The 543,043-nt window shown below is 39.9% G+C and overlaps 27 protein-coding genes, 1 non-coding gene and 5 pseudogenes across 31 annotated transcripts; 22 read left to right on the top strand and 11 right to left on the bottom strand.

Annotated features, from left to right (window-relative positions):
• Positions 1-10,587: 10,587 nt before the first annotated feature.
• Positions 10,588-31,879, top strand: PTGS1 (prostaglandin-endoperoxide synthase 1). Its single transcript, XM_027035039.2, has 11 exons — positions 10,588-10,753; positions 10,845-10,940; positions 17,479-17,595; positions 17,978-18,118; positions 18,320-18,463; positions 20,553-20,734; positions 20,847-20,930; positions 22,682-22,928; positions 25,081-25,367; positions 29,126-29,273; positions 30,742-31,879. The coding sequence occupies exons 1-11, from the start codon at positions 10,747-10,749 to the stop codon at positions 31,095-31,097; spliced, it is 1,809 nt and encodes a 602-aa protein (XP_026890840.1). The 5' UTR covers positions 10,588-10,746; the 3' UTR covers positions 31,098-31,879.
• Positions 31,880-58,480: 26,601 nt separating this feature from the next.
• LOC106986611 (olfactory receptor 1L1-like) lies at positions 58,481-60,865 on the bottom strand. Its single transcript, XM_015084783.3, has one exon. It carries the CDS (start codon positions 60,648-60,650, stop codon positions 59,706-59,708), a length of 945 nt encoding a protein of 314 aa, XP_014940269.2. The 5' UTR covers positions 60,651-60,865; the 3' UTR covers positions 58,481-59,705.
• Positions 60,866-74,142: 13,277 nt separating this feature from the next.
• On the bottom strand, positions 74,143-75,643 carry LOC106965909 (olfactory receptor 1L8-like). Its single transcript, XM_015061995.3, has one exon. It carries the CDS (start codon positions 75,641-75,643, stop codon positions 74,699-74,701), a length of 945 nt encoding a protein of 314 aa, XP_014917481.2. The 3' UTR covers positions 74,143-74,698.
• Positions 75,644-88,274: 12,631 nt separating this feature from the next.
• Positions 88,275-90,016, bottom strand: LOC106965917 (olfactory receptor 1L8-like). The gene has a single exon (XM_015062003.3). The coding sequence runs from the start codon at positions 89,672-89,674 to the stop codon at positions 88,715-88,717; it is 960 nt and encodes a 319-aa protein (XP_014917489.2). The 5' UTR covers positions 89,675-90,016; the 3' UTR covers positions 88,275-88,714.
• LOC106965629 (olfactory receptor 1J4-like) lies at positions 88,631-101,990 on the top strand. Its single transcript, XM_015061695.3, is given in 4 exon segments — positions 88,631-88,802; positions 89,537-89,711; positions 97,714-100,620; positions 100,623-101,990. Coding segments are annotated over 2 exon segments (1,008 nt in total). The 5' UTR covers positions 88,631-88,802; positions 89,537-89,711; positions 97,714-99,890; the 3' UTR covers positions 100,901-101,990.
• Positions 101,991-111,860: 9,870 nt separating this feature from the next.
• LOC106965928 (olfactory receptor 1L8-like) lies at positions 111,861-523,875 on the bottom strand. Of its 3 annotated transcripts, XM_053204661.1 has the most exons (8): positions 523,737-523,875; positions 522,653-522,712; positions 513,766-514,494; positions 505,714-505,878; positions 345,916-345,985; positions 271,381-271,425; positions 117,500-117,641; positions 111,861-114,568 (listed from the first exon to the last, which is right to left on the bottom strand). In XM_053204661.1, exon 8 carries the CDS (start codon positions 114,361-114,363, stop codon positions 113,419-113,421), a length of 945 nt encoding a protein of 314 aa, XP_053060636.1. In that variant the 5' UTR covers positions 114,364-114,568; positions 117,500-117,641; positions 271,381-271,425; positions 345,916-345,985; positions 505,714-505,878; positions 513,766-514,494; positions 522,653-522,712; positions 523,737-523,875; the 3' UTR covers positions 111,861-113,418. The 3 variants fall into 3 exon arrangements, with proteins under 3 accessions (XP_053060636.1, XP_053060637.1, XP_053060638.1); XM_053204662.1 differs by lacking the exons at positions 117,500-117,641; positions 345,916-345,985 and adding an exon at positions 136,017-136,103; XM_053204663.1 differs by lacking the exons at positions 117,500-117,641; positions 345,916-345,985.
• On the top strand, positions 127,939-133,909 carry LOC106965639 (olfactory receptor 1J4-like; annotated as a pseudogene).
• Positions 144,631-144,705, bottom strand: TRNAK-CUU (transfer RNA lysine (anticodon CUU)). Its single transcript has one exon. It is a non-coding gene; the product is annotated as a tRNA-Lys (tRNA).
• LOC106965648 (olfactory receptor 1J4-like) lies at positions 146,536-147,596 on the top strand (annotated as a pseudogene).
• Positions 152,229-175,544, top strand: LOC106965656 (olfactory receptor 1J4-like; annotated as a pseudogene).
• Positions 198,602-199,558, top strand: LOC113597925 (olfactory receptor 50-like). The gene has a single exon (XM_015061737.3). The coding sequence runs from the start codon at positions 198,617-198,619 to the stop codon at positions 199,556-199,558; it is 942 nt and encodes a 313-aa protein (XP_014917223.3). The 5' UTR covers positions 198,602-198,616.
• On the bottom strand, positions 210,181-213,530 carry LOC106965939 (olfactory receptor 1J1-like). Its single transcript, XM_015062023.2, has 2 exons — positions 212,618-213,530; positions 210,181-210,197 (listed from the first exon to the last, which is right to left on the bottom strand). Exons 1-2 carry the CDS (start codon positions 213,528-213,530, stop codon positions 210,181-210,183), a joined length of 930 nt encoding a protein of 309 aa, XP_014917509.2.
• On the top strand, positions 230,828-231,815 carry LOC128312114 (olfactory receptor 1J2). Its single transcript, XM_053204667.1, has one exon. The coding sequence runs from the start codon at positions 230,846-230,848 to the stop codon at positions 231,785-231,787; it is 942 nt and encodes a 313-aa protein (XP_053060642.1). The 5' UTR covers positions 230,828-230,845; the 3' UTR covers positions 231,788-231,815.
• On the top strand, positions 237,352-238,293 carry LOC106965673 (olfactory receptor 1J4). Its single transcript, XM_015061749.3, has one exon. The coding sequence runs from the start codon at positions 237,352-237,354 to the stop codon at positions 238,291-238,293; it is 942 nt and encodes a 313-aa protein (XP_014917235.3).
• LOC106965961 (olfactory receptor 1N1) lies at positions 245,145-246,555 on the bottom strand. The gene is given in 5 exon segments (XM_027034743.2): positions 245,145-245,339; positions 245,341-245,694; positions 245,696-245,752; positions 245,755-245,861; positions 245,864-246,555. Coding segments are annotated over 5 exon segments (933 nt in total). The 5' UTR covers positions 246,165-246,555; the 3' UTR covers positions 245,145-245,225.
• On the top strand, positions 260,959-262,404 carry LOC106965680 (olfactory receptor 1N2-like). The gene is given in 3 exon segments (XM_053204664.1): positions 260,959-261,586; positions 261,588-261,887; positions 261,889-262,404. Coding segments are annotated over 3 exon segments (936 nt in total). The 5' UTR covers positions 260,959-261,038; the 3' UTR covers positions 261,977-262,404.
• On the top strand, positions 276,192-296,758 carry LOC106965697 (olfactory receptor 5T3-like). Its single transcript, XM_053205449.1, has 3 exons — positions 276,192-277,178; positions 279,100-279,204; positions 295,838-296,758. The coding sequence occupies exons 1-3, from the start codon at positions 276,252-276,254 to the stop codon at positions 296,756-296,758; spliced, it is 1,953 nt and encodes a 650-aa protein (XP_053061424.1). The 5' UTR covers positions 276,192-276,251.
• On the bottom strand, positions 282,353-283,300 carry LOC106965686 (olfactory receptor 1N2-like). The gene has a single exon (XM_027035535.2). It carries the CDS (start codon positions 283,298-283,300, stop codon positions 282,353-282,355), a length of 948 nt encoding a protein of 315 aa, XP_026891336.2.
• Positions 304,871-306,276, top strand: LOC106965973 (olfactory receptor 1361-like). The gene has a single exon (XM_015062054.3). It carries the CDS (start codon positions 304,922-304,924, stop codon positions 305,852-305,854), a length of 933 nt encoding a protein of 310 aa, XP_014917540.2. The 5' UTR covers positions 304,871-304,921; the 3' UTR covers positions 305,855-306,276.
• LOC106965708 (olfactory receptor 1Q1) lies at positions 315,929-326,324 on the top strand. 2 transcript variants are annotated; one of them, XM_015061790.3, is made up of 3 exons: positions 315,929-316,145; positions 321,184-322,095; positions 325,598-326,324. In XM_015061790.3, the coding sequence occupies exons 1-3, from the start codon at positions 316,077-316,079 to the stop codon at positions 325,631-325,633; spliced, it is 1,017 nt and encodes a 338-aa protein (XP_014917276.3). In that variant the 5' UTR covers positions 315,929-316,076; the 3' UTR covers positions 325,634-326,324. The 2 variants fall into 2 exon arrangements, with proteins under 2 accessions (XP_014917276.3, XP_053060635.1); XM_053204660.1 differs by lacking the exon at positions 325,598-326,324 and having other exon boundaries at positions 321,184-323,905.
• On the bottom strand, positions 332,804-333,904 carry LOC106965718 (olfactory receptor 1361-like). Its single transcript, XM_015061802.2, has one exon. It carries the CDS (start codon positions 333,785-333,787, stop codon positions 332,804-332,806), a length of 984 nt encoding a protein of 327 aa, XP_014917288.1. The 5' UTR covers positions 333,788-333,904.
• LOC106965726 (olfactory receptor 1B1) lies at positions 343,978-345,900 on the bottom strand. The gene has a single exon (XM_015061810.3). The coding sequence runs from the start codon at positions 345,548-345,550 to the stop codon at positions 344,576-344,578; it is 975 nt and encodes a 324-aa protein (XP_014917296.2). The 5' UTR covers positions 345,551-345,900; the 3' UTR covers positions 343,978-344,575.
• On the top strand, positions 372,117-373,087 carry LOC106965983 (olfactory receptor 1L1). The gene has a single exon (XM_015062063.3). It carries the CDS (start codon positions 372,155-372,157, stop codon positions 373,085-373,087), a length of 933 nt encoding a protein of 310 aa, XP_014917549.1. The 5' UTR covers positions 372,117-372,154.
• LOC128312277 (olfactory receptor 1L3-like) lies at positions 404,097-405,092 on the top strand. The gene has a single exon (XM_053205448.1). It carries the CDS (start codon positions 404,115-404,117, stop codon positions 405,090-405,092), a length of 978 nt encoding a protein of 325 aa, XP_053061423.1. The 5' UTR covers positions 404,097-404,114.
• LOC128312276 (olfactory receptor 1L3-like) lies at positions 421,600-422,595 on the top strand. The gene has a single exon (XM_053205447.1). The coding sequence runs from the start codon at positions 421,618-421,620 to the stop codon at positions 422,593-422,595; it is 978 nt and encodes a 325-aa protein (XP_053061422.1). The 5' UTR covers positions 421,600-421,617.
• Positions 439,316-440,114, bottom strand: LOC128312275 (mitochondrial import inner membrane translocase subunit Tim9-like; annotated as a pseudogene).
• On the top strand, positions 440,603-441,550 carry LOC128312113 (olfactory receptor 1L4). The gene has a single exon (XM_053204666.1). The coding sequence runs from the start codon at positions 440,618-440,620 to the stop codon at positions 441,548-441,550; it is 933 nt and encodes a 310-aa protein (XP_053060641.1). The 5' UTR covers positions 440,603-440,617.
• LOC128312111 (olfactory receptor 1L4-like) lies at positions 453,339-454,514 on the top strand. Its single transcript, XM_053204665.1, has one exon. It carries the CDS (start codon positions 453,582-453,584, stop codon positions 454,512-454,514), a length of 933 nt encoding a protein of 310 aa, XP_053060640.1. The 5' UTR covers positions 453,339-453,581.
• On the top strand, positions 473,857-474,883 carry LOC106966002 (olfactory receptor 1L4-like). Its single transcript, XM_015062083.3, has one exon. It carries the CDS (start codon positions 473,951-473,953, stop codon positions 474,881-474,883), a length of 933 nt encoding a protein of 310 aa, XP_014917569.3. The 5' UTR covers positions 473,857-473,950.
• LOC106966009 (olfactory receptor 1L1-like) lies at positions 488,639-489,747 on the top strand. The gene is given in 2 exon segments (XM_015062094.3): positions 488,639-489,512; positions 489,515-489,747. Coding segments are annotated over 2 exon segments (927 nt in total). The 5' UTR covers positions 488,639-488,728; the 3' UTR covers positions 489,658-489,747.
• LOC106966018 (olfactory receptor 1L6-like) lies at positions 508,254-509,452 on the top strand (annotated as a pseudogene).
• LOC106965770 (olfactory receptor 1G1-like) lies at positions 514,568-515,539 on the top strand. The gene has a single exon (XM_027055213.2). The coding sequence runs from the start codon at positions 514,598-514,600 to the stop codon at positions 515,537-515,539; it is 942 nt and encodes a 313-aa protein (XP_026911014.2). The 5' UTR covers positions 514,568-514,597.
• LOC106965777 (olfactory receptor 1G1-like) lies at positions 523,867-524,934 on the top strand (the record flags this gene model as incomplete). The annotated part of the gene is made up of 1 exon (XM_027035537.2): positions 523,867-524,934. A coding segment is annotated over one exon (1,068 nt), but the record flags the coding sequence as incomplete, so codon positions are not given.
• Positions 524,935-543,043: the final 18,109 nt, after the last annotated feature.

Below are 543,043 nucleotides of genomic sequence, written 5' to 3'. Positions count from 1 at the left end.
GAATCTGGTAGGTTGGTGGGGGGGTGGTGGTGAGGGTTGGAATGTAGGTATTAAGCGTTGGAAAGAAGGAGGAGATACAAAAGGAGAAAAACTGAGCTGGGCAGGATGGGTTTAGCTGAGTTGAATCATGTTTAGTTGGGTCAAGCATGGTTGGTTTGGTTTGGGTGCAGCGGAGTTGTGTTATGTCATGTAGGGGTAGGTGAGGTAAACAGAATTCAGTTTGGTTGGATTGAATGGAAGTTGGGTTTGGGTCTGAGTGGAGCAGAGTTGAGATGGTTTGCTTTGAGCTGAACTTAGTAGATAGAGTTAAGCTGAGTTGGGTTGTGCTGAGTGGAGTTGAGTTTGACTGAATCGGGATAGGATGGATTTGGTGGGGTAAGTGGAAGTAAGTTGAGTCGGGTTGACTTGAGTTGAATTTAGGAGAATTGTAGTGGGTTGCGTTGAGTTGAGTTAGGTTGGGTTGGTCTGAATAAAAAAGTTAAAAGACTCCAAGTAGTTTGGAGTAAGGAGGATGCAGTGTAATCCAAATCATGTTGCCAGGCAAGGAGGATGAAGTGAAATGCCAAGGAGAGGCCTGGTGAGGGGAGATAAGCCAGGCTGAGATCTAAGCAGATCTGTGAGTTGGAGGTGGTTTGGCATATAAATGATCTCAGTGTCTCTCCATCCTTTACCTCTCTGTACCTCCACTGTGTAGAGAAAGGCTCACTAAGGCTGTGATTTGCATCCTGCCATTAGAAGAAGGGAATATAAAAATCTCATTGAATGTGTGCAGGTGTGCGTGTGTGTGTGTGTGTGTGTGTGTGTGTGTGTGTGTTGAGAACATTTAAGATCTACTCTGTTAGCAACTTTCAAGTATACAGTACAGTGTTATTAGCCATAGTTACCACAATGTACATTAGATCTTCAGAACTTATTCATCTTATGACTGGAAGTTTCTACACTTTGACCATCACCATTTCCTCCACTTGCCAGCCTCTGGCAACCGCCAATCTACATTCTGTTTCTGTGAGTTTGGTTTTTTTAGATTCTACATGTAAGTGAGATCAGACAGTATTTGTCTTTCTCTGCCTGACTTTACTTCACGTAGCATAATGTCTTCAAGTTTGTTGTTGCAAATGGTGAGAGTTCCTTCCCTTTTTATGGCTGAATAATATTCCATTGTGTGTACATGCCCCAAAGAATATTAACTCCTGCAGAGAAGGAGTTCTTTTTGTGTGAAACCCTGGCAAGATTTTTTTAAAGGAGAATGAAGGGGGAGAGCAAAGGCCAGAAGGTTATCCCTATTAGTCTCTCTTTTTTTAAATGTTTTTATTTATTTTTGAGAGGGAGAGAGAGAGAGGCAGAGAGAGAGGGAGGCAGAGGATTCAAAGTGGGCTCTGTGCTGATAGCAGGGAGCCCGACGTGGGGCTTGAACTCACGAAATGTGAGATCATGACCTGAGCCGAAACCAAGAGTCGGACGCTTAACCGACTGAGCCACCCAGGCATCCCCTTCCCTGTTAGTCTCTTAACCCAGCTCTCGGGTGGCAGCCTTTCAGGAAAAGGAAATGTAGCATTTATTGAACACCTACTATACACTAAGTATGTTTGCATCCATCAGCCTTTTAAATCATCACAAAATCCCTCTTTTTCTAGTGGAGAAATTGTGACCCAAGGAATTTAAGCAACATGGTCAATGTTGACCAAGGTCAAGAGCCAGTGTGATGCAGACCCAGGTGGGTGTGTGTCTAAAGTCCACATCTTTTCCTTTCTGCCAAGAGAGCAGGAGGACATCTAAAACGCATCAGCAGGCAAAGGAGGTGAGAGGATGTGAGGAGCTAGAGTGGGTGGGGGTATTGGGAGGGTGAGGAGGAGGGAAGCTGAGGGACAGGGCACCCAGAGATGCCCTGTTAATCAGGGCCTGGTCATGGTACCTCAGCTAGGCAGCAGGGCCAGGTGCTGGTTTATGGACCTTAGCATTTGGGAATTGAGATCCTCCTAAGGATCTAGGCACGCGGGCCTTGCAAGGAGATTCTCACGGCTCCTTCCTTACCCTCTGTCTTCTGTTCCTCTGAGGCTCACCCCACCCCCTCCCCGTCTGAGAGCTCCGTGAGACCAGGAGGCTCCAGCAGCCCACCCGGAGGTTGGCCCAGATGTCATCTCGTGATTATTTGTAGGATGGGTGGTGTGGAACTGAAAGAAATCACAGAGCAGTGAGGCCACTCCTGTGCTCTGGCTGCGAGATGCCCCGAGGAAAGAGCCCATTCCTGTCCCCAAGGTGGCCTGGGGGAGGGGAGCAGGCCTGGGGACTCTGGGGCGCTCCTTTCTGGCTGTGGGCAGGCAGCTGACCAGTCCTCACTCACCACCCAGTTCTTTCATGTGGTCCTGTGGTCCTGGCCGCGTGGCCGGGCCTCTTCCCTCCCAAACCCTTGACTCTCTCACACACACACACACACACACACACACACACACACACACACCACAGAGCACTGGACAGCCCAGTGAGAGCCTAGGTTGGATGGAAGGGAGATAGGTCCTTCATGGCTGTGGGGTCAGGACAACCGCTCCCTTTCCAGGTATTCTGAGAGGTTGGAATCCCTGCAGCTCCTTCATTCACTCATTCATTTATTCCTGGCTTAAAAATGGGTATTTGCATGGGATGCAAAATGCAGAGAAGCCAGAGTCTGATATTTCGGAGTTGCAACTGAACAACCAGTAGACCTTAGCCAGGTCATCTCAACTCCATGAGCCTGGGCTTCCTCATCTGTAAAATGTGCATAATGTTCCCTCCAGGGTACTGGAGGCGGTCCAAGGAGGTGACAAACTCATAGTGTTTGTTAACTGTAAACTCCTGAACGCGTGTGTGTGTGTGTGTGTGTGTGTGTGTGTACGCGTAAATGATAGTCATTCACTTATTAATTTTTTGGCTCATTTATTTAAGAAACATGGGGTGCCTGGGTGGCTCCGTCGGTTAGGCATCCAACTTCGGTTCAGGTCATGATCTTGCGGTTGGTGAGTTCGAGCCCCACATCGGGCTCTGCGCTGACAGCTAAGAGCCTGGAGCCTGCTTCTAATTCTGTCTCCCTCTCTCTCTGCCCCTCCCCTGCTCGTTCTCTCTCTCTCTCTCTCTCTCTCAAAAATAAACACTAAAAAAAAGAGAGAAAGAAACACTGATACACTGCTTAGTAAGCATCAAACAATGTGCCAAGCACTTTATAAGCATTAACTCATTCAATCCTCAACAACCGTATGACGATGGTACTAATATTTTCCCCATTTTGCAGAGGAGGGAATTGAGGCACAGAGGAGTTAAGTAATTTGCTCAATGCCATATAGCTAATAAGTGGTAGAGCTGGGATTCACACATAGTCCTGCTTGACTCCAGACTATTTGACTATTTCATTCATTCTTTCATTCGTCATTTATTAAGTGCTTTCTCTGTGTCAGAGAAAGTCTGAGTCCACAGAAAGCAGCCAGACTTGGTCATTGTGGTATTGTGGTTCCCTTGCAGAGCCAGTGATAGCCTCCTAGAGGGGAAAGAGTTGGAAATGCATGGGCAATGTTTGGTTGTTGCCATTACTGGGCTTAATATTAGCCAGCTAAACTTCCTGCCCTGTGTGGGGCAATCCTACACAGAATGTCAATAGTGCCCCGCTAGAAAGCATTCAAGAAAACAGCACAGGTTTTGGATTCATTCCAGACCTGGATTGACTCCCAGCCCTGCCATTCCAATACTTGTGATTTGGACAAGGTTGCTTCACCTCTCTGAGCCTCAGCTTCTGCCTCTGAAAAGTATGATTGGAGAGATGATGTCTGTCAAGTGCCCAGCAATGTCTGGCATGCCTTGAAATTGTTCAGCAAACATGAGCATTCTTTCCTGCTCAAGCAAATACCAGGAAGTACAGAGAAGCAGCAGCTTTGGACACCAGCATCCCTCCATACCCTTCTCCCTCTCTCTTGGGGAGGCCCTGAATCACACAGGTAGGAGTACGCTCACCCATCCATGCAGCTCTTTCCTTTTCTCTCCATCCAGGCTCAAGCCAAAGGCAGGAAAGCCTCCCTTCCCACCAGCCCTGAGGCTTCAGGCAAAGGCCACTCACCTCTCTGAGCGCTGGTTTCCTTGTTGGTCAAATGGAGAAATAGAGTGCAGCTCCTTTTGCCCCCTTGCCCTGCACTCCTTCTCTCTTCTTTTGATAACAGCATCCAGTTTTCTTTGGGGGAACATCTCTCTCCCATTCTTCGTTCACATGGGTACACAGTCTGGGACTCTAGGACTGAGAATCAGGATGTTCCATCTTCCTGGTCAAAACATTTGGTTTAGGGACGGGTGCATGAGCTAAGCTAGAGCAATCAGAAGTGTCCAAAAAAGAAGCATTCTCCTTTCATGTGGGATTGGGGCACTAGGGCAGCGTGAGTCTGGCTGGAGGAGCCTGAGTGCTTGGGGAGCATCTGCCAGACAGTGAGGCCAACAAGAGGGGAAAAAAGGATGAGCGAGACAGAGAGACAGAGACAGAGAGAACCTGACACCTGTATGCAGCCATACCTGGCCCCAAATTTTCAGCTTGGGAGCCAACACTTCCCTTCCTTTTGCCAAAAGCAGTTGGAATTGGGTATCTGGCATTTGTAATGAAACTAATCCTGACTTATTCAGGGCTAAAAACATTTTTTGTCAAGAGACTGCTGTGTGGCTCAAAAGAGATGATGATGTCAGTGAAAATGTTTTCTTACACTGTGTGCGACTCCATGACGGTAAGTTATTAACGAGGTGCTAAAGCAGGAGCCCGCGTTCCCTGCCAGTGATGAGTCAGCCCACTTCTCGCTGAAAGGCTCAGGAAAATGCACTTTTAAGGCTCTTGCCTGAGAACTGAAGGCTGTTTAGAAGCGCGCCTTCTCGCCCACTAAATGTTCAGTCTCATCAAAGGATGAGATGTCCTTGTGTTGGGGGCACAACTGTTACGAATGTGACTCGTTCCAAGGCTGGTCATTTTACAAGAGGCTATAGGGCACAGAGAAGAGGTGCCTGGCCTGTTTGGGGCAAGTCCCTCTTTTGCTCTGGGTCTCTGAGTCTGTCACCTGAGGGGGGGTGAGTGGTTTGGACCTTGTCTTAGGCAGCTCCTGGCTCTGACCTTCTGCAGACCTGCAATTCTCAGACCCTAGCCTGGGACAAAAAAGGCCTGTTCATTGCTGAATTCTGCAGCATGTACTTGTTAGACTCTCCAGAGAAGCCCACGTCAGAAACCATAGCCCACACCGGAAAGAGACCCTTCAGAGTCTGGCAGACATTGGAGGTTGACAGGACTGACCTCCATTTCCAACACCCAGTCCTTCCTGCCTAATCAAAAACTCGATTTCCCATTCTCCTTCGCAGCCAAGCGAGGTCATGTGACACAGTTGTGGGGAAAGATTAGTGGAACTCGGCTGGGGCTGCCTTTCCCCTTTCTACCCTCTTCCTGCCTGGAAGGAGGCCTGAGGGCACAACCCATTCTGGGATGACACAGCAGAGCTGAAAGATGGGGAGAGCCTGGAGAGCCTGATGGTGTTACCGAGCGGCCACCGAGGCCTGGCGTCTCACCTCTGGACTGCTGGTTGTTGAGAAGAATCCCCTCCTTTTCCCCTCCAGCTTCCATGGTTGTCATATTGTGGCCAGACGCACTCCAGGGGCACGAGGCTAGCACTTGACTGCAGCCATTCTCTCTTAAATTCTTCTTGGCATCTAGAACAAGTGCTTTCACCTCTGGGGCCACGCCGACAGACCTGGATTGGTTATATAATTATTAATTACAATAATTCCACCAATAATGATCGTTTTCTGAGTGCCTCCTGAGTGCCAGGAATTTTGCTAAGTCGTCCCATCCTCACAGGGGTCCCAGGAAATACATATTATTATTGTTCTTATTTTCAGATGAGGAAGCAGTCTCAGAGCTGAGATACGACAGGCCCCCAGGCATACGGCAAGAGTATCATAGCTGGGCTCCGAATCCAGGTCTGACTGACTTCAAAAGCTCTGCCCCCTCTGCGCCCTCCCTCCCCACCTCTTCAGCACATGTAATTCAGTAGGTTTATTTAACAGGCCGGGAAACTGAGGTCCAAGAAGGTGAGTGAGTGCAAAGTCACATGGTGAGTCCAGGAGGTTGTGTCTCTAGAAACCAGATCTTCTGGGTTTCCCTATCAGGGAAATTGAGTTTTTGATTAGGCAGGAAGGACTGGGTGTTGGAAATGGAGATCTTTCTAGGGCAGCTGCTGCCAGGTGAATGATAAATCTGAAGGCCAGGCTAAGGTCTGGGGCCGTGGGAGCTATTGAGTTTTTTAGGCAGAGTTAGGAGGGTGTTTCACATACCAAAGGAGGACTATGAAAACAGCTCCTTTTCCTTCAACCGGTGGAGGGGGAGAGGTATGCAGAAACCGACACTTTACAGCCCCAGCAACCTCCAGAGTAGCTGCTGTCTCTTTGCAAGACGATGGTTTTTTCCCTAGCTTGGTTCCTCCTGCTCTTCCTCCCCAGGTGGCTGGGCCCCCAGATCTCAGGAGCTGTTGTCTGATGCTGTGCAGATTCCGTTGTTGGTGGGGGCGGGCTGGGGAGGATGCCCATGGTGTGACCACTGGGCCATCCTGTGCTGATCCAATGGCGTCAGCTGCCTAATGCTGAGGTCTGTAGGACAGGGGACCCTGCAGTGGAAACTCCCCAGATGAGCTTGGAGACTCTCCACTCACCACCAATCTCCTGCTTGTTTATCTGTCTTCTTGGCCTGCCTCCGCCAGGATCTGAGTGTTTGTTTTAAAGATTCAGGGTTCAGGATCCAAGAGAGCCAGGGATGGAGCAGACAGTTAGGCTTGCAGACGTCAACATCAAAGAGGCCAGAACTCCAAGCCCAGCTCTACCACCTATTAGCCTGTGGCCTTTAGCAAGTCATTTTTACTGTTTAGAAAAATGGAGAAAACCTGTCTCATGGAGCTGTTCTGAGTTATAGAATCGGTGGTGCACCTGAACCCTCGGCATAATGTCTGCCACACAGCAGGTGTTCCTGCGGGGGTTGTAACTCCCCCCGCCGTCCTCCTCTTTACTGCAAGATCTAGGGAACTCTTTGAGTCTCAGTTTCCTCTTTTCATAATGGAGCTGTTGTGAGGATTGCAGTGGGAAAGGGGTGTAAACAGCCGACCATCACCCATCGTGCATTTCCACTTTCTCTTCATGAACTCCAAACACCGGCTGGCTGTGCTGGGCCTTAGGTGTGCCGTACCTGGTATCCAGAACAAAGGCACTGGACCTTGAAATCTAACCTTTACTAGTTGTACAACCTTGTGTAAGTCATTTCAGCTCTCCAGGCCCCACTTTCTTTTCTCTGTAAAACGGAGGTGATAATATAAGGCTGTTGAGAAAATCACATGTGATAGTGCCTGCAAAACACATAGCACTCTGCCTGCCACGTAGTAGGTACTCAAGAAATAGCAGTGATTTTTATTATTGTCGCCAATGCCCAACACTGGCCTGGCACTGGTAACGTAGGTTCAAAGGAAGAAGAGAAGTTTGCAGGAAACCCTCCCGCTCAGGTAAGGAACAGCAGGGAAAGCAAGCAAAGTATTTACATTGAGCTCCTCCTGGAGGCTGGACAAGCTCACACAGACCATCTTCTTTTGTCTCACGGTAACTCTTGCAAGAGTAGAATTATTAACCCCATTTTACAGATGGGGAAGCTGAGGCCCAAGAGGGGCAGTTGGTTGCCCAAGGTTGAGTTTAGAGCTGATGAGGAGTTTGGGTGAGGGTGGGGGAGATGGGATTTAAGGAGAGGCTGGGTTGATTCCAGAGCTTTCCTACCTGTCTGCAAAGCTGCCTCCAGAGGTGGGGCTGGGTGCGGCCGGGTCCCTGTGTGATTCAGGTAAGAGTCAACTCTGGATTTCCAAATAGTGGGTGGGGCCTAACAGGGATGAGACCTCTCCAGGGGCATTGAAATCTAGGCCCTGGTGTGGGTCTCTGGTAGGGTTGCCAGGAGCCAGAGGTAGGGGTGTGTGTGCAGAGAGGGAGAAACCCTGCTGCGGGTTGCCGGTGGGGTACAGGGTAGAGTGGAGTCCTTGCTGCTGCAGCCAGGAGGGGCTCAGGGCCCGGGGTGGACTTGTAAGTGTTGCAGTTGCTGGCCAATGGGCCCAGCTGGGGAAGACAGGGAAACTGAGGTAGGGTACTTACTCTTCTGGTGGTCGTCACAGCAGATAGATGGGTTGGCAGTCACCTGATGAAGCCGGCCTTGGACCCGCACTCACGTGTAGAAGGTCCATATTTTCTCATTCATTCAATCACTCCTACTTTTTGCAATGAAACAACATTTGCAGGCATCTTTTATATGCCAGATCTCGTGCTCAGCCCTGGGGATATGACAGCGACCACAGTCTTCTGACACAACACAGTCCAGTGTGCTGGGAAGTCCGCAGTAAGCAGACAAGGCACAGGAATGTCCTCAAAGGACAGAAAGAGGAGGAGGTGTGCCAGGGAACATTGGAGTTGGGCTTTGCCCAAGGAGTGGAAACTCACTCTCCTGAGGACTAGGAAAACTCCCTAGATGGGGAGGTCACAGGCTTTGGAGTAGAGGCACAGGGAAAGGTGACACTGTGCGGTGGCCTTTCTCAGGGCTGGCGCCAGGGCTAGCCCGGACCTCTCCCCTGTATATCCAGCCGCGGGCTGGAACTTGCTGCCGAAATGGACTAAACACGACGAGTCCAAATTCAAGTGCCATCTCCCCCAGCTTTCCCCCCTCCCTGATTCCTTCCCTGGGCATTCTTGCCAGCATCAAGCCAGAAACCTAGGTGCCCTCCTCGGCACCTGTCTTTCCTTCAAGCCCCAGTGCCAACCGGTCAGCACACCCTGGCACTTCTGACACCATTGCTCTCACCTGCCCCTCCTCCAACTGGCCATCTCAGTGCGATCCTGTCCCCAGAGGACTGTCTACCATCTCACCTCTGTCATCTCCTTCATTGCATCCATCTTGTATCTCCAGCCCTGGTCACAGAGTCTGGCCACAGTGAGGGCCCAGTCACTCCATGCCAGACCTGTTCTCAGAGACCATCTGATTTGACCTTTATATTGTTCAGATGGGGAACCGGCTGCCCGGGGAGGTGCAGAGATTTGTCTCAGTCAGTCCCCGGGAGAACTGAGACTTGAACTCAGTTCTCCTGACTCCTAGCCTGAGGCTCCTTCTCCCAAGGCCAAGGCCACCCAAGTGTTCATCCCTTTGAGCACGGTGGGTGGCTTCAGAGTAAGGAGTCAGCAGAAGGTCCAGGCGGTAACTTGCTGGGCCCACAGCCTCAAGGGGAGGGTGGACCCTGCTAGTAGAAATGGGCCTCATTCAAGCTCTTCTCTGCTTTCTTCATCGCCAGAAAGTCCCCTTTTCTTTGGGTACCTGGACTCCCGATCTCCATGCTGAGCCCATTCCTTTTACTGATTATCCATGACTTATGGCTCCTCGCCCCTGTCTGGGTAGTCACCAGGGGGCCCTGGATCTGGGGTCGAGGATGGAGATGCGTGTGTGGGGGAGCTGCAGCCTGTCCCAGCACCCCAGGGCCCTCTATCTGCCCCACTCCCTCCTCGAGTCTGCCCTGGCTTGCTCTGTCTCCCTGGAGCAGCTGGCTTTTGTCCCAGTGGAGCATGGGAACAGCTCGGGTGGGGACATAGGAGGGGCTTCCCAGCAGGTCTGCCCTCCCCCATCTGGCATGGTTCCCACCCTGCACCTTGAGGATGCCTGGGCACCTCCTTCAGCTTCCCTGCTGTGGAGCCCACGGGATGGCTCAGCGTGCTGGGGAAACCAAAGGAGAAAATCCTCGGGTGCGGGGACCAGGAGACTCTGTGTGACCTAGTGCCCGTCCCTTCCCCCTGCTAGGATCTGTCGCCCCAGCTATAAAATCGAGGAGCTGGATCTTGGTGTTCCGGAAAGTCGGCAGGTAGATGTGAGTCTGGCTAGAGTGCCAGCCCTGGCCAGCCACGAGCTGGGAGATCTCTGAAAACCATGCCTCCTGATACCCGAGGCTTGCATCAACAGATTTGTGTGCCTCTCGAGGCATCTTACATCAGTCCTCTGGGAGGGTTCTTATGATTATCCCCGTTTCATAGATGGGAATACTGAAGACCAGAAAGGGTAAATACCGGGTCCAAAGTGACACAGCTAGTAAGCTGTAGAGTCTGGATTTGAGCTCAGGTCTCCTGGACTTGGAGCCTGTGGTTTTCATTTCTGGCAGCAGAGGTTCAGGCCGACCCGGGGCCTCAGAGGGCAGAGCCTTCCTGTGCTCCCTGTTGGGTCTGAGGGTAGTGGGTTGCCCATCCAGGAAACCATGTGCAGCCCAGCCTGGACTGCTCCTTGGAGCCCCCTTTCCTCTCTGGGGGTCAAGGTGTGTGGTTCAGGCCAGCGCCTCTGGCCTGGCATTCTCCCGGCTCTGCCCTGAAGCCTCGGGTGACCTCAGCATTGCACATAATCCCTGGGCCTCAGTTTCCTATCTGCCAAACGGATACGGTTCTGGTGCCACCGGGCTTCAAAGGCTCACGTGCCTCACGGGTCTCAGGTGAAAAACTGCTTTGGTTGCAATCAGAATAATTAATAAAATGTTTTGGCTAGGGCGGGAGCGGAGGAAGTAAGTGGGCGGCGGCGCTGCCGAGGTGACAGCTGGCTGGAGAGGTGGAGCCAGGGAATGGGTGGGGAGGGGGCGGGCCGGGCTGGCCAGAGCTCGGGGCAGAGACGCACCCCAGGAGTTGGCCGTCTACATCCCGCAAGCACCAGCGCGCTGCCGAACTATGAGCCGTGAGTCCGACCCCGGTGTCCCCAGGAATCCGCCTTTGCCTTGGCGGAGCCTTGAATGCCAGACTCAGCCCTAATGTCTCTCACTCTGCAGGGAGGAGTCGTTTGCTCCGGTTCCCGCTGCTCCTGCTGCTGCTGCTGCTGCAGCCGCCCCAGGTCCTGCCCGCGGATTCCCGGGCCCCCGCGCCGGGTAGGCGGCCCCCCCCCCCCCCGACCCCGGGGAGCCTCCAGTCCTGAGCCCCGGCCTGGCCCCTCCCCCTGCTCTCCCTTCGGGCAAGCCCAGCTTCCCCTTTCTGCTCTCGGTGCCTGGAATGGGGGAGGGCCCTGAGTCGGCGGGAGAGGGGTTCTCTGGAGACCCCCAGGGGTGTGTGGCCTTGGATAGGGCTCTACAGGGGTTTTCTTTGCGGGGGAGGGGGGTGGAGAGGACAGACTGGGATCTCACGGCGGCTTTGAGAGAACGGACAGCCCCTCTCCAGCCCCCTCACCTGTTCTGGGCCCCCAGCTGTCCAGGCTGCCTTTTTCTCCAACAACCCCGTTGTTTCCTGCGGGGGGTGAGGCTGGGGGTCTCTTTCTGAGGAAGCAGCAGGCACCTGTCCAGCCTCTAACTTTCTGGGAACCCATGGGGATTCTCAGCCCGGGGATAGAAGGTCTCCCTTGGTGAGGGTCCGGGTACAGCAGCCGTTCTGGGAAGACCCGGGGAGGGGGGCGGTGGAAACACATTTATGTACAGAGCTGGGTTGCCTCCCCGAGGTTTACATCCTCACCCAATGGGTAGGTGAGTTAGGCGCAGGTAGGTGCCGTAATTCTCTCTAGCTCGCTCAGCACATGGTGGTCTAAGGGTTTGAACTTGAATCTGTCTTGCTCTAGGCACTTTGCAAACTCTTTACACAGACAGTCCCCCTCCTCCCCCAACCCCCACCACTGCCCTCCTTGGTTTCATCACCCAGAAGATGATGGGGAAAGTCAGATCCTGTAAAATTCCACCACTCCTGCACCCCCCTCCCCATGAGTGTATCAGGTTCCAAGTGGAGGAATTCAGCTCCACCCTTAGCCAGCCTCTCTCCCCCAGCTTACTGCTCGTGTGTGTGTGTGTGTGTGTGTGTGTGTGCACGTGCGCACGTGCGTGCGTGCAAGGCCTGGACGTAGCTTCCTTCACCATCTAGCTGTATGATCCATCCCTCTCTGGGTCTCCATTTCCCATCTGTAAAATGGGGGCAAGAGAGGATGCGGGTGGGGAAAGGGGCTGAGCTCTCTGTTGTGATGCTCTGGCGATTTGGTGCTCAGAGGAGAGAAGAAAGATGTCTATGTGGACTGCGAATCAGACCAGGTTTCCTAGAGAGAGAGAGGGTTTGAGTGGGTGGCATTTGGGGAACCCAGGAAGAGGATGGGGGGTGCTCCAGAGACTGGGTATGAGCAAAGGCCCAGTTAGTGGGAAGAAGAAGACTCATGTGGCCAGCACTTTACAGTTTCCAAGGCCCAGCTATGGGCTTCCATTTCTTGGTGCTCACAACAGCCCTGCCAGGGAGACGTGTCAGACCTATTTTACAGAAGGGAGCTCTGTGGCCCAGAGGGGAGAGCCCATCTGTCTGAGACCCCAGCAGCAGAGCCAGGGCCGACCAGGCCGCCCCAGTGACCCGACTCCTCAGCCCGTGGATCAGCACAGCACTTCCTCTGAGGCCCCATCCAAGGGGATGGGGATACGAAGGGCTGGTCTGCCCGTCTTCCTGTGTGTTCACTAACACCCAGTGAACCATGGTCTGTGCCGTTTTGTTTTTGTCTTTTCTACTTATCTTTATATCAGAAGTGTTTAAATGGAGTTATTCTTTTCACTCCACAAACATTCCCAATGGCTCGCTTTAAGCTAGTTTTTGGCTGGAGCTGGAGGCACGGGGCCGGGAGGGGCCCGCCATCTCATACGGGACAGAAACGCCAACAGACTGTCATCCAAAGGGGTCAGGGCCATGGGTGAGGGCCGCACAGGGGTGTGTGAGGCTCAGGGTGGGGAGAAGTTCCCTCTCAAGTGTGAGGAACCGAGGGAGACATCCTGGAGGTGGTGACGTTTGACCTGGACCCTGAAGGAGGTGGTGAGTGCTGGTAAGTGCTCTGAGGCTTTACTGTGAGACCCTGTAAGGTCTTTCTGATAGAAGCAATGGCAGAGATGGAGTCTAAAGGTCTGGACCTCGGGAGGCAGGCAGGAGCATAGGGAGCCGTAGGACAAGGGGCAGGTGCTGGCTGGCAATGTGGGTGAGGTGCCAGGACTCGGGCCTGAGGGTAATTTGGTTGCATAGGGGACTTGGGGTTGAGACTGGAGGCCAGGAAACCTTTAAGAGGCTGCTGCAAGGGTCAAGGACAGAGCGATGACAAGCTGGGTGCAGCAGTACTTTGTGCTTCCAGTCTGTGAGTGAACTGAGGTCCACGATGTCTGGGCATCTGCTCCGGGAAGCCAGAGCCTGTGCCTCAGAGGTACAGCAAAGGCTGACCCCCGGCAGAGGAGGGCTGCAGACTCAGCTGAGGGCAGGTGACAGGGGACATTGTTGCTTTGGCTTCTCCGTGTGGGGGAGGAGATAGGCTTGGAGGGCAAGGCCATGCCACGGGAGTCTTAATGCTCAAACTTATCCCCTCTAGCCCCTGGACTTGACTCAGTGCCTTCTCCTTGGCTAGGGACACGGCGTGACCTGGCAATCGGAGCTCTGTGCTAGGCAGAGGGGCCTGAGGCCAGTTAGCCCTGGCCCATGGGGAGGGGAACCCAGCCTGTGCCAAGGCCTCCCTGCTGCCTGCCGTCTCCTATCTGCAGCGCCAGCCGGGTCTGTGGGCCATGAGGGGGCTTCCTCTCCAGTTGGCTCTTCCAGCTGTGGGCCCAGCTGTTGGGGCCTGGTGTGGGGGTGCCCGGCCCCTGACTGTTGGCCTGGCTGAGTGTAGGGGCTGGGGCCCAGGTCTGGCTAGTCAGGGCCTTTTTTTTTCCTCTTTGGTTGCCAAGCTCCTGGAGCTTCTCTAAATATTATTCTTAAGAGATTTCAGTTCAGTCCCATTAAGGGTCCCTCTTGCTGCCTGGTGTCTGTGCATCCTGGAGGACTTGGTGTTTCTTCATTGTGCCCGGGGCTCTGACTCCTGGGCTGAGGGACATTTCCTTGCCTTAATCCTCAGAAAGTTCTGGAGCCGAGCAGTTCTGGATACTTCTTATTTGTGGGAATGTGTGCGGTATGAGCATACTGATCGACCCCACCTCCGGGGTGGCTTGAAGATTCAGTGAGACCAAGTTGCAAGGTTCTCTGCTCTGGGCCAGGGGATTCATACTGATGCAAATAATAAAGAAGGGGAGGCTGCAAAGGAGGCCTCCTCAGAGCCCACCTGCCCTGTCCCCCTTCTGGGAGACACAGGAAAAATGAGGCCCAGAGAGTGGAAGGGACTTGCCCAAAGACACACGACCAGTAAAGAGCAGCCGCTCTCCCGCTCTCTTGATACATTTCCCCCAGCACCTACCTGGCACTTGGCCCTGTGCTGGGAACTTGGTAGATTCGGTGCCTGCACCTCTCCAGTTCTCTTTCTGGATGGCTTATTATGCAGGGTGTCCTCCACTGAGCGCAGAACTGGGCCGGCATGAAAGCATGCCAGACTTCAGTTAGACTGAAGGGAGGCCTTTCTTTGTGAGTAGTTCCCAGAGTTCTTGTGGCAGGGGATGGTGATCCCTCTGAGGTCATTCCCAGCTTGTGGATCTAAGTGCCTCTCCCACCCCATCCTTTTCCCAGATCCAGGCCTGGAAACCTCCAGGGAGAGAAAGGGAGGGAAAGAGAGGGAATCCAAGTCTCAGTTCTGGAACTTCAAAGCAGTGGGGCTTGGGCCAGTCTCCTGATGCTGAGCCTGGAATTCTTCCTCTGTGCCCTGCAGGGCATCTCCCCACCCTCCTGGGAGTGCCAGGCAGATAGAAAGAATGGGGGCACGCAAGGCTGTGGAGTGGTCAGTCGCTAGAGCCCCGGATTTCCCGGCGACTGTGACAGTCCAGCGTGGTCAGGCGCATCCCGGGGAGGAGACACTTAGACTCCGCTCTGCTCACCCGGACACCCTGGGGCCCCAGAGGCAGCTGTTTTCCTCACTGGGGAGAACTTTTCCTTCCAGGGGCAGCTGGTGTTTATGGAAAGATCGTGGAGGAGGAGGGAGGGAAGGTTGGATGGTGGGTCTGGGAGGGAGGAGCCTCTGCGTGGACATAGCCTCTCTTGGCAGGAGAGGGGTGCGGGCAGGAGCTGGGGCAGAACTCTAGGGCAGGAAGCAGGAAGCCTCCAGGCTAGCCTTCTGAGCCAGCAGCCAGGGCTGGGAAGATGAGGGATATCTTCGGCCAAGCTCGGGGTAGCCATTCTCCTGGCTTCATTTTATTGACTCCGCAAACATCTGTTGAGTTCTGGCCACCACATCTGGATCCCTTGGGTGGCTGGATCTCTCCAGGACTTGGGTTGCGCCCCAGTGTGTGCATGGCCTGTGTTAGGGAGGAGAAAGTGGGGAAAGTATTGCCCCTTCCCCTGGGGGCTCATGGTGGAGAAGAGCAGGTTGAGTGGGAACACAGAGTGGAGTGAAGGACGTTCATGGGAGGTTTCCTGAGGAGGCAAGGCATGAGCTCTTTGGGAGGGTCAGATGACCCTGGAGGGGATTGTTAGGGAAGAACCGTGGTCTGGGCAAAAGGAAGGAGAGCTTTTGACTTTGGGGCTAAGGGATGGGGCTGCCACAGAATGAGCTAGAAGGCCCTCTTGAGGTTCTTTTGAAAGCCCTACAGTGGTTAGGGTGGGGAAACTGAGCCAAGTGAAGGGCTGGGCCTTAGCTCCTATGCCTGCTTAGCAGTAGGACTGATGTCCATCTGGGTTAAAGGGCCCTGTGTGCCCAGGGTTGGGGACTGGGCAGTGGGGAGCTACAGGGGGTCCTGGGCAGGTGTATTAAGCAGGTAGGTAGAGTGTCCTGAGCAGGAGGGATCAGTGAGGAGAGTTCCAGAGCCCTGAGCCCGCTGGGGTGAGTAATCCCAGTGGGAATAATCCCACTCCCCCCCCGCCCCTTGGCATTTCTGGGCACATGGCTGTGGGAAGGGAGGCTGTGTCCTGCCTGCTGGGTCTGCCTGTATCAGCTTGATAAGGCCATTTCATCCAGCCCTCTTCCTGTAGGCCCCTCCCTTCTGCACTCCCTACGGGGGCCACAGAGATGCCATTGTGGGGCTGTGGGGAGTTGCCAGGGCTTAAGCAAAACTATTTGCATGATTCCTGTGATTCTCTTTTTGCTTGCCTGAGTGTATGTGTGTAGGGGGGTGTGGGGGCACTGCCGCTGGGGCCCTCTCCTGGGTCAGGGCCATGAGGACCCTATTCTCTAGGCCCCATGCTGCCAAGTGAAGAGGCTAAGAGTGGAGGGGTTGGTCCTTGCCCAGGGCCATGCCCTCTAACCACAACACCCTTCTGCCACCTCTTGCTACCCTCTTGGCCCCCAATAATCCGTTGTACAAAGAATAGGCGTTCCCTATAATGTTGGCTCTGAGCCTAGATAAGGAAGTGTGTTTGCAGAAGGGAGTCTGGCATTTTCTGTGTGAAGCTGGCGAAGCAGCCCCTGCCAGGATCCAGGAGACCTGGGTCTGCAGGAGGTCCTGCTCCGTTCTGTGTCCTTGGCCAAGCCTCCGCCTCCCCCTGGGCCTCAGTTTCCTTTGCTGAGCTGTGGTGAACACTGAATGAGCTCTGAGAAGTCTACCTCTGCTGTTGAAGAATCACTAAAGCAGTGCAGATTCGAGCAAAGGGGCTGTGGTCAGCAAGACCTGGGTTAGACATAAGGAGAGATTCCTGGTGGGGACTTCTCCAAGAGGCAGGAGGGCTGATGCCAGAGCTCCCCTCACCCCCTCAGGAGGGTTTTCCAACTATATCTCCCCTGTCCCTTGGTGCCTGACCATCCTCAAGATCCTTGAGCCCAGAGTATGCTCTGACATAGGCCAAGGCTGGGCCTGTCAGGAATGGGGGCTGAGATCCCCTCAAACCCACACTTTGTCCACAGGGTTCTGGGAAACTTCTTTCCTTGGACTTGAATGTCAAGTCTTGGGTGGGGGTGGTATGGTGTAAATGAAGGTTGGTTTTGTCTGGTGTGACTTGCTAGGTGACCTGTGTGGGGTTTGCCTTGTCTGGCCTCAGTTTCCCCATCTGCAAGTGGGCATTATGATTCCTGCTCTTCCCCCACTTCTACAAAAATAGAGGGATGGTGGACAATCTCATCTTCCCAGTGTCCAGGTACCTAGAGTTTGTGGGCTGGTCTGAGAGGATCCCCCCATCCTTATCCCTTTCCTGAACTTCACAAACCCAGCCCTTGGTGCTGGGCTCTGACTGGGCAAGAAGTGAATGCTCTAGAAGCCTGTGGTTGTTGTGTCTTATCAGTTGTTTCCTAACTTTTGGTGTCACAATTTGGTGTTTGAACTCTCCCCCTGCCCTATTTTGATGGCATCAGGGAAGAGGCGGGGACTGCCCTTTGGGGCCCATGTGGACTAGGCTAGAGACCAAAACAGGGTCTGAACAGGGCAGGGCCTGGGGCTTCCAGCCATAACTTTGGGAGCAGAGAGGACCCTTAGGTGAACACTGAAGTCCAGAAAGGGCCACCAAGTGAGTTAGGACAGACCTGTGACTTGAGTCCATATGTCTGGCCCCATACTTCCCCATCGGGGACAGGACAGGGGTTGAGAGGTCATCCTCGAGTCACCTCTGATCTCTGCTTCTCCCCTGCAGTGAATCCATGCTGTTACTACCCATGCCAACACCAGGGGATCTGTGTCCGCTTCGGCCTTGACCGCTACCAGTGTGACTGCACCCGCACGGGATATTCTGGCCCCAACTGCACCATCCGTGAGCCGGGCCTCCTGACTCCACTCCTGTCCTGGGCTCCCTTGCTCCCTTGGGCTTGTCCTGAGACCCCCAGTTCCTGCCTTTGTCTCTGGCCTTAGCCTGTTCTCCTTCCTTGCCTGGCTTTGACCTTTGACACTCTCCCTGACCCGGCTGAAGCAGAGCTCTCCCTCCTGGCATACCTCATGCCCTCGCCCTGTCCCCTGCCCTCTCACATCTGCTTCTGGCTCTGTCATGTGTCATCTCTTCCAAGGTTCCATCCTTACTCTGCCCCGTACGTTCTGACCGGTTCTGTCCTGGCTTCATTCCCGGTTCCTGTCTTCCACTTGGGCCACTTCTGGTCCTACTAGGAGGCCCGACTGAGTGGCTCCCATTGTCCCTGCAGCCGAGCTATGGACCTGGCTCCGGAATTCACTGCGACCCAGCCCCGCTTTCCTCCACTTCCTGCTGACACATGGGCGCTGGTTCTGGGAGTTTGTCAATGCCACTTTCATCCGAGACATGCTCATGCGCCTGGTACTCACAGGTGGGTGGAGGGTAGCACCCCCCCCACCCCCGTTCTGGGGAGCAGGAAGTCCTTCCAGCTCTTGGAATTCTTGGCATCTGATAAGGGGAGTGGGTTGGGAGACTATGATGCCAGGTTAAACAAGTCCAACCCAAGAGGAGGCAGGGAGGGGGATGTAACTGGGGATGGGAACCCCCTTATCACCATATTCTCCCTCTGCAGTGCGTTCCAACCTTATCCCCAGCCCTCCCACCTACAACATAGCGCATGACTACATCAGCTGGGAGTCCTTCTCCAACGTGAGCTATTATACTCGTATTCTGCCCTCTGTGCCCCAAGACTGCCCCACGCCCATGGGAACCAAAGGTAATGGAGATGGGGTTGGGAGTCACAGGAGATGCCCTGTTCTCTTTGGGGAAAAGCAGGTGAAAAAGCAATTATTGACCCATTTCCCAGATGGGTGGTCAAAGGCAATACATACGACATATCAGAACCATGGACAAGGACAGGGCTGGGGAATGAGGCTAGGAAGGGGTGGTGGAGACTCTTGCCTGTGGTCACCTAAGAAGTCAGTGGCAGAGTCAGACTAGTGCTTCCATATTTCCAGGGTGCCTCTTTGCTTGAACCTTGTCTACTGAATTGGTGGGATCTTGCTGAAATGGGGGTGACTTAAGAGTTGAAATGTAGGAAGGAAGGAATACTGTGCTATTTGTTGGGTGCTGACTCCATGTTTGGTTCTTAACTGATGTAAATAGTTTACCATGCTTCATCAGTGTAGGTTACACATAAAGTCAGAGTTTTTTCTTTAGTTTCCCAAGACCCCACTTGTTTGCATTGGCAGGGATCTTCCTCCTAAGTCCTTCTTCCCACTCCACTCCGGACTGCCTGAAAACCCAGGGGTTTACTCAGTTCAGAGCCATGAATTCTGCTTCAAATACAGAGGGGACATGAGAGGCATTGGTCCACTGCTGCCATCACTTCCATCCCTGTCCACATGGTGACACTGTTGAACACTGGGTCCTGTGCAGCCCTGTGGTTGTGGGCTTTTGTGGGCTCAGCACCTTGCATAGGTATTGATGTCCTAATTTGGGTCTCAGGGCACTACTCTGATGGTTTGCACTCACATGTTTAGCTCCTATGTTTAAAGCATGACTATTCTGCCAGATAGCTGGGTCTTACAGAGTCTCTGGATTCTGCCAGCACTTTGCTGGAACCAGCCCCTGTTCAATGTTAATCCAAGGGGTGAGTCCAGGTTATAGGGTGCAGACCACTCCTTCCAACTTCCCTTTTGGTGAGTTTCCTTTGGGGTGCTTGATCTCCTTGCCTGATGGAGGAAACCAATCGACCATCTCAATCCAGAGAGGTTCTCTTGATCTTGAACCTTCAACACTGAGCCTTGCTTGAGGTACTATGAAAGGGTGCCTTTACCAAAATACAAAAATTCAGTTACTCCTTTCTGTATGGGCATTGGGTACCAACGCATCTGACATTGACATAATTAAGGAAGGCTCTTAATTCTCATGATGACAGACACCTGCTTTGAGATGACCTGTTGTCTTTACCCCAGACAGAGAGACTGGCATATTTAAAATAGGTTGGCAAACTCCAGCCCACAGCCTACATCCAGTCCACTTCCTGTTTTGGGAATAAAGTTTTATTAGAACTTCGTCACGCTGATTTGCTTAGGTACCATGACTGTTTTCCCCACTACAACAGCAAAGCAGAGTGGATGGTGACAGAGCTTTTTCAGGCAAAACCTGAAAGAAAGATCGACTATCTGGCTTCTTACAGAAAAAGCTTGAAGTTCGCTGGTCCTTGATTTACAAGATCCCATCTCACCAGTTCTCAGTCATGCTTACATTATCTCATGTACTCCTGAAACTACTGCATAAGATAGGTATTTTACAGATGTCCTATTTTACAGATGAAGGCATCGAGGCTCAGAGAGGTAAAATGACTTATCTATGTTCACACAGTCAGCAAATGGCGTACCCAGATTCAAACATAGGCTACCTTGCTCCAGGGCCAGGGAGTCCAAGATCTTTTTTGTTTTGTTTTTTTTTTCTTTATTTATGTTTTATTTATGTTTCTTTCTTCTTTCTTTTTGGTTAACTTTTTTCAGAGTTATAAACACACACAAAAGTTGGGAAGAAAGTATAATAAACTCTTATGTAGTCATTTCTCCGTTTCAATACATATCCATAATTTGCCAATCTTATATCATCTATCCCCCTTACCTTATTTTTAATGAAGTATTTTAGAGCAAATTCCAAATATCGTGCCATTTCACCCATAAATACTTCTAGGGTAGAAAAGGTACAAGGGGCCATCTGGTAGGAGGAAGGCTGATCTGGCTTCCTGTGTGGACCAGTTTGGTCCAGTGAGCCCAGAAGGCTGTGGGGCAGGGAGATTGAGACATCAGACAGCTACTGCCCTTCCCTACCTCCCCAACCAGGGAAGAAGCAGTTGCCAGATGCCCAGATTCTGGGCCATCGCTTCCTGCTCAGGAGGACGTTCATACCTGACCCCCAAGGAACCAACCTCATGTTCGCCTTCTTTGCACAACACTTCACCCACCAGTTCTTCAAAACTTCTGGCAAGATGGGTCCTGGCTTCACCAAGGCCTTGGGACACGGGGTGAGTACCCAGGAGGGGCTCAGGACTTCTCTGGGCCTAACTTAGCACATGTAGGTCACCATCGCTGAGGCGGCACCCCAGTCCGCTGACCGGACCCTCTTTCTGTCCTCAGGTAGATCTCGGCCACATTTATGGGGACAACCTGGAACGTCAGTATCAGCTGCGGCTCTTTAAGGATGGGAAACTCAAATACCAGGTAGCACTGTGGTTGCAGATGGGGCAGTGGGAAAGGCCTCCCGTGGCCTTCCCTGGCAGAGGCCACTGGGGGACCTGAGTGGCGTCTTACAAGGACCAGCTGCAGGAGCTGGAGATGTGTGTGAGGAGGAGAGACAATGAACCCTGGGGGAAGGAGCCGGGCAAGGGAAGCACACTAGGAGCAGACACAGCCTCTCATGTTCTCCTGGGGGGTGGACTTTGGGGTGTCCATCTCCTAGAAGATGAACATTTCCAGTCTGCATATGTACTTGTCATTTTTCCACCATATCATTTGGACACTATGGTGTGCCTGGCACAGACAGTGGAGCAGTGACCAGGATAGTTAATGGGCCCTGACCTTCAGGAACCCACAGCCCATCACTACACCCACACACTAGGATGCCAGATCCACGACTTTCTGTTTGCACTAACACTGTCCACCAGAAATGCAATGTGACCAACACATGTCATTACAGTTTCTCTGGTGGCCACATTAAAAAAGGTAAAAAGAAACAGGTGAAATTGACTTTAATACTACATTTTATTTAACCCTATATGTATAGCCAGAATATTATCATTTCAATGTGTAATTGATACAGAAATTATTTTTTATACAGAAATTATGAATAAAATAGCTCACATTCTTTTTTTTCATGTTAAATCTTTGAAATGTGATCTGTATTTTATATTCATTGCACATTTCACTTGGGATGCCAAATTTTCATTGGGGATAATCTGATCTGTACTTAGATTTCATAAAGTTACAGCTGAAAAGCAGGTTCACGTGCTCACGTTGTTCTGAGCATACTTAAAGGTTTTCCAACTGCTGAAGTGTCAGTAAATCTGAATTAAATAAAGTTAAAGATTCAGTTCTTCATTCACGCCAGCCACATGTCTAGTGCTCAACAGCTACACGTGACTCCTGGCTACCGTATTGGACCACACAAATCTAGACAAACCCAAACCCAAACCCAAAGTTCACTGCTGAATCTTTAAGGCTAAGAACAATATTTGGCATGTAGTAGGCCCTCGGTGTATATTTATTGAATGATTGAAAAGGCTGCCATATAATCAATTACACTTGTGATCACCCGCTTAGGAAAAAGCTCTGTGAGTGTTCAGAGGGCAGGGCAGGCTTCCCTGGGAAGTTCAGATACACCAAGAGCTGCAGGGATGATGAGTTCAGGAAGCCAAGACGGGGAAAAGGGCTTTCCAGCTAGCAGTGCCTGGACTTAGAGAGGAGAAGCAGCTGGTGTGGCTCGGAGGAGTGAGGGAAGGGAAGTGTGGCTGCCTGGACACCCAAATGATGGCAGGCGAGGGTGGAGTTGCCTGTGGGGCCGCATTTAGGATCTCTGATTTCTGCCAAGAGCAGAGAGAGAACTTGGAAGGGTGTGAAGCCAGGGCATGATACTAGATTTGGGTTTTGTTTGTTTTTTTAAAGGATTACTCTGGCTGTGGTACTGGGAATGGACTGTCTAGGACAAGTGTCAATGTAGGGAGACATTGATGAGAGGGGTCAGCATGGAGGATGAGAGTGGGTTAGAAGCAGGTGGTGGCAGTGGGGATAGAGAGAAAGGGACCCGTTCTAAGAAAGATTTAGGAACTAGAATCGGCTAGAACCATCAGCCTGGGTTACAGAAGATGGGCAGTTGCCCTGAGTGATATGGGCAGCTGTCAGAAGGGAGGGTGTCAGCTCTGGCAGGTGCAGGCACCTGCTCTGTCCCCAGGTTGCCAGGCGGCCCCATCCCGCAGGTGCTGCACGGAGAGATGTACCCGCCATCGGTGGAGGAGGCGCCGGTGTTGATGCACTACCCACGAAACATTCCACCCCAGAGCCAGATGGCTGTGGGTCAGGAGGTGTTTGGGCTGCTTCCCGGGCTCATGCTCTATGCCACGCTCTGGCTGCGTGAGCACAACCGCGTGTGTGACCTGCTGAAGGCTGAGCACCCCACCTGGGGTGATGAGCAACTCTTCCAGACGGCCCGCCTCATCCTTATCGGTGAGGACTCCAGACCAGCCCTGTCCTGGAAGGTCATGTCCTCCATCCTGAAAAGCAGGGTGTGTGGGGGGAAGGGGGGTTTGGGGAGAGAGAGCTGAGATTAGGACCCCACCTCCTCTGCTTACCAGCTATAAGACCTGGAGCAGTCCCCTTCCCCTATGTGAGCCTCAGTTTCCAAATCTGGACACTGGGGGTAATGATAGTTGTAAGGATTTGTAGAGATGATGAAAAGCACTTAGCACATATTAGGCCTTTGGAAAATGGATGGCTGTGATGGTCAATTATGGTGACTTACAGCAGATTTAATTAGCTACCCCCATCTGTCTCCCCATTGTACCACCACAGAAGCACACAGTGACATCCCCAGCGTGTGCAGGTCAGATTCTAGCCTGCCCTGCCTTCAGGAATCCTGTTTCTGCTCTGCATGCATCCGCCTTCCTGGAGTTTGGTAGCTACTGGGTGACTCAGGGACAAGATATTTTTGTGTCCCTTACGGGGGCGAGTCTGCAGCCTAAAATGTCAGATGGTTTCCTGCCTGGGAGCTTGGTCCCTGACACCCCTGTCCAGACGGTGTTCACTCTGAGTCACCAGTAACCACTTTCCCTTGCCTCTGGGCATCACTGGGCCTGGCTGGTTCCAATTATATTGCCTGATTCACTAGGGCCTGGAAGAGCCAGGCATCAGGGATAGCAACAGTCTAAAGAAGGAGAAGGGGCTTGTGCTGAAGTCCCAGCATTTTGGAGACTGACTAGAAAGGGCAAGTCTGTGGCTGGAAGCTGGTGTCGAAGCTGTGACCAAAGGTAATGAAGCTGTATGTCCAGTGTTTCGGTTAACCTTCCCCCAACAACGCTATTAACCAGATATGATTACCCTTGTGAAAATTAAGATTCAGAGAGGTTAAGTGAAATCTCCAAGGCCACTCAGTAGAGGTCTGGCTGCTGCGGGAGCTCCTGCTTCTTGCACCACATCGCAAGCGGAGCTCCTTCCTGGGTGGGGGGAGGGGGTTTCCCCGCACGCCCACACATAGCCATCCTCCTTCCTGCCTGCATGTGGTCATACTCCCAATTACACAGGGCCCTGGGCCGGGCTGCTTCTGTCTGCTATTCCCAATGGTCCCATCCATAGTATCACGATGCATATTTTACGGAGAAGGAAGGTGAGGTTCAGACAGATGAGGTGACACAGCTCAAGCTTGGAGAGGGGAGAGGGAGGCTAGGAATGGTGACGCCAGGCTCTGGACCTTACCGATGGCAAATCTCATGGCTCCAGATCAAGTTGCTAGAAGCCAGTTTGTCTCATGGCTAATTGGCTAAAGTAATCAGTTCTTTTTCCTATCTTGATGACCAGTTTTCATTCTGTTATGGAACGTTCAGTTTGGTTCTTCCCTGCCTCTTTGACTTGAAGGTGGTTACTGAGGGGGCAGAGGAAAAGCTGTTCATGAGAGTTCTGATGTGTAAGAAAATGCAAGACATGTACATGGGACTAGATTCATCTTAAATCCTCAGCCTGCCTCTTTTGCTCCTGCGGCAGCTCTGAGGGGTCTCTCTGAAGCTGTCCTCACTCCTGGAGGCTCACTCTGAGAGCCCCCATGAAGTTAATCTCCACTTTCTCATCATTTGTGACCACTCCCACATCTTGTGGGAGGGTGATCACCATAAGGCCACAAAACCAATTCTCGGGCACTTCCTTCCATGTCCTGCTTAGCTGGGCCTATGACATCCCTTTGGAATATGGGAATAGCATTTGACTCTTGTCTTGGGACATTGGTCCAACATGAGACAGGAAGCTCCTTTCTTGGGGCTCCTGGGCGGCTCAGTCAGTTAAATGCCTGATGACTGATTTTGGCTCAGGTCATGATCTCATGGTTGTGAGATTGAGCCCCTCATTGGGCTCCATGCCGAGTGTGGGACCTGCTTAAGATTCTCTCTCCCTCTGCCCCTCCCTCACTCATGCTTTCTCTCTCTTTCAAAAGAAAAAAAACTCCATTTTCACACCCTGTTACAAAAAGACTAAGTGAAAGTGGCCCCCCAAATTCACCACCAACAACAATAAAGAAGCGAGAAGCAAGCACCATTCATGAGCTGGCCTGCCTCCCGAGCCAGGTGGCCAAGTCCCTGTGCTCCCCTGACTTTGCCCAACCCCCCACCCCCAGGGGAGACCATCAAGATTGTGATTGAGGAGTATGTGCAGCAGTTGAGCGGTTACTTCCTGCAGCTGAAGTTTGACCCGGAGCTGCTGTTCGGCGTCCAGTTCCAGTACCGAAACCGCATTGCCATGGAGTTCAACCAGCTGTACCACTGGCACCCGCTCATGCCTGACTCCTTCAAGGTGGGCTCCCGGGAGTACAGCTACGAGCAGTTCCTGTTCAACACCTCCATGCTGGTGGACTATGGGGTCGAGGCCCTGGTGGACGCCTTCTCTCGCCAGAGCGCTGGCCGGGTGAGCCTCGGGAACGTGGGGGAGGGCAGATGGGCTCTGGGGTGCAACAGACCCAGACCCAAAGCCCAGTGTGCTTTTCTGTTCCATAAGGGTGGTGCCACTCCGACATTCCTTTACCCATTCCTTTATTCCTCCTCTTGTCTTTCGTTCATTCAGCAATAGCAGGCATTACTCTGGGTGCTGGGGGATAGAGTGGTGAGCAAGGTCAGCGTGGTTCTTGGCTCCTTGTCCTTTTGCCACTGACACCCTAGTGAGGAACAATAGCCATAGAACAGCTAACATCATGTGAGCACTTACTATGTGCAAGGCACTGTGCCAGGTGCTCTTCAGACATGATCAGAATTATAAGAGCATGTTAAGAGCCACAATACAAAGAGCCCACAGTGCTTTGAGAACTTGGGGAGGAGCTTGTGACCCAGTGTGGAGAGCTGTAGATAAGGAAATGATGTCTGCGCAGAGATCCAAAGGATGGCTAGAGCTCTCCCAGGGAGAGGGGTTGTGTTAATGGCAGGGGACGATCATGCTCCTGGTGGAGGGCACAGCATAGCAAAGGCCTGGAGGTCAGAGGGCATGGCAATTTGAGGACCGTGAGGACATTCAGGGCACGGTAATATATGCGAAGGTGTCTTCACATAGTTGGTCTTTATCAAATTACAGGCCTCCGTTACAGGCATAATTGTCCCCACCCCCCATTCGTAGGTTGAAGTCCTAACCCTCTGTGCTCAGAATGTGGCCATATTAGGAGACAGGGCCTTTACAGAGGTCATTAAGGTTAAATGAGCTCAAAGGATGGGCCTCACTGTGACTGGTGCCCTTATGCGGAGAGGAGATTAGGGTATAGACATGCACAGTGGGAAGACTTAGGGGGAAGATGACCATGGATGAACCAAGGACAGAGGCCTCAGAATGAAGCCCACCTTGCTGACACCTTGACCTTGGACTTCTGGCCTCCAGACTGATAAATTTCTGTTGTTTAAGCTCCCCAAGCTGTGATACTTTGTTATGGCCACCCTAACAAATTAATACAGCACGTTCCCTGGAATTTCTAAGCAGCTCCCTCCTGAATCTCTCCTCCCCCATGCTTGGAAGTCCCTATCTCCTCTGTCCTATCCCTGCTCCCCGCGCTTCTCTCTGATCCTTCTCCCTAAGCCCTATCATGATATTGTGGCACCCTGTGGATTTAGGTCTACCGCTGGTAATTTGATTGGAATAGCATGTGCTACCACCAATGGGCAGCTTCTGGCTGATTTATGGCCTCTCTTCTCTGTGGGGACACAGAGATGAACAGAGATAGCAGCTTTGTGTGGGGCTGTGTCGTTTCCAAAGCATTTTTAAAGAGCGGCCATGGTGCTGTGGAAAAAGCCCCGGGGTTGTACTTGGCCCAAGGCAAGTCATAAGTGTGTCAACTCTCAGGATGTTCAGGAGAGCATGGGCAGTGATAAAACGGCTTCCCCTGATAATCGCCACACGTGGCTGTCGTCTGGGGGTGGGGGGGTTACCATGTGACCAACACTGAGATAACTGATTTGCATACTTTATCTTGCTAATGTCACCACAAGGGATCAGGTGAATGATCTTGCCTTCCCCATTTTTTGCATATGAAGGAACTGAAATTTAAGTAATTTGCTCAAGGTCACTGCATGAGTTTCCTAGGGCTGCCGTAACAAAGGACCACAAACTGAGTTTATTTTATTATTTCACATTTCTGGAGGGTAGAAGGTGTGGGCAGGGCTATGTGCTCTCTCTGAAAGCTCCTGGGGAAAATCTGTCCCATGCCTTTGTCTTAGTTTCTGCTGGCTACTGACAATCCTCTTAGACACCTCATGCCAATGCCAACATGGAGTCTCCCTGAGTCCCTGTTTTCTCTGAGGACATCAGTGGTTGTCAGGATCCCCCTAAGGGAGTATGACCTCATCTTCACTTGATTACACCTATTTCCAAATGAGGTCACCTTCACAGGTGGTGGGGATTAAGATTTCAACATATCTCTTTGGGGGACACAAATCAACCCACAATGGTCCCACAGGTTGTAAATGGTGGAACTGACATTTGCACTGGCCTCTGCTAGCTTTGCTCTGCTCCAAGTTGCATGACTTCACCCAATTATGATTTTCCTCCTTCCCACCCAGTTATGTTTGTTCTATTTAAACAGAACTCTTTCTTAAGTATTGACATTATCAATTCATCCCAAGCAATAGAGTTTTCTTTAGACCAATACTCCTTAACTGTTATGAATCAGAATTTTTCTCTGGAGACTTTTGATCACACCAGGTTACCTGAACTCTATTTTCACTCCTTTCACAGGATATTACACCACCCCTTGGTCTTGGAGTTAAACTCCAAGTTTAGTTAAGCTAAAGTTGTAGATACACTATAGTTTTCATGGCAAGATTTTAGCTCCCTCCCTGCTAGCTTATGACTGCTCCCTGCCCAGGAGACCTGGGCAGAAGGAAGGAGAAACAACAGACTTAGTCACCTGCATTTCCGTGAGTGGCTTTATCTGGTGTGAATGCAGCGACATGATACTTACTCTGTGTTCCTACCTTCTGGCTCTGAGTTTCCCTTTTCTAGTGGTGGTCGGTTAATAGTAGTTCACTTTTGAGGCATTTGGGTGGCTCAGTTGGTTCAGCGTCTGACTTTGGCTCAGGTTATGATCTCATGGTTCATGAGCTCCTGGGGGGCTTGCAGTTGTCAGTGTAGAGCCCGCTTCTGATTCCTCTGTCCCTCTCTGTCTGCCCCTACCCCACTCATGCGGGTGCACTTGAGAATAAATAAAATGTAAAATAAATAAATAAATAAATAAATAAATAAAACATTAAAGTGTTGTTAAAAATAAATAAACATTAAAAAATGGTTCACTTTTTTTAAAGATAATTTTTTAAATATTTATTTTTGAGAGAGAGAGAGAGTGCACGTGAGAGCGTATGCGAGCCGGGGAGAGGCAGAGAGACAGGGACACAATCCCAAGCAGGCTCTGAGCTGCTGACAGCACAAGCCCAACATGGGGCTCAAACTCACAAACTGTGAGATCATGCATGACCTGAGCTGAAATCAAGAGTTGGATGCTTAACTGGCTGAGCCACCCAGGCATCCCAACAGTGCCTCACTTTTTAATCATTAGAATTTTGTTGAATCTCGATGCTATAATACAGGAATGAAAACCAGTAGGAAAAAGCTCCTTAGCAGGAACCCCCACCCCCTCACCCCACCCCCGCTGAATGATTAAGCATCTCTATTCTTTGATTAAAACAGATTTGAAGAATACCATAAAGTTTCGGTTCCCAAAACTAACATCTGTCCATTCATTTGTTTCTCATGTGCTGTCTCAGAACCCCCTCTGCCCCTCCAGATTTCATTTCCAGAGCCACAATGCCCTTCCTTCTACTTGAGCTCCTGGCTGGTGCCATTCTGCCATTTCTTTTATGGAATCCTAGTTGCTGAACCTAAAACTTGCAGAACCTTTTGTAACAGGATGTTGGGATTCTCACTTAAATGCAAAGCATTAGGGAATAGTGTGGCTGGTAAGCCACTGGAGAGGTCCTGTTGGCCCACTGCCACTTTAACGATGAGGAAGCTGAGACACAGGGGTGTTCCTGAAAGAGCACGACAGTGGCAGACCTGGGGCTGAGTCCCCAGCATTGTGGCTGCTGGACGCAGCCATGCTCTGTCTGCACTTGGGAAGAGCTCCTAACCTGAAGATCTCCTCTAGAATACTGTGGCCTGGCTCTCAGACCACAGCTATGTTTATGTCTTGGCAGATTGGTGGGGGTAGAAACATGGACCACCATGTCTTGCATGTGGCTGTCGATGTCATCAAGGAATCCCGTGAGCTGCGGCTGCAGCCCTTCAATGAATACCGCAAGAGGTTCGGCCTGAGACCCTACACGTCCTTTCAGGAGCTCACAGGTGAGCAGCTGTTTCCTGGACATGGGTCCCTCGAGGGACTCGCAGTGAAGTGAGGGGGACATTGTGGAAACAGACTGTGGAGGTCATGAGGGGTGTGTGAACACCGTGCTGGAGGGTCCGGGAGGTGAGGGGTGGGAAGGGAACAAATGGCCCCTCTTGGGGAAAGAAAGTGGTTTCTCAGATGGCTTTGAAGGAGATAAATAGGGATATTCTGGATGGAGACCAAGGGGGAAAGCATTCTAGGTAGAAGAACAGAAGGGACAAAGGCACAGAAGCCATTAAGAATGAACCTGCAGGGGGAGGGGGGGCACAGTGGTGGGTGTGGCTGGAGCAAGGTGCTTATGTGTGGGGAGGGGTGGGGTTAGGGGCCAAATTGTGTAGAACCTTGGATTCTATGTAAAAGAATTTGGGTTTTACTCTATCTAGTGGTTCCTAAATATCTACTTACGGACCAGTTGCCTCAGAATCACTTAGGAAACTGATTAAAAATATCAAATCCCAGATATCTCTCTCCAAGATTCTGATTCAGTAGGCCTGCATGGTGCCAAAAATCTATATGTATGTGTGTATAATATATACACTTCTTTTTCTTTCTTTCTTTCTTTCTTTCTTTCTTTCTTTCTTTCTTTCTTCTTTCATTCTAGCTGTGGACTGCCAAGAGTTTGGGAACTGTTGTCATAAACAGTGGGAGGATTTTCTTTCTTTTTCTTTCTGTCTTTCTTCTTTCTTTCTTCTTTCTTTCTTTCTTTCTTTCTTTCTTTCTTTCTTTCTTCTTTCTTCTTTCTTCTTTTCTTTCCTGCTGTGGACTGCCAAGAGTTTGGGAACTGTTGTCATAAACAGTGGGAGGGCTTGAGCAGGGTGTGACATAACTGTGTGCCTTATAGAGGGAAATGGGTAGGGAAGCTCAATGTCTGTCTCCCTTTCGCCACTATCTGTGAATATGTGGTCTTCATAGACTGGGGAGTGAGCTCCCCATAATTCTGGAACCACAATCTCTGTCACTCTTTAATTTCCTGTGACAGTCCAGAGGGGGAAGAGAACACTATAACTAAATCTCTATGTGAGCTTGGACAGGTTACATCACATCTCTGAGCTCCAGAAGAATGAAGGGACTTGAATTAGCATACGTCCTTGAAACCTGCCTGTGAAGGAAGCAAGATGGATAGTGTCTCCCTGTTGTCACCATTAGGCAGTTAGGGCACAGAGAAGAGACATGAGTTGTTCAAGGTCACATGCTGTCCGGTGGCCCATCCAGGCCCTTGATTCCTTCTTTAGTAGCATTCCTTCCCTAGATGCAGCCATGGAGAAGGGTCAGTCAGCCAGGCCAGATGTTAGGGCATGTACTCAATTGTTCAGTTGCTCTTCTGAAGTCCCATACCCTCTCCAGAAAAAGGTGGGCCTAGAAGTTTCCCTCCCCACATTAACCTTAATGGTGCCATGACTCTGACTCTAGCTTCCCCCCTTGCAGGAGAGAAGGAGATGGCAGCTGAGTTGGAGGAGCTGTATGGAGACATTGATGCCTTGGAGTTCTTCCCAGGGCTGCTTCTGGAGAAGTGCCATCCAAATTCCATCTTTGGGGAGAGTATGATAGAAATTGGGGCCCCCTTTTCTCTCAAGGGCCTCCTAGGGAATCCCATCTGTTCTCCAGAGTATTGGAAGCCAAGCACATTTGGTGGTGAGATGGGCTTCAATATGGTCAAGACAGCCACGCTGAAGAAGTTGGTCTGCCTCAACACCAAGACTTGTCCCTACGTTTCCTTCCATGTGCCCGACCCCCGCCAGGATGATGGGCCTGGTGTGGAGCGGCCATCTAAAGAGCTCTGAGGGGGGAGAGCAGCAGCACTCTTGGGGGGTGGACTTTGTGCTGGTCATCCCAGAAAGTTGAGGCCAAGGTTGTTGAAAGTCTTAAACGTTGGGTATCTGGTTTGGCATTGAGAGTATCAAGGTCAACATTTAGAACTTTGTGTCTCTCACCCATTATCTGGAATATTGTGGTCTTGTTTGTTATTCTAAATGCTGAATTATTGATTGACCATCCAGAATGTTAGGAGCGATTCTTATTTGGCATCCCAGAACACCGGGTTCCTGGTTGATGACCTAGAATGTCAGATTTCTGGTTGAATTGGAACATAGGCATTCTGAAATGTGGAGCTCCTGATGAAATCATCTAGAAAGTTAGGGATTCTCATTTTGCATTCTAGAATTCTGGGTGGCCCTCCAGAATGTTGATTTTCCAAATGGCAATTCAGAATGTTGTGTTCCTGGTTCCTGATCCAGAATGGTGACTGGTATGCCAGATCAGTCTTGATCTGAATATCTAGAATGGTGATTTGATTCATTTTCCTGTTTGGTAAGATATCCACAGAGCAGGAGAATCTATGGTCTAAGGTCTAACAAGAATGCATTTCCCAACTCTGTGCCTGCACTGAGGGGGCAAGGAAGTAGGGTGTTCTTAGGACCCCAACTTAGACCCTGGTCCAAGGAGGGAGAACAGGTGGGCTCTTTCCAGGCCATTGGTTGGAAGCCACCAGAGTTCTATCGCCATCCATGTCTTGACTCATGGAAGCTGTTTCTCATGAAGCTAATAAAATTCTTTTTCCAAATTGCCTGCTATGTATCACTTTTCATCCCATTTCCAGAAGCAGAGGTGATACTGGTGTGGCCTTTCTCCTAGTTGCAAGCTTGATGGGCAGGTCTTGAGACCTTCCACTAGGGCCCCTGGAGCCTGTCATCACCTAGCTTTTCCACCACTGATCTCCATTTCCCACTGTGGGTCAGGCGTTGTCCCTTCCAGGCTGCTCTCCTGAAATCCACAACTCCCCAGCCCCAGGAGACAGAGCATTCAGTACCCACCATCTGATTAGAATAATTTCCTTCCTTACAAAGAATACAAGGGCAGAGACGAGGGCATCTGGGGAGGACAGCACTTACTGTGTGCCAATTTCCCACATTTACTTCTCATTTATTCTTACCCAAGAGTATGAAGTACGTGGCATAATCCTCGTTTCAAAAATGAGGAAACCGAGACTCAGGATGGTCAAGTGGCATGCCTCACAGGTGCCAGAGCCAGACCAGGACCCAGGTCTGGCTGGATCTGGAGTTGGGCTCTTCCCCCATCCAAATTCCTCTTTCTTCCTGATTTAACTCAGTTCCAGGCCTGATCTTGCCTCTCTGGCTCAGGGTCAGAGGCAGAAGGTGGGGTGTAGCTACTGCATGCTATGCTTTCAGTCACATTGATTTTGCTAAGTGCTTACTACACATCAGTCACTGCTACAGGCTTGGGGCTATTAGCAGTGATTGAGACAGACAAGGCTTTTGTTGGTGTGGAGCTCACATTCCACTGGGGCTAGAGCAGATGATAAAAAAATAATGAAACAAGACAAAGGCAAGGTGAGTATGCTTTCCCTTCTAACCCATACTACTCTGCCTTCCCTTGCTTGGCCCCTAAGACTTGAGACCCTTTCCCAGCCACATAGACCACCCACTCCGCATAGCTAGCCAGGAGAGGACAGGGCAGAGGGGAAAGGTAAGAGGTTAGGAAAGTTCCTTCATTCCCCTCACTTTGGGCTTAGAGTTCTTTAGGAAAAACAATGGCCCAGAAACAAAGGGGGAAAATGGGATCCCTGGGGCTGGGCTTCCTGTCTTATAGTCCAGAAAGCCCTTGTTTCTCCTTAGTTGGCTGGGGACTGCTTAAGCCATTCCTTCCTGGTCCTGTTGAATGCAAAGAATGCAGTCAGCTCCCCCCAGTTGCTCTGATGATCAGGGATCCTTTGGCTGCTAGAAGTGTGCATGAAATGGTTGTCTTGTCTTTGCTTACCTGGTATTTATTTCCCCTCTTTGCTAATAACCTTACTTTGCCCGAGAATCTTCACCCTCTCTTTAATTCCACTTTTGGTGTTCTATCATGGCCAGGGTTTGGGTCTGTGAATCAGTCCTGGCCAGACACCCTCTCCTTATAAACTGGCCCCTGAATGGAGTTACATAGAGATTGAAACAACCCACTGATTCATTCCCCACAGCTGGGCTCAGAAAGATTGTTCCTTAGTTCTTGCTTCCAAGGTCACTAGGGAAGCCTGAGTTCCTGCCCTTCTCAAGACCTTAGCTTTTCCTTCCATCCTGGGGGCTGCTCCATGAATTCCTCTTTCACTTAAGTTGGTCAGAGTTCATGTCTATTGCTTGCAGCCAAACCTTAATGGCTGTTGGCCTGAAATGGTAGAAGCACTATGATGTTCTGAAAGGAATTTTAATTGAGGGAGACACAATCAGTCTAGTGTTTTAGAAAGAGCACTGTGGTGCCAGGTGGGCAAGAGAGTAGAGCAGGAAGGACCGAAGGCTGGAAGAATGGGGAGGAGGCTGTGGCCATGGTCCAGCTGAGAGATGACAGCAGTTGGAGCCAGGTGGAGGGATGTGCGGTTGGGAGGGTGGGATGGCTTCTGGGGATAGACTTCTCTTGAATGCAGGTACCTAACTTAGGTGGACTTTGTTCTGTACAGACAACTGTGTGTGAAATTTTTGCATGTAGAAACATATGTCAAATACATCAAGGAAACTCCTTCAGAGTGAAGCCTCTTAATGCTCATAAAATGAATGTTCATTCCTGGAATCTTGATCTGGTGGGTATGATGGTTAGTTTTATGTGTCAACTTGGCTGGGCTACAGGACTCATTTAATCAGACACTAATCAAGGTGTGGCCGTGAAGGTATTTTGCAGCCATGGTTAACATCTACAATCAGTTGACTTTAAGCAAAGATTACCCTGATAACATGGCTGGGCCTCATCTACTTAGCTGAAAGGTATTAAGAGTAAAAAGTGAGGTTCTCCAAGAGAAGAGAAAATTCTGCTTCAAGAATAGAGCCTCAATTTCTGCTTGAGTTTGCAGCCAGACATATGGATTTCAGACTTGATCAAGTGTGAACCAATTCCTAAAGACAAAGCCATCTATATCTATCTATCTATCATCTATCTATCATTGACATCATCATCAATCTATCACCTCCTATTGCTTCTGTTTCTCTAGAGAACCTAGTGGGTAATTCACTCAGGGCTCTCAGTGCAAACAAAAGAACTCCCTCCTGCCTGTTTTTAGCAGGAAGGAATTTATTATGGGTCACTGCACAGCTCATGGAACCATTGGCAGGACCAATTAGGCTCAGAGGCTTTTTGCCCAGGAACAGTGGCTCCTGGTCCAGTAAAGATGCCTCTGCTCCTGCCACTGGACACAGGCATCTCAGATTGCACCTCTGTTGCCAAAACTCTACTGTTGCTGCCCCTGAAACCTGGCAGCTTCTACAGCCACCTCCGCCAGAAAGTGGATTCGTTCTGCATGGTGCCTGCTTCCCCACTTTCCTCTGCTTAGAATTAAAGTCATTTGTGTTTCGTGTCTGATTAGTGGGGCCTAGCACCCATGCCTGCACTCCAGCTCCAAGAAAGGGTGGGAAGGTGAGTTTTCTGGCTTGCACTTTGGGGAGGAGGGACATATAATATGGGAAATATAGGAAGGGTGTTCCATGGGGGCATGGAAGTTCTACCTCAGTGGATCTGCGTATTCTTAGGTCTGTTTTGCCTCTGTGGACCCTAGCCCTAGAACACTACAAAGAAAAACACAGTGGCACCACTGTCGACCTGGCAGCAGCTCAATGTAATTGCAAGCAAAGCACGCAAGAAGTGAAATTCCAGAAGTACCGAACAGTAGAGGTGCAAAGACACCTGGTGCACCTAGGTGCAAAGAATACACGCAGTCCACTTGTTATAATACCACTTGAGTAAAAGGTGTCAAAAATGTCAGAAATGCCCACAACCCACTTTCCTGCTTAATCATGCTTTTCCTATAAAAATGGACTTTAAACTAAAATAGTTTTGTGTGAATGACAGTAAAGAATATTAAAACTTCAACGATGCTTTTATAGAGCACTCTTACGGGAACTACAATAAAACGCTTTCCTCACAATCTGGATCTTAGCTGTTATTTTTGTTTCACTTATTTAAAATTGGCTGGGGCGCCTGGGTGGCACAGTCGGTTAGGCGTCTGACTTCAGCCAGGTCACGATCTCGCGGTCTGTGGGTTCGAGCCCTGCGTCAGGCTCTGGGCTGATGGCTCGGAGCCTGTGTCTCCCTCTCTCTCTGCCCCTCCCCCGTTCATGCTCTGTCTCTCTCTGTCCCAAAAATAAATAAAAAACGTTGAAAAAAAATAAAATAAAATTGGTTTCCTCCCAGGCTAGGTAAAAAAAATTTTTTTTTTCTCTCAATCTTTATACTTTTGGTCAAAAGGACTTTTGAACCACTGGCACAAATTCAGGCTTGGTATTTTGGGTTTTAGGACCGTGTGGAGGTACATTCTTGCAGACTTCTGCAGCGGGTTTCCCCCTGCCTCCCCATATAACATACATACAACAGAGTGCTAATCTTAGTGCCTACCTCAGTGAGTTTTTATATAAACTCAAGCAACCACCAAAAATTCAAGATACAGAACAGTTCTAGCATTATAAGCTCTTTTGTGCCCCTTCCTAGTCAAAAATCTATAAAATGTGACTATTCTGTCTTCCATCCCACTGACTAATTTCATCTGCTTATTAATTTCACTTGAATCGAGTCATACAGTGTGTATTTTTGTGTGTGTGTTTTGCTCAACATGTCTGTTGACATCCATGTTGCTATGTATATAAGCCGTTCAATATTTTTATTGCTTCTAAGTAATGTATACCACAAAGGATTTATCTAGTCTCCTGTTGATGGACATTTGGGTTGTTTCCATTTTTTTGCCAATTATGAGTGAAGCTGCATCGGTGGCAAATTCTGACTTGTAACAAAGGACCTACTTAAAGTGTCATCTTTTATCACATTTACTATGGAAAATGGTTCCTGTTCTCTTTTCAAAATCCCCTGCTGTGTCTTCTGCTTTACAGCTTGATGGAAAGAGAAAATGGATTCATAAGTGTGATATGCACCGTTAGATAAAGGGAAAGGAAATATATATTAAGAGCCTGCTCTGCGACATGTACTTTACCTGCCTATTTCATGAACTCTTAGCCTCCTGAGTAGGTTTTCCTGTTTCACAGAGGAGGACATTGAGATGCAGAGAAATAAGGTGACTTATCCAGAGTCATACAGCTGTGAAGCAGTGGGAGGCAGCAATGAAATTCTGATGGGTGGCCCTATTTCTACCATGTGACCCATCAAGTCCTCCAGAACCAGAATCACAAAAGAGATGGGGGAATAGAGGTGTAGGGTGCAGTGATGTGGTGGGCACCGGTGATGTTAACACACTTCCAGATGATTCTGTTAATAACCTTGAGACGGAGACCTCTGCACCACACCGTGCAGGCTCTTGGTCACTCTTTTCCTCTTTAGATGAGTGACATTTTCTTTCATTTCCCCATGATTCACTTTTTCCAGGCTTGCTATCTCTTTTCAGATCTATGACTTGTACTCTGCACAGCACGATGATGATCACTGAAAACCGGCTCCCTGAAGTCTGAGAAGCTGTGCCCATTTATCTCCCCATCACTGCTGACCATGCCCCCCCCCCCCCCAACTGCCCCTTATAGCTACAGTTGTGAAGCTCCAACCCTGAGCGCTGTTCTTTCCCCACTACAGGATACTCAAGTGCCTGCTCTTGTCTTGTTCTCAGTTCTTGCCTCCACAGGAGGGACTTAACACAGATCTTAGTTTCTTCCTCCTCCTATGGCGTGGGGAAGGGGATCTGGCAGTTTTCTTTTTTTTTTTTTATTGTGGTAAAAGACATGTGACAAAGGTTGGCCACTTTAGACATTTTACAGTGTACTTTTGAGAAGCATTTAGTGCATTCGCAATGTTGTACAACCATCACTGATATCTAGTTACAGGACATTTTCATAATCCCAGAAGGAAACCCTGCACCCATTAAGCTGTTCCTGCCCGTTCCCTACTCCCCCCCCCCCACCTGACCACCGTTAATCTGCTGTCTCTCTGACAGTGTTTTAAGCACTTGCTACATGCCACCCACGGTGCTAATCCCATTGCACAGATTTTATTAATTATCATGAAAGCAGCTCTGGAAACTGGGGTTCTCCCTTGCATTTCTGGGTGAGATGACTGGGGCTTAGGGAGGAGATTACTGTGAGATCACTGAGCCTGTAAATGGCAGAATCTGGACCAGAACCCCCAGCCAAGGGCTGCGTCCAACTCGATAATTGATGACTGAGACTTCCAAGCTTTTCCTATGACGAACAAAGCTTAGGTCTGGGTGACTCCATAAGCCCATATTCTTTCCATTCTGAATGTCAGAGGTAACAAAAAAATGTGGTTAGCACACATCTAAATGACTTAGGCTTTAGGAATTTTCCAGGATCCGGGATGCTGGGTTGTGGGAAGTAGCTGGCGGGCAGCTGCTTTTATCCCAGACAATGTGACCCAAGTCACCATCAGTTGCCCTCACGAATCTTGAGATGGCATTGAGGACAGAAGAGTACGAGTCTGAGGGTATCTTGCGAAGGGGTTCTAACAAGTGCCAGATGTCAGGTTCATAACCATTGGTCATTGAGGGGTCTGTCTTCAAAACTTGGGCTCCTGGTTCCCAGAACCAAATAGACTGACTTCCCTTATGGTTCTAGAAATGAAAGAAGCAATCAGTCTTCTTTTTGTGCACAAAAGACTTTTTTTTTGTGCTGTTAAGTTAAATCTATTTTGGATAATTTATCCTACATCATACTAAACATATTAAAGTGCATTCACATACCACATCTAATATAATTTACATATATGTTGAGGTGGGTTTTACTTGACTAGTTAACACACCACATTTTGTAAACATTTAAGTAAACATTTATAATTTTAATTTTATCAGTTTACTTTAACATTTTGGACAATATATTCTTCCTTCTGCATCTTAAATAATGCTCTAAGCCCTAGTAAAGCTCAGTGACTATCAGGCACTTGCCCAAAGGTTTGTTGAAGAACATAGCTCTGCGAATCCCTCTGTAACCCTGTATCATCATTGTTGGATACCACGCTTCTCATGGTCTGAAACGGAACATCTTTATCATGTAGCCCGACAAAAATCAGAGGTGAGTACTCTGCTGATTTGGAAAAATATAAACATAAGTTTTCCCCAAGTAAGTGTCTCCAATGAAATATTTTTACATATCTTGTTTTAGCTGAACTGGTAACTGACATTCAAAATGGCAGCTGTATCTTACACATTTGTTGGTCTGGGCACTTCTAATTTCTGTCAAATGAGGGAGAAGGTAGGGAATCTCACCATTGAATGGACTTTGGAAAGTGAAAATTAACAAATTATAGGGGTACCTGTGGACATAATTTTGCTAGTGGAAGAACAGGCACACATAAATCATCAAGACTTATTATAGCACTGTAGTGATTTAAAAATTATTTTACAGTACAAAATTGAAGTATATTTTACATTTATTTAAATGCACAAATCTTAAGTGTACAGCTCAAACTTTTTTTTTAACCTTGAGGTAACTTTTTTTTAATGTTTATTTATTTTTGAGAGAGAGAGAGAGAGTATGAGTGGGGAAGGGGCAGAGAGAGAGGGAGACACAGAATCAGAATCCAAAGCAGGCTTCTGGCTCTGAGCTGACAGCACAGAACCTGATGTGGGGCTCAACTCAGGGCTGGATGCAGGGCTCAAACTCACGAACCATGAGATCATGACCTGAGCAGAATCAGATGCTTAATCAACTGAGCCACCAGGCACCCCACCTTGAGGTAATTTTATTATGATTTATAGCACTATACATTAGTCTATTCTTGAACTTGATATGAATCACATCATATATATGTACCCTTGTTTCTTGCTTCCTTTGCTCAGTGGAATGTCTTGTAAGATTACTCACGTTTCTGTGTTTATCAGTAGTTGGTTCTTTGTTGATCCTGGATAGCATTCCATTGTGTAAATATACAGCAATTTGTTTATCCTTTTACTTGTTGATGGACATTTGGATTGTTTCTAGTTTTGGCTATTATGAATACAACCATTAGAAACATTTGATACAAGTCATTTGTAGATATAAATCTTTGATACAAGTCATTTGTAAATATACATCTTTGATACAACACATTTGTAGATGTATGTCTTTGTTTCTCTTGGATAAGTATTTGGAGTAGAATTTCTGGATCATTTTGGTGAATGTATATTTAACTTTATAAGAAACTGCTAAATAGTTTTTTGAAGTAATTGTACTGTCTTGTGTTACCATCAGCAATGTATGAGGGTTCTATTTGTGCATCTTTGGCACACTTGGCTCTTATAAGTTTTTAAAATTTTAGACACTTGTCTGGTGGATATTAAGTGGTATCTCACTGTACTTTTAATTTTCATTTCCCTGACTACTAATGATGTTGAGGATGGCTGGTAACTTCCATATCTTCTTTTTTTTAAGGTTTTATTTATTTATTTTGAGAAAAAGAGAGAGAGAGTGGAGTGAATAGGGGAGTGGCAGAGAGAATCCTGTCAGCACAGAGCCTGTCATAGGGCTCCATCCCATGAACTGAATCATGAGATCATGACCTGAGCTGAAACCAGGAATCAGATGTTTAACTGGCTGAGCTACCCAGGCACCTCTTGCATATTTGCTTTTATGATGTGCCTGTTCAGACCTTTTGCCCACTTTTAATTGGGTTGCTTGTCTTCTTATTACCATTGTAAGGTACAGGTATTGCAAATATTTCCCCCTATTCTGTGGCTTGCCCTTTCATTTTCTTAATATAATTTTGGAGAACATAATTTAAAACATTCTGATAAAATCCAGCTTACCATTTTTTCTTCATGATTAATGTTTTTATTTTTTTCTTATCCAAGAAATTTTGCTTACTGCAAATATATGTTTTTGCTAGAAGCTTTATACATTTTAGATCTAAAATCCATTTTAACTTAATTTTTGTGAATCATGTGAAATAGGGTCAAGGTTTACATAATACATTTAGACATTTAGTTGCATTAGCATTATTTGTTGGATAGACTATTTCTCCTATTGAATTTCACTTGCACCTTTGTAAAGAATTAAGTGACTGCATATGTGTGGCTCTATTTCTGGACTCTGTTATGTTTCACTGATTTGTTTATCCTTATGACCCCATCACACCAGCATGTAGCTTTATGGTACATAGCTTTTTAGTAAGCCTTAAAATTTTTTAACGCAAGTATTCCAACTTTGTTTTTATTTCTAAAAGTATTTTTGCTTTTCTAGGTTCTTAATATTTCCATACAAATCTTGGAATCATCTTGTTAATTTCTATAAACACACTTGCTGTGATTTTTGATAGGGACTATGTTGAATCTAGAAATCAAATGGAGAAGAAATCTTAATATTGAACTTCAATTCAGGAGCATGATGTATCTCTTCATTTATTTAGATCTTCTTTAATTTCTCTCAGCATTGTTTTATGTAGTATTCAGTGTACAGGTCTTGCATGATTTTGTTAAATCCATCCAGAAGTATTTCAAGTTTTTGGTATTGTCAATGGAATTGTTTTTAAAATTGATTTGACTTGGATTTTCCCCCCAGGGATATATATTTTATTCATGACAAAGGTAGATTTACAGAATAGTGGTAATATGACAATATTTTAAATAAATGATACTGGGTCTAATATACAATTGTATATTCATATGTAAAAAATAAGAATTTCCCCCTACCTCACACCATATGCAAACAAAAATCCAGGTAGATTGCAGATCTAAACAGGAAAGGCAATCAATATATCTCTGAATAAGGAAAGCTATCTTAAACAGAATATCAAAAGCATTAACCACAAGACAAAGATTGGTGAACTGGGCTGCATTAAAATTAAGAATTTTTGCCCATCATTTACCATTAAGAATGAATGAAATTTATTCAGAATGAAAAAGCAAGGCTTGATTTTTTTTTTTTTTTTTGCTAGTACATATACAGAAATACAACTGATGATTGATTTTTGGATTCTGTAATCTAGTTAAATTCACATATTGGTTTAGTAGATTTTTTTTTCTAGATTCCTTAGGACTTTCTATGTAATTAATAGTGTTTTTTGAATAAAAACAATTTTGCTTCCTCCTTTTCAATATATTTGCCTTTTACTTCTTTTTCTTGCCATGCTGTATGCCTAGGACCTGTAGTACAAAAGTTAATAGGATCAGTGAAAGATGACATCCTTCTCTTGTCCCCATCTTGGAGTGATTGCATTTTTTTTTTTAACCGTAGATGTTAGCTATAAGTATTTTTGTGGAATGACCTTCATCAGTTAGAGAAATTTCCCTTTTAATCTGAGTTTACTCAGAATTCTTTTTTATTGTTGATTTTTTTGTCAATGTTATTTATGTATCTATTGAGATTATCTTTTTTTTTCATTTTTACTCTGTTGATATGGTGATTTACATTGATTGATTTTTTAAATGACTTTGCATTCCTGGGGTAAGCCTCTTTTGGTCATGAAGTCTTATCCTTTTTATATAGTACTGGATTCAATTTGATAATATTTAAAATGGATTTTTGTATTTATGTTCATGAGCAATATCAGTCTGCAGATTTCTCTTCTTTTTAATATCTTTGGTTTTTGATTCAGGGTAATTAACGCTGGTCTCGTAGATCGGGAAGTGGTCACACTTCTATTTTCTGAAAGAGTTTTCATAAGGTTGGTATTATTTATTCTTTAAATTTTTGATAGAATTTATCAATAAAGCCATCTGGGTTTGGAGGCTTTGCTTTGGGGGAGGTTTTATATTGTATATTGTTAATTTCATTTTTAAAAGAGTTATTTTTTTGAATTTTTTTTCATTTGTGTCTCTCAAGGAATTTGCCCATAGGTTGTTGAATTTATCAGCATAAAGTTGTCATAATATTCCTTCATAATATTTCTAATGTTATTATATGTATATATATATACACACACATACATAATGTTAATAATAGGAATACATCCTTCCTATTGATTTAGATAGGTGAAATTCACTTAGATGTACCCCTATTTTTTCCCTTTCCACCACATTTCATTTCTCCCTGCATTTTCTGTTTCCATCTGGGATCATTTTCCTTTCCCTTTAGTGTGAGACTTCTGAAGCATATGGTTATGCTCTTCTCTTTCCTGATTACTCACCCTGCTCTCAACATCCTGGGTTGTCATGCAGCTAACTCCTCACTGGTATCTATAACTGGGAGGGTATCTCAATTGTTTGTTTTGGCTATTCTTATAGGTTCTATTTTTTGTGTTCCTCCCCCCCCCCCCAAATATCTCTACTATTTTTGTTTTCCTCTTCCCACCAGAGAGTCACTACCACTTTCCTTTGTGGCCAGTCTTCTCAGCCCACCCACCAATAACTCTCTGCATAGCCCCAATTACCCACATCAGTGCAATAATTGCAACAATAAGCTGATGTTGAAAACACAGCAGAGAGAATTATTAACCTGAAGAGTGCTTAGGGAAAGCTATCAGAGAGAAATTAGGTCTTGAAGGATGGCATTAACTAAGTGGAGAATAGAGGTAAAGATATTACAATCACAAAAACATGGAGGTGTGAAAAAGCATTGTTTGGGGAGTGCAGCATGGTTCGTCAGAGTTTGGTATAGGGCCTGCAAGGTGAAGACACAGTGTTCATGCTACAGTCTTCCTATTCCATATCCATGGCAGACATTGCCAATCTATCACATAGCCTTGTTTCTCATTGGGATTGAGCAGAGGCCTTGAATCATTCTCAAATTAGCACTCCAGGCCTCTATTCTTAATTAAATAGTGGTGGCATAAGAGATGAAACCTACTTATCTTGGTAATGGGACAATGATAGGTCATGAAGAGAAATGAGGCTGGGGAGTCAGGCAGGACCCAGGCTGGGACCATGTTTTGATGATGACATTAGTGACTGTAACCACTTGGGGAGGCCATGAAGCTTTGGGTGTGAAATATCAGAAAAGTTTCAGTGCTCTTGGAGCTGCCTCTGTGGGGCCTGTTCTATTCTATAACCTTGCTAATTAGGCCTCAGAGAAACTCCATTTGAGAATCTTCTGGCTATCCTGCATTGGCAGTAATTAGCCACTCAGAAGTTCTTCATGGTTTGACATCTGTGGTTAAAAGTTTGGCTTCTGAGATGATTAGGAATTAAGCATGGTCTCTCAGTGGATCAGTCCTTTTACTGGAAACATGGACTTTGGCTATTACTGACTCAAAAGTTGCAGGAACAGAGGCTTTCTCAGCCCCATCTGAGAAATGTAACTCTAGACCAGACCTAGGAGGGCCTAGGGCCTTCCTAAATCTGGTCTGGAGTTACATTTGAAATTGAGATTAGGATGGAGGGCGGGCCTTGCAAAGCCACAGTCATCCCTTGCAATTTCCTTTGCATTGAAGGAAGTGTACAATCGTAAGATAGGATTGGTGAGTGCCCTGAGGCAAAAGTGTGTCTGCCGTGTTTGAAGAATAATAAAAGGGCAAGTGGATTGGACTGAATGAGGCCAGAGAGAGGTCACAGGACCAGTTAGTTCATATAGGACCTTGTAGATCATTGCAAAGATTTTGGCTTTAATGCTGGCCATTTTTATCAATATTTTGTTGCCAATGCCTTTTGATCCTATTTAAGAAATATCCCCTTAGCCCAAGGTCTAAAATAGACCTACCTTTATTTTCTACAAAATGTTTTTTTTTTTTTTTGAGTCAGGTTTTATGGTACATACATGTATTTATACATTTATGCATTTTATGTATAATAAAATTTATCCATGTTAAATATTCTGTTGGATGAGTTTTGATAAATGTATGCTAGTTATGTCATAATCACAATCAAGATATAGAACATTTCCATCACCCTGTAAATTTCTCTCCTGCTCTTTTGTAGTCATTACCCTTCTCCCACTCCTGGTTCTATACAAATACTGATCTGAATTTTGTTTCCTTTTCCTGAATATCAGATGAACAAAACCACGCAATGTGCAGCCTCTTTGTTTAGCTTTTTTCACTTTGTATACTGCTTTGAGTTCATCCAAGTTGTTGCACGTATAAGTAGGCCATTCCTTTGTATTGCTGAGTAATATTCCATGTATGGATGTACCACTTGCTTATCCATTCATCAGTTGCTAGACTGTCTCCAGTTTTTGGCTACTGTGAATAAGGCTATAATTCCTTGCATAAACATATGTTTTCAGTTCTCTTGGGTAAATACCTAGGAATGGGATTACAGGGCTGTGTAGTAGGTGTATGTTAAACATTTTAAGAAACTTTGAAACCATTTTAAGTAACTGCCAAAATAGAAAGTGACTATTCCACTTTGCAATGGATAAGATTTCCAGATGATGCCCTCATCAAGACTTGGTATTGTTAGCCTTTTAAATTTTAGTAATTTTAATGGATGTGTAGTGATATCTCATTGTAGTTTTAATTTGCATTTCTCTAATGACAAATGATGTTGAACATTTTTCATGTGGTTATTTGCCATCTGTATGAGAAAGAGAGCTATTTATGTGTTTGTTTAAAGAAATTGGCTAAGGCTGAAGACTGAGGGAAGTGTTGTAGTTCAAGTCCAAAGGCAGTCTGCTGACAGAAACTCTTCTTGCTTGGGGGAGGTCAGTATTTGTTTAATAAATATTTAATAAATATTCAACTGATTGGATGAGGCCCACCGACATTATGGAGGATAACCTACTCAAAGTCCACTGATTTATTTTTATTATTTATTTATTTATTTATTTATTTTTAAATTTACATCCCAATTAGTTAGCTCTTTCCATAATTTGGCTACTTCAATGTTTATTTTCCATTTTTATAAAAAGATTTTTCTTTAATTTTTTTCTACTTTTTTTTATTTTTTGGTAAATTTTTTATTCTATTTTACTTTCTTCATTTCATTTTATTCTATTGTGTTCATTTTTTTAAATTTTCAAACGTTTTCCTAGTTTTTTTTCCTTTTTTTTTCCTTTTCTTTTGTTTCCCTTTTTTCTCTATTCTATCAAGCTTCTTCCAACAACCAGACAAAAACGCATCTAGGATCTAGCATTTTTTATTTGATTTTTGTGTTGTTTTTAATTTTTAATTTTTAATTATGTTATTAATTCTTTTTCTTCCTCCAAAGTGACAAAATGAAGGAATTCACCCCAAAAGAAAGAAGAGGAAGAAATGACAGCCAGGGACTTAATCAACACAGTTATAAGCAAGATATCTGAGCCAGAATTTAGAACCATAATAAGAATGTTGGCAGGGGTTGAAAAAAACCATAGAATCCCTGAGGAGAGAAAAGAAGTAAAATCTAGTCAGGATGAAATTAAAAATGCTATAACTGAGATGGAATCTTGAATGGATGCCATGGCAGCAGAGATGGATGAAGCAGAGCAGTGAATCAGCGATATAGAAGACAAACTTATGGGGAATAATGAAGCAGGAAAAAAAAGAGGGAAACTAAGGCAAAAGAGCACGATGTAAGAATTAGAGAACTCAGTGACTCATTAAAAAGGAATAACATCCAAATCATAGGGGTCCCAGAAGATGAAGATAGGTAAAAGAGGTAGAAGGTTTATGTGAGCAAATCATAGAAGAAAACTTTCCTAACCTGGGGAAAGACACAGACATCAAAATGCAGGAAGCTCAGAGAAATCCCATTATATTCAACAAAAACTATCAACAAGGCATATCATAGTCTAATTCACAAAATACACTGACAAGGAAAGAATTATGAAAGCAGAAAGGGGAAAAAAGCCCTTAACCTACAAGGGAAGACAGATCAGGTTCACAGCAGACCTATCCACAGAAACTTGGCAGGCCAGAAAGGAGTGGCAGGATATATTCAATGTGCTGAATCTGAAATATATGCAGCCAAGAATTCGTTATCCAGCAAGGCTGTCATTCTAAATAGAAGGAGAGGTAAAAAGTTCCTCCAGATAAACAAACACTAATGGAGTTTATGACCACTAAACCAGCCCTGCAAGAAATTTTAAGGGGGACTCTTTGAGGGGAGAAAAGATGAAACAGAACAAAAAAGGCCAAAAGCAACAAGGACTAGAAGGGACCAGAGAACACCACCAGAAACTCCAACTCTACCGGCAACACAATGGCAATAAATTCATATCTTTCAGTACTCACTCTAAATGTCAATGGACTAAATGCTCCAGTCAAAAGACATAGGGTAACAGAATAGATAATAAAATAAGATCCATCTGTATGCTGTTACAAGAGACCCATTTTATTTATTTTTATTTTTTTTAATGTTTATTTATTTTTGAGAGAGAGAGACAGGTGAGCAGGGGAGGGGCAGAGAGGGAGAGGGAGACACAGAATCTGAAGCAGACTCTAGTCTCTGCGCTGTGAGCACAGAGCGAGCCCGATGTGGGGCTTGAACCCACAGACTATGAGATCATGACCTGAGCTGAAGTGATATGCTCAACCAACTGAACCACCCAGGCACCCCTACAAGAGACCCATTTTAGATAAAGACACCTTCAGACTGGAAGTAAGGAGATGGAGAACCATCTATCATGCTAATGGTCGCCAAAAGAAAGCCAGAGTAGCCATACTTATATCAGACAATCTAGATTTTAAAATAAAGACTGTAACAAGAGATGAAGAAGGACGTTATATCATAATTAAGTGCTCTATCCACCAAGAAGACCTAACAATTGTAAACATTTATGCACCCAATGTGGAACGCCCACATATGTAAATCAATTAATCCCAAACATAAGAAACTCATTGTAAGTGATTTCAACATCCACTTACAACAATGGACAGATCATCTAAGCAGAAAATCAACAAGGAAATAGTGGCTCTGAATGATACACTGGACCACATGGACTTAACAGATATATTCAGAACATTCATCCTAAAGCAGCAGAATACACATTCTTCTTGAGTGCACATGGAACATTCTCCAGAATAGATCACATACTGGTCACAAATCAGCCCTCAACAAGTACAAAAAGATCAAGATCATACCGTGCATATTTTCATACCACAACACTATGAAACTTGAAATCAACCACAAGAAAAAATTTGGAAAGACAACAAATACTTGGAGACTAAAAAACATACTAAGGAATGAATGGGCCAACCAAGAAGTTAAAGGGGAAATTAAAAACTACATGTAAGCCATTGAAAATGATGACACCACAGCCCAAAATCTCTGGGACGCAGCAAAGGCAGTCATAAGAGGGAAGTATATAGCAACCTTCCTAAAGAAGAAATAAATGTCTCCTAAAGAAGGAATAAATGTCTCAGATACACAACCTAACATTACACCTTAAAAATCTGGAAAAAGAACAGCAAATAAAACCTAAAACCAGCAGAAAATGGGAAAGAATAAAGATTAGAACAGAAATCAATGCTATCAAAATAAAAAAATAAGAACAGTGGGAATGCAAGCTGGTGCAACCACTCTGGAAAACAGTATGGAGGTTCCTCAAAAAACTAAAAATAGAACTACCCTATGACACAGCAATTGCACTACTAGGCATTTATCCAAGGGATACAGGTGTGCTGTTTCGAAGGGACACATGCACCCCCATGTTTATAGCAGCACTATCAACAATAGCTAAAGTATGGAAAGAGCCCAAATGTCCATCAACTGATGAATGGATAAAGAAGATGTGGTTTATATACTACTTGGCAATGAGAAACTACTACTACTTGGCAATGAGAATACTACTTGGCAATGAGAAAGAATGAAATCATGCTATTTGCAGCAACATGTATGGAACTGGAGGGTATTATGCTAAGTGAAATAAGTCAGTCAGAGAAAGACAGATCATATGTTTTCACTCATATGTAGAACTTAAGGAACTTAACAAAAGACCATGGGAGAAGGGAAGGGGAAAAAATAGTTACAAGCATAGAGGGAAGGAGGCAAACCATAAGCGACTCTTGAATACAGAGAAAAAACTGAGGGTGGATGAGGGGATGGGGGAAAGGGAAAAATGGGTGATGGGCATTGAGGAGGGAACTTGTTGGGATGAGTACTGGGTGTTGTATGTAAGCAATGAATCACGGGAATCTACCCCCAAACCAAGAGCACACTGTACACACTATGTTAGCCAATTTGACAATAAATTATATTTTAAAAAAGGAAAATAAAAATATTTTTTTCTCTTTCTGTACTCAAGAATAAGAAAATAAAAAGAAAAAAAATTGAATATATGGACCAACACAGAATGAAATGCGAATGAAATTATGTCTAGTTTCCCCTAGAAGTCAAACTATGAAGAACTTTATAGTCCATAAACTAAGCAGGCAGAGAGACTTCTGGTGGTCCTCTAGAGCTTGGTTGGTGCAGTTGGATGGGGCTTGGTGTAACAGCTTTGTTCTCCACTAGATGGTGCTGCTTAGTGGGGTGGATTGTTGTGGAGCACATGCAGGGGTAGGTGCATGTCTGGAGGAGGTGAAAATGGTGTCACCCAGCTTCCAGTCTCTAGCATCAGAACTCTGTGCTCTCACCTACTGGCAATCAAGCACTCTCCTTTGTCTCTGGCTTCCATCCACTCCTGCCTCTGTAGTGCCTGCAACCAAGCTATCAGCCTGCTAGGCAGCACCTCCCTCCTGAATTTTATCTCAGATGGGGCTGTGTTTCCAAACCCCTCACTTCTGAGGGCCCTGCAGCTTGGACCTTCTCTGCCCTTTGGGGGAGGGCCTTCTAAGGAATGTCTGGGTGCTGGCCTGCCCCCAGGAATGGCTATCATGCTGCTGCAGAGGCCCAGAACCTGTGGCTGGTTGCCCCCCCCCCCCCGAAAAAGTTTGCATGATTGTGCAACAGCAGCATTTCAGGGACTACAGCAAATCACAGCACTCATCTGGCACCAGGCTTCACCGCCTCCTAACATCCTTGTTCCAACACCAAGAAATGTGGCTGTTCTCCGTGGTTCCCTGGGACCTTTGCCTGTGGGGAAGCCACATGACCTCTACCAAATGTCCTCTCAGTAGGGGAATTGCCTCTTCCCATATGGCCCAAGGACCCCTTGGACCTCTCTGTTCCTAGGGATTTGACCTTCCCACCAGAGCTCTGCCAGATATCAAGCTATGGAGTTTCCATCTCTGTGGCCCCCTGTTTATAGAGTCCTAGTGGTATTGCAACCTTCTCCTTTGTTTCTTGTTCAGTCCCTTATGGGTGTTTCCACTCTCACTTTCTCTCCAGCTGCTTTTGGAGGGAGTGCTTTTCATATACTTCCCCTGTCTCCATCCTTTCTCTGCAAGGAAAAACAGCTCTCTAACCTCCGCGGCTTCTCTCTCCCCCAGTTCACCTCTCCATGCCACAAACTTCCTGAGTTCTTTGGCTCAATTTATGCAGATTGTTGTGTTAATCTTCAGATCAATTTTCTAGGTGTGCAAAATGGTTTGGTGCTGATCTAGCTGCATTTCAGGGATGATAGAAGAAGAAAACTTTCATACTGCTCCACCATCTTGCCCCTCTTGCCCAAATCCACTGATTTAAATGTTAATCTCATCCAGGGGCACCTGGGTGGTTCAGTCAGTTAAGTGTCTGACTTCAGGATATGATCTTGTGGTTCAAGACTTTGAGCCTTTTGTCAGGCTCTGTGCTGACAGCTAGGAGCTTGGAGCCTGCTTCAGATTCTGCATCTCCCTCTCTCTCTGCCCCTCCCCTGCTCATGCTATGTCTCTCAAGAATAAATAAACATTAAATATAAATAAATAAATAAATAAATAAATAAATAAAGTATGTTAATCTCATCAAAAAATATCTTCACAGAAACATTCATAACAAAGTTTGACTAAATATCTGGTTATCAGGGCTCAGCCAAGTTGACACAAAAAGTTAACTATCTTCATTCTTTTCCTCTCAAATGTCTCCATCTTCACCTTCAACCTCCATAAACGGACTACACTTTTACCAATATCAAAAACAAAAAACTAAAAATAAATAGAATCTTACATTTTTTTGTATATATATATATATATATATATATATATATATATGAAATAATGCTTATGATCAGAATTGGGACCTTTTATGAAGAAACAAAGTTTAAAAATCTATACTTTCACTACCCAGAGAAAACTATTGTTTCTATGTCTTAGTAGATTTCCTTCTCTGACTTAAAGTTATTTATTATTTATAACAAGTCTTTCTGAAGAGCATAAGACAGCTTAGAAAAATATATAAAATACAAGACAGGATAAACTGAAAATGAAGTTAGATGCAATTGAAGAAGGTAAAAACAAGGGTGGGAACTTAAAATTGGGCCAGGGATGACTGAAAACACAGAGTGCAATGACTCTTGTTAGGGGTGGGCCTCGTATTTGGTTCCAAGCTTTCCAGTCAGTCACAGAGTTCACAGTAGCCAAAGATAAAAATAAGCCAGTTGCTTTGGTGAAATACTATCATGTGTATTCTAAGAACAGACACATTTCATAGGCTTTCTTTCAATCAGCTTCAAAATAGGCTTTTGGCAATTACACTGGTACATAAAAATTTACATAGGCAGTAATTTGGAGGCAGAAATAATACCATCTAGATGTTCAGGTCTCCAGTGATCTGGGCTGGCAAGATGTTGGATTTTAGATTTGTAGGGAAGTATGGATGGGTTGCATGTCCTTTGGACTATCTTCTCTAAATGATTTTCCTTTAGAATTTTTATATAAACACCAAGTCCCTTGGTTGTCGCCTGAGCTTTGGCTGGTGTTTATTATTACTTGAGTACACATGAGTCCTATTCAGAGTTGGCAATCAAGTAACACACTGTAGTACTGACAGCTGGGTTTGGAGTCAGACAGATATTACAAAGCCAGTCTCTAACTGGGGCCATAAGCAAGTGTCAGGGTCCTCACATGTAGAGAGGAGATAATATTAGTACCCATCTTCTTGGGTTCTGTGGAAATTAAGTAAGATAATACACATAAAGTATTTAACATAATAACTAGTACATGATAAGTGTTCAATAAATAATAGTTATTAGTTTTATTATCCCTTTATAAAGCTGAGGGACATAACAAGGAGTTGTGCTTACAAAAGAATGCCATCGGACATCTGCTTCCAGGTGAGCTGAGGTAGCATCCATTGAATACACTCAAGGACCCAAATAAAATGTCTACCTTAGACTACTTAAATTTTGAACTACCTCTCAGGTTCCAGTGTATTCCATACCAGTGCTTTTCAGATATCAGTCTATAGCCCATTATTGGTCCATGAGGAAGTTTCCATTGGTCTTGAAGTTTTCAAGTGCATGCGGCAGGTCTCTCTCTCAGCTTTTCAGCCTTGACAGAAACATTGTACATGAATAGATTGTAGAGATAATTACCTGTTTTAGTCCATCTGGGCTGCGATAACAAAAATCCCATGGACTGGGTGGCTTAAACAGCAAACATTTATTTCTTATAGTTTTGGAGGCTGGGAAGTCTAAGATCAAGGTCCCTGAAGATTTGGTGTCTGGTGAAGGCTGGCTTTCTGGTTCATAGATAAATGGCTGTCTCTTTGTTGTGTTCCCACGTGGTAGAAGGCGCAAGGGAGCTCTCTGGACTCTCTTTTATAAGGGCACTAATCTCATTCAAGAGGGCTTCACCCTTGTGACCTAATCACCTCCTAAGGCTCCACCTCCAAACACCATCACATGGGGGAATAGGGTTTCAACATAAGAATTTTGGGAGGATATAAGAATTCAGTCACTGTGTTATTTGAGGTATGAGCTTGGTGTATTAATTCATAGAGGCCAATAGCTAGGTGACTCACCTCCAGCTTTACCAAGCAAGGCTAACTTGGTTTCAATAAATTTCAGGCTACTTGCTATATACGGGCTTGAAACACTGCCTCACATTGTACACTAAGTGTATGGATTTAAGTGGAACAAATGATCCCATTAATAATCATAGTAAGATAAGATCCTGAATATTTCATATAAGTGGATATACGACAATTAAAATTTTTAAATATTTATTTATTTTTGAGAGAGATAGAGGCTGAGTGTGAGCACGGGAGGGGCAGAGAGAGAGAGGGAGACACAGAATCAGAAGCATGGTCCAGGCTCTGAGCTGTCAGCACAGAGACCAATGCAGGCCTCAAATTCATGAACTGCGAGATGATGACCTGAGCCAAAGTTGGATGCTCAACCGACTGAACCACCCAAGTGCCCCAATATACCACAATTTTTATATCCATTTGTCTGCTGATGGATAGCTTAGTTATTTCCAGTTTTTGACAATTTAAAACAAAAGCTTCATACACATGAATGTTTACAGCAGCTTTATTAATAACTTCCAAATGGAAACTGACAATACTTGAATGGATAAACAAACTGTGGTACATCCATACAATGGACTATTACTGAACAATGGAAAGAAATGAACTATCAAGTCATGAAAAGAGACAGAGGAGCCTTAGAGGAAACTTACATGCATATTGCTAGGGGAAAGAAGCCAGTTTGAAAAGGCTGCATACTCTATGATTATAATTATATGACATTCTGGAAAAGGCAAACTATAGAGACAGTTCAAAAGATCAGTGGTTGCCAGGTTTTGTTTGTTTGTTTGGTGAAGGGGGGAGATGAACAGGTGAAATACAGAGCACTTTGAGGGCAGTGAAACTATTCTGTTGTAATCACAGCTCAAATTAGTGTTTCACTGGTACGTACACATTCAATTTTAGTATGGAGAAAACATGTCAAATTGTTCTCCAAAGTAACTTAGCTAAATTATCCTCATATGGGCATTGTCAATGTCCATCATTGTCCCCTACACTTGCCAACACTCAGAATTTCCAGAAATATTTTTTTCCTTGCCAATCTGTTGTATGTGAAGTATCATCTCTCTATGGTTTTGATTTGTGTTTTCCTAATTACTCTTGAGGGTGAGCATCAACCACCTTTTTGTAAAAATCTTTCCAAAATGAATTATAATTTTTTCTTCCTTTTAAGAGTGGCTATTAAATGTAATTTGACTTTTCTGGTGGGCCATGGTCTCTATAAAGTCCCATCTTCCTTCAGGGCATAATAGAGTGTGGTTTTTGGACATTTTGCACTTCAAATGAATGGCCCCAGTGGAAGTTGGGCAGAGATAAAGAAGAGGAATCATGATGGAGCCAGTAGGTTTGGGAAGGGAAGTGGGAGAAGGAACTGGAAATGTCAGCAGGGTGCTGATAGGTGTGCCCAAGTCTACTGATACGTTGTAATACCAGTCAGGGGCCTGTTGGGGCTATTAGGGTGGAGTTAAAGTTGCTGAGCTCTGGCACGTTCTATTTCCTATGTCTTCCTGTGTCTTACAGAGTCTCTCCCCTGGAGCATGCAGCTGTACACATCCTGGCATGGAGTGCTCATTCCTAAATGGAGTGGTCATTCCTAAAAGGAATGGTCATTCCTAAATGCTGTTGCACAACAGAGTACAGAGTCTGTTGCCTCAGATAATCTGAGGAGCATGTTCAAATCCCCTGAGCCTCTTTCTGGTGATGCTGGTCAACTAGTCTGGGATGGGACCCTGAAGGCTATGTTTTCCAGATCTTTCTGAGAGTTTCCCCGGGAACTGCCCCATGGAAAAGGACATGGTATTTTGCTTAAGCCTCCATGTCATGAGGCTAACCCTTGTGGGCTTGTTGCTTTGATGCATCTGAATAGAGGTTTTGCTGGTACCTCCCAGACTGGCCAGAGGAAGGAAACTCCCTGCTCCATATCCACAGCTACATTCCGGAATCTTTCCTAGGTGGCCAGAGCACAGTAAAGAAAAGGATCACCTATTATGATATTACTAAAGATTCAGAAGTACTAAAAGAGAATTATACCACAGAGGCCACCTTACAAGTACAGCACAGGCCCCAAATTTCTCTAGGAACTCTTACCAGGCCAGTGACTTCCTGTCTTAACAGCGGACAAAGATATTTCACACCCCATCCCTGAGACAGAGGCCTTTTCCTGCCTCAGGGTCAGAGCCAAAGTGGCTCTCAAGACCCACAGAAGGAGGTGTTCCCCTTACCTGTGTCTAGCTCCACACCCCCAGTGTGCTTAGCCATCTAGAATCAGTTTTTATAGTTCTGAAGGAAGGATTAGTGACTAGTATAGAGAACTCTCCAAAGATAGCCTGTAACACCAAGTTCGTAAACAACTACAAGTTTCAAAATACATTGGAAATTTTAAAACATATATGAACACATGACCAGAAATTTAATAAATTATCAGAACCTCATGCCAAAATGAATATTCTAGAATTGAAATAGAGTTCTAAATAAACAGCCTAGAAAGTTCATAGTCTGGGTTGCGGGCTTTGAAAAGTCCCTTGAGGCAGTGTAGTGTAAACCCTGACAGTTGTTTTTTTTCATTTTTTGTTCAAATGCCTGACTTAAGGTTGGATCGCCATGACATCCGTTTCAAAGAAAGATCCACTTCAGACAAACACACTGTGAGCCACACAACCAGATAAAGAGAAAGGCCATCTCCCCTGACTGAGGCTCCTTTGTTTTAGAAGTCTTGGTTGATTTTTTAAAAAATTTCCTTTCTTTTCTTTCCTTTTTTTAAAAAAAAATTTAAATGTTTATTCATTTTTGAGAGAGAGAGAGACAGAGTGTAAGTGGGGGAGGGGCAGAGAGAGAGGGATACACAGAATCTGAAGCAGGCTCCAGGCTCTGAGCTGTCAGCACAGAGCCCGACGCAGGGCTCAAACCCACGAACTGTGAAATCATGAGTCGAAGTTGGACACTTAACCAGCTGAGCCACTCAGGTGTCCCTTGGTTGATTTTGATAAAAGGACCAATTGGGCCACTTGTCTTTTCTCTTCCTTTCCTCTCAATTCCTGCTCTTTAGTTGTTTTTTTTTTTTAATTTTTTAAATGTTTATTTATTTTTGAGAAACAGGTTTGGGAAAAGTATGTTTCTGTCAAAGAACAATTTGCAAGAAGCTCTCTGAAACTAGTTGTGATTATGGGGTACTCTTAGGAGGCGTGAGAAACAGGACAATAAGGTGGCAGAGAGAGGCCACCTTTATATGGACAAAGGTTGTGGTTTAGTCAAAGGAGGGAAAGTCAAAGGAGGGAAAATGAGGCTGTCTTCTCCACAGGCTCAGAGATGCAGAGAATTTCTTCCCACTGCAGGCAAGGACTGAGCCAAGCAGATGACCAAGATGACCTTAACAGTTCCCCTCAGCTTGCATTAAATGGTAGCCTTCTTCCTGAATCTGGGACCCCAACATTCCTTTTATTAGAAAACTTGTAACTGTGAATTCTTTCTCTACCTCTTTGAGATATAAATCTTTTAAAAAACTTCTTGCCAGTTTCTCAACCTAGGCTTATCTTTCTCAAGGATCTGGAGCTAACTCTTTGAAATGTAATCATTTCACATGAGATAGTGCCCCATCTCCCAATGTCTGTGGGTGCCTTGCTCCAAGTTGCAAAATTGCCTTCTATCACCAAGAAACAGGAAGTTTATTTTCCCTTTGCATAAAGCCAATTAGCAAACACAGATGGTGTATGACTCCCCTAATGTCCTCTGGTACTTTTCCTCTGGCTCAGCCCAGGGCTTACAAACCCTTTCTTTCAGACTGAATTCTGTTCTTTCTCCCTATTTTGAGAGTTTTAAATAAAGTCTTCCTTTATTTGGACTGGAAGAATAAACATTGTTAAAACGTCTATACTACCCAAAGCAATCTACACATTTAATGCAATCCCTATCAAAATAACACCAGCATTCTTCACAGAGCTAGAACAAACAATCCTAAAGTTTGTATGGAACCACAAAAGACCCTGAATAGCCAAAGTAATGTTGAAAAAGAAAACCAAAGCTGGAAGCATCACAACCCTGCACTTCAAGCTGTATTACAAAGCTGTAATTATAAAGAGAGTATGGTACTGAGAAAAAAACACACACATAGATCAATGAAACAGAATTGAGAACCCAGAAATAGACCCACAAATATATGACCAACTCATCTTCTACAAAGCAGGAGAGAATATCCAATGGAAAAACGCAGTCTCTTCAGCAGATGGTGCTGGGAAAACTGGACAGCAACATGCAGAAGAATGAAACTGAACCACTTTCTTATACCATACACAAAAATAAATTCAAAATGGATGAAAGACCTAAATGTGAGACAGGAAACCATCAAAATCCTACAGAAGAAAACAGGGATCAACTTCTTTGACCTTAGTTGCAGCAACTTCTTATTAGACATGTCTCTGGAGGCAAGGGAAATAAAAACAAAAATGAATAATTGGGACATCATTAAGACAAAAAGCTTCTGCACAGAGAAGGAAACAATCAATAAAACTAAAAGGCAACCGACAGAATGGGAGAATATATTTGCTAATAACATATTGGATAAAGCGTTAGTATTTAAAATCTATAAAGAACTTATCAAACACATCCTCCAAATAAATAATCCAGTGAAGAAATGGACCAGAGACATGAATAGACACTTTTCCAAAGAAGACATCCAGATGGCCAACAGACACATGAAAAGATGCTGAACATCACTCATTATCAGAGAAATACAAATTAAAACCACAATGAGATACCACCTCACACCTGTCAGAATGGCTAAAATTAATAACTCAGGATACAACAGATGTTGGCAAGGATATGGAGAAAGGGGAGCCCTTTTCACTGTTGGTGGGAATGCAAACTGGTGCAGCCACTCTAGAAAACAGTATGGAGGTTCCTGAAAAAATTAAAAATAGAATTAGCCTATGCCCCAGAAATTGCACTACTAGGTACTTATCCAAAGGATTAAAAAATGCTGATTTGAAGGGGAATATGCACACCAATGTTTATAGCAGTGTTATCAACAATAGCCAAATTATGGAAAGAGCCCAAATATCCATTGACTGATGAATGGATAAAGAAGATGTGTATATATGTATGTATGTACATATGTATGTATGTGTATATATATAATGGAATATCACTCAGTATCAAGAAGAATTAAATTTTGCTATTTGTAACAATGTGGATGGAACTAGAATGTATTATGCTAAGTGAAATAAGTCAGAGAAAGACAAATACCATATTATTTCACTCATATGTGGAATTTAAGAAACACAACAGATGAACATAGGGGAAGGGCAGGAAAAATAAGATAAAAACAGAAAGGGAGGCAAACCATTAGAGACTCTTAAAAAGAGCAAATTGAAGGTTGCTGGAAGGGAGGTGGGTGGGGGAATGGGCTAAATGGGTGATGGGCATTAAGCAGGGCACTTGTTGGGATGAGCACTGGGTGTTGTATGTAAGTGATGGATCACTGGTTTCTACTCATGAAACCAATACTACACCATATGTTGACTAACTTGAATTTAAATAAATAAAAAAAGGTCTTCCTTGCCTGTTTCACTTTGCCTGGTGCCAGTTTTGCTTTGATACATGCCAAATATGTGTTTCTTACATTTACCAATCAGATAAGACACTCATGTTCCCTGGGATAGAAACTGAAACAGGGTGGGAAAAAAATGAGTGCCTTAACTAAATCCTCTTCTCATGGAGGAAAAGATTGAGACCAGGAAAGCAGCATTCCCATCAGACAATGATGCTTACTTAAACTTTTTACTCTTAGATGTTCACTTATAATATAAAAATTTCCATCTCATTCTGAATTTTCATTTCTTGCCACTGGAAAAATATCTTCCCAAGGTAATTGAGACTGATATTTCTTTTAATCTCTATTGCCTAATAAAATTATAACAAAATGTCTAAATCTAGGACATTCTCTAGAGTCAGCCTTACTTGGACATATACTTTATTATAAAATATTACTGTTGCCAGTTGCGAACATGAGGAATTTGAAACTCTTTAATATTAAATTATTTCTATGAATTGGAAGTGACCTTGAATATCATCTAGCTCAATTCCAGTCTGATATATAAAACGGCTTTGTACTACCCTTCTCCAGTGAGGGTGGATGTCACCTTTCAATAACTCTGACATTTGAGTTTCTTTCCTTATAGTGTGTTAGGAATTACTTTCCCCAGTCTTACAAATATTGTGTCTAGTTCTGTCTTCAAAAGCTACTCAGGGTAAACCTCATTACAGAGAAATATTTTTCTCATCTTAGAAAATAGATCGATAGATAGTAATGATGTCAGAAATATAGATACTTCCAGGGTGAATGACACCAAAAAGATGCTCAGAAGAGGCCATGGACCAAAAGCTGTCAGAGGAACAAAGGGAAGGAAGCCAGGGAAGACACAAAAAAGTAAAGGTCAGTTCCACTGCACGTGGCTGGTCACCTGGAACATTGGACCTAAGTCGTTAAGTCAACCAGGTCCTGAGGGCCAACTCTTGATTCTATCCTGTGTTCAGGACCCAAGACACTGCCAAGAGAGATTCCAAAAAAGGAGGAGACATTATATATTCTCTGTCTTGCATGCAAAAACTGTCTCTGCTGTTGGGGAGTTCCTAATCTTACAGGGAAGACAAAATGCACACACACAATATCACCTTAAGTAATTTCAGGGACGTTGAAATTGCTGAAAATTGAGTAACTAATTGAAGACGTTTCTTTTTTTAAGTTTTTATTTAAATTCCAGTTAACATACAGTGTAATATTTGTTTCAGGTGTACAACATAGTGATTCAGCACTTCCATAGTGATTCATCACAAGAGCACTCCTTAGTCCCCATCACCTATTTAACCCATTCCCCACCAACCCCCCTCTTGTAACCATCAGTTTGTTCTCTATAGTTAAAAGTCTGTTTCTTGGTTTGTCTTTCTCTCTTTTTCTATTTTTCTTTTTGCTTGTTTGTTGTGTTTCTTAAATTCCACCTATGAGTGAAATCATATGGTATCTTTCTCTGACTGACTTCTTTCACTTAGCATTATACTATCTAGCTGCATCCACATCATTGCAAATGGCAAGAGTTCATTCTTTTTTATGGCTGAGTAATATTCCATTGTATGTATGTACCATATCCAATTGAAGATGTTTCTTAAATTACATAAGGATACTGGGAGCTCAGGTTTTTTTGTTAAATGTTTATTTATTTATTTTAAGATATACAGACACACACACACACACAAACACACACACACAGAAAGAGAGACAGAGAGAGAGAGGGAATCCCAAGCAGGCTCCAAACTGTGAGCACAGAGCTTGACATAGGGCTCGATCTCACAAATGGTGAGATCACGACCTGAGCCGAGATCAAGTCAGACGCTTAACTGACTGAGCCACTCAGGCACCCTGGGAATTCAGAGTTATTGACAAGGAGAAATCTAGTCAAGAAAAATTAGTGAGAAATTTTTAGTTGCACTTGGAAGGAGTGGATAGGAAAAGGGAATGGGAGTAAGAGAATGAGAAATGGGTGCAAAGACCCTGGGTCAGTTAGGTGGCCCTAATGAGGTGGCTTTGATTGGTGGGTATATGATAAGATATATTATTATTATTATTACTATTATTATACTGTAAGATAAATATAAAATATTATGAATATATAAGACTTGGTATATAATATTCTAGTCTGGTCACTTATACAATTTCCCACGAACACTCAGTTTAGGTATGCTAACTTCTAGCAGCTTGGTATGTAGACCAGGAATCAGCAGAAATGAAGGCTCAAAGAAGACCTGCTTCTGAGTGTGCTCACAAAAGTGCTGCCTGGGACCTCCTGCCCATCAGCTTCCTCAAGCCTTGCTTCATGTCTTTGTTCCTCAGACTATAGATAAAAGGGTTCAGCATGGAGGACAGAACTGTATAGATGACTGTTGCCACCCTGTCCTTGATGGTATAGCTAGACAGGGGTAGGAAATAAACATAAATAATGCTTCCATAAAAGAGGGTCACCATGGTGAGGTGGGAGCCACAGGTAGAGAAAGCTTTACGCTTCCCCGCAGCTGAAGGGATCTTAAGAACAGCAATGAGGATCCGGACATAAGAGATGACAACACACATAAAGGGGGTCACCAGGGTTATCAATCCTTCTGTGTTAATTACAATTTCATTGACAAATGTGGGGGAGCAGGACAATTTCAGCAGAGGGTTGATGTCACAGAGGAAGTGGGGGATAACATTGGAGTCACAGAAGGTGAGACGGTTTATCAGAAGAACTAGTAACAGGGAATGGAGGTCAGAGATGGAGCAGGAGAAAGCCAGCAGCAGGACGCAGCGGCGGTGGCTCATGGTGGTGACATAGTGGAATGGGTCACAGATGGCCACAAAGCGGTCAATGGCCATGGCAGCCAGGAGATAACTTTCTGTGTTGGCAAAAGCCAAGAAGAAATACATCTGGGTCATACACTCAGCGTAGGAGATGGACTTCTTCTCTGACAGGAAGTTCACCAGCATCTTGGGAATGATGGTTGTTGTGTAGCAAACATCAATGAAGGATAAGATGCTGAGGAAAAAATACATAGGTGTCTGGAGTTGAGTGTCAGAGCGGATGGCCAGGATGATGAGCAGGTTTCCTACCAGAGTGACCATGTACATGATGAAGAACAGGGCAAAAAGTGGCTTCTGGTCCTCAGGCCGGGAGGACAGTCCCAGGAGGATGAACTCAGAGACACTGCCGGTTTGATTGACCGTCTCCATAATCCTGCATGTACCAGTGAATATGGAAAATTCCAGAACTTTCAATTCAACAAGTTCCAATTTATTCCTATCTCCCCAAGAATTCCTATAAATTGCCCATGATTCTGTCTTCCTTCCCTTCCACAAAAAGGAGTTGAACAATACAAAAGTTTAACCTGTGTTAAATGCAGGGACATCAGAGAAAGGATTTCCTTTCAGAAAGAATCCTTGGTGGACCTCAGTGATGCATGTTTCTCTAGCTCCCCATAAATGCTTATTCAGATATGTCAGGTTGAGGTTCATCTCTCTACCCTCCTTGCAAACAAAACAAAGTAAATAAACGACAACAAAAAACCCCAAATACCTAAGTGAAACAGGTAAATATGAATGCTGACATAGGCGCACAGTGTTTATAGTCAACATTTCAGAGACAACATTTCATTAAAAGCTGGCAAAAAAAACCCTCTATTATATGTGAACCTATTTATTAGAACACTCTTAGACACTGGGGGTTTATGGCTTCACAATTATTCAACACCGTTGCATTAAATGCTCACTGGGAACTCAATTGCTTAGGACTGAACTTTGTACTGAGAGTACAAAGATGAGTCATTCTTGATTCCTAATCTTAAGGTGGTTATGGTCTAGTAGAGAAGAACTTTTTAAACAAATAAGCACAATAAAATGCTACAGGTGTAGTGACAGGTGCACTGGAAAGCAATGAGCTTAGTGTGGTGTCTCTGCTAAGAGCACACATTTTGAAATCAGCTCCTTCATTTTCTGGGTGTGTGGTCTTGGACTGATTACCTAACTTTGATTCTTGATGTCCTCACCTGTAATATGGGGACAGTAAATACCTTCTCACCTCACCTTTACTTCACCCTTCTCCACTTGCTTTATTTAATTCTTTACTTCCTGCCAAAATCCTCTTGTCTGTCAGGTGTTCGGGGATGCTCTTGAAAGCAATTATTCTGTGTTTCTTGGCAAATCTCTCAGCCTTTGATTTTTCACTGTTTGACCACCCTTCACCTGAGTTTGTGAGACTTTAAGAGAGAACTATTTTTGTGTGCTTTTAGGATCTTAATGAGTATGCAATTAAGGCAAATAATAACAGGTATGCCTAAAACATATCAAGTCTTTGCTATGTATAAGGCACTGAACTAAATATGTACATTACTCAAAACAACTCTGAGCTGGCTCTCAACAGCATTCCCTTTTAACAGATAAGAAAATTGAGGTTAAAGTGTTGAATACTTTTCTCAAGATCATGCAGCCCACAAGGGCCAAAGCCTGGATCCCAACAAGGATGGTCTTAAACACCAAACGCTACCTCCTCACACTTTAACAAAGCTTCAACAAATTTATGCCAAAAACAAATGGGCTGGGGTGTAATTTTTCACTGTAGAAATTTTCTACCTTAACATCCTTTTTCCAGTAACTGATCCACTTTCAAAATCAATGTTGCATGGAGTCCTTTACTGTAATTGCTGGAGACAGGACCTCCTTCAAATCCAGTGTTGACTGGGGCTGTGTTCATGGAGCTATGGCAGGGCACAGGAAAACAAACTTGGGATGCAGAGAAAGAAGCTGTGGGTTTGAATTTTGGCCCTACTAATCACAATGTGTCTTTGGCAAAATCCCTTCCCTGTTCTGTTTCGCTCTCCTCATACATAAGACAAAATAAAGCCTGTTCTCAAGAGAAAAGTGAGGAAGATGCATGTGGAAGCAGTTTGTAAGCCACAAGCTCAATAAACATTTTGGGGGTGACTGGGAAATGTCTGATAAAGAAGAAGCTGGTGGCTGGGAAGAAGAGGCAGGGCTAGACCAAATACAGAGGGGGAAGGGAAGGTCTTCTGTCTGTGACAACAGAGGGGGCTGGGGCTAGAAGCATGCAGGAAGACTGTGTTGCTGGAATCACAATCATTTTTCCATTTTTTTTTCTGTCTAGTGCCCATCAGCATGGGCTTTGTTTCTCTAGGGATCTCCCATGTTTTACCTCATAAATATCTCTTGAATCTTGCAACATTTTTCATCTCCCCACTCTGGTGAAAAGCCATCATTCCTGCCTAGATTATTGCAGTATTGTCCCCATGATGTACTTGGTTCCCACAGCCCCTCTGACACCCCCTCCGCCATCCATTCTCTGCACTGAAGCCACAGTGTTCTTTTAATAGTAAAAATGTGATCACCTGACTCTTCAGGCTAAAGTCTGGGTTAGCTTTCTAGGGCTTCTGTAATAAAGTACCACAAACTGTGTGGCTTAAAACCATGGAAATATCTTTTGTCTCAGTTCTGGAGGCTAGAAGTCCACCATCAAGTTGTTGGCAGGGTTGGCTCCTTCTGGGGCTGCGAGGGGTCTGTCCCATACCTCTCTCCTTGGTTTGTGGATATTGGTCTTCTCTCTTGGTCTCTTCACATTGTTTTCCCTTATGCATGTGTGTTCCTGTGTCCAAATGTCCCCTTTTCGTGATGACATCAGTCATATTGGATTAAGATCCATCCTAATAACTTCATTTTAACCTGGTTACCTCTGTAAAGACCCTATCTCCAAATAAGGTCACATTCTGAGGTATTGGATATTAGGACTCCAGTGTATGTTTTTTCAGGGACGCAATTCAACCCATGACAGACACTTTCCTGCTGCATAAGCCTCCCTATTACCCACAGACTGAAGGCCAATACCTTCTTGTGGCTTACTGAGCTTCCGTGAGGTAGCTCCTGTGGGCTCTGTGGCTCATCTTCTGCCTCCCTCCTAGCCTTCGCCCATTTCACACTCCAACTGTAAGGCATTTTTTGCTTCTTCTTGACTCAAGCATTTCTTATTCCATCTGCCTAAATCATCCATTCTCCCTGTCTGTTAGTGCTAGTGGGAGGTCCTCACCCTCTAGCCTCCAGTAGCACATTCTTTTGGACCTCCTCCTGCACACACAGTATGAACTGGAGCTGAATCTTAGTATTTACAACACTGTCTTCCCTGCTAGACTGTGACCTGCCCAAGTATGAAGACCGTGTCTGGTTCTTTGTTACACCACCCTCCCTGGCGTGCTGCCTGGAACATAATAGTCCCTTGATAAATATTTGCAGAATGAAAGAATGCCTAGATGGTCATTTTGGATTCTGAACAGATGTAAGGAAGAAATGCAAAGGACGTCAAGTGGCTGTCTAAAGAACGGCACTCCACTTAATTCACTGCTGGTGGGGCAGAGACCAGCCAGGAATGACAGGAGCCTTCTCTTCTGGAAGGTGCCCCTTGATTTCTTACTGCATCAACTTTAATTGTTTTAATGTTTACTTATTTATTTTGAGAGAGAGAGAGAGAGAGAGAGAGAGAGAGAGAGCTGCAAAGAGAGGGCTGGACTTGGGGCTCAATCTCACAACTGTGAGATCATGACCTGAGCCAAAATCAAGAGTTGGACGCTTAACTGACTGAGCCACCCAGGCGCCCCTGCATTGAAACAGACTCACAGGGAATCTGTACGGGAGAAACTCTTAGAGATCATGTAGTCCAATCCCCTCATTTTATTTTTTTGTATTTTTTAAATGTTTATTTTTGAGAGAAAGAGCGTGAGTGGGGGAGGGGCAAAGAGAGAGAGAGAGGGACAAAGAATCTGAAGTGGGCTCTGTGCTTACAGCAGAGAGCCCAATGGGGGCTTGAACTCATGAACCATAAGATCATGACCTGAGTGGAAGGTGGAAACTCAACCGACTAAGCCACCCAGGTGCCCCCAACCCCCTCATTTTCAAGAAGAGGGAAATTGAGGGCTGCTGGGAAGCTGGACCTTAATTATCATGACCATTTGAATTGGTAGAGTCAAGAATGGAACCCAGGTCTCTTGGCTTCTCCCTGAAGAGAGGAAATGCCTTGCCTATTACAGAGCTCATACAGCATGGAGACAAAGGGCATAGCTCTGGCCCACTTTCTACATATGGGGTCCTGTCCTTATCAGGCAAGTGGTTCAGGGCAAGTAAGTTAACCTCTCTGTGACACAGTCTCTCCATTCATAAAGTAGAGATAATGGGAGAATCTGTCTCACAGCATTGTTGGCTCAGTGAACATGTAAAAAGCACAGTGCCTGGCGGGGATCAGCACCCCTACCCCCAAAGTTAGTGATTTATATTACAAGTCAGAAGAAAATATTTTGATAAAGTTAAGTGACCAGTCACGGTCAAATTTTGGAAGTCTGCCTGCTCTGCACTTAGGTTAACCAAACATGTGAAAACCGGAGACTTAGTCATGGTGACCACCCGTTCCTTTTTGTACACATAGATAGCACTCGTCTTCGTTGGGCTCATTTTGACAATGACACACGGGTAATCCCTTCCTGATTCACTGATATCAAAACACTCAAAATGATTTTGACATGGACCCTTTGGAACTCACTGTTCTCAGATGGTGGACAACGCGGAAGGCATGCCTGGTAGGTGTGGACTGTGAATGGAAACTCTAGTCCTGGTTGTTTGCTATGTCCAGATGTTTTCTCTCCAGATGCAGATGTGTCCGTGCCATGTCTGCAAATTTATTCAGAATTTGCACTTTAGCTAAAGGTCCCAGCCTCCTTAGATCATCCCCTCACCTCTGCTGCAGGAAGCCAAGGAGAACAGGGAGGAGCAGCCCACATGCTCAACAGGTTTTCCAACACTGCTTCAAATTTCTTACTTGTCCCCACCTCTCGTCCCCAGCTCCAGCCTGACTCCTCACTTCAAGAGACCATTACCCAGAGTAATGTGTCCAGAGACCTCTCCCAGCCTGTAATGGTTTAATTCCTTCACTGGGCCTCCTTGGGGCCGCTTGTGCTCTGAGGGAACAGAGTATTCTCTCTATCTGCTATTCCCTTGGGGAAGTCTGCTCGGTGCCCTCTCCAAGGTTAGAAAGCAAAGCAGAGCCCAAGGGGATGGAGAATGTCTGGGGCCTCCTACTTGGTGTTGGCAATATTCTCCGAGCCTGCGCAGATTCATGGCTAGGTCTCATAGGTGTGACTCGGAACAATGGTGGGTATTTTGGAAGATGGGGATGTCAATGGAGGAGACTTGGTATTTTCATTTCAGGGGGGATAGTCTAGGTAATTAGGGGGGCAACAGTTTTCAGATAGTAGAAAGGTGGGTGTGTGTGCACACACATAAGCATGTGTGTGTTTGTGCTAGTCCAGGGACAAGTGATAAAGGTAGATTAGAGTCTGATGTTGGTTTATGAGGTAGTATCAGGTTCATTGGGTTCAAGGGGTATTGATGATGTCAGGGGCTCTTAAGTTTTGGATTTCCAGTATGAAGTCAGAGTAACATTTTACATGGTGTATCCATTGGGAAAGCTCTTAGACTTGTTCCAGTTTCAGCTGAAGTAGTGGCCCAGCTGATGTGGAGTCATCTGTCCTCTGAAGAGAACCTCTGACTCCTGGGTTAAGAAGGAGTGTGCAGGCATGGCTCTTTGGATGCTGGGAAGCATCCTCAAGAATTTCTGTACAGATCAAAGGAGGTGGGAGCATGCTCAGGAGAAGGACCGGACTTTCTGTTAATCTATATGTTGGGGGTCCTGAAAGTTATCCTCTGAAATACCCTAGTCACATGAAAAAGAACTAGTCGAATGCTTGGCTCCCTTCCTTGTTTGCTCTCTCCTTCACTTTCTTTTTTTTCTTTTTTCTTCCTACTTCATCCTCTCCTGAAAAGAATGGAGTTGTTTAGAAGACACATACAACAAACAAGAAAATAAATATATTTAACGACTAAATATCTAATTAGAAAGTAAATTAAAAATAGCTGAGGGGCAAGAAACAAAAAAGCAAAGTGTGGAAGATGATAGATAGTGTGAGGGAGGGCACAAAATCAGAAGGAAGCTCTGATACCCTTGCTGGAAACGCATTTAGCTCTGCGTTTGCTAATGAGCAAAGTAGAGAGGGTAAGAAAGTCATGTATATGACTCTCAGCATCTAAGAGACAGAAGCAAATTGGTTTTGTAGGAGATGCATTACCAATTCTGGCTCTCTGATCTGAGAGAAATATCTCTTGTGGGTTTTCACGAAGAGATTACTGTGCACTGCAAACAAAGCCTTCTCTACAAGACCCTTAGAGGAAACAGAAAATTCTTCTAACTGCATCAGTGGAGGCTTTGGGGGCATCCTGCCAGGATCCAATTTAGTCAAAGTGATCCTTAGGAGGCCCATAGTGTAGGCAGGTAGGCAGTTCTCTGATGATCTGGCTTACCTCAGTGTTAGTCTTTACTGAAGGACAGCAATTCTTTTTTTTTTTTTTAACGTTTATTCATTTTTGAGAGACAGAGACAGAGCGTGAGTGGGGGAGAGGCAGAGAGAGAAGCAGAATCTGAAGCAGGCTACAGGCTCTGAGCTGTCAGCACAGAACCCAATGCGAGGCTTGAACTCACAATGTGAGATCATGACCTGAGCCGAAGTTGGACGCCCAACCAACTGAGCCACCCAGCTGCCCTGACAGCTACTCTTAATGTAGAGACATGCCTGACTCTCCCAGTGCATTATTAGGCTACAAGAGACTGTGCACCCTCTGACATGGTGTGTACATTTCCTATGTATGTAGAAATGTGCTTTTTTTTTTCTTTCTGGGGATGACATACACTGTTTTCATTAGATTCTCACATGGATCTTGACCTAAAATGGAGCTGTCTACACAGAGCACTGGTGCTTAGGACATTCTCCATGAATGTCGTTTATCTCCACTAGGTTTTTTTTTTTTTATGTTTTATTTTTGAGAGACAGAGAGACAGAGAGAGAGAGGGAGGGAGAGAGAAAGTGGGGGATGGGAAGAGACAGAGGGAGACACAGAATCTGAAGCAGGCTCCAGGCTCTGAGCTGTCAGCACAGAGCCCGATGCGGGGCTCAAACCCTTGAACTGTGAGATCATGATCTGAGCTGAAGTCAGATGCTCAACTGACTAAGCCACCCAGGTACCCCAAATCTCCACTAGGTTTTGATAGTTGTGTTAGTGGTGATGAGTTCTGGATTAGCAGGTGCTCAGAAGTTCACTCCTCTGTGTCTGGTGATGTCTGTCAACCATGCTGGGCTAGGACTGAGATGTACTTGCCAGGTTAAGAAGCTTAATGAGGACAGGGGCCTTTGCACATTCTAGTTAATGCAATTGGCATCCTGTGGAGTGGGGCAATAGACCCTTGCTTGCTCAGGAGGTTAATTCACCTCTGCTTGGTTGTGAGACTGGAACATTCCCCTGATAAATCCAATCCTCCCATAGAGAGGAATCTGGAATCTGCTGTAACACAATGATCAAGGCCACCAAACTTCTGTGCCCAAAGCAGGGTCATCATAATTTTAGCCTGGAACTTTCTTTTTGTAGCTCTGTTTTTAAATTTCAGAAGTAGTACATGCTCATTCAAATATTTAGAAGTTTAGTTAGTGAAAGTGAAGAGTCTCCCCTTCAAATCTCAATAGAACTCTTCCCTTTATACACAAACGTGTTTATATACAAATGAAGCCTTGCTATTTGTATTGTTCTGCAACTTCTTCCCCCCATGAAATATTCTATCAGTGCATATAAACAGCACTTATATTAAAAATTTCTAACAACTGGACTACTGATATAAATTAATTTATAAATATAAAACATATATTCCACTTTGTGTCTAACTCAACTGTATACATCAGGGGTTATGAATTATATGGCCTGCTGGCCAGATTATGTCCACCACCTGTTTTTGTAATGGAATTTTGCTGGAACACAGAATACTCATTTGCTTACATTTTGTCTACGACTGCTTTTGCACTACAGTGGCAGGGTTGAATAGTGACAGAGACTGTATAACCTGCAAAGTATTTACTATCTGGCCTTTTACGGAAAAGTTTGTCAAATCCTGATAAATATTATAGAGTCCCTTAGCAAGTCATTACAAGCTGTCAGCACAGAGCCTGATGTGGGGCTCAAACCCATGAACCATGAGATCATGACCTGAGCTGAAGTCAGACGCTTAACTGACTGAGCCACACAGGTGCCCCACATGTATCACTTTTCTAGAGGTAAATTCACTTCTTTCCCTGGTTAATAAGTCTCCCTGGGTATTACATCAACTGGAAATTTTGGTTTGGTTCCCTAAAAGATATTTTAATTCTGGAAAATATTTTATACCTATGTTCCATTTCCATTCATTTTTATAAATTGATGTAAAATTTTTTTACTATATAAAGCTGAATAGCTGCGACAGAGGGATTAAATAATGCTTAACACATCCTCATTAGTTATTATAACAATGCCACTTTCCTAACCTTCCCAGAAAAAAACACCATTTTCTTGTATACCATACATTTCTTGTAACTGGTGTAATTACTAAAGATCATTCCTCAGCAAACTCTAGTTTCTATCTGGTCTGGGGCATAATTATACTTCATTCACCAAAAAACGAGTTTTCTATTAACCTAGGATTTAGGTATCATTGTGGAGCACTGTCCATTTGTCTCCCATGGGGATGATCCAAAGTTGATCCTTTACCTGTTCAAAATTACCAATAGTATCGCAGAAAGCCAAATTCCTTTTTTAGAAGTGTCAGTAAACACCATCCTTACCAGTAAAATCTTGCCTTGGTTTATGCTGGCCATACTGTTCCCACAAATGAACCTCCTCTTGTCTGAGCCTGTAGCACAACTGGCCACTGCTGTTTAAATATATCAGATGTTATTGCTGTCAACATGGCAATTGTTCCTTCCTGGGTGAGGGTGTGTGTTTTTTCCCCGCAGTTATTGACAAACAAGGTGTTGAGTCAGTTTAGTAAAGGCACAATCCATTCAAATATTGCTTCATCATATTTCTGGGCCAAATGCCAAGTTCAGGCAGTTTACTAGAAGAAAACTCCCTCTGGTGACCATTTAGAATGTAACAGTGAGACTTCAGGATAGTAATTTCTCTTGACTCCATACACTTAATCAAGCTCCTGATTCCTTAATGACCTGTTAGTCCTCAGAGCCAATGCTGTATGATCACAAGTGTTGTTGCCATGAATATTTGTGGTGCAAGACTAATTCAAGTACACTATATTCACCAAAAAAGTGTTATGGTCCTCAAGGAATTGCCAGGTGAGCATGTTCACATAGCAGGTGCAGTTAAGTTCAAGTATCCCAAAGCCTTCCCACAATTTTTTTCGGAGGGGGGGTACTTTGCAGAGTGAAATCATCATTGATATGTGACAACTCTGTAATGTCAACGTTCCCCTCTCGTTCTTAGGTCTCTTCTTTTCTTGTTCTCCCTTCCATTCCTTTTCATGTCCTTAAATCTTAGCTTTAATATGAGATCAAAATATTAAAAAAAAACATTTACCTCTTGGACATCATTGTAATTCCTTGAGTACCTGGTGGTATAGTTTTCCATCCATGTTTATATCTGGCAAGTTAAAAGAGCAAATTAAATTCCAACATTTTGGCAGATGACAACAATGTGTGTCCCTCATATACAGGTACTTGCTTTAATAAAGGCGTCATCCTGGTTAAAGAAACATAATGTAGCAGTTGTTAGCTAACAGTCACAGTATTCCCAGTGAGGTTCAAAGGCAGGAATCAAAATGATAAACATAACAACATGGCACTAAAATAATAATTCCAATCTACTATTATCTAGACAGCTCATCAAGGAACACTGAGTGATGTCTTCCCTTCAAATTGTATGTATAAAGGGCAGTGTGGCTTTGGTCCAACTGTCCTTGGGAAAATGAGTCCTGGGGCATATTCTAGTATTGGCCATGACTAAACACTACATATGAGAGAAATAGCTAAGTCTATTACTGTCATGCACTGAGGTGGTTTTTAAGGAAAGAGTGACAACTCCCTTTCCAGCCAGTATTTTCCATTATGTTATTTCTTTTCAACTGCCACAGGTCTCTCTCACTTATTCTAATCATTACTTGTCTTACCTAGACTGGGCTTCACTGGATAGACATCGCTGGTTCAGCTATACTGCCCTCTAGCGGCACGTAGTGGGATTAGGCTCTCTAGAGCTGCTGCTTTTGTTCATTTCTGGGAAGGAGAAGAAAGGCAAAGGATGATGGGCCAATCTCCACTAGGAAAGAGGGAGGCATCACCTATGGTCACTCTTAATTTAGGGCCGCTAGGTGAAGTCATTATCTGGCTCATTTTTCTTTTAAGAATATGCACACGTTTAGAGGAATTTAAGTTGAATTCTGAGCTGCAATGTCTCCTTCTGGACTGGATGTGCAGATGTTATCCTGGACTCAAGTCAATTGGATTGACAGGACACAGACGCATTTTGTGAGGTGCAGATAACTTTTGTGAGGTGATAGGTAGCATCATCTCTGTCCCTCTCATTCCTACCTCTGAATGTCCCAAATTTTCAAAGATATTTCCCTAATGCTGTCCCTTGTATTCAGATGAAGCACATATTTGCCTGGTGTTAATCTGTCCTGTGCACAGGTGCTGATAGTCCCAAAGCTTCTTCTCATTATCTCCAGGTCATCCAACTTCTTTTAAAATTGAAATGTAGTTTACATCTAGTAAAATAGTGCAAATCTTAAGTGTATACCTTTTACTAATGATTTGTTTATCTAATTCCTGTTAATGAACATTTGACTTGTTTTTAGTCTGCTCTATTATGAATAAAGCTGCTGTGAATATTTTGTACAAGATTTTTTTGTATAGACTTAGGGTTGTTTTATATTTAATTTTATTAGGAATTGCCAAACTGTTTTCCAAAGTGATTACATAATTTCATATTCCCACTATCAATATATGAGAATTTTGGTTGTTCCAAATCCTACAAAAATTGTGTATTGTCTTTTAAATTGTAGCCATTCTTTTGAGTGTTATGTGGTATCACATTATGACTTTAATTTCCATTTACCTGGTAAGTAATTATGCTGAGCATCTTTCACATGCAGTATTGGCCACTTGAATATCTTCTTTTGTAAAGTGTCTTTTCAATTTTTATATCTACTTTTAAACATTAAAATGTTTATGCTTTTAGTTTTTGATTTGATTAAGTTCTTATATATTTTAGATATGTTTTTTGTCTGATATATGTAGTGTGAATATTTTTTCCATTTTTAATTTCTTTTTTTAAGTTTATTTATTTATTTTGAGAGAGAGAGAGAGAGAGCTGGAGAGGGGCAGAGAGAGGGAGAGAGAGAGAGAGAGAGAGAGAGAGAGAGAGAGAGCATCTCAGGCAGGCTCTGTGCTGTCAGCGTAGAGCCCGATGCAAGCTACAACTCTCAAACCATGAGATCATGACCTGAGCAGAAATCAAGAGTCAGACGCTTAAATGACTGAGCCACCCAAGTGCCCCTCCATTTTCACTTTCTTAAGGTGACTTTTGATAAGCAAAAGTTTTGAATTTCATGAAATCCACTCAATAATTTTTCTCTTATGGTTAGTTCTTTTGTTTCTTGACTGAGAAATCACTCATGTCAAGGTCACAAATATATTTTTCTATTGTTTTTGAATAAAAAAATTTAACAGTTTCAGCCCTTATATTAAATCTATGAGCCACTTTGAATTTATTTTCATGTATGGTGTGCAGTAATTAGTAGGCTAATTGTTTTCTGTGTGCATATGCAGTTGCTCTAGCATAATGTATTGAATGGGTACTCCTTTCTCCACTAAATTGCATTGGCACTTGGTCAAAAGTCAAGTGATTATATAAATAAGTATATATTTCTGTGTTCTCCATTCTGTTACCTTGATCTATTTATCTATTCCACACCACATAAATACTGCACTATATTAATTATGTCAGCTTTGTAGAAATCTTGAAATTTGGTAATGTGTTTCCTCCAACTTTGTGATTTTTCTTCAAGGTATTAGCTGTTCTAGGTTGTTTTAATTTTCATTTAAACTGGGCTTGTCAATTTCTGAGGACAATGACCAGGCTCCTGTGCTGAAATTTGGAGTAAAGTGCATGGAATCAGAGTTCACTCTCCCACAGCTTAAGCAGTAGCAGCCTGGTCACATTTGGTGTAGGGTATCTATAGACTGTGATTAGGGGAGGGAGTCACAGAGGAACATAAATTGCAATGACCTCTTGTTTCTCAATGGAAACACTTGATGCAGTAGGACAATCCAGGTTTATCCTTAAACTTTCAAAAGTTTTGGTTTCTAGAATGTTATATACCATCAAATTATAATTCGAGTGGCAGAACCAAAATATGATGTGTTTCAGATATGCATACACATAGAAAGTTTCTCCTCTTTGGTACCTTGCAAAAAAATTCCTTCACCATTGCATTGGCCATCTGATTTATTAATAGGTTTACATTTAATGTGCTATCAATATTTATTTAAATGAATTAGAGATTACAAGTGTGCATTAATTGGAAATTCTCTCTGTCCCCTACTACACTTACATTCTTACTGCACTGACTATACCCACATATATATTTATACAATCTTTAAAAACATAATGAATTCATACTTTTATACTTGTTCTATATCTTTATTTTTCCACCTAATGGCTTTTCAAGGAAGTAATAAACATTTATTTGATTCTTTCATCTTGCTACATATTCTTTTTTAAAAAAATACTTTTTGAGAGAGAGAAAGCAAGCAGAGGAGAGGGGCAAAGGGCAGGGGGAGAAAGAGAGAATCTGAAGCAGGCTCCATGCTCAGCACAGAGCCTGATGTAAGAGTTCAATCATGTGACCCTGGGATTGTGACCTGAGCCAAAATAAAGAGTTGGATGCTCAACTGACTGAGCCACCCAGGCTCCCCTCAACTTGCTGCATATTCTTACATTCTATGTAACTAATCATAATATCTCCATTCTTCATAGATAAGATTTTAGGTTGTTGCCATTTAAAAAAATTGATGTTTTTATTTATATTTGGGAGAGAGAGAGAGAGAGAGAGAGAGCAAGTGGGGGAGGGGCAGAGAGAAAGGGAAACACAGAATATGAAGCAAGCTCTAGGCTCTGAGCTGTCAGCACAGAGCCTGAGTAGGGCTTGAACCCACAAGCAGTAAGATAATGACCTGAGCCAAGGTGGGATGCTTAACCAACTGAGCCACCCAGGTGCCCCGACTGTTTTGCCAATTTTTATCTGTAATAACTGGAAATCAGTGAAAAAATGTATCTCAATATCCAATATACTTTTATGATACTATTTCCATAGGTTAGAACCCGAAGAGTGGGAGTTTCTAGAATAAAGTATTAAATCACATATTTTTAAACATAAATGTTTAGGGATAGATGGAGGAAAGAGAGGTTCCAACTTCCTCCTTGTGGAATGGATAACTTTCATATAATCACTCTTGGTTCTTGTTCTTTCTGGCTATTACCATTTTTAAGTAGTATAGTAAAAAAATAAGAGGAAATATAAGAGAAATAAGGCCACAGCAACATAATCAAGAATAGAAAGATAAGGAGCACATGGGTGGCTCGGTCAATTAAGCATCTGACTTCAACTCAGGTCATGATCCCACAGTCATGAGTTTAAGCCTTGTGTCAGTCTCTGTGCTGACAGCTCAGAGCCTGGAGCCTGCTTCAGATTCTGTGTGTCTCTTTCTCTCTGCCTCTCCCCCACTTGCTCTCTCTCAAAAATAAATGGACATTAAAATTTTTTTAAAAGAATAGAAAGATAAGAGTAAAGGCAAAATTTAATTTTTAAGCAAGAATAAGTTTTATGAAAGAAAAAAAATAAGAAATTATAAAAATCCTCATAAGAAAATTAGCTAAAATTTAATTCCTCTCCTTCCCTTCCCTCTCTCCCTCTATTCTTTCTCCCTTGATATGTTTACAAAGATATTCAACAGCTGTAAATTAGGTAATCATTTTCAGCAATATACTGAAATGTGAAAGGTATTGGAGAGTAAGTCTTAATAAAAGGACAGCAATTTTTTCAGGAAATATTAGTTGGAAACGGTTAAAGTATTATTTAGAGGATGAGAATGTGATGAATCTTTGTGAGAAAGTTGAGGAATAGTAAGGAAGAGTATCATGATTTAAACAGAGCGGGGGACAATTGTGGGCTGTCATCAATGCATCTGATCACCCACAATAGCCGTGTCTCACATAGATTAAAAAAAACTAACCTCTAGCAGTTCAGTTGTTCACCAAGATCTAGCAGATATTAGATTCAAGTGAAGCAGATTCCACTTGTGGGTTTGTCAAGAAGGTGCTGCCTGGGATTTCCTCCTGCCCATCAGCTTCCTCAGGCCCTGTTTCAGGTCTTTGTTTCTCAGGCTATAGATAAAAGGGTTCAGCATGGAGGTAAGAACTGTGTAGACAAGTGTTGCTATGTGGTCCCTGGCAGTGTAGGTGGACAGGGGCTGTAAATAGACGTAGAAGATGCTTCCATAAAAGAGGGTTACCACAGTGAGGTGAGAGCCACAGGTGGAGAAGGCTTTGCGTTTCCCAGCAGCTGAGGGGATCTTGAGAACTGTGATGAGGATTCGTATGTAAGAGAAAGTGATGCACACAAAGGGGGTCACCAAAACAACAGAGCCTTCTGACATTATCACAATTTCATTGAGAAATGTGGAGGAGCAGGACAATTTCATCAGGGGACTGAGGTCACAGAGGAAGTGATGGATAACATTGTTGTCACAGAAGGTGAGACGATTCAGTAGCAGTGTGTGTAGGAGTGAGTGGAGGTGAGGAAGTGAGCAGGAAAAGGCCACCAGCAGGACACAGCGGTGGTGGTTCATGGTGGTGACATAGTGGAAGGGGTCACAGATGGCCACATAGCGGTCAAGGGCCATAACCGCCAGGAGGTAGCTGTCAGTGTTGCCCAGAGCATAAATAAAATACATCTGTGTCAGACATCCAGCATAGGAGATGGTCTTCTCTGACAGGAAGCTCAGTAGCATCCTGGGGACAATGGTTGTTGTAAAGCAAATGTCAGTGAAGGACAGGAAACTCAGGAAGAAATACATGGGGGTCTGGAGCTGGGGGTCAGAGTGGATGGCAAGGATGATGAGCAGGTTCCCTGTTATGGTGACCAGGTACATGGTGAGGAAAAGGATAAAGAGTGGTTTCTGGTCCTCAGGCTGGGAGGAGAGCCCCAGGAGGATGAACTCAGAAACACTGCTGGTTTGGTTGACTCTTTCCATTGACTTGAGTCTAGTTATATACAAGACGTTTATTTTTTTACCATACTGTAAGTCCAGAGCCCAAATCCTGAGAACCCAGCAAGTCTGTTTTTTCTCTGGTTGCGATTAGTTGCTCTGTAGGGAGAGCTTATTAGTCTCATGGTTCTTGATGTGGTCCTTCCTTCCCAAATCCATGGGCATCACAAGGGCCTTATATTGAAGGCTGGAGGGATAGAAGAATTTACCTTTAGAAACCATATATGTATGCAAAAATACCTATGAAAACATATTAATTATATATATTAACTGTTGACATATATGTGCTTTTTCTCAGTCATATCCAATTACCCGGTGATGGATGTCAAAGTGGCCTCCATTTATTGCTACTACAAAAGTTTCTGCAATGAGAGATCTTGAATAAACAAAGAGTTTTAAATCAAGTTTTTGGAGTCAGCATATTCATCTATATCTCACCAATGAACATATTACATAGAGGTTCTCAAAGTTTGAGACATTGTTTATTTATATATTCGTTGTTGCCATAAAAATCTCTGCAACGAACATGCTTATATCATGAAAGTGTTTGAAATAATTTCTTTAGAAGCAGCATATTCTTTCACACCTTTTCAATGACCCATTTAGATTAGATTTTCATGCATTAAAAATTCTTATTCTATATTAATATATTCATTTATTTAATGTTGAAATATCAATATATTAATTCATTTAACAGTTAAATGCTGTACAGATATTAACAATTCTATAATGTCATGTACATCATGGTGATTATAGTTATAACAGTGCATTGCATATTCCAAACTTGCTAAGACAGTAAATCTTTAAAAAAAATGCTTACAATTCAATCGTAAATTGCTAAACATCTTTATACCTCAGATTCACTATGTATGATATTGGACACAAATATTCACATGCTCATGAGAATTTAGTGAGAAATGAGAAGACAGAAGAGAGACAAGCATATTGTGAACACTCAGGAGAAACCTTTTAAAAAAATTTTTTTAATGTTTATTTACTTTTGAGAGAAAGAGAGAGACAGAGGCATGAGTGGGGGAGGGGCAGAGAGAGGGATACACCAAATCCAAAGCAGGCTCCAGGATGCAAGCTGTCAGCACAGAGCCCGACGAGGGGCTCACGCTCACAGACAGTGAGATCATGACCTGAGCTGAAGTCGGACACTTAACTGACTGAGCCACCCAGGCACCCCAGGAGAAACTCTTGATCATCATCAATCCCATTGTTGCTTTCCCTTATCTGCTATGACTGGTTGTCCTCAAAATCAATTAACTCACATGCTTGAAGTATCATATCCCTCACTGCCAAGTTGTCAGAGTAACCTCATGATTTTGTAAGATCTTATGGAAGGATGATTTGTTTAGGCATTGAATGATCTGAGTGAACCAGTAGTTAAAGTTAAAACAATAACCAATATTACTGAAAATGTACTACATGTCAAGCTTGTGCTAAGCACCTCACAAATTCCCACGATGAGGGATCACAACATATGTGTTGTTATCAGAAGCCTGAGGCTTAGAGTGAAGTGGTTTGCTCAAGGTCACTAAGTAAGTGAGTAGCAATCAGGATTTGAACTCCAAGCTGAATCACTCTGAAGCTCATGCTCTTAACCCTCAGGCTACACCTCCTCATGTCTCGTATATATACTGTCTGTCACAATCACACACAGGCACTGTTTTCCTCGTTGTGTCATTTCCTAAGTGACCTCCCTTTCTTTCCCTCTTAACTGATAAGCTTCCTTCTCCCATGTTCAGAATCTATCCTTGTAGTGGCTGAAGAGGTGACCAATCTTTCTGTGTTACACAGATGGTGGATTTGAAATTTTGAACATCTATGATTAAATGGCCAAAATCAGGTGGAAAAAATTGGCCATGCATGTCTGGGGCATGTCTGGCATGGAGAGTTGTGGTTGGTGCTGGACAGTGTCCTGGAGTTAAGACAAAAGATGGGGGCTTGATTTATCCTCTGTCACTTGCTCATGAGCTGAATCCTAATGTTTTATGAATAGCAAATGAGATACCATGGCTGCAAAAACAGTTTGTTAAACACAGGTCAATATTAAAAAGTGAGCCATCTGTGAAAAGACTGCCTGTGGAAATAAGAAATTAGTGGAGATTTGGTTTAATTAATGATGTTGGGTGCTCCAGGTCATAAGTGAGAGGATCACCTATTCTGATAACTAGAAAAAAGGAAGGTCTTGAATCTGAGAATCAGGAAGAACAGTTCTCAAAGCACAGGGTAAGTGTGTAAGACTGGGAATACAATAGTTTCCTTTTCTTTCTTTCTTTCTTTCTTTCTTTCTTTCTTTCTTTCTTTCTTTCTTTCTTTCTTTCTTTCTTTCTTTCTTTCTCTTTCTCTCCCTTCCTTCCTTCCTTCCTTCCTTCCTTCCTTCCTTCCTTCCTTCCTTCCTTCCTTCCTTCCTTCCTTCCTTCCTATGTTTTGCTTCTAGCAAAGCACATAGGGTAGATGGTCTAGAGGTCAAACTGGATGGACTGAAAACCAAAAGCTGGGTGGAGGTTTTAGATGGACCCTATGACCGCTTAATCCACACAATAGTTGAAATCCTCAGGGAGGAAAGAGTAAGTGCCAGAGGTTGGAGGAGCCAAGAGGGTGGCCAGCTTACCGAAGCTCACCTCCAGATCCAGATGCTGTTCTTGCCTTCCCATTTTCTCCAGAAGCTGGTCTGCACCACATCTGCTACTCAGCTGCAAGTCTGCTTCTCAGCCAAGCACAGCCCCCTCATGTTTCTCCCAGGACACTCTGGGCTGATTAACAAGGAGAGGAACAGGAAAGGAACAGGAGCTGATGTGCTACTTGGAAGGGATAGCACGTTTCCCCACACTGGCCTCCAATCCCTCAAGTCTGGCCCCCAGCATGCTGCTGCTTTCCCAGCTCCCCATTTCAGAAGGCAGAGACGTCTTGACTCAAGGGGCAAGGACCGTTTTGATGGCAGAAGCTCAGGCAGCGAGCGTCTCCTGAGTCTGAGCTCTGCTCTGCTGGCCTCGGGGGCCCTTGTTAGGCTGAAGGAGTTGTGGTGTGATGACCTCTCAAGGGAGCTGATCCTGTGATTGCTCTAGGCAGAGCAAGCAGACTGGAAATCACACCTAGCATGGCTGACTCAAGGGGACAGGGGAGACCTGAGGCTTTCTGTTTTGATGTGGGGCTCATCCCAGAGCCACTTAACCGCACTGCAACATCTCAAGGGTGTGCTTTAGTCTCCCCAACTCGGGGTTATCAGGGGTGGACAAATATTTATGTGGGTGAATATTTTTATGTTTGGGGATGCAGGTGTGGACCGAGGTATATTCTAGAACAGGGTCGTGGCAGTTTCCAGGGGATTCAGTGGGGGTAGATCAGTGGTATGTATGTGTGTTCCAGTGTCTTGGCAGGCATGTGGATCCGATTATTTTTTTTCCTGTGTGGGATTAGTTTAATGTCGGTTGATGTATGTTTAAAGCACAGGGTATGCAATGGTTGTTGTCATATTTAGCTAAGGGACTTTGGAAAAATAGTACATGTGTTTTCAGAGTTTAGGCTCAGAGCAGTCTTTTAAGGGTTAGTGTTGAAGAAAGAAGATTAAAAAAATTTTTTTAATGTTTATTTATTTGAGAGAGAGAGAGAGAGAGAGAGAGAGAGAGAGAGAGAGAGAGAGAGAATGAGTGGGGGAGGGGCAGAGAGAGAGGGAGACACAGAATCTGAAGCAGGCTCCAGGCTCTGAGCTGTCAGCACAGAGCCAGATGTGGGGCTCGAACCCATGAACTGCAAGATCATGACCTGAGCCAAAGCCGGAGGCTCAACTGACTGAGCCACCCAGGTGCCGCAGAAGAAAGATTTTAACAGATTGCTGGCCTTGCCAGTAAGTTAGTTGCCTTTAACAAATTACTTAGCCTGCATAATAGAGCCTCAGTTTTCATCTGAAAAATGAGGATAATGACTCATCCTGGCATTGAAACCGGATAGAAAGTTTCCTTTGGAATTTTATAGACAGAATATTGTATATCATGGTGAACACTATCCATAACAAGATGTAGGAAATGAAACACATTTTGCTGTTGTCGCAATACATGTGTGTGTCTGCTTCCTTAGCCTCAAGGTTAATTTTTCAGCTTTAATCTATGTATTAGAGTAGGTACTACAGAGATAGAAAGTCCTGGATTTTTACTCCTGCCTCCTCCTCTTACTAGTCATGTGGCTGTCCTTTCTAATCATTCATTCAACTTTTTCTCATTCTTTCTTCTTCCTCCCTCCCTCCCTTCCTCCCTCCCTCCCTCTCTCCCTCCCTCTCCCTCCTCCTTCCTCCCTCTCTCCCTCCCTTTCCTTCCTTCCTCCCTTCCTTCTTCCCTCCCTGCCTCCCTCCCTCCCTCCCTTTCAGTTCCTCTTCTTCTTCTTCTACTCCTCCCCCCCTCCTCCTTCTCCTCCTTCTTCTTTATATTTTAGTTAGCATACAGTGTAATGTTAGTTTCAGGAGTAGAATTCAGTGATTCATCACTTACATACAACACCCAGTGCTCATCACAAGTGACCTTCTTAATACCCATCACTCATCCAGCCCACCCCTCCCTCACCCACCTCCCTCCACCAACCTTCAGTTTGTTTTGTATTATTAAGAGTCTCTTGTGGGGGCACCTGGGTGGCTCAGTCAGTAAAGTGTCTGACTTTGCTTCAGGTCATGATTTCACAGTTCATGAGTTTGAGCCCTGCATTGGGCTAGCTGCTGTCAGTGTAGGGCCTGGAGCCTGCTGGATTCTGTGTCTCCTTCTCTCTGCCCCTCCCCTGATTGCGCTCTCTCTGTCTCTCAAAAATAAATAAACATAAAAAAATTAAAAAAAGAGTCTCTTGTGGCTTATTTCCTTTTCTTATCTTTCCCCCCTCCCATATATTCATCTGTTTTATTTCTTAAATTATGTATATGAATGAAATCATATATTTGTATTTATGATTGATTTATTTCACTTAGCATAATAGATTCTAGCTCCATCCATGTCATTGCAAATGGCAAGATTTATTTTTTTGATGGCTGAGTAATATTCCATTATATGTATATACCACATCTTCTTTATCCATTCATCAGTCAATGGACATTTGGGCTCTCTCCATAGTTTGGCTATTGTTGATAATGTTGCTATAAACACTGGGGTGCATGTACCTCTTGGAGTTTGTATTTTTGTATCCAATGGGTAAATACCTAGTAGTGCAATTGCTGGGTTGTAGGGTAGTTCTATTTTTAGTTTTTTGAGGTGCCTCCATACTGCTCTCCAGAATGGCTTCACCAGTTTGCATTCCCACCAACAGTGCAAGAGGGTTCCCCTTTCTCTGCATCCTCGCCAACATCTGTTTATCTACAGTTATTAATTTTAGCCATTCTGACAGGTGCAACTTGGTATCTCATTGTGGTTTTGATTTGTATTTCTCTGATGGTGAGTAATGTGGAGCATCTTTACATGTGTCTGTTGGCCATTGGGATGTCTTCTTCGGACAAGTGTCTATTCATGTCTTCTGCCCATTTCTTCACTATATTATTATTTTTTGGGGGGGATGTTGTATTTGATAAGTTCTTTATAGATTTTAGATACAACATTTTATCTAATATGTCGTTTTCAAATATCTTCTCCCATTCTATCAGTTGCCTTTCAGTTTTGTTGGTTGTTTCCTTCTCTCTGCAGAAGCTTTTTATCTTAATGGTGTCTCAATAGTTCATTTTTCTTTTTATTTCTCTTGCCTCCAGAGACATGTCTAGTAAGAAGTTGCTGTGGCCAAGGTTACTGCCTGTGGTCTCCTCTAGGATTTTGATGGTTTCCTGTCTCACATTTAGGTCTTTCATCCATTTTGAATTTATTTTTGTGTATGGTGTAAGAAAGTGGCCCAGTTTCATTCTTCTGCATGTTGCTGTCCAGTTTTCCCAACACCATTTGCTTTCAGCTGTTTTTGTGTCAGTACCATACTGTCTTGATGATTACAGCTTTGTAATACAGCTTGACGTCCAGAAATGTGATGCCTCCAGCTTTGGTTTTCTTTTTCAACATTACTTTGGCTATTTGGGATCTTTTCTGATTCCATACAAATTGTAGAATTATTTGTTCTAGCCCTGTGAAGAATGCTGTTGTTATTTTGATAGGATTACATTGTATGTGTAGATTGGTTTGGGTAGTATTGACATTTTAACAATATTTGTTCTTCCAATCCACGAGTATTGAATGCTTCTCCATTTCTTTCTGTCTTCTTCAATTTCTTTCATGAGCTTTCTATAGTTTTCAGCGTACAGATCTTTTACCTCTTTGGTTAGGTTTTATTCCTAGGTATTTTATAGTTGTTGATACAATTGTAAATGGGATCAATTCCTTGATTTCTTTTTCTGCTTCTTTATTATTGGTGTATAGAAATGCAACTGATTTCTGTACATTGATTTCATATCTTGTGACTTTGCTGAATTAATGTTTGAGTTCTAGCTGTTTTTTGTGGAGTCTTTTGGCTTTTCCCCATAGAGTATCATGTTGTCTGCAAACAGTGAAAGTTTGGCTTCTTCCTTTCCATTTTGGATGCCTTTTATTTCTTTTTGTTGTCTGATTGTTGAGCTAGGACTTCCAACACCATGTTGAACAACAGTGGTAAGAGTGGACATCCCTGTCATGTTCCTGATCTTAAGGGGAAAGCTCTCAGTGTTTCCCCATTGAGGACAATATTAGCTGTGGGTCTTTTGTATATGGCCTTTATGATCTTGAGGTATATTCCTTCTATCCCTACTTTCTTGAGGGTTTTTATGAAGAAAGGATACTACATTTTGTCAAATATTTTTTCTTCATCTATTGAGAGGATCATATAGGTCTTACCCTTTTATTAATGTGATGTATTACATTGATTGATTTGTGGATATTGAACCACCCCTGAAGCCCAGGAATAAATCCCACTTGATTGTGGTGAATAATTCTTTTAATGCATTGTTGGATTTGGTTTGCTAGTATCTTGTTGAGAATTTTTGCATCCATGTTCATCAGGGGGATTGATCTGTAATTCTCCTTGTTAGTGAGGTCTCTAGCTGGTTTTGGAATCAAGGTAATGCTGGCCTCATAGAATGAGTTTGGAAGTTGTCTTTCCATTTCCATTTTTTGGAACAGCTCCAAAAGAATAAATACTAACTTATCTTTAAATGTTTGGTATAATTCCCCTGGAAAGTCATCTGGCCCTGGAATCATGTTTGTTGGGGGATTTTTGAATCAATTTATTGATTCAATTTCTTTACTGGTTATGGGTCTGTTAAAAGTTTCTATTTCTTCCTGTTTCAATTTTGGTAGCTTATATATTTCAAGGAATGTGTCCATTTCTTCCAGATTGCCCAATTTGTTGGCATATAATTGCTCATAATTTTCTCTTATAATTGTTTGTGTTTCTGCAGTGTTGGGTGTGATCTCTCCTCTTTCATTCTTGATTTCATTTATTTGGGTCCTTTCTTTATTCTTTTTGATCAATCTAACAAAATCAATCAATGTTGTTAATTGTTTCAAAGAATAAATTTCTGGTTTCATTGATCTATTCTGTTTTTTGTTTTGTTTGGATATCATTGATTTCTGCTCTAATATTCATTATTTCCCTTCTTCTTCTGGTTTTAGGTTTTATTTCTTGTTCTTTTTCCAGCTCCTTTAGGTGTAAGATTAGGTAGTGTATTTGAGACCTTTCTTCCTTCTTTAGGAAGGCCTGGATTGCTATATACTTCCCTCTTATAACTGTGTTTGCTGCATTTCAGAGGTTTTGGACTGTTGTGTTTTCATTTTCATTGGCTCCCATGTATTGTTTAATTTCTCCTTTAATTTCTTGGTTAACCCATTAATTATTTTCATAGGAAGTTCTTTAATTTCCAAGTATTTGTGGTCTTTCCAAACTTTTCTTTGTAGTTTATTTCAAGTTTCATAGCGTTGTGGTCTGAAAATATGCATGGTATGATATTGATCTTTTTGTACCTATTGACGGCTGATTTGTGACAGTATGTGATCTATTTTGGAGAATAACCCATGTGCCCATGAGAAGAATGTGTGTTCTGCTGTTTTAGGATGAAATGTTCTCAATATATCTGTTAAGTCCATGTGGTCCAGTGTCATTCAAAGCCATTGTTTCCTTGTTGATTTTCTGCTTAGATGATCTGTCCATTGCTGAGTGGGTGTTGAAGTCCCCTACTATTATGGCATTATTATTAATGAGTTTCTTTATATTTGTGATTAATTTATTTATATATTTGGGCTCTTTCAAGTTGGGGGCATAAATATTTACAATTAAAAAAATTTTTAATATTTTTTAAATGTTTATTTATTTTTGAGACAGAGACAGAGTGTGAGCGGGGGAGAGGCAGAGAGAGGAAGACACAGAATCTGAAGCAGACTCCAGGCTTTGACCTATCATCACAGACCGATATAGGGCTTGAACCCACAAACTGTGAGATCATGACCTGGGCCAAATTTGGATAATTAACAGACTGAGCCACACAGGCGCTCAAAATATTTACAATTTTTAGATCTTCTTGGTGGATAGACCCCTTAATTATGATATAATGCCCTCCTTTCTTGTTACAACCTTTGTTTTAAAAGCTAGTTTTTCCGATATAAGTATGGCTACTCCAGCTTTCTTTTGACATCCATTAGCATGTTAGATGGTTCTCCATCTCCTTACTTTCAATCTGCAGGTGTCTTTAGGTCTAAAATGAGTCTCTTGTAGGCAGCGTATAGATTTTTTTTTTAATCCATTCTGATACCCCATGCATTTTGATTGGAGCATTTAGTCCACTTACATTTAGAGTGATTATTGAAAGACATGAATTTAGTGTCATTGTGTTTCCTGTAGTGTTGCTGTTTCTGGTGGAAAAGATTTCAACCTTTGACCATTGAATATGATGTTAGCTGTATGCTTGTCATATATGGCCTTTATTATGTTGATGTATATTCATTTTATATACAATTTATTGAGTTTTTGTCATGCAGGGGTTTGCATTTTGTCAAATGATTTTTCTGTGACTATTGAGAGGATCATATGATTTTTATCTTTCAGTGCAATGCCTGAAGTGGGGCTCAAACTCACAAACTGTGAGATCATGACCTGAGCCAAAGTCGGATGCTTAACTGACACACCTAGGCACCCCTAGGGCTTCATAAGTTTAATTCCTGTATTAAATGTTTTTATTCATGTCTCTTGTTGGACATGTACATGTGTTTCTCTGGAATATATACCCAAGAATGGAATTAACAAATTGCGTATCTTTACTATGTTATGTAACAACAAATTGTTTTCCAAATTGGTTGTACCAATTAATACTCCCACTAGCAGAATAATGATCTACTCTTCCACTTTTTTTTTTCTAACCCTTGATATTTAACTTCTGAATTCTAATTTTGTTTATCTGGTAGGTGTGCAGTGGGTTCCCATTATGATTCAATTTGAATTTGAATTAAACTCAGCATCTTTTCATGTAATTATTGGCCATTTGTGCGTGTGTGTGTGTGTGTGTGTGTGTGTGTGTGTGTGAAAAGCTTAATTCCTTTCCATAGTTTCCTTCATCACTTTCTTTTCCTTCTTGATTGCCCGGGATCTTTATTTATTCTTAGTTTGGGTGTTTTGTTGGTTTTATGAATTTCAAATATCTTTTACCATTTTGTCTTTTTACTCTATAATGTCTTCTGACAAACAGACATAAATTAGTATTTAACTTTAACACGTCCAATTTGCTATTCTTTCTTTTATGGTTAGTGCTTTCTGTCTACGTCTTGTTTAAGAAATATTTTTCCAATTCAAGAAGACAAAGATATTCTCCTAATTCTTTTATGTAAAGGTATAGTTTTAATTTTTATATTTAAGTTTAGAATTCAATTCACAGTCAAGTTTAGTTTTTGCATATGGTGTGTAATAGGGATCCAATTTCATTTTTCTGTGTGAATTCCTAAGTGTCTTTGCTCCATTTATGAAAATATGCTCTCCAATGCCTCATTCCTAAATCAAGTATACACTAATCTATGGATATGTTTCTGGGCTCTTTTTACGGCATTTGTCTTGTTCGTCTAGACTTTCAGAAATATCCATATAGTTTTAGTCACCATAGATCTATAGGAGGTCTTGATATCTGGTAGCCTAGTGATTCTCAAAGTATTGTTTCTAAATCCACACATCAGCATTAGCTGGGGACTTGTTAGAAATGCAGATCATTGGACCTCACCCAGACTTATTCAAGGGACAAAGGACCATGGTCAAAGGCCTATCTATGGCTATGCCCATTCTTGGAGAAAAAAATGATCAGAATTTTCTCTTCCAACACCAGAGTGTTGATAGTAATAAAAGACAACTATGGTTGTGTGGAGGTGATATTGCTGCACACGTGGAATGTTCCCCTTTATCGGCTTCTCCAACATAAGAATTAGGACATTGAATGGAGGGTGATCTGACCTCCTTTATATCAACCCTTTCCTACCATGGCATGATATTATTTCTGTTTAAACAAAAGTAAATGCTATGAAAAACAGAGCAATAGATTATGTTACACTTTCCTTAGTGATTAGTAGTTTTAATCTACAAAAAATATGCGTGCCATTTTAACAACTTCCAATATTACAGATATATACAAACTAAAAAGCAAACATTATCTCTTGCTTCCCTATTCCATGTCCTGTCCTAGAATTAACAAATTTCTTTAAATTTTTTAAATGTTTATTTATTTTTAAGAGAGAGAGAGAGAGAGAGAGAGAACGAGAAGAGGAGCAGAGAGAGGAGACACAGAATCTGAAGCAGGCTCCAGGCTCTGAGCTGTCAGCACAGAGCCTGATGTGGGGCTCTAACTCACGAGCCGTGAGATTATGACCTGAGCTAATCAGACACTTAACCGACTGAGCCACCCAGGTGCCCCTTTAAAAAAATTTTTTTTGATGTTCATTTATTTTTGATAGAGAGAGACAGCACAAGCAGGGGAGGAGCAGAGACAGAAGGAGACAAAGAATCTGAAGCAGGAATTAAAAATTTTCAGTGGGAGATTTTCTTACTGAATATATAATCTCACTTATTCATCATACACATACACATTTAAAATACAGATTTATGATTCAGCATTTTATTTATTATTAGGCTTATTCTTTTTTTAAATGGGTTTATTCTTGTTTTTAAATGTTAACTTATTTATTTTTGAGAGAGAGAGAGAGATAGCACAAGCTGGGGAGGGGCAGAAAGAGAGAGGGAAACAGAATTCGAAACAGGCTCCAGGCACTGAGCTGTCAGCACAAAGCTCGACGCGGGGCTCAAACTCACACACTGTGTGATCGTGACCTGAACCAAAGTTAGATGCTTAGCCAACCGAGTCACCCAGGACCCCCAATTGGGTTTATTCTTAAGCATTTTATTTTGCAACTTCACTCATAATGGCTATTCAGGGCAGTGGTAGAGATACACCTTATTATTTATAATTACTATATATTGTTTCTTTCTATGGGAAAATTGAACCATTATTTGTCTATTCTCCTATTGATGGGCATTTAGGTTGTTTCTAATTTTTCACTATTACAAACAATGCTGTAATCAATGAGTGTCTGTGTATATGTAGCTTGATAACTTGATATACTATTACTATCGGACATGAGTCTTAGAAATACAAACATCGAGACAATGAAAGATCAGAAATTTTCAAACATTCAGCTGCTCACATAAGGCCAAGTTAGTTTTCTCTATGGGGTGCTTATTAAAATCCAGGTTCACAGGCCCCCATGTGAGACCTGCTGAGTAATATCTTTGGAAATGATATAGAACAGTAAGTGGCAAAAATATTAAGATACAAAATACAGAGTCTACAATCCCTGAAAGAATAATAGAGAATAAAGAATGAAAAGAAAAGTAAACAGAATCAAGTCATTGCCTGTAGCACTGGATGACTCTACATCCCAGAGCCTCTATGTTTGGTTCTGGAATCTCCTAGTTATATCTGCCTTCAACGTTCATATACGGGTTTTAACTCTCTCTTCAAAAAATATGGAAGATAATTCTAAGTACATACAACAAATCTTTCCTTGAGAACCAGGCAGATTTCAGAGTGGTAATGATGGTAGAAATAGAGGGGTCTGTAAGAGGAGTTGAAGCTAAGAGAGGGCTCAAGGGGAGTGAGTGCCTATGAGGGACAGACAACAGATGACCAGGGTAAAGACCCAGAGGCAACTCCCCGCTGCATGCTGGCCTGATCATTGGTTCAGTTGTGTGCTGAACTACTAAGTCATTTAGCTAATCAGGGCTAAGAGATGGGCCTGTGTTCCTACAGTGCCCAGAATATTCTGGAATATCCTGCTGTCAATGATAGAGAAGAAGGAAGAGCAAAATCCCTGCATAAACTGATGGGCCAGACACATTCTTTGCTTTGGTGAAAGTTTCCAATTGATGAAATTTTCTTTATAAATTTTTTTTTCAACGTTTATTTATTTTTTGGGACAGAGAGAGACAGAGCATGAACGGGGGAGGGGCAGAGAGAGAGGGAGACACAGAATCGGAAACAGGCTCCAGGCTCTGAGCCATCAGCCCAGAGCCTGACGCGGGGCTCGAACTCACGGACCGTGAGATCGTAACCTGGCTGAAGTCGGACGCTTAACCGACTGCGCCACCCAGGCGCCCCGAAATTTTCAATCTATCTCTGTATCTCTCTCTCTTTCTCTCCCTAAATTACTGTAATTATTTTCAAAAAGCTAGCAAAACTGATTACAGAAGTTCATTAAAGTAAGAAGGATACTAAGGGAATCAAAGTCCTTGAACCGTTATGAATTAGTTCCAGGAATTTATGTGGAAACAGGTTTCAACTGTACTTAAAGGGAATGAAAAAAGATATTGTTTCCTGGAGAAGAGGAAGTAGAGAGAGGTAGAAATGTGAAAACTGGAAGCCAAGATTTTGGTAGACCTTGAGCCAATTATTGAATTATAATGATCTCAATGGAAGATGGTTGCATATGCAAAGAAATGGATACAATCCAACATCCATGACACATATGAATTATCCCTGCTGAGCAGCAGAAACAGGGTCCAAAGGAGAAGAGACACTCATGAACATGCTCCCAGAGGTTCTGGCTAGGACTTCCTCCTGCCCATCAGTTTCCTCAGGCCCTGTTTCAGGTCTTTGTTTCTCAGGCTATAGATAAAAGGGTTCAGCATGGAGGTAAGAACTGTGTAGACAAGTGTTGCCACACGATCTCTCACAGTGTAGTTGGACAGGGGCTGTAAATAGACGTAGAAGATGCTTCCATAAAAGAGGGTTACCACAGTGAGGTGAGAGCCACAGGTGGAGAAGGCTTTGCGTTTCCCAGCAGCTGAGGGGATCTTGAGAACTGTGATGAGGATTCGTATATAAGAGAAGGTGATGCACACAAAGGGGGTCACCAAAACAACAGAACCTTCTGACATTATCACAATTTCATTGAGAAATGTGGAGGAGCAGGACAATTTCAGCAGAGGGTTGATGTCACAGAGGAAGTGATGGATAACATTGTTGTCACAGAAGGTGAGACGATTCAGTAGCAGTGTGTGTAGGAGTGAGTGGAAGTGAGGAAATGAGCAGGAAAAGACCACCAGCAGGACACAGCGGTGGTGGTTCATGGTGGTGACATAGTGGAAGGGGTCACAGATGGCCACATAGCGGTCAAAGGCCATGACCACCAAGAGGAAGCTGTCAGTGTTGGCTAGAACGTAAATAAAATACATCTGTGTCAGACACTCAGCATAGGAGATGGTCTTCTCTGACAGGAAGTTCACTAGCATCCTAGGGACAATGGTTGTTGTAAAGCAAATGTCAGTGAAGGACAGGAAACTCAGGAAGAAATACATGGGGGTCTGGAGCTGGGGGTCAGAGTGGATGGCGAGGATGATGAGCAGGTTCCCTGTTATGGTGACCAGGTACATGGTGAGGAAGAGGATAAAGAGTGGCTTCTGGTCTTGAGGCTGGGAGGAGAGTCCCAGGAGGATGAACTCAGAAACACTGCTGGTTTGGTTGACTCTTTCCATGATCATGAAGCCAGCTAAAACAAAGAACATCTTACCATTTCACACAAATTGCTTTCATAACAAGCCAGTAAGTATGTTTCTTCCTATGCTTACTTTTCACCCATAAGGTCATGATTAGCTACCATGTCGGCAACTTGTCAACTTTGTGGTCCCTGATGCTGCCCTCCCCTCTCAGCTTTCAGATTTCACACACTTCTGGTATTGATAGCATGGACTTCGGGAACAAGAATTTTCTTTCGGGAACAGAGTTTAACTTTCCTAATTCAGCTTAATATTAAATCTTAAACATATTTGCCTATTGAGCACCTACTTTGTGTAAAGTGCTCTTCTGGGAGTAGGGACACCACTGTGAAAAAGGCAGAGACAGCCTGGCTTTTAGATCTTCCATTTTAATAAAGAATCTATCTATCTATCTATCTATCTATCTATCTATCTATCTATCTTCATCATCATCATCATCATCATCATCTATCATCTATCAATATCATCAGATAGTTCTACATTCTGTGAAGAAAAATAAACCACATAAGGGGATAGAGACTGACAAAAGTAGAGTGGGATTATTTTAGATCAGATGGTTTTATTTTTCTCTGTATCAAAACAAATGCTCAGTTATGTCATTCTGAGCTTTACCTTTGAAACTACTTGCCAAAAAAAGGGGGTTGATGAAATATTCAACAGGGAAATCAGAGGAATAATGAACCTAGGCCAGCAAAGTTTTGTTGTTGTGCTTCGTTTATCTTTAGCGGTACTTATTTAGAAGCTCATGTTCCTTAGTGAATGTCAACCTATCACTATCAGTCCATACAAACCCTTATTTTTAAATTTACTTTTTACCTATTTTTCTTCTAGTTTCCTAAATCTGATCATGTTCCCATATCCTGGACATCCAATCATTAAGCAAGCATATGTCCTTCTATGCCAGCATCCATTTATTTAGTTATATCGATATCCTTAAAAAATATCTATTATTGCTTTGTCTAGGTATTTTTCCTTCCACTTACTTCAACAATTACTTCAATAATACTGTGGTATATATCTCATTCTTTCTTTTTCTATCTATGTATAATTTTGGAGATCTACCAATGTTCTGGCCCTTTACTTCTGACTCTTTCCATTGTATGCAAGCAGCACACTTACTATGTTTCCCTAAATGTCCTCTAAATCTTTGTTACCATGAACAACATAAACTCACATATCCTCATGCATACAAAGTGTTTTATTTATTTATTTATTTATTTATTTATTTATTTATTTAAAAACATTTTTAAATGTTTATTTATTTTTTACCGAGAGAGAGAGACAGATTGAGAGCAGGGGAGGGGTAGAGAGAGAAGGAGGTACAGAACCTGAAGGAGGCTTCAGGCTCTGAACTGTCAGCACAGAGCCCGATGTGGGGCTTGAACTCATGGACCGTGAGATCATGACCTGAGGTGAAGTTGGACACTTAACCAACTGAGCCACACAGGTGCCCCTACCTACAAAGTGTTTTGAATTATTCATCAAGACATTGAGAATGGACACATTGGATAGGCATTTTTAAAATAGCAGTTCAAAGAATCACCATTTGTTTATTCATTTGTTCATACAAGAATTAAATGCCCACTTTGCAGCTGGTTAGTATCAGGCAAATAATTAAGTATCTTTACATTTCAGTTTTCTTATCTGTAAATAGCTATACTAATATTTTTCCCCATAATATTTTTATGATGTTTTCATTTAAAACATGTGCTTAAAGCATTTAGAATGATTCCAGGGACAGAGTAAATATTTGATACCACTGTCTTTTCCCCATCACTGTTGGTGCCAATGACTTTTTCTCTAACTAGGTATTTGTACATTTCTCAGAAGTAATGAATCTGAATACTAAAACAACACCAGTCCCCACACGTTAATGCTTGTATGGTCAGATTAACCTTAATATGAATTTACAAAGCTTTCTTAGATGGTGTATTTGTCCATATTTTGAATAATCTGAGAGTGAATCAGTAATTAAACACTTATCTTATACAGGTAGAATTTTGTTTAATCCTCACTGCAAACGTGTGAGGCATAAGCTATTTTTTTTATTTGACCGAGGGAGAAAGATAGAGCATGCAAGTAGGGGAGAGACAGAAGGAGAGGGGGAGAGAATCTCAAGCAGGGTCCATGTTTAACGCAGAGCCTGATGCAGGGCTCGATCCCACGATGCAGGGATCATGACCTGAGCCAAAATTAAGAGTTGGACACTCAACCAACTGAGCCACCCAGGTGCCCTGGCATAGGGTATTATTATTCCTATTTCCTTTTTCTAATGAGGAAGCAGATTCAGAGATAAAATAATTTGCTAAACTCACACATCAAGTAAATGTCCAAAAATAGGTTTCAAATTCAGGATTAACTCTGAATCTCAAGATTTAAGTATTAACCACTTTTCATCTTCTCATATTTTTATAAAGCTATAAAATATGTCTGAAACAATCATGCACAGGATCAATTTTTTTTCCAATTTCATCATTTTCTATTTTAACACATACACATCCCACACATTTTGTTTCCTTAAATGTTTCTCACCCCATGTTAAAAACAGACCTTTGCTGTTATGGTGGGATATCTTTTTTTTCTGTGTTAAACAGATTGCAGAATTTGAAAATTCTCATATGTGTGATTGGCAACAAAAATGGGGAATTTGGTCTTGGATGGCTGGGGCACTGTGTGTATATTAAGTCAAGGGTGTGGTAGAAAGTGCAATGGACTTGGAAGCACAGATGGGGGGTGTACTTGACCTCTATTACTTGTGCATTGAGTGATTTTAGATATTCTAAAGAGCAAATAGAACATATAAGTGCAGTTTGTAAAATATACATCAGCAGAAATAAGTTATTTATGAAGGGGATACCTGGAGAGAGTGAGATGAAGATTTAAAGGGATCACGTAAGGTTGGGTGCCACTGTGTCTCATCTGGGCTGAGTACGTGGCAAACTAGAAAGCTTTGGAAGTGAGAATCTGAGGGAATCATTCTCAAAGCGTGGGATGTGTTAGGGAGGGGGACTTTTGTGTATGTATGTAGCTTTTCCACTAAACTCCCCATATCTACTTACTGGGAATCTGATTCCTTAAAAACCATGGTATACGGCACCTGGGTGGCTCAGATGGTTGAGTGTCCAGCTCTTGATCATAGCTCAGTCATACTCTCACTGTCTTGGGATCGAGCCCCACTTTGAGCTCTGTGCTGAGCATGGAGCCTGTTTGGGATTCTCTCTCTCCCTCTCTCTCTGCCTCACCTCTGCTCATTCTCTCTCTCTCTTTTACTCTCTCTGTCTCTCTCTCTAAATAAATAAATAAATAAATAAATAAATAAATAACACCCCCCCCCCCCCAAATCATGGTATAATGACATACTGGCATAGGGATCAAATAGGGTGATCATAAAATACAAAGCCAGACTTAAATGTTAGGCTGAACTCTCATATACTGTGTCCATGTGATTTTTGGAGCTAAAGGAGCTAAAAGGAGGCTCAAATAAGTACCCAGGTCAGGTGGATGGTCAGGTGGGCAGCCATCATGCTGGTGTTCACTGTCCATATCCAGATATCGTTTCACCCTTTCCGGTTTAAAAAAATCTTTTCTCCCTCCTGAACCCCTTTTCCAAATTGGTTAAGTTTATCTATCCATCAAAGCTGATCTTTGACCTTCTAGCCAGAGATAGCAAGAGGGGTTGGGAGGAAGGAGGAAAAAGCAGATAGGCAGATTGCTCTAGATTCCAGAGGGAAAAAATTTTCTGATATTCCCTCACATCCTTATTCCTCACCCTCTGTCTCTCAGCATCCTTCGGTTGTTCTCTGTTCTGCAGAAGGCAGAGATGCCCAGATTCACTGTAGCAGGAACTCTCCTGGTCGGGGAAACTCTGTTGGCTTCTCATGAGTTTGCCTCTGCTCTCCTGGACTCCTTTGGGTCCTTGCTGGGCTGAGGAAGCTACAGTGTGTTCATTCCAACTGGACCCCTCAAGAGAGTTGGCACTGTGTCCTCTCTCTCAATACAGAAATCACAATGGCAACTGAATTGAGCAGAGCTGCCCTTAGGGGAACAACAAACTCCTGAGGCCACCTTCTGAAGATAGAGGTTATTTCCAAGCCTTTCAAACCTACCATAACATCTGCAGGGCATGCTTTAGTGTCCTCAAGTATAGAGTAATCAAAGGGGAGGATGAGTGTGTGTGTGTGTGTGTGTGTGTGTGTGTGTGTGTGTGTGTGTGTTTGGTTGAGTAGGGAGTGTTACAGTTTGGGTTCTGCAGGAACCTGACTTTCAGATGGAGATTAGCCTGTGGGGCATTTATTAGAGAGGGATCTAGGGATCCACATCTGTGGATGGGAGAGGAAGAAAGCAGAGTTGGGCAGAGGGAGAAGTTGGGTTGTGATACAGTCCTCATGAAGGTCTCAGCTGACCCTCCTGGGAGCTCTGGAGCTAGGACATTGAGGGGGATGGCTCTTTATATCCTCATGTTGATCACTGGGTGTAGGCTGCCCTTGGATGGAAGAATGCTTGTGTGAAGCAGTTTCTTTCAGTCAAGGCTATCCCCAAAAAGAGCTTAAAGCTGAGGGCTACCTTACGAGGCAAACCTTGATGAATTATAGTGGAGTCATCATTCATTTTTCACCTGCAATTACACAGTGAGCTGATCTATTTATGAACCATGCTCAGGAGTTTTCTTCCTGTCAGCTGGTTATAGGGGATATTCTGTGCAGCCATAGCTTTCTGATCCCTCTCCTAGATCACTGGGTTTCTATAAATGATACTGGTATAATGGGTCCCCTGCATTTTTGCAGTGATTATCTTTCACCCTCAAGATTGTACATGTCTTTCTAAGGCTCCAACTTGCTAGTAACTTCTTGGTTATCTGATCCATTTACCATGGTGTCATTGATACAGTGGACCAGTGTGATGTTCTGTGGGATATCTAGATTGTCTGCATGTTTTACAACTATATTATGATAGAATTCAAGAGAGTTAGCAGAACCCTGGGGAAAACCATATACCATTTCCATTCAAAGTACACGCAAGCTGTTTCTGATCCTTTTGTGTATTAGAGGTGGAAAAGAATGCATCCACCAGATCAGTGGCTGCAAACCATGTAGCTAAGACCACATACTAGTCCTCAGTAGCAAATATACCACATCTGGGAAGGTGGCTGAGATTGAGGCTACTCCTCAGTTGAGTTTGCAATAGTCCACTATCACCTTCCAGGGTCTGTCTTTTGTAGGGACTCAAATGGTGAATGAAGGAGAGAAATGATGGCTATCCTCTCTGGCATGCTTTCTCTGCCATTCCCCTCGGATTATTATTTTTGATTTATTGCCCTGACTTGGTGATGGGCAATTTCAGAGGATCCCCAAAGGTCAGGGATTCAATGTTGGGGATGTGCCAACTGCCAAGCATTCTTTGTAATTATATTTAAGGAGACTACTGAAGTCACACAGTGAGTCTACAGATTAAGTGGACCCAGTGTATAACCGATTTGGCCAGCACTCCATTTAATACCTTGTCCCCATTTGCATCCTCTCTAACAATGACACCATGATGAATTTTCCCCCATATAAATTTGCCCAAGTAAATGGCCATAGGTACCTCTGGGGAAGGACAGGGAGAATCATCATGAGTGCACTCCCGGTGGTGTTGCATGGCTTTTCCTTCTTGGGACGTAGTCTCTCCATCCGTCAGTGGATTCAGGTCTAAAAATCGAGCAAGGGACTAGAATGTTTTATTGAGTACACTCAGTCTCCTCATTCATCCTTGATTTTCTTTGTTCATAGAGATGGAACAGTACCCTTTACTGGTTGCTGATCTATTTTCTCACAGCAACCCTATCTCCATATTTTTCCCAGGTGAGGATTCCTTGACTAGCACTCTGACCTCACCATTTGTGATGGTTAATTTTCTTTGTGAAGTTGGCTAGGCTATGGTACCCAGTTACTTAACCAGATAGTAATTCAGGTGTTGCCATGGAGGTATTTTGTTGATGTGATTAACATCTACAATCAGTTGACTTTAAGTAAAGGAATATAATTTAAGTAAATGAAGTAAAATATTCTATAAAGTAAATATATGTAAGTAAAGTAGAATAATGTTAAGTAAAGGAGATTACTCTTATTTAATCAGCTGAAGGCCTTAAGAGTACAATCAAAAAATGAGATTTCTTGGAGAAGAGACTCTGCCTCAAGACAGCCTGAATTTCCAGCCTGCAGATCTGTCTGCCCTGTGGATTTTGGACTTGTCAGCTCCCACAATGGCATAGGCCAATTCTTAAAATCTCTATCTCTCTTCCTCTCTCTGTCATATATACATTTCTGTGATGGCATATATTACCATTATTCTGACTTTCAGAAGAAAGAAGACCCATTATCAAAAGCATAAAATGGAAAATAAAGTCTTGTGTTCCTGTTTCCAATCCACAGTCTGCTACTAGCATAATTTAAAATTAAATGAAGTCTTGGGTTGGTATGTTACAAACTTGAACAGTTATTAAAGTGAATGCTTCATTTGGCAAATTCATTAGGATGTTTGTCCCTTAGGCCAGCTTGTGTTTAGGAAACTGGCTGGGTTTAGTGCTTTAGCACCAGTATCTCATTTAATGCTGACAATAACCTTGCAGTCAAGGAACTGTTACCACCTGCCATAGGTCTAAGGGAGCAGAACATAAGTCCCTTGCTTAGATGACCCAGTGGCAGAGTTTGTACTGATCTCAGGTCAGTCTGTGTCTAATGCCCTGGGATCAATCTCACCATTTGACTCTTTCCTGATCAAGCCTCAGCTCCTGCCCTGCAGAGTATCTCAGGGGAGTGAGGAGACCTGCAAGCTCTCAGGTGGCAGTGGAATGGTTGCTCTGATGGAAGCCAGGTCTTAAATTTGGGAGTCTGCAAGGGTCAGGTCTTATCCTGTTTTGGCCATTCTGTAAGGTATGGAAAGGCTGCCCCCATAGCTATTCAGAAGCCAAGGTGGCCATGGTCACTTCTGCTCTTCATGACATCAACATCAAGGACACCTTCTCCTGGACTTGTGACTCAGCTCCTCTAGTTCCTTCACAGGTTACCTCCCAAGGGAAAGGCCAGAAATTGGGCAATTAGCCTATATAGGCTTCTGCTCTCATCAGAAGCTTGGGCTGTTCCCCCGGGGTATTAATCTTGTTGGTGCATGAGGATCTTCTTGCCCATTTTTCTGCTGCTGGAAAACAGGGATGACACCTTCACAAGGTCCCTAGGTCGTGAGAAATTGTTCCTTGGATACCAGGTGTCCTGAACAAAAAGTGAAGGCCCAAGGAACAACCTCGACCAGAAGTGTCTGAGCTCACCAAGGAATGTTGCAGGTCAGAGGAAGATGGAGAATTACCACCTGGCACTGGATGTGTATTTTTTTGTGTTGTTTGTGTAACCCGGTGCACTTAGTGGTTAACTGACTCATGTACCAACTCTGTTCATGTACACAGGGTTTCAATAGATTATGGAAGGAAAACTCTTCTTGGTAGTGTGTGTGTGTGTGTGTGTGTGTGTGTGTGTGTGTGTGTATTCGTGTGCTGTTTATGCTTATGTTTGTGTGTGGTGTATTTGCATTGCTGCACATGTACCTATCTGTAGATAGTATGTGCTTTTTTGTGTGGGTTGTGCTTTGTTTGGATGACTGTGATGTTTATGTATTGTGTTGTGTGCAACAGTGTTTTATTTATCCGTTGTGTGTAAATTCATGTAAAAGTAACACAAACCCTGATTGTGTTTTACCTAGAATGAATTTATGTCATGAAGAGAATGCATAGATCTGAGGTCTGTGATGGTGTGCATGTGTGTGTGACTACATGTGTGTTTTTATGTATAAAACACTCACACTCTATTTTAAACAAGAATGGGTATAGAAGGGAGAGAACTAAAACCATGATAAGGCAACATGTGTGTGTGTGCGTGCATAGTTTTGTGTGCATGTCCATGGGTGTGTGTATGTGCATGGGTGTGTTTGTGTATGGATGTGTGTGTGTATGTGTATGTGTTGGATAAACAGTCTGATAGCTACATTCTCCTCTTATGTCTTATCTCCTTTTATTTCAGACAGAGATATCCAGCTCCAAGAAGAGTCATTCTCAAGACAGGTTGTAAGCCATTTGTCCATGTGATTTGAAGACCCCACAGTGCACTGAGGGCACTTTTCTTCATTGGCCTTCCAAAATGCCATATTTCTACTCTTTGAAAAATTTTGTTTCAATGTTTACCTATTTTTTTTGAGAGAGAGAGAGAGAGAGCATGAGTGGTGGAGGGGCAGAGAGGGAGACACAGAATCTGAAGCAGGCTCCAGGATCTGAGCTGTCAGCACAGAGCCCAACTCAGGGCTCGAACCCACAAACCGCGAGATCATGACACAAGATGTGAGACCATGGCCTGAGCCAAAGTCGGCTGCCCAACCGACTGAGCCTCCAGGTGCCCCAACCATATTTCTACTCTTGAGAACATGGTAGTGGTTAAGTGCTTAGGCTCTGGTGTCACACACATTTTATTTCAAATTCTTATTTTGACACTTCATTTTAGTGTGGGCTCAACCTCTGTGAGGCTAAGAAGGCTGAACTGTAAAGTGATAGGAATATTCCACCCAGTATGTGGCATGTGATAAGCATGCACTAAATGGGTGCTAGCATCATGATTATTCCCTAAAGGCATGAGATTTTAAACTTGCTAGTCATTTCTTGACTGTTCAGAGTATTTTGTGCAAAGGCAGGGGAGACATCCAAACAGTCTCTTTCAAACTCCAGCAGACAGCTTCCCTTCCTTTTCGTGAGGCATGTATCCAGCTGTTTCTTTCACACAGGGTTGGCTTGCATCAGGGTTCTATCTTCCTGGTCCAATCGTTGAAGGTGAAGATTCTTCTTGACACAAAACTTTTGGATTTCACCCCCAAAATGCTTGAATTCCAAAGAGAAGTTTTATCCAATGAATGTCACTGGGCAGCCATGGATCAGCAGAAGGTTTAAGTCACTGCCCTCCATCTGGTCCCACTGGCTGAGATGAGCTCAGAAATGGCTGAGCTCATCTGTGTTCTTTGAAGAGACTCTTCTATCAGACCCCTATCGTTAGAATGATGCTATCTCACTGGGTTCCATCGTAGGGCTTCTGTATGTGGCCTCTAAGTCTGATTTAATTCCCAGCAAGGGAGCCTGGCCTTTAGTGTGAAGACTATCAGAATCTCTATGCTTTATATCAGAGTCTATCAAGCACTACATGCCATGGAGTATGTGACTTCACACCTGTTTCCACTATATACTAAGATGAAAGAATTAACTGCTGGAATTTCTGCTTTACAGGCACTCAATAAATGTTTACTAATTAATGTAATTAAGTGCATGTGAAAGACCTTTGAAAATTGTAAAGTGTGGTATAAGTAGGTGATCATACATTCTGGCTTGCCTAGGAAAATCTTGGTGTAGACCTATTGTTCTGGTATAATTATTATATAACTTCTCTCCTCAATCTTTTGTAAAAATTATTTTTAGAGGGAAAGGGAGAGTGCCTGGGCAGAGGGAGAGAGAGAGAAATCTTAAGCAGGCTGCATGCTCAGTGCAGATCCTGACGTAGGGCTTGATCCCATGACCCTGGGATCATGACCTGAGCCGAAATCAAGAGTTGGATGTTCAACCGACTGAGCCAGCCAGGTGCCCCTCTTTTCACTCTTAAAGCATACTGGCTTGGATAAGATAATATAGGGTCATCATATGTATGAGTGTAAGTTGGTAATCAAGCAGGTGGCTGGGGTAATTTTGAAGCCCTGAAATAATTCCAAACATGGACTAGAATATTCTGCCAAATGAATGAAGGGCAGGAACAGCAGAATGCTGAAGAGTAGGATCTCTGATTATGGTGACAAAGAGAAAGTCCCCAGGGTCATTCAGGGAGTAAATTATTGAGGTTGGAGTCCAATTCAAGCTTTTTAGCTACAGGGCCCTAGCTCCTGATCAGTACTCTATATTGTGCTCAATAATTGTGAGCTCTAAGGAGGAAGAGGATTGCATATTTTATTTTCTGTTTTATTCTCAGTGCCAAGAAAGTATCTGGAACATGGTCAAGTAAGTAAAGAAATTTATGCTGGCCTCCTTTGAAGGAAATCTTGTTGGAAATCCGATGTACTCTGTGACCACAATGGGGCAGATGGAAGATTCAGACAGCAAAATGTGTGGTGTGTCTGAATTTTGATACAGTTTCCAGGAGAAACAGCATGTGGCTGTAATGTACACATAGTGATGATAACCACCATATCTCAGTCCCTGACACTTCCTACTCCTTCCATCCCCAGCAGAGATAAGAACAACATGAGGCCTAAGAACCAGAGCAGCATATCTGAGTTCCTACTCCTAGGGCTCCCCATATGGCCAGAGCAGCAGGGCATGTTCTTCACCCTGTTCCTGGGCATGTACCTGACCACGGTGCTGGGGAACCTGCTCATCATCCTGCTCATCAGGCTGGACTCTCGCCTCCATACGCCCATGTACTTCTTCCTCAGCCACTTGGCCTTCTCTGATATCTCTTTCTCATCTGTCACCGTCCCAAAGATGCTGATGAACATGCAGACTCAGCACTTATCCATCCCCTATGTGGCATGCATTTCCCAGATATATTTTTTCATATTTTTTGTCTGTCTTGATAATTTCCTTCTTGCAGTGATGGCATATGACAGGTATGTGGCCATCTGTCAACCACTCCACTACACCACTGTCATGAGGGAGGAGCTGTGTATCTTACTGGTGACTGGATCCTGGTTCTTCTCGTGTGCCCATGCCCTATTGCATACTCTCCTTCTGTCCCGCCTGTCCTTCTGTGCTGACAATACCATCCCTCATTTCTTTTGTGATCTCATTGCCCTTTTGAAGTTGATCTGCTCAGACACCTCCCTCAATGAGCTAGTTATCTTCACCGAGGGGGGAGTGTTTGCCTTCCTGCCATTGTGTGCTATTTTCGGCTCTTATATTCGCATGGGGCCACCATCCTAGGGGTTCCCTCCATCAAGAGGATCTGCAAAGCCTTGTCTACCTGTGGCTCCCACCTTCTTGTGGTGTTTTTGTTCTATGGGACTCTTGCAATGATTTACTTCATTCCTTCATCAAACAATTCCAAAGTCAAAGATATAGTTGTTTCAGTTATATATACAGTGGTGACACCCATGTTAAACCCCTTTATCTATAGCCTGAGGAACGGGGACATGAAATTGGCTCTGGGGATACTTTATAGGAGGAAAATTATTTTTTCTAAGTAACAGTTACTCACTCATATTCTTAATTTTCCTAGTGATGTTTCTAGAGACACCTCCTTGAAAAATTGTGTAGGTGACTGTTGTAGATAGCAAAAATGGCCAAATTACTTCACTGCCCCTCTTATAAATGTGGTTTGTTTCCTTACCCACTGAATTGGGACAGGACTTCTGACTGACTTTGACTAATAGATTCAGTGAAAGTGGTGTGAGATTTCCAAGCCTACGTAGACTCTGTTCATTCTCCTCTTGGAACCTTGAGACCACCATGTGAAATAGCCCAAGCTAGGGTGTGTGAAGATGGGGGCCATGTGAGGGAGAACCAAGATGCTCCAGCTAACAATCAACCAGCTCCCTGGTGACCTGGTAGGTGACAGCAGAAGCATGAGTGAGCCCTTGTTGTGATCAGTTGAACCAAACCCAGATGAGAAGCCCTATCCAGCTAGCACATTCCCTGCTCAAATTGCAAGTGCATGGAATTGTCATATAAACAAGTGGTTGTTGTTAAGCCACTAAATTTGGGGATGGTTTGTTATGCAGCAAAAGCTAACTGATACATTGACTGCCTTTGTTTCCTTGTTTTCCTTGATTTCAATGGTCTCTCCCCCCTTTTTGGATCCCTACTTGGATTGTATTCCCTGCCTATTTTTCAGGTTATGATCTCCATAACCTATTGCCTTAGCCTTAGGTACCTTTTCTTGTCCTCATTATTCTCCCATAAGCCTTGCTATATGGCATTATCAGCAACTCTCATTTTTGTCAAGTCAACATTTTAAGGTATGGCCTTATCTATCTGAAGAGAAATAAATGAATTGCTGTGATATCAAAACACATGAACTTCTTTTTCTGAAGGAAGGTTACACATTCTGTTTCTTCTTGAAGAGAAACAATCTTAGACTAAGATTTGCGGTCTAAATTATATTGCATTTTGTGTAAGTTATACCTTCTGACCCCTTAACTTACTGATGCTAAGTTAAAGAGATAAAAATTCTCAAATGTGAGGGGCGCCTAGGTGGCTCAGTTAAGTGTCTGACTCTTGATTTCAGCTCAGGTTACAATCTCATGGTTTGTGAGTTTGAGTCCCATATTGGGCTCTTCGCTGACAGTGGAACCTCCTTGGGATTCTCTCTCTCTCTCTCTCTCTCTCTCTCTCTCTCTCTCTCCCTTGCTCCCTACCCCTCCCTGTACTCTCTTTCTCAACAAATTAATAAACTATTGGGGCACCTGGGTGGCTCAGTCGGTTAAGCGTCCGACTTCAGCTCAGGTCACGATCTCGCGGTTGGTGAATTTGAGCCCTGTGTCTGGCTCTGGGCTGATGGCTCAGAGCCTGGAGCCTGCTTCCGATTCTGTGTCTCCCTCTCTCTCTGCCCCTCCCCCATTCATGCTCTGTCTCCCTCTGTCTCAAAAATAAATAAACGTTAAAAAAATTTTTTTTAAATTAAAAAAAAAATTAATAAACTATAAACAGTTTTTAAAAGAGGACTTCTTAAATGTGATATGCTACTTGTTTATAGAACAAAACTAATATCTGGGCCATTATAGCTGAGTTAGTATTAAGGTTTGTGCAATATATTTTGATAAACAAAAAGGCATAAAAATATTTAATATGACATTGAATAATGAATAGAATTATTGAATCACTATATTGAACACCTGAAACTAAGATAACATTGTATGTTAACTATACTGTAATTAAAACTAAAAATGGTAAATAAATGCTATTGTTTGTATAAAAAATGACTAATATGAAATTTAATGATAATTCATAGTGTGTATAAATTTATGTAAATGAGATAACAATAAACAATTTAGTGTTTTTGTCCTTTTGTCTATCATGTCTATAGTTATAAAAAGTAAGTATTGCTCTAAGTGTTTAAAGTAAAGAAGTTGAGACTGCATTTGTAATATATTTGCTAGTTACATATTGTGTCTAAAAGTAAAACATTTGCAAATATGTTGGCTTTAGTATCCTTAAGTTAGTTTTTGCCTGTGCCAAAAACTCAGCAGAGAGGCACAGTGCATTAAATCTCATTCCCAAATTCTCTAAACCAATGTAGGATGTATTTTTTTTTAACTGGAAGTTTCTTTGTGGGGACAGCTTATTTACTTATGCCTTCTTAATTCTAGGTTATAAAAATGGGTTATCTTTTGCTCCACAAACAGCATGACTGATTTCTAGAAAAGAAAACTATAAATGTATATAAAAATAATTGATTTTTTTGACAGGTATTTAGGACGTGTTTCCTGGGCTTATGGAAATTTCTAGAAGAGAATAAATCAGGCAGAAATATTTTCCTTTTGTAGAGCTATATTCTAGTAGAGGATGACAATGAAAATAAACATAATATGTAAGTAAACTTCATGGTTTTAAGTGCCACAAAATGCAACACTGTGAAGAAATCAGGAATCCAGGGCCTAGGCTGCTATTTTAAATAGTGTGATGAGGATTGGTCTCACCAAGAAGGTGCTATTTGAGCAAGGAATTGAAGGCATCAGAGAACGGAGCTACAGGGATATTTGCAGGAAAAGCATGTCAGGGAGCAGGTACAGCAGCTGCAATGCTCTGAAATGTGACAATGTCAGCTATGTTCCAGGAACAGAAAGGAGACTGGTCACTGAAGAGGAGTGAGCATGTAGAAGAGCAGAAGGAAGGTGGTCCAGTTTCATTCTTCTGAATGTTGCTGTCCAGTTCTCCCAGCACCATTTGCTGAAGAGACTGTCTTTTTCCATTGGATATTCTTTCCTGCTTTGTCGAGGATTAGTTGGTCATATATTTGTGGGTCCAATTCTGGGTTCTCTATTCTATTCCATTGATCTATGTGTCTGGTTTTGTGCCAATACCATACTGTCTTCATGATTACAGCTTTGTAATACAGCTTAAAATCTGGGATTGCGATGCCTCCAGCTTTGGTTTTCTTTTTCAACATTACTTTGGCTATTCAGGGTCTTTTCTGGTTCCATACAAATTTTAGGATTGTTTGTTCTAGCTCTATGAAGAATGCTGGTGTTATTTTGATAAGGGTTGCATTGAATGTGTAGATTGCTTTGGGTATTATCAACATTTTAACAATATTTTTTCTCCCAATCCATAAGCATGGAATGTTTTTTTAAAAATGTTTTAATCTTTATTTTTGAGAGATAGAGCATGAGCAGGGGAGGGGCAGAGAGAGAGGGAGACACAGAATCTGAAGCAGGCTCCAGGCTCTGGGCTGTCAACATAGAGCCCGACACAGGGGTCAAACTCACAGACCATGAAATCATGACCTGAGCTGAAGTTGGACGCGTAACCAACTGAACCACCGAGGCTCCCCAGAGCATGGAATGTTTTTCCATTCCTTTGTGTCTTCCTCAATTTCTTTCATAAGTATTCTATAGTTTTTAGCATACAGATCTTTTACCTCTTTGGCTAGGTTTAGTCCTAGGTATCTTATACACAAAAATAAATTCAAAATGGAGGGAAGATCTAAATGTGAGAAGGAAAACTATCAAAGTCCTATAGGAGAAAACAGATAGTAACCTTTTTGACTTAGGCTGCAGCAACTTCTTACTTGACATATCTGTGGAGGCAAGGGAAATAAAAGCAAAAATGAACTATTGGGACCTCATCAAGATAAAAAGCTTTTGCACAAAGAAGGAAACAATCAATAAAACTAAGAGGCAACAAATGGAATGGGAGAAGATATTTTCATATGATACATTGAATAAAGGGCTAATATTCAAAATCTATAAGGAACTTACCAAACTCAACACCCCAAAAAACAAATAATCCAGTGAAGAAATGGGCAGAAAACATGAATAGACAATTTTCCAAAGAAGACATCCAGATGGCTAACAGACACATGAAAAGATGTCACCATCACTATCATCAGGGAAATACAAATCAAAACCACAATGAGATAGCACCTCACACCAGTCAGAGTGACTAAAATTAACAACTCAGGAACAACAGATGTTGGCAAGGATGAGGAGAAAGGGGAACCGTTTTGCACTGCTGGTGGAAATGCGAGCTGGTGTAGCCACTCTGGAAAACAGTATGGAAGTTCCTCAAAAAATTAAAAATAGAGCTAATCTACAACCCAGCAATTGCACTACTAGGTATTTATTGAAAGGATACAAAAATGCTGATTTGAAGGGGGGGGGTACATGCACCCCAATGTTTACAGCAGCACTACCAATAATAGCCAAAGCATGGAAAGAGCCCAAATGTCCATTGCCTGATAAATGGATAAAGAAGATGTGGTGTGTGTGTGTGTATGTGTGTGTGTGTGTGTGTGTGTGTATAATGGAATATTGTATATATATATATACACACATATATATGCAATATATATATTATATACATATGTAATATAATGTATATATTACATATATATAATGGAATGTGTGTGTATATATATATATATACATATATAATGGAATATTATTCAGCAATGAAAAAGAATGAAATCTTGTCATTTGCAACAATGTGGATGGAACTAGAATACATTATGCTAAATGAAATAAGTCAGTCAAAGAACAATAAATATATGATTTCACTCATGTGGAATTTAAGAAACAAAACAAATGAACATAGGGAAAAGAGGAAAAAGTAAGATGAAAATAGAGGGGGAGGTAAAACATAAGAAACTCTTAAATACGGGGAACACACTGAGGGTTGCTGGGGGGTGTTGGATGGGGTTGATGGGCTAAATGGTGGATGGGCATTAAAGGGGGCACTTGCTGTGATGAGCACTGGGTGTTATATATGTGATGAATCACTAAATTCTACTCCTGAAACCTATTACGCTATATGTTAACTAACTTGGATTTAAATAAAAGAAAAAAAGAAATATTCACTCATCTGAAGGTCACAAATACATACATACATTTATGTATATGTACATATGTGTGTGTGTGTATTCTGTTTTCTTTGATAAATTTTAGTTTTATCCCTCTCATTTAGGTCTATGAGCCTATTGGTCTATGAGCCTATTGTGTATTGTGTGAGTAAGGGGTCAAGGCTGATTATTTCCTACGTGCATATCTAGTTGTTCCAGCATAATTTATCAAATGGCTGCTTCTTTCTCCATTAAATTGCATTTGCACTTGGGCTAAAATCATTTGATTATATAAATAAGGATTTATTTTGGGTTCTCTATTTCTTACGCTGTTTTATTATTTATTTATTTGGTAATCTAATTTATTAATAGGTTTATATGAGCTATATATATTAATTTAAAGAAATTCAGATGTTATAACCATGTATTAATTGGCAATTCTCTCCCTCTCTCCCTCACTGAACTTTCATTCTTACTTTAGTGACTATACACATACACAGATTTGTAAAATTAAAAAAAAAATGAATTCATACTTTTTTACTTGTGCCACATCTTGATTTTCCTACCTAATGCCTTTTCAAAGAAGTATAGACAGAAGATGGCGGCGTAGGAGGACGCTGGGCTCACCGCGTCCTGCTGATCACTGAGATTCCATCTACACCTGCCTAAATAACCCATAAAACCACCAGAAGACTAGCAGAATGGAGTCTCTGGAGCCAAGCGCAGACGAGCGGCCCACAGAAGAGGGTAGGAAGGGCGGAGAGGCGGTGCGCCCTCCACGGACTGGCGGGAGGGAGCCAGGGAGGAGGGGCGGCCCGCCCGCCAAGCAGAACCCCGGAGTCTGGCTTGCAAAAGCGGAGGGGCCGGATGGAGTGTGTTCTGACAGCAAGTGGGACTTGACTTCTGGAAGGTTATAAGCTAACAGCTCTGCTCGGAGAACGGGAGGGCTGGAGGACAACTGGACGGAGAGTTGTTGAGCACCGGGATGACAGAACTCAGTTTGGCGGAGAACAAAGGCGCTTGCCAGTGCCATCTCCCTCGACCATCCCCCAGCCAAAATCACAAAGGGAACCAGTTCCTGCCAGGGAACTTGCTTGCACCGCGCAAACACCCAACACTGTGTTTCTGCAGAGCCACACCTCCGGCGGCGGGTCTGACTCCCTCCCGCTCGTCGCGGGGACCCTCCCAGAGTGGTTCACCAAAGGAGAAGTGAGCTGAGCCTGCCCCTCCCGCCCCCATGCACCTTGCATATCCACCCCAGCTAATACGCCAGATCCCCAGCACCACAAGCCTGGCAGTGTGCAAATAGCCCAGACGGGCCACGCCACCCCACAGTGAATCCCACCCCTAGGAGAGGGAAAGAGAAGGCACACACCAGTCTGACCACGGCCCCAGCGGTGGGCTGCGGGCAGACATCAGGCCTGATTGCGGCCCCACCCACCAACGCGAGTTATTCAAGACAACACAGGGGAAGTGCCCCGCAGTCCCGCACCATTCCAGGGACTATCCAAAATGACCAAACGGAAGAATTCTTCTCAAAGGAATCTCCAGGAAATAACAAGAGCTATCGAACTGATCAAAAAGGATTTAAATAATATAACAGAAAGTGAATTTAGAATAATAGTCATAAAATTAATCACTGGGCTTGAAAACAGTATAGAGGACAGCAGAGAATCTATTGCTACAGAGATCAAGGGACTAAGGAACAGTCAGGAGGAGCTAAAAAATGCGATAAACAAGCTGCAAAATAAAATAGAAAAGACCACGGCTCGGATTGAAGAGGCAGAGGAGAGAATAGGCGAACTAGAAGATAAAATTATGGAAAAAAAAGAAGCTGAGAAAAAGAGAGATAAAAAAATCTAGGAGTATGAGGGGAAAATTAGAGAACTAAGTGATGCACTAAAGAGAAATAATATACGCATAATTGGTATTCCAGAGGAGGAAGAGAGAGGGAAAGGTGCTAAAGGTGTACTTGAAGAAATAATAGCTGAGAACTTCCCTGATCTGGGGAAGGAAAAAGGCATTGAAATCCAAGAGGCACAGAGAACTCCCTTCAGACATAACTTGAATCGATCTGCACGACATATCATAGTGAAACTGGCAAAATACAAGGATAAAGAGAAAATTCTGAAAGCAGCAAGGGATAAGCATGCTCTAACTTTTAAAGGGAGACCTATAAGACTCGTGACCGATCTCTCTACTGAAACTTGGCAGGCCAGAAAGGAATGGCAGGAGATCTTCAATGTGATGAACAGGAAAAATATGCAGCCGAGAATCCTTTATCCAGCAAGTCTGTCATTTAGAATAGAAGGAGAGATAAAGGTCTTCCCAAACAAACAAAAACTGAAGGAATTAATCACCACTAAACCAGCCCTACAAGAGATCCTAAGGGGGATCCTGTGAGACAAAGTACCAGAGACATCGCTACAAGCATAAAACATAAAGGCATCACAATGACTCTAAACCCATATCTTTCTATAATAACACTGAATGTAAATGGACTAAATGTGCCAACCAAAAGACATAGGGTATCAGAATGGATAAAAAAAGCAAGACCCATCTATTTGTTGTCTATAAGAGACTCATTTTAGACTTAAGGACACCTTCAGATTGAGAGTGAGGGGATGGAGAACTATTTATCATCCTACTGGAAGTCAAAAGAAAGCTGGAGTAGCCATACTTTATATCAGACAAACCAGACTTTAAATTAAAGGCTGTAACAAGAGATGAAGAAGGGAATTATATAATAATTACAGGGTCTATCCATCAGGAAGAGCTAACAATTATAAATGTCTACGTGCCAAATACGGGAGCCCGCAAATATATAAAACAATCACAAACATAAGCAACCTTATTGATAAGAATGTGGTAATTGCAGGGGACTTTAACACTCCACTTACAGAAATGGATAGATCATCTAGACACACAGTCAATAAAGAAACAAGGGCCCTGAATGATACATTGGATCAGATGGACTTGACAGATATATTTAGAACTCTGCATCCCAAAGCAACAGAATATACTTTCTTCTCGAGTGCACATGGACCATTCTCCAAGATAGATCACATACTGGGTCACAAAACAGCACTTCATAAGTATACAAGAATTGAAATCGTACCATGCATACTTTCAGACCACAATGCTATGAAACTTGAAATCAACCACAGGAAAAAGTCTGGAAAACCTCCAAAAGCATGGAGGTTAAAGAACACCCTACTAAAGAATGAATGGGTCAACCAGGCAATTAGAGAAGAAATTTAAAAATATATGGAAACAAACGAAAATGAAAATACAACAATCCAAATGCTTTGGGAGGCAGCGAAGGCAGTCCTGAGAGGAAAATACACTGCAATCCAGGCCTATCTCAAGAAACAAGAAAAATCCCAAATACAAAATCTAACAGCACACCTAAAGGAAATAGAAGCAGAACAGCAAAGACAGCCTAAATCCAGCAGAAGAAGAGAAATAATAAAGATCAGAGCAGAAAAAACAATACAGAATCTAAAAAAACTGGAGAGCAGATCAACAAAACCAAGAGTTGTTTTTTGAAAAAATAAACAAAATTGACAAACCTCTAGCCAGGCTTCTCAAAAAGAAAAGGGAGATGACCCAAATGGATAAAATCATGAATGAAAATGGAATTATTACAACCCATCCCTCAGAGATACAAGCAATTATCAGGGAATACTATGAAAAATTATATGCCAACAAACTGGACAACCTGGAAGAAATGGACAAATTCCTAAACTCCCACACGCTTCCAAAACTGAATCAGGAGGAAATAGAAAGCTTGAACAGACCCATAACCAGCGAAGAAACTGAATCAGTTATCAAAAATTTCCCAACAAATTGGAGTCCAGGACAAGATGGCTTCCCAGGGGAGTTCTACCAGACGTTTAAAGCAGAAATAATACCTATCCTTCTCAAGCTATTCCAAAAAATAGAAAGGGAAGGAAAACTTCCAGACTCATTCTATGAAGTCAGTATTACTTTGATTCCTAAACCAGACAGAGACCCAGTAAAAAAAGAAAACTACAGGCCTATATCCCTGATGAATATGGATGCAAAAATTCTCAATAAGATACTAGCAAATCATATTCAACAGCATATAAAAAGAATTATCCACCATGATCAAGTAGGATTCATTCCTGGGATGCAGGGCTGGTTTAACATTCGCAAATCAATCAACGTGATACATCACATTAATAAAAGAAAAGATAAGAACCATATGATCCTGTCAATCGATGCAGAAAAAGCATTTGACAAAATTCAGCAACTTTCTTAATAAAAACCTTCGAGAAAGTCGGGATGGAAGGAACATACTTAAACATCATAAAAGCCATTTATGAAAAGCCCACAGCTAACATCATCCTCAATGAGGAAAACCTGAGAGCTTTCTCCCTGAGATCAGGAACAGGACAGGGATGTCCACTCTCACCGCTGTTGTTTAACATAGTGTTGGAAGTTCTAGCATCAGCAATCAGATAACAGAAGGAAATCAAAGACATCAAAATTGGCAAAGATGAAGTCAAGCTTTCACTTTTTGCAGATGACATGATATTATACATGGAAAACCCAATAACCTCTACCAAAAGTCTTCTCGAACTGATACATGAATTCAGCAAAGTTGCAGGATACAAAATCAATGTACAGAAATCAGTTGCATTCTTATACACTAATAATAAAGCAACAGAAAGACAAATAAAGAAACTGATCCCATTCACAATTGCAACAAGAAGCATAAATACCTAGGAATAAATCTAACCAAAGATGTAAAAGATCTGTATGCTGAAAACTATAGAAAGCTTATGAAGGTAATTGAAGAAGATATAAAGAAATGGAAAAACATTCCGTGCTCATGGATTGGAAAAATAAATATTGTCAAAATGTCAATACTACCCAAAGCTATCTACACATTCAATGCAATCCCAATCAAAATTGCACCAGCATTCTTCTCGAAACTAGAACAAGCAATCCTAAAATTCACACGGAACCACAAAAGGCTCCGAATAGCCAAAGTAATTTTGAAGAAGACCAAAGCGGGAGGCATCACAATCCCAGACTTTAGCCTCTACTACAAAGCTGTAATCATCAAGACAGCATGGTATTGGCACAAAAACAGACACATAGACCAATGGAATAGAATAGAAACCCCAGAACTAGACCCACAAACGTATGGCCAACTCATCTTTGACAAAGCAGGAAAGAACATCCAATGGAAAAAAGACAGTCTCTTTAACAAATGGTGCTGGGAGAACTGGACAGCAACATGCAGAAGGTTGAAACCAGACCACTTTCTGACACCATTCACAAAAATAAACTCAAAATGGATAAAGGACCTGAATGTGAGACAGGAAACCATCAAAACCCTAGAGGAGAAAGCAGGAAAAGAACTCTCTGACCTCAGTCGTAGCAATTTCTTACTTGACACATACCCAAAGGCAAGGGAATTAAAAGCAAAAATGAACTACTGGGACCTTATGAAGATATAAAGCTTCTGCAGAGCAAAGGAAACAACCAACAAAACTAATAGGCAACCAACAGAATGGGAAAAGATATTTGAAAATGACATATCGGAAAAAGGACTAGTATCCAAAACCTATAAAGAGCCCACCAAACTCCACACCTGAAAAACAAATAACCCAGTGAAGAAATGGGCAGAAAACATGAATAGACACTTCTCTAAAGAAGACATCTGGATGGCCAACAGGCACATGAAAAGATGCTCAACGTCGCCCCTCATCAGGGAAATACAAATCAAAACCACACTAGGATATCACCTCACGCCAGTCAGAGTGGCCAAAATGAACAAATCAGGAGACTATAGATGCTAGAGAGGATGTGGAGAAACGGGAACCCTCTTGCACTGTTGGTGGGAATGCAAATTGGTGCAGCCACTCTGGAAAACAGTGTGGAGGTTCCCCCCAAAATTAAAAATAGTATCTACCCTATGACCCACCAATAGCACTGCTAGGAATTTACCCAAGGGATACAGGAGTACTGATGCATAGGGGCACTTGTACCCCAATGTTTCTAGCAGCACTCTCAACAATAGCCAAATTATAGAAAGAGCCTAAATGTCCATCAACTGATGAATGGATAAAGAAATTGTGGTTTATGTACACAATGGAGTACTACGTGGCATGAGAAAGAATGAAATATGGCCCTTTGTAGCAACGTGGATGGAACTGGAGAGTGTGATGCTAAGTGAAATAAGCCATACAGAGAAAGACAGATACCATATGTTTTCACTCTTATGTGGATCCTGAGAAACTTAACAGAAACCCATGGGGGAGGGGAAGGAAAAAAAAAGAGGTTAGAATGGGAGAGAGCCAAAGCATAAGAGACTCTTAAAAACTGAGAACAAACTGAGGGGTGATGGGGGGTGGGAGGGAGGGGAGGGTGGGTGATGGGTATTGAGGAGGGCACCTTTTGGGATGAGCACTGGGTGTTTTATGGTAACCAATGTGACAATAAATTTCATATACTGAAAAAAGTAAAAAAAAAGAAGTAATAGACATCCATTTTATTCTTTCAACCTGCTGCATATTCTTACATTCTATGTGATTAACCATAATTAATTTCTCTATTCTTTATTGGTAGGATTTTAGGTTGTTCTGAATTTTTATCTGTTATAATCTGGGAATGACTGAAAAAATCTCAATATCCAATATATATTTATGACAATATTTCCATAGATTAGACTCCTCAGAGTGGGAATTTCTAGAATGAAGCATTCAATCACATATTTTTAAACATATACCTTCGAAGATAAATGGGAATAAGAAATGTCCCAATCTCCCCGCTGTGGAATGAATAACTTTCAAGTAATTGCTCTTGGTTCTTGTTCTTTCTGGCCATTCCCATTTTTTAAATTGTATGGTAAAAAAAAAAAACAACCCAGGAAACTAAACAGAACAAAAGCACAACAATTTAATAAGGATATAAATTTAAGAGAGGAGTAAAAGTGGGGCACCTGGGTGTTCAGTCGGTTGAGTGTCTGACTTCGGCTCACGTCATGATCTCATGGTTCATGAGTTCAAGCCCCACTTGAGGCTCTGTGCTGACAGCTCAGGGCCTGGAGGCTGCTTCAGATTCTGTGTCTCCCTCTCTCCCTGCTCCTCCCCTGCTCACACTCTGTCTCTCTCTTGAAAATAGAGATTTAAAAAAATTTAAGAGAGGAGTAAGGGTAAAAATTTTTAAGGAAGGAAACGTTTTTTGACCGAGAAAAATGGGGAATTATAAAAATCCTCACAATGAGAAAAGTTGCTAAAATGTAATTCTCCTCCTTCCCTTCCTTCTCTGCCTCCATTCTTTTCCACATGAAATGTCTGCAAAGACATTCAAAAGCTACAAATTCAGTAATCATTTCCAGCAATAGGCTGCCATGTGAAGGGTTTTGGAGGGTAAGTCTCAATAAAAGGAGAGCAATTTGTTCAGGAAATATTTGTGGGAAGAGAATTAGTTTCAAGCAGTATTTGGAGGATGAGGTGATGAGTCTCCATGGGGAAATGGAGGAATGGTGAGGAAGAGTATCATGATTTTAGCAGAGAAGGGGACAATTGGTGGGCTGTCATCAATGCATGTGAGCATCCACAACAGCCTTGTCTCACGTGGGTTAAAAAAGCTCATCTCCAACAGTTCAGTTGTTCACCAAGATCTAGCAGATATTAGATTCAAGTGAAGCAGATTCCACTTGTGGGTTTGTCAAGAGGGTGCTGCCTGGGATTTCCTCCTGCCCATCAGCTTCCTCAGGCCCTGTTTCAGGTCTTTGTTTCTCAGGCTATAGATAAAAGGGTTCAGCATGGAGGTAAGAACTGTGTAGACAAGTGTTGCTATGTGGTCCCTGGCAGTGTAGGTGGACAGGGGCTGTAAATAGACGTAGAAGATGCTTCCATAAAATAGGGTTACCACAGTGAGGTGAGAGCCACAGGTGGAGAAGGCTTTGCGTTTCCCAGCAGCTGAGGGGATCTTGAGAACTGTGATGAGGATTCGTATATAAGAGAAGGTGATGCACACAAAGGGGGTCACCAAAACAACAGAACCTTCTGACATTATCACAATTTCATTGAGAAATGTGGAGGAGCAGGACAATTTCATCAGGGGACTGAGGTCACAGAGGAAGTGATGGATAACATTGTTATCACAGAAGGTGAGACGATTCAGTAGCAGTGTGTGTAGGAGTGAGTGGAGGTGAGGAAGTGAGCAGGAAAAGGCCACGAGCAGGACACAGCGGTCGTGGTTCATGGTGGTGACATAGTGGAAGGGGTCACAGATGGCCACATAGCGGTCAAGGGCCATGACCGCCAGGAAGAAGCTGTCAGTGTTGCCCAGAGCATAAATAAAATACATCTGTGTCAGACACCCAGCATAGGAGATGGTCTTCTCTGACAGGAAGCTCAGTAGCATCCTGGGGACAATGGTTGTTGTAAAGCAAATATCAGTGAAGGACAGGAAACTCAGGAAGAAATACATGGGGGTCTGGAGCTGGGGGTCAGAATGGATGGCAAGGATGATGAGCAGGTTCCCTGTTATGGTGACCAGGTACATGGTGAGGAAGAGGATAAAGAGTGGTTTCTGGTCCCCAGGCCGGGAGGAGAGTCCCAGGAGGATGAACTCAGAAACACTGCTGGTTTGGTTGACTCTTTCCATTGATTTGGGTCTACTTATATACAAGATGGCTTATTATTTACCATACTGCAAGTCCAGAATCCAAATCCTCAGAACCCAGCAAGTCTTGTTTTTTCTGTTTTGTTGCAATTAGTTGTTCTGTAGAGACAGCTTGTAAGTGTCATGGTCCTTGATGTATTTCTCCCTTCCCAAATCCATGGGCATCACAAGGGCCTTATACTGAAGGCTGGAGAGACAGAAGAAGAATTTACCTTTAGAAACCATCAGAGATGGACCTTGTTGATTGCAGTTCATTAGTTCTTATTCTGTGCAAAGCCTGTTCTCTTGTTGGGGATGTAGTGATAAAAACAGGCAAATTCTTGCCATTGTGTAGCTCGTGTTTAGTTGGGGAGACAGATCATCAACAAACAACATAAAGCAGTATATAAGGGATGAAGATGAATGGGGAATGGAGTGGAGGTATTTTTGGTACCGGAGGTCACAGGACACTCATTTCCTATCAAAGGAAATCCAGTGGTGGCATTGTAAAGTTCAAATTTGCATTGCTTTGGAAAAAAATAAGGGTTTGCCAAAATAACCAACAGGGAAAATCTAATGGGAATGTTGAATCTGTTTCAACAAAGTGGGCTTTTCCTCCTCTGGACATAGGATGAAGAGTTCATCCTCCTTAGTTCATGGTATGTTATCATCACCAGTGTAAGTCTCCCTTTTTTTTTGTAAATTGTTTTTCTTTTCTCTATGTTCTGAATCTTATTTGTACAGGATGAGAATCCATTTGTACAGGATTATTGAATCGTTGGGTGTTCAACAATTTTTTGTTGAATCTTTATAATTCACCTTTCCTATGTGTATGCAAAACTATCTATGAGAAATATGTTAATTTTCATATATTAACTGTTGAGATATCTATCTATCTATCTATCTATCTATCTATCTATCTATCTATGCTTTTTCTCCAGTCATATCGAGTTATGGACAATACCACTTTGGTGATGGACAAAAAAGTGGTCTCCACTTATTGCTACTACAAACCTCTCTGCAATGGGAGATCTTGTATAAATAAAGTGTTTTCAAACAATTTTTTAGAGTCTTATATTTACCCATACCTTCTTAATGGACATATCACATAGGGATTTTTAAAAATTTTGAGATATTGGTTACTTATATATTCCTTGTTACCATAAAAATCTCTATAGTCACCATACTTATATATCACCAAAATTTTTAAAATAATTTCTTTTTCTTAAGTTTTATTTAAGTAATTTCTACACCTCACGTGGGCCTCAAACTCATAAGCCTGAGATCAAGAGTCACATGTTCTTCCAACCGAGCTATCCAGGCACCCCTAAAATAATTTCCTTGGAAACAGTCTATTCTTTCATACTTTTTGAATAATCCCATCCATTGGAATTTTCATGCATTAAACATTTTATTATATATTAATATATGAATTCATTTAACAATTAAATGTTGTATTTACATTAACAACTAAATGATGTCCTGTACATCAGGGTAATTATAGGTAATAGCACTGCACTGCATACCCAAAACTCCCTAAGACAGTAAGTCTTAAATGTGCTTACAACTTTATCATAAATAACTAAACATCTTTACACCTCAGATTCACCATGTGATATTGGACACAAATACATGCATGCTCATGAGGATTTAGTGAGAAATGTGTCTACACTCAGGAGAGAGACAAGCATATTGTGAACACTCAGCAGAAACTCTTGATCATCATCAATCCCATTGTTGCTTTCCCTTATCTGCTATGACTGGTTGTCCTCAAAATCAATTAACTCACATGCTTGAAGTATCATATCCCTCACTGCCAAGTTGTCAGAGTAACCTCATGATTTTGTAAGATCTTATGGAAGGATGATTTGTTTAGGCATTGAATGATCTGAGTGAACCAGTAGTTAAAGTTAAAACAATAACCAATATTACTGAAAATGTACTACATGTCAAGCTTGTGCTAAGCACCTCACAAATTCCCACGATGAGGGATCACAACGTATATGTTGTTATCAGAAGCCTGAGGCTTAGAGTGAAGTGGTTTGCTCAAGGTCACTAAGTAAGTGAGTAGCAATCAGGATTTGAACTCCAAGCTGAATCACTCTGAAGCTCATGCTCTTAACCCTCAGGCTACACCTCCTCGTGTTTTGGTGTATATACTGTCTGTCACAATCACGCACAGGCACTGTTTTCCTCACTGTGTCATTTCCTAAATGACCTCCCTTTCTTTCCCTCTTAACTAACAATCTTTCTTTTCCCATGTTCAGAATCTATCCTTGTAGTGGCTAAAGAGGTGACCGATCTTGCTGTGTTACACAGATGGTGGATTTGAAATATTGAACATCTATGATTAATTGGCCAACATCAGGTGGAGAAAATTGGCCATGCATGTCTGGGGCATGTCTGGCATGGAGAGTTGTGGTTGGTGCTGGACAGTGTCCTGGAGTTAAGACAAAAGATGGGGGTTTGATTTGTCCTTGGTCACCTGCTCACCAGCTGATTCCTGATGTTTAGGAATAGCAAATGAGACACCATGTTTGCAAGACAGTTTGTCAAACCCAGGCTAATATTAAAAAATGAGCCATTTGTGAAAAGGCTGCTTGTGGAAATAAGAAATTAGTGGAGATTTGGTTTAATTAATGATGTTGGGTGATCCAGGTCATAGATGTGAGGATCACCTACTATGATAACTAGAAAGAAGAAAGGTTTCGAACCTGAGAATCAAGAAGAACAGTTCTCAAAATACAAGATGAATGGCTGAGGCTGGGAATATAATAGTTTTGTTTTGTTTTGTTTTCTTCTTCACTTTTCCCTCTCTGCCTCCCTCCCTCCCTCCCTCCTTCCCTCCCTCCTCCTTCCTTCCCTCCCTCCCTCCCTCCCCCCTTCCTTCCTTCCTTCCTTCCTTCCTTCCTTCCTTCCTTCCTTCCTTCCTTCCTTCCTTCCTGTGTTTTACTTCTAGCAAAGCACACAGTGTAGATGGTCTAGAGGTCAAACTGGATGGACTGAAAACCAAAAGCCAGGTGGAGGTTTTAGTCAGACACTATGACTGCTTAATCCACAAAATATTTGAAATTCTCAGGGAGGAAAGAGTAAGTGCCAGAGGTTGGAGGGAAGCTGGCCAAGAGGGTGGCCAGCTTACCGAAGCTCACCTCCAGATCCAAATGCTGTTCTCGCCTTCCCACTTTCTCCAGAAACTGGTCTGCACCACATCTGCTACTCAGCTGCAAGTCTGCTTCTCAGCCAAGCACAGCCCCCTCATGTTTCTCCCATGACACTCTGGGCTGATTAACAAGGAGAGGAACAGGAAAGGCGGGGGAGTTGATGTGCTACTTGGAAGGGATAGCACGTTTCCCCACACTGGCCTCCAATCCCTCAAGTCTGGCCCCCAGCATGCTGCTGCTCTCCTAGCTCCCCATCTCAGAAGGCAGAGACGTCTTGACTCAAGGGGCAAGGACCGTCTTGATGGTGGAAGCCAGACTATCTCCTGAGTCTGAGCTCTGCTCTGCTGGCCTCGGGGGCCCTTGTTGGGCTGAAGGAGTTGTTGTGTGATGACCTCTCAAGGGAGCTGATCCTGTGCTTGCTGTAAGCAGAGGAAGCAGACTGGAAATAACACCCAGCATTGCTGACTCGAGGGGATAGGGGAGCCTGGAGGCTTTCTGTTTTGATGTGGGGCTCATCCCAGAGCCACTTAATCTCACTGCAACATCTCAAGGGTGTGCCTTAGTTTCCCCAACTCTGGGTTATCAGAAATGGACAAATATTTATGTGGGTGAATATTTTTATGTTTGGGGATGCAGGTGTGGACTGCGGAATATTCTAGAGCAGGGAGGTGGGAGTTTCTAGGGGATTCAGTGGGGGTAGATCAGTGGTGTGTATGTGTGTTCCAGTATCTTGGCAGGCATGTGGATCTGGTTTCTTTTTCCTGTGTGGGATTAGTTTAATGTCGGTTTATGTGTGTTTAAAGCACAGGGTATGCAATGGTTGTTGTCATATTTAGCAAAGGGGCTTTGGGAAAATAGTGTATGTGTTTTTAGAGTTTAGACTCAGGGAAGTTTTTGAGGATTAGTGTTGAGGAAAGAAGACATCTAATAGAATGTTGGCCTTGCCACTAAGCTAGTTGCTTATAAGCCTGAGTTTCTTCATCTGAAAAGTGAGGATAACAACTATTATTGGCACTGAAATCAGAGAGAAAATTTCCCTGTGGGTTTTATATAGAGAATATTGTGTATCATGGTGAACATAATCCATAACAAAGTGTAAGGAATGAAACACATTCTGCTGCAGCCTTCAGCATAAACTACTGTCTCACACGATATATGTGTGTCTTTTTCTTTAGCCTTTAGTTTAATATTTAAATTTGAATCGACATATTAAGAGTAAATAATACATAGACAAAAAGCCTTGGGTTAGAGTCCTGCCTATTCATGTGGCTTTCTTTCTATTCATTCACTTAGCTCTTTCTTTCCTTCTTTCCTCCTTCACTTCCTTCTTTCCTTCCTTCCTTCCTTTTTTCTAGCTTTATTGAGATATAATTGACACAGAACATAACTTTAAAGTGTAAAACACAGGATAAACTGAGAGCTTTCCCCCTAGGGCCAGGAACAAGACAGGGATGTCCACTTTCACCACTGTTATTCAACATAGTATTGGAAGTCTTAGCCTCTGCAATCAGACAACACAAAGAAATAAAAGGCATCCAAATCAGCCGGGAGGTGGTCAAACTTTCACTCTTCGCAGATGACATGATACTCTATATGGAAAGCCCAAAAGATTCCACCAGAAAACTGCTAGAACTGATTTATAAATTCAGCAAAGCTGCAGGATATAAAATCAATGCACAGAAATCAGTTGCACACCTACACACCATCAATGAAGTGACAGAAAGAGAAATCAAGGGATCGATCCCATTTGCACAAAAAACCATAAAATACCTAGGAATAAATCTAATCACAGAGGTGAAAAATCTATACACTGAAAACTACAGAAATCTTATGAAAGAAATTGAAGAAAACACAAAAAAATGGAAAAAGATTCCATGCTCCTGGATAGGAAGAACAAATATTGTTAAAATGTCGATACTACCCAAAGCAATCTACATATTCAATGCAATCCCTATCAAAGTAACACCAGCATTCTTCACAGAGCTAGAACAAATAATCCTAAAATTTGTATGGAACCAGAACAGACCCTGAATAGCCAAAGTGATCTTGAAAAAGAAAACCAAAGCTGGAGGTATCACAATCCCACAGTTCAAGCTATACTAGAAGGCTGTAATCATCAAGACAGTATGGTACTGGCACAAGAACAGACACTCAGATCAATGGAACAGAATATAGAACCCAGAAATGGACCCAAAAACGTATGGCCAACTAATCTTTGATAAAGCAGGAAAGAATATCCAATGCAATAAAGACAGTCTCTTCAGCAAGTGGTGCTGGGAAAACTAGACAACAACATGCAGAAAAATGAACCTGGACCACTTTCTTACACCATACACAAAAATAAACTCAAAATGGATGGAAGACCTCAATGTAAGACAGGAAGCCATCAAAATCCTCAAGGAGAAAGCAGGCAAAAACCTCTTTGATCTTGCCCACAGCAACTTCTTACTCAACACGTTTCTGGAGGCAAGGGAAACAAAAGCAAAAATGAACTATTGGGACCTCATCAAAATAAAACCTTCTGCACAGCGAAGGAAACAACCAGCAAAACTAAAAGGCAACTGACAGAATGGGAGAAGATATTTGCAAATGAAATATCAGATAAAGGGCTAGTATCCAAAATCTATAAAGAACTTATCAAAATCAACACCCAAAAAACTAATAATCCAGTGAAGAAATGGGCAAAAGACATGAATAGACACTTCTCCAAGGAAGACATCCAGATGGCCAACCGACACATGAAAAAATGCTCAACATCACTCATGATCAAGAAAATACAAATCAAAACCACACTGAGATACCACCTTATACCTGTCAGAATGGCTAACATTAACTCAGGCAACAAGAGATGTTGGCGAGGATGTGGAGAAAGAGGATCTCTTTTGCCTTGTTGGTGGGAATGCAAGCTGGTGCAGCCACTCTGGAAAACAGTGTGGATGTTCCTCAAAAAATTAAAAATAGAACTACCCTATGACCTGGAAATTGCACTACTAGGTATTTATCCAAGAGATACAGGTATGCTGTTTTGAAGGGATACATGCACCCCAATGTTTATAGCAGCACTATCGACAATAGCCAAAGTATGGAAAGAGCCCAAATATCCATCCATGGATGAATGGATAAAGATGATGTGGTATATATATTCAATGTAGTATTACTCGGCAATCAAAAAGAATGAAATCTTGTCTTTTTCAATTATGTGGATGGAACTAGAGGGTATTATGCTAAGCGAAATTAGCCAGAGAAAGACAAATATCATATCACTTCACTCATATGAGGACTTTAAGACACAGAACAGATGAACTCAAGGGAAGGGAAGCAAAAATAATATAAAAACACGGAGGGGGACAAAACATAAGAGACTCCTAAATATGGAGAACAGAGGGTTACTGGAGGGGTTGTGGGAGGGGGGATGGGCTAAATGGGTAAGGGGCATTAAGGAATCTACTCCTGAAATCATTGTTGCACTATATGCTAACTAATTTGGATGTAAATTTAAAAAATAAAATTAAAAAATAAGTGTAAAACACAATAATTATATATATATATATATATATATATATATATATATATATATATATATAACACAAAATTACCACAATCATATTATTTGACACATCCATCACCTCACATTGTTACAACATTTTTAGTGTGGTGAGCACTTTTATAATCTACTCCCTTAGTAATTTTCATACAGTCTTGCTAACTATCATCACCATGCTGTAAATTACATCCCCAGAACTTATTCATCTTACAGCTGGAAGTTTGTACCCTTGGTCCTCGTCCATTTCTCTCACCCCCTACCCCTCACTCATGGCAACCAACCATCTATTCTCAGTTTTTTAGAGTTCTATATTCTTAGATTCCACATATAAGTGAGACCACACAGTATTTATTTTTATTGTGGTCAGACTTATCTCATTTAGCATAATGTCCTTCAGGTTCATCCATATTGTAAATGACAAAATTTCCTTCCTTTTTGTGGATGAATATTATTCCATTATATATATCAATATTCATTATCCATTGGTAAATATTTAAGTTGTTTCCATGTCTTGACTATTTAAATAAAGCTGCAGTGAACATAAACATTCAGATATCTCTTCAAGATAGTGATTTCAGTTCCTTTGGATATATATACCCAGATGTGGGATTGCCGGATCATATGGTTGTTCTATTTTTCAGTTTTTAAGGAACTTCCAGACTGTTTTCCATAGTGGCTTCACCAGTATACCTTCCCACCAACAGTGCCATGGGTCACTTTTGTTCACATTCTCAGCAGCACTTATTGTCTCTTATCTTTTTTAAAAATGTTTATTTATTTTTGAGAGAGAGGCAGTGCACAAGCAGGGGAGGGGCAGAAAGAGAGGGAGACACGGAATCTGAAGCAGGCTCCAGGCTCTGAGCTGTCAGCACAGAGTCCAATGTGGGGCTCAAACCCACAAACTGTGAGATCATGACCTGAATCGAAGTTGGACGCTTAACTGACTGAGCCACCCAGGCAACCCTCTTATCTTTTTGATAATAGCCATTCTACCAGCTGTGAGGTGATATCTCATTGTGTTTTTAAATTTTTTTTAACTATTAATTTTTATTTTTTCAAGTTTTTATTTAAATTCCAATTAATTCATGTACAATGTAATATTAGTTTCAGGTATAGAATTTAGTGATTCATCTTAACACAATATCCAGGGCTCATCACAACAAGTGAACTCCATAATCCCCATCATCTGTTTAAACTATTTCTCCATCCAACTCTCCTCTATCAACCCTCAATTTGTTCTTTACAGTTAGGAGTCTGTTTCCTTGTTTGCCTCTCTTTTGTTCCCCCCTAAGTTCACCTGTTTTTTTCTTAAATTCCACATAGGAGTGAAATCTTATGGTATTTGTCTTTCTCTGACTGACTTATTTCGCTTAGCCTAATACACTCTAGTTCCAGCTAGAGTTGCAATGGCAAGATTTCATTCTTTTTGGTGGCTGATATTTCATTGTATATATACACCAAATCTTCTTTATCCATCCATTAGTCAATGGACTAATGGGCTCTTTCCATAGTTTGGCTATTGTTGATAATGCTGCTATAAACATCAGGTGCATGTACCCCTTTGAATCTGTATTTTTGTATCCTTCGAGTAAATACCTAATATTGCAATTGCTGGGTCATAGGGTAGTTCTATTTTAAAATTTTTGAGGAGACTTCATGTCGTTCTCCAGAGTGCTGCACCAGTTTGCATTCTCACCAACAATGTAAGAGGGTTCCCCTTTCTCTGCATACTTGCCAACACCTCTTGTTTCCTATGTTGTTAGTTTTAGCCATTCTGACTGATGTGTATCCCAGTCTGACTGGTGATATCTCATCGTAGTTTTGATTTGTATTTCTCTGATGATGAGTGATGTTGAGCTTCTTTTCATGTGTCTATTGGTCACCTGGATGTCTTCTTTGGAAAAAAATGTCTATTCATGTCTTCTGCCCATTTTTAAAAACTGGATTATTTGTTTTCTGGGTGTTAAGGTTGATAAGTTCTGTATAGATCTTGAATACTAGCCCTTTATCAGACACGCCATTTGCAAAAAGCTTCTCCCATTCTGAGGTTGCCTTTTAGTTTGGTTGATTATTTCCTTCACTGTGCAGAAGATTTTTATTTTTGTTTATTTTTATTTATTTTCATTAATGTTTGTGTATTTATTTATTTATTCAAAAATGGGGACTGCGTATATATTCTATATGGGAAAATATAATTATACTTTATTCATTCATACAAAAAACATTACTAAAACTTTTATTTTTTATTACATTTATTTATTTTTGAGAGAGACACAGCACAGTGGGGGAGGGGCAGAGAGAGAGGGAGACACAGAATCTGAAGCAGGCTCCAGGCTCCAAGCTCTCAGCACAGAGCCCAATGTGGGACTCCAACTCACGAGCTGTGAAATCATGACCTGAGCCAACATCAGATGCTTCACTGACTGAGCCATCCAGGGGCCCCAGGAGGAGATAATTTTAAAGCTAATAGGGGCTATGTCCTTTAGGCATTGTGATTTGATTTTTGTTATGAATTATTTGTGTAGTCCTTGGAAGCTTTTCAGCAGAATGGTAACAAGATTCAGATTTAAAAAACATCACTCTGGCTGCTGTATTGAGAATAAACTGAAGGAGAAAGGGGATGTGTGGAAGCAGGGGACCACCTAGGAACTACTGCAACAATGCAGTTAAGAAATGATAGGCTGGGACGATAGCAGACGAAGTAGTGTAATTTTGGTGAATACTGTATTTAGTTGTAAGTTGGAACCAACAAGAGTTGCTGACAAATTGAGAATTGTGAAAGAAAGGTTGGAGTCAAGGATTCCTATATTTTGGTTTGAACAACATGGAGTTATCAGTAACTAAGATGGTAATGAAACAAATGTGTGAGCAGCTGAATGCAATGAGTCTGTACTCTGTAACAATAAGATAACCAAAGTTTATTTAGGATTTACAAAATGCCAGACAATGTTCTAAGTTCATTCTGTGTTTTAACTCATTTAATCTCTTAAGGTGGGAATATGCTGTTACTATAAGATGGAATGAATTAATCAATTAATTCACTCATGTATTCAATATCAATCCTATGGCAATGTCAGTGATTTTAGATATCATTATCTTTTTTGGAAGATAAAAAGATAAAGATAACAAGAGTTGATATCTGTTGTGCATTTATTATGTCCTTTAGCATGAATCATCTCATTTAATTTCAATAATAACTTCTGAGGACAATGTAATTTTTATCCACACTTTACAGCTGATGTAACAGGGCTGAGGGGATGCTATATGTGCTCAGGGCCAACATTTAATGAGTGGCACAGCCCAGACCCAGTTCTTCTGAGTACTGAGCCTAAGGACTCAATTTTCCCCCTCTACACTCTCTTAGAAAAGGCACACCTCTATGACTTGAAGTCTCTCCCAAGGGAGGAGGGGACCTGCAGGATGTGAACTTAAAGCTAGATTTGTGTGCTCATGGTAGCAAGTGCAAATGGTGTGGGAGTTTGCAAAAGCCAGACTTACTCTTCCTGGACCATAATGTGGTGGCAGGAGAGGCTGACCCAGTGCATTGGCAACACTGGTGATGGAAGCTGACTAAGCCATTCCTAATTTCCACCTGGAACTATGAACAGGCAAAGAGGAGCCCAGAGTATCCTTGAGATATGGGTCAGCCTCTTGGGTGGCTCTAGCAGCTCAGTCCCTGTTGCCCCTGCACAGGCTCCTCCCCAAGGTCTTTTAGGAATTTGAGGCCATTAGTCTGTTTTGATTCTTTACTTAACCAGGAGCTTAGAGACTTATCATGAGTGTTCTCCAAGGCTTGTAAAAGGGTATCTCCTGCCTGTTTCTCTGGAGCTCAAGGACAGAGAGCTCATGAGGTCATGGGCTCACAGAGGCTTTCTTCTTACTTTTTGTTCCTGGTGTTCTCAACAGAAGCTTAGGATGCAGGAAATTGTATTAGAAGGTACCTCAGCTTGCTAAGGAGTGGCACAAGTCAGAGTGAGCTAGGAATTCTAGGCAAGCAAGGTGCATCTCTGTGTCTAGAGGTCTGCATATGTATTCCATGTGGGTCTGTCTGGTGTTTCCTTGCTTGCACAATGTGGACATATGTATGTTTTCTTCTTGAGTTGTGTGTGTGTGTGTGTGTGTGTGATTGACTCTCAGTATTATTTTTTCCCTCTCTTAGACCAAGAACATAGAAGTCTAATAAGAGCTGCCTCATTAAACAAGTGTAGGGCATTTGTGTACGTGATCTGGGGTCTCCTAATCAGTCCCTTTGAACTCAAGTATTTGCCCCACTCTCTTTCTATAACTCCTTCTTCCATCTTTGTACAGACATCATAGTAAATTAAATGAGATTGCATAGTCTGAAGAGAGGCTGCTCACCAATCTGGGGGAGAAGTTTCCTGAATTTATTCATGACCAGCAATACATAAGAAGTCTTGACATCTCAGCTCAATGGTGTGTGTATGTGTAACATTGCATTTTGTTTATAAGTTATATACATATATGTGATTCCAAATGCTAGAATGTGTTGTTGTTGTTGTTGTTTTTCATGTACATGTTTTAGGGGCTCTGGTTCTTTCCTGTGAACTCAAATATTTCCTTAACAATCTTTCAATAGTAGCCATATATATATTACTGCATTAAGGAGGCAGGTTCCTATGCATTTCCACTCCTGGGCAGGTGTCATATACTAACTCAGTGTCTGCAGTATGGCAGACTGGGCCCCAATCCTCAGTCTGGCCTTCATATATTTTGTGATCTTAGGAAGTGACTTCATCTCTCTGAGGTTAAGATTCTTCACTGGCAAAGGAGAGGCAACTATTCCTACTTCAAAATGCTATTTTGAGGATTAAATGAAGCAATGCACACAAATTGTTCAGTCCCATGCCTGGCACAATTGGTGCTCAGTAAAAAGGAGGTATTTTTATTATTTTTCCCCAAATCCAATGTTTGCCTCATGGAGGTTCCTGTTTCACCATTGTCTGGAGCAGGACAAGTAGAATTCTGAGAGGACAGGCTTATCTTAAGGCTCCCTCTCATACTCCAAGGTCACAGTCTGACCTCCTTTCCACAGCTAATGGCCCAACTGCCTCCTTCTCGAGGTCCTGCCTGAATCAAAGTTCCTGGTTTGTTCCAGCCCTCTTGTTTTTTTCTGGTTTCTAAGTAAGGACTGACACAGCCTACATCAGTGAGCAGCCAGGACTCTGCATAAGGTTCAAGCACTGTCCTCCTTGGTAGCCATGAACAGAGATAAAACCAGTGCCACTGAGGAAGCTTGTGGTACTTGAGGATAACTCACTGTCCTGCTCCTACTCTTGAGTGAGAATGTCAGTCTTGATTCTCTCTTCAGGGCTATGTGGTTATCCTAACCTCTAACTTCCAAATAGATACTGTATCTGGAATCCACCATCAAACAGCCAAGTCATGGTGGGTATCAATTATCACTTTAGCTTCAGTTTTCCCATCTATAAAATGAGGACATGGGGGCGCCTGGGTGGCTCAACCAGTTGAGCGTCCAACTTCGGCTCAGGTCATGATCTCGCGGTCCGTGAGTTCGAGCCCCGCGTCAGGCTCTGTGCCGACAGCTCAAAGCCTGGAGCCTGTTTCACATTCTGTGTCTCCCTCTCTCTCTCTGACCCTCCCCTGTTCATGTTCTGTCTCTCTCTGTCCAAAAATAAATAAATGTTAAGAAAAAAAAATTTTTTTTTAAAAATGAGGATATGAAGTTTGCCTTGTGTACTGAACAGTCCCTAAATATATACTTATTGTTTTCAGAGAAGTTAAAGCATGTGAAAATCCTTTGTAAATTGTATGATGTATAAATGCGAATGGTCAATTTTTCTTAGAGGGAGTTAATGACATTTTGGACAAAGGTAGTTGACAAATAGCTTCTTTGGACACTCTAATAACGTCGTAATTTCTATGCAAAGTAGTTGAGTAGGAATTTTGTCAGACATATGTCGTGATTCTATCTGTTGCACTTAATTGTGCGTACCTTTGCAATTTAGATAATGTACAATTTGTAGTCTAATAGTTAAAATGACTCTAATAATATCCATTTGTTAGGACTATAATGAGGATCTGATTTGAAAGGATATGTAAAACACATGGAATAGTGCCTTGTGCTATTCTTAATTTTGGTTTGGAAACCTAGATTGGACACTTTTGGTAACAGGGAATTTTATATGACTTAAAGTAGGACTCAGCCAATTACACCAAAAGCCTGTGACATAGCCTTAGTAATTCTGTTCCAACTTAGGGAGATTCACCCCCTTTTAAAGAGGAAATGACTGATATTTCTTTTCTGGTACTCATTTCACATTTGAACATGCTTTGACATTAAGATGTCAACTCCTTGAACATAAAGACTTCCCATTTCTTGGCGCCTGGGTGGCTCAGTCAGTTGAGTGACCGATTTCGGCTCAGGTCATGATCTCACAGTTTGTGAGTTCGAGTCCCATGTCGGGCTCTGTGCTGCCAGCTCAGAGCCTGCAGCCTGCTTCTGATTCTGTGTCTCCCTCTCTCTCTGACCCTCCCCCACTCATGTTCTGTCTCTCTCTGCCTCAGAAATAAATAAACATTAAAAAAAATTAAAAAAAGACTTCCCATTTCTTGTTCACTGCTATTATCAATATGGGACTAAGCTGTTTTTCAATAAATATTTGTTGAATAAAGAATAAGTGCTGTTTGTTTTTTGGAGAGGAGTAAACCTGGTTAATGTGAGGGTCTCATGTATATTGGAGCCAGAATGGGGCACACTCATGTACCAAAAGTTGTGAAAAATAAACAGAAATGTAGTTAAAAAAATTTGCATAGAAAGAACCTCACTATAATGTTATGACATGTTCATGAACATTCTCCACTTTTCCCCATTGCCAGCAGAGAAAAAACAACATGAGGAGGGAGAACCAGAGCAGCGTGTCCAAGTTCCTCCTCCTGGGGCTCCCCATCCAGCCAGAGCAGCAGGGCATATTCTTCACCCTGTTCCTGGGCATGTACCTGACTACAGTGCTGGGGAACCTGCTCATCATCCTGCTCGTCAGGCTGGACTCTCGCTTTCACACGCCTATGTACTTCTTCCTTAGCCACTTGGCCTTCACTGATGTTTCCTTTTCATCTGTCACAGTTCCAAAGATGCTCATGAACATGCAGACTCAGCAACAATCCATTCCCTATGTGGGGTGCATTTCACAGATGTATTTCTTAATATTTTTTGGTTGTCTTGACAATTTCCTTCTTGCAGTGATGGCATATGACAGGTATGTGGCCATCTGTCAGCCACTCCACTACTCTACTGTCATGAGGCAGGAGCTATGTATCTCATTAGTGGCTGGATCTTGGTTCTTCTGTTACATTCATGCCCTGTTGCACACCCTCCTCTTGGTCCAACTGTCCTTCTGTGATAATACCATCCCTCACTTCTTTTGTGACCTCACTGTGCTCCTGAGGATAAGCTGCTCAGACATCTCTCTCAATGAGCTGATCATCTTTACTGAAGGAGGAATTCTTTTCATCCTGCCTTTGAGTAGTATCTTGGGCTCATATATTCGTATAGGGACAACTGTCCTAAGGGTCCCCTCCACTAAAGGACTCTTTAAAGCCTTTTCTACCTGTGGCTCCCATCTTTTTGTGGTGTCTGTATACTATGGGACACTTGCAGGTGTTTACTTTTTCTCCTTATCATGGAACTTTAATGACAAAGACATAATTGCTTCAGTCATGTACACAGTAATTACCCCTATGCTGAACCCCTTTATCTATAGCCTGAGGAACAAAGATATAAAACAGGCCCTACAAATATTTGTCAATAGGGCTAACTTTTAAGTGACAATCACTAAATCCTCTTATTGCAGTTATGCACAGTGAGATACATCGACTAAAACTACTGTGTGATTGGCAACTCTGTGTAACTTAAAAAGAATATACATTCTTCTGTCATGTATGAGGTGTTGTCAATTGTCAACTAGGTCAAGTTTGTCACTTGGATTGTTAAGTATTCTTTACCCTTAACTTTTTCCTGCTTGTTCATCATCTCTTATGTGCACAAAATCTTATGCAAAACATGTTGCACAATTATAATTGTGGATTTGTTTCCCCTTTTAGACATGCCCAGTCATTGCTTGTAAATTTTATATACTACGTTATTGAGGACATGCAGATTTACCATCATGATCTGCTGCTGTGTACTGATTCTTTTAAAAAGTGGTGTGCTGAGGCTGGCTTGCGTTGGTTTCAAGCTAAATGTGAATGTCTCTTTCTGACTCCATATTCAAAGACATCATGTTGGTAGACTGAAATCAGCCATAGTGGAAATAATTACACTGTAGAAATTGGCAAATGCTACAAAACAAGGCTCCTCAGAGAGCCATTTTATTCATTTAACATACGACTGCATTTATAAATAGGAGATATTTCTCTTTATCTCTAGCAGCAGCTCTTGCCTTAATATCTCATCTACTTCTTCTGATATTAGTATAGATATGCCAGATTTCTTTTGGTTACTGTTTACATGGTATTTATTTTCTATAACTTTAAACTGTTCTCTGTCCTTATATCTGTGAGGTGTCCCTTGTTAACACTGTGAAGTTTTGTTTTGTTTTTTATATAGATTCATAATCATTGTATTTATGGAGAATTTGATCTAGTAATATTTAATTATAATATATTTGGATTTATATTTTTCATATTACTATATGTTTTCTATTTGAGACATCTGTGTCATATTTATTCTTTCTCCCTTTTGATTAATTAAATATGTATTTTGTAAACAAAGAAAAGAGGAGAAAAACAACAACAACAAAAAAACAGACTCTTAACTACAGAGAACAAATTGATGGCTACCAGATGGGAGGGGGATGGGGGGATGGATGAAATAGGTGAAGAGATTAAGAGTACACTTATCATGATGAGCACTGAGTAATGTATAGAATTGTTGAATCACTATATTGTACACCTGGAACTAATATAACACTGTATGTTGAGTATACTGGAATTAAAATTAAAAACAAATATATATTTTGTTATTCTATTTCCCCCTCTATTAACTTATTAACCATACTTATTATTAATATATGTTTTTCCTGTGCTTTATGTAGAGATGACTTCTTGCTTTCTCTTTAAGATCTTTTAATGTAGTATAATATAGATAACATGAAATTTATAATTTTAACTGCTTGAGGTATACAATTCAGTGGCATTTAGCACATTCATCCCCACCATCTCATTATAGGACTCCAAAAGGAAACTCTATGGAACATCAATGCAGTTGCCTACTTTGTAGCTATGAAAAAATAATGACAAAGATAGCTATGAACCAGTGTAGAGGGATCGCCAGGATAAATTGTTAAGTGGGAAAAAAGCAATGTATAAAGCATATGCTGAGCATCTATAACTCAGTACTTTTTTTTGTAGCTCACTACTTTTTGTATAATAATGAAGGGGAAATAAAATATCATGTATTTGCCCATTAGAGCAAAAAGAAACACAGGAAGAATAAATCAGAAACTCGTGAGATTGCTTACCTACAGAAGGTAGGCAACAATGGGCAAGAAAGGATGGGGAGATGAGTCTATTTATTTGTATGGTTTTGACTATGTTATCTTTTACCTAGTAAAAATTAATATGGGGGAAAAAACAAAAAAGAATAAAACAAAACAAATAAACCTAGCTATATTTCAAACTAATACCATAATTAGACTAAAGGGGAAAATAAAATACCTAATCTAAGTAATTCTTGAACACAGAATTTTATCTATATACCCATAGTAAAGAAAAAACTGTAAGCGAAGTTTTTAAGCTTCAGTTAATTTGTCATTAGAGTGGTATGAGTTGAAGATTCTAAAATTACTTAACATGCATTCACAGATATAGTAAATAAATAAACATATTGTAGAAAAGGGAATGACTTCTCACTATCAGGGAAAGGAGCTATGTACATGGAAAAGGAGAGGCTAGAAAGAATTCTATGGCATCAAACTGGAATTCGAGATATCAGTTTGAACTCATGGGTTTTAATATGTATAAATAGATTGAATTTACATTATAGTAGTATCCATACTATTCCCAGTTCTCCATTCTTTCCATCTGTCCCCTGACCCACTTTCTATGGGTAACCATCCCTTTAGTTTATTAGTTTGTAGTTTCTCTTTCCTGTGTTTCTGTTACATATATTTCCTGGTTGCATCCTCAGATCATTTAGAAGCTTTGTAAGCTATGAACACACCTCACGCCAAATGTGTTTTTTACCATTCTCCTTTAAAAGGGACCAAAGTTAACCTTCTGGAGAGGTCTCTGAACTTGAGAATACCAGGCATATACCCTCATCCTGGCCCTAACCCTAAACCTAACCCTAGACTTGAGAAAAAAATAAAATGTGGTATATATATATATTACAATATATGTTACACATATAAATATACATTACATACACATACACACTTATACACACAATGGAATATTACTCAGCCATAAAAAAAATGAAATCTTGCCATTGGCAATGGGTGGAGCTACAGAGTATTATCCTAAGTGAAATAAGTCAGTCAGAGAAAAATAAATACCATATGATTTTACTCATATGTGGAATTTAAGAAACCAAACAAATGAACAAAGGGGAGGGGAGAAAGAAGGGGCAAACCAGGAAACAGACCCTTAACTATTGGGAATGAACTGATGGTTACCAGAGGGGAGGTGGGTGGGACATTGGGCTAAACAGGTGATGGGTATGAAGGAGTGCACTTGTTGTAATGAGCATGGGATGTTGTATGGAAGTGTTGAATGTTGTGCACCTGAAACTAATATTAAACTGTATGTTAAGTAAGTAGAATTTAAATAAAAAATAAAACATAAACATAAAAATAAAAGGGACAAAGTTACTAGGAAAATGGCTGATTCCAGGACTGGGGCCAGGACATGACAGGATTATCCAAGAAAATTTTGCTGAGCCTGAAAGGAAGTGCTCAATGAATCATAGAGACTCAGGAGCCAGCATGAAGGAGCTCCCAATGACCAAATCTGGAATAGTTTGAGCTTCAAGATGAATAGCAAATGCAGTGATTATAACTCAAAGAATAAAAAAGAATTCATAAGTCCACAATATATATAAATCAATGAAAAAAACAAATGAATGTGGGATAAGAGAAAGTTCCTTCTCATATATAACAAATAAAGGTAAAAGAAATGATAGAATTAGAAAATCATCATTTTGCCACCACATTTGCAATAATTTTTCATATAAGATTCACCAATGGATGTTAAACATAGTGGGTGAGATTTTAATGAGAAAAAATTATAGTTATATGGTTTTAAAATACTACATGATTTAAAATCCAGATGATACAGATTAATTACAAAGGTTAAAATAGTAATTTTACAGTAGAGAACCTAGAAAACACCACCTTAACCAACTGATCAGGATAAAATCACTAGTTTGGTATCATGAAGCCAAGTTCACAGGAGGAGAGTGACAATGCCCTAAAAATGCCACCTCAGCACTGGAGTCTCATGTCACTTTAAAGAAGAAACAGCTGATACCAGTTTTCCAAGAGTCATCTACTATTTCTGCCACAGTGAACTATTATGATTTGTTTCTCTCTTGGTGTAATGAGTTATCTCTCTACACTCATCAAGATCTACACTCATAGAGGGCAGGGTCTTTGCCTTTCTTGTTTATGGCTACATTCTCAGCCCTTAGTAGATGTCCAGATACAGACTCAATGTTCAATGGAACAATGGATGAATAAAACAGCATACGCTCTCTTGCTTCTGTGCAATGGAGTCTTGTTGGCTGCTCTTGGGTGAGATGTTTTCCTGGAGCCAGATTTCGGCAGAGTGAAGATATGTGAATCCACAGGTGTGAGTAATTAATGAGTGTGGTTAAAAATTTATTGTTTTCCCAGAAAATTGCAGTTTGAGATGTGAGAGTCCTTTCTAGGTTTCTGAGATTCCCAAAACATCTTCATCCCCAACAAATAGAAAAGCATTACGAGGGCAGAGAACCAGAGAAGCAAGTCCAAGTTCTTTCTTGTGCACTCCTTTATTGGGTGGGAGCAACAGGGTGTGTTTTTCATCCTGTTCCTGGGCATGTATCTGACCCCAGCTCTGGGAGCCTGTTCATCACGCTGGACTCTCACCTCCTAAGTATATTCCTATGTATTTCTTCCTCAGCCACTTGGCCCTCATGGATGTCTCCTTTTCATCTGTCACCATTCCTAAGATGCTGATAAACATGTATATTCCAGAAGAATCCATTCCCTATGCTTGGTGCATTTCACAAATGTATTTCTTCATCAATTTTAGTTGTATTATAGCTTTCTTCTCACAGTGATGGCATATTACAGGTGTGTGGCCATCTATCACCCTCTTAATTATACCACCATCATGAGGGATGAGCCTTGTATCACCCTAGTGGCTAGGTCCTCATTTTTCTCTTATACCCATGCTCTGTTGCACACCTTCCTCATGGAGCAGTTGTCCTTCTGTGCAGGAGCTGTCATCCCCCACTTCTTTTGTGATCTTGCTATTGTGCTGCAGTCCTCCTGCTCAGACATCTCCTGCAATAAGCTGCTTATTCTCACTGAGAGAGGACTGATCTTCATCCTGCCATTGAGTGGTGTCTTAGGCTCATATATCTACATGGCAGGCATCATTCTGAAGAATGATTTGAGAAAGTCTCCAGAGCCTTGTCTATATGTGACTTCTACCTCTTTGTGGTGTTTTTGTACTATGGGACAATTGCTGGTATCTACTTTTTCCCTTCATCAGGCAACATAATTGCTTCTGTGAGGTACATGGTGGTCCCCCCATGCCAAACCCCTTCATCTACAGCCCGAAGAATAAGATTTTCTTATTTTCTTCAGAAAATCTTTAGAGCCAAGGACATACCTCAGTGTTGTTCGTTCAACCTTGCTGTCAGAAGTACTCATGGGGGCTGTAAACACGTCTCTTTAAAAAGTTGTAGTTTGGCCAGTTCTTATTAAGAATATTTTTAACTCTTAACCTTCTTTTCTTGGTCTCGTGTTATGCTTCCTCTCATATTTATGTTCACCTGATTGTTCTTTTTCCTTACCTGCTATCTGATTTGTGTGCATTAATGCTCTGCAGTGAAAATGCAAGCCCTCCTGTAACCTGATGAAATTCTCTGCAAGACTGTGAAACTTTGGCACCCATTTCTCTGGGCTTTAGGAAGTTTTAAAATCCTCATTTTTTTCTTTATAACCCTAGCTGGTATTGATATCAACACATATTTTTAATTTTTTAAAAGTATTTGTTTATTTTTGAGAGAGAGAGTGGGGGAGGGGCAGAGGGAGAAGGAGACACAGAAGCTGAGGCAGGCTCCTGGCACTGAGCTGTCAGGACAGAGCCTGACACGGGGCTCAAATTTGTGAACTGCAAGATCATGACCTGAGCCAAAGTCAGATGCTTAACCATCTGAGCCACCCAGGCACCCCTATATCAACAGAGACTAATCTGAGTTTTCACAGTATCATTAAAGTTCACTTATTTCATGTGTGAGAAATCCAGAAATTACCAAACTGCTATATATCTGAAAGACATGAGAGTAGCTATTGCATTAATCAAGCATTTAAATGTATATTTATTTAGTCCTCAGAACGTTTCTGTTATAAAGGTGCCAATATTTTTCAGATTTACAGAGAATCAAACTAAAAGCCAGGGATATCAATTAAGCAGTTGCCCCCCAAGACTTAACCTCAGATATGTGTGAATTCAAAAAAATCATGTGTTTAACCATATTACTTTATTGCCATTATTCTGATTTCATATATGATTGGACACTTTGGCTGTTTTATACATAAAGCATAGAGTATATACTCTTTTGTGTTCCCATTCTGTTTTGTTCTCTATAGTTATGGTTAACTCATTCTCATGGCTTTATCGTTTTCAATTGTGTCTATATTCCTTAATTTATTTATCCACTCTAGTTCTGATTGACATTGGGTGGTTCCCAGTTCAGAGCTTGTGTATATACCTCATAATGGAATTTTTGGAAGAAAATATATGTATACTTCAATTAACAGATAATATTTTAAAAAGTTAGACAAAGTACTTGCTTCAGTTTCCACTGCTCCCTGTAATATACTTATTCACCAACTTTTATACTGTCCATCTTCTCTACTGTAAACATTCTTATGGGCTGGTAGGAGTCACGAGTTGTGGTCTGAATTTGCATTTGTCTGATAACTCATGTACTTTTACCTTCTTTGCCCATACTTACTAGGAATTTGGGTATCCTTTCTTGTAAATGGTCTGTTCTTAGTCATTTGGTGCTGTTTTATTGGGTAGTCTGGTTTTTTCTTATTGGTTTCTAGGAGTTCTTCATGTATATGTAGATTCCTGGAAATAAGCCATTTGCTGGGAATATGTATTGAGAATATATTCTTTTGTTATGTGGCTTGCTTTTTCATAATCTTTATGGGTCTTTTGAGGAACAGAGTTTATATATCCTAACTTAGTCCTATGTATTGAATTTTTTCCCTATGTGGCTAACTTTATCTATACCCTATTTAAGAAATTTTTGTCCACCAAAAGAACTTGATAATATTCCCCTAAATTTTTATCTTAAAAAGATTCTTCTCTTGCTTTTAATATGTGTATCTAAAGTCTGTCTGGGTTCACTTTTGGTGTATTTTTTTTTAGGACTATTTATTTATTTATTTATTTATTATATAATTTATTGTCAAATTGGCTAACATACAGTGTGTAAAGTATGCTTTTGGTTTTTGGGGCAGATTCCTGTGGTTCAAGGCACAGACCCAAATTAATTGTATTCTGTATGAATATCCAATAGATACATATTACAATTTATTAAAAATGCCATCTTTCCTTAGTTGATCAAGTTTGCAACATAACAAACTTCTCTGTAGTCTATCCAAGAAAATCAATTTTAATTTTTTGTCCTGGAGCTCACTTATCACAGCCCAGATAATCAAGACTTATTGTATGGCAGTTATACTTACAGCTAGACACAAAAATGAGGTAAAAAGATAAGGTCAGGATAAATGATTTACACACACGTTGCATCTCAAAGGTAGAAGCAGTAATTCCTATGTATAAAATTCATAAAATATTTTTAGTATATTTAAATAAAAGATACTATTATAAAATAATACATTGTCTTGATCTTTATCATTGCTCAAATTTTATTGTCTTGCTTAACAGTAAAAATTACAATTGAAAGTACTAATTTTCCAAACAATAAATCATGTCCATGAAAATTGTATGGTACTGAGAGGCATAGATTCTTTTAATTCTTGAATATCTACTGAATACAAAATACTCTTGTCTCTCGTGTAGTGCATTTTGTCACTTTACAGATTTGGAAACCAAGCCCTAATTAAACTTGGTTAAATGATATTGCTAAAGTCAGAGAGTAATAGTTAAGAACATAAATTAAAAGTTAAAACATATAATTTGTATGAAAACATTTTTAATTTTTAAAAAAATTGAATGCACTGTGATGAACTGAACCTTGTATTAAGAGCATCTTTAAATAGTGCCTGAGATTCAGAATAGTGTTATCAGTCAAATATAGGAGGAGGAGGAGGAAAAAAAAAATCCATCCTTTCCCCATTCAAGGAATCAAATGATTGAATATGAGTTATCTTGGCTTTTTTTTCTTGAATTTCCATTTGAATTTTAGATTCTGCTTGACAATTAAAAAACAAAACAAAACTTGGTTTTTTATTTAGGATGGTATTCAAAATATAAAATAGCTTAAAGAGAACTAACATTTCAAAAATATTGACTCTCTAATCTGGGAACATGTATATATATCTTGGTTATTTTTATCTTTTTGTTTTCTTTCAAGACATTTTTTAGTTTTAAGATACAGGAATTACACATTTTTCATTCAAACTTTCCCTGGATATTTCATATTTGTATGTAATTTAAAACTTTTGCAATCATTTAACTTTCATATTCATTTTTTTCTACAATATAGAAATACAGTTGACTTTTCTATGTCAAAGTCAATATATAACTATACTAAATTCACTATTCTTATAATTTGTATATTGTTTTTTGTATTTTAGGTAAGTGATAATATTATCAGTGAACAATAAATGAAGTCTACCCTCTCAATATTTAGCCTCCTTATTCTTTATATCTACATAATGTACTGGTTAAAATTTCTGGTACAATTTTTGTTCTTGTAACTTTATATAATAAAATCCAGCTCAATGATTTTTAATAAGTTTACTGAGTTGTAACCTAGATGAAATTGATAAATTCCCAGAAACATACAGCCTACCAACATTGAATGACAAAAGAATAGAAACCTTGAAGAGACCAATAACAAATAAGGAGATTGAATCAGTGATCATAAACCTCCCAATATAGAAGAGCCCAGAACCAGATGGTTTCACTGGTGAATTTTATCAAATATTTAAAGAAGAATTAGCACCAGTATTCTTAAAATCTTGCAAAAAATTAAGAGAGAACACTTCCAAACTCACTTTAGAAGACAAATATTACCCCAGTATCAAAGCCAGCCAAAAGCACCATATGAAAAGAAAACTAAAAGCCAATATCTTTTGCACAGTGAAAGAAACAGTCAACAAAGCTAAAAGACAAACTGTGGAATAGGAGAAGATATTTACAAATGACACATATGATATAGGGTTAGTATCCAAAATATGTAAGAACATATCAAACTCAACACCCAAAAAACAAGTAATCCAATTAAAAAATGGATAGTGGGTGGTGGGGAGGGGTGATGGACATTGAGGAGGGCATTTGTTGGGAGGAGCACTGGATGTTTTATATAAGCAACAAACCACAGGAATCTACCCCAAAAAACAAGAGCCTGCTTTACACCCTGTATGTTAGCCAATTTGACAATAAACTATATTAAAAAAAAGGAAAGACAGTATTTACAAATAAGAAAAAAAAATGGACAGATGACATGAATAGACATTTCTCCAAAGAAGACATCAGATGGCCAACCCACACATGAAAAGATACTCAACATCACTTATCATCAGGGAAATGCAAATCAAAACTACAATGAGATAGCATCTCACACCAGTAGAATGGCTAAAATCAAAAACACAAGAAACAACAAGTGTTGATGAGGATGTGGAGAAAAAACAACCCTCTTGCACTGTTGGTGGGAATGCAACCTGGTGCAGCCACTGTAAAAAACAGTATGCGGTTTCCTTAAAAAGTTAAAAATAGAACTTCCCTATGACCCAGTAATAGCACTACTGGGTATCTACCCAAAAAATAGAAAAAACAGTAATTCAAAGGGATACAGACACTCCTATGTTTAGAGCAGCATTGTTTACAAAAGCCACATTATGGAAAGAGCCCAAGTGTCCCCTGATAGATAAGTGGATAAAAAAGAGAACACACACACACACACACACACACACACACACACACACAGGAATATTGTTCAGCCATAAAAAAAAAATGAAATCTTGTCATTTGCAGTGACATGGATGGAGCTAGAGAGTATAATTCTAAGGAAATAAATTAGTTACAGAAAGACAAATACCACATTATTTCACTCATATGTGGAATTTAAGAAACCAAACAAATGAGCAAAGGGGAAAAAAGAGAGAGAGAGAGAGACCAAGAAAGAGAGTCTTAACTACAGAGAACAAACTGATGGTTAACAGAGGGGAGATAGGTAAAGAATTGGTGATATAGGTGATGGGGATTAAGGAGGACACTTGTTGTGATGAACACTGGGTGATATACGGAACTGTTAAATCACTATATTGTACACCTGAAACTAATGTAATACTGTATATTAGCTATACTGGTATTAAAATAAAAAAATAAAGCCAATATCTTAATGAACATGAATGTAAAAGTCCTGAACAAAATACTAGCAGACCAAATTCAAAAGCACATTAAAGGTATCATAAACCATGACCAAGTGGGATTTATCCCTGGGATGCAAAGATGATTCAACATATGCAAATCAATTAATGGAATATACCACATTAACAAAGTAAAGAAGAAAAAACACATATCATCTCAATAGTTGAAGAAAAAGGATTTGACAAAATTCAACACACTTATGATAAAAACTCTCAAAAAACTAGGCATACAAGGAATTTACTTTAACATGATAAAGTTTATATAGGATAAGCCCACAACCAATATTATATTTAATAGTGAAAAGCTGAAAGCTTTTCTTCTAAGATCAGTAACAAGACTGGGATGCCCACTCTTGCCACTTCTATTTAACATAGTACTGGAAGACCTAGTCAGAGGAATTAGAGGTGATATTTATAACTATAAAGGTTGTTAGTTAACTTAAAGGAGAACAAAGTGGGAGGCATTTCACTCCCTGATTTAAAAACTTACTGTAAAGCTTCAATCATCAAGAAAGTGTAGCACTGACATAATAATAGACATATAGAACAATGAAACAGAATCGAGGGCCCAGAAATAAACCTCATTAAGGAATAAGCCTTATTTTTGTGGTCAACTGGTTTTTGACACAGGTGTGAAGGCAATTCAATGGGGAAAGGATAATCTTTTCAACACATAGTGCTAGGCAACATGGATATCCCCATGCAAAACCCTCAACTTAGACCCTTACTTAATACCATACACAAAAAAACCTTAACTCAAATTGGGTCACATACTGAAATATAAGAACTATAAGGGTTTTAGAAAAAAATAAGAGAAACTATGTGTTTCCTTGGGTTAGGCAAAGATTGCTTAATGATTCATAAAAGAAAAAAAATTAGAAATTGGACTTCATCAAAGTTCAAAACTTCTGCTCCAAGAGACAAACCGTTAAGACAATGAAAACAAAGGGGTGCCTGGGTGGCTCAATCAGTTAAGCATCTGACTCTTGATTTCTGCTCAGGTCACGATCTCATGGTTAGTGAGTTCAAGCCCCACATCAGGCTCTGTGCTGACAGCGTGGAGTCTGCTTGAGATTTCCTCTCTCTGTATGATTGCCCTGCTCTTGCACGTGCTCTCTCTCTCTTTCTCTCGAAGAAAGGAAGGAAGGAAGGAAGGAAGGAAGGAAGGAAGGAAGGAAGGAAGGAAGGAAGGAAGGAAGGAAGGAACTGAAAAGAAAGATACAGATTAGGAGAAAATATTTGAAAATTATGTGTATGATGAGGGTCCAGTCTCCACTTAGAATAGATAGAAAACTTCATACACAAATATCCCACGCTGTAGTGCATGTGCTGTCAAGACAGGAAGAAGAACAGGAAGAAGAGCAGTGCAGACACAGTGAGAGGTAGCATTCAGAGAACAGGTTGTGAGTGAATAAACAGTTCACATGGCTTTGATGCTGAACCGGGTACCCGACAGTTCTAGGCCACCTTCTCCTCTACCTCCTACTCAAACTCACCCTCCTCCTTGACCCTGGAATCCTGGTATTGCTGGTACTCAGACACCAGGTCATTCATGCTGCTCTTGGCCTAGGTGAGCTCCATGTCATCCATGCCTTCCCTCGTGTACCAGTGCAGGAAGGCCCTGCACTTGAACAAGGCCATGAACTGCCATGAGATGTGCACCTGAACACAGATGTGCTGTGAGATGTGCTCTTGGGTGGTGCTGCTGCTGCTACTGGATGTGGTGGACATTTTTGGCTCCTGGGGCTGAATGTCACAGACAGATATTTTTACATCATTAGGATCCATTTTCATTCTTTTGAATGTGGATATCCAGTTTCTTGACACCATTTATTGAAGAGACTATCCTTTACTTATTGTGTATACACTTGGCTCCCTTGTCAAGGATTAGTTGATGGCATATGCATGGGTTTATGTCTGGGCTCTGTATTCCGTTCCATGTTCTACATGGTTTTATGCCAGTAACATATATTGTTGATTACTATAGGTCTGTAGTATAGTTTAAAGTCAGGAAGTGTGATGCCTCCCACGTTGTTCATTTTTCTCAAGGTTGCTTTGGCTTTTGTGGCTCTCTTGCAGTTCTCTAAGAATGGAATGAATGGTGGCAGTGGAATATGTGCTTTAATGCAGGTTGGAGTTAGTGGTTTGGGAGTCTACAAAGGCTAGTACTACTCTATCTGGGCCTTTTTATGATGTATGGAGAGACAGATTCCATTGCTGGATTCTTCAGAGGTCAAGGGTGTCCGTGGCCCCTCCACCTTCTCATGACCAGGCAGAGGGGAGGCTGATGTGTCACTGATTTTAGGGACACTTTCTTCTGGGACCCTTTTGTCCCTGCATAGGATCCATCTCAAGAGGGAGGCAAGAAATTGCACAATGAGTTCTGTTGGCTTCTTCTCTAACAGAAGCTTGGGGTTGTGTTCCCCTGGGTCTTTTTCTTGTTGGTAAAAGTGAATCTTCCTGCTCGTTATTCCAGTGCTTGTGAACAGGAATGAAAGGTGTTAAGGACCATTAGGCCATAAGAGAGGAGTATTCAGGTAACAGCCAGGACCAGCAAGAATTGGCATCCATTGGAGGAGGGTGAGGAACCATCACTTGGCCTAGATACGTGTGTGTATGTGAGGACTAGAGACAGAAGGAGAAAATGGGTGTTTACATTGCTTGTGTTTTTAGAGGCTAAGTGACTTGCACACTGACCTCTATGATGCTGCTAGCCACATGTGGTCATAAAGTTAAATTTAATTAAAATTAACTGAAATTACAATTTTAGTTCCTCAGTTTCAGTAGATCTATTTCAAGTCTTCAGTCACATGGGGCTAGTGCTGCTATAGTGGACAATGTAGATACAGAGCATTTCTATCATGGTAGAAAGTCCTAATGTATAGTGCTAATAGTAGACCATGGAGGGCTGGAAACCTTTTGCTAATGTGTGCATGTGTGCTTGTGTGTGTTTATGTGTGTGTGTGTGTGCGTGTTGCTTCTTTTTATGTTACTTGTATGTTGTGTTTGACTATGTGTGATTCTTATTGTGTGTAGTGGGGATTGTGTGTGTGTGTGTGTGTGTGTGTGTGTGTGGTTTGTGAGTTCCCTGGATGACTGGATGTGGTGTTCATATGATTTTTTAAAAAATATAATTTACTGTCAAATTGGCTTACATATAACACCCAGTGCTCATCCCAACAAGTGCCCTCTTCAATGGCCATCACCCATTTTCCCCTCTCCCCACCACCCCCCCATCCACCCTCAGTTTGTTTTCTGTATTTAAGAGTCTCTTGTGGTTTGCCTCCCTCCCTCTCAGTTTGTAACTATTTCTTCCCCTTCCCTTCCCCCATGGTCTTCTGTTAAGTTTCTCAAGATCCACATATGAGTTAAAACATATGATATTTGTCCTTCTCTCAGTGACTTCTTTCACTCAGCATAATACCAACCCTCTTGCACTGTTGGTGGGAATGCAAACTGGTGCAGCTGCTCTGGAAAACAGTGTGGCAGTTCCTCAAAAAATAGAACTACCCTACGACCCAGCAATAGCATTACTAGGCATTTACTCAAAGGATACAGGAGTGCTGATGCATAAGGGCACATGTACCACAATGTTTATAGCAGTGTTTTCAACAATAGCCAAATTATGGAAAGAGCCTAAATGTCCATCAAATGATGAATGGATAAAGAAAATGTGCTTTATATGTAAATGGAATACTACTTGGCAATGAGAAAGAATGAAATCCTGCCATTTGCAGCAACGTGGATGGACTTGGAAGGTATTATGCTGAGTGCATGATTTTTTAAACAGCTTTATTGAGGTGTAACTGATACAAAAATCTGTATAAAGTTAATGTATACAATTTAATGAGTTTGGACCTATGCATATACATTTGAAGCTATCACCACAATCAAGGCAATAGACATATCCATCACATCCCAAAATTTCCTTGTGCCCCCTCTTTTTTTGACGTTAAAATAGCTTAAAATGAGATCTACTCTTTTCATGAATTTTGAAGTGCACAATAAAGTACTGTGGACTGCAGGCACTATGCTGTATAGCAGGCCTCTAGAACTAATTCATCTTGAATAACCAAAACTTTATATCAATAACAGCTCTACCTTTCTCCCCCTCCCCTTGGTAACTACTGTTTATTCCCTGTTTCTACGAGTTTGACCCTTTTAGATACCTCATAAAAGTGAAATCATGCAATATTTGTCCTTCTGTAACTGGCTTATTTCATTTAGTATAATGTCCTCCAGGTTCATCCATGTTGCACAGATAGAAGTATTTCCTTCGTATTTAAGGCAGAATAATATTCCATTGTATGTTTATACCACATTTTCTCTACCCATTCTTCTCATTTGGGTTGTTTCCATAACTTAATTATTGTGACTAGGACCGCAGTAAACATGGAAGTGCAGATATATCTTTGAGATCCTGATTTCAGTCCTTTCTGGTTTATACCCAGAAGTGAGATAGCAAGATCATGTGGCAGTTCTATTTTTAATGTTTTAGGGAAACTCCATTCTGTTTTCCATAGCAGCTGAGCCTTTTACAGCCCCCCAAACAACATAGAAGGGTTCCTTCTGCATGTTTTTTAAAGTTGTGTGTGACAAAATGTTTCATCTTAAGGAGGAATGTAAGTTAGTATGAATCCATGCAAACTTCTACACTTTTGAACTAGAGATGAGTATAGGTCAGAGAGAGCCAAAGCATAGGACCTTGGGTTTGTTTCTGTGTTACTCTGTGTGTCTGTTTTTGTGTCTAACACACTTACATATGTGTGGGACATAGCAATATGTGTATGCACTTGACTTAGGGAAACAGCCCCAGAGTCTGACTCTCCTCTTGTCTCAGCCCTAAACATAAACAGGAAGCTCTAAGCAAAGTCTTCTTTATGCTAAGTTGGTGGCAATTTGTCCATGTGGTTTGAAGACTACTGAACTTCTCCAGGGCCCCCAATTTTCTTCATTGACCTTCAGTAATTTCCAAATTTCCACTTTGGGGAACATGGTGTAGTTAATTCTGGAACCTTGTCTAGTTACTCAGGTGACTATGAATTCTGATATAACTCCTCAGTCCAATACCATCTGTAATATCTTGATCTTCTGGCCACGCCATTGGGCAAATTCTCATGTCACTCACATTGCTTGTGTGCTTAGAACTTAGCCATTTTGGGGGCACCTGGGTGGCTCAGTTGGTTAAGCATCCAACTTTGGCTCAGGTCGTGATCATCAAGCTATGCATTGGGCTCTCTACTGTCAGCACAGAGCCCACTTCATATCCTCTGTCCTCCTCTCTCTTTACCCCTCCCTGCTGGTTCTCTCTCTCTCAAAATAAATAAGTAAACTTAAAAAGAAAAGAACTCAGCTATTTTGAAGTACTGGAGATAAAAGGGGAGAGAGATGATGGCAGACATGAAGAAGTTATTTATTGGAAAATTTATTTAAAATGCAGTGAGTCAATTGCTGCGGATGAAGTAATCTTCAGGGGCCATGGTCTGGGCCTTCACTGTTTCCCTGAATGTGTGAGAGAGACCACAGAAGTAAACACATTTTCAGTAAGCTATTTGACTTTGCTTGATGGCCTATTCATACCTCCGTTATCTTTAATTCCTGACCTGTGATCTTGGTCACTCATCCTGCCAAAACAGTGAGTTTATTTATTTTTTGGTCACCCTTAATTCATTCATTCATTCATTCATTCATTCATTCATTCATTCATTCATTTATAAAAGATTTTATTTTTAAGTAATCTCTACACCTAACGTGGGGTTTGAACTCACGACCTCGAGATCAAGAGTCTCATGCTCTCTACCAACTGAGCCAGCAAGACACCCCTGACTATTATCTTTAGTCAATAATTTATCAACTCTTCCTGATATATTTTCCAACTTAAAGGTTTTTTTTTTTATTTTGGTGAAATGTGCGTAACATAAAATTTACCATGTAAGTAATTTTTTAAGTGTGCAGTTCTGTGGCATTATGTACATTTACAACATCACCACCATCTACTTCCAGAACTTTTTTATCTTCTCAAAATGAAACTGTATACACTGAAAAATAATTTCTCATTTCTCTTCTCCCTAACTGCTGACCACCACCATTCTACTTTTTGTCTCTATGAATTTAACTATTCTAGGATCTCATGTAAGTGGAATCATACAGTATTTATACTTTGGTGACTGACTTATTTTAGTCAGCATAATGTCAAGGTTCATCCAGGTTGTAGCAGGAGTCAGGATTTCCTTCCTTCCATTCCATTGTATGTATATACCACATTGTGTTTATCCATTCATTTGTCAATGGACACAGGTTGTTTCCATCTTTGGCTGTCATGAATAATGCTGTTTTGAGAAAGAATGAAATCATGCCATTTGCAGCAATGTGGATGAAACTGGAAGGTATTATGCTGAGTGAAATAAGTCAGTCAGAGAAGGACAGATGTCATTTGTTTTCACTCATATGTGGATCTTGAGAAACTTAACAGAAGGCCATGGGGGAAGGGAAGGGGAAAAAATAGTTACAAACAGAGAGGGAGGGAGGCCAAACAACCACAAGAGGTTCTTAAATACAGAGAACAAATTGAAGGGGGATGGGGGGACGGGGGAGAGGGGAAAATGGGTGATGGGCATTGAGGAGGGCACTTATTGGGATGAGCACTGGGTGTTGTATGTAAGCCAATTTGAGAATAAATTATATTCATAAAAAATGAATAATGCTGCTTTGAACATGGGTGTACAAATATTTAAGAACCTTGTTTCAATTGTTTTGGATATATACCCAGAAGTGGAACTTCTGGATTTATGATAATTCTGTGCTTAATTTTTTTAGGAACTGCCATAATGTTTTTCATAATAACTGCACCATTTTACGTGTACCAGCAATACACAAGTGTTCCAATTTCTCCACATCCTCATCAACACTAATTTCCTTCCTTCCTTGCTTCCTTTCTTCCTTCCTTCCTCCCTCCCTCCCTCCGTTTTTCTTTTTTCTTTTCTTTTTTCTTTTCTTTCTTTCCCTTCCCTTCCCTTCCCTTTCTTTTTGATGATAGTCATTCTAATGGTGTGAAGTGAGTTTGTGTATTGAGGGCTTATTTTGTACATGGCATGTTTCTTTAATCTTCTCAATGCTTAAGTGGCAAGCATGTGTATGTGTGTATGTGACAGACAGAGAGACAAAGATAGAGACAGAGACAGAGAGACAGAGAGGGCAAGCAACAATCAGGATAAGCAAGAACCAGATACAAGCTCATAAGCAGTCTGGCTGCAGAGCTATGCTCTTCATCAGTGCTGTGAGGCTGCTTACTCGAATGTGGGCTCCCCAGAGGAAGGGATTTATTCATTACTTTCTTCCTAGTGCCTATCACAGTGTCTCCACATGTGTAAAAAACAAAATCAAAAAAGAATGAGTTGTTCCTGATTTTGACTGAAGAGTTTGGTGTCACGTACTTTCTCCAAGTGACTGTCAGGGTTCACACAAATCTCATTGCATCCCTCTCACGAGACTGGACGAGGCATCCATATGTGAATTGCAAGGCAATATTTGCCTGAATGCTGACAGTCACTTGGAGAAAATATGTGACTATACAGTAATTTCTATGCATAGTATTTCTAAGTACCTGTCATTTCCCATTTCTCTTTATTCCTAGAGGAGAGAAAGCAGCATGAGGGGGGAGAACCAGAGCAGCGTGTCCGAGTTCCTCCTCCTGGGGCTCCCCATCTGGCCAGAGCAGCAGGCCGTGTTCTTCGCCCTGTTCCTGGGCATGTACCTGACCACGGTGCTGGGGAACCTGCTCATCATCCTGCTCATCAGGCTGGACTCCTGCCTCCACACCCCCATGTACTTCTTCCTCAGCCACTTGGCCTTCACTGATGTCTCTTTCTCTTCTGTCACTGTCCCAAAGATGCTGATGAACATGCAGACTGAGCACCTATCAATCTCCTATCCAGGATGTATTTCACAGATGTATTTTTATATACTTTTCGGTTGTGTTGATAATCTCCTTCTCGCAGTGATGGCATATAACAGGTATGTAGCCATCTGTCATCCTCTATACTACACTGCCATCATGAAGGAGGATCTGTGTGTGCTGCTGGTGGCTGGCTCCTGGATTCTCTCCTGTGGCAGTGCCCTCTTACACACCCTCCTCCTGACCCAGGTGTCCTTCTGTGCTGACAACATCATCCCCCACTTTTTCTGTAGCCTCCCGTCCTACTCAGGCTGTCCTGTTCAAACACCTCTGTTAATGAGCTGGTCATATTTACTGCAGGGGCTGTGTTGTCATTTTCCCGTTGACTGGCATCCTGGTCTCTTATGGACTCATTGGGGCTTCTATTCTGAAGGTGCCCTCTACCAAAGGTATCTGCAAAGCCTTGTCCACCTGTGGCTCCCACCTCTCTGTAGTGTCTCTATTCTATGGAACAATTATGGCACTGTACTTTTCTTCCTCATCGAGCAACTCCAATGACAACGACATGATTGCCTCACTGATGTATACAGTGGTCACCCCCATGTTGAACCCCTTCATCTACAGCCTAAGGAACAGAGACATGAAATTGGCTCTGGAGATTCTTTTCAGAAACAACATTGTTTTCACCAAGTGAGAATCACCTAATTGTATTACTTTACCCACTGACCTTGTTAGAGATGACTTCTTGCAAAATTGTTTGTTGACTATCCATGTCTCTTGCATTTTCCCAACTACTCTTTAAATGGACAGTTAAGTTATAGGACCTGACCCCTTTCACTTTGGTCATACCTAGCTTTTAATTATAACCCACAGTTTCTATTTGTTGAAGTAAATGAGATATAAACAAGCTCCTTATTTCTTGTTTCTTGTCTACAAATATTCAGTCAAGTTTCTAATGTTTAGTTTTAGAAAGTCCAGAATGCTTACGTTCTAAATGCATTAGCTAGATAATAAAGTGATTTTGATAGTTTGTTAAAACTTAAATGAACTTTAATTTGATTGTGCCTATGACAAGAAGTTAATAGGGGAGCACAGAGGAGTCAATTCAATTACCAAATTTCTCCATGCTAGAAAGATTATGATTTTCTGCTCTAAGTTGGATTTTTGTGGTGAGAACAGCCTCTATCTGCCTGATTAATTTTAATCTGGGAAAATAAGTGTTGTCTTATTCCCAAACAGAGAGCTTCTACTTCTGAGAAGGAAAAGATAAATGTGTGAATTCATAACTCATGCACACAAAAATATTTACCATGACTACTATATGCTAGGCAATTTTCCAAGCTCTGGGTGTGCAAGTTAAAAAACAGAAAGACCTCCAAATCGATTGCCATGCAGAATTTACATTCCAGCATTCCTGACCCCACTCATCATGCTCCTTTTTTTTTCCATAGCAGTTTTCAACCTTCTAACACACCATGAGCTTTACTTATTTCCTTTATTGTCGTTGTTTCTTTACTAGAATGTAAGCTCTGTGGGAGATGAGTTTTTGTGTCTGAATTAAATGCATAAATTTTAAGTTTTGTTTGTAGGTAAAAACTGCTGTAGGTAAAGGAAGCATTAAAGCGGGGAACAATATGATTTAACTTATAAGTGGAATCTAAAAACAAAAAAGAAATGAATAAACTAACAAAACCCAGAATCAGACCTATAAACACAGAGAACAAACTGATGGTTGCTAGAGGGAAGGGGGGTCAGTAGTGGGCAAAATGGGTGAAGGGGAGTGGGAGAAACAGCCCTCCAGATATGGAATGAATAAGTCATGGGAATAAAAGGCAGAGCATAAGGAATATAGTCAATGGCATTGTAATAACAATGTATCAGGACAGATGGTAGCTATATTTATAGTAGACATAACATAATGTGCAAACTTGTTGAATCATCATGTTGTACAACTGAAATTAATGTAATATTGTATTCAACTATACTCATTAAAAAAAAGGAGGGGGAAATGAGAGTTCTGGTGGGGGGTGGTGCTTTAAAATTTAATGGTCACTGGAAAGGTAACATTTAAACTAAGACATTAGTGAGGACAGGTAAGTGAGCCACGGGGATTTCTGAGGAAAAAGCATCCCAAGCATGAAGATCAGCAACTAGAAATACCCTGGGGTAAGATGGTATCAGGCCTATTCCAGGAACATTAAATGGGCCTCTGTAGCTATACAGGGATGAGTGGGGGGTGGGTGGTAGAAGATACGTTTAAAGATATCAAGGAACCACATTTGTAAGGCGCCTCAGGTCATAGTAAGCGTATTAGTCAAAACTCTCCAGAAAAATAGAACCAAGAGGGTTTGTGCATGTTTGTGGGAGAGAGGCGCATGGGGGGAGATTTTCAGGAATTAGCTCATGTGATTATGGAGGCTGGTAAGTCCCAAATCAGCAGGATGACAGGCTGGAAATCCAGAGAAATGTTTCAATTTGAACCCAAAGGCAGTTTTCTGGCAAAATTGCTTCTTCTTTGGGGGAAGGCAGTCTTCTGCCCTACAGATTGGATAAGGCCCATCTGCAGTATGGAGGGCAATCTACTCAAAACCTGCTGATGATTGAGAGGGAGGCAAACCAAAAGAGACTCTTAAAAATTCAGAGAACAATTGATGGTTGCTGGGGGGGGGGGGGGGGGGGATGGGCTAAATGGGTGACCGAAGGCATTAATGCCATGTAAATGGCATTAACGAGGGCAATTGTTGGGATAAACACTGGGTGTTATATGTAATTAATGAATCACTAAATCCTACTCCTGAAACCAGTACTACACTATATGTTAACTTGAATTTAAATTTTTAAAAATGTTCATCTCTCTTAAAAATGCCCTCATAGAAACATCTAGAATAGTGTTTGTCTAAATACTTGGTTACTATAGCCTAGCCAAGCTGACACATAAAATTAAGCATCATAGTAGAGTTTCATCTTTAGTGTGAGTGATTTGGGAATCCACTGGATGCTATTCAATAGAGGAATGGCAAGATCCTTTTAACATAGGTATACATCTATGAAACTATCAAAGATAAACCATCAAGATAATGAAGTTTACTCAGGCTTACCCTCCTGCCCCTCTTTGTTTCTCCCATCTGTCCCCAGGGGAACTACTGATCTTTTTTTTTTTTTCCACATTGATTATTTCCATCTTCAAGAAGTTTATCTAAATGGAATCAGCCAGTATGGTTTTTTTTTGTTTGTTTGTTTGTTTGTTTGTTTGTTTTTTTTGCTGCTGTCCTCTTTCACTCAGCATAAGCATTTTGAGATTCACCCATGTACAAATTTTTATCAATAGTTCATTCTTTTTATTGCTAAGTAGTATTCCATTATAAGGATATCCCACAACCCTTCTGTCCATTTACCTGTAGATGGATGTTTGGACTGGTTCCAGTTTTTGGCTATTAAATAAAACTGTTATGAACATTCTTGTATAAGTCTTTGTATGGACATCTACATTTTCTTTTTCCTTTGGGCAAAGACCTAGCAATATGCTAGCTATATATTTAACTTTTAAAGAACTTGTAAACTGTTTTTCAAAGGGTAGCACCATTTTACACTGTCACCAGCCATGTATGAGAGTTACAGTTTCTTCATATCTTCAACGACATTGGATAGCAGTTTTAGACATTCTGATAGGTGTGTAGTGCTATCTCATTGCAGTTTAATTTGTATTTTCCTTATTAATTGTAATAGGTCAACTTATAAGATATCAGAAAGCTTATTTTATATAAGTTTGGCTTAAACTCACCTTTCATGAATGGTTGAGATAAAAGGCTTATGTAGTTCCCTATTAGGGTTATCAGTAATTACTAACCGCCTTATCTCACTTCTGTGACCTTGCGGGCTTACTAAATAAATAGATAACTTAGGATGCAAAACGCTCCCCCACCCCCTCTACCAAGATCTGGCCTAGGCAAGACCAACATGTAAAAAGTCACTACTCAAAGCCCTACAGCATCTCAGTTGTCTAACTATGATTGGTCATATTAAACCCTCTTAGGACAAAGACCTTTAAAATTTATAGGTTCCCGCCAAACCTAACTTCTGTGTGTCACAATATAATTGGCTGCCATGAAATGCTGTAAATTGTAATTGGTTAACCAAATAATGATGTATTCTGACTTGCTAAAATCAATATAAGCCCGCTGCTGCCTTTGTTCAGGGCCATCCTCTGCACTTTTTTCCTTAAGATTAGGAGATCAGGTTTGGCCTGGCCATGAATAAAATCTTGCCTTGCTTCTATTCAGCGTCTGGTGTTTTTTTTTGTTTTTTTGTTTTTTTTTTTGATAGCACCCTGTTTCATTAATAATGATGTCAAGTACATTTCATGTGTTCATTTGCCATCCACAAGTCTCCTTTGGTTAAGAGTCGGTCAAATAGTTTGCCCATTTTTAAAGCTTAAAAAAAAATAGTTACAAACAGAGAGGGCAGGAGGCAAACCATAAGAGACTCCTAAATGCAGAGAACAAATTGAGGGTTGATGGGAGGGTGGGGGAAAGGGGAAAATGGGTGATGGGCCTTGAGGGTGGCACTTGCTGGGATGAGAATTGGGTGTTGTATGTAAGTGATGAACCATGGGAATCTACCCCAAAAACCAAGAGCACACTTTACACACTGTATGTTAGCCAATTTGACAATAAATTATATTTTAAAAAATAAAAATAAATTCCAGTTTAATTCTAATATTAGTTTCAGGTGTACAATATAGTGATTCAAAACTTCTATACAACACCTGGTGTTCATTACAACAAGTGCACTCATTAATTTCCATCCCATATTTAACCCATCTCCCCACTCACCTCTCCTCTTGTCACCATCAGATTGGTTTTTATAATTAAAAATCTGTTTCTTGCTTTGACTCGCTCTCATTTTTTCCTTTGCTTTTTTGTTTTGTTTCTTAAATTCTACATATGAGTGAAATCATATGGTATTTGTCTTTCTCTGTCTGACTTATTTCATTTAGCATTATACTCTCTAGCTCCATCCATGTCACTGCAAATGGCAAGATTTCCTTCTTTTTTATGGCTCAATAATATTCCATTGATAGAGCAATCTGGCTGTAGATCCATACCTTAAGTCTGTATTCTGTCAGGCATGCTCTGGAGGGTCAGTATCCTGGGGGAAGATGCCCTGTGTGTCCTATTTACTCTTGTATCTCCAATTAGTAGCACAGTGCTAGGAACATGGTAGGTTAAAAATAAATAAGAATAATTTTGCTCTGGTTTTCACTGAAAGGAATCATGTTGGGCATTGAGGGTGTCTCATGCTTTGGCAACACTAGGGAATGATAGAAATCCGTGCATTTATTATTTTTTTTTCAGGAGAAAATAAGAAATGATAATGGTGGCCATTATCAACTTCCAAAGTCTCTGACATTTCCCTATCCCCTTAGTCCCAGTAGACAGAAAAGCAGCATGTAGAGGGAGAACAAGAGCAGCATGTTCTTCCTCCTGGGCTCCCCAATAAGGCTGGAGCAACAGGATGTGTTCTTCACCCTGTTCCTGGGCTTGTGCCTGACCATAGGGCTGGGGATCCTGCTTATCATCCTGCTTGTCAGGCTGGACTCTCACCTCTACATTCTCATGTACTTCTTCCTCAGCCACTTGGCCCTCACGGATGTCTCTTTTTCATCTGACACCATCCCTGAAATGTTGATAAATATGCATACTTGAGATCAACCCATCCTTTATTCAGGGTGGGTAACACAGATGTATTTCTTTTCATATTTTTTTGGTTGTATTGGTAATCTCCCTGGAGTGATGGCATATGACAGGTATGTGGCCATCTGCCATCTATACTACACCACCATCATATGAGAAAACCTGTATGTCTCATTAGTGATTGTGTCCTGGTTACTCTCATGTAGCAGTGCATTGTCCCACAATATCACTATCCCTCATTTCTTTCATGATCTTGCTGCTCTGCTCAAGTTGTCCTGCTCTGACACCTCCATCAATGAGTTGGTCATCTTCACTTCCCAGTGGGGGTTGCTGGAAATCATCATACCACTGACTGGCATCCTGGTATGTTATGTCTGCATTGGAGTCTTCATCCTAAGGGTTCCCTCAGGTTTACCAAGGGGATCTGTAAAGCCTTGTGCACTTGTGGCTCCCACCTCTCTGTGGTATTTCTATTTTGCAGGACAATTATGGCTCTGTGCATGTTTCCTAGGATCAAACAACTCCATTGAGAAAGACATAATTGCTTCAGTGATGTACACAGTGGTCACCCCAATGCTGAACCCCTTCATCTACAGCCTGAGGAACAGGGACATGAAAGGGACTCTGGGGGGACTTTTTAAGAGGGAGATCTTTTTCTCCAAGTGACAATCACCTTACCTCAGTTCTTAGTTCACCAAATGGCACTGTCAGAGATTCTTCCTTGGAATACTGTGCAGAGGACCATCCTTGTTGCTGGCACCCTCTCCACTTCCCTTTTTCCAGGTTACGGGCTTTTACAGTTCTTCCTGTTTGTTCTCCCTAAACCCAATGAGTTAATTTAACCTCCAGGCCAGACACATCAAGTGATATTTGCTGTAACCATCTGCATTCTGTGAACCAAACTTCTGTTCACTTTATTTTATACCTCTTTAGGTTTTCTTAAGCTCAGGCATTTGGCACATACAGAAACACCCTTATCTCAATTGTCTTCAAAGCACCAAACTTTTTTAAATCAGGAGAGGGAATTTTCCTTAACAATTGCCTCTTATTCATGAATAGACCAAAAAAAAAAAAAAAAAAATCCTTGCTTTCCTCTTTAAGGAAAAAGGCATTTGATTGCAAATTTATTTGCTATTTGGATCTGTTAGGCAGTTTTATTAGCTGTATCTTCTCATTCTTTACAATTCTGATGCCTATGTTGAAGAATTTTGGAGATGTCAAATGTGATGTAGTTTGGAAACATCAAGATTTATGTGGACCTCATGAAAATGTACCAACATTTGTGAACCTTAATGGTGTAGATAATTAGAACACCTTTAAAATGGCTGTATAAAATTAATGATAATCCATATTTTAGCAATCTGCTCCTTAGTTTCACTTTCAATTCTTAAAATATTTTTTTCTAGAGTTATAAAATTTAAATTTAACTCCAAGTATGAAGATAAGGACATTCAGAATGCTGGCTTACCAATTGGAGTAGCTGACTAACTAAATGCTTCATATGTTTTCCCCAAATCTAAATACAATACAAAACTTTTGGCAGGTGATTCTAATGTGCAGTGGAGGTTGAGAACACTTGGATTAAGTGAGTTGGAGCAAGCATGTAACTGAATCAAGAAGTCCACTGGAATAAACTGGGAGTTTAAGGCATAGTGGCTTTTCATTGGCTGAATTATGACAGTCTCTCATTGGCTGGGCTGTTGCTAGGGTAGGAGAGCAACTTTCTTCTCCTGGTGGGCCTACTAAAGTGGTGTATCTACTTGCAAGACTTGCAAGGAACTCTCTCTTCCTATTGGGGTCTGCAATTGATGACCAGGGGTAGGACGTGACAGCTCCCCCTTCTAGCCTCTAGATTTCATTTTAAATGAAATTTCCTTTTACCAATTTTCACTGAACCAACTCTGCTAACACCTAGATTTTGGATTTTTAGCATCTACAAATGTGAGAATAAATTTCTGTTGTTTTTTTAAAAAAGATGCATATCCTGAAAATAAACATCTACACCAAATGCTGGGAATGTTATAGGTAATTGATATGGTATAACACAGGAGGAAAATCCTGCCAACATTTCCAACACAATGAAAGAACCTCTTGTCCTTGGAGGTGATGTAGATAATGAAACATGGACCAAATATAAAGAATCATCCCTTCATAACACATTGGAATAGAGCAGATGTCACTCTGATCTCCCATCCTTTAGATTGTGACTGCGTGGAAAAACCTCATTCTTCCAAAGGAATATGTTCTGAAAAATGAAGATAGAGAAAAATAGTCTTTCCATGTTAAATTTTGCTGTGAAATATGCTTGTGTGTAAAGTCTTCCTTGCTGTGAAGATTGTTCAATTAAGATAATGAAAGGTCTCAATGGAAATACTTCTGTTGTCCAAGGGGACTCCTGTTAATTTCTTATTTCTTTGCTTTCACTTACAGTTTTATTGGGATGTAATTGACATACAGTTTTAAATGTTCAACTTAATGTATTATGATGTATATACATGAAGCCATCACCACAATCAAGACCACAAACATCTCCATCACTCTCAAAAGACACCCTCATATGCTTTTCTAAGCCTGCCCTCCTTCTCCATTTTTCAATATGTTTTTTTTTTTTGAGAAGGGGGTGCAGAGAGAGAGGGAGACACAGAATCTGAAGCAGACTCCAGGCTCTGAGCTGTCAGCACAGAGTCTGACATGGGGCTGGAACCCACAAACTTTGAGATCATGACCTGAGCCAAAGTTGGACACTTAACTGACTGAGCCACCCAGGTACCTTTCCTTATTCTTAATAATAGTAGTGGGTATCTTTTCTCTTTTTTTCCCCTTGATCCATCTGGTTTATCAATTTTATCATTTTTCTCAAATAACCAACTTTAGTTTTACTGCTATTACATATTATTTTTCTGTGTTTCATTTCACTATTCTCTGCTTTTCTCTTTATTGCTTCTTACTTTATTTTCTATATTTCCCTACTTTGAGTTTAATTTGCTCTTGTCTTTCTAGTTTCTTAAGGTGAAATTTTAGGTGACAGATGTGAGACCTTTATTCTTTTCTAATATAGGCATTTAGTGCTATCGATTTCCCTCTAAGCATTCCTATTTGTTTATCTTACAAATTTTGATATGTTCTGTTCTCATTTTGAAAGTATTAACTGAAAGTGTTTTCTAAAAATCCTTTAATTTTTTCTTGACCTATGACTTGTCTCTCTATCTACTTTTATTTATACTTTTTCAAGTTTTTATTTAAATTCCTACTAGTTAACATACAGTGTAATATTAGTTTCAGGTATAGAATTTAGTGATTCAACACTTAGATACAACACCTGGTGCTCACTGCAACAAGTGCACTCCTTAATAGCCATGACCTGTTTAACCCATCCTCCTGCCCACCTCCCCTCTGGTAACCATCTGTTTGTTCTCTCTAGTTAAGAGTCTATTTCCTAGTTTGCCTCCCTTCTCCCCCACCCCCCACCATGTACATTTGTTTTGCTTCTTAAATTGCACACAGGAGTGAAATCATATGGTATTTGTCTTTCTCTGACTGACTTATTTCACTTAGCATAATACTCTCTAGTTCCACCCATGTCATTGTAAATGGCAAGATTTCATTCTTTTTGATGGCTGAGTAATATTCCACTGTATCTATACACCACATCTTTACACATTCATCAGTCAATGGACATTTGGGCTGTTTCCATAATTTGGCTAGTGTTGATAATGCTGCTATAAACATCAGGGTGCATACATCCCTTTGAATTAGTATTTTTGTATCCTTTGGGTAAATAACATTAGTGTAATTTCTGGGGTCATAGGGTAGTTCTATTAACTTTTTGAGGAACTGCCACACTTTTGCAGAGTGGTTCTGCCAGTTTGCCTTCCCAACAATAGCATAAGAGTGTTCCTCTTTCTCCATATCCCTGCCAACACCTCTTGTTTCTTGTGTTGTTAATTTTAGCCATTCTGACAGGTGTGAGGTGATATCTCATTGTGGTTTTGATTTGTATTTTCTTGATGGTGAGAGATGTTGAGCATCTTTTCATGTGTCTGTTGGCCATCTTGATGTCTTCTTTGGAAAAATGTCTGTTCATGTCTTCTGCCCATTTCTTAACTAGAATATTTGATTTATGGGTGTTGAGTTTGATAAGTTCTTTATAGATTTTGGATACTAACCCCTTATTAGATAGGTCATTTCCAAATATCTTCTCCCATTCCATAGGTTGCCTTTTAGTTTTGTTGATTGTTTCCTTCACTGTGCAGAAGATGTTTATTTTGTGGAAGTCCCAATAGTTTATTTTTGCTTTTGTTTCTCTTGCCTCAGGAGACATATCCAGTAAGAAGTTACTACAGCTGATGTCAACAATGTTACTGCCTTTGTTCTTCTCTAGGATTTTACAATTTCCTGTCTCACATTTAGGTCTTTCATCAATTTTTAATTTATTTTTGTGTATGGTATAAGAAAGTGGTCTAGTTTCATTGTTTTGCATGTTGTTGTCTAGTTTTCCCAACACCATTTGTCGAAGAGACTATCTTTTCTTCATTGGATATTTTTTCCTGCTTTGTTGAAGAATAATTCACCTATAGCTGTGGGTTAATTTCTGGGTTTTCTATTCTGCTTTATTGATCAATGTGTCTATTTTTGTGCCAGTACCATACTGTCTTGATCACAACAGCTTTGTAATATAACTTGAACTCCAGAATTGTGATGGATCTATGGCTTTTTTAGAAGTGTGTTATTTAGTTTTTAAATATTTAGAGATTTTTTTTCCGATGTCCTTTACTGATTCTTAAATTATTTCCATATTTGTCAGATAGCATACTTGGTATGATTTGAATCCTTTAAACTTCATGAAACTTGTTTAATGGTCCTGCATATGGTCCATCTCAATAAATATTCCATATGTACTTGAGAAGAATGTGTACTTTGCTATTGCTGAGTAGAATATTTTCTAAGGCCATTAGGACAATCTGGTTGATAGTGTTGTTCAAGTCATCTCATTCTTCTCTACTTGTGTACTGATTATTAAGAGAGGAGTGTTGAAATCTTCACTTAGATGTTTAGGAAAGATGGTGGCATAGGGGGACGCTGGGCTCACCTCAGCCTGCTGATCCCTTAGATTCCACCCACATATGCCTAAAATATCCAGAAAACCTCCAGAAGCAGAAAGGACTCTCTGGAGCCAAGCATAGACGAGAGGCCCATGGAAGAGGATAGGAAGGGCAGAGAGGCAGTGCATGCTACACAGACTGGAGGGAGGGAGTTGGGGTGGTGGAGGGGCAGCCCGCCCAGCAAGGTAGAGCCCCTGAGTCTGGCTTGCAAAAGCAGAGGGGCCTGACCCTGTGAGTTCTGACAGCCAGCGGGACTTAACACCTGGAATGTTATAAGTCAACAGCTCTGCTTGGAGAGCGGGGAGGGCGACAGGACACCAGGAGGGAGAGTTGTTGAACCCCAGAAGACAGAGCTTAGCTCGACAGGGAACAAAGGCACTGGCAACCACCATCTGCCTCTCCCATCCCCAAGGCATAATCCCAAAGAGAACCAGTTCCCATCACCGAACTTGCTTGCACTGCACAAACACCCAATGCTGTACTTCTGTGGATCCATCCCTCTGACGGGTCTGCCTGCCTCCCTCCCCATGCTGCAGGGCCCCTCCCACAGGGGACCACTTATGGCAGAGTGAGCTAAGCCTGCCCCTCCTGCCCCTGTGCACCTTGGATACCCACCTCAGCTAATATGCCCTTGGCCAGATCCCATCGAAGTAGCACCACAAGCCTGGCAGTGTGCAAGTAGCCCAGATAGGGGCCACACCACTCCACAGTGAGTCCTGCCCCTGGGAGAGGGGAAGATAAGGTACACACCAGTCTGACTGTGGCCCCAGCGGTGGGCTAGGGGCAGACATCAGGTCTGACTGCAGCCCCATCCACCAACACAAGTTTCTCCAGACAGCACAGGGAAGTGCCCTGCAGTTTGGAGCTACCACAGGGACTACCCAAAATGAAGAAATGGAAGAATTCTCCTGAAAAGAAACTCCAGGAAGTAGCAACAACTAACGAATTGATCAAAAATGATTTAAGCCATATAATGGGTCAAGAATTTAGAATAGTAGTCATAAAATTAATCACTGGGCTTGAAAAAAGCATAGAGGATAGCAGAGAATCTATTCCTACAGAGATCAAGGGACTAAGAAGTAGTCATGAGGAGCTAAATGCTATAAATGAGGTGCAAAATAAAAGGGAGGCGGCCATAGCTTGGATTGAAGAGGCAGAGGAGAGAATAGGTGAATTAGAAGATAAAATTATGGAAAAAAAGGAAGCTGAGAAAAAGAGATAAAATATCCAGGAGTATGAGGAGAGAATTAGAGAACCAAGTGATGCAATCAAATGGAACAATATCCATATCATAGGAATTCCAGAAGAGGAAGAGAGAGAGAAAGGGGCAGAAGGAGTACTTGAACAAATCATAGCTGAGAACTTCCCTGATCTGGGGAGGGAAAAAAGCATTGAAACCCAAGAGGCACAGAGAACTCTCTTCAGATATAACTTGAATTGATCTTCTACATGACATCATCATGAAACTGGCAAAATACAAGGATAAAGAGAAAATTCTGAAAGTAGCTAGGGATCAACGCGCTCTAACATATAAAGAGAGAACGATAGGACTAGTGATGGATCTATCTACTGAAACTTGGCAGGCCAGAAAGGAATGGCAGGAAATCTTCAATGTGATAAACAGAAAAAAATATGCATCCAAGAATCCTTTATCCAGCAGGTCTGTCATTCAGAATAGAAGGAGAGATAAAGGTTTTCCCATACAAACAAAAACTAGAGGAATTCATCACCACTAAACCAGCCCTACAAGAGGTCCTAAGGGGATTCTGTGAGTGAAATGTTGCAAGGACCACAAAGTACCAGAGACATCACTACAAGCATGAAACCTACAGACATCACAATGACTCTAAACCCCTATCTTTCTATAGTAACACTGAATGTAAATGGACTAAATGCTTCAACCAAAAGACATAGGGTATCAGAATGGATAAAAAAACAAGACCCATCTATTTGCTGTCTACAAGAGGCTCATTTTAGACCTGAGGACACCTTCAGATTGAAAGTGAGGGGATGGAGAACTATCTATCATGCTACTGGAAGTCAAAAGAAAGCTGGAGTAGCCATACTTATATCAGACAAACTAGACTTTCAATTAAAGGTTGTAACAAGAGATGAAGAAGGGCATTATTTAATAATTGCAGGGTCTATCCATCAGGAAGAGCTAACAATTATAAATGTCTATGTGCCAAATAGGGGAGCCCCAAATACATAAAACAATTACTCACAGACATAAGCAACCTTATTGATAAGAATGTGGTAATTGCAGGGGACTTTCATACCCCACTTAAAGCAATGGATGGATCATCTAGACACAGGATCAATAAAGAAACAAGGGCCCTGAATGATACATTGGATCAGATAGACTTGACAGATGTACTTAGAACTCTGCATCCAAAAGCAACAGAATATGCTTTCTTCTCGAGTGCACATGGAACATTCTCCAAGATAGATCACATACTGGGTCACAAAACAGCCCTTCATAAGTATATAAGAATTGAGATCATACCATGCACACTTTCAGACCACAATGCTATGAAACTTGAAATCAACCACAGGAAAAAGTCTGGAAAACCTCCAAAAGCATGGAGGTTAAAGAACACCCTATTAAAGAATTAATGGGTCAACCAGGCAATTAGAGAAGAAATTTAAAAATATATGGAAACAAATGAAGATGAAAATACAACAATCCAAATGCTTTGGGAGGCAGCGAAGGCAGGCCTGAGAGGAAAATACATTGCAATCCAGGCCTATCTCAAGAAACAGGAAAAATCCCAAATACAAAATCTGACAGCACACCTAAAGGAAATAGAAGCAGAAGAGCAAAGACATCCCAAACACAGCAGAAGAAGAGAAATAATAAAGATCAGAGCAGAAATAAACAATATAGAATCTAAAAAAACTGGAAGAGCAGATCAATGAAACCAAGAGTTGGTTTTTTGAAAAATAAACAAAATTGATAAGCCTCTAGCCAGGTTTCTCAAAAAGAAAAGGGAGATGACCCATATAGATAGAATCATGAATGAAAACGGAATTATTGCAACCAATACCTAAGAAATACAAGCAATTATCAGGGAATACTATGAAAAATTATATACCAACAAACTGGACAACCTGGAAGAAATGGACAAATTTCTAAGCACCCACCCACTACCAAAACTCAAACAGGAAGAAATAGAAAACTTGAATAGACCCATAACCAGCGAGGAAATTGAATCAGTTATCAAAAATCTCCCAACAAATAAGAGTCCAGGACCAGATGGCTTCACTGGGGAATTCTACCAGACATTTAAAGCAGAGATAATACCTATCCTTCTCAAGCTATTCCAAAAAATAGAAAGGGAAGGAAAACTTCCAGACTCATTCTATGAAGCCAGCATTACTTTGATTTCCAAATCAGACAGAGACCCATCAAAAAAGAGAACTACAGGCCAATATCCCTGATGAATATGGATGCAAAAATTCTCAACAAGATACTAGCAAATCGAAATCAACAGCATATCAAAAGAATTATTCACCATAATCAAGTGGGATTCATTCCTGGGCTGCAGTGCTGGTTCAACTTTCACAAATAATTCAACGTGATACATCACAGTAATAAAAGAAAAGAACCATATGATCCTGTCAATCGATGCAGAAAAAGCATTTGACAAAATTCAGCATCTTTCTTAATAAAAACCCTCGAGAAAGTCGGGATAGAAGGAACATACTTAAACATCATCAAAGCCATTTATGAAAAGCCCACAGCTAATATCATCCTCAATGGGGAAAAACTGAGAGCTTTCCCCCTGATAATCAGGAACATGACAGGGATGTCCACTCTCACCGCTGTTGTTTAACATAGTGTTGGAAGCTCTAGCATCAGCAATCAGACAACAAAAGGAAACCAAAGGCATCAAAATTGGCAAAGATGAAGTCAAGCTTTCACTTTTTGAAGATGACTTGACATTATACAGGGAAAACCTGATGGACTCCACCAAAAGTCTTCTAGAACTGATACATGAATTCAGCAAAGTCTCAGGATACAAAATCAATGTACAGAAATCAGTTACATTCTCATACACTAATAATGAAGCAACAGAAAGACAAATAAAGAAAATGATCCCATTCGCAACTGCACCAAGAAGCATAAAATACCTAGGAATAAACCTAACCAAAGATGTAAAAGATCTATATGCTGGAAACTATAGAAAGCTTATGAAGGAAATTGAAGAGGATATAAAGAAATGGAAAAACATTCCATGTTCATGTATTGTAAGAATAAATATTGTTAAAATGTCAATACTATCAAAGCTATCTACACATTCAATGCAATCCCAATCAAAATTGCACCAGCATTCTTCTTGAAGCTAGAACAAGCAAACCTAAATTTGTATGAAACCACAAAAGACCATGAATAGCCAAAGTAATTTTGAAGAAGACCAAAGCAGGAGGCATCACAATCCCAGACTTTAGCCTCTACTACAAAGCTGTAATCATCAAGACAGCATGGTATTGGCACAAAAACAGACCCAGAGACCAATGGAATAGAATAGAGACTCCAGAATTGGACCCACAAAAGTATGGCCAACTCATCTTTGACAAAGCAAGAAAGAATATCCCATGGAAAAAAGACAGTCTCTTTAACCAATGGTGCTGGGAGAACTGGACAGCAACATGCAGAAGGATGAAGATAGACCACTGTGTTACACTATTCACAAAAATAAAGTCAAAATGGATAGAGGACTTGAATGTGAGACAGGAAACCATCAAAACCCTAGAGGAGAAAGCAGGAAAAAACCTTTCTGACCTCAGCCGCAGCAATTTCTTGACACATCTCCAAAGGCAAGGGAATTAAAAGCAAAAATGAACTATTGGGACCTCATCAAGATAAAAGGCTTCTCAACTGCAAAGGAAACAATTAACAAACCAAAAGGCAACCGACGGAATGGGAAAAGATATTTGCAAATGACATATCGAACAAAGGCTAGTATCCAAAATCTATGAAGAGCTCACCAAACTCCACACCCGAAAAACAAATAACCCAATGAAGAAATGGGCAGAAAGCATGAATAGACACTTCTCTAAAGAAGACATCTGGATGGCCAACAGGCACATGAAAAGATGCTCAACGTCGCCCCTCATCAGGGAAATACAAATCAAAACCACACTCAGATATCACCTCATGTCTGTCAGAGTGGCGAAAATGAACAAATAGGAGATTATAGATGCTGGAGAGCATGTGGAGAAATGGGAACCTTCTTGCACTGTTGGGGGGAATGCAAACTGGTGCAGCCACTCTGGAAAAGAGTGTGGAGGTTCCTCAAAAAATTAAAAACAGATCTACCCTATCACCCAGCAATAGCACTGCTAGGAATTTATCCAAGGGATACAGGAGTGCTGATGCATAGGGGCACTTGTACCCCAATGTATATAGCAGCACTTTCAACAATAGCCAAATTATGGAAAGAACCTAAATGTCCATCAACTGATGAATGGATAAAGAAATTGTGGTTTATATACACAATGGAATACTACGTGGCAATGACAAAGAATGAAATATGGCCTTTTGTAGCAACATGGATGGAACTGGAGAGTGTTATGCTAAGTGAAATTAGTCATACAGAGAAAGACAGATACCATATATTTTCACTCTTATGTGGATCCTGAGAAACTTAACAGAAGACTATGGGGGAGGGGAAGGGAAAAAAAAGAGGTTAGAGAAGGAGGGAGCCAAAACATAAGAGACTCTTAAAAACTGAGAACTGAGGGTTGATGGGGGGTTGGAGGGAGGGGAGGGTGGGTGATGGCTATTGAGGAGGGCACTTGTTGGGATGAGCACTGGGTGTTGTATGGAAACCAATTTGACGATAAAGTTCATATTTTAAAAAAAGTTATTTTCACTAGTAAAAACTTCAAAGTTAACAGTTTTTTTCTTTTAGTAGTTTTAAGGATGTTGATTCATTGACTTGTGGTTTGAAATACTTTCAATGAGAAATTTGTTGTTTTTCTTGACCTTCTTCAAAATGTATTTTTTCCTGAGTCTGCTCTCAAGATTTTCTTTTTATCACTGGTTTTTAAGTAATTTGATTATGATGTGCTTCATCATAGCTTTTCACATTTTTTAGAAAACCACTTTTTTGAGGTATGATTGTCATACAAAAAACTGTACATATTTCATGTGTACAAATTGTTGAGGTAAGTATACAATCATGAAATCATCACCACAATCTATGCCATAAACATATCTACCCTAAACAAAATATTATCAAAGTGAATTCAACAATGCATTAAATGGATGATACACCATGATTGAAGTGGGATTTATTACAGGGAAACAAGAATGAGACAACACCTGCAAATCAATCAATGGGACACACGACATTAATAAAATAGGGGCTAAATATCATATGATCATCTCAATAGATGCGGAAAAAGCATTTGACAAAATTCAACATTCATTTGTGATAAAAATTCTCAATAAAGTGGGTATAGAGAAAATGTACCTCAACATAATAAAGGCAATATTTATAAGCCTACAGCTAACATCATACACAATTGTAAAAAGATGAAAGCTTTTCCTTTAGGACTAGGAACAAGACAAAGATGTCCACTCTCACCACTTTTATGGTATTGAAAGTCCCAGCCAGAGCAATCAGGCAAAGGTAAAGACATTCAGACTGAAAGGGAAAAAATAAAACTGTCACTATTTGCAGATGGCATGATATTATATATAAAAACCCTAAAGACTCCACCAAATTATTGAACTATTATCTCCATTATTAGAACTAATAAATGAATTCAGTAAGGTTGCAAGATATAAAATCAATATACAAAAAATATGTTGTGTTTCTGTACACTAAAACAAATGATCAAAAAGAGAACATTTTTTAAAATCCCCTTTACAATTGCATCAAAAAGGACAAAAGTCCTAGGAATAAATTTAAGCAAGAAGGTGAAAGGCTTGTACACTAAAAACTATGACACTGATGAAAGAAATTTAAGAAGACACAAATAAATGGAAAGATAGTTCATGCTCATGGATTGGAAGAATCAATATTGTTAAAATGTCCATACTAGCCAAGGCAATAAATAGATTCAATGCAGTTCCAATGGCATTTTTCACAGAACTAGAACAAAGAATCCTAAAATTTGTATGGAATCACAAAAGACCTTGAATAGCCAACACAATCTTGAGAAAGAAGAACAAACCTGGAAGCATGACACCTCCCAATTTCAAACTATGTTACAAAGCTATTGTTGGCATAAAAACAGACACATAGGTCAATGGAATAGAATAGAGAGCCTGGAAACTAACCCAGGCAAATATGGTCAGTTGGTTTATGGCAAAGGAGCCAAGAATAAACAATGGGAAAAGGACAGTCTTTTTAGTAAACAGTGTTGGGAAAACCAGATAGCTACATGCAAAAGAGTGAAACTGGATCTCTATCTTATAGCATACACAAGAACTAACTCAAATAGATTCAAGACTTAAACATAAGATGTGAATCCATAAAACTCCTGGTGGTAAGCTCCTAGACATTGGTCTTGGTGGTGATCTTTTTTGGATCTGACACTAAAAGTGAAGAAACAAACACAAGAATACACAAGTAGGACCATATCAAACTAAAAAGCATGCGCACAGCAAAGGAGACCATCAACACATCAATAAGGCAACCTACTGAATGGGAGAACATATTTGCAAAGTGTACATCTGATAAGGTGTTAATATCCAAAAATATATTAAGAACTCATACAACCCAATAGCAAAAAAGCAAACAATCCAATTATAAAAAGGGCAGAAGACCTGAATGGATATTTTTTCTAAAGAAGATATTCAGGTGGTCGACAAGTTCATCATTAATCATCAGGAAAATGGAAATCAAAACCACACAAACACAGAGAGGGATGTATTTTATCAGATTATTTGATATGATGATTAATTAGGAAAAAAACCCATAGTTTTTCAGAGTCACTTTGAATCATATCTTTAATAGACTATAGTTCTAGTTACTAATTCAATTGGAATATATTTTTTCTTTCTGAAATCAAAAAATAAAGTATTGAATTAAAGAATAACTCACCTTTTGGTATGGCTATTGTCAAAAACACAAAGAATGACAAATATTGGATACAATGTGGACAAAAGGGGAACTCTTGTACAATGTTGGTGGGAATGTAAATTAGTGCAGCCACTATGGAAAACAGCAGAAAGGTTTCTCAAAAAGCTAAAAATAGAAATACCATATGATCCACCAATTCCACCTCTGGGTATTTATCCAAAGGAAACAACAGCATGAACTTGAAAAGATATCTGCACTCCTATGTTTATTGCAGCATTATTTACAGTTGCCAAGATGTAGAAGCAACCTAAGTGTCCACCAACGGATGAATGTACACACACACACACACACACACACACACACACACACACAATGGAAAATATATACATACAATGGAATATTATTCAGTCATAAAAGAAGGAAATTTTGCCATTTGTGACATGGATGGAATCTGAGGGTATTATGCTAAGTGCAATAAGTCAGACAAAGAAAGACAAATATTGTATGATCATATGTATACGTGTAACTCCCCCGCTCCCCAAATCCCCAAACCCTGAACTCATAGATAAAGAACAGACTGGTGTCTTGCCAGAGGTGGTGGGTGGGATGTTGGCAAAATGGGTGAAGGAATCAAAAGGTACAAACTTCCAGTTATAAAATAAATAAGTCCTGGGAATGTAACATACAGCATGGTGACATAGTTAATAACAATACTGTATTGCATATTTGAAAATTACTAAGACAGTTGATCTTAAATGTTCTCATAACTAGAAAAAATTATAATTATGTGTGGTGATGAATGTTAACTAGACCTAGTATGGTGATCTTTTTCAGTATATACAAATAACAATCATCATATTATACATCTGAAACTAACACAATGTTATGTCACTTATATCTCAATAAAACTTTTAAAGATAAAAAGGAAATATACAAATATAAGGAATAAAACAGGAAGCATTATTATAGATGCTCAAATATTGAAAGGATGGTAAGAGTTTCTTATGGACCACTTTGCACTAGGGCATTTGAAGATTTGGATCAAATAAAAAAAATCCTTGAGGATGCCATTTATTAAAACTGACAGAAAACATTGAAAATGGGAACACTGATATCTTAAGGGAATTAAGTTTATTATTAAAATGCTTTTCACAAAGAATCTCTAAGCCCAGATGGCTGCACTGGGAAAAATTTCCAAATATTTAAAGAGAAAATAACAATAGTGATAGTTTTTAATCGAAATAGAGCATACATCCCAACTTGTTTTATAAGCATAACATCACTTTGATACCAAACCTGGCAAAGGAAAAAAAGGAAAATTACAGACAAACCTCTCCCTTGAACATGGATGCAAATGTCATGAAAAAATATTAGAAAAAGAAATCTAGCGATACATAAAAAGAGTACTATAACATGATCGAGTGGGATGCATTCTAAATATGTAAGAATGATTAAACATTAGGGAAAATAATCAATGTAATTCACCACAAAAACACAAACTATTACAGTTATGTAATTATCTCGACAAATGCAAAAATGTGTTCAATATATTCAGCACCTGTTTGTAATAAAAACCCTTATAAAATAGAACCAAACTTGACAAAGAATATCTGTTTAAAAAAACTAAAGAAAACACCGTATTTCATGATAACATGAAATAGCTTAAGAAGCTTTCTTCCAAGATTTTTATGGGACAATAATTAATATTTTTCCTTCTATTTATTCCCAACCAAGGCCTTTGTATTAGCATAAGAAAACTGCTGGTGTCAGCATGTAATTCATATGTTAATATTACGATCCTTTACAACATGGTTTTGGTCTGATTCTCAGCCATGGCCACCTATGAATACATGAGATAAAGAGAAAAGTTTCTATTTATGGTGCCCTAGAGGCACCCTGATGCTTGTCCTTAAAGCTTTAGTTTTTTTGCTTGTTTTGTGTGTACTAATTCGACAGTCAGCATCAGCTATCCCACCCCATAAACATTGTGACTGTTGTTGTTGTCTTAGTGCCTCTGTACCATGGTCACTTGATCCTCTAATGCTTTCCCCTCCATCTCTATTCCATATCCAGCTGCAACCAGTGATAATTTGAACATTCAGAATGCTATTGTATCCCAAAGATTAGCAGTCTTCTATCGCCTCTCTTGTCATGAAAGTGATACATTGTTCTTCAAATATATGAGCAACTCCATCCCAGGTCCCAGGATTCTATTTAAAGAGTCTGCATCAAGGGCAAAGCCTGGTATCAATTACTTTATTAGGTAGAGTCCTGTCAGCAAATGATTAGACACTCAGATGATGAGAAGCAGTTACCATCCACAGTTCTGAACAAAATGGTGAACAAGCAAAAGCACTGTTACACATGCCATGAGTGTTCTAACTGAACAAGAGTCCCCTGGAATGAGCCAGTCATTTGTAGAAGAATGTAGGCGAATCGAGCTCTAGCCTGGCAGGGAGGAGGGAATCTTGATTTCAGGTTTCACATGGCTTAACCTAACAGGAAGCCAGAAGCCAGAAGTCAAAGAAAAAAAAAAAAACATAAGGTTGAAATAACACCAAGAAATAAGTGAAAGAACTCTAAAATTTATTGTGTTTGAAAAGTGTAGAAAATGGCCTTTAGAAACATATCAAAAAATTCAGAGAAAAGAAAAAAGAGGTCAGTCATCTTGGTAGCAGTATTATCTAGTTTAACATGAAAGGGGAAATCATCCAAAACAACTGAAATAAAGTGAAATGCTCAGAAGGAATTGTTCTAATCCACTGCTTAATTAGTATATGCTATAGAAAATTGATATGTTGAAACCTAGTCCCCAATGTGATGGTATTTGGGGGTGGAGACTTTGGGAGGTGATTAGGTCATAAGGTTGGGGCCCTCATGAATGGGGTTATACAAGTGATCCCAGACAGCACCCTTGCCCCTTCACCATGTGAAGACACAATGAGAAGACAGATGGTTGTCTGTGAAATAGGGAGAAAGCCCAAACTAGATACCCAATATGCCAACCTCCAGAACTATGAGAAATAAATTTCTGTTGCTCATAAGCCACCCAGTCTGTGATATTTTGTTATAGTATCCTGGAAGGACCAAGACAGACACCCTGTGAATTTCCCTCCAGATGCCCCTCAAGTATTCACTGACCTGCTAAAGGGCATCTTGGTTGCTTGTAAATTTTGGCAATTATGACTAAAGCTTCTGTAAACATCTGTTCAGGGTTTTGTGTGGATATAAGTTTTCAACTCATTTGAATAAAAAAAAGGAGTGTGATTGCAAGATCACATGATGGTAACAGTATGTTTAGTTTTATAAGAAACAGCGAAACTGTCTTCCAAAGTGGCTGTATCAGTTTGCACTCTCAGGAGCCATGAATGAGACTTCCTGTTGCTCCACAACCTTGTCAACATTTGGTGTTGTCAGTGTTGGATATTGGCTTAGTGTTTTTCCCCTCTTGTCTATAGGAAGGGAGCTGATATGCCAACTTCAGTGGTTATTGTATCCCTTCTATGTGTCCAGACATACATGCTAGACAACTGGGCAAAGAGAATAGTCAACTGAATGTTACTTTCTTTGGTATACCTACACATTTTTTGGGGTAGAGTAAATGAGCCCCATCATATCTGGGGGGAGATATATGTGTTTCAAGATTGATGATTCAGGAAGCTTCTGGACTGAGAGAGCCTTTAGCATGACCTTAGAAAATCATGCATTTTTGAGAGAGAGAGAGAGAGAGAGAGAGAGAGAGAGAGAGAGAGTATCTGAGGCAGCCATCTGAGCAATTACAGTGCTGGAGGCTATAACCATGAGTTGACATTGAGAATAATAGGGCAAAATGTAGATTTTGTATTATGAGTCAGTTTTCTGTAGATTTAATAAATTCTTTGCTGGAGTCTGAGGTTTCCTCTTCAGATAATAGAAGTTTAATAGAAATATTCCCATTCTAATCAACTATTTTTTAAATCAGGGGCACCTGGGTGGCTCAGTCCATTAAGCATCCGACTTTGGCTCATGATCTCACAGTTGGTGAGTTCGAGCCTGGCATCAGGCTCTGTACTCATGGCTCAGAGCATGGAGCCTGCTTTGGATTTTGTGTCTCCCTCTCTCTTCACTCCTCCCTTGCTCATGCTCTGTCTCTCAAAAATAAATGTTAACAAAAAGAAAACAATTAAAAAATTTTTAAATCATATCTCACCTTCCGGACACCTACTTTGACCACCCTATTTAAATCTGGATTGGAATACTTGGCTGGCTCAGCCAAAAGAGCATGACTCTTGATCTCAGGGTTGTGAGTTCAAGCCCCACAATGGGTGTAGAGATCATTAAACATAAATGAATGAATAAACTTAAATAAAAAATACATAAATCTGGACTACTTCATGTCTCTTCCTTGCTTTGTTTTACTCCATGACACTTTCCACCAGTTACCGTGTCATGGATTTTGCTGTTGTGTTTTTTGTGTGTTTGTTGTGTTGTGCATTGATTTTTTTGTTTTGGTTTTTGTTTGCTTCCTCTCCTTAAATTTAGGCTCTGCCAGATGACATATTTCTATTTTATTTATTGCTGTGCTCCATAGCCTAGATTGTCACTTTTATGAAATCTTTAATAAATATTTATCAAAAAAAGAACAAATGAATGATTGCATTGATTTAATAATTTCCTCACGCTCAAGTGCTCTGAGATTAAAAAATTATTGGTGATAAACCCTAATACATATGGACATTTACATGTACCAAGAGATATAAGAAGAACTCTAAATACATTGTTTCATGCAATCCTCACAACAAGCTCATGAGGAAGATACTATTCTAACCCCAATATCCCCACTTCAACATTGAAAGCCTGAATGTTATAGAACTGAATTAAACTGTTCAGGAGCTCACAGTAAATGGCCGTGTCCAAACTCAGTTCTAGGAGTCTCTTTGTCAAAACCCCATGGAGGTCCATCGTTCATTCTTCTACCTTCTGAGCGAGGCGCAGCCCCTGCCCCACAGAGCTTCTCCAGGTAATTAGGGGGTCTGTGAGCTTCAGAGAAGGCTTGCATAGAAGTCTTGCTCTGTGATATAGGGACAGACCATCACTGTGGATACTTACAATGCCCAGAATGATTTTGGCTCCTCCTGCCAAAGAGAACCACCAAACCAAACAGAAGGGAGCCTAGAGTGTCACCTACATCAGAGACATTGTCCCTAATACTCCAGGGGTTCAGCCCCCCTGGCCCCTGCACAGGTTTCTCCCCAAGAGGCTAAAGGAATTTTTTCAATTAACGTATGATGACTGTTTCTTTATTGAAGATCCTGGGTGTCTTTCCCCCTGTGTTTTATGTCTGCTGTAAAATAAAAACCTCTGCCCACTGTTCTGTTGCTAGTAAATAGACATGCAAGTCTGTGAAGGTCCTCAGACTAGAGAGGGTGCATCTTGTTCTTTGATCCCTGGGTCTCTTGGACCGAAAGAGAGGACTAAGGTAACAGCCCAGAACAGAAGATATTTGAGCTTACTGAGGGGACTGAAGGGGCCAGGATTCTGCCCCTGTAAATAGGTATGTATGTGAATATGAGACTAAGTGCATGTGTTCTGTGTATTTCTATACTTGTGTGTCACTGGCACACACAGAAAACTTCCACCTGGAATGTGCATTAATCAGGCAAGGCTAGAAATCTCCTTTGAGCAATGTGTGTACTTTAAAGATTACATCTGTTATCTGTGTATTTTTTGTGTGATTCTGTGTGTTGTGATTTGAATATCTGTGACTGTCTGGGAGTACCTATGTGTTTGCATCTCAATTATATGTTGTTTGTTAGTTCTTTGTATGATTCTGTGTATTGTGAGTGTTTTTCATATATGACTGTGTGTTTATTTATGAACTTTGTGTGAAATGTATTTGTACCTTGATTATTTACATCGAAGGCATGAATCTAGACATGTAGGAGAGAATAAAAAATCATCCAACAATATGTGTGTTGGAGTGTGTATGCGTGTGAAGGAGAGAGAGAGATTGACTATAGGTATAGAGGTGTCTTTATTATGAGTTTTACAAACTTGCACCCCTACTAAACTCACCCAGAAGGGATGAAAGAAAAGTGAGGGCTTACAACTTTAACAAAACAGTGTGTGTGTGTGTGTGTGTGTGTGCGCATGTGCATGCCTTTGAAAGGAACAGTTTAACTTTCTGGTGTTCCCTTTGATTCAGACCAGAACCCAGCAAAGCACTTTTAAATTGGATCTTCCTTAAGCCCCACTGGGTTCATCAGATTATGTGAGTTGAGTGTTCTGATAATGGACCCATAGCCCTAGATATTTCTCATTCCAGACTTTAGCATTGTCCATATTTAAATTTTGGGAGCAGGGTAGTCTGGGTAAGTGTTCAGGTTCTGGTGTCCTCAGAATCTGGTGGTTGCCACACAACAATTTTGCAACCTGACATTTGATCTGAGGCCAGCAGCCTTAAAAATAAATGAGGATAATAATAGCATTTGCAGGATATCATTTACAACAGTTTTATCCATTTCAGGCACATAGTGAGCACCCAGTAAACAGTAGCCTGCTGTGTAATTATTCCCCCAATGGAGGCTGACTGAACTGACTACATTCAGGTAACTCTAAGGCAGGAGAATATGTTGTGACAGTTGTAACAGCAAGCCTGTGCAAGGATCCTCTCTCAAACCTTAGGTTACAGCTTCACTGCTGAGTATAGGTCACAGTGATATTTATACACAGGTGAAGGTTCCCTTCCTACTGGCTTGCCCCTGATGTCTTGGCACCATTCCTGCATCAGGATTTCTGGCTCCCTCTGCAGGCCACCCCAGAGAAGCCAGAGGTCTTGACTCTAGTCCCACCCAGCAACTGTCAATAAGCAGCAAGTCCTCAGTAGGTGAGTAAGGTCACCTCCTTCCTCCCAATGTCCTAGTGTCCCTGAGAATCCCCCTGGCCTGGAATAAGAATCTACTACTAGACATGGAGCCCTGTGTGTTAATTCCAGTTTCCTTCTCCAGGAGTGTGGGTATTTGAACTCTATTGGCCACTGTCCCTCACAGCAATGGGAAGTGTCTGCCTGTAGTGACAAGAGCATCCAAAGACTTGCTTCTGAGATCAAGTGCCACCACCACATAGACTACAGAGTGTATGTGTAGAAGTGACTTCACTTCTCATGTTAGGAGGATGGAAGGAAAAAGTCACTGTGCTCTCTCCTTTTCAGACACAATAGATATTGATTGCGTACTATTGACAGTATGTGAAAGGCATTTGTAAGATGTAGGCTGTAGGAACATAGATGGCTGCAGGAATGAGTGATGGCAGACATCTGAGCTGGTGGTTGAGGTGCTCAGAACACAGAATTCCTCTTTCAAACACTGAAATGTGTCTCAAAGTGTCTCACTGAAATTTGAGCTCAAATTGAGCTCTTCTGCTCAATTACAGAAGGGGAGGGAGAGTATGTTCAATAGCAGCAGAAAATTAAAGAAATGAATAAAGAATGGTGACTCCAGCAGTTCCTGTCTGTGTGACCACGGGCTGGTTTCTTAACATTTCTTAGCTTTAGCACACGTGCACATTCACACACTACACTAGATGTAGCAATCACACATATATATGCAATATGTATGTGCAAAAATCCCTTTGTTTTGTCTGGCACATATTAGAATACTTGTTCAATAAGTTGCAGTTACATTAAGATCACTAATGGAAAATAGTCATGTCAATCAGGTCAATATTAATTCTAACAGGCATCACCAATCATAGCATCTACTAGCTCTCAGGCCCCAGGACAAATATTCAGATGCTTTACTACATGTGAATACTTAGATCTGAGCCAGTTCAATTTGCTGAAGATAGAAGCAGAGAAATGGACAAATATAGAGATGGGTGAAGTATAATTTATTTTTCTCAAATTAAATAAAATATGGCAAGCTAAATTCCATTGGGAAATTAACCCCAGGCTTTAGGAGGTGTGCCTGTGCAGTTTCCTTGGGAAGGTGAGAGCTCACACAGGTTAACACAACTTTTAGAGCAGCTACCTGTTTCTTGCTAGTGCCCACCTCACATTTCTGGTATATTGGGTTTCTAAAGATCAACCCAGGATTTATTTGGACACCTACCCTGGAATGAAGATGTCAGATGACATATCTGTGTGTTTACTATATGAAGAACTCTGTTCCAATATTCTAACTCTCACTGAGTCACTTAATTCTTCTGCAAACCTTATGTGTAGGCATGCTATACTTACCCTGCAGAGGTGCGAACTGAGGCTAAAAGAGAGTAAGCTGTGGAGACTAGCTAGAAAGGCATGGGGCCAGAACATACCAGAAGTCTAGTCACAGATACACTGCTCTGAACCTGTGCTTGAACAGGCTACTCTTTTTTAAAAAAAAATTTAATGTTTATTTATTTTTGAGAGAGAGAGAGAGAGACAGTGTGAGCAGTGGAGGGGGAGAGAGAGAGAGAGAGGGAGACACAGAATCTGAAGCAGGCTCCAGGCTCTGAGCTGTCACCACAGAGCCTGACTCGGGGCTCGAACTCATGAGCTGTGAGATCATGACCTGAGCCGAAGTTGGACACTCAACCAACTAAGCCACCCAGGTGCCCCTGGAACAGGCTACTCTTTAGAATGTGAGTTCTCTTTCTTTTTTCTCCAGGAAATAATATGGTGTCCAACACATTGTTAGATGAAGAAAGAAATTTCCCCTGGTTTACATTGTTGGGAATTTTCTTAGTCATTGGAGCTCTGATGGGAAGGGTGGGGATTCAGGCCATAGCATGTGGGAAATACCCTGAGGAATTCCTCAGTAGAAAGTAAATAACCCTGCTATGATTGCCTGCTATGATTGCCACTATTGCTACTTATCATCTGGAACATTCCCTGTATTCCTTCAATCTAAGCAGACAGAAAGCTGCATAAGGAGGGAGAACCAGAGCAGCAAGTCCGAGTTCCTTCTCCTTGGGCTCCCCATCCAGCCAGAGCAGCAGGCCATGTTCTCCACCCTGTTCCTGGGCATGTACCTGATCATGGTGCTGGGGAACCTGCTCATCATCCTGCTCATCAGGGTGGACTCTCGCCTCCACACCCCCATGTACTTCTTCCTCAGCCACTTGGCCTTCACTGATGTCTCCTTCTCATCTGTCACCATCCCCAAGATGCTGATAAACATGCATACTTGGGATCAGTCCATCCCCTATGCAAGCTGTGTAACACAGATATATTTTTTCCATATTTTTTGGCTGTATCGATAACCTTCTTCTTGCAGTGATGGCATATGACAGGTACATGGCCATTTGCCACCCTTCACACTACACCACCATCATGAGGGAGAAGCTGTGTATATTTATTCTGGCTGGATCCTGGTTCCCTCTCCTGTACAAGTGCCCTGTCCCACACCATCCTCCTGGCTCAACTGTCCTTTTGTGCTGACAACACCATTTCCCACTTCTTCTGTGACCTTGCTGCCCTGCTTACACTCTCCTGCTCAGACACTTCCCTCAATGAAGTTTTTATCTTCACTGTTGGGGGATTGGTCATTACCCTGTCATTTATTGGTGCTCTAGTCTCTTATGGTCGCATTGGGGCCACCATCCTGAGATTTCCCTCGATCAAGGGGATATATAAAGCTTTGGCCACCTGTGGCTCCCACCTCTCTGTGGTATTTCTGTTCTGTGGGACAATCATGGTACTGCACTTTTTCCCATCATCAAGCAACTCCAATGACAAAGACATAATTGCTTCAGTGATGTACATAGTGGTCACCCCCATGCTGAACCCCTTCATCTACAGCCTGAGGAACAGAGATATAAAAGGAGCCATGGGGCAACTTCTCAGAAAGGAAATCTTATTCTCCAAAGTGACAGTCCCCTATTCTTGTTCTTATGTCATCCACTGACCCACTGACCCAGAGATCTCCTCAAAAACTGTGTACTCAGGTGACCAATGTTACTTTTTGCTCCATACACCCTCCTTTCAATAGTCCTTCCTATTTGTGATCCCTATACTCCCAGGGGCTATAAGTATGAAATAAAATTTCATAAAGCTCTCCTCTCACTCTTTAAATTCTTCACTTCCAAGATGAATATTGGAACTGTCAAATGTGTTTTTAAAAATGATTTTAAGTAATCTCTACACCCAAGTAGGACTTGAACTCACAACCCTGAGATCAAGAGTCACACACTCCACTGACTGGGCTAGCCCAGTGCCCCTGAGACAATACTTGTTAAATACAGAGTGAAATGTGTATTTGACATCTTATTTGAGTTAATTAAAAAAAATTTTTTTTAAACATTTATTTATTTTTGAGAGACAGAGAGAGGCAGAGCATGAGCAGGGGAGAGAGACACACACACAGAATCCGAAGCAGGCTCCAGGCTCTGAGCTGTTTGTTAGCACAGTGCCCGACATGGGGCTTGAACCCACGAACCACAAGACCATGACCTGAGCCGAAGTCCGACACTTAACCGAGCCACCCAGGCACCCCTTACTTGACTCACTTTTAATTTTTATAAAATTGAGTTGCTTTAGCAATTAAGGTGTCATTAAAAATCATTGCATAAAAATTAATGATAGTCTATATTTTAGTTTCTCTACAGAAACTAGTTCCCCAGAGCTATAGAAACATAGTGTAGTTCCTAGTTTTCAGAGCAAGGAAGTTTAAAATGCTTGTCTTCCTAATGAGGTAGCTGATTAATAAAGCATTGTATCACAACTTCCTAAACACTCAATAAAATGCAAAGCTTTTAGCTTCTCTCATTAATTCTATTGTGCTCATGGTGGAAAGAACCCAACAGAGATGCGTAAGGCAATCAATGCTCTTAACACAGTTCATGATCCTAAGTCTTTTTCCCTCTACAGGACTCTCCTTGGTGCAATTGTCTCTATTTTTCTTCCTTCTTGTTTGGAAAAATGAGGATTGTTTCTGTCCAAACTGAGACAATTCATTTCTAGTTGAAGCAAAGATAAATTTATGCTTGGGATATCACTTATTAAGTAAACTTGTATTCTAGGGTCACCTGGGTAGCCCAGTTGGTTAAGCGTCTGACTTCAGCCTGGGTCATGATCTCGCAGTTCATGAGTTTGAGCCCCGCATCAGGCTCTGTGCTGACAGCTCAGAGCCTGGAGCCTGCTTTGAATTCTGTGTCTCCCTCTTTCTCTGCCCCTCCCTTGATTTCCCTCTGTCTGACTCTCACTCTCTCAAAAATAACTGAACATAAAACATTTTTTAATCAAAAAAAATAAATTTGTATTCTATAACTACTTATATTCTAACAAGTCAAATTTTCTCCCTTTGAGGAATTGATGTTATAGAGGGAGGACACTATCAGTCAAAAAAATATGTAAAGCATATATGTTATGAGATAATGAGTTTTATATCACTTAATTATATTAAGTTATATATAAGTTTCTATTATGAGCAAGGTGACAGGGACAAGGAGTGTTGAGGATGGCACAGAAATTTCAAGTGGTCTAGTGTCAGAGTAGGCTTCTGTAAGAAGGAAGGATTTAAGAAAACAGCTTCAGAGGAACAGGAAAAAAAAGTTGCTGTTTTTATCTGAGGGGAGGAACATTTTAGACAGGGGGAGTAGAAACTGCCAAGGGTCTGAGATGGGAGAATGCTTCACATATTGGAGAAACTGAAAGGAGGCTAGATTGACTATCAGGATTGGTAGGAGATAAAGGTTAGAAGTAACAAGGAATCTGTTTGGGGAAGGCCTTGTAGGCAGTTATGGTCTTTGGTCTGACTGTGCATGACTTGAGAAACCAATAGAAAGTCATCAGTAGAGGTTGATCTGTCTTAAGTTCAAGACCTTGTCTTACTTTCACACTTGTCTTCTTCCTATCTAGTCTCAACAAAAGAGCCAGAAAGAGTTTTAAAAGTATCCTTCTGGCTCTTTTGTTGAGACTAGATGGGAAGAAGACAAATGTAAAAGTAGGGAAATTATAATACTGGAATAATATAGACAAGGGATTTAAGTCTCTCATGTCAGGATGGTAGCATTAGAGACCAGGAGAAATGAATGAACTCTGAACAATCTAATAAGTCTCAACTAATTTAAATAGATTTAAATCATACAAAAAGCATTCTCTGACCACAAGGTAATTAAATTAGAAATCAATAACAAGAAGATATCTGAAAATTCTCCAAATATTTGGAAACTCAGTAGCACATTTAAAAATAGCCCATGAATTGAAGAAGAAATAAAAAGTGAAACTATAAAGCTTTAGAATGGAGTTAAAATAAAAACAAAACATACTGAACATGTGACATGCAGCTAAAGCAGTAAAGGGGGAAAAAAAAGAAAGAAAATGGAAACAGACTCATAAATACAGACAAGAAATTGGTGGTAGCTGGAGGCAAAAATTTTGGAAGGATGAGAAAACTAGGGGGAAAAGTTTAAGAGGTAACAACTTCAATTTATAAAATAAATAAATAACAGGGATGAAAATTACAGCATACGGAATACAGTTAATGATACTGTGATATTTATAGTGACGGATGTTAACGACATTTATCATGGTGAGCACTGAGTAATGCACTGAACTGTTGAGTCACTAGTGTTGTACACCTAAATCTAACACTATATGTCAACTATAATTCAGTAATCAAACTTCAAAATAATATAGCAGTAAATGCTTACATAAAAGAAAAAGAATGGCCTTGGGGAATGCATGGAGAGGTGAAGGAGATTAAGAGGTACAAATTTCCAGTTATAAAGTTGAAAACTTACGGGGATGAAAAGTATAGCATAAGGAATATGGTCGATAATATTGTAATAACATTGTATGGTGACAGTAACTATACATGTCATGATGAGCACTGCATAAGGTATGGAACTGTCAATGCACTGTGTTGTACATCTAAAAATAACATAACATTGTGTGTCACTATACTTCAAGAAAGAAAGATCAAATTAAACACAAAGTAACCAGAAGAAACAATAAACTAATGACAAAATTAATAAAATAGAAAAAGGAAGAATAACAGAAAGATTTAATTAAACCAAAACTTGGTTCTTTTAGAAGAACAATAAAATCAATAAGCCTTTAGCCAGACTAACTGGGAAAGATGAAAGAAAAAGATATGAATTACTGACATGAAGAATGAGAAATGACATCACTACAGATTCTATAGATATTCAAAGAAAAATAAGAGACTGTTATGAATAACTTTGTCAATAAATTTGACAACTGTGATGAGACACACAAATTCCTTGAATCACAAAAAAATCCCAAATCTCACAGAAGAAGAAATACATAAGAAATTATGTATTGAAGAAATTGAATTTGTGGTTAGGATGAGCACTGGGTGTTATATGTAAGTGATGAATCACTGTGTTCTACTCTTGAAACCAACACAACATTGTATGTTAACTAACTTGAATTTAAATAAATTAATTTAAAAGAAAGAAACTGAATTTTTAGTCACTGCATAAAAGAATTACAAGCACAGATGGCCTCATGTGTGAATTATACTAAACATTTAAAGAAGAAATAATACCAGTTCTCCACAAGCTCTCCTAGAATACTGTAAAGAAAGGAATTTCCCAAACTATTCTCTGAGGCCAGCATTACTCTGACACCAAATCTGTAAAAATATAAGAAAATCACAGACATCTTTTTGCGTTGGTGCAAAAATCATTACCAAAATTTTAATCAGTCAAATCCAACAATATATAAAAAGGCTAAAGCACCTTGGCTAGCTAGGTTTCATTGTAGCAATGCATTTGGTTTAACTTTTAAAACTCAATTGTTGTGATTTATCATTTTATTTTATTTTATTTCACTTCATTTTATTTTTAAATATAATTTATTGTCACATTAGCTAACATACAGTGTATACAGTGTGCTCTTGGCTTCAGGGGTAGATTCCCATGATTTATCATTTTAATAGACTACTGAAGCAACTCTAATGATCATCTCAATATATGAAGAAAAAAATTTTGACAAAATTCAACATCCATTCTTGATTTTAAAACAATCTTAAAAAACTAGCAATAGAGAAAAACTCCCTAGACTATAAGGGTATCTATGAAAAGCCTAAAGCCAACATCATAACATTAACATAACATTAACAGTGAAAGACTAAATGCTTTCCTACTAAGATCAGGAACAAGGTGAGGATATCAATTGCACGACTTCAACTCAAAATTGTGTTGGAAGAGTGTCTATAGTTAACAATACTGTATTGTATACTTAAAATTTTGCTAAAAACTTAGGTCTTATTTTAAGTGCTCTGCCATCGACTGAATGTTTGTGCCCCCTATTTCTATGTTGAAATCTTAACCCTCAATGTGATGGCATTAGAATATGGGGCCTTTGGGAGTGATGAGGTCATGGTAGTGTAGTCCTTATGAACGGGATTATGAAAGAGACTCACGAGAGCTCTCTCATCCCGTCTGCCATGTGCAGACATAGCAAGAAAATGACAGTATATGAATCAGGTGATGGATTCTCACCAGACACAAATTGCTGGTGCTTTGGTCTTGACCTTTAGCCTCCAGAACTGTGAGAAATAAATGTTTGTTGTTTAAGCCATCCCATTCATGGTATTCTGTTACAACAGTACAAACAGACTAAGATATGCTCTTACCCACAAAAGAAAAAAAGCTGGGGGGCAGGAGGAAACTTTTGGAGGAAATAGATACATTTATGACCTTGATTGGGGTGGTTGCATGGGTGAATACTTGTCTTCAAATTCATCAAGTTGTACACACCAATTATATACAGCTTTTTGTATGTCAATTATATCTAAAAAAATGGTTTAAAAAAACAAAATTTTGCTCAAGATCCTAAATAAAGGCAATAATAGGTGTATGCAACTTTGTATATACTGCTCTCTATACAATTCAGGGATGCATAATACATGCACCAAAAGATATATTCAAGAATTTTTCCAGGTGCTCCCCACCCAGGCCTTGTCGACATCTTGTCCTTCCTCTGGCTCCAGGAGTTGGAAATGAATGCCCAGACTGAGCTCCTCCAGTTGGCATGCAACAATTAAAGCATTGTGCCTGGCGAGAATACTGGGGCCTGGTTCTGGGCCATGGATGCGCTCAGCAAGATGGAGAGGTGAAGCCAGGACAAGAATTGGGGATGGCAGAGGCAGGCTCTCTCTGCGAACCAGCCCCAGAGATCTGTGTCCATGGCCCTCCCTTTGGTTAGTGTCAAATCCTGTTGCCTGGTAATAGCTAGGTGCCCAGACTCCAGCTTCTAGGTAGGTACTAGGAGGGAGACCTGAGTGTGGTCCCTGGTAGTCTCATAGCTGACCCTCTGTCTGGTAGCTACAAACTGTCATGTCAATTAGAGCCCTCATTTGAGTTGGCCAGCAACACCTTCAAGGCCAAGAAAAAACACACCATCCTGACGCTGTGGAGTGCCCAGACCAGGGCTGGCAGGGTGGTCTCCTGGTACTCAAAGATTTGTATATAAGTGCAGGCTTGGTGGGGTGGGGGGAACACCTGGGTAGTTCAGTCAGTTAAGCCTCTGACAACTTTGGCTCAGGTCATTATCTCAGGGTTCATGAGTTCGAGCCCAGCATTGGGCTCTGTGCTGACAACTCACAGCCTGGAGTCTGCTTCAGTTTCTGTGTCTCCCACTCTCTCTGCCCCTTCCCCACTCACACTCTGTTTCTCTCTCTCAAAAATCAATAAACACTAAAACAATTAAAAAAAAATAGGTTCAGGCTTGGGTAGTCTGACAGCCTGGAGCTGGGATCCCAGCCACACTGCTAGTGAGCCCTGCAATGGGGCCAGTTGCCTCACCTCCCTGGGCCTCAGTTTCCTCTTCTGTGAAATGGAGTGATGATGCTATATGATCTATCAGAAAGCTGGAGGCAATGTATGCTGGTGACTGACCAAGTACTTAGTACAGTGCCTCTAACAGAGTGCAGTGAGAGGCAGGGGCAGGAGATGGATGTCCTTCAGGACCCGCCCCCCCCAAATTAAGCCAGCCCTTTCTTTTAGCAGCCAGGCTCCCAACACAGAGCTCAGTACCAGTGGCAGCTCCCACTCCAAGTCCTGTGACCAGCTCAGATGCAGTCCTAATTCAGCAGCAGGGACTTTGCTAAAACACCCAGCGTAGCTCAGCTAGTCCCTCTAGCTATACTGTGGAGGAGGAGCCCAGCTGGGAAACATTAATGTCAAATCTCATGCAGCTGCACATACCATTCGCCAATGCAACCTGAACTTTATAAGACCACACAAGAATGAGGTTAGGGAGAGGAAGGATTTGGGGAGGTCATTTGTATAAAGGCAAAAAAATTATTTACCATGTGGGGAGTGCCAATATTTATTTGTTATAAATAGCAAATCTTACATTTGAATATTATATTAAAATCCTGTTTCTCTGTAGCCTGGGAATTGCAGTTTTGTCCTTTCATTCCTGTGTTAATTTAAATAAGGTACAGATGCTCTCATTTCTCTTTCAAATAAGTCTTGCAGAGTTGTTGGGTTATTTGATAGATATAAGCATTTCAGTGCCATTAACCTGGACAAGGAGCTCAGACTACATCCCTCAGAACTCCTGGGATTGACAGGTGGAGGTGCTTTCACAGGGCATGGTTATAACCTCTGAAATGTGTGTGTCTTTAAATTAGACATTTGCAAGGACGATTTCCTCACCCAGGGTGGTGGCTGCTTTTCTAGTTTTGGAGGAAGAGGAATATTTTCTACTTGTCTCGTTTAGGTTTCTTTTGACAACCAACTAGGAACTGTAGATTTCAAGGTCAATCTCTAGAATTCCATCTGTGCTAAATGTGGAAAAATTGTAAAAACATGAAAATGTACAATACAAAAAGGAAAAGGCCAGAGGAAGATTATTCACCAGTGGACTAAGGGCAGGCAGGATTTCACCTCCTCCATCACCCTCTATCAGGTCCATGGTTGACCCTTTACCTTAGATTTGAATCCTCTTGGAACTCTTGCCTCTGGCCTTATGATTCCTTTTCCTGCTGGTTTTGTATCCAGGGAAAATATTTGTGATGCAGAATTTAAGGCTACAGCTGAGCCTCATTCCTGCTGCTCATGAACTAGGATTTCTGAAACTCCTTGTACAATTGATTTAGTCCAGAAATACCCTAGAAGGTCCCAGCCCCTTTTCCATGCACATCGTGGCCAATCCCCCTTGGCTGGGGCCTCATAAATCCTAGGTGAGATCTGGTTTTCCAGATAAGGGTACTTACAATACCCCTTACACTTTCCCTCACTAGTTAAGGTAATGTCCAGGGCCGTGTGGTTCTGAGGTCCACTATCTTGGACAATCACTAGTTCAGGAACTCAGTCATGTTAGTGTCAACTTGTCCCAAAGAGGTAGCTGGGCCAGAGCCCTTAGAGCTTACAGCCACCTGGGATGGCTGTGTTCCCTGTTCAAGTCTTTGATTATATCATCAGTGTGTGAGCCTTTCCCATGGGGAGGTTTAAAGGGTGAGGGATGTGGGGAGGAGGGATGCCACCAAGACTGATAATCCATGGGCATGCATATACACAGCCTTACCAACTACATACTGAAGAACATCCAATCCATGTGGTAAACAGGCATTGAGCTTACCCAAGTGACCTCCCGAGGCTTCTCCATGATTAGGAACTAAAGGGTTAATGCCTGGTTCAGGAGGGAGCCATGAGGCCCCTGATCAGTCTCCAATTTGCACCTTGTGAAGTTATTTCAAAATCATTCCCTGAATATAACCCATAGCCAGATTGCTGATAACACTGAGTTACCATTCTTCTCAGTGGCTACAGGGGTCACCCAGACACAAAGCAGGGCTCATCTCTGCCAAGGAGGTCTTTTCAGTACAGCTCAAGGGCTAAGCACACACCTGGATCCCTACAGCCCTGGCTCTTGCTGATGTGGCACAGCTGTCCAGGATCATGGTATCTGTATTACCCAAAGCGATCTACACATTTAATGTAATGCCTATCAAAATACCACCAGTATTTTCCACAGAGCTAGAACAAACAACCCTAAAATTTTTATGGAACCACAAAAAACCCTGAAGAGCCAAACATACTTGAAAAAGAAAAGCAAAGCTGGAGATATCACAATTCTGGACCTCAAATTATATTACAAAGTTGTAGTGATCAAGATGGTATGGTACTGGCACCAGAATAGACACATAGATCAATGGAACAGAATAGAAAACCCATAAACGAACCCACAGCTATATGGTCAATTATTCTTCAACCAAGCAGGGAAGAATATCTAATGGAAAAAAGACAGGCTCTTCAACAAATAGCGTTGGGAGAACTGGACAGTGGCATGCAGAAGAATGAAACTGAACCACTTTCTTATACCATACAAAAAAATAAATTAAAAATGGATGAGAGACCTAAATGTAAGACAGGAAACCATGAAAATCCTAGAGGAGAGTACAGGTAAGTAATCTCTTTTACATTGGCTGTAGCAGTTTCTTACTAGATATGTCTACTGAGGCAAGGGAAACAAAAGCAAAAATAAATTATTGGGACTTCATCCAAATAAAAACCTTCTGCACAGGTTTTAGGAAGGAAACAATCAATAAAACTAGAAAGCAATGTATGGAATCTGAGAAGATATTTGCAAATAACATATCAGATAAAGGGTTAGAATCCAAAATCTATAAAGAACTTACCAAACTCAACACCCCAAAAATAAATAATCTAGTTAAGAAGTGGGCAGAAGACATGAACAGACATTTTTCCAAAGAAGACATCCAGATGGCCAACAGACACATGAAAAGATGCTTAACATCTCTCACCATCAAGAAAATACAAATCAAAACCACGTTGAGATACCACCTCACACCTGTCAGAATGGCTAAAATTAACAACGCAAGAAACAACAGGTGTGGCGAGAATGCAGTGAGGGGGGAACACTCTTACACTATTGGTGGGAATGCAAACTGGTACAGATACTGTGGAAAACAGTATGGAGGTTCCTCAAAAAGTTAAAAATAGAACTACCCTATGATCCAGCAATTGTACTACTAGGTATTTACTCAAAGAATACAAAAATACTAATTCAAAAGGATACATGGACCCCGATGTTTATAGCAGCATTATCAACAATTGCCAAATTATGGAAAGAACCCAAATATCCATCAATTGATGAATGGATGAAGAAGATGTCTCACACACACACACACACACACACACACACACACACACACAGACACACACACACACACACAATGGAATATTAGCCATCAAAAAGAATGAAATCTTGCCATTTGTGATGACATGGATGGAGCTAGAGAGTATTAAGCTAAGCAAAATAAGTCAATTGGAGAAAGACAAATACCACATGATTTCACTCATATGTGGAATTTAAAAACAAAAACAAATGATCAGAGGGTAAAAAAGAGAGAGGCAAACTAAGAAATACACTCTCAACTATAGAGAAGAAACTGATGATTACCAGAGGGGAGGTGATTTGAGGGGGGGGGATGGGTTAAACAGATGATGGGGATTAGGAGTGCACTTGTGTTGAGCCCCAGGTGATGTATGGAAATGTTGAATCACTAAATTCTACACCTGAAACTAACACTACACTGTATGTTAAGTAACTGGAATTTAAATTAAAAAAAAGAAAGTGCACTTTTATTGTAAATACACATTTAACAAAGGTAGTAATTTAAAATATTTTAAAGAAGTTTTAAGAATGCTAAGAGAAAAAAGGATATAGAATTACATAAAATACTCAAGAGCAGAGCAGACAGAAAAATGGGGAAGAGAGAAAGGAAGAACAAGTGCAACAAATAGAAAACAGGTAAATATGGTAGATAATAATCCAAAGACATCAACAATCACTTTAAATGTGAATGGATTAAATATATCAATTAAAAGATGGAAACCATCAGAGGTGATAAAAAGATAAGACTCAACTATATGTGCCTATAAGAAACCCACTTTAAATATAAAGACACCAATAAGTTAAAAGTATAGGAGTGGACAGAGAATTGGAGAAAATATTTACAAATCATGTATCTTACAAGGGATTGGCAACCAGAATATAAAAAGACTTCTAAAACCCAACAATGGCAAAAACAACAACATAACTCAAACATGGATAAAGGTCTTGGATGACATTTCCCCAATGAAGATACATAAATGGGCCATGAGCACATAGAAGATGCTCAATGTCACTAATCATTAGGGAAATGCACATCAAAATCACAATGAGATACCATTCACAACCATTAAAATGATTATTGTAAATAAAAATCAGGAAACAACAAATGGCAAGCAAGTGAAGAAATTGGAGCCCTGTATACTGCTGGTAGGGATGTAAAATGGTGCAGTCATTGTGGCAAATATTATTGTGGCTCCCACCAAAATAGAATTACCATATTATCCCAGCAGTTCCATTTCTAGGTATATACACAAAAGAACAGACAGAAGGGACTCAAACAGACATTTGTGTACCCATGTTCACAGCAGCATTAGTCACAATAGCTGAAAGGTGGAAACAACCCAAGTGTCCATCAACAGAACAAAATGTGGTTTATTACTCAGCCTTAAAAAGGAACAAAATTCTGATAGATGCTAAAACATCGATGAACTTTGAAGATAATTGTGCTAAGTGAAACAAGCCAGGCACAAAAGGACAAATATTGTATGATGTCACTCACACAAGGTACCTAGAAAAGTCAAGTGCATAGGGATGGAGAATATGATGGTAGTTACTAGGACCTGGGGGAGTGGAGAATAAATACTTATTGTTTAATGGGTATAAAATTTCAGTATGGGATGATGAAAAAGATCTGCAGATCGATAGTGGTGATGGTTGCACAACAATGTGTGTCTTTAAAACCACTGAACTGCAAACTTAAAAATGGTTCAAATGGAAAATTTTACCAAAATATAGTAGCAAAGGGATGGAACAGATATACCCTGCAAAAACTAATTAAAAGAAAGTTGGAAAGCTATGTTATTGTCAGGCACAGTTGACTTCAAAGCAGGAATATTATCATCAATAAAAAGGACACTACATAAGGATAAAGGGGTCAATTCACCAAGAAGACATAGTAATCATTATTGTCAGAAATTTATAGAACAGCAGAAAGAAATAGACAAATCCACTGTTACAGTTGGAGATTTCTAAACCCCTCTACCAGTAAATGACAGATCCAGCCAGCAGAAAATCAGTTAGGGTATAGTGAAACAGTGCAGCACCATCAGTCAATTGGACTAATTGGTATTTCTAGAACACTTCATCCAACAACAACAGAATACACATTTTTCTCAAGCTCACATGAAATATTCACCAGGATAGGCCACACTCTAGACCATAAAACACACACCTTAACAAATTTAAAAGAGTGGAAATTACACAGGGCATGCTCTCATACCACAATGGCATTAAACGAGATATCAATAGCAAACACATCACTGGAAAATCTCAGAATATATGGAGATTAAACAACACAATATACATGCCACATGGGTCAAAAAAGAAGTCTCAAGACACATTTAAAAGTATTTTAAACTAAATGAAACTGAAAACACAACTTAGGAAAAGTTGTGGGTTGCTGCAAAGAAGTGCTTAGAGCAAAATATAGAACATTTAATGCATGTATTAGACAATGAGAAAGATCTATAATTGATAATCTAAGCTTCCACCTTAGGCATCTAGAGGAAGAAGGAATGTAAAAAAAAATAACAGAACAAAAGAAATCATTAAAAATTGGAGTATAAATCAGTGAAGTTGAAAACAGGAAATCAACAGGGAAAATCAATGAAACCAAAAGCCAGCTCTTTGACAAAATCAATAAAATTGATAAACCTGTAGTTATGCTAAGAAAAGAGAGGATTCTACAAAACACTGAGAGTGGCTCCAGGAAGCTGCAGGAGGGTCAGAGCATTGGGCTGGGGCTTCGGAGCTGATGACATACCCACTTGTTTCATAAGGTACAGGCTGAGGAACCATGAAGGCTTTGTGAAACCTGAGCAGGACAGCCTCTGTTCCCTCACCTGTCAGATATTCATGGAGCATCTACTATGTGCCAGTGCAGTGCAGTGAACAGAACAGACACTACACCTCCTGTTCTCATATGGTTTATGTTCCAGTGGGGAGGGGGCCAGGGGAGATCAACACAGAAGTATGTGGGCCTTACTAAAGAAGGGCAGCGTGGTCAGATGGGTTAGCAGGGCTTCCTCTGATGGAGGCTCTTTGTCAGCCCCTTCCCAATGACCAGACCTGTCACTACCAGGACAACCAGAGTGGATGGGGTGGGGACCGTGCCTTTGGATTGGCAGGGGACAGCATAGGAGCCCAGTCTCTGCAGGGGTGTTGTGGGAAAGTGGTATGGGAGGCAACTCCAGGCCTTTAACTCTGCTGCACATCCAACTACCCCCAGCTCTATCTTCTCCATCCTGGGCACCTGGCTGCACCAGTACTAGGAGAATTTCTGCCAGCCTCTGCACTTTGTTGGCCTAATGCAGTTGGTGACCTATGCACAGGTCAACCTTCCCAGATTACACATGGAGCACCATGCCCACCTTTTCCTGGACTAGCTGGAGCATCCAGAGCCCATTGGGGCAGAGCCTGAGGGAGAGGAGAATTGGGGGCTTGGTGCATATGTGCATTGGAGGAGTGGAATGGAGTTGAGTCACAGTAGGAGAAGCCTCCAGTGGCTGGGGTTGGGCCGGGAACAAAAAATAACCTCTGGCCTCTCATCTGGTAGACTGCAGTCTAAGGAGACTTCCTGGGGTAGGATCTGTGCTGTGTGATCTTTTCTGTGTTTGGAAAGGCAAATGGAAAGCTACTCATGCCAGTGAATCCTCCTCTTCCACTTCTAGTGCCAGCTCTAGGGCTGGGTCTGTGACCAGCTCCAGACCTGGAGCAGCTCCAGTACCACCAGCTCTGCCATCAGTCCAGTTGGAATTAGCACCAGTTTTAAGCTAGAGCCAGCCTCAGAGCTAGAGCTGGCTCCAGCATTATATATAGCATTGGCCAGAGCTAGAGCCAGCTCCAACACCAGCTCTAGCTCCAGTGCCGGAGCTGAAACCAACTCCAGAACTGTTTTAACCTATTCCTAAAGCAAATAGATTAGTAGTTGCTTCTGGATATCAACTAGGAAGGGACTCAAGGGAACTCTCTAGAGTGATGTCAGAGCTATGGATATTGATATGGATTTGTTAAAATGGATTGGCCAGTTCAGTAATATCTAGCATATCATCACATGCAAAGCATATAATAAAAATATGAAAAGAATATAGACTTTTAAATTTCCTCTCAGTTTTATGAGGTGAAAAATAGCCAAGAGTAATATATAGTGATACAAATAAGATGTATTTTTGGAGGAAATGACTGAGAGGAGCATGTTGGAAGATTATTTCTTTATCTGGCTAATAATTTCGTGGGTGTGTTTCTTTTGTGATACTTTATCAAACTGTGCACTTAATGTACGCTAATTTTTCTCTCTGTATGTTGTACCTCCATTAGCGAATAGTTAAAAAAATTTTTTTAGTATTTATTCATTTTTAAGAGATAGAGACAGAGCACGAGCTGGGGAGGGGCAGAGAATGAGGGAGACACAGGATCTGAAGCAGGGTCCAGTTTCTGAGCTGTCAGCACAGAGTCCAACACGGGATTTGAACTCACTGACTGTGAAATCATGACCTAAGCTGAAGTCAGATGCTTAGCTGACTGAGCCACCCAGGTACCTGGCAAATAGTTGTTTTTTTAAACAAACATCATTTGAATCTACCCATGGTCTCCCCCAAATCCCAACCCCCCATGTCCTCTCAAGAGGAAATGAATAGCCTGAATTTTATGTTTATGATTCAATCAAATTTCTGTAGTCTTATTTCTACATGTATGCATCTCTCTCTTATATAAATATATACATTCTATGTGATTACATAAATACATGTATATTACATATGCATATATATACACACATATGCATACACACACACATATATATGTATAATACATATATATACACATGTATATATATATACATGTGTATATGTGTGTGTGTATATATATACATGTATATATGTATGTGTGTATATATATGTATATATATATGTGTGTGTATATCTATCTATATCTATATATCTATATCTATATCTATATATCTATATCTATGTCTATGTCTATGTCTATGTCTATGTCTATGTCTATGTCTATATCTTAGTCTGCTTGTACTGCCATAACAAAGTGCCACAGACTGGTCAGTTTAGGCAAAAGAAGTTTATTTTGTTACAGTTCTGGAGGCTAAAAGTCTACGATTAAGGTTCTGGCAGATTCAGTTTTTGGTGAGAGCTCTCTTTCTGTCTCTCAGATGGCCTTCTCACTGTGTCCTCATGTGGACTTCTCTTGGTGTGTGTGCATGGAGAGAGAGAGAGTGAGTTCTCTTGTGTCTCTTCTTATCAGGACACTAATGAATCAGGGCCCCATCCTTATGACCTCATTTAACAGTAATTATATTCCTAGAGGCCCCATCTCCACATATAGCCACACTGGGTTAGAGCCTCAACATATCAATTTTGGAGGGACATTCAGACCATAATAATACATACACATACAAAATTTTTGTTTCTGATTTTTGTCATATTCCTGGAGTTTTGCTCTTTGCTCTCTCAATATTTCATTTCTATAATTTACTGATATGGCATATAATTGCTCTACAATGTTCCTTATGTAAAAACAGCATAATTTATTTGTTGTGGAAATTTTCATTTTTTTCTGCTATTAAGAACAACGTTGCCATGGACCTTATCTATGTCTCAAGTTGTACATGCACAAAGCTTCTTTAGAATATAAACCTGTGAGGCCAATATCCCTGATGAATATGGATGCAAAAATTCTCAATAAGATACTAGCAAATCGAATTCAACGGCATATAAAAAGAATTATTCACCATGATCAAGTGGGATTCATTCCTAGGATGCAGGGCTGGTTCAACATTCGCAAATCAATCAACATGATACATCACATTAATAAAAGAAAAGATAAGAACCATATGATCCTGTCAATCATTGCAGAAAAGACCTTTGACAAAATCCAGCACCCTTTCTTAATAAAAACCCTTGAGAAAGTCGGGATAGAAGGAACGTACTTAAAGATCATAAAAGCCATTTATGAAAAGCCCACAGCTAACATCATCCTCAATGGGGAAAAACTGAGAGCTTTTTCCCTGAGATCAGGAACACGACAGGGATGTCCACTCTCACCTCTGTTGTTTAACATAGTGTTGGAAGTTCTAGCATCAGCAATCAGACAACAAAAGGAAATCAAAGGCATCAAAATTGGCAAAGATGAAGTTAAGCTTTCACTTTTTGCAGATGACATGATACTATACATGGAAAATCCGATAGACTCCACCAAAAGTCTGCTAGAACTGATACATGAATTCAGCAAAGTTGCAGGATACAAACTCAATGTACAGAAATCAGTTGCATTCTTATACACTAATAATAAAGCAACAGAAAGACAAATAAAGAAACTGATCCCATTCACAACTGCACCAAGAAGCATAAAATACCTAGGAATAAATCTAACCAAAGATGTAAAAGATTTGTATGCTGAAAACTATAGAAAGCTCATGAAGGAAATTGAAGAAGATATAAAGAAATGGAAAAACATTCCGTGCTCATGGATTGGAAGAATAAATATTGTCAAAATGTCAATACTACCCAAAGCTATCTACACATTCAATGCAATCCCAATCAAAATTGCACCAGCATTCTTCTCGAAACTAGAACAAGGAATCCTAAAATTCATATGGAACCACAAAAGGCCCCAAATAGCCAAAGTAATTTTGAAGAGGAAGACCAAAGCGGGAGGCATCACAATCCCAGACTTTAGCCTCTACTACAAAGCTGTCATCATCAAGACAGCATGGTATTGGCACAAAACAGACATATAGACCAATGGAATAGAATAGAAACCCCAGAACTAGACCCACAAATGTATGGCCAACTCATCTTTGACGAAGCAGGAAAGAACATCCAATGGAAAAAAGACTGTCTCTTCAACAAATGGTGCTGGGAGAACTGGACAGTAACATGCAGAAGAATGAAACTAGACCACCTTCTTACACCATTCACAAAAATAAACTCAAAATGGATAAAGGACCTGAATGTGAGACAGGAAACCATCAAAACCCTAGAGGAGAAAGCAGGAAAAAACCTCTCTGACCTCAGCCGCAGCAATTTCTTACTTGACACATCCCCAAAGGCAAGGGAATTAAAAGCAAAAATGAACTATTGGGACCTCATCAAGATAAAAGCTTCTGCACTGCAAAGGAAAAAATCAACAAAACCAAAAGGCAACCAACGGAATGGGAAAAGACGTTTGCAAATGACATATCGGACAAAGGGCTAGTATCCAAAATCTATAAAGAGCTCACCAAACTCCACACCTGAAAAACAAATAATTCAGTGAAGAAATGGGCAGAAAACATGAATAGAGACTTCTCTAAGGAAGACATCCAGATGGCCAACAGGCACATGAAAAGATGCTCAATGTCGCTCCTCATCAGGGAAATACAAATCAAAACCACACTCAGATATCACCTCACGTCAGTCAGAGTGGCCAAAATGAACAAATCAGGAGACTATAGATGTGGAGAGGATGTGGAGAAACAGGAACCCTCTTGCACTGTTGGTGGGAATGCAAATTGGTGCAGCCACTCTGGAAAACAGTGTGGAGGTTCCTCAAAAAATTGAAAATAGACCTACCCTATGACCCAGCAATAGCACTGCTAGGAATTTACCCAAGGGATACAGGAGTGCTGATGCATAAAGGCACTTGTACCCCAATGTTTATAGCAGCACTCTCAACAATAGCCAAATTGTGGAAAGGGCCTAAATGTCCATCAACTGATGAATGGATAAAGAAATTGTGGTTTATATACACAATGGAATACTATGTGGCAATGAGAAAGAATGAAATATGGCCCTTTGTAGCAACGTGGATGGAACTGGAGAGTGTTATGCTAAGTGAAATAAGCCATACAGAGAAAGACAGATACCATGTTTTCACTCTTACGTGGATTCTGAGAAACTTAACAGTAACCCATGGAGGAGGGGAAGGAGAAAAAAAAAAGAGAGGTTAGAGTGGGAGAGAGCCAAAGCATAAGAGACTCTTAAAAAATGAGAACAAACTCAGGGCTGATGGGGGGTTGGGAGAGGAAGGGAGGGTGGGTGATGGATATTGAAGAGGGCATCTTTTGGGATGAGCACTGTGTGTTTTATGGAAACCAATTTGATAATAAATTTCATATATTAAAAAAAAGAATATAATCCTGTGAGTGGCAACACCCAAAAAACAAGTAATCCAGTGAAGAAATGGGCAAAAGGCATGAACAGACACTTTTTGAAAGAAGACATCCAGATGGCTCACAGACGTATGAAAAGACTCTCAACATCACTCATCATCAGGGAAATACAAATCAAAAGCACAATCAGATACCACCTCGCACCTGTTAGAATGGCTAAAGTTAACAACTCAAGAAACAACAGATGTTGGTGAGGATGGAAAAAAAGGTGGAATGCAAATTGGTACATCCACTCTTGAAAACAGTATGGAGGTTCCTCAAAACATTAAAAGTGGAGCTACCCTATGACCCAGCAATTACACTACTAGGTATTTATCCAAGGGATAAAAAAATGATGGTTTAAAGGGGCACATGCACCCCAATGTTTATAGCAGCACTACCAACAATAGCCAAAATATGGAAAGAGCCCAAATGTCCACTGACTGATTAATGGATAAAGAAGATGTGGTATATATATATACATACATACATATATATAATGGAATACTACTTGGTGATGAAAAAGAATGAAATCTTGCCATTTGCAACAATGTGGATGGAGTTGGAGTGTATTATGCTAAATGAAATAAGTCAGAGAAAGACAAATATATGATTTCACTCATATGTGGAATTTTAAGAAACACAACAGATGATTGTTTCCTGCTTTCTCCTCTAGGGTTTTGATATTTTCCTGTCTCACATTCAGGTCCTTCATCTATTTTGAGTTTATTTTTGTGAATGGTGTAAGAAAGTGGTCTAGTTTCATTCTTCTGCATGTTGCTGTCCAATTTTCCCAGCACCATTTGTTAAAGAGACTGTCTTTTCTCCATTGGATACTCTTTCCTGCTTCATCAAAGATCAGCTGGTGGGAATGCAAACTGGTGCAGCCGCTCTGGAAAACAGTGTGGAGGTCCCCCCCAAAATTAAAAATAGATCTACCCTATAACCCAGCAATAGCACTGCTAGGAATTTACCCAAGGGATACAGGAGTGCTGATGCATAAAGGCACTTGTACCCCAATGTTTATAGCAGCTCTTTCAACAATAGCCAAATTATGGAAAGAACCTAAATGTCCATCAACTGATGAATGGATAAAGAAGTTGTGGTTTATACATACAATGGAATACTACTTGGCAATGAGAAAGAATGAAATACGGCCATTTGTAGCAACGTGGATGGAACTGGAGAGTGTTATGCTAAGTGAAATAAGTCAGGCAGACAAAGATAGATACCGTATGTTTTCACTCTTATGTGGATCCTAAGAAACTTAACAGAAGACCATGGGGGAGGGGAAAGTTAGGGGAAAGAAAGTTACAGAGAGGGAGGAAGGCAAACCATAAGAGACTCTTAAATACTGAGAACAAACTGAGGGTTGATGGGGGGTGGGGGAGGGGGGGAAGTGGGTTATGGGCATTGAGGAGGGGACCTGTTGGGATGAGCACTGGGTGTTGTATGGAAACCAATTTGACAATAAATTATATTTAATATATGTAAAAAGAAACACAACAGATGATCATAGTTCCCCTATGAAGGAAAAATTAGATAAAAACTGAGAGAGAGGCAAACCACAAGAGAGTCTTAAATATAGAGAGCAAGTTGAGAGTTGCTGGAGGGGTGTTGGGTGGGGTGATGGGCTAAGTGGATGATGGGCATTAAGGAGGGCACTTGTTGGGATGAGCCCTTGGTCTTATATGTAAATGATGATTCACTAAATTCTACTCCTGAAACCATTATTACACTATATGTTAACTAACTTGAATTTAAATAAAATTTTTTAAAAATTAAAAAAAATTGGGAGTGGAATTGCATGGTCCAAGGCAATGTACATTTCAACAATAAAACATAATGCCATATTGTTTCCCCACTAGAAGTAAATAAGACTTCCAAAAAAAATACACACCACTGTCAACAAAGAGCAGTAACTTAATTTTTCCAATATATTAATATAAAATGGAACCGTATTGACGTTTTAATGTCTTTTATTTAATTTGTTATGATTATTACTGAGCTTTCTTTTTATATTATTAGCTTCTTTGAGTTTCTTGTGCTCAAAGGCTATTAATCTCATTTTGCCTATTTTTCAGTTTTACAGTATATGCATATGTATTTTTGTTATTAAATTAGAAACTATTGCAGGAGACAGGTTTTGAATTGGGTTTGGAAAGATGGTAGGGACTGGTATAGCAGAGGACAAAGATGAATGTCTCTAGGAAATGGTATGGTACCTGGGGCAGTGGTAATGTCATTTATTAATTCAAAGGGTCACTTTCCCTCATCCTGTAATCAAATAAAAAATCTTGCAGAGTCATGGATTTTATTTTTAACTCTATGCATGTAGGGAAAAAGGGAGGTGCCAATGATGTTCTTTTGGTCTGAGGAGGAAGTCTTGTCAAATCTTGACTTTTAGGAAAATAGGTAGGTCAATTGCAGCATTATAATTAGGGCAATGATGTCAACCATGATCCACAGGACCTAGAAACCATTTCTGAAATCTAAATGTCTTTCAAAGCTTCTTCATTCAAAGAGCTATTCCAAGTGCAGATTGATTTTTAATGCAAAACAGAAAAAATAATAACACTTATGAATATTCACACATCTTCACCTTGAATAACAAACACATGATATTCATTTTCTATCTGGCTCCAAACAAGTGGAGCTGGAGATATGTGAAATCAATTTGCAATCGGTTTTTTAAGAGAGTTAGTGGAAAGCATTTCTTGAATGGTTATTCTATGGTATGTAAAGAAACTTGCACCAAAAGAATGCTGATTCCAAAGCTTCTGGGCAGGAGACCAAGATTTATAGAAATTGTATTCAACTCTACAGGGTCCAGTTGTGGTGATGGTATATGAAATCCTTTGATCTTTGTTCAGAGAGTGAAAGTACTAGAGTGTTTCTGGTGTTCTTGGAATAACATGGAATTCAGGAACAAGAGATATAGGTTAATACACTCAAGCATCAGTTTGGTTTGTTATGGACTCTGAACCCCAGTGTAAACTGAGAAGGTAAAATGCTTTGTGAATCACCAAATTCCCAGTAGCTGCTTTGTGCTTATTACCATCATTCCTCCAAGGTGAATTCTCCTATTGCCTTCTAGCAACAGTTCTTCTCTCAAAGGAACCAAAGGCAATGAAGCAATTATATCCTGTTTGTCTCTAACTTGGAGCTGGGAGTGGGGACTCCCTCCCCCCACACACCCCCTGGGTCTTCTCCATGATTTGTAAAGCTGTAATCCATGCCTATTGCTCAGGGATCATGAACAAGTGTATAACACTATATATATTTAATTTGGTTTTGAACTGATAATTTCTTTCTCCATTACAGTTCATCTTTGAGACCCTCAGAGACTCCACCTGCTTCATTGTATTCTGTGTCATCTAGAGAGAAAAGGAAGAACCTTCCTACACCTTCTGACTAAGGGTATACGTACTCATCATCTAAGAGACAATGTCAGAGAAGGAATAGAATTTATATTCAGTAGCACAATTGTGTGTGTGTGTATGTATGTGTGTGCATCCAGCATGTGCTACTGATCCCCAGCATGGCTTTACCCATCTCACACCAAAGTATAACACAGACCCATGTAGAATAATTTATCTCTGATGATCCTATATCTAATTTTTGAGAGAATAGTGAATTACATATCTCCTCTTGCTCATATTTCATTTCCCCAGTAAGTATTATTGGTTTTTCCTCCAAATTTTATCCCACATCTGTAATTATCTTCATCTCTTCTTCCATGGTTTAGGAGTAGGTAGGTGTTATTTTGTACCTGAACTATATACAAATAGCCTCCTGTCAGATTCCTGCTGACACTCTTGCCTTGCTATAATCTGTTCTGTATGCAGTAGCCAATATACTATTTAAAATTTTTCTTTCTCTCCTTTACTTAAACCTTTCCATAGGTGTTCTTTTGCTCTGAGGATAGAATAAAAACTTTCCATTATTCAGAAAATGATTTTTATAATCTGGCTCCTAGATAATTCTCCAATCCCATAACTTTTCCATGCTGACCATGCTCCTGAATTTTCTGTTCTTCAAATATCATAGTCCTGTCCTCTTCAAACACTTAACTACAGTGTCCATTTTTGTAATCTTTACATGACAGGCTCTTATAATTCAGGGATCCTTTTAAAGAACCCATAAAAACAGGCTTCCTCACCACCACCTAAGGTTCTTGTACTCTGATAGTATGTATCAAAATTGTGAATATATATGTCCTTCAATTCCATTCTGTGAATTTCTGCTACAGATATGTATGCTAATGTGCAAAATTGCATATGAGTAATATTATTAATGAAACATTGCTGGAAACAGAAAAATATTGGAACCAACCTAAATGTCCATCAGACAGCTACAGAGCACTTTTCATTGTGATAAATTGGTTATTATTAACATGGTAATGATGAGCAACACTGAAGGTGTGATTCATCTCAGGTAACAATATTAAATTAACAGGATTTTTAATGGAGTAGCCTGAAGAATGTAGAAATTATAGAAATAATTTCAGTCACATTGGGAGTATTGGTACATAATGTAAACTTTAGTTAAGCCCCAAGATGAATATGGGTCCTATAGTGAGACACACTCTCAGAGAAAAAGATCTTTAGACTGAATAAGTCTTTATATAGTGTGTGAAATATATTATTTTAGTAGACAGACCATCATGTTCTCTTTCCCTATCACTTTGTGAATATTCACATGGGCAGGTCTAAGACTAACTGACCTAATGAATAAAGAGGTAAATGATAGTATTACCAAAATATATTTCATATTAAAAATCTATTTCATTATATATATATATATATATATATATATATAAAAGAAGTGTTAGAATATGACTGAAAAAATTGGCTATGGATCACTGGCATAAAACCTAGGTTAGGAACTGTGAAAAAGGAGGGATTATTTGGTAAACTATGCTGGAGAAACACTTACAAAAAGGTTATTCTTTGGCAGATCCAGGATATGACTGGAAAAGCTGAAGTATTTTCTGGCATTCTGAGAACTGGAATAAGAATTATCTGGTTAGAACTCAGGGAATAAGGTGAGAATTTGGAAGAGAAATGGACTCTTTTCCTCCACATTCCATGAAAATTTCTTTAGCAAGAGTGATGGTAGACAGAAAATGTTGAGGGGTAGGAAGAAATTTTCTTAAAGAACAGACTGATGGCTATATTACAAGTGTGTCATTAGATCTATGTTATTGACAAAAATTCTTGTCCTTAAATCCCTTGCCTTGACTAGTTGCACATATGTTTCCACCAAGGCTCCAGATCTTGATTTCTGGGAGATCCAGGGCAGACCACTGAGTTGCCTTATCTTGATCCAATCCATGGAAATAAAGTATTAGCCAAATCACATGTGAGAGGCATGGGGAAGGTTAAGAAATGCCAAAAGACCAAATGGAGACCCTCCACTAGGATTTCTCAAAGCTTACTGATTTAGCCTTGCACCCTAATTTCCTAATCTCAGATTTCTATCATGAACTCCTGGAATCCTCAAGTTAGAATCTGACATGGTTTGACCATCATTCTGATGTTTGAAGAATTCTCCAAAAGAGACTGTTGGTTTCTAGGTGGACACATAATATCCGACGTCAGACCATCACTAGCCCATTAGTGGGGCAAACAGTGTGAGTTATTGATGTTAAAATTCATGTACTAATTCAAAACCATGTTTCCATAATGTGATAGTCACAATGATTTCTCATTCTTTCACATACCCATCTCCCCCCCCCCCCCCCCCCCCCGCTCCACCTATCTCCAGCAAAAGAGAAGGAGAGCATGAAGAAGGATAATCAGAGCAGTGTGTCTGAGTTCCTCCTCTTGGGGCTCCCCATGTGGACAGAGAAGCAAGGCATATACTACACTCTTTTCCTGGCCATGTACCTGACCACAGTGCTGGGGAATCTGCTCACCATGCTGCTTATCAGGCTGGACTCTCGCCTCCACACCCCCATGTATTTCTTCCTCAGCCACTTGGCCTTCACTGACATCTCTTTCTCATCAGTCACAGCTCCAAAGATGCTCATGAACATGCAAACACAGAGTCAATCCATCTCATATGCTGGATGCATTTCCCAGCTGTATTTCTTCTTATTTTGGGGGGATCTTGACAACTTCCTTCTCACATCAATGGCATATGACAGGTACGTGGCCATCTGTCACCCCCTCCACTACACCACCATCATGAGTCAGAACTTGTGTCTCCTGCTAGTAATTGTGTCCTGGCTCCTCTCCTGTGCTAGTGCCCTTTTGCACACCCTCCTCCTGACTCGTCTCTCTTTCCGTGGAGACAATGCTCTCCCCCACTTCTTCTGTGACCTCTCTGCCTTACTTAAGCTCTCCAGCTCAGATACCACAGTCAATGAGCTGGTTATCTTCACTGTAGGAGTGGTGGTCATTACCCTTCCATTAATATGCATCCTGGTCTCTTATGGCCACATTGGAGCCACTATTCTGAAGGTCCCCTTGACCAAGGGAATCTGTAAAGCTCTGTCCACATGCTGTTCTCACCTTTCTGTGGTGTCTCTGTACTATGGAGCAATTATTGGACTGTACTTCTTTCCCTCATCCGATAACTCCAATGACAAGCATGTCATTGTGGCTGTATTGTACACTCTGGTCACTCCCATGCTAAATCCCTTTATCTACAGTCTGAGAAATCAAGATATGAAAGGAGCGCTAGGACATCTACTCAATAAAGGACTATTTTCACCATGTTGAGCACTGTTTTTCCTACTAATTGAATATAAGCATGCAATGTGAATATCCTTTCTTTGAATAGTTGCTTTTTAGTGAATCTTGATGTGGCACTTTCTTCAGCCTCTTTTTCAGCTTTGACTTAGTTTTCTTCTCTGTTTAGTTTCTTTGTTCATTTCAGAGTCATAGGAAAAAAACATATCTACACGACCATCTTTTCTTAAATGTTTTTTTTTCTTCTTTTTCATATGGTATCCCCTGATCTACACTCATTTTAAATTTTTATGCAGTCGTAGCTTTCATTCTTTTTACTTTTTATTTTTAAAAATAATTTACAAACTTTATATAGCAAAGCTTTTCCCTTCTCAAGATAACAAAATTATTCCTTCTGGCAATTTCATGATTTTGTTTTTGGATTTAATTTTGTAATACATTTGAAATTTATTATGAATGACATTAATTAGAAATTGAGTTTTAGTTTTGTTACCAATTTCTTATCAGTTGTCCAAATTTTGGTTTTCAGTTATGCTTATAGAGTGATGGTAACATAATATATCACCGTTTTTTTTTTTCCTTAAGTTGAGTGGATCTAGTCACAAATTGAAATGAACTGTTTTTTTGTAAAAGGCAAAAAAAAAAAAAAAGTCTAGAAAGGTCTGGTACAGGCCCCCGATGGTGAATTCAAACTTGATGGGAGCTGTCTGTGTCTTGGGATGGCCAATTAGGAGTGAAATGTGCTAGTGGGAGTAGAGATTTTGAAGTGGTTTTCCAAGTGACCATGTGACTATGACAACCAGTCCAGTGTAAGAGAGTTCAGCCTTCCAAGAAATGGGACTAAGAATTCCTAGGAGGAATATCAAAAACCTAGACATGAAGTGAACTTAGACAGTACTGCATCCAAACATACCTGAATTTTTTAAAAAGCACACCCTTGTCCCATGTACATAAATATAGTGTCCTATGTTTCCATCTGAAATGTTGATGTTGCTTTCAGTCCTTGAGAAACTACCTCTGCTCAAGGCAGATATAACTAAATAATTTCATTGCTACAAACTGATAACTGTGACAAATATTTCCATATTTAGTATTTCGTTTAATCCTGGTAATTGGTATAAAAGAGGGAATTCATATTAAGACAGGCTTAGTAAGTAGCCCAGTGCCACTCAACTAGGAATGTTTTGTAGAAGTGATACTTAAAATGCTCTATGTGTGAGGTCCATCCTGAGTTCTTAAATCATTTGAATATTTTTCAAACTTGAGTAACATTTTTACCCATTTTACTGTAAATTTTATTTCAACTTTAAAAATGTTGAAATAGCATACAAAAAAGCATATATGATTATATATATATAGAGATTGAATATGTATGTACATAAACATGGTATGTTGTATGTGTGAATATGTGTGTATGTGTCTATATATACATATAATCACACCTTAAAGAATATGAAAAGAAACATTCATTTAACAATCTCTAGGCTTAGGTGGTAGAAAACTAACAATTTGTTGAAGTCCCTTGTCTCGTCTGCAACTGTATCTTCCTGTCCTATTTAAAGTACCTAATACTTTTTACATAATACCCATTAAGTATGTATACATAGGTATATGCATAGAACTATGTCTTAATGTTCATAGTGTTTTGTTGTAGTAATAGGACTATGGATGATTATTATTTTCTTCTTTATATTTTTCAGTATTGTTTTAATTTTTGATGGCAGGTATTAGTTTTATAACTGGAAAAATACAGATAATTTTTAACTTCCAGGAAAAAAGGAAGTATCCCATATTTTTAATATTTCAATATTTCCTACTTTTATTTAAAGAAGACATCCACTGTATGTTAACTAATTTGAATTTAAATAAATAAATTTAAAAAAATAAAGAAGACATCCAGATGGCTCACAGATGCATGAAAAGATGCTCAACATCACTCATCATCAGAGAAGTACAAATCTAAACTATGATGAGATACTACCTCACACTTGTCAGAATGGCTAAAATTAAAAATACAAGAAACACCAGGTGTTGGCAAGGATGTGGAGACAGGGGAACTCTCTTGCACTGTTGGTGGGAATGCAAACTGGTGCAGCCACTCTAGAGAACAGAATGGGGTTCCTCAAAAAGTTAAAAAATAGAATACCCTATGATCAAGGAAATGCACTACTAGGTATTTACTCAAAGAATACAAAAATACAGATTCAAAGGGGTACATGCACATTGATAGTTTATAGCAGCATTATCAACAATAGCTATGCTATGGAGACAGCCCAAATGTCCATTGACTGATGAATAGATAAAGGAGATGTGGTATATATGTGCAATGGAATATCACTCAGCCGACAAAAAGAATGAAATCTTGGCATTTGCAATGATGTGGTTGGAGCTAGAGACTACTATGTTAAGTGAAATAAGTCCATCAGAGAAAGACAAATGCCATATAATTTCTCTTATATGTGGAATTTAATAAAGCAGATGAACATATGGGGGGGGGAGAGGGAAACAAACCATAAGAGACTCTTAAAGACAGAGAACCAACTGAGGGTTAATGGAGGGAGGTGGGTGGAGGAAGAGCTAGACGGGTGATGGGTATTAAGGAGGGCACTTGTTATGATGAGCACTGGGTATTGTATGTAAGTGATGAATAACTGAATTCTACTCACAAAACCAATATTGCACTGTATGTTAACTAAAATTTAAATAAAAATTTGAAAACAAAAATTATAAAGTTTTAGCACATCTATATTGTTCCTTCAATTTAGCCTGCTCTAGAGCTGCATATAAATTAAATAATAATATATTTATTCTTCCAGGTTTCGCCTTTGATGTCTAGAATGATCCTTGTGATGAGAACTCTGTCATATTGTATTACATTCCACTGTGAGACTATCACACACTTGTCTTTTCTATTTTTTACGGCTATTATGTTTGTTTTCAGCATTTTGCTATGATGAGCAATGGTGCTGCAAGCGTTCTTGTTCATCATCTAGTGCATATATGCAAGAGATTCTGTAAATTATATACTCAGAAGAATTAATGGATTTGTAGGCATTATTCTATGCAACTATTACTGCTAAACTCTTCTATAAAGTAGTTGTACCAAGAAACCAGTGTGGGGGCGCCTGGGTGGCTCAGTCAGTTGAACATCTGACATCAGTTCAGGTCATGATTTCACAGTTTGTGAGTTTGAGCCCCACACTGGGCTCTGTGCTGTCAGTTCAGAGCTTGAAGCCTGCTTTGGATTCTGTGTCTCCTTCTCTCTCCACCCCTCCCCCACTCACGCTCTGTCTTTGTCTCTCAAAAAATGAATAAACGTCAAAAAAAAAAAAAAGAAAAAAAAGACACTATTGTGAAAAGGCTACATACTACATGATTCCAACTAATGACATTTTGGAGAAGGCAAACTATAGAGCCAACAAAAGATCAGTCATTGCCAGGGATCGGGGCTTAATGCAGACAAAGGTAAATGCATAGAGCAAGGGGATTAAAAAAATTGTTTTAATGTTTATTTATTTTTGAGAGACAGAGAGTGACAGAGTGTGAGCAGGGGAGGGGCAGAAAGAGAGAGAAAGACAGAATCTGAGAGGCTCCAGGCTCTGAGCTGTCAGCACAGAGCCTGACGGGGCTCAAACTCACAAGCCTTGAGATCATGACCTGAGCCAAAGTTGGACGCTTAACCAACTGAGCCACCCAGGCGCTCCGTGAGGGGATTTTTAAAAAGAAAAAAAAAAAGAAATTTTTTATTTATTAAAGTGTCACATACTTGACAATGTGTTACATTTTTATATAAAATTTTAAAACTTGACAGATCATAACAACTTTAAATAGGAAGATGGCGGTGTAGGAGGACGCTGGGCTCACCGCGTCCTGATGATCACTAAGATTCTACCCACATCTGCCTAAATAACCCAGAAAACCGCCAGAAGACTAGCAGAATGGACTCTCTGGAGCCAAGCATAGACAAGAGGCCCCTGGAAGAGGGCAGGAAGGGCATAGAGGTGATGTGTACTACACGGACTGGCGGGAGGGAGCCGGGAGAGTGGAGAGGCAGCCAGCCCACCTGGCAAGGCAGAGCTCCCGAGTCTGGCTTGCAAAAGCAGAGGGGCCAGACCGCGTGAGTTCTGACAGCCAGCGGGACTTAACGTCTGGAATGTTATAAGTCAAGAGCTCTGCTCGGAGAGCGGGAGGGCGAGAGGACACCGGGAGGGAGAGTTGTTGAGCCCCTGAAGACAGACCTCAACTCGGCAGGGAAGAAAGGCACTGGCAAACACCATCTCCCTTGCCCATACCCCAGCCAAAATCCCAAAGGGAACCAGTTCCCATCACTGAACTTGCTTGCACAGCGCAAACTCCCAACGCTGTGCTTCTGTGGATCCATCCCTCTGACGGGTCTGCTTACCTCCCTCCCGGTGCTGCACGGCCCCTCCTGCAGGGGGCCACCTATGGCAGAGCAAGCTAAGGCTGACACTCCCACCCCTGTGCACCTTGCAGATCCACCGTGGCTAATATGCCAGATCCCATCAAAGCAGCACCAGAAGCCTGGTAGTGTGCAAATAGCCCAGACAGGAGCCAAACCACTCCACAGTGAGTCCTGCCCCTGGGAGAGGGGAAGATAAGGTACACACCAGTCTGACTGTGGCCTCAGTGGTGGGCTGGGGGCAGACATCTGGTCTGACTGCGGCCCCGCCCACCAACACAAGTTACTCCAGACAGCACAGGGGAAGTGCTCTGCAGTTCCACGCGATGCCAGGAACTATCCAAAATAATGAAATGGGAGAATCGTCCTCAAAAGAAACTCCAGGAAGTAGCAACAGCTAATGAATTGATCAAAAACAATTTAAGCAATATAACGGAACAAGAATTTAGAATAATAGTCATGAAATTAATCGCTGGGCTTGAAAACAGTATAGAGGACAGAAGAGAAGCTATTGCTATAGAGATCAAGGGACTAAGAAATAGTCACGAGGAGCTAAAAATGCAATAAATGAGGCACAAAATAAAATACAGGCGACCACAGCTCGGATTGAAGAGGCAGAGGAGAGAATAGGTGAATTAGAAGATAAAATTATGGAAAAAGAGGAAGCTGAGAAAAAGAGAGATAAAAAAAAAATCCAGGAGTATGAGGGGAGAGTTAGAGAACTAAGTGATAAAATGAAATGGAACAATATCTATATAATAGGAAGCCCAGAAGAGGAAGAGAGAGAGAAGGGGGCTGAAGGTGTACTTGAACAAATCATAGCTGAGAACTTCCCTGATCTGGGGAAGGAAAAAGGCATTGAAATCCAACAGGCAGGGAGAACTCCCTTCAGACATAACTTGAATTGATCTTCTGCACAACATATCATAGTGAAACTGGCAAAATACAAGGACAAAGAGAAAATTCTGAAAGCAGCTAGGGATAAACATGCTCTAACATATAAAGGGAGACCAATAAGACTAGTGGCAGACCTATCTACTGAAACTTGGCAGGCCAGAAAGGAATGGCAGGAAATCTTCAATGTGATAAACAGAAAAAATATGCATCCAAGAATCCTTTATCCAGCAGGTCTGTCATTCAGAATAGAAGGAGAGATAAAGGTTTTCCCATACAAACAAAAACTAGAGGAATTCATTACCACTAAACCAGCCCTACAAGAGGTCCTAAGGGGGATTCTGTGAGTGAAATGTTGCAAGGACCATAAAGTACCAGAGACATCACTGCAAGCATGAAACCTACAGACATCACAATGACTCTAAACCCCTATCTTTCTATAATAACACTGAATGTAAATGGACTAAATGCTCCAACCAAAAGACATAGGGTATCAGAATGGATAAAAAAAACAAGACCCATCTATTTGCTGTCTACAAGAGACTCATTTTAGACCTGAGGACACCTTCAGATTGAAAGTGACGGGATGGAGAACTATCTATCATGCCACTGGAAGTCAAAAGAAAGCTGGAGTAGCCATACTTATATCAGACAAACTAGACTTTCAATTAAAGGCTGTAACAAGAGATGAAGAAGGGCATTATATAATAATTACAGGGTCTATCCATCAAGAAGAGCTAACAATTATAAATGTCTATGCGCTGAATACCGGAGCCCCCAAATATATAAAACAATCAATCACAAATATAAGCAACATTATTGATAAGAATGTGGTAATTGCAGGGGACTTTAATACCCCACTTACAACAATGGATAGATCATCTAGACACAGGGCAGCAGAAGAAAAACAAGCAAGCAGCAGAAGAAAAACAATAAAGAACAGAGCGGAAATAAACAATATAGAATCTAAAAAAACTGGAGAGCAGATCAATGAAACCAAGAGTTGGTTTTTTGAAAAATAAACAAAATTGATAAACCTCTAGACAGACTTCTCAAAAAGAAAAGGGAGATGACCCAAATAGATAAAATCACGAATGAAAATGGAATTATGACAACCAATCCCTCAGAAATACAAGCAATTATCAGGGAATACTATGAACAATTATATACCAACAAACTGGACAACCTGGAAGAAATAGACAAATTCCTAAGCACCCACCCACTCCCAAAACTCAAACAGAATAAATAGAAAACTTAAACAGACCCATAACCAGCAAAGAAATTGAATCAGTTATCAAAAATCTCCCAACAAATAAGAGTCCAGGACCAGATGGCTTCCCAGGGGAATTCTACCAGACATTTAAAGCAGAGATAATACCTATCCTTCTCAAGCTGTTACAAAAAATAGAAAGGGAAGGAAAACTTCCAGACTCATTCTATGAAGCCAGCATTCCTTTGATTCCGAAACCAGAGACCCAGCAAAAAAGAGACCTACAGGCCAATATCCCTGATGAATATGGATGCAAAAATTCTCAATAAGATACTAGCAGATCAAATTCAACAGCATATTAAAAGAATTATCCACCATGATCAAGTGGGATTCATTCCTGGGCTGCAGGGCTGGTTCAACTTTTGCAAATCAATCAATGCGATACATCGCATTATTAAAAGAAAAGATAAGAACTATATGATCCTGTCCATTGATGCAGAAAAAGCATTTGACAAAATTCAGCACCCTTTCTTAATAAAAACCTTTGAGACAGTCGGGATAGAAGGAACATACTTAAACATCATCAAAGCCATTTATGAAAAGCCCACAGCTAATATCAACCTCAATGGGGAAAAACTGAGCTTCCTCCCTGAGATCAGGAACACGACAGGGATGTCCACTCTCACTGCTGTTGTTTAATATAGTGTTAGAAGTTCTAGCATCAGCAATCAGACAACAAAAGAAAATCAAAGGCATAAAAATTGGCAATGAAGTCAAGTTTCACTTTTTGCAGATGACATATTATACATGGAAAACCCAATAACCTCTACCGAAAGTCTGCTAGAACTGATACATGAATTCAGCAAAGGTGCAGGATACAAAATCAATGTACAGAAATCAGTTGCATTCTTATACACTAATAATAAAACAACAGAAAGACAAATAAAGAAACTGATCCCATTCACAATTGCACCAAGAATCACAAAATTCCTAGGAATAAACCTAACCAAAGATGTAAAAGATCTGTATGCTGAAAACTATAGAAAGCTTATGAGGGAAATTGAAGAAGATATAAAGAAATGAAAAAACATTCTGTGCTCATGGATTGGAAGAATAAATATTGTTAAAATATCAATACTACCCAAAGCTATCTACACATTCAATGCAATCCCAATCAAAATTGCACCAGCATTCTTCTTGAAGCTAGAACAAGCAATCCTAAAATTTGTATGGAACTACAAAAGGCCCTGAATAGCCAAAGTAATTTTGAAGAGAAGACCAAAGGGGGAGGCATCACAATTCCAGACTTTAGCCTCTACTACAAAGCTGTCATCATCAAGACAGCATGGTATTGGCACAAAAACAGGCCCAGAGACCAATGGAATAGAATAGAAACCCTAGAACTAGACCCACAAATGTATGGCCAACTCATCTTTGACAAAGCAGGAAAGAACATCCAATGGAAAAAAGACTGTCTCTTCAACAAATGGTGCTGGGAGAACTGGACAGTAACATGCAGAAGAATGAAACTGGACCACCTTCTTACACCATTCACAAAAATAAACTCAAAATGGATAAAGGACCTGAATGTGAGACAGGAAACCATCAAAACCCTAGAGGAGAAAGCAGGAAAAAACCTCTCTGACCTCAGCCGCAGCAATTTCTTACTTGACACATCCCCAAAGGCAAGGGAATTAAAAGCAAAAATGAACTATTGGGACCTCATCAAGATAAAAGCTTCTGCACTGCAAAGGAAAAAATCAACAAAACCAAAAGGCAACCAACGGAATGGGAAAAGACGTTTGCAAATGACATATCGGACAAAGGGCTAGTATCCAAAATCTATAAAGAGCTCACCAAACTCCACACCTGAAAAACAAATAATCCAGTGAAGAAATGGGCAGAAAACATGAATAGACACTTCTCTAAAAAAGACATCCGGATGGCCAACAGGCACATGAAAAGATTCTCAACGTCTCTCCTCATCAGGCAAATACAAATCAAAACCACACTCAGATACCACCTCCCGCCAGTCAGAGTGGCTAAAAGGAACAAACGAGGAGACTATAGATGCTGGCAAGGATGTGGAGAAACAGGAACCCTCTTGCACTGTTGGTGGGAATGCAAATTGGTGCAGCTGCTCTGGAAAACAGTGTGGAGGTCCCCCCCCCCCCCCAAATTAAAAATAGATCTACCCTATGACCAAGCAGTAGCACTGCTAGGAATTTACCCAAGGGATACAGGAGTGCTGATGCATAGGGGCACTTGTTCTCTGATGTTCATAGCAGTACTTTCCACAATAGCCAAATTATGGAAAGAGCCTAAATGTCCACCAACTGATGAATGGATAAAGAAATTGTGGTTTATATACACAATGGAGTACTATGTGGCAATGAGAAAGAATGAAATATGGCCTTTTGTAGCAATGTGGATGGAACTGGAGAGTGTTATGCTAAGTGAAATAAGTCATACAGAGAAAGACAGATACCATATGTTTTCACTCTTATGTGGATCCTGAGAAACTTAACAGAAGATCCTGGGGGAGGGGAAGGAAAAAAAAAAGGTTAGAGTGGGAGGGAGCCAAAACATAAGAGACTCTTAAAAACTGAGAACAAACTGAGGGTTGATGGGGGGTTGGAGGGAGGGAGGGTGGGTGATGGGTATTGAGGAAGGCACCTTTTGGGATGAGCACTGTGTGTTGTATGGAAACCAATTTGACAATAAATTTCATATTTAAAAATAAAATAAAAATTTAAAACTTTGTATTCATTCCTTGAAAGTCCTTGAATACATAGAGTTGATTGTTTTTAGTGTTGTTTGAAGTAGATTCATTTCAATGTGTCTCCATGTTAATAATGAAGTTTTAAAAATTAATTAATATTTGAAGAGTTCATTCTGTCTCTACTACTCTGCAATAGATGTCCTTGGCTGTAAATGAAAGTATCAATTAGGTAATTTAATCTGCACTCCAAAAAAAAAAAAAAGATACAGGTCAATAAGGGGTAAATTTTAAGTGAAAGTGTATCAGTAAGAATTTGTTCAGGAGAGAAAAACAAAAGTTCTTGCTTATACAACTGTTGCAAGAGGTGAGGAACAGAGGTCAGGGAACTTGCACTTGAAAACTAAAAAGCCCAAAACTAAAGATTTCAGCCTGAGTAAAATAGATGGTTTCAAAAGATTAGTGGGCAGTGGCTGCAAATCTCAAGAATCACTGAAAAACTCCTCAAAATGTCTTGGTCTGATGCGTAATGCAGGTGGCTCTTAGCTCAATGGGAAACTACTGTGAAGCTTGTATCTACCCATATTTCTGGCTATAATTACCTCCAGAGAATAATGGTTTCTTCTCTTGCCTTCTAAACTTCTCATGAGTTCCTCTCATTGGAAGACATTAAACATGAACAATACAGAAAAGAAAAACCTGGAAAATGTAGCTTCTAGCCTTGCCACTGCAATTCAGGAAAAGCTTAGAAGTAGGTGTTAATGCAAAGTTAGCAACAGTCTAGTTAGTATATGGCATAAGGAGAAGAAAGGGGGGTTGAGTAAGAGTCTGAAAGTGTCCATATGCAAGTCCCAGAATAGGATGAGGGATGCATGGGACAGAGCCACCCTACATGAGTCCACTTTAGATCAGCGAACGTGCAATGAGCCACAGAAGCACCAGTGAGATCAGCCGAGTCCAGAAAAAACTACCATCCTAAGCTAGATCAGCCAAGCCCCAACCAACCTTCAGATTGATAAGTAGCATAAATGCTTGTCGGTGAATACTGCTGGGCTATTGTGGCCATTTGTCACCCAGCATTTTTTTGTGGCAACTGTAACTGGTATACAGGGGTACAAAAAAGCCTTTATATCACAAGGACCAGTGTAAGTAACATCAGTGGAGTGCAAAAATGTATTCCTGCTATAGAAGTGAGGAGGAAGGAGTAAATATTCTTTCAAACAATAATTCAGTATATCACACTTAATACCTGGGATGTTGAATACCTACTACTCAGGAAGTGACATTTTTTTTCTGCTATTCTTTGAAATTTCATTTATTTGAGGGTTGTTTTTCTCCTCTGCTGAATAAAAACTCTTATGGATCCCATAAATTCTTTTCTAACCTTTAGATATTAAAAAGGGTAAGGATTACTTTCTACCACAAACATGTCTCAATTCTATAGTTAAATTTCCTGGAGGGGTTATGGGAGGGGGAATGGGCTAAATGGGTAAGGGGCATTAAGGAATCTACTCCTGAAATCATTGTTGCACTATATGCTAACTAATTTGGATGTAAATTAAAAAATAAAATTAAAATTAAAAAAAAATTTCCTCATTGGATTCAGGCAGGTAAGAATCTGAAGTTCTGAAAGGAGTCATAATGGTAGATTATCTCCCCCCCCCCGACCCCCACCCCATCATTTTTCTGAAATCTAGTTGCAGTTGCTGAATTCACCCTCTGGGATAAAGCTTGAAAGAAAGAATGAACAAAGGGTGACAGTAATATGCTCCTTTGGTTGCTACCATATTAAAAAGGTTTTGACTTCTTTTGACCTGGATGATGGTTAGAACAGACTCATTCTCTTGTCCCTTCTGGGCCAGCAGACATTCAGAGTCTCCCAGGCTGCCTTCACACACATCCTCTGTGATATAACAAAAGTATATTTCTTCCTGTAATTGTTTCCCCTCAGAGCTTCTGGTTTTGTGGTTGTGCACTCCCTACAGATCTCTTCTTCTCTCTTCAAGTTTCCTAGACTTGGTCATGGGTTTTCTTGGGGAGACATGAAAATGGCTTCACATCAGTTTTCTCTCTCACATAACTCACCTATAGTCCATAGGAAACTTTTTCTTAATTGAAGTATAATTGACAAATTATGTTACATTAGTTTCGGGCATACAGCATAGTGATTCCACAGGCAGGAAACATTTTTGCTTTTATTGACCCACCGTGAAAAGAAGTGAAGGGTATTTCCCCAAAACATAATTCTATTTCATAATTCAATTCCCCCTCTTTCCCTATTTCATTTTTCCTATTGCTATCATTCTCATCCAAATGAGAGAGATATATAAGACTCTCTAAATGGTTCTTTTCAAGCTTCTGCCAGTAAGCTTGAAGTGAGGAGGAAAGCACCCTCTTCTCAGTTGTGAGAATTTGGGGTTCACTGTGCAGCCTTCTAAAAAAAACCCACCATCACTTTATGAGAACCTCTCATCTCTAGCTCTTAGCACTTTTTAGATCCATATCCGGGTTAAGAGGCTAATGAGTTATGAAACTGAGTACTGGGCATTTCCTATAAACATCTTCATTTTGTGTGTTACAACTCACTTTGGCATCTGGAGTCTATGGAATCTTGGTACCTCAGCTGAAACTTCCAGTTTAATATCCTGTACATGCTATTCCCTCTTCTTGTCATTGCCAGGACAAGATAGAGCTTTGTGTGTTTGGATAATTCTGATTTGTTAAGTCTCAGGTAAAGCAACACCTTCCCTGGGAAGTCTTTCATATTCTCTCACACTAATTGTTTCCCCCCAAGACACAGCATTCCATATAAACAATTACATTCCTTGCCATGCTGAATCACTCTGGAGTCAGACAGCCGAGATTCAAATCTTACTTCACTAACTGTGATGTTAAGATGCTTTTGAACATGAGCTTTCTAAAAGTATCTCTTTCTTAAATTAAAAAAAATTATATCCAAGTTAGTTAGCATATAGTGCAACAATGATTTCAGATTCCTTAATGCCCCTTACCCATTTAGCTCATCGCCCCTCCCACAACCCCTCCAGTAACCCTCTGTTTGTTCTCCATATTTAAGAGTCTCTTATGTTTTGTCCCCTCCCTGTTTTTATATTATTTTTGCTTCCCTTCCCTTATGTTCTTCTGTTCAAAGTATCTCTTTGAGCATGAGTTTTCTCAAAATATCTCTTAGGGTTGTTGTCAGAATTAAATTAGATGACCCTAATGCATAGATTAGGCTCTTAAACCAGTGTCTGAGACAACTGAGGTGACATTTATTTTGTTTCTGAATACCTGTGTGTGTTTGGAAAGAAAGAATATGTGGTCTGTATTCCTGAAGGACAAGCAAGCAGTGTGTTAATTACTATGTAAGGAAAGTAAAATTTACTATGTTCTTCTTGGAAGTTCTAGAAGGGCTCAAGGTCCCTGAACACCCGGATGTCTGAGTGAAGGAGACATATCATCACCAAAATGGAAAATTCCTTAGAAATTGATGCATAAAAGACCAAATATATTTTATAATAATCTGAAAATCTGGGGAAAGTCCAGCCCTGATAGCTCCCATTTGATGATACCAGCCAAAGAGATACAGCATCTTCAAAGTATTTTCCAATCCCATCATCCAAGAAAAGAACAAAGTAAGTCCTATAAAGTACATCTAATTTTACTATTCTCCCCAACAGATGTAAGGATAATGTCAGCAAAGCATTTCTCAGTGACAGTGTGGAAGGAAGACAGGAGAGCTATATTTACAATAATTTGTGTTTATGTGTAATTGAAGAAATAAGATAATATGTATATTTTAAAAGAAAAGTAAGTATCAGGTGGAAGAATATGTTTTATTACTCAAGATTTTTCTCAAGGCCCCTTTCATGTCTTTATTTCTCAGGCTGTAAATGAAAGGGTTCAACATGGGGGTGACCACTGTGTACATCAAGGAAGCAATTAGGTTTTTGTTATTGGTGTTGTTGGATGAAGGAAGAAAATATAGGCCAATAATTGCCCCATAATAGAGAGTCACTACTGAGAGATGTGATCCACAAGTGGACAAGGCTTTGCAGATGCCCTTGCTAGAAGGAACCCGGAGGATGGTGGCCCCAATATGGCCGTAAGAAACCACAATGCATAAGAATGGAAGCATAATGGCTGTTAATCCTGCAGTAAAGATCACCAATTGGTTGAGGGAAGTGTCTGAGCAGGACAATTTGAGCAAGGCAGCAAGGTCACAGAAGAAGTGGGGGACGGTGTGGTCAGCACAGAAGGACAGCTGAGCTAGAAGAAGGGTATGCAAAAGAGCACAAGCACAAGCAATGACCCAGGATCCAGCCACTAGCATGACACAGATGCTCTGACTCATGACGATGCTATAATGCAGAGGGTGACAGATGGCCACATACCTGTCATAGGCCATTGAAGTGATCAAGAAACTGTCTAAATCAGCGCAAAATATGAAGAAATATGTCTGTGAAATGCATCCTGCATAGGAGATGGATTTGTACTTAGCATGCATGTTCATCAGCATCTTTGGGACAGTGACAGATGAAAAGGAAACATCAGTGAAGGCCAAGTGGCTGAGGAAGAAGTACATGGGGGTGTGGAGGCGAGAGTCCAGCCTGATGAGCAGGATGATGAGCAGGTTCCCCAGCACCGTGGTCAGGTACATGCCCAGGAACAGGGCGAAGAACATGGCCTGTTGCTCTGGCCGGATGGGGAGCCCCAGGAGGAGAAACTCGGACACGGTGCTCTGGTTCTCCCTCCTCATACTGGTACATCAGCTGAAGGGGACGGGTGGGGAAAGTTGAAAAGAGAAGGTGGAATGTTTCTGGATAAAAAAGTGATCATTGTGGCATAGTATAGTAGAGATGTTCTTTTGATTTAGGGAAGGTTTGCATTTATATTTTCTTACATTTTAGGCATATTTTGCTGGATAAATGTAGAAGATGTGTACCTTTAGGATATACAACCACTTACTTTTTTTTCTCAATTTGGTGCCAGTCTCTGCAAATGACAATACTAACAGTTAATATTTATTGAATGTTGTCCTTATGCACGGTGTGAATAGCTACATGTAGCAACTGATTCAATAGTCTTACATATATGAGCTAGGTAGGTACCATTGTTATTTCCTCTTTTCAGATGGGCTAGCTGAGGCAGACAGTGTCACAATCACTGAGGTAGAAGATTACCAGCTGGGATTTGGACCCAAACATTGTGACTCCAGAGTTTGTTCTCTGGGAGCAAAACAAATTACTTGACATTAGAAATCTCATTGCCCTTCATAATTTTGTGTGTTGTGATCTGTTTAATTCTGCATCCTCTACTTCTGGACACATTCCATGATTATTGATTTGTTCCTTGGCTGTAGACCCAAAATCTATCATAGAATAATAGAAATTTGTTGTTCAAGTGAAAGATGTCACATCCAGTAAATTAATCACAGCAGCCTCTTAAGAAACTTACAACAGGTCTTGTTCAAGATCCGGGTTTCATCCTAATAATCCTGGAATCCAGTGTTATTTAGCTGCCACATAGCATCACATTTAACAAAGCACAATAAAAATCTAAAAATAATTTTTAAAAGGAATTATCTTTTCAGTGTCTCCAAAATATCCTGTAAGAGATTGATTTCCTAACCCAAATCAATATTTATCACAATACCTACATATTTTTTAAAAGAAAAGGCAGGGATTCACTATAACATTTCAAAGATTATTGTAAAAGTATATTGACTGCAACAAAAAATGTACTTTTACAAAGATAAACTAATAAAACAGTGGATGAAAATAGAGAGCCTAGAAACAGATGAGTTTATGAGGACTTGGCCTCACCATTGCTTTGCCAACCAGATTTAGAAGGCAACCATGTTCCACCAGTCCTGGTTCCCCCAACCCCATATGAGTGAAAAGAAGAGTGTAGTCATGAACCAGTTTAATCCAGTATGTGAAAATTCATGTCGAATGATAACTTTCAATGGCAACAGCAAAGTAGTTAATTGGCTCCCCAGAATGTCTGGAACCAGATATCAAATCAGATTATTTATGAATGCTTTTCCATTAGGTCTCCCAGAAATAGGTGAAAGGTAGTTGACTACTTAGTTCTAGAGGCAGATCTTTATGCACAGATTCCAGCACTTTGGACCCAACCCTGACCCCACAGTCTTCATGGATTGTGGAAAATGAGTGATGGAACACTCTCTCTAATTTACTTGAAATTTTTCAAATCATCTAGGTCAGTTTTTCTTGGGGGAACATGCAAAACTATACCTATGTAGTGTGATTTCCAGACCAACATTGAGACTTCCATATCCCCATCCAAAATATCACACTCAATAGTCTGCTGGTACTCGAAATTCTTTCAGCAAGAGATAAAAGGTTTTAAGTTCCCGACTAAAGTAAATATTCCTGGACAAGAAAGCCCTATGGCCAACCCTCTCAGTGAGATGGGCTGGCTGGGAACCATTCATATTCGGGGACCAGGTTTGGATGGCAGAACAAGAGCACTGACCTCCTCAGACAAAATGAGGAGGGGAGAGGGTTGGAGATTACAGGCAGAATGAAAGTAGAGGTCGCAGACACAGAACAAATTTACCATCTTTGCAATTTGGCTGCTATAAGGCTAAAAATAGTCACATTGTTAATAAAATCTGATTGAGCACCTAATGTGCACCAGGTGCTTTTCAAATACTGTTCATTTCTTCCCACAACCTTTCAGCATAGACATCCAGATCCTCATTTTAGAGAAAAGAACACTGGAACTCAGTGATGAAACTTGTCTGATGTTACATAGCACTAGTATTTGGTAAATCTGAGACTAGATCCCAGGTCTCTATAGCTGCAAAGACTATTTGTTCATACTATATTACATGCCTTCATTAATTACATCCTTGAGTAGGACAGTACTTGCTGTCTGAGAGCACTCAAGAATTTTAGGAAGCAAATCAGGAGGCTTGAAGATTAATGGAAATCTATGGCTTCAAGATATGTGTCTAGATGGTAATATTAATAATAATATTATTATAGCAATCATTCATTAATCACATATTTATTGTGTGAATAATAATATGTCAGTTACTGTGACATGTACTTTATATCATCTCAGCCTAAAAGGACCACAAAAAGGGCATTATTCTCATTTAACTAGTTGGAAACTAGGGCTTGGAGAGTGTAAGTAGTTTGCCTAAAATCATTCAGAATGAAAGTTATGGACAGATCATTAAATTCCAGATTTATCTGATTTCAAACCTATGTTCCTAACCATCATGCTCTATTGCCTCTAGCAGAGCATGGTTTGATGAAAAAAAGACATCTGGATATGTGCTCCTCATTAAGGATAAGGTGGGATATGTAATTTCCCCAAGCCTTTGGATGGATGTATTGCCTCAGTCCTTAATCAGAGGATCAAAAGCAAATAGACTAGAATACCAGCTACAGTATCTACAAAGATAACCCATCATAGAGTGAATTTCTTAGGGCTCCAGGACAAAAGCAGATCAGATATTGGTCAATGTTTTTCATAGAATACCTAATTTCTATCAGTAAGTGAAAAAAGTTAAGGCAACGTGGTAAACATCCATTGGAAGTAATACCAAATAGCCAGTAAAATGAGTTCACAAAAAGCTTATGATATAATTTTTGAATACTGGAACATAACAGAAAATTGTATGTAGGCATATTTAAAACTATTTGCAAAACAATGCAGATTACATTATTATTTTTTCTAACCTGGGAAGCTTTGCTCATTGTTTAAATGCATGCCATATATTCAGCAAAACTGTAAGAGATAACATTTTCCTACAAAGAAAGTACAAACCTCCAAGGAATTATAATTATTATATTCACGTAAGTTATTTAAGATGACACAACAAAATTATTAAAGTGCTTGGCAAAAGTAGATTTCTGTAGTAGACCACTCACACACAAACCCACCCATCCCCACACACACATTTATTGGGGAATGAAGTGTATAAGCCCTACCCTCACCGAGCTCCAGAGTGATAAATTCAAAGACTGTCAGCTCCAGGATGTGAACTAATTTTTCATTTTCTCTCCAGAAGATTTAGATTTGGCACAGGAAAAAAAGGCACAAGCTCATCCCTCAAGTGAGAAGGAGGTATTCTCTCTCTCTCTCTCTCTCTCTCTCTCTCTCTCTCTCTCTCTCTCTCTTTTTTACCAGATCCAAGGCAACAACATTTTTATTAGCCAGGTTGAGAACCAGGGGACCAAAGCCACAGATATCTGGTGTTGGACAATTTGGGAATAATTACTGCATTTCCCTTAGCCATTCCCAGTGGAGATGTGCTTTTGCCAGATACTCAAGGTAGTCAACTCCTTTGGGAATATAAATAAGGATTCATTTGTGGATTCATTTATTTTTAAAGAATTTTCACATCCCTAAGCTCATTTAACGCTTTAAATAATTCTTGAAGTAGATAGCATTTTCCCCCACTTTATTGTATTTGAGAGTGGCTCAAAAAATGGCCAAATGAGGATTGAAACTCAACCACATTAACTTCAAACCTAAAGTCTAGTTCCAGTCCACCATGACACCTCTCTTATAATAGCAGGCTCTGTATCATATGGACTCCTTCCTTATCACATTTAATCTGGAAATTGGAAGAGAGTTGCTACTAGTCCCTGGGAAATAAAAACATTTATCAAGGAATAGTTAGGCTTATGTTTCTCAGAAATAGAGATTTTTTTCTTTTGAAAAAAGAAAAAGGTGGTTTTTTTTGAAACATGTAAATGCATGCAGAATTTTTTTTTTTGGCCAGTTATGACACATAATAGTTGGCATATGCTCAGTGTTCAAAATACACTTTTTAACCATGAGTGTGAGAAGTCTTTAGAAACCTATTCCATGCAGATTGTCAAAATTAGAAAAGAGACACAGAATCAAGTGGAATGGATAGCATTTTACTCAATTTTTTCAATAATTCATTTATTTATTCATAAAAATGTTGTGCAACTCCTATGTGGCAAGAATTTTATGAGATACGGTGAGTAAAGATTTGAAAACACAGTTGTTGTTTTTTCTCTTAAGAGCTCCCAATCTACGGGGCAGGACAGACAGAACACTGTGTCAAATGTTGTAATGAAGGTGAGTGTTGAGTGCCACAGAAGCACAGAGGAGGGGTATCAGACCCAAATTTAACAGGTCCAGCAAGGTAGGCTTTGGGAAGTTACTAGTCAGCAGAGACCCAAGACAATTCAAACAAGCAAAAGGTGACATGGACAGCATAGAGACAGAGCATTTTGGAGGGAGAAGAAAAAAAAAAAAACAAAGGAAGAGGAGACAACCTGCAGAAAAGAGAGATGACACGTTTGGGAAACTATTATCAGGGAAATTAGATTAGCTGAAATATATGCTTCAACAAGGAGAAGAGGTTCAGGATGAGGCTTAAGAAATTAGCAGGCGTGAATCAGTCATGCAGAACCTTGGAAGACATGATGAACAATCTACACTTTATCCAAAAACAAAGTAAGAGCCATGGAAGAATTTGATAAGAATATTGACCATGTCATATTAAAAAATATCACAATAGGTGAAGAATGGATAGTAAGCATGTGTTTGCAGCAGCTGGAGGGGATGCTGGAAAGGCAAGGATGAAGTGATGGGATGCAAGGCCAGAAGCAAGGAGACTAGTTACAAAGTGGTCACAGCTGGTTAGATGGGAGGTTATGAAAGTCTATCTAAGAGAGACAATGGAGTTGGAGAAAACTACATGGATTTAAGTCTCCTTCAGGGTCAGAATCTAAAAAATACGGTAATTCTAATGTGAATTGATTTTGATAGACTATAGAAAATTAAGAAAATGAAGGTGTTTAAAACCTCTCTAAATTTGTGGCTTGGACAGCAGGTTGTATAGCTGAGTTACTTACTAAGATATAGGACATATAAAGAAAAACATACTTGAGAAGTTTTTAACACACTGAGTGTGAAGTACCTATGGGTCAGAAATTCAGCGGGAGGTGGATATGTTTTCGAGATTGAAATTCATGGGATGTCAATATACAAAAGCATGAGATTGCCTAAAAAGCAATGAAAAGAATAAGAAGAGTTGAGGAAAAAAATTCAAGATTAGAAAGACCCCGAATAGCCAAAGCAATCTTGCAAAAGAAAACCAAAGCAGGAGGCATCACAATCCCAGACTTCAAGCTATACTACAAAGCTGTAATCATCAAGACAGTATGGTACTGGCACAAGAACCAACACTCAGATCAATGGAACAGAACAGAGAACCCAGAAATGGACACACAAACGTATGACCAACTAATCTTTGACAAAGCAAGAAAGAATATCCAATGGAATAAAGACAGTCTCTTCAGCAAGTGGTGCTGGGAAAACTGGACAGCGACCTGCAGAAGAATGAACCTGGACCACTTTCTTACACCATACACAAAAATAAACTCAAAATGGATTAAAGACCTCAATGTAAGACAGGAAGCCATCAAAATCCTCAAGGAGAAAGCAGGAAAAACCTCTTTGATCTTGACTGCAGCAACTTCTTACTCAACACGTCTCTGGAGGCAAGGGAAACAAAAGCAAAAATGAACTAGTGAGACCTCATCAAAATAAAAAGCTTCTGCACAGAGAAGGAAACAATCAGCAAAACTAAAAGGCAACTGACAGAATGGGAGAAGATATTTGCAAATGAAATATCAGATAAAGGGTTAGTATCCAAAATCTATAAAGAACTTATTAAACTCAACACCCGAAAAACAAATAATCCAGTGAAGAAATGGGCAAAAGACACGAATAGACACTTCTCCAAGGAAGACATCCAGATGGCCAACCGACACATGAAAAGATGCTCAACATCACTCATCATCAGGGAAATGCAAATCAAAACCACAATGAGATACCACCTTACACCTGTCAGAATGGCTAGCATTAACAACTCAGGCAACAACAGATGTGGGTGAGGATGCGGAGAAAGAGGATCTCTTTTGCCTTGTTGGTGGGAATGCAAGTTGGTGCAGGCACTCTGGAAAACAATATGGAGGTTCCTCAAAAAACTAAAAATAGAACTAACCTACGACCCAGCAATTGCACAACTAGGCATTTATCCAAGGGATATAGGTGTGCTGTTTCGAAGGGACACATGCACCCCCATGTTTATAGCAGCACTATCAACAGTAGCCAAAGTATGGAAAGAGCCAAATGGATGACATCGATGGATAAAGATGTGGTGTGTGTGTGTGTGTGTGTGTGTGTGTGTGTGTGTATGTATATATATATATATATATGTATACATACACACACACACACACACACACACACACACACACACACACAAAGGAGTATTACTCAGCAATCAAAAAGAATGAAATCTTGCCATTTGCAACTACGTGGATGGAACTGGAGGGTATTATGCTAAGTGAAATTAGTCAGTCAGGGAAAGACAAAAATCATATGACTTCACTCATATGAGGACTTTAAGAGACAAAACAGATGAACATAAGGGAAGGGAAACAAAAATAATATAAAAACAGGGAGGGGGACAAAACAGAAGAGACTCATAAATATGGAGAACAAACTGAGAGTTACTGGAGGGATTGTGGGAGGGGGGATGGGTTAAATGGGTAAGGGGCACTAAGGAATATACTCTTGAAATCATTGTTGCACTATATACTAACTAATATGGATGTAAATTTCAAAAAAAAAAATAAAAAATTAAATTAAAAAAAACTCATTTCACATACATACTCTTATTCTATAGGATGATTTCCACAAACATTAAACATCATGTACTTGTATCCTAAAGCTTATTCTAAAATGTATTACAATATAATTTATATGGTCATTAATCTATTTTAATAAAAATACATTCCAGATAAAAAAAATTCAAGATTAGAGAAGAGAGAAAGAGGGACGGAGTGGGGAGAGAGGGAAAGAAAAGTGATGGAAGGGAAGAGAACAGGGCTGAAGACAGACCATAGTGAACACTGACAATCAAGGAAATAACAGAGAAATAGTGTCCCCAAAGGGCATCAAACAACCAGAGACATAGAAGGAAAAAGTGTGGGACCGCAGAAGCTAAGAGAAGAGAAGGGTAAGCGTTGAAAATCACCCACTGAATTTAGGAATAAGAAGGATTTTGGTGATGTATTGTCAGTGAGTGTAGGGGACAGAATCTAGATTACAATAAATTGAGTAATAAATGGAAAGTGTGAAGTCCAGAAGGTGGCTAGTTGTATTGATCCAACAAAGAAGCTTTGTTAGATGGGTAGGTTGGAAAGCCACTGAGGCAAAGCCTTGGGCATATTTGTAGGAGACTCAGAAAACATGAGATCAATCATGGAGAGGTAACAGAATGAAGACAAAAGAAATTTGGGAGAAAAATGGGTAGGAACAGAGACTGGGTAGATTTATGAGTCAATGATTCTAAGTAATGGGTAGAGGGGAAATACAGCAAAGAATTCAATGTTCAAATTTAATATTTGATAGGTAAAGCAGTTCCAAGTCTTCCTAATATGGCGGTGGGAAGAGACTGGCTAAAGTGCAATAGACATCAAGATCATTTAAAGATGAGCTCAAAGAATAAAAAAAGTCACGTTTTTGAGTAATTCATTCATGCAGATGCTGAAGGCACCCAGTTGACAGCTTATTTGGAGAGGTGAAGTAAACGGATCTAGGTACCAAAATCTGTCACAAAATAAGAGTCATTAGAGTTTGGTAGTTGGTGGTGTAGGTTTTGACATGTGACAGTTTCTACTCTATGCCCAGTACTTTTTCAAGCACTTTGAAAAAGCTTTCTTCAGAGTTGGATCAGAAAGATATCTAATTACAGTATAATTCAAAAAGATAAGTAGTTACAGTCCAGTTTCCAACCAAAACGGAAGAGTTAAGGCAACTATACTACAGACCCATTGGAAGTAATATTACATAGCCATTCCAATGATGTTTATGAAAAGCTTATGATATAATTTTTAAAGAGCATAATAGAAAAACTGTACAGAGGCATGATTCCAATGCTATGGAAAAATGCAGATTATCATATTTTAAAAACCTGAAACAATATGCTCCAAAATGTTAACAGAAGCTATATTATATAGGGAATAGAGGCACTTATGTATTTTTTTTATTTTTTATTTTTCTTAATATAATTTATTGTCAAGTTGGCTAACATACAGTGTATAAATTGCTCTTGGTTTTGGGGGTAGATTTCCGTGATTCATCGCTTACATACAACACCCAGTGCTCATCCCAACAAGTGCCCACCTCAATGCCCATCATCCACTTTCCCCTCTCCCCCACCTCCCCCCATTAACCTCCATTTGTTCTCTGTATTGAAGAGTCTCATGGTTTGCCTTCTTTCCTCTCTGTTTGTAACTATTTTTTCCCCTTCCGTTTCCCCATGGTCTTCTGTTAAGTTTCTCAAGTTCCACATGAGTGAAAACATATGATATGTCTTCCTCTGACTGACTTCTTTCACTTGGCATAATACCCTCCAGTTCCATCCCTGTTGTTGCATTGAAGAGGATTTCATTCCCTCTCGTTGCCAAGTAGTATTCCATTGTATATATAACCCATATCTTTTTATCCATTTATCAGTTGATGGACGTTAAGGCTCTTTCCATAATTTGGCTATTGTTGATAGCACTGCTATAAGCATTGGGATACATGTGCCCCTATGAAACAGCACTCCTGTATCCTTTGGGTAAATTCCTAGCAGTGCTATTGCTGGGTCATAGGGTAGTTCTGTTTTTAATTTTTTGAGGAACCTCCACATTGTTTTCCAGAGTGGCTGCACCAGTTGGCATTCCCACCAACAGTGTAAGAGGGTTCCCATTTCTCCATATCCTCCCCAGCATCTGTTGTTTCCTTAGTTGTTAGTTTTAGTCACTCTGTCTGGTGTGAGATGGTATCTCAATGTGGTTTTGATTTGTACTTCCCTGATGATGAGTGATGTTGAGCATCTTTTCATGTGTCTGTTGGCCATCTGGATGTCTTCTTTAGAAAAGTGTCTATTCATGTCTTCTGCCCATTTCTTCACTGGATTATTTGTTTTTCAGGTGTTGAGTTTAGTAAGTTCTTTATAGATTTTGGATACTAATTCTTTATCTGATATGTCATTTGCAAATAACTTTCCCCATTCTGTCAGTTGCCTTTAGTTTTGTTGATTGTTTCCTTTGCAGTGCACGTATGTATTTTAGAAATATTTCTCTGCCATAACATTTACATAATCATGCATTTATTTTATAAGCAATGAAAATATTAGAGTCTTCTGAACTGTTGCTGAATCTCATGGCCTAGGAAGAAAAATCGAAGGGCTGACAAACTTTGAGAAGAGAAGGCAATTGCTCTTAAAAGCACCATTGCTGTGTTTGATTGCTCTTTTCCCCACCCCTATCCATTACACAGGACTCTGAAAATCAAGGCATGAAACAGCCAAAGGACAAGTTCCTGCTGCCTCAGGGAACAAACAGTCCCTATACTAAAAACAACCTACAGGCAAGAAGTAAATGCGTATTGCCACTAGCAAACAGTTTATATCCCACTGCTCTATGGGGCTTCAGCCTTTCTAAATACATGTGCAGAGAGGGAAGAAATCAAGGTCTTTGTCGGATTTATCCCTGAATTTTTATTCATTAGTACTGGGCACATGCAGATCCACTTAAAAAATACTTACTGAATCACAGTAAAGTTAGGGATGTTGCTTTCTTTTTCCTTTTTTAATATTCATTTTTTATATAAAATTTATGTCAAATTGGTTTCCATACAACACCCAGTGCTCATCCCAAAAGGTACCCTCCTCAATGCCCCATCACCCACTTTCCCCTCCCTCCCATCCCCCCATCAACCCTCAGTTTATTCTCAGTTTTTAAGAGTTTCTTATGTTTTGCCTCCTTCCCTCTCTGTAACTTTTTTTCCCCTTACCCTCCCCCAGGATCTTCAGTTAAGTTTCTCAGGATCCACATAAGAGTGAAAACATATGGCATCTGTCTTTCTCTGTATGACTTATTTCACTTAGCATAACACTCTCCAGTTTCATCCACGGTGCTACAATGGGCATATTTCTTTCTTTCTCATTGCCAAGTAGTATTCCATTGTATATATAAACCACATCTTCTTTATCCATTCAACAATTGATGGACATTTAGGCTCTTTCCATAATTTGGCTAAGGTTGAAAGTGCTGCTATAAACATTGGGATACAAGTGCCCCTACGCATCAGCACTCCTGTATCCGCTGGGTAAATTCCTAGCAGTGCTACTGCTGGGTCATAGGGTAGATTTGTTTTTAATTTTTTGAGGAAACTCCACACTGTTTTCCAGAGAAGCTGCACCAGTTTGCATTCCCACCAACAGTGCAAGAGTGTTCTCGTTTCTCCACATCCTCTCCAGCATCTATAGTCTCCTGATTTGTTCATTTTAGCAACTCTGACTGGCGTGAGGTGGTATCTGAATGTGGTTTTGATTTGTATTTCCCTGATGAAGAGTGATGTTGAGCATCTTTTCATGTGCCTATTGGCCACCTGGATGTCTTCCTTGGAGAAGTGTCTATTCATGTCTTTCCCCATTTCTTCACCGGATTACTGCTTTTCCCCTGAGATCAGGAACAGGACAGGGATGTCCACTCTCACCGCTGTTGTTTAACATTGTGTTGGAAGTTCTAGAATCAGCAATCAGACAACAAAAGGAAATCAAAGGCATCAAAATTGGCAAAGATGAAGTCAAGCTTTCGCTTTTTGCAGATGACATGATACTATACATGGAAAACATGATAGACTCCACCAAAAGTCTGCTAGAACTGATACATGAATTCAGCAAAGTCGCAGATACAAAATTAATGTACAGAAATCAGTTGCATTCTTATACAGTAATAATAAAGCAACAGAAAGACAAATAAAGAAACTGATCCCACCTCACAATTGCACCAAGAATCACAAAATACCTAGGAATAAACCTAACCAAAGATAAAAAAGATCTGTATGCTGAAAACTATAGAAAGCTCATGAAGGAAACTGAAGAAGATACAAAGAAATGGAAAAACATTCCGTGCTCATGGATTGGAAGAATAAATAGTTAAAATGTCAATACTATCCAAAGCAATCTACACATTCAGTGCAATCCCAATAAAAATTACACCAGCATTCTTCTCGAAGCTAGAACAAGCAATCTTAAAATTTGTATGGAACCACAAAAGACCCTGAATAGCCAAAGTAATATTGAAGAGGAAGACCAAAGGGGGAGGCATCACAATCCCAGACTTTAGCCTCTACTACAAGGCTGTAATCATCAAGACAGCATGGTATTGGCACAAAAACAGACACAGAGACCAATGGATAGAATAGGGACTCCAGAATTGGACCCACAAAAATATGGCCAACTAATCTTTGACAAAGCAAGAAAGAATATCCAAAGGAGAAAAGACAGTGTCTTTAACAAATGGTGCTGGGAGAACTGGACAGCAACATGCAGAAGAATGAAACTAGACCACTTTCTTACACCATTCACAAAAATAAACTCAAAATGGATGAAGGACCTGAATGTGAGACAGGAAACCATCAAAACCCTAGAGGAGAAAGCAGGAAAAAACCTCTCTGACCTCAGCCGCAGCAATTTCTTACTTGACACATCCCCAAAAGCAAGGGAATTAAAAGCAAAAATGAACTATTGGGACCTCATCAAGATAAAAATCTTCTGCACTGCAAAGGAAACAATCAACAAAACTAAAAGGCAACAGACGGAATGGGAAAAGATATTTGCAAATGACATATCGGATAAAGGGCTAGTATCCAAAATCTATAAAGAACTCACAAAACTCCATGCCTGAAGGGATGTTGTTTTCTAACAAATAGTCAAGAATAGGAAATAATTATTATATTACAGGAGATTGTTTCACTTGGATTCATCTACAAGATATCTCTGGAACAAGAATTAAGGACAAGTAGTTTATTTGGGGATCGAAGGAAACAGCAATAGGAGGGTGAGAAAGTAAGGCAGGGAAAGTAGGCTATAAATAAAGGACATCTATCAATGCAATTGTCATCTGGGTAATTGAAGCTAATTCCATTGGAGAAACATTGGGCTCCAACACACCTTGGATTTTCTCACCCTAAAGGAGAGTGAGCTGGGGTATTTGTGTACCAACTCCTATCAGTATTTATCTTGGGGCTCTGGGGTGTAGTTGTGGAGGAGAGCGAGTGTTCATTTTCTGGCATTTCCAGCCTGTTGCATTTATAGACCAGCGGAGCTCGAGTCCAGAAAAAGTCCCCAAAGAAATAAAAATACTGGTGGTTTACGTTCTAGTCAGAGTAAACTGAAATGGTAAGATAAATGGTTATGAGTAGAAACTTGGCAGAGTACATTCACCTCCTGCACTGCTCAGATCCACTCCTGTCTTGCTACAGATGTTTCAAGATGGTGGCCATAGGCGTGAACTGAGGGAGAGACAGCAATAAAACAGATGATATGAGGATCTGGGCCATCTGTTTCTGAAATTTATTTTTGTTTTCTAATGCCAAATTTGCTGTTGTATCTATCTGACATTATGACTTTTTGTGCCTGGCAATACTTAGCTCTAGTCATATCATGGCCTATGGTTAAACACTCAGTCTCTATGCAAGCCCAGCAGCTTGCCCAGCAGCTCCTGGCTCTAGAAACATTGCATTGCAATTCTTCTAGTGGCGCTTGCCAGAGGCTCCATGTGGTGCCATTATCTACCATGGATACCTCCAGCACCATGGGTTCTGCCAACTTAGATGATCCAATTAGTAGAGTCCCCTGTACCATAGCCTGAATCAGCTTCAGAGCCTTCTATTGCTTTAGATCCCACTTGAAATTGGCAGTCTAACAAGTCATTTGACAAATCAGTCAAAGAAGTATTCCAGGTATGGTATGTGTTGTCCCCAAAATCTGAAGAGCTCTACAATGTCCTGAGAGAAGTACAATAACTTGTCCTTTGCTTTTCAGTTACTTTTGTCTTTCATCCACCCAAGTGTAAGCTGTTCTATTGTCTTCTATGCTATGCTAGCTGCCACAGGTCTTTCTGTCTATAGCACATTGGATATCAATCTAAGGTATCTTCATTCTGCTCACCATATTTCAATCTGTCCCAAACCACCTCACATAGCTTTGTCTGTGTCTTGCCATCACTCTTGTTGGTACCGATGCTTACATAGCTTCCTGTTCCAGTACGTGAGCTCCCTAAATCCTGTACTCAAGTACTGTTGTCTGTTGGATCTACCAACTTGCCCCACCATAGATTTTCCCTCTCCAGTGCACCAGGTGTCTGCTGTGTCCCTCCCAGGGAGTCCAGTGCCTATAGCCAATCTATCTTATGGTCCACTTTGAGTTTGCTAAGCTGCTACTGCCAATATTCTGGTCACTTTTTTTCTCTGAATTTTGCCTAGAATGCTGTTGGTCTTCAACAATTCTGAGTTAACATTCTCCTGAGTCCCTCTGCTCCAGGGTACACGAAGTTGTGGCAGTAATATAAGATCATCAGAGTGATTACATTGGGCCCACCCAGATAATCCAGGATAATCTCATTTCAAAGTCAGCTGATTAGCAACCTTAATTCCATGCACACCTAATTCTCCCTTATCATGTACCATACCATATGCAGCAGTAATATAAGATCATCAGAGCTAGAAAGAAACTTGCCCAGATAAAAGCTCTGCTGTATCTACCATGTCCTAAACCCAGATATCAAAAAGCCAAAATAAACCCTCAAAGATTATTATCTCAAGGTATAAATACTATTTGAGTGTCATTTACCTTATTCCCAAGAATCACTAATGCCACAATAAATGATTATTATCTTCAAAGGTCAGTTTCAAAGAACCTGAAACTTTTAAACGTCGAGTCAATTTTTCTGGGTTGTGTGTGTGTCAACATTTTTTCCTATTTGCAAGTTCATTTCCTTTGTGGGTTATATTTCCTCCCTTCCTCCCTCCCTCCCTCCCTTCCTCTCTCCTTCCTTTCTTTTCTTTCTTCCTTGAAAACTATTTCTATTTGATGTAACCAACCCTAAGTTTTCAAGGAAGTACTAAAATCTCCACACACAAAAAAAGTGATTATTGCTGTCTCTCCCCACTTTGTATTTCATAGTAATCACCAGAAAGAAGAAACACACAGACATTTTCTTTGGGTTACTTGGTAGTCATAGCCCAAGATCTCTTTGTGTAGGAGATAGTTCTACCTAAATTCTCAGAGGCCATTGTGTTATTTGGCTTTCTGTCTGGACCTGGTTGGATCTAGTAATTTCTCTCTCTCTTTTTTGAACCTCTCTGGTGTTTACCTTATGTCAAAATGTGATTAAAGCAGAGGATGTAACAGAAGGGAGACTGAAGGTGCCTTGAGAGCCTTTCCCTGGGGGCTCATTCTCTAAGTTTCCCAGCACTAACATCCCTGCTACAGGACATCTTTCCTAGGGGAATCAAGGGAAAAATTGGGCAGTTAAGCAAGTCTGATGGATGTTTTGAACTGGAAATTATAACATCTTCTTCCTATCCCCTCAGGTTCTCTCCTTGGCTAGTTATACTACTAAATTCATAGATTCAGGGCTGGTAGATGGGAGTGACAGTCTGAGCATGTAGCTTTTCTTTTTGATGCCCAATAAATTTCTAGGACCTTGGAAGATGATATTTAGGTACCCTAAAGAGACAATCTCAGGGAACATTTACTTACCAAACTCTGGATCATAACTGCAGGCAAGGTCAGTACTGGGGATACAATGGGTATGTTTTCTCAGCATATATGAGTTTATATGTGTGTGTGTAAGAGGAAGAATCAGGAAGCTGATTCTGGCATGGAGAAGAGAGAATAAAAAAGAGAAAATGAGAGAGGGTGGGGAGACATGGAGTGACAGAAGAACAGAGAGACAGAAACAAAGAGAATGAGAAGTGATAGAGAAGGAAGGAGAAAATGACAGAGAAAGATAAAGTGAAGGGTCATACAGAAAGAGAAAGAAAATAAAAAAGCCAAAAATGAACCGAGAGATAAAGAGATATGGGGAAGAAGTCTTTGGAGGAATTTCCACTTGCTTTAGATCCTGACATAGTCCAGTTGATGAATGTGGGAGAGGGTGTTTTAGAGTCATCTTTGTGATTAATGACAAATGCCTCTAATGAGATAATAACCTCATATCCTTACATGTTAGGTAGGCATTAGCTTTGTGAAGCTATTGCTTCATTTTGTTGAATACCAGGTGGAAGCTGGGAAGGACATATGAATTTTGTTACATACCGGTACCCAGATAACCAGAGTATTTGGATATTACTGCAATATTGGTGTATCAGTTTCCTATTACTGCTCTAACAGATTACCACAAATGCAGTGGCTTCAAAAACCCACACATTTATTATCCTACAGTTCTGGAGGTCAGAAGTCTGAAATGCTGGCATTCCTTAGTGAGGCTCTAGGGGAGAATTTGTTTCCTTGCCTTGTCCAGTTTGCGTGTTTTGTTTATTTATTTATGTGTTTATGTATTTTTGTCCAGTTTTTAGAGGCCATTTTCATTCCTTGGCTCATGACCCCATTCCCCATTTTCTATGCCAGTGGCATAACATTATAAAATCACTCCCTGACTGATTCTTCTGCTTCCCTCTTCTACGTTTAAGGTTATGTGATTACATTGGGCCCACTCATATAACCCAGGATAATCTCATTTCAGAGTTAGCTGATTAGAAACCTTAATTCCATGCACACCTAATTCTCCCTTATCATGTACCATACCATGTCCCCAAGTTCTAGGCATTAGGATGTGGACATCTCTGGGGGTTATTATTTCTGCTTACCACAACTGACTAGCAGGGCTTGTAAGATGACAGGAACAACCAAGAGGGATATAAATACTTGGGATATGAGCTAAAAACTTACTTTTTTGGCATCTTTTGACAATAGTCCTAATTTTTCATTACAGGATGTTATTATGTTGCATAGGGAGGAAAGGAAGCATATTCAAAAATATATACTGTGTATATAATTTAAAATGCTGTTGCATCAACACAACCCTATATGTGTTGACAGCAGAAAATAAACTATAAATAAATTTGCATGAAATACTTGCTGGGAGTCAGCCTGATCTTTGCTTTCTCAACATGACATGAAATCCCAGGAAACCCAAAATCACCAAGGAGAAGAAGCCTAAGTGATGTAAATGAAAATGTGTATTTTTTTTAAATGTTTATTTATTTTTGACAGAGAGAGAGGCAGAGAAAAGGGGCACAGAGAGAGAGAGAGAGAGGGACGCAGAGCGTCCAAAGTGGGCTCTGCGCTGACAGCAGAGAGCCTGATGTGATCTCAAACTCATGAACCGAACTATGAGATCATAACCTGAGCTGAAGTCAGACACTCAACCAACTGAGCCATGCAAGTGACCCTGAAAATGTGTCTTTCCAAGGAAGTTGGAACAGAGAAGTCAGCAAAAGTGAGAGAGGTGGGAGTAAGGGAGAAGTTGGAAATGTGGGAGAGACACAGATTTTTCAGGATCTTTAAGCCATATTAAAGTTGTTACACTTCAAATTTTTAAACAGGGGAAGAAGTCATTTAAGTTTTAAAGAGGAACTACAGGTTTTTAAGAAAAAAATTTCTCTTCAGTGCAGAAGGGAAATGCATCAACATAATTCAGAGTCTCTTAAGAACCCTCTACTGAATTGATATAAACAAAATATATGTATACTGATGAATGTCCTTTAATTAAAACAATGCTAATCTTTGTGTCCATTTATATGAAAAGTTCACCTCCCATCTGAAATTTAACAACGGGTGGTGAAGTCAAATCTTCTGAAGTTTGCTGTGCTGTGGTTGAGGATTTGGAATACTCAGCACAGAGCATTCTTGGGGCAATAACATGGCTGACACATCATACTCCATGGTCTGGTCCTCAGTGTCACAGATGCAAGAATTCTGGTTTGTAGGTGAACCAAGAAAAACTGGCTCCCAATAACAGTTCTTCAACAATTTTACTAATTCCTTTATGTGCCAACATAAAAGAAAATATGTCAGAAACAGGTTAAGTTTCCCACTTTCCAAAACACACATATTTTTCATATGACTACTAAAAATGATTATTTCAGAGTCCTTAATATTTTCAACCATGCTTCATTCCCAGCAGAGGAAAGAGTATCATGAGGAGGGAGAACCAGAGCAGCGTGTCCGAGTTCCTCTTCCTGGGGCTCCCCATCCGGCCAGAGCAGCAGGCCATGTTCTTCGCCCTGTTCCTGGGCATGTACCTGACCACAGTGCTGGGGAACCTGCTTGTCATCCTGCTCATCAGGCTGGACTCTCACCTCCACACCCCTATGTACTTCTTCCTCAGCCACTTGGCCTTCACTGATGTCTCCTTCTCATCTGTCACTGTCCCAAAAATGTTGATGGACATGCATGCTAAGTACAAATCCATCCCCTATGAAGGGTGTATTTCACAAATGTATTTTTTTTTATTTTTTACTGACCTGGACAGCTTCCTTATTACATCAATGGCATATGATCGCTATGCGGCTATATGTCACCCTCTTCATTATACCACCATCATGAGGGAAGAGCTGTGTGCCTTACTAGTGGCTATATCTTGGATCCTGTCCTGTGCCAGCTCTCTTTCCCACACCCTTCTCCTCACCCAGTTATCCTTCTGTGCTGACAATGCCATCCCCCATTTCTTCTGTGACCTTGGTGCCCTGCTTAAGATATCCTGTTCAGGCATCGTCCTCAATGAGTTGGTCATGTTCACAGTAGGGGTGGTGGTCATTACCCTGCCATTCATATGTATTCTGGTATCTTATGGTTACATTGGGGCCACCATCATGAAAGGTCCTTCCACCAAGGGGATCTGCAAAGCACTGTCCACATGTGGCTCCCACCTTTCTATAGTGTCTCTGTATTATGGGGCAATATTTGGGCAGTATCTTTTCCCCAAATTAAGCAATTTCATTGACAAGGACATCATTGTGGCTCTCATGTACACAGTGGTCACACCCATGTTGAACCCCTTTATCTACAGCCTTAGGAACAGGGACATGAAAGAAGCCCTGGGGAAACTCTTGGGTAGGGCAACATCTTTATCACGGTGATTTTGCGACATTTATTTATTTATTTATTTATTTATTTATTTATTTATTTAAAAAATTTTTAACATCTATTTATTACTGAGAGACAGAGAGAGAGAGAGAGAGAGAGCATGAGCAGGGGAGGGGCAGAGAGAGAGGGAAACACAGAATCCAAAGCGGGATCCAGGCTCTGAGCTGTCAGCACAGAGCCCGACTCAGGGCTCAAACCCACAAACAGCGAGGTCGTGAGCTGAGCCGAAGTCAGACGCCCAACCAATTGAGTCACCCAGGCGCCCCAGTGTGACATTTATTTAAATCGGAACCTCCTTTTGGTTGATCTTGTGTATTTAATTTTCCATTAGAATATTTCTCAAAACTTGAATGTTTCAAACCCTAAGACAAACGGTAACATGTTGATATACTTGGTAAATATTTACTGACCAGAATTTCATTCCCTTATTAACAATGCTCTCCTTTATAAATAACTTTTGATCAGCAAATACGAGGTTAGTTTTACTACTTATTTCTGCAACTTGGGGGGATTCATAATACCATGACATACGGTTGCACTATCCCTTGTTTAGGAGATTTTGGAAGCCTTATATTTTGGGCCTATAATCTCAGGCTTTAACACACCCTAGAATCTAAAGAATTAGATATATCATTTCACTATACTCTCTTATGTATCCTAAACAGGTTTTATTTCCATCTTTATGGATCTATTGAAATCAAAGTATCCAAACTGCTTGTCACTTGAATAAGAGGAAGTGTATTACTCTCTGTCCATGGTATAAAATGTTACAGTAACCACTCTGCAGATGGAGGGCCCTGTTGTAAACCAAGACTTGCCAGCTCCCCTTTGCCAGTACTGTGTGATAGTTGCTGCTTAGCCCCCATATACAATCATTAATGAAAGCATGCTTCATGCTGGCCTCCTGTGTAAATATAACCAAATTATAGTGCATAGACTCTGAAAGTGTTATTGCTTTCCTACAAATGCCACTCCAGATTTAGCACTGACTATCCATGGACATTCTACCTTCCCAGGTGAAGAATAAAAGTAAAGCTTGTCAAACTTGAGCATGCATTCCTGTCACAGGAATAAAAGGTACAGCATAAGGAATACAGTCAATGGTACTGTAAGAGTGTTGTACGCTGATAGGTGGTATCTACACTTGTGGTAAGCACAGCATGACGTATAGGGAAGTTGAATCAGTTTTGTATACCTGAAATTAATGTGACATTGTGTGTCAACTGTACTCAAATTAAAAAAAAATCCTGAAGGGTTGTTAAAACACAGGTTCCTGGAATCTACCACCATGAGTTCCAATTCAGTAGTTCTGGGATGGGACCGCCAAGTTTTCATTTCTCATAAGTTTCCATATGACGCGGATGCTGCAGATCTGTGAACTACAATTTGAAGACAAGTGCTGTAAAGACTTAAATCATGAAAGTTGTGGTAGTCTACAACATCCCAAGCTATGACCTAACTAGGGGAAACAAATCTGGCAGGCAAGGGTCAGTGAAGAGGTCTCTCCACATCTCCTTTTGGGCTTACATCCTGATATTTTTCCTAAGGACAGTGTTTCTTCAAAGTCTGCCCTTAGAACCATCTGTGTTAGAATAACCTGGCCCCAGATCTCATGGATGAGCATCTCTGGGGATGGAGCTGGGATCTGCCTCTTTAAAAACTCCCAGGTGATTCTGCTGAACATCAAAGTTTAGGGACACTGACTAGGGCTTCTGTCCTGGAGGGAGTAAGAAGAGTACTGAGCAATTAATACATTTTTAATGCATGTCTCTAATCAAGAGCTTTGTGCCCTGTCCCCTTGGGCTCTTTGCCTGGTGAGTATAGTGGAGTCTTCACATCTCCACTTCTGAAGCTGGTGAATTGAGCAGAGTAAGCTCCAGGCTTATGATTTTGCTTTGTGTCAGTGAAAGGGTTAGGATCACAGAAGTTGTAGGCTAAATCTGGTCTCTGGGTGTCCTGCAGAGAAGCTGAGAAACCAAGTCCACACTCCCAGGAGCCAGAGGACTTGAGCATAAAGTTCAGAGCAGAACTGGGTATCTGTCATCAGGAGCAGGTGTGTGTGTGTGTGTGTGTGTGTGTGTGTGTGTGTGTGTGCGCATGCATGCACATAGACACAGGTGCTCATCACTTCTCAGTGCTCTCACTGAACCCACTTTCTATTACTAGTTCCTAAAGAGAGGGATACCACAATCACCACTGGCCACTGACTCTTGGACCTTTAACCCTGAACCTTGGGGAAATGAGGAACAGAATCAGCTGGCTGTGTAAGATTAGTGGGCATATCCCCAGATTCAAGCTGGGGGCCCCATCTCATCATTCAAGTTCTAGCTGTCAGAATCTTAGTTCTTATTTGCTTAGTGTTAATGGTGCTTAGTTCATAGTTGTTCTTAGTGCATGCGGTGTCAACCAGCCCTTCCCAATGCTTCTCTCCAAAGTCCCTGATCACCACCTCCCCTTTAGACAGCACTGCTGTTTCCACTTAGAAGTATATTTGAAAGGCAACTTTTGCCTAGAGAGCTTTGGTTCCTCTTTTCATTCACACAGCACCTGTATTACAGCTCTTCGTTAGAAGTTGATGATTTCCTCCCTGAAATCCCTAGTACAGTCTCATACATTCATTGAATGTGTCAAACCTTGGGCCCAGGAAAGATTTTCTACCTCAGTTACATTTACTGTGTTCCACTGAAGATAAGACCTTGAGTTTCTTCACTAGAGTTCTTTGCATTTTATATGGAACAGGAACAACATAGCCACATGTAGGACCCCTTGTTTAATTCTTTTTGACTCAGGGACTAGAATCCCAATTTTAGGAAGGAAACCCTGAGACTCCAACAGGTACAATGCCTTGTCCAAAGACATAGATCTGACAAATGGTGGAAAGGTGAGTTTAATCCACTCTGTCTGGTTCCAAAGCCCATGCTTTGCCTTCGACAGCACACAGCCTCACTGTCAAAGAAATATCAGTTCTCAGTAAGTGGTGGTTGAGGTATTATTGGCCAGAAGGCTGAGTGCGGTGGAGTAAGAGTCCATATATGATCTTTATAAAAGGTTTATGCAGAAAAAAAAGAGATATTATCAAATTGTATCCAAGGAATTTTTATTAAAATACCAAATCTCATAGACTAGATAAATTTACTAGTTCAGAAAGGAGTAGCCCTATTTATAAAGCATGAGGGAAAGCAGAGAGAATGGAGGGAAGGTGGAAGAAGTCCAGAAGTGTGGGATAGTGGAGGTCTCATTTTCTACCAGGCAGATGTAGTTGGCCCCTTGCCTGTATTTCCAACTTCATCATTGCGTCTATGGCCTTTGCCTGCATCAGGTCATAATCCCACAATGAAGTGGCTTTGTGGCACCTGAACTCTGCTCAATATCTGCCTATTGAGGGGAGGGAGCAGTCAGGAGGGAGAAATAAAGGGGTCTCATGACATGGAGGGCAGGAAACTAACATTGATTTGTGCCAACAATCTGCATGGTGTTTCACCAATATTATCTTATTAATATTCACAATTTTCTCATGACTGAGGCTCATAGTCATATCTCCAATTAAAAAAATTTTTTTAATGTTTATTTATTTTTGAGAGACACAGAGAGAGAGAGAGAGAGAGAGAGAGAGAGAGAAAGAGAGAGAGCACAAGCAGGGGAAGGGCAGAGAGAGAGGGAGACACAGAATCCAAAGTAGGCTTCAGGCTCTGAACTGTCAAAACAGAGCCCACCCTATGTGGACCTTAAACTCACAGACTGTGAGATCATGACTGAACTGAAAGCTGGACGCTTAACCAACTGAGCCACCCAGGCGCCCCATCATATCTCCAATTTAGAGATAAGAAAATTGAGACTCAAAATGGGTCACTTGCCCAGAACTCACAAACATGAAATAGTATTGCCAGAATGTGAATCTATTTCTAATTGCATTGCTTGTCTGATACACCACACTGCACTCAGACATGGGGCTCTATCTTTAACATCATAGCCAACAGTCCAAAATGCTGGAGTGAGCAGACACAGATTAGGAGCCTGGGCCAGTCACTCTTCTCTACTGGCCCACCTAGAACTCTCTTGTGTTGGCAGCTTTTCAGTAAGTTTAAAAAAGAAGATAGTATACCCAGATGGAGTAGTAGTATGCTCAATTCATCAGCCTAAAGAAGCAAGGGATTTTAAACCCACCTGTATAAAGCTCTTCTGAATTTTTCTTTCAGTTAACAACTACTATAATGCAATCCTAACATCCTGCATTTACATACTGTATGTAGGCAGATATAGGCATTTGACATTGATTTTTGTCTTAAAGGAACTTTTAATTAAGACACAGTGAGGTCATAAATATCTTTTCCTACTTGCTTTGCAGGATTTGGTAGTTTAGGCTTTAGACTATTTTAATGGGTAAATAGCAGTGGTTGAGGGAGAACACAAATAGATTTTGTAAGAAACAAAACCTCCTGGACATGTGTAGAATTTTTACAGGGCTGATTATCCAGAGCTGTAGTTCAAGATGCCAAGAGCCCAAATGAGGAAGCTAAAAAAAGGAGCAGGGGGCATATCATGGCGCCTCTTTGACCTCTCTTGATAACAGCTCTTTCTCTTTTTTTTTCTAATATTTATTTATTTATTCGGGGGGAGAGTGCAAGTGGGGGAGGGGCAAAGAGAGGGGGACAGAGGATCCAAAGCAGGCTCTGCGCTGACAGGCTGACAGCAGTGAGCCCGATGTGGGGCTCTAACTCATGAACCGCGAGGTAATGACCTGAGCTGAAGTCAGACGCTCAACTGACTGAGCCACCCAGGTGCCCAATAACAGCTGTTTCTATTATGAATTGTGTATTTTCATCGTGTCATGCAAGCTCATTGAATCATGAAGAAATTGGAAAATGATCTAAAGAAGTGCTGATAAATGTAATTCCTAGCAATAAATATATAACTGTCAGCAATATTTTTGCATTTTTAAACAGTGCTCTTGCAAGACGGAGCTCTGAGAATTTCTGAGTTCAATCGACAGATATGTTTTCTTTGACCTTTATACATTATGGAAATTTTGGATATTTACTTTTGATCCACTTACCTTTGGGAAGATGGAATCCCAATTTGTTGAAACCTTCTCCTTATATTTTACTTATTAATGGATTTGGAGTCAGATTTCAAAACCTTACAACTTGAAAGTTAAGTCTAACCTGACAATTGTCTTTAAACATACAGAAATGGAAGAGAAATTAGGGAGATTTTAGCTTAATAGTTCCTGCTAAGACAGTGCAAGGCTTTCTCTTTACTGACTAGACATAGCTATGAAAATACATTGTGGCCTGGGCTGCCTGTCCCCTGGATGGTGAAAAATGCCAGTTGAGCCACTTTTTCTTCTATGGCAAACTGTCTTCTCTGTTGGCAAATTCTCTCATTTTACATGATAAACACCATCCAGTTTTTAAAAATTTGTTGAGACATGGCGATGCGGACAGACACTGGCATATTCACCAGTAAAAAGGATCTCATTTTTATCTGCCTGAGGTTAAATTAACATCTATTGATTTCTGCTTTTTCACTGTCCTTTTACCCAGAGCAGAAGGTGAACATGAGGCCTGAGAACCAGAGCAGCACATCTGAGTTCCTCCTCCTGGGGCTCCCCATCCGGCCAGAGCAGCAGGCCATGTTCTTCACCCTATTCCTGGGCGTGTACCTGACCACGGTGCTGGGGAACCTGCTCATCATCCTGCTCACCAGGCTGGACTCTCGCCTCCACACCCCTATGTACTTCTTCCTCAGCCACTTGGCCCTCACTGATGTCTCCTTCTCATCTGTCACCGTCCCCAAGATGCTGATAAACATGCACTTTCAGGATCAATCCATCCCCTACACAGGCTGTGTAACACAGATGTATTTTTTCATATTTTTTACTGATCTGGACAATTTTCTTCTCACATCAATGGCATATGATCGGTATGTGGCTATCTGTCACCCACTCCACTATACCACCATCATGAGAGAGGGGGTGTGTATCTTACTAGTAGCTGTATCTTGGATCCTGTCCTGTGCCAGTGCCCTGTCTCACACCCTCCTCTTGGCCCAGCTGTCCTTTTGTGCTGACAATGCCATCCCCCATTTCTTCTGTGACCTTGGTGTCCTGCTCAAGCTCTCCTGCTCAGACACCTCCCTTAATGAGCTGGTCATTTTCACAGCAGGTGTGGCAGTCATTACTATCCCACTAATTTGCATCTTGATCTCTTATGGCCATATTGGGGCCACCATCTTGAAGGTTCCCTCTACCAGGGGGATCTGCAAAGCCTTGTCCACATGTGGCTCCCACCTCTCTGTGGTATCTTTGTATTACGGAACAATCATTGGGCTGTATTTTTTCCCTTCATCCAGCAGTTCCAGTGACAAGAACATTATTGCCTCTGTGATGTACACAGTGATCACTCCATTGCTTAACCCTTTCATTTATAGCCTAAGGAACAGAGACATGAAAGGGTCCCTGGAGAAACTCCTCAACAGGCCAATAGTCTTATGTCGGTGACATCTGCTCGTCTTTATAACAGACATAGGTAATCACATATCCCCAGATGCTAGACCGCTAATCTTAAGCCTAGCATGGAATAGGTGCTCAGTATATATTTGACAACTTCAATTACATTGTTACAGTTATTCACTCTTTTCCTACCAACTCTTTAGTAGAGGCTGTGAATTCTTAGTTGATATCATTGATTACTACTCTTGTCTATTAGATTGTGATATCATGTAGCTAATACAATGTATGTTTCGCCCCTTATTTCCTGGGAATTTATTAGTTCTTTTCAAAAAATAGTTTATTGAGGTATAATTGACATATAAATGTTATACGTATTTAAAGTGTACACCTTTATGTTTTGATATGTATATGTTGTGAAATGATTGCCATTTCAAGCTAATTGATATACCTATCACCTCCACATAGTTAACATTTCGTTTTATTTTTGTGTGTGTGGTGAGGGAATTTAAGATACATTTACCTAGGGGTGCCTGGGTGGCGCAGTCGGTTAAGCGTCTGACTTCAGCCAGGTCACGATCTCAACGGTCCGGGAGTTCGAGCCCCGCGTCAGGCTCTGGGCTGATGGCTCAGAGCCTGGAGCCTGTTTCCGATTCTGTGTCTCCCTCTCTCTCTGCCCCTCCCCCGTTCATGCTCTGTCTCTCTCTGTCCCAAAAATAAATAAACGTTGAAAAAAAAATTAAAAAAAAAAGATACATTCACCTAGCAAATGTCAAGTATACAATACAGTATTGATATCTGTGGTCATCTTGCTGTACATTAGTTCTCAAAAACTTTTTCATCATGCATAACTGAACTTTGTTCAATATACTAGGTGAAATAAGTCAGACACAGAAAGACAAATCCTGCATGATCTCACTTTTATGTGGAATCTAAAATAGTCCTATTTAGAGAAGCAGATATAGAATGGTGATTGCTGGGAGCTAGGGGGAAGGAGAAATTGGGTGATATTGGAAAGTTATTCTTTGAGAAAGAAGCTATAAATGAAATCAGGAGGGACTCAATACATTTTAATTTATTTTCATTTAGGATAGAGTAAATACCAGAAAAATAGTGAGACCTTCTTTTTTTTTTTTCTATGAACCAAAACCTGTATTTAAAAAAAATCAGTGGTTAGAAGTTATCAGGGACATTTTATATGCTTTTCCTTCATGATATAGAACTGTAAATACTTTTAAAGAAGGTATCTCCTAAACCTTTTATTTTTTTATTTTTTAATACGAAATTTATTGTCAAATTGGTTTCCATACAACATCCAGTGCTCATCCCCAACAGGTGCCCTCCTCAATGCCCATCACCCACCCTCCCGTCCCTCCTACCCCTCATCAACCCTCAGTTTATTCTCAGTTTTTAAGAGTCTTTTATAGTTTGCCTATCATATAGATTCTGTCACTCATTAGCTATTTTGCAAGTTACCTACTCTACGTCAGTGTGTCTAGACCTTGTCGTACACAGCTGGATAAGGATACAACCTCCATGCAAAAGAAGGGAACAGTCTAGTGGTGTAGAGACAGGTGAGCTAAAAATATACAGGAATATTAAAAAGTGCTTTAATATAATACTATTGATAATAATTGTGCTTATTGAGCATGTTACTGTGTTGGGCATGCAATTAAAAGCTTTATCTGTTATTATCTTTTTTAGTGCTCATAATAATCCTATGAAGCATGTACATTATTATCTGCATTTTTCAGTTGAGGATAATGAACTTAGAGACAATGGCCTAAATATAATAAATGGCAGTAGCATAGGGAGGATATAGTTAACGCTGCCTGGATATCACCAAAAGCTTTACAGAGGAGGTAGTCCTGTAGCTGGGTTTTGAAAGATGTTCAGGATGATGATGCCTAATGAGAGAAATGGCAGTCTTGGCAGAGAGAACAGAGTGAATGAGGGCACTGAAATAGCATAGTTCAGGAAAATGTAAAAAGTGGGTGTTGCTAAAGCATATGTGTGTATGAGTTGAGGGGGGCAAGAGATGAGTCTAGACAGTCAGATAAGGACTATATGGTGAAGGGGTTAGGATGTTCTGTTGGGGACTTAAGACATTGCCTTTCAAGTGACTGGGCACCATTTGCTGGGGATGGGGTGCAGTAGGGATTAAACCTGGGGAAGGTTACATTTGTATCCTAGAAGACTATTCAGGTAACAAATGTACCACATGGGTTGGCAATGAATTGGAGAGCCTAGAGACAGAGAGCTCAATCAGAAGGTTATTGTGCATCCAGGTCACAGATGATGAAGGCCTGAATGAAGACAATGGCATGGGGACAGACAAAAGAATATCTTAGAAGGTAGACTAGAGTGGTCTTGGTAATTAATGGGAAGTAGGTGGTAGAATAGGATTGTTCTGGATTTCTGTTTCTGTAAACTGATATTTAAGAACATAATGAAGGCTAGGCACTTCGAATAATTTTGATCAGGCTTTAAAATCTTTTAAAAGTCAGTTGAGCGTCCAACTCTTGATTTCAGCTCAGGTCCTGATCTTGCAGTCCATGAGATTGAGCCCCACATCGGGCTCTGCGCTGACAGTGCACAGAGCCTGCTTGGAATTCTCTCACTTTTTCTCTGCCCCTCTCCCACTCGCTTCTGATTCTCTCTCTCAAAATAAATAAGTAAACATTAAAAAAGTCTTTTAGAAGTGGGGAAACAAGATTTTTATTAAATATATTTATTGTCAAATTGGCTAACATACAGTGTGCTCTTGGTGTTGAGGGTAGATTCCTGTGGTTCATCGCTTATATACAATACCCAATGCTAATCCCAACAAGTGCCCTCCTCAATGCGCATCCCACATTTTCCCCTCCCTGCCCCATCAACCCTTAGTTTGTTCTCTGTATCTAAGAGTGTCTTATGGTTTGCCTCCCTCACTCTCGGTTTGTAACTACTTTTTTCCCCTTCCCTTCCTCCAGGTCTTCTGTTAAGTTTCTCAAGTTCCACATATGAGTGAAAACATGATATCTGTCTTTCTCTGACTGACTTCTTTCACTTAGCACAATATCCTCCAGTTCCATCCAATTTGCTGCAAATGAAGAGGATTTCATTCTTTCTCATTGCCAAGTAGTATTCCATTGTATACATAAACCACATTTTCTTTATCTATTCATCACTTGATGGGCGTTTGGGCACTTTCTATAATTTGGCTATTGTTGAAAGCGCTGCTATAAACATTGGGATACATGTGCCCCTATGAATCACTACTCCTGTATCCTTTGGATAAATTCCCTAGTAGTGCTATTGCTGGGTTTTAGTGTAGTTCTATTTTTAATTTTTTGAGGAATCTCAACACTGTTTTCCAGAGCATCTCCACCAATTTGCATTCTCACCAACAGTGCAGAATGGTTCCCGTTTCTCCACATCCTCGCCAGCATCTGTCGTTTCCTGAGATGTTGATTTTAGTCACTCTGACTGGTGTGAGGTGGTATCTCACTGTGGTTTTGATTTGTATTTCCCTGATGATGAGTGATGTTGAGCATCTTTTCATGTGTCTGTTGGCCATCTGGATGTCTTCTTTGGAAAAGTGTCTATTCATGTCTTCTGCCCATTTCTTCACTGGATTATTTGTTTTTTTAGGTGAATTTCACAAATTCTTTATGGATTTTGGATACTAACCCTTCATTCAATATGTTATTTGCAAATATTTTTTCCCATTCCGTTGGTTACCTTTTAGTTTTGTTGATTGGAGGAAACAAGTTTCTAACCACCTGTTTTTTTAATTTTTTATTTATTTAAAAAATTTTTTTTAAATGTTTATTTTTTGAGAGACAGAGACAGAGTGTGAGCAGGGGAGGGACAGAGAGAGAGGGAGACACAGAATCTGAAGCAGGCTCCAGGCTCTGAACTGTCAGCACAGAGCCCGACAGCCCGATGCAGGGCTCGAACCCGTGAATCGTGAGATCATAATCTGAGCCAAAGCTGAACACTTAACCAACTGAGCCACCAGGTACCCCACCACCTGCTTTTTAAAAAAAAGGTTCCAGGGGCTCCTGGGTGGCTCAGTCAGTTAAGCATCTAACTTTGGCTCAGGTCATGATCTAGAAGTTCATGAGTTTGAGCCCTGTGTTGGGCTCTGTGCTGACAGCTCAGAGCCTGGAGCCTGCTTCAGATTCTGTGTCTCCTTCTCTCTACCCCTCCCCACTCATGCTCTCTCTCTCTCTCTCTCTCTCTCTCTCTCTCTCTCTCTCTCAAAAAATGAATAAACATTAAAAAAAAATTTAAGATTCCAAGCAAAAGGCAGGCAAATACCATAAATAGGCAAATTTGAAAGCTCTTCATTATCACCCCCAACTCAATCCCGATTGAAAGCACATCCTACTCACATGACACTACCTACATGAAAAGACTTATAAATAATATGTATTTACAAATAATTCAGGGTGAATTATTTTATTGTCAACATCATATTAACTCTACTTAAAACGGGTGACCTTAAAGGAACAGAAGTGTGAATATGGGGATTGGGGTGGGTATACTAGGATGTATCAAAAGAAGAATAAATTTGGAACTTTGAATACAGTGGTAACTATTTTGACTGTGTAGGACCTAAGAATGTTAGACTACTCAACAGTGACAGGTAATAGAGTCCCCAGGTGGATCTTTGTACACTCTATGCTGACTTAATTGCTAACTGACACAATGATATTGGGGAAACCAAACAGACATGTAGTCTCATCTCTTAGTCTGCTTGGGGCCTGTGGGAAAGCCCCAAACAGGGTTACAACATGTCTGCACTGCCACTGGATTAAGATTCCGTGAGGCTCAGAATGGAGAAAGAAACTAGAAGACCATCTAGAGAAACCACCATCTAGAGAAACCAGAAGGTAGGGCTAATTGGGCCAGTTTGAGCAGCAGGTTCAGGACATCAAGGGGACACTGATGGCAGGGATAGTGTGGAGCTGTATCCAGTAATCTTACACCTCAGCCTTCCTCGTATCCAGGGGTTATGTCATCAGGCCTTAGAACTCTTCCAACGGACCCTCTCCTGAAATAACTGATCATGAGAAGTAGAAGGTATTTTTCTTGCCAGTTCAAAGGACAGAATAAAGCTAGGCCTTCTGTGGCCCACAATCTAGAACATTAGATGTCAATAGAATGAAAGAAGAGGTGCAAACTAAGGAAATCAAAAGAGAAGGACTCCTGGGTGGCCACCAGCTCCAGCCCTGACTATAAGAATGCCCTCTCCCCCCGGCCCTACCAAGGACTCCTACAGAGAATTATCTGGAAAGGAGATCTAGAGAAAAAAGTCAAGTCCTGATTCAGGTTATCAAACAAATGGAAAACTCAAGTACTAAGATGTGGCATGTGGCTTGACACAATTTGCATTTGTGCTCACCAACTGTGGAAGTCTGGAACCGTTTGATTGTGTGGGCAATGCTCAAAAATTATTTGTTTAAATAAATAGAGGAATCATGGAACATTTTAAGATAGGTTGAATCTGAGAAAAAAAGTGCAATGGGGAATGGGATTTGGGTAGCTAGTAGATACTTCGTCATACCAGAGAAATGTAAGGAATTTAAATTATGTGGCTCTTATTTTTTTTTAATTTAATTTAATTTTTTTTAATTTACATCCAAATTAGCATATAGTGCAACAGTGATTTCAGGAGTAGATTCCTTAATGCCCCTTACCCATTTAGCCCATCCCCCCCTCCCGCACCCCCTCCAGTAACCCTGTGTTTGTTCTCCATATTTATGAGTCTCTTATGTTTTGTTCCCTTCCCTGTTTTTATATTATTTTTGTTTCCCTTCCCTTATGTTCATCTGTTTTGTCTCTTAAAGTCCTCATATGAGTGAAGTCATATGATATTTGTATGGCTCTTATTTTTAAATAATAATATTTTAGGGGTGCCTGGGTTGGTTAAGCATACAACTCTTGATTTTGGCTCAGGTCATCTCATGGTCATGAGATCAAGCCCCAGGTCAGGCTCTGCACTGGGCATGGGGCCGCTTGGGATTCTCTCTCTTTCTCTCTTTCTCTCTCTCGCTCTCCCTCTGCCCCTTCACTGCTTGCACTCTCTCTCTAAAAAAAATCATATTTCAAATATTTCTAGGGTTCTTAGAGGCAGAAGAAAACTTATTTGCTTATAAACTTTTTCCAACTCTGCAACTAAGTTATGTGGTGGATGCCTCTTTTTTAGATCTAAAGGCAAACCTGGAAGCAAACAAAGATGGTTACAGTGTTCACACCTTTTAAGTCATTAAAGGGTGCTGGCATTGAGCATTTCTGACCATCAAAGGGAAGAGACAGCACAAAGAATTCATCCTTTCTGGTAAAATCTTGGCAAACTGTGTGAAGTGGGGCAACCAGTACAGAAATCTCAACTCTGAACTTCAGTCTTCTGATGTGGAACCCTTTATCTAGTCTGCATCTCCTGGAAAGTAACCTCTGTCCTTTATTTATTTCATCTTTACCTCCATTTAATGCTACCACCAAGACAGCCCCCAATTTTTTTTATGATTGGCAAATCAATAATCTGAAAATGGAAGTGTTATGAAAGCAGGGACTTGGTCTTATCCCATGCACTTAAGAAACTTAAGTTCCTTAGCTCTTAGCACTTAGCTCCCAGCACCTAGCAGGGGTCTGGTAGATATTTGTTGAATGAGTGAATCTCAGAGAAAGGATTGTTTTGACTTTTTGAGTGGGGGCAAGGATGAAAACTTACAGCAGTAATAAAAATAGCTTTCACTTATTGAAAACCTACTATTATTTGTCACTATACAAAATGCACTTCAGAGTTTATCTCAGTTCATCTAGTCCTCCAATCACCTTACTGGAGGATAGAGGTAACTATCTCCATTTTATAGATGAGAAGACTAAGGCTCAGAGTGGATAGGTAATGGGACTACAATCTTATGGCTAGTATGTGGCAGACCCAAAACTGAAGCCAAGTTTGTGGCTTTAATGAAAAGCCACCATCACTGCATCTAAGAGGATAAAATTCTCCTGTGACTGAGGAGCCTCTTAAGGGCACCCTTCATGTCCTTGTTCCTCAGTCTATAGATAAAGGGGCTCAACATGGGGGTCACCACAGTGTACACTTGCAGCTGCTGCCATGTCCTTCTCTTCAGAGGCAACAGAGGCAGGGCACAAGTAGGCACTGAAGAGCGTCCCATAGAACACACAGATGACACAGAGATGGGAACTACAGGTGGAAAAGGCCTTGCCTTCTGCACCAGGAGTTTGGACCCTTAGGAAGGCCAATATAATGTGGATGTAGGAGATTTCAATGCAGATAAAGGGGACAATGAGTACTGTGCCTCCTATGGCAAAAACCATCAACATGCTGATGTGAGTGTCGGAACATGACAGCTTCAGGATAGGAGTTATGTCACAGAAAAAGTGAGCTATTTCCCCAGCAACAGAGAAGGACAGCCAAGCTATGAGGAGGGCAACAGTGAGTCAGGGCAACAGTGTGGGTGAGGACCCAGCACAATGCAAGCAGCAGGGCACACAGACTTGGGGGCTCATGACTGTCGAGTAGTGGAGAGGGCGGCAAATGGCCACATAATGGTCATACACCATTACAGCCAGGAAGAAGCTCTCCAGATCGCCAAACATCAGAAATACATTTGTATGAGGCAACCAGCATAGGAAATGGTGTGATGTTGAGTCTGTACATTTACCAGCATCTTGGTAACTGTGGAAGATGTTAAACCTATGTCAACAAAAGACAGGTTGGTCAGAAAGAAGTACGTGGAGGTGTGGGGGTGTGGGTCTGATCTGATGGCCAGGAAGATGAGCATGTTCCCAGTTAAAGTGACAAGATACATACACAGGAAAATTCCAAAGAGGAACTGCTTTTGCTCTGGTAACTTGGATATTCCTTGGAGGAAAAACTCAGAGATGCTGGATTGGTTTTCCATGACTCTGCAGCATCTGGAAGCTAGGGAGGAGAGTTAGATGCTAGATTTCTTCTAGAACTCTACATGTGATGACTCTCAAATCTTCTAACTTCCAAATCTCTCTTTATATTCATTATCTTCCCTAATCTGACTTCACTTCTAATCTGACTCTATTTCCTTCTTTTTCCTCTTTTTTAGGAATCTCATAGATTCTTCCTTTCTTTTCAAATCTTTCCCTCTGGTCAATATTTTATACTCTTCTAAGGAGGCTCTGGGTACTTTTCAGTCCTGGCATTACCAAGCCTTGAACGAGGTCTACCATCCCATATCAGCTTCACCGTTGCTTTGCCCAGTACATGAGTAGACTGAGATGAGTTGAATTTTACATTCTCTTGGTAGCCCCAAAATTCATACAATTTTTTTAAACTACCACAATATCTCATTTTACAGGGAAGGGCATATAAACTCATGTTCCTTTATTTCTGTATCATTTCTTCTTAAATAGGAAATAAGGAGTTCTGTATTTTTTCCCTCTTGTATTTGAGTTTTTTGTCATTGGCATCATCATCATCGCATAGCTGACATTTACCAGCCACTTACTACACTTAACAGCCACTGTACTAAGCGCTTCATACAGATCATCTCCTTTACTCCTTAAATAGCACTAGGAAGCAGATATTATTATTCCTACAATTGTATAGGGAAGAGAATTGACTAACATACAGAGGGACTCATAGCTTATAAATATTAGGGACAGAATTTCAACCCATAGCATTGGACACCAGAGACAGCATCATCAGTCAATACAGATAGAATACCTAGATACCTTCAAACATTTAGTCTCTCAAAATTTCTACTTTCATAGCTTTAGCCTCGCTTGCCCTTTCTATCTTGGATACTAGTCTTTTATAGAAAAACAATGAAGTTTACGAATGAGATAGACCCTACAGAATCATCTGGTCCAGAGGTCCTCAAACATTGGTCTGTGAGATGATTTCTAAAAGTACAGAATCCTCAGACCTACTGAGTTAAGTTATCTATGAGATAGTCTGGGTACCTGTATTTAAAAAACTAAAACTAAAACTAAACCCTCCTCAGGTATTTTGATGCTCAATAGGGATTAAGAAAACTTCATTTAGTTCAACTGCTCCATATGCTTCATAGATGATTAAGCAAAGTTTTGGAAAAGTGAAATGACTGTAAAAGTTAACACTGCTTCTTAGAGGGAGATAGTATAAGAATCAGAGTATCCAGGCTCTCAGACTAGAACTGTTTCTGTTCAGTCAGCTACCTTTCCATTTTTCATGATTTTTCTTATCAATATCTTACAGATCTAAATACATCCCTACTCCCAATCTCTATTCAGAGTCCACACCTAAAGAAAAAACCACCTCCAAACCAATACAAGATATATTGAAGGATTTTTTTCTATTTTGAAGTTAATATTTCAAACATTAGCAAGAGCAATAACTGAGAACCATCACATATTTATCTACTGCCGAACCCTACACTAATTGGGGAACACATCTCAGAGCTATATTGTTTACCCTGAGAGACCAGGTGCCACAAGCTATTTTCTCCCCTACTCTATCTCTCAATGGCAAATGTAATGCCTCACAAAGGTTAGGCTCTGTAACTGGGCACATTCTAATAACCATGTCCTGGAGGCAGGAGACTCTCTTAAGACCCAACTGATGTGTATCTTCTCAAGAGGAAGGTGATGCAGACCAGCAGACATGCTGTTCCTGGCATCCAGATCCTACCTTTAGTGAATGAGTCCATTCATTTCCATTGGAGACCTCAAAGAGATTGCAATTTATTTTAGGGAAGACCTGTATCTCTTTAATTATCTCTGTTGGCATATAATCCCTTGATCAGACTATTCCTATAGAGGTCCCTCAGTCTATACTACCAACCAGTTAACATCAGAAATCCTCTAAAAGTGTCCAAAGCTGTACTCAAGGGCCTTGTGCTAATATCTCTTGTTCTACCTTTTGGTTCTTCCTTTCCCTAAAAGGGTTTCTCATCCTTAATCCTGTCTAAAGTCTCAGAAAACTTTGTAGATCCTAGAGACAACAATGAGGTGCTTCCTGAACCTTAGGGCAACCTGTGTCTCTGTCATCACAGGGTAGTAAGATCCCTTTACTTACCTCCACTGCTTCCTCATCTACTGTGTCTGCCAACAAGTAAGAGCTGGCTTCGACATGATGGAGAGGATATTACAAAGGCAATAACTACTAGCCTGTAGTTTGTCTCAAGTTTCTCTTCTTACTGCTACTCTGGTTGCTAAGAAGAAGGCATTGCAGATGTCCTTAATTTGGGAGGAAGGTAGGAAGAGCTCAGATTCTTCTTGACAACGTTTGTAATGGGATTTACTGGAATCAGAATTTAGGATCAAGAATAATAAATACAGAAGCAAAAAAGAGCTTGCTAAGCTGAGGTTAAAAATAAGTTTAGAGGGGAAAAGGGAGAATGAGAGCAAGAGCAAGAGTGAGAGAGCAAGAGAGAGAAGGATTCTAGACAAGAAGCCTAAGAGATCAACAAAGGATTGCAAAACCAAGCCAAGGATAAATCTGAAGGGAAGGCCAGAGTTATCTTAGTTACATTCATCAGCTGGAACAAAGAAGTTCTGTACTGGATTTTTAAGATGCTCTGGGACATGTGGTACCCTGATCCCCTTCAACACAGGTATTCAGGAGTTTTGAGGTATTTTATGTTTGTCTTTTGAAACCTGAACTGAGAAACTCAGAAACAGGGAGCTGGCTCATCAGGCTAATAACAGGAGAAAGCTGAAGAGGGTTCCACTTTGGGCACCTGCAGACAGGGAGCCATGGGACAGAGTTCCCTAGAGCCTTGTTAGAGCTAACATTCATAATTGCCCAATTTACTGTCTGAATCTCTCATAATAGACCAAGTTAGTATAGTACTGGCTTCATTAAAAAAATTTTGGAAGCTGTTACTTTTTCTCTGTTAAGTGGTAGCATTAAGGAGTTGTGCTGTTTGTATTGATTTGTACACAGTCCATGCAAAAATGCACTTTCTCTGTAAATAAATATCCTAGCTTTCTCACTTGCAACAAAATTCCTGTTCCTAATTTCTTCCTATAAAGAAATCTGGAAGCTGCTGCAAAGAGTTTAGAGGCATATGATATATATTTCTGAAAGAATTCTCGGGATTCCAGTTAAAGATGTTATATTAAAGTCATGTATCCTGGGGCGCCAGGGTGGCTCAGTCGGTTAAGTGTCCAACTTAGGCTCAGGTCATGATCTCACAGTTCTAGCCCCACATCAGGCTCTGTGCTGACAGCTCAGAGCCTGGACCCTGCTTCAGATTCTGTGTCTCCCTGTCTCTGTCTGCCCCACCCCCAATTGTGCTCTGCCTCTGTCTCTCAGAAATGAGTAAACGTTAAAAATGTTTTTAAAGTCACGTATCTAATTTTACACTCTCCTAAAATTCTGCTAAAAGTAAAGTGATTTTTTTAAAAAGGCATAAACCCCACAAGGACAGATAAAAGTAGAAAGGGAGTGGTGAGGGGAGAAGTGAGAGAGTGGTGATCAAGATGGTCTTAACATTGCCCTCAACTTGACAAAGCTGTAGGCAGTTTCTCCTGGCTGCGGGCCCCTGACCTCCACTTTCTTAGAGCTTTACTTTAGAAGACTTACAGAGTTAATTTTTTTCTCTGCCCCTTTGAGATATAAGTCTTCTCTCATGTTCTTGACAGTTGTGCAACCTGGGAATGTCTTTCTTAAGGGCCTGGGAGCCATCTCTTTAAAATGCAATCGTGAAGAAAGAACATACTTATCTCCCAGTCTCTGTGGAAGGGTAGGAGCCCTACTTTAGTGGATGCCAGTCAGCAAACACAGTCTAATCACAGTAACCAACCTTATAACAGCCTCCAGTGCTTTTCCACTAGCTCACCCCAGCAGTTAAAAATCCTCCTGCTGGCTCAGTCAGTAGGACATGTGACCTTTGATCTCAGGGTCATGAGTCCAAGCCCCACATTTGGTGTAGAGCTTACTTTAAAAAAAAAGTCCTCCTGCCTTTTTTATTTTTCCAGTGGAATTGAGTTCAGTATTTTTCCCCTCCTGTAATCATCTCTTCCCCCAGTTTTACTGAAATATAATTTACATGCAACACTGTATAAGTTTAAGGTGTAGCGCATAGTGACTTGACTTTGCATATATTGTAAAATGATTACCACAGTAAGTTTACTTATCCATCATCTCATATAGATACCAAAAAAAAAAAAAAAAGGAAAAAATTGCCTTTTCTTCTTGTGATGAGAACTCTTAGGATCTACTCTTTTAACGGCTTTCAAATATACTGCACAGTAGTGTTAACTATGGGCATGATGTTGTATATTATATCCCCAGTACTTATTTATCTTATAACTGAAAGTTTCTACCTTTTAACTACCTTATTCAAACTCCCCGAACTCCTAACCCCTACCTCTGGAAACCATAAATCTGATTCCTTTGTCTATAAGTATGGGATTTTTGGTTTTTTGGTATTTTTTTAATTCCACATGTAAGTGAGAGCCACATATACAGTATTTGTCTTTCTCCATCTGACTTACTTCACTTAGCATAATATCCTTAAGGTCCATTCGTATTCTTGCAAACGGAAGGATTCCATTCTTTTTTTTTATTGCTGAAGAGTATTCCATTGTGTGTGTGTCTGTATGTGTGTGTGTCTCACAGCTTCTATATCACTCATCTCCTGATGGACACTTCCATTGTTTCCGTGTCTTGGCTGTGGCCAATAATGCTGCAATAAACACGGAGTGCGGATATCTCTTGGACATAGTGTTTTATTTACTTCAAGTATATTACCAGATGTGGAATTGTTGGACTGTATGGTAGTTCTATTTTTAATTTTTTGAGGTACCTCCATACTGTTTCCTATAATGCCTGCACCGACTTAGAATTCCTCCAACTGTGAACAAGAGTTCTCTTTTCTCCATATCTTCACCTGCCAATAGTATTGAATAAGGTCTTCTTTGCATGTTTAGCACCATATGCTGCAATTTTTCTTTATCTCCATGTGGCATTAATGAGTGAACAGATATGGAAAAGTGGAATTCTAAACTGGCAGTAGGTGAAATATAAGAATCAATCTTGTCACACCAAAGAATCCTCAAAAAGGCCCACAAACTGGAAGCCCTTGGTACCGTGGGACCCAGGAGTGAAAGGGTAGTCTAAGAGGTGACAGTTATTTCAGGAAAACCTAGGTCCCTTAGATTACTCTTTACACGCCACCCTGTGGGAATGCTATCCCTGTCTTATCCCAGCTAGAAACTGGGAGGTTTACTTTCTGGAGAAGCTTGGGAATGGGGGTTGCCACAAATAGCTAGAATTATATTATTAGTGAATCATGTGAAAAGCAAGGAAAATATATGACTATACATGCACACCAAATGTTGAATGCTGAGACCCACAGCCCTTTATCCAGATTTTTCTTCTAGACTTCTATCTGAATATAGAATATTAGAATAATTTTCTTCTCCTACTGGCATTGGAGACCCCTCCTCAAAACGCATTTCCAAGCCAGATCACGCTTCAGTGGAACTCAAAGTCGACAGCTCCATCTATAAGCATAGAGCTACCAGCCAGTTTCCAAAAATGTACTGGGTTATGGCATAAGTCAACACAGCACATAAATCTGAAGTGCACAACTCAATGAATTTTTCATGTTTACACCTGTGTAACACCCCACTAATCAAGATATATAATATCTCCTCCAAGTTAGAAGGCTCCCTCTTTTCCCTTCTGAGCCATTATCCTCTTGGAGGTAACTACTCTTGTGATACATATTACCAGAAGATTAGTTTTGTCTATGATTAAAGTTCAAGTAAAAGGAATCACATGGTAGAACTCTTACATCTGGCTTCTTTAGCTCAACATGACATCTGTCACATTCAATCATGTTGTGACATGATTTGTATTGTATTGCTATATAATATTTCATTACACAAATAATACTTTATTCATTTTTCCTGTTGATGAACATATATGGTCATTTCCAATTTTTTACTATTATGAGTAAAGGTGACAGGAACATCCTTAAGTATGTCTTTTGTGGGCCATATGTACTTATTTCTCTCAGGTGTATATGCAGAGGTGATATGTCTGAGTCTTAGGGTAAGCAATATTTAACTTTAGTATATGTAGGCAAACTATGTTCCAAATGCTTATACAAATTTACATTCCCATCCAAAATAATTGAGGTTCTAGTTGCTAAATAGTCTCAAAAAAGTATCAGTGTCAGTCTTTTTATCTCTGGGGTAATGTTGAGGAAAACTGGGGAGATGAAAATGTCGTTAATACATTTTAAAATGTCATAATACATTTTTAAAATGTATATATTTTAAGTATTTATTTAAATTCCAGTTAACATACAGTGTAATATTATTTTCAGGTGTACAATACGGTGATTCAACACTTCCATGGAACACCTGGTGCTCATCACAAGTGCACCCCTTAATCCCTATCACCTGTTTAACCCATCATCCCAGCCACCTCCCCTCTGCTAACCATCAGTTTGTTCTCTATAGTTAAGAGTCAGTTTCTTGGTTTGCCTCTCTCACTCTTTTTTCTCTGTATTTTGTTTCTTAAATTCCACATATGAGTGAAATCATATGGTATTTGATTTCTCTGACTTACTTCGCTTAGCATAATACTCTCTAGCTCCATCTATAGTGGCTACATGGATATATACATATATAAACATTCATTAATTTTTACAGGTATTATTTGTGTTTTTTACTCCCTGTCCTTTTTTTAATGTAAGGACAATTTTTTTAATGTAAGGCTATTATGAGCAACTTTAAGCTGAGGAATGCCAATTTGAGTAAAATGGACAAATACTTCAAAGATAAAATACATGAAAGCCGACAAAAGAAAAGAAAATCTGAATAGTTTCCTATCTACTAGAGAAATGGAATGCATTATCAAAACTTCCCATAATAAAAATATCAAGTCCCCAGTGATTTCACTGTTGGGTTCTTCCAAACATTTAAGGAAGAAATAATCAGTCTTACATGAACTCATCACTCAAGTCTTCACCAGAATAGTAGAAGAAGAAAAAGTCTGTGACTCTTTTTGTGAGGCAAGCGTGGCACTAATACTAAAATTTGAGAGGTAAATAAAAAGAAAAGAAAATCAAAGAATGATCTTTGATGTTTCAAAATTCTAAATGAAAAATTACAAAATTAAAATCAGAGTTACACAGAAAGCATACTACACTGAGCCAAAGGATTTATTCGTGATGATAGGTTAGTTTAACATTTGAAAACCAATCAATGAAAACCATTCCACTAACACGTAAAGGAGAATAATCATTTCAAAATTTCAATAGATGAAACAAAAGTATTTGATAAACTTCAACACCTATTTGCAATAAAACCTATAGGAAACTAGGAATATTTCCCTTCTTCTGCTGGCTTTATACTTCATTTGTTTTCTTTTTCTAGCTCCTTTAGGTGAAGGTTAGGTTGTATATTTGACACTTTTCTGGATTCTTGATGTAGACCTGTATTGCTATAAACTTCCCTCTAATGACCACTTTTGCTGCATCCCAAAGGTTTTGGATGGTCATGTTTTCATTTTCATTTGTTTCCAGGAACTTGTTAATTTCTTCTTTAATTTCCTGGTTGACCATTAATTCTTTAGTAGGATGTTCTTTAGCCTCCATAAATTTGTGATCTTTCCGAATTTCTTCTTCTGATTGACTTCAAATTTCATAGTGTTGTGATCAGAAAATTTGCATGGTATGACTTCAATTTTTTTGTACTTGTTGAGGGCTGATTTCTGACCCAGTATGTGATCTAATCTGGAGAATGTTCCATGTGCATTTGAAAAAAAAATGCATATTCTGCTGCTTTTGGATGAAATGTTCCAAATATACCTGTTAAGTCCATCTGGTATAGTGTGTCATTCAAAGCCATTGTTTCCTTGTTGATTTTCTGCTTACATGACCTGTCCTTTGCTGTAAGTGAGGTGTTAAAGTCCCCTACTATTATCGTATTATTATCAATGATTTCCTTTCTGTTTGTTATTGCTTTATATATTTGGGTGTTCTGAGTTAGGAGCACAAATATGTACAATTATTAGATGTTCTTGTTGGATAGACCCCCTTAGTATGATGTAATGAATGCCCTTCTTCATCTCTTGTTACAGCCTTTAGTTTAAAATCTAGTTTGCCTGATGTAAGTATTGCTACTCTGGCTTTCCTCTGATATCCATTTGCATGGTAAATATTTCTTCATCCCCTCACTTTCAATCTACAGGTGTCTTTCAGTCTAAAATGAGTCTCTTGCTGGCAGCAAATAGATGGGTCTTGTTTTTTTTTAATCTATTCTGATACTCTGTGTGTTTTGATTGGAGTATGTAGCTCATTTACAGTTGGAGTAATTACTGACAGATAGGAATTTAGTGCCATTTCATTACAGAACAAATATGTTAAACTGTCTATACTACCCCAAAGAATGCACACATTTAATGCAATCCATATTAAAATACCAACAGCATTTTTCACAGGACTATAATGAATAATCCTAAAATTTGCATGGAGCCAGAAAAGACCTGGAATAGCCAAAGCTATCTTGAAAAAGAAGAGCAAAGCTGGAGGCATATTATCATTCCAGACTTCAACTTATATTATGAAGCTGTAGCCATCAAGACAGTATGGTAGTGGCACAAAAACAGACACATAGATCCCTGGAACAGAATAGAAAACCCAGAAATGGGCCCACAGCTCTATGGTTAACTAATCTTTAAGAAAGAAGGAAAGACTATTGATGGAAAAGAAGACAGTCTCTTCAACAGATGGTACTGTGAAAACTGGAGAGCAACACGCAAAAGAATGAAACTGGACCACTTTCTTACACCATATAAAAAAATAAATTCAAAATGGATGAAAGAACTAAATGTGAGACAGGAAACCATCAATGTCCTGGAGGAGAACACAGGCAGTTACCTCTTTGACACCAGTCATAGCAACTTCTTATTTCCAGAGGCAGGGGAAACAAAAGCAAAAAAAAAACCTATTGAAACTACACCAAAATAAAAAGCTTCTGCACAGAGGAGGAAATTATCAACAAAACTAAAAGGCAACCTTTGGAATGGGAGATGATATTTGCAAATGACATATCTGATAAAGGGTTAGTATCCAAAATATATAAAGAACTTATAAAAATCAACACCCAAAAAACAAATAACCCAATTAAAAATGGGCAGAAGACATGAACAGACATTTGCTCCAAAGAAGACATACAGATGGCTAATAGACACATGAAAAGATGCTCAATATCACTCATCATCAGGGAAATACATATCAAAACTACAATGAGATACCACCTTATAACAGTCAGAATGGCTAAAATTAACAACGCAGGAAACAAGATGTGATGCCAAGGATGCAGAGAAAGGGGAATCCTCTTACATTGTTGGTGGGAATGCAAACTGGTGCAGGCACTGTGGAAGATAGTAAGGAGGTTCCTCAGAGAGTTAAAAACAGAACTACCCTATGATTCAGCAATTGCACTACTAGGTATTTATCCAAAGGATACAAAGTACTGATTTGAAGGGATAATGTTTATAGCAGCATTATCAACAATAGCCAAATTGTGGAAACAGCCCAAATGCCCATTGATTGATGAATGGATGGAGAAGATGTAGTATGTATGTATGTATGTATGTATGTATGTATGTATGTATGTTTGTGTGTGTGCGTGTGCATGTGTGTGTATTACTCAGCTATTAAGTAATGAAATCTTGCCATTTACAATGATATGGACGGAGCTAGAATGTATTATGCTAAGTGAAACAAGTCAGCCAGAGAAAGACAAATACTACGTGATCTCACTCATACATGGAATTTAAGAACCAAAACAGATAAACATAGGGCAAAGGGGAAAAACAAGAGATAGGGAGGCAAACCATAAGAGACTCTTAACTATAGAGAACAAACTGAGGGTTGATGGAGGGTAGGTGGGCAGGGGGATGGGCTAAATGGGTGATGGGTACTAAGGAGGGCACTTGTGGTGACCACTGGGTGTTATATATAAGTGATAAATTGTGCTCCTGAAACCAATGTTACACAATATGTTAACTAACTAGAATTTAAGTAAAATATTGAAAAATAGGAATTGGAAATACTGGTATTATTATCAGATAATTATCAGACAATCTGATTATACACCTAAAAATTCATTCCAAATCTATGACTAATAAAATGACTAACAAAATGATATAGCAAGGTCACTCAATACAAAAGTTAACATACAAAACCAACTGCATTTCTGCACCCTAGCCATGAACAAACAGAAACAAACATTCTAAACATGTTATTTACTTTAGACTATAAAAGCACAGATACCTAGGAATACATTTAAGGTAATGTGCAAGACCTCTTTACTAAAATTTACAAAATATTATTAAAACGTTATTGAAATAAAGTAGGCAAAAATGAAGAGATATACTATATTTATAGATTGAAAAATTCAGTATTACTATGGTAGACACTCTTCCCAAATTAGCCTATCAATGATATCACATTCATAGTTCTAGCAGGTTGTGTGTGTGTCTGTGTGTATAAAGCTAATTCTAAAGTTCACATAAAAACACAAGTACCAAGGATAGCCAAGGAAACAAATTTAGAAGACTTATACAACCATATATCAAGATATTATAAAACTATAATAATTAAAACTATGGTATTTACCAAGGACAGAAAAACTGATGAAACAGAAGAGTCTATAAACAGATTCATAGATAAATGTTCACCTGAATTATGAATGTGACTCTTCAACATAGCAGAATAAACTTTCCAAGATGATGACCTTTTCAATAAATCATCTGAGATAATCGGATACCCAAATGGGAGAAAATATAATTTGACTCTGACCTCATGCTGTATATAAAAATCAAGTCCAAAGAGATTCATCTAGAAATAAAAAATAACGGAGACTTTAGATGGAAACACGGGAGAATATCTTCATAATGAAGAAGTATGCAAATATCTCTTAGGACACAAACAACATAATCATAAAGAAAAAAATAAATTGGACTATATTAAAATTAATAACTTCTATTTCTCAAAAGACACCAATAAGAAAGTGAAAAGTCAACACCCAGAGGAGATATTTGTCATGTATACATGAAAATCATTCTGAAAAACTAAAGTTGAAACCATGCAAAACCTAGAACCCCCAAATTCTACTACTAAATATATATTCAACCAAAATGTGTATGTATGTTCTCTAAGAGGCTGTATAAGAATATTTGTATCATCATCTAAATGGCTATCAACAGTAGAACAGATGAAGTGTGGTATATCCATCAGTAGAGTATAAGCAACAACATCACTCTCTGCCTCCTGCTCCTCTCTCTGCCCTATCCTTGCCCCCGAGGATTTGGAGTGTCTATTGTAGTTATCCCATGCCCATATCAGCATCATGGTGGGTACGCGTGAGATGGGAGGAGAGAGATAACTTGTCTCTCAAGTCCCAGGTCTCCAGATTGAGAAGGACAATGAACAGGGAAGTGAATCCAAGGAAACACATTTTCACCAGGACCTCGTTTCGACACAAGATCTTGGACACTGACCTGATGTTCCAATGCAATGAAATTCTGAGCTTTGAGGGAAGGAGTGAATCGATTTTGAATGTGAGAAGAATTTAAATAATTTAAATTATTCTGTAATTTACCACAGAAAGCCAAAAGTTATTTGCTATTCTTTTTATGGACAGATGGAGCTTAATTTCTTTCCCTTAGTCACTGGCTTGGCCCTCGTGACTTCTTTGATCTATAGAAGGTAGTGAAAATGAGATTCTAGGATTTCCAAAGCTAGGTTTTATGAAAATCATGCAGTTTTCACCTTGATCTCTTAAAATGTTTGCTGTCAAGAGGCCCACTTTCAGAACGCTGCTGCCAGTGCTGTGAGCAGCCCACATGATTTGGAAAGGCCAGGCACAGGTGCACAGACCTGTGCACTGGAAAATGCATGAGTTATTTAAAAATAGTCCTGATAAAACTAGCTATTGTGAGTAATTAAAAGTAAAAGTGGATCTTTTTCTTTCACTATACCACAACATAAATTGCAAGTAAATCAAAATTTGGGTTGATGAGCATTAAGGAGGGCACTTGTTATGATTAACACTGGGTATTATATTTAAGGGATGAATCACTAAATTCTACTCCTGAAAGGAATGCTACACTGTATGTTAAGTAACTTGAATTTAAATAAAATATTGCAAGAAAAAAGGAGAAAAAATTTTAAATGTACTGTTTAAAATTTAGAAGAAATAACTAAATGACATTTTCCTGTTATGTAAGATGGAAAGACTTTTCAGTATAAAAGTAATGGAAAAAAATCACAAAGCCACATATCTGTCAATTTTGACTATAAAAAACATTTTTAAAAAGTTGTAGATGTCTTGGAATGGCAAGGACAGAAAACAACACCCATAAAATATTTTCATTTGTTTTATTGCCTCTAACATCCATTTTAAAACCCCACAAATATCCCAGTGGATAAAGGAGAAACATATTAATAGGATAATTTGGGGAATAATTAACCATCGTTAAAAAGCAGATGAAACAAATAGTCAATCTCACTAGTAACCAGAGACATGTGAGTTAGAAAAATGAGATTATTTTCTATCTGTGGAATTGTTGACGATTAAAACCAGTAATGATACTAGGACAAAGTGTGGTTAAGAACATGGATTCTAGGGTCATGCAGACTTAGGTTGGAATTCTACCACCTTCATTTAGTAGTTGTATGACCTTGGTCAAGTCGTTATCTTCCCTGGACCTCTGTTTCATCATCTGTAAAATGGGAATAATAATAGTTCCTGTATCTAAGCTTCCTGTATTACTTGAGATTGTGTAATGAAAGTGTTCAATAATATTAATAATAGTATCAATTCAATGGTATTAATAAAAATACAGGACATAAAACATTTTTAGCAGCTTCTAGGTATCAGACATTATGGTTGGTGTGCTCTATATAGGCTGCCTCATTTGGTTGAGAGTTTAGGACTTGAGGAGGTTGCTCTACATTAGGATTACTTTGTTTAGGAAAATCACCAACAGAAGTCATTATAATTTATATTTCTGACACTTCCCTCGATGCAATTTTGCTTAGAGTACGGGACAGAAATTCAACTGTCCAGTGCATAGGTACAATTTCCTAGGGACCTGCTGGTCAGGCTGAAGTGCACTGTATCCCAGCAAGAGGCCTCAGAATCACACTCCTGAGACCGACATCTGAGCTTAACTCTGGGAAATATTTGCCCTCAGTTCTCCCAGCATCCAGCCAGAGTTGGCTGGAGGAAAGGCTGCACAATGACACTGAGGTTGGCTCTAATGAGCACTTTGGGAGATGTTTTCAAGAAGCCTTTAAAACCCTAAGAAAGTCTCTTGTCTTCTCAGGCTTAGGGAAGCTGCAAAGGAATCATACACTCCATGTTCCTAATGAACTCTGGACTCAATAGGCACAAACTCTGCTGACTGAGTCTTAAAGATCCCAGAAACTTCCTCATTGTGAATTATCCATCCAGGAGAAAGAAATGGAAAATCTGAAGATGCCGGACACTGATGCATGCTCTCACAGGTGAGAATCTACAAGGGGCAGGACACACACACACACACACACACACACACACACACTTCCCAACACAACAACTAGGCAGAAGTTTCCTGGGTAGATGAGCTGACTCTCCACCTAAGATCAGAAGTCACTCTACGAACCAAAGAACAAATAGAGGATGAACTATTCACAGAAACGTCTAAGGCCATAGTTTTTACAAGGCCAATATGGAATGAGCTCTCACACCAGCTCTCTCTAAATCCCAGGGGAGCAGAACAGAGTGGCTACTTTCAAGCCCAGAGAACCAGAGCCTGATTCCTTCCATCTTCCTTCCTCTGATGAAAAGTAAATATTGGAGAAATATGGTACAATTGTAGGGGTAAAGGCACAGGCTCTGGAGTCAGGCACATCTGCATTTGAATGTCATTTACTAGCTATCTGATCTTGAATACATCAAATATCTCTGAAGCTCAGTGTCATCATTTACAAGGATAGTAGCACCTATGTCATGGCCTTATGAAGAATAAAAGAACGCCATGAAGATGTCTGGTATGTAACCAGTCTCTACAAATAGGAGCTGATCATGATGAGAGGCCAGGAGAACTGAAATGTCAGTTCCTAGAGTGAATACAGGTACAAAGAAGCAGAAGAGGAAGAGGACAGTGACAAAGAAGAGACAGTGATCATGGGGTGGGTGTGGCCCCCTTCCTGTTTGTGGAGAGGAGGAGATGCGGTAGATGGGACATCACAGATACTCACTGCCCTTAGCCCACATACCCTGTGGCCCCAGTTAGGGAAGGGCATAGGGAGGGGAGCTAAATGGTGCGGTCAAGTTCTAGGGATTGGGGAGGCTAGTAGAGAGGAGGCTATTTTGTCTAATTGGTGAGTGTGTGTGTGTGTGTGTGTGTGTGTGTGTGTGTGTGTGTGTTGGGGGAGAGGCATCAAAGGAAATTATCAATCACTAAACATTAATGACTTTTCCAATCATGCCTTCAAGGATATGCTCAATTCTTAGCTCCTCCAATAGCCTACACTGACTTCTCTAGTCAAACTGATATCTTCCCTGGACCCCATTTAAACCAAAAGCACAATCTGCATTTGTATGGATATTATCTTGCCTGTTTCTATGTCCTGTGGGTATTTTCCTACATGTCCAATGAGATCCAAGATTCTCATTGTCAAGGTCCATTTATTCTCCTTTTTTCCCCAATACAGTTCTGGCTACACAGATACATCTGTGGTTGATCTAATAATTAAATACTAACGGAGGGAATATCTGAACAGATAACAAGAACTACAGGGATGGGAAAACCAAGCAGAGTGAACCAAACTGCTATTTCAGACTTCTTCCTTCTAGGACTCTCTGAGCAGCCAGGGGAGCAACCTTTCCTATTTGGCGTTTTTCTGGGCGTGTACCTGTTCACCATGACAGGGAACCTGCTCATCATCCTGGTCATCAGCTCTGACCCACACCTTCATACTCCCATGTACTTCTTCCTGGCAAACTTATCATTAACTGATGTCTGTTTCACCTCTGCTTCAATACCCAAAATGCTGGCCAACATTCATACCCAGAATTGGACCATCTCCCATTCTGGTTGCCTTGCACAGCTGTATCTCCTCCTTGTGTTTGGTGGCCTCGACAACTGCCTTCTGGCTGTGATGGCATATGACCACTATGTGGTCTACTGTCAGCTACTCCATTACAGCACAGCTATGAGTCCCCAACTTTGTGCACTAATGCTGGGTGCTAACCAACTGCCCATGTGCTGGGTGCTAACCAACTGCCCTGCCCTGGTGAACACACTGCCTCTGACCCGTGTGGCCTTCTGTGCCCACAAAGCCATCCCTCTGTGATCCTAGTGCTCTACTGAAGCTTGCCTGCTCAGATACCCACATTAATGAGCTGATGATCATCACCATGGGCCTGATGTTCCTCACGGTTCCCCTCATGCTGATTGTCCTCTCCTATGTCCACATTTCCTGGGCTATGTTTGGCATCTCATCTCCTGGAGGGTGCTAGAAAGCCTTCTCTACCTGTGGTTCTCACCTCACAGTGGTTCTGCTGTTCTATGGATCTCTTATGGGTGTTTATTTATTTCCTCCATCAACTCACTCTGCAGAGAGTCAAAGCAGGGATGCCATTCTCTATGGTGATTATCCCCATGCTAAATCCATTCATCTATAGCTTGAGGAACAGAGACATGAAGGAGGCCTTGTGTAAACTATTTGGCAATTGAAAAACATTCCTCCCACCATGACGGTGATGCCTGGTCCTGGTATCCTGAGCAACACTGCCCTCCATCATTTTGGTAATTTCACCACTCTCAGACTGATTTTTAAGGGAAGGTTATCAGGTAACTCCGGGTTAGGGGCACAACAAAAAGGAGATTCTCACTCATTTATTTGGCTTTAGAATGAGATGTTCTGTCTCAGGCTCTCTCTGGATCTCAGTGCTAAGGGAAGGCAAGACACCATTCATCCTTCTCATCTCTAAAACCAGAGTATTAGCCAGAGTGAACTAAAGTATATGACATACGCTCTGGATTCAAGTACCCCTACTCTTGGGTACTATGGCACAGGGTGAAGGTATGAGAATACAAACATGTATTGAGTATTTACAAGGTTCCTCATTGTTCTTCACATCAGTTCTTTGAGGCAGGGTTGTGAAAAGTATGACTCAGAATGTAAATAACTTCCCCAAACCAGGTAAGTTTGATTCTAATACTCATCCTCTTTCTACTATACCACATTGTGGACATCATGATAAATATTGAAGGATTGTCATAGGAGATGAAGAATTAAATTAATATATATTTTATGGTATTTCCTTAATATTTCATTTCTTTAACTCAAGAACACTCCTTTCTGTTATTGTAATGGCTGGTGAAACAGAGTCAATATTTATGTATTCCTACTGTGTGCCAACTTTGTACTAAAGTATCCACTTTATTTTCTGGGTTCTTTAATAAAATATCCAAAATGCAAACACAAAACTATAAATCATGTGTGCTGGAAATTTTAGAGCAATAATTTGAGGAAAGGTAGTCTGGTGGAAATGGGTGTTCTGAGAAGTCACAAGCTTAACAGAGGTTATATTTTTGCAGTGGGGTTACAGGTTACTATTTTTTTTTTATATCCACATGTTTCAAATGAGGGCATTTTTAGAACTAGGAATGAAATTTGAGAGTTGGCAAAAAAAAATATTACAATGATTAGAAAGTCACCCCAGAGAGATAAAGAAGCACCTAAAAACAGGGCTCTCCAAAGACTCAAAGTCCAGTTCATCCTTGATCAAGTTTTTTAAAAAGGAGGGTGTGACTTTTTGATGTCTTCTACAACAGATCTTGCTTTGAAAGGAAGACGATTATACAAGAAGAAGATTGCACCTGTGTGCGTTTCCCTTTGACCATCCTCCCTTCTCTCCATCCCTTCTTCTTAGATAGAAGAGGTGGAAATAACATGACAACCAGGGAAACCAGACCAGACCATCCTGGCCTTGAAGTAGGTTACGTGCCCTGACCACAGCAATCTACTACTGCAATTTCTAGTAGGAAAGCAGAGGTTTAAAAAATCAACCTTTGGGGCACCTGGGTGGCTCAGTCGGTTGAGTGTCCAACTTCGGCTCAGGTCATGATCTCACAGCTGGTGAGTTCCAGCCCCGCGTCAGGCTCTGTGCTGACAGCTTGGAGCCTGGGGCCTGCTTCTGATTCTGTGTCTCCCTCTCTCTCTCTGCCCCTGACACACTCACATTCTGTCTCTGTCTCTCTCAAGAGTGAATAAACATTAAAAAAAATTTTTTTTAAATCAACCTTTGTGTTTGTTGGTAATATCCCTTTTTTTCTGAGCCAATTTCTTACCTGTAATATCACCACCTCTGCCTTCCAGGCACCCAAATACACCATACTGTTTACTATCTATTCAGTCTGTTCTCTGCCCTGTATTAATAGGCTATCCTAGCAATCAAACTCCCATTCCTGGAGGGTTAAACCAAATATCATTATATCTCTTAAAAGACATGCACTCAATTGGCGAGTAAGGTTCACTCTTCCACAGGACCATTTACACTTTTGAAGGTGATCTTCTTAAACCAAATGGACTCAAATGGATAGGATATTTCTGGAGATATTTCTGAGTCCAGAAATTTTAGGTGCAGGTATATAGATGAATATATATGGTTATAACTTATCTGTTTCTCCTAGTCTCATGTTCTCAACTATATTTGCCCCTTATAAGACTCAGAAAATAACCAGAATATTGTTTAGGCAGGGGTAATGACTTGGTAAAGAACAGCATAAGTATTGTAAGTAAAGACTCCATAAATTACAAAGTCACTGGTGCTTTACTTTTTTTTCAGAAGGTATATTTGCTTTATTTGTCATTTTAAAACCTATATTCAAACTTTAATATATTTTAATTAGGTAAAGTATTTCTTTTGTATACAAAAATTTAGAGACTTTATGTCATATCTAAGAATCCCACTATATATCCTGTGGGATATAGATAGCTAATTACAACTAATAAAATTCTGAGAATGGAAATAGTCCTTTACATAGTACAGAATCACAATGTAAAAATTTTAGAAATAACGTCATCCCAAATTTATATTGTAAAATACTGTTAGATATTATAATTGTGTTGTTTTAATGACAATAATTGATGCTGTGTAAAAGCAGGTGAAGGAGATATTCTGAAATGCTACTGGTAATTGGAATACAAATTGGTATAGACTTCCAGGAAATAAGTTGATAATATATATTTAGAGCATAAAAAATATTTGTACCAGGGCACCTGGGTGGCTCAGTAAGTTAAGCATCTGACTTCAGCTCAGGTCATGATCTCACAGTCTGTGAGTTCAAGCCCCGTGTCAGGCTCTGTGCTAACAGCTCAGAGCCTGGAGCCTGCTTTGGATTCTGTGCCTCCCTCTCTCTCTGCCCTCCCCTGCTCATGCTCTGTCTCTCTCTGTCTCAAAAATAAATAAAACATTTAAAAAAATTTTGTACCTTATGACCTACTCTTTCACTTCCAGGAGTTTGATCAAGGAAATAGTAAATCAATATTATTTATAACTTTGCTCTCAGTATCCAAGAGTCTCTTATGGTTTGCCTCCCTCCCTCTCTGTAACTTTTTTTCCCCCTTCCCCTCCCCTGTCGTCTTCTGTTAAGTTTCTGAAGACCCACATATGAGTGAAAACATATGGTATCTGTCTTTCTCTGACTGACTTATTTCACTTAGCATAATACCCTCCAGTTCCATCCACACTGTTGCAAATGGCCAGATTTCATTCTTTCCCATTGCCAAGTAGTACTCCATTGTATATATAAACCACATCTTCTTTATCCATTCGTCAGTAATAACTTTGATATAAAGATATTACTCATAAGAGAAACAGAAAGCTCTCAAATTTTAGTCATTGTGGCTAATTATGCTATGTTGATATGATGGAGTAGTGTGTGAGCTTTCCAATATTTGATAACACATCACTATACTGAACTCATTATGAATTCATTATTCATAATACTTGTCTAAAAAAACTTGAATATACCAAAATATTAAAAGGTACTATCCCAGGGTGATGGAATTATGTATGATTGTTCTTGTCTCTCTTCCATATCCACTTTCCACTTGTATTTTCCATGGTAAAATCTTACTTCGATAAACATAAATAGAAATATCTTTAAAATTTTATATCAATTCTTTTTGGCCAATATGTATACTCTGGTTGTCTGGAGTTTGCTGTGGAAATAAAATTAATATTTCTCTTGTTTAAGAGAGAATTTCTAGAAAACTCTGTTTTCCACAAAGAGATGCTAGATGAGGTTATTATATACAGATCTTCCTTGACTCACAATGGAATATGTCCTGATGAACCCACCATAAGTTGACAATATCCTGAAGTGAGAATGCATTTCATACACCTCACCTACTGAACATCACAGCTTAGCCCAGCCTACCTTACGTGTGCTCAGGATGCTTACATTAGCCTACAGGTGCACAAAATCATCTAACACAAAGTCTATTTTATAACTGTTGGATAACTCATGCACTTTATTGAATACCATATGGAAAGTGACAACGGAGATGGGTGTATGGGACAGAATGGTTGCAAGTGTATTGCTTGTTTACCCCCCTGATCACATGGCTGACTGGACGCTGTTGCTGTTGCTGCCGGCATCCCAAGAGAGCATCATGATATGTGCCACATATTGCTAGCTCAGGAAAAGATCAAAATTCAAAGTACTGTTTGTACTGAATGCATATCACTTTTGCACTATTATACAGTTGAAAATTCATTAAGTTGAATCAACAACCATCTGTATTCTGCTACAAGGGAGAGAGACAGAGGCTTTTTTAAAGAAAATTAAGTATTTTAAAAAATAGAAGAAAAGGTTCATCTGTCTTAAAAATCAGTTATGATGTCATTTTTCATTTGAGACTGAAAGGGTTTTCTGTCTATCCACATAAGCATCAGGGGCCTGACATCACAATTATCCTAGGGTTAAGTCAACATTTCTTTATCTATTTTATTCATCAACGTTCCGGGTAGGCAAAAGAAACCACCATTGGTATTTTAAGCAAAAATTAAGTTAATTCAAGGAATTGGGTCCTTACAAAGTCATTTACAGTGTCATAGAATCACAGGCTCTAGAATGAGTCACTAGGAATAAATGTGAGGACAAGAATAATGAGACCAACATGGAGTACTTCTACCTCTTATGTCATCAGGAAGGTGGGGAATCAGAAGGTCGCCATTGGAACTATGAATTCAGGAGCATATCCATGCAGCTACAACCCAGATATCAGGGATTAACATAAAAAATACATGTTTATTCCCCCTAAACTGATGACTGGACCCAGAAAAGTGGAATCCAACTGCTATTCTCAATGCAACTGCCTGTCAGCATCTATGTACCTGCTGATTGGACGCCAAAATTCTACTGCGGAAAAAATGCTCCATTAATACATCTGACAGTAGAAAAGGCAAAAATAAACAAAAACAAAAACCCCAAATGCACTTCATCTCATTTCACTATTCAAAATTTCACAAAAGTACATCTATTCAATAGAACCTAATTCATATCCAGGACCTGACTCACAAAGGAGTCTGGGGAAAGTATTCTTTTCTTCTTTCCAGCTTTTCAAGTGTAGGAAGGTACAGCAGAACAAAGTCAGAATGGATGGAGAGTGCCAATTGATCATTTCTCAAACACTTACTAATAAAACCATTGAATGATAACTTTTTTCTTTTCCCAAATTGATATGCCTGATTCACAGTAATTTAAGTTCCCATATTGTCAAGGCAGAGGAACAACAGTACTAAAATATTTTGTATGGTCTGGATCTTTCAGGGAATATAGATTAATGCTGAAGATCATAGAATGCCAAGAGCACTCACAAGAATTATGGAAAAGGAATTCTCAGAAAAGGGGTAAATGTTTCAATGGCCAAGCTAATGACCATGCTCTGAGTGTGCTGATTTAAGTATGTCATAAAAGTATATGAAAAGATGCTCAACATCATTAGTCATTAGAGAAATACAATTCAAAACCACAGAGAGATTTCACTCTACATCCACTAAGACGACTAAAATAAAACAACAGCAACAACAACAACAGACAATAGCAAGTGTTGATGAGAATGTGAATAAACTGGTGGGATAAACTGGTGGGATAAACTCGTGGGATAACTGCCAGTAGGAAGGTGAAATGGTACAGGCACTTTGGGAACTAGTTTTCAGTTTCTCTGAAATTAAGCATAACTTTGCTGTATGATCCAGCAATCCCACTCTGAAGTATATATACAAAAGAACCGAACACATGTCCACACAAAAACTTGTACATTCGTGTTCATAGCAGCATTATTCACAACAGCCAAAAAGTGCAAACAAGTCAAATGTCCATCAACGGATGAGTGGATAAACAAAAGTGGTAGATCCATATAATGGAATATTATTCAGCAATAAAAAGGAATGAAGTACCAATTCATGCTGCAAAATGAACAGATCTTGAAAATATTAAGCAAAATTCAAGCCAATCAAAAAGGGCTTCATATTATATCAGTCCATTTATATGAAATGTCCAGAATAGGAAAATCCAGAGAGAGAAGGTAGGTGGGTGGTTTCTAAGGGCTAGGAGAAAGGGGAAATAAGGACTGAATGCTAGGGATACAATAACACAGTTTATAACTGTACAAAAATTAAGAAATATATACAGATGATCTTAACAAAATACGTGTATACTAGTACATTAAAAACTCCAAAACGTTCATGAGTAAAATTAAAGCAGACTCAAATACATAGAGATGTACCATGCACATGGACTGAATGACTCAGTATTGTTATGGTGGCAGGTTTCCTCCCAAAATGATCTATAGATTCAATGTGGTTAAAGCACATTGACTACTAAAGCAGACTACTTTTAGAAGCTAATGCTTAATTTTATATAGAAATAAAAAGAAATCAGAATAGCCAAAACAATTTAAAAATGAGAAACCTGGCAGACTTACGCTGTCTAATTTCAACACTTTTTATAAATCCATAGCAATGAAAATAATAATTGCATGAAAATAGGAATATAGATCAACGAACAGAGTGAATAATCCTGAAATAGACCAATATGTATATGATTAATTAATATTTTACAAATGTGCCAACATAACTCAATGTAGAAAAGATATTGTTTCCACAAATTGTGCCAGCATCATTCATTATCTATCTACCTACCTACCTATCTTTATATGTATTTCAATATATATTAAATGAACAAAGACTCTTATGTTGTACCGTATACAAAACAGAGCCTGAAATGGGTCAAATGTGTAAGAACTATAACTATAAAACCTTTAGAAGAAAACACTGAACAAAATCCTGGTAAACATGGGGTAGGCAAAAGTTTCTTAGGTGGGACACAGAAGTCTAGAAAAATTTATAATGTAGATTTCTTAAAAATAAAATGTATTTGCTCTTTAAAAGAGACTCTTTATAGGGGCGCCTGGGTGGCTCGGTCGGTTAAGCGTCCGACTTCGGCTCAGGTCATGATCTCACGGTCCGTGAGTTCGAGCCCCGCGTTGGGCTCTGTGCTGACAGCTCGGAGCCTGGAGCCTGTTTCAGATTTTGTGTCTCCTTCTCTCTCTGCCCCTCCCCTGTTCATGCTCTGTCTCTCTCTGTCTCAAAAATAAATAAACGTTAAAAGAGACTCTTTATAAAATATAATTAAAAACCCGCAAGCCTCAGACTGGCAGAAAATATTTGCAGAACATATTTCTAATAACGACTTGAATCCAGAATACATACAGAGGACAAGCAACCCAATTATTTTAAAAAAGCACACACAAAAGACTTGAAAAGATATTTCACCAAAGGCGATACATAGCAAATCAGCTTGTGTAAAGAAACTCAACATCGTTAGTCTTTAGATAACAGGAAATGAAAGGCACAAGAAGATACTATGATGAACTCACTAAAATGGCTAAAATTCAAAGGATTCACCACACCCCGTGGTACTAAGGATGTTAGAAAGTAGAATTTTCTCATACATTGTTGGTAGTAATGCAGAGTGCAGAGCCCTGTGGGGAAACGGTTGGGCAGCTTCTCATAAAGTTTAAACATACACTTGACCCAACAATTCCACTTGCAAGTACTTACCTGAGAGAAAGGAAAACTTCATACAGGGATCTGTATGCATGGCTATCCATGTATACACGTGTATGGGGCAAGGGTGATCCTGCAGTGAGTGACAGTGATATGCAGTGAAGAAAGGATGGCCCATCCAACAAATGGTGCCAAAGTAACTGAATATCTCTACAGAAGAAAGATGAAGAATAACTCATGGTAATAAAAAAAATTACTTCCGGAAGGATGATAGATCTAACTATAAAAGGTAAAAAAAAAAAAAAAAAAGCTGTTTGGAAATAACATGGAGAGTATCTCTATATATTTGGCCAGATTACAACAAAACACAAAAAGTACTCATCATAAAGGAACAAATAGATTAACTGAACTACATTAAATTTATGATTTGTTATTCATCAAAATATATTATTTATACCATTTGGAAAATGTAAAGGCAACGCAGAGATTATCGATTGATCAATCGATCGATCAGTCGATCTATCAATCCATATATCCATCTATCTTCACCAGATAAGTCAAATTCAGAATATATGAAAGGTTCTTCAATATGATAAGAAAAAAGAAAAAAAATGCAGTATAAAAATAAGCACAAGATTTAACTAGCTACTTCACACAAGAAGATACCCAAATGAAAAATGCCCATATTAAAAGGTGTTTGGGGCCCCTGGGTGGCTCAGTCGGTTGAGTGTCCAACTTTGGCTCAGGTCACGGTTTCTCAGTTTGTGAGTTTGAGTCCTGTGTCCGGCTCTGTGCTGGCAGCTCAGAGCCTGGAACTGTTTCAGATTCTTGTCTCCCTCTCTCTGCCCTCCCCCTTCACTCTCTGTCTCTGTATCTCTCTCTCAAATATAAACATTAAAAAAATGTTAAAAGATGCTCAAATTAAGTTAATATCAAATACAAATTAAAACCACAATAAGGTACTATTACACACCCATCAGCACTGCTAACACTCAAAAGACTAGCAATCTGGGTCTTACTAGAGCAACTAAAACCTTGTGCTACAAATGGAGGTTTATATTAGTATAAACCCCTGGAGTGCCATTAGGTATTACCTATAAATGTACGCCCCGTGACACAGCATTTCCATTCCTATGTACATACTCCAGCAAACTGCATGTATATGCTTATTTATAAGATATTTACAAGATATCCATGGCAGCTCTATTCATAATAGTCTCAAACTACAAAAAACCTAATTGCCCATCTACATTATAATTGTTTAAAAATGGCAGTATAATCACATAGTGGAATTCTCAACAAAATCAGAATAAACCAAATACACACTAAACGTTGATGTAGCTCACAAACGGTAAATGAAATAAATCATTGCAAACTGAAAAATTGGCCTACATTATCAATTTCTCAATTTATCAATTTCTGCTCTACAAAAGACACCTTAGTTGCACTTTATGAGGAGAATAAGACACAGGAGGGTCAGAATACTGGCCATGATACTTGGGCCAAGACGATCTCAAGTTGGGATGAAAAAACAGATGCCTGCACCTTTTACCCAAGCTTCCTTCTGTGTTACAGATTGCAGTGACTGGGGTGACAGTAGCAAGCCCAGAGCAGTGCCTCTCAAGTAGATGGATGGGGGAACACCCTCTAAGGGTGTGCAGGTAGAACAGGAATCCCACTTGAAAGCAGCGATGCACCTTCTCCCCTTCGGGATTCAGAGATAATTAGTCCTCTGTTCCCACTAATGAGAATGCTGGAGCCTCCAAATCTGATAAATATTCCCACCATGGGCCCCCTCAGGCCCTCTCAGTTCCATTAATTGAGACTCCACAAATCTACCCTGCAGTTACCCACCACACTAGATTTCCTTTCCACTCCATAAGGGGTACAGGCTGAGTCTCCAGATGGGGCTGTGATGCGACTTTGCATTGTCCAAGGAGAAAGTGTTTTGGACACAGAACCCCGCTGTTCAATAATGTGTGAGATTGGTTGAGATCGCTTGGGTAAGTGATGAATCAGACAGACCAGAGTTCAAGTCTGGGTTTTACTACTTACCAGCTGCTTCATTTGGGACAAATTCCTTCACCTCAGTTTCCTTATCTGAAAAACAGAGAATTCATCTTATAAGATAGTGAAAACGCAGTGAGGTAAGTAAAGTCATTTTAGCACAGTGTGTCGCAGATAAGCCAATTCTCATTAATTCTTCATACTATTGTGATCACTGAGACGTTTTGTAATTTACCCATAACTAAGAGATGACCCAGGTAGTTTTTTACACCCAGATCCATACTCTTAAGCGCTGAGTCATTCTGCCCCCTGTTATGGGGAAAAAGACTCTAGAGAATGAATTGCACGAGAAAATCGGGAGGCAGCTACTCTATGTCTTTCTGAAATGCTATGCCTCCTGACTGCTCTTTTCTCCAAGTTTGTTCCAATGTTCCCTCTGCAGATCCATCTCCATTTCTGGTCCACTGTAACAAAGGTTTGTTTGCATACGGTGTGGTGGCCAGGATGCTGCTGCTTTTCCTAACTCTACAGGAACTTCAATTTCTGTATGTATTTATGTCTTCAGATCCCAAACTAACTGGCTAAACTCTATACCACTAACTCCAAGTTTTTGAAAAGACAACTCGATTGACTCCGCTTGATTCAGGGGACTCCATGGTTCCATCATCTGTGGCCAGAGAGCCTGGGACATGTATTATGTAACTCTGCTTGCTCACTCTTCTCCTGCCACATGGGTTCTCCCACACTCAGGCCCTTTACCACCTTTGGACTTTCACATGTGCTAGGAGGTTTACTATCCCCCTGTTCTTTCTTCTGCCCCTGATAGAGCTCATTACTAGTTCAGGTCCCCAATTATACTTAACTTTCTTAAAGAAATTCTCCCTGACCTCTTATCTAAATTAGGTCCTCCAATTATACTTTCTCAGTGATATTACCACACTTCTCCTTTTCAGTACTAATCAGAGTTTCTAACTACATATTCACTTGTTTAATTATTTATTGTCAGTCTCTCCAATTAGCCTGCAAGGCCAGGGACTGTGCCTGTTCTGATTAACTTAAATATCCAGTGCCCACAGGCATTTCTGGCATAAGGTAGGCAACCAGTAGGTATTTGAATAGATGAAATATTGCAAACATGGCTCCCTAGACCCACTGTAGAGGCATTCTAAAGGATGAGTCTACTCCACATGGTTACACTCCCAAAGTAGTGGGAAAACCCAAAGTACTCCCAAAGTTGACAAATATCTGTAGTGCCCTTGAGAAAGTAAAGATCTTCCTATCTTAGGAAGCAGAGTTGTATAATGGACTGACTTCCAGGTTTGGCAGAAAAGAGATCTTGGTTTGAATATTGACTTGTCCTCTTACTAGCTATATGATCTTAGGCTGGTCAGTTAGCCTTTCTGATCTGAAAATGTAAGGTAAACATATTCCGTACATGGGTGGTATAGATTAAATGATAGAAGTCATTGGCACACAGTAAACATATCATAAATAGCTTTTATACCTATGATTTTTGAACGGGCCCTGAAAGCCTTTGCCTTTTTCATTCTCTCCCCTTCTGGGAATAACAGAGTTAGCCACATCTCTGGCACCTCCCTCCTAGTTTTCTGATGTTTCCAGGACATTACAGGGATTCTGCCTAATTTAAGAAATATTTTAGAGATCATTTCTCTGATTCTTCTAGCTGTACAGTTTTTAAATAGCCCCTGAGGGTAAAAGAAATCACCTTCATTCTTTTCTGTTCATTTTAGATACTTTTACTATTTGTACTTCTAGGGTACAGGTGCAGCCAGAGAAGTAAAAAGCCTTTTGCTACACATCAGATCCATCACTTGTGGTTCCTTGAGAAAAGTCCCCTAAACTTTCTAAAGTGGAGCCCAAATCCGTCCACTTCACTCTATTTCCCCAGCTACTTTTCTGGGTCCCTCATGTGTTTCCTTACAGGTCTCCTCATTGGCATTCTGGCCCCTACAATCTTCTCCACAGCAGTGGAGTACTCTTTCCATATTGTAGGTCAGATTATGGCTTCTGCTGCTTAAACACCCCCCATGCCCATGGCTCTCTGATGGTTCTGAGAATCCGCACTCTCTGGTCATTCCTGATCGTGCCCACCTCTCCTGCCACTCGCCTTTGCTCACTACACTTGACCCCACTTGCCTTCTTCCTGCTTCCCCAAATACATGTGCTCCTCCCACGTTTGCACTTATTGTTTCTTATCGGAAATACACTTCCCCCAATTCTTCACTTGGCCGGGACTTTCTTATCCATTCCTCCTTGAGTCTTTTGTTGACCATGAAACTTAAAGGGATCTGCTAGTCATTGCTACAGCTACATTTTGTTTTCACTTTAACACCTATTTTCTTTTTTTTTTTAATTTTTAACATTTATTTATTATGGAGAGACAGAGAGAGACAGAGCATGAGCAGGGGAGGGACAGAGAGAGCGGGAGACACAGAATCCTAAGCAGACTCCAGGTTCTGAGCTGTCAGCACACAGCCTGACGCGGGGCTCGCACTCACAAACCGCGAGATCATGACCTGAGCTGAAGATGACGCTGAAACCGACTGAGCCACCCAGGCGCCCCAACACCTATTTTCTTGTTTACTTAAGTGTTTGTTACATGGCTCCTCTGACTAGAATACTAACTACAAGAGGGCAGGAACCCTGCTGGATTCCTTACCATTGTTTTTCTGGTACTTGAGAGCAGGGACTGACACATAGTAAGTACTTGTTGAATGTGGAATGAATAAATTAGTCAGTCCTGGGTGCCTTATCAAAGGCAGACTGGTAAAGAGGTTTTTTTTGTGTTGTTGGTTTTTTTTTATAAATTAAATTCAAGTTAGTTAACGTACAGTGTTGTCTTGGCTTCAGGAGTAGAACTCAGTGATTCATCTCTTACATATGACATTCAGTGCTCATCTGGAAAAGTGCTCTCCTTAATGCCCATCACCCATTTAATGCCCATCACCTACCTCCCCTCCAGCAACCCTCAGTTTGCTCTCTGTATTGAGTCTCTTATGGTTTGCCCCCCACCCCGTTTTTATGTTATTTTCCCTTCTCTTTCCCTATGTTCATCTGTTGTGTTCTCAAATTCCACATATGTGAAATTATATGATATCTGTCTTTCTCTGACTTATTTTACTAAGCATAATACCCTATAGTTCCATCCATGTTGTTGCAAATGGCAAGATTTCATTCTTTTTGATCATCTAGTAGTATTCCATTGTATATACACATACCACATCTTCTGGATCCATTCATTAGTCGATGGACATTTTGGGCTCTTTCCATAATTTGGCTATTATTGATAGCACTGCTACAAACATTGGGGTGCATGTGCCCCTTTGAATCAGCAGTTTTGTATTCTTTGGATACATTCCTGGCAGTGTAATTGCTGGGTTGTAGTGTAGTTCTATTTTAAATTTTTTGAGGAAACTCCATATTGTTTTCTAGAGTGGCCACACCAGTTTGCATTCCCAGCAGCAGTGCAAAAGGATTCCCCTTTCTCCACATCCTCATCAACATCTGTCCTTTCCTGAGTTGTTAATTTTAGCCATTCTGACAGGTACAAGGTGGTATCTCGTTATGGTTTTGATTTGTATTTCCCCAATGATGAGCGATGTAGAGCATCTTTTCACGTGTCTGTTAGCCATCTGAATGTCTTCTATGGAAAAGGGTCTATTCGTGTCTTCTGCCCATTTCTTAAGTGGATTATTTGGTTTTTGAGTGTTGAGTTTGGTAAGTTCTTTTTTTTTCCAGTGAAGCAATGATATTTTTTATTTTTATTATTTATTTTTATTCTTATTATTTTTAAACTTAAATTCAAGTTAGTTAAATACAGTGTAGTCTTGGCTTCAGAAATACTACCCAGTGATTCATCTCTTACATATGATAGCCAGTGCACCTTCCCAAAAGTGCCCTCCTTAATATCCATCACCCGTTTGACCCATTCCTTCACCCACCTGCCCTCAATTTGTTCTCTGTATTTAAGAGTCTCTTAGTTCTTTATAGATTTTGGATATTGACCCTTTATCGGATATGTCATTTGCAAATATCTTCTCCCATTCTGTTGGTTGCCTTTTAGCTTTGTTGTTTTCCTTCACTGTGCAGAAGCTTTTTATCGTGATGAGGATAGTTCATTTTTGCTTTTTTTTTCCCTTGCCTCTGGAGACATGTCAAGGAAGAAGTTGCTGTGGCTGAGATCAAAGAGGCTGCTACCTGTTTTCTCCCATAGGATTTTGATGGTTTCCTCTCTCATATTTAGGTCTTTCATCCATTTTGAATTAACTTTTGTGTATGGTGTAAATAAGTGGTCCAATTTCATTCTTCTGCATGTCACTGTCCAGTTTTTCCAACATCATCTGCTGAAAAGACTGCCTTTTTTCCCATTGGATACTCTTTCCTGCTTTGTCAAATATTAGTTGGCCAGATATTCGTGGATCCATTCTGGGTTCTCTGTCCTACTCCATTGATCTATGTGTGTGTGTGTGTGTGTGTGTGTGTGTGTGCGCCAGTACCATACTGTCTTTGATGATTACAGCTTTGTAATACAGCTTAAAGTCTGGAATTGTGATGCTTCCAGCTTTGGTTTTCTTTTTTGACATTGTTTTGTCTACTTATGGTCTTTTGGGTTCCATACAAATTTTAGGATTGCTTTGATCACAGACTCTAAAGTCAGAATTACCAGATTTAAACTTTAAACCTCCATCTTTTTCTAGGTGACTCAATTTCTTAATCAATAAAATGGGCCTAACCATGACTATCTCATAGAGCTCTTTTGGATTTCAGTGAGGTACTGCATGTCTATTAATATTCTGATTCCATCTTTATTTATGTCTTTGTTTCCACCTAGACAATCTCAGGGCAGGAAAAGTTTCTGAAGTGTCATCCTCCATTTTCTCCTTAGTTACACCAGCAACATGAAACCAGGAAACCACACATTGAGTGCTTCTGAATTCCTCCTCCTGGGCCTGTGTGAGCAGCAGGAACAGCAGCCTCTCGTTTTTGGCATTTTCCTGAGCATGTACCTGCTCACTGTGCTGGGGAACACTGTCATCATATTGGCCATTGTCTCTGATCCATACCTCCACACACCCATGTACTTCTTCCTGGCCAACTTCTCCCTCACTGATCTGTGTTTAGCATCTACCACAGTCCCCAGGATGCTGGTGAACATCCAGGCCCATAGGAATACCATCACCTATGCTGGATGCCTATCTCAGATCTACTTCTTCCTATGGTCCATCGGTCTAGATGTTTTCCTCCTGGCAGTGATGGCATATGACCGGCTTGTGGCTATCTGTCATCCCCTTCGCTACACCTTGGTCATGACTCCCAGATATTGTACTGCGCTGTTGGTCATGTCCCTAACCCTCACTCAGTCATACTCTCTGACCCACACCATTCTCCTGGCTCAGTTATCCTTCTGCACTGACAACATCATTCCCCACTTCTTTTGTGAACTTCTCCCCCTGATGAAGCTCTCTTGTTCCAATACTTACGCCAACCAGTGTGTGTTGATGTACTGGGGAGGGGCATTGACCATCTTGATCCCCTTGCTAATTATCATCTCTTATGTCCGCATTGTGGCTGCTATTGTGAGAGTCCCATCAGCTAGTGGGAAGTGGAAGGCCTTCTCCACCTGTGGCTCTCACCTCTCAGCAGTTTGCTTGTTCTATGTGTCTGCTATTGGGGTGTACTTCATTCCCTCCTCTGCTGATTCAGCCAGCAAGGACAGGGTTGCAGCAGTGATGTATGCTGTGGTGACCCCCATGCTGAACCCATTCATCTATAGCCTGAGAAACAAAGACATGAAGAGTGCCTTGGGGAGACTCCTGAGCGGAAGGGCACTGCGATCTCCATGAGGCCAAGGATGTCATTCTGGGAATGCAGGGGAGATCAACTTACAGAGTTATCCAAATCCTGCATCGGCCTCTTGCTAATTTTTCAACCTATGGCAAATTAAGTAACCTCAGTGAGCCACAGTTTGCCTGCTCATAAAAGGACGTAATTAAATATTCTCTATCATGTTAACTACACTAAAATAAAAAATAATTTAAAATATATTCTCTATCATGCAGTGTTTCTGGAAGAATTAGGAGAAAAAATATGTAAATTTTCTCATTCTGGGTCTTATGCTTAGATTTTTATTACTTTTAATAATATTCAACATATTCCCTTGAGGTAAATATTTGCACTATACAGAAAATAAAACAAAGGCTCAAAAACAGTGTGTGTGTGTGTGTGGGGGGGTTAAGTTAAATTACTTATCTGAAGTTACACAGCTAATATATGGCAGAGCCAGAATTTGAACCCAGATATCTGATTCCAAAATGCATATCTTAATGGTTACATGATGGCTAAATGGACATGAAATCCACATATTTCTCTCAATTACTAGTTTGCTTTCTTTTCTTGCTTCCCTCACATCATTCACATACACAGTTCCAATCAACAACTTCTCTCTATACTAGCAAATGACTTGAGGTTGGGGCAAGGCAAATCAGAAACTAGGATGGAAGAATGAACACTCTCAGAGATCCTGATACTTCGCCAAAGGGAGCACACCCCCTGCTGGAGCATAAGTCTCTAGTTAGATATTCTGAAATAATCTGTGAATAAAGCCACATGATCAGAGAGAAGGGTACTTGGACCACATTATGTGGGGCTGTCACCGAGTTTCTTTTATGGGGCCATTATTCTTCTGCACAGTGCCAACAATTTATGTTCAGATCTATTTTAAAATATATCAGTTTTATTATTGTATCTCCCTTAAGGATGCTGCTAAGGATTTATCCTCACAAGGGGATAAAGATTTTTCAGTAATCCACAGGAGAAATTTTGGAAACTTCAATGCACTCCATCCATGCATAATTGGAACTCTGAGATCCCACTGACAAATTCAGATTTTTAAAATAATTTTTAAGTGAAAATAAGACTTACACTAGAATCAGAAATACCTGGTTTATGTATCAGTTCCACTATTCACTGCTTGTATGTCTTCTAGATGGTTACCAACGCCCCTCTGTCTCAGTTTCCAAACATAAACAAGTGAGTAGTAATAGTAACTATAGTAACTATCATCTAAGGCTGTTGTGAGAAATTAAAAAGATAACACATGTAAACTGCTTAGCACAGTGCTTGACACATATGCTACAATCTTCAAGTTCTGCTTAAAACACAGCTCAAATGCAATTTTCTCTTCTCCCTCTGGATAGGTGAATCTAGAGGACTTCACTGAGGACGTAACATTTGTGATGGGTCTTAAAGTATGCGTATGTCATTGCAAAACAGAAAAGAGAAGTTTTTCAAGGCAGGAGGAACAGAATACAGAAAGGTATAAATTTATGTAAAGAAAGGAAAATGAGAAGCTATAGCTCTGTAGGTGAGTTGAGATGGGGATGTAATGTTCCCAATCTTGGGATGTCCAATCATTTCCTGATGTAGTCAACTTTACAATGTATGCAGACTGGGTACTGCCACCTAAAATGGTCTCTGGCCATTAGTTCATTGGTCAGTGTATGCTTATGATTCAACTGATCTTCAAACACTAGAAGGCAAGAAGGATGGTGATATCAATATCTGGCTAGACTTCAGGTAGCAGGAAAAGTCAGGGATTTGCTGCTGGTATTGTAACCCTAGTTGGCATCACTAGAATGCATGGGTAGTAGCAGAGAATTGCAGGAGCATACCTCATTTAAGGAGAAGGTGGTCCAGAGCCATGAGATAGCCTTATTACTGAGACATATCTCCAATATCTTTTTAAAGCTGGAGGCTATTTTTCCTGTACCGGAAATTCACTCACTACGACTAGCTGCCAATCTCCTGAAGTTGCCTCGCCCAGTTGATGGGCTGCTGACTACAGACACATTAGTGAGCCTACCCAAAACCACTAAAAGTATTACCCAGATGAGCCAAATCTGAAGTGTTAACCCAAAGAAATGTAAACAAAGTAAATGGTTGTTGCTCTAAACACTAAGTCTGGGGAGACTTTGTTACGCAGCACTTGGTAATTGATAAAGCTCTGCTTGAAGAAGATGATATACAAGATGGAAGTTGCTTTCTTTAGAATGTCTGCCTCTCTCATTTTCTCTAGACTAATAACTTGGAACAGATTTCAGCACAGCCCCAACATGAAATAACAGTCCCAGTTACAGGAGCATTTACTTGATTCATCAAAAGGGGAGTAGGATTTAGCAACACATACCACTCATAAGTGGAGGAATACAAATGGCTGGACAAGAAAGTTATGAAACATTTTCCTGGGTGGGGTCAAAGTGCACAATGCATGAGGACTCTCTTATGACCCAGGAGACAGGAACACCTGGAACAAGTTCTCACAGGCTGTTGGGATCATTGATAGGCTTGGACATGATGGCACTTACAGCAAATGGAATGTAGATGCTAGTACACCTTGCTAAAGTACTGAGGGAGAGGTCCGAATCTCAAAGATATGGCCATGTTAGAACGTATTTATAAGACCAGAGAACACACCAGGCAACTATGTGCCCAAGACAGGACAGGAGATACTCCTTTCACTAAAGCAAGAAAGAACACACTAGTGAGGAGGACAACAGAATCACTAAGAAGTTGATTGGGGGCTCTTTCTCTTGGGACAGAATGAATAGAAAATGCTAACATGGAGCTTGGCTCCCTGGTATCAACAGGTCCAGGTGGCAGCACTTAACCATAAGAAGTAATATGAATGAAAATACCAAATATCAAAATCCATGGCAAGGCCAGATCTCCTATAGGTATTTGTTGAAGTAGTTAATAAATGGCTCTGTTTTTAGGGCTGAAGTAGAGGGGAAGCCAAAGAGGGTATTGCTTAAATTATAAATAAATAAATAAATAAATAAATAAATAAATAAATAAATAAATAAAACTATGTAGACACTGATGGTAGCTTTCACAATAAAGAATCATAGTCCCTCACCCAGTTTTAAGACTTAAGACAGGGTGCAAGGGTCCAGCAGCAAGCCATCATACATGGGAAATGCTCTATTTGGGATTAGGGGCAAGCAGGTCCAGAAAGCACAAGCAAACAGAGATGGTCAGCACAGATCCCCATGTTCTCCACCTTTTTTTCAGTTTCTTTTCACTCCACACACACCATTAGTCACTGGGGTGGAAAACACTTGAACCTGGTTCATGGACAAAATCATAATACATTGTAATGAGCTGAAAATGGATGGATGTATACTGCCTGGAATGTACACTGTCATAGACAACCCCACCCAGGAGTGACTCTAAGGAAGGGAGGCAAGGAAAAATCCAGTGGGCACAGCATCCACTTGCTTATCATTTTTGCACAAGAATAGAAGCCAAAGATAAGAATATAAACAGCCTCTTTGGAAGTGATGAATCCCTTACTCTGATAATATTGTTAGTATAATTGAAAATCATGTGTCAAAGTAAACTAAACATTATTCAGAGATAGAACTATACATAGTATGTAGCAGGTCCAGAAGGACTTTTATGGAAAGGTAGCAAATTACAGCAAAGAATAAAAAAAATAAATAAGGTATACAAGGATTCAACCAGGGATAAGTATTCAGGAACTTCTTGCTGCTGTCAATATGCTCGATACCTCAATGATTTTTACCTTGATAGGGTAAATAATGAACTAAGTATTTTTATACCTTATTTTATCTGTCCTTTTGCTGCCATGAAGGATGTTCCACAATGGTATTCGCAAATTCGGTTGCACTAGGATCAACTGTTTTGTTTTGTTTTGTGTCGTGTTGTTTTGTTTTTATAAAAAATATGAGGGTCCCTTCTCTAGAGAGTTCTAAGGCTCCAGGAAATACTAATTTGCAGCTAGAATTCAAAAGCACTGACAATGACAGAAAGCTACAAAGAGTAGAAGTGAGCAAGAGATGTTATGGAAACAGAACTGGGAAAGAAAAGTCAAGACCCATATTTAGAGATACCACTATGAAACATTACCAAGGTTGGGCTGGCTTGGTTCCCACAACTTGCGTGACCTCTATTCTAAATAGCCTGTCCCTGTAGAATCTTCACTTTTCTTTCTCCACCAGTTCAAGTGAGCTCACACATTAAGGCTCAATAAAATGTCATATGATGGGTAAAACTACCTGACCACCGTTGTGCAGATTATTTTTCTTCCTTCTGTGGTCCAACATTTGTCATGGCAGCTATCACCATCTGATTTGATTAACACTAACTTGAACACATGACTCTACCATGTATAGACAATATGGACAATATCTTATTTATTTTTACATTTTACCAATAGTGCATAGCACAGTACCTGGCACATGGTAGGTATCAACATATACATTCTAGCTTAATGTGACCATGTTTCTTGCCACAACCATTAGCATTGAAATCAGGATACGAAAGCATGCAACAGTTTGGACTCCAGAGTCAGACTAGAAATAAATTTCAATCCTTCTTTCCCCACTTACTAGCTATAGTCTCAATCTGTAAAAGGTGATAATTATAGTATTTAACCCAAGATCATTACAATTGGAGAACTAAATGGCATAATACATTTAGAGAGTTAAGAACATGGAATAAAATAGATATTAAGCTTTATGGAGAAATCATGATGACTGGACCTGTGTTACAGTTAATTGCATATATGTGCAACTACATACCATATGGAATTCTCTAAGATGAATTCCATAAAGGCATGGAATCAGTACCTCCTCTCCCTCACAGAGTATCTGGCAAATGGGAGATTAATGAATTTGGTTGAATTGTAGGTTAAAAAAAGATTCACACCTTAGAATTACAGCAAACAAAAGAAGTTCTAATTGACCTTGCCCCTGTGTGGCTTAGCATCACCCTACACAAACACCAGGGAAATATTCACATTTATAGGACAGGACAAGTTCTTTATGAAATACACCAACCACATACATTGTTAGATCTAAAGCTTAAGAGAATTATTCTGGGTCATTTTTTTAAAACCTAAGCAAATATGATAAGGGATGATATTGCTTCATAAACACATGGGTTCTCCAGGGCATAACTTCAAAATATGGATATAGGATCAAATTCCCTGAGAAGAGAATGTATGAATTCCAAAAATCTTACTGAGTGCAGTCTTCATATCATTGTTCCTGAGGCTGTATATGAAGGGGTTCAACATAGGAGTCACAACAGTGTAAAATACAGCTGCAATCCTTTCCTTAACTCCAGAGTGTGATGAAGGGGGAAACAGATAGACACCAATAGCTGTGCCATAAAACAAGAAGACAATGGTGAGATGGGAGCCACAAGTGGAGAAGGCCTTCTGCCTGCCAGGGGCAGATGAGACTCCAAGGATGGTGGACATGATGTATGCATATGACAAAATGATCAGGGAAAGAGGACCAGTGAGTATCATGGAGCCCACAGTGAACAGGGCTACCTGGTTCGTGCTGGTGTCTGAGCATGACAGCTGCAGCAGAGGGACCACATCACAGAAGAAGTGATGGATGCTGTTGCCTGCACAGAAAGAAAGTCTAGCCATAAGCAAGGTATGTAGGAGGGCAGCAAGGTTGGTGAGGACCCAGCATGCTGCCAGAAGGACCACACAGACAAGAGGACTCATGAGCTTGGAGTAGTGAAGAGGCCTGCAGATGGCCACATAGCGGTCATAGGCCATCACCCCCAAGAGGAAGTCATCCAGTGCTCCAAACATCATGAAGAAATGCATCTGGGCCAAACACCCTTCATACGGTATGGTGTGACTATGTGTCTGGATGTTCACCAACATCTTGGGGACTGTAGTGGAAGAAAAGCAGGCATCAGCAAAAGAGAGGTTGGCCAGGAAGAAATACATGGGGGTGTGGAGGTGTGAGTCAAAGCCAATGGCCAGGATGATGAGCAGGTTTCCCATGACAGTGACCAGGTACATGCCCATGAAGATGCCAAATAGGAGAGGCTGCTGCTCTGGCCTCTCGGAAAGACCCAACAGAAGAAACTCAGTGACACTGGACTGGTTGATTCTGTCCATGCCACTACTCTTCCTGGAGGAAGAGAAAAGTCAAAAAGTGTTAAAAAAAAAAAAAGTTGGTGCTTCTATCCTTCTCTAAAAGAAACACCCTCACCCAATTCACATATGTCTTTACTCCAAGTTCCTGGGCCTTCCCTCCAAGGTCTGCACATCATTCCTTACTCCTCAATCCCCCCAAGAAAGGAGGGCAAGCAGGCAGAGAGATTAAAATGCAAAAGAAAGGTGGAAAGATGAGTTTCAGGATACTTCCGTCAATGCTACATGTTCACTAAGATCCAAATACCCTGGCTTCCATGTCCTAAGCCCATCTAATTTGCAAGCAGTAAGAGCTGACACTTTGAACTGTAAGCACTACACAATGTGGCATCTAATTGAAAACCCATATATTTTATTACATATACTTCACAAATGAGTTTTTGAAATTCAGTGAAATTAAGTCACTTGCATAATATCACAAAGAAGGTAGTAAATACAGCATGGGGGGCCTGAAGCCATTTCTGGTGCCCTTAAACACCCTGAATCAAGGCTACCTTTACTTAAACTCTTCCTCTGCAGGAGGCAGACATAGGGGACTCTCTCTAAGGGAGTAGTTTCTACTGCCCATCTCAGGACTGGCAGAAACAGGAGGCAGGGGATCCACCTGGGATCTTTTGTGGATCTCAGAGGGAAAAACATAACTGCCTTTTTTTTTTGGAGCACTCACCTCATTTATCTAGCTCAGACAGAATTCACCATCAGAGATAAAACTCCCTGCACCTGTGTTCTCCCTTTTGGTGTCACAGGACCTTGATTTAGGCATGCAGGCTCTTCTTAGCCATAGCAAATGATAAATCAGAGGCCCCAGGGCTGTTGGGTATGTTGGGCCAGCCAGAGAGCAGCAACCTAGACTACAGCAGTGGAGGTGGGATGAGCCTTGTGCACGCTGTCACAGAAGTATTTCTAGGTTCTGGGTCCCAGGAGTAGGATTTTCCAGGCTGATCCCCAGGGACAAATATGAAGTAATTGCTCTACCTTCATGCTTCATCTCCCTAGGCCAACACTCACCAAGGAGTGTGGGCAGAGGGAATGCACAGCACATAGATGGTTTTGCATGTGATAAGCTTTGTCCCCAGGGATATGTGTGGATCCCTATTCTTCATGCACATATACCCACAGAAAATAACAATGACAAATCCCAGAGAAAGAGGAAATTTTAATTTCCAGAGTTACAATACCACAATATTCAAAATATCTGGTTTTTAGCAAAAAGGTTCAGGAATACAAAGAAACAAAGATGTATTGCTGATTCAAGGGAAGAAAGAAATGAACAGAAACTGTCCCTCAGTTAAGTGCAGACTTTGGAGTTTCTAGACAAAGATTTTAAATCAACTGCCTTTAAAGAAATATACTCAAAGAGCTAAAGGGATGCGGGAAGCAATATCTCAACAAATAGAGAATGTCTAAAGAATGATGAGAGTTTAAAAAGAAACCAAACAGAAATGATAAAGCTGGAAAGCACAGGAATCAAAGTGATCAATTTATGAGAGGGGTTCAAGATCAGAGTAAAGCAAGCAGAAGAAAGAATCAGCAAACTTGAAGATAGATCACATGAAATCATCCAGTCTGAGGATCAGAAAGAGAAAAGAGTGAAAAATAAATAAGCAGACCCTAAAAGACCTATAAGACACCAGCAAGCATGCTGACATATGAATATTGGGAGTTCAAGTACAGAAGACAGAGAAAAAGGAATAAAGAATATTTCAAGAAATAAAGTTCAAAAACATCCCAGATATGATAAAAGTCATAAATCTACACATCTAAGAAGTTCAATAATCTTCAGTTGGGTAAACTCAGAGAAAGCCACATTGAGACACATTATAATCAAACTGTTGAAATACAAAGACAAAGAGAAAATCTTAAAAGTGGAAAGAGAGAAGCTAACCAGTATGTAAAATCAATCCTTGATAAAATTAACAGTTGATTTCTCATCAGAAACTATGGAGACCAGAAAGCACTGAGATAATACATCTAAAGTGCTGAAAGAAAAAAATTATCAACCAAGACTTCTATATCTGGCAAAAAAAAAGTGGAGGAGAAATTTAAATATTTTCAAATTAAAAATATAGGGAATTTGTTCAGATAGATCTTCCCTATAAGAAATGCTAAAAGGAGTCCTCCAGGCTGAAATAAAATGATCAAGAAAAACATCATATGATTTCACTCATATGTGGAACTTAAGACACAAAACAAATGATCATAGGGGGGAAAGGTGGGGAAGGGATGGTTTAAATAGGTGACAAGTACTGGGTTTTGTATGGAAGTGTTGAATCACTAAATTGTACAACTGAAGCTAATATTACATTATATGTTTACTATTTGGAATTTAAATAAAAACAAAATGAAAATAAAATTTTAAATGACTCAAAAAATAAAATAAAATAATCCCCCCAAAATAAAGAGTATTTAGAAAACAAAGATAGAAAGATAGAATGAATGGATGAACAAATGAATGAGAGAAAGAAAGAAAGAAAGAAAGAAAGAAAGAAAGAAAGAAAGAAAGAGAAAGAAAGAGGAAGGAAGGAAGGAAGGAAGAAAAGAAGAGATATTTTCCAAAGAAAACATCCAAATGGCCAATTAACACAGGAAAAGATGCTCATTAGTCATTAGGAAAAGGCAGATCAGAAGGAAGGAAGGAGAGGAGAAAGGGAGGAAGGGGGAAGAAGAAAGGAAAAAAGAAAGAAAGATCCTAGATGGTAACTCACCACCATATAAAGACATAAAGGCCACTGGTAAACGCAACTACATAGGTAAATATAAAAGCAAGTATTCTTGAACTTTTTTGCAACTCTTCTTTTAGTTTTCTATATGACTAAAAAACAGATTCATACAACAATAACTATAAATCTATGTCAATGGGCACATGATGTATAAAGATGTCATTTGTGAAGATAACAATATAAAGGGGGAGGATAAAGATATATAAGACCAGAATTTTTGTATGCTATTGATACCAATTCAAACTAGATTGAGTTTAAGATGATAATTGTAATCTTCAAGGTAACTACTGAGAAAATGAATGCTATATACAGAAAAAAGAAATTAAAGGAAAATCAAAAAGATAACACTAAAAAAATTAAACACAAAGAAAGGCAGTAATGGAAATTTTAGGAATAAAAAAATATATAAAGCATATACAAACCAAACTGTAAAATGGTAGAAGTGAGTTCTTCCTTACCAGTAACTATTATAAGTGTAAATGGACTACAATCTTGAATTAAAAGGTAGAGGCTGGCAATTTAGACTTAAAATAAAGCATGATCCATCTGTATACTGTCTATGAAACTAACTTTAAATCCAATGACACAAGGGAAAATAAAAGAATGGAAATAGATATTCCATACAAACAGTAGCCAAGCAAAATTTGACAGAACTACAAGACAAACTACCCCAATTAAAAAATGGCCAAAAGACTTGAATAGATATTTTGCAAAGAAGACATTCAAATGGCCAATTAACACATGAAAAGATGCTCAACATCATTAGTGTTTAGAAAAACGCAGATCTGAAACCACTATGAAAATACAAATCAAAATCATCATTTCATAACCACTAGGATGGCCATAATTTTTTTTAATGGAAGGTGACAAGTGTTGAAAGGGACGTGGAGAAACTGGGACCCTCGTATATTGCTGGTGGGATGCAACTGGAGTGGTCACTGCGGAAAATAGTTTGGTTCTTCCTCAATGACTTAAACAGAGAATTACCATATGATCTATCAGTTCCACTTCTAGGTATATATCCAAAATAATTTAAAACAGATAATAGAACAAATATTTGTACAAAAATGTAGCAACTCCATTCACAGTGGTCATACTGTGGAAATAATCTCAATGTCCACCAACAGATAAATGGATAAACAAAATGTAGTATATATGTATAGTGGAATATTATATGGCCACATAAGGGAATGAAGTACTGATTCATGCTATACAACATAGATGAACCTTGAAAATATCATGCCTGGTGAAATAAGGCAGACACAGAAGGCCACATATCGTATGATTCTGCTTATATTAAATATCCTGAATAAGCAAATCTATGGTGATGGAAGAAGATTAATGGTTGTCATAGACTGTGGAGAGGAGGGAATGGGGAATGACTTCTTAATGAGCACATGGTTTCTGTTTGGGGGGATGAAAAAGTTCTGGAACCAGACAGTCATGATGGCTGCACAACATAATGAATGTGCATAACATCACTAAATGGTATACTTTAAAATAATAAAAATGGTAACCATTTTATGTGTATATTTCAGCTATAATTAAAATAAAACGAAGAGGAAATAATAAAATGTACATACATATCTGCTCATTTGAACATAAAGAACTACAAGAATAATAAATCAGAAATAAATGAGTTTGAAATTGACTCCCCACCCCATTCTTTTCAGTAGGTTCCCTAATCTCTTGACTCAATGATGACTGAGGAACCTCTCCTAACCTTCCTACTCTTTCCTTGTCCATCAGGCTTTTAGTTACAAATCAGAGAAGCTGATTCTAGCAGATGTGGGCATTTCTTCAAATATAGAAAGTATTTAAAAGATGATGGGTCTATGGGGCGCCTGGGTGGCGCAGTCGGTTAAGCGTCCGACTTCAGCCAGGTCACGATCTCGCGGTCCGGGAGTTCGAGCCCCGCGTCAGGCTCTGGGCTGATGGCTCAGAGCCTGGAGCCTGTTTCCGATTCTGTGTCTCCCTCTCTCTCTGCCCCTCCCCCGTTCATGCTCTGTCTCTCTCTGTCCCAAAAATAAATAAACATTGAAAAAAAAAAAGATGATGGGTCTAAACCTCTGGGACACAGCAAAGGCAGTCATAAGAGGGAAGCATATAGCAATCCAGGCCTTCCTAAAGAAGGAAGAAAGGTCTCAGATACACAACATAACATTATACCTCAAAGAGCTGGAAAAAGAACAGCAAATAAAATCCCAAACCAGCAGAAGACAGAAAATAATAACAATTAGAGCATAAATCAATGCTATCAAAACCAAACCAAACAAAAAACCAGAATAGGTCAACGAAACTAGGAGCTGGTTCTCTGAAAAAATTAACAAAATTGATAAACACCTACCCAGTTTGATCAACAAGAAAAAGGAAAGGACCCAAATAAATAAAATCAAGAATGAAAGAGGAGAGATCACAACCAACACTGCAGAAATACAAACAATAAGAAGAGAATATTATGAGCAGTTATATGCCAATAAAATGGGCAATCTGGAAGAAATGCACAAATTCCTAGAAACATATACACTACCAAAACTGAAACAGGAAGAAATAGAAAATTTGAACAGACCCATAACCAGTAAAGAAATCAAATTAGTAATCAAAAATCTCCCAAAAAAACAAAAGTCCAGGGGCAGATAACTTTACAGGGGAATTCTACTACACATTTAAAGGAAGAGTTAACACCTATTCTTTTGAAGCTGTTCCAAAATATAGATATGGAAGGAAAACTTCCAAACTCTTTCTATGAAGCCAATGTTATCTTGATTCCAAAACCAGACAAAGACCCCACTTAAAAGGAGAACTATAAACCAATTTCCCTGATGAACATGGATGCAAAAATCCTCAACAAGATACTAGCCAACCGGATCCAACAATACATTAAAAAAATTATTCACCACGACCAAGTGGGATTTATATTTGGGATGCAGGGCTGGTTCAATATCCACAAAACAATCCATGTGATTTCGTCACATCAGTAAAAGAAAGGACAAGAACCACATGATCCTCTCAATAGACGCAGAGAAAGCATTTGACAAAATACAGCATCTTTCTTGATAGAACCCTCAAGAAGGTAGGGATAGAAGGATCAGATCTCAAGATCATAAAAGCATATATGAAAGACCCACTGCTAACATCATTCTCAATGGGGAAAAACTGAGAGCTTTCCCCCTAAGGTCAGGAACATGACAAGGATGTCCACTCTCACCACTATTACTCAACATAGTATCGGAAGTCCTCAGCAATCAGACAACACAAAGAAATAAAAGGCATCCAAATCAGCCAGGAGGAAGTCAAACTTTCACTCTTCACAGATGACATGATACTCTATACAGAAAACCCAAAAGATTCCACCAAAAAACTGTTAGAACTGATACATGAATATGACAAATATCATATGACTTCACTTATATGAGGAATTCAAGATACAAAACAGATGAACATAAGGGAAGGGAAGCAAAAATAATATAAAAACAGGGAGGGGGACAAGACATAAAAGACTCTTAAATATAGAGAAAAAACAGCGTTTCTGGAGGGATTGTGGGAGGGGGATGGTCTACAAGGGGCATTAAGGAATCTACTCCTGAAATCATTGTTGTACCACATCTAACTAACTTGGATGTAAATTGAACAATAAATAAATTTCAAAAAAAAGATGATGCATCTAAATTCAACGTGCTATCCTGAATTGGATCCTAGAACCAAAAAAAAGGGCATTAATGGAAAAACTGGGAAATTTATCAATGTTAATGTCTTAGTTGTGCTGATGTACCATGGATGTGTTAGATATTAACAACAGGAGAAGCTGGGAAAAGCACATAGGAAGTCTCTGTACTACTTCTGTAACTTTTCTAGTATCTAAGATTATTCCACAATAAAATGTTTACTAAAAATAACAAACTAATGAGTTTGGTTAGCTACAATGGGTGGGTGGGAATGAGGTGGGAAAGTTGAGAAGATGAGCACACCTATTTGTATAGTTTTTACTGTGTTATCTTTCAATTTCTCAAATAAAGAAGCAGGAATGAACAAAGCAAAGTGGAGTGAAAATAAAACAATTAATCTAACATTTCAAATGACGTGATCAGACAGAAAGGGAAGATCAAATAACTCAGGTAATTCTAGATACAAGCCCATTGGGTGGTTGCTCATGAATGAGCCATCATTTTTAAAGACAGGGAGAGAGAGAGAGAGAGAGAGAGAGAGAGAGAGACAACAGCCATTGTATGGTGTATGAGGTCTGCATTCCCAAGAACAGTCAGGATATCTCACCAGATCCTTATATACCACTGCCACTGCTGCTTTCCATGCCTCGGTGGCAACAACATGTCCTGTGGCACAAATAATTACAAAAAGTGGTCCTGAAGGCTTCTAACCTATGCCCATATCTCGTTTCTCAAAAATACATGCCAGGCCATTATTGAAAGGGCAATGGACGCCTAATGTAAGAATGCATGCAACAAGTCTCTCTGGAATTATTTTATCTCCAAATGATGCCAATACAGTAGCATCTTTTCTGGATCATTGAGTCGCTCATCTTTCAACTATATTTATACATTTCTGTGAATCCCCAACCAACAAGGTTTTATGCCTTGAAGTTCTAACGTCAGCCCAAGATTATTGTAAACCCAGTGATATCCATGACCTCACCCTCAACCAACAACATGACAGCCTGAAGGACCATCAGGTGACATCAGACCCACAACGGGACTCATTCCTGATGATGGCATCAGACATACAGCTGGGCTTACCTGTGATGGTGACCTTGATCTCCCCACTGGACTCATCCAGTTCTCATGTCCCTTGTAAATCTCCTATCCAATGTTCCCTTCACCCTCAAAACACTCTCCTGCTTTTCATATCCTTTCTTTCCCAGTTCAACCCCAACCCTCACAAGCTACTCCCTTCCCCTTCCATGCTTGCATTTTCTGCTCCTTCCCAGATGTCTGCACTTCTAGCCCCCATCTCTGATATACAACCAGCACTGAAGGATGCGTTATAAAATAATTGCTATGTAAACCTTACTGAGCAAATAGCCATATTTTAAAGGATATGAATTGTTGGGTATGCCATAAGGCACCCTCTCAACTGCCTGGCCATGTTGTAGCCTATCAAAATGATCTTAAAGAAACCTTCACAATAACACAACCCAGCCCCTATATATCTGATGGTCCACATCTCTGAACCTAAACCTTGTTTTTCTCCTGGTCTTTCCTTTAAAATACTAACTCCAACTATCCAGAATAGCCCCATATTATGTCTTGATTAAAATGCTTACTGGAAATTTAGTAGTTCTTCATTGCCCATGCCAAATTCTCAGTCTAAGCTTCTAGTCCATGAGGTATATTCTCTTCTTCTCCACTATCCCTTACTCCTGCACTAATTTATTCCTCTCTAACCCTGGCTTCTATTCATAATTTGACTTGTACTGTCTGCATTTTGGACTCATACTCCAAAACAAAACCCACCAATTTTATTCTCACCACCAAGTATGTTATATTCTTGTCAACTGCCCTCATTCTGCTGACCACAATGGAGGTCACTGGTGCTGCCTTGGAGGCCACCATATTACTCAACATAATTAAAGAATTATGCCAGTCAGGAAATGTCTAAAATAATATCCATATATATGATTCAAACTGCCACAGCCCTGGGAGCCCTGAATGAAAGACAATGATCCCTGGCAACAATGGTTGCTAATAATTGCCTAGCCTTAGATTATCTGATGACCAGCCAAGGGGACATTTTTTCCCATAAGGGCACTTATTGTTGCATGCTGACAAATAATACAGGCAAAATTTCTCAGATAGCACAATACATAGTCTGTTTCTCCAGCAGAAACTTTTCTCCACTCCCACCCCTTTACCACTACAAATTCCCAAACCCATTCTCTCTGCTTTGTCCAAGCCAACTTGTAGCTTGTACCCACCCGGATTCCTCGAGAATCCTTTGTGCCTCATTCTTTCTTTTAAATTCTCTTCCTATGTGAAGTGTCATCAGCCCTGACTTCTGAACCAAAGCATGTGCCTCCTGATAATATGCACTGTCATAGGCTTATGAAAGATCTATAGTTAGAATCTTCAACACACACACACATACACACGCATGCACACACGTGTATGCACACACAAAGATGGTAAAATGTTAGCTTTTGTAAAAGAGTATGGGTGAAGGGCGTAAGAGAATTTATTCTATCATCTTTACAACTTTTTTCTAAGCATGAAGTCATTTTTAAAAACAAATTTTAAAAAGTTGAATCCCAGCTGGAACCAAGCCCCAAAAATATTTGAGCTTGGAACTGTGCCCAAGAAGAAACAAGTCCAAGACATCCCTGGCATTGGAGACACTGTCCCTTGTGACTCCAGTCCCCTCTGGCTCCTTGACATGATGTTCTCCATATGGCAGGAAGAAATTGGCCAGTTAACCCACAGTGGCTCCTCCTTTACTATGAAGAGAAGCTGAGAATTTGGCAACAGTCTGGAAGAAGTGTCTGAACTCACGGATGACGAGCACAGGTCAGAAGGAGCTGGAAATCTGCACGTGGCGATGGATCTGCCTATATACTTGTGGGTCTGTGTATGAGCATCTCTGTGTTCATGACTGTGTGTGTGTGTGTGTGTGTGTGTCTGCATGCATTGTATATGCTTGTATACCTGTTGTTTGGTAGTTGGCTGTGTGTGTACTACGTAACTGATTCACAGCCTGATTCTTTTCTTCAGTTAGACCCAATCTGGGCTGTGTTTTAGTGCATAAGTTATCAGCCTCCAACATGTGATTAGGGACTTCTGATTCATATCTGTGATCTTCAATATTTGCCTCTATTGTTATGACAGTGGCATTCTCCCAATGGGGTGATGGGCATCACAGCTGAGTGATGAGAACTCAGCGTTAGGAGTAAGACTGTTGTCTCCACTGCTGGGGAAAAGGATATCCAACCTCTTCAAGGAACCAAAGTTAGAAGGGGCCCAAATCTGTCCTCAGCAGCATGTGCTAGTGTGTCTGTGAATGACAACTTGTATGTAAGAGCAGGAATGTGTATTGTTTCCTTTTGTCTGTGTGTCTGTTACCATGTGTATGTTGCCATGTGTATGGGTTGTTGGTGGTGGTTTAATGATGGTGCCTGTCACTGAACAGGCTTAATTTCCCCATGATGACTGACTGCCTTCACTGGGAAGGGGCCATCACTTCAGTGATGGGAGTGGGCATGCTGCTGGTAGAGAGTGACTAAGTGTGCATGTGTTGTTGGTGCATGTTTCTTGTGAGATTTTGAAATTGTGTATGGCCTTGTGTGTTTTTGGTGATGTGTATGTATAGTGATGAGTTATGCATATGTGAGTTGTGTATTTTACCAGGTATGATATGCTTGTATGTTAATGGTGCATTGTGAATGTATTTGTGGGTGATACATAATTGCATATTATGTACATCCTGCCTTGTGTGTTATTCGTGACTTGTATGTATATTAGTATTTATGAAATAAACCACATACTGGCTATCTTTCTCTTACAATGGGACTCAGACACAGGTGACTGAAATCTTCAAATCAGCAGTGTGTGTGTCTGTGTATCTGTGTGTGTGTGCGTGTGGTGTTTGTATGTGTGTTTGGAGACTTCTGATTTGCACTCATGACTTCAATTAGTTCCTTAAGTGACCTCCTTCTCATGGACGTAACCACTGCTCTAAGTGACTATTTCCTAAAAAGTGTCTGTTATCATTTTCATATACCTGTGTGAGTCAGTGGCTCAGAGTTTTGTAACCCTTGCACATTCACTTAATGTCCCAGACAAAGGAATGTTAGGTGTGTTGCTGAGTGAAGTTAGAGCAGAGTCTCACCAAATGGCGGCAAGACCTTGGGAGAGTCACTCAACTATTTGGCCTCGGTTTACATATCTAGAAAATGGAGGCTTACAGGCCCTCTGTAAGTATTTATGGCTTGAATAGAAGTTAATGTATGGGAGAGCCTTTTGTCAACTGGAAAATATATAAATATAAATCACAGAGATTATCCAGACAGGCACCAAGAAAATTTTGGACAGCTTCAGTCTCCTTGCAACCCTAAAATAACACACTGTCTCTGGCACTCACACCCAGTGAAAAGAGAGATTTCCATGTTAAAAGCATAAGTGATGATCACACAATATTAAGTTGAACTATATGAGGTAACCAATATTTGATCTATAGAAAATGGCAATTATAGGCAATGGCAATCTATAGAAGTAGGACAATAGTTCAATATATATATTTATTTATAGGGCTATATATATGTACTGTATTCATATATATATCCACACATATGGTGTGTATACATATATATACACATATATATACACACACATATATATATATACGTATACACACACACACACACACACACACACACATACAGTTGACCTTTAAACAACATGGGTTTGAACTGCACAAGTTCTCTTACACATGGATTTTTTTGATAAATACAGTACAATACTATAAATGTGCTTTCTCTTCCTTATGATTTTCTTAATAACATTTTCTTTTCTCTACCTTACTTTATTGTAAGAATACAGTATATAATACACATACAAAGTATGTGTTAATCAACTATTTGTTATTGGTAAGGCTTCTGGTCAACAGTAGGCTATCTATTAGTAATTAAGTTTGGGGGGAGTCAAAAGTTATATGACTGTGCATGGGAGTCAGCACCCCAACCCTCATGTTATTTAAGGGTTGACTGTATATCTCATATATATATGTGTATGTGTGTCCATGTGTATGTGTGTGTGTGTGTGTATATATTCCCATATGTATGTCTACATATATTCCATCTGAGTATATGTATATGCATAGATGGAATGTAGAGATAGATGGAATATATATGTATACAAACACTCCCATCTGTGTGTGTGTGTGTGTGTGTGTGTGTATCCCCTTATGTATATATGGACATACATGTATCCTATTTCTAACAGCAACTTGTTGCCTATGGAACAATTTCTTAATGGCTTAAATGAGAAAATTACCCTAATTTTTAGTGAAACAGCAAAGATTTTATCTGATAATGGAAGGCTGATGTGTGTATTTAATTAGGAAACATAAGTAAAGCCTTTAAGCATAGTGCCTGGCACATAGTATAACCCCCCAAATGTTCACCATTATTATGGAAGATTGTTTGAGAGGTATTCTGGTTTAGGAGTTGTTCTGGCATCCAGGTGGGGTTTGAATGACCCCCCATTTCTAGAGTACTGGTGAGCTTACAGCTGTAGATGAGTGTGATCCAGCCAGGTTCACAGGAGGAATGTGACAGCATTCCAACAAGGCCACCTCAGTGATGGCATCGCATGTCACTTTAAGGCAGAAACAACTGATACTAGTTTGCCAAGGACCATCTACTACTTCTGCCACAGCGAACTGTTTTTGTCTGGCTCTGTCTTGGTGTCATAAATTATCCCAGTATATGGGACCTTGCTTTTCTTGTCCACCACTACATTCTCAGTACTTAGCAGAGGGCCAGGTTCAATCTCAACATTCAGTAAATAATGGTCAAATGAAACAGTGAATGCTCTCTTGTTTCTGTGCAATGAGGTCTTGTTGGCTGCTTTTGGTTATAATGTTTTCCTAGAGCCAGACTGGGACAGAGTGAAGATGCATGCATCCACAGGTGTGAGAAATTAATAGGAATGTAGTTTAAAATGCATTGTTTTCTCAGAATATTACAGTATGGAATGTGTCCCTATCATTCTTCCTGATATTTCCAATCCTCCTTTATCCCCAGCATGTAAAAGCACAGCATGAGGCCTGAAACCAGAGCAGTGAGTTCCTCCTCCTGGGGCTCCCCATCTGGCCAGAGCAGCAGGGCATGTTCTTCACCCTGTTCCTGGGCATGTACCTGACCACAGTGCTGGGGAACCTGCTCATCATCCTGCTCATCAGGCTGGACTCTCGCCTTCACACCCCCATGTACTTCTTCCTCAGCCACTTGGCCTTCTCTGACATTTCCCTTTCATCTGTCACAGTTCCAAAGATGCTCATGAACATGCAGACTCAGCAACAATCCATCCCCTATATGGGGTGTATTTCACAGGTGTATTTCTTTATATTTTTTGGTTGCCTTGACAACTTTCTTCTCACAGTGATGGCATATGACAGGTATGTGGCCATCTGTCACCCTCTCCACTACACCACCACCATGAGGGAGGAGCTGTGTATCATCCTAGTGGCTGGATCCTGGTTCTTCTCTTGCATCCAAGCTCTTTTGCACACCCTCCTCGTGGACCAGTTGTCCTTCTGTGCAGGGACTGTCATCCCACACTTCTTTTGTGATCTTGCTGCTGTGCTCAAATCTTCCTGCTCAGACACCTCTTTCAATGAGCTGCTTATCCTCACTGAAGGAGCATTGATACTCATTCTACCATTGAGTGGTATCTTGGGTTCACATATCCATATGGCAGGCATCGTTCTGAAGGTCCCCTCCTTCAAAAGAGTCTCCAAAGCCTTGTCTACATGTGGCTCCCATCTCTTTGTGGTGTGTTTATACTATGGGACAATTGCAGGTGTTTACTTTTTCTCTTCATCAGGCAACTCCCAAGACAAGGACATAATTGCTTCTGTAATGTACATGGTGGTCACCCCTATGCTGAACCCCTGCATCTACAGCCTGAGGAATAAGGACATGAAACATGCTCTTCAGAAAATTTTTAGAGTCAAGGACCCTCTTTGGTATGGTTAATTTAACCCCGTTGTCATGAGCACTCATTGGGCTATAAACATGTTTCCTTTAAAAGTTGTGACTTGGACAGCTCTTACTGCTGACACCATTCTTCAACTGATCTCATTTTGTTTCCTCTCATCTTTTTCTTCACCTGATTTTTCCCTTACCTGTTCTCTGAATTCTGTGTATTAATGTTTCTATAGGGAAATCCCAGGTCCTCCTATGATGTTCACTGCAAGGTTGTGAGACTTTTGAGCTCACTTCACTGGGCTTTAAGAGCTTTTCTTATCTCCCATCTTTTTCTTCAATAACTCTCTTCATCTGGTACTGATATTAACATGTATTTATGTGAATTTTCTTAATACCACCAAACTTCATTTATTTCATGTGTGAAGAATTCAGAAGTTACCAAACTGTTTTGCCTATTGAATGGTGTCCATCACAGCTGGCGTTAATTAAGCATTTAAATGTATATTTTATTTAATTCTCAGTACAAGCCTCTTATGAGGGTACTAATATTTTATGTAGAGAGCAAACCAAAACCCAGAAAGATCAAGTAAATTGCTGCCCTAAGACCTAATCTCAGACATGCATGGCTTTAAAACCATGTCTTTAACCAGATTACTTTATTGCCATTATCTCAGTCTGTACCACTGACCAGTTTGGACATTTTTGATCCTTATATATAGCATACAATAAGTACTGTTCTGTATTCCACTTTTTATTCAGTATAGTTATGGTTAAATCATTCTCAAGACTTTATAATTTTTAAATGTGTCTACACATCTTAATATATTCATCCATTCTAGTTTTGACTGACATTTGGGCTGTTTCCAGTTTGGGACCTCTATATACTAGAGAATGGGATTTGGGGGCCACAATGTGTGTGTATTTTCAGCATTAATAGATAATACCAGAAAGTTAGATAAAGTGCTTACACCAGTTACACTCATTTCTGTAACATATGGAAAAATGTGGTCCACTTCCTCACCAATACTTATACTATCCATCTTTTCCACTGTACACATTTTTATGGGTTTATAGAAACAGTGTGCTGTGGCTTTAATTTGCACTTGTCTGATAACTCGTGTAGTTTATCCCTTTTGCCTATACTTACTGATCATTCTGATAGTTTCTCTTGTAAAGGACCTGTTCCCAATCCTTTGCTGTTTTATTGGGTAGTCTGCTTTTTAACATTAATTTGTAAAAATTCTTTGTATATTCTACATTTTAGTCCTTTGCCAAATATACATATTGAGGATTTTTTTCATTATGTGGCTTCCCTTTTCGATATATTAATGGTCTATTTTGAGTTAATTTTGTGTGACTAATGCACAAAAAGGCTTCAATGTCATTCTTCTGCATGTAGATATCCAGTTTTCCCAGAGTCATCTAAAAGATATTTCTTTCCCCCATTGATTTGTCTTGGCACCTTATAAAAATTCAGCTGGATACAAATTTGAGGGATTACTTCTGTACTTTCAGCTCTGTTCTATTGGCCTATATCTATCTTCATGACTATATCACACTAGCTTGATTACTGTAGTTTTGTAGTAAGATTTGAAATCAGGACATATGGATCCTGAAACTTTGTTCTATTCCTTTGAGATTGCTTTTGTTAGTTGGGATCCCTTGAATTTATATAGGTAGTTTAAAATCAGCTTGTTAATTTCTGCAAAGAAAACAGCTTGGATTTTGGTAGTAACTATGCTGAATATATAAATCAATTTGGAAAGTACTGTTATCTTAACAGTATGAAGTATCTCAAGCCATGAACATGGGACGTATTTCCATTCATTTACATCTGTAATTTCTTTCAACAATATTTTGTTGTTTCAGACTATGAATTTTCCACTTATTGAGATGAATTTATTCTTAAGTATGCTATTCTTCTTGATGTCATTGTAAGTAGAATTGTTCATTTCATTTTCAGATTGTTCCTTCCTAGTGGGTAGAAATGCCATTGATTTTTGTGTATTGACCTTGTACTTTGCCATCTTTGAACCCATTTGTTCATTCTAGTAGTTTATTTTTTTTATTCCTTAGTATCTTTTACAGTGGACCCTTGAACAATGCAGATGTTAGGGGGCACTGACCCCCACACACATGCAGTTGAAAATCCATGTATAACTTTTGACTCCCCCAAAATATACTTAATATACTAATAGCCTATTGTCAGGCTTAGGTTATTGTTACTGTTACCAATAACATAAACAGTTGATTAAAACGTATTTTGGGGGCGCCTGGGTAGCTCAGTCGGTTAAGCGTCTGACTTTGGCTCAGGTCATGATCTTGCAGTTCATGAGTTCGAGCCCAGCTCCAGGCTCTGTCACTGACAGCTCCTGAGTCTGGAGCCTGCTTTGGATTCTGTGTCTGCCTCTCTCTCTACCCCCCTTCTGCTTGCACTCTGTCTCTCTGTCTCTCTCTCTCTCAAAAATAATACACATTAACAAAAAATTTTAAATGTATTTTGTATGTTATATGTATTATATATTGTATTCTTATAATAATTTAAGCTAGAGAGAAAAAATGTTAAGAAAATCATAAGGAAGAGAAAATACATTTATAGTACCATGTTGTACTTACAAAAAAAAAATCCACATACAAGTGGACCCATGCAGCTCAAACTTGTGTTGTTCAAGGTTAACTGTATATACAAAATCATCAGAAAATAAATACAGTTTTGCTCCTTCCTTTCCAATCTAGATGCCTATTATTTTATTTTCTTTCTTGACTGCCCTGACTAGAACCTTCAGTAAACCTTGAAGAGAAGTGATATTGTTCCTGAACTTAAAGGTAAAGCCTAGATAGAGATGATGGTTGCACAATGCTGTAAATATACTTAATGCCACTAAATTGTGCATTTTAAAATGGTTATCCAATAGACACAGGAGTGCTGATTCATAGGGGCACATGTACCCCAATGTTTATAGCAGCGCTTTCAACAATAGCCAAATTATGGAAAGAGCCTAAATGTCCACCAACTGACAAATGGATAAAGATGTGGTTTATATATACAATGGAATACTACTTGGCAATGAGAAAGACTAGAATCATGCCATTTGCAGCAGCATGGATGGAACTGGAAGGTATTATGCTGAGTGAAGTAAGTCAGTCAGAGAAGGACAGATATCATATTTTTTCACTCATATGTGGATCTTGAGAAACTTAACAGAGATCATGGGGGAAGGGAAGGGGAAAAATAGTTACAAGCACAGAGAGAGGGAGGCAAGCCATAAGAGACTCTTAAATACAGATAACAAACTGAGGGTGGATGTGGGGGTGGGGGAGAGGGGAAGATGGACATTGAGGAGGGCACTTGTTGGGATGAGCACTGGGTGTTGTGTATAAGCGATGAACTATGGGAATCTACCCCAAAAACCTAGAGCACACTTTACACACTGTATGTTAGCCAATTTGACAATAAATTATATTTAAACAAACAAATAAATAAATAACATTTTAAAAATAAAATGATTAAAATGGTAAATTTTATGTTATGTGTATTTTAGCACAATAAGAAGTAATCAAATAATGTAATTTATCCCCTAAGCAAAATAAAAGAAGGATTAATGAAAAAAAAGAAAGAGCCAAACCATACAACAGACTCTTAACTATACAGAACAAACGGAGGGTTGCTGGAAGGGAGGTGAGTGGGGAATTGGTTAAATGGCTAATGGGCATTTAAGAGGGGCACTTGTGATGAACCCTGGGTGTTTTATGTAAGTGATGAAACACTAAATTCTACTCCTGAAATTAATATTACACTGTATGTTAACTAACTGGAATTTAAATAAAAACTTGAAACTACTATATACGTAATATGAATTCATAATATAATAAATATTCATATTCATTAATTCAATATTCATAATACTTTTTAAATTTTTCACAATTTTGAATGCTTTCTATGTATAGAATGTATGCTAGGCAACTTAAAATCTTCATGCATCTGTTTCATTAATTATATATAACATATATATAATACATATTATATAATTCATATTATGTATGAGTCCCAGAAGAATAAGAAATAAAATTGAGAAGAAATATTTAGAAAAATAATGGAGACAAATTATTCAAATATAAATCACTTCATATTTCAAAACTCTATAGAGTGATAAAAAGGAGAGAAAATAAAAGGCTTACACCTCCATAGATTTAATAAATTTCAAAATCAAAGAGAAAATTCTGACAGAAAGGGAAGTTTGCCTACGCAAAAACAGTAATCCTACTCACATCAGACTTCTTAATAGCTATCCTGGATGTAAATAGACAATGAAATATTTTTAATGCATTGAAGGAATATGGTTTTAAAATCAATATTTTATATCAAGCAAAGGTACCACTCAAATGTAGAGATATATTACAAATATTCATAGGTATATAAAGCCTCAGAAGGTTTGCCACACAGAGATTTGTGGAGGAAACATTCAAGTTAAAAAATAAACATTTTTAGGAAATGTTGCAAGATGTTTGGAAATTAAGTATGATTAAATATCGTGATAAAATTTGGGTTTTTTAAAGGTTTAAACTAAAGGAAAAATGAGAAAGTATATCCATTACAAATCAGAATTAAAATTCCTACAAATCATTATCAAAAGACAATCAACCCAATAAAAATGGGCAGATTCTTCATAAAAAGATCTGAGACTGGTCAATAAGTACATGAAAATGTGCTCAACATTATTAAGAATTGGGGAAATGCAAATTAAAATCATAATGAGTTATCACTTCAAATGGTAAAAATGTTAACTCTAAGATTTTTATTATGAGAGAGTATTTTGCTTTCTGACTTATTTACCTGAGAAAATCAAAGTCCAGAGAGAATAACTGAACTTCACAAAGTCACAGAGAAGTTCATTTCAAGTTTGAGGACTGGGCAACCGACCAAATTTTTTCCCACAATGAATACTTCAGAGACTGGTGTTCCCAGGTGTCTCAGCAACTTCCAGTAGGGAGCTCTAGGGATTATTTTAGAAACTGCAGGTGGGTAGCTTCTTTTTTTCTGGGTTTCTAGTCAGTTTGGCTGACTTAGGATCAAGGATGGCCTGCTCTCATTTCTCCATCCTTGGAGTAGATGAGGGGTCCATGTCCCAAGAGCCACTTATGCCTTAAACATAGGGGAAGATGTCTTTTCTTCTGCCATCAAATATGGCTTCTCCACTCTTGATAAGTAATATCCCAGAAGAGACAAATCTTAACCTTAACATGAAAAAATGAGGAGCTCTTCTGGGCCCAACTCAAGACTGAGAGTAAGTCATTGACCATACCTCCCCTTTTCCAGTCAGTCAAGGGAAGCAGATTAGTCCTTTGGAAATTGTTTGAGGAACTCTGTCTCTGGTATCAGTTGTAGTGCTGAACACCTGAGCTATCACCAGGTAGAGAGGAGGGGGAGGCGTCCAAGAAGGTGAAATGGCTAAATAGCAAAGGCATGCAGGCAGGACGTGTGAGTTGTTTGAGGGCAGTTTCATAGGTGAGCCTGGGGTGGCATAGCATGACAGGGAAGTGTCACTGGACAGACAGATGGAGACAGACTCAGGAAGGGCTATTATGTCATGATAAGAAAAAGCCTGGATGTTGTCCTGATGGTAATAAGGAGACTCACAACAGCCTATGACATAATTCAGTTATCCTTCTTCACAGAGGGAGAAACTGAAGTCCAAGAGGTTAAATGAGCTACTCAAAGCCTCATTATTGGGTTTGATACAGAAGGTGAGTCAAAATTTCCTTTGTACCAACCAAATGTTTCTTTTTGTTTACACTATGCAGCCTAAATACTTTCCCTGGTGACAAATAAATGAGTCTACTGTAGCGGTTTTAAGTGCATAGATATAGTAGGGATTCCATTTTCAGAAGTACAGGAAATGCCCCCACATGGGTATGACACTCTCCTACAGCCTGGACCACTAGCCAGGGTGTTAGACCATCTGTCATAATAAAGTCAAAACCAGAGGATGTATCTTTTCCCCAAAAGTCAATTGTTTTAAGTTCTATTAGTTTATTTGCCCAGAATATCAGAAGAATTCTGAGAATATTCATTTATTTTTGTTTTTCATTTGGAATCAATGGAGCTGTTTATGATGGGCTGTATGCTCCTAAAGGTTGATTACCTTTGCAAGAAAAGTGAAAAATTGGAATAAATATTCATTTTTCTAATTGTGACTATAAAGGTGATATGACTAAATGAATACAACAAATTATATCACTGTACTTCCTTCTATTTGCTAAGCTCTTGAATCAACTTGGTTGCAGTTGGTGGTAAAAGACAGAGATACCAGAAAGAAAAGAATCTGAGCTTCTCAGAGTGATAATCATGGTCTGAGGTCTTTATCTTTCCATGTATAGAAACTGGATCATATCCAAGCATTGGGTTAAATTAAAATGGACTGACTCACACCAGTCACACTCACAAGAGACTGATGCACAAGCCAAAAATATCAATATCTTCATTTGTCATGAAAACTGTAGCTACCAAATTGAATGGATATTTACATTCTCTAAGGTGATAGATATGTGAATTAACTTGATTGTAGTAATCATTTTACAATGTATATGTATATTAAAACATCACACTGTACACCTTACATATATACAGTTTTCATCTGCCAACTTTATCTTGATAAAGTGAAATGAATAAATGAAGGAGTTTATTTGTTAAGTCCCTAATGGTGCATTTTCTCATGAAAATATGCAGGAAGCTGAACAAGAGTCAGAAAGTGATTTAGTAAACCCTGAAAAGCAGCATAACAGAACTAAGAACTTAGACTTTTGACTCAGATAAACTTTACATCACACCCTGAATGTGTAGCTTTGGCAATTTTCTTCATCCTCCTGACCTCAGTTTCTACATCTTTAAAATAAAGATAAGCATAGCGTCACTGCACAGGGTTACCACAAGAAAATCCAGTGGCTGGCACATGGCTAGTGCTCAGCCAGTGTTAGCTATTGTTACACTGACTTTTTCATTGAGTTAGAGACAGGAGTATGGATTGGATAAATTCAAAACCCATAATTATCTAGTAATGAGATTCCTCGTGTAGCCTCACTGTGGCTGCTGTGGAACAGAAAGATATTCAAGTCTCAAATCAAGATACTCTCTTCTCAGAACTCTGCAAGAAACAAACTGAGGTGTAGTTTGGGGTGGGGTGCAAACTAAGGATTTGACTCTTTCCAATTAGGTTTGCCATATATGAATCAAAAAAAAAAACAAATATAAGAGGCCCACTTACAGCAAAAAAAAAAAAAATCGGTAAGTGAGGGACATCAAGCTTTCAGAGTAAAGGCACAAATAGTTCCTAGACATGCTGTGGGGAATTGGAACAGAATACACTTCTACAGCCTCTTCTGTAAAAAAAAAAGCTGGGAACTTTAGGTGTGCCTGGGTGATTCAGTCAGTTAAGCATCCAGCTTCGGTTCAGGTCATGATCTCTTGGTTTGTGAGCCTGAGCCCTGTGTCGGGCTCTGTGCTGACAGCTCAGAGCCTGGAGCCTGCTTCCGATTCTGTGTCTCCCTCTCTTTCTTTCCCTCCCTCACTCATGCTCTCTCTCTCTCTCTCTGTCTCTCTGTCTCTTAAAATTGAATAAACATTAAAAAAAAATTTTTTTTAAGCTGGGAACTTTAAAAAGGGCCTGAATTGAATAAACTAAAACATAAGACATTTATGTTTTAATTTTAACTAAGATAGAATTATAAATATACATGCTGTTCTGAAATTTTACCTTTAAAAAATCTTAAATTGATTATATACTTGTTTATAATTATAATTATTATATAATATTAATTGACTTCATTTCATTTTAATTAACTTTTAAATGTAAGTAAAACATTATTTACTTAATTATATTATTCGTCAATGAGAAAAATAGTATATGCTGATGGGATCTGTGTAATCAGAGCACACTTTGTTTTTCACATTGTACAACCATGTTTCATGGAGACTGCTGGAATAGTTTGAAGGTGCCCTGGATAGCTGGTCAAGTGCTCTCACCAATCTGTAAATTTACAAATAGTTTGATCCAAACTATCTTTTTAACATGCATAATTATAAATTTGAGCTTTGCCAAAACAGAATTGTCTAAGCCACATGATTTTTCTAATAGGAATATGAAATACTTTCTACAGCATTATTTTACCTTTTTGCTATTTATAATAAAATTTGTTTCATACAGAATTCCAGACATGAATAGAAGAAACCATACCAACATCTATGAATTTCTTCTCGTGGGCCTCTCTGAGTGGCCACAGCAGCAGCCTCTCCTATTTGGACTCTTCCTGGGCATGTACCTGGTCACCATGGTGGGGAATCTGCTCATCATCCTGGCCATTGCCTCAGACCTACACCTCCACACCCCCATGTACCTCTTTCTAGCCAACCTGTCCTTTTCTGACATTGGTTTCATCTCTACAGTAATTCCCAAGATGCTAGATAATATTGGCTCAGGAAGTAAAAGGATTTCTTATGGTGGGTGTCTGACACAGCTTTATTTCTTTGGCCTATTTGCAGATCTGGACAACTTTCTCCTAGCTGTGATGGCACTTGACCGCTATGTGGCCATCAGCCACCCCCTCCATTATGCCATGATCATGAACTACCAACGCTGTGTCCTATTAGTGGCTGGATCATGGGTGGTCACTACCTTCCACGCCCTAGTGCATACCTTCCTGGTAACGAGGCTTTCTTTCTGTGGCCCCAATATCATCCCCCATTTCTTCTGTGATTTTGTCCCACTCCTGAATCTGGCCTGCTCCAGTACTTATGTCAATGACCTGGTGCTCATCCTTGTGGCAGGAACATTGCTAATTGGACCCTTCATCTGCATCCTTACATCTTACTTTTATATTGCATTGGCTATCCTAAGAATCAATTCCCCAAAGGGTAAGCAAAGGGCATTCTCCAACTGTACCTCCCACCTCTCTGTGGTCTCTCTGTTTTATAGCACAGCTATTGGGGTCTATTTATGTCCTCCATCATCCCCCTCAGGTGGAAAGAATAGAGTCTTCTCAATAATGTACACAGTGGTGACCCCCATGCTGAACCCCTTCATCTACAGCCTAAGAAACAGGGATATGAAAGGGGCGCTAGGAAAACTACTCAGAAGAAAAACACTCTAACATTCTTTCTCAGGATCTCAGGGTCCTGAATCCAAGGCTCGGAACTGGGAGTTGAAATTGGCTGCCTGAGAGTCTAACCACTGTAGCTTCCCTGAACCTGAAACGTCTTTGTTTCTTATGTTTATATTTCAAAGTACTGATTAACACTGAGGACAGGGAGGGACCAGTGATGTCGGTAACCTTAGATCATCTTTGTGAAGTGCCCAGGCTCTGAGAAGCTTATTATCCACTATCAAAATGGCTCTTGTTATTTTTACTGGTGGCTAAGAGAAGCCTGTGGGTGGAGGGACTTGCACACTTATAAAATGAAACTGAAAGCCCAAAATTTTGTTTTGCTCAACTTAGAACTATGGAACACCCCTTTAGCTCAAGAATATAGGATTCATTATTTCTGGTAACAAGAAATACAAAGGAAATAATCTGGTACTTTATATTTAAACAGACAGTGTTCTATAGAAATGCCAGAATGGGGCATTAGTTTAAGTCCTGGGTTCCAGGGATGGCTTTGCCATAAATGAACTGTGTGACAGCTGGATAATCGCTTGATGTCTCTGATAAAATAAAGTGATTGAATTGTGTTGGTCTAAGACTCTACAGGCATATACTCCACCTCCAATAATATTTAATGTTATCGTGACAAGAACTAAAGATTTGAAGTCAGAAGTTTCTAGTCAAGACCAAAAGTCCTCCACTTTCACACTCTGTAATTTGGGGAACATTCTTCCCCTTTGAGTTCTGGTTTTCTTATCTTTAAAGCTGGTAAAACACCTATATCATAAGAGTAACAAATAATAAATAATACATAAGCTTACTTGGATCACAGTAAATACTCAATAAATGTTTATGGAATCTAAATGTTCAGTTCTGTTATTTACCTTGATCAATCTTAGGACCTCCCTCTGTCTGTTAGGACAACCTTCAATCATTCACACTCTGGAAGCCCCGTTTCCAATCTTCATGTCATTTATAAAGGATCTTCTAGATAACTGCTTTCTCAGGTAAATATTTGGGAGGTCTTTGAAGATGGAGGTGGAAAATGAATTAAGGAGAATTCTTCCAGTAATTATGTAATTCCTATTTGCTTCACAAGGATTACCAAAGGTTGACTTAATATACACGGAACAGTGCACTAGTGTTGGGAGGAATATTTCTTCACCTGGCTTGACCTGTACCTCCATGTGGATGAGATTCAATTTGCACAACAACTGCCCACTTTCTTCCTTTATTCATCCTTCCCCAGAACATAAATTTGGGCACACTCAGTTCAGACCATCCCTGTTTCTTATTGAGAACCAGCCCTGTGTACAGGGAGCATGCACTCTGCTATGTATCTCTAAGAGCAAAGCAGCCACTTATACACCTGGAATTCTCCCTAATCCAGCAATACCTGCTTCTGGAGTTGGCCAGAAAAGCATGCAGATTCTCACCTCAAGTCATGTCTTCAACCTAGACATTATCTGTAGTAAAGTGGTGATTTGGCTCCTGTCTGTTCTTTGTCCTTGTCTTATTCATTAATTGATTTAGAACCCAACTGGGAAAGTAGTAGCCCATTTATTGGGCTCCCCAAACACCTCCAACAATCTGAAAATCATAGCCCCAGCACATAGGAGCCAGGTGACTCTACAGTAAGTTATTTAACACCTCTGGATCTCCTTGTTTGAAATAATGAGGTAATAATATGAGTTTTTATAATTTTGAAAAATAACAAATAAATGAAAAAATGTAATTAAAGTGCTTAGCATGATATCTAACAGACAGAAGGGACTCAAAAAATAGCTGTTGCCCCTGTTGTCACACAGCTGCTGCTGTTTTCATAGCTGCTTTTGGCATTGTTGTAGGTCTTGTCAGCTTGACCCCTCCCCTGCTGATTAATCAGTCAGCCATTTGAATCATATGCTTCATAATAGTTGTTGCTCTGGGGGGAGGAGCCAAGATGGCAGAACAGCATAGAAGTTTTTTTTTTTTTTTGCATCTTGCATCCATGAAATACAGCCAGAGCAACACTAAACCATCCTGCACAGCTAGAAAACTGATTTGAGGATTAACACAACAATCTGCACAACCTGAACCACAGAACTCAGCAGGTATGTGGCACAGAGAGGTGAATGGGGGGAGAGAGAAGCCACAGAGGGCAGGGAGCTGTTTTTGCTTGTGGAGAGAGGACTGAGATGGGGGGAGAATATGGGAAAAGCACCCCCCCCCAAAGGCAGCTGGAGAGAAAGTGGAAAAGTGGAAACAGCCACAGGGACTGAACTAAAAAGGAGGAAGGAGAAAGGAGAGGGCTTAAATTCCATTAAGACTCTACAAACGGGGAGTGCAGAGTCTGAAACTCCGCAGCTCCATACCTGACACTGCTCTGGTGAGAAGGGCAAATCCCCAGGAGCTGAGTGAGATGTGGGGGTCCTTGGGCCACACAGGAAGAGGCTGTTCCCCTGCTGGGAGGACATTTGGTAGAGACGTGTGTTCCCCCCCCAACCCACAGGCAAAGGTGCCAGCAGACCCCGGAGAACAACCACATTTGCTGGTGCTGGAACAAGGTCGTTAAGGGTGAAGACTGGTGCCAGATGTGTGTTGTGATTTTCCATAATCCCTGAAACGCTGCTGCTACACAATCATGTGAACTTTTTCTGGGGTGGGCTGGCACCCAGTTGTAGCCTCTGGGCATCAGCAGCAGTATAGTCCTACAAATGTTCCTAGGTGTGGCTGGCACCCAGCCATTGCTTGGTGAGACTCTCCCCCAGAGATCTGAGCAGGTCAAAGCCACAATCCCTCAGAAGTGAGGGGTTGGGAAACACAGCTGTATCTGAGATAAAACTCAGGAGGGAGGTGCCACCTGGCAACCTGACAGCTTGGTCATGGACAGTGTAAAAGCGGGGAGTGGATGGAAGCCAGAGACAAAGGAAAGGTGCATGATTGCTGATCAGGGAGAACAGAGTTCTGATACTAGAGACTGGGTAGCTGGGTGATGCCATTTTCACCCCTCCCGTGCATGCACATACACACCTACAAGTGCCACAACAATCCACCCCAGTAAGCTAAGCAGTGCCATCTGGTGGAGAATGGAGCCTTTACACTAAGCCCCACCCAATTGGGCCAACCTTGCTCTTCAGGAACACCATAAGTCTCTCTGCCTACTTAGTTTATGGACTATAAAGTGGTTCATAGTTTGACTTATAGGGGAAAACAATGCAATTTCCATTGTATTTCACTCTGTTCGCTGGTCCATCTATACAATTTTCTTTTTTTTCTCTTTTTCATTTCTTTTTTTTTTACTTCCATCATTTCATTTTATTCAATTTCATTGTATTCATTTTTTAAAATTTTCAAACATTTTCCTTTTTTCCTTTTTCTTGTTTTTCTCGTGTTTTCTTTTTTCCCCCTTTTTTCACTAATCTTTCAAACTCATTTCAAAAACCAGACCAAAACACACCTAGGATCTAGCATCATTTATTTGATTTTTATGTGGGGGGGGTGTTGTTTTTAATTTTAATTATTTTTTACCTTATTAATTCCTTTTCTTCCTTCAAAATGACGAAACAAGGAATTCATCCCAAAAGAAGGAGCAGGAAGAAATGACAGCCAGGGACTTAGTCAACACAGATACAAGCAAGATGTCTGAACCAGAATTTAGAATCATGATAATAAGAATACTAACTGGGGTTGAAAATAGATTCAAATCCCTTTCTGCAGAGATAAAAGAAGTAAAAGCTACTCAGGATGAAATAAAAAATGGCATCCATCTTCAATGGATGCCACAGCAGAAAGGATGGATGAGGCAGACCAGCGAATCAGTGATATATTGGACAAACTTATGGAGAATAATGAAGCAGAAAAACGAGGGAGACTAAGGCAAAAGAGCATGATTTAAGAATTAGAGAAATCAGTGACTCATTAAAAAGGAACAACATCAGAATCACAGGGGTTCCAGAAGAGGAAGAGAGAGAAAAGTGGGTAAAAGGGTTATGTGAGCAAATCATAATGGGAAACGTTCCTAACCTGGGGAAAGACAGACATCAAATTCCAAGAAGCACAGAGGACCCCCATTAGATTCAACAAAAACTGACCATCAACAAGGCATATTATAGTCAAATTCACAAAATACTCAGGCAAAGACGGAATCATGAAAGCAGCAAGGGAAAAACAGTCCTTAACCTACAAGGGAAGACAGATGAGGTTTGCAGCAGACCTATCCACAGAAACTTGGCAGGCCAGAAAGGAGTGGCAGGATATATTCAATGTGTTGAATTGGAAAAATATGCAGCCAAGAATTCTTTATCCAGCAAGGCTGTCATTCAAAATAGAAGGAGAGATAAAAAGTTCCCAGAAAAACAAAAAATTAAAGGAGTATGTGACCACTAAACCAGCCCTGCAAATTTTAAGGGGGACTCTCTGAAGGGAGAAAAGACAGGAAAAAAAAAGACCAAAAGAAATATAGACTAGAAAGGACCAGAGAACACCACCAGAAACTCCAACTCTAGAAGAAACATAATGGCAATAAATTCCTATTTGTCAGTACTCACTCTAAACATCAATAGACTAAATGATCCAATAAAAAGACATAGGGTTGGGGTGCCTGGGTGGCTCAGTCGGTTAAGCATCTGACTTCAGCCCAGGTCATGAACCCACACTTCGTGGGTTCAAGCCCTGCATCAGGCTCTGTGCTAACAGCTCATAGCCTGGAGCCTGCTTCAGATTCTGTGTGTGTGTGTGTGTGTGTGTGTGTGTGTGTGTGTGTGTGTCTGCCCCTCCCCTGCTTGCATTAGTTCTCTCTGTCTCCCCAAAATAAATAAATATTTAAAAAAAGACATAGGGTAACAGACTGGATAATAAAACAAGATCCATCTATATGCTGTTTACAAGAGACCCATTTTAGACCTAAAGATACCTTCAGATTGAAAGTAAGGGGATGAAAAACCATCTATCATGCTAAAGGTCAACAAAAGAAAGCTGAAGTAGCCATACTTATATCAGACAATCTAGACTTTAAAATGAAGACTGTAACAAGAGATGAAGAAGGGCATTATATCATATTTAAAGGGTCTATGCACCAAGAAGACCTAACAATTGTAAACATTTATGTGCCAAATGTGGTAGTACCCAAATATATAAATCAATTAATCACAAACGTAAAGAAACTCATTGATAATAATACCATAATAGTAGGAGACTTCAACACCCCACTTACAACAATGGACAGATCATCTAAACAGAAAATCAACAAGGAAACAATGGCTTTGAATGACACACTGGACCAGATGAACTTAACAGATACATTCAGAACATTTCATCCTAAAGCAACAAAATATGCATTCTTCTCCAGTACACATAGAACATTTTCTAGAATAGATCACATACTGGGACACAAATCAGCCCTCAACAAGTACAAAAAGATTGAGATCATACCATGCACATTTTCAGACCACAATGCTGTGAAATTAGAAATCAACCACAAGAAAAAATTTGGAAAGATAACAAATACTTGGAGACTAAAGAATATCCTACTAAAGAATGAATGGGCCAACCAAGAAGTTAAAGAGGAAATTAAAAAGCACATGGAAGCCAATAAAAATGATAACACCACAGCCCAAAACCTCTGGGATGCAGCAAAGGTGGTCATAAGAAGGAAGTATATAGCAATCCAGGCCTTCCTAAAGAAGGAAGAAAGGTCTCAGATACACAACCTAACCTTATGCCTTAAGGAGCTGGAAAAATAACAGCAAATAAAATCCCAAACCAGCAGAAGACAGAAAATAATAACAATTAGAGCATAAATCAATGCTGTCAAAACTAAAAAAAACAAAAACAAAAACAAAAACAGTAGAACAGATCAATGAAACCAGAAGCTGGTTCTCCGAAAGAATTAACAAAATTGATAAACACCTAGCCAGTTTGATCAAAAAGAAAAAGGAAAGTATCCAAATAAACAAAATCAAGAAGAAAGAGGAGAGATCACAACCAACACAGAAGAAATAAAAACAATAACAAGAGAATATTATGAGCAATTATATGCCAATAAAATGGGCAATCTGGAAGAAATGGACAAATTCCTACAAACATATACACTACCAAAACTGAAACAGGAAAAAATAGAAAATGTGAACAGACCCATAACCAGTAAGGAAATCAAATTCGTAATCAAAAATCTGCCAAAAAACAAGAGTCCAGGGTCAGATAACTTTCCAGGGGAATTCTACCAAACATTTAAGGAAGAACTAATACCTGTTTTCTTGAAGCTGTTCGAAAAATAGAAATGGAAGGAAACCTTCCAAACTCCTTCTATGAAGCCAGCATTACCTTGATTCCAAAACCAGTCAAAGACCTCACTAAAAAGGAGAACTACACACCAATTTCCCTGATGAACATGGATGCAAAAATCCTCAACAAGATACTAGCCAACTGGATCCAATAATACATTAAAATAATTATTCACCATGATCAAATGGGATTTATACCTGGGATGAAGGGCTGATTCAATATCTACAAATCAATGTGATACATCACATCAATAAAAGAAAGGACAAGAACCACATGATTCTCTCAATAGATGCGGAGAAAGCATTTGACAAAATACAGCATCCTTTCTTGATAAAAACCCTCAAGAAAGTAAAAGGATCATACCTCGAGATCATAAAAGCCATATATGAAAGACCCACGGCTAACGTCATCCTCAATGGGGAAAAACTGAGAGCTCCCCCTAAGGTCAAGAACATGACAGGGATGTCCACTCTCACCACTGCTATTCAACATAGTATTGGAAATCTTAGCCTCTGCAATCAGAGAACACAAAGAAATAAAAGGCATCCAAATCGGCAAGGAGGAAGTCAAATTTTCATTCTTTGCAGACGACATGATACTCCATATGAAAAACCCAAAAGATTCCATCAAAAAACTGCTAGAACTGATCCCCATTTCTCTTTCAATGCACTTATCTCAGTAGTATTTCAATAAGTAATTTCCTCAGAAATTACTTACTTATTCCTCCACCCATTCTACAAATATGTACTAAGTTTCTATGAGGTGTCTGACACTCCATTTGACACTGGGACTGGGTGAAGAACAAAGCACACCTTGCCCCTGACTTCATGGCACTTGTAGTCTAGTATATAACGTCTTCTACACTTTTAAGTTCTATGAAAGGAGGAGCTCTGTCTTATTCCATTCCTGCATCCCATAGGATTTAGCTAAATAAAAGAGTGAAGAAATAAATATAGAAATTAATGAATAAGTGAGTTCTATTTGGAATGTTTATTTAAACTTTTTTGAAATTTTTAAAAATTTATTTTAATTTCTAATTTTTGTTTTTACACTTTGATGATTTCTCACAAGGCAAACCATAGGTATCTACCGCCTGTTCAGGAAATAGATCATTGCCAGCTTTCCAGAAATTGCCTTTGTGCCTCTTTCAAAGTGCTATTCTCTCTCTCCTATGAAAATACCACTATTCTTACTTTTTATGTTAATTACTTCCTTGATTTCCCTTTTAATTTGACCACATACACATCTGTGCCCAAACACTATAATTTAATTGTTCCCATTAAAAGCTTTTTTATTGTTTATTTTTTCCAGACTCATTGAGATATAATTGACCTACAACTCTGTGTAAGTTTAAGGTGTAGAATTTGATAACTTGGTATACGTATATATTGTGAAATGATTACCACAGTAAGGTTTATATATCCACTATTTCATATAGTTGCCTTTTGTGTTGGGGGGGGGGATACTTAAAATCTGCACTTTTAGCAACTTTAAAATACACAACAACTCTTGTGTATATTTTAAACAATACAATGACAATAACAATACAGTATTGTTAGCTATAGTCACCATGCTGAACATTATACCCCTAGAACTTACTCATCTTAATAACTGGAAATGTATACATTTTGACCAACTTCTCCCCATTTCTCTCCACCACCCCTGCCACAGCCCCTGGAAACCACCAATCTATTCTTGGTTTCTATAAGTTTGGCTTTTTTAGATTCCGTATATAAGCAAGATCACATAGTAGTTGTATTCTCTGTCTTTTTTTCACTCAGTGTAATACCCTCAAGCTTAATCCATGTTCTCACAAATGGAAGGATTTCCTTCTTTTGTATGGCTCAGTAATATTCCATTGGGTGTATAGATACCATATGTTTTTTTTACCCTTTCATCTGGTGACAACACTTAGGTTGTTTCCATATCTTGGCTATGGTGAATAATGCCACAATGAACATCGAGGTAACTCATATGGCCCTTGAGAGGATTAACTGACACAAAAGCATCTGAGTACTTTATTTTTTGTTTTTTTGTTTTGTTTTGTTTTGGTTTGATTTGGTTTTCCATTCTATAAACCTTTTTTTTTTTTATTGAAATCCCAATTAGTTAACATATACAGTAATAATGATTTCAGGAATAGAATTTAGTGATTCATCACTTGCATCTGAGCACTTTAAATGCCTGACACATAGTATATACTCAACATATGTTACCTATTATGATTGCCAACTATGTGCATTCAATGATGTCTGTGTCCATGTGAATTTCAGATGTTTGAGAACAGGCTGACATGAGAGCTGATAAGAATGTCCCATTTCTGTTTCTAGGGAAATGAATGACTTGCGTTGTTCCCAGAATGGAGAGAGCATACATAGAAGGGAAAATATCTATCCAAGCTGCATACTAAGAACAGTTAGAGAGTTATGAGTTAGATCAAGAAGGAAAACATAACAGAATATTTAAGCACACTATAATCCCTACAAATTCATAATAAACTCAGAGCAACCACAGAGAAAAAATGGGCAAGGATACAGTTGGAAAACTCAAAGAAGAGAAACCCTAAAACTGTCAAAAACAATACAAAAAAAGTTCCCTCAGAAATTAGAAAAATAAAAAGTAAAGCTACAATAAAGTATTGTTTCTTTTTCCATCATCAGACTGGGAGACAGTAAAGAGTTTGCATACAGTGTGTTAGGCTGTGTGGAAAAGGACACTTTCATATGCTCTTGGAGGCTGTATAAATGGGCTGCAACTTTTTGAAGGACAATCTTATAGTACCAACTGAAATTAAAAATTCACATATACTTTCATCCAGCACTTCCATTTCTAGAAAAATATATGTACACAAAGATATCTGTAAAGGAATGTCCATGTAGCATTGCTTTTTTAATAGTGCCCCCAAAAATGAGATACATGGCATGAGTAAGGACTACAATAATTTGTGGTCCATCTAATAATGTATTAAATATTTTTAAAAATAAGGAGGTAATGGGGTACCTGGGTGGCTCAATCAGTAAGTGTCTGACTTTGGTTTAGGTCATGATCTTGCAATCTGTGTGTTCGAGCCCCATGTTGGGCTCTGTGCTGACAGCACAGAGCCTGAAGCCTACTTCTGCTTCTGTGTCTCCCTCTCTCTCTGCCCCTCCCCTGCTCACACTCTGCCTGTCTCTCTCTCTCAAAAGTAAACATTTAAAAAGTCTTTTAAATAACAACAACAATGTAGGTCCGATGGTGACATAGAACATCTAGGATATATTGATGAGAGAAACAAAGAAAGTTCAAGAACAAATGATCCCATTTTTGTAAAAACAAAATTGTACATATGTGCATAGGAAAGTGTTTGGATGGGTACATGTCAAAACATTAATAGCAATTACTCCTAGACTCTCATTTTTCACCTGATACATCATTCACTGATAAATATTTTTGAATAAGAGTGTACCATTTAAATGAAATATAAAACAAGAGGCTACATTTTTAAGTATTCAGGGTAGTGAGACACCCCATCCACGCCTTGACCATATCTAAGTTTTTGTGGGCTTTCTTCTCAGAGTCCAATTTTGGAGCCCTTGTCAGAGAACCTCATGTCCAGGCTGATCTCTCAGGTCCTGGCCACTCTCCCAGGATCATATGCCAAACCACAGGCAGTCACTGACGCTAATATTGGAAGAACTGCCTTGTTAGCCCCATTCCCCAGAGATGGCAGCAAATTTGGACGATGACACACTTGGGGCTCTGTGCCAGTGAGAACCATGGAATCATGTAGAAGCATGGATAAAACCTTCCAGTCCCTTTCCCAGACATGCCTTCCTGCCCCTGACCAGCAGAAGCACCCCCACAAGGCTGGCTGCTCTTCCTCTTCAACTCCTTCCTGATGCCTTCCTCTCTTCTAGGTTGGGCAACTTCCTCTGTCCTCCTGGAGTGGATAGCTCTGTGCCACTGTCAGAACAAGACATCATGACACATGCTGCCTGAGGGAGGAAGGAAGTGCCAAGCCCAACCGACTCCAGTCCAGTCAGAGGCTCCTAATAAGGTGAGTCTCTGCACTCGGGACTGCATACCCAACAGCAGTTTCTGAGCAGTTCAGGCAATTCCTCTCTAGGCTCTCTGCGATTTCTGGAGGGATGAGCACCTTTCCCAAACTGGATCCTTTGCAGCAGTGTGCACATCGTGAGGTTTGTCTTTGACTCTTTCTTCCCTTTTTCTCTTTCTTTCCTTTCATAGTGCCTCTTCCTTATGCTACCCTCACACATGCTATGTCTTCATGGACTCTCCCTTCCCTTATGAAAACCTAGCCACAAACAAACAAACAAACACAAAGAGCCCAAATGATTTACACAGTCAAGAGTATTTCCTTTCAGGGAAATTTTCCTGAGTCAAAGAGAAAATATGTGATGGAATGCCAGAAAGTTTCAATCACTTAGGGAGGTATTCATGGGTAGTCAGGATTGGATGACCCTACAGTGAATCCCTGGACATGGTCATCATCTTTGTCTTCTCTTAAAAATGGACCAAGACTTTTCTTTCCACTTCCAGAAACTAATGATCAAACTGAGAAACTCAGAAAATAGAGTAAGACCTGTTATCCAGGTGCTTCTTCTATTTATAAAGGTCACTTTGGAAAGAGGCAACTCTTATTATCAGGAAAGTTTGTGACCTGTCAGGAGTTGTGGGGACCTCTTCTGTGATAGAATTCCTACAGGAGTTTAAAAGAAACAACTCTGCACTGTTTCATAGGACTTGTTAACAGGGCTTCTATGCCCATGGTCCCTTCTGCTGGTGGTGGTGGTGGTGGTTGTTGTTGTTGTTGTTGTTGTTGTTGTTGTTGTTTTACAAAGGCTCTGTATTGAAAGCAGGTATTACTTTTTCCATTTCCCAGATGAAGAAACTGGGGAACCCAAAATGAAGTGATTTTCCTAAGGTCTCCAGAAAAATTTTCATGGCCAATCTGGGACCAAAGCCAAAATCTTTTGGTTCCTGGATTAAGACCATTCTCACATGCTACACTACTTTCTCTCCATCCACATCTTTTTACAAAGCAAGAGTCATGGGGTGCCCAAGTGGCTCCATTCATTAAGCTTCCAACTCTTGATTTTTGTTCAGGTCATGATCTCATGGTTTGTGAGATCAAACCCCACATCAGGCTCCGTGCTGACAGCAGAGAGCCTGCTTGGGATTCTCTCCCTTTCTCTTTGCCCCTCCCCCTCTTGTTCATTCCCTCTCTCTCTCTCTCTCTCTCTCTCTCTCTCAAAATAAATAAATAAACTAAAAAAAAGCAAGTTTCTTCTCTAGTAGTTCCGCATTCCTGGCTTCCCACCCCCTTCCACACCACATTATTCTCCTCTGCCCATAGGGAGCCGATATGCTGCACTATTCGTCAGGCAGGATAATCTCCAGGAGCTATAAGGAAAATGAGGAGGACTCCAAGGTTCAGGGCAGCCCACCTTCCAACTGCTTCTGGGGCTTTCTCCATTCTTATGAGCAGCTTTGCCACAGGAGCTTTATGGGCATTACCCCAGGTAGCAGCCATAGTCTGCTAACTGTCCAGTAGAGACCATTCCCTTCTTACAACCTCCCTGAGAGGAACTGAGAGGAAACATCTCACACTCCCTAAACCATAAAATCAGGGCCACCTGCTCCTATTTGGAGGGTCCAGTTACAGTGACAGACTAGTTAGGTGATGGAAGTGCAGGATGAGAATAAAACATAGATCCTAAATGGGTGAGCTGGGACAGAAAGAGCATTACTTCTGAGTTAGCTCTGTGATCCAACCCTATGTTTAGTGGCCCTGGGGACATTAATCCATCCTTCTGGTTCTTAATTTAATGATCTGAAAATGAGAATAATATCTATTCTCCAATTCTAAAATGGGAATTAAACTAGAAAAGAAACGTGGTAGACACCCATCACTGGCCAAAGTCACAAGATAGCACAGTGGGAAAGGAAGAAACAAAGAGAAACATAGAAACTGGAATAGTTAGGCAATGTTTAAGAGATAGCATAGCCCAATGGTTAAGAGCATGGACATTGAGGATAGATGTAACGGAATTCAAATTCCAGTTCTACCATTTATTAACTCTGTGACTTCAAGGATGTCACAGAACCCCTTTGACAATGTTTTCATCTATAAAATGGAAATAATAATCCCTATGTCACATAATTTCTGTGGTCACCAAATGAAAAGCACATAGGTAAAGCTCTTAGAACAATACCTGGTTTATAGAAAGGGCTCAATACATGAGTGGCTACAACTTTTAGATCTCATGCATCATCATTCCATAATGAAACCAATTCAGAATAAGTCTATAGCATATTATGAATTTCCACATTGTTATAATTGAAAAGTCTTATGTTCACCCTCTTGAGTAGTATCATGGTGACATCCTTTAGTTAGAAATATAAAAGCAGATAGGCCAGCAGAAGTGAATAAATCCATTTCTAAGGGGCAAGAAGCTAAGTAAACCAAGTGGGCAGTGTGATGTAGTTGGACATTTGGAGCACTCAAGGTATCCAGACATAAGGTGACCACTTAACACTGAGTTATGCTCAGCAAGTCACTTCCCTAAGCTTTGGTTCCTCATCTGTGAGATGCGAATAGTGACTGTTGCAGCTGAAGTGTCTCAGAATAGCTCTGATGATTATATGAGATAATGTATGTACAAGTGCCTTACAGAGAGGCTGTTCTTAATTAGTTCATACTTTTTCTCCCAATAGTCTAATTGTGAAGTTTTAAGATTTCTTGGGTTTAGACATGGACGCAGCTCATTTGTGCACTGCCAACTCTGATTTCCTCCCCAAAAGCTATGATTTATGACCAGCCCAGATCATTATGACAACCCTGTGAAGAAAGGCCAGACACACAGCACTTTGCTTAGTCCTGGGAACCAAATTTTAATGACAGTGACAGCGTGGAGTAGGTTTGCTGTAGAGAGACCTGGATGACAGAAACACTCACTCCCAGAAAAACCTGGAGACCAGTAAAACAGAACTGAAAAATTGATAGGCTTAATTGCCAGCATTTACTGAGCACTTACCAAGAACCAGGAACTCTCACCTCATCCTCATAAACACAACTTCATGAGTGATGTACTGTTAACACCCCCATTTTAGAGATGAGGAAACTGAGGCTCAAAGAGGATAAGTGACTTTCTCAAGATCATAAGGCTATTAAATGAAAGAGCCGGGATCCCAGGCCAGTGTCTGGGCTTTTCACCACTGCACCGTCTGCCTTTTTTGACTGATGTTTAGATTTCTTAAGGGCTTTCATGTTGAAGAATAAACTTGTTCTGTGAGATTCCAAAGGGCCAAACATGGTCTAAGTAATAGGACTGAAACTAGTGTTACATATTATCAAAAATTATTTTTAATGGTGTGCTGACAATTAGATTAAGTCTCCTTCAGTTTTTTTGAGAGCAAAAGATTGGAAATCCCTTATCTAAAAAAAAGGATTTGCTATTGGTTATTAAAGTCATTCATTTTATTCATATTCTGATTGTTCCTTCATTTGACTTCTTTGAGGTTTTCTATCGAGTCAGTGCATCTAGTAAGATTTGGGATGAATGAAAATATGTCTTTCATTTGTTAGGCAAAAGACAGAATAATGCATAAGGTTCAAGTCATCTTGATGACAAAATGATTTCAGAAAAGAGAAACATAGAAGCTGAGAATCTGGAAACTGTTTCTCCTGAAACGTGTCTGTATATTCTTTGAGAAGTCTTTGGGTACCACCAGGGATACGCATTCCTCAAAATAGAAACTGTTGGACCAAATAACTTATGAAACCCTTTTAGTAGGTGGATTTCTCAGTTATGTAGCCCATCAAGAGGTCTTATTACCATGTATAAGGTGCCTTGGTTTTAATTTGAGGAGTCATGTTATATGGTATCACTAGCATAGTCTTTGGAGCCCAATAAACATGACTTTAAATTCAGATTTTTCCCTTTATGGGCAAAACAAAACAAAACAAACAAACAAAAAAGGTTAAACTTTCCATGCCTTAGTTTTCTAATTTTTAAAACTGGTGAATCTGTACAATTTGTAGTAGTGGTGATGTTGATGATAATGAAAAATCCACACCTCGTTATTTTGGAAAAGAATTAAGTCCTTGATCTGTCTATCAACACCGTGTGTAGTTTATATTGGAGCACAAAAGTGATAGTAACTAAGCGGGCTTCTCAAATGTTCAAATCTATAAAAATAATCCTTTTTTAGAAAACAGTACAGAGCTTCCTAAAAAAATAAGATTATAACTACTAGATGGTAGCTATAATCTGGGCCCCCAGGCCTGAGGCGCAGTACTATCAGTACTATAGGGTCCAGCAATTCCACTTCTGGGTATTTATTCACAGAAAACAAAAATACTAAATTCAAAAAAATGTATGTACACTTATGTTCACTGCAGCATTATTTACAATAGCCATGACATGAAAACAGACTAAATGTCCATGGATGAATGAATGGCTTAAGATGTGGCATGTACACACACACACACACACACACACACACACACACACACACACACGAATGCTATCCAGCCATAAAAAAAGGAATGAAAACTTGCTGTTTGCAATGACATGGATGGACCTTAAGGGCATTATTCTGAGTGAAATAAATCAGATAGAGAAAAACAAATACATATGATCTCACTTATATGAGGAATATAAAGAAGAAAAAAAACCCTCATAGATGCAGAGAACAGAATGGTGGCTGCCAGAGGCAGAGGGCAGGAAGTGGGTGAAATGGGTGAACGGAGTTCAAAGGTACAGACTCACAGTTAAAAAATGAATAAGTCATGAAAATGTAATGTACAGCATTTTTAGCATAGTTCATAATATTGTACTGCATTATGTGAAAGTTGCTAAGAGAGTATATCTTAAAAGTCTTCATCACAAGAAAAAGAACTTGTAATTATGTATGGGGATGGGCATTAACTAGAATTATTGTGGCAACCATTTTGCAATTTATACAAATATTGAATCATTATGGTGTATACCTGAAACTAATATAATATTATATGCCAATTATATACCTCAATAAAAAAATAATAATCCTGTTTGTTCTTATGGCAACAGATGGTCAATAACAGCTGGACCAGTATACCCCATTTTGTTCTCTTGGGCATATCTAACCACCTGGAAGAGCAGATCCCACTCTTTCTTCTTTTTCTACTGATGTATGCAATCAACATTTTTGGGAACTTTGCCATCATCACATTGATTATCTCTACTCCACGTCTCCACACCCCCATGTACATCTTCCTTAGTAATTTGGCTTTGGCAGACATCTGTTTCACCTCCACCACAGTCCCCAAGATGCTACAGAACATTTTCTCGCCTACAAAGGCCATTTCCTACATGGGCTGCTTAGCCCAGACCTATTTCTTCATTTGCTTTGCAGCCATGGAAAACTTCCTTCTGGCTGTGATGGCCTATGATAGATACATCGCTATCTGCTACCCTTTCCGCTACCCTATGATCCTGACCAGAATGCTGTGTTCACAGATGGTGGCTCTGTGCCATATCCTCTCCCATCTTCATGCCCTGCTGCACACCTTTCTTATGGGCCAATTAATCTTCTGTGCAGATAACAAGATCCCCCATTTCTTCTGTGACCTCTACCCTCTGATGAAGATTTCCTGCTCCAGCCCCTACCTCAACACCCTGATGATTCACACGGAGGGTGTTATTGTCATCAATGGAGCTCTGGCTTTCATCATTGCCTCCTATGCCCGCATCATCTCAGTGGTCCTCCAGATCCCCTCGGCCAAGAGCAAATGGAGAGCTTTTTCTACCTGTGGCTCCCACCTCACTGTGGTGTCTATCTTCTATGGCACACTCACATGGGTCTACTTCCGGCCCCTTACCAGCTATTTAGCGACTGAGGGTCGCATTCTGACAGTCATGTACACAGTGGTGACCCCCATGCTGAACCCCTTCATTTACAGCCTGAGGAATGGGGATGTCAAGGGAGCCTTCAGAAAATGGGTGAGCAGAATGTGGACTTCTTCCTTTAGATAAAAACCCAAAACACAGTTCCCAGTTTTATCTATGATTCTGGGGAAACAGTTTTGCCCTTCGCATATCTGTTTCCTTTAGAACTTCTCAGAAATATCTAAATTAGGAACATATTATGGATTTTACCATTGAATATTATCCTGAGCTGTCCCTTAATTCCAAAGCACGTGAAACTATGTATTTAGTGTAAGCCACTTGTGTAACTTTAATTATAATTGAGAATGTTTTCTGGGTCTGCCATTAAACAACAAGGTTGTAACATTCTTAGATGCAGGCAACAGAAACCAATTCTGGTTGATTCATGGAGGAAATGAGTTTATTAAAAGAGTATGTGAAACTCATGAATTTCCAAGAAGGCTAAGCAACTGGGCTCAATAAAATAAACAAGACTAAGAAAGATCATATGGTCATAACCACAATCAAAATCATATCCTAGAATTGGTCTGATGAGGTCACTGCTGTAGACTCTTTTCACTGCCGCGTATATCATCAACAACACTATCAGTACTGGCCATTTGCATAGCCCCTGGAGGCCTGACAACCAGATGTGACAACCTCCAGAAAGAACTGCCCACTTCTTGTTCTTTGTAACAACACATCTAGACTCAAAATAAGGTGGTCCATGTGGCTGGCCAAGACTTGGTCATGGCGTCCATGCTCTAGTTCTCAAGGAAACCGGGCAAGCAATATTGCTGCTTTCATTATCTGTAAGTGGGTGAGAGGTTCTACCTCCCACCAAGACAAATGAAATGGTGGAACTACTCCACTATGGGAAGAGAGACATAATGACAAATATCTACTATTTAGGGTCAGGAATTAAGCACTGTCACAGCTCTCCAACTTGCATTTTCTTAACCTTTATTAGCTGCACCATTCAGGGATAACTTAAACTCTTTTTGTCTCAGCATGCTCCTAATCTTCTCTGTAGCTGATTTGTGGAACTTGCCTATATTACTGGGCATTTGCCAACTAATCAGTGCTAGAAATGAGAAATGGGTCCGAGAGCTAAGATGTCTATTAAAATGTCAATTCTTTGGTTTCATGGGCGTTTCCAGTTTCTGTCTGAAAGGAAAAGGTGAGAAGGACCTCCCAGGACATGGGGCAGAAATTACAAGGGCAGGCTGATTTATAGGCCATCAGACTGTAGAAAGTTTTATTGTAGGATATGAGCAGTTATAGCACTGAATTGAGAAGGAGCTAACATTGTGGTAATTTTGTGTAATGGCATAGAAGAATGGTTTCTTGGAACCTATATGTAAGTATTGGTCACCAATGAAACTGGTTTGAGGAGCTAAACTCCTTGAGTCTTTGACTGCATCAGGATAATAAATTCTTCCAAGGTAAAGAGGGCCCTGACACTTATAAAATGATAATAACAGAGAAATGAAACCAACTTTTGATTACTTAACTCTGGTTCTTCACACTTTCCAGGAAGTACCTAACATATCCAATATTTTTCTTCTGGATTATACTGTTTTCTTTTACTTTGTCTTTCCTGCCTCCTTGGCCTACCTTCCTCCTTTCTGTGTCTTTAGGTGGCAGTTCCATGGCTGATCTCCTTTATGCTTTACCAAATGATTTGCATCACCTGTTAGCACAGTAGCCTCTTCTAAGAAGCCCCAAATGCCCCTATGGAAAGAACTTTCTTCAGGTAAAGAAATGGACAAGAGAGTAAATTAATACATTAATAATTGAAGAACTGGAAAATGCTATGGAAAAATTTTGTATTTAGATAATACACTTCCACTTCTAGGAGTTTATCTCACATAATGGATATATATAATGAATAAATATATTTTATGTTCAATACACTTTTGTTTATGATAGTGAAAAATTAGAAATAATCTTCATGTATACTAATGGAATTCTGGTTCATTTTGTTTGGTAGTTAGATAGACAGTATTATCTGTTCACAATTCTTCCTTCCTTTTCTTTCTTTGTCATGGCTTTTCTGGGGCAGAATCCACATCTCCATCCCATTGACTTTGGGCTGGCTTTAGCTAGCAGTTTATGAACAGGCATAGCAAATGCTGCTTCCAATAAAAAGCTTTGAAAGGATTTAGATCATTTGGTTTGCCCTCTTGAGCTCTGGCATTCACCATGAGATAAAAAGCTCATCTCATGTAGCTAAAGCTCCTTAGCTTTAGTCTCAGAATGTGAAACACATAGAGCAGACCTGAACTTGACCCAGGACTGATGCACGGTTGCCTCTTCTAACCTGCAAATTTTTGACCAAGGAATAAATATCTATTGTTATAAGCCACTGAGGTTTGGGGAATATCTCTTCTTCAGTACTTTGAAGGAAATTTCAACCAATACATTACACACATACCATGAACTGCTGTGCAGTCAATAAAAAGAATAAGGCAGATTAATTCCTGGCCTTACTCTCAGATCATCAATAACCTTTAGGGACATACAGATATCCAAACCATTAACCACCAGCAGTTTGTTCTTTTCTCCCATTATTTTTTTCACTTGTATGCTATTGATGATGGTGATGTTGATGATGATGATGGTGATGATGATATACACACATATGGTGCTCATGAGCTGGTCGTTTTTATGAGTGCTTTACATATATTTTATTCATAAAATCCTTTCAACAACCCTAAATTATAGATACAATTTCTCTCTTCTTTACAGATGGGTAACTGAGGCGAGGTTAGTTGAATCATTGTGAAAGATCATTCTAGTGTAAGCCCTATAGTTGGCTTTTCTTTCTGTAATGCAAGTGCCTGACTTAACTTTGATTTTGGAAGGATCCATTTTAAAGGCTATCTCAAATAAATACATTGCCAGCCACACTCCCTGCCACTTTATATCCACCCACACACACACAGAATGCTCATTTGTTTTAGAGATCTTGATTGATTTAAATTAACTATTTAGGCTGTTTGTTTTTTTCTCATCCCACACTTTAAACTCCTGCTGTTATGTTTTAAATCTGCCCACAAAGTGAACTTGTGAAACCCTAGGCCCTTCATTTTACCTCAATAAAAACAGAACACCAAGCCCAAGCTCTCTCATGCTCCCTTTCTACCTGTGAACCTGCTGTGTGCCCCTAGGTATGCTGTATGCTTTCCAGGACCTGTGAGTAATAAATCTTTTTTTTTTTAAAGTTTCCCAGTGTTTATTACTGAGGCCTCTTGCAATTTATAGTAAGAACCACAGGGGTAGGTCCAGCTACAACACTGGTTATCAACAGCCTGAGAAAATAATTACACAGCAAGTAATGACAAAAGTGGGATTCTAATTCATAGTATCTGGCTCCAGAATCCATCCCCTTAAACACTATCCTACACCATCTTCAAGAAAGCCCATTAGCATTTCTCTTGGGTCTGTGTACTCTGTTTCATGCTGACCTCTTCAAGGAGAATAATTTCTGGAAGATAATATGTTTTCACAAAAGAGCTACTTACTTCTATTGTGTCAGTGTAATTATAAATACTGTACTCTTTATCTCCCAAAGGTGTGTGTTTCTTTACACCAACACTTAATTATCTGAAAAGGAAATCAAGAAAACAATCCCGTTTGCAACAGCATCAAAAAGAATAAAATATTTAGGAATAAATTTAACCAAGGAGTTGAAAGATATGTACACTACAAATGGTAAAATGCTGATGAAATAAATTAAAGCAGACACAAATAAATAGAAAGATATACCACGTGCATGGATTGGAAGAATTAATATTGCTAAAATACCAATACTACCCAAGGGGATATTCAGATTCAACACAATCCCTATAAAAATTTCAAAGGCATTTTTCACAGAAAAACATTCTAAAATACTTATGGAACAAGAGAAGACCCCAAATAGCCAAAGCAATCTTGATAAAGAACAAAGTTGGAGACATCATATTTCCTAATTTTAAACTGTATTACAGAGCTACAGTAATCAAAAACAATATGGTACTAACATAAAAACAGACACATAAGCCAATGAAAAGAATAGAGAGCCCAGAAATAAGCCCAAGCACAAATAGTCAACTACTCTTTGACAAAGGCGCCAAGAACACACAAAGGAAAAAGGATAGTCTTTTGAATGCATGATGTTGGATAACCTGGATATCCATATCCAAAAGAATGAAACCTGACCCCTACATTACACCAGTCACAAAAATTAACTTGAAATAGATGAAAGATTTGAAATGTAAGACATGAAACCATAAAACTCCTAGAGGAAAACATAGAGAAAAACCTTCTTGACATTGATCTTGGTAATCTTTTTTTAAAAATTTTTTTAATGTTTATTTATTTTTGAGAGAGAGAAAGAGAGACAGAGTATGAGTAGGGGTGAGGCAGAGAGGGAGATACAGAATCTGAAGCAGACTCCAGGCTCTAAGCTGTCAGCACAGGGCCTGATGTGGGGCTCAAACTCACAAACCACGAGATCGTGACCTGAGCCAAAGTCAGACACTTAACCAACTGAGCCACCCAGGTGCCCCTTGGCAACTTTTTTTTTCCAATATGTCATTAAAAGAATGGGCAAAAAAATCAAAAGCTGACAAACAGGATTTCATGAACTAAAAAGTATCTGCACAGCAAAAGAAAGAATCAACAAAATGAAAAGGCAATGTATGGAATGGAAGAAGACAATGGCAAACCATATATTTGATAAGGGATTACTATCCAAAGTATATAAGGAACTCATACAATTCAATAGCAAAAACAAAGCAAATGAAACCATATATTCCTATTAAAATGAGCAAAGGACCACAATAGACATTCTCCCAAAGAAGACATACAAGTGACTAACAGGTATATGAAAAAATGCTCAATATCACTAATCATCAGGGAAATGCAAATCAAACCACAATAAGATATCACCTCACACCCATTGCAATGGCTATTATCAAAAAGACAAGAAATAATAAGTGTTGGCAAGGATGAGGAGAAACTGAAACACTTCTACACTGTTGATGGGAATGTAAAATGATACAGCTGCTATGGAAAACACAGTATGAAAAGTTCCTCAAAAATTTAAAAATAGACCTACCACATGATCCAGCAATTCCATTTCCAGGTATACACACAAAGGAAAGAAACTAGTGCCTAGAAGAGATATCTGCACTCCCATGTTCATTGCAGCATCATTGACAATAGTCAAGATATGGAAACCAACTATGTGTCTGTCAACAGATGAATGGATAAAGAAATTTGGGTATGTATATACAACGGAATATTATTCAGGTTTAAAAGATTATATCCAGTCATTTGCAACAACATGGATGAACTTGGAGGACCTTATGCTAAGTGAAATAAGCCAGACATAGAAAGGAAACAAAACTGCATGATATCTCCTAATCTAAAAGAATCTAAAAGAATCAAATACTTAAGAAGCAGACAGTAGAAGAGAAGTTACCAGTGGCAGAGAGTTGGGGGAAATGGGGAGATACTGCTTAAAGATACAAAGTTGCAGTTGTGTAGGATAAGTATGAAGTCTAGAGATCTAATGTACAGCATGATAAACATAGTTAATAATATTGCACTGCCTATTGAAAATTTGCTAAGAGATTGGATTCCAGGTGCGCTTAGCACACACACACAAATGGTAACTGTGTGAGGAGACGATATGTTAATTAGCTTGACTGAAGTAATCACATCACTATGTATGTCTGTACCAAACCATCATGTTGTACACCTTAAATATATAAAATTCTTATTTAAAAAATAAAATAAATAAAATAAAAAATCTTTCTAGTGTTCCTTCCTCACTCCTTGATGACTTCAGCATCTGATTCTCTGTCTCCACCACTATTTAATTCTCACATTTGGAAATACCAATATCCACACAAATGGTTTATCTAGCAACTTGGATTCTCCATTCCTACCCTGTTTAGCTCCAGCAATCTTTTCCTTCACCTCATCTCAGCCACCCACTCATATGGTTATATCTTAGACTTTGCTATTACAAGCTCTTTCACCTGACTTAATTCAGATTTCCAACTCCATCCATTCTCTGACACTGCTGAGATTACCATTGCTTGAGATTGTTTTTCATTATCCATCACTTCATTCATGCTCTTCTTTCCCACCTTAACAAGAATATGTTTTATGGTCCAGAACTGTAACCATCTTCTTGCAAACACCCTTAGTTCTATCGTCTTATTTTGCTCTACCTGGCAAAATTCCAACCCTAGGTAAACCCAACATTTTGTTTTGATGACCTGAATATAGTTGGAGAACATCACCCAATCATGCTGATTTAATATTAAGCTTTTGAACAAAACATCAATATTGGCAGAGTTGGGGCTTACCATAACATCTCCTAGAACTTCACTTTCCCAAACTCTAGCATATTCCACACATTTCTTTCCACAATTCTCTAAAACAACCCTGCTCCCACTACTCTCTATTGAAGTCTCTTCAAATACATGACATCTTCCTGCCATCAAATCCAACAGCCCACCTACATCTGAACCCATGTACGCTGACTTCCTTTTTGTTAGAGGGGGAAATGTGGCTCAGCCCCTTGATAAAATCATCCCCTATGATTTGATATGAATCCTCTTTTGAGGCCTTTATTCTTGCAATTAAATACTTTCTCTCTTGAATTATTAATTTTTAATTACATACTGAATCATTTCTATCAGCAAACAAGCTTAATATCTTTATCCTTTACAAAAATTAAGAAGAAATTCTCCCTTGACTCATGTCCTTCTCAAATTACACACCACTTTTTGTATACCTTCTCAAAAAAACCAGACCAAAACAAAACAAAAAAACTATACTTCAGAAGTATCTATCATCACAGCCTCCACTCTCAGTTGCAATTTTATCATAAAAGGAATGTAATTAGAATTTTTCCCTTAACACTTCGCTTAAGTACTCTGATTTTCAAAGTTTCCAGTAATCTATATCTTGCCAAATCTAATAATCAATTATGTTTTCTTTAATGACCTCTTAACTACATTTGAGTGAGTGAGACTCCTGTATTCTGGATATACTCTTTCCTAGAATTATTACATACTAAATTACCTGCCTTCTTTCTACTAATGGCCACTTGTCTGTTTCCTTTCCTACCTCTACTCCCAGACCTTTAAATTTTTATTTTTTTATTTATTGAGAGAGAGAGAGAGAGAGAGAGAGAGAGAGGGAGAGAGAGAGAGAAAGAGACAGTGCAACTAGGGGAGGGACAGAGAGAGAGGGAGACACAGAATCTGAAGCAGGCTCCAGGCTCCAAGCCAGCTGTCAGCACAGAGCCTGACACAGGACTTGAACTCACGAACTGTGAGATCATGACCTGAGCCAAAGTTGGACGCTTAACCGACTGAGCCACCCAGGCGCCCCTGAGTTCCACTCCCAGGCCTTTAAATCTTTAGGCGTGCACCTATCTCAGGGCTCTTCTCTTTTCTATATTCTCTTACTATGTGATTCTATCCAGTGCTATGGCTTGAAACACGATCTACATTTGGTTGTGACATTTCTATCTCAAGACAAGATGTCTCCATGAGCCTCAAGAATTATATATTCAACTGCCTATGAAATATCTCCACTTGGGTAGAGATCACAAAATTAACATGGCCATACAGACTTAGTGATTTTTCCCCCTCCCAACCAAATCTGCATTACTTCCACCTCCACAGAGACTGTCACATATATTAGAAATTAGCAAAATGATTCCATCCACTTCCACAGTCCATCCTTGATTCTTCTTTTTCCCCTGAAATATTACATCAAGTCTATCAGTGTGTTTAAACAGCTCCACTTACCTTTAGTCCCAAATCAGACCACCTACTTCTGGTGTTAGAGCCACTATGAAGACTCTCCCACCCAGTCTCTATTACCAGTGGCCTAGATTGTCTTTTATGAAGTGACATGAACACTCAGATGGAATAATTCAGTATAAATACTGAACTTCTTATTAGTACTGTGAGTTGAAAATAATGCGAGACTGTAAAATTATTACTGCTTTAAAAGAGGTTTAGCAGCACTTTCAACAGTATCCAAATTATGGAAAGAGCCTAAATGTCCATCAATGACGAATAGATAAAGAAGATGTGGTTTATATATGCAATGGAATACTACTTGGCAATGAGAAAGAATGAAATCTGGCCATTTGCAGCAATGTGGATGGAACTGGAGAGTGTTATGCTAAGTGAAATAAGTCATACAGAGAAAGACAGATATCATATGTTTTCACTCATATGTGGATCTTGAGAAACTTAACAGAAGACCATGGGGGAGGGGAAGGGGGGAAAAAGTTACAGAGAGGGAGGGAGGCAAACCATAAGAGACTCTTGAGGACTGAGAACAAACTAAGGGTAGATAGGGGGTTGAGGAGAGGGGAAAGTGGGTGATGGTCAGGGAGGAGGGCACTTGTTGGGATGAGCACTGTGTGTTGTATGGAAACCAATTTGACAATAAATTATAATTTAAAAATAAAAATAAATAAAAATAAAAGAGGTTTAGGCTACTCCATGGTCCACTCAAAACTCACTCTCCTGGGTGAAACACCTGTACTCTGAAAACTATAAAACACTGATGAAAGAAATTGAAGATTACACAAATAAATGGAAAGATATTCCATGTTCATGGACTGGGAGAACAAATATTGCTAAAATGTTCATGCTACCAAAAGCAATCTATAGATTTAATGCAATCCCTCTAAAAATATAACAGCATTTTTCAAAGAACTAGAACAAATAATCCTAAAATTTGTATGAAACCATTGAAGACCCTGACTAGCCAAAGCAATCCTGAGAAAGAAGAACAAAAGTGGAGACATCACAATCCCAGATTTCAAGATATAATACAAAGATGTAGTAATCAAAACAGTACTGGCACAAAAGTAGACACAGATCAATGGAACAGAATAAAGAGCCCAGAAATAAATCCAATATTATATGGTTAACTAACCTTTGACAAAGGAGGCAGAATATGCAATGGGAAAAAGTCTCTTCAAGAAACGGTGTTGGGAAACTGGATAGTAGCATGCAAAAGAATGAAACTGGACCACTTTCTTGCACCATACATAAAAATAAACTCAAAATGGATTAAAGACCTAAATGTGAGACCTGAAACCACAAAGATCCTAGATGAGAATGCAGGCAGTAATTTCTCTGACATTGGCCATAGCAACATTTTTCTACATATGGCTCCGAAGGCAAGGGAAACAAAAGCAAAAATTAACTGTTGAAACTACGTTACAATACAAAGCTTTTGCACAGCAAAGAAAACAAGCAATAACACAAAAATACAACCTACTGAATGGGAGAAGATATTTGCTAATGATATATCTTATAAGGGGTTAATATCCTAAATATATAAAGAACTTATGCAACTCAACACCAAAAAACCCCACCAATAATCCAATTAAAAAGGGGCAGAAGACATGAACAGACACACCAAAGAAGACATACAGATGGCCAAGAGACACATGAAAAGATGCTCGACATCACTCATCATTAGGAAAATGCAAATCAAATCCACAATGAGATATCACCTCACACTTGTCAAAATGGCTAAAATAAAAAACATGAGAAATAACAGCTGTTGGTGAGGATATGGAGAAAAAGAACCCTTGTGCTGTTGGTGGGAATTCAAACTGGTGTAGCCACTGTGAAAAACACTATGTAGGTTCCTCAAACAATTAAACAGAGAATTACCATATGATCAAGTAAGTCCACTACTTAGTATTTACCCAAAGAAAACAAAATCATGAATTCAAATATATATACATATATATATATATATATATATATATATATATACACACACACACACACATATGCACCCCTATGTTTATTGCAGCATTATGTATAATAGCCAAGATATGGTAGCAACCCAAGTGCCCATTGGTAGATGAATGGATAAAGAATATGTGATACACACACACACCTACACACACACACACACACACACACACACACACACACACACACACACCATGGAATATTACTCAGCCATAAAAAAGAATGAAACCTTGCCATGTTCAACAATGTGGATGGATCTAGAGGGTATAATGCTAAGTGAAATAAGTCAGCCAGAGAAAGACAAAACCATATGATTTCATAAGAAACAAAACAAATGAACAAAGAAGAAAGAGACAAACAAAACAACAAGACCCTTAAATATAAAGAACAAGCTGGTGGTTACCAGAGGGGAGATGGGTGGGAGGATGGGTAAAATTGGTGAAGGGGATTAAGAGTACACTTACCATGACAAGCACTGAGTAATGTGTAAAATTGTTGAATCACTATATTGTGCACCTAAAACTAATACAACACTGTAAATTAATTATACTGGAATTATAGATAGATAGATAGATAGATAGATACAAAAACACTCTCTTGTATAATGGTATTGTAACTCACTTGGACTTTTCTCTGGAAAACAGTACATGCCACAACATCACTAAAATGATCAAAATTCTGTAAGCCTTACTATGTGTAATAATCTGGTTTAGTAATCCCCTATGCCCTATATTAGATCTAAAAGATGAGAGATTCAGATGTTGAGATCTAAAAACATCTGTTCAGTTCCAATATGATGAGATTCTAGGTCAGTCAATGGGGACCAGAACTATTTATTCATGAACTCACTTGTTTCTACCAGATCCAAACAAGAGGGAGCCAACAAGGAAGATTATTCCACAGAAATGTGAACCATACCAGTTATTAGGAATGTAATCCATATATTTGAGGTATTTTCAAGTTAAATCTTAACTCTGTGCTCAGGAGATGTTCTGCCATCCCCCATTTATCTGGGAACCAGGTTGGAAGTTTCTTGAGATGCAGAGTTTCCTGAAAAGCCTTCGCAGAGCTCCCTTAACCTCCTGGTTCCTCAGGCTGTAGATCAGTGGGTTTAGCATAGGAGTAACTACTGTGTAAAACATGGCGACTTGGCGATCCTGGTCCAAGTCATAGCTGGAGGATGGCCGGAGATACATGTAGATCACAGAGCCATACAGGAGCAGCACAACCAGAATGTGGGAGCTACATGTGGACAGGGCTTTGCGCAAGGCAGCAACTGAATGCGTGCGAGCTATGGCAACAGCAATGCGGGCATAGGAACCTAAAATGAAGAAGAAGGGGCTGACCACCACAGCTACGCCCTCAGTAAATATTAGCATTTCATTGACCACTGGTCGGGTGCAGGAGAGTTTTAACAAGGGTGTGATGTCACAGAAGAAATGGGTGACCTGGTTGCCACAAAAGGTTAAGCGGGTGACCAACACACTATAAAGCAGGCTGTTGAGGCTGACAACCACCCACGAGGTCAAGGTTATACGCAGACAGAGGCCACGGCTGATGATGGCAGAGTATCTTAATGGGTCACAGATGGCAACATAGCGGTCATAGGCCATGGCAGCCAGCAAGTGGCCTTCCATGCTGCCCACAGCCATAAAACAGAAGAGCTGGATCATGCAGCAATTAAAGGAGATGATTCTATTCACAGACAGTGTGTGCACCAGCATCTGGGGAACAGTGATGGTTGTCAGAAACATGTCAATAAAGGAAAGCTGACTGAGCAGGAAATACATTGGAGTCTGAAGCTTGGGGTCTGAGAGGGCAACAATTACTAATAGGGCATTGCCCATAAGTGCCACCAGGTGCATGGCAAGGACAATCCCAAAAATAACTGGCTGCATCTCTGCCCAGCTGGACAGGCCCAATAAGAAAAATTCAGTTACTTCTGTCCTGTTTCTAGTGGCCATAACACATGATCTATAACACCTGCAAAGAGCAAGTGTTAGTATCAAATAATGCTGAAATCTACTCTGAGATAGCTTTTAGGAAACTTCTTGCACGCATGCCCCTAGTTTCCAAAAGAGTTTTTTCCTTCATTTCTTTCCCTTGTCATTATCTTTCTATCTATCCACTGGAGTACCCACCCACTCTTTAGTTTATTCCAGGTTCATTTACTATTTTATAATCTCTCAATGTGATATATATTAAGGGCATCAGGATAAATCACACATGGTTCCTGCATTTTCAAAATTCCCTGTATAACAAACAAGGGATCACTAAACACAAAATTTCTTCGGCGTTTGCTCTGTGCTAAACAGCATACTAAATATCATATGTTTAATTGTCACAACGATCCTGTATGGTACAAACTACTTTTATATTACAGACAAGAAAACTAAAGCAAAGAAACTACTTTGTTGAAGGTCTTATAGGAGCTGGGAATCAAAACCTTGACTCAACCCTGTATAGTTTTATTAGACACAAGCACCACATTTCGCTGATTGTCAGAGTTGGAAAGAAAACGAAACTTATGTCAAGGCTCCAGGCAAATGTCTGAGTCTCCACATCTCTGATGGGGCACTGGAGTGAAGATCTGGTCCTAACTTTGTATGTCCAGAAGCTATTGTTCTTTTGTAGGGGAGTTCTTCTTCCATTAAGTCAATTGAACTTACCTGGGATGAGAGTAGAAATGGTTAATAACATCGTTGCTTTCATTAATGATTAATTTTCAATAAATAATGTAAACTGCCAGTGGATGGGAGTGTTTCTTTCCAGTTCAGGTTTTCCCTATAGGCAGATGTACATGGTACACCAAAGAGGTAACATTTTGGGACTACTATATGGATAAGGATATTTTGATGAAATACTGTATTTCTTCATGAATGTGAGAAAAATTGTTTAAAATAGTAAGGTATAAAAGAACATACAATAAAAAGCATCAGTCTCTGACCCTAACTTTGCTCCATTTTGGTTTTATCACATCTGGTGGTTCGTACATTTACACCTTTAAATAAAATACTGCTTGTTTATGTATCTATTTACCAGTTTTATCAATTTATCTTTTGGCTTTCTACTATGCAAGATGGTTTATCTTGTTTCCATTATCCCCATTCTTCTCTCCTCCCTTCCCCAATTTTTTGATGATTATTTTAGTTCTTAAATTTGTTGCTTTTCTGCTTTCAAGCAGTATACTTAAAATCTATATTTTTTATTCCATCAACTGCTGACTCCACTTCTCTTCCTCATCCCTGACCCTCCCAACATTTAGAAAGCTATATCTTGATCTATATATTGTCAAAATTGAAAATATATAAATTATGAGTTGGAACCACAATTATTTATTCCAGGTAAAAACTATAAATTAGTAGACAACATTTACATTAGTATAACTACATAAATAATTTTCATTGCAGAGCCAAATGATGAGCTATAGTTGCATTTATTCTTTGATGAGTCCAGTGTCCCACCTCACTAAGGGAGAGTATTCCCAATATTCAGAGAAAGAATCAAAACACTTCTCTTAGTGATTTTCTTCACTCTAAAGATTATGGAGGGGCACTTAGGTGGCTCAATTCGCTGAGCGTCCAACTCCAGCTCAGGTCATGATCTCATGGTTTCTGAGTTCAAGCCCACATCGGACTCACTGCTGTCAGCCTGTCAGTGCAGAGACCACTTTGGATCCTCTCTCCCCCTCTCTTTGCCCCTCCCCAGCTTGTGCTTTCTTGAAAATAAATAAATATTTTTTAAAAAAAGATCACGGAACAGGAGCTTAAATGATAACAAGGACTTACATTTTCCAGTGTCTGATAGTCTTTATATCTTCCTGTATCTTTCTCTATGTCTGTGGATATAGATCAAGCTATACCCTCCTGTGATCCTATTACCCATTCAAGGCAGTGGTGACACAGACACATTAACATGAAGATATAGATGAAGGTGAACAAGAAGAGATGGGAAGGAAGAGAGATGGGATAAGTTCCTTCATGGGGAAAGGATGAAAGAAAATGAACTTCAAGAAGGAAAAAGTGCCAAAGATATAGATTTATCCATTATGAAGAGAATGTAATAACATAGAGTCCATTTTCTTCCAAGAAAAGCAAACCAGTATTTTTAAACTAATTATATGCAAAAAGAGTAATAAGCAGTGGTAGTACTCTTGGCTGACTTCTTTAAGACTCATTTCTATATATTTCCTATTTCCCCAAATGTCAACATTAGTCTTGTCAGAGCTCTGTAGGTCCTATTTAGACAATTTTGAGGGATTAAGGATGCTGATGGTTTGGAGTAGTCCATTTAGGGAAGGAAGGTATGGACACATATTCATATACAGATTTGAACACCTCAAGACAGTAAACTAAACTGAAATCAGAGAGAGAAAAAAAGGAAGAATCCCTGGCATGAAACAGAAAAGCATCTCAGGTTCCCACCTGATGCTTCGGGGATGTCTAAAGTCATGGAGAAGGAACAGAGCTAGAGTGTCAGGCCTTAATCATGCTTATTCTTGTCTTTCTTCTTTGATGAAAGAACCAAGAGATATTAGATAATTCACTGTTTTATAAATATCTAAATATTAGGAATCTGCTCTATTAAATGCCTTCTTGGTCTAAATTCTATTTCTAGTCTGTTCCCCTGTGTTGTTGAATCACAAAGTTTGAATCTGAGATGTGTAAATTGGAATTTCCTTTTCTCTGTCTCAAAAATGCATCTTCCAAATTATCATAAAATAAATTAGATGCTCTGTCACATATTTCTTGCACCTGGGAACTGTGGAATGTCTTTCCATACCCTCCCTGACTGCATGACTATATTCTCCATCTAAGCCTTCATAATTTCACTCAAAATCCTATTTTTTTCATGTTATAACTGACAATTCTCCCATCCCATGACTTCCCTTGACTATAATACTAGTTCCTCATTCTATTCTTTGATATTCTTAGTACCAATACCACACTATTTTCTAAAAGAGGGTTGTGATTTATTATTTCTTCTTTCCTTTTGATTTACCATTAGGACAGAATATAGCCTTATTCTCACCTTTTCTCTGTATCTACCACCATACACTCAAGATAGAAAGTTTAGGTAGAGTTGTGCTCCCTCTTCACCACAATCTTACAAAAATAAGGATTCTCTTTCCATCATTTTCCATAAAAGCCTTTCTATATAGTAGCTCGTTCCAGTGAAGTGTCACTTATACACACTCACCCTGGACTCTACCAACCCCAGGCGCCTCTGTGTTCAGATGAAATATTAATTATAATGGGCTGAGCCCATCTACCTTCCATTATCAGCTGGGACTGGAGAGTGTGCTTCTTCTGCTTCCTTACACCTGGATCTCACCATAAAACTTCTGAAAACAATTGGGTCTATAGGGAAGGTCTACTCCCTGGGGGACACCACAGGTTTTCTTGCATAATGTCAACAGTTGAGCAAGAAAAAAACCCAAGAGGAAAATGATTCCCATTTCATCATTTCAAGAATACAGCTCTCCTAACCTATCCTTTCTGTTATTGAGTGTTATTAAATCAAACATCTTAACTCAGCTGAATTAGCTACAAGGCATAAGGCTTTATGAGATACCAGTGGGATGACCCTGACCTCTGCTGTTTCCATTCTGCTCTCCAGTGACTTTTGCAGTTCCTGCCCTCACTCAACTGCATTCTTTGCTGAAAGTCATCTGCCCATTTTGCTTATATATTTTAGAACTATCATCTTCAAAATACCTGATTTGAACAAGTCTTTGAATATAAAAGAAGCAGTAAGAAGTGGAGCACCACACTGAAAAATCTGAGAGTATATGCAAATTAGAGATATTCTTGGTCTCACTATAAAATAATGACATATAGCTTATTGACACAGGTTATACATTGTGGAAATGACTGTAAATTGGATACAAACAGGTACTTTCCACGATTAACCTGCAAAAGTAGCTCAGTCACAAGCTGGAAAACCAAATTATTAACTGATGAATATGATCAAAATTCAGTGGAAACAAAGAGATTTTAACCAATCAAAATATTATCAATTTCCTCAAAAAATGTAATACATTTATTTTTGTTTGCAGTGGATCTATTTGACTTTCTAATGGCCCTTCTTACTTTGGGGAAGTGATTTCTTCCCACAATGGATACAGGCTGATGGCATTGTCAATCGGCTGTGTTTCATTTCTACTAATCTCACTCTGAGCAGACAGTGCTGGATTTTAGACTGTTCTTTCCTCCCAAGACCTGATTTCTTACCCCATCCATACACGTACACCTCTGTTTTAATTACTGCTCTAATAAATAGATCTAGACATTGAATAGCAACAGCTGCTAATTTCACCAAAAAAGTGACATAAGCAGACATTCCATCTCCCATACAACCTAGGAAGTAGTCTCACCTTGCCAAAAGCCAAACATGAATCTGATAAACCTTCTACATCCAGCTTCCAACTTATGGAAAATATAAAGTGCAGAGGAACACGTTAAACTACAATACCTTGATTAACTCACACAAAACCAGACTGTAGGGAATTCCACAGGAAAATTACATGATGTCTTCCACAAATAAATTGCTAGAGATAGAGGAGAGGAGAGAAGAGGAAGAAAAAAAGGAGGTGAAGGGGGAGAGAGAAGAAAGAGACTGAAAAGACAAAATAACCAATTACAGTATGTAAACCTTACTTGGATCTTAATTTTAAAAACTATAGAAGTGTTTTATTATATTTATAAAAACAATAAGAAATTTCAATACTGGCCAGGAATTTCAGAATATTAAAAGAATTATTTGCATTTCAGATATGATAATAACATTGAGATTTTTGTTTAAGTCCTTATCCTGGGGCACCTGGGTGACTCAATCAGTTAAGCAACCAACTCTTGATTTCAGCTCAAGTAATGATCTCACAGTTTGTGAGTTCGAGCCCCACATTGAGCTCTGTGCTGACATCACGGAGCCTGCTTGGGATTCTGTCTCCCTCACTCTCTGCCCATCCCCCACTGGCTCTCTCTCTCTTAAAAGAAATAAAAATAAACTTTAAAAAAAGTCCTTATCTTTTAGAGATTAGTATTGAAATATATATGGATGAAATGATACGACATCTGGGATTTATTTCAAAGCTAATGAGGAGCAGGTAGAAGCAGAAAAGATACAACATCAGCAATGACGACAATAAAGTTGGGTAATTATAATATTCTGTTATGGTTATTTGTGTCAGTTAGAAATATTTCATTAAAAATACCAGGATATTTTTTAGAACAGTTTGAGAAAAATAGATATTAACTCTTCTTTAAATGTTTGGTAGAATTTCCCCGGGAAGCCAGCTGGCCCTGGACTTCTGTTTTTTGGGAAATTTTTGATTGCTGATTAAATTTTTTTGTTGGCTATTGGTCTGTTCAAATTTTCTGTTTCTTCCTGTTTCAGTCTTGTTGGTTTATATGTTTCTAGGAATTTATCCATTTCTTCCAGATTACCCAATTTGTTGGTATATAATTTTTCATAATATTCTTTTATAATTGTTTGTATTTCTGTGGTGTGGCTGTGACCTCTCTCATTTGTGATTTTATTTATTTGCGTCCTTTTGATAAGTCTGACTAGGGGATTATCAATTTTATTAATTTTTTCAAAGAACCACTCCTAGTTTCATTTATCTCTTCTACTGAGTTTGTTTGTTTTTAAATGTTTGCTTTATTCATTTTGAGAGGGGGAGAATGGGGCAGAAAGAAAGAATCCCAAGCGGGCTCCATGCTGAGCATGAGAGCTCAACCTCATGATGGTGAGATCATGACTTGAGCTGAAATCAAGAGCTGGATGCTCAACCAAATGAGCCACTCAGGTGCCTTTCTGCTGTTTTTTGTTGTGGTTGTTTCTATGTAATTTGTTTCCATATCATTGATTTCAACTCTAATCTTCATTGTTTTCCTTCTTCTGCTGGCTTTAGGCTTCATTTATTGTTCTTTTTCTAGCTTCTTTAGGTATAAGGGTAGGTTGTGTATTTGAGATTTTTCGTGATTTTTGATGTAGACTTGTATTGTTAAATACTTCCCTCTTATGACTACTTTTGCTGCGTCCCAAAGGTTTTGGACTCTCATGTCTTCATTTTCATTGGTTTCCACTATATGGCCAAAAAACCTTTGACAAACCATGAAAAAATATCCAATGGAAAAACGACAGTCTCTTCAACAAATGGTGTTTGGAAAACTCAGCAGCAACATACAGAAAAATTACACTGGACCACTTTTTTACACCATACAAAAAAATAAATTGAAAATGGATGAAAGACCTAAATGTGAGACAGGAAGCCATCAAAATCCTAGAGGAGAACACAGGCAGAAATCTCTTTGACATCAGCCATAGCAAATTCCTACTATACATGTCTCTGGAAGCAAGGAAAACAAAAGCAAACATGAATTACTGGGAATTTATCAAGATAAAATGCTTTCACACAATGAACAATCAAGAAAACTAAAAGGCAATCTTTGGGATAGGAGAAGATATTTGCGAATGACATATCTAATAAAGGGTAGTATCTAAAATATATAACAAACTTATAAAACCCAACACCCAAAAAACAAATAATCCAGTTAAGAAATGGGCAGCAGGATTAATAGGGGCACATGTTCCCCAATGTTTATAGCAAACTGTCAACAATAGTCAAATTATGGAGAAAGCCCAAATGTCCATCAATTGATGAATGGATAAAGAAGATGTGGTTTATGTGTGTGTGTGTGTGTGTGTGTGTATGTGTGTGTGTGTATGTGTGTGTGTATCACATACATACACACACACACACACACACACACACACACACACACAAAATGCAATACTACTCAGCAATGAAAAGAATTAAATCTTGCCATTTGCCACAACATGGATGGAATGGGAACTGGAGGGTATCATGCTATGCGAAATAAGCCAGTCAGAAAAAGACAGATATATGTTTTCACTCATATGTGGAATTTGAGAAAATTAACAGAAAACCATAGGGTAAAGGAAGGAAAAATAAGTTACAAACAGAGAAGGAGGCAAACCATAAGAGACTTATATAGAGAACAAACTGAGAGGAGGTGGGGGAGGAATGGGATAAATGGGTGATGGGCATTAAGAAGGGCACTTGTTGTGATAAACATTATATGTTAGTGAAATAAATCAGTAAAAGACAAATACCATATTAAATCACTCATGCGGAATTTAAGAAACACAACAGATGAACATAGGGGAAGGGAAGGAAAAACAAGACAAAAACAGAGAGGGAGGCAAACCATAAGACACTCTTAAATATAGAGAACAAACTGAGATCTATTGGAGGGGGTGTGATAGGGGGAGTGGGCTAGATGGGTGATGGGCATTAGGAGGGCACTTGTTGGGATGAGCACTGGGTGTTTTATGTAAATGATGAATCACTGGGTTCTACTCCTGAAACCAATACTACACTGTATGTTAACTAACTTGAATTTAAATAAATGGATTTTTTAAAAAGAATACTCAGCGGGGAAAGAATAATCTCCACAACAAATGGTGTTGGAGAAACTATATGTGGATAACCACATATACAGAAATGAAATTGAACCCCCATCTTACACCATACACAAAAATTAGCTTGAAATGGACTAAAGACAGAAACATAAGGCCTGACAATGTAAAACTTCTAGAAGAAAACAGGGAAGAATTTCCTTCACATTGGTCTAGGCAATGATATCCGGATAGGATACCAAAAGCACAAACAACAAAAGCATAATCAAGTGGGACTACATCAAACTAAAAAGCTTCTGCACAGTAAAAGAGACAAAGAAAAGACAACCTAGGGAACAGGAAAGAATATTTGCAAACCAGATATCTGATAAGGGGTTCATATCCAAAATATATAAGGAACTCATATAACTCAACAGCAAAAATAAAACCCACAAATAACTCAATTAAGAAAGTGGCAAGGGATTTGAATAGTCATTTCTTCAAAAAGGACAATCAAATAGTACAAAAAGACAATCAAATAGTGAAAAAGTACTCTGCTTCACTAATCAGCAGTGAGATGCAAATCAAAACTATGATGAAATATCCCCTCACATCTGTGACAATAGCTGTCACCAAAAAGGCAAGTTGTGAAGAAAAGGGAACCCTTGGGCACTGGTGCTGAAAATGTAGATGGGTGCAACCACTACAGAACACAGCATGGAGGTTCCTCAAAAAATTAAAAATATAACCACCATATGAACCAGGAATACGACTTCTGGGTATACATGCAAAGGAAATGAAAGACGGATATCAAAAAGATATGTTTATTGCAGCATTATTCACAATAGAAAAGATTATGGAAACAACTTAGGTGCCTTCCAGACAGGTTTTTATTAAATTCCATGTGGTTAGCATATAGTGTAATATTAGTTTCAACTGTAGAATTTAGTGATTCATCACTTACATACAATACCCAGTGCTCATCACAAGTGACACATCACCTATTTAACACTTTCTCCTGTCCACCTCCCCTCCATTTGTTTGCTCTGTATTGTTAGGTCTGTTTTCTGGCTTGCCTCTCTTTTGCCCCCTATGTTCATCTGTTTTGTTTCTTAAATTCCACATATGAGTGAAATCTAACGACTTACTTCTCTTAGTATAATACCTTCTAGCTCCATCCATGTCGTTGTAAATGGCAAGATCTCATTTTTTTTTAAATTTTAATGTTAATTTATTCTTGAGAGAAACAGAGACAGGATGCGAGTGGGTTAGGGGAAGAGAGAGGGGGAGACACAGAATCTGAAGCAGGCTCCAGGCTCTGAGCTGTCATCACACAACCGACTGAGCCACCCAAGTGCCCCTAGATTTCATTCTCTTTTATGGCTGAGCAATATTCCATTTATCATTCAACCATAAGAAAGAAGGAAATTCTACTATTTGTGACCACATGAATGGATCTTGAGGGTATTATGCTGAGATAAGTCAGACAGAGAAAGAGAAATACTGTATGATCTCACTTTATATGTAGAGCCTAAAATAACTGAACTCATAAAAACAGTAAAATGGTAGCCCAGAGACTGAGGAGTTGGGGGAGTTGGGGGGATGTTGTTTAAGGATACAAACTCACAACTAGTAGATAAATAAGTCCTGGAGATGTAATGCACAGCACTGTGATTTATTATTATTTTTTTTTTTTGCACAGCATTGTGATTATAGGCAACAATACTGTATTTACAAACTTCAAAGTTGCTAGGAGACTAGATCTTCATTTTTCCTACCACAAGAAGAAATAATTACACGACATGATAGATGTGGTAACTAACACTTGGCTGGCGCCACAGTCCCTCCCCCCCCCCATCTGTGGTTTCATTTTCTGCAGTTTCGGTTAATTACAGTCAACCGTAGTCCAGAAGGAGATGATCCTCCTTGTGACATATTGTCAGAAGGTCAGTAGATGCCTAATGCTATTTCACATTGCCTGTGTCATTGATCTCACTTCATCTCACCACATAAACATTTTATCATCTCACACCACTGCAAGAAGGGTGAGCACCATATAATAAGATACTCTGAGAGAGAACACATTCACGTAACTTCTGTTACAGCATATTGTTATAATTGTTCCATTTTATTACCGATGTTGTTGATCTCTTACTCTGCCTAATTTGTAAGTTAAACTTTATCATAGTTATGTATATATAGGAAAAAACATAGCATATATAGAGTTCAGTACTATCTGCTGTTTTATGCATCCACTGGGGGTTTTGGAACATATCCCCCTTTGGGGTAAGGGGGGGGTACTACTGTAATAATATTACCATACAAAAATGTATCAAATCAACATATTATATACCTTAAACTTACAGTGTTATATTTCAATTATATTTAAAAAGTAGTCCATGGTACTGTAACAGCATTGTATGGTGACAGATGGTATCTACACTTTCGGTGAGCACAGCATGACATATGGAGTTATCAAACTACCATGTTGTACACCTGAAACTAATGTAACATTGTGTGTCAACTATACTTCAATTAAAAAAGCGTTCAAAATATTTTTAATTATTATTCTAAATCTCATAGGAGCCAATAAAATAGAAGTCAAGTCCACCTCCCAACAGGCTAAGCACAGCCATTTTGTTTTCTTCACTGTTGAAACAGTTTGCTGTTCTTTGTTTAATTCAGAAAACTATTAAACTTTACATTTTCTCTCTCTATCTTACTTGAAAATATAAATAAAATTAATTTAAAATATAAAAAATAGAAATCATACACATCAGAATAAGATGATCACACGACGGCAGGCTCATGGAAACTGAGGCTAAGATATGGAATGGTAGAATCATGGCCCCCATTTCACACTCACTTCTGGGCATATATTTGCTCACTGAATGGAACAGGTGTAAAATTGCCGTCCCTATTTGCCTAAATTGTTCCCTTTCCCTAACTTTCTGATACACACACTTCCCACAAGCAAGCACACCAAGTTAAACATGGTCATAATTAACTTCACTGTCTCTGATTTAGTTAAGATTTCATAGTATATTCTCATATTTCTTCAAAACTGTGGGGTTACATATTCTAGCCCTAGTGACTCATTTATATCTACTTTGATAACTGAAGATAAATGGTCTGAGGAAGGGGTTCCTGAGGCATGCTGATGAGGAAGCCCTGAGCACATGTGGAATGAATGTGGAATGTTCACAGCTCTGTCAGAGCACCACATTAACAAGAGCTGAATCTGGGGTTCCATAAGTTGTCCAGGCCATCCGTCCCTCATCTTTCCAAAACTGGCCATGCTTAAATCTTCCCACTTCTTTCCTCAGCTAACCAAAATGGCTCTTAGGCAGGCTAATCACTTTTCCCCATCCAAGCAGCCTGTGAAGTGCACTCTTGACATCCTTGTTGCGGAGGCTGTACACAAAAGGGTTGGCCAAAGGTGTAATGGCAGTGTACATCACAGAAGCCACCATGTCTTGTTCCTGAGAGTTCTGGGAAGAAGGCTGGAAGTAGACCCAAATAATGGTGCCATAGAGGAAGCCAACCATGGTGAGGTGGGATCCACAAGTAGAGACTGCACGGTGGCGACCAGCAGCTGAAGGCAAACGCAGGATGGTGGCCCCAATGCGAACATAGGAGAGTACAATAAGGGCACAGGGACCTAGCATGAGGAAGCCACCCTCCAAAAATATGGCCAGCTCATTGGAATGTATGTCAGAGCAAGAGGCTCGCAGAAGTGGTTGGTGGTCACAAAAGAAGTGGGGAAGGTTAACGTTGCCCTTGGCATCCCCAGCCCAGTATAGAGGCAAGAGAAGTCCTACATGCAGCATGGTGTGCACTATGGACACCATCCAGCTCAAGGCCAGTAAGCGGGCACAGAGTCGACGATTCATCACTGAATGGTAGTGCAGGGGGTCACAGATGGCCACATAGCGATCCAGAGCCATGACAGAAATAACAAGTGTATCTGTAACTCCAAATGCATAGAAGAAAAAGAACTGGGCCAAGCAGCGGGCAGCAGGAATGGCTGGGTAATTAGACACCAGATGGACCAGCAACTGGGGCAGGGTGACTGTGGACAGCCCCATGTCAATCACAGAGAGACCACGGAGCAGATAATACATAGGTGAGTGGAGCCTGGAGTCCCGGGAGATTAGCAGCACTAGAGTCACGTTCCCCATTATGGTGGCTAGGTAAATAGCCAGGAACAGGAGAAAAAGGAGATTTGGGGAGATTCTAGCTCTTGAGAACCCAAGGAGCAAGAAGACTGGAGAGTGTGAAGCATTAGGGGTGCAGCCCATGATAAATGACAATGAGCCTGCCTGAAAGAGAGTTTGTACCAAAAATCAAGTCATAGGTAGTAGGCTGAGGGTCATAACAGTTCTAATTGATTTATGTACGTTATTCAAGCTCCTTAAAGACTTAAATTCAACTGACCGCCATGGCCCTTCTACTAGGTCTATGACTTCACTTCCTTAATTTATTACAGCCTTTTCTCCATTATTGCTTCCTTTTCATCCACTCTAGTGGCTCCTTTTCTGTAAACCAGCAACCCTGATAAAGTCCCTCAAACAGTTATAAAACCTTCACTCAATATGGTCTTTTCATTCTACTATTACTCCTCTCCTTCCAATGGCAAACTTGGTGACAAAATTCCTATACTCACAGGCACTAGCTCCTCATCTTCAGTTTACACCTCATCCCACTGCAGCCCTCATGATCTCTTCTCTCTGACCCTGTAAACAACATAATGTATCATTTAATATTTAACATAAAAATGGTTTACTATCAGTGGTTGGTTTTTATAGTGAAATCGCTTCAGGTTGTCCTGAAATAACTTATTTTTACTCTTTATTCAATTTTGTTGGTTGATGGCATCACCATTATCATCTATCTGGTTGCCCAAAACTGGGGTCAATCTCTCCCTCATCTCCTCATGTTCAATCACTCCTTGACTTCTACATTTTTCCTTATATCCATCCTTTGCTCTCCTTTGAGTGGAATCCACTCACACTATTTAAGCTTCAGCAACTCTGACCAGTGCTAATTTCATAACCTCATGACAAGTTTCTCCACTTATTTCCCTTGATAGATCTTCCATACTGATTTGAGAGGAAAACTTTCAACAAGTGATTCTCTATTTAAAGAGTCCGGGTCTTCAGAATAGAATCCAAATAGCTTGATCTGGCTTGTAAAGAACTTTCATTGTCAATAGCTAAACTATCTTACCAAGTTCATGCTGAGTCACCTACCCAGTATTTTTTTTTATTCTCAAGTTAGTTAACATACAGTGTAGTCTTGGTTTTAGGAATAGAACCCAGTGATTCATCACTTACATATATCACCCAGTGTTCATCCCAACAGGTGCTTTCCTTAATGCCCATCACCCATTTACCCCACCCCCATCTATCAACAATAGCCAAATTATGGCAAGAGCCCAAATGTTCATTAACTGATGAATGGATTAAGAAGATGTGGTATATACACACAATGGAATACTGCTTGGTAATCAAAAAGAATGAAATATTGCCATTTGCAACAACATGGATGGAATTGGAGGGTATTATGCTAAGTGAAATAAGTCAGAGAAAGATAGGTATCATATGATTTCATTAATATGTGGAATTTGAGAAACCTACCCAGTATTTTTAAAACTAGACAGTTCTTTCTCAGTTTTATGAACATGGTAAGCTCTCAGATTTCTGTAGATCTTCATATTTTATTCTGAAAGCTTCAGTTTCCTGAAATATAAGGTACTAAGCACCTACCCCACTCAACACAAGTAGAAATTTTGAAAAAATACAATAATCACCTCTTTAAATTTATAACTGAACTTTCAAGAATGTAAAGGAAATATAAGGGTTGATAAACAAGTAGGGATATGAAAAACTAATATCTAAATTGTCCATGATGGTGTAGTGGTGGTGGTAACAGGTAGGTGAGAGGGGCATAGTATCAGTCTTGGTTGTCCAGAGGCTCAAGTAACAATTCCCATGTGGAACAGGAGGTGAGAGTATAGGCCTGTGTGAGCCAAAAGATATACAACATCACATTAATTTAGGACATTCAAAAAGTTAAGCTTTCGAAGAGAGAATATACACAAACAAGCAAATGTATATATACCAGTGGCTACAGGACACCCAAAGAAAACTCTTATCTCCCAACCTGTACTACATGGAAGGGAAATGTCTCCCATGAGAATGAAGGTATGGGTCTGCACAGCACACAGAATGGGTAAGCTGATTTACAGAACACATATGATCCCACACCCCGCAAACTGACAAGCTAACATAAAAATCATTCTCAGACTGCTGCCTTACAGAAGTAAACATAAAACTTCTCCTCAAGGACTTGCAGACCCCAGATGATGCAGGAATCCCACAGGTAAAAACCAACCAAAGAGATGAATTCACAATTCACAATTACTAAAACAAGACCTATTTATTATGAAGACAATCAGCAATCAATAAATAAGAGAATCATTTCCCTCTAAATATTATAAAATTAACTAATCTGTCAGGTTTTATAAATTTTGTTTAAAATACTTTGTGTCTAAGGGAGAGAATAAAGACTATAAAATGATATTATAAAAATAAAATATGACAGGCCAAGATGGCAGAACAGCATGGAAGCTTTTTGTGTGTCTCGCGTCCATGAAATACAGCCAGACCAACACTAAACAATCCTACACACCTAGAAAACTGACTGGAGGATTAACACAACAATCTGCACAACTTGAACCACAGAATTCAGCAGGTATGTGGCGTGGAGAGGTAAACTTGGGGAGAGAGAAGCTGGTGGCAGGCAGGGAGCCGCTTTTGCAGGTGGAGACAGGACTGAGACTGGGCGGGGGGAGAATACGGGAAAAGCACCCCTCCCCAAGAGCAGCTGGAGAGAAAGTGGAAAATTGGGAACAGCCACAGGGACTAAACTAAAAAGGGAGAAAGGAGAAAGGAGAGGGTTTAAATTTCATTAAGACTGTAAACAAGGGGAGTGCAAAGTCTGCAACTCCACCGCTCAATACCTGGCGGTGCTCTGGTGGGAAAGGTGAATCCCCAGGAACAGAGTGGGGTCTGGGAGGTTCTGAGGCCACATGGGGAAAAGCGGTTCCACTGCTGGAAGGACACTTGGTAGAAACTGTTGAAGCCAGCTGGTCCCAGCAGACCCCGAAAGGCGGCCACATTAGCTGGTACTGGTGTTAAGGATGAAGCCTGGTGCCAGATGTGTGTTGTGATTTTCCATAATCCCCAAAACATTGCTGCTACACTGTCTCGCGAACTTTTTTGGGGGCAGGCTGGCACCTGGCCACAGTCTTGGGACACCAGCAACAGAAGGGTCCAGCTGGCGTTCCTGGGTGCAGCCAACATTCAGCCATTGTTTGGTGAGACCCTCCCACAGAGGGGCGGAATGGGTCAAAGCCGCAGTCCTTCAGAAGTAAGGAGCCGGGGAAAACAGCTGCATCTGAGACAAAACTTGGGAGAGAAGTAATGCCTGGGGCCTGGTCACAGAGAGTGAAAAAGTGGGGAGTGGACGAGAACTGAAGACAGAGGACCGGTGCACAATTGCTGATCTGGGAGAACAGACTGGGTAGCTGGGTGGCACCATTTTCACCTCTCCCGTGCATGCCATGCGCACCTGCGAGCACCATGACAATCCACCCCAGTAGGGTAGCAGCGCCATCTAGTGGAGAGCAGAGCTGTTACACCGAGCCCCACCCAACTGGGCCAACTTTGCTCGTCAAGAACACAAGCCTCACCACTGGCTTAATTTATGGACTATAAAGGGCTACATGGACTGACTTCTAGGGGAAAATGAAGCAATTTAAGTCCTACTTCCATCTGTTAGCAGATTCATCTATTCAATTTTTTTCTTTTTTTTTTCCTTTTTCTCTTTTACAATTCTTTTTCTTGAATACAGAAAGAGAAAAAAACTCATTTTTATTTTCAATTTTTATTAAAAATATCTGTCTTTAATTTTTATTACTATATTTTTTACTTTTGTGTAAATTTTTTCAAATTCTACTTTCTTCCATCATTTTATTTTAGTCTACTTCAGTGTACTCACCTTTTCAAATTTTCAAACAATTATCTTTTTTCTTTCTTTTTCTTTTTTTCTCTTTTTCATTTCTTTTTTTTGAATGCAGAAAGAGAAAAACTTCATTTTTACTTTCAATTTCATCTAAAAATATTTTTATTTAATTTTTATTACTATATTTTCTGCTTTTATGTAAATGTTTTCAAATTCAATCTTACTCCCATCATTTTATCTTAGTCTACTACAGTTTATTAACTTTTTCAAATTTTCAAATGATTTTTTCTTTTATTTTTTCTTTTTTTATTTTTTTCTCTTTTTCATTTTTTTCTTTTTTCTTAAATACAGAAAATGAAAAAATTCATATTTCTTTTTAATTTTTATTAAAAATTTTTCTTTAATTTTTTTCTCCTATATTCTCTACTTTTGTGTATATTTTTTCAAATTCTATTTTAACCACATCATCTCATTTTAGTCTACTTTAGTGTATTCATTGTTTCAAATTCTCAAACTATTTCCTTTTTTTTCTCTCCCCCACCTTTGTTTTTCCTCTAATCTGTCAAATCACTTTCAAAACCCAGACCAAAACACATCTAGGATGTAGCATCATCTATTCAATTTGTGTGTGTGTGTGTGTGTGTTTAATTTTTAATTTTAATTTTTTTTTATTTAAATTTTTCTACCTCATTCATTCCTTTCCTCCCTTCAAAATGACAAAACTAAGGAATTCACTCCAAAAGAAAGAGCATGAAGAAATGACAGCCAGGTATTTAACCAACACAGATACAAGCAAGATGTCTGAACCAGAATTTAGAATCATAATAATAAGAATACTAGCTGGAATCGAAAATAGATTAGAATCCCTTTCTGCAGAGATAAAAGAAGTAAAAAATAGCCAGAATGAAATTAAAAATGCTATAACTGGGGCACCTGGGTGGTGCAGTCGGTTAAGCGTCCGACTTCAGCCAGGTCACGATCTCGCGGTCCGTGAGTTCGAGCCCTACGTTGGGCTCTGGGCTGATGGCTCAGAGCCTGGAGCCTGTTTCCGATTCTGTGTCTCCCTCTCTCTCTGCCCCTCCCCCGTTCATGCTCTGTCTCTCTCTGTCCCAAAAATAAATAAACGTTGAAAAAAAAAGTGCTATAACTGAGCTGCAATCACGGATGGATGCAGCAGCGGCAAGGATGGATGAGGCAGAACAGAGAATCAGCGATATAGAGGACAAACTTACAGAGAATAACAAAGCAGAAAAAAAGAGGGAGATTAAGGCAAAAGAGCATGATTTAAGAATTAGAGAAATCAGTGACTCATTAAAAAGGAACAACATCAGAATCATAGGGGTCCCAGAGAAGGAAGAGAGAGAAATAGGGGTAGAAGAGCTATGTGAGCAAATTATAGCAGAAAACTTTCCTAACCTGGGGAAAGACACAGACATCAAAATCCAGGAAGCACAGAGGACTTCCACTAGATTCAACAAAAACTGACCATCAACAAGGCATAACAAATTCACAAAATACTCAGGCAAGGAGAGAATCATGAAAGCAGCAAGGGAAAAAAAGTCCCTAACACACAAGGGAAGACAGATCAGGGTTGCAGCAGACCTCTCCACAGAAACTTGGCAGGCCAGAGAGGAGTGGCAGGATATATTCCGTGTGCTGAATCAGAAAAATATGCAGCCAAGAATTCTTTATCCAGTAAGCCTGTCATTCAAAGTAGAAGGAGAGATAAAAAGTTTCCCAGACAAACAAAAATTAAAGGAGTTGTGACCACTAAACCAGCCCTGCAAGAAAGTTTAAGGGGGACTCTCTGAGAGGAGAAGAGATGAAAAAAAATACACACACACACACACACACACACACACACACACACACACGTAAACAAATACTAAAAGCAACAAAAGATTAGAAAGGACCAGAGAACACCACCAGAAACTCCAACTCTACGAGCATCATAATGGCGATAAATTCATATCTTTCAGTACTCACTCTAAGTCAATGGACTCAATGCTCCAATCAAAAGACACGGGGTAACAGAATGGATAAGAAAACAAGATCCATCTATATGCTGTTTACAAGAGACCCACTTTAGACCTACAGACACTTTCAGTTTGAAAATAAGGGGATGGAGAACAATCTATCATGCTAATGGTCAACAAAATAAAGCCGGAGTAGCCATACTTATATCAGACAATCTAGACTTTTTTTTTTAACGTTTATTCATCTTTGAGAGACAGAGCATGAGCGGGGAAGGGGCAGAGAGAGAGGGAGACACAGAATCCGAAGCAGGCTCCAGGCTCTAAGCTGTCAGCACAGAGCCTGACGCGGGGCTCAAACCCACGAACCGTGAGACCATGACCTGAGCTGAAGTCGGACGCCCAACCGACTGAGCCACCCAGGTGCCCCCAGACAATCTAGACTTTAAAATAAAGACTGTATCAAGAGATGCAGAAGAGCATTATATCATAATCAAGGGGTCTATCCACAAAGAAGGCCTAACAATTGTAAACATTTATGTGCCAAATGTGAAAGCACCCAAATATATAAATCAATTAATCACAAACATAAAGAAACTCATTGAGAGTAACACTATAATAGTAGGAGACTTCAACACCCCACTCACAACAATGGACAGATCATCTAATCAAAAAAATCCACAAGGAAACAATGGCTTTGAATGACACATTGGACCAGATGGACTTAACAGATATATTCACAACATTTCATCCTAAAGCAGCAGAATATACATTCTTCTCCAGTGCACATGGAACATTCTGCAGAATAGACCATACACTGGGACACAAATCAGCCCTAAGTCAGTACAAAAAGATCAAGATCATACCACGCATATTTTCAGACCACAATGCTATGAAACTCGCAATCAACCATAAGAAAAAAATTGGAAAGGTAACAAATACTTGGAGACTGAAGAACACCCTGCTAAAGAATGAAAGGGCTAACCAAGAAGTTAAAGAGGAAATTAAAAAGTACATGGAAGTCAATGAAAATGATAGCACCACAACCCAAAACCTCTGGGATGCAGCAAAGGCAGTCATAAGAGGAAAGTATATAGCAATCCAGACCTTCCTAAAGAAGAAAGAAAGATCTCAGATACACAACCTAACCTTACACCTTAAGGACCTGGAAAAAGAACAGCAAATGAAACCCCAAACTAGCAGAAGACAGGAAATAATAAAGATTAGAGCAAAAATTAATGTTATCGAAACCAAAAAAAAACCAGTAGAACAGATTAATGAAACCAGAAGATGGTTCCTTGAAAGAATTAACAAAATTGATAAACCACTATCCAGTTTGATCAACAAGAAAAAGGAAAGGAACCAAATAAATAAAATTAAGAATAAAAGAGGAGAGATCACAACCAACACAACAGAAATAAAAACAATAATAAGAGAATATTACGAGCAATTATATGCCAATAAAATGGGCAACCTGGAAGAAATGGACAAATTCCTAGAAACATATAAACTACCAAAACTGAAACAGGAAGAAATAGAAAATTTGAACAGACCCATAACCAGTAAGGAAATCAAATTAGTAACAAAAAATCTGCCAAAAAACAAGAGTCCAGGGCCAGATGGCTTTCCAGGGGAATTCTACCAAACATTTAAGGAAGAGTTAACACCTGTTCTCTTGAAACTGTTCCAAAAAATAGAAATGGAAGGAAAACTTCCAAACTCTATGAAAGCCAGCATTACCTTGATTCCAAAACCAGACATGGACCCCCCAAAAAGGAGAACTATAGACCAATTTCCCTGATGAACATGGATGCAAAAATCCTCAACAAGATATTAACCAACCAGATCCAACAATACGTTAAAAAGATTATTCACCACGACCAAGTGGGATTTATACCTGGGATGCAGGGCTGGTTCAACATCCACAAAGCAATTGACATGATTCATCACATCAATAAAAGAAAAGACAAAAACTATATGATCCTCTCAACAGATGCAGAGAAAGCATTTGACAAAATACAACATCCTTTCTTGATAAAAACCCTCAAGAAAGTAGGGATAGAAGGAGCAAACCTTGAGATCATAAAAGCCATATATGAATGACCCAACACTAATATCATCCTCAATGGGGAAAAACTTTCCCCCTAAGGTCAGGAACAAGACAGGGATGTCCACTCTCGCCACTGTTATTCAACATAGTATTGGAAGTCTCTGAAATCAGACAACACAAAGAAATGAAAGGCATCCAAATTGGCCAGGAGGAGGTCAAACTTTCACTCTTCACAGATGACATGATACTCTTTATGGAAAACCCAAAAGAATCCATCAAAAACTGCTAGAACTGATTCATGAATCCAGCAAAGTTGCAGGATATAAAATCAATGCATAGAAATCGGTTGCATTCCTATACACCAACAATGAAGCAACAGAAAGAGAAATCAAGGAATCGATCCCATTTACAGTTGCACCAAAAACCATAAAATACCTAGGAATAAATCTAAGCAAAGAGGTGAAAAATCTATACACTGAAAACTATAGAAAGCTTATGAAAGAAATTGAAGAAGACACAAAAAATAAAAAAAAGATTCCATGCTCCTGGATAGGAAGAACAAATATTTTTAAAATGTCTATACTACCCAAAGCAATCTACATATTCAATGCAATCCTTATCAAAGTAACACCCGCATTCTCCACAGAGTTAGAACAAATAATCCTAAAATTTGTATGGAACCAGAAAAGACCCTGAATACCCAAAGCAATCTTGAAAAAGAAAACCAAAGCAGGAGGCATCACAATCCCAGACTTCAAGCTAAACTACAAAGCTGTAATCATCAAGACAGTATGGTACTGGCACAAGAACAGACACTCAGATCAATGAAACAGAATATAGAACCCAGAATTAGACTCACAAACATATGGCAAATAATCTTTGACAAAGCAGGAAAGAATATCCAATGGAATAGAGACAGTCTCTTCAACAAGTGGTGCTGGGAAAACTGGACAGAGACATGCAGAAGATTGAACCTGGGCCACTTTCTTACACCACACACAAAAATAAACTCGAAATGGATGAAAGACCTCAATGTAAGACAGGAAGCCATCAAAATCCTCAAGAGAAAGCAGGCAAAAACCTCTTTGATCTTGACCGCAGCAACTTCTTACTCAACACGTCTCCAGAGGCAAAGGAAACAAAAGCAAAAATGAACTACTAGGACCTCATCAAAATAAAAAGCTTCTGCACAGCAAAGGAAACAATCAGCAAAACTAAAAGGCAACCAACAGAATGGGAGAAGATATTTGCAAATGACATATCAGATAAAGGGTTAGTATCCAAAATCTACAAAGAACTTATTAAACTCAACACCCAAAAAACAAATAATCCAGTGAAGAAATGGGCAAAAGACATGAATAGACACTTCTCCAAGGAAGACATCCAGATGGCCAACCGACACATGAAAAAATGCTCAACATCACTCATCATCAGGGAAATACAAATCAAAACCACAATGAGATACCACCTCACACCTATCAGAATGGCTAACATGAACAAGTCAGGCAACAAGAGATGTTGGCGAGGATGCGGAGAAAAGGATCTCTTTTGCATGTTGGTGGGAATGCAAGCTGGTGCAGCCACTCTGGAAAACAGTATGGAGGTTCCTCAAAAAACTAAAAATATAACTACCCTATGACCCAGCAATTGCACTACTAGGCATTTATCCAAGGGATACTGGTGTGCTCTTTCGAAGGGACACATGCACCCCCATGTTTATAGCAGCACTATTGACAATAGCCAAAGTATGGAAAGAGCCCAAATGTTCATCAATGGATAAATGGATAAAGAAGATGTGGTATATATATAAAATGAAGTATTACTCAGCAATCAAAAAGAATGAAATCTTGCCATTTGCAACTACCTGGATGGAACTGGAGGGTATTATGCAAAGTGAAATTAGTCAGAGAAAGACAAAATCATATGACTTCACTCATATGAGGACTTTAAGAGACAAAACAGATGAACCTAAGGGAAGGGAAACAAAAATAATATGAAAACAGGGAGGGGGACAAAACAGAAGAGACTCATAATTATGGAGAACAAACTGAGGGTTGCTGGAGGGGCTGTGGGAGGGGAATGGGCTAAGTGGGTAAGGGGCACTAAGGAATCTACTCCTGAAATCATTGTTGCACTATATGCTAACTAATTTGGATGTAAATTTAAAAAAATAAAAAATAAAACAAGTTTAAAAAAAATGAATACTAAAATAAAATAAAATAAAATAAAATAAATACAACAGATTTGGCAAAGACTCAAAATGAATTACTAGAAAACACAAATATTCACATTCAAAGTAAAAACTCAATGGGTGACTTGGGCAGTGACTAAAGAGAAGAGCTAGTTCTGACAAAATACGTAGAAACAGTAAAAAGTGACCAAGATGTGGGGAAAGGAGGCAAGACTTTTGGGGAAAAAAATAAAGGAGATCCACTAAGATACCAAATAAGTACAAGAAAAAACAATAAGGAGGAAATAGAGGAGAGACAATATTGAAGGAACAGACTAAGAATTTTCCAGATTTAATTAAAGAAACAAGGCCTCAGACTGAAGAATCACAATGACTTCCAAATAAGATAAATTTTTTAAAATCTATGCATAGACACTATGTTAGGGAAATTGCTATACAGCAAATACAAAGATAAAATACTTTTTTCCTTACTGTTTATTTTATTTTTCCAAGTTTTTATTTAAATTCCATTTACTTAACATACAGTGTAATATTAGTTTCAAGTGTAAAATTTAGTAATTCATAACCTACATATGAAGATAAAATATTAAAACCAACCAGAGAGAACAGAAAGATTATCTACAAAGGAAAGATAATTAGACTTTCTGGTAAAAGATTTCTCAGCAACAATAGACTCTAGAAAGCTTCAAACATCCTTATCCTAACAGATTCTGTAAATGCAGCCTTCTCTAACTTTTATCCGTGCACTGACAGGAGTTGCACATGACCTCTTGCTCAAATTTTGTTTAAGGCCTTAAATAATGCTTTGAGTTGTATTTTTGTTTCCAAATATGTTTTCTTAAGCTATCTTTTCATTATTGAGCTCCAATTTAATAATGTCCTGGCCTGAGAATTAAATCGGCATGAGATTAGTTCTTAAGCTTTTTGAGACTCACATTGTGGCTAATACGTGGCTAAGTGCGGGCCTGTGGAATACAGCAAATGGCAACCCCAAAGCAAACTCACAATTTCTAGAACCTGCAATATATAACAGAGATGACATTCTCAGTCTTTGAAGGATAGGTTATTCAGTTAAATATAGTACCACAACTGTACATACTTATTTTAACGTGTGGTTTACTCATAGTATATATCAGTAGAAAGGATGCACCAATAAATCTAAGTCTCAAGAACATAATATTAACTTTAAAAATGTCAGTTCAGAATGACAGGAAAATATGACATATATGGAGATTTAAAACATGTAAAAAATATTATATATATAAACATGCATGAGAATAATGAATACTTTATTCAGGATAGTGGTTATCTTTGGAGAAGGAAGAAAGTATAAGGATAAGATGGAGAAGTAGTTTGGGGTTTTGTTTGTTTTTGTTTTTAAGTTTATTTATTTTGAAAGAGAGACAGAGAGAGAGAGAGAGAGCAAGTGGGGGAGGGGCAGAGAAAAAGAGGGAGAGAGAGAGAGAATCCCAAGCAAGCTCCACACTGTCAGTGCAGAGCCCAGTGTGGGGCTTGAACTCACAAACTGTGAGATCATGACCTGAGCCAAAGTCAGATGTGCCAAAGCCAGACGCTTATCCAACTGAGCTATCCAGGTGCCCCTAGTTTGGGTTTTAACTGTATCTGTAACCACCTATTTTTTTTTCAAAATAAGAACTGAAACCAAAAAAGGTAAATGTTAAGTTTTTTTAAGTTGGATGTTGGGTATATGTATTATCTTGGTTTCCATATATTTTTCTATATTGTGAAACTTTTGTTACTAAAAACTATAAGCAGTAAAGGCAAGAATAGAAACTGAGATATAAGTGCTTTTACTTTCTTATTTTTTTTGCAACTTATTTTTATTTTATTTTTTAATATAATTTATTGTCAAGTTATCTAACATACAGTGTATATGATGTACCCTTGGCTTTGGGAGTAGATTCCCATGATTCATCACTTACATACAAAACCCAGTACTCTTCCCAATGAGTGCCTTCCTCAATGCCCATCACCCATTTCCCCTCCCCTCAGTCTTCCCACCATCAACCCTCAGTTTGTTCTCTGTATTTAAGAGTTTCTTATGGTTTGCCTCCCTCTCTGTTTGAAACTACTTTTTCCCCTTCCTTCCCCCATGGTCCTCTGTTAAGTTTCTCAGATTCCACATATGAATGAAAACATATGATTTCTGTCTTTCTCTATTCCTTCATAAGACTAAGCATTGCATTCTAGTTCCAAATAATACCCACCAGGTAATTCAATCACATACTCAACATCAGGACACTCAAGCCAGAACATCATGGAGAATCCATAATTAGGTAATATCTATCTTAGAACAGGGAGAACCAGAGATTTACTTCCAAAACAATTTTCCAAACGTTGTGGAAGGAGGAAGATTTCAAAATACATGTGAAATATTAACCATCAGAACTATAATGAGCCACTGGGCTGAGAAGTTTCCCTAAATTGTCTTTCCCTAATTCCAGGTACGTTTCATGTTTGCAATTACCATTCCTATTTCTCTATCTGGCTGTAGTAAATCTTACAGTAAGTTTCTGATAGAAACTCTTTCATCTGGGACTGACTCTAGAGATCAATAGCCAGGAACAAGGTTTAAACAGGTCTCTGGAAGAGAAGGGAAAAATCTTCAGCAAGACTATAATAGACAGAGGTGGAGGACTCCTAACTGCTTATATTTCTCTGGCCTCAGGAGCCCAAGACTGGATTAATCAAAATCCCTGGTTCATACTGCACTTTCTTCATTGGTCCAAGCATCACCTGCTTGCTCCCTTAGTTCTGAACACTATTACAAACACCCATTAAATTGGTGTTAACACAGAAACTAGAACATTGATTATAATTCATATCTACTCATACATTACTTCACCCTGTCACTTCCTAAGGCAATCAGCCTCCTGAATCTTGGGTTAATCATTCCTTTTCTTTCATTAATACATGTTTATATTTGATATATATCTCCTAAGGTATTCCAAGAAGAATAGTGCTAAGTTTGAAATGATATGAAATTTATAAAAGGATAACCAAATTTAAATGATTTGGGGTTACTTGATTTTATGTCTGAATATTATACTACTTAGATTCACTGATATTATTGGATATAGCCATGGCTTATTTATTTTTCATTGCTACATAATAGCCCCTTGTATCAATATACCATAATGTGTTTATCTATTTTCTGTGATGTGTATTTGTGTTGCTTAGTTATTCCTGCTATAGAGTATGGGTCCAAGCTAACATAGTTTATATTTCTGTGCTCCAAGTTAGTAACTCTTACATGGGCAAGTTTCTCGATTTGTCTGAATCATGGATTTCTAAAATGGACATAGAATTTATTTTCACAAAGATGTTAGAAGAACTAAATAAAATTCCCATTAGTGTTTACAAAATAAAAAAGTATGGTCACCTCAAAAAATGCAGAAAGTGCATTTGATAAAATTTGGTAACCATTCATAACCAAAATATCCTAGTATACTAGAAATAAAAAGAATAACCCAATAGAGTTTGTCTACTATTAATCTAGAGTGAAAGTCATACTTGGCGCATTTCTAAAATAATTTCACTTAAGTTCAGGAACAAGGCAAGGATGACTATTATCCTTGGCTCAGTCAGTGGCCCAGTGTGTTAAGCATCTGACTTGATTTTGGCTCAGGTCATGATCTCAAGGTTTGAGAGATCGAGCCCAGCACTGGGCTCTGTGCTTAGAGCATGGAGCCTGCTTTGGATTCTCTCACTCTCTCTCTCTCTCTCTCTCTGTCCTTCCCCTGCTCTCTCTCTCTCTCTCTCTCTCAAAATAAATAAATAAACTTTTTTAAAGGCCTATTCAACATTGCTTTGTAAGTCTTGGCCATTGAAGTAGTGGCAAGAAAAAGAAATGAAATGAACATTCAAAAATTTTAAAATACGATTCATATTTTATAATCTATCAACCATTTTCTCCATCTTGTTTGTATAATTAAACATAGTATAATTAAATATAGTTTACTTCTAAAATGATTTATTCAAATTTTTGTTTCCAAGGTTGTCAATAAACAGCACTCACCATATACAATGACCTGTAAAAATGGTGGTGATGGTAGTCATAGTCGTAGTCATAGTAGTAAAATACGTAACATTTCTGGACCCCTTGCTATGTGACAAACAGTACAAACACTCTACATGTATGATTTTATTAAACCTGTACTCCATGAGGTAAATATGATTTTATTCTCGTTTTATACATGGGGCAATGGAGGCATAGAGAAATTAAGCAACTTGCTTAATATTGCACAGCTAGTCACTGGAAGAACTGGAATTTTAACACAGAGAACAGTCAACACCTCAACCGCGGCTTCTCTCAATCCTTCATTTTCCTTCTCTACCAATACTCAATGTTCTTGACATTTGGTTTTTTCCAATCTCCTGAATATGGTAAAATTGTGAATTTCATCCTCCTTCTTTCAGTGGTTAGTGCTTTTCTATATATTTTTTCTCCCTTCTTCCCCCATTCCCTTCACTATGGAGGCTCCCCAAAAGCAAACCTCAAGAACATATCCAGTCCTAGAGCCCCATTGACCAACGTAATTTTAATTTTTCATAAATCAACACCTTTAAACCTGACCAACCTCACTGCTACAGTAAAAGGCTGAAGGATTCATCCTATAGTTTTGGTAAAAAATGAAGCACATAATGAACCAGAGTATACCAGGGAGGGTTAATAATATAGGTAAAGAATATAGAGAGAATATGAGTACTGGAAGAGAAAAGGAGACAGAATAACAGCCAAAAGAAAAGCAGGAAAGGAGGTGGTGGGAGTATGGAGCAGGGGAAAAAATGTAGGTCTAATCATTATGAATCATTCATGCCAGGGGCTTTTAATCATTTATAAGAGTAATTGCCAAAGAATATTTTTCTCTCAAAGTACAATTGTTACTCTAAGCAGGAATTAGCAACTGGAAACTGTGCCTCTGGAAATATCTCAGAGGAGAGATAAGAGAAGGGATGAAGAATTTAAAAATTGATCTGAATACCTAAGTTTGCCTATGGTCCCCACAAAGTAATTTTGGCTAGATCAAGTGCAGAAGGTAATCACATGATCCAGAAGATCATTCATTTATTTATCCATTTGTTGATTAATTCATCTGCTCGATAAATATTGGATTTCTTACCTATGATGGCACTTCTTTACCTATGATGGTACATTGAAATAAACCACACAAAGGCTCTGCCATGAGGAAGCCACAGTGTGGAAAGAAGGGAAGGTAAACACTAAGTGAAAAACAGTGTGATAACTTATATGATAAATATAAGCAAAGGAGCTTGTGGAGTTTACTTGGAGAACGTCCCATCTCAGCCTTAGATGAGGTCAGGGATGGGATGAGGTCATGAAAAGGTTTCTAGAAGATAGCAAAATCACAGCAAAGTGTAACATATAAAAACTCTTCTGGCTGGCACTAAAACTGCCCTCTATTTTATTCATAGAACAGCTGGCATTCTGAATGAAGAATGTGAATGTGATATAACTGTGTGTGTGCGTGTGTGTGCTGTGTATAAGCTGTAAGTAGGTGACAAAGATTTAGAAAATAATTCTTGGAAAGCAGAATTTACTGTCAGTTGAGAGTTTCTCTTAAACTTTATTTCCTAAAAGTTCAGCCTTCTAAAAATAATTGTGTGCTGTCACAGAGAGATGACTGGGAAGAATAATGAGAGTCAGAAACATGGAAATGGAGACAGTGGAAGAAAGGACAAAAGGGAAGAGGAAATGAAACAAAGAATGCAAAGTGCTGGGGTAAGAGAAGAGAAAGGCATGACGGAATAAGAGTACAGAGTGCATGGGTGAATGAAAGAAACAGAAGAAAAAATAGGAAGAGTTTTGATTGGAGAAGAGCAGGATTAAGGGTGGGGATTTCTTTAATGACTGGGGCATAGATAATAAGCAGAAATAAAGATTTCTTTTTTAGAAGAAAGGAGAAAGGCATGTAGATGATGAGTGAGAGCAGGGTGATGATGTGTATAGGGTAGAAGGAGAGAAGAATAGAGTGACATGAAATGGTTTCTGGAAGATAGAAAGAAAAGTGAAGGCAAGTGTGAGAAACGGAACATCAAGAATGGGAACAGAAAGGAGGGCTGGTAAGAGAGATGGACAGGGTCGGGGGGGGGGGATGTCTGTGAAGACATAAAGCACAAAGGATGATGCTAAACAAAATAGGTTCAGAGTGAGAGACAGAATGTTGATAGAGAAATCCTAGAATGGGTCAAGGAGAGACAAGATGGAGATTGAAGGCTAGCTCCCTACCTGCACACTCACCTGGCAAGAAAGAACTGCTCTGATTCTGGATTTTGTGGCTCCAGCCTACAAACTCAGGGATATGGCCATGGTGCTGAAGGACGACAGATCAGTGCGTGGGACTGGAAGTCAGTGCTGGCAAGGTTGAGTGAGATTTAGAGGCTGTGGGGCCCCAGAGACTTTTCTCCTAGAGTCTCCTTGGGGAAGACCAAGTACAACATCTACCATACCATGGAGCAAGAGAGTGTGGACATGATCTCAAGGGAAAGTTAAAAGCACTGGAAGCCCCTCCAAATGGCTCCACTCCACTCTTCATTCAGTCTACACACAGGCAACCCCAAATGACAGACACTTGTGTATCATTATTCTAGCCATTCACACCATCATCATCTTATTACTTTTCTACAATAATTAAAGTATGACGTAATGGCCAGGACCAGAACGTTGGAGCCAAATAACAACTGAGTATAATTCCGGGGCATACCACTTGCAAGTTCTGTGGATTTGGCAAATTCGTTAGCCTCTCTGAAGTTTCACCTCCTTATAATAAAATTATAATAATATGTAATCTAAAAATCATTGATTTAAGGATTAGAATATTATACATAAGGTACAGAGAACGGGCCTCCCGTGTAGTAAAAGACTCAAATGGTAACTGCTGTTGTGGCTGCTTCTACCGCTACTGCTATGATTATTGTGGGTATTACAACAAAGTAAGTTCAGGTTTTTCAGACGTTGCTAAGATGCATTGTTTACAGCTCATTTCCTCCATTTGACGATGTGCTCCTGGAGGAAAGGGGCTGTGATGAACTCACCTCTGTCTCCAGTACTTCAGCACAGTGCTCGCAGAAAGCAAGCACTCAAAAAAGACTGGCTGGCTGAATGGCCAGTGAGTAACCATCCTTCTCTCATTTGCCCTAATTTCCCAACTCCAGTAAAATGTCCTACCTTGTCTATCATTCTCCAACACAGAACTCTTATTTACCAAGAGTAAATATGAAAAAGATCAATGCATTGTTTTCTCATTATTTCCTTTGTTTTTGCAATCAGCTAATCCATTCTCCTATCTCTTTACTAGGCTAATTGAACATTCCTTATCTGGGGATCAATTTATTATTAATGTTTTTTATAATAATAAAATATACTCTAACAAACTTATATGGAGCTTTATCCTAGGAGTATGCATAAGACAAAATAGACACAGTCCTCAACAAGTGAAGGCAGATGTGGCAAGGACTCAGGCCCATGCTGTGATCTCTGAGAGCAAGTGTTGCTTCATATTCCAGAGTGATTTATGTTTACAAACTTAGTGAGATTCCAAAGCCTGGCTTAAATGTTAAAATGTTAAGTTTTCATAATTAGCAAGGAGAATCTCAGAAAAAGATGAAGTAAATGGCCTTTAACCCAAACATCAATGGGAGAAATAGCATTCTTTTTTATAAAATTCATTCAAAGAATCTGATTTAGTTACGTGTTAGGTTGAGAACTTTCACAAGAGCATCAAAGTTGGAGACTTGCCTGAATATTCATCGCTGTTACCAACTTGTTCTATTGTAATTCATTTATCTTGTTATTATTCATTTATCCTTGGAGGTACAATTTGAAGGAAATGATTTTTTTTTTAATTCCAAAGACTTTAGAAAGTGTTGTCATATACTGAAAAAGTAAGCTTTAAAGAGAAACCCAGAACTCTGACTGGTTGTTTTGATAACTTCTTTCCTTAGTAATAATATTAAAATTGAAAGCTTTCTGTTTCTAAACAATATAAGGATATTAAAATATTCTCTGTGAAGTCAGATGAAGGCCATGAGCACTTTCTTCTTTTCCCTTATGTATACTGCAAAAATAAGAGCCTTCAAAACTGTTTTATTTCTTACTTTAACATTTAAACACTTTCAACCTACAATTTACTAGCCTGTCTTCTTTTTTTATTGTAGTATAATTAACATACAGTGTTTCATTAGTTTTTCAGGTGTACAATATAACAATTCTGTACATTACCCAGCGCTCATCAAGGTAAGTGTACTCTTAATCCCCTTTATTTCACCCAACTGCCCACCCACCTCCCTTCTGGCAACCACCTGTTTGTTCTCTATATGTAAGAGTTTGGGTTTTTGTTTGCTCATTTATTTTGTTTCTTAAATTCCATATATGAATGAAATCATATGGTATTTGTCTTTCTCTGTCTGACTTATTTTGCTTAGCATTACATCCTCTAGGTCTATCTTGGTTATTGCAAATAGCCAACAGGAAAAACACATGCAGGGAGGGTTGCCTAGGTGGCTCAGTTGGTTGAACACTGACATCAGCTCAGGTCATGATCTTGCAACACGTGGGTTTGAGCCCATGTCAGACTCTGTGCTCAGAGCCTGGAGCCTGTTTTGGATTCTCTCTCTCTCTCTCTCTCTCTCTCTCTCTCTCTCTCTCTCTCTCTCTCTCTCTCTCTCCCATTCTCCCACTTGCACTCTGTCTCTCTGTCTCTCTCTCAAAAATAAAATGAACATTAAAAAAACAAAAAGACACTTGCAAAGACGCTCAACATCACTCATCATCAGGGAAATGCAAATCAAAACCATAATGATGTATCACTGTACACCCATGAGAATGGCTGAAATCTAAAAGACAAGAAATAACAAGTGCTGGTGAGGATGTGGAGAAAAAGGAACCCTTGTACACTGCTGTTGGTATGCAAATTAGTGCAGCCATTCTGTTGGAAAACAGAATGAGGGTTCCTCAAAAAATTAAAATTAAAATTACCATATGATCCAGTAATTCCACTACTGGATGTTTACCCAAAGAAAACAAAAACACTAATTCAAAAAGATATATGCACTCCCTATTACAGCATTATTTACAATAGCTAAGACAACAGAAGCAACCCAATTGTCCCTCAATACATGAATGGATAAAGAAGATGTGGTATATGTATAAAGTAGAATATTACTTAGTTATTTTGACAGCCTATGAGAGTCTTTTCACTTAAATTAACATGTGTTTGGGGTTTTATTTGGTTGGACTTATATGTTTACTGTTTCTTGGTTTGATTAGATTTGCCAATTCCATTTGCTAAAAATGATACGACTATGAGTCTACATTCCTTGATCATGTTATCTAACAGCATTGCTTTAAAAATACAAAGTCAAAAATGGCTAGAGAGGGAGGGAACCAAAACATAAGAGACTCCTAAAAACTGAAAACAAACTGAGGGTTTATGGGGGGTGGGAGGGTGGGATGGGTGGGTGATGGGTATTGAGGAGGGCACCTGTTGGGATGAGCACTGGGTGTTGTATGGAAACCAATTTGACAATAAATTTCATAATAAAAAAATAAACAAAAAATAAAAAAATAAATAAAAATACAAAGTCAAATCAGTATTTTGTATACCTAAAACTAATGTAACATTGTGTGTCAACTATACTTCAAAAAATACTTTAAAAAAGGATAGAAAGAAAGAAAAATAAAAGAAGGAAGCCAAAGTTTTAGAAGGAAAACTAGTTTGGACTTTAAGAAGTACTTTACAAACTGAGATGCACAGATACCTGGGGAACTATGAACATATCCTCAGGGGTTCAGAATCATCTCTACTAGACCTTAAGAATGCAATTTCATGCCAGGAATAATCTAAAACAATTAGTGTAAAATATATTCAGACTTACCTAAGTGAGCACATTATATTGGAGAACTGGCCTTCAAATTCAACACTGGCATTGGTGTGTTTTATCTACCATGTTAATTATAACAAAGAATAACATAAAAATGATAGCAATTAATTTTTAATGTGTAGTTACAGAAATCTAATTACTCTTAAAAGTAAATGTGAAAACAATTCAACATCCTTCATCATACATCTGTTGAATTACTTAAATTTAAAAACAAAACTCTTAGAATTGAAACATGTTTTATAGTCTTTAGTTTCTTGAATTGTTTAAGGCATTGAAACATTAAGACAATTATTGGTGTAACTTAGAAATTAACTCACTATTTTCACTTTTCTGAAAGAAGGTATTTCCTAGTTCATGTTTTCAAAGAAGGTATTTCCTAGTACGTATATTCCAATCTTAATAAAAATGGAAATAATTGCAAGAAATTTGATTTGTTATTAATTCATTTTTTAAACTATCACTTCCAGTATCTACTTATTCCATTAAGAGCCATTGAGAGTCAATCAGCAAACCATGCTGAATTAAAAATAAAAACCTTTTTCAAAAAAAAATTTTATATGATCCTTATATATAAATTTTATATAGGTATAAAATCTGCATTGGTAAAGTCAAGAACAGTTTGAAATTAAGTCATAACTGGACTTTAACTTTAAATCCCCATTATTGAAGCCACCACTATTGATTTGTTTCAATCAATATTGAAACATTGCACATGTACAGTGTACTCATGGTGTGATGAGTTCTGGCCATTATTGACAGAAGTTAAGCCTTTTACAAAAGTTAGGCTGAAGAACAGTTCATTGAGGACATGTTGTAAATTGATCAAAAGGAAAGAAGACACTTTCCTCAGGGACAGAAAAGTCTCTGAGGATTATGAGTGTAATGATGACCAAATACTAGTTAATTTGTATTGAGTGATGACTATATGACACACACCATACTATCACATGCTTTTTGTTCATTTCATACTCACAATAGAACTTTTGTGTCAGTACTTTGAAAGGCAGTATAGCTTCATGTTTGGGCTAACAGACTGTGAAGTTGTAATCTCAGCTCTACCACTTACCAGCTGTGACATCTTGGGCAAGCATCTTAATCTATATGCACCTCGGTTTTCTAACCAGTAATGAGAATTAATAATAGTCCACAACTCATAAGGTTGTTAATTGGTAATAAATTAGATTATGTAAAATATTAAAACAACCATAATACATAGGAAAAATTACTGTTGGGATGCCTGGGTGGCTTAGTTGGTTAAGCATCCAACTCTTGATTTCAGCTCAGTTCATGATCTTACGGTCATGAGATCAAGCCACATGTTGGGTTCTGCGCTGAGTGTGGAGCTGCTTGGTATTCTCTCTCTCTCCGTCTCTCTCTCTGCTCCTCCCCCACTCATTCTCCCTCCCTCCCTCTCTCTCTCTGTCAAATAAATAAACATTTAAAAAATCACTGTTGAGAGTGGCCCAGTGGGTTAAGTGTCCAACTTCGGCTCAGGTCATGATCTCACGGTTTGTGGGTTGAACCCCTGGTTCAGGCTCTGTGCTGATGGCACAGAACCTGGAGCCTGCTTCAGATACTGTGTCTCCCTCTCTCTCTGCCCCTTCCCCACTTGTGTTCTGTCTTTCTCTCTCCCTCTCTCAAAAATAAACATAAAAAATTACTGTTGAAATATTTCAAATGTTGGAAATTGAGGTTCTTTACAGTCTTAAAGTATTTTAGTAAGATTCAGTTCCTAGTCTATCTGAAACTAAACTTATGTTCTTAACCTCCACCTGTAGCACTTTCCTATGGCTATGCTAACTGAAGTTGTAAAATCACATTTCTCAGCCTTTACAATCTTTCTCTTACTAATTCATGCAAGAATATATTCTTGTTAAGGATAGAGAGTTTGTCATGAGGATATCATTCAACACATTCAGGCTCAAGGTACTGTTAGAAATTAGGGGATAGGAAGCTCTCATTTACATTAGAGCCTACTTAATTCAAGACTCCGGACTAGACAATTTATTCATCCATGTATTTTTTAAAAACTGGTCATTGTTCTTTATAAAGAACTCTGAGGGGCATTAAGGGTACAACAATGAAAAATATCTGATTATGTCCCTAATGGATCCTCAGTCTAGTGAGGATAAAAGGTAAGACATAATTTCAAGTGTCATGTAAACAAAAGAGAAGCACAGGTGAAGATGGGGGAAGTTTTATTCACACTACTTTTCATGTGGATGACTGAAACTATAAGAAGGATTAGGTTCTTTCCTGCATCCCCACAATTTGGAAAAAAATGTGCTGATTCTAACCCACAATGTCTTTCTGATTCTAATTTCTCCACTAGGCCATACTTTCGTCCACATGAAAAGCAGAAGACATGAAAATTCAGTGTCTTGTTGCTTCAAGAATATTCCCCTTCTTTCTGCTCTAATCATATAGGGTAGATTTCTTGGATTTCTGACAATGTTTTTGTTTTGAAATTTCAATTATTCGTTACTATACCAATTTCCTCATTGTATCTTCTAACGATATCCTTCTTTTCTATTGTTTTTTTTTGTTTGTTTTTTTAGTTTTTATTTAAACTCCAGTTAGTTAACATACACTGTAATATTAGTTTCAGGAGTAGATTTCAGTCATTCATCACTTACATACAACACCCAGTGCTCATCGTAACAAGTGTCCTCCTTAATACCCATCACCCATCTAGCCCAGCCCCCACCTCCTCCCTCCATCAGCCTCAGTTTGTTCTCTATCTTTAGGAGTCCCTCCTGGTTTGTTTCCCTCTCCTCCCCCATATGTTCATCTGTTTTGTGTCTTAAATTCCACATATGAGTGAAATGATATGGCATTTTTGTCTTTCTCTTACTGACTTATTTCACTTAGCATAATACTCTCTAGCTCCATCCATGTCATTGCAAATGGCAAGATTTCATTCTTTTTTATGGATGAGTAATATTCCATTGTATATATATACCACTTCTTTATCCATTCATCAGTCGATGGACATCAGTCAATGGCTCTTTCCATAATGTAGCTATTGTTGATAATGCTGCTATAAACATTGGGGTGCATATATCCCTTTGAATCAATATTTTTGTATCCTTTGGGTAAATACCTAGTTGTGCAATTACTGGGTCATAGGGCAGTTCTATTTTTGAGGAAACTCTATACTGTTTTCCAGAGTGGCTGCCCTAGTTTGCATTCTTACCAACAGTGCAAGACGGTTCCCTTTTCTCTGCATCCTCACCAATACCTGTTGTTTCCTGTGTTGTTAATTTTAGCCATTCTGACAGGTGTGAGGTGATATCTCATTGCAGTTTTGATTTGTATTTCCCTGATGATGAGTGATGTTGAGCATCTTTTCATGTGTCCATTAGCCATCTGTATGTCTTTTTTTGTAAAAATGTCTATTCACATTTTCTGCCCATTTTTTTAAACTAGATTATTTGCTTTTTGGATGTTGAGTTTGGCAAGTTCTTTATAAATTTTGGATACTAACCCTTTAACTGATATGTCATTTGCAAATATCTTCTTCCATTCCATTAGGCTTCCTTTCAGTTTGGTTGATTGTCTCCTTTGCTGTGCAGAAGTTTTTTATTTTGATGAAGTCCCAATAGTTACTTAGCTATCTTGATTTTTCCAGTGTGACTAATTTCAGACCAGTTCCTCTGAAACAAGTACCAATCTGACTACCTACCATGAAGATTTGGACAGTGACATAGGACTTCCTTCCTAAACAGTTCAGGAGGATAGCCAAGTAGTCTTGGGAATGCCCATTTACATTATAAATGACATCATGTCTTCCTCCAGTACACAATGGGATGCTGTGATAATAAGTAATATTTGTCATAGTCTTAAGAGTCTGCCTCATATAGACCATTCGAAAATGTTAAGAGTTATTATTGTTGTCTTTAGTGGTTTGATTTCTTTACCAATCTGAGTACCCTCCATTGCATCTTTAAATATGATCCCAATGCTAATCTATTTTTCAAATAAACAGATACATGAAGGTATCTAAAAACACCTCATTAATATTAATGATCATGAATTGCTAACTAGTAGAGTTTTTATTTAGTATGATGTGTTAATTTTTCTGCACCAAAAAGAAATTCTTCAACCTATTAGTGGCATTTTTACTACCTGCTTGTGCAAACAAACATTACTTTCATTAGTATTATTGAAATTCAAATACAAAAAAAGAGAGGTTAGATAAAGAACTGGATTAGAAGCTATACTCTTCATTGTTTAATACCAATAAAGGTAATCAATTTAATCAAAATAACATTATTCACCAATTAAATTATTTTCAATTTCATTTGAGTTGTTACAGTTTACATGACTTTATGTGAATTTAATTTGTAAAAATATTATTTCCTATTTTTTAGGGTTTTTGATTTATGAACAGTATAAATATTAAGAATGTACAGTTAGGGAGCACCTGGGTGGCTCTGTCAGTTAAACATCCAACTCTTGTCTTCAGCTCAGGCCATGATCTCACGGTTTGTGGGATGAAGCCCCACATCTGGCTCCACACTGACAGCATGGAGCCTGCTTGTGATTCTCTTTCCCAATCTCTCTGACCCTCACCTGTGCTCACTTGCTCTCTCTTTCTCTCCAGAATAAATAAATAAACATTTAAACACTTGTTTAGTAAATAGCAAAGAATGTACAGTTGGTTTGAACTTATACATATTTAAATAACATCACAAAAAATTGTACATTAAATAATAGAACCCTACAGATAACAGCTGGGGTTATTTATATTCTCTTTTTTACTTTAGACAGAAAGCAAAAGTGGGGAAGAGAGGCAGAGGGAGAGAGAGAAAGAATCTCAAGCAACCTCCATGTTCAGCGTGGAGCCCAACACGGGGCTCTCCCATGCCTCTGGGATCATGACCTGAGCCAAAATCAAGACTGGGACACACAACCAAATGAGCCACCCAGGCGCCCCTAATGTATAAGCAATAAGAGAAAGAGATTGAGACACTGACTACAGTGAAAGTCCAAAGTATTAAAAAAGGACAGAAGACAGACTCATTCCAACTGGTAGTCATCCAGCAAAGTGTCCTAGAGGAAGCTAAATTCAAGCCTTGCAGGTTAGGTAGAGCAGATGAGGGAGAGTCTAAACAAAGGCATGATAATATAAATGGGTAAAGGGGCAATCAATAATAAAGAATGGGATATTCTTGGGTAATGGCTATACTGGGAGACCAGGAGGGAGTTGAGTTCTCATTGGGTAATTCTGCAGTGCACACACAGTGAGATGCCCCAAATGACCAAGAACTCAGGATTCCATAAAACATAAAATATATTCACCTGGTGGTTTCCCTGAGTCAAAAAACAAGGGTCATACATCAATATTTTACAACCAGACTTAGAGATGCTTCAGACAGAAGAGTAAAGAGTATAGTCTGGGGTCTAAAATCTGAAGTATTATCTTTTATATTCTGAAGTTTTAAAATATTGACCAACCAGGGCCTGCTTCTAAACCTGAGAGATGGAAAAGTGGTGGCATCAGATGTTCTAGTCTTTTTAATGCAAAGCTATGTGCACTCTGAAAAAAGGTTATCTGACCATAGACTGTCTCTCAACATAAGTAATACAGCTATGGGATAAATGCTTATGAAGTCTGGGAGAGCCAGCACTGGGCATCTCTGTCACCAGAGCCAACCTCATATAGGGTGTTTTTGGCCTAAAGGAGAAAGGTCAAAATGGTGACTGCCACAGGAGAAACAAAGCACTGATACTTCACAGAATCCTTAGGGAAGAAACTCCAAAACTTCAATAATTGAAGTTCTCTTGTGCTCTAATGTCTCCTCTACCTAAGCTTTGGGGACTTCTTCACAGTCTCAAAGGATGCTCCCTTGACAGAGGGTGGAGTCTATGAATGTCTATAGTCCCCTCAGCCTGTAGAAGGTCCAGAGGAGGCAGGGAAGAAAACCTTCAGATTCATGAAGGTTGAAATCTTGTCTAGGAGCAGATGCCTTCCTTCTGTGATTTTTCTGGGCAGCCTGTCTATAGCTAAGACAGGAATTTGGAAAAGAATTACACCAACACAAATAAGCACATACCACCAATAACAACACTTTTAGATCCAGGGATTGGGCACAGGATGGGATTGATGTTATCATTAAAAGAAATGTTTTCACTGTCCTATTATCTCTGCCTATCTTTTATCTTTTTATGCTTATTCTTTCGCTCCAATTAATTTTCACTAGAAAGTGAGAGGCACGGAATACCTGTTGGGTGATCTCATATTTCATTGCCTTTTCAGATAATTTTCAACCTCCAGAATAATTGATGCAGAGAAAAACATCAGAGTTAGCAGAAATCATCATTCCATCAGCTGGAAATTAGATGGGAAGCAAACTGCTGATCCTCCTGCCATGAATTAATGAATGAAAATCCTCAATCAAAAGATAATTTCTCCAGGATTCTGTTCCTGCCTTTTCAGAGAATTCTCTCTTTCTCTCATTCCCTCTCTGTATCTATCTTCTTTTTTCTCTCTCCCATTTCTGTTTTCCCTGTATTAGTCTCTCTTTACAGCAGAAGACTGAAAGGGGGTTAAAATATACATTAAATTCTGAATTCTGAACGTTAATGGAAAGAAGTCACAATCCAGGTAATTGTAATATTTTGGTTGTTTTAATTGCTGATAGGAAGAATAAACAAAAAAATTCTTGGGTAGATTATATCGAATGTTGGAAGAGTCTGTTATAGTGTTACTTTATCTCTAGGTGAACTCAAAGCTATGGGGAAAAGTAACCTAACAAGACCCTCTGAATTCATCCTCCTGGGACTCTCCTCTCGACCTGAAGATCAGAAGCCACTCTTTGCTGTGTTTCTCCCCATCTACCTCATCACAGTGATAGGAAACGTGCTCATCATCCTAGCCATTCGCTCAGACACTCGCCTCCAGACACCCATGTACTTTTTCCTGAGCATCCTGTCCTTTGTTGACATTTGCTATGTGACAGTCATTATCCCCAAGATGCTGGTGAACCTCTTATCAGAGACAAAGGCCATCTCTTATGGTGAGTGTCTGACCCAGATGTACTTCTTCATAGCCTTTGGAAATACAGACAGTTACCTCCTGGCAGCCATGGCCATTGACCGCTATGTAGCCATATGTTATCCTTTTCACTACATCACCATCATGAATCACAGACGCTGTGTCCTGCTTCTGATCCTCTCCTTCTGCATTCCACACCTCCACTCCCTCCTGCACATTCTCCTAACCAATCAACTCATCTTCTGTTCCTCTAATGTCATCCACCATTTTTTCTGTGATGACCAGCCAGTGCTGAAATTGTCCTGTTCCTCCCATTTTGTCAAAGAAATCACAGTAATGACAGAAGGGTTGGCTGTCATAATGACACCCTTTTCGTGCATCATCATCTCTTACTTAAGAATCCTCATCACTGTTCTGAAGATTCCTTCAGCTGCTGGGAAGCGCAAAGCATTTTCCACCTGTGGCTCTCATCTCACAGTGGTGACCCTGTTTTATGGAAGCATTAGCTATGTCTATTTCCAGCCCCTGTCCAACTATACTGTCAAGGATCGAATAGCAACAATTATCTACACCATACTAACCCCCATGCTAAACCCATTTATCTATAGTCTGAGGAACAAAGACATGAAGCAGGGCTTGACAAAGCTGATGCACTGGGTGAAATGCCAATAAGGAATCTGAGGTCTTAAGAGAAGCCCGTTAATCTCTCACCTGACTGCAGGTTTTTAACGTGTCTGTCATTCAATTCTGAAGGATGGTAACTTTAATGATTTATTTCATCCCTGATAGAAGAATGTTTATTGCATGTGATGAAACTAATGTGTTGAAGCTACCCCTAAATATGATGCTTATTTCCCAGTGGTCTCTAATATTATCTGACTGGGACAAGGTCTACCTGTATCTTGTTCTCTGTGCACCAGTCTAAATTTGGAAAACACATCTGGTTTCCAGGACATCACATGCCTTTCACATAATCCCAATCCTATTGAAATCGCTCCTATCCTTGAGTTTGATCACTAGAAACTCCTTATTTATAGGTATCCCTATTCATAGGGCTGAGTTTTCTTATGTAGTCATTTAAAGCTGTTTGAAGAACTTTAAGTGTGTGTGTGTGTGTGTGTGTGTGTGTGTGTGTGTGCGCGCACGCATGTATGAGTGTGTAACTTATCATGGTAGCCCAAGTGCCCTTCAATAGCAAGATCTCTCTTTCTCCCCTTATAATGGTCATGACTCCTTCCTCTAGGTCAATTTCAAAGACTAAGGTCCTGACTTCTATAGTTATTATATGGTAAAAAAATGAAATCACCCCAGTAGATGACTCTTGGTGAATCAGTCCCAGGCCAGTTCCTCAAGAGCATAGCATCTCAGTGTTCTTCCCTGCTTCCCACCTGGCACAGTCGACTATGCATTGTCTTTCCTTATTAATTTCATTTGACCCAAATTTAAGTGTGCCACTCTCTCAGGGAGTAGATATTATGTTCCAATTACCCTGATAATAGATGCCTCCAACTGCTAGGGATTCTTCTTCCTTAACAGATGTGACCCAACTACTAATGAGAAAACCAGAATTGGGCATGGAAAAATGCTTTTGTCCATTGGTGAGTTCTGAAAAATATTAAGGTCGCTGTTAGTCCATAAATTTATTTGGCCACTCAGAGATTTGTGAATTCATTTGTTCATTTGACAAATTTCTATTTATTATACACTATGTGCCAGTCTCTGAGACTTAAAAACAAAGATTATGTGCTAGATGATAAGCCAACAGTCTGATGGCCAAAAATCTGCAGGAGCCTAAGGAAACAAAATAAAATAGGCAACACTAGACTTAGAGTGAAATTTTGTGGTATTTGGGTTGTTTCCAGTTACAAGGTACAGAGGAACATGTATACTTTTAAGTAACAGGTGTCAAAAACAAAAAACAAAAAACCTCTGGGCTTAAGTAAAGAGAGACTGTATTTGAAAGGATTATTCCAAGATGGAGGGAAGGGGCCATAGTAGTAAGTGAGAGAGGACTGTTGTAACAGGAAGAATACCCAGCCAGGAGATCTGCAAGAAGTGTCAAAGGTCAGGCAGAAAAGGGCTTTTCTTTTATAGGAGGAAGAGGAAGAAGCTAGAAGGAACCACGTGTTGTAAAGTGGGATGAGCAGGTGACAGTGGTGAGATTGGATAGTTGATCAGGGAAAGTTTTTCCCAGACATCAGTGGACATTCAGAGGGGCCATCACACAGGGGTGGTATGTGGACTTTGGCTGAGGGTCACAGTCCAGTCATTTTTCAGAGCACAAAAGGGTGGGAGGATTTCTTCTCTGTTACTGTTTTCCAGGAGCACAGGGCTCAGGTAGGATTCCACATTGTCACAGGGGTTTATTGTAAAGATTCACAAGGGAAAAAGAGACAAACCTCAGCTACACAGACAAATCTCACAAAAGAATAAGAACCAAAGCATGGACATGCCCAACGGAGCTGGAACACAGTTGAGGCACTTGACAGTTATTTATCAGAAAACACGAAATTCATGAATATGTTATTTTGCTGCTCCTCTGTAGTCAGTTCACAGAAGAGGGCAGTGGTCTTGGGAAGCACACAAAGGTTAAGAGGCTTTTCTCCATTACTCTCATATAAAGATGTACAGGAGAGAGGGGTCAACCAGGTGGGGTAAACTGGAGACTACATAGGACTTAACCAGACGTGAAAATTTTCCCAAGACAGACCTGTCAACGGATATTGATAGCAGGTTGATGAAGGATCAGTTAGAAACTGTTCCTTTTATGAAAGTATCAACTTCCTCCAAAACACACACAAACACATATACTCTAAACATCTTTAGCAAACCCCACTCCTTATATGAGTCATTAGGAAAGGGCTTAAGTTGCATATCTGGTCATGTGGAGAGTAACAGAAGCAGAAACTTATAGAAAGAGGTCACAATAATATCACAGTCCTCTTGGACTTGCAGAAATATTGGCATAGGTTTAAACTTCCACTGACTTTGGAAGTGAGGGATTCTATCTGATCTTACCTAGACTTTCAGCAGAGAAACCCTGCTGGTACTCAAGACTATATAATCACAGTAACCATAGAGCACTTAACTTTGAAAGAGACCAGACTAGGGACTTTACATACATGATGATACTAATTCTCTACTAAGTCTTTAACAGAAAACACAAATTCATTATTTGCATATCTCAGATGGGATACATGAGGATCAAAATATATACATAACTTCTTTATCCATCCATCAGTCAATGGACATTTGGGGTTTTTCCATAATTTGGCTATTGTTGATAATGCTAGTACAAACATCAGGGTGCACAGCTGTGGTATACATATACACTGGAATATTAGTCATCAAAAAGAATGAAATCTTGCCATTTTTAATGACGTGGATGGAGCTACAGTGTATTATGCTAAGCAAAATGTTAGTCAGAGAAAGACAAATATATGATTTCACTCATATGTGGATTTTAAGAAACAAACCAGATCAACACGGCGGGGGGGTGGGGAAGAGAAGGAGGCAAACCATAAGAGACTCTTAGTGGTAGAGTACAAACTTAGGTTTGCTGGAGGGGAGGTGGGCGTGAGATGGACTAAATGGATGATGGGTATTAAGGAGGGTACCTGTTGTGATGAGCACTGGGTGTTATATATAAGTGATGAATCATTAAATTCTACTCCTAAAACCAATATTACTCTGTATGTTAAACAACTAGAATTTAAATAAAAACTTGAAACAAAACAAGCAAAAAAGTATAAATAACTTTCTGGAAATCAAACATTTCTTAACCTCAGTTCTGAGATTGAAATCTGTTTGGACAATTATGGTTTTTACTCTTAACCCCTATCCTGCCTCCCTAAGGGTGCATATGTGGCTGTAAAGAGAATTTCTCTGACTTATTAATTCTGCCTTCTGCAATTCCTGGGAAAAAAATCAATTCTAGATCAGTGAGGTGGAGCTCCAACTTGACATTCTTGGAAACCGGAGCCCCAGAGGTAGAGATGACCAAGAGGACATACACCTTTTAAAAATGTGCAGAAATCACCAGGACAATTTAAACTTCTGCAGGTTGGTGAATGGGGGAATTGAGCCACAATAACTTAGACCTCAAGAGGAAGGCAGTCCTTCAGTTCCATACCCTTAACCATGACCTTCTCCCTTACCCTAAGGGTCCAATATGACCACAAGGAAAATTTTCTCAAAGATACCAATTTTGCCTTAAGCAATTTCAAAAAAGGATCCATACTAAGAAGAGAGGTCTTTCATGAATTATAGAAGTAGTTAGGAGATGCCATGCTTCAGGAGCACCTGGGTGGCTCAATCAGTTGAGTATCCGACTCTTGATTTCAGTTCCAGTCATGAGCTCATCATCGTGGGATTGGGCCCTGCATCAGGCTCCATGCTGGGTATGCAGGCTGCTTGGGATTCTCTCTCTCCCTCCCCCACCCCCCGTTTCAAAATAAATAAACATTTTTTTTAACTTAAAAGAAATGCCATGTTTCAGAGTACTGCTGAGGAGTAAAGAAGAGGAATTGCTTGGGGGTGATGGTTCATGAGTGTATACAAATGTCCAAACGATCAAATTGTGTACACTAAATATGTGTAGTTTTTGGGTATCAGTGATAACACAATAAAGCTGTTTTTTTAAAGGAGGGGGAGTTTGCAATATTTCAATGCCTAATAAACACCAAGAACTATTGTAGGCACTTTATGCAAGTCAATTATTTTCACCTGAGGGCAAGAGAAAGCTTTGAGGAAGATCTTATTGCCCATTAGGTACAGAAGAGGAAATGGGGGCAGAGAGAAGGTGAACAGACTTGCCTGAGAACATGCAGCTATTAAGTGGCCAGAGCCACCACTCTAAGTTGGTCCAGCTCAAAAGCCACACTCACTTAACTAAACCAGGTTGTCCAACCCTGTCCCCATTACACCCCACACAGTCATTGCTGTCTGAAAACCTAATGTTCCATTGACTGTGTCCTCAGAAAAACTGACAGTGAATCTGAGGGATGAATGAGGAGACAGAGCCAGCTGTGGAGAGCTCGGAGGGAAGGAATGTCAGGTGCAAATGTCCTGAGATAGAAAACCTTAGTTCAAGGAACATTTCAAAAGTCAGCATGGCTGGATTATAACAAGAGGGTTAGAATGGAGTTGCCTTTTTAAGTCCTGGTAAAGAACTTGCATTTTATTCCAAAGTATGATGAAAGTCATTTGATGTGGAAACATGACCTGATTTCCTTTACGTTACAAATGGTGGAGTTGCTTCCCTGAGAATTGCTGGAAACGTTCTGTTTTTATACTTTGTTCTCATTGTTTCCCTTCTTTTGGTAGCTAGATAGGCTGTTGAGGCTATCTTGTTGTTGCTTTTCTATTTCCTTATGTATAACTTCCTCAATCAGAGAGCATACATCCAAAATTTAAGTCTATTAATTGTTACATTTAAGTTTCAGAAGAATTTCACTGTTAGCCTGTTTGAAAATACCAGAAAATACAGAACTGGACAATAAATCCTATGGGGGAGGGTAGTGTAAGTCTTCACATGATGTTTGCAGCAGGAGTCTGTCATCAAATCCAGCCTTAAAAAAAGCGCTATCTTCCCATCTTTGAACCAAGGAGGCGGAATCAGCCTCAAAGGAGTCATGAATCCCCAGATGTTAAATGGGCCAGAAAATGTTCAGTGCTCTCCTCTTAGTAGAAGATGCCACCATGCAGCCCAGACTTCTAACCCTCTGGAGAGGCTATGATGCAAACTTTTGGATTCCCTCCTGCAGGGACTAATCAGCCATTGAGGTAGTCCCTTGAACCCCAATTACATTAATTCCATGAGCCAAAATGTGTCTCCTCCTGAATGAGTGCCCAAATGCTTCCAGTTCCAATCACCCTAGAGCTTTGGGCATTGTGGCAGACAACACAGAGCCTTTAGTAGTGCTTGGTAGAGCCTCCTCCTTGTGACACCGACCCCGCTCTCCAATCAGATATCCACATAAAGCCATTTTCTAAACTTATGTGTTAGAAAAAGCAGAAGCAGAACTATAAATACAGAGAACAAACTGATGGTTGCCAGAGGGGATAGGTTGGGGTATGGGAAAAACGGGTGAAGGGGAGCAGAAGATCCAGGCTTTCAGTTATGGAATGAATAAATCACAGGAATAAAAGGCATAGCATAAGGAATCTAGTCTGTAGTGTTGTAATAGTACTGTATGGTGATAGACACTAGTTACACTTGTGGTGAGCATAGCAAAATACATAGAGTTGTCAAATCACTATGTTGTATACTTGAAACTAATGTAACACTGCATGTCAACTATACTCAAATAAAAAAATTTTTAATTAAACTAAAATTTTAAAATTATATATGAGAAAACCACTGAAAACAAGCAATGGTTGTTACTTGTTTGTAACAACAAACAACAAACAAGTTACTGTGTTTACCTGCCACCTTTCCAGAAGGCAAGCACATAAGCGCAGGGGTTATCCCACTCACCAGTCTAAGAAAACAGCCATGTGGTCATGGGGGCTACATTATTTTACATCAGAAAGGTCACCATCAGTGGCTTTCAGACAGAAACGCTATGTCTTCCCTTATTCTAAGATTTATTGCTACAAAAAGATAATGAGGTACGATAAAGACTATAAGATAATATATAAAGTGTTTATAATGTGACTGGGACACTGACTAGCACAACAGTGGACTCCATAAATAATTTTTATTTATTATTATTACCACTACTAATGTACAGCATGATATGTGATGATACATCTCTTTAGCTCCCTGGATACTCAATATTGATCTAAACAAAGTCAAAATTTTAAACTTTTCTACAAGTGAATAAGACAACCGTAAAGAGTTGTAAAGTGATTTTTTTTAGTAATTTTGGTGTCTGAAGATACTTATTGGCAACTTGGGCTCAGTATGATATCTGATTTTCCTGAGCTACTGAACACACCCTTCATATTATTTAATGTCATTTGCATCCCCTTCTGTTAATAGTCATTCTGCGTATAAATATTATTAAAGCAAAAGTATCTTTCTCTATAACATCAATACTATCAATATCATTTTTTAAATTTAATTTTATTTTTTTTCCATATATGAAATTTATTGTCAAAATGGTTTCCATACAACACCCAGTGCTCATCCCAAAAGGTGCCCTCCCCAATACCCATCACCCACCCTCCCCTCCCTCCCACCCCCCATCAACCCTCAGTTTGGTCTCAGTTTTTAAGAGTCTCTCATACTTTGGCTCTCTCCCACTCTAACCTCTTCTTTTTTTTTTTCCTTCCCCTCCCCCATGGGATTCTGTCAAGTTTCTCAGGATCCACATAAGAGTGAAAACATATGGTGTCTGTCTTTTTCTGTATGGCTTATTTCACTTAGCATAACACTCTCCAGTTCCATCCACGTTGCTACAAAGGGCCATATTTCATTCTTTCTCATTGCCACGTAGTACTCCATTGTGTATATAAACCACAATTTCTTTATCCATTCATCAGTTGATGGACATTTAGGCTCATTCCATAATTGGGCTATTGTTGAGAGTGCTGCTATCAACATTGGGGTACAAGTGCCTCTATGCATCAGTACTCCTGTACCCCTTGGGTAAATTCCTAGCAGTGCTACTGCTGGGTCATAGGGTAGGTCTATTTTTAATTTTATGAGGAACCTCCACACTGTTCTCCAGAGTGGCTGCACCAATTTGCATTCCCACCAACAGTGCAAGACGGTTCCCGTTTATCCACATCCTCGCCAGCATCTATAGTCTCCTCATTTATTCATTTTGGTGACTCGGACTGGCGTGAGGTGATATCTGAGTGTGGTTTTCATTTGTATTTCCCTGATAAGGAGCGACATTGAGCATCTTTTCATGTGCCTGTTGGCCATCCGGATGTCTTCTTTAGAGAAGTGTCTATTCATGTTTTCTGCCCATTTCTTCACTGGGTTATTTGTTTTTCGGGAGTGGAGTTTGGTGAGCTCTTTATAGATTTTGGATACTAGCCCTTTGTCCGATATGTCATTTGCGAATATCTTTTCCCATTGCGTTGGTTGCCTTTTAGTTTTGTTGGTTGTTTCCTTTGCTGTGCAGAAGCTTTTTACCTTCATAAGGTCCCAGTAATTCATTTTTGCTTTTAATTCCCTTGCCTTTGGGGATGTGTCGAGTAAGAGATTGCTATGGCTGAGGTCAGAGAGGTCTTTTCCTGCTTTCTCCTCTAGGGTTTTGATGGTTTCCTGTCTCACATTCAGGTCCTTTATCCATTTTGAGTTTATTTTTGTGAATGGTGTGAGAAAGTGGTCTAGTTTCCACCTTCTGCATGTTGCTGTCCAGTTCTCCCAGCACCATTTGTTAAAGAGACTGTCTTTTTTCCATTGGATGTTCTTTCCTTCTTTGTCAAAGATTAGTTGGCCATACGTTTGTGGGTCCAGTTCTGGGGTTTCCATTCTATTCCATTGGTCTATGTGTCTGTTTTTGTGCCAATACTATGCTGTCTTGATGATGACAGCTTTGTAGTAGAGGCTAAAGTCTGGGATTGTGATGCCTCCTGCTTTGGTCTTCTTCTTCAAAATTACTTTGGCTATTCGGGGCTTTTTGTGTTTCCATATGAACTTTAGAATTGCTTGTTCTAGCTTCGAGAAAAATGCTCGTGCAATTTTGATTGGGACTGCATTGAATGTGTAGATAGCTTTGGGTAGTATTGACATTTTGACAATATTTATTCTTCCAATCCATGAGCAGGGAATGTCTTTCCATTTCTTTCTATCATCTTCAATTACCTTCATAAGCTTTCTATAGTTTTCAGCATACAGATCTTTTACATCTTTGGTTAGATTTATTCCTAGGTATTTTATGCTTCTTGGTGCAATTGTGAATGGGATCCGTTTCTTTATTTGTCTTTCTGTTGCTTCATTGTTAGTGTATAAGAATGCAACTGATTTCTGTACATTGAGTTTGTATCCTGCAACTTTGCTGAATTCATGTATCAGTTCTAGCAGACTTCTGGTGGAGTCTATCGGATTTTCCATGTATAATATCATGTCATCTGCAAAAAGCGAAAGCTTGACTTCATCTTTGCCAATTTGGATGCCTTTGATTTCCTTTTGTTGTCTGATTGCTGATGCTAGAACTTCCAACACTATGTTAAACAACAGCGGTGAGAGTGGACATCCCTGTCGTGTTCCTGATCTCAGGGAAAAAGCTCTCAGTTTTTCCCCATTGAGGATGATGTTAGCTGTGGGCTTTTCATAAATGGCTTTTATGATCTTTAAGTATGTTCCTTCTATCCCGACTTTCTAAAGGGTTTTTATTAAGAAAGGGTGCTGGATTTTGTCAAAGGCCTTTTCTGCATCAATTGACAGGATCATATGGTTCTTCTCTTTTCTTGTATTTATGTGATGTATCACATTGATTGATTTATGAATGTTGAACCAGCCCTGCATCCCAGGAATGAATCCCACTTGATCTTGGTGAATAATTCTTTTTATATGCTGTTGAATTCGATTTGCTAGTATCTTATTGAGAATTTTTGCATCCATATTCATCAGGGATATTGGCCTGTAGTTCTCTTTTTTTACTGGGTCTCTGTCTGGTTTGGGAATCAAAGTAATACTGGCTTCATAGAATGAGTGTGGAAGTTTTCCTTCCCTTTCTAGTTCTTGGAATAGCTTGAGGAGGATAGGTATTATCTCTGCTTTAAACGTCTGGTAGAACTCCCCTGGGAAGCCATCTGGTCCTGGACTCTTATTTGTTGGGAGATTTTTGATAACCGATTCAATTTCTTTGCTGGTTATGGGTCTGTTCAAGCTTTCTATTTCCTCCTGATTGAGTTTTGGAAGACTGTGGGAGTTTAGGAATTTGTCCATTTCTTCCAGGTTGTCCAATTTGTTGCCATATAATTTTTCATAGTATTCCCTGATAATTGTTTGTGTCTCTGAGGGATTGGTTGCAATAATTCCATTTTCATTCATGATTTTATCTATTTGGGTCATCTCCCTTTTCTTTTTGAGAAGCCTGGCTAGGGGTTTGTCAATTTTGTTTATTTTTTCAAAAAACCAACTCTTGGTTTCGCTGATCTGCTCTACAGTTTTTTTAGATTCTATATTGTTTATTTCTGCTCTGATCTTTATTATTTCTCTTCTTCTGCTGGATTTAGGCTGTCTTTGCTATTTTTTTTTTTGTATATTTTTTGCTATTTTTTTTTTGTCTATTTCCTTTAAGTGTGCTGTTAGATTTTGTATGTGAGATTTTTCTTGTTTCTTGAGATAGCCCTGGATTGCAATGTATTTTCCTCTCAGGACTGCCTTCACTGCATCCCAAAGCGTTTGGATTGTTGTATTTTCATTTTCGTTTGTTTCCATATATTTTTAAAATTCTTCTCTAATTGCCTGGTTGACCCACTCATTCTTTAGTAGGGTGTTCTTTAACCTCCATGCTTTTGGAGGTTTTCCAGACTTTTTCCTGTGGTTGATTTCAAGCTTCATAGCATTGTGGTCTGAAAGTATGCATGGTATGATCTCAATTCTTGTATACTTATGAAGGGCTGTTTTGTGACCCAGTATGTGATCTATCTTGGAGAATGTTCCATGTGCACTCAAGAAGAAAGTATATTCTGTTGCTTTGGGAAGCAGAGTTCTAAATATATCTGTCAAGTCCATCTGATCCAATGTATCATTCAGGGCCCTTGTTTCTTTATTGACCGTGTGTCTAGATGATCTATCCGTTTCTGTAAGTGGGGTGTTAAAGTCCCCTGCAATTACCACATTCTTATCAATAAGGTTGCTTATGTTTGTGAGTAATTGTTTTATATATTTGGGGGCTCCCGTATTCGGCGCATAGACATTTATAATTGTTACCTCTTCCTGATGTATAGACCCTGTAATTATTATATAATGCCCTTCTTCATCTCTTATTACAGCCTTTAATTGAAAGTCTAGTTTGTCTGATATAAGTATGGCTACTCCAGCTTTCTTTTGGCTTCCAGTAGCATGATAAATAGTTCTCCATCCCCTGACTCTCAATCTAAAGGTGTCCTCAGGTCTAAAATGAGTCTCTTGTAGACAGCAAATAGATGGGTCTTGTTTTTTTTATCCATTCTGATACCCTATGTCTTTTGTTGGCGCATTTAGTCCATTTACATTCAGTGTTATTATGGAAAGATACGGGTTTAGAGTCACTGTGATGTCTGTATGTTTTATGCTTGTAGCGATGTCTCTGGTACTTTGTCTCACAGGATTCCCTTTAGGATCTCTCGTAGGGCTGGTTTAGTAGTGACAAATTCCTTCAGTTTTTGTTTGTTTGGGAAGACCTTTATCTCTCCTTCTATTCTAAATGACAGACTTGCTGGATAAAGGATTCTCGGCTGCCTATTTTTTCTGTTCAATGCATTGAAGATCTCCTGTCATGCCTTTCTGGCCTGCCAAGTTTCAAAAGAGAGATCAGTCACGAGTCCTATAGGTCTCCCTTTATAAGTTAGGGCACGTTTATCCCTTGCTGCTTTCAGAATTTTCTCTTTATCCTTGTATTTTGGCAGTTTCACTATGCTATGTCGTGCAGAAGATCGATTCAAGTTACGTCTGAAGGGAGTTCTCTGTGCCTCTTGGATTTCAATGCCTTTTTCCTTCCCCAGACCAGGGAAGTTCTCAGCTATTATTTCTTCAAGTACACCTTCAGCACCTTTCCCTCTCTCTTCCTCCTCTGGGATACCAATTATGTGTATATTATTTCTTTTTAGTGTATCACTTAGTTCTCTAATTTTCTCCTCATACTCCTGGATTTTTTATCTCTCTTTTTCTCAGCTTCCTCTTTTTCCATAATTTTATCTTCTAGCTCACCTATTCTCTCCTCTGCCTCTTCAATCCGAGCCGTCGTCGTTTCCATTTTATTTTGCATCTCGTTTAAAGCATTTTTCAGCTCTTCCTGACTGTTCCTTAGTCCCTTGATCTCTGTAGCAAGAGATTCTCTGCTGTCCTCTATACTGTTTTCAAGCCCAGCGATTAATTTTATGACTATTATTCTAAATTCACTTTCTGTTATATCATTTAAATCCTTTTTGATCAGTTCATTAGCTGTTGTTATTTCCTGGAGATTCTTCTGAGGGGAATTCTTCCGCTTGGTCATTTTGGATAGTCCCTGGAGTGGTGCAGACCTACAGGGCACTTCCCCTGTGGTGTGGTGTATAACTGGAGTTGGTGGGCGGGGTCGCAGTCAGACCTGATGTCTGCCCCCAGCCGACCGCTGGGGCCACTGTCAGACTGGTGTGTGCCTTCTCTTCCCCTCTCCTAGGGGCGGGATTCACTGTGGGGTGGTGTGGCCCGTCTGGGTTACTTGCACACTACCAGGCTTGTGGTGCTGGGGATCTGGCGTATTAGCTGGGGTGGGTAGGCAAGGTGCACAGGGGCAGGAGGGGCAGGCTTAGCTTGCTTCTCCTTAGGTGATCCACTTCAGGAGGGGCCCTGTGGCAGCGGGAGGGAGTCAGACCCACTGCCGGAGGGGTGGCTCCTCAGAAGCACAGCATTGGGTGTTTTCGCGGAGCGAGAAAGTTCCCTGGCAGGAACTGGTTCCCTTTGGGATTTTGGCTGGGGGATGGGCGAGGGAGATGGCACTGGCGAGCACCTTTGTTCCCTGCCAAACTAAGCTGTCTTCCGGGGGCTCAGCAACTCTCCCTCCCTTTGTCCTCCAGCCTTCCCGCTTTCCGAGCAGAGCTGTTAACTTATGACCTCCCAGATGCTAAGTCCCTCTTGCCCTCGGAACACACTCCATCCAGCCCCTCTGCTTTTGCAAGCCAGACTCGGGGCTCTGCTTGGCCGGCGGGCCGCCCCTCCGCCCCTGCTCCCTCCCACCAGTCCGTGGAGCGCGGACCGCCTCTCCGCCCTTCCTACCCTCTTCCATGGGCCTCTCGTCTGCGCTTGGCTCCGGAGACTCCGTTCTGCTAATCCTCTGGCAGTTTTCTGGGTTATTTAGGCAGGTGTGGGTGGAATCTAAGTGATCAGCAGGACGCGCAGTGAGCCCAGCGTCCTCCTATGCCGCCATCTTCCTCTCTCCATATCATTTTTTTTATTTTTAATGTTTTATTCATTTTTGAGAGTAGAGCACGAGCAGGGGTGGGGCAGAGAGAGAGAGGGAAACACAGAATCCAAATCAGGCTCCACGCTCTGAGCTGTCAGCACAGAGCCCAATGCAGGGCTCCAACCCATGAACCATGAGATCATGACCTAAGCTGAAGTTGGATGCTTAACCAACTGAGCCACCCAGGCGCCCCTATAAATTTCATTTTTTTTAAAATGACCCATCACATTACCTTAATGTTAATTTGAATTTTACTGATATTATAGTTTTGCTTATGTTTATTTTTTAACCTCTGTTTTGTTTTTCCAACTTAATAATTTTGCCTTGGATCATTGCTGGTCAATGTTCATGGGTTGGTTAGAATAAAGGAACATATCTACTTATCCTGGCAATCAGGTCATCATTATGGAAGAAGGGAAAGTGAGCTGGTATTTGTGTGCTGGGTATAGTGATATTTTAAAATCCCAGGTTCACTGCAACACTACACACAATAGCCAAGATATACAAACAACTTAAATGCCTGTCAATGGATGAACGGAAAAAGAAAAATGTGGTACACGTGTATATAAAATGGAATATTATTCAGCCATATAAAAGAAGGAAATCCTGCCATTAGCAACAACATGGATGAAACTTGAGGGTGTTATTCTAAGTGAAATAAGTCAGAGAGAGACAAGATATCACTTATATATAGAATCTAAAGAAAAACTCACAGAGACAGAGAGTAGATTGGTGATTTCCAGAGTCTGGGGGAGGGAGGACATGAAGAGATGTCGGACAGAGTACAAACTTTCAACTATAAGATGAATAAGTTTTGAGAATCTAATGTATTGCATGATATGTGATGATAGTTACACATGTGATGTTATACATGTGTAGTGATATGTGTGTATATGTGTGTATGTGATAGTTATACATGTGATGTATTGTATACTTGAAATTTGCTAAGAAAATAGATTTTAAGTGTTCTCATCACAAAAAAAATAGATGATAACTATGTGATAGATGTGTTAACTAATCTTATTGTGATAACCATTACACAATATATACATATATCAAATTACCACATTCTATACCTTAAATTTATGCAATGCTATTTGTCAGTTATACCTCAATAAAGCTGGGAAATAAATCGACAAGTACTGTTGCAGGTCACATACTCCAGAAAGCAAACTCTGAGTTGGAGACTTGAGTTTAGGAGATTTCTTTGGAATACTCTTATGATCAACACCTAAGGAAAGGAAATGACGGCAGGACTGGGCAGAGGGACAGGTCAAACTATGCTGCAGTCTCAAAGGAAGCCTCAATTGACCCAGAAGCATTCTGAAGTTGGGATGCCCAGCAGACCTGTCCCAAGTTGAGATAAGAGGGCCAGACCTGTATACCTCTGCTTCAGTCAGTCATTGCAAGTAGGCTACCCTAGTTAAATGCATGGTCTAGGACTAGACAGCTTTCTTCAGCTGAGACAACCCCCCAAAAAGGGCTTACAGTCAAAGGCTGTCTATCAGCATCCTCCCCAAAACTGGGACAATAAGCCCTTCATTCCTAAAGGGGGATCTGGAAAATGCATGACAATAACTACTACAGGTACTTAACATATTAATAATTGCTAGTAACTGACATGTTACTAATTGGAAACTCAAGACACTGAGAATTGCATATCTCTCTGCTTAGTTGACAAAATCATATATATGGATTTCTTAATTCAATCTTAGCTCTATTGTGCTGCTACCATGTATATTTCAATCACTGTTAGGTCATAATAGGTACATATTCAGAAAAATCATTGAGCATCTATCTACTATATGCCAGTCCTTGTCCTAGACACTGGTGACACAACAATAGATGAGACAATATATATATATTCTCTCCCTCATGTGTCTCCCAGACCAGCTGATACAGAAGAAGTAATTATGAATAATGGGGGGTGGGGGGTGTCTGAATCAGCAAGGCTTTGCTTTTACCATGTGATCTCATTTAATGCTCAGAACCCAATTAGGTAGACTTTATTAGTCCTATTCAAAAGATGAATATATTGACATTCAAATAAGAAAAAGTGACTGGTCTGAAGTCACTGAGCTTGTGGTGCATGGAGCAGATAATCAAAGACAGAAGTGCTGCCTCTAAACTCATGACTTGTCCAGGAAGACCAGGGAAAAGAAAGTATTTGTTGTTGGACCACAATTAAAGCGTCAAGGCATGTTCAAGCTTAGAGTAGTGTAATTCAAAGTGTCCTTTTTAACTTCATCAGAAGAAATACTACTGCAGTTCTTTTCCAAAGTTGAAAGCTGCAGTACTCATTTATAATTTTTGGAGAAAGAAATACCCAGAAAAGTAGAAAAATGTTTTAAATCAAAGACCTCCTCTTGGATTTAAATCCTTAATTGGATTTAGCTATACAGTCAACAATAAACCCAAGAAATGCACTTTATGAAAAATCATTATCTTCTTTCCCAGCCATGTTGGATGACTTTCTACAATTACCTAAAACCAGTTTTCACTTGAGGTGACCAACAAAAAACAATTTAACAGCAGAGTCTTATTTCTAACATTAACTGGAATGAAAATGGAACACAACAAACCTGCATTTATGACAAGCATATTTAAGTTTATTTTACATTGGGACCTTGTTTTTGATATGGTTAACTGGTTAGCAAAAGATCTTTGTTTCTTTTTATTTTTTCTTATCATAGACTAATACCTAAAAAAAATTATTTTAGGTTAAAATAAGTTTTATTATCTCTCTCCCTTTGATTAGAGTTGATTATTTCTTTATAGAAAAATTCTTCTGATTTTATTTTTTCATTCTCATAGAGGAGCCTTAGATGAGTGTGATTCCACATTTTACCTTTGACATTTTGTCTTATTACTTGTCAAATTGCAAACATTAAGAGTTTTTGTGCACTTTTCTCCACGTTTCCTTTAAAACTCTGATAGATAAGAGGATTGTCCCAGCATTCATATCTTCTTGAGGTACTGACTCTTTTTCCTTATATAATGTCCTTCTTTACCTCTTGTAACAACATTTTACTTAAAGTCTGTTTTAGCCATCTCAGCTCTCTCTTGGTCACTATTTTCATTGAATATCTTTTCCACTCTTTCGCTTTTATTTGTATCTTTGGTCCTCAAGTGAGTCTCCTCTACATAGTATATGGTTAGATCCTGGTTTCTTTTTTAATCCATTCTTCCAAACTCTCCTTTGAATTGAAGAGTTTAATCCATTTACATTTAAGTTAATTGCTGCAAAGTAAGGCCTTATTTCTGTCATTTTATTCCATGTTTTCTATATGATTTGTATCAATTTTGGTCCTCCCCAAAAAGATTTAAGAACTATTACTTCCTTGTTTTGTGTTTAATCAGTTTTTTTATAATGTACAGTTTGTTTCCCTTCTCATTTCCTTTTCTAACTATATATATAATTATTATATATAATTATTATATAACAATATTAGCATATTAATTTGTATTATTAAACATGTACTTATGTATATATATTTATCTAAATATATACTAGTCATTTTCTTAGTCATTACCCTGGGGATTGATATTAACATCTTATATTTATTATAATCTAGTTTAGATTAATACCAATGTTCCAGTATTTAGAGCTCTTGGATGACAACAGTAATTAGCTAAAGGCACATTATTTTAATAATACTTAAACCTACCTCCTCCATTGTAGTTGGTGTCTTATTTTCTAGAATAGCAAAATATTTTCTTTAGAATGAAAACCTACTAATTATACCTTCTAATTACAGTAGAGATCTCAGGAGAAACAAAGACTACTAGAAGGAGTGTTAATTATAATAACCTCATGGATGTTATTCAGTAGGTCTCCTCTTTGATACAAACAGCATGATTAAAATGAGTATTTTACTTTTTTGTATTCTACTATCATAAGTATGGAAGTTTCAGGATGGGAAAGAACTCAGTAAGAGATAGATGAAATAACTGTAGGATCAGAGAACTAAGTGAATGATAGTTACTGCCTTCTAACATTTGAAAACATTGCTTAATTAGTTGGCTTTGTCCATGCTTAAGTCAATTTCATAAATACTTCCTGAGTATCCTCTGCAGTAAAGGCTGGGTGTTAAGTGCTATGGGATCCTAGTCTGTAAGATACAAAGGGAAAAATAATATTTCTTTTCCTCAATGCTATATGCCTCCAGTGAATAACAAAGTGTAGCTCATAGAAACTGCATAAGAAAGATTTATAAACTGACTGGGACAAACATAGATGAAACAAACATTATTCTTGACTTCACTGATTCTAAATTATTGTATTTTATTGAATCTAAAATGCCATCAATTGTGAGATGCATTATTTTAATGTACCGTTGAGAAAAAAATAGCTACCAATTATGTGTGACATGCCATGGATTTAAGTGCATCCCAATATAAGAGATGTTAAAATGTAAAAACAAAAATGAATCATATAAACAATAAAATAGCTGGATCGTGAACAATTTAATTCACAGTGCCTAGAAACGTGCCTGGATTTAAATCAGGGTACCAAGGGATAGTAGACTGCATGCTAAAAAGTCTATGCTTTTCAGTTTAATCTGACAAAGAGAGAAACTCCACAAAATTTTGACTCCATTAGTTGTTTGAAAGCTGCTTCTTAACATAAAATTTTTAATTTTGTCAAAGCAAAACAGAGAGGCCTTTTTGTGAAGTGGATTGACTACACAGTTTGTCTTCAAGCAGCCCTTGGTTCAAGTTACATTTTACCAGTTACTTTATTTTTCTAAGTCACCATAAAACAAAGGTAGTAAGTACACATGTTATGAGGTTGTTTTGCGGTTGACTCGAGAAAGACCTATAAATGTTAGTTACCTTCATTTAACTGAAAAAGTATATGACAGTGAACATGATTGTGTTTAATGTAAATTCAGGTATTAATCAGGTATTAGACACTTTATTCCAATCAGGTCATCAAGGAATGCCTCCGTAGGGGGTCTGCATTTGGGCCTAGAGACCCAGGTAAAGGGAGAAATCTTAAAGAGTGAGGTTATTGAATTGTAAGATGTGATAATAAGCCATTAAGTGATAGGAAATGGGCAATATGTATCTGCCAGGGCATGTTGGGACTCTGATGTATGGATTTTGTGTGCTTTCATGATTAAGAAGGGTAAAAGATCCAAAACTGATGGCTTTTCCTACCAGTGGTTGTGAAGAATTATAATTAAGTATCTGACCAACCAACTTGAGAATTGACCAATATGGGAATGGTGACCTAAAGTAAGGTTGATCTGAAAAACAAATAATCCAGTGAAGAAATGGGAAGAAGATAGGAATAGGCATTTTTCAAAAGAAGACAACTGGATGGATAACAGACACATGAAAAGATGCTCAAAATCACTCAGCATCAGGGAAATACAAAACAAAACCACAGAGATTCCTGAGGGAGACCTGGGAAGATGACGGCGTAGGAGGACGCTGGGTTCATCTCGTCCAGCTGATTGCTTAGATTCCACCCACACCTGCCTAAATAACCTAGAAAACCACCAGACGACTAGCAGAATGGACTCTCCAGAGCCAAACGTAGACGAGAGGCACACGGAAAGGATAGGAAGGGCAGAGAGGCGGTACACACTACACAGACTGGTGGGAGGGAGCTGGGCGGTGGAGGGGCAGCCCACCTGGCAAGGCAGAGCCCCCTAGTCTGACTTGCAAAGGCAGAGGGGCCAGACGGAGTGAGTTCTGACAGCCAGCAGGACTTAACATCTGGAATGTTACAAGTCAGCAGCTCTGCTCAGAGAGCAGGAGGGCGAGAGGACACTGGGAGGGAGAGGTGTTGAGCCCCAGAAGACAGAGCTCAGTTCGGCAGGGAACAAAGGTGCTGGGAAGAGCCATCTCCCTCTCCCATCCCCCAGCCAAAATCCCAAAGGTAACCAGATCCCGTCACCAAACTTGCTTGCACCAGGCAAACACCCAACGCTGTGCTTCTGTGGATCCAACCCTCCAAAGGGTCGGCCTGCTTCCCTCCTGGTGCTGCAAGTCCCCTCCCACAGGGGACCACCAACAACAAAGCAAGCTAAGCCTGCCCCTCCCGCCCCTCTGTACCTTGGGGATCCACCTCGGCTAATACGCCCTTGGCCAGATCCCATTGAAGCAGCACCACAAGCCTAGCAGTGTGCAAGTACCCCAGACAGGGGCCACACCACTCCACAGTGAGTCCTGCCCCTGGGAAAGGGGAAGATAAGGTACACACCAGTCTGACTGGCCCCAGCAGTGGGCTGGGGCAGATATAGGGTCTGACAGCGGCCTCACCCACCAACACAAGTTACTCTGGACAGGACAGGGGAAGTGCCCTGCACTTAGGAGCTACTGCAGGGACTACCTAAAATGATGAAATGGAAGAATTCTCCTCACAATAAACTCCAGGAAGTAGCAACGGCTAGCAAATTAATCAAAACTGATGTAAGCAAGATAACGGAACAAGAATTTAGAATAATAGTCATAAAATTGATCGCTGGGCTTGAAAAAAGCATAGAAGACAGCAGACAATCTATTGCTACAGAGATCAAGGGACTAAGAAATAGTCATGAGGAGCTAAAAATGCTATAAGTGATGTGCAAAATAAAATGGAGGTGACCACAGCTCGGATTGAAGAGGCAGAGGAGAGAATACGTGAATTAGAAGATAAAATTATGGAAAAAGAGGAAGCTGAGAAAAAGAGAGAAAAAAAAATCCAGAAGTATGAGGGGAAAATTAGAGAACTAAGTGATGCAATGAAATGGAACAGTATCTGTATAATATGAATCCCAGAAGAGGAAGAGAGAGAAAGAGAAAGGGGCTGAAGGTATACTTGAACAAATCATAGCTGAGAACTTTCCTGATCTGGGGAAGGAAAAAGGCATTGAAATCCAAGAGGCACAGAGAACTCCCTTCAGACGTAACTTGAATCAATCTCCTGCATGACATATCATAGTGAAACTGGCAAAATACAAGGATAAAGAGAAAATTCTGAAAGCAGCTAGGGATAAACACACTCTACCATATAAAGGGAGACCGATAAGATTAGTGGCAGATGTATCTACCAAAACTTGGCAGTCCAGAAAGGAATGGCAGGAAATCTTCAATGTGATGAACAGAAAAAATATGCAGCTGAGAATCCTTTATCCAGCAAGTCTGTCATTCAGAATAGAAGGAGAGATAAAGGTCTACCCAAAAAAACAAAAACTGAAGGAATTTATCACCACTAAACCAGCCCTAGAAGAGATCCTAAAGGGGATCCTGTGAGACAAAGTACCAGAGACATCACTACAAGCATGAAACCTACAGACATCACAATGACTCTAAACCTATATCTTTCTATAATAACACTGAATGTAAATGGACTAAATGCTCCAACCAAAAGACATAGGGTATCGGAATGGATAAAAAAAAAAAAAGGCCCATCTATTTCCTGTCTACAAGAGACTCATTTTAGACCTGAGGACACTTTCAGATTGAAAGTGAGGGGATGGAGAACTATCTATCATGCTACTGGAAGTCAAAAGAAAGCTAGAGTAGCCATACTTATATCGGAAACTAGACTTTCAATTAAAGGCTATAACAAGAGATGAAGAAGGGCATTATATAATTACAGAGCCTATCCATCAGGAAAAGCTAACAATTATAAATGTCTCTGCACCAAATATGGGAGCCCCCAAATATATGAAACAATTAATCACAAACATAAGCAACCTTATTGATAAGAATGGGGTAACTGCAGGGGACTTTAATACCCCACTTAAAGCAATGGATAGATCATCTAGACACACGGTCAATAAAGAAACAAAGGCTCTGAATGATACGTTAGATCAGATGGACTTGACAGATATATTTAGAACTCTGCATCCCAAAGCAACAGAATATACTTTCTTCTCGAGTGCACATGGAACATTCTCCAAGATAGATCACATGCTGGATCACAAAACAGCCTTTCATAAGTATACAAGAATTGAGATCATACCATGCACACTTTCAGACCACAATGCTATGAAACTTGAAATCAACCACAGGAAAAAGTCTGGAAAACCTCCAAAAGCATGGAGGTTAAAGAACACCCTACTAAAGAATGAATGGGTCAACCAGGCAATTAGAGGAGAAATTTAAAAATATATGGAAACAAATGAAGATGAAAATACAACAATCCAAACGCTTTGGGACGCAGCGAAGGCAGTCCTCAGAGGAAAATACATTGCAATCCAGGCCTATCTCAAGAAACAGGAAAAATCCCAAATACAAAATCTAACAGCACACCTAAAGGAAATAGAAGCAGAACAGCAAAGACACCTGAAACCCAGCAGAAGAGAAATAATAAAGATCAGAGCAGAAATAAACAACATAGAATCTAAAACAACTGGAGAGCAGATCAATGAAACCAAGAGTTGGTTTTTGGGAAAAAAAATTGATAAACCTCTAGCTAGGCTTCTCAAAAAGAAAAGGGAGATGGCCCAAGTAGATAAAATCATGAATGAAAATGGAATTATTACAACCAATCCCTCAGAAATACAAGCAATTATCAGGAAATACTATGAAAAATTATATGCCAACAAACTGGACAACCTGGAAGAAATGGACAAATTCCTAAGCACCCACACACTGCCAAAACTCAAACAGGAAGAAACAGAAAACTTGAACAGACCCAAAACCAGCAAAGAAATTGATTCAGTTATCAAAAATCTCCCAACAAATAAGAGTCCAGGACCAGATGGCTTCCCAGGGGAATTCTACCAGTCATTTAAAGAAGAGATAATACCTATCCTTCTAAAGCTGTTCCAATAAATAGAAAGGGAAGGAATACTTCCAGACTCATTCTATGAAGCCAGCATTACTTTAATTTCCAAATCAGAGACCCAGCAAAAAAAGAGACTAGAGTCCAATATTCCTGATGAATATGGATGCAAAAATTCTCAATAAGATACTAGCAAATCGAATTCAACAGCATATAAAAACATTTATCCACCATGATCAAGTGGGATTCATTCCTGGGCTGCAGGGCTGGTTCAACATTCACAAATCAATCAATGTGATACATCACATTAATAAAAGAAAAGATAAGAACCATATGATCCTGTCAATCGATGCAGAAAAAGCATTTGACAAAATTCAGCATCTTTTCTTAATAAAAACCCTCAAGAAAGTTGGGATAAAAAGAACATACTTAAACATCATAAAGAGTGCTCGCTTCATCAGCACATATATTAAACATCATAAAAAGCCCACAGCTAGTATCATCCTCAATGGGGAAAAACTGAGAGTTTTCCCCCAAGATCAGGAACATGACAGGGATGTCCACTCTCACCACTCTTGTTTAACGTTGTGTTGGAAGTGTTAGCATCAGCAATCAGACAAGAAAAGGAAATCAAAGGCATCAAAATTGGCAAAGATGAAGTCAAGCTTTCACTTTTTGCAGATGACATGAAATTATACATGGAAAACCCAACTCCACCAAAAGTCTGCTAGAACTGATACATGAATTCAGCAAAGTCGCAGTATACAAACTCAATGTACAGAAATCAATTGCATTCTTATACACTAATAATGAAGCAACAAAAAGACAAATAAAGAAACAGATCCCATTCACAATTGCACCAAGAATCACAAAATACCTAGGAATAAACCTAACCAAAGATGTAAACTATCTGTATGCTGGAAACTATAGAAAGCTTATGAAGGGAACTGAAGAAGATACAAAGAAACGGAAAAACATTCTGTGCTCATGGATTAGAAGAATAAATATTGTTAAAATGTCAATACTACCCAAAGCAATCTACACATTCAATGCAATCTCAATCAAAATTGCACTAGCATTGCTCTCGAAGCTAGAACAAGCAAACCTAAAATTTGTATGGAACCACAAAAGACCCAGAATAGCCAAAATAATATTGAAGAAGACCAAAGCAGGAGACATCACAATCCCAGACTTTAGCCTCTACTACAAAGCTGTAATCATCAAGACAGCATGGTATTGACACAAAAACATACATATAGACCAAAGGAATAGAATAGAGACTGCAGAATTGGACCCACAAAAGTATGGCCAACTAATCTTTGACAAAGCAGGAAAGGATATCCAATGGATAAAAGACAGTCTCTTTAACAAATGGTGCTGGGAAAACTGGACAGCAACATGCAGAAGGATGAAACCAGACCACTTTCTTACACCATTCACAAAAATTAACTCAAAATGGATAAAGGACCTGAATGTGAGACAGGAAACCATCAAAACCCTAGAGGAGAAAGCAGGGAAAAACCTCTCTGACCTCAGCCACAGCAATTTCTTACTTGACACATCTCCAAAGGCAAGGGAATTAAAAGCAAAAATGAACTATTGGGACCTCATCAAGATAAAAAGCTTCTGCACTGCAAAGGAAACAATCAACAAAACTAAAAAGCAACCGACGGAATGGGAAAAGATATTTGCAAATGACATATCGGACAAAGGGCTAGTATCCAAACTCTATAAAGAACTCACCAAACTCCACATCTGAAAAACAAATAATCCAGTGAAGAAATGGGCAGAAAACATGAATAGATACTTCTCTAAAGAAGACATCCAGATGGCCAACAGGCACATGAAAAGATGCTCAACGTCGCTCCTCATCAGGAAACTACAATCAAAACCACAGTGAGATATCACCTCATGCCTGTCAGAATGGCTAAAATGAACAAATCAGGAGACTATACATGCTCACGAGGATGTGGAGAAACGAGAACACTCTTGCACTGTTGGTGGGAATGCAAACTGGTGCAGCCACTCTGGAAAACAGTGTGGAGGTTCCTCAAAAAATTAAAAATAGAACTAACCTATGACCCAGAAATAGCACTGCTAGGAATTTACCCAAGGGATACAGGAGTGCTGATGCATAGGGGCACTTGTATCCCAATGTTTATAGCAGCACTTTCAACTGTAGCCAAATCATGGAAAGAGCCTAAATGTCCATCAACTGATGAATGGATAAAGAAATCATGGTTTATATATACAATGGAATACTACTTGGCAATGAGAAAGAATGAAATATGGCCTTTTGTAGCAACATGGATGGAACTGGAGTCTGTTATGCTAAGTGAAATAAGTCATACAGAGAAAGACAGATACCATATATTTTCACTTGTATGTGGCTCCTAAGAAACTTACCCGAAGACCATGGGGGAGGGGAAGGGGAAAAAATGTTAGAAATGGAGGGAGCCAAATCATAATAGATTCTTAAAGACTGAGAATAAACTGAGGGTTGATGGGGGGTTGGATGGAGGGGAAAGAGGGTCATGGGCATTGAGGATGGCACCTTTTGGGATGAGAACTGGGTGTTGTATGGAAACCAATTTGACAATAAATTTCGTATTTAAAAAAAAACACAATGAGATACCACCTCACACCTATCAGAATGGCTAAAATTAACAAAGCAGAAAACAACAGATGTTGGTGAGGATACAGAGAAAGGGGAACCCTTTTGCACTACTGGTGGGAATGCAAACTGGTACAGCCACTCTGGAAAACAATATGGCGGTTCTCCAAAAAAAACTAAAAATAGAACTACCCTATGACCCAGCAATTGCACTACTGGGTACTGGGTATTTATCCAAAGGATACAAATATGCTGATTTGAAAGGGCACATGCACACCAATGTTTATAACAGTGCTATCAACAATAGCTAAGTTTTGGAAACAGATCAAATGTCCACTGATTGATGAATGAATAAAGAAGATGTGATATGTATGTATGTACACACACACATACACACACACACACACACACACACACACACACACAATGGACTACTACTCAACAATGAAAAAGAATAAAATCTTGCCATTTGCAACAACACTGATGGAACTAGAGTGTATTATATTAAGCCAAATATGTCAGTCATAGAGAGACAGATATCATGATTTCACTCATAAGTGGAATTTAAGAAATACAACAGAGGAGGGGCACCTAGGTGGCTCAGTTGGTTGAGGGTCCGACATTGGCTCAGGTCTTGATCTCACAGTTCCTAGGTTCAGGCTCCACCTCAGGCTCTGCGCTGACAGCTCAGAGCCTGGAACCTGCTTCAGATTCTGTGTCTCCCTCTCTCTGTCCCTGCCCTGCTAATGCTCACTCTCGCTCTCTCTCTCTAAGAATAAATAAACATAAAAAAAAAAAGAAACACAACAGATGAACATAGGGAAAGGGTAGGAAAAAGATAAAAACAGAGAGGGAGGCAAACCATAAGAGACTCTTAAATACAGAGAACAAACTGAGGGTTTCTAGAGGGGAGGTGGGTAGGGGATGGGGTAAATGGGTGAGGGGTATTAAGGAGGGCACTTTTTGGGTTGAGCCCTGGGTGTCATATGTAAAATATGAATCACTGAGTTCCACTCCTGAAGCCAAGCCTACACTGTATGTTAACTAACTTGAACTTAAATAAAATTTAAAAAAAGAGTTCAAAGTAATGGTAATAATGATGCTTATTAAACTCAGGAAAAGAACGGATGAACACTGTGAGAACTTCAACAAAGAGATAGAAAACATAAAAAATAACCAATCTGAGCTGAAGAATACAATAACTGAAATGAAAAGTACACTAGAAGAAATCAGTAGCAGCTTATATGATGCAGAAGAATGGATCAGAATCTGGAAGAAAGAGTAGTGAAAATCACATAGTTGGAACAACAAAAAGGAAAAAAATAATAGTTTAAGGGACCTCTGAGATAACATCAAGCATACTGACATTTACATTATAGGGGTCCCAGAAGGAGAAGAAAGAAAGAAAGGGACAAAAAAAAAAAAAACCTTGAAGAAATAATGGCTAAAAGTGTCCCTAACCTAGAGAAGGAAACAGACATACAAGTCAGGGAGCACAGAGTCACAAATAAGATGAACCCAAAGATACCAGCACCAAAACTGATCATAATCAAAATGTCAACAGTTAAAGATGAAGAGAAAATCTTAAAAGCAGAAAAAGAATAAAAACTAATTATGTACAAAAGAACCCCCATAAAACTATCAGCTGATTTTTCAGCAGAAACTTTACAGTTGGATGTAAAAGTAGTAAAATCTACAACTATATCTATACCTACAATAATTAGTCAGGGGATACACGAAATAATACTATGTAAAATATGACATGAAAAACATAAAACTCGGGGAGGTCAAAATTTAGTGCTTTGAGAACATACTTGAACTTAAGCAACCATCAACTTAAAATATATTGCTACATACATGGAGTGCTATATATGAACCTCATGGTAACCACAAACCAAATACCAATAATAGATACACAAAAAATAAAGAGAAAAGAATACAAGCAACACTGAGGAAAGACAAAATCATAAGGGAGGAGAACAAAAGAAGAAATCAGAAAACAATGAACAAAATTCTAGTAAGTAAAAAATATCCATAATTTTTTAAGTGTAAATGGAAATGAACTAAATGTTCCAATCAAAATACATAGAGTAACAGAATGGATTAAAAAAAGCAACATGACCCATCTATATGCTGCCTATAAGAGACTCCTTTCAGACTTAAACACATACACAGACTAAAGTGAAAGAATGAATAAAGATATTACCTCCAAGTAGAAGTGAAAAAACCAGAGTAGCAATAATTATATCAGAAAAAATAAAATTTAAAATAAAAACTATAGCAAAAGGCAAAGAAGAACATTACATAATGATAGAGGAATCATTCCAACAAGAGATATACAATTGTAAATATCTATGCACCCAATGTAGAAGTCCCAAAATACATAAAGCAAATATTAACAGACATAAAGGAAAAATTGGCAGTAACATAATAATAGCAGGAAACTTTAATACCCACTTACATCAATGGATAGGCCAACCAGACAGAAAAGCAATAAGGAAACAGTGGCTTTGAATGACACATCAGACCAGATGGACTTAACAGATATACACAGAACATTTCATCTAAAAGCGACAGAAGGGGCACCTGGGTGGCTCATTTGGTTAAGCATCCAACTTTGGCTCAGGTCTGACCTTGCGGTTCGTGGGTTTGTGCCCCGTGTTGGGCTCTGTGCTGACAGCTCAGAGCCTGGGGCCTGATTCGGATTCTCTGTCTCCCTCTCTCTCTCTTCCTCTCTCTGTCTCTCTTTCTCTCTCAAAATAAATAAACATTTAAAAAAATTTTAAGCTACAAAAATATGCATGATTTTCAATGCACGTGGAGATGGCTTTTAAACCAGTTCTAATCATTGAACTAGTTTGTATTCTTTGAATAACATTATCCTTGAAGCACACAAATCAAATCCCCCATTTCTTTTGGTTTCCTAATTTAAAACCTGGGTGATGCAGTGAAAGACATCATCAACAGAACAAAAAGGCAACCTACTGCATGGGAGAAGATATTTGCAAGTGACATCTCTCATAATGGGTTAATATCCAAAATATACAAAGAACTCACATGACTCCTATTTTAAAAAGCCAAACAATCCAATTAAAAACTTAGCAGAGGACCTGGGAATGCAAGCTGGTGCAACCACTCTGGAAAACAGTATGGAGGTTCCTCAAAAAATTAAAAATAGAACTAACCTATGACCCAGCAATTGCACTACTAGGCATTTATCCAAGGGATACAGGTGTGCTGTTTCGAAGGGACATATGCACCCCAATGTTCATAGCAGCACTATCAACAATAGCCAAAGTATGGAAAGAGCCCAAATGCCCATCAATGGATGAATGGATAAAGAGGATGTGGTATATATGTATACAATGGAGTATTACTCGGCAATCAAAAAGAATGAAATCTTGCCATTTGCAACTACCTGGATGGAACTGGAGGGTATTATGCTAAGCGAAGTTAGTCAGTCAGAGAAAGACAAATATCATATGACTTCACTCATATGAGGACTTTAAGAGACAAAACAGATGAACCTAAGGGAAGGGAAACAAAAATAATATAAAAACAGGGAGGGGGACAAAACATAAGAGACTCTTAAATATGGGAACAAACAGAGGGTTACCAGAGGGGTTGTGGGAGAGGGGATGGGCTAAATGGGTAAGAAGCATTAAGAAATCTACTCCTGAAATCATTGTTGCACTATATGCTAACTAATTTGGATGTAAATTAAAGAAATAAAATTTTTTTAAAAGAAAAATATAGAAATCCAATATTTGGAATGATTCATCATTTTACAGTAAGATTTAAGTATTATAATTAATGTACTAATTTAAATAGTTCTGTAAAGTAATAGAAGAAAAAGAAAAATCATATTAAAGATAACGTTTCCTTCATCAACTCAACAAAAAATATTTTTAGTATTGAACAACAAAAAATAGATTGCCTAAATCATACACATGTTTAGTTATGTATGGGATAAAAAGAAAAAAATTAAGAATACAAGTATCAAATAACCTAATAGAATTTGTAGAATGTTTAGGATCAGTGTTAAATTTATTTTTATCTCTATTTTCTGGAGATTTCATATAGTTTTTGTGGTGCTTAGCCAATAAATAGTATTCATTGTATTTGTAAAGTCAGATTCTCTTGGCAGCTACATGTAAGAAGGGAAAGAAAAATGTATACTTCAAAACCATGCTTTGAATGAAAAGACAAATTGGAACACAGGTGTGCAGCAGTTTGCATTGTTGTTGATGTTTTCATTCCTGTGTTTTGTGAAAGTTGTATTTTTGAGGGATTTTTTTCACTTTTGTTCAGTTTTGCTAACAGATTATCAAATATAAATAAGTGCTGTCATCTTTTCAAAAAAAATTAGCAGAGGATGTAAACAGATATTTATCCAAAGAAAACATACGGATGGCCAATAGACACATGAAAAGATGCTCAACATCACTAATAATCAGGGAAATACAAATATAAACCACTGTTTATAATCGAACACCTGTAAAAATGGCTATTATCAAAAAGAAAAGACATAAACAGTGCTGTAAGAATACAGAAAAAGAAAATTCTCATGCACTGTTGGGGGATGTAGCAGCACAGAGATTCCCCCCAAAATTAAAAAAAAAATAGTTACAAACAGAGAGGGAAAAAGGCAAACCACAAGAGACTCTTAAATACAGAGACCAAACTGAGGGTAGATGGGGTGGGGGGGGAGAGGGGAAAATGGGTGAGGGGCATTGAGGAGGGCACTTGTTGGGATGAGCACTGGGTGTTGTATGTAAGACAATTTGACAATAACTTATATTAAAAAATTAAAATAGAATAAAACTACCATAAGATCCAGCAATTCTACTTCTGAGTATTTATTAGAACATAATGAGAACACTAATTTGAAAAGATACATGCACCCCTATGTTCACTGCAGCATTATTTATCATAGTCAAAATATGGAAGCAACCTAACTGTCCGTCAATAGATGAATAAAGACGATGCGGTATACATGTATAATGAAATATTATTCAACCATAAAAAATATTGAAAGCTTGCCATTTGCAACATGTTATTGATAAACCTAAAGGATTTTTGCTAAGTTGAAATAAGTGAGACAGAGAGAAACAAATACTATATCATTTCACTTATACATGGAATCTAAAAAACAAAACAAATACAGAGAACACTGAGGGATGCTAGAGGGGAGGTGGGTGGGGGGAAGTGTGATGGGCTTTAAGAAGGGCACTTGTTAGGATGAGCAGGGTGTTATATTTAAGTGATGACTCACTGGGTTCTACTCCTGAAACCAATACTACACTGTATGTCAACTAACTTGAAAGTAAATAAATTAACTTAAAAAATGAAAACAAAACAGAAACAGGCTTATAGATACAGAGAACAATCAGGTGGTCCCCAGAGGGGATTAGGGTGGGCAGGGTGTGGGGCAGTGGGGAATGGTTGAAATAGGAGAAAAAGAGTAAAAGGCTCAAACTTCTAGTTATAAAATAAATAATTAAAGGGGATTAAAGTTGCAGCATAGGGAATATAGTTAACAATATTGTAACAACTTCATATGGTGACGGATGGCAGCTAAATTTATCCTGGTGATCACTTTAGAATGCATATAAATGTTCAAAAACTATGTTCATAGTATTAGCAGTTCACTATATTAGCACTGAAATTAATACATTATTGTATGTCGATGACATATGAATAAAAAATAAATAAATCAGAATAAACTTGAGGAGGACAGAGCAGAAGGTACTGGTGATGTTGTGGTGCTCTGAGATAGTTGTCCTTTAGACAAATGGAGGGACAAAGGGGAAGTCCATATTGAAGTTTTATAGGTTCAAGGAAGAAACCAGGTGTCCCTCCCTGGTACTCTATCCTCAGTCCCACATGGCACAAACCAAGGTAACCCTCAGAGAGGTTGCAATAGCCAGGGACAGAAAGTTATTGTCTCCCACGGACACCTACACCAGGCTAAGCAGATGTTGCACTATGCCCAGACCATTGAAGACAGGGATGTGGGGCCATTTGAAGAAGGAGAACACATGTAATTCCTTGGGATCCTTGGAGACAATCCTGCATAAAGTTAATGCATGTTTTTGTTCTTATTATCTCCCCTATCAAACACCAGGGACTTAGTGACACAGCATCAGAGGATATTCCCATGAGGGAAGCAGGGACTGTAAGTATATATATCTTGGAAAGGATTGTAAGAATCCATGGAAGGGAGCATTCAGATTTAAGGAGAATTAGGAGGTTTTCTACAATCAGGCACATTTTCTGTATGCTATCTCTTGGCACAGTTTGTCTTCTTTTTCACTAATAATTCCATGGAGCATGAATGAAGGCAGTGGAATGAATACATGAAGTAAGATTTTAATGTCCTTCCCAGGTAAGAAATGAATTTTGAGAATGCCTGGTGAGAAGATATAAATATTTGATCTCAGACAGATAATTAGTCATCATTGGACACTAATAAAGATAACTTAACATCTGTGCTAAATGTTGAGATTTAGGTATCTATATTCTATACTCAAATCTTTCTTCACCCAGTCCACTTGTAAGCCACCTTCCCCTGACCTCAAGATATGAAATATGAGCTGAAGAACAGGGAATTTGGGGAGAGAATTTTCTCTTGAAAATTCACTTCGTCTCTCTCACTTTCCCTTCTCCATCTTTCTTTTCCCTCTGCTTACTTTCAACATTCAACCAAATGGTTTTGTAGGCCATTCTTACTTCCATTGCAAATGGTGTGGGAAGAAGCATCTTGATTTAAAAAGATGGTTCTTCATCAACCATAAACTAGGTGAAATAGCTATTTCATGATTATATAGATGTGCATTAGCCATGGGTAATCTTTATGAGAAGTTGACCTTAACCTGATTCATAGACTGCATCTGTGGTTCCTGTGATTACTAGTCACAGAGTAAGGAGGAGGAAAAGGGAATCAAGCCTGCTCTCCCTCTTTACTCCTCCTCCTCCTCCTCTTCTTCCTCCTCCTTCTCTTCCTCCTCCTCCTCCTCCTCCCCCTTCTCATCCTCCCCCACCGTTTAGTTTTCCTTCTTCCTCTCTGTCTCTCTCTCTCCTTCAATCAGTTTTCTATAGATCTCTATATCAAAGATTCTAAAAGAACAAGTGAAAACACAACTTTGGCTCTCATTTGCCCATATTCATAAAGAAAAACATTGAAGTACATGCTCTATTAGTAACTGCTAATTCTCATTGCAAGAACCAGATGGAAAGGTGCATGTCCTAGATGACATAAGAACCATTAATTGACAGGACCTTTTATCTGTAGGTGCATTCAAGTCCATGGGAATGTCCAACCTGACAAGACTGTCTGAATTCATCCTCATAGGACTCTCCTCTCACCCTGAGGACCAGAAGCCACTCTTTGCTCTCTTTCTTATCATGTACCTGGTCACTTTAACGGGGAATCTGCTCATCATCCTGGCTATCCGCTCTGATCCCAAACTCCAAAACCCCATGTACTTCTTCCTGAGCATCTTGTCCTTTGCTGATATTTGCTACACAACAGTCGTAGTCCCCAAGATGTTAGTGAACTTCTTATCAGAGACAAAGACCATTTCCTATGCTGAATGTCTGACACAGATGTATTTTTTCCTGGTTTTTGGAAACATAGACAGTTATCTCCTGGCAGTTATGGCCATTGACCGCTATGTAGCCATTTGTAATCCTTTCCACTATGTCACTGTGATGAACCACAGACGCTGTACGTTGCTGCTGGCCTTCTCCGTAGCTTTCTCCTGCCTCCACTCCCTCCTACATGTCCTCCTGGTCAATCGGCTCACGTTCTGTGCACCAAATGTAATCCAACATTTTTTCTGTGATGTCAACCCTGTTCTGAAACTGGCCTGCTCTTCCACCTTTGTCAATGAAGTTATGGCCATGACAGAAGGGTTGGCTTCTGTGATGGCCCCATGTATCTGCATCATCATCTCTTACCTAAGAATTCTCATTGCTGTCCTCGATGTTCCCTCAGCATCTGGAAAATGCAAAGCCTTCTCCACCTGCAGCTCCCATCTCACTGTGGTGACTCTGTTTTATGGGAGTATTACCTATGTCTATTTCCAACCCTTGTCCAACTATACTGTCAAGGACAGAATAGCAACAATCATCTACACTGTACTGACATCCATGTTGAATCCATTTATCTACAGTTTGAGAAACAAAGATATGAAACGGGGCTTAGAGAAATTGATAAGCAGAGTGAAGACTCAAATGGATATGCTTTCTACTACACAAGCCAACAAAATCCATGAACCCTGATTGAAAGTTGTGGGTGTGGGTGTGAGTGTGGGTGTGGGTGTGTGTTCATACACACACATCCAGATAGACACACGTGAGGGAATACACTTTGATCAACTTTACCTGCACTGCGTACTTTCCTACCCTGCTTTTTCCGTCATACCATGGTTCCACATGACTACCCAGTCTTGGTACCGAAGCTGCAGTATAGATCATCCCCAAATACTCCCTGATTCCAGAAAATTACAATCCCTTTACTCCTTCCATACTTATTAGGAACCTCCCATATTTCCTTCAGTTTATAAATTTCCAGCCAAGTTTGGCCACTTGAATTACCAGAGAATTTTTATATACAACTATGTAGAAATCAAATATATATGCGCAAATATATTTTGCACACATAACCACCTATTCTGTTTGAAACTGTTAGAAAAATTTTTACAGGTGTGCATACATGTGTGTATCCGCATGTGCATGCATGTCTGTGCGTGTGTGTGGGTGTGGGTGTAACCTCACTCTCAGACTAGCAGACTAGGAGTTTCCCAAATATAGAGGCCATGTTCCCTGGTCATGCCATGATATAACCATGGTCCTGCTTTTACTTCTCAAAACAGCTGAATATCTTGGGCTCTGGAGTCATTAGAGTCAAAACAACTGACATCAATCACCCAATTGACTATTATTAAACCAGCTCTGTGCCTCTATACATGTTTTGGCCTCTACACATCGCACCCTTCATATGCTCAGGGTGCATTCATCAACCTACACTTTCTGGAACTCCTTACCTGTATCCTCTCTACAGAGGCCTATACTTGCATCTCTTCTGTAGTGTTTCTTTTTTTAATGAAGTAGTATTTTTTTCTATCAGAAATGCTTCATATGGTCACTGAAGATAGAGTAAAAATCAATGTATGTAAACTACTAGTGAGAGCCTTTGATTTAAAAGGCCTGATATGAAAAGGCTCACAAATTAGCTGGAAAATGAATTATTTAAGAAACCAGTAAGGTGAATTACTTTACACTTACGTAGCAAAAGAACTCTGGGCTGAATACACAAGGATGAATAAAGACTGATTACAATGTCTGCTGTAAGTATGGACACAAAAAGTACTGGTAAATATAAAAAGTGCAGTTTTAGTCACCATACACTGGGCATGTAAAAATGGAATTAATTTCTATAAATTTATGTCTATAGTTTCATTTATCTTTTATTTTGAGCCCTAAGTCTACCTAATCATAGCTCGGTATGGACTTTTCTCCATCCAATCCAATATTTCCCCAGTGACTTTTGATTTATTCATAAGCCCCATTTATTCATTTCTCACCCTTCATGGATACCATTGCTACTTTCAAACCCCATTTGAAACTATCAGGGCTTATCCAGCTTCTCCATGATGTCGCCAAAGACAGAGAGGGTCTCTCTTTTAGATTAGTCTATCCTTTGGTCCTGTACTAGAATCAGTTGCTGACATCTGAAGTCAGCATTTTTTCCATTCATTTGTCACCGTGAATAATGGTTAGGGCTTGCTTTTGAGATTGATGACTGGCTTTTATGATTCCTTCTGCTCTGTAATGATGATCCAATGGTGATACCAGCCTTGGCCATCATGAAGGGCTTCTTGACACAGCCCTTTGATCTTAGTCTAGCCTCATCTCTCCATCAACCTGACTTTTGTCTCTCTCATTCATCTACTTACATGAACCATTCCAGGCCTTGGAAAACATTTGTATTCCCTCCAGAAAAACACTGAGGGCCATAGCCAGTCCTCTGCTGTCTACAAATACAATGCCACCATTTTCTATTGTTCTTTGTAACTGCAAGAACAAGAGGAGCACAAATACAGCCCTCATATTGGGATCAAGGCACACATCCACTCTACTCTGACATTCACAGACTTAAAGGACCTTGCAAGAGACTCTCTAGCATCATCAAATGTGTTCCATTGTTTTGATTTCTCCTGCAACTCTTCCCCGGATTATATGTGGATCCTAAGTGATGACTCTTAAAAAGCTAAGAATTTGGTATCTAATACATTGTGGTTGGACTGAATTGTGTGTCCCCCCCCCCGCCCAAATTTGTAGATTAAAATCCTAACCACCACCACCCTCATCTCAAGTTGTGATTTGTTTGGAGATAGGGTTTTTAGAGAGGTAGTTAACTTAAAATGATGTCATTCAGGTGAGTCCTAATTCAGGTAGCATTATTCCAAAAGGTGGAGATTAGGACACAGACACACAGAGGCAACCCCATGTGAAGGCACTGAAGATAGCAAGTCAAAAAGAGTCCTAAAAAGAAACCAAGCCTGTCAATACCTTAGTCTCACATCCCTAGGCTCCAGAAATGTGAAAAAATAAATTTCCATTGCTTAAGCCACCCAGTCTTTGGCACTTTGCTATGACAGCCCCAGAAAACTAATACAATACCTTTGATAATTTTGCTGGTGAGAACTGAAGAATAAAGAGAACTTAATCCTCAAATATTTAATTCACAATATCTGCTTGCCACGAATCTTCCATTTTGGCAATGAAATCTGTTTTCAAAACCTGACTGTCTCTAATTCATGGATTACCTCAGGCAATATAAAACTGGGAACTTAACCGTAGACTTTAGCTTGCCTAGAAATAAGACCCAGACCTCAATTAATGAGAGATGGGGGTGAACAAAATCAACATTGGAACAAAAAGACAAGGGAACACTGATTAAACTGAAGTCTCAAGTAGGTAAAGAATTAATGTGACCACGGGACCTTTCAATATGGCGTCATCAGTCTCATGAATTATGTGGGGGAAATGAGAAGGTCTTACCTTCATGTCAACCTCTGACAAAGAAGAACCTGTGACAGCGCCTTATCCTGCCTTCTAACACAGGTGACGGCAAAGATGAGTACATGGTATTTCCTGGTAACATTTTACTTGACCTGACATTAATTGAACTTCCTTTTCTATTTCTTTCTGAGATTGGTAATTAGTTTATCATCTTAAATTATGAGCACTTATTGTAGGAATTTACTGAAAGTAAAAACAAATAAAAATAAGAACCCAGATGCACTACTAGGTCAGGGAAAAAAAAGAGAAAACCAAGTACTACCAAGACTGAAAAAGATGTTCAGGAAATAGTAAAACATTCTGGTTACAATTCAGGTACTCAGCTGCTGACTTATTCACCTTTTGGTCAACCTCTGTCCTGGCAGCCCTAACTCCTACAAGAAGGAACACAGGTATATTGCATGAGATTCTACTTAGGGTTTCTCTCCCTGCCATGGATTTATGGTGAGGTCATCTTGCTCAGAAGGAACTATGGGTGGCTGATCCCTTAGATTCCACCTACACCTGCCTAAATAACCCAGAAAACCGCCAGAAGACTAGCAGAACGGAGTCTCCGGAGCCAAGCACAGATGAGAGGCCCACGGAAGAGGGTAGGAAGGGCGGAGAGGCGGTGCGCGCTCCACGGACTGGCGAGAGGGAGCCGGGGCAGAGGGCTGGCCCACTGGCCAAGCAGAGCCCCGAGTCCAGCTTGCAAAAGCGGAGGGGCCGGACAGAGTGTGTTCCGACGGCAAGCGGGACTTGACATCTGGAAGATTATAAGCTAACAGCTCTGCTCGGAGAACGGGAGGGCTGGAGGACAACGGGAAGGAGAGTTGTTGAGCCCCGGACGACAGAGCTCAGCTTGGCGGGGAACAAAGGTGCTCACCAGCGCCATCTCCCTCGACCATCCCCCAGCCAAAATCCCAAAGGGAACCAGTTCTTGCCAGGGAACTTGCTTGCACCGCGTAAACACCCAACACTGTGCTTCTGCGGATCCATCCCTCCAGCAGGTCTGACTCCCTCCCGGTGCCACGGGACCCTCCCAAAGTGGATCTCCAAAGGAAAAGCGAGCTGAGCCTGCCCCTCCCACCCCTGTGCACTTGTCGATCCACCCCAGCTAATACACCAGATCCCCAGCACCACAAGCCTGGCAGTGTGAAAGTAGCCCAGATGGGCCACGCCACCCCACAGTGAATCCCGCCCCTAGGAGAGGGGAAGAGAAGGCACACACCAGTCTGACTGTGGCCCCAGCGGTGGTCTGGGGGCAGATCAGGTCTGACTGCGGCCCCGCCCACCAACGCAAGTTATTCAAGACAGCACAGAGGAAGTGCCCCCCAGTCCCACACCACTCCAGGGACTATCCAAAATGATGAAACGGAAGAATTCCCCTCAGAAAAACGTCCAGGAAATAACAACAGCTAATGAACTGATCAAAAAGGATTTAAATGATATAACAGAAAGTGAATTTAGAATAATAGTCATAAAATTAATCGCTGGGCTTGAAAACAGTATAAAGAACAGCAGAGAATCTCTTGCTACAGAGATCAAAGGACTAAGGAACAGCCAGGAGGAGCTAAAAAATGCTATCAATGAACTGCAAAATGAAATGGAGACAACTATGGCTCGGATTGAAGACACAGAGGAGAGAATAGGTGAACTAGAAGATAAAATTATGGAAAAAGAGGAAGCTGAGAAAAAGAGAGATAAAAAAATCCAGGAGTGTGAGGGGAAAATTAGAGAACTAAGTGATGCACTAAAGAGAAATAATATACGCATAATTGGCATCCCAGAGGAGGAAGAGAGAGGGAAAGGTGCTGAAGGTGTACTTGAAGAAATAATAGCTGAGAACTTCCCAGGTCTGGGGAAGGAAAAAGGCATTGAAATCCAAGAGGCACAGAGAACTCCCTTCAGACGTAACTTGAATCGATCTTCTGCATGACATATCATAGTGAAACTGGCAAAATACAAGGATAAAGAGAAAATTCTGAAAGCAGCTAGGGATAAACACACTCTAACATATAAAGGGAGACCTATAAGACTCGTGACTGATCTCTCTACTGAAACTTGGCAGGCCAGAAAGGAATGGCAGGAAATCATCAACGTGATGAACAGAAAAAATATGCAGCCGAGAATCCTTTATCCAGCAAGTCTGTCATTTAGAATAGAAGGAGAGATAAAGGTCTTCCCAAACAAACAAAAACTGAAGGAGTTCGTCACCACTAAACCAGCCCTACAAGAGATCCTAAGGGGGATCCTGTGAGACAAAGTACCAGAGACATCGCTACAAGCATGAAACCTATGGATATCACAATGACTCTAAACCCATATCTTTCTATATAACACTGAATGTAAATGGACTAAATGCGCCAACCAAAAGACATAGGGTATCAGAATGGATAAAGAAACAAGACCCATCTATTCGCTGTCTACAAGAGACTCATTTTAGACCTGAGGACATCTTCAGGTTGAGGGTGAGGGGATGGAGAACTCATGCCACTGTAAGCCAAAAGAAAGCTGGAGTAGCCATACTTATATCAGACAAACTAGACTTTCAATTAAAGGCTGTAACAAGAGATGAAGAAGGGCATTATATAATAATCACAGGGTCTATCCATCAGGAAGAGCTAACAATTATAAATGTCTATGTGCCGAATATGGGAGCCCCCAAATACATAAAACAATTACTCACAAACATAAGCAACCTTATTGATAAGAATGTGGTAATTGCAGGGGACTTTAACACTCCACTTACAGAAACGGATAGATCATCTAGACACATGGTCAATAAAGAAACAAAGGCTCTGAATGATACGTTAGATCAGATGGACTTGACAGATATATTTAGAACTCTGCATCCCAAAGCAACAGAATATACTTTCTTCTTGAGTGCACATGGAACATTCTCCAAGATAGATCACATGCTGGGTCACAAAACAACCCTTCATAAGTATACAAGAATTGAAATCATACCATGTATACTTTCAGACCACAATGCTATGAAGCTTGAAATCAACCACAGGAAAAAGTCTGGAAAACCTCCAAAAGCATGGAGGTTAAAGAACACCCTACTAAAGAATGAGTGGGTCAACCAGGCAATTAGAGAAGAAATTAATAAAATATATGGAAACAAAAGAAAATGAAAATACAACAATCCAAACGCTTTGGGACGCAGCGAAGGCAGTCCTCAGAGGAAAATACATTGCAATCCAGGCCTATCTCAAGAAACAAGAAAAATCCCAAATACAAAATCTAACAGCACACCTAAAGGAAATAGAAGCAGAACAGCAAAGACAGCCTAAATCCAGCAGAAGAAGAGAAATAATAAAGATCAGAGCAGAAATAAACAACATAAATCTAAAAAAACTGGAGAGCAGATCAACGAAACCAAGAGTTGGTTTTTTGAAAAAAACTAACAAAATTGACAAACCTCTAGCCAGGCTTCTCAAAAAGAAAAGGGAGATGACCCAAATAGATAAAATCATGAATGAAAATGGAATTATTACAACCAATCCCTCAGAGATACAAACAATTATCAGGGAATACTATGAAAAATTATATGCCAACAAACTGGACAACCTGGAAGAAATGGACAAATTCCTAAACACCCACAGTCTTCCAAAACTCAATCAGGAGGAAATAGAAAGCTTGAACAGACCCATAACCAGCGAAGAAATTGAATCAGTTATCAAAAATCTCCCAACAAATAAGTAGAGTCCAGGACCAGATGGCTTCCCAGGGGAGTTCTACCAGACGTTTAAAGCAGAGATAATACCTATCCTTCTCAAGCTATTCCAAGAACTAGAAAGGGAAGGAAAACTTCCACACTCATTCTATGAAGCCAGTATTACTTTGATTCCTAAACCAGACAGAGACCCAGTAAAAAAAGAGAACTACAGGCCGATATCCGTGATGAATATAGATGCAAAAATTCTCAATAAGATACTAGCAAATCGAATTCAACAGCATACAAAAAGAATTATTCACCATGATCAAGTGGGATTCATTCCTGGGATGCAGGGCTGGTTCAACATTCGCAAATCAATCAACGTGATACATCACATTAATACAAGAAAAGAGAAGAACCATATGATCCTGTCAATCGATGCAGAAAAGGCCTTTGACAAAATCCAGCAACCTTTCTTAACAAAAACCCTCAAGAAAGTCGGGATAGAAGGAACATACTTAAACATCATAAAAGCCATTTATGAAAAGCCCACAGCTAACATCATCCTCAATGGGGAAAAACTGAGAGCTTTTTCCCTGAGATCAGGAACACGACAGGGATGCCCACTCTCACCGCTGTTGTTTAACATAATGTTGGAAGTTCTAGCATCAGCAATCAGACAACAAAAGGAAATCAAAGGCATCCAAATTGGCAAAGATGAAGTCAAGCTTTCGCTTTTTGCAGATGACATGATATTATACATGGAAAATCCGATAGACTCCACCAGAAGTCTGCTAGAACTGATACATGAATTCAGCAAAGTTGCAGGATACAAAATCAATGTACAGAAATCAGTTGCATTCTTATACACTAACAATGAAGCAACAGAAAGACAAATAAAGAAACGGATCCCATTCACAATTGCACCAAGAAGCATAAAATACCTAGGAATAAATCTAAACAAATGTAAAAGATCTGTATGCTGAAAACTATAGAAAGCTTATGAAGGAAATTGAATAAGATATAAAGAAATGGAAAAACATTCCGTGCTCATGGATTGGAAGAATAAATATTGTCAAAATGTCAATACTACCCAAAGCTATCTACACATCAATGCAATCCCAATCAAAATTGTACCAGCATTCTTCTCGAAACTAGAACAAGCAATCCTAAAATTCATATGGAACCACAAAAGGCCCCGAATAGCCAAAGTAATTTTGAAGAAGAAGACCAAAGCAGGAGGCATCACAATCCCAGAATTTAGCCTCTACTACAAAGCTGTCATCATCAAGACAGCGTGGTATTGGCACAAAAACAGACACATAGACCAATGGAATAGAATCGAAACCCCAGAACTAGACCCACAAACGTATGGCCAACTAATCTTTGACAAAGAAGGAAAGAACATCCAATGGAAAAAAGACAGTCTCTTTAACAAATGGTGCTGGGAGAACTGGACAGCAACATGCAGAAGATTGAAACTAGACCACTTTCTCACACCATTCACAAAAATAAACTCAAAATGGATAAAGGACCTGAATGTGAGACAGGAAACCATCAAAACCCTAGAGGAGAAAGCAGGAAAAGACCTCTCTGACCTCAGCCATAGCAATCTCTTACTCGACACATCCCCAAAGGCAAGGGAATTAAAAGCAAAAATGAACTACTGGGACCTTATGAAGATAAAAAGCTTCTGCACAGCAAAGGAAACAACCAACAAAACTAAAAGGCAACCAACGCAATGGGAAAAGATATTCGCAAATGACATATCGGACAAAGGGCTAGTATCCAAAATCTATAAAGAGCTCGCCAAACTCCACACCCGAAAAACAAATAACCCAGTGAAGAAATGGGCAGAAGACATGAATAGACACTTCTCTAAAGAAGACATCTGGATGGCCAACAGGCACATGAAAAGATGCTCAACGTCGCTCCTCATCAGGGAAATACAAATCAAAACCACACTCAGATATCACCTCACACCAGTCAGAGTGGCCAAAATGAACAAATCAGGAGACTATAGATGCTGGAGAGGATGTGGAGAAATGGGAACCGTCTTGCACTGTTGGTGGGAATGCAAATTGGTGCAGCCCCTCTGGAAAACAGTGTGGAGGTTCCTCAAAAAATTAAAAATAGACCGACGCTATGACCCAGCAATAGCACTGCTAGGAATTTACCCAAGGGATACAGGAGTACTGATGCATAGGGGCACTTGTACCCCAATGTTTATAGCAGCACTCTCAACAATAGCCAAATTATGAAAAGAGCCTAAATGTCCATCAACTGATGAATGGATAAAGAAATTGTGGTTTATATACACAATGGAGTACTACGTGGCAATGAGAAAGAATGAAATATGGCCCTTTGTAGCAACATGGATGGAACTGGAGAGTGTGATGCTAAGTGAAATAAGCCATACAGAGAAAGACAGATACCATATGTTTTCACTCTTATGTGGATCCTGAGAAACTTGACAGAAACCCATGGGGGAAGGGAAGGGAAAAAAAAAGAGGTTAGAGTGGGACAGAGCCAAAGCATAAGAGACTCTTAAAAACTGAGACCAAACTGAGGGTTGATGGGGGGTGGGAGGGAGGGGAGGGTGCGTGAGGGATATTGAGGAGGGCATCTTTTGGGATGAGCACTGGGTGTTGTATGGAAACCAATTTGACAATAAATTTCATATAAAAAAAAAAGAATCTCCAGGGTTGGGAGCCAGGTGAATATATATATATAAAGGGTCAATAAAACCCAATAAAGGAGAAAAAAAAGAAATTGTGGTTTATATACACAATGGAGTACCACGAGGCAATGAGAAAGAATGAAATATGGCCCTTTGTAGCAACATGGATGGAACTGGAGAGTGTTATGCTAAGTGAAATAAGCCATACAGAGAAAGACAGATACCATATGGTTTCACTCCTATGTGGATCCTAAGTAACATAACAGAAACCCATGGGGGAGAGGAAGGAAAAAAAAAAGAGGTTAGAGTGGAAGAGAGCCAAAGCATAAGAGACTCTTAAAAACTGAGAACTAAGTGTTGATGGGGGGTGGGAGGGAGAGGAGGGTGGTTGATGGGTATTGAGGAGGGCACCTTTTGGGATGAGCACTGGGTGTTGTATGGAAACCAATTTGACAATAAACTTCATATATTGAAAAAAAAAAAGAAGGAACTCTGGGTGTCTAAGGGGCCCAAACTTGTCCCTCCTACACTCTCAGTAAGTTTTCTGGGAATGAGGAGTCATTAGATGGCATGAGCCTGGGGAGTGTGAGACTGAAAGTGTCCGTGGGAAATTTTCTGTGCTGGGCTGCCCAAAATGCACCTGGCAAAAGGACTTCCAGTGGGAGGTAACCTGTTGTGACAGAACAGCAACTGAGGTCCAAAGCCAAGGACGAAGTTCTAATCACTATATTCTAAAGGATGCTCTACCACTGGCAAACCAGCCCTCACACATCAGGGTTTTGGGGGAGGAGCTAGAACAAGGTCTGTCCCCATCAAGCACCACTCAAGTCTCCTGCTTCCCCAGCCAATGTATGAAGAGGGACAAGAGAAGAAAAAGACATTGACCTTTCAGAGAAAAGAAGAGATATTTCTCTTCCCCAAAACCAAGAAGCAAAGCTATGGAATGGGAGAGTATATCTGTAAATGACATATCATATAAAGGGTTAATAGCCAAAATCTATAAAGAATGTTCCAAACTCAACACCCAAAAAACAAATAATCCAGTGAAGAAATGGGCAGAAGACATGAGTACACACTTTTCCAAAGAAGACATCTAGATGGTTAATAGACACATGAAAAGAAGCTCACCATCACTCATCAGCAGGACAACACAAATTGGAACCGTGATGAGATACCACCTCACACCTGTCAGAATGGCTCAAATTAACAACACAAGAAACAAGAGGTGTTAATAAGGATCCAGAGAGAGGGGAACCCTCTTACACTGTTAGTGGGAATGCAAAGGGGTGCACCCACCCTAGAGAATAGTATGGAGGTTCAAAAAACTACAAATAGAATTAATTACCTTACATTTTAGCAATTGCACTATTAGGTATTTACCCAAATGATACAAAAATACAAACCCAAAGGGGTATGCATGCACTCTAATGTTAACAGCAGCATTATAAACAATAGCCAAACTAAGATGAGAGCCCAAATGTTCCTTAACTGATGCATGGATAAAGATGTGGTACATATATACAATGGAATATTACTCAGCCATCAAAAAGAATGAAATCTTGCCATTTGCAATGACATGCATGGAGCTAGAGTGTATTGTGATAAGCAAAATAAGTCAATCAGAAATAGACAAATACCATATAACTTCACTCATATGTGGAACTTAAGAAACAAAACAGATGAGTATATGGGGGTGGGGAGAGGAGACAGGGGAACAAAACACAAGATTCCTAATGATAGAGAACAAACTGAGGGTTTATGGAGGAAGGTGGATGGGAGATGGGTTAGATGGGTGGTGGGCACCTGTCGTGATGAGCACTGTTGTATGTAAGTGATGAATCACCAAATTCTACTCCTGAAACCAATATTTATACTGTATGTTGGCTAACTAAAATTTAAACTAAAAACTTTACAAAATCAACTCTAGTGTTTCATTAGTTTAGTTTTAGGCCTTTAGTTTTAGTGCATCTGGAAAATATTTATATAAAATACTTATTACCTATATAAGATGCCAAAATATTTACTTAATAAAACACAACTTTCCACTGAATTACCCCAGTAGCAAATAATAAGTTCCAATACATACTTAAGTCTATTTCTGGACTCGTTAACTGCTCTAAAAAAATTAAGTCTATTAAAGGAAAACACATTTTTTAAATATGGAAACAACCAACAATACCTAAAAGAAACAATAATCAAACTAAAAAAAAGGACAGAAAACAAAAAGTGATATTTTTCCAAAGTGGACATATAGACGGCCAACAGACACAGGAAAAGATGTTCAACTTTACTGATGATCATGGAAATGCAAATCAAAACTACAATGAGATATCACTTCACACCTATCAGAATGGCTAAAATCAACAACACAGGAAACAACAGGTGTTGGCAAATATGTAGAGAAAGGAGAACACTTTTGCACTGTAGGTGGGGAATGCAAACTGGTGCAGCACTCTGGGGAACAGTGTGGAGTTTCCTCAAAAAATTAAAAACAGAACTACCCTATGACCCAGCAATTGCACTACTAGGAATTCATTCAAAGGATACAAAACTGCTGATTAAGAGGGGGACATGCTCCCCAATTTTTATAGCAATTCTATCAACAACAGCCAAATTATGGAAAGAGCACAAATATCCATCAACTGATGAATAGATAAAGAAGATGTGGTACCTATATGCAACGGAATAATACTCGGTGATGAAGAATGAAATCTTGTCATTTGCAACAACGTGGATGGAACTAGAGTGTATTATGCTAAGCAAAATAAGTCAAGCAGATAAAGACAGATATATGATTTCACTCATATGGAATTTAAGAAACACAACAGATGAGCATAAGGGAAGGGAAGGCTATTAAGATAAAAACAGAGACGGAGGCAAACCATAGGAGACTTTTTTTTAAGCATCATTTATTGTCAAATTGGCTAACATACAGTGTGTAAAGTGTGCTCTTGGTTTTTGGGGTAGATTTCCGTGGTTCATCGCTTACATACAACACCCAGTGCTCATCCCAACAAGTGGCTTCCTCAATGCCCATCACCCATTTTCCCCTCTCCCCCACCCCCATTCACCCTCAGTTTGTTCTCTGTATTTAAGAGTCTTTGTGGCTTGTGCCTCCCTCCCTCTCTGTTTGTAACTATTTTCTTCCCCTTCCCTTTCCCCATGGTCTTCTGTTAAGTTTCTCAATATCCACATATGAGTGAAAACATGTGATATCTGTCCTTCTCTGACTTATTTCACTCAGCAATAATACCTTTCAGTTCCATCCATGTTGCTGCAAATGGCATGATTTTATTCTTTCTCATTGCCAAGTAGTATTCCATTGTATATATAAACCACATCTTCTTTATCCATTCATCAGTTGATGGACATTTAGGCTCTTTCCATAATTTGGCTATTGTTGAAAGTGCTGCAATAAACATTGGGGTACATGTGCCCCTATGAATCAGCACGCCTGTATCCTTGGATAAATTCCTAGTAATGCTATTGCTGGGTCATAAGGCAGTTCTATTTTTAATTTTTTGAGGAACCTCCACACTGTTTCCCAGAGCAGCTACGCAAGTTTGCATTCCCATGAACAGTGCAAGAGGGTTCCCATTTCTCCACATCCTCGCCAACATCTGTAGTTTCCTGAGTTGTTCACTTTAGCCACTCTGACTGGTGGTGGGGTGGTATCTGGATACACACACACACACACACACACACACACACACACACTGGAATGTTACTCAGATATTTTAAAAATGAAATTTTCCCATATTCTACATCATGGATTGACCTAGAGTGTATTATACTAAGTGAAATAAGTCAGACAGAGAAAAACAAATACTATATAATTTCATTTATATGTGAAATATAAAAGTAAAACAAAACAAACAAACAAACAAACAAACACAGAATCAAATACAGAGAACAAACTGGTGGTAGCCAGAAGGGGGTTGGGCAAAATAAAAGAAGGGGATAAATAAATATAAACATCTAGTTATAAAATAAGTAAGTCATGCAAATAAAAGTACAGCATAAGAAATATAGTCAATAATATTGTAATAATATTGTATGGTGACAGAGGGTGGTTACACTTATTGTGGTGAACACTGACTAATATACAAAATTGTTGAATATGCTGTAACCTGAAACATATATTACATTTTATAATAATTATATTTCATGGCACAAAAACAGACACTTAGATCAATGGAACAGAATACAGAACTCAGAAATGGGCCCACAAATGTATGGCCAACTAATCCTTGACAAAGCAGGAAAGAATATCCAATGGAATAAAGGCAGTCTCTTCAGCAAGTGGTGTTGGGAGAACTGGACAGCGACCTGCAGAAGAATGAACCTGGACCACTTTCTTACACCATACACAAAAATAAACTCAAAATGGATGAAAAACCTAAATGTAAGACAGGAAGCCATCAAAATCCTCAAGAAGAAAGCAGGCAAAAACCTCTCTGATCTTGGCCACAGCAATTTCTTGCTCAACACATCTCCAGAGGCAAGGGAAACAAAAGCAAAAATGAACTATTGGGACCTCATCAAAATAAAAAGCTTCTGCACAGCGCAGGAAACAATCAGCAAAACTAAAAGGCAACTGACAGAATAGGAGATGATATTGGCAAATGACATATCAAATAAAGGGTTAGTATCCAAAATCTATAAAGACCTTATCAAACTCAGCACCCAAAAAAACAAATAATCCAGTGAAGAAATGGGCAAAAGACATGAATAGACACAGCTCCAAAAAAGACACCCAGATGGCCAACCAACACATGAAAAAATGCTAAACATCACTCATCATCATGGTAATACAAATCAAAACCACAATGAGATACCACCTTACACCTGTCAAAATGGCTAACATTAACAGCTCAGGCAACAACAGATGTTGGCGAGGATGCAGAGAAAGAGGATCTCTTTTGCATTGTTGGTGGGAATGCAGGCTGGTGCAGCCACTCTGGAAAACAGTATGGAGGTTCCTCAAAAAACTAAAAATGGAACTACGTTATGACTTAGCAATTGCACTACTAGGTATTTATCCAAGGGATACAGGTGTGCTGTTTTGATACAGGTGTGCTGTTTCATAAACATGCACCCCCATTTTATAGTAGCACTATCAACAATAGCCAAAGTATGGAAAAAGCCCAAATGTCCATCAATGGATGAATGGATAAAGAAGATGTGGTGTGTATACACACACACACACACACACACACACACACACACACACACACACAATGGAGTATTGCTTGGCAATCAAAAAGAATGAAATCTTGCCATTGCAACTACGTGGATGGAACTAGAGGGTATTATGCTAAGCAAAATTAGTCAGAGAAAGGCAAATATCATATGACTTCATTCATATGAGGACTTTAAGACACAGAAAAGATGAACATAAGGGAAGGAAAGCAAAAATAATATAAAAACAGGGAGGGGGACAAAACATAAGAGACTCTTAAATATGGAGAACAAACAGAGGGTTACTGGAGGGATTGCGGGAGGGTAGATGGGCTAAATGGGTAAGGGGCAATAAGGAATCTACTCCTAAAATCACTGTTGCACTATATGCTAATTTGGAAAAAATTTAAAAAGTAAAATTAATAATAAAAACAAAAAACTACTGATATTAAAAAATAATTATATTTCAGTAATAAATAAAAATAAATACATTTTGAAAAATAAGTCATAGGGATGTAATGTACTGCATAGGTAATATAGTTTAAGATTGTAACAACTTTGTATGGTGACAGATTGTAGCTACATTTATCCTGGTAATTACTTCATAAAGTATATAAATGTTGAAGCACTATGTTGTACACCAGAAACTAATATGTTATATGCCAATGACACTTAAATAATACACAAATACATAAAAATAAACTTGAAGATATACATGATGTTGTAGTTCTTCCAGGGAGTTGTCCTTTGAACAAATGGAGGCACTCAGGGGAACTCCAAATAAAACTTTTTCAAGATGGAAACTGGACCTAGGTGTCCCTGCCTGGTGCTCTGTCCTCACTGATATATGGGACATCACCCACTAATCCAGGGACAGAAGCTTATTGTTTCAGAGAGGTTACAAGAGCTAGGAACAGAAAATTATTGTCCATCTTGGACACCTACACCAGGCTATGCAGATGTTGGATTCTACCCAGATGTTTGAGGTGAGGGATATGCGGCCACCTAGGGAGGGAGAACACATACAATTCTTCTGAACCTTTGGAGTCAATCCTGTAAAAGGTTAATGTGTGTTTCTCTTCTTACTCTCTCTTCCACCAAACACCAGGGATTTAGTGACACAGCATCAGAAGAATCTCCCATGAGGGATGTAGGGGCTGTAAGTATCTATAGCTTGGGAAGGGTGGTAAGAATCCATGGAAGGGAGAATTCATATTCAAGAAACCTTAGACTTTCTACAACCAGGCACATTTTCTGTTTGCTGTCTCTAAGCACAGTTTGCCTTCTTTTCCATGGAGCAGAAATCAGAGGAGGGGAATAAATACATGAGACAAGACTTCAATGTCCTTCCCTGGTAAGAAGTCAATGTTGAGAATACCTCGTGAAAAGGTGTAAATATCTGATCTCAGAGAGATAATTAGTCATCACTGGATGCTAAGAGAGTGACCTTATGTTTGTGCTAAATGTTGAGATTTTATATCTATACTCTATAATCTTTATTTACCCAGTCTACCTGTGAGTCACATAGCCCAGACCACAGAATAGGAATTATCAGCTGAAGAAAGGGAATTTGGGGAGAGAATTTTCTCATAAAAATATACTCCCTCCCTTTCACTTTCCCTTCCCCAGCTCTCTTTGCCCCTAACTTCTTACATTCAGTTCTACATTCAGTTCAATGTTTTTTAATGACTATCCTGCTTCTGTTGCAAAAGAAGCATGTTTGTTTAAAAAGATTGTTATTCTTCAACCACAAATTAGGTGAGATAGCTACTTCATGATTATATAGGGGTGGCTTAGCCAAAAATAACCTTTATGAGAAGCTGACCTGAACCTTAGTCATAGACTGTATCTGTGGATCCTGTGATTATCAGCCACAGAGTAAGGAAAAGAAGACAGTAATCTCTCTCTCTCTCTCTCTCTCTCTCTCTCTCTCTCTCTCTATCTCTCTCTCTCTCTCTCTGTGCTCCTCTCTTTTTCTCTCTCTTTCCTCTTGAATCTATTTTCTATAGATCTCTATCTCAAAAATTCTAAAAGAACAAGTGAAAACACAACTTTGGCTCTCATTTGCCCATATTCATAAAGAAAAACATTGAAGTACATGCTCTATTAGTAACTGCTAATTCTCATTGCAAGAACCAGATGGAAAGGTGCATGTCCTAGATGACATAAGAACCATTAATTGACAGGACCTTTTATCTGTAGGTGCATTCAAGTCCATGGGAATGTCCAACCTGACAAGACTGTCTGAATTCATCCTCATAGGACTCTCCTCTCACCCTGAGGACCAGAAGCCACTCTTTGCTCTCTTTCTTATCATGTACCTGGTCACTTTAACGGGGAATCTGCTCATCATCCTGGCTATCCGCTCTGATCCCAAACTCCAAAACCCCATGTACTTCTTCCTGAGCATCTTGTCCTTTGCTGATATTTGCTACACAACAGTCGTAGTCCCCAAGATGTTAGTGAACTTCTTATCAGAGACAAAGACCATTTCCTATGCTGAATGTCTGACACAGATGTATTTTTTCCTGGTTTTTGGAAACATAGACAGTTATCTCCTGGCAGTTATGGCCATTGACCGCTATGTAGCCATTTGTAATCCTTTCCACTATGTCACTGTGATGAACCACAGACGCTGTACGTTGCTGCTGGCCTTCTCCGTAGCTTTCTCCTGCCTCCACTCCCTCCTACATGTCCTCCTGGTCAATCGGCTCACGTTCTGTGCACCAAATGTAATCCAACATTTTTTCTGTGATGTCAACCCTGTTCTGAAACTGGCCTGCTCTTCCACCTTTGTTAATGAAGTTATGGCCATGACAGAAGGGATGGCTTCTGTGATGGCCCCATGTATCTGCATCATCATCTCATACCTAAGAATCCTCATTGCTGTCCTCAACATTCCCTCAGCGTCTGGAAAATGCAAAGCCTTCTCCACCTGCAGCTCCCATCTCACTGTGGTGACTCTGTTTTATGGGAGTATTAGCTATGAATATTTCCACCCTTTGTCCAGGTATACTGTCAAGGACCGAGTAGCAACAATCATCTACACTGTACTGACATCCATGTTGAATCCATTTATCTACAGTTTGAGAAATAAAGACATGAAACGGGGCTTAGAGAAACTGACAAGCAGGATTAAGACTCAAATGGATATGCTTTCTACTACACAAGCCAACAAAATCCATGGATCCTGATTATAAGGTGTGGGTATGGTTGTGTGTGCTCATGTACACATGCCTGCACACACTCATAGGTGCACACACACACCAGGATGTAAGGCAAATTTTGTAAAAACATACTCTTTGCTCAACTGTAGTTGCACCCTGTACTTTTCAGCCCTGTGGTCTCTGTTATGTCATGGTTGACAGTATCATTCATGTCTTAGTACCTATGCTACAATGCAGATTACAATATTTCTCTATTCCAGAAAATCACATTCCTTTTACCCCTTCCATATTTATATGGAACCTCCCATATTTTCAACATTTATAAATACATCCAAGTTTGGTCACTTGAATTACAAGAGAGTTTTTGTACATCTACTTAGAAATTTATATATGTGCAAAAATGTTTTGCCTTCATAAACTCTGTTCTATCTGAAATAGTCAGAAGTTGTTTTGCAGGTTGTTGGGTGGGTGAGTGTGTGTGTGTGTGTGTGTGTGTGTGTGTGTGTGTGTGTCCTCTCTGTTGGACTAGGAGCTTCCCAACTGCAGAGTCTGTGTTCTCTGATCATGCCATGATACAACTATGGTTCCTTTTATTAATTCTCCCCACAGCTGGATATCCTGAGCTCTGGAGTCATTAGATTCACAACAACTGACATCAATCACTTAACTGACACTTAGTAAGCCAGTTCTATGCCTCTGTATGTGTTTTGGTCTCCTCCCCTCCTCAGGTTGCATTCATCAGCCAACACTCCCTGAAACTCCTTGCCTGTGTGCTTCTCTCTCAAAAGTGCCTGTATTTCCATGTCTTTTCTATTAGTTACTTTTTTCAGAATGATGGAAGATTTGTTCTATGTAATCAGAAATGCTCCCGGTGGCCACTGAAGACAAGAGTCAAAAATGAATGGACATAAACTACTACTAAGAAGTTTTGGGTTACAAAGCATCATATAAAAGAGGCTCTCAATTCAGTTGGAAAATGAATTACATAGAAAAGCAGTCTGATAAATTATTTTTTCATTTATTTTTTAATTTTATTTAAATCCAAGTTAGTTAACATATAGTGTAATAATGATTTCAAGAGTAGAACTAGGTGATTCACCGCTTATATTTAACACCCAGTGCTCATCCCAACAAGTGCCCTCCTTAATGTCTGTCACCCATTTAGCCCATCCCCTACTTTAAACTTAAGAAATTGCTTTACCCTTAAGAACAGCAACATGGTGAGATTCTCTCTCTTTCTATCCAAGTGTTTGCATTTTAGAGATGCCTAAGTCAATCAAATTAATCTCCCATAGTATTTCAGATAAGAGATTTATGGATAATTTTAAAGTTTTAAATAATATAATAAGGAGTCTTTATACCCCTTTGATTTTGCCTCAGTCATCCCTAACCTAGGGCAAGGCTGAGTCTGGGTGAGAACAAATTCCTCAATTTCATTCCTTTATTACATGTATGGCAAATTAGTTTAACTCCATTCCAAGTCTCATCAATTGATAAGGATATACTGTTTTGCTGTAGTGAAAAAACTTGTGCTGAACTCTGCGCTGAATACAGAAGATTGAATAAAGATTGATAACAGTGTCTGTTTTGGTTGTGGGTGCAAAACGTACCAGTACATATACAACAAGCAGATTTTCACAGCCATTGTAAACCTCACACCTCAGACATCCGAAAATGGAACTTTATTTCTGTATCTTCATTTCTATAGTTCAATTTACTTTTGCTATTGAGCCCTCCATCTATCTGGCTGTATCTCAATTCGGACTTAACCCAATCCAATATTTTTTCAGTAAATTTTTATTTACAATTGAGCCTCATTCATTCATTTCCCACCTCTCATGGATATCATTGTTCCTTCCAAGTCCTGTTTCTAAACTCTCAGGACATACACAACTTGCCCCTGATGTCTTCAAAGACACAACAGGTTTTTGTTTGCTTGTTTGTTTGTTTTGTTTTTAGATTACTCTGTACTTTCATCTTTGCTGAATCAGTTTCTGACATCTGACCTTATTCCATTCATTTGTCACCATGGGTAAGGGCTGGGGCTTGACTATGAGATTGATGACTGGCCCACATGACTTCTTATACTGTGCAATGATGATCCAATGGTGATATCAGTGGGGGCCATCATGAGGGGGTTCCTGCCACAGCCCTTTGACATTAGTCTAGTCTTTTCTCTCTATGAACCTGGCTTCTGTTCCTCTCACTCATGTATTTGAACAAGTCCCTCTAGGCCCTTGGAAAACCTTTAATTTTTTTAATGTTTTTTTTTGTTTATTTTTGAGAAAAAGAGAGAGTGTGAGTGGGGGAGGTGCAGAGAAAGAGGGAGACACAGAATCTGAAGCAGGTTCCAGATTCTGAGCTGTCAGCACAGAGCCAGATGCAGGTCTTGAACTCACAAACTGCAAGATCATGACCTGAGCTGAAGTTGGATGCTTAACTGACTGAGCCCCTGGAAAACCTTTAAATTAACCTCCAGGAAAATAGTGAGGGCAATATCAGGTCCTCTGCTGTCTAAATAAAATGCCACCATTTTCTATCACTCTTTTTAATTGTGAGAGCAAGAGGAGAACCACTACAGCCCTCATATTGGGATCAAGGCACACGTCCACTCTACTGTGAGATTCACAGACTTAAAGGACCTTGCAAGAGACTCTCTAGTGTTATTTAAATGTGATCTGTTGCTTTTATTTCTTCTTCAACTCTTCCCTGGGTTATATGTGGATCCCAAGTGATGACTCTAAGAGTTAAGAATTTGGTGTCTAACACACTGGGGTTTCAGCCTGAATTGTGTTTCCCCCTAATTTCATAAGTTGACATCCTAACCCCTTCATCTCAGAATGTGACTTATTTTGGGATAGGGCCTTTAAAAAGGTAATTAAGTTAAAATGATGTCATGATTCAGGTGGTCTCCAATCCAAGATGACTGGTGTTCTTACAGGAAGAGGAGGTTAAAACACAGATATACACAGAGGTAAGACCTTGCGAAGATACAGATAGAAGACTGCAAGCCAAAAAGCATTTCCTCAGAAGATACCAACCCTGCCAATACCTTGGTCTCAAAATTCCAGCCTCCAGCATTATAAGAAAATAAATTTCCATTGCTTAAGCCACCCAGTCTGTAACACTTTGTATGGCAGCCCCAGAAAACGAATACAATATCTTTGATAATTTTGCTGGCGAGACCTGAAAAGTAAATGGTGCTTAATCCCCAAAATTTTAATTCACAGTATCTGCTTGCAACAAATCTTCCATTTTGGCAATGAAATCAGTTTTCAAAACCTGAGTGTTGCTGATTCATGGATTATCTCAGAGAATATAAAACTGGGAACTGGGGCGCCTGGGTGGCTCAGTCGGTTAGACATCCAACTCTTGATACTGGCTCATGTTATGGTCTCACAGTCGTGGGACTGAGCCCTGCGTTGGGCTCTACATTGAGCATGGAGCCTGCTTGGGATTCTCTCTTTCCCTCTCCCTCCATCCTTCCCTGGCTCAAAGACAAGGGAACACTGATTAAAGTCTCAAGTAGGAAAAGAATTACTGTTACCATGAGACCTTTGAGTATGTGACAGCTCTTTATTCTACCTTCTTCTAACACAGGTAAAGTCAAAGCTGAATATCCAGTTTCTCCTTAGTAAGATTTTACTTAACCTGACTTGAATTTAACTAAATTGCTTTACCATTTCTTTCTAACATTAATAACTAGAAGCCGACTCTCAGTTATAGACAACAAATTAATGGTTACCAGAGCAGAGGTAGGTGGGGTCATGGGTTAAATACATGTATGTAGAGTATTAAAGAGTTCACTTGTTGTGCACAGCTGCTGGCCTACTGACCATTGGTCAACTTCTGCACTGGCACCTTTGTGTCATACAAAGGGAATATAAGTGCTATCTATGTATGATTATGTGCTCACAGTTTTTCCCTCTACAGGAGATTTCAGAAAAGATCATTTTGCTTAAAAGAAAAACTGTGGGTGTTTCAGGGGCCCAAAGATTTCCCCCACTATGTTCCTGATGAGTTTTAAAGGAACGAGGAGTCATGAGAAGAGATGAGGCTGGGGACTGTGAGGCTGAAGGTGCCCATGGGAATTCCCCGGTGCTGGTCTGGCCAAAGTGCCCCTGGCAAAAGGACTTCCACTGGGAGCTAACCTGTTGTGCCAGAATAGCAACTAAGGCCCAAAACCGAGGATGAAGTCTAACCCCTACATTCTAAAGAATGGTCAGGCACTGGCAATCCAGCCCTCTACCCATCAGGGCTTTGGGGGAATAGCTGGCACAAGCTCCACTACCACTGGCCACCATTCAAACCTCCTGCTTCCACTTTGCCATTTTTCCCTGGGCAGCATTTCCATCATCAGCCTCACAGAAAGAGGCAGCTGAGTCTTAGAGGATGACCCAAATTTTCTTGAGTTCCCTGGCCATAACGCCTTCATAATTTCCATCATCTAGTGAGCTAGTATTTACGTTTTATCATATATTTTTAATAAATTTAAAGATGCCAGCCAATGTATACTAGGTTATCATGGTAACATAGAGGTAACTAGCATAAATCTGACCTATAATTCTGACTGATGGGAATTAATGACCTCATTTTATTTATTACTTATTTGAGTGACCTCATTTTAAAGATGAGGAAACTGAAGTTCAAAGAGATAAAGTGACTTGCCCAAAGTCACTAGCAGGTAAGAATAAACAGAATTCAAACTCAGAATTGACAAAATCTACATCCCAAGTGCCTACCCAAACAGCATGGGGAGAAATGCAAGCTGTCTGTGGCCACACCTTAACTTGTGTGAGGCTATCACCAAGAACAGCCATGACCTTCCCCCAGAGGCCCTGCTTGGCCTCTATTCCAGAAGAGTTATGAACCAGGTGACCAATGTTCTGATCAGGAAATCAACATTTTTGTTCTCAATGTAAAGTATATTTCTTTGACTACACAATGAAATGGGTGTGTCTGGATAATCTGTTTCTCTGACAGCGGGACAGTGTTGGGATACATTATGGCCATGGTTACATTGGTAATGACTTGATGTCCTGAGAGGCTCTAGGCTTAATTCCCAAGCAACCATTCACAAGGAGAAGACAAACTTTTACCCCAGAGCTCTATTTAATTAGGCTGTAAGAAGCTACCCTTAGTGGTTAATTAGCATCAAAGTAAAGAATCCTGGAGGTTCACCAGTAAGATCTCCCCAGAGCCTCGTTAAGAAAGTTGTGATTGGATTTTGTCCCTCTGAGGGAACTTCTGCCATGACAGTGGCTCAGAAACTTTTCTGGCACAATGTCATTAGTGAGTTCTCCCCCTTTACCCTGAGCTCCTCTCAAAGGGCCACATTCTGCTTTGATTCCACAAAGGGAATTGAGGATGCCATAACTCTAAGGCCTTGCCTTCTCCCATCTGAGCTCAATCCTGTAAGGGCAGCTTTGGAGGGAGCTACTGAGTAACCCGTTTTAGAGGGAGACAATGTTTAAACCAGTTGTAGCCAGAACCTTTTCCCTTATATGCTTTGAAGAAATTTATCCTTTAGGCATAGAAATCAATTCTCCCATTCCTGTTGGTCTCCTAATTAAAAATCTTAGCAATAGTGTCTATCTACTTTATCTGAAGCAGTGGTTCTCAGCCTCCTCTGCACATATAGCATCACCTGGGGAGCTTTTAAAAAAAAGCCTGAAAGGGGTGCCTGGGTGGCTCAGTTGGTTAAGCATCCAACTTCCACTCAGGTCATGATCTCGCAGTTTGTGGGTTTGAGCCCCATGTCGGGCTCTGTGCTGACAGTTTGGAGCCTGCCTCAGATTCTGTGTCTCTGTGTCTCTCTCTGCCCCTCCCCCACTTGTGCTCTGTCTCTCTATCAAAAATAAATAAAATGTAGAAAAAGAAAAAGATTTTTTTTAAAAAGATCCTGATGCCCAGGACCACACCCCAGACCAATTATATCTAAACCCCTGAGATGTAACCCAGGTATCAGTTTGAAAGCTCCCAGGTGATTCCAATAAACAGCCAAGCTTGAAAACCACTGACCTCTTTAAGGGACTTCAGTTGGCTTGTGAAATTTGGTAGAGCCACTGTTGTTATTTTAAGGTTTGGCAAATTAATGACCTTCTTCCTCTGTCTCCTAGGTATGTTTTTAGCTATCATAAGGTATTTAAGGTTTTTATATGTCAATATTTGATGGAAAGAAGGCGTTGTGTTAAAATATTTTAATTCTATTTTTCTCACCTTCCTTATTTCTTACCATTTTTTACTTTCTGAGGATACAGATACCACATGAATACAATCTAGTTGTGAAATTCAAGTAGAAGCTATAATGTACAAACAGAAAAGCCCTCCTGAATTTCACCCACAAACTTGTTACATAGAGAACAATATGTTTACATATGCAAATATAAAGATTAAGAGCACTTGTGACCAGTACTGGTTGTTGTATGGAAGCGTTGAATCACTATTGTACACTTGAAACTAGTACATTAACCAACTGGAATTCAGCTAAGTTAGCTAACATTAACTAACCGGAATTTAAATAAAAACTTAAAAAAAATTTAAGACTCTAAGTAGAAAAAAATATATTAAGAGCATTGAAATCATACTGCATAAATATATTACCTTTGGACTTGACTTTTCATCTAACGAGATGTCTTGAGGGTGGTTTCAAGTCACTACTATCTATGATATACTATTGTTTTTAACTTGTTCATTTATTTAACTTATTCTTTTAATAGTTTATAATATGAAGCTACCATAATTTATTTAACCATTCCTCTATTCCTGGACATTTTAAAAGTTCCTATTTTCTCTTATATCTATTACAAACAATACTTCTATGAACACCTTGTGTTCAATATGAATACATATTGTTCAAATGCCTTATATACACAAAAGTGAAATTTGAGAGATATTGTCAAGTTGTTCTCCAAAATGGCTGTGTACATTTCTGTGCCAGCCTGTAGTGCATGAAGCACCTTTCCCCTCACACATTCAACACCATATAGTATCAACATCAACATCTTCTATGTTTACTAATATATTCATCAAAATAAATAATACTTTATTGTCTTTTATATGTTTATTGATCCTATTTCCTTCATTGTGAATTACCTGTTTATCTCCTTTTCTCATTTTCTTATTAAAGTATTAGCCAGAATGGACTTTTGTTATTTTTACTTTATTTTATTTTATTTTATTTTATTTTATTTTATTTTATTTTATTTTATTTTATTTTTTTCAACGTTTATTTATTTTTGGGACAGAGAGAGACAGAGCATGAACGGGGGAGGGGCAGAGAGAGACGGAGACACAGAATCAGAAACAGGCTCCAGGCTCTGAGCCATCAGCCCAGAGCCTGACACGGGGCTCAAACTCACGGACCGCGAGATCGTGACCTGGCTGAAGTCGGACGCTTAACTGACTGCGCCACCCAGGCGCCCCTTTTTATTTTAGATAGAGAGAGTACACAGGTGGGGGAGAAGGGAAGAGGGATGGAGAGAGAGAGAGAGAGACAGAGAGACAGAGGAGAGAGAGAGAGAGACAGAGAGAGAGAATCCCAAGCAGGTTCTACTCTCAGCAAGGTGCCCAGTGCTGGGCTCAATCCTACGAACCATGACATCATGACCTGAGCAAAAACCAAGAGTCAGACAGTCAACCAACTGAGCCACCCAAGTGCCCCAGCCAGAGTGCATTTATATGCTGCAACATTAAGTTAATCTCCAAATCCCAACAGTTTCACATGGCAAAACTTTATTTCTTGCTCACATAATATGTCTGTTGCAGGTCACCAGGGCTGTTCTATGGATAGTGACTCAGAGAAAATCATGCTGATAGAGGTCCACCATAGTTTATCAAAAACCTATGGACTCCTTATCAGGGAAAGATAGAATGGAGAATTTCATGTGGTTTTCTGTTGCCTTAATCCATAAATAACACACATCACTTAAACTCATATTTCTTTGGACAGAAGTCCCCATGTGTTCACATCAAACTGCAAAGGGTGGGAAATGCAAGTTTTCATATGGAATATTTGGTAAACATCACTGCTCCTGTAAACATCCTGTAAACATCACAATTGGAATATTTGTCATTTTCTTATTGATTTATTAGAGTCTTTTCTATCACATGAATACTAATCTTGTCTGATACATATATATAAATCATCAGTATTTTCTCCAAATCCTTTGACTCTCTCTTAAATTTTTTTAATGTTTATTTTATTTTTGAGAGAGAAAGACTACTGTGAGCTGGGGAGGAGTAGAGAGAGAGAGGGAGACACAGAATCTGAAGCAGGCTCCAGTCTCTGAGCTGTCAGCACAGAGCCCGATGCGGGGCTCGAACTCACAAACCACAAAATCATAACCCGCGCTGACGTTGGACACTTAACTGACTGAGCCACCCAGTCCCCCCCCCCCTTTGACTCTCTTTTAACCCTGTCCATGACATCATTGGTCACACACACATTTTTGCTTTTATCTAGTCAAATCTGCCCATCTTTTTCCTTTACAGCTTCAAGGTTTATATCCTGCTGAGTAAGCGTTATTCCATCCACAAGATTATAAAAATATTCTCCTATAATTCCTTGTTACCATTTTAGGCATTTTTACTTTTTATATCTTCAAATCCTTCTAGATCTTATTTTCATAGGTGGTATAATATTGAGATCTAAATTTATTAAATTTATCTTTTACTTGAATATACGATTGTCTCACAGTTTTCTTTCCTGCCCCATCCAAAAAGGCAAAATGTCTTTTTATTTTGGTCTATTTCTGGCTTCTACTCTGCTCCATCAGCAGAGTAGAATATAGGATTTTATATTCCTATACAAATACTATGCTGCTTTAACTATCAAAGTTTTGTTGTGTGTTCTTCTGACTAGGAAGACAAACCCATCCTCACCATTTTGCTTCGTTTTCAAAATTATATTGTTTTGTACATTTTCTCTCATTAACATGTTTTATAGTAGACTTGACATATTCTATAAAGAATCCTTTTAGAATTTTGTGAGTCTATTGAATATATGTATTCATTTGGGGAAATTGACATTTTTACTATATGATCTTCCCATCCAGAAATATGGATTATGTCACCAGTTGGTCACTCTCTATTACCTACTACTTACTTATGGGTCTTTGCTGTCAATTTTCTTTGGGGAGAGATCATTCCTACTGACGTAAATAAATAAATAAAATACTCCTTCACTGTTCTGGAGGAGCCCCTGAGCCAGGATAGTATCATTGCAGAGCATCAGATTGAGATAGCATGTGTTTTGTTACAAGTGTAAATGACGGTCTTCATTGGACGGTGGTATCTTGGGAGATAAATGATATTAGTTCCTCATAGGGTTGCTAAGTCTGGCAACCCTACAGTCCTCTGGTGTGCCCAGAAGTACACTTTTAGACTTGAATTTGGGAATATGAGAACATGGAAAAGGGGACTTTCCTCGGGGAAAGGTAAATGTGCCATAAGATTATGCTGCTGGAACAAGGAAAGAAAAGATCAAAAGAGTTCACAGCCAATGCACCTAGGGACAGTGAGATCGGCTATCTACTTTTATGGTTTTCTCTAGTGTTATCTCTTTGTGTTACCTTCAAGTCTTGTTAGAGTCTGTGACTACACAGCCTTGAGCATTGTGTGTCTTAAGAGATCATGGAAGAGGATCTCAATCACACCTTGCCCTGAAACAAACCAGAACAAGCAGCAGCAGCAGAAAGACAAGCTCACAGGAGGACCAGCAAGAACATTCTGTCTTGAGCATGGGGGCATGCCCAAGAAAACTGACGTCTTTCCTTTTTTAAGTTTTTATTTTAGTTCCAGTTAGTTAACATAGTGTTATATTGGTTTCAGGTGTACAATATAGTCATTCAACACTTCCATACAGCACCCTGTGAGAGGTGACTTTTCAAGGGACAAGCAACTCTCCCAAAGAACTAAGAACTTGTAAACATTCAGGTTTCAGGTTATATATGTTCCATCACCAAAATTCATGCAAAGCTCCCACTCCAGGCCAGACAGAACAGTGCTGCTCTCCTCCCCCTTAAAAAAAATGAGTAAAATTGGCATCACTCCATGTTAATTCTGTATAATTATGTATCACGAACCACCTAGAAAACATGGGCTGTTACCCAGGGGAGACTTTGAAGGATGTACACCAGAGAAGTAACCAAATAATTACAAAGTTATTTATAATTTAAACAAACCACTCTGGTCACCAGATGGGGTTGTGAGGGAAAGCTTCCAGTTGTCCATTTGCCCTTCTCTCCACCCTTGTCCACCCTGCTCTGCGCTCCTTGAGGGGAGCTGTATCAAATCTTAGGCTGAGATCTGTATCTAAATATTCCTTTCAAAAAACTCAGTAATAATAAAATAAATACCCTAATAAAATAGGCTAAAGACTTTAAAGGCACCTCCGCAACAATGATATACAGATGGAAAATAAGTATAGGAAACAATTCTCAGCATCACATGCCATCAGGGAAATGCAAAATAAAACCACACTGTGATACCACAACACATCTATTAGAATGGCCAAAGTCCAAAACACTGACAACACCAAACGCTGACAGAAATGTAGACAACAGGAATTCTCAACTGATAGGAGGGCAAAAGGTACAGACCATCTAGCAGTTTCTTACAGAACTAAACATATCCTTAACATATGATCCAGCAATCACACTCCTTGGTATTAAACTAAAGGAGCTGAAAACTTATATCCATATAAAACTCTACATATGGATGTTTAGAGTACCTTTATTCATAATTGCCAAACTTGGAACTACCAAGACTATTGCTACTGTCCTTCAGTACGTGAGTGGATAAAGAAACAGTGGTACGTTTAGACAGTGAAATATTATTCAGTCCAAAAAAGAAATGAGCTCTCAAGTCTGGAAAACACATGGAGAAAACTTAAATGCATATTACTAAATGAAAGAAGCCAATCTGAAAAGGCTACAAGCTATCTGATTCCATTATATGACATTCTGGAAAAGGTAAAACTATGGAGACAGTAAAAAGATCAGTGCTTGCAGGACTCTGGTAGAGGGAGGAAGGAATAGCTGGAACACCAAGGACTTTAGGGCCAGTGAAACTATTCTCTATTGATACTATCATGGTGTCAGTATACATTTGTCAAAACCTGTAGAATGTGCAACAGGAAGAGTAAACCCTAATGTAAACCTTGGATGAGCGGTGATGTGTCACTGTAGTTCATCAACTCTGAGAACTGTAGCCCTCTGCTGGGGATGCAGATATTTGGGGGGGTGGGGGGTCTGTGCATGCGTGGGGCCTGCGCAGGTATGTGGGAACCCTCTGTACCAAGTGATCAATTTTGCTGCAAACCTGTAACTGCTCTTAAAAAATTAAGTCTATTAAAGGGAAAAAATAGAAAAAAAAAACAGAAAATATCTATCTAAAGGCATGATTGCTATGCATTTATAGATGAGGACATGTGGTTTAGTGAAACTAAGTAACTTGCCCAAATTCACCCACTCAGTAATTAGTGAAACTGGTGTTCAAAAACAAGAGACCTGGCTTAAAAATGAAGCAACAAAATGTTGAAGAAATGCAACAAAAACCTCTCTCTTACACACACACACACACACAAACACACACACGAAATGAGGCTCAAAAAGGTTAAGTATTGCAAAAGCTCACACAGGTTGTAAGAGGTAGAGCCAGCATCTGAATCTATTCCATCTGGCTCCAGAGCATGTATCTTAATCCCTTTCCCATAACACTACACCTACACCTAGATACAGTCATGAGGCCATCATGTCAGAAGCCATCACCTCTCCTTCCAGACAGGCACAGATAAGCTTACATACAGACTTGCACAGGAGCACATGTATGCACAGAGAGTACGCATGTGTGCGTGAACACATGTGTTCATGTATGTACTTCACATGTATGCACATGGAACATCTCCACCCCTGTTCTGCAAGGCCCTAATTCCCTTCTCAGGTATATAAGGCTGCACCTCCAGAGGCCAGGTTCCCCAAGGCTCCTGCACACAGAGCTCAGTGAGGACATCAGTAATCTTCTCCTCTCCTGGGAAGCCCACAGGGCCAATCCCCACAGGGCTCTGACATGCACGGAGAACAGGCCCCTGGGTTCCAATGCCCACTGTAGGTAGAGAAAGGAGACAGCACATTCCTGAAACCAGATCTGCATTTCCCCTCACCTGCTCTTCCCAAATTCAGAGCCTGACCTTAATCCCCTGGAAAACCCCCTAGTCTGATCAGGACCCTGAACCTCCTCTGTCAAGCCCACAGGTAGGCAGGCTGAGGGGTCCTTGGGAACAGAACCTGGGGGTCAACATCTTCATATGATCTTCCTCTCTTTTCCTAATCCCATCTTCTCTCCTCCATCTCAAAGACAGGAGACAAGTGAACGAGAAAACGAGGATACTGCAGGGGGTAAGAGCACACATTCTGAAGCTGGACTCCACACCCTCTAGCTGTGTGGACTTAGCCAAGTCACTTCAAGTGCTTCTCCCTCACTTTCACTATCTGTAAAATGGGGGTACTGTAAAGACTAAATGACTTAATGTACATAAAATTCCTGGGACAGGGTCTGGCACACCTGAGCACTGTGTCACTGCTCGCTACTGTATGACCGTGACTGAGAGTGTCCACGGGAAGGGGCTGCGATGAAGTGGGTGTCTCCAGTAGGAGACATCGGGGTGAGGCACTGCCAGCCTAGCAGAGGGACACTACACACGGTTTCAGCCAAAGTCCCACTTGAAGCACTTCTGGTCGATCAGATGGATAGCAAAGGTATGTTGAAACAGACAGAAGACAATTATTCGTAAAAAAGAACCCAGTGGGCATATTTCAAGTGTCCACTTGCCTTGGAATCTATAATTTAATGGCCCGGAATGGCTGGGTCAAGCTCCAATCTGACACTAGAGTGAAAATTAGGCATAAAGGAGAGATTTCAGAGAGCTGAAGAGAGAAAGACCATGCCTGGAAAGGGTTCTGTGGGATCCCTAAGCAGGACACATCTGTTTCAAGACAATATAATACAAAGTTAAACATGGAAGGAATTCCTCACTCCATCCCTACAATCTCACTTCAAAAGGCAACTACACACACATAAACACACACAATACAACAGACACAAACATAAAGGAGATTTATTTCTTTACAGAAAATGAGATTATTCTATATGCATTGTTCTGCAACTTGCTTTTATCACTTAATAAAATATCATGGACAGTAGTGTAACCTTGAAAATATAGCTTAGTAAGGAGTAGCTTCTGCTCTACCATCATACTGCCTGAATTAAAATCCCAGCTCAACCACTTACTAACTGTGGGATCTGGTAAGTTATGTTGCTAAATTCTATTTTTTTAATTTAAATTTTAGTTAACATACAATGCAATACTGGTTTCAGGAGTAGAATTCAGTGATTTATCACTTACATAGAACACATAATGCTTATCACAAGTGCCCTCCTTAATACTCATCACCCATCTAGTCCAATTGAAAATAATAATAATGGGTGCCTATCCAGGATTTGGGGAAAATAAAACCATAAAAGATATGCAAAGCCCTTACCTCAGGTTGGAATCGACAAGAGTACTAATAAATTGGCTAATATTAGCCATCTCATTTCTTTAGAAACTGTATGCTATTGAGGAATGAGAATGCACTGTTAATTGTTTTAATAATTTGTGGATATTTAGATTGTTTCGTCTGTTGCTTGTTTTGTTTGTTCATATTTTTTATCTGGTATTATAAGCAGTGCTACAAAAATGTGCATATGTATCTTTGTGCTACACATATATGACTATTTTTAAAGGATAGATTTTTATGAGTGGAGTTGCTGGACAAAGAGATGTAGATTTTTGATTCTGATAGAGACTACCAAAAAGCCTAAACTGACTATCTTCTCATTATCAGTGTACATGAGGGTCATTTTCCCTTTAAATACTGCCAAAGAAATTTACTGACAATCTGATAAGTGAAAATCGTGTTTCAATCTAATTTACATTTTCTGAGCACCAACTAGGTTGGTATGTTTTCTTTGATAAATGTGTTGTAGATATTTTCTTTAACTCAATAGTTAATATTTTAGATTTATGATCTCTTTTTGTGTAATTTTCACATTTTTGAGTACAGTTTTGTCATTCTTGCTTCTACATTTTTTTTTTCTCATTTGGAATGGAATCCACATCTTAACACCATATAGATATGTTCTTTATTTTTGGATAATACTTCATGATTTGGGTTTTTTACTTCTAGTTTGTTCATTCATATGGATTTTTCTTTCTATGTGGTTAGATAGAAATCTGGCCTTATTTTTTACAAAGGTTTAGCATGTCTATAGATGAATATCGATATACATGCATAAATACAGGCATACAGAATTCTTTATGGTGGTTCATTGACTGGTTTTTCTTTGTGTGTACCATTCTCCTATTATTATTCATTATTACCTACCTTGATTTTTCGTGTTAAAAACTCTCATTATTCTAAGTTTTTCAGAATTATCTTATCTTTTCTAGGTCATTTATTCCTCTAGGTGAATCTTAGAATAACCTTCTCAAGTTCTATTAAAAATGCCCTTAGGGTGTTAATATAGGTGCACTAAAATGTTATTAATTTTAGAAGAATTGATTTTTTCCAGTTTTATTGATATATAATTGACATATAACATTGTGTAAGTTTAAGATGTACAACATGATGATATGATATACTTACATGTTGTGCAATGATTCCCACAGTATGGTTAGTTAATGTGTCTATCACCTCACATAATGATCATTTCTGGTTCTTCTATGAGAACATTTGAGAAGTACTCTCTTAAATTGAATGGCAATTAGGAGGGGCTGGGAGATGGGGAAATTGGGGAGACGTTTAAGGGTACAAACTTGCAACCAGTAACTGAATAAATCCTGGAAATTTTTTTAATGTTTATTATTTTTTTTACAGTTTACTTATCCATTCTGAGAGACAGACAGAGAGTGTGAGTGGGGGAGGGGCAAAGAGAGGGAGAGAGAGAATTCCAAGCAGGCTCCACACTGTCAGCACAGAGCCTGACACAGGCCTTGCACTCAAAAACCACGAGTTTATGACCTGAGACAAAACCAGGAGTCAGACACTTAACTGACTGAGCCACCCAGGTGCCCCAATGTTTGTTTATTTTTGAGAAAGAGACTGAGCACAAGTGGGGGAGGGGCACAGAGAGAGGGAGACACAGAATCCAAAGCAGGTTCCAGCCTCTGAGCTGTCAGCACAGAGCCCGACGCGGGGCTCAAACCCACAAACTGTGAGATCATTACCTGAGCCCAAGTCAGATGCTCACCCAACTGAGCCACCCAGGTGCCCCATTCCTGGAGATTTAACACGCAGCAAAGACAATACTGAATTATATATAAACTTCACAGTTTCTAAGAGAGAGATCTTAATTTTTCCCATCACAAAAAAAAATGATAATTATCTGGTGTCATAGAGGTGTTAGCTAATCTTATACTGGTAATCATATTGCAATAATTAAATGTATCAAATCAACACATTTTACAACTTAAGTTTGCATGATGCTATATTTCAATTATATATTAATAAAATAAATAATAAATTAATATCTACTCTCTTAGCAAATATCAAGTATGTAATACAATATTGCTAACTTTTATCACCACACTTTACATTACATTTACAGAACTTACAACTGTAAGTTTGTACCTTTTGTTCAGCATGTCCCCATTTCTGCCATCTCCTAGATCCTGGTAACCACAATTCAACTCTTGGTTTCTATGAGTTTGTCTTTTTTAGACTCAGAAATAAAAAAAGAAGGGAATCTTGCCATTTGCAATAACATGGCTAGAACTTGTGGATATTATGCTAAATAGAAAGACTGTATGATAGCACTTATATGTGCAATCTCAGAATTGACATTTTTAAATACTGAATCTTCCCTTTTTAGAAGTATAGTATCTCCATTTATTCATACACCCTTTTGTGTTCTGTTACACTTTCTTCAGATATCTTTCTCATTTCTTTTTACTTGTTTCTATCAGATTTATTCCCAAGTCTGTCTTCCTTCCTTCCTTCCTTCCTTCCTTCCTTCCTTCCTTCCTTCCTTCCTTCTTTCCTTCCTTCCCTCCTTCCCTCCTTCCTTCCTTCCTTTGGAAGAAACAATGTTTGATTTTTTTTATTTAGTGATTCATCACTTACATATAATACCCTATGCTCATCATAACTAGTGCCCTCCTTAATACCCACCCCCCCACCCACTTCCCTTCATCAACCCTCAGTTTGTTCTCTATCACTAAGAGTCCTTATGGTTTGTTTCCCTCTCTCTTTTTTTTCCTTCCCATATGTTCATCTGTTTTGTTTCTTAAATTCCACATATGAATGAAATCATATGGTACTTATCTCTGACTTATTTCACTTAGCATAATATACTCTAGCACCATGCACATCATTGCAAATAGCAAGATTTCATTCTTTTTGATGGCTGAGTAATATTCCAACAATTTGGTTTATTTTTTTTTTAATGAAGTTACCAAGCTGCTGAATCTTAAGGTCTCAACAAATGTTGTACCTTATTATTTTCATTAAACAATAAGATCTTCTACTTTTATTATTCCTGGTTAAGAGCAGTTTTGTTACTACAGCTGTTTCCATTTGCCAAACAGTCATCACAGACAGTTTAACATGGTGGCTACTGCTTTCAGGGAATTCTATCTGATGAATCCTCACCTCCATCACAATAGCTGCTGGCAATCTTTCATCAAAAGTCCATCCATCAGGACTTCTCATGGTTGGCCAAGTAGTCCTGCTTTGGGTGCCAGGGCTTCATCCAGCTAAACATGATATTCCTGAAACCCCATGGATATTCCTTGTGTCATTTTTAAATATGTCTGAAAGCAATGCTCTAAACAGGTGGTCTCTTCAGGTTTTATTCCTCTTGTTGTGGGGTCTTTAACACAGCCCAAAAAGCAGGTTGCTGGAAATTTATTGTAGGTTCCAAGAAATTCCTTAAATTGTTTTATCTGATCAAATTCTTGTATTTGGTACTTGTATTGGGTACATATTCTTTTGGTATGTTTATCAGTCACCTTTTCTGATGTATGAGTTTCCTTTTTACTCTGGAAAGTTAGTTCTCCAACCTTCGCCTGAGTGTCTCCAATAAGGCCTGATTACTTACTGAAGCACAGGCTCTCAAATCCTATACCAGTGCAAGGTTGGGGGGCTACATTGCCAGTCAAGTGTAGAGGCAGAGGATCTGGATCAGGGCAGGAACTTCAGGCACCATAGTTAGTTATACTTTCTTGCCATTGCCAATTGAAATTTGTCACTGCATTATATTTTTCTACTACAGGATAAACATTAATATTTGTATATGTATCTTGTATCTGACTACTTTGAAAAATCTTCACAGGTTTAAAAGTTCTAATATGAGTCCCTAGGAGCTTTCTAGAGTGTCAGTCAAGTCAGTTAAAAATAATTACATATTCATATTTTAAATATTTGTGCCTATTTCATTAACTTTGCTTTTTCACTGGATTACACCGCCATCTGAAAATATACCTTACTAATGGTAACAGACACCATCCTTGCTTTGTCTTTCCCATAATTGGTGGGAATGAGACTCTTATATTCAAAGTTTTCTACTCTGGTAAAATTTAAATGTTTAGAATAAGGGTTTCATAATTTTTTAGTCAGAATAATTAATACATATAAAGGCATCCCCTAGGTGAAAAAGGAAAAAAAATCAAGGTTATTTCTTGACGAACTCAAGAAGAATCTTTTGAAAGATAATTAAGAAAACTCAGAGAAATTTGGCTAATAGAATTTCAAAACAAACACATATCCTAAAAACACAAGGGAAACTTTAGTTTCTCATTTAGAAAGCAGCTTGAAATTTTCTTATTTTTCTCCTACTGGATTTTATTCCATTTTTTCTGGAAGGTCTTGAAGTAAATGTTCTTTACAATCAAAACAAATACCAGTGAGCTTTTGTACATGCTGGAGATTAGGGAAGAAGCTGACTTGATGAAATTGCCCTTCACATCTCTCCAACTGCTTTTCCACACCCTGTCCAGGAAGGCACAGACATGGAGACCAAGAACTACAGCAGTGACTCAGGCTTTATCCTCCTGGGCCTCTCTTCCAACCCTCAGCTACAGAAACCTCTCTTTGCCATCTTCCTCATCATGTACCTGGTCACCGTGCTGGGCAATGTACTCATCATCCTGGCCATCCACTCAGACCCCCAACTCCATACCCCCATGTACTTTTTCCTCAGCAACCTATCATTCATGGATATCTGCTTCACAACTGTCACTGTACCCAAGATGCTGGTGAATTTACTATCAGAGACAAAGGCGATCTCCTTCGTGGGATGCCTGGTCCAGATGTACTTCTTCATAGCATTTGCGAACACTGATAGTTACCTGCTGGCCTCCATGGCCATAGACCGGCTGGTAGCCATCTGCCACCCCTTCCATTACAATAGGGTTATGAACCCACGGCGCTGCCTCCTCATGCTGCTGGGTTCTTGCACCATCTCCCACCTGCACTCCCTGCTCCGTGTGCTACTCATGTCCCGCCTGTCCTTCTGTGCCTCCCATGTCATTAAGCATTTTTTTTGTGACACCCAGCCTGTGCTAAAGCTATCCTGCTCTGACACGTCCTCCAGCCAGATTGTGGTCATGACTGAGACCCTGGCTGTCATCGCGACCCCCTTTCTGTGCATTCTCTTCTCCTACCTGCGAATCATCGTCACTGTGCTCAGAGTTCCCTCTGCAGCCGGTAAGTGGAAGGCCTTCTCTACCTGTAGCTCCCACCTCACTGTAGTGGCCTTGTTCTATGGGAGTGTCATCTATGTGTATTTCAGGCCCCTGTCCATGTACTCAGTGGTGAAGGACCGGGTAGCCACAGTCATGTACACAGTAGTGACACCCATGCTGAACCCCTTCATCTACAGCCTGAGGAACAAAGATATGAAGAGGGGTTTGAGGAAATTAAGGGACAGAATACACTCATAAAATGAAAAAATAGATGGAACAGTTTAAATGGGAGATGACCCAAGAAATGGTCACATCATCTTTCTTTACTACCCATTTTTCACATGACACTCAAAAAGGTCATAGAAGGTAGTGTTGAAAAGCAGTAAGAGCCCTGGCCTTAAAGCTAGAACACTTAGTTTCTATCAATAACATTGACCAAATATATGTGTAATCCCAGGACAAGTGCTGCTAGGAATCCACATTTCAGGAAAACCATTTTTGCCCCCTATAAAATTAAAGCTATCTTGAAGAGCAATAAAGCATCTCCAAATCCCTCCTCTATGGGCTTTACTTTGGCTAGTATTCAAGAAATTAAAAAGTCCTATTCATTTTGAGGATAAGAAATTACATGAATTTGGTAGGGAATTGGGAAAGACTTCTTGGGATAATGACCTAAGATCACAGTTAAGATGTATTGATTTTGACAGAGCAAAGTTCAATAGAGTAGGAAATGGACAGAGAGCATTTCACATAGTGGGAACCATACAAAGAGGAAGAGGCAATAAACACTGGGATGTGTCTGAGGGACAGCAGAAACTCCAATGCCACTTGTTCAATTTGAGAACAGAAAGAATAAGGCTGGAAAGATGGAAGAATCTACACAGCAGATTTAGTGCCCCCACCAAAACCACGGAGTCCTCACAGTGAATTCTCAGCACTTGACTCCTTTTCCTTTCCCTCTTACTCTGCCTTTGTCCACATGTCCATGATTCTCACAGAAATGCCCTTTATATTCTGGAAGAAAGCAATGTGTGTATTAGTCAGGATAAGCGAGATTGCACTGAGGAAACAATCTCAAAATCATTGGACCTTGAAACCAAAGGATTAGTTTGTAATCACACTGCATGTTCACCTTTGAGAACAAGTAGGGTGCTGCTCATTTTAAATGTTCAGTGGCCAAAGCTGACAGAGCAGATGCCATTGTAAACATTCATCATCACTCTATGAGAAGCTGAGGAAAACTCTTGAAGATTTTCCACCGGCATCGAAAAACTCTGGTCTGGAAGTGACTCACACCACTTGTGCCTACAACTCACTGTCAACAACTAATCTCAAGACCCCTCCCAAACACAAGGGAGCCAGGAGGCACAATTCAACAGTGAATCTGTCAAACAGAGACCCAATATTATCTGATGAACAGATTTAATGACTACTACACAACTCTAATAACACGCAAATACAAACGTATGAATGTGTTGCTTAATCAATGTTCCTGATTATCAATTTCAATAACAAAAATAACATAAAATTGAATACTGTCTCTGGAGTCCTTTAGCCTCAATTATTTCACCAAGTTTTAACAACCAGCGGCCTTTACTAATCATAAGCTTGTTGATAGCTGGAGTTTAAGTTGAATATCAGACCTTAGCCTTAGAAATATAACAAGAGGTGTATGGTGGCCTTATGGAACACAGGGCCACCGAGAGCCCAACATTAAGGTCCCTGCCATTGCTGTTATTGCTTCCTCTTCAAGTGATCAGAAAGCAACTAGAAATCCAGGAAATAAACTCAGGTTGCAATTGCCTTCATCTTATACAGACATACCTGGTTTTCATCACTATATCCCACCAGTCACTCAGTTTTGGGGATGCTGGCCTAGGATTTCTGTATGCTTTCTACTTTCTCTATTTTTGTGCCATAGTTTTAACTAAGCACAGCCACTTGAGAATGTGAGGAATGCCTGGCATATATGGAATAAATAAATTCATTAAATACATCTTCAGGTAATTTCTAAATGAAATTAAGTCACTGGGTCCCAGGCAACTGAACATATTATTTTTCTGATTCCACTCTGCCATCAGTCCCACACTCCTTTTTCTCAACAGCACATGGTCACTAAGAAATCAAGATCTTTTATGTATAATCCTACAGGTGTTCTATAAAGTAGATGACAAGTGGCCATGATATAATACATTGAGGAGAGTTACCAATCTGGCCCCCAGGTTAGTCCTAATCTTCTCAGACACCGCTAGAGTGCTGTCTCTGTCAGAATAGAAGGCAGTTTCGACAAGATATCCTGCCACCCTTTAGAAGGAGTGAGCTAATGTGAACAGATGCTATCAAAGGACTTTAATCATATTTTTGCTATCCAAACAAAGGAGCCTAGGGTGAACTTGGAAATTAGCTAATAAATATTGGTAAGAATAAAATAAATCTTTTCTGAAAGTACATATAGGCAGATGAAAGGTCTATATGGGCCTTATGAATACCTTGCCAAGTCAGGGGGAAAGCTTCTACATGGTTCTTGGATTAGACGGGAAACCCCTTGACAGTTCCTCCTCCCACATATTGTGAGGCTGGTTGAATGCGATAGTAGAATAATAGTCGAGGCATGTCGTTTAATGAGCAAACTGTGACAGGAAATGTTGTGGGTCTTCTACTGGAATCTCATTACATATATGTAAATGTTGAAGATTTTGCTCAATACTGAGCTAAGGAAAATTGAGTTCCTTGGACATAGTTTATCTGTGTATCAGAGTGAATGATATAAACTACCAGGGATGTGAAACATCAAGGCTAAGGAGGACTGGAGAAGAGTGCTGAGTATTTCTGATGTTGAAGAGTCTGAGAGAGAAGATATTAGCAAAGAAGACTGAAAACGAGGAGTCATATAATCCAAGAGTAGAAGGTTCAAGAGATGAGGATATGGATGTATTTCCCCCCACAGCAGAAGAATCTCCTTCCAGACAAGCCTTCTCCAGGAGATGTCCCATCAGCAGAACTTGCACATGGAGGAAGCAAATGAGCTACTTAGGGTGGAACCTGGTGTATAACTATAAATACAAACAGCACCGAGCTTGTCCAGAGCCACTGCATTCCCTGCACAGGAGAAGTGTTCTCAGAGCCATTGTTTCTGGATGTGTCAGGAATTCCAGACACATATCATGAAGTCATTCTTAGGGGCATCCCCAGAAATTCGTTTCATCTGAGCCAGAGTCCTACTGATCTGCATCATAGGTAACCCTGGGCTTCCTGCACAAAACAGAAATGATCAGGGTTTTTGGAAATGAGGAGGTTCAAAAGACAAAGATGAAGTCAGCCAGCTATACACAGGCATAAAGAAACTGAAGACCCGGTCCCAAACCACTTTACCATGGTCAGCTCTCAGATTCCCACTGGCATGCTTAGGGGTTTTAGATTCCCTTCATGGAATCCATCCACCACCACCAAGCCCTGCCCTCAGCCACCAAACACCTGCCCCTTGTCAGGGAGGCGGTATTCTGCTACTATATCAGAGGAAACCAAGTAAGGAACCATAAGAACGGGCTCCCATGCCAGCCCACCCTAACAGTGACTTTGGCAAGTCAGAGGACTACTCTGCCTCGCTTGTGAAGTGGAACACAGTGCCCATACACAGGGCCCTCATGGAGCCACTATAAAGCTGGGAACCCGAGATAGAAGCAGGGCTTGAGAACTGAAGTAACACACACAAAACAGAAGACTGCATCACGTGGAAGAATAAGATTTTTGCATTCCCCATGTAATAATAAAATCATCTCTATTTTTAAATATATATCTTTCAATGGGTGAGTGGCTAAAGAAACAGTGTTACATCAAAACAATCAAATATTATTAAGTGCAAAAAAGAGATGAGCCATCAAGTCTGGAAAACACAGGGAGGAAACTTAAACACATATTACTAAATGAAAGAAGCCAGTCTGAAAAGGCTACAAGCCATCTGATTCCATTATATAACATTCTGGAAAAGGTAAAACTATGGAGACAGTAAAAACATTGGTGCTTGCAGGGCGCAGAGGGAGGGAGGAATGAACAGCTGGAACACCAAGGAGTTTAGGACCAGTGAAACTACTCTCTACGATACTATCATGGTGTCAATATACATTTGTCAAAACCCCTAGAATGTACAACAGCAATAGTGAACCCCAATGTAAACTGTGGATGAGTGATGACGATGTGTCATTATAGTTCATCAGTTATGACAACCGTAGCACCCTGCTGGGGATATTGACAATTTGGAGGTCTGTGCATGTACGAGGGCTTACAAGTATGTGGGAACTTCTGGACTATGTGATCAATTTTGCTGTGAACCTGTAACTGCCCTAAAACAATTAAGTCTATTAAAGGAAAAAATTTAAAAAACTATCTGGAAACAATCAACAAAACCCAAAATGTGAAAAATCCATTAAAAACAGAAGACATGAACAGACATTTTTCCAAAGACATTAGCTGGCCAACGGACACATGAACAGATGCTCAACATCATTGATCATAAGGGAAATACAAATCAAAACGACAATGAAATATCACTTCACAACTGTCAGAATGGGTAAAATCAAAAACACAAGAAACAACAGGTATTGGTGACGATGTGGAGAAAGGGGAACCCTCTTGCATTATTGCTGGGAATGCAAACTGGTGTGCCACTTTAGAAAACATTATGGAGGTTCCTCAAAAAGTTAAAAATAGAACTACCCAACAATCCAGCAATTGCACTACCAGGTGTTTACCCAAAGGATACAACTTCAAAGGGATATATGCACCTGTTTGTTTATAGCAGCATTATCCACAATAGCCAAAATATGGAAACAACCCAAGTATTCATCAACTAGTGGATAAAGAAGTTGTGAGTGGCTCAGTCGGTTAAGCCTCCTACTCTTGGTTTCAGTTCAGATCATGATCTCATGCCTCATGGGTCAAGCCCCGCATCGGGCTTTGTGCTAACAATGTAGAGCCTGCTTGGGATTCTCTCTTTGTCCCTCTCTCTCTCCCCTCCCCTGTTTGAGCACTCTCTCTGTCTCTCTCACTCTCAAAATAAATAAATAAACTTTTAAAAACGTTAAAAAAAATAAGTTGTGAGATACACACACACACAATGGAATGTTACTCACCCATCAAAAAATGAAATCTTAGTATTTGCAATGACATGGATGGAGCTAGAGTATTATGCTAAATGAAATAAGTCAGTCAGAGAAAGACAAATAGCATACAATTTAACTCATATGTGGAATTTAACAAACAAAACAAATGAGCAAAGGGAAATAAATAAGAGATAGACAAAGCAAGAAACAAACTCTTAATTATAGAGAACAAACTAACAGTTTCCAGGGGAGGCAGAGATGGGGCTCAAGAAGCTCACTTATCATGATGAGCACAGCGTGAGGAATGGAAGTGTCGAACTGCTATACTGTACACTTGAAACTAATATAACCCTGAATATTAACTAACTGGAACTAAAATAAAAACTTAAAAAAAATGTGTCTAAGTTTGCAAAAGCTCACACAGTTTACAAGAAACAGCCAGCATCTGAATCTATTCCCTCTGTCTCCAGAGCCTATATTTTAATCCCTTCCCCTAACACTACATAGATACAGACACACACACAGACACAGAACTTCAGAGACGTCAGAAGCCATCACCCCACCTCTCCCTCCAGGTAGGCACACAGAAGCTACACAGAGACTTGCACAAAGAGCACATGTATGTACACAGCATGCATGTGTGCAAGAACGTACATGTTAGTATACATGTTTCACATACATGTGCACGAAACATCACCTGTGTTGCTGCAAGGCCCTAATTCCCTTCCTGGGTATATGAGGCTGCACCTCCAGAGGCCAGGTTCCCACCAAGCTCCTGCACACAGAGCTCAGTGAGGACATCAGTAATGTTCTCCTCTCCTGGGAAGCCCACAGGGCCAATCCCCACAAGACACTGACATGCACGGAGGACAGGCCCCTGGGTCACCCTTTCTATCACCAATGCCTACTGTAGGTAGAGAGAGGAAACAGCACGTTCCTGAAGCCAGATCTGCATTTCCCCTCACCTGCTCTTCCCAGATTCAGAGCCTGACCTTAACCCCCTGGAAAACCCCCTAGTCTGATCAGGACCCTGAACCTCCTCTGTCAAGCCCACAGGTAGGCAGGCTGAGGGGTCCTTGGGAACAGAACCTGGGGGTCAACATCTTCATATGATCTTCCTCTCTTTTCCTAATCCCATCTTCTCTCCTCCATCTCAAAGACAGGAGACAAGTGAACGAGAAAACGAGGATACTGCAGGGGGTAAGAGCACACATTCTGAAGCTGGACTCCACACCCTCTAGCTGTGTGGACTTAGCCAAGTCACTTCAAGTGCTTCTCCCTCACTTTCACTATCTGTAAAATGGGGGTACTGTAAAGACTAAATGACTTAATGTACATAAAATTCCTGGGACAGGGTCTGGCACACCTGAGCACTGTGTCACTGCTCGCTACTGTATGACCGTGAGTGAGAGTATCCACGGGAAGGGGCTGCGATGAAGTGGGTGTCTCCAGTAGGAGACATCGGGGTGAGGCACTGCCAGCCTAGCAGAGGGACACTACACACGGTTTCAGCCAAAGTCCCACTTGAAGCACTTCTGGTCGATCAGATGGATAGCAAAGGTATGTTGAAACAGACGGAAGACAATTATTCGTAAAAAAGAATCCAGTGGGCATATTTCAAGTGTCCACTTGCCTTGGAATCTGTAATTTAATGGCTGGGAATAGCTGGGAATGGCTGGGAATGGCTGGGTAGAGCTCCAATCTGATGCAGGAATGAAAATTAGGCATAAAAGACAGATTTCAGACAATTAAAAAGAGAGGAACCATGACTAGAAAGGGCTTTGCAGGTTCCCTAAGCAGGACATATCTGTTCAAGGGGCTCCATATCTGTTTGCCTCTCTGCTGGAAGTGGGAAGAGGGTAGTCAGGGACAAGCTGGGTTTCTAAGAACCTGACCCAGAAGATTAATGTTGCAAAAGGAGAAAGTTGCTGTTTTCTCTCAATGTGACAGCACTGAGGGCCAAAGTCTCCCACAACCGTTCCTCTCTGAAGACAGGGAACATGGGCAAGCACATGGCTTCATGGGATGGGAGGCAGAAAGGGAAAGGAAAGAAGTAAGTTGAAAAGGTCCCAATGTGTGGGAGCAAAGGAGGGAGAAAAGGAGTGGGTCAGCAGGAAGCGTAAGGCACTGGGCAGTAAGAGGACTTCTGTTGCAGAGGCCACACTGGCTTTTTTCTCTACCACATCTGTATGGCTTGGGGAACAGGTGCGATAGCATCACTTAGGGCAGATAAAACACAACATTTGAAATCAAACCTACCTGGGTTTGAGTCTCAGCTATGCCACTTACCAGCGGCATGCCTCTCTGAACTTCGGTCCCTTTTTCTATACAAGAGGAGAAGCACTACTTCTAATGACACAGTGCTAGTGTGAGAAGCACTAAATGGACAAGTACTAAGCCCAGAACCTCGCCATGAAATGTTGGCTGAATTTTGTCCAGTTGACTCACTTCCCAACTGTCCTCGCTCATTCATAGGCGCAGGTGCATGGATGATGGGCGGCTTTCCTAGTGCATTACACACCAAGCACTTTTATTTCCTGTTTGGGAAGACCGCGCTGCACGCCAAGTTTGTAGTCCTGGGTTGGATGTGGGCTGGCAGCTAGGAGAAGGGCCCTGTATCACTGGTGAGAAAGCAAGCAAGGGAAAACCATCCTGAGATAACAAATGTCCACAAAGTGGAAAATTCCAATAGAGAAAGTTGAGAAGTGCAGAAATAGATTAGATTTCCTGTCTAATAAGGAAGGGAGTGGATACCTTCTTTTAAGGGGGGATAGCATAATTTAAAAGTCTTGGAAAGACTCCTATCCCTTTGTCCCTCCCACCACTACCTGATGACCAGCCCCATCTTTGAAATGTCACTTCTCAAGCTTACTGTATGAGCAATCATACCACCCACCTGTAGAAAGCCTTACCGAACTCTTTCATTCAACTATCGTTTTTGGCCAGTAACATAAAATGCTTTATTACTAACTGTAATAACTTCCATTTACATGGTGCTATACCATATCACAATGAGTTTGCACACAGTATCTCATTTAAATACTAGGAAGGTGGGGAAATAACCTTCGTAAATTACTAATAGAACTTAAGAAGGTACAGACCAATGACATTATGACAACTGTGCTTCTGAAGAGAATGATAACTGTGTTTCTTTCATCGTTACTCTTAAATTGTGAATCAAAACTCCATGCTGCTTCTGAATCATTACAAAGCCCTGATGAAGCATCATCCTACCTCCCCCTTAGGTAGGTCAGGCAAAACCAGCATTATGGGAAAGAGAGGCTAAACTTTTACAAAGAGACACAGGCACTTCATTTCTGAATTCTACTACAATCCTTTATTAACATGGCATTTTTACATCAAAACCTCAGGATAAGCAAGATACGTTAATTATCTGGCGCTAGATAGCACCCCTCCTCCAACTCTGCTCTGGGGCAGCACACAAGTACTCCAAGTAAAAGGAGCTGACTGTTGCCTATGAGACTGTTCAGCCAGCAGTCAAAATCCCTAAATTCTTTTCAGGTCTACCTTTGAAAAATATTCAGGGACAGCCAAATGGGCAGGGTCCTCTTATCATTACCTATGTAGACAGGTCTGCACATACTTCAGGCTCTGCTATGCTTCTCCTTCATCTTCTTTTCTTTAACAGCTCTTCTGGGGTATAACTGCTATACAAAAACCTTTATATATTTATTTATGCAATTTAATGTGATGATGGTAGCACAGGTATACGCATATTTCAAGAGGCATGTGAGTGTTCAGGTGTGAGGAGTAGGCTAGACAGGAAGTAGAGCCAGCGTCTCTTACTGATGGCTCTAAGGACAGGAAATGACTTGCCCAAGGCACAAGGAAATACACAATGTTACCTGGTGCAAACCCAAAGAGGACCAGATAACCCTTCACTTCCAGGGAAAACAATGTCCCAGCACTGAGGCTGAAAGACCTAGTGAAGGAAATGGAGAAAGAGTCCAGACAGTCAAATGAATATATTGCCGTGGGATGGAGGGTGTTTGTCTCAGATTGGGAGTATCTATTGGAATTTTCAATATTCATGAACTCCAATTCAGCATTCCATATCTCAGAATGTATTCCATACCCCAGAAACTCTCATGAGTGCAACGTGCACACGCGTTTGAGCACACACACACACACACACACACACACACACACACACACACATATCCACTGTGGCACCATCTGTGGGGGACAAAGCATTAGGGATGCAGTGACCCCATTATTGTATATAATCTTTGTCTACATCTATGTAGAGGAAAAAACTTTGAATATGCACACAAGTCTAGTCTCTGAAAACTGGAATTATAGGAAACTATCAACTTTTTAATTATATAAATATAATTAATATAAATAAACATGTGGCCAGTGTTTTTAAATATGAACAATAAAGTAAAAAGTTAAATATGGAAGGATCTCCTCCCTGCATATCTTCACTTCAGAAGGAAGCCACACACAAATAAACACACAAACCTCAACAAGCACAAATAAAAAGTATTCTTCTTTACAAAACAGCATAATTCTATATGTATTGTTCTGCAACCTGCTTTTGTCACTTAACAAAATATAATGGGCAAGAGTATAGCCTTGATAATAGAGCAGCAGTAAACAGCTCTTACTCTGCCATCAGGCTGCCTGAATTAAAATCCCTGATCTACCACTTACTAACTGTGGGATCTGCTACATTACTTACCCTTGCTAAATTCTATTTTTTATCTGTAAAGTAGGGAAAATAATAGGGCCTGTCTCTTAGGATTTGGAGAAAATAAAATGATGGAAGGCATGCCAAGCACTTAGCTCAGTGTGGGACATACACTGCATGCTAATAAATGTTGGCAGATGGGAGCCATATGATTTTTTTAGACATTGTGAGATACTAAGTAAAGAGATGCACTATAAATTGCTTTAATAATTCCCCGATGGTGGATTGTTGGGTGATTTCTCTGGGGAATGTTTTGTTTGTTTGTTTGTTTATATTATTTTGTTTGGCATTACAAACAATGCTAAAATAAAAATGTGTGTATATTTGTGCTATGAAATATGACTATTTCTAAAGGATAGATTTCTGTGAGTGAAATTATTGGATAAATAAGTGTATATTCAATTCTGATAGAGATTACCAAAAAGCCAATAGTGATTACCTTCCCATCATTAGTATATGTGAGGCTCTTTTTTCCTTTGCATATTGTAAACAAAAAAAAAATGTGTCGACAGTCTAATGGATGAAAATTGCATTTCAGACTAATGTATATTTTCTGAATTCTTTTTTTAATATTTTTCAACTTTATTTAGTTATTTTGACAGAGACAGAGACAGCGAGCAGGGGAGGGGCAGAGAGAGAGGAAGAGAGAGAATCCCAAGCAGTCTCCATACGATCAGCATGGAGCCTGATGCGGGGCTTGAACTCGCAAACTGCAAGCCCATGACCAGAGCCAAAACCAAGAATTCAAGGCTTAACCAACTGAGCCACCCGGCACCCCAATATTCTGATTTCTAATGAAGCTGAGCATTTTCTCTGTGTTTTCTTTGGTAAATATATTGCAGATATTTTCTGTGAATCATTATAGTCTAGCTTTACTTATTATCTCTTTTGGTGTAATTTTCACATTTTGAGTACGGTATTTTGTCACTATGCCTCTATATATTTTTTTACTTGGAACAGCATCCTGGTCCTGAGACCATAAATATACACTTCTTTTTGGTGAATACTTACTTTATGGTTTGGATTTTTTACCTTGATTATTCATTCATACGGGATGTATTTCTATGTGTGTTAGATAGAAATTTAGTCTTTTCTTTTCCAAAGTTGCAGCCAATTGCCACAAATATCAAATATTCTTATTTAATAGCTCACCCATTTTTCATAGTTGTGAGATAAATATTATACACTAAGTTCCACTTAGATTAAGATCTATATATATGTATAAATATAGGTATGCAGAACTCTTTATGCTGACCCTTCATTTGTTTTTCTCTGTGTGCACCATTATCTTAGTTTCTCATTGTAATGTGCTTTGATTTGGGTTAGAAAACTTCTCTAAAACTCTAATTTTTTCAAATTATCTTGTCTTTATTTAGCCTTCACTCCTCTGAGTTTTAGAATGACCTTCTCAACTCCTATTGAGAGTCAATGACATTGGGGTGTTATTACATGTGCACTGAATTTTATTAATTGACAAAACTGACTTTTTTTCCAGCTTTCCTAAGATATAATGGACATGTAACATTTGGTGAGTTTAAGGTGTACAACATAATGACTTGACAACCTTACATATTCTGAAATGATTGCCATGGTTAGATTAGTTAACACCTCCATCACCTCATGAAATCACCATTAACTTTTTAGGTATGTTTCTTACATTAATACTGGTAAGAAAGGGACTTACATCCAAAGTTTTCTATTCCAATAATATCTGAAGGTTGAGAATGATGACTTCATATTTAAATAAAAATTAACATATTTAAAAAATTAACCACAGTAACATAGGCATGGTAGTATTCCTATATTGATGGCATCCCTGACCCAAAACCTTAAGTACCTAGATCATATTAGCCAATACAATTCTTAAATAAACATTAAGCAGGTTCTGCTATGAAGACCTAAGTAAGTCTCATCTGACACTGTGGATCCCAAGGAACACTAATGACATCTTGTTCTCACTTTTGTCTTATTCCCATTATCACTGCCACCACCACGACCTGTAGTCCTTTGAGTAGGAGAGAACACTAAAGAGAATCTCATTCATAGGGACCCCTTATATGAAAGCATCCTGATTCAAGATGGGGCCCACAAGCCTCTTCCCCTGAGAAAAGAAGAAAATAAGAGGATAAGGAGTTGTTCAAGAAACAATCTAGGAAGAATATTCAAAAGAAAATGGAGAAGAATTCACACACCTTAGGCTACCTAGAAGTTCCTAAGACACATGAGACGCACCTTTACTTTCTCATTGAGAAAATAGCTTGGAATTATCATAAGTTTTCCATGTGGGATTTACTATCTGTTTTGGGGGTTACTTAAGTAAACGTTCTTAAATTCTAACAAAACTATAAAATTTCCTCTTTAAAACAGAGAGGGATTCTTTTTAGAGGCTAGAAATTAGGGAAGAAGCTGACTTGATGAAATTTCCCTTCACATCTCTCCAACTGCTTTTCCACACCCTGTCCAGGAAGGCACAGACATGGAGACCAAGAACTACAGCAGTGACTCAGGCTTTATCCTCCTGGGCCTCTCTTCCAACCCTCAGCTACAGAAACCTCTCTTTGCCATCTTCCTCATCATGTACCTGGTCACCGTGCTGGGCAATGTACTCATCATCCTGGCCATCCACTCAGACCCCCGACTCCATACCCCCATGTACTTTTTCCTCAGCAACCTGTCCTTCATAGATATCTGCTTCACAACTGTCATTGTGCCCAAGATGCTGGTGAATTTACTGTCAGAGACAAAGGCGATCTCCTTCGTGGGATGCCTGGTCCAGATGTACTTCTTCATGGCCTGTGGGAACACTGACAGTTACCTGCTGGCCTCCATGGCCATAGACCGGCTGGTAGCCATCTGCCACCCCTTCCATTACAATAGGGTTATGAACCCACGGCGCTGCCTCCTCATGCTGCTGGGTTCTTGCACCATCTCCCACCTGCACTCCCTGCTCCGTGTGCTACTCATGTCCCGCCTGTCCTTCTGTGCCTCCCATGTCATTAAGCACTTTTTTTGTGACACCCAGCCTGTGCTAAAGCTATCCTGCTCTGACACGTCCTCCAGCCAGATTGTGGTCATGACCGAGACCCTGGCTGTCATCGCGACCCCCTTTCTGTGCATTCTCTTCTCCTACCTGCGAATCATCGTCACTGTGCTCAGAATTCCCTCTGCAGCTGGCAAGTGGAAGGCCTTCTCTACCTGTAGCTCCCACCTTACCGTAGTGGCCTTGACCTATGGGAGTGTCATCTATGTGTATTTCAGGCCCCTGTCCATGTACTCAGTGGTGAAGGACCGGGTAGCCACAGTCATGTACACAGTAGTGACACCCATGCTGAACCCCTTCATCTATAGTCTGAGGAACAAAGACATGAACAGGGGCTTAAAGAAATTAAGGAACAGAATTCACTTATAGAAATAACAAATAGAAGGAACAGCTTAATTGGGAGATGACCCAAGAAATGATCACTTCATCATTTCCTCATACACATTTGTCACATGGCACACAGAGAGGTCCTAGAAGGGAGTGTTGAAAAGCAACAAGAACCCTGAGCAGGAAGCTAGAACAGTCTGTTTATATTAACGACCTTAGCCACATACATGTGCAATCCCAGGACAAGTGCTGCTAGGAATCCACATTTTAGGACAGCTATTTCTGCCCCCTATATAAATAAAGCTATCTTGAAATTCAATAAAGCATCTTCCAATCTTTCCTCTATGGGCTTGACCTTGGCTAATACTCAAGAAATTACAGTCCTACTCAATTTGAGAATAAGAAGTTACATGAATCTGGTGGGGAATTGGGAAAAGACTTCTTGGAATAACGACCTAAGATCACACTTAAAATGTATTGATTTTGACAGAGCAAAGTTCAATAGAGTAGGAAATGGACAGAGCATTTCAAATAGTGGGAACCACACAAAGAGGAAGAGATGATAAATACTGGAATGTGTTTGAGGGACAGTGGAAAGCCCAGTGAGGCTTGTTCAATTTGAGAGAAAAGAGAACATGGCTGGAAATATGGAAGAATCCAGAAAGCAGATTTAATGCCCCAAAACACCAATGTGTCCTCATAGTGAATTCTCAGCACTTGACTTTTTTTCCTTTTCCTTTTCTTCTGCCCTTGTCCACATGGCCATGATCCTCACGGAAATGCCCTATATATTCTGGAAGAAGCAATGTGTGTGTCAATCAGGATAAGCGAGATTGTGCTGAGGAAACAAACAATCTCAAAATTGCTGGACTTGGAAACCAAAGGTTTAGTTAGTTATCACACTGCATGTCCACCATTGAAAAGGATTAGGGTGCTGCTCATTTTAAACATTCAGCAACCAAAGCCAATGGAGCAGATGCCACTGTAAACATTTATCATCACTCTGTCAGAAGCTGAGGAAATCTCTTGAGCAGATTTCACATGGGCATCGAAAAACTCTGGTCTGGAAGTGACTCACACCACTTGTAACTACAATTTATTGTCAACAACTAATCTCATGATCCCTCCCAAACACAAGGGAGACAGGAGGCACAATTCAACAGCAAATCTGTCAAATGGACCCAACATTATCTAATGAACAGATTTAATGATTAGTACACAACTCTAGTAACACAAATACATACGTGTGAATTTGTTGCTTAATCAATGTTCCTGATTATCAATTTCAATAGCAAAAATCACAAGATTATATACTGTATGTGGAATCCTTTTGTCTCAATTATTTCAACAAGTTTTAACAACCACCAGATTTTATTAATCATAAGCTTATAGATGGCAAGAGCTGAAGCTGAATGTCAGACATTTAGCCTTAGCGATATAATAAGAGGTATATGGTGGTCTAATGGAACACAGGGCCACCCAACATTAAAGAGAGACCAACATTAAAGTCCCTGCCATTGCTGTTACTGTGTCCTCTTCCACTGATCAGGAAGCAACCAGCAATTCAGGAAACAAACTCAAATTGCAACTGCCTTCATCTTATACACACATACCTGGCTTTCATCCCTGTCTCCCACAAGTCACTCAGTTTTTGGCCTTGAGCTACTATATATTTTCTACTTCCTCTATTTTTGTGACATAATTTTAAGCTAGTTGAATCAACCACATTAAAAATTGGGGGATTCCTGACATATATGGAATGAATAAATTCATTAATTTTACCTTCAAGTAACTTCTAAACATAATTAAGTCATTTATTCCCAGGAAACCGAACATATTTTTTTTTCTCCACTCTGCCATCAACCCAGACTCTCTTTTCTCAACAACACATAGTCACTAAAAATCAAGACTTTTTATGTTTAATACTATAGGTATTCCATAAAGTAGATGACAAATGATGAAATAACATGTGGGGTGCATTACAAATCTGGGCCCCTGGTTAGTCCCAATCTTCTCAGTCACAGCTAGAGTGCTGTCTGTCAGAATGGGACGTAGTTTCAGCAAGATATCCCACCACCCTTCAGGAGGAGTGAACTGATGGTGGTTGGTAGTATCAAAAAACTTTCTAATAAAAGTTTTGCTATCCAGAGGCGCCTGGGTGGCTCAGTTGGTTGAGCGTCTGCCTTTTGATTTCAGCTCTGGTCATGATCCCAAGTTTGCATGATCCAGTCCTGTGTCGAGCTCTATGCTGAGAGTGGAGCCTGCTTAAGATTCTCTCTCTCTCTCTCTCTCTCTCTCTCTCTCTCTCTGCCACCCTCCCCTGCTTTCTCTCTGTCTCTCCCTCTCTCTGTCTCTCTCTCTCTCTGTGTCCCTTTCTCTCTAATGAAAACATAAATAATTAAAACTTTTGCTATCCAAACAAAGGAGCCTACAGTGAACTTAGAAATTTGCTAATAAACATTGGTAAGAAGGAAATAAATCTCTTCTAAAAGTACATGTAGTCAGATGAAAGGTCTAAGCAAGCCTTCTGAATACCTTTCTAAGTCGAGTGAAAGCTTCTACATAGCCCTTGGGGGTAGACAGGAAACCCCTTGATAGCTCATCCTCCCACCATATAGATACCTGTGCCTGGCTGAATGTGACAGTGGACTAATACTAGAGGCATGTCCTTTAATGAGCAAACTGTGAAGGGGAATGCAGTGGGTCCTTCCACTTACATTGTGCTGAGGAAACAAACAATCTCAAAATTGCTGGACTTGGAAACCAAAGGTTTAGTTAGTTATCACACTGCATATCCACCATTGAAAAGGATTAGGGTGCTGCTCATTTTAAACGTTCAGCAACCAAAGCCAATGGAGCAGATGCCACTGTAAACATTCATCATCACTCAATATTGAGCTAAGGAAAGTTGAGTTTTTCCTCAATCTTGAGGAGATTTTCCTCAGTATTGAGCTAAGGAAAGTTGAGTGCCTTGGACATAGTTTATCTGTGTATCAGAGTGAATTTTCCTCAATATTGAGCTAAGGAAAGCTGAGTTCCTTGGACATAGTTTATCTGTGTATCAGAGTGAATGACATAAACTACAAGGGATGTGAAACATCAAGGCTAAGGAGGACTGGAGAAGAGTGCTGAGTATTTCTAACGTTGAAGAGTCTGAGAGAGAAGATATTAGCAAAGAAGACTGAAAACGAGGAGTCATATAATCCAAGAGTAGAAGGTTCAAGAGATGAGGATATGGATGTATTTCCCCCCACAGCAGAAGAATCTCCTTCCAGACAAGCCTCTCCAGATGTCCCATCAGCAGAACTTGCACATGGAGGAAGCAAATGAGCTACTTAGGGTGGAACCTGGTGTATAACTATAAATACAAACAGCACCGAGCTTGTCCAGAGCCACTGCATTCCCTGCACAGGAGAAGTGTTCTCAGAGCCATTGTTTCTGGATGTGTCAGGAATTCCAGACACATATCATGAAGTCATTCTTAGGGGCGTCCCCAGAAACTCGTTTCATCTGAGCCAGAGTCCTACTGATCTGCATCATAGGTAACCCTGGGCTTCCTGCACAAAATAGAAATGACCAAGGTTTTTGGAAATGAGGAGGTTCAAAGGACAAAGATGAAGTCAGCCAGCTATACACAGGCATAAAGAAACTGAAGACCCAGTCCCAAACCACTTCACCATGGTCAGCTCTCAGATTCCCACTGGCATGCTTAGGGGTTTTAGATTCCCTTCATGGAATCCATCCACCACCACCAAGCCCTGCCCTCAGCCACCAAACACCTGCCCCTTGTTAGGGAGGCAGTATTCTGCTACTATATCAGAGGAAACCAAGTAAGGAACCATAAGAACAGGCTCCCATGCCAGCCCCACTCTAACCGTGACTTTGGCAAGTCAGAGGACTACTCTGCCTTGCTTCTGAAGTGGAACACAGTGCCCATACACAGGGCCCTCGTGGAGCTTGGAACCTGAGGGCTGGGGGCAGACGTCAGGTCTGACTGCAACTCTGCCCACCAACTTCACTTATACACCACAGCACAGGGGAAGTGCCCTGCAGGTCCGCACCACTCCAGGGAATATCCAAAATGACCAAACGGAAGAATTCCCCTCAAAACAATCTCCAGGAAATAATGACAGCCAATGAACTGATCAAAAAGGATTTAAATAATATAACAGAAAGTGAATTTAGAATAATAGTCCTAAAATTAATCACTGGGCTTGAAAACAGTATAGAGGACAGCAGAGAATCTCTTGCTACGGAGATCAAGGGACTAAGGAACAGTTAGGAGGAGCTGAAAAACGCTTTAAACAAAATGCAAAATAAAATGGAAATGACGACGGCTCAGATTGAAGAGGCAGAGGACAGAATAGGTGAACTAGAAGATAAAGTTATGGAAAAAGAGGAAGCTGAGAAAAAGAGAGATAAAAAAAATCCAAGAGTATGAGGAGAAAATTAGAGAACTAAGTGATACACTAAAAAGAAATAATATACGCATAATTGGTATCCCAGAGGAGGAAGAGAGAGGGAAAGGTGCTGAAGGGGTACTTGAAGAAATAATAGCTGAGAACTTCCCTGAACTGGGGAAGGAAAAAGGCATTGAAATCCAAGAGGCACAGAGAACTCCCTTCAGACGTAACTTGAATCGATCTTCTGCACGACATATCATAGGGAAACTGGCAACATACAAGGATAAAGAGAAAATTCTGAAAGCAGCAAGGGATAAACGTGCCCTAACTTATAAAGGGAGACCTATAAGACTCGTGACTGATCTCTCTTTTGAAACTTGGCAGGCCAGAAAGGATTGGCACAAGATCTTCAATGCATTGAACAGAAAAAATATGCAGCTGAGAATCCTTTATCCAGAAAGTCTGTCATTTAGAATAGAAGGAGAGATAAAGGTCTTCCCAAACAAAAACTGAAGGAATTAATCACCACTCAACCAGCCCTACAAGAGATCCTAAGGGGGATCCTGTGAGACAAAGTACCAGAGACATCGCTACAAGCATAAAACATACAGACATCACAATAACTCTAAACCCGTATCTTTCTATAATAACACTGAATGTAAATGGATTAAATGTGCCAACCAAAAGACATAGGGTATCAGAATGGATAAAAAAACAAGACCCATCTATTTCCTGTCTACAAGAGACTCATTTTAGATCTGAGGACACCTTTAGATTGAGAGTCAGGGGATGGAGAACTATTTATCATGCTACTGGAAGCCAAAAGAAAGCTGGAGTAGCCATACTTATATCAGACAAACTAGACTTTCAATTAAAGGCTGTATCAAGAGATGAAGAAGGGCATTATATAATAATTACAGGGTCTATACATCAGGAAGAGCTAACAATTATAAATGTCTATGCGCCGAATACCAGAGCCCCCAAATATATAAAGCAATTACTCACAAACATAAGCAACCTTATTGATAAGAATGTGGTAATTGCAGGGGACTTTAACACCCCACTTACAGAAACGGATAGATCATCTAGACACACGGTCAATAAAGAAACAAGGGCCCTGAATGACACAAGATGGACTTGACAGATATATTTAGAACTCTGCATCCCAAAGCAACAGAATATACTTTCTTCTCGAGTGCACATGGAACATTCTCCAAGATAGATCATATACTGGGTCACAAAACAGCCCTTCATAACTATACAAGGATTGAAATTATACCATGCACACTTTCAGACCACAATGCTATGAAGCTTGAAATCAACCACAGGAAAAAGTCTGGAAAACCTCCAAAAGCATGGAGGTTAAAGAACACCCTACTAAAGAATGAGTGGGTCAACCAGGCAATTAGAGAAGAAATTAAAAAACATATGGAAACAAACGAAAATGAAAATACAACAATCCAAATGCTTTGGGACGCAGCAAAGGCAGTCCTGAGAGGAAAATACATTGCAACCCAGGCCTATCTCAAGAAACAAGAAAAATCCCAAATACAAAATCTAACAGCACACCTAAAGGAAATAGAAGCAGAACAGCAAAGGCAGCCTAAACCCAGCAGAAGAAGAGAAATAATAAAGATCAGAGCAGAAATAAACAATATAGAATCTAAAAAAACTTTAGAGCACATCAACGAAACCAAGAGTTGGTTTTTTGAAAAAAAACTAACAAAATTGACAAACCTCTAGCCAGGCTTCTAAAAAAGAAAAGGGAGAAGAACCAAATAGATAAAATCATGAATGAAAATGGAATTATTACAACCAATCCCTCAGAGATACAAACAATTATCAGGGAATACTATGAAAAATTATATGGCAACAAATTGGACAACCTGGAAGAAATGGACAAATTCTAAACACCCACAGTCTTCCAAAACTCAATCAGGAGGAAATAGAAAGCTTGAACAGACCCATAACCAGCGAAGAAATTGAATCGGTTATCAAAAATCTCCCAACAAATAAGAGTCCAGGACCAGAAGGCTTCCCAGGGGAGTTCTACCAGACGTTTAAAGCAGAGATAATACCTATCCTTCTCAAGCTATTCCAAGAACTAGAAAGGGAAGGAAAACTTCCAGACTCATTCTATGAAGCCAGTATTACTTTGATTCCTAAACCAGACAGAGACCCAGTAAAAAAGAGAACTACAGGCCAATATCCCTGATGAATATGGATGCAAAAATTCTCAGTAAGATACTAGCAAATCGAATTCAACAGCATATAAAAAGAATTATTCACCATGATCAAGTGGGATTCATTCCTGGGATGCAGGGCTGGTTCAACATTCGCAAATCAATCAACGTGATACATCACATTAATACAAGAAAAGAGAAGAACCATATGATCCTGTCAATCGATGCAGAAAAGGCCTTTGACAAAATCCAGCACCCTTTCTTAACAAAAACCCTCGAGAAAGTCGGGATAGAAGGAACATACTTAAACATCATAAAAGCCATTTATGAAAAGCCCACAGCTAACATCATCCTCAATGAGGAAAAACTGAGAGCTTTTTCCCTGAGATCAGGAACACGACAGGGATGCCCACTCTCACCGCTGTTGTTTAACATAGTGTTGGAAGTTCTAGCATCAGCAATCAGACAACAAAAGGAAATCAAAGGCATCCAAATTGGCAAAGATGAAGTCAAGCTTTCGCTTTTTGCAGATGACATGATATACATGGAAAATCCAATAGACTCCACCAAAAGTCTGCTAGAACTGATACATGAATTCAGCAAAGTTGCAGGATACAAACTCAATGTACAGAAATCAGTTGCATTCTTATACACTAACAATGAAGCAACAGAAAGACAAATAAAGAAACGGATCCCATTCACAATTGCACCAAGAAGCATAAAATACCTAGGAATAAATCTAACCAAAGATGTAAAAGATCTGTATGCTGAAAACTATAGAAAGCTTATGAAGGAAATTGAATAAGATATAAAGAAATGGAAAGACATTCCCTGCTCATGGATTGGAAGAATAAATATTGTCAAAATGTCAATACTACCCAAAGCTATCTACACATTCAATGCAATCCCAATCAAAATTGCACCAGCATTCTTCTTGAAACTAGAACAATCCATATTAATCCTAAAATTCATATGGAAACACAAAAGGCCCCGAATAGCCAAAGTAATTTTGAAGAAGAAGACCAAAGCAGGAGGCATCACAATCCCAGACTTTAGCCTCTACTACAAAGCTGTCATCATCAAGACAGCGTGGTATTGGCACAGACCAATACCATATACAGACATATAGACCAATGGAATAGAATAGAAACCCCAGAACTAGACCTACAAACGTATGGCCAACTAATCTTTGACAAAGAAGGAAAGAACATCCAATGGAAAAAAGACAGTCTCTTTAACAAATGGTGCTGGGAGAACTGGACAGCAACATGCAGAAGGTTGAAACTAGACCATTTTCTCACACCATTCACAAAAATAAACTCAAAATGGATAAAGGACCTGAATGTGAGACAGGAAACCATCAAAACCCTAGAGGAGAAAGTAGGAAAAGAACTCTCTGACCTCAGCCGTAGCAATTTCTTACTTGACACATCCCCAAAGGCAAGGGAATTAAAAGCAAAAATGAACTACTGGGACCTTATGAAGGTAAAAAGCTTCTGCACAGCAAAGGAAATAACCAACAAAACTAAAAGGCAACCAACGGAATGGGAAAAGATATTTGCAAATGACATATCAGACAAAGGGCTAGTATCCAAAATCTATAAAGAGCTCGCCAAACTCCACACCCGAAAAACAAATAACCCAGTGAAGAAATGGGCAGAAAACATGAATAGACACTTCTCTAAAGAAGACATTCGATGGCCAACAGGCACATGAAAAGATGCTCAACGTCGCTCTTCATCAGGGAAATACAAATCAAAACCACACTCAGATATCACCTCACGCCAGTCAGAGTGGCCAAAATGAACACATCAGGAGACTATAGATGCTGGCGAGGATGTGGATAAACGGGAACCATCTTGCACTGTTGGGGGGAATGCAAACTGGTGCAGCCACTCTGGAGAACAGTGTGGAGGTTCCTCAGAAAATTAAAAATAGACCTACCCTATGACCCAGCAATAGCACTGCTAGGAATTTACCCAAGGGATACAGGAGTACTGATGCATAGGGGCACTTGTACCCCAATGTTTATAGCAGCACTCTCAACCATAGCCAAATTATGGAAAGAGCCTAATGTCCATCAACTGATGAATGGATAAAGAAATTGTGGTTTATACACACAATGGAGTACTACATGGCAATGAGAAAGAACGAAATATGGCCCTTTGTAGCAACGTGGATGGAACTGGAGAGTGTGATGCTAAGTGAAATAAGCCATACAGAGAAAGACAGATACCATATGTCTTCACTCTTATGTGGATCCTGAGAAACTTAACAGAAACCCATGGAGGAGGGGAAGGAAAAAAAAAAAAGAGGTTAGAGTGGGAGAGAGCCAAAGTATGAGAGACTCTTAAAAACTGAGACCAAACTGAGGGTTGATGGTGAGTGGGAGGGAGGGGAGGGTGGATGATGGGTATTGAGGAGGGAACCTTTTGGGATGAGCACTGGGTGTTGTATGGAAACCAATTTGACAATAAATTTCATATATTGGAAAAAATAAAAAAAAATAAAGCTGGGAACCTGAAATAGAGGTGGGGTTTATGAACTGAAGCACCACACACAAAACAGAAGACAGTGTCATGTGGCAGAATAAGATTTTTGCATTTCCCATGTAATGATAAAATCATCTCTATTTTTAAATATATATCTTTCAATGGGTGAATGGATAAATAAACAGGATAAATAAATGTGTACATCCAAACAATGAAATATTATTCAGTACAAAAAAGAAATGGGCGATCAAGTCTGGAAAACACATGGAGGAAACTTAAACACATATTACTAAATGAAAGAAGCCAGTCTGAAAAGGTTACAAGGGGCGCCTGGGTGGCTCAGTCGGTTAAGCGTCCGACTTCGACTCAGGTCATGATCTCACGGTCCGTGGGTTCGAGCCCCGCGTCGGGCTCTGTGCTGACAGCTCAGAGCCTGGAGCCTGCTTCGGATTCTGGGTCTCCCTCTCTCTCTGACCCTCCCCTGTTCATGCTCTGTCTCTCTCTGTCTCAAAAATAAATAAACGTTGAAAAGGTTACAAGCTATCTGATTCCATTACATGACATTCTGGAAAAGGTAAAACTATGGAGACAGTAAAAAGATTGGTGCTTGAAGGGTTCAGGGAGACAGAGGAATGAATAGGTGAAACACCAAGGACTTTAGGGCCACCACTATCATGGTGTCAGTATACATTTTTCAAAACCTGTAGAATGTACAACAGCAAGAGTGAACCCTAATGTAAACTCGATGAATGATGATGATGTGTTGCTATGGTTCATCAATCATGACAACTGTAGCACTCTGCTGGGGAAGTTGATAATGGGGGGGGGGTGTCTGTGCACGTATGGGGGCTTGAAAATATGTGGGAACCCTCTGTACCAAGTGATCAATTTTCTGTGAACCTGTAACTGCTCTAAAAAATTTAAGTCTGTTAAAAGAAAAAACATTTTTTAAAAAAATCTGGAAACAATCAACAATACTCCAAAATGAATAATCCAACTAAAAAAGGGGGCAGAAGACAAAAAGAGACATTTTTCCAAGGTAGACATACAGATAGCCAATTGACACATATAAAGATGCCCAACTGTACTGATGATCATGGAAATGCAAATCAAAACCACAATGAGATATCACTTCACACCTGTCAGAATGGCTAAAATCAACAACATAGGAAACAACAGGTGTTGGCAAATATGTAAGCAAGGGGAACCCTCTGGCACTGTTGGTACAAATGCAAACTGGTGCAGTCACTCAACTGACTGCAAACACAATTGTGCAAAACACAATTTGGGGATTCATAAGTTAAAAATAGAACTATCCTACAATCCAGCAATTGCACTACTAGGTATTTTCCCAAAGCATACTAATTCAGGGGCACCAGGGTTGCTCACTTGGCCAACCTCCAATTCTTGGTTTCAGTCAGGTCATGATACCAGAGTCCTGGGATTCAGCCCTGCATGAGGCTCTGCCCTGAGCATGGACCCTGATTAAGATCCCCCCCCCCACCTCTCTCTCTGTCCCTCTCCCCTGCTCATGCTCTCTATTTCTCTCTTAAAAAAACCCCAATACTAATTCAAAGAGATACATGCACCCCTATGTCTACAGTAGCATTACATACAATAGCAAAAATATGGAAACAGCTCAGATGTCCATCAACTGAATAATGGATAAAGAAGATAAAGGAGATGCGGATTATTACTCAGCCATCAAAAAGAATCAAACCTTGCCATGTTCAACAACAAGGATAGAGGTAGAGAGTATTACGCTAAGCAAAATAATTCCACCAGAGAAAGAAAAATACCATATTATTTCACTCATATGGGGAATTTAAGAAACAAAACAAATGAGCAAAGGGAAAATAAAGAGAAGCAACCCAAGAAACAAACTCTTAACTATAGAGAACAAACTGATGGCTAGCAGAGGTGAGGTGGATGGAGGGATGGGTTAAATAGGTGATGGGGATTAAGGAATTCACTCAAGCACCGGGCGTTGTATGGAAGTGTTGAATCACTACACTGTCCACATGAAACTAATATTATGTTGTATATTAGTTAACTGGAATTCTAACAAAAACTTAAAATATCTATCTGCTAAGTTGCAAAAGCACATCAAGATTGTAGGCGACAGAGCCAGCATTTGAATCTACTCCCTCTGGCTATAGAGCCTGCCTCTTAAATCCTTTGCCATAACACTGCACCAGCACCTAGATAAGCCATGCATGTAGACACAGACTTCAGAGACGTCAGAGGCCGTCACTTCTCCCTCCAGGTAGGCACACAGAAGCCTACACACAGACATGCACAAGGAGTACATGCATGTATAGAGAGCGTGTGTGTGCACAACACGCATTTTCATATACATACTTAACATAAATTGTTCATGAATCACCTCCACCCTTGTTGCTGAATGGCCCTATCTCTTCCTGGGGAGATGAAGCTACACCTACAGCCAAGAGTTCCCACCAAGCTCCCGTGAGAAGCCCCTGCGAGCTCCCAAAAGAGTTCAGTGAGGACATCAGTAATCTTCTCCTCTCCCGGGAAGGCCACAGGGCCAATCCCCACAGGGCTCTGACATGCACGGAGGACAGGCCCCTGGGTTCCAATGCCCACTGTAGGTAGAGAAAGGAGACAGCACATTCCTGAAACCAGATCTGCATTTCCCCTCGCCTACTTCCTCACAGATTCGGAGACTGACCTTAACACCTGGAAAACCCCCTAGTCTTATCAGGACCCTGAACCTCCTCTGTCAAGCCCACAGGTAGGCAGGCTGAGGGGTCCTTGGGAACAGAACCTGGGGGTCAACATCTTCATATGATCTTCCTCTCTTTTCCTAATCCCATCTTCTCTCCTCCATCTCAAAGACAGGAGACAAGTGAACGAGAAAACGAGGATACTGCAGGGGGTAAGAGCACACATTCTGAAGCTGGACTCCACACCCTCTAGCTGTGTGGACTTAGCCAAGTCACTTCAAGTGCTTCTCCCTCACTTTCACTATCTGTAAAATGGGGGTACTGTAAAGACTAAATGACTTAATGTACATAAAATTCCTGGGACAGGGTCTGGCACACCTGAGCACTGTGTCACTGCTCGCTACTGTATGACCGTGACTGAGAGTATCCACGGGAAGGGGCTGCGATGAAGTGGGTGTCTCCAGCAGGAGACATCAGGGTGAGGCACTGCCAGCCCAGCAGAGGGACACTACACACGGTTTCAGCCAAAGTCCCACTTGAAGCACTTCTGGTCGATCAGATGGATACCAAAGGTACGTTGAAAGAGACGGAAGACAATTGTTCATAAAAAAGAACCCAGTGGGCATATTTCAAATGTCCACTTGCCTTGGAATCTGTAATTTAATGGCTGGGAATGGCTGGGTCAAGCTCCAATCTGACACTAGAGTGAAAATTGGGCATAAAGAAGGGATTTCAGACAATTGAAGAGAAGGAACATGCCAAGAAAGGGCTCTGCAGGTTCCCTAAGCAAGACATATCTGTTCAAGGGGCTCCATATCCGTTTGCCTCTCTGCTGGAAGTGGGAAGAGGGTAGTCAGGGACAAGCTGGGTTTCTAAGAACCTGACCCACGAGAGATTCGAAGGTCAAGTACTGATGGTGCAAAAGGAGAGAGTTTCTGTTTTCTCACAGTGTGACAGCACTGAGGGCCAAAGTCTCCTACAACTGTTCCTCTCTGAAGACAGGGAACATGGGTGAGCACATGGCTTCATGGGATGGGAGGCAGAAAGGGAAAAGAAAGAAGTAAATTGAAAAGGTCCCAATGTGTGGGAGCAAAGGAGGGAGAAAAAGAGTGGGTCAGCAGGAGGCATAAGGCACTGGGCAGTAAAAGGACTTCTGTTGCAGAGACCACACCAGCTTTGTTTTCTACCACATCTGTATGGCTTGGGGAACAGGTGTGATAGCATCACTTAGGGTAGATAAAACACAACATTTGAAATATGGTATTTGTCTTTCTCTGGTTGAATTATTTTGCCTAACATAATACTCTCCACCTGCATCCACATAGTTGCAAATGGTAAGATTTCATTCTTTTTGACGGCTGAGTAATATTCCATTTTATATCTAGTCCATTGTATATTCGCGCATGTGTGTGTGTGTGTGTGTAGTATATATCTTCTTTATCCATTCATCAGTTGATAGACATTTTAGCTCTTTCCATAATTTGGCTATTGTAGGTAATGCTGCTATAAACATTGAGGTGCATGTGTTCCTTTGAATAAGTATTTTTGTATTCTTTGAGTCAATACCTAGTAGTGCAATGGCTTGATTATGGGGTAATTCTATTTTAACTTTTTGAGGGAATTCCATAATGTTTTCCACACTGGCTATACCATTTTGCATTCCCACCAACAGTGTGAGAGGTGCCTTACTACACACCCTTGCTAACACCTGTGGTTTCCTGTGTTGTTGATTGTAGCCATTCTGACAGGTGTGAGGTGATATCTCATTGTAGTTGTGATTTGCATTTCCCTCACGATGACTAATGTTGAGCACCTTTCATGTGTCTGTTGGCCATCAATATATCTTTCTTGGAGAAATGTTTCTTTATGTCTTCTGCCCATATTTTAAGTGGATAATTTATCTTTTGGTGTTCAGTTTTATAAGTTCTTTATAGATTCCTTTACCAGATAGGTCATTCACAAATATCTTCTCCCATTCATAGGTTACCTTTTGGTTTTATTGATTGTTTCCTTTGCTGTGTAGAAGCTTTTAATTCTGATGTAGTCTTAATAGTTTATTTTTGCTTTTGCTTCCCTTCCCTAGGAGACATATTTAGAAAGAAGTTGCTAAGGCTGATGTCTAAGAAGATACTGCCTGTGTTCTCTAGGGTTTTTCTGGTTTCAGGTCTCCCACTTAGGTCTTCCATCCATTTTGAATTTATTTTTGTGTATAGCATAAGAAAGTGGCCCAATATAATTCTTTTGCAAGTTTCTGCTCAGTTTTCCCAATGCCATTTGTTGAAGAGACTTTTCCCCATTGGATATTCTTTCCTGCTTTGTCAAAGTATAAAGGACCATAGAGTTGTGGATTAATTGCTGGGTTTTCTATACTGTTTATTCACCTATGTGTCTAATGTTTTTTAAGTTTATTTATTTTTGAGAATGAGAGACAGAGAGAGAGAGAGTGTGTGCACACAAGTTAGAGAGGGGCTGAGAGAGAGAAGGAGAGAGAGAATCCCAAGCAGGCTCACACTGTCAGCTCACAGCCCGATGCAGGCCTCAAACTCGTGAATTGTGAGATCATGACCTGAGCTGAAATCAAGAGTCTGACACTTAACCAACTGAGCCACGCAGGCACCCCTGTGTCTATTTTTATGCAAGTACCATACTGTTTTGATCAAAGCTGTAGTAGAACTTGAAGTTTGGAATGGTGATGCCTCCAGCTTTGCTTTTCTTTTTGAAGTCTGTTTTGGCTATTCAGAGCCCTTTGCGGTTCCATACAAATTATAGGATTGTTTGTTCTCACTCTGTGAAAAATGCTGTTGGTATTTTAATAGGGCTTGCATTAAGTGTGTAGATTTCTTTGGGTAGTATAGATATTTTAACAATATTTGTTCTCCCAATCAATGAGCATGGAATGACTTTCCATTTCTTTGTGTCCTCTTCAATTTCTTTCATCAATGTTTTATAATTTTCAGAGTACAGATCTTCACCTCTTTGGTTAGGTTTATTCCTAGGTATCTCATTGTTTTTGGTGCAATCCTAAATGGGGTCAATCTCTTAATTTCTCTTTGTGTTACTTCGTTATTGCTTTATAGAAATGCAACTCATTTCTGTAGGTTAATTTTGTATCCTGAAACTTTACTGAATTCACTGTTCAGCTCTAGCAGATTTGTGGTGGAGTCTTTGGGCTTTCTATATAGACTATCATGTTATCTGCAAATAGTGAAAGTTTGACTTCTTCTTTGCTGATTTGGATGCCTTTTATTTCTTTTTCTTGTCTGATTGCTGTAGCTAAAACTATCCGTACTATTTTGAATAACTGTGATGAATGTATCATCCCTGTCTTGTTTCTGACCATAGAAGAAAAACTCTCCATTTTTCCACATTGAGGATGATATTAGCTGTGGGTTTTTCATATACGGCCTTTATGATGTTGAGGTATATTCCCTCTAAACCCACTTAGTTGCAGGTTTTTATCACGAATGGATGTTGTACTTTGTCAAATGCTTTTTCTGCATATATTGAAATCATCATGTGGTTCTTATCCTTTATTAATGTAGTGTATCACATTGATTGATTTTTGAATATTGAACTATCTTTGCAACATAGGGGAAAAAAAAACCACTTGACTGTCATGAATGATTCTTTCATTTTTTTCTGGCATTAAAAAAATGTATACATATAATTTATTGTCAAGTTAGCTAACATACAGTGTATATATTGTGTGCTCTTGGCTTTGGGGGTAGATTCCTGTGATTAATCACTTACATACAACACCCACTGCTCATCCCAACAAGTGCCCTCCTCAATGTCCATCACTGATCTCCCCCCTCCTGCACCACCCCCCATCACCCTCAGTTTGTTCTCTGTATGTACGAGTCTCTTATGGTTTGCCTCCCTCTCTGTTTAAAACAATTTTTTCCACTTTCCTTCCCCTATGGTCTTTTAAGTTTCTCATGTTCCACATGAGTGAAAACATATATCTGTCTTTCTCTGACTGACTTATTTCACTTAGCATAATAACCTCCAGTTCCATCCATGTTGTTGCAAATGGTATGATTTCATTCTTTCTCATTGCCAAGTAGTATTCCATTGTATATATAAACCACATCTTCTTTATCCATTCATCAGTTGATGGACATTTGGGCTCTTTCCACAATTTGGCTATTGTTGAAAGTACTGCTATAAACACTGGGGTACATCTGCCCCTATGAATCAACACTCCTGTATCCTTTGGATAAATTCCTAGTAGCACTATTCCTGGGTTGTAGGGTACTTATATTTTTAATTTTTTGAGGGACCTCCAAACTGCTTTCCAGAGTGGATGCACCAGTTTGCATTCCCACCAACAATGCAAGAAGGTTCCTGTTTCTCCACATCCTCACCAACACCTATTGTTTCCTGGGTTGTCAATTTTAGCCACTCTGACCAGTGTGAGGTGGTATCTCAATGTGGTCTTGATTTGTATTTCCCTAATGATGAGTGATGTTGAGCATCTTTTCATGTGTCTGTTTGCCATCTGGATGTCTTCTTTGGAAAAGTGTCTATTCATGTCTCCTTCCCATTTCTTCACTGGATTTTTTGTTTTTTAGGTGTTCGGTTTGGTAAGTTCTTTATAGATTTTGGATACTAACCCTTTATCAAATATGTCAGTTGCAAATATCTTCTCCCATTCCATTGGTTGCCTTTTAGTTTTATTGATTGTTTCCTTTACAGTGTAGAAGGTTTTTATCTTGATGAGGTCCAATAGTTCATTTTTTCTTTTATTTCCCTTGCCTCCATAGACATGTTGAGCGAGAAATTGCTGCAGCTGAGGTCAAAGATATTATTGCCAGTTTTGATAGTTTCCTGGCTCACATTTAGGTCTTTCATCCCTTTTGAGTTTATTTTTGTTAATGGTGTAAGAAAGTGGTCTAGTTTCATTCTTCTGCATGTTGCTGTCCAGTTCTCCCAGCACCCTTTGCTAAAGAGACTCTTTTTTTCTTTGGATACTCTTTCCTGCTTTGTCAAAGATTATTAGTTGGCCATACATTTGTAGGTCCAATTCTGGGTTCTCTATTCTATTCCATTGGTCTATGTGTCTTTTCTTGTGCCAGAACCATACTGTCTTGATGATTATAGCCTTGTAGTAGATGCTAAAGTCCAGGATTGTGATGCCTCCTGCTTTGGTTTTCTTTTTTAACATAACTTTGGCTATTGGAGGTCTTGTGGGGTTCCATACAAATTTTAGGATTGTTTGTTCTAGCTTTGAGAAGAATGCCAGTGCAATTTTGATTGGGATTGCATCGAATTTATAGATTTCTTTGGGTAGTGTTGACATTAACAATATTTGTTCTTCCAATCCATGGGCATGGAATGTTTTTCCATTTCTTTGTGTCTTCAATTTCCTTCATAAATTTTCTATAGTTTTCAGCATACATATCTTTTACATCGTTGGTTAGTCTTATTCCTAGGCATTTTATGGTTCTTGGTGCAATTGTAAATGGGATCAATTTCTTGATTTCTCTTTCTGTTGCTTCATTTTTGGTGTAGAGAAATGCAACTGATTCTTTTAATGTATTGTAGGGTTCAGTTTGCTAGTATTTTATTGAGATTTTTGGATCTATGTTCATTAGGGATATTGGCCTGCAGTTCTCTTTTTGTTGTATCTTTACCTGTTTTGGTATCAGGGTAATGCTTGCCTCACAGAATGAATCTGGAAGTTTTCCATCCTTTTCTATTTTTGGGGGGGAAGGGATAGTTTCAGAGGAATTGGTATTAACTCTTCTTAAAATGTTTCGTAGAATTCACCTGTGAAGCCATCTGGTCTAGGATTTTGCTTTGTTGGCGTTTTTTGATTACTGATTAAATTTCTTTGCAGGTTATCAGTCTGTTCAAGTTTTCTACTTCTTCCTGCTGCAGTTTTGATGATTTATATGTTTCTAGGAATTTATCCATTTCTTCTAGGTTGTCCAAATAGTTTTCCAGGTTGGCAAATAGTTTTTCATAATATTCTCTTACAATTTTTTGTATTTTCTGTAGTGTTGGTTGTTATTTCTTCTCTCTCCCTGAGTCATTAGTGTATATTTCAGCTTTAATTATTATGTAATTATCAAATATTTGAGTACAGTATTTTGTCTTTATACCTCTACATTTTTTTCTTACTTGGAATGGCATCCTTGTCCTGAGACCATAAATATATACTCCTTTTTAGCTTATACTTACTTTATGGTTTGGATTTTGTTTTTACTTTTAGTTTGTTCATTCATATAGAATTATTTCTATGTGTGTTAAGATATAAATCTAGTCTTCTCTTTTCAAAAGCTGAAGCCAACTGACATAAATATCAAATATCTTATTTAATAGTTCATCCATTTTTCATTGCTATGAGATAAATATTATATATTAATTTCTACGTAGATTAAGATCTATACACATGTATAAACACAGGTATACAGAATTCTTTATGTTGACCCTTCATTTGTTTTTCTCTGTGTGTACTATTATCTGTTTCTCATTGTTATGTACTTTGATTTTTGGTTAGAAAACTTCTCTGAAATTCTAATTTTTTCAAAATTATTTTCTCTTTCATTAGCCACTTACTCTTCTAGATGAGTTTTAGAATGACCTTCTCAAGTCCCATTAAAAATTCTTTTGAGTTTGAATTTGATGCCATAAATATCTTTGTACAAATGACTTTGACACTTCAAAAAATGCTTTTGGGGTTTTATTACACATGCATTGATCTTTATTAATTGAGAAAATTGACTTTTTTCTAGCCTTACTGAAATACAATGGACACATAACATTTTGTAAGTTTAAGGTGAAACAAGATGGTGATGTGATGCACTTACACATTCTGAAATGACCACCACAATAGAGTTGGTTAACTCCTCCATCACTGCACAAAAATGACCATATCTTTTTATGTGTGTTTCTTATCATGATATTGGTAAGAAAGGGACTTACATTCAAAGTCTTCTATTTCAATAATATTTGAAGGTTTAGAATGAAGACTTCATGTCTTTTAATCAGAAAAATTAACATATTTTAAAACTAACCACAATAACATGGGCTATCCATGGTAGTATTCCTATTTTGACTGGCATCCTTTTCTAAAACTTCAAGTATCTGGATCATATTGGCCAAACAAAAATACTTAAATAAACAGTAAGCAAATTTTGCTATGAAGACTTAAGCAAGTCTCATCAGACTTCTGTGGATACCAAGGAGCACTGATGACATTTGATGCTCCCTTTTGTCCCATCCCTATTACTACTACTACCACCTCTGGTCCTATGAGTAGGAGAGACTCCTAATGAGAGGACCTAATTCATGGAAACCCCTTGTATGAAAGCATCCTGATTCAAGGTGGAACTCAGCAACCTCTTCCCCTGGGACATGAAGGAAAAAAGAGGATAAGGAGTTGTTCAGGAAACCACCTAAGAAGAATATAGTTTTAAAATTTTTGAGAAGAACTCACACACATTAGGCTACCTAGAAGTTCCTAAGAAGCATGGGACACACTTTTAGTTTCTCGTTGGGAAAGCACCAGGAATTTTCTTTATTTTTTCCTTGTTGGATTTTACTCTCTATCTCAGTAGTTTCTTAAAGTAAATGTGTTTTGAAATTCTAACAAAAGCAGAGAGATTATTTTTCTAGGCTGTGGATTAGGGAAGAAGCTGAATTGATGAAATTGCCTTTTACATCTCTCCAACTGCTTCTCCATACCCTGTCCAGGAAGGCACAGACATGGAGACCAAGAACTACAGCAGTGATTCAAGCTTTATCCTCCTGGGCCTCTCTTCCAACCCTCAGCTACAGAAACCTCTCTTTGCCATCTTCCTCATCATGTACCTGGTCACTGTGCTGGGAAATGTACTCATCATCCTGGCCATCCACTCAGACCCCCGACTCCATACCCCCATGTACTTTTTCCTCAGCAACCTATCATTCATGGATATCTGCTTCACAACTGTCATTGTGCCCAAGATGCTGGTGAATTTACTATCAGAGACAAAGGCGATCTCCTTCGTGGGATGCCTGGTCCAGATGTACTTCTTCATGGCCTGTGGGAACACTGACAGTTACCTGCTGGCCTCCATGGCCATAGACCGGCTGGTAGCCATCTGCCACCCCTTCCATTACAATAGGGTTATGAACCCACGGCGCTGCCTCCTCATGCTGCTGGGTTCTTGCACCATCTCCCACCTGCACTCCCTGCTCCGTGTGCTACTCATGTCCCGCCTGTCCTTCTGTGCCTCCCATGTCATTAAGCACTTTTTTTGTGACACCCAGCCTGTGCTAAAGCTATCCTGCTCTGACACATCCTCCAGCCAGATTGTGGTCATGACCGAGACCCTGGCTGTCATCGCGACCCCCTTTCTGTGCATTCTCTTCTCCTACCTGCGAATCATTGTCACCGTGCTCAGAATTCCCTCTGCAGCTGGCAAGTGGAAGGCCTTCTCTACTTGTAGCTCCCACCTCACAATAGTGGCGTTGTTCTATGGGAGTATCACCTATGTGTATTTCAGGCCCCTGTCCATGTACTCAGTGGTGAAAGACCGGGTAGCCACAGTCATGTACACAGTAGTGACACCCATGCTGAACCCCTTCATCTATAGTCTGAGGAACAAAGATATGAAGAGGGGTTTGAGGAAATTAAGGGACAGAATTCACTCATAGAAAGAAAAAATTGATGGAATGTCTTAATTGGGAGATGACCCAAGAAATGATCATGTTATCTTTCCCTCCTACCCATTTTTTCACATGACACACTAAGAGGTCATTTAAAGTAGTGTTGAGAGGCACCTGGGTGGCTCAGTCCATTGAGCATCCAACTTCGGCTCAGGTCATGATCTCGCAGTTTGTGGGTTTGAGCCCCACATCCGGCTCTGTGCTGACAGCTCAGAGCCTGGAGCCTGATTCAGACTCTATGTCTCCCTCACTCTCTGCCACCCACCCCACACTCTGTCTCTCTCTCCTTCAAAAGTAAACAAACATTAAAAAACATTTTTTTTAAATAATAAGGTAGTGTTGAAAAGAAATAAGAGCCCTGACTGGGAAGCTAGAATACTTAGTTTCTATCAAAAACCTTGACCAAATACATGTACAATCCAGGACAAGTGCCGCTAGGAACCCACATTTCAGGAAAGCTATTTCTGCCCCCTATATAAATAAAATTATCTTGAAGTACAATAAAGCATCTTCCAATCCCTCCTCTATGGACTTGACTTTGGCTAATACTCAAGAAATTACAAAGTCCTATTCATTTTGAGAATAAGAAGTTACATGAATTCGGTAGGGAATTTGGAATGACTTCTTAGAATAACAACTTGAGACTGTCCTTAAGGATGTCCTTAAGGAGTGACAGAGCAAGTTCAATAGAGCAGCAAGTGGACAGAGCATTCTAAACAGTGGGAACCACACAAAGAAGAAAAGTACTGGAATGTGTTTGAGGGACAGCAGAAACTCCAATGCTGCTTGTTCAATTTGAGAACAGAGAGAATAAGTCTGAAAAGATGGAAGAATATACAAAACAGATTTAGTGCCCCCACTAATACCAATGGGTCCTCACAGTGAATTCTCAGCTTTTGACCCCTTTTCCTTTCCCTTTTATTCTGCCTTTGTTCACATGTCCATGATCCTCACGAAATGCCCTTTATATCTGGAAGAAGGCAATGTGTATCTGTCAGGATAAGCAAGGTTGTTCTGAGGAAACAATCTCAAAATCATTGGACCTTGAAACCAAAGGTTTATTTCATATTCACACTGCATGTCCACCATTAAAAAGCATAAGGGTGCTTCTTATTTTAAACATTCTGTGACCAAAGTTGATGGAGAAACACCATTGCAAATGCTTATCATTGCTCTGAAAAATTTTGCCCTGGCATCAAAACGCTCTGGTCTGGGAGTGACTCATAACATTTGTAACCACAACTCATTGTCAACAACTAATCTCCCAAAAGTTCACACTAAAGGGAATTTTAGATAACAAGAGACCTGAGATAATACGTTGTGGTGAAAGAGAAGGTTCGTCCTTCTCTGTCACATAGAGTGCTGTCTCTGTCAGAATAGGAGGACATCCTCCTGTCAGAATATCCTGCCACCCTTTAGAAGGAGTGAGCTGATGTGAACAGATGCTATCAAAGGACTTGAATCAAAGTTTTGCTAACCAAACAAACGAGCCTAGGGTGAACCTGGAAATTTGCTAATAAACATTGGTAAGAATGAAATAAATCTCTTCTGAAAGTAAATATAGTCAGAGGCAAGGTCAAAGCAGTCCATCTGAATACCTTGCCAAGTCAGGTGAAAGCTTCTACATGACCCTAGGGAGTAGAGAGGAACCCCCTTGACAGCTCCTCCTCCCACCATGTAGATACCTGCGAGGCTGGTTGATTCCAGTAGTGGAATAATGCTACAGGTATGTCCTTTAATGAGGAAATTGTGAAGGGAAATGTATTGGATCCTTACACACACACAAGCTCATTAAACATATGTAAATGTTGGACATTTGGCTCAAGGCTAAACCAAAATATTGAGTTTCTTGAATCTATTTTGCCTTTTTATCAGAATGAATGACATAAACTAGGAGGGGTATGAAACATGAAGGCTGAGGAGGACTAGGGAAGAGTGCTGAGTATTTCTGACATTGAAGAGTCTGATAGGGAAGGTATTACCAAAGAGGATTGAAAGGAAGTAATCATATAATTCAAGGATAGAATAAGGCTCAAGAGGCTGTGTCAACAACATTAAAATATTAACAGAGTTGAAGCAAAACAGTCTGGAAGACTTTCCATTGCCCTTAATGACATGAAGGCCATTAGTGACTTTGTTAATGAGGTTGCAATGGAGGAATCGAAAGGAGGCAGACTACAGCGTGTTAAGGATTCAGTTGTGATTCTATGCACTCACAATGAGCAATCTGAAATAAGAAAACTACCTCATCAGTAGCATCAGAAAGAAAAAATTACTTAGGAATACACTCAACTAATGAGATGAAAGACTTAATCACTAGAAACAAAAGCATTTGATGAAAGAAATAAAAGAAGGACCCAAGAAAATGGAAAAATGTCACATGTTTATAGCTTGGAAGACTAAGTATTGTTAAAATGACCATTATAACCAAAGTGATCTACAGATTCAATTCAGTCTCTATTAAAATCCTAAAATCTCAATGGCATTTTTTATAGAAATAAACAAAAGAATCCTAAAATCCACATGAAAGTACGAGGAATTCCAAATAGCAAAACCAGTCTTGAGAATATAAAACAAAATATTAGTCAGCCATCAAAAAGAACGAAATTTTGCCATTTGCAACAACGTGGATGGAGCCAGAGTGTGTAACGGTAAATGAAATAAGTCAATCGGAGAAAGACAAATACCATATAATTTCACTCATATGTGGAATTTAAGAAACAAAACAGATGAACATAGGGGAAGGGAAGGAAAAATAAGATAAAAGCAAAGAGGGAGGCAAACCATAAGAGACTCTTAGCTATAGAGGACAAACTGGGGGGGGGGGGGTGGCCGGGGGAAATGGGCTAAATGGGTGATGGGCATTAAGAAGGGCACTTGTGATGAACACTCTATGTAAAAGATGAACCACTAAATTCTACTCCTGAAGGCATTATTACACTATATGTTAACTAACTTGGATTTAATTTTTTTTAAATGACCACATGAAAAAAAATAATATGCAATGAGGACACGGTAGTCTCTTCAAAAAATGATGTTATGAAAACTAGATATCCACATGCAAAAGAATGAAATTGGACTCTTATACTACTTACTAAAACCAACTTTAGGGGCACCTGGGTGGCTCAGTCGGTTAGGCGGCTGATGACTTCGGCTCAGGTCATGATCTCGCAGTCCGTGAGTTCAAGCCCCGCATCGGGCTCTGTGCTGGCAGCTCAGAGCCTGGAGCCTGTTTCAGATTCTGTGTCTCCCTCTCTCTGACCCTCCCCCATTCATGCTCTGTCTCTCTCTGTCTCAAAAATAAATAAACGTTAAAAAATTTTTTTTTGTTTTAAAGTAGCTGAAAGGTAACAGGTTATTTAAAAAAAAATTAAAAAAAATAAAACCAAGTTTAAATTGATGAAAGACTTAACTGTAAGTCCTAAAACCATAAAATTGTTCAAATAAAACTTATGGGTAAAGCTACTTGACATTGGTGTTGACAGTGATTGATTGCTTGGATAGGGCACCAAAAAAAAAGGCAACAAAAGCAAAACTAGAGGAGTGAAATACATCATACTAAAAATCTTCTACAAAGCAAACAAAACAATCAACACAGTGGAAAAAGGCAACCTAGGGAATAGGAGAAAATATTTGCAGAACATACCAGATAATCTATTAGGTTAATAGATTAATCCATTATCAGATACATTGTACAGAAACTGTATTTTCCTCCAATTCAGTAGCAAAAACCCAAATAACCTGATTTTAAAATGGGCTATGGATTCAAATATTTCTCCAAAGAAGACAGAAAAATGGCCAAAAAATATATGAAAATATACTCAAGATTGTTAACCATCATGAAAGAAATTGAAGATGACACAAATGGAAATACATTCCATGTTCATGGACTAGAGAACAAATGTTGTTAAAATGTCCATAGCACTCAAAGTAATCTACAAATTCAATGCAATCCTTATCGAAATACCAACAACATTTTCCACAGAACTAGAACAAATAATCCTAAAATTTGTATGAAACCCAAAAGACTCCAAGTAGCCAAAGCAATTTTGAAAAAACAAAACTGAAGGTATCACAATCCCAGATTTCAAGACACACCACAAAGCTTTAGTAAGCAGAACAGTGTGGTACTGACCCAAAACAGACACATAGATCAATGGAACTGAATAGAGAGCCCAGAAATAAACCCACCATTACACGGCCAATTGATCTATGACAAAGGAGGCAAGAATATGCAATGGGAAAAAGTCTCTTCAACAAATAGCGCTGGGAAAACTGGGCGACAACATGCAAAAGAATGAAACTGGACCACTTTCTCACACCATACACAAAAATAAACTCAAAATGGATGAAAAACCTAAACGTGAGACCTGAAACCATAAAAATCCTAGAAGAGAGCACAGGCAGTAATTTCTCTGACATTGGCCATAGCAACATTTTTCTAGGTATATTTCCTGAGGCAAGGGAAATAAAAGCAAAAGTAAACTTTTGGGACCACATCAAACTAGAAAGCTTCTGCACAGCAAAGGAAAGAATCAACAAAACTAAAAGAAAAGAAAAACTATTGAATGGAGAAGATATTTGCAAATGGAAGACCTGATAGGGATTAATATCCAAAAAATACAAGAGCTTATGCAACTCAACATCAGGAAAACAAATAATCCATTTTAAAAATGGGCAGAAGACATGAATAGACATTTCTCCAAAGACATACAGATAGCCAACAGACACATGAAAAGATGCTCAACATCACTCATCACCAGGGAAATGCAAATCAAAACTACAATGAGAGGGGCACCTGGCTGGCTCAGTTGCTTAAGCATCTGACTTGATTCTGGCTCAGGTCATGGTCTCAGTGGGTTCGTGAGATTGAGCCTCAAGTCACATTGGGCTCTGAGCTCTGAGCTGGCAGCTCAGAGCCTGCTTTGGATTCTCTCTCCCCCTTTCTCTCTCTGCCCCTCCCCAGTGCTCTCTCTCTCCCTCTCTCTATATCTCTCTCTCAAAATAAATAAATAAACAGTTTTGTAAAAACATATACATATACCACATCTTCTTTATCCATTCATCAGTCAGTGGACACTTGGGCTCTCTCCATAGTTTAGCTATTGTTGATAATGCTGCTATGAACAATGGGGTGCCGGTACCCTTCAAATCTGTATTTTTATATCCTTTGGGTAAAGACCTAAGAGTGCAATTGCTGACTCATAGAGTAATTCTATCTTTAGTTTTTTGAGGAACCTCCATACTGTTCTCCAGAGTGGCTGTACCAGTTTCTATTCCCACCAACAGTGCAAGCATGTTCCCTTTTCCCAGAATCCTCGCCAACACCTGTTATTTCTTGTGTCGTTAATTTTAGCCATTCAGACAGGCTTGAGGTGGTATCTCAATGTGGTTTCGATTTTTTCCCCCTGATGATGAGTGACATTGAGAAAATTTTTAAAAAACAACATCATTCACCATCAGGGAAATGTAAATGAAAGCCACCATGAGATAATACCTCACACTTGTTAGGGTGGCCATTACCAAAAAAAAACAAAACAAAACAAAACAAAACAAAACAGAAAATAACAAATGTTGGTGGGGATGTGGAGAAAATAGAACCCTGTGTACTCACTACTGATAAGAATGTAAAATGATGCAGCCACCATAGAAAACAGTATGAACATTTCTCAACTTAGGCAACATGTTGCTCATTTGATTTTCTTTTCCACTGAGGTTAGGGTAGAGCTGAGAACATAGTTAGATTAGTCAATATGTGCTGAGATAAAGTAGATTTTGCTCATATTTTTCTTATACTTAATGGATCATTGCTTAAAAGGAGATACGAAGATTCACTTTCTCACCCCACAGCCGCACTATCTACACTTAAAATCTGATCATGAGAGAACTTTTTTCCAAATAAATTGGGCAAACCTATAAATAAATGAAAAAAATGATGAAGCTGTCTTCTCCTTGACTATATACATGTTAATAACTTAGCCTACTGTGGCATATGAAACAGTGTTTTCAAAGAGTATATTGGTGCCAGTTAAGTTGTAACATCATCTTGAGCCCAATTGCTCAGAGTTTAAAGAAAAAGAGAGTGAATAGTTTAAACATGGACATTAGGAGCACCCTATGAGTCAAAAATGGTGCTATGTATATTTTACTACAGTAATAAAAAGTCAAAAATTGCTTTTACCAATCCTTCAAACTGGAACTAAGAAAGCCACTAAGGCACCTTACAGGCTAACTAATCATATTGCAGTGTCTGGAAATGGGCACTCCATAGCTGAGGAACAAAGCCTGTTTCCAGTGGATACTACTGAATGCCTACTGGATAAAAAGTTAGTAAAATTAATGATGGCACTGTTGTTTTCTGATACAGTAACTCACTGAATTAAAGATATTGCTACACAACGTGGATGGAACTGGAAAGTGTTATGCTAAGTGAAATAAGTCATACAGAGAAAGACAGATACCATATGTTTTCACTTTTATGTGGATCCTGAGAAACTTAACAGAAGACCATGGAGGAGGGGAAGGAAAAAAAAAAGTTAGAGAGGGAGGGAGGCAAACCATAAGAGACTCTTGGATACTGAGAACAAACTGAAGGTTGATGGGGGGGGGAGCAAGAGGGGAAAGTGGGTGATGGGCATTTAGGAGGGCACCTGTTGGGATGAGTACTGGGTGTTGTATGGAAACCAATTTGACAATAAATTTCATATAAATAAATAAATAAATAAATAAATAAATAAATAAATAAATATGTGACCTTTAAAAAAAAAGATATTGCTACAAACATTAAGACTGAGCTAATATCTGGACTGCAGAACTACACTGTAGCCTTAAAAATGGATGAATCCAATATGCTCCAAAATGGATGAGCCTCAAAGACATTATATGCAGAGTAGAATAAGTCAGATTCAAAAGGACAAAAGCTGTATGAGTCCAATTATGTAAGGAGCTTCGAACAGTCAGATTCATAGAGACAGAAAGGAGAACAGTGGTTTCCAGGGGCTGAAGAGAGAGCTGTGGAAAGTTGGGGCTTAGTGGGGACAGAGTTTCCATACAGTATGATGAAAAAGTTCTGGAGATGGATGGCAGTAATGGTTGTACATCCATGTGAATGTACTTAAAGCCACTGAACTATACATTTTAAAACAGTTAAAATGGTAAATTTTATGTTACGTCTAGTTTGCAACTAGAAAAAAAAAAAGGTGTGTGTGTGTACACATTCTCTCACATCTTGGGAGAAGCCCCAGGTTTTCTCTATGCATTTGCCTCTGTTTTCTAGAACAAGTGACTAATTATCTGGAGATCCAAGAAAAACACTCCTATCTCAGCCTGAGTTTCCTTGGTCTCTACTGAGAGGTCTCTACTTCTCTCCCAGACACAGTGTCTAATGAGTTCCCTGGGGTTGATGCCTGGCGAGGCTGTCTAGCTCCTTGGGATGAGGTCACATACAGGACAGTCAGATGCCTCTGAGCCCACACCTTCTCCCTTAACATCTGATGGAACCTGAAGCAGTAAGGTGGTATATAGCCGGGGATGACAGAAAGGCTCATGACTCCAGTGCCTGGGGCTACATTGAGGAGTCACCTCTCTGGAGGAAGAAGAAACGTGGCCACTCAGGAGCTGACAACCTCATCTCTAGACTGAGGCAACAATCACACATGCCCCAACATTACCCAACATTGACGGTCTTGATACCTCTCATCAGAATCTGGGGTTCCTTCCTTTTCCTGGCCTATGAGCATTCTTTCTATGCTCCAAGCCCTCCATTCCTCCTCTAGACATCAAGACCACCAAGGCCAGGGAAAAGGTGCTTGGATCCTCCAAAACCCACTCTGGAGGTCACCATCCCTTACCTGAGTAAGTAAATGGTATCCTCAACCATACCCAACCTAGAGTGCTTCTAACCTGGAGTGCCAGAAACTTACTAGCACATTCATTTTTACAGAGAAGTGAAATGAGTTGCCCAATTACATGCAACATGTTAATGCCATAGGTAGGACTACAAGCCAGGTCATGTGACCATTACTTACCACCCTGCCTCCATTATCTCTTTGTCTCAAACTCTTCCACATGCCTCTGCTTCCCTTCTCCATTCACAAAAAAAAAAAAAAAAAAAAGGAAGGATTTGCTATGAATGGTAAGACTCCAAGCAAAGGAATGGACCCTTTCAGAGGAACAGTGTAGCTGCATGGATGCTAAGGGGTAAGAGTCCAGGCTCTGTCATCCCAGCCTGGCTTCACAGTGTTCCCTAAAGCCAGTCCTGCACTAAAGAGAACCCACATCAGTGGCCTTACCCCAACTTCAGAGCAGCCTGGGACATAGGCTGTGGGAAAGGCTAAAACAGGAGAAAGGTAAGGAAGGAGAAAATTCCTAAGACCTGTCACACCAGCTCTGCTGTGAACTCATAGTACAGTGTTAAATGACCAACTTCCATGTGCTACATATACACAATGAAATATTACACAGCCATAAAAAGAATGAGATCTTGCCATTTGTGACATGAATGGACCTAGAGGAGATTATGCTAAGTGAAATAAATCAGACCCCAATAAATCTGAAATAAATCAGAACCCAACCCAGCCAGACAGAAAAAGACAAATACCACATGATTTCACTTATATGTGGAATCTAAAAAGCAAAACAAACAAACAAACAAAAGAGCAGAAACAGCGAACAAAGTGGCAATTACCAGAGGGGAGGGGAGCAGGAGGCAGAGGAAAATGGGTGATACAGGCTTCCAGTTATGGAATGAATAAGTCATGAGAACGAAAGGTACAGCATAGGGAACATAGTCAATGGTACTGTAACAGCAATGTAATTGGTGACAAATGGTAGCTACACTGACCGCGAGCATAGCACGGTGTACAGAGTTGTGCAATCACAAAGTTGCACACTTGAAACTAATGTAACATTGTGTGTCAACTATACTTCAATACAATAAATACACAAATTACATGACCAACTTCCTTCTTTAGGTCTTAATTGGCCCTTTGCAAATGGATCATGTAAATTAGAATTTCAATCTTTTGCTTCTTTAAAATTTTGTTTTACTTTTTTTTTTTTGAGAGACAGAGCACGAGTGGGGGAGGGGCAGAGAGAGAGGGAGACACAGAATCCGAAGCAGGCTCCAGGCTCTGAGCTGTCAGCGCAGAGCCCGACGCGGGGCTCGAACCCACAGACTGTGAGATCATGACCTGAGCCAAAGTCAGACGCTCAACCTACTGAGTCACCCAGGCGCCCCTAGAATTTGTTTTGACACTCCTCCTTAGCACTGAGAGCTTGACTTCAAAAATATTGGTTTTTAAATCTGTAAAACACATGAAAGTAGAATTTTTCTGAGTAAAGAGGAAGATATTAGGACTCCTGAGCCCCTAATCCCACTCTACCTCGCTGGTGACATGTCTGTCACATAGGAGGGTCAGTCCCAGGATGGAGGAAGAGGATGACTGGAGATGGGAGGGAATTTGAGGCTGTGTCCTGGGGGTTGGCCAGAGGAAACAGAAGGTAGTTGATGTGGAAAAGTGAAGACTCAGGCAGACATGGCCACTGTCTTCAAACATCCGTAGGAAGACTTGGTGTCTCTTCACCTCTGTGTCCCCAGGACCTGCCGTGACTGCCAGCACTCAGAAAGTGCTTACTGAGTGCTTAACAAATCAATAATTCCACAAGTAAAAGAAAAGCAAAATTGTGGTCACTTGTTATAACTGAAATCAGTAAAGAAAGAATATTGGAAGTGTGAGGTTCAGAATTCTTGATTCTTGACTTTAATAGCAAAAATGCAATTTTTGCTCAGTATAACTCTACGGGTAAAAATTAGAAGGCCAGGAAGTTCCCTGTCACTACAGGTATACAAGCTGGATGACTGCCATCAGAGCTACTGCAAGTCTCTTGCCCTGGGTGGTGGTTTGGAAGGAATGATCTCTGATTTTTCTTCTGGTTCTGAGATTAGTTAGTTCTTCAGACACTTACTGAACATCGATTGTGTGCCAGTTTCCTACAGCTTACATACACGAATCCATTAAATAATATTGTTAAAGAGCAGAAATAATTATAGCTGGCATTTATCAGGAGTTTATTCTGTCTGACTTACACTAACTACATATGCATAATATATATGCACATTTACATATGCTATATATGCATATTATGAGAATCCTTATAACCACCTACAGGCAGATCCTATTATAATTACTGTTTCTAAACCAGAAAACTAAGGCTTAAAGGTTAAGCAGCTTACCCAATCACTCTGCCAATATCTGGTGAGGCTAGTACTTGAAACCAGGACTGTCTGATCTCAGAGCCCTCAATTTAGCCACTAGGCTGGACTCAGTGGAGTTTGCAGTTGAACCCAACTCAGTCACACCCCAAGTGGCTTTGCAGTTGAGCGGTCCCATAATACTCTCCTCAATCCCCTCTCTGCTCTCGTTATTTTGCTTCCTTTTTTAAAAATTTTATTTTATTGTGGTAAGAACACTTAATATGAGATCTACCCTCAACAAATATTTAAGTATACAATACCTTATTACTGACTATACATCCCCTGTTGTATAACAGATCTCTAGAGATTATTCATCCTGCTTAACTGAACCTTATGCCCATTGTAACTCCCCGGGGTCCCCTCCCCAGCCTCTGGACACCATGCCACTCTCCGAATTGTGAAGTTATTTGTCTTTCTGTGGCTGCCTTATTTCACTGAGCATAATGAACTTAACGTTCATCCACACTGTCGCCATCTGGCAGAATTTCCTTCTATTTTAAGGCTGAATAGGATTTCATTGTACATCTAGAACACATTCCACTCATCCGTCAATAGACATTTAAGTTGTTTCCACCCCTTGGCCATTATAAATAATCCTGTAATGAACATAAAAGTGCTAATATCTTTTAAAAATAGTTATTTCATTTTCTTTGGATCTATACCAAGAAGAGAAATTGCTGTGAGCTTATGGTAATTCTATTTTTTATTTCTTGAGCAACCTCCATACAGGTTTTCCATAATGGCCGTACCAATTTACATTCCCACCAACAATGTAGAATGGTTCCGTTTCTCCACATCCTTGCCAACACTTGTTGTCTTTTGTTTCCTTGGTAACAGCCATCATAACAGGTATGGGGCGATACCTTATTACAGTTCTGGTTTGCATTTCTCTAATGATGATTGACGTTGAGCATCTTTTCATATACCTGTTTGTCATTTGCATGTCTCCTTTGGGAAATGTCTGTTCACATCCTTAACCCATTTTTTAACTGGGCTATTGGGTTTCTTACTATTGGGCTGTAGGAGTTCAATCACTTGCTTCTTAATTGGAAACTTCTCGGGCAAGGCCCTTGACCCTACCTGGCACATGCACCTACCCTATGACCATGCCCCCTTGCCTCTTCCTGGCCTTTTCTCCATTTCTCCCACTGTCTCAGCTCAGAAACAGCCTGCCTGGGAACTAAGAAGGATGCATAGAGATAATCATAGGAATGAGGGTGTCGTAGCAAACCACTCTCTTGTCCCACATCAAAAAACCTTTGAGTAAGTCAAAAGTATTGGCTAAACAAAGGTCATCCGGCTTTGCTAAGATATTTGAAACCATTCTAGGTGACCTGGTTGTGGGAAGACTGTCAGCATTGGGCTCCATAACTTATCCGTCACTACTGCAGAAAAGACCTCACAAAGTAGGAAACCCACTGAAATCTCTGTCCCTTCTCATTCTCTGACCAGGAAATTCTAATGCTGCCTGTTTCACACCTCTCCAGAAGCTTTGATCTTGCTCTCCTTTCAGTGACCACCTCATCCATTTCACACACAGACACACAGACACACACACACACACACACACACACACACACACACACACTTTCTCACTTTCTTTTGCCTTAACCAGGTACTATATATTAAATATGAGGATTACTGGGGTGTCTGAGTGGCTTAGTCGGTTAAGCATCCAACTTCGACTCAGGTCAAGACCTTGTTCGTGAGTTAGAGTCCCACATCGGGCTCTATGCTGACAGCTCAGAGCCTGGAGCCTGCTTTGGATTTTGTGTCTCCCTCTCTCTTCCTCTCCCCTGCTCATGCTCTGCCTCTCTTTCTCTGAAAAATAAACATTAAAAAAGTATAAATATGAGAACTATTGTTTTCCATTATTATATATTACTTCATGTTATATATTATTTATATAATTATCACTTATATAGCACCTGCTCATTTACAAAACACTTTTCAGATATGTTCCTCCATTTGATGCCCACAACATTTTGACAGAAATGGTGTTGTACTTCTCCCATTTTTCCATGAGAAAAATAAAGACGGCACAAGATATTCAAAGGGGAACACCTGGTAAGTAACTACACCAGGACTAAAACCAAATCCTGGACTTTTTACACTAATTCTCCTGATCCAAAGAATCTAATTCTGGCGCTTATACAACATGCTCCGTCATTCAAGGTGCCGTCAAAGCTGTCCATTCTGAGTTTATTCTGTTAGCAAATATGTAACAGGCAGAGAGTTAATATAGCAGAATGGCAAAAAAAAAAAAAAAACAAGACCCCGAGGCCAAACTGCTTGCATTGGAAATATAGCCACTTACTAATAATATGATCTTGAGCATTTTTATACCCTTTGGATAAATTCCTAGTAGTGTAAGTCAACAGATGAATATAGGGGAAGGCAAGGGAAGGAAAAATAAGATAAAAACAGAGAGGGAGGCAAACCGTAAGAGACTCTTAAATACAGAGAATAAACTGAAGGTTGCTGGAAGAGAGGTGGGTGGGGAGATGTGTAAAATAGGTGATGGGCATGAAGGAGGGCACTTTTCTAGATGAGCACTGGGTGTCATATGTAAGAGACGAATCACTGAGTTCTACTCCTGAAGCCAAGACTATACTGTATGTTAACTAACTTGAATTTAAATTTAAAAAAACCACACATGATCTTCAGTTTCCTCATCTGTATACTGCCAGAGTTATTACATGGATTAAATAATCATACAGTGCCTAGCACATGTAAATACTCTTGATGTGTTTGATATTTGTATTCTCCACCTGCTACAAGGATACAGTGGTGAACTGGGGATACAGTGTAACAGCCAGACAGGTCCCTGCCCTTGCCGAAGTAATATCCTGGGCCTCTGTGTGTCAGTGGTGTCTCATTGTGCTCTACCTGGTAAGAGAAATCAAATTGGTCCATAGTTCCAAGCACTTGGGAGGAAAAAAAAAAAAAAAGATGCTTCAGAAGCCCATGCTTCTGCATCTTAGGGAACATGCAGACAGTATGGATCTTTTCCAACATTGGAAAGGATTTTATTTAAGTGCTTTCAACATTGAAAAAAAAATCACTGATAGTGTCCTTGGGAGTAGACTTCATTTCACCCATGTTTCTTATACCCCTGTTTCTCCCTTTATCTGGAGTCACTGGCAGACATCTGCAGATCTCTTCCTGAATTCTGCTCTCAAACTAATCCTGACCCTAGGCAAGGTGGACATTAGGAGTCCAAGGCCAGGAACATAGTGACTGACCAGGATTAAATTCTGGCTATTGGCCAGAATGACTTCATCCTGAGCACAAGAGCAGGTAATTGACTTCTGATTATGTTTCACTGCAGCCGAGTCTCTGTCTTTATGTGGATAAGCAGAGCCACAATTCCTGCCAAACTGAGGTCCCGCTTTGTTCTTTCTGGGCCTTGCTTCACTGCACCCATTTCAAGGGTAAGAATCCAGTTCCTGAAGCCACATCAAAAATGCATACTCTCATCAATTATACCAGCCTTCACGGGAAGTTATAACAACTGGAGACTCCAAGCCAGTACACATGCCTAACATTCCTTTGTATTTTCTACTTGCAGGATAAAAATGTCAAGGGGAAACCAGAGTCACATCACAGAATTCCTCCTTCTGGGACTGACCAGTGACCCTAAGCACCAGGAGTGGCTCTTTGCCAGCTTTCTGGCCATGTATCTGGTCAACGTGGCTGGCAACTCAGTCATCATTGCAGCCATCCGGGGGGACACCCGCCTCCACACCCCCATGTACTTCTTCCTCTCCAATCTGTCCCTGGTGGACATCTGCTTTACAAATGTCATCGTGCCACGGATGCTGGCAAACATGCTGAACAAGACCAAGAAGATCTCCTTTGCCCAGTGCCTCACACAGATGTATTTCTTTGTGACCTGTGCAATCACTGACAGCTTCCTCCTGGCTGCCATGGCTATTGACCGCTACATGGCCATCTGTAACCCACTGCATTACACCACGACCATGAGCCCCCAGCGCTGTCTCCTGCTGGTGACAGTGTCCTGGGTGCTGTCCCACCTTCACTCACTCACCCACACGATTCTCATGGCCCGCCTCTCCTTCTGTGGGCCCAACGTCATCCACCACTTCTTCTGTGACGTCCAGCCACTGCTGACGCTCTCCTGCTCTGACACCTCTGTCAATGAGCTTTTGGCCTTCACAGAGGGCTCCTTGGTGATCATGAGTCCCTTCATCTTGATCATTGTCTCTTACGTCCACATCACCCGTGCCGTTCTGAGGGTCCCTTCTCGAGGAGGCAGGCGCAAGGTCTTCTCCACCTGTGGGTCCCACCTCACAGTTGTGGCACTCTTCTATGGGACTGCCATCTCTGTGTACATTCGCCCCCATCCACCTACTCAGTGACAAAGGACAGTGTGGTCACTGTTATTTATACTGTGGTAATCCCCATGTTGAACCCTTTTATCTACAGTCTTAGGAACAAGGACATGAAACAAGCCTTGAGAAAGCTGACTAGGAGAAAGGAATAGAATACTCATATTCTGCTACCTCTAGGAGTTTAATCATTGACTCAACAATTAAAGGTTAAGCACCTACTACCTGCAGATACTATGTTTAATTCTGTGAGGAAGGCAAAATACATCAATCATCTCTTCTGTCCCCAAAAGTATTTACAGTCTAGTTAGCAGAAAGGAAAAGACTGTTAAAAGCTTACTGTAATCAGAATGTCATACTTTTTCATATTATCAACCTTAATAAATTATAAAATAACTCCCCAACTCCCTTCTTCCTCACTTTATCCCTTCTTTTTTATAATCTTTTTTAAAAATTTTTTAAAGTTTATTTATTTTTGACAAAGAGAGTGCATGAGAGGAGGAGAGAGGCAAAGAGAAAGAGGGAGACACAGAATCCGAAGCAGGCTCCATGCTCTGAGCTGTCAGCACAGAGCCTGATGTGGGCCTCAAACCCACAAACCACGAGATCACGACCAGAGCCGAAGATGGATGTTTAACCGACTGAGCCACCCAGGTGCCCGTTTTTTATACTCTTCAGTTCATGCATCTTATTATGTAAATTACCAGTGTAGACCAATATGTTTAACCATAAAGAGTAAGGAAGAAAAGCTTCTGAATGTATAGTTTCAACAGTTTAGGCATATGGTTTAATGTTCCTACCAAATAAGTCATTAATTCTACACTTGGTTCTCTTGGACCTGAATAGATTTTCTTAGTAAGATATAGTATAAATATCAATATAACAAAGCTCATACTGCTCCATAGCTGTCTACTTAAGGGCTTAAGGAGGTAACAAACTAACCTGGAGTGGTAAAAAGGTCATAGAATTCTAAGACAAGAAACTTGAAATTAGGTCACAACTTGGTCTTCCTAGTATTATGAAGAAGGCTGTCACTATCTCCAAGCCCCATTTTCCTCAAGGACAAAAGTAAGCATCTGTGTGCAGTACATCCTGGAGAGGAGAGTCAGATCCAAAAATGGGTGACAAGAGTGTCCTCAAGGAGGAGTGATTTGGTGTGTACTGAGTCCAAGTACGGTGAAGAAGGCATCCCTGTTGGGAGCCTGGATCTTTGGAGACACAGCTAATTACAGGACTGGGGCAGAGAAAGAATAAGATGATCCTGGAACATCTTGAGATAGAAAGCAAGAAAGTGCCTAGAGAATGGTGGGAACATATCAAAAGAACACAGAAGCAATAAATTACATAACTCACTGAATAAAGTAAAAAAACGGGAGTCTATACCAATATAGGTAAATGAACAGATGGGAAGAATTTTGGTGAGGAATGGGGTAGTTACGTCATTTCATAAAATATGTATTTATAACAAAGAGGAAAAGTAACTTCACAGAGAAGTCTGGCAGAACCACTTTAATCCAGTAATCAGAATGAATATCAATAGTAATGGGACAATTCAAAATCCTGTACCCCCTGATAGGGTGCAATGACAAGAATCAAGTGTCACTTCTATGATATTCCTGCCAACAATGGATAGCCCAAATCTAGTCATAAGGAAATGAAAAATAAGCCAAATTGAGGGATATTCTAGAAAACAAGTACCCCATAATATTCAAAGATGTCAAGTGTGTGAAAGTTAAGGAAAGTTTGTGGGATTATTCCAGCCTGGGGGAAACAAGTTAAATGTAATAGAGGATTCTAAACTGGATATTTTTATTATTCCTTTTGCTATGGAGACATTATTGGGACAAGCAGTGAAACTTTACATGGTAGATATGGTAATGTATTAATGTTAATTTCCTGATTTCAATTTTATTGTGACTATGGAGGAGAATGTCTCCATTTGTAGGAAATACATACTAAACTATTTGAGGGAGAAAGGTCAGGTTTTGTGCCATAATGGCATTTTTCTGTAATCTGGAGACTGTTTCAAAATTTTAGACAATTTTTTTTTAGTTTCAGCTGTAGAAGTTAGTGATTCATCACTTACATACAATACCCAGTGCTCATCACAAGTGTCCTTCTTATATCTATCATCTATTTAACCCATCCCCCCACACACCACCCCTCCATCAACCCTCAGTTTGTTCTCTGTAGATTAGAGTCTGTTTCCTGGTTTGCATCTCTTTTTTTTTCTCCTATGTTCATCTGTTTTGTTTCTTAAATTTCCCATATGAGTGAAATCATGTGATATTTGTCTTTCTCTGACTAACTTATTTTGCTTAGCATAATACTCTCTAGCTCTATCCACATCATTGCAAATGACAAGATTTCATTCTTTTTATCACTGAGTAATATTCCACTGTGTGTGTATGTATATATATACATACATACATACATATATGTATGTATACATATATATACATATATGTATATACCATTTCTTCTCTTTCCATTTATCAATCTATGGACATTTGGGCTCTGTCCATACTTTGGCTATTGTTGATAAAGCTGCTATAAACACTGGGGTATATGTGTTCCTTCTCATAAGTATTTTTTTATCCTTTGGGTAAATACCTACTATTGCAACTGTGGATCATAAGGTAGTTCTACTTTTAACTTTTGGAGGAATCTTAATACTGTTTTCCAGAGTGGCTGCACCAGTTTGCATTCCCACCAATAGTGTAAGAGGATTCCCCTTTCTCTTCATCCTTGCCAACACCTGTTGTTTCCTGTGTTGTTAATTTTAGCCATTCTGACAGGTGTGAAGTGATATCTCATCATAGTTTTGATTTACATTTCCCTGATGAGTGACATTGCACACTTTTTCATTTGTCTGTTGGCCATCTGTATGTCTTCTTTGGAAAAATGTCTATTCATGTCTTCTGCCCATTTTTAAACTGGAATGTTTGTTTTTTGGTGTTGAGTTTGATAAGTTCTTTATATATTTTGGATACTAACCCTTTATCAGATATATCATTTGAAAATATCTTCTCTCATTCAATAGTCTGTTTTATTGATGGTTCCTTCATTGTACAGAAGATTTTTATTTTGACTTACTCCTAATAGTTTATTTTTGCTTTTTTTTTCCCTTGCCTCAGGAGACATATCTAGTAAGAAGTTGCTACAGACTTGAAGAATTCTTTAAGCTGCTAAATACTTTCAATATCATAAGAACCTCAAACTTAGTGACCATTTCTGAAGAAAATGAAATATTGAAATATGGGAGTGCCTTGATGGCTCAGTTGGTTATGAATCCAACTCTTGGTTTTGGCTCAGGTCATGATCTCACAGTTCATGAGATTGAACCCCACATCGGGCTCCAAGCTGACAGTGTGGAGCCTGCTTGAGATTCTCTCTCTCTCCCTCTCTCTCTCTCTCTTCCTCCCCTTCCCCCACTTGCACTCTCTCTCTCTTTCAAAATAAATAAACTTAAAAAAATGTTAAAATACAAATTATCACTGTCATAAAAATGTATTTCCATGAAGTAAAGGTGTGGTAGATATTTTATAACAAATTATTGTATCCTACTACCTTGTATAGTAATCAAACTTTCTATTATTTTAAAATATCATCTATTTATTTACATAGTGTGTTGGATTGACTACTGTCAATCCACCACTCTAGAACTACATTTCCCAGAATTCCTTTCTCTCTATGGTTCTGGGATAGTTTGCCAAAAAAGGAACTTATATCATATTTGGAACAGAGAAGTGAAGTGCAAGACATTATTCCCTGGAGACAGATACAGCCAAATGTGTGGACAGAGTAAGAATTTATAATAGCTCCTGAAAAAATTCATGAAACCACCTGCTTTGCAACTGCAAACTAAGACACTTTGTGGAAACTTCTCAGATATTCTCAAGAGTTATGGCATCTTCTAGGCAAGCCTTTGAGAACCCTCTGCTTTACAAAAACAAAATAACAAGCCCCAAATGGAGCTGTTTATTCTAAGCCCTGTGCCATCAAATTTGGGTTTGACTTCATTATGGTTTTGGCTCTCCCGGAAATGGAATCTTAAACCAATCAATCAGGAGTCACCTAATCAGCACTAGGTCAATAATCCTATAGAAAGATCCCTGCCATCCCCTAAAAGAAAGCGACTTTGCAATAATCAACCCACTTTTTTCTTTTTTTCCTGAAGTATAGCTGACATAAAATGTTATATTAGTTTCACCTTTTTGTCTAGTATAACTTCCTGATTCCCACTCCCTTCTGGCCTATGAAAGTCTTTCACTTTGTACAACCCCTCAGAGCTTCTTTCCATCTGCTAGATTGAATGCTACCCAATTTTAATTGACTTTTGCTCAAATTTAAATTTTTAATATATCTCAGTTTATATTTTTAAGTTTTTATTTAAATTCCAGTTAGTTAAGATAGGTGCAGCCACTCTGTAAAACAGTATGGAGGTTCCTCAAAAAGTTAAAAATAGAACTACCCTACGATCCAGCAATTGCATTACCAGGTATTTACCCAAAGAATACAAAAATACTATTTCAAAGGGATACATGCACCCTGATGTTTATAGCAGCATTATCTACAATAGCCAAATTATGGAAGCAGCCCAAGTGTCCTTCAACTGATGAATGGATAAAGAAGATATGGTGTGTGTGTGTGTGTAATGGAAATAATTCAGCCATAAAAAAGAATGAAATCTTGCCATTTGCAAAGACATGGATGGAACAGAGTGTAATGTTAAGTGAAATGAGTCACAGAAAGACAAATACCATATGATTTCACTTATATGTCTTAGTTTATTTTTAACAAGTGCTTCTGGCCAAGATCTTCAGTGTCAGTCTCCTTTACCTCTAGTAGAAGCTTCTCTGACCTTTGTTCCTCTCATTCTTTAAAGAATTCTATATGTCCCAAATGCTGTATTAAACTTATTATATGAGGAACATAGAATACCATGTTTTTCTAACTGGTTGATAAACATTTTAGTACCAAAGATGGCTCCAAAGAAAGAGAGACTTAAATAAGAGAATCTAGAATTAATTAAATAAGAGAATCTAGAATCCAATCTGCTTAGATTTGAAAGTAGTAATGACCTTGCCAGTGGAAAATGGGACACTGGCAACCCATGGAATCCACTACAAACAATGTTATGATCACTTGGGAGACCAAGAAGCCTTAGCAATAGAATGCTAGAATGGAAAGAAAGAGTATAAAAAGAGTGGGGTGTACTGGCTGCTTCAGATTATAGCAGAGAACTTTGAGAAAGAACATGGCAAGCTCAACAATTTACACTTCAAACTCAAGACATGAGTAAAAAGCTAAAAGCTTTTATGATTCCATGAAAAAAAAAAAAAAAATCCCGGGGCGCCTGGGTGGCGCAGTCGGTTAAGCGTCCGACTTCAGCCAGGTCACGATCTCGCGGTCCGTGAGTTCGAGCCCTGCGTCGGGCTCTGGGCTGATGGCTCAGAGCCTGGAGCCTGTTTCTGATTCTGTGTCTCCCTGTCTCTCTGCCCCTCCCCCGTTCATGCTCTGTCTCTCTCTGTCCCAAAAATAAATAAAAAATAAACGTTGAAAGAAAAAAAATTTTTTTAAAAAGAAAAAAAAAATCCCTTCTTACTTCTGTCACAGGACCCAGATTAATAAAAAGCAAACCTATGGGGCGCCTGGGTGGCTCAGTCAGGTAAGCATCTAACTCTTGGTTTCGGCTCAGGTTTGTGAGTTTGAGCAGCATGGAGCCTGCTTGGGATTCATTCATTCATTCTCTCTCTCTCTCTCTCTCTCTCTCTCTCTCTCTCTCTCCCTTCCTCCCTCCCTCCCTCTCTGTCTCTCCCCTGCTCACACTCTCTCTCTCTCTAAAAATAGATAAAATAAACTTTTTTTAAAAAGTTAAAAATAAAATAAAATAAAATAAAATAAAATAAAATAAAATAAAATAAAATAAAAAGCAAACCCAGAATCTCACCCTGTAAGTGACCAAATTACAGAACAAATCAGATTTATGGCCTTGTCATTTATGTTAAAGTCAGGGCATTTACTGGGAAAGAATGGTTTCCTGAAAATTTGAATGGGAAAATTTTGATAGACAGTGATGAATCTGAGTACTTGGAACACCCAAATGTCTGAGCCCCCTTTGCCACTTCTCACGGAGAAGTTATCTGCCCTTTGCTCTTACCAGCTAGAATAATTCCTCCTATGGCAGTCATCTTGCAGGGGAATGTTGATTCTTCTCAAGACCAACTTGTATCACCTCTCTGAGTCTACAGACTCATAATCAAACTCAAATCATGGCAGACCCAGCAGGAGAATTACCGAGTTTGCCCTGATGCACCCAAAGGGGCAGTGGTATATTGTATTCAACTTACTCTCAATAGGGCAGCAAAAAATAAAATGGAAATTTATAGAAAGGAATGAAACAAATGTGGCCAAAGGTTAATAACCGGTGTATCTGCATGAAGGATATATGTTTGCCACAATATTCTTTCCATTTTTATGTGACTTTGAAATTTTTCCACATAAAACTTTGGAAGCAAAAACATAAATCAGATCATATCCCCCCTCCGCTCAAAACCTCACAATGACCCAGTGGCCTCGCATCTCACTCATAGAAAGAGCCAAGTCCTTGTAATAGCCTACCAGACTCTACATAATTTGTCCCCCCACACCCCTCTGCCTTCTCACCCTGCTGGTCCTGTCTTTACCTGTGCCCCTCCAGAAACACTGATCTCTGGTGTTCCTTAAAAAAACATGGACTGCTTCCACCTCAGGCCCTTTGAATTCACCATTTCCACTGTCTGAAATGCTTTTTCCTCAGATACTCACACATATCAACACTTCTGCTCTCTCTAAATTCAGACCTTGCTTAAATAACACTCAAAATCCTCGGCATTTTCCTTCTGTGAACACAGCTATCCCACACTTCCCAGCCTTTCTTAGAGTTAAATGTGACCATGGAACTGAGTTCCAGCCAAAAGCATGTGGGTAGGAAAAATGCACAACACTTTTCAGCCTGGCCCATTCAAGTCTCCTACCTGCTACACTCTCTCTTAACCCAACCATGGGCTGAATAGAAAGGACTTTGAGAAACTAGGGTAGGGTACAGCCACAGGAGGAAGAATTCCAGGACCCTGAAGGAAATCACACGTAGAAATCACATTCATGTTGGACTTTGGGTCAGCAAAAAATAAACTTTTATTGTGTAAGCCAACAATAAATAGGTATAATAATAGTATTATTGGGCTATTGTAGATAGTGAGCTATTGTAAAGATTTGCAATGACAAATACACAGTCATCAGCACAGAACTTTGGAATTCACTCAATATGTGTTATTAATGGCAGTGAAAGGGGTTCTTGAAACTGAGAAAATAACATGTGCTTGATAATCATTAGACATGCCTTGACTGGTAATATCACAACTGTTAGAATTGTGCAAAGCTGACCCAAGGGTATAAAGTTTCAGTTATTCCAGATTAATACATTCTTGAGATAGAATTTAGATCCTAGTGACTACAGTTAACAGCACTGTATTGTACACATGAAATGTGCTAAGAGGGCAGATCCTAAGTTTTTTCACCACACACTCAAAAAAATGGTAACTATGTGAGGTGACGGATGTGGTGATGGACGTGATAACTATGTAGCTTGATTGTGGTGATCATTTCACAGTGTATATGTACATCAAAACATCAAGCATATACCTTAAATATATACAAATTTAATTTGTCAATTATACTTCAATAAAGCTGAGAAATAAGAATTGTTTGAAGTCATTTTTCTGAGTCGAAGTAAATTAGAATACCTGACAGAGGATTGAAAACTTTAGCTTATAAATGTCAAAGTATGTGTTAGACCCTAGCTGTGTCTACCATTCTGCTCAGCAAATGAGTTGTAAACCAGATGAGTGAGAGAGAGAGGTCAAAGGAAGCCTGGAGCAGCCAGTCCTGAAAATCCAGGAGAAGGAGAATGTTTACAATGCAGAGGAACCCAGTCCCCACCATCACAGGGTACAAGGAAAAGCGTAAGACTAGAACAACCCCAAGGACCTGAACAAGTCCCAGTGCTGCTTAAAGATGGATAGGGTGGTCTGGGCAGAAGTGAGCTTTCCACCACAGGAGGTGTACCAGCAAATGATGGATGATATGGGAGAAGATCAATTGTTGTTGAAAGAGTGACCAGTGATATTTAAGACTGATTATGCTGAGATTCACTAACAGAAAAAAAGAACCATAATACGTAGCCTGTTCATAGTCTCCCTGTTACTAGACCTTCCTAAGAATACCTCTTGCCTGAATTGTCACCCATTACCTGTCACCTCTAACTACTTTATCTGCCCTGATGGCCTCCCATTAGCACACCCCGTATGTCCACTCAAGCATGGACTCTGCTCAAGTGTGTATCTCCTCTGTCTAGATCCATCTTTCTACTAATCTCTGAGTTTCTCACAAAGTTCTCTGTATAATTTAGACTCATATTTGGCTGAAAGTAATGGAAAATGTTACCACAATGGTTTAATCAATTGGGAAGGGGGTGTTTATATCCTACCTATCCCCTAAGATATCAGAAGAGATGGTTGTTTGCATTAGGTCCATGCCTCTGTGATGTCAGAGATGCTATGTGTCTCAATCTCTTGACTCTTCTTATTATGGCTGCTTCAGCTCCAACTAAAAGAGTTAAAGGAAGTAAAAGAGAGAGAGAGAGAGAGAGAAAGAAGAGAGTGAGAAACACAGGGAAGGGATAGCAATATATGACTTATGTTTACATCTTTTCATTGACCGAGACTACGTTGGGGGCCTCCTCCAGCTGAGATAGAGGCTGAAAATCTAATGTATAACTTTTACAGCCTGCATTCTAAAGGTAGGAAAGGAGAAGGGGATTGGATCAGGTACTGGGTGAACCAACCTATGGTGTCTGCTTCACCCCACTCTGATGTGTCCTGTCCTCAACGAGTTGGTAATATATCGGGTAAAATGAAACGAACACAAATAAAAGCATACCAGATTGAAAGGGGGTCCCCCCAGTGTGACTGTGGAAAGGCCAGCACTACATGAATCAAAGGAAGTGCCAAATGAGTCATATTTAAAGATGAGCAAATATGGTAAGCTTTCACAGCAGAGGAAGGCTAGACTTGGAAGACAAAATTTTTCAGGCAAGCAAAGATGGTGAGCCTCAGTAAATCAGTGATGTCAAGGAAATGGCACGTGCAGATCCACATGGCAATTAGGTGCTAAGAATGGCAAGAAGCCAAGGATGGCTATGGCCTCAGGAAGTACTGATAGGTGATGAAAACTAGAAAAAGGACCTGTCCATGGAATGCTATGAATGGCAAGCTAAGGAATTTTAATTATTTTCAATAAATATAGTAAACCTAACATTCCAGCCTCCTCTCTGATCACTCCTACATATTCACTCTAAATTTGAGTAACATGGCTATTTTCAGATCTCCAGACATGGTATGTCTGCCCATGAGGTGGTCCCTCTGCCTTCAGTGTCCTTCTACCATGACTCTCTGGCCATCTTTTACCTAAACGTTCAAGAAACAGCTCAAGTGTCATTTATACTCTAAATGATTTTCTCAACCCATCCCTAATCCCCCGCCTCACCCAACCATGAATTCAATGCTCATTTTTCCATACTCCTAAGGCTTCTACATACTCCTATTGTATAAGATTGATCACTCCATGTAATTACGCTAATACAGGTCACTCTCCCTTCTAGAGTGTATGAATAAGGACTTACTTGGTGTGATTGACTTCTTTATTTCTAGCATCTAATATAGTACTGAATGAATAAATGAACTGAAAGTTTTAATCAAGGGAGCAACATAACTGAAGGCAAAGCCACATTCAGAGTATTTTCTGGCTTTCTCATTCTGAGAAGCTGATGATACAATGGCTGCATTACATCAGATATGGTAGGAGTATCTTTAAGTCTCTGTTTGCTGTTCCTGGGCATGATGTACTCACCTAAGGTCTTAAAACACTTTATAAATATAATTGTTTTTGGTAGCACAGCAGTAAGAGTGTATTCTTGCTTGGAATAACTTTTTAAATTTTTCACAAAGATTTTAAAAAGAAATACCCTGCTGATATATTATTTATTACTTTAGCCAATGGTTTTGAATGCCCACTATGGGCCAGAGTCTGTGCTAGATGTCAAGGGGACACATCAGTGAAGTAAAAAGTAGACATGACCCTACCCTCAATGAGCCATTCCTCCAATGGAGCAAGAGCTTGCTCAGGATTATCAGAATAGGGGGGAAAGCAGATAAATTTGTAGAACATCTGAAGATGACTTAGCACCATGGAGGAGAAAATAAGAGGGAGCCATCAAAGACATTCCTAGGTGTAGTCTCCACATAACAAAGTAGAATAAGTGTGAAATATAGGACTGAGACAACCCTGAATTTGAAGTTAGCTGCAGCACTTTCTAGTTATGTGAATTTGGGCAAGTTTTTGTTTTATTTTTTGAATATTTATTTATCTCTGAGAGACAGAGACACATATCGTGAGTGGGGAAGGGATGGAGAGAGCCAGAGACACAGAATACGAAGCAGGATTCAGGCTCTGAGCTGTCAGCACAGAGCCTGACACGGGGCTTGAACCACGAGCTGTGAGCTCATGACCTGAGCCGAAGTTGGAAGTTCCACCAACTGAGCCACACAGATGCCCCTAGGCAAGTTTTTTTTAATAGTTTCCTTTTTTAATGTTTTTATTTATTTTTGAGACAGAGAAAGACAGAGCATGAGCAGGGGAGGGGCAGAGAGAGAGGGAGACAGAATCTGAAGCAGGATCCAGGCTCTGAGCTGTCAGAACAGAGCCTGACATGGAGCTCGAACTTACGGACTATGAGATCATGACCTGAGCTGAGGTCGGACGCTCAACCGACTAAGCCACCCAGGCATCCCCTTAGGCAAGTTTTTTAATAAGACTGAGCGTCATTTCCCTCATCTGCAAAAACAAGAACACTGCACTTGAAGAGTGATATATAAAAATATCACATAAGCATTTGATAAATGGTTATTATTATATGAACATATTCTTAAGTTTATTTCATTCTCCAGGCAACCTGCCCTGCCATACAGGTACTAAAATTTAGATGACAAGCCTAAAATTTAGAGAAGCTAATCAAATCACAACTACTCATTGTGAGTGAAGAGAATCTTTACCCTTAGGATCCTTTCCATGGCACCACACATCACTCCCCAACATCCCAGGGACAGCCTCAGGTCCAAGCCTTCTCTATTTACCTACCTCCATCTCCTTCAAAATCACAATGGTAACAAACTAATTATCTGAGATTCAAAGAAACTTGCCACCCTGGAATGCAGAGATTTCTCAGTCTCTACTGTTCTCCCCAAGGCTCCCCTCTTAATGAGCTCTCCAGGGGCGGTTGATGGAAATACCGTCTGCCTCCTTGGGATGATTCATGTGAAAGGCAATCACCTCCTTCCAGGTCTTCATCCTTCCTCATCATTTGAGTAAATCTTCAGAGACCAGTGATGGTAGCTGGGCATGAGAGAAAGCCTTGGGTTCCAGATGGCTGAGGCTACATTGAAAGATTACTTCTCTAAAGGAAGAGAAGTGTCTGAGATGACAATCACACACACAACAGTCAGAGTGTAGTGAGTCCTGTCTGCTCCCACACCAAGTCTGGATCTTTTCTTCCTCACTTGATACGAGAGTTCTATCTCCCCAGCCCCCATGTTCTCCCTAATCACCAAGGCCAGTGAGGCTGAGGAGAAGATGCCTGGATTCTCGAATGACCACCCTGGAGGTCACGATCCCTTTTCTGAGTAAGTAGCTGTTATCATCTACCCATTGTTACACCCAAGTCCTACAAACCCTGGAGCATTAGAAACTAAGAAATCGTGTTGTAAATCATCCCCTTTTCCAAGGACAAAATCTGAGGCTCAGATTCAGCATAGCTGAAACCACAAACCAAGTCATATATCCATGCTTCTAATGCCATGGTCTCCACATCCCTCTGTTTCTCCTTCTCCATTTATATAATACAGGAAGGATTTGTTATTCTAGTGGGTCAGACCCCAAGGAAAGAAGTTCTGCACTAGGAATGAAACAGATGTAGCTGCCCTGATCCTGATGGGGAGACCTAGCCTGGCTCCTGGTTGTCCCAAAAGCCAGGCCTGCTGAGGAAGCCTCCAGATACTATGGCCTCACCCTGACCTCTGAACATCTTCAGAACAGCCTAAGTCATGAGCTGACACATGTGAGTGGTAAGAGGAGACTGTGGTACTGGGTACAAAAATGGGCCTCAAGTTTTCCCTATATAAAATGAGTACCTTGATTTCATCCTCATGTTCATAATATTTCTTATGGAGTAATTCATTCTGTAAAACACATTGATAGCAGAATTGCTCTAATTAAAGAGAAAGAGACCCAAAGTACCTCTCGTTCAGCCTTCCCCTCAGCTTCCTGATCCCTCTCGGGGTGGCCCCTGAGTCCCCAGGGGAGCAGTTTGGAAGCTTATGAAATGGATAAATTTTAAGATCACTTCCATCTCCAACAACTTAGAATTGTACAAATGTCTCACAGGAATTTACATTCTAAAAGGAAATACTTGACCATTACACAGGGAGCTTTAGCCATGCCAGCCAGAAGCTTTGAAAGGTGACTGTAGATGGTGGGATGACTTAATACCAAGTCTTGCTGGGTAGGGATTGGAAGGAACTGGGGGAATTTCACCCAGAGAACAAACCTGGGGACATGGGCATTGTTTTCAAACATCAGAATGGCTATCATGGTATCTGATGCTTCTGTATTCCCAATGCTTAGGTTGTTTTCCTGGCACTTGGTGAAACTTTGTCAAGTGAATCATAAATCAGTCCATCAACCCATGAAAGGAAGGCATACCTAACATCGCTAGCAAAGAGAAAGCCAGCTAACAGGATGCTGGTACTGGGGGGCTTAGCAGAATGCTTGGCTTTTGCATTTCAATCCAAGATAAATGGGCTTCTCCAATTTTGACTGCAAAGGGACAGGGGCACATTTTAGGAGACAGTGGGCTCCATTTACTGGCAATATTTTAGTGGGATGACCTGGCATCTGTGTTCCTGATGGGTTCATGCTCTGACAAATAGAAAGGAAGATAAATCTCTGAGCTTTATTTAAGACTTGATATTCTTTTTCTTATTCATAGACTTCAGATGCAAAGGGTTGAATTAATCACATACCCCAGTTCACAGCATATTGCCAACTCTGGACCCTTTTTTCTCTTACTTGTTTGCTTCCTCACCCACTCCCCACTATTGTTCCTCCCCCGTTCTAATATGCTTAACATTCAACTTTGTGTATGGATATCCTTGTTGTTTTATTGCATTTTTAAGTTATTTTTAAGGTGTACAATGTGACCTATTGATATGCATACGTTATGAAATATTACCATTTGTGTTGCATTTTTAATTTATATAAAACATCTTGTGTCATAGATCTCATTCATTCCCTTACTTTCTCACTCAAATTATGTTTTTAAAATCTATCAAAGTTGCTATAATTCTAATCAGTTGTTTCTAGACAGCTGCACTGTACCCATGGCGGGCGCCTATCACATTTACCAGCCCAGTGAGGGACACCGAGGTTGCCACAAATTCCCCATCACTGCAACTGACACTGTGGAAACATCCTCATCCAGAAGCTTCTATTTGCCTGTGTACCAATGTCTCTGGGCTTCCGTCTAGCAGCAGGGTTGTAAGCTCATGGGATATTCATTAACTTGACTGAATCATGCCAGTTTGTTCTGTAGAGTCTTGCACCAGTTTTATTTTCCAACCAGCAGTGTCCAAAGGATCCCTATATTGCCACATCCCCTTGCAAGAGTTGACCTTATTCTCCTTTCTAATGTTTGCCAAGCTAAGAAATGTCAAGTGAAATCTCATGGTTTATTTTGTCATTTCTCTGATAAGCAATGGATTTGAGCATTTCTTCATAGGCTTATTAGCCTTTTGGCTTTCTTGCTCATTTTTATACTGGGATTCATATATTTCTCTTTCTGATGTGAAAGTGATCATTGCATATTCTACATACTAGTATCTCACCTGTTATACTTGCAAATATCATCTCCTAGCCTTTCATATGTCTGTTAGCTTCATTCATACTTATGTAAACAATTTACTTTTGCCCTTTTTTTAAGAGTAAGTGTCTTATTTAAGAAGTTCTTTCCCCTCTAGCTCAGAGATATTCTCCTAGTCTTTTCCTATTAACTTTATAGATTTACATGTTACCACAGATAAGCTCATAATACACCTGATTCCACCTTTATATATGATATTAGATAACAATTCTTTCTGATATCTTTCAATATAAAGAGTCGATTTTTCCAATATTTCCAAATATTCCATCCTTTCCCCCATTGGTTTTTAGTACCATCATTTTCCTGTATTAAGTTCTTGTATAAATATAGGTCTCTCTCTGAGCTACTTAGTTTTTTCCATTGGTCTTTTATCTGTTCTTGCACCCAAACCATGCTGTCTTTATTATTATGAACTTTTATTATTCTTAATCTCTATTAAGACAAATGCCATCTTTTTACTTTTTATTTTCAAGTTTGACTTAGCTATTTCCTGATCTTTATTATTATTTGTAAATTTGAGAATAAAGTTATCAATGACTTCAAAAAATCCAACAGATATTTTGATTAAGATTGAATTAAACTTATAGATTAATGTGAGAAATAACATCTTTGTAATATTATTTATTCCATCCAAGAAGATGGATTTGTCTCCATTCATTTTAATTATCCATATGCCCTTTATTAGACTTTGCTTCTACATAGCCGTTTTGTGTATTCTTAGATAAATTAATTCCTAGAGATTTAGAGTCTGTACTGTGACAGTGGATAGCATCTCATTTATTACTACATATTCTGGTTATTTCTAGTCCATTCTCTTGGTTATTTCTTTCTATTCTAGAGAGATGCTATTGATTTTTTAGGTTGATCATATTTCCAGCACCTCTGCTGAACTTACTTATTGGTTCTAATGTTTTATTAAGTGGATTCTATTCTTTTTTTCCAAGGAGATGAGCCTATCTTCTTTAAATAATGAAAGGTTTATTTTTTTCCTTCTTTTCCTTTCACATTTTTCTTTTCTTACAGCATTAGGCAGGATTTCTAATACTATGTTAAATATTTGTGGAGATAATGGATCTCCTAATCTTGTTTCTCATTTTAAAATAATGCATCTAAGGTTTATCTATTTAGTGTGAGATATTCTGTAGGACTTGGGTATAGATAGCTTCCACCAAATTAAGAATATCCCCTCCTGTTCCTAGTTTTCTAATAGAGATCACTGTAGACAGATGTTGAACCTTGCAAATGATTGTTCTGTTTCAATGAAAATTACCATGTAATATTATTCTCCTTTATTTTATTAATGTGGAGAAGTATATTGATGGAGTTTTCTGATATCTGCATTACTGGGACAGATTCCACTTGTTCATGATACAATATTTTCAGTGCTATGTTGGGTTCATTTAACTATTGCTTTATTTAAGATTCTGCATCTATGTACATAAACAAAATGGGCCTATAATTTTATTTTATTTTCTTCTCTTGTTTTTCTTCTGGTTTTGGACTCAGTATCATACTGAACTTGTAAAATGGGCTGCAACGTTCCCTTTCTACCCTCTGTGTATTATTTTCTGGAACAACTTGCATAAAATCGAATTAGCTATTTCAAAAATTTGGTAGAATTTACCTTAAAGCCATTGGAGCCTGAGATTTTTTGAGAGGGAAGGTTCTTGACTACCACTTATAATTTTTTTATAATTTATTAGTCTATTCAAATAATTCCTATAGATTTTGTATGTTTCTGGGAATTTATCCATTTCATTTAAACTTTTCATAAAATTTTCAATTTCTTAAGACTTATGATTTTATCTCTCATGCCTGAAATAACTTCTCCTTTCTTGACTATTTTTTCATGCATTCTTTTTTTCCATGATTAATCTTGCCAAGGGGTCTATATCGTTGATATTTCATAGGATCTATGTATTAGTTTCCTAGGGTTGCTATAACAAATTACCACAAACTTGGTGGTTTAAAACAACAGAAATGTATTCTTTCACAGTTATGGAAGCCAGAAATCCATAACCTTAAAATAAACAGATCCTCCTGAATTACCCAAATAAGCCCAGTGTAATCATGGGGTCCTTCAATGTGGAAGAGTGGGGCAGAAGAGAACCAGAGAGGTGGCAACACAAGGACTCACCCATCATTGCTGGCATTGAAGGCAGAGTGAGGGAGTCACTCATCAGGTGATGTGGGCAGTTTCTAGAAGCTGGAAAAGGCAAGGAACTCGATTCTTCTGTGGAGCCTCCAGGATGGAATACAGCCTTGTTGACATCTTGACTTTTCAGACTTCTGTCCTACAGAACTGTAAAATAAAATTTTGTGTTGTTTTAAGCTACTACATTAATGGTAATTTGTTATAGCAGGCATAGAAAATTAACACACATTCCAATAAGAATTATCCTAAAGAATAGAAAATCCTTGAGGACTTTTGTTCCTTTACCTCTTTTCCAGGGAAAGACCACTTTGTCCTAGGTCTGTACCCTGTCACTCTGCTGTCCCTTCTAGCTTAACACGTAGCTTAGCACTCCTTCCAGTGACCACTCTATTCCCCTCCTCAAATACACTAGCCTGGCTTACCGTAGATTGCATCTACTACCCTTACCCTCTGCCTGACTTCCTCCAAATTGCATCTATTATTTTTCAGTTGTACACAATTAAGTATGGAATACTAACAAGAAATAGTATTATTAGTATAAGCAACACTTACACAGAAATTGTAGTTCTCAAACACTTTTCAGTGAATTCACTCTAATGAATTTTTCCCATTGACTTTCCTAGGAGTCTAGTCTCCCAGTTACTAATGTAAAACTCACATTTTACATTAGTAAAAGGGATGGTCAGGGATAACATTTCTGTGAGCCAGTAATTGTGAGCCAGGTGGAAACCAGTAAGAAGCAAAACAAACTTGGACCCTGCCTAGGTAGCACTTTCACCACAGACCTGTCTACATGTTGTCCATGCCTTAAAGGACCCTTGCCTAGTGGAAAGATCCAATTTGGACCTTCCGAGCACCAAGTATCTTAGAGAGGAGGGAAATACTTCAGAAAACAATGCTGCTGTGTGCATGCACTTGTTCAAAGGTTAAAAGAGAAACAAAAGCCTGAGTTCTCCTAAGCAGGGCCATGAATTTCATTCAAGATCACTAAGCATTAAAAAAGATTTGTTTCTGATTGTCAAAAGTACCAGAAAGATGATGAAGACACAAAGGAGTACAGGATGTGGACTTCTCTCATTCAAACTGTATCCCTAACTGTACCCTCCCTTACCTAACATTATTTGACCACTACTTATAGGCTCTCTTTTCTGCTCTTTTCTCTAAAAACAATCCTGTCCTAAGGCGGGGTGGGCATATGGAGTGCATGACTCTGTGACTCAGCATCTCACTGTCAACCAAGGTGGCTGCTGGCTGGTTCTAATTCTATGTCCAAATGGCTTCTTGTTGTGTCCTACTTCAAATGAACCCCCACCTTGGTAGATAGATAATTAGTGCCTCAACTCCTGCCACACTGGAGCCTTGGCTTATTCTCCTTGGCTCTTGCCTTTGGGGGGACAAAGAACATATTCTGAAACTTGGCACCTTTCTGTGCATACCTCTCAGTATTCTTTTGCCAAAATACTGCATTTTCCCACATTTCTGTTGCCCACTCTCTCATCCCTTAGAGTCTTCTTGTCCATAAGAGCACTCACCATTTAGCTCCTCTGTGTCTTCCTTGATGCCACCCACCTCCCTAAACCACCAAGCTCAATGTTGGGTAACTGAACTTCCTCTGCCAGAGTCAGTTCTCCAACTTCTCCCTCACCCTTGACAATTCCACACCTTGACACACATGTCAAATTTCCAGGTCCCAGCCCTTCCTAGTCTGACCTTCTTGCCCATAATTAAACTCTCAAATGCATTCCAAAACCACTTTTTTTCAAGAGGGGCTGGGTCCAAGAATGCAATCTCTACAGTATTTATGTGATTTCTATAGGGAGAATTTAGGTTACCCTACTTTTTTTATATAGGGGGAGCAGAAAGAGAGAAATCCAGGCCAGAAGCACCAGGTGTAAGCAACTAGGAGCTGGCAGCTGATCAAAAACTGAGGCCAGACAGAGCAAAAGGATGTATCTTAGATACAACTTGGGAAATGAAGCAAAATGATTACCTTCTGAACAATTTTCCAAGTATCTTTACCACATATTGTCAGAATAGCCCAAGAACATGAGTATTACAAGTTTTGTCTTTGGATCAAAACAAAGAGATGAAGTACTTTTTTCAAGTTCACAAAATTAGTCAGACGCCAAGTTGGAATTGAAATCAAGGTAGCCAGAGGCACCTGAGTGGCCAGCCAACTCTTGATTTTGGCTCAGGTCATGATCTCACAGTCATGAGATTGAGCCCCATGTTAGGCTCTATGCTGGGTGTTGAATCTGCTAAAGATTTTCTCCCTCCCTCTGCCACTGTGCTCTCTCCCTCAAAAAAATAAAAATAAAAATGAAATGAAATCAAGAGAGCCAACACCAATTCTATGAAGTTATGGAGTTCTATCATAGAATACATGATGGGCTGCATGATGACTCTCCTTCTGCAGCACACAAGCTGGAACAAGTTTTAAGATATCCCCTCTACCAGACTGAAGACCCCAAGCCAGGACACACAACTAACATTCCTTCATATTTTTTATTTACAGGAAATCAATGCTGAGGGGAAACCAGAGCCATATTCCTGAATTCCTCCTTCTGGGACTGACCAGTGACCCCAAATATCAGGAGTGGCTCTTTACCAGCTTCCTAGTCATGTATCTGGTCAACGTGGCTGGCAACTCAGTCATCATTGCAGCCATCCGGGGGGACACCCGCCTCCACACCCCCATGTACTTCTTCCTCTCCAATCTGTCCCTGGTGGATGTCTGCTTTACAACCGTCATCGTGCCACGGATGCTGGCAAACATGTTGAGCAAGACCAAGAAGATCCCCTTTGCCCAGTGCCTCACACAGATGTATTTCTTTGTGGCCTTTGGGATCACTGATAGCTTCCTCCTGGCTGCCATGGCTATTGACCGCTACATGGCCATCTGTAACCCACTGCATTACACCACGACCATGAGCCCCCAGCGCTGTCTCCTGCTGGTGACAGTGTCCTGGGTGCTGTCCCACCTTCACTCACTCACCCACACGATTCTCATGGCCCGCCTCTCCTTCTTGGGCCCAACGTCATCCACCACTTCTTCTGTGACGTCCAGCCACTGCTGACGCTCTCCTGCTCTGACACCTCTGTCAATGAGCTTTTGGCCTTCACAGAGGGCTCCTTGGTGATCATGAGTCCCTTCATCTTGATCATTGTCTCTTACGTCCACATCACCCGTGCCGTTCTGAGGGTCCCTTCTCGAGGAGGCAGGCACAAGGTCTTCTCCACCTGTGGGTCCCACCTCACAGTTGTGGCATTCTTCTATGGGACCATAATATTCGTGTACATTCGCCCCTCATCCACCTACTCAGTGACAAAGGATCGTGTGATCACTGTCATCTACACAGTGGTTACCCCCATGCTGAATCCTTTTATTTATAGTCTTAGGAATAAGGACATGAAGCAGGCCTTGAAAAAGCTGATCAGGAGAGTAGAATAGCAAAACCCATATATGGTACTTCTCAGCATTCATTCATTCAATAAGAACCCATGAAACACCTGCTATGTGCCAGGAACTGTACTTAATGATTAAAATATTGCAAAGATACCTCAATCATAGCTCTGTCTTCAAAGCTAATCACAGTCCAGTGAGGGGGAATGAGACAATTACAATAGAAGGTTATTATACTTCTTGGTAAAAATAATATGAGACACAGATATTGATGCCTTACTGTATTAGACACATAGTTTACTTTTTTCTCTTGCGGTCTCTGTCTCATGTTTGTCACAGATGTGACCAATGTTGTGTAAAATATCCTGATGAAAAGCAGGAAAAACTTCTGTAGGGATTTTTTTTAAACCATTAGGATATGGGTCAGCTCCTAAGAAGCCTCAGTAAGTCAATGTCCTCATCATATGAGTTAATCATCTTAGGCACAATCCCCTTGGGTCTAGCTAGTAGATTTTCTTGTTACTTTTAGAATAGCTCATAACTTCCCCAAAGCTGTTCACATATTTTTCAGAGAAGGCAGCTTCACCAGTATGGTAATAAGACCCTAAGATTATGACGTCAAGCACTTACGTTACAACTCAGTCCCACAAATTGTGACCATAATCAAGCCACAAAGTCTACTGAAGTAGACAATTTTCTTCACCTACATAATGCACGCAAAAAGTAATCTCACCATGTGGTTGTGGGTGTCAAAGGAAAAATTCCAAATTTAACAACTTTTGATTATTTACTTAACCCCTCTGAGCTTCTGTTCCCTAGTTCTGAAATTATACTGCTTGTACTGGAGGCCCAAATCCACCATCACCAACTCTGATCTTGGGCAAGTACATTAACCTCTCTGTCCCTCAGTTGTCATATGCAAAGTGGATTGTTGTGAGGATTGAATGATATAACAAGTGTCCTAAGACGTATACTATTTCTGTTTTAAGTATTTGGAATAGTGTCTTGCACATAGCAAGCTCCAAATAAATTTCAGCCATTACATCAAAAGTATATGAAAGTGTGTCTATAGACCCTTCCCAAATAACGTTCGAAGTTTTGTAGTGAAGTGGGAAATAGTCATATTGGAGTGAACTCACTCCAAGTGAGTTCAGTCTAAGTGTCTCCTGAAACTATTTCAGTATTTCCAAGTGTTTCACTATAAATGATCCTGTCCTTAGGACCTTATAACTATGTTGTCAATATTTTTAAGAATTCCAGTGGGTACAGAGAAGGCCTCCCCAATATCCACAATAACAAAAAGTCCCCCAGCCTCCTTTTTCCCTCCCTCCTCCCTCCATCCCATCTTCATTTCCAATAATGTTCAAATAATTCCTCTATCAAATAGAACCTTCATGAGGAATGCTGTTCAGCACTTCAAAGTTCTGAAATACAATCTAAAGCTGTGAGATATGAAGGAGACAAGTGAAGAAAAGATGGGGGACAAAAATATAACTTTACCCAGGAGGAACTAAGGGGACTGGATACAAAAGAGGGAGGGGGGAAATGTAGGAACCTTCCTGCAGAGGAAAAGAGAAGTTATGGTAGATGATTACATTGCTCTCCAAAGAGTACAAGCTTTCAGGGGCTCCTGGGTGGCTCAGTCATTTAAGCGTTGACTTCAGCTCAGGTCATGATCTCACAATTAATGAGTTTGAGCCCTGCGTCGGGCTCTGTGCTGACAACTCAGAGCCTAGAGCCTGTTTCAGATTCTGTGTCTCCCACTTTCTCTCTCTCTCTCTCTCTCTCTCTCTGCCCCTTCCCTGCTTGTGCTCACTCGCTCTCTCTCTCTCTCTCTCTCTCTCTCTCTCTCAGCTATAAGATGAGTAAGTTCTGGGATCTAACATACAGCTTGGTGATGACCATTAACAATATCGAATTATATATTTGCAATTTGCTGAGAGAGTAAATAATCTTAAGCATTCTCACCACAAAACAGAAATGGTAACTCTGAATTGATGGATGTGTTTATTGTGGTCATCATTCCACAAAGCATATGCATATCAAATCACCATAAATATGTACAATTCTATAAGTCTAAAACTAGAAAGATTCTGATTTCCAAAATGAAAAGCCCCAATGATGTTACGTAGGACACTGTGAACCTTTCTTACACATTGGTGAAAAAGAATGACCTGTAGCTACAACTTTCCATATGAATGAATCACAACAACATAAAATTGAATATGGATGGACCTAGAGAGCATTACGCTAAGGGAAATAAGTCAGACAGGGAAAGACAAATACCATATGATTTCACTTATGTGTGGAATCTAAAAAGCAAAACAAATGAACAAACAAAGGAAAAGCAGAATCAGACTGTAAATACAGAAAACAAACTGATGGCTGTCAGGGGGGAGGAGACTGGGGAGTGGGCAAAATGGGTGAAGGCAAGTAGGAGGTATAGGCTTCCGAAAGTCATGGAATGAATAAAAGGTACAGTGTAGGGAATGTGTGGTATTGTAACAGCATTGTATGGTGACAGATGCTAGCTTCACTTGTGGTGACCACGGCATGACATGTAGATTTGCTGAACCACTGTGCTGTACTCCTGAAACTAATGTAACATCATGTGCCAACTATATTCAAATAAAAATTTTTTAAAAAAACATAAAATTGAGTGAAAGAAGCTAAATGATTCCATTCATGTAAAAGACAAGAAGAGGCAAATATAAACAATACATGATTTTCACACATAGACATAACTGGTAAAACCATAAGAAAAGTGTCCCATGTGTTTTATATACTCATTTTTATATATGATTTATTTTGCAATTTATAAAATTTAAAGGAATTTTGCGTGCAGAAGCCTCTATTACTTCAGTAGATTTTTATAGATGAGCCATCTCTCTGTCTTCTAGAGTCACAGGAAACACATCTGTTCATAGAACAGTAAGAATCTGAAGACAATGTGTAGCCCACCCTACATCAAACCTGTCCAATTCACTTATTATTATTATTTTCTGAGAAATAATAGGGTTTCTTTAAGAGGATTAGAATCTGATTAGAGTACACAGATTAGGCAGATTAGGGTGGGGGGAGAAGGCAACCCCTCCCCGGCTTGTGCCCGGGGCAAGGATACCAGGTGTGGTACTCTCAGGAGTCACAGACCTGGTCACTCTGAGACAAAAGTGCTCCTGACACTATTGGGACTCACAAATCCAAGGCCCAGCAGGGCCAGCTGGGAGGTTGGACATTTGCCCCATTTTGTCTCTAACTAGGAGGTTGGGGATTAGGTCCCAGGAGATACTCCATGTGAAAAGCCCACAGCTCCTCCTGGCTCCTGTTCCTGAGGACAGGTTGCTCCAGCCACAAATCTTTAGTCCATGCTGCTGTTACAGAGAAGGAAACAAACTGAGGTTGTAGCAAGTCTTCTTGAAGAGAAGAAGGAAAGGCAAACCAAACTGGCAAGGCAGACAAAACATCTAGTGATGGGGACGGGGCGCCTGGGTGGCTCAGTCGGTTAAGCGGCCAACTTCGGCTCAGGTCATGATCTCGCGGTCTGTGAGTTCGAGCCCCGCGTCGGGCTCTGTGCTGACAGCTCAGAGCCTGGAGCCTGTTTCAGATTCTGTGTCTCCCTCTCTCTGACCCTCCCCCATTCATGCTCTGTCTCTCTCTGTCTCAAAAATAAATAAACGTTAAACTGTTTAAAAAAATATCTAGTGATGGTGACAAAATGTGAGGATGATCAGAATTTCCAGGTAAGACCTGAGGGGGTAGAGGTGGGAGGCATTGGTCACACACAAACACATCCTCCCCTATTCCTTCCTCCTTTCCTGTCCCTTCCTCACTCTCAGCCAAATAGAACCTGGCTCTCTTAACCACCATGAGAAAAGCTTTGATTTGATATCCATGAATTCCCTGAGTATCCAGCCTGAAGTTAGTGCAAGTGGTCCCCAAGCCCCCGGCAGTGGCCAAGACATGGTAGCTGTGCAATAACAATGCTGAGAACCCCTGGATTGTGCATAGACAATTCACTCCCAACCCACTGGATTGTGAATGGCTTCTGGAATCAGTCTATACCACCATCCAAGGAGTGAAATAATCTGCACAACAATTAACAGGTCAACAAGTCCTATCTCTTTTTTTTTTTAATTTAAGACTCAGAGGTATATGCTATTTAGATTTATTTAGGCTCATTTTACAATTCAGGTTCTAGAAGGTAAATGATTTGGCCCAGATGGTATGCCTGGGATTCAAACCTGGGCCTATACATGTCACAAGTCCAAATGGATGCTCTGTCATGGTACTACTAGGTCAGAAGCATTGCCATCCAAGGTCACAATGGTGATATTGGTGACTATGGTATTTACAACTCTGTGAAACTTTACAGTTTTCAGAGCTCAACTTCCCACAGACAGGGACCAAGAAAAGTCCAATTTTCTCAGGACTGAGGGAGTTTCCTGGGAGTGAGGTGTTCAGTTTTGAAAGCAGAAAAGTCCTGGATAAACACAGAGGACTAGTTGGTCACTCCAGAAGGCACCTTTCTTCTGTTAAATCCATCAGGAATAAACAATAATCTCATGAAAATCTACTATTTGACAAGCAGTTGATATAAGTCAGTCACTGTTCTAGCTCTTTACAATCCTTACCTGATTTAATCCTCAACAAAGTTCTGATTTCAGCATTATTACTCTCATTAAGCAGATGCAGAAACTGAGGCCAGAAAACCCTGTAGACCTGTTCAACATCACAGCACACAAGGAGGCTGGTGGCCCAGTGAAGGTTTGTCAGATCCAGAGGCAATGTATCTCATCACCACATCATGACATTCGCACAGGCTGGCGCTGACTGTGTGTGTGTTCATCTTTCCATACCATCCAAATGCACAACATAAAATCTCTCCTTGGGATTTTCCATCCAAAGGTCCTGAAAAAACCTTTAACTGATTCTGGTATTTTCATGCTTTCAACAGTCTTATATGATAGGTTTATGTCCACATCATACAGGTGAAGAAAATGAGACTCAAAGGTTACAGATAATTTACCCAAAATATAAAAAGCAATGAGGGTTGAGAGAGAGATGACTCTCCTTAACAACTGTGTAGTAAATGCAGATCCTCAAGAGATCCTATTCAGGCCTCACAAGCATATGAGACTGATATTTTCACTTTTTTAAAAAGGTGGAGAATGGACTAAAACCTAGGAGGTTTCTTCTTAGCTAAGCTCCAGTTCAACCTCATCCAGGAGGTCTACAAGACAACTCTGAGACCGCTAAAATGCAAAGTTCATTCCCAAGATCACCCACTGTCGCTGTCCACAGTTCTTGGCCCTGTACGTGCTTACAACCCACCATGAGAGACAGGAGTGCATTCTTGTGACCTTTGAAAAGAACACAGAAAACAGAGGAGAGGCTTTGAATGATATAACCTTTTGGAGTCTATGTACATTTAAGCAAGATTTTCCTGAACCTGTTCCACTTTAAATGGCAATTAAAAACCAAACCAGCGTCTCTGACTTCCTGCTCCTGGGCTTCTCTGCACACCCTGAGCAGCAGCCTCTCCTGTTCGGACTCTTCCTGGGCATGTACCTGGTCACCGTGTTGGGGAACCTGCTCATCATCATGGCCATTGGTTCTGACCAGCACCTCCACACCCCCATGTACTTCTTCCTGGCCAACCTGTCCTTCGTCGAGACCTGCTTCACCTGCACCATTGTCCCCAAGGTGCTGGCGAACATCCTGACACAGCGCCACGCCATCTCCCACACTGGGTGCCTCGTGCAGATGTACTTCTTCATGGCGTTGGCTCTACTGGATGACTTCCTGCTGGCCGTGATGGCATATGACCGCTACGTGGCCATCTGCCTTCCTCTCCACTACACCACGATCATGTGTCCCCAGCGCTGCCTGCTGCTGGTCGCCACATCCTGGCTCTGCTCCCACCTCCTGGCCTCCTCGCTCACCCTCCTCATGTCTCAGTTCTCCTTCTGTGCCTCTCATGCCATCCCACACTTTTTCTGTGATGTACCCCCACTCCTCAAACTTGCCTGTTCAGACACCCAGATCTTTCAGGTCACGATGTTTGCTGAAGCAGCCCTCTCAGGTGTGGTCCCTCTCGCCTGTGTCCTGGTCTCTTATGCCCACATCATGCACACAGTTCTCAGGATTCCCTCTGCTGGGGGGAAGCACAAGGTCTTCTCGACCTGTGGCTCTCACCTGTCAGTGGTTACTCTCTTCTATGCGACACTCTTTCTGGTGTATTTCCAACCCTCATCCTCCTACTCCGCAGACACCGGAATGGTTGTATCTGTGATATATACGATGGTCACCCCCATGCTGAACCCCTTTATCTACAGCCTGAGGAACAGGGACATGAAGGGGACTCTGTGGAGACTCTTTGGCTGGGGAAGATGTTCTCCTCAGTAAAGGGTCCTTCCTCAGGCTCGGAGCTCAGGCTCTCTGAAATGCCTTTTCCCTGCACTTCCCCATTGTAATTTTGAAAACTCAAGTTCAAGCAAGATGGATGCTCAACATCACAACCAGGTTTAATAAACAGAGAATGCCTCACTGGCCAGAATTACAATCAGAGCTACAGGACAGAGCTGCACCCCTGGAAGATGAGTGGCCAGCAATCCCTACAGGGTGACTTGACTAGTGGTATAGGCATCCAAGCAGATCCAAGCCAGAGAGTAGGAATCACCAAGAACGACATCAGACAGAATTCGGGTGCTAGGAGGAAGCCGGGTAGAAGCAGCTCAGCCTGGGACTAACAGGTCCCACTCAGCTACAAGAAATGCTCACAACCAGGAAGGCTCAAGTGCTCGGAGTTTCAGGGACCATTTCCAAGCCCAGCTTTGGAAACAACTCACTGATAGGGACTAACCTACCCATAAAGAAGGCTGCACCAAGAAGATACGCTATTTGCTGGGACTAAGAGGACAAGAAACATTTCAGGAGAAGAAACTAGGCACTGACACTTCAGAGGACTGGCCCCAAATCACACATCAGGGATCAGATCTAAGATTCTGACAGAGAGTAATTATTAGTTATGGACAAGTCCTTGATTCTTTGGTATTTAAATTCTAGTTTATTTCATTTGTCTCAACTACAGAATAATCCATGCTCATTATAGTAAATTTGTAAAACATGAATAGGAAAAAAGAAAACACTCACTATCCCTCCATATAAAGAAAGCCACTGATAAGATTTCACAGTATTTCTCACCTATCTTTTTCTAATGACTTTTTGTCTTTACTTTGTTGAGAAAATACTGCTGGTACAATTATATATACTTTTTTGCTTAATCTTATAACATGAATTGTCTCCATATTATTATCTCTTCCTGAACATTTGGCTCTCTGAGAATACATTATAAAAAATGCCCATGATGTATATGGCATTTCACCATTGTTGGATGATTAGGGGGATGAAAGTTTCTAAGCTTTCACCATTACAAATAACGATGCAAAGAAAGTCTCCAAAAAGAAATTATTTTCATATATCATATTTAATATTTTTAAAAGTAGAATATCTATGGGACACCTCGGTGGCTCAAGTCAGTTGAGTGTCTGACTTCAACTCAGGTCATAATCTCACAGTTCATGAGTTCAAGACCCACATCTGTGCTGACAGCTCAGACCCTGGAGCCTGCTTCGGATTCTGTGTCTCCCTCTCTCTCTCCTCCTCCCCTCCCTCACTCTAGCTCTCTCCCTCTCTCTGTCTCTCTCTCTCTCCCCCTCCCTCTCAAAAATAAACATTTAAAAAAATTTTAAAGATTCTCTATCTCTCCCTCTGCCCCTCTCCACTGCTCATGCTCTCTCTCTCAAAAAAAAAAATAGATAGATAGATAGATAGATAATAGATAAAGTAAGTAGGATATCTAAGTAGTACCTTTACAGGACCATTTATTCAGCCAGCAAAAATTCCCAAATGAGAGTGCCCTTTTGTCTACATCTTCTCCATATTTTGATGTTCACATTGTATCCTTAATTACAAATGACAGGATAGCCAAACTGGTATCTCCTTGCTTTACTTTTAATTTCTTTGATTGTTGGTGAAAGCACTATTTTCCTCAGTCTGTTAATGATTTTTTTCCATTTCACTCTTTTCTTTTTCTTTTTTTTCTTTTTAAAAAATTGTTTTCAATGTTTATTTATTTTTGAGAGACAGAGAGAGAGAGAGAGCATGAGCAGGGGAGGGGCAGAGAGAAAGGGAGACACAGAATCCGAAGCAGGCTCCAGGCTCTGAGCTATCGGCACAGAGTCTGACACGGGGCTCAAACTTATGAACGATGAGATCATGCCCTGAGCCTAAGTCAGACACGTAACCAACTGAGCTACCCAGGTGCCCCATCTTTTTTTTTTTTTTTTTTGAGAAAGAGTGAGCCTGATTGTGAGCAGAGAGGCAGAGACAGAGGGAGAGAGAGAGAATCACAAGTAGGCTCCAACCTTCCAGCACAGAAACTGATGTGGGACTTGATCTCAGGAACCCTGATTTCATGACCTGAGCCAAATTCAAGAGTCAGATGCTTAACTAACTGAGTCAAGGTGCCCCTATTCCTTTTTTAACTGAAGTGTAGTTGACTGGGGCGCCTGGCTGGCTCAGTGGGTGGAACATGCAACTCATGATCTTGGGGTCATAAGTTCGAGCTCCATGTAGTGTATAGAATTACTTTATGATATACATTTTTAAATCTTTATTTATTTGAGACAGAGAGAGAGCAGGAACGGGGAGAGACAGAAAGAGACACAGAGAGAGAATGCCAAGCAGACTCTGTGCTATCAGCACAAAGCCTGATGAGGGGTTTGATCTCATGAATCATGAAATCATGATCTGAGCCGAAATCAGGAGTCAGATGCTCAACCGACTAAATCACTCCCATACCCTTTTACTTTTAAGTAAAATCTTCAGAAAGAAAAAATGAGCATAGATAGAAGTACACTTGACATGTAATATAATAATATTGCTTTCAGGTGTACAACATAGAGATTTGACAATTATATACATCACAATATGCTCCCCACAATAAGTGTATATTTGGGTGTTAGGAAACTCAGCTAGAAATAATCTTAGGAGTAAAAGACATCATAATGGCTATTAGAAAAATTTTTTATATGAATGAAAACCAATTATGATGGAAAGAGCCCGAATATCCATCAACTGATGAATAAAGAAGATGTGACGTACATATATATATATATATATATACACACACACACACATATATGTATATATATACACATATATAATGAAATATTACTCAGCCATCAAAGAGAATGAAGTCTTGTCATTTGCAATGACATGGATGGAGCTAGACTATATTATGCTAAGTGAAATAGTAAATCAATGAAAGACAAATATATGATTTCACACACATGTGGAATTTAAGAAACAAGACAGATGAACATATGGGGCAGGGGGGAGTGAAGAGAGGGGAAAAGACCATAGAAGATTCTGAACGACAGAGAACAAACTGAAGATTGAGGGAGGGAGGTGGTTGGGAGATGGGCTAGATGGGTGATGGGTATGGAGGGCACTTGTGACGAGCACTGGAAGTTGTATGTAAGTGATGAATCACTGAATTCTACTCCTGAAACCAATATTGCACTGTATGTTAACTAACTGAAATTAAAAAAAAACAATTATGAAACATTATTTACAGGAAATTCTTCACAGGAAACTTAGAGTTCTTATGGTTACATGCAAATATTAGAAAAGAAAAGGCTGCAAAATAAGCTTAGAATCCATCTTAAAAAGAAAAATAAAATCAGTCCAAGGAAGAAAACAGATGACAGAAAAATACAACAAAATAGAAAAAAAAACATACGATAGAGAAGACCAACAAAGCTAAAAGATTATTTTTTGAAAAGATCATTTATATTCCTCTGATGAAAATGGTCAGATGGGGAAAACACCAATCATCAGTAACAAGAATGAAGAAAGTGACATTACCTCTGATATTAAATAAAGAGGATATTATGAACAAGGTTAAAGTTTATTTATTCTGGGGGGGGGAGGGTGGAATCCCAAATAGGCTCCATGCTGTCAGCGCAGAGCCTGACATGGGGCTCAATCCAACGAAGCACAAGATGATGACCTGGGCCAAAATCAAGAGCCAGACAGTTAACCGACTGAGCCACCCAGGTGACCCACAATGATATATAAATTTTAAATTTTAGATTAAACACAAATTTCTAGAAAAATATAACTCATCAAAACTAATTTAGTAAGAAATAGAAAACTGGAATAGACATATCACCATTGAAGAAGCTGAATGTGTAGGCTTTCCTCAAAGAAAGTTTCAGGCCCAAATGTCTGTAAGAGTGAGTGTCTATACACAATCCAACCAGGAAAATATTTCAGGCTTCCAAACCCTTTCAAAAAAATTAGAGAGGCACCGGGCTGGCTCATGTTGGGTGTGGAGCTTAATTAAAATTTAAAAAGATATGTTATATTAAAATTAAAAAAAAAGAAAATGAGGAATATTCACCCAATTCCCTTTATGAGATTAGCACAACATTCATACCAAAAAGTGACAGGAACATTGCAAAAAAAATTACCATTACAAGTTGATCTCCATGAAGATAAATGCATCAAAAATTTTATAAAATAAACATACCAATTCAAACTAAAATATTAGCAATACGATCACAACAATGCAGAGACAATAAGATATATCATTACCAAGTTGAGTTTTCCTAGGAAGGTATGGTTGATTTAACACTCAAAAGTCAATCAGAGTAAGTCATCATATTTACAAAGCAAAGGACAAAAATCATTAGATGCAAGAACATCTCAAAAGATGGAAGAAAAAAGAAAAAACATGTCATACAATTCAACATCCACTCACTGAAAAGTCCTCCTAGCAAAATGTGGATAGAAGAAAACTTTCTTAATCTCAAAAAAAATTGCCTTTTTGCAAACACACAGCACATAAAATATATAAAGCTTATACATTTAAATCTCTGCTGTCTAAATGGGGAACAAGACAGAATACCAGCTCTCACCACAGCTAGCCCACACTTCACCTGAGGTCCCACCCACTGCAGGAGAGGAAAAAAAATAAGATTTAAACTCTGTAAAGGAGGAAACAAGGCTGCATTTTGTTTACAGATGATATTTCCGTATAATTGCAATTCAGAAGAGTCTATGGAGCAACGATTTGTTTAATAATTAGCTATATTGATGTAAAAACAAATAAATATAGACACCTGCACACACATACACACTTCATAACATACACAAAAATCAATTCCAAGTGTACTAAAGAACTGATTGGGAAGAGCATTATTATAAAGTTTTTAAAAGACAATGGTGGAAAATGTCTGCCTCAACTCAGGAAAGAAAGGGCTTCTTCAACTAGACACAAATAAAACGCTAAGGGAAAAAAATTATACACACACACACACACACACACTTGAATTCAATCAGTTAAAGTAAAAATATTTATTTAGCAAACAGCACTATAATGAGTGAAAAGACAAACCACCAAGATATAAGAAATATTTATAATGCGTAAATCAACAAAAGGCTAGTATCTAGAATAAATAAATAGCTCTAAATAGTTCTACAAATACATTAGAATATAACAAATAACTAAACGGAAAAATGAACAAAACTTTAAACAAGCAGTTTCAAAATAAGGAAATGAAAATACTAATAAGTATTTACAGGGTCCTCCATCTCATGATTAATCACTGAAACATGAAATCAAAGCATCAGGAGATGTCCCCCAAAGCACACCCAACATGATGACCACAACAGAAAAGGCTGAAACCACCAAGAGTTATCAAGGATGTGGTGCAGCCAGCACTCGCACACACTGCTGGTACAGATGCAACTTGACACAATTTCTTTGGAAGTCAACTTGATGTGTGCACTAAATGGGGGGATATGGACATCTCAGATCCCAGCAGTGCCACTCCTAGGCATGTCCACGACAGAAAGGAATGCGTGTGCACACCAAGAAACATGTACAAGAATGATCATCCTAATATCATTCCTAACAGCCACAAAGCCAACTATTCCTTCAACCTTACAGTGTGTAACACACACGGTTACAGTGGAGCAACTCACCTTGATGGTAATGAACAGACTGCCACTACATACACCTATCTAGATGAATCTCACACGAGTAAAATTTGAACAAAAGAAGCCAGAAACCAGAATACATAATGAGTGAGTGTGTTTACTGAAGTTCAGAAACAGGCAAAGATAAAATAAACTGTTAGAAAGAGGATAGGGATTATTTTTCTCTGAGAAGGAGAGAAAAGTAATGATTTAGCAAGATACACAAAACGAGCTTCAGATGTGCTGGCAATGTTTTACTTCTAAATCTGGGAAGTGATACATAGGTGACTGCTTTCTAATAATTTCCCGGGTGCAAGGTTTCTCTTTTCTGCAGTTTTCTGTATGTGTTACTCTATGCTGATAATTTTTTTAAGTCTATCCATCTTTATTTTATTATTTTTCATTATTTACTTTTTTAGAGGGAGAGTGACTGGGGAAGGACAGAGAGAGAGAGAGAGAGAGAGAGAGAGAGAATCCTAAGCAGGCTCCACACAGCACAAAGCCTGACATGGAGCCTGATCAAATGACCCTGGGATCATGACCCGAGCTGAAATAAAGAGTTGGAGCCTCAACCAACACACCCACCCAGGCACCCGATTAATTTTTTTAAATACAACAATTACTACTACATAGGCACCAGAAAATCCACCTACATTTCTATCATAAAAAATCTCTCATGAGAGAAGGATTTTCTGTATGCTCTCAGTGAACTCATTGAGCAACAAAACATGATCCGAATTTACACAAGAGTATTTACATTCTCAACTAGTTGTACTCAGTGGGAATATGCATTCATTCTGTCGTGGAAGTGCCATGTGTTTGATTATGGAATGCTACCCCAGAATCCGCTGAGAGAATCACAGACAACATACACACACAGTAATTCCCAAGCCAGAAGTTCTGAAACTGAAACGTCAGCAGGCAGCAAGGGTGTAGAGTGAGGGGTGTATGAGACGACACTGAACAGGAACGCCCTGCGGTTACAGGCGTCCCATGAACAAATGTGGAAGAATAATGCAGAGCAATATAAGTGATCTACAGAAGAATATAAAAAGTATAATTCCATTCGCATAAATGACAAGAACAGGCAAATTTAGAGTAAACCATACAGTTTACACATCTATGCGTGTTGCTCCGCAAACTGGCCACAGTACACAGAGGGCAGGGACAGAACAAGGAAAGAGGCAGGCCACTCTGGATTGGTAGGGAGCAGTGCTAATAAGCAAGGGAACTTACGCACAAGGCGTGTGTCTTGGGCACCCCAAGACAAGTTGATACCCACACCTGCCTGCCAGAATCCTAAAAGTTTATATAGAGAGAGGCCTCATCAGGGTTCAGTCACTTCACCCTCCAGAAGGTCTCAACAGCACCTTGCTCTCTCAGGGCTGTGACCTTGACACCGGCTCCCACTGTGGGAACAAGGGCAGAGCTACATTCCGAGGAGAGGAGAGGTGAGGAGCCTCCCGTTACCTGGGGACAACTTATGGATCCAATGGTGGTCACATCTTCAACAACGCACATGTGGCAAAGCTATAAAGAACAGAAAGAAATAGTACCCATATTCACAATGGTTATTTCCTCAAAATGGGGAAGAAAGGATATGATTAAACACACGTACACACAGGGCTTCTACAAGATTGAACTATATACCAGAAGCTGAGTGGTGGGAGAGTGGTCAGTAATTTTATTATCACTCCTTCAACAGCACATACACGTTTTATAAGCTTTTTTATGTAAGGTAAAATTACAACAAAAGATAAATATATTCAGAAACTGTATCCCAAGCCTGATGTAGAGACCACATAGTGCTTGTATCTCTGTTCCCTGGAGTCAGAGAAAATAGGAATATTCCTGCTACTATTTCTACTATATGACAATTGAAGGTGTTGATTGTGCTATTTTATCTACATTTTCCCCCCTTGTTTTCTAGGACATACTGCATTCCATCCATGGGGACTGGGCTCCAATTAGAAAAGTGTGACTCCATGGTAGAGCCAGACCCCGGTCAGGATCAAGGCTACGACGATGGATCCAAGCAGCATGTCACCCCAGGGAAGACCAGGAAGGCCATCTGGTCACCTGAACGGTCTTATCACTGACACTGCTGGGACTCAGGGGACCATGAAGCAGAAGGGCCAGCTGGGAGGTTGGACAATCGCCCCACCTAGGCTCTAACTAGGAGATCTGGGAATGGGTCCCAGGAGACACTACCTGTGAAAAGTCAGCAGCCCCTCCTGGCTCCTGTGCCTGACATGTCACCAAGGACCTGAGTCTCCAGTCCGTGCTGTTCCTACAGACAGGGAAGGGCTCAGTGACTCTAGCCATGTCTTCTCAAAGAGTCAGTGGGAGAGCAAACCCAATCTCCTTCCTGGAAGTGTCAGAGACTGAGGCTGGCCAGCATGTCCAGGTAAGAACTGAGGCATATGGATGGAGAATGAACGGTCCACCTAAGGCCCCTTGTAAGCATGCTTGCGCACGCACGCACACACACACACGCACACACACACACAGCAATTTGGCTTCTCCTTTTGCTTTTTTCCTCTCTATCCTATACCTGTATCTGCCAATCGATTTCTGGCTCTTCTGATCACCTTCTCTGGTGTCCTTCATGTCCCTGATGGTCCTCTCTGAAGTCACTGAAGAGAATGGTCTTCAGACCACCCTTTCCCAAGCCCCACCTGTGATGTTCACATAGCACCTATGAAATAAAAAAGCACAGGTCCCTCTCAGTCCCCTTGGTCTGTACTCAGCCTGTACTAGTCAGAGCTAATTTTAATTTAAACAAGATTCTCCTCCAATTTCTCTCCTTGAAGGAAATCAGAAACCAAACCAGCATCTCTGACTTCCTGCTTCTGGGCTTCTCTGCACACCCTGAGCAGCAGCCTCTCCTGTTCGGACTCTTCCTGGGCATGTACCTGGTCACTGTGTTGGGGAACCTGCTCATCATCATGGCCATTGGTTCTGATCAGCACCTCCACACCCCCATGTACTTCTTCCTGGCCAACCTGTCCTTCATCGATACCTGTTTCACCTGCACCATTGTCCCCAAGGTGCTGGCGAACATCCTGACACAGCGCCACGCCATCTCCCACACTGGGTGCCTCGTGCAGATGTACTTCTTCATGGCGTTGGCTCTACTGGATGACTTCCTGCTGGCCGTGATGGCATATGACCGCTACGTGGCCATCTGCCTTCCTCTCCACTACACCACGATCATGTGTCCCCAGCGCTGCCTGCTGCTGGTCGCCGCATCCTGGCTCTGCTCCCACCTCCTGGCCTCCTCGCTCACCCTCCTCATGTCTCAGTTCTCCTTCTGTGCCTCTCATGCCATCCCACACTTTTTCTGTGATGTACCCCCACTCCTCAAACTTGCCTGTTCAGACACCCAGATCTTTCAGGTCACGATGTTTGCTGAAGCAGCCCTCTCAGGTGTGGTCCCTCTCGCCTGTGTCCTGGTCTCTTATGCCCACATCATCCACACCATCCTCAGGGTCCCCTCTGCTGGGAGGAAGCACAAGGTCTTCTCGACCTGTGGCTCTCACCTTACAGTGGTCATTCTCTTCTATGGAACTGTCTTTCTGGTGTATTTCCAGCCTTCTTCCTCCTATTCAGCAGACACAGGTATGGTGGCATCTGTGGTATACACAATGGTCACCCCCATGCTGAACCCCTTTATCTACAGCCTGAGGAACACGGACATGAAGAGGGCTTTATGGAAACTCCTTGTCTGGGGAAGATGTTCCATCCCATAAAGAGACCAGAAAAGAAGACCAGGCTTTTTGGAATTCCTTCCTCACTGGACTTCTCTATTACAATTTTGAGAAGCTCAAGTCTAAGGTAGGATTAATGCTCAGCATCACAAGCAGGTTAAGGAACAAATGATACCTGACCTGACAGGACAGGAATAGAACCAAGGGGCCAAGGACAGCACTCCCGCCTGGAGACAGGCCATCAATTCCTGCAGGGTTTCAAAGCAGAAATGGCACCGACAAAGTTAAACAGGCAGGGAAGACTTTATTCAAGGCTCTTGCAATAGGGAGAGAAAGTGGAGCTCACTCTGAACCCAAGTCTGCTGGGATAAATGATGAGAGTATTCCTAAATTCTGGGGTGAATGAAAAAACACAGGCCACCCGTGTTTCCTAACTGTATTCACCCAAAGGAAAAACAAACCTCTCACACCTCTATGATAAGAGGTAGATTTGTAACTTCAAACAAGCTTTTGTCTCTCACAAAGAGGGGGAAATGGTGGCTTCCTTTCTTGTTCATTGCATTTCAAAGGCATGGCTGCCATCTATTGAGTCGGGACATTCCTGAGTTGTAAAACTGGCAAGAGTCTTTTTCAAAGATTTACATCTCAAAGAAGCAGAGAAAGAATTTGCTGGGACTAAGAGGACAAGAATAATTCTAAGAGAAGAAACTAGGCACAGATACATCAGAAGCCTGGCTCCAAATCACACAACGGAGACTGGATTTAAGACTCTGACAGTGAGTGGTTATTATTTAATGGGACAAGTTCGTGATTCTTTGGGGTTTTTTAATGTTTATTTATTTGAGAGAGAGCACGTGCGCATGAATGACGGAGCTGGGGAGGGGCAGAGAGAGGAGGCAAAGAGAGAGAGAGGGACAAAGAATGCCTCTGACTGGGCAGAGCCTGATGGGGGGCTTGAACCTAGGAACCATGAGATCATGACCCAAGCCAAAATCAGGAGTCAAACACTTAATCAACTGAGCCACCCAGGCACCCCAATTCCTTAGTTTTTAATCTCTAATTTATTTTGTGTCCCTCCAAGCAAAAGAATATGTTTTTTGCAATAAACACTATAATAAGAATATAAAACATAAAGTAGTAGGAGAAAAGAAGAAATCACCCACCATCCCTTCATTTAAAACCCACCAATACTGGGGCGCCTGGGTGGCGCAGTTGGTTAAGTGTCCGACTTCAGCCAGGTCACGATCTCGCGGTCCGTGGGTTCGAGCCCCGCGTCGGGCTCTGGGCTGATGGCTCAGAGCCTGGAGCCTGTTTCCAATTCTGTGTCTCCCTCTCTTTCTGCCCCTCCCCCGTTCATGCTCTGTCTCTCTCTGTCCCAAAAATAAATAAAAAACGTTGAAAAAATAAAAAAAAAAAATAAAACCCACCAATACTAATATTGTACATCATTACTTTCTTTTTCAAAATGATCTTGTTTCTGCTGTTTGAGGAAATGCTGTATGTACAATATACATTCTTTTTTACTTAACTTATAACATGAGCTGTCTCCCTTTGACTTCCATATATCTTTTTGTGTATGTGTGCAGTAATACTGAGGGAACATTAGGCAATATGATTGCTCTTTTCCTGAGAAAAACACTGAGGAAAGGAAGCTTATTTGGGGAGGAAGGTAATCATAAAAATATAGGTATGGTGTAAATGGGAGAGAAATTAACAGGAAAGCTGGGTAGAGCAGAACAGGATATGTTCTTCATCCATGAGAACTCTGTCAGCCCCAGAAGAGGGGAGCACAGGTAGATGTGTTTCCCTGGGAGAGAAGGTGCCGCTCACTGGGAAGATAGCACTTGGGATGGCTGGGGCAAGGGACAGGGAGCAGTGAGTTTCCCTTATGAGAATCTAACAGTCTCAGTAGAGCATCTTTTTGTATATTAAAAATGTTATACTCGGGGCGCCGGGGTGACTCAGTCAGTTAAGCATCCAACTTCAGCCCAGGTCATGAACTCATGGTTCGAGGGTTTAAACCCCGTGTCAGACTCTAAGCTGACAGCTCAGAACCCGGAGCCTGCTTTGAATTCTGTGTCTCCCTCTCTCTTTGCCCCTCTCCTGCTCATGCTCTCTCAAAAATAAATAAACGTAAAAAAACAATTTTGTAATGTTATACCCTTGTCTACTTTGATTTTCTGATATTCCCAGTTAATTCTTCATCTTTTAAAATTTCATGACCTTTTTTATGTAAACAAACGTTGAATTTGTGTATTATCATATGACAGTTTTCCCTCTTGGTGGCTCTTCTTTTGGAGACATAATAGAAAAATATTCTGAAAGGGCGGGCCTACGCCAGCCGACTCCATCTTGTTCTGTGTCCTTCACCTTGACCACACCTCCTCCCCTTGAGTAACCCCCCCCTCACCTGCCTAACAGGACTCGACCCTTCCCCAGGACCCTTCCCCAGCCAATCGGCTGAGGCCATAGCCATTACCTCACCAACTGCCCCCAGGCCCTAATAAAACCTTTGTCCTTTTGAAACTCGCTCTCTTTCCCTGGTATCTCACCGCTGCGTCGGTGCAGGTAGGGGATTGAGCTCGAGCTAGCTCGAATAAAGGCTCTTTGCTTTTGCATCGGACTCGGCTCCCTAGTGGTCTTTGGGGATCACGAATTCTGGGCATAACAATTCTCTGTGCAGAGTTCATATGAATAGTCACACTTTCTCTCATATTCTCATGGTACATGATTTTTACATATTATTTAGAAAGAAATCAAGTAGTTCAAGAAGTTCTTTCTGAACATATTCCTCTTGCTTTCTGTAAGAGTTTCCCCCTCCTTTTTTTCTTTTGATTTGGGGTTTTGGTTGTTTGTTTCACACAATTATTAACATATAGAAATGCTGAATGTCTCTTAGCTTAGTTCTATCACATACACCTGGTTCATTCCACCCCAGCGTCTTTCCTCATGGCTTTTCCTCTTTGTGGTGCCTTCTCTTTCTCCGGGCCAACAAAGACCCCCCTCCTCTCCAACCTGTAGCTGGTCCTGTTGCCACAGAGATCAGGAGGGAGGGATCGTTCCAGTAATTTGCATCTTCTTATTAAAGCTGTTGAGACATTTAGGAGTTAAACTATGCAGGCAGGACCATTTTTGGTTGATTGTTAGTTGTTAGTTGATTAGTTGATTAACCAATGTTCAGTCCTTCCTGCATAGAATGACAGAGTCTGAAACATCCAGATATGTCAAATACTGCAGCAAAGCTAGGTCAGTGGTGAGTATTTTCTTCCTGGTCACCAAGGACAGCAAATATGAAAGCAGACCCACCATGGCAGGAAATGCAGAAACAAACACAGAATGTATTCAGAGCCCCACCCAGTAGTTCTCGAATCTCAATTGGGACCTACCAGAGCACTACAATAACTCCTTTTGGATGGTATCTATCACCCAATCAAGACTGGGTGCCAACTTCACAGACAACTCCAAGCACGAGACCTTAGCTGAACACAGAGTGTGGCAAGTAGGTCTTTCTAACTCAAAGCTCAATTCCCCAAATCTATATACATAAAAAAGCAGCTCATAAAGAAATGGACAAAAGGCTAGACTAGATGTGCCACCAAAAAAAATGTACAGATGGACGGTCAATCAATATAAAAAGGTTCTCGATATAACCAGTCATCAGGGAAATTCCCATTAAAGCCACAGTGCAATACCAGCAAACAGCTACCAGGACGACTACAGTTGAAAACACAGACAAATGACAAGTAATGGCAGGATAGGCAGCAGTCATATCTTTCAGACATTGCTAGTGAAAGTGTAAATTTGTACAACAGAATTATCTCACAGTATCTACTAAAGTTGACATATGCATTATCCTATGAGCCATAAACTTCATTTGTAACAATATACCCAAGAGGAATCAAAAGGCAGGTACAAAAATGTTCATAGCAGTGTTGTCATAGCCAGAAGCTGGAAACAACTCAAAAATCCATCAATGGTAACATCAGCTAATAAATTCTAGGATATTCATGAGGGCACATAGCAATGAAAATGAATAAAGTACTGTTAAATGTAAATATATGAACACATCTCGCATAGTGTTGGGTAAGATTAATCTGAGACAAAAAAGTACACACTGGAAGCTTCCTTATGTGTAAAGTTTAAAAGCAGGCAAAACTAATCAATGTAGTTAAAACTTGAGTTGTTTGGGAAGGAGGGAGAAGACTGATAATTTAAAGGACACCCAAAGGGGCATGCGGGTGGCTCACTCCATTAATCATGTGAGTTTGGCTCAGGTTGTGATCTCCCAGTTTGTAAGTTCAAGCCCCCCACTGGGCCCCCCACTGTCAGTGAGAATCCCTGCTTGGGATCCTCTCTCTTTCCCTCTCTCTCTACCCCTACCCACTCATTCACTCTCTCTCTCTCTCTCTCCCTCTCATAAATAAATAAATAAATAAATAAATAAATAAATAAATAGATAGACAGACAGACAGACTTTAAAAAATAATAATAATAAAGGACACCCAAGAGGTTTCCGGGCTACTGTTCAGGTTCTGTTTCATGACCTAAGGGCTGGCTCAGTGAGTGTGTGCATTTTGGAAAAATTAATCAACCCATACATTTATTGTGTTGTACACTTTTCTGTATACTTCAATAATTCCTCAATTAAATATTTACTTGAAAACTTAAAAATGCATAAAGATTGAAAACAGAAATTTGAACACCTGATTGGCTCAGTTGGTAGAGCATGTGACTCTTGTTCTTGGGGTTGTGAGTTTGAGTCCCATCTGTGGAGTAGAGTTTACTTAGATTTTTTTTAATTTTAAAAAAAGAAAATATAAAGTTGAAAATACATACACTATAAAAAATATATGTAGCTATATCATTATCAAACAACTAGACTTTAAGACAAAGAGCATTATTACAGATACAAGGTTCATGCTATAGGCCTGAGATCTTTCACTCACCAGGAAGATATAACTGTTCTAAAATGTTTTAGCAAAACAATTCCTATAAATAGGCATTTTAAATTGATAGAACAAAGAGAACTAGACAAAAACACACTTAGTGGAAGATTTTAATATACTTCTCTTAACAATTGATAGAACAAGTAGGCAAAAAGAGATCAGTAAATGTATGAAAGGTTTGGAAAACACAATTAACAATATTAACCTAATGCACATGTACAAAACACTGTGTCCCATACTTGTGGAGAACACATTCTTTTCATGTATACAAGGAATATTTTAAAAACTTGACCATAGCTAAGCCATAAAGCAAATCTCCAAATTTCAAAGGACCGAAATCATAGAAACCACAAATGCAACTAAACTAAATATCAGCAACAAAAAGATAACCTGACTACTCCCCATATAATTAGGAATTGAGGAGCATACTTAGAAATAATCTAGTAGTAAAATATAAAAAGTGATGGATATTTAAAAATACGTGCAAACTCTGTTGGTGGGAATGCAAATTGGTGCAGCCACTCTGGAAAACAGTGCGGAGGTTCCTCAGAAAATTAAAAATAGACCTACCCTATGACCCAGCAATAGCACTGCTAGGAATTTACCCAAGGGATCCAGGAGTACTGATGCATAGGGGCACTTGTACCCCAATGTTTATAGCAGCACTCTCAACCATAGCCAAATTATGGAAAGAGCCTAAATGTCCATCAACTGATGAATGGATAAAGAAATTGTGGTTTATATACACAATGGAGTACTACATGGCAATGAGAAAGAACGAAATATGGCCCTTTGTAGCAACGTGGATGGAACTGGAGAGTGTGATGCTAAGTGAAATAAGCCATACAGAGAAAGACAGATACCATATGTTTTCACTCTTATGTGGATCCTGAGAAACTTAACAGAAACCCATGGAGGAGGGGAAGGAAAAAAAAAAAAAAGAGGTTAGAGTGGGAGAGAGCCAAAGCATAAGAGACTCTTAAAAACTGAGAACAAACTGAGGGTTGATGGGGGTGGGAGGGAGGGGAGGGTGGGTGATGGGCATTGAGGAGGGCACCTTTTGGGATGAGCACTGGGTGTTGTATGGAAACCAATTTGACAATAAATTTCATATATTGAAAATAAATAAATAAATAAATAAATAAATGAATAAAAATAAAAATACGCGCAAACAAAAACCAACATGTTGTATTTGGGAGCATGTGGGAAGCACTTACAATATTTAGGGAAAATTTGTAGCCATACATGCTACATGCAGAGGTTAAGAAGCAGAGAAAGCTGCAAACTATTAGCTAAGCACCCATCATGAAAAGTTAGAAAAAGAACAGCAAAATCAATGCAAGGAGAGTAAAAGAAAGAGCAAAAAATACTGAAATAGAAAGAAAATACAACTGATAAGTTCAAAAGCTGAAAGATTAATCTTTGAAAATATCAATAAAATTAATATCCCTCTAATGAAACTAATTGAGAAAAAAAAGCTCACCAATTACCAATAACAGGAAAAACAGAATGACATCTCTTCAGATATTACAATAATATAAGAGGATGTTATGAATAACATGCTAATAAATTTGAAAGTTTAGATTAAATAGACAAACTCCTATAAATATACAACTTACTAAAACCTGACATGAGAAGAAATTTAAAATCTGAATAGATCTATAACCATTAAAGTCTTTCCTCAAAAAAAATTCCTGGCCCAGGGGCCTGGGTGGCTCAGTCAGTTAAGAGTTCACTCTTGGTTTTGACTCAAGTCATGATCTCAAGGTTCATGAGTTTGAGTCCCACATAGGGCTCTGTGCTGGCAGAGTGGAGCCTGCTTGGGATCCTCTCTCCCTTTCTCTCTGTCCCATCCCTGCTCGCTCTCACTCTCTCTCTTTCTCTCTCAAAATAAATAAACAGAAAGAAAGAAAGAAAGAAAGAAAGAAAGAAAGAAAGAAAGAAAGAAAGAAAGAAAGAAAGAAAGAGAAAGAAAGAAAGAAAGAAAGAAAGAAAGAAAGAAAGAAAGAAAGAGAAAGAAAGAAGGAAGGAAAGAGAAAGAAAGAAAAAGAAAAGAAAAGAAAACAAAAGAAAAGAAAAGAAAAGAAAAGAAGAAAATTCCTGGACCAAATGATTAAAACAGGGTTCATGTGAAAAATTGCTTCCAAGAAAGAATTAATTTATACCTTACAAAAACTCCTCCAAGTAATAAAAAATAAGAGACATTCACAAGACCCCTTTATGAAGTGAACAAACCTTGATATTAAAAGCTGACCATCCTCATACAAAAGGACAGTTGCAATCAGGTACCTTTAATGAATACAGATTCACATTCAGACAAAATATTAACAAATCAAACAATGCATAAGAAAAGATCATTTTTCATGACCACATTGGATTTTCTCAGTAACTCAAGGTTGGCTTAACTTCAATAATTAATCAAAGAGTTTTTCTCTTCCAGAGATTAGATCTAGAGGCATTCAACATGGTTTCAGCGTTTGAGGTATTGATCTAGGTTACCTAACAGTAGAGCCTCTAACAAAACTAGACTGCCCCAAATCCCTTATAATAGACTTGCCTTTATATCAATGAAGGTGGAAAAAGCACCACGTGTGGCATGTGGCCAGGCCGGGTTTGAGTCATTCTATGAGACCTAAAGTTCTTATAAAGCTGTGCACACACACACGTCAGCAGAAACTATGGTGTGTCCATGTGTGCCAAATTGTCTGTTTCAGGATCAAAAATGCTTTCCTTATAGTCTTAGCCAACTCAGGCTGCCACAACAAAATACCATAGACTGGGTGGCTTAAACGACAGAAATTTCTTTTCTCACTGCTCTGGAGGCTGGAAGTCTGGGATCGGGGTGCCAGCATTGTCAGTTTCTGGTAAGAACTCTTTTCCTGGCTTGCACGCAGCCACCTTCTGTGTCTTCACATGGTAGACAAAGAACAAGATTTTGTTTCTATAGGATTAGAGACCACACTCTTTTTTTTTAAGTTTATTTATTTATTTTGAAAAAGAGGGAGAGAGCAGAAGAGAAAGGACAGAGAGAGAGAGAGAGAGAGAGAAAGGGAGAGAGAGAGAGAGAAAGGGAGAGAGAGTGCTGTCAGCACAGAGCCTGACACAGAGCTTGAACTCATGCACCATGAGGTCATGACCTGAGCCGAAATCAAGAGTTGGGACTTTTAACCAACTGAGCCACCCAGACTCCCCTAGAGCCCCACTCTTAAAACCTCATATTACTTTAATTACCTCCTAAAGACCCTGTCTCCAGATACAATCCCATTGGAGGTTAGGGCTTCAGCATATAAATTGGGAGTGGGGTGGTACACAATTGAGTTGATAGTACTTACTGGGGAGCAAAAAAATCATTGCAAAGTGCTGATGGCATAGGCAGAGTCAGAAAGCAATTTTTTTTAAATAATGCTTTGTTCTCTAATGAAAAATCTATTTTGATTCTACTTCTAAAAATTCATCAGAGTAATTCTCCATATTTACAAAACAAAGGACAAAGATCATGTGATTACCTCAACAGATAGAAGAAAAAGCATTTGCTGTAATAAAGTATTCAATCAGAGTAAAGCTCTCTTAGCCAAATGGAGACAAAAGAAACGCTAGAACCTTTGCTTTCTAAATGGGAACAACACAAAAGTAGCAGCTCTTAGCACTGCTATTTAACATTGTGCTGGAAGTCACAGGCAGTGCAGAAAAGAAATAAAAATAAATAAAAGATAAAAAAAGTAACAAAAGGAAATAAAAGGAGAAACAAAATTTCCTTTGGTTTATGGATGGCATGATTGTATAATCAAAATTCCAAAAACTTCTACCAATGTTAGACTTAATTTAAACATTAGCAAAACTGCTAAATACAAAATCTATCCTTAACTAAATATGTGTCTATGCACCAGGAATAAAAAGAAATAAGGTATTTATGAGGCTCCTGCTTCAAATATAGTTTAAAAACACCAAGGACCCAGAAATGAATCCATCAAAATACATACAAGACTACTACATAAAAATGAATAAACCATTATTGGGACGCCTGGGTGGCTCAGTCAGCTGAGTGTCTGACTTCAGCTCAGGTCATGATCTCATGATTCGTGGGTTCAAGCCCCGCATCGGGCTGGCTGCTGTCAGCCTATTAGTGCAGAGCCCACTTCAGATCCTCTGTCCCCCTCTCTCTTCAGATCCTCTGTCCCTCCCCCACCTGTTCTCTCCCAAAAATAAGTATTTTTAAATAAAATAAAATAAAATAAAATAAAATAAAATAAAATAAATGAATAAAACTTTATTGACATTTATTAAAGATCTCCATAAACTGACATACAACGGTCACGAATTGGAAGTCTCTATAATTATGAGAGCATCCCCTCTAAATTGTTTGAATCCATCTGATTCAATTTGATAAGGCAAGCTAATACCCAGCAAACCCCCCTTTCCCCAGGTAGGATACCTGTGACATCCCTCAGGAAGCACTGAGGTAAAGAGAAAACAAATGGTTAACTGATAGAGATCACAGTCACACAGGGCGTGAGTCACCAGCAGTTGACAAATGTCTTAGTAAATCACAAGAAAAAGGCAACCTTATCAATAGCCTGATCTCTAGAAACCTGTAGACTCTGTTTCCTGGAGCCCCAACATCACCCTCTCCTCCATAGTGATATGGGGAACAAAGGTAAGAAGGAAATGGGAGGTAAAATTAAATTTCCTTATAATATGAAGCCCACTGACAAATACTTGAGGCAAATACAGAGTATAATATTTCTCCAGGAACCCCCTACTGTGTTATTGTTAATGCCTTACTAGAGGGAAAACAATCTTAGCAAGGCCTTGGGTATGTTCAGAGTCCTCTTTAGCATATGAAAGCCCTTCTGGAAGCCTCCCTTTCCCCTTTACCTCCCCCAACTCCATAGTATATAATCAGTCACCCTTCACAACCCGAGTGCAGCTATTTCAGTGCAAGCCCATGGGTCCTGTCCCCGTGATTTAATAAAATCACCCTTGTGCACCAAAAGTGTCTCAAGAATTCTTCCTTGGTGGTCAGATCCAGACCCCCACCATCACTCCAAAACCCCATCAAATTCAGTTCCATCTTAAAAATTCAACAAGTGTATGTGTATCTGTGTGTCTGTGTGTATATGTGTTTGGAAAGAAACATGCATAAACATATGAAATAAAATGAAAAAAGGAATAGCCAAGAAATCTTTGAAGAAGAACAAAGTGGGAAGAATTTCTCTGCCAGATATAAAGGCTTAGTATCAAGTTATAGTTTACAAGACAGTGTGGAATTGGCAAATGGATACTGGGACAATTTGGCGTCTAGACATAAAAAATACTTAGACACTTACTTTACAACATAAAAATCAATTCCAGATGAATCAATTCCAGATGAAGCCTAAATGTGAAAGGCAAAATGAGAAAGCTTTCAAGAGAGAACACTGGAAAAGATCTTCCTGATCTTGGATAGAAAGTAATTCTTGGCGTGCCTGGGTGGCTCAGTCAGCTAAGCATCTGCCTTTTGGTTTCAGCTCAGGGTCATGATCTCATGGTTTGTGGGATTGAGCCCCATGTTGGGCTCTGCACTGACAGCACAGAGCTTGCTTGGGATTCCTTCTCTCCTTTTCTCTCTGCCCCTCCTCTGCTCATGCTCTCTCTCTCCCTCTCAAAATAAATAAATAAACAAACATTTTTTTAAAAGAATTTCTTAAACCAGAAATGAAATAAGCACCAACAAAAAGAAAAATATTGGTGAATTCAATCAAATTAAAATGGAAAACATGTATTATTTTAAAAATATGATTTAAAAATGAGTGAAAACAGGCTGGAAAAAAATTTTAACACAATCAATAAGGAACTTAAATATACAGAATATTTAAAGAGTTAAATGAGTCATGGAGAAAAACCAAGAATGAGACAACAGAAAACTCAAACAAACAAAAAAAAGTAGGCACTCTCCAAAATACAAAAAAAAATGATTAAACATCTGATACTTAGGGTATATATCCAAGAGAACTGAAATCAGGATCTCGAAGAGATAACTCCACTCGTATGTTGACAGCAGCATTGTTCGCAATAGCCAAGAGATGGAAGCAACCTACATGTCCATCCACAGATAAATGGATAAATAAAATGTGGCATATACATACAATAGACTATAATTCAGCCTTGAAAGGAAGGGAATATTGTCACATGCTACAACATGGATGAAAGTTAAGACTATACTAAGTCACCAAAACATAAATACTGTGTGAATCTACTTATATGAGGTATCTAAAGTAGTCAAATTCATAGACTGGGCGCTAGGGGTGGGGGGAAATGGGCACTTGTACAGTGGGTATAGAGTTTCAGTTTTGCAAGATGAAAAAGTTCTAGGAATCTGTTGCACAACAGTGTGAGTATACTCAACAATACTGAAATGTACACTTAAAAAGTGGTTACCGTGGTCGATTGTATTGTGCAGTTTTTAGAGAAAAGAAAGGAAGGCACATGACAATGATCATCACATCATTATTCCTAATAGCCAAAGCCTGGATATTCCTTCAACAGCAGATGGAGCAATGCCTAATATCCACATACAATAGAACATCTTACAATGACGAAAATTGCAAACCACAGCTGCACACGACAACCTAGATGAAGCTCACAAATGTCCAGATGTTCAGCAAGAGAAATCAGACAAAAAAAAAAAAATAGAGTATGTGATACTATTTATATAAAGTTCACCACCAGACAAAACTATAACAAAATGTTAGGAAAACGTGGTTATTTGACCTGGAGGAAAAAGGGCAGTGATTGGCAGAGAGCAGGAGAATTTCTACTTCTTGATGTGGGAAATGATTCACAGGTGTTTGCTCCATAATAGTTCACCAGGCAACATATTTACATTCTGTGCAGTTTTCTCTAAGTATCTTACATTTCACTGATTTTAAAAAATAGTCCTAGGGGCACCTGGATGGCCCAGTCAGTTAAACATCCAGCTCTTGACTTCAGCTCAGGTCATGATCTCACGTTTGTGAGTTTGAGCCCAGTATTGGACTCTGTGCTGTCAGCATGGAGCCTGCTTGGGATTCTGTCTCCCTCTCTCTTTGCCTCTCCCTGACTTGTTCTCTGTCTCTCTCTCAAAATAAATAAAAAATAAACTTTAAAAAATAGTCTTAAACATACAGAAGAAATACCACTAAATACCATGACATCTGCACTTCTGACATCCCAAAAGCTCCAGTAACATAAAGGTTTTCAAAGGCACCAAAAGCTTACAGCAAGCTCACAATACCTGATGTGACTTGAAAGGATGATACTAGTAGTCTTTACTAGTCCCACATGGTGTGGATATTCATTCATTCTGTTGTAAGATGTTGTGTGTTTGGTGTCAAAACCAGCTAGGACAGTCATACACAGCAGAACACACCATTTCAAATCCAAAAATTCTGAAACACACAATGATACAGCTGGCAATGACAGTTTGTGATGGGGGATTACTGGCCTGTACCAGATTTGCAGCTACATGCGTGGGTATGAACGGACCTCAAAAAAATGTAAAACTAGGGGAGGGGCCAAGACAGCAGAGCAGCAGGGAAGTTCTCAGCTTCTCTCATCCCTGAAATGCAGCTATATCAGCACCAAACCCATTTTGCACATGTAGAAAATTGATCTGAAGATTAACACAACAATCTGCATAACTTGAGCCACAGAACTCAGCAGGTAGTGGCATGGAGAGGTGAACTGGGGGAGAGAGAAGCTGTGGAGGGTAGGGGGCTGTTTTTTCAGAAAGAGAACAGAGAAAGGGGGGAGAGTACAGAAAAAAGCACTCCCCCTGAAAGTAGCTGGAGAAAAGAGAAAAAGTGGAAATGCACAAGTGACTAAACAAGAAAGCGAGAAGGGAGAAAGGAGTGGGTTTCAATACCATTAAGGACTCTATAAACAGGGAGAGCAGAGTCGGAAATTCTACAGATCGATACCTGGTGGTGCTCTGTAGGAAGAGCAAAGACCCAGGAGCAGGCAACATGGTCCAAGTGGGCCAGGGTCCACATGGGGACAAGCGGTTCCTCTGCTAAGAGGGCATTTGGTAGAGGCCCTACAGCCTCCCCACAGGCAAAGATCACAGTGGGCCCCAGAGACCAGCAACATTTGCTGGCATTGGAACAAAGACGCTAGGGTATGGTGAAACCTGGCGCTGGCTGTTTGTGTTTTGCCATAATCTCTGAAGCTCTGCAACAGCACAACTGTACAAATGTTCCCGGGGGCAAGTCAGCAACTAGCCATTGCTCGGTGAGGCCCTCCCAGAGGGTCAGAGTGGGTCTAAGCTGCAGGGATCTCAGAAGTGAGGGGTTTGGAAACACAGCCCCGTATGAGATATAATTCAGGAGGGAGGTACCACCTGGCAGGCTGATAACTTGGATGTGGACAGTGCAGAAGCAGGGGATGGATGGAAGCTAGAGGCAAAGGAGAGGTGCTTGATTGCTGGTAACTCTCGTGCCAGAGACTGGGAAGCTGGGTGACACCATTTTCACCTGTCCTGCGCCTGCGCATACGTGGCACGCATGCCCCACCAATCCACCCCAGTAAGCTCAGCAGCACCACCTAGTGGAGAATAGAGCTGTTGCACCAAGCCCTGTCCAACTGTGCCAACCAAGCTCAGGCTAGAGAATCACCACAAGTCTCCTGCTTAGTGTACAGATTATAAACTGCCTCATAGATAGACTTCTAGGGAAAACTAGATGTAATTTCATTCAGATTTCATTCTGCTCATTGGTCAATCTATTCATTTTTTGTATTTTTTTCTTTTTGTTTGTTTTCTGGGTTTTTTTTTCTGTTTTTCTTTTCTTCTTTTCTTATTCTTGGATACAGAGAGAGAAAAATTTATTTTTCTTTTCCCTGTAAAAATTTTTTTTAATTTTTTTACTATATTTTTTATTTTTTGAAAATGTTTTATTCTATTTTACTTTCTTCATCTTATTCTATTTTGTTGTATACATTTTTTAATTTTTTAAACATTTTCTTAATTTTCTTTTCCATTTCTCTTCATTCTATCAAGCTTCTTTCAACAACCAGACCAAAACACACCTAGAATCTAGCTACATTTATGATTTTTCATGTTGTTTTTAATTTTTTAATTTAATTTTTTATTTTATTAATTCTTTTTCTTCTTCTAAAATGACAAAATGAAGGAACCACCCCAAAAGAAATGACAGCCAGGGATTTAGTCGACATAGATATAAGCAAGATGTCTTAACTAGAATTTAGAATCAGGATAAGAAGAATATTAGCTGGGGTGGAAAAAAAGCATAGAATCCCTTTCTGTGGAGATAAAAGAAGTAAAGTCTAATCAGGATGAAACTAAAAATGCCATAACTGAGATGCAATCTCAAATAGATGCCATGGCAGCATGGATGGATGAAGCAGAGCAATGAATCAACAATATAGAAGACAAAATTATGGAGAATAATGAAACAGAAAAAAAGGAAACTAAGGAAAAGAGCACAAGAATTAGAGAACGCAGTGACTAGTTAAAAAGGAATAACATCCAAATCATAGGTGTCCCAGAAAATGAGAGAGAGAAAAAGGGGTAGAAGGTTTATGTGAGAAAATCATAGCAGAAATCTTTCTTACCCTAGGGAAAGACACAGACATCAAAATCCAAGAAGAACAGAAAACTCCCATTAGATTCAACAAAAACTGACCATCAACAACGCATATCATTGTCAAATTCACAAAATACACAGACGAGGAAAGAATTATGAAAGCAGCAAGGGAAAAAAGTCCTTAAGATTAAAGGAAGACAGATCAGGTTCACAGCAAACCTATCCACAGAAACTTGGCAGGCCAAAAAGGAGTGACAGGATATATTCAACGTGCTGAATCAGAAAAATATGCAGCTAAGAATTCTTTGTCCAGCAAGGCTGTCATTCAAAATAGGAGAGATAGAGTTTCCCAGACAAACAAAAACTAAAGGAGTTCATGACCACTAAACTAGCCCTGCAAGAAATTTTAAGGGGGACTTTCTGAGGGGATAAAAAAGACAAAACAAAACAAAACAAAGCAAAAAAGACCAAAAGCAACAAAGATTTTTGAAAGGACCAGAGAATACCACAAAAAACTCCAATTCTACAGGTAACACAATGGCAATAAATTCATATCTTTCAGTACTCTAAATTTCAATGGACTAAACGTTACAATCAAATGACATACGGTAACAGAATGGATAAGAAAATGAGATCCATCTATATGCTGTTTACAAGAGACCCATTTTAGACCTAAAGACACCTTCAGATTGAAAGTAAGGGGATGGAGAATCATGTATCGTGCTAATGGCTGCCAAAAGAAACCTGGAGTGCCATACTTCTATCAGACAATATAGATTTTAAAATAAAGACTGAAACAAGAGATGAAGAAGGGCATTATATCATAATTAAGGGGTCTATCCACCAAGAAGACTAACAATTGTAAACATTTATGCCCCCAATGCAAGGGAACCCAAATATATAAACCAATTAATCACAAACATAAAGAAACTCGTTTATAATAATACCATAATAGGAGGCGACTTCAACACCCCACTTACAACAATGGACAGATCATCTAAGCAGAAAATCAACAAGGAAACAATGGCTTTGAATTACACACTGGATCAGATGAACTTAACAGATATATTCAGAACATTTCATCCTAAAGCAGTGGAATACACATTCTTCTCAAGTGCACATGGAACATTCTCCAGAATAGATCTCATACTGGGACACAAATCAGCCCTCAACAAGTACAGAAAGATCAAGATCATACCACGCATATTTTTAGACCACAACACTAGAAAACTCAAAATCAACCACAAGAAAAAATTTGGAAAGACCATGAATACATGAAAATTAAAGAACACCCCACTAAAAAATGAAGTTCTTAGTAATTCTTTAACCCAGAAGTTAAAAAGGAAATAAAAAAGTACATGGAAACCAATGAAAATGATAACAAAATAGCCCAAAACCTCTGGGATGCAGCAAAGGCGGTCATAAGAGAGAAATATATAGCAATCCAGGCCTTCCTATAGAAGGAAGAAATGTCTCTGAGACACAACCTAACCTTACACCTTAAAGAGCTGGAAAAAGGACAGCAAATAAAACCCCAAACCTGCAGAAGGCAGGAAATAATAAAGATTAAAGCAGAAATCAATGCTATGGAAATTTTTTTAAAAAAAGGTAGAACAGATAAATGAAACCAGGGGCTGGTTCTTTGAAAGAATTAACAAAAATGATAAACACCTAGCCAGTATGATCAACAAGAAAAAGTAAAGGAATCAAATAAATAAAATCACAAATGAAAGAGGAGAGATCACAACCAACAGAAATAAAAACAATAATAAGAGAATATTATGAGAAATTATATGCCAATAAAATGGGCAATCTGGAAGAAATGGACAAATTCCTAGAAACACATACACTACCAAAACTGAAACAAGTACGAAACAGAAAATTTTAACAGACCCCTAACCAGAAAGGGAATCGAATTAGTAATCAAAAATCTCCCAAAAAACAAGAGTCCAGGGCCAGATGGCTTTCTAGGGGAATTCCACCAAACATTTAAAGAAGAGTTAACACTATTCTTTTGAAGCTGTTCCAAAAAAATAGAATTGGAAGGAAAACTTCCAAACTCATTCTATGAGGCCAGCATTACATTGATTCTAGAACCAAACAAAGACCCCAATAAAAAGGAGAACTATAGACCAATTTCCCTGATGAACATGGATGCAAAAATTCTCAACAAGATACTAGCCAACTGGATCCAATGATACATTAAAAGAATAATCCACCATGATCAAGTGTGATTTATACCTGGGATGCAAGGCTGGTTCAATATCCTCAAATCAATCAATGTGACATCACGTTAATAAAAGAAAGGACAAGAACCACATGATCCTCTCAATAGATGCAGAGAAATCATTTGACAAAATACAGCATCCTTTCTTGATAAAAACACTCAAGAAAGTAGGGCTAGAAGGATCATATGTGAAGATCATAAAAGCCATATGCAAGAGATCCACTGCTATATCATACTCAATGGGGAAAAGCTGAGAGCTTTTCCTCTAAGGTCAGGAACACGATAGGGATGACCACTCTAGCCACTGTAATTCAACACAGTATTGGAAGTCCTAGCCTCAGCAATCATGCAACACAAAGAAATAAAAGGCATCCAAATCGGCAGGGAGGAAGTCAAACTTTCAGACACCTTTGCAGACAACATGATACTCTATATGGAAAACCCAAAAGATTCCACCAAAACCTGCTAGAACTGATCCATGAATTCAGCAAACTCATGGGATATAAAATCAATGCACAGAAATTGGTTGTATTTCTATACACCAATAATGAGCATCAGAAAGAGAAATAAAGGAACCAATCTCATTTACAATTGTACTAAAACCCATAAAATACCTAGGAAAATACCTAACCAAAGAGGTGGAAAATCTATACACTGAAAACTATATAGAAAGCTTATGAAAGAAATTGAAGAAGACATTTAAAAAATGGACAAATATTCCATGCTCATGGATTGGAAGAATAAATATTGTTAAACTGTCGACACTAGCCAAGGTAATCTACATAGTCAATGTAATCCCTATCAAAATAACACCAGCATTCTTCACAGAGCTAGGAAAAACAACCCTAAAATGTGTATGGAACCAGAAAAGACCCCCAAATAGCCAAAGTAATCCTGAAAAAGAAAACCAAGGCTGGAGGCATCACAATTCCGGACTTCAAGACGTAGTACAAAGCTGTAATCATCAAGACAGTATGGTACTCGCATAAAAACAGACACTCAGATCAATAGAACAGAATAGAGAACCCAGAAATGGACCCAAAAATGTATGGCCAACTAATCTTTGACAAGGCAGGAAAGAATATCCAATGGAATAAAGACAGTCTCTTCAGCAAATGGTGCTGGGAAAACTAGACAGCGACTTGCAGAAGAATGAACCTGGACCATTTTCTTATACCATACACAAAAATAAATTCAAAATGTGTGAAAGAGCTAAATGTAAGATAGGAAACCATCACAATCCTCGAGGAGAAAGCAGGCAAAAACCTCTTTGACCTTGACCACAGCAACTTCTTACCACACGTATTTCTGGAGGCAAGGGAAACAAAAGCAAAAATGAACTATTGGGACCTCATCAAGATAAAAAGCTTCTGCATGGCAAAGGAAACAATCAGCCATAATAAGGCAACCTTCAGAAT

Source organism: Acinonyx jubatus, chromosome D4 (genome assembly GCF_027475565.1).
Source record: "Acinonyx jubatus isolate Ajub_Pintada_27869175 chromosome D4, VMU_Ajub_asm_v1.0, whole genome shotgun sequence".
NCBI lineage: Eukaryota > Metazoa > Chordata > Mammalia > Carnivora > Felidae > Acinonyx > Acinonyx jubatus.
The sequence above is the reverse complement of the archived record's forward strand: the minus strand, read 5'-3'. Positions and strand labels throughout refer to the sequence as shown.

Bases quoted from the DNA above. Each gene is read 5' to 3' on its own strand.
- PTGS1 (XM_027035039.2), top strand. The intron at 18,464-20,552 runs GTAATGGAGATG...CTCCCCAACCAG, and splicing joins CACGCCCATGGGAACCAAAG to GGAAGAAGCAGTTGCCAGAT. The intron at 25,368-29,125 runs GTGAGCCTCGGG...ATGTCTTGGCAG, and splicing joins CTCGCCAGAGCGCTGGCCGG to ATTGGTGGGGGTAGAAACAT.
- LOC106986611 (XM_015084783.3), bottom strand. From the start codon at position 60,650: ATGGAGACGGTCAATCAAACCGGCAGTGTCTCTGAGTTCATCCTCCTG.
- LOC106965909 (XM_015061995.3), bottom strand. From the start codon at position 75,643: ATGGAAAGAGTCAACCAAACCAGCAGTGTTTCTGAGTTCATCCTCCTG.
- LOC106965917 (XM_015062003.3), bottom strand. From the start codon at position 89,674: ATGTTCTTTGTTTTAGCTGGCTTCATGATCATGGAAAGAGTCAACCAA.
- LOC106965928 (XM_053204661.1), bottom strand. From the start codon at position 114,363: ATGGAAAGAGTCAACCAAACCAGCAGTGTTTCTGAGTTCATCCTCCTG.
- LOC113597925 (XM_015061737.3), top strand. From the start codon at position 198,617: ATGAAGAAGGATAATCAGAGCAGTGTGTCTGAGTTCCTCCTCTTGGGG.
- LOC106965939 (XM_015062023.2), bottom strand. From the start codon at position 213,530: ATGAGGAGGGAGAACCAGAGCACCGTGTCCGAGTTTCTCCTCCTGGGG.
- LOC128312114 (XM_053204667.1), top strand. From the start codon at position 230,846: ATGAGGAGGGAGAACCAGAGCAGCGTGTCCGAGTTCCTCTTCCTGGGG.
- LOC106965673 (XM_015061749.3), top strand. From the start codon at position 237,352: ATGAGGCCTGAGAACCAGAGCAGCACATCTGAGTTCCTCCTCCTGGGG.
- LOC106965697 (XM_053205449.1), top strand. From the start codon at position 276,252: ATGAAACCAGGAAACCACACATTGAGTGCTTCTGAATTCCTCCTCCTG. The intron at 277,179-279,099 runs GCACTGCGATCT...ATCTTTTTAAAG, and splicing joins GGAGACTCCTGAGCGGAAGG to CTGGAGGCTATTTTTCCTGT. The intron at 279,205-295,837 runs GTGAGCCTACCC...GCCTGAAACCAG, and splicing joins TGCTGACTACAGACACATTA to AGCAGTGAGTTCCTCCTCCT.
- LOC106965686 (XM_027035535.2), bottom strand. From the start codon at position 283,300: ATGGACAGAATCAACCAGTCCAGTGTCACTGAGTTTCTTCTGTTGGGT.
- LOC106965973 (XM_015062054.3), top strand. From the start codon at position 304,922: ATGAATAGAAGAAACCATACCAACATCTATGAATTTCTTCTCGTGGGC.
- LOC106965708 (XM_015061790.3), top strand. From the start codon at position 316,077: ATGCTGCCTGAGGGAGGAAGGAAGTGCCAAGCCCAACCGACTCCAGTC. The intron at 316,146-321,183 runs GTGAGTCTCTGC...TTATGGCAACAG, and splicing joins AGTCAGAGGCTCCTAATAAG to ATGGTCAATAACAGCTGGAC. The intron at 322,096-325,597 runs GTGAGCAGAATG...TATCTCCCAAAG, and splicing joins AGGGAGCCTTCAGAAAATGG to GTGTGTGTTTCTTTACACCA.
- LOC106965718 (XM_015061802.2), bottom strand. From the start codon at position 333,787: ATGGCCACTAGAAACAGGACAGAAGTAACTGAATTTTTCTTATTGGGC.
- LOC106965726 (XM_015061810.3), bottom strand. From the start codon at position 345,550: ATGGGCTGCACCCCTAATGCTTCACACTCTCCAGTCTTCTTGCTCCTT.
- LOC106965983 (XM_015062063.3), top strand. From the start codon at position 372,155: ATGGGGAAAAGTAACCTAACAAGACCCTCTGAATTCATCCTCCTGGGA.
- LOC128312277 (XM_053205448.1), top strand. From the start codon at position 404,115: ATGGGAATGTCCAACCTGACAAGACTGTCTGAATTCATCCTCATAGGA.
- LOC128312276 (XM_053205447.1), top strand. From the start codon at position 421,618: ATGGGAATGTCCAACCTGACAAGACTGTCTGAATTCATCCTCATAGGA.
- LOC128312113 (XM_053204666.1), top strand. From the start codon at position 440,618: ATGGAGACCAAGAACTACAGCAGTGACTCAGGCTTTATCCTCCTGGGC.
- LOC128312111 (XM_053204665.1), top strand. From the start codon at position 453,582: ATGGAGACCAAGAACTACAGCAGTGACTCAGGCTTTATCCTCCTGGGC.
- LOC106966002 (XM_015062083.3), top strand. From the start codon at position 473,951: ATGGAGACCAAGAACTACAGCAGTGATTCAAGCTTTATCCTCCTGGGC.
- LOC106965770 (XM_027055213.2), top strand. From the start codon at position 514,598: ATGGCAATTAAAAACCAAACCAGCGTCTCTGACTTCCTGCTCCTGGGC.